This window comes from Aquarana catesbeiana, linkage group LG04, assembly GCF_042186555.1.
Source record: "Aquarana catesbeiana isolate 2022-GZ linkage group LG04, ASM4218655v1, whole genome shotgun sequence".
Classification (NCBI taxonomy): domain Eukaryota; kingdom Metazoa; phylum Chordata; class Amphibia; order Anura; family Ranidae; genus Aquarana; species Aquarana catesbeiana.
This window is the reverse complement of record NC_133327.1, coordinates 136,280,393-136,832,615: the sequence shown is the minus strand read 5'-3', so window position 1 is coordinate 136,832,615 and position 552,223 is coordinate 136,280,393. Positions and strand designations below refer to the sequence as shown.

At 42.2% G+C, this 552,223-nt stretch overlaps 2 protein-coding genes across 13 annotated transcripts; one reads left to right on the top strand and one right to left on the bottom strand.

Moving 5' to 3' along the window:
• The first annotated feature begins 75,945 nt into the window (after positions 1–75,945).
• Positions 75,946–321,273, top strand: KIF1A (kinesin family member 1A). 11 transcript variants are annotated; one of them, XM_073625730.1, is made up of 49 exons: positions 75,946–76,245; positions 165,660–165,768; positions 169,597–169,673; positions 170,907–171,086; positions 173,682–173,747; positions 175,077–175,255; positions 180,187–180,298; positions 193,781–193,858; positions 197,361–197,426; positions 204,171–204,188; positions 207,841–207,916; positions 216,580–216,658; positions 218,281–218,423; positions 224,561–224,694; positions 226,426–226,505; positions 227,642–227,717; positions 231,739–231,818; positions 233,597–233,703; positions 233,841–233,924; positions 235,009–235,189; positions 235,590–235,662; positions 237,273–237,366; positions 237,501–237,649; positions 240,292–240,470; positions 241,590–241,727; positions 244,783–245,010; positions 246,794–246,912; positions 248,558–248,643; positions 253,007–253,142; positions 255,304–255,469; positions 255,850–255,940; positions 258,173–258,291; positions 259,148–259,203; positions 265,683–265,791; positions 267,617–267,683; positions 267,767–267,851; positions 270,072–270,177; positions 270,868–270,894; positions 279,843–279,957; positions 281,681–281,814; positions 282,502–282,563; positions 285,452–285,597; positions 290,774–290,986; positions 300,685–300,762; positions 304,997–305,121; positions 305,396–305,533; positions 306,386–306,578; positions 309,965–310,083; positions 316,311–321,273. In XM_073625730.1, the coding sequence occupies exons 2-49, from the start codon at positions 165,663–165,665 to the stop codon at positions 316,351–316,353; spliced, it is 5,316 nt and encodes a 1,771-aa protein (XP_073481831.1). In that variant the 5' UTR covers positions 75,946–76,245; positions 165,660–165,662; the 3' UTR covers positions 316,354–321,273. The 11 variants fall into 11 exon arrangements, with proteins under 11 accessions (XP_073481831.1, XP_073481822.1, XP_073481827.1 ...); XM_073625721.1 differs by lacking the exons at positions 244,783–245,010; positions 316,311–321,273 and adding exons at positions 277,118–277,141; positions 311,844–311,957 and having other exon boundaries at positions 224,495–224,694; XM_073625726.1 differs by lacking the exon at positions 244,783–245,010 and adding an exon at positions 277,118–277,141 and having other exon boundaries at positions 75,947–76,245.
• A 16,705-nt stretch (positions 321,274–337,978) lies between these two features.
• On the bottom strand, positions 337,979–537,683 carry INPP5D (inositol polyphosphate-5-phosphatase D). Of its 2 annotated transcripts, XM_073625717.1 has the most exons (26): positions 537,398–537,683; positions 521,413–521,476; positions 441,157–441,304; positions 436,100–436,262; positions 421,023–421,163; positions 414,530–414,617; positions 406,500–406,580; positions 401,558–401,629; positions 401,087–401,210; positions 393,733–393,839; positions 389,805–389,907; positions 389,525–389,721; positions 389,316–389,433; positions 387,944–388,040; positions 387,713–387,851; positions 386,260–386,368; positions 385,884–385,972; positions 383,572–383,653; positions 375,617–375,706; positions 374,617–374,730; positions 373,311–373,390; positions 370,346–370,433; positions 356,300–356,452; positions 349,582–349,669; positions 344,651–344,881; positions 337,979–343,382 (listed from the first exon to the last, which is right to left on the bottom strand). In XM_073625717.1, the coding sequence occupies exons 1-26, from the start codon at positions 537,529–537,531 to the stop codon at positions 343,055–343,057; spliced, it is 3,228 nt and encodes a 1,075-aa protein (XP_073481818.1). In that variant the 5' UTR covers positions 537,532–537,683; the 3' UTR covers positions 337,979–343,054. The 2 variants fall into 2 exon arrangements, with proteins under 2 accessions (XP_073481818.1, XP_073481819.1); XM_073625718.1 differs by lacking the exons at positions 421,023–421,163; positions 436,100–436,262; positions 441,157–441,304; positions 521,413–521,476; positions 537,398–537,683 and adding an exon at positions 417,009–417,194.
• Positions 537,684–552,223: the final 14,540 nt, after the last annotated feature.

Sequence of the window (552,223 nt, the reverse complement as noted above, 5' to 3'; positions counted from 1 at the left end):
CCTGTGTTGTGTCATGAAGATAAACACTGCAGTTTTGGTTACTGAAGCCCCCCGATTCACTCGTGAAGACTGAGGAGAAGAATAAATTCAATACCTTTGCCATCTCCCCATCCTTTGTAACCAGATGTCCTTCCTCATTCTTTATGGGGCCAATATGGTCTGTCCTCCCTTTTTTACTGTTTACATACTTAAAGAATTTCTTGGGATTTTTTTTGCTCTCCTCCGCTATGTGTCTTTCATGTTCTATCTTAGCCAACCTAATTGCACCCTTACATTTTTTATTGCATTCTTTATAAATTCTGAATGCTGTGGATGATCCCTCAACCTTGTATTTTTTGAAGGCCTTCTCCTTTGCTTTTATATGCATTTTTACATTGGAGTTAAGCCATCCAGGATGTTTGTTCGCTCTTTTAAATTTATTACCCAATGGGATACATTGGCTAATGCCCTTATTTAATATGCTCTTAAAGCAAACCCATCTCTCCTCCGTATTCTTTGTTCCTAATATTTTATCCCAATTTATGCCTTTTAGCAAGGTTTGTAGTTTAGGGAAGTTGGCTCTTTTGAAATTCAGTGTCTTTGTGTTCCCTTCATGTCTCCTATTTGTGTGATTTATACTGAAACTAATTGACCTGTGATCGCTGTTACCTAAATTGCCCCGTATTTCCACATCTGTTATCAGGTCTGTATTGTTGGTAATCAGTAGATCTAGTAATGTTTTATTTATAGTTGGTGCGTCTACCATCTGACCCATAAAATTGTCCTGCAAGACACTAAGGAACTGGCGAGCCTTAAATGAATGCGCGGTTCCCTCCGCCCAGTCTATGTCTGGATAATTAAAATCCCCCATTATGATAACACTTCCCATCCTTGCTGCTAATCCAATTTGTGATAGGAGATCCGTCTCCACTTCCTCCCTCAGGTTAGGGGGCCTATAGCATACTCCCAGTATTATTTTCCCCTTAGCTTCATCCCTTTGGAGCTCTACCCATAAAGATTCCACCTCCTCCCTAGCCCCCTCAGTGATGTCATCTCTCACATTCACTTGTACATTATTCTTGATATATAGGCATACCCCTCCCCCTTTTTTACCCTCTCTGTCCTTGCGGTATAGGGTATACCCTTGAATGTTTGCCAGCCAATCATGAGAGCTGTTGAACCAGGTCTCTGAAATTCCCACAAAATCCAAATCCTCCTTGTACAACAGTATCTCTAGTTCACCCATCTTGTCCGCCAGGCTCCTGGCATTGGTGAACATGCCACATAGTTTAGACCGGTCGCATATTGTCCTCGTATTGGGTGTTTCAAGATTGCAACTTGGACTTGCTACTATACTCACCTTGTGTTTTTGTGCTTTGGTTAACCTACCACTAATGCCCCCAATACTACCCTCTGGAATATCTTCCGCGCTGGCTATCACTGTCTCTGGACCCTCCCCCCCATCGCCTAGTTTAAAAACCCCTCTAACTTTTTGGCCATCTTCATTCCCAGCAGATCTGCACCCTCCTCATTTAGGTGCAGTCCGTCCCTTCTATAGTACCGGTTACCGACTGAGAAGTCGGCCCAGTCCTCCAGGAACCCAAACCCCTCCTTACTACACCAGCTCTTCAGCCACTTGTTTACTTCCCTAATCTCCCTCTGCCTCTCTGGTGTGGCTCGATGTACCCGTAGTATTCCTGTCGCTCATCACAAAAGGAAAACAAACGTTTTCCTTTCCCGATGAGCGAGCCAGCGCGACATGCACAGTACCTTGTCGCCGAGAACCAGCGCGATGGGATCGCGCTGGAAACACAATCTCGCGGTCAGGTACTGTACGTGCCATTGCTTCAGTTAGACTGTGCCGTTACCGGCAGCTCCTGCGTGCATGCATGGGAGTGACGTTATCGCAGCTCCTGCCAATCACATTGCCAGAGCCCGCGATACCCGGAAGTAACTCCTGGAGCGCTGTCGGCCGCCGGAGCGGTGAACGAGGACCGCTGCGGGGGCTTCGATCTCAAGTAAGTAATTCATAATGAGCTAGTATGCTATGCATACTAGCTCATTATGCCTTTGTCTTGCAGTTTTTTTTTTTTTACGGTTTACAACCACTTTAACTGCATTTAATAAATCCTCCATTTTTGAAAAACACTGACTATAACACTTTCCTCATTCTGCCTTCTCTGCTCCAGCTGTGAGAATGGAATACTGCCTAAGCATTCGTACCTTATCACAAATTATACACTATCCAAAGCTGCCCACACACATGCAGTTTAGGATGCATGATCTGATTCAGGAAGCCTAATTTGTAACTGACTTGGTCATATCAGCATATGGTAAAATATGAATGATACAGCTTTTAGACACATTTGTTAAGAAAATTTTTGCAAGTGAACCACATCCATGGGCAGATGTTATTCCATATTCATTTAATATTTATTACAGGTACTTATATAGCGCCAACAATTTACGCAGAGTTTTACATATATATCGCACATTCACATCAGTCCCTGCCCTTAAAGAGGAAGTAAAGCCTCTTAAAAAGGCATAATGCATAGCATACTAGTACATTATGAATTACTTACCTGAGATCGAGGCCCCGTCATTGGCCCTTGTTCGCCTCCCCCGACGTCGCCATCTATCCAGGAGTGACTTCCGGGTATCGTGGCTCCGGCGCTGTGACTGGTCGGAGCCGCAATGACATCAATCCCGTGCATGCGCGCTGGTGCCGCCACTAACGGCATGATTGCCGTTAGAAACGGCATGCTCAGTGCGCCTGCGCCCGATGTCTACAGCGTATGCGCCGTAGACATCGTTGCCGCTATTCCTGCAAATATCTCCTAAACCTTTTAGGTTTGGGAGATATTTCTTGCACCTACAAGTAAGCCTTAATCTAGGCTTACCTGTAGGTTAAAGTGGTTTAATGCGTTTACAACTACTTTAAGGAGCTTACAATCTAAAGTCTCTAACTCGCATTTATACATACACATACTAGGGCCAATTTAGACAGGAGTCAATAACCCCACCAGCATGTCTTTGGAGTGTGGGAGGAAACCAGAGTCCCCGGAGGAAACTCACACAGGCACAGGGAGAACATGCAAACTCATCACAGGGGTGGGGATTCTCAGCCTAAAAACGCTTTAAAAGTGGAACCTACATTAGAACCTGCTGATGAACAGAGGCCACCCAGGCGGTGGGGGACTGCTGTCATTCTACATTATGGTAAACTGGTAAGAGGTCCTTTGGTCTTCTTTTTACCAGTTCCTTATGTAGCACTAACCTTCGGTGGAGCTGCTGGTTTAAAGTGGCTGTTACCTTCAGTCTCGATACCTCTATTTCACCGGCATTGAGTCTAGCGCTCCGTTGAGTTTACCTCTGGGTGATGTAAGCACTGAACACTCGAGTATATTTTCCAATGCTTTAATGAACAAATAAAGGAAGTAGCAGGAAAGAGGCAGAAGGAAAGCTGCAGGGAAGCTCAAATACCTTTCTGTAGTATTCTTCAGAACTTTCTTTGCAATTGAACACTTGTAGCTGAAAAGTCTCCCCTTTATAGGATTTAATCTTTGCCCGCCTGGATAGACATCTCTCACTTGCCTAGCAGCCAGTACGCAGCACGAACAAAAGTCTCTGCCACAGACTTGTTTGAAGTGAAACCCATACGATCCTCTGCCACAGGATGTATTGATTTGCGATGAATGTCAGACACAGTACTTGAACTTTTAAGTCAACCCGGCAGTACTAGGCAGCAAGACTACTTGAGGATACGTCCTCCAACCGAGTCACCAGGCCCCTCTCCAGACCAGCACTCTGCATGATCCTTCCATGACGGGTCCTCCCCTGGGATCTCCTCTGTTGTCCAGCTTCTTCACTCAGGATAGACAGCTCAGGACCATTCCTCGGCTGCTGTGGTAGGCCCCAGACAGGCTTCTGGGCCCACCACACGCCGCAGCGACGTGGGCCTCCGAAACGGAGGACCACGAGGTGGAACTCTTAACACATACCTGTCGGCCAGGAGGGCCAGCAGGTGGCTGAAAACGAACCCCAAAACATGGCGTCTGTCCCATAAATATCCTCTCCTAGAGTGCAACCCGGAGGACCACCTCCACCGAACCGTCCCCGGGACAGAGGAGCACTCACACGCTTCAGCACGTTGCTTTTCCAACACTGGCCCATGGTGACAACGACACCCACCGGCACAGTGTGGAACCACATGCAACTCAGCCAAGCTGGAACAGAGGCAAATCTAACTTCCTCTAACAAGTGACCCACTAGATTTACCTATCAGCGGTAGATCAAAAATCTACCAGCGCTACACTTATTATGCCAGGAAGATTTAGTCCAGGTTCACATCTATGCGGCTGCTCTTGATGTGTTTTTCAGGCATGTTTTTCAGTGCATTTTGGGTTTTTAAACCAGCGGTTTTTTATGCGTCTTTGCATGCAACTTTCATGCATTTTGCGTTTTATGTTTTTTTTGCTTCTCTTTAACCACTTCAGCCCCAGAAGGATTTACCCCCTTCCCGACCGGGCCATTTTTTGCAATACGGCACTGCGTTACTTTAACTGACAATTGCGCGGTGTTGTACGCAAACAAAATTGATGTCCTTTTTTCCCCCCACAAATAGAGCTTTCTTTTGGTGGTATTTGATCACCTCTGCGGTTTTTATTTTGTGCGCTATAAACAAAAAAAGAGTGACATTTTTGAAAAAAACACAGCATTGTTTACTTTTTGCTATAATAAATATCCCAATTTAAAAAAGAAAAATGTTAGGTCGATATGTATTCGTCTACATATTTTTGGTAAAAAAAAATCACAATAAGCGTATATTGATTGGTTTGAGCAAAAGTTATAGTGCCTACAAAATAGGTTATTGATTTATTGATGGCATTTTTATTATTTATTTTTTTACTAGTAATGGCAGTGATCTGCGATTTTTATCGGGACTGCGACATTGCAGCGGAGAGATCGGACACTTTTGACACTTTTTTGAAAACATTGACATTTATACAGTGATCAGTGCTATAAATAGCCACTGTTTACTGTATAAATGTCACTGGTAGGGAAGGGGTTAACACTAGGGGGCGATCAAGGGGTTAAATGTGTTCCCTCAGTGTCTGTTATAACTGTGGGGGGGGTGGGACTGACTGGGGGAGGAGACCGATCTGTGTTCCTATATACTAGGAACACACGATCTGTCTCCTCTCCCCTGACAGAATGTGGGTTTGTGTGTTTACGCACACAGATCCCCGTTCCTGCTCTGCCAGGAGCGATCGAGGGTGCCCGGCGGACATTGTGGCCACCGGGCACGTGCATTGGCTCCTCAGCAATTTGGCGGAAGTGTGCCCCCTATACCCCGTAAAGCGGCCGCTGTAACACTACGGCAATTTGCGCAGGGGAGCCATTCTGCCGCCGTCAGACGACGGCGGGCAGTCGGCATGTGGTTAAACGCACTGTAAAACACACTGTATATAGTTGGTTGCAAAGGAGGGAGGCAGGAAGCCGGCCACCGCGTCCTTAGCAACCGATGAGTCATCAGCTATCAGCGGGGTTCCCCGCTGAAAGCTGAATGTAAAAAAGAAAAAAAATAGCTGGCAAAAAAAAAAAACAGTGTGGGGTTCCCCCCAGGTCCATACCAGACTCTTCAGGTCTAGTATGTATTCAGAGGAGACCCCCACACCAAAATTAAAAAAAAAAAATTTGTGGGGTCCCCCCCCAAAATCCATACCAGACCCATAGGTGTGCGCACCCCAAAGCTCAAACACACATGCATGTGTGTGTGTATGTATGTATATACAGTGTCTCACAAAAGTGAGAACGCCCCTCACATTTTTGTAAAAAATATTGACATATTGGGCACAATTTGGACATTTTCACTTAGGGGTGTACTCAATTTTGTTGCCAGCAGTTTAGACATCAATAGCTGTGTGAGTTATTTTGAGGTGACAGCAAATGTACACTGTTATACAAGCTGTACACTCACTACTTTACATTGTAGCAAAGTGTCATTTCTTCAGTGTTGTCATATGAAAATATATAATAAAATATTTGAAATGTGAGGGGTGTACTCACTTTTGTGAGATACTGTATATGTATATGTAGCGCCCACCTACTGAGGTGTGTGCTAACTAGTTAGTAAGGGTTAGTGTTAGGTAAAATTGCCAGTGCATTGCCCTGTTGGTTTAAGCCTGGTTGGGTTTGGTTTGGTTGGTAGAGGTGACAGAGTAGAACTGGGGGTGTGATCACCTGTATTCTGTTATGAGTGATGCCCTGTTCTTCCAGTGAGAGGTGCTGGAGGGAAGGTGGTTTGGACACAGGATGCAATTAGTTTGTATGGGCTACCCTGAACCAATCATTAATTTGAGTGGGCAGGGGCTATTAAGCCTATATAAACTGGGGATCACATGCTCCAGGGGAGGAGGTGGTTGGAGATGGGAAGGTGATCTAGAGAAGCAGCAAGAATGTGACCCTCAGGGGTCCAGGCTTGAAGGCCTGGGGGTATAATGCTCTCAGTGCTGGATAGCACCAGATCTTGAACCTGAAGGCCTGAGGGTTCAGAGACCTCAGCGCTGGATGGTTCATTTACTAAGTTACCTAAAGAATCTCCAGGAGTCATGGATCAGACATCACCGGCTGGGATGGTTCTGAACATGTGGAGCAGGAAGCGGCTGTCAAGAGGATGCAGTAGATCGGGGTGCGTCCGGAGTTTTCCTGAACCGACCAGGGAGGATTGCGGGAGTCAAGATAGGCAGGTGAGGCCTGGTACTTCTTAAAAATCCGAATTCCAGGGTGTTTTTCAGAGAGGCACCTGTTGGTTCATTAAGGGAAAAGGGTAGAACTACCATTACAGGAACCAAAGATTTAGAGGCAGCTCATACTTCCTGGAGATCATACGCATGCGCACATGGTGTTCTGGATGTGCCTGGGCACACCCTAATTACCTTGTGCGTATTAGCATTATCACTCTGTGTGCAGGCAGGGAGATGGGAAAGATATCCCTTTAATTTGCACCTCAATAAATGAAGTGCTTATGCACTTCTCTTTCACTGCGCAAGCAGGGAGACCAATGTGCCGGGGTCATATATATGTAGACACCCACACACATGCATGTGTGCTTGAGCTTTGGGGGTGCACACCCTAATGCAATTGGCTGCGCACACCTATGCTGAAGATACAGACTGACTGTACATATTGCACATTCTTTTCTGCCATGCATTAAGGGAAAAGAATAAAGTTTAATGTTCAACTGTTCTGGACTGTCTGCTGTGTCATTCGTGCAGGGGAAGAGAACGGAGCTACACTAATGCCCTTTACACACGGTCGGATTTCCCGACGGAAAATGTGGGATCGGAGCTTGTTGTCGGAAATTCCGACCAAGTGTGGGCTCCATCGGACTTTTTCCATCGGAATTTCCGACACACAGAGTTTGAGAACAGGCTATAAAATTTTCCGACAACAAAATCCGATCGCGTCAATTCCGACCGTGTGTGGACAATTCCGACGCACAAAGTGCCACGCATGCTCAGAACAAATTCTGAGACTGAACTGCTCGGTCTGGTAAAATTAGCGTTCGGAATGGATATAGCACTTTCGCCACGCTGCAATGTTTTAAAAAGTTGAATGCAGCGCTCTCTCTTCTTCTTTATAATGCTAGAAGAATGAAGTAGTTTTGCTGCTCATATTCACACAGACTTCTTTCTTTATTATTTATCATGATTTCATCAATATAATATTTTTATTTGTCACATCTACCAAAAAAAATTTTTTTTTTATGTTTTTAGATTAAATAATTATTTTTGGATTTTTTTAATGCCTGATCTTGTGTATTTTTTTTTTTAACTCCAGAATATTCTTGGGTGTGTTTTGTGTGTCAAGTTACCCCAACACCATTGATATCTTGTATTATTTAATCTCAAGGAGGTTGCTTGGTGTTGGTGTCTCTTGTTAATTTCACATTGTATTTTTGAAATGTACCTGCCTCCTCACAAACTGTCCTTTTTGAAGGAAAACACACATAGGCGAGTATAATAAATCAAACCAAAAATGTATTAAGGGGTCATAACCAAAGAAAGAGGGAGGCAACGCTGGAGAAACAGCAGAAATTGGCGAACCTTTGGCCCCCAGGGCACACATCAACTATTTTCAGGCAAAATTGGTGGCCTGAGGGGTCCTTATCTAAGGGAGTTCAATCTGGTCCAGAAGTCCAAGAGATCATGAACAGCAGCAGATGACATGTATTGTACCCAGGCTGTGGTCATACAAGAGCCTGCATCTTTTGTCAGACCAGACTGAACCCAGGCCATCACTCTCTGGTCTTCCTTCCACGCTTCCTTCCACGCTGTGTCTGTGGTGGTGGAGTTGTGGCAGGAAGAGGAGGATGGTCCAACTCACTCAGGTGGGTGTTGGGTGTGATTTCGCTCCTCAACCCCTTATTTAAGGTTTGATAAATGAGTTCCTCACACATGAGGCGTTGGCCCTCCTGCATGCCCTGCAGTTTTGTGGAAATCATGCAGGCAAAGGCCTCTTCACGAGTGGGGAAGGCTCTGAGGGATGCAGAAGCCTCCTGAATCAGCCTGAGTGCTGAATCCTCCAAGTTACTCCCCTTCCTGGGTCTTTTGTTTGGAAGGCGGAGGGGAGGAACCTGCGATTCTGTCAGGCTCCTACTGGGCCCGGCCGTCTCCTGGCTGCCACTTAGCCTCGCCTCCTCCTGGCTGCCACATTCCACAGCCTCCTACTGTGTGCCACATTCCACAGCCTCCTCCTAGCTCAGGTCTTCCTGTGTATGAAAAAGGGACATAGTTTTAGTTTTTTCTTCATCAATCACACACAATTTTCATCTCATGACTGTTGCAAATTGAATGTTAACAAATATAACAGACTATCATTCTGAGCCCAGCATTTTTCATTCTTGTCCCAATTATTTTTGCCCACTACTGTCTATTGATATGTAAAACACTTTATTAAATCAGCAATTAGTGAATAATAATAACAAATAGGAAACATCATTTATTTATTGACCAGAAATCTGTAGAAGAATGAAATACCTGGCTCCAGCTGGGCTCCTCCACTTCTTCCTGGCTGGAAGTCCCAGGTTGGACATCGGAAGCCTCAGCTGAGGTAGAAGATAGGGTGGAAGGAAGAGTGGAATGAAGGGTTGAGAGGGATTCCCTGACTTCAGTCTGGTCTGACAGAAATCGTAGTCTCTCATAGTACCACAGCCTGGGGACATAAACGTCATCTGCTGCAGCTCCGGATCTCTGGGAATCCTGGACCTTCTTGCACTCCCTTATGCCGCGTACACACGATCGGACTTTACGGCATACTTGGTCCGGCGTACCGGATTTCGTCGGACAATTCGATCGTGTGTGGGCTTCAGCGGACTTTGTTTTCTCAAAAGTTTGACGGACTTAGATTTGAAACATGTTTCAAATCTGTCCGACAGACTCGAGTCCGGTCGAAAAGTCCACTCGTCTGTATGCCAGTCTGACGGACAAAAACCGACGCTAGGGCAACTATTGGCTACTGGCTATGAACTTCCTTGTTTTAGACCGGTCGTACGTCATCACGTACAAATCCATCGGACTTTGGTTGATCGTGTGTAAGCAAGTCCGTTCATTCGGAAAGTCTGTTGTAAAGTCTGTCGAAAAGTCCGCCAGACAAAGTCTGCCGTAAAGTCCGCTCGTGTGTACGCGGCATAAGATAAGTGCTCCTCAGGCCACCAATTTTGGCTTTTAAATAGGGGATGGTTACCGTGGGGACCACCGGCTTCACCAACTCCAGCAGTTTCTCCAGAGCTGCCTGCCTCTTTTGTTTATGATTATATTGCGGGTGTTTGATCTGCCACAGACAGGGCAGCTCCCTGTACTTGTCTATGGACAGGGGGAGGAAGTTATGGTCATTGAAGCCATCCATTCTATCTGCAATACACAAGACAAACCCTAATGTCAGGCTAAAGTCTCCTAATCTTGTCCCAATATAGGCCTCAATCTAGAAGCAGTATAGAGCTAAGTTTAAATGTTACCTTCGTTATCATGATCGGCGCCTCCGATACTCCTTCCTCCGCTCACAGATCGTACGTACTACAGATGCGTGTTATGCTTTATATACACTGCGCATGCATGAAACTCCGCCCGCCCCTGACGTTCTTTCTAGTTTATTCCCTGCCCCTTCTCGTTCGGCGCAGTGGGGGAAGAGCACATGGCGGAGACACAACAGGTGCGTGCTAATTACAGCAACGAGGAGGAGGAGGAAAGCCCGGAGCCAGAAACGTCACGATCCCGGAGGAGACGATTTAAGGCCTCGATATGTCCTTTGTGGAGATGATGGAGATGGTCGACATACTGAAGAGGGCCGACTATGACGGGAAGTATGGACCTTACCCCAACCCAAATGTCAGAAAGGCCAAGATCATGACTAAAGTTGTGAAGAGTCTGCACAGAAATTTTGGGGTACGGCGATCCAAGGATCAACTCAGGAAGCGGTGGTCGGACCTCAAAATCAGGGAGCACGATCAGTATAGAAGGAACAGGAGAGTGCTGCAAAAAAGTAAGTAGTTGTCCTGTGTTCCTATTCTTTATTTTTATTAGGTTCGTGCTGCTCCATGTGCTTTTCTTTACTGTTGTACAGTTTAAAATGGCAACTTTCATGTTCATGGGCACATTATTTGTTCATAGGAAACATTGTTCGTTCGGCCAATAAAACACCATGTTTTGGTCAGATACATTTCAATACATTTTTTCTGGCCTACTTCTCTTAAAATAATTTTGTTGTCTAGATGAGTTAGTAACTAGAATGAACTGCAAACTAGATTCTGTGTAAGAAGAGGACACTCAGCAGCTGTTTACACATCTGGACGCTGGAGCACTAGTGTGGGACACAAGAACACCCTTTTTATTAGGGTTCCCACACAGGTGCTCCAGTGTATACTATAGGGGTGACTCCATCTGTGAAGCTTGTACAAAACAGGTAAGTATTCAAGCTTTACAAAGGAAAACAATATTTCTTCATCTTGAAACTCTGCCAAAACAGACAATTGTACCTCACTTCCAAGCAATGTTTCATATTCCTATTGCTGCCATCAAATATCTGTGTGCTAAGTATACCTTTTTTTTTTACATATGGGGAGAAAAGACTCGTGGGACACCACTCATCAGAGGAGACAACAGACTCCCCACCTCAGGAAGAAGTGGAAATGCCACAAAGCCAACCAGAGGAGGAGGAGGGGGACGTGGTGGGAATTGTCACCACAACAGGTGAGTGTCTGCGACCACAGGCTCAGGTAAGAGATGCATCTCAGCATATTTATAATACATGGTGTGTTTTTGTTTCTATATTTTTAGGTGATCGTGATGTTGTGGATGAAGGTAATTTCACCAGTGAAAGTGCCCAGATCCTGATCGGGAAGATCATGGGGTGTAATAGAGACTTGGAAAACATCAAGCAAAACATCAGTGATGTTCAAAACAAAATGAAGAACATCATTGATGTTTTAGTGAGAGTTTAAAACCCCTCGAAATCCCTAATTTTGTTGGCTTTTTTCCTGAAAATTTTTTGCACATTTTTAAATATATTCTCGAAAAGCCAAATTTTTAAGATGCACACAGTGTGTCAACATGTGCTATCTGCCACCACGGGAGATCAATGTACACGTTTCGGGGGTGCAACCCCTTCCTCAATAATAAAGTAGCTGAGAGGAAGGGGTTGCACTCACAAAACACGTCCCTTGATCCCCCGTGATGACAGCTAGCACATGTTGACATTCAGCAATTTGTGTACATCTTCAAAATTTGGCTTTTCAAGGGGTGACTTCACCCCATCTGAACGCAATATCAAACGCAGTTAATAAATACTTATGTCTGATATTGCCTTTAATTTCTACAAAAGTTGAACTTTGTAAGTTCCAGATTTGTGTATTTCTTGTTGGTTTTAAACATGCCTGTTTTACCTTAAAAGGACATTTCTACTTTTATTATTAATGTTACCTAAAAATATTTTATACAACAAACATGTTGTGTTTTTTTTTAAACCTTTTATAAATGCACATGTAATTGTGCTTGTATTAAAAAACTTGATAATCTACAATGTGTGGCTTCTTCTTTCATTGCTCCTAAACTTTTTTTGTGTTAAAATTTGTGTTTTCTGAGACAATGGGGGTTATTTCCTAAGGGCTAATCCACTTTGCACTACAAGTGCAGTTTCTGTGAAGTCTCAAGTGCACTTGGAGTGCAAAGTGTCTTTGCCTTTAGTAAATAACACCCAACAGTGCTTTCGCATTTTACTGAATCACGCCATTTTCAGGACTGCCCAAATTTCAGTCACGGTCATCTAAAAGAAACACAAGCAGTAAATGTAAGCAATATTTTTTTATTTAAAAAATGTCTCAGACATTATCTGGCATATTGATGGCCCCCCTACCCGCAAAGTATTCCATGTATCTTAGACGGACCTCGCGGGCACCCGGGGGGGCAAGCCAGGATAGCCAGCTTCAAGCGCCATCAGGGTTGGTTCATTAAGATTAATTTCGGTTTCAGGCCCAACTGAGCCAGCATAGTTCACAGAATTTCTCCTTAAAAAGTTGTGGAGAACACAGCAAGCCAGGATGATGTGATTGCGCTTGTACTCCGCCATATGTATGGGTGTAAGAAATAGGCGGAACCGGCTGGCTATTATTCCAAACATGTTCTCCACCACTCTTCTGGCTCTGGCCAGCCGGTAATTAAAAACCGGGGTGAGAGTCCTCATAGGGAATGGCTGCATAAGATGGTCCCCCAGCACAAACGCTTCATCCGCAACGAAGACAAATAGGAGTCCTTCCGCATTGTCTTCTGGAGGTGGCAAGTCCAAGCTGCCATTCTGGAGAGGCCTGTAGAACTCCGTGTGGGTGATGACTCCACCATCTGACATCCGGCCGTTCTTCCCCACGTCCACATACAGGAACTCATAAGTAGCCGACACCCCCACCAACATCACAATACTATTTAACCCCTTGTAGATGTAATAGTATGACCCCGAGTTGGGTGGTGGGACGATGTGGACATGTTTCCCATCAATTGCCCCTCCGCAGTTAGGAAAGTCCCACCGCTGGGCAAAGTGGGAGGCCACAGTCTGCCATTCCTGTGGGTTGGAAGGAAACTGTGGAGTCAAACAAGAAAAAAATATTAATCATTTTGCACATGAACATGGAAAGCAGATTAGACACAAACATTCTTGGCCAACATCAGTATAACATTTATTATAGGGAGTATTTAAAGACAAAGGTCTAAGGTCCACCTATCAGATTCCCCCCCCCCCCTCATGGGCCATTTAAATAAATTTATGGGGGGGGAGATGTTTTGGACAGGTATCCCTCTCCACTTCATTGAGAGATAAATGCCTAAATAATGTGTATTACTTTGGCCAGCCCCTCCTTACTTTACACTATTGGCAGCCCACTGGACGGGTAAGAAGTGTCATAATACAAAGATAAATATACACACTGTACACATTTTAGAACATTTTTTTTTTTAACAGAAAATTTTTTATTGAACAAATCAGCACTACAATACAAGAATTTAGTACAGTCATTACGGTGAGAATAAAGATAGTAAAATTTACCCTTAAACAGTAGCCATTATTTATCAGATATTCCAGATGTGCAAACATCAGAAGTTTCACTCAGCCATACCTCTCAAGGCTCAAATAATCATACAATTTTAGATAGTATAAAGTGAGTGGCCCCCTATTCAAACCTGGTAGGGACAGCGGGGGGGGGGGAGAGGAAGAGGGAAGGAAGGAGGAGTGGAGAGAAAGAAAGGAAAAGAGGGGGGGGAGAAGGAATGGGATGAAAGAAAATGGGCATAAGAAGAAGAAACGTGAGATATAGGATGTCCTCCATTATCTTTCACGTCCTGTTTATGGGGTAGGGGGATCAGGGTCTCCGGAGGCATCGACCCAGGATGACCAGATTTTATCAAACTTCCCCGGGCATTACCTACTTTCATACGTTAATCTATACAGAGGAAGTACCTTATTCACAGACCTTATCCACGAGGCCAGGGTAGGAAGCTCTACCATTTTCCACCGCAATAGAATTTCCCACCTAGCATAGTACAATGCGAAGGTTAGACACAATTTGCTATACCTATCACCCACAACATCTTCCAGATGACTGAGCAATAGTATTTGGGGATCCACCTGCAGGCCTGATCCTATGACATTGCTCAGTGTGGATGCCACTGCTGACCAAAAGAGTCGGAGACTGGGGCAAGACCAGACCATATGCCAGAAAGTTTTAGAACATTTTTACATTCTGATATTACCTATCAAGATAATAATAGGATACAAAAGCTTTAAACATTACCATTTGAAAGTATTCAGGCAGGCCCTTACACTACATGCTTTGGGGAATTCATCCATAAATCGGACCACAAAAGAGGTAGGTATAGTGTGTATGGGTTTGGCAAAGTCAGCAGTTAGAGGATTGAGGATAGATAGAGGATTGGTATCAGCTGAGTTAGCAGTTGGGGGGAGGGAGGGTTCCAAATGATTTTGGGACCGAAAAAAAAGCCTCTGGCTCTCTGCCTGAATTTCAAACACACATCACAATTTTCAACATTTTAGAGGGTGTTTAGGGTAAAGCACTACTATGGAGCTGACAAAATACATTGTTAATTGAGTAGATGAGGTGGATATAGGGCCAGGAGAGCATGTTGGGGAGGTAAGTGAAGGCAAATATGTATGGAGGACAAAAAAAATACATAAAATTCCAGCATGCATGAGGACAAAGGGGACATTCACAGCATATTACAATCATGGTAATTAGGGAATGAGGAAAGAAATACAATACATTATTAAACATTAAATACAATAAAATGTGATGTTAAAGGATAAAAATCTTACCTTAATATACTCCTTCTGCAGGACCTGGATAATGGCAGAACAGGTCTCCGGGATAATGATCCCCAGAGCCTGGGGGGAGATGCCTGTCGAGAACTTGAGGTCCTGCAGGCTTCTCCCCGTCGCCAAGTACCGCAGGGTGGCGACTAGCCTCTACTCCGGAGTGATGGCTTGCCTCATGCAGGTATCCTGCCTGCTGATATAGGGGGTCAGCAAAGCCAACAAATGGTGAAATACGGGGTCCGTCATCCGGAGAAAGTTCCTGAAATCGTCAGGATTATTCTCACGGATCTCACGGAGCAAAGGCATGTGACAGAATTGGTCACGCTGGAGCAACCAATTTTTGGTCCATGAACTTCTCCTCGCCCTGTTCATGGACTGGGCTTGTGTCAAAGTAAGGACCCCAACACCAGGCCCCCACACAGCACGAACTCTACGATGAAACTGAACAGCAGAAATACGATCTGAAAACCACGAGTTTGAAAAAGCGCGAATCGTCTCTCACCAAACTTTTACTAACACGCGATTAGCAAAAGGAGCCCAAAGGGTGCCACGCTTAGTACTGAACTGCCCTTTTATAGTCTCGTCGTACGTGGTGTACGTGACCGCATTCTTGGCGTTTGGAAATTCCGACAACTTTGTGCGACCGTGTGTATGCAAAACAAGTTTGAGCCAACATCCTTCAGAAAAAATCCATGGATTTTGTTGTCAGAATGTCCGATCAATGTCCGACCGTGTGTACGGGGCATAACAGAAAGGAATGAACTACCAGCAGCTCCTACGGGGGTAGTGCGCTACATATATATAGAGATATTTGTGTGTATACACACACACACACACTCTCTTATAAATAAATGTAAAAAACATTTTAAAATGTATTAAAATATGGACCGTGTCAGTAGGGCAGTGGACGGTGTCAGTAGTTTTTCATGTTTATTATGTTATTTTTTTATTATTTTTTACAATTGTATTTTTTATTATTTTTTGCAATTTTTTTTTAGGATTCCTGTTGGGGGGCTTTGACAAAATATCAGCAGGGGGAATCTGCGCTGCACAGGGTGATTAGGGTGTGCCCAGGCACACCTGACACACTCCCTGCGGACGACTATGATTATGTACCCTAAATTATTTAGACCATTCCAAATGATCCATTATATTTGTTATTTATGTGTCCATTTCTTGAACATGCAGTCAGAAAGGGTGATATAAAATTATTTCATATTTAATTGTTGATAGTTAAGGTTTGACTAAGGAAATTATGGTGACATCCAAGAGAACTGGCCATGTGTCTTTCAGTGTGTTATAGAAAGACATGTGGCACTATGTTTAATAGAGAGACATGAAGCATGGTGTGCATGTAATTGGAAAGTGAAAGGCGCTGCATTAGGTAGAAAGGTATGAGGCAATGTGTGATGTACCACCTGACACCCCGCTTGGGTGCCTCCGCCAAGATACAGCTTCCTCCCCTCTAGAACCAGGAACCAGATATTATTGCTAAGCGTTGCACCCAAGAACTAGACAACACTAGCTTAGGTGCAAACTGGAACTCACTTTATTGTAAATTCACACAAAATATATACCACACAAAATCAGGTAGGAGCTTGATCACATTAAACAATGCAAACTGTGAACAGTAATATCATCAGTACATCTAACAGTACATCTAATGAGAAGCCAGCATAAACAGTAATCTAATTAAACAGTAAGCTAATTAACAATTAGTCCCCTAGACAAGCCTAGGTGACTCAGGTCAGTGCCCACCCAGACAGTTTGGCCCCAGTTCCACAGAGAGAAGACCCAGGGCTGTCCAAGTCTCATTAACCAGCTTTCACTTGTGTAATCTGTCCAGTATACAAGTCATCATAAGACAAAACTCATACAATGTTCCAGCAGTCTGATGGAATTCATTTATCTTCATACATTTCTTGGGGGAGATTGTTTATGAATATTTCTGTCCCAAGTGAAGCTTCTCCAACCCAGTCTGCAGGAGGGCCACCATATTTCCTCTGACCATTAACCTGTACAATATTAATATTAAACCTTTCCATCCACTCCAGAAGGGAAGTTTTTTTTTTTTAAAGATATGTTTATTGATTTTATAGACAATCTTTTTAGCTGATCTGTATACCACGGTTACATGATAAACTGCACAGTTTTTCTAGTGCTGAGAGTTCAGGAAGGAGGAGATTTTCACTACAGTTTGTATACACGCCCACATGTGTGATGTCAATATCATGTGACCTGGCTATCTCTGAGAACAAGTAAATGTTCTCTCCAGTATAAAAGACACAACTGAGCATGTGCAGATTGGCTACACTGGCTGTGTTAGCTGCTTTCCCCAGATAGACAGTGCAGGAGGGAAGAATCTATGCATACAGGATAAAAAAATCTTTTTACACAATGCAGAGGATTAACCCCTTAAGTTCCACAGTGAGTATAACAGGCATGCTATGCTGCATATAAAGACTGATTTTACTGTTGTGGGTTTAGTAACACTTTAATATCAAGTAAAAATTTGCTCATTTAGTAATGCATATAGCTTTTTAAAAACAATCTACTGAACTAGCTCCTGAGGAAGTCTATTCCACATTTTTACAGCTCTTACTGTGAAGAAGCCCAAACATCAAGCGTGCCCTCTTGCCATCTGTAATGACTTAAAAAGTGAATAACTGTACACCAAGTTCACTATATGGACCACTTATATATTTGTACATGTTAATCATATCCCCCTTTAATCTCCTCTTCTCAAGAGAGAATAAATTCAGTTCCTCTAATCTTTCCTCATAGCTGAGTTCCTCCATGCCTCTTATCAGTTTGGTTCGCTTCTCTTCACTTTCTCCAGTTCTCCAATATTTTTTTTGAGAACTGGTGCCCAAAACTGAACTGCATATTCCAGATGAGGTCTTATACAATCTTGCCCCTGGTAAAATCATTAGTAGCTCTCTCTGGAGTCTATACATCTTTTAATACAAGAAAGTATGTTGCTTTCTTTAGTAACTGCAGCTTGGCATTGCGTGCTATTATTAAATTAAAGAATATGCAAGCTCAACATTTCATTTTCCTTATATGTGCCTGCTGTACCATGTACTTGTATTCAGTGTTAATTTCGTCGACTAAAATGACTAAAACGTTTTAGTCGACTAAATGAATATTATTTTAGTCTACTAAAATACGACTAAAACTAAAACAACTGAGATGACTAAAATACAACTAAAACTAAAATGGGACTAAAACTAAAATGCCATTTTAGTCAAAAGACTAAGACTAAAACTAAATTGAAATTTGACTTCAAAATGAACATTGGTCTGTAGTGCATGTTCATACCTCAATGCCATAATAAATAACATATTAGATTTTTCACTCCAGCAGTATATAATGAGTTTGGATATTGTAGAGAAATGTGAGGGAACCCTCTCTATAATGGATGGCAACCCGTCCAATGGACTGTCTCAGGGGAATAGCCCATATGAAATAAAAAGGGGCCACATAGCATAATACTGTTTGTAAAACGAATTTATTTAAAATAGGTAAACAACTTACATTTCTGTAGTAAAAAAAGCGCTTTAAGTAAAATTATGGCAGGCAGTGGAGTCTCCCAGCCTCTTGGGAGACTCCACTGCCTGCCATAATTTTACTTAAAGCGCTTTTTTTACTACAGAAATGTAAGTTGTTTACCTATTTTAAATAAATTTGTTTTACAAACGATATTATGCTATGTGGCCCCTTTTTATTTCATATGGGCTATTCCCCTGAGATGGTCCATTGGACGGGTTGCCATCCATTATAGAGAGGGTTCCCTCACGGTTCTGGACAAGTTTGGAGTTCCGCTGCCATCCAGTTGAGAGGTCCCTTCCTTTTATTACCTGTTGGTGATACAAGCTCGGTTGACTCATCGAACATATGTTCCTATGAGTCCAACCCCTCTGGTAAGCCTTCATTTCTTCCGTGTGGAGGGTTCATCACACTCACTTCTCTGCATGAGTTATCCACGTGGTGATTAGGAAGTTGCATGCAACCATTGGATTATGAATAATTTTCCGCATTTAAAGTGACATCTGAAGATTACCAGAGACTGTGTTTTTGTGCACCAAGAATTGATAAAGACTTTTTTCTTTTCTCTTCCAAATTCTCGTTATGGATATGTAACATCATAAGCTTGCAATACTTTTAGCGCTACACTTGTTTGTGCACTTGTAATTTTAGACAAAATCCTTATTTGTTGTGTGAGCTGCTGACTTGTTGGGTAAGCGCAGGGTTAAACTTTTTTCTTTTCTGTTTACATATTGTAGAGAAATGTTAACTAATGCATTACAATTTTATTACACCTATTAGATTTTAGACGACTAAAATGAGTTTTAGTCGACTAAAATGTACTGGAGATTTTAGTCAGAAATGGGACTAAAACTAAAATGCCATTTTAGTCCTAGGACTAAGACTAAAACTAAATTGAAATTTGCTGCCAAAATTAACACTGCTTGTATTGCTTTCTTGTGACATGTGTGAAATCCCTGGTGCTCCTGTCAGTCCCTCTGCTTTCCTATAAAAAACTGACCACGCTAAGCAAAAGAACACGCTGTGGTCAGTTCTCTAGCCATGCTGGGGACTCAGGCTGCTTTCCTCCTCCCCTCCGATAAACAGACTTGACACGACTTGACCTGACACACAATCCCCCCCCCCAGCCCTTCACTGGGAAGCTCAGTGTGCTGCTGTTTCTCCTCCTCTAGCTTATGCAGCTGAGAACAGAGGGAATGTGACCACTTATGTAAAAGGGGAAAAAGGTATTTACAGTATAATTTTTTCTTCTTATATGTATAAACAAATGCAATGCATACTAGCACGTAATGGCTTTACCTTGCAGCTAAGCAAAAAAAAAAAAAAACGTCCAGCGGTTTATAACTACTTTAAAGTGATTGTAAAGGTTTGTTTTAAGATAAAAAAAAATAACAATCATGTTATACTTACCTGCTCTGTGCAACGGTTTTGCACAGAGCAGCCCCGATCCTCCTCTTCTGGATGGCCCGGCGGCGCTCCTGGCCCCTCCTCTTCATCAGGTGCCCCCATGGAGAGCCGCTTTACATGTCCCGCTCCTGCATCCATTGACACAGACAGCAGGATTCGGCCCCGCCCCCTGCTCTCGTGTCACTGGATTTGATTGATAGCAGTGGGACCCAATGGCTCCTGCTGCTATCAATCTATCCAATGAGGACAGAGACAGCGGCTGGAGCCACTGGGCTTGTGCTCATTGCTGGAATGAATGGGTTCAGGTAAGAAAAGGGGGGGGGGGGCTCTGGGGGGCAGCTGCAGCACAGAAGGTTTTTTCACCTTAATGCATAGAATGAAACTTTACAAAACTTTACCCTGAAACTTTACAGTCCCTTTAAGTCTATATCTACCAGAACACCCAGCTTCTTCTCCACCATTGACTCCCCCAGCTGTTCACCTTCTAAAACGTATGATGTGTACATGTTTCTAGCTCCCAAGTGCATAACTTTGCATTGATCAACATTAACCACTTACCCACTGGGCACTTAAACCCCCTTCCTAACCAGATCAATTTTCAGCTTTCGATGCTCTTACATTTTGAATGACAATTACTCAGGCATGCAACACTGTACCCATATGAATTTTTTGTGCTTTTTTTCACACAAATAGAGCTTTCTTTTGCTGGTATTTAATCACTGCTGTTTTTTTTTTTTTTTTTGCACTATAAAAGAAAAAAGACCAAAAATTCTGTTAAAAAATGCATTTTACTTCGTTTCTGTTATAAAATTTTGCAAATCAGTAATTTTCTTCATAAATTTTGGCCAAAATGTATACTGCTACATATCTTTGGTAAAAATAACCCAAATCATTATATATTATTTGGTCTGTGTGAAAGTTATAGAGTCCACAAGCTATGGTGCCAATCTCTGAAAATTGATCACACCTGAAATACTGACGGCCCATCTCATTTTTTGAGACCCTAACAAGCCAGGAAAGTACAAATACCTCCCAAATGACCCCTTTTTGAAAGGCCCCAGAGGCTGTAACATCTAAGCAAGATGCACCACTAACCAAACACTGCCATGAAGACCAAGGAACTCTCCAAACAAGTAAGGGAAAATGTTGATGAGAAGTTCAAGTCGGGGTTGGGTTATGAAAAAAAATATCCAAATCTTTGATGATCCCTAGGAGCAACATCAAATCGATCATAACCAAATGGAAAGAACATGGCACAACAGCAAACCTGCCAAGAGAGGGCTGCACACCAAAACTCACGGATCAGGCAAGGAGGGCATTAATCAGAGAGGCAGCACAGAGACCTAAGGTAACCCTGGAGGAGCTGCAGAGTTCCACAGCAGAGACTGGAGTATCTGTACATAGGACGAGAATAAGCCGTACGCGCCATAGAGTTGGGCTTTATAGCAGAGTGGCCAGGAGGAAGCCATTACTTTCAGCAAAAAACAAAATGGCACGTTTTGAGTTTGCGAAAAGACACGTTGGAGACACAAAATGTATGGAGGTCGGTGCTCTGGTCTGATGAGACTAAAATGTAACTTTTTGTCCATCAAAGAAAACGCTATGACTGGCGCAAACCCAACACATCAGATCACCCAAAGAACACCATCCCCACCTTGAAAAATGGTGGTGGCAGCATCATGCTGTGGGGATGTTTTCCAGCAGTCAGGACTGGGAAACTGGTCGGAGTTGAGGGAAAGATGGATGCTGCTAAATACAGGGATGTTCTTGAGCAAAACCTGTATCACTCTGTGTGTGATTTGAGGCTAGGATGGAGGTTCACCTTCCAGCAGGACAATGACCCCAAACACACTTCTAAATCAACACTTGAGTGGTTTAAGGGGAAACATGTAAATGTGTTGGAATGGCCTAGTCAAAGCCCAGACCTCAATCCAATAGAAAATCTGTGGTCAGACTTAAAGATTGCTGTTCGCAAGCGCAAACCATCCAACTTGAAGGAGCTGGAGCAGTTTTGCAAGGAGAAATGGGCAAAAATCCAAGTGGTAAGATGTGGCAAGCTCATAGAGACTTATCCAAAGCAACTTGGAGCTGTGATAGCCGCAAAAGGTGGCTCTACAAAGTATTGACTTTAGGGGGGTGAATAGTTATGCACATTGACTTGTTCTGTTATTTTGTCCTATTTGTTGTTTGCTTCAAAATAAAAAACAAGATCTTCAAAGTTATGGGCATGTTCTTTAAATTAAATGATGCAAATCCTCAAACAATCTATGTTAATTCCAGATTGTGAGGCAACAAAACACGAAAAATGCCAAAGGGGTGAATACTTTTGCAAGGCACTGTATTTTACAAAATAAATTGGGGTATATATTGTGTTTTTTTTTTTTATTCAATAATGTGTATTTTTTCCCAAAAAATTGCGTTTGAAAAAAGGCTGTGCAAATACAATCTGACATAAAAAATTGCGACAATCGTCATTTTATTCCATAGGGTTGTCTGCTAAAAAAATAATTATAATGTTTAAGGGTTATAAGTAATTTTCTAGAAAAAAATACAAATTTAAACTTGTAAACAAAAAGTGCCAGAAAAGGCCTGGTCTTCAAGTGGGTATGAATCATTAACCATTACTCTCTGAATAGGGCTAGATTTCTATCTATTTACTTTACACATTAGCCTTGTATGGAGAACTGTGCAAATGATCTTCCAAAATACACAGCCACAGCCACACCTTTATCTAAGTTTTTTGGACAACTTCTGTCTTTCCATGCAATGCTGACTGTTGCTTATATTATTGTTTTCTTTTTTTTTCTTTTTTTTTTTTTTTTTTTAAATTATTGCCAATTTAGATTCACATAATTGTGGATTTCTTTCCTTTTTACTTTAATTTATCAAGTATAAAACAAACATTGTATACAACTTTATAAAATACCTTATTAAAAAAATTCCTAAATTACTTATTCTCGGCTGCTCGGATATCTCAGCTCGAGCCCACCGTAGTATACAGATCCTGTTTCTCCCTAACCAGGATGCCCTGAGTTACAGTAACACACGCAGCCCTGCGTGAAGAGAGAAAGTTTCAAAAGGCAAAGACAAAAAAGAGAGCAATAAAAGGAAAGAAAAAAAAAGAAAAAGAAAAAGGAGAGAGAAATACCACATATGTGAAGCTGCGCTAATGGGCTCCCCACACCCATAGCCCCCTATTAGGGCCTATGATAGACTGTTAAGTGGACATAATAACCCCCCACCCCTTCCCGTTCCCCCACTCCCACCCACCTCCATCCCCATACACTCTCTATACAGAATCCTACCCAAACACAGGATTTAATGATTTCTACTGTTACCTACCAACACCATGTCACCACCAACCCTAAAACCCTCCGTGCAAACCAAAATTCTATATTCCTACCGAGCTTATCATACTGAACCAATAGCCTAATCCCTTACACACAAACCTTTCCCTTTAGGCAGACCACCTTTTCCTCCCATGGCTTCCATATTTTATCCAATTCCTGGAGATTCCCTCTCTTAATGTACTCCAATCTCTCCCGGCCGAGGGAATCACTAAGTGTACCTATCCAATCTTTCACAGTCGGGGGATCCTTTGATTGACCCCTTAGCGTTATCATTTTCCTGGCTTGGAACAAACCTCTAAAAATTGCCAGTGTAGTGCTCCTCCTCTCCCCCTCTACTCTTCTGTATCCCAAGATGCATTCCACCGCCTCCCTTTTCACTGACGTGCAAAAAATATCTCCCAGGCTACTAGTTACCCCCTCCCAGTAGCGGAACAACTTGGGGCACCTCCAGAACAAATGGATAAGATCCCCAGACTCCCGACACCTGGGGCATCTATCGTTGGACCTTCTACGGAACCTAAAGAGCCGTTTTGGAGTATAGTAGGCTCTGTTAAGCAGCATCAGATACGAGATCTTCTGTGAGGGGGACACTGACACCAGGGGCCCCATCTCAAAAATCCTCTTCCATTGTTCCTGGGAGATTACCCCCAGCTCCTCTTCCCATTTAGCTCTTACCCTCTGAAGTACCCCCCTTCTGTTCTCTGCGTTGCTTAGTTGGTCATAAAGTTTAGATATTAGCCCCCTAGTGGGGACTACCTGTAACCAACTCAGGGAATTTTTTTAAGAGTATCACCTGAGTATAGCTGTCTTAGCGTTTTAATACCACAAACCTCCCACCCTCTAGTTTTCCCAATTTTTAAAATTTCCTGTAAGTTGCGATTATTCCAAATAGGGGTGTAGTCTGTAAATCCCTCTTGCCTCGTTAATTTCTTAACAGATTTCCAAAGCTTAGTTAACAATTTAATTGTTGGGAGTTCATGATAAAACATGTCTGCCTCCAAAGCCTCAATTAGCGTATTATGCCGAGCACTTATCAGTATTAACCTGCCGTTCGGAGTGCCACCCTCCGGAGTCCCGCACCCCATTAATTGCTGCAGTTGAGTTGCGAGAAAATAACGCTCCGGATGGGGAAGAGCAAACCCCCCCTCCTTAGTGGGAAGCTGGAGAACTTGAAGCCGTAGCCTGGCCTGACCTCCTTTCCATATCAGTTCCCTAAACAGAGCCTCAATTCTCTTAAACCAACTCTTACAGATCCAGACTGGGGAGTTATGCAGGACATACAGCAGTTGAGGCATCCAGATAATTTTTATTAAGCTGCATCTTCCTGCTACTGATAAGGGGAGGCGTCTCCAAATGCTTATCTTTTGTTTGAATTTGGACAGAAGAGGTACTAGATTTTTACTGATATATTGATTGGGGTCCTTCGTTAGGACAATTCCCAAATGCTTCAATGCTTCCACTATTGCCACCTGAGGCAGTCCGTGTACTGTTGGTGCTCCTAGGGGGTCCAGCGGTAGGAGCTCGGATTTCTCCCAATTTATTTCCAAACCGGAGAATCTACCAAATTCCTCCACTATTCTCATTGCACCCAGCACTGAGTTCTTACTGTCTCCCAAGAATAACAAAATGTCATCCACATATAGCGCGACTCTTTCTTCGCTCGACCTCCTCTGGAACCCCTTTATCTCATGGCTCGCTCTAATGGAGGGGGCTCCATCGCCAACGCAAAAAGCAATGGGGAGAGTGGACACCCATGTCTCGTCCCCCTCTCTAGCTCGAACCACTCTGAAAACTCATTGTTTATTTTTACTCTTGCCTTAGGACTGTTATAAAGCATTTTGATCCACCCAATGAAGGAGGGACCAAATCCAAACTTTCCCAACACGTGCCACATATAACCCCACTCCACACTATCGAAAGCCTTAGAGATATCTAGAGTCAATAAGGCTCTTGAACCCTCATTCTCCATAGGCGACTGTAGGTTCAAGAAAGCCCTTCTGATGTTCAGACTTGTAGATCTATTGGCCATAAATCCCGCCTGGTCCTCGTGTATTAATTTATGTATAACTCCGCTCAATCTGGCAGCCAGGACCTTGGCCAGGATTTTAGCATCTGTACATAATAGGGAGATTGGCCTATAAGCAGCCACGTCAAGGGGATCTTTCCCCTCTTTCTGCAGCACTATAATTGTTGCTTCTAGCATTGATGCAGGCAGTCGCCCCCCCTCATACGCCTCCCCCAATGCTTTCAGCAGTTCAGGGATTAGCACCTCCCCAAAGTGCCTATAGGCCACAATTGGTATTCCATCGGGGCCAGGCGACTTAAGGCGCACCATACTTCCAATTGCTTGTTGTAATTCTGTGATTGTTATTGGGGGTTCTAAAAAAATCCCTTTCCTCTTGCGAAAGGATCGGAATTGACAGTTTCCCCAGGAAGTTCTCCATCCCTACCTCTTTACCTTTTTTCTGGGAGGTGTACAGCTTTTTATAATAGTCCCTGAAGGTTTGCACTATTTTTGGGGAGCTTGAGAGAATCTTTCCACTCTGTGCTCTAATAGCGAGGACCGTTGATGGAGCCTTATTGGATTTCACCAACTGTGCCAACACTCTTCCCACTCTCTCTCCCTCCACCAAAGATACCTGACACTGGAGGAGCCGCCTAATCTCAGCCTTCTGCATGGTAACCTGTTTATACACCTGTTGTTTCTCTTGCCATATCTTTTCCTTCTCAGGGATTGGGTCTCTAATAAAATTATTTTCAGCCTCCAATGCTTCCCTTAGTGAGTTCTCTTCCTCCCGCCTAGCTTCTTTATTAAATTTGACCATCTGCTGTATTAAGACCCCCCTAAGAAAGGCCTTAAGGGCATCCCATAGCACAGCGGATGTCACTGTTCCCTGATTGAAACCTACGAACTCCCTCAAAGAGGGGAGAATTCCATTCTCCTTCCTGATTACCTCAAACCAATGTGGGTTATCCTCCATTCCTTCCGGGGGCTGTGTCCCCCCACCTTCAGTGTAACTACCATGGGAGAGTGGTCCGAAATACCTCTTGGCCCATACATAATCTTGCCTGATAACTAAAGTGTTCTATCGTTCCCCAGGGCCATGTCTAGCCTCGAGAGGGCAGAGTGTGACACCGATCTGCAGGAATATTGTAACACCCCTGGATTCCGCACCCTCCACAGGTCCACCAACCCCACTTCATCCAAAAACTGACTCAGACGACTCTTAGCGGCATACTCTGAGAGGGTTCTCACCGGGAAGCGGTCCAACTTTCTGTCTAGCACCTCATTAAAGTCCCCCACTACTATGATCGGGAATTCCTTTTTATCTAACAGAAATTCATTCAGTTTAAGCATGGCATCTAGATTAAAAGGAGGGGGATATATATGTTTGCCAGTACATACATAGCGCTATCAATAGAGCATAATAAAAAATATATCGGCCCATTTCATCTATCCTGGTTTGCCTGCAGGAAAATTTGACCCCAGTTCTCACCAAGACACTCACCCCTCTACTATATGAAGAATGAACTGCATGGTATTGACATTGAAATGTATGCGACTGTAGGTATTGGGTTGTATCCCTGGTGAGGTGGGTTTCCTGCAGGCAAACCAGGTCTGCCCCATAGTTATTGTTTTCCAACAGAAACTCTGGAAGACAGTTTTATAAACAATGGATAGCATGGGTTCACAAAAGACCGAAGTTGCCTAGAAATGGCTCTAGACCTCACACTGACCAGGCCAAAGCAAAGAGAAGTTGCTTGGCAGGGCAGCAACTGTCAGTCTTCGGGGGCACTTTTCACTCTCATGCCGCGTACACATGACCGGACTTTACGGCATACTTGGACCGGCAAACAGGAGTCCGTCGAACAATTCAATCGTGTGTGGGCTCCAGCGGACTTTTTTTCCCCAAAAGTTTGACGGACCTAGAAATGAAACATGTTTCAAATCTTTTTGACGGACTCGGGTCCGGTCAAAAAGTCCGCTCGTCTGTACGCTAGACCGACGGACAAAAACCGACGCTAGGGCAGCTATTGGCTACTGGCTATAAACTTCCTTGTTTTAGTCCGGTCGTACGTCATCACATACAAATCCGTCGGACTTTGGTTGATCGTGTGTAGGCAAGTCCGTTCATTCGGAAAGTCTGTCATAAAGTCCGTCGAAAAGTCCGGTCGTGTGTACGCGGCATTAGACTCAAGCTGAAGGGTCAGACATATAAGGCTCCTTTTACAACCCTTTACCAAAAAGATAGGAATCTTTCTTTCAATCACATTACTATCATTTTCAAAAGTTATTGGACTTAGCTTAATATCTCTGTATATCTCCTCTACCATGAAACCTTCTTCCTTACCTGCTAGCATCCTGCATTTACTTGTACATTATATCATATTGTTGGGGACCACACACACACACATTAAAGCTGAACTCTAATGCCGCATACACACGGTCAGATTTTCCGACGGGAAATGTTCAATGGGAGCTTGTTGTCGGAAATTCCAACCGTGTGTAGGCTCCATCGGACATTTTCCATCGGAATTTCCGACAAACAAAATTTGAGATCTGGATCTCAAATTTTCCAACAACAAAATCCGTTGTTGTAAATTGCGATCGTGTGTACACAATTCCGACGCACAAAGTTCCACGCATGCTCGGAATCAAGCAGAAGATCCGCACTGGATATTGAACTTCTTTTTCTCAGCTCGTCGTACGTGTTGTACGTCACTGCATTCTTGGCGATCGGAATTTCCGACAAGATTTGTGTGACCGTGTGTATGCAAGACAAGTTTGAGCCAACGTCCGTCAGAAAAAAAATATGGATTTTGTTGTCGGAATGTGCGATCGTGTGTACGCGGCATTAGAATTTAGTCACTTTTTAAAATGGGTATAGGTTAAATTCAAGGACGTGCATGCAACCTTCTGGACTTATCTCCTTTATTTTACAATTAACATTTTTACTGACCACCGGGAATACAGCTATCGCTATAGTTCCGGCATTCTGATGCTGCTCCTGCAACTAAAGTTGTTTTCAGTCACTCTGCCCGCCTGTAAGTTAAGGTTAGTACCCCTTTAAAATATTCTGTGAATGGACAATGGAGGGGAGGGGGGGAATGTGATAAAGCAGCATCATTCCTGTAAATTTTTAAACTAGAGATAAGTCCACCAGGTGGCATACACCTCATGGAATTTTACCCATTGTAAGTCAGCACACTTTAAAAAGTGACTTAATTCCTTGAGTTCTTCTTTAAAGTGGTTGTAAACCCTTACATATACCCAATGCAGCTACTGACCTCAGGTGATACACAGAGATGACACAAATCCTCCTACATACAGTAAGTTGCACCTTTTTATCTGCAGTCTTCTCTTCTCTGCAGCAGTTCAAAATCGTAAATTTACACAGCTTGTCTGAGCTTCCAGAAAGCAAGGGGCAGAGAGCTGAAATATACTCTGCAGAGCTCAGTGAGAGCTGATTGGAGGAAAGGGACACACACCCATTCACACAGCACACAGGAACAGAGCTGTGGCTGTCAACCACAGGCTGTGTGCTGGAGCTCTCCTCTTCTGTCACCTTTTTATCCTTATACTGGTGTGTTAGCTTTGTGAAGTGAACTTGTAGTATAGAAAAGCCAGCAAAGGGGCAAGTTTACACCTTTTATGCTGGCCTACACAGTTATACTAATTTAAAGTGGTTGTAAAGGCAAGGTAAAAAACCTTCTAAATGCAGCCTACCGACCCAGCCCCCCACATACAAAGTCTCTCTTGAATCTCTCCCTCTTCATTGGCTCAAATTAATGTCAGTCACAGCCAGCAAAGGAGGGAGTGGGGCGGGGTTAAGCCGTGCTCTTTGCACGCACAAGTGTCCCCATAGCAAGTGGATTGCTATAGGGGCACTCGGCAGGGGGAGGAGCCAGGAGCATCCTAAGGGGACCTGAGAAGAAGTGGATCGGGGCTGCTCTGTGCAAAACCATTAAGCAGAGCAGGTACAGTAAGTATGACATGTTTGTTATTTACAAAAAAACACTAGCATTTACAATTACTTGATCAGTACTCAGATTGTTAGATAAACCCAGTCTTGACTTGTTCTCTTTAATCTGTCAACCCCCTCACAGGAGGTATATTTCATAAGTGAACTTCGGGTTGGGTGATGACTCATATAATCATTACTGAGTCATCAAGCTCTCTTCCATTTCATTAAATCAGAGAAGCAGCAGAGCGCTGTACTGTGTTTGTCATCAATAAAAGTAGAAGTTTGGATTTAGGGTAATACCATTTTCGGCTAACTAGAAAGATTGAAGTGCAAACTTTCGATGCACGCTAGCCTCTTCCTTAAAACAGAGTTCCACCAAAAAGTGGAACTTCTGCTCATTTGTTTCCTCCCCCTCTGGTGCCACATTTGGCACCTTTCGGGGGGAGTGGATACCTGTCTTTGACAGGTACTCTGTCCTCACTTTCGGGACACCAGACCACGGTGAATTATGTCAGCAGCTCAGCTCCCTCCTCCTCCCTCCTCCTTCCCCCGCTGCCAGGCCAGTAGGAGAGCGCAGTGGTGCCTCGCGCATGCAAAGTAGGGACCAGACGTGAAGCCGTAATGCTACGCTGCCATGTTCCCTTACCGGCAATGGTGGCAGCAGCACCCGGAAACATCAGCTGCTGTGCCGACTTCGCTGGACTCCAGGACAGATACGTTTCCTATTATTAAAAGTCAGCAGCTGCAGAATGCGTAGCTGCTGGCTTTTAATTTTTGCAGGGGTGGGCGGACCTCCACTTAAAGCTTTATGCATTTTGCCCAAAGAAGAGATCAGCGTGCATCAAAAGTTTATATTACAACTTATTTAGTTGGTATCATTCGGCTCTAGCACTGTCAAATCTGTGTGTATTTATACTGTATTTAGGCCTCTGTGCTTTTGTGCATTTAGATGACATTTCTAAACACATTAAATTCATGTAATGATCTTTAAATGGCACTATTCTCATTAAACAATGACCCGCGTTTAGGCATTTAGCAACGTTTAGAGGAAATAGAATTCTGTGCATTTGAAAAGCGATTGAATGCATTTAAACAGGACTAACAGTTTTGTCGACCATCAGTCTTTTTACTGGTAGCCAGTAAAAAGTGGGTATTCTTCTCCTGCCACTAAATGCCAGTGCCAGTAAAAAAATGGCTGTGACGCATGCGCAATTCCGGTTCGGGGCCAGCCAAATCCATCAGAGTGCCTGTATTCGGGCGGGGCCAGCAAGGGGCGGGTGTGGCAGAGGCGGTTCCTGAGTGTGTCATGTAATCTCATGGTGCAAAGGAGCCGTGCGGGGCAGCTAGAGCCTCATGTGGGGGTCTGCAGAACGGGCAGGGAGCGGCTGGGAGCGAGACTGTCACTGTGACTCAGAAGGGGACGTGTTGGTGAGGTGTCATCATCATCTGTGCTGCTGCTCCATACTGCTGTCAGTATCACTGTAAAGCCTCATGCACACGGGGCATAAGAAAAAAATGAGCTAAGCCACTACCAACACCAGGAAAAAGCAGCTGTAAAAATGTGCTTTTAGTAGCTTTTTGTTAATGCATGTTTAGCCACGCTAGCTTTTAGTGGCGTTTCTCTTCCTCTATTCAAAATCAATGATTCCCTATGAGAGCTTATTGATTTGAATAGAAGTCGCACCAGAAGTCGGATCATGATGATCCGACTTGCAGTGCGACTTGTGTGCTGAGGATCTTGAAGAAGAACCCCACACCAAAATGAAAAAAAAAAAAAAAAACGGCGTGGGGTTCCCCCCCCCTAGGTCCATAACAGACCCCTTAGTCTGGTATGGATTTTAAGGGGAACCCCCACACAGAAGAAAATCCATACCAGACCCTTATCCGAGCATGCAGTCTGGCAGGTCAGGAAAGGGGGGGGACAAGCAAGCCCCCCCGGACCATACCAGGCCACGTGCCCTCAACATGGGCCTGTGCCCCCCCACCCCAAAGCACCTTGTCCCCATGTTGCTGGGGACAAGGGCCTCTTCCCAACAACCCTGGCCGTTGATTGTCGGTGTCTGCAGATGGGGGCTTATCGGAATCTGGAGGGGGCCCCCAGATCCCAGCCCCAATCCTATGTGAATGAGTAGGGGCCCATTCACCCTGTCATGTACCTGGGTGTCTTTGAACCGGGATGTTCCTGGTTCCACAGCTGCAATCTTACCTGTTGTGCCATGGAGGAGTTCTGGAGTTATTGCAATATTTTCCCAGCTTTTTAGTGATAATAAAACTAAAGCGCTTTATGGATTCTATTCGTGAAATAATTAAAACTTGTGAAAATTGTGCATTAATATGGTGATTTGAAATTCCTCAGTCCAAATAATATGTGCTATATGTGGTGATTTAAAATTCAGTGATTTAAAATTCCTCAGTCCAAATAATATGTGCTATTATTACACTAAAATATGCTTTCACATGCACAAATAAAATATTGTGTATAAAGCTGCACCTTTGTTCAGTGCTCTGATACCACTAGTAAAAAATTTTTTGTTTTGTAATAAAAAAGTGCGCTAAATACGCTGCTGCGATAGTGCAATAAAAATGAATTAAATTATATGGTTGTGCTATAATTACTTAAATAATGAACTTATTGTGAATAAATCATAGCAAATATAGTCCATAGAAACAACCTTGCAGTAGTCCTAGGAAAATGACAGGTTCACATACTGCATTATGAAATGTTAAAACAAATGTGGTGTGGGATACAGATAAGTCAAAGGAAACTCAGGTTGAATGAATATCTCCTTTAAAGTGGAGTTCATCATGTGTTACGATTGCATTCTCTGTCAGCTCACTGTTTATGTTGGTAATCCGCTGTTGATCGTCTCCGGTAATATATTTCGATCATGCAATCAAAAACAGAGAAACATTCATTGCGCAATGTACTTTAACTATTCTCTTAGTGATAAACTGGATGCACTCACTTGGATCAATCTGATATACCAGCGCATAGAACAGTCAGCTGTCCACCAATGATCTCCTCCTCACGCTGAGCTGCGAGTAACACTACGGCACTATGGATGACGTCACTAGGCTCCTCCCGATGAGTTGCGTCACATGTCACGTGACTTTATAAAGGGTACTTTTTCTCAGCTTTGCCTTGGGCTCACTAGCCCCACCTGCTGCAGGCTGTGGACAATGTACAACTTCCTGTTACTTAGTGCTCGTTTGTTTGGACTTGGCCCCTGGGTGTATTGATAGCACTGTGATTTTGACTACCGTGTATTGAACCTCTGCCTGAATTCTTGACCACTCTCCAGCCTGCTAATTTGGTACTTTACCGCCAGCTCGTGTATGACCTCTGCCTGCCTGACCATTCTTTGGATTTTGAATTTGTACTGCTTTGCCTGATCTGTTGCCGACTTGACCTGCCTTACTACATTTTTGTCTGAATCCTCAGCATACAAGCTCCACTTCAGACACTACCTACCACTACCTACCACCTTACAAATGGGCCACAATAGCAGTGGACCCTGCTGAGATTGTTAAGGCGATTTTGATTTGATTAATGACAATTGATTCGAGCTCATGAACAGCATCTTTCTTCTCTGGACGCCAAGTTACATGAACTTTGTGCTATGCTTAAATCTTGGTTGCCTGGTCCCTCTGCACTGGTCCTACTCTTGCTCCAATCCAACCCGCCTCCTCTGTGCCACCCAAACTTCCCTTGCCTGAAAAACTTGGTGGTGATACTGAGGACTGCAGAGGTTTTTTAACCACTTGCCGACCACCTCACGCAGATATACTGCAGCAGAATAGCATGGGCAGGCAGAGTAACGTATGGGTAGGTTACTCCCCCTACCTGGCGCCCCCCCCCCCCCAGTGCCCGAGGCGGTCGGCATCATTCCAGGAGCGATCCGTCCTGAGGGGGAGGCCACTGATTCATGGCCTCTCCCTCACGATCACTCCTGGCAAATGAGAAGCTTCCTCTGCATCTGTAATGTAAATGTAGGAAGTGATGTCATCTCTCCTCATGGAGCCTTTTCGTTCCGGCTTCCGAGGAGTGAAGACATCTACAGTGAGTCTGCACCAACACTACACTGACACTAGCACACATAGGCACATAAAACCCCCCCGATCACCCCCCAATCACCCCCCCCCCCTGCACCCCCTGTCACCCCCTGTCACAGTGACACCAATAGCAGTTTTTATTTTTTTACTGATTACTGCATTGGTGTCATTTATGACTGTTATAAGTGCTAGGACAGTTAGTGGTAGGCCCCTTTAGGTCTAGGGTACCCCCTAACCCCACCTAATAAAGGTTTAACCCCTTGATCACCCCCTGTCGCCAGTTTCACTAAGCAATCTTTTTTCTGATCGCTGTATTAGTGTCACAGGTGACGCTAGTTAGCCAGGTAGGTATTTAGGTTCACCGTCAGCTTTTTATAGTGTCAGGTATCCCCATATACTACCTAATAAAGGTTTTAAGCCCCTGATTGCCCCCTAGTTAACCCTTTCACGAGTGATCACCGTATAAGTGTTACGGGTGATGCTGGTTAGTTAGTTTGTTCTTTATACCTGCCGTTTATTTCCCAATAAAGGTTTAACCCCTGATCGCCCGGCGGGTGATATCAGTTAGGTTTTGGGGTCAGTTAGGGTCTGCTTTGCCCCAGGCAGCGTCAGGTTAGTGCCAGTACCGCTAACACCCACGCATGCAGCATACACCTCCCTTAGTGGTATAGTATCTGAACGGATCAATATCTGATCTGATGACATCTATACTAGCGTCCCCAGCAGTTTAGGGTTCCCAAAAACGCAGTGTTAGCGGGATCAGCCCAGATACCTGCTAGCACCTGCGTTTTGCCCCTCCGCCCAGCCCAGCCAACCTAAGTGCAGTATCGATCGATCACTGTCACTTACAAAACACTAAACACACATAACTGCAGCTTTCACAGAGTCAGGCCTGATCCCTGAGATCGCTAACAGTTTTTTATGTAGCATTTGAATCAGTCGCTAGTGTACCAGTAAATTTAGAGCCCAAAATGGCAAATCGAAGGTACACTAGTGAAGAGGCCTACACGTTTCTGAGCATGACAGATAGTGAAAAGGAAGTCACTCATCTGTCAGATTCAGGCTCAGAATACGATCCTTTAGACAACAGCGGCTCCATGACAGATAGCTCTGACGACGGAATTGTGGTCCCTGCCAAGGTCAGGTGTACCAGACCCCGATCTTCTTCTGCTGTTGAGGTGCAAGAACTGCAGGGCTCTTGTATGGAGCAGAGAAGTACTAGTGCCGCTCATCCTTCTGGTGAACTGGCAAGCACCAGCGGCCTAGTACACCCTGGTCGTAGTCAAACCAGCACTGCAGTAACACGTGGTGACGTGGCGAGTCCCATAAGTGCAGTTCAAGCTGGTGAGGTGGCAAGCACAAGTAGTGTCCCGCTGCCACCAAGAAGACAAACACAGGCCCGTCGAGCCCATAGTGCCCTTCCTGCTGCATTCGCCAATCCTAATTGAGAACCCACCACTTCTGCAGCACCTGTACTTCCCCATTCACTGGCCAACCCGGCATTCAGGTGGAAACAGTTGATTTTACGTCACTTGATTTTTATCCGCTGTTTTTCACTGAAGATCTCTATAGATCTATTGTGGACCAAAGTAATTTGTATGCTGGTCAATACATCGCCACTAATCCCCAGTCCTCCCTTGCCAGAGATTGGAAACCAATTACGGTTTCCGAATTTAAGACCTTTCTGGGCCTATCCCTCCTCATGGGCATAACTAAAAAGAATGAGTTGCGGTCATATTGGTCCACTGACCCAATTCACCATATGCACGTATTCTCTGCCTCCATGACCAGGGCACGATACGAGCAGATCTTGCGGTTCATGCATTTCAACAACAATGAACTCTGTCGTCCTCGTGGAGACCCTGGATATGATCGGCTCTACAAAATTCGGCCCCTCATAAACCACTTCAACCAACGTTTTGCAGACTTGTTTACTCCCCATCAAGTTGTCTGCGTTGATGAGTCCCTGATTAAGTTTTCTGGCCGCTTGTCTTTCAAACAGTATCTTCCCAGCAAGCGTGCCAGATACGAGGTCAAGATGTATAAGCTCTGTAACAGGGCCACGGCTATACATGTAGTTTTATGGTTTACGAGGGAAAAGATAGTCACTTAGAGCTGCCGAACTGCCCAGATTACATAGGGAGGGCTGGCAAGATTGTGTGGGACTTGGTGTCACCCTTATTCGGAAAGGGGTACCATTTGTATGTGGACAATTATTACACGAGCGTGCCACTTTTTAGTCACTAGTTTGATCAACAGATTGGAGCATGTGGCACCGTGTGACCTAATCGCCAGGGCTTACCCCAGAGGCTTGTAGATTCCCATCTTAGGCTGGGGGAGAGAGCCTGCTTCAAGTGTAATAATTTGCTCGCTTTGAAGTGGAGGGATAATAAGAATGTTTTCGTTCTTACCTCCCTTCATGCAGACACGACGGTCCAAATTCCTACGGTGACTGGTGTTGTGGAGAAACCCCTCTGTGTCCACAAATATAACCTTAATATGGGAGGGGTGGACTTCATAGACCAGTTGTTGGCGCCATACCTAGTTGCCCGTAAAGCCAGAGGCTGGTACAAAAAAGTGTCTGTTTATTTCAATTTGCTTTGCTGAACGCTCATGTGCTATACAGAGCTTCAGGACGGACTGGATCCTTCCTTAAATTCCAGGAAGAGATCGTCAGAGCCCTTCTGTTTCCAGACGGTGCTCCACCTCACCTTCCCAATCCAAATGCAGTAAGCCGGCTGCATGAGAGGCATTTTCCGTATGTCCTCCCGAGTACCCCTACCCAACAAGCCCCCCAAAGAAGATGTCGTGTCTGCAGCAAACGCGGATATAGGCGTGACACCCGCTATTATTGTCCCTCCTGTCCTGACAATCCTGGTCTTTGCATTGGTGAACGTTTTGATCGCTACCATACACTAGTTGAGTATTTGTGTAGGGTACAGCACTGCACAGAATAGGACACACTTTCACAGGGTCTCCCAAGATGCCATCGCATTTTGAGAGACTCGAACCTGGAACCGTTACAGTTACAACAGTTACAGTTACAAAAAATAAAGTGTAAAAAAAAAAAAAAAAAGTAAAAAAAACCCACAAAAAATATATAAAATTACAAAAACAAAAATAGTTGTCGTTTTATTGTTCTCTCTCTCTTTTCTCTCTCTATTGTTCTGCTCTTTTTTACTGTATTCTATTCTGCAATGTTTTATTTATTATGTTTTATCATGTTTGCTGTTCAGGTATGTAAGTTTTTATACTTTACTGTTTACTGTGTTTTATTGTTAACTATTTTTTTGTTTTCAGGTACGCCATTTAGTTGCAGTGCGGATTTATTTACCTTGACAGCAACAGCGTTTTCTCCCACGATACATAAAGCCGTGACTCCAGCGCTGTCAGAGGTGATTTCACCACCACAGTTAAAAAAAAGAGCATATATGCCGAAGCATGGCGGCAGCAGGGGTGGAGGAGTGATTTGCTCCTAACTTTTGGGATGGATGCCCCCTTGCTTCGGCATATATAAATGGTGCATGTATGCCCATCATTAGAAGTGGGTGGATGAAGGGAGGTATTCTAATGGTGGGCATACCCACAGATCAATCTCTTTTTTTCGTTCAGCCCAAAGGCTGCATGAAAAAAAAGATTACAATATATGCCCAAAAAGGACCAGCAATGTACTGGTATGTTGCTGGACTTTGAGTGGTTATACCAGAATGCTGCCTGCGGGTTTAGGTATCATCTTGGTATCATTCTTTTCAGTCAGGCTTTCATGTAAAAACAATCCTAGCAGCTAATTCGCCTCTGGACTGCTTTTACAAGCAGTGGGAGGGAATGTCCCCCCCCACCATCTTCCATGGTTTTCTCTGTGATAAGCTGTGATAGGTAGTGAGAAGTGAAATCAAAAATTTACGCCCTTAGAAATCCTGAAGGCGGTGCTTGGTTTTCGGGGCCCTGTACGCGGCTAGGCTCCCAAAAAGTCCCACACATGTGGTATCCCCGTACTCATGAAAAGCAGCAGAATGTATTTTGGGGTGTAATTCCACATATACCCATGGCATGTTTGAGCAATATATCATTTAGTGACAACTTTGTGCAAAAAAAAAAAAAATGTGTCATTTCCCCGCAACTTGTGACAAAATATAAAATATTCCATGGACTCAACATGCATCTTAGCAAATAGCTTGGGGTGTCTACTTTCCAAAATGGGGTCATTTGGGGGGGTTTTGTGCCATCTTGGCATTTTATGGCCTTCAAAACTGTGATAGGTAGTGAGGAGTGAAATGAAAAATGTACGTCCTTAGAAATCCTGAAGGCGGTGCTTGGTTTTCGGGGCCCCGTACGTGGCTAGGCTCCCAAAAAGTCCCACATATGTGGTATCTCCATACTCAGGAGAAGCAGCAAAATGTATTTTGGGGTGCAATTCCACATATAACCATGGCATGTGGGAGCAATATATCATTTAGTGACAACTTTTTGTAAAAATTTTTTTGTCATTATTCAGTCACCTGGGACAAAAAAATTGAATATTCAATGGGCTCAGCATACCTCTCAGCAATTTCCTTGGGGTGTCTACTTTCCAAAATGGGGTCATTTTTTTGGGGGGGGTTGTACTGCCCTGTTATTTTAGCACCTCAAGAAATGAGATAAGCAGTATCTAACTATAAGCTGTGTAAATTCCAGAAAATGTACCCTAGTTTGTAGACGCTATAACTTTTGCGCAAACCAATAAATATATGCTTATTGACATTTTTTTTACCAAAGACATGTGACTGAATACATTTTGGCCTTAATGTATGACTAAAATTGAGTTTATTGGATTTTTCTTATAACAAAAAGTAGAAAATATCATTTTTTTTTTCAAAATTTTCGGTCACAGAGGCAATCAAATACCATCAAAAGAAAGCTATATTTGTGGGAAAAAAGGACGCAAATTTCGTTTGGGTACAGCATTGCATGACAATTACCAGTTAAAGCAACGCAGTGCCAAATTGTAAAAAGTGCTCTGGTCAGGAAGGGGGTAAAAACTTCCAGGGCTAAAGTGGTTAAATGCAGAGGTGTATTTAGTGAAAATGGCGCCTATGGCAAGCACTGAATCTGCGCCCCTGTCAAAACATTTTTAGAGTACAGGGCCATGTTTTCACTGCATGATATTCACACAGAAATTCAGTACATCCACAGGCAGGCAGACCAATTCAAATCAATAGGAACGCAGCCTCTGCTCTCACCTTGATATCCGTTTGGGTACAGGAACATGCCCCCGAGCACAGACAGTGTGCATTCAAAGACATGCACCCACTTCCAAATGGATGTCAAATACCAAATGGATGTCAAATTGAAAACAATAACCCTCCCTTACTCCATCCAACAATTCTAGTTCTACTTGAAGTATGAAGGGGACCTGCCCCTGCCCCAGGAAAGGTGCCCTCCATGACAGGTACCTGAGCAGGGTATGGAGATCTCAAAGAGCACAGTGCCAGTCTCTAGGTCCCGGATCTTGAAGCAAATGAAGTCATTCCTGAACACATTCTCCTCAGGTCTGCACAGATAATTTTTTTTTTTAAAGTTCTTTTGATTTATTTCAGAAAAAGATACATAACAGAGCCTCTAGGCATTCCCCCGGCTCAAGGTGTATAAAACATTAGGCCAGGCATACCATACCTTAACTACTGGCCTAAAACTAGTTAAACAAGTTAAACAACAAAACAAACCCCATAGCTTGCTGCTAAAAATAACAGGATGAGTGAAATGCTCAGCAATTTACATACAGTAGATATGTGGTATACAACATCATTCAATATGAGTATGTTTCTTTGTATAAGGGTACTGCAAGGTTGACTAATGATTTCCATGCATTCAGGGTAAGTGCAGACGTGGGAGCCCTCCACTAGAGTATGATGAGTTTCCTAGCATAGAAGAGAAGCAATCCTAGTCGTGTACGGACTGCCCTCGAAGGAGCAAGAGCATCCACCAAGCCAAGCAGGCAGATCTCTATCTTGTGGGGTATAGGAATTGTGGTCAGTTCAGTGATGAAGGTTGTAATTAATGACCAGTAATTCTGTACATCAGGGCATGACCTGCACAGATAATCTGATGACAGAAGACAAGTGACGTTAATGACACACAGCGCCTAGCACAGGCCGGTGACAGGTCTCTTGCCAGTAACTCAATTTCTGTGACCTGGCTCAGGCCTAGAACATGCTCCGGTTTCAGCTCCTTCAGGCCTAACAACTCCTGTTTGGTGACCGCAGCCACTCTCCGGAGCTCCCCATCGCTGTCCTCCCTCCTATGCACACACCTTTATCCCAGTCAAAATGAACTGCCATCGGCAGGATTGCAACAAGGCTGCCAGTTGGTCCCTTTGGAATCACTCCCATCGCTATTGATCAAGATGCTCTAGTATTCAGAGAGGAAGCAATTCCATAGAGGTAGGTGGAAGGTTCTCTGGCACTGAAGCTTTGTCACTAGCAACAGAGTCTCCCACCTGACATCAGCCTGAGAGAAAGGGGCTTCTCTGCAAAAATTATACTGTGACAAAACATTCATACAGACTGGGAGGTAGAATGTAAGCTCTGATCCTCTGTTCTGACCCTATCACTGCCTACATGACTCTCTATCCCTCTCTATCCTCCTCAGTTCAGGACCTCCAGGATCCTGCTAGCTTCTTCCTCCTGTAGGAAGCTGAGTTTCAGCCGGTCTATGCCTGGGTCAGTCATATCTGTGGTGGGGGGATCTTTCTCTGTACACTCAGGACTTTGATGCTCACAAATGCACAGAGCAGCCTCAGCCGTGGAGGGGTAGTGATAAGCAGGCACTTCTACGGGGATCGCGGGGATGCCAAGCTGCATATAAGCTGGGCAGTGTTGTCACTGTGATTCGTCCCGTCCTGCCGCTCTGTGTGCTGGGATGCCAGACCCCGGCTTTATTACCTTCCCCTCCTCCTATCTCAGCCTCCCTGCACACACAGCTCCTACAATTTTGCACTAGCAGCCAGGACACAACTGCAGACTGACAGTCTCCACTGCCAATCTGTGTGGAGCTCGGCACATACAGCCACGCCCCCCCTCCGGCTGTTCCTTGTCAGAAGTACGCCGCCTCACATCTCAGCACCTGAGGACCAGAGCAGAGCAGAGAATCACTCGGGACTAATTGAGTAGCGGGGCGGCTTGATGTACATGCGCCCCGAAAATGAAAATGAAGAAAAAGTCCCTCCTTTAAGCTCACTTCCTGGGCCCCTATTTTGACCTGATGGGGCCCAGGAAACTGTAATTGCATCCCCCCATAAGCAAGTAAGAACGGGGAGAAGTTTAGAAAGCTCTACTTTTAAATTCAGTGAAGAACTGTAATACTGGCCTCCCTGCTCATGAGCGCCCCTTCATATGGCGCCCATGGCACTTGCCATATGTGCCATACCTTGGATACGCCACTGGTTAAATGTTTTCCATTTGCATACCCGTAACAACCCTGGGACTTTTAGCACTTTGTCTGCCAAAGTGACTTTTGTCATTTGTTAAAGGGGAAGGCCCTGGCCTGGGTCTCTCCTTACCTGGAAAGCATTGATCCTGTGCTGCAAGACGCTGACAAATTTCTGGCTTCTCTCCAGACTGTATTTGGCAAGCCAGATAGAACTTCTGCAGCTGAGTACTCACTTTTGGACATACAGCAAGGTACCAGGTTTGTGGCACAGTATGCTATTGAGTTCCAGACCCTGGCTGTTGAAACTAATTGGGACTCAAGGGCATTACGTGCAGCCTTCCAAAAAGGTCTTACAGATCACATCAAGGACGAATTAGTCTATAAGGATTCCCCAGAAGACCTTGAAAAATGTATAGAGCTGTCTGTCTGGATGTCCGTTATCATGAAAGGTGCCAAGAGAGACTTAGAACTAGCAAGCTTCCTAGGCCAGTTTACCATTTGGCCCCTAACTTCCAAGCACCACCTCAGCCAGAACCTGAAATATCAGTTTAATCCCAGGCACCTGTGAAACCCATGGAACTTCACCTAACAGATTCAGAGAAACAATGGACGCGTGCAATGGGCCTATGCTTGTACTGTGGACTTAAAGGACATTTGTTATCTGTCTGCCCTTCCCATCCAGTAAAAGGCAGGGTCTAACCAGTGTTGGAGGAGCTGGGTTAGACCAAGATTACTGTCCCTGCAATTTTCCATTTAGCCTCTAAACTTGTCTCCTGTGAGGCTTTTGTAGATTCTGGAGCCGCTGGCATATTCCTGGACTTTTGCTAAAGAAAATAACATCCCATTTGTTCCTAGGTCTAAACCCCTGAGTATCGCCACCCTGAATGGACAACTGGGAAATGGCCTTATAAAATTTGAGACTACGACAATCACCTTTCAGGTAGGCACACTCCATAAAGAGAAAATTGTCCTGTCTGGTTACCCATGGTTACAACAACACAACCCTTCTTTTGATTGGGAAAATAGAGAACTAACCTCTTGGGGGCCACCCTGTTATCTAAACTTTTTGTCTCAACCCAAAAGACTTTCTGGTTGTCTGTTGGTTTCCATGGCCATTCCACAAACCTTGCCTCGCGAATACCATGGGTTTGCAGATGTATTTTGCAAGCAAAAGGCAGAGGTTTAACCTCCACATCATTCTTTTGACTGTGCGATTAATTTGAATACTGGAGCACCTCTTCCCAAAGGAAGGACCTATCCCCTATCATTGCCTGAACAACTATGGAGGAATAGGTAAAAGACAATTTGGAAAGAGGTTTTATCTGACCCTCTTCTTCTGCAGTAAGGGCAGGTTTTTTCTTTGTGGAAAAAAAGATGGGGGTCTTCAACTATGCATAGACTATCGAGGGTTAAACCAAATCACCGTTAAAGACTCCTACCCTTTGCCTCTCATTCTAGAACTGTTTGATGAACTTAAGGGAGCCGTTATATTTTCTAAACTGGACCTCCGAGGGGTTTATAAACTGATTTGAATTAGAGAGTGAGACGAGTGGTAGACAGCATTCAACACCCGCAATGGACATTTTGAGTATCTGGTTATGCCATTTGGGCTTTGTAACGCCCCTGCTGTCTTCCAACGTTTCATTAATTAAATGTTTCATGATTTCAGCAACAGTTTTGTGATCATCTACCTGGATGACATTTTCATCTTTTCCAAGACTTATCTAGAGCACATCTCACATATAAAGCAGGTATTACAACGACTGAGAAAAAACCACCTTTACGCGAAGATTGAGAAATGCAGTTTTCATCAAAGCCGTATACCTTTCCTTGGATACATCATAAGTGCTGCCGGTTTCCAAATGGACCCTCAAAAACTTTCTGCTGTCTTGCAATGGCCCCAACTGACCATTTTAAGAGGGCTCCAAAGCTTTCTAGTTTTCGCATATTACTACAGGCTCTTCATCAAAGGTTTTGCCTCCATTGCTGCCCCCCTTACTGCTAGGACTAAGAAAGGTACAAATTGCAAGGTGTGGCCCTCAGAAGCAGAATTAGCTTTCCAACAATTAAAAGACATGTTCAGCAAGGCTCCAGTTCTTCAACATCCAAATCTCGATCTCCAGTACATTGTTGAGGTTGACGCCTCTGAAGTAGGAGTAGGTGCCGTGCTGTCCCAGAGACAGCCTAAGTCCAGAATCCATCCAGTGGTGTTTTTCTCTAGAAAGTTTTCTCCAGTGGAGATGAATTATGATGTTGGGAATCAAGAGCTACTGGCCATCAAATTGGCATTGTCTGAATGGCAACATCTTCTGGAAGGGGCTCCCAAGCCTTTTTTTTATCCTGACTGACCATAAAAACCTGCTGTATCTTCAGACTGCTAAACGTTTTAATTCACATCAAGCTCCATGGGCTCTGTTTTTCTCCCGTTTTAATTTTGTTCTTTCTTATGTCCCTGGGCATAAGAATAAGAAAGCCAATGCTCTTTCCAGACAGTTCGTTACTTCTGAAGAAGATCAACCTACCGAGCAGTATATAATCCCACTTCACAAAATTGTTACACAGATCTCTACAGCTCTTTCCCAACAGCTACAAGAAACCCAGAATTGTGTTCCTCAATGCTTGAAGATATCACCAGGTCGCCTGTTCATAGCCTCTGAAAACCTGTACTCCTCTGGGCACATGATGGTGTGTTATCTGGTCATCCTGGTGTCACCATCACTCTTAAGACCTCGCAGCATCATGTCTAGTGGACTCATATGAAAAAAAATGTTCCTGACTATGTGGCTGCCTGTCCAACTTGTGCTGCTAATAAAGTACCCCGCACATTGCCTACTGGACTGTTACAACCACTTGCTGTACCTCACCAGCCTTGCCAGCCTTGGACCCATTTGACTATGGACTTCATTACAGAGTTACCCAAGTCCGAGGACATGACTGCTATATGGGTCATAGTGGATCACTTTTCCAAAATGTCTCATTTTGTATCGCTCTCTAGATTACCTACAGTGGAAGCACTGTCTACCCTCTCCCATTCCCATGTTGTGAAACATCATGGCATACCTATCAATGTCATCTCAGACCAAGGATCCCAGTTTGTTTCCTGATTCTGGAGAGGGTTCTGTAAGAAACTGGGAGTAACGCTCTCACTCTCTACCTCACATCACCCTCAAACAGATGGTCAAACTGAACGCATGAACCAGACCCTGGAAACCTGTCTTCGACATTATGTCAATGCGTTACACTCCAATTTATCTGAGTATTTGCCTTTGGCTGAATTTGGCATTAACTCCCGGTGGCACAGTGCTCTACATACCACACCATTCTACGCAGCCCTAGGCTATCACTCTCAGACTCTCCCCCTACTTCAACCTTCTTCTGGTGTACCAGCAGCATATCAGCGGGTGAAAAATATTCTGCTACACTGGAAAAAGATTTGCTTATTACTACAGGAGTCAGCAGGCAACTATGCGCTTTTCTCCAACAAATGAAGACACCATATACCTCCATATGTGGTGGGGGACAGAGTTTGGCTATCAACCTAATATGTGAGATTGAAACAACCTACCAAATTGAGCCCTCGATTCATCGGTCCTTACAGAATTATTGCTTGAGTCAGGCCAGTCTCCAATCAGTTAAAATTGCCCTCCTCTCTCATGATACATCCCATATTTCTTGTTTCTCTCATCAAAAAGGCATTTTCCTTTTTTATTCAGTTACTTTTTATTTGGAAGATATATTTATCCGCATACAACAACCTTTACATAATTTAGAAAATATCAAGACCACATATAAATTTAAACAACCACTTTACCTATTTATCCTACCACACCCCCCACCCTCACCCCTCTCCACCCACACCATCCAGTCACTCCTTACTTCCACACCACACTCACCAACCTTTCCATCTTCTTACATTCCCTCCTGCCATCATATCCTACATTCTTTTAGCTGGAATTTTCCGATTCCAGCCATAGCATCCATATTTTCTCAAATTTCTTACTGTTACCCCTCTTCCCATAGATAAATTTCTCCTTCCCAATCACTTCTTTTACCACTTTCAACCAATCTACTACCGTCGGGGGACCTTTTGCCTACCACTTCCGTGCAATTAGTTTCTTTCCTTTGAACAGGCATCTAATTATTGCAGGCTGTGTGTCTCTTAGTATACCATTCTTTTCTATCAGGCCCATGAGACAAGTCCTGGCCTCCATGCCCAGCGATGCCCCGAACACAGAGTTTATTTTATCGAATATGCCCTTCCAATACCTGTGCAATTTGGGGCATCGGCAGAACATGTGTATCAAGTCGCCCCTCCTGTCCCACCATCTTTGGCATACAGCATCCGTCCTCTTTCCAAATATAAACAGTTTCAATGGCGTGTAGTATGACCTATATATCAAGTACAAATGGGATACACTTTGTGAAGGAGAGAAAGAGACCCTGGGCCCCAAAGCCAAGAAGTAGTTCCATTGTTCCTCTGTTAGTGGCCTGACGTCCCTCTCCCATTTAATCCTGTTTTTAGGTTCTACCTCTCCTGCCTGACCTGCCATGCTTATACCCCCATACATATCGGAAATTAATCCTTTAGAAATACTGGTATTGAACAGTTTCCTAAGCAAGGGCATTTCACTCCACTCTGGTTCCTTCCCATTAAATTGTGCATCTAGAGCATGCCTAACTTGCAGATAACTATAGAATAATCGGTTAGGAACCACATACTCCTCCACTATCTCCTGAAATGACTTTAAACTACCTGCCCTATACAACTGTGCCAGGCAATGAATACCCCTCCTGTCCCATTCCTCTATTTTGCCCATCCTTTTAAGTTCTTTTAGGTTATTATTATCCCACAATGGAGAGAACTCAGAGAATCTGGTATAACCTAACACGGTTTTGACGGACTCCCAACATCTAACCATTAACTGAGCTGTGAGACAGCTGGAGCTGAAGCAGTTTGCTTCAAGCGCCTCTACTATCATATCGTGACTAACATCATTCATCAGTAGGTTACTTCCTACTCCCCTTTCTTCTGGCATGTTGCTTCCTCTCATATACTGCATTTGTGCCGCAAGGAAATAATACCCTGGATCTGGCAAAGCAAAGCCCCCTAGCTCTCTCGGCCGTCGCAGTGCCTGCAAGCGAATCCTTGCCACCCCATCTTTCCAAATTAACTCTCTAAACACACTGTCCATTTTCTTAAACCCGTGTTTTGGAATCCACACTGGAGAGTTATGTATTACATATAGAATTTGCGGCATCCATACCATCTTTATTAAATTGCACCGATCGGCAACCGAGAGAGGGAGATGGCCCCACACTCGACTTTTCTGTTTTAATTTTATCATAAGTGGGACTAGATTACCTGTTATATACTGCCCCAGGTCTCTTGTTATATTAACACCTAAATATCTCATTTAACTTACTACGCTTATTTGAGTTACCTGTTGCGGAAGGGGTTTTATAAGGGGATCTATTGGCATAAGTACCGTTTTTTCCCAATTAATTGCCAGCCCTGAGAAATGTCCAAATTCTTTAACTATCCCCATAGCTGCCTTCAAAGAGGCCTGCGTATCCCCCAGAAATAGTAAGATGTCATCTGCATACATTGCGACTTTCTCCTCCCCCCTCCTTCTTTTAAATCCCTGTATCTCTTGGAAGGACCTTAAAGCAATAGCCAGTGGCTCCATTGCGAGGGCGAAGAGCAGGGGCGACAACGGGCACCCTTGTCTCGTCTCCCTCCCCAACTGGAACCACTCAGAGCACTCACCGTTGACTCTAACCTTGGCCCTCGGGCTATCATATAATATTCTTAACCATTGGACAAAGTTAGGGCCAAATTGAAATTCAGCCAGTACCTTCCATATGTAGTGCCACTCAAGGCTGTCAAAAGCCTTGACCGCATCTAATGATAAAACAGCTCTATTCCCTCCGTTCTCTATTGGCAACTGCATATTTAAATACACTCGCCTTATATTCAGAATTGTAGATCTATCCGGTATAAAGCCGGTTTGGTCTAGATGTATCATTTTAGAAATCATTCTGTTCAGGCTTGTTGCCAAGGCTTTTGCAAAGATCTTTACGTCTGAGCACAAAAGCGATATAGGCCTATATGAAGCCACATCAAGCGGATTTTTCCCCTCTTTCAATAATACAATTATTGTGGCTTCGGTCATGGATGTGGGCAGTCTTCCTTCCTCCTTAGCCCCATTAAACACAGGAGCTCCTGGATACCCCACCGGGAGCAACCCTCGGTGGAAACCTACCTATGCTATTATTCATAGTCATATTAAAATCGCCTGCCACTATGACAGGCACCCTAGATTTATCTGCTATAAATTTTATTAAATCACACATCATTTCCGTGCTAATTGGAGGAGGGATATAAACATTACCTAATACACATTCTCTAGTTTCAATCACACAAAAAAGAAAAACATACCGTCCATTCTCATCTACCTTACTCTGTCTGCAGGAGAAAGCCAATCCGGAGTTTATCAATGTACTCACACCCCTTGAATAGGAGGTATGAGTAGAGTGATACTGCACCTGATATTTCCTATGCCTTAAGGCACTAATTGTATCTTTCTCAAGGTGTGTCTCCTGCAGAGTATTTGAAAACCACCTGTCCCAGCCACAGAAAAGATTGCCTGTCTTTTAGACATCTCCCTTACAACCCGCACATTCCATGAACATATCTTAACTTGCTTTATTGGGTCTGGGATTTTCCTTCTACCAACCCTAGTGCCTATCATTCTCCTGTCCTTGTTTCCTTTCTCATCTCAGGATAGTACTTAATCTTAACCCTAATTCCTTTATACCTAAAATTCTGTAATATTTTTACCTTAATTCCTGTGTACAACCTTAGTGATTTTTCCTCCTGTGCAAACTTAAAACATCTTATATCATACCAAAACACATATCCTCCACCCACATACACCCACGCTACCATGTATACTCCCCAAACCTTACCCTTCCCCCCACAACCTTCTCCCTTTCCCAACCTCCCCAGCTCACCCACCCTACCCCCCCTTCCTCCCCCCACCCTGTTTCCAAATTCCCCCATGCCCGACTTTGGGCTCATACTAAGGGTACTACAGTGACCATACCAACCCCCTGAAGTGATATAACTCTTTTATATGTTGCTACCCAAACCTAGTAAGAGGGGAACTATCCCCAACATATCCAATGTAATCATACGTGTTTTAGTGCCCCCACCCCCCATACATCTATATATACATATATATGTCTAAACATAAGTCCTGGAGAGAAAAGAGCCTTCTGAAGATCACAAAAAGAGGAAAAGGAAAAAAAAAAACCCAAAGGAGCATTAAATTGAGTAGGCACAACCAGTATCTAATCTTCTCATGTTCCTTCACCCCGCTGTAACCTTCCTTCATTTTTTTCCAACCATGATGTTACTTCAGCAGGTGTATTAAAGAACTTGGCTTCCCCAAATGCTGTTATTCGCAAGCGTGCAGGATAAAGTAATGCATAATTAATTATAAACTGTTGAAGTCTACGTTTGCATTCTGTAAACTTTGCTCTTTGTTTCTGTAGCTCAGGGGAGAAGTCTGGATATAGTGAAATCCTTATGCCGTTAAACTGTATGTTTTTCATTTCTCTTGGTTTCTGGAGAATGGTAACCTTATGCTTAAAGTGCAGGAGCTTGACAATGAGAGGCCTTGGCTGACCTCCTAAAGATGGTACCCTGGGATCGACTCTATGCACACGCTCAATTGCAAAGAAGCTTGACAAAGAGTCCTCACCAAACGTATCCCTAAGCCAGCCTTCCATGAATGCTATGGGGTTATTACCTTCACTTCTCTCGGGGAGACCAAGGACCCTTACGTTCTTCCTGCGTAACCTATTCTCCATTTCGTCCATTTTATGCATGCACATATTTAATTGATCCTTTATTAGCTTTACCTCTTGTCTCATCGGGATCACATCATCTTCTACCTGACTAAGTCTCCCCTCAAGAGCAGTAGTCTGAGTGCATACTTCTTGCACATCATGACTTAACGATAGTAAATCCACTCTAATACATTTGAACTGGTCAGAAAGTTCAAATAATGATGACTTACAGCTGTTGATTGCTAGGAGAATATCCTTCAAGGATGGTTCCTTCTCTATGACTGAGACTGACAAACCAATTCCTTCCACTAGCTCCTTGCACAGTCCATGCTTCCCCTCCAAAGCTGTATGTGTTGCTGGTTCAGCTGATGTAATTGATGCACCTGCTGCTGCTGGGCCTTGGCTTTTCCTCCCCCCAGGATGGCTGTTCTGGGGGCCCTGATGTTGCACTCCCCCCGTATGTCTGCCCTTCTTGGGTGTTTGATTTGGTGTGTGAGCGAATCGCTCCAGCTTTGCAGCGGCTTGACTTGCCTTTTCTTTGGGTCCACGCTGTGTTTGAGTGCCAGCTCCATCCTGTACGGTCACCTCTTCCATACCCCTTTTCCTGGTCATCCTGAAACGAGCCCCTGTTTTAATTTTGTTCTTTCTTATGTCCCTGGGCATAAGAATAAGAAAGCCGATGCTCTTTCCAGACAGTTCATTACTTCTGAAGAAGATCAACCTACCGAGCAGTATATAATCCCACTTCACAAAATTGTCGCACAGATCTCTACGGCTCTTTCCTCCCCAAAGCACTCACCCCCCCCCCCCCTATGTTGAGGGCATGTGGCCTGGTATGGTCCAGGAGTGGAGCGTGCACTCATCCTCCCCCTTTCCTGACCTGCCAGACTGCATACTTGGATAAGGGTCTGGTATGGATTTTGGGGGGACCCCCAGGCCTTTTTTTTGGCATAGGGGTTCCCCTTAAAATCAATACCAGACCGAAGGGTCCAGTATGGATCTTGGGGGGGACCCCACACTGTTTTGTTTTTCATTTTGAAGTGGGTTTCCTCTTCAAGATCCTCAGCACACAAGTCGAACTGCAAGTCGGATCATCATGATCTGACTTCTGGTGCGACTTCTATTCAAATCAATGGGCTCTCATAGGGAACCATTAATTTGGACATGTAAATAAAAAAGGCTTGATGTGGCTTAATAGCGTTAAGCTGCGTTTAGCAGCTTTTAGTGGCGTCAGACGTTTTTACAGCTTAACAGCCTCTGCTCCTGAACGCACAGGCTTTAGTTTTTTTCTACTGCCTCTAAAGGCTTATGCCCCCAAATGCCTCTGACAGTTTATCTCTGCATGGACACATAGGAGGGCGTTTAGAAGCAGTTAAAAAAAGTCAGACATCCCTAACAGCAGCTGTAAAAACGTCCTGTGTGCATGAGCCCTTAGAGTCAACGTCATGTGTGTGTGCCTGCACATTCTTATTTCTTGCGCTCCTGTCCCTGAGCTATTTACAGTGCATCCGGAAAGTATTCACAGCAGTTCACTTTTTCCACATTTTGTTATATTACAGCCTTATTCCAAAATGGATTAAATTCATTATTTCCCCTTAAAATTCTACAAACACTACCCCATAAGGACAACATGAAAGAAGTTTGTTTGAAGTCTTTGCAAATGTATTAAAAATAAAAAAGGGAAATAAAATCACAAGTACTTAAGTATTCACAGCCTTTGGCTTGACACTCAAAATCAAGCTCAGGTGCATCCTGTTTCCACTGATCATTCTTGAGATGTTTCTACAACTTGATTGGAGTCCACCTGTGGTATATTCAGTTGATTGGACATGATTTGGAAAGGTACACACCTGTGTATATATAAGGTTTCACAGTTGTCAGAGCATAAGCCAAGTCCAAGGAATTGTCTGTAGACCTGCAGCATTAAAAGTCCCAATGAGCACAGTGGCCTCCATAATCCGTAAGTGGAAAAAATTTGGAACCACCAGGACAGTTCCTAGAGTGGACCGCCCAGCCAAACCGAGACATTGGGGGAGAAGGGCCTTAGTCAGGGAGGTGACCAAGAACCCGATGGTCACTCTGACAGAGCTCTAGCATTTTTCTGTGGAGAGAGGAAGAAGAACAACCATCTCTGCAACACTCCACCAATCAGGCCTGTATGGTAAAGTGGCCAGACGGAAGCCACTCTTTAGTAAAAGGCACATGACACCCTGCCTTGAGTTTGCCAAAAAGCACCTGAAGGACTCTCAGACCATGAGAAACTAAATTCTCTGGTCTGATGAAACAAAGATTGAAATCTTTGGCTTGAATTGCAAGCATCATGTCTGGAGAAAACCAGGTGCCGCTCATCGCCTGGCCAATACCATCCCTACAGTGAAGACTTAAACCCGATTGAACTTCTCTGGAGAGATCTGAAAATGGCTGTGCACCGACGCTCCCCATCCAACCTGATGGAGCTTGAGAGGTCCTGCAAAGAAGAATGGGAGAAACTGCCCAAAAATAGGTGAGCCAAGCTTGTAGCATCATACTTAAAAAGACTTGAGGCTGTAATTGGTGCCAAAGGTTGTGAGTAGAGATGAATCCGATGTTCGAGTCGAACGTACGTTCGTCTTGAACATCGGGTGTTCGCCGAACAGCAAACAATATGCGGTGTTCGCAGCAAATTCGAAAGCTGCCGGAACACTGTTAAAGTCTATGGGACACTAATAGGGCATACACACGGTCGGACTTTGTTCGGACATTCCGACAACAAAATCCTAGGATTTTTTCCGATGGATGTTGGCTCAAACTTGTTTTGCCTACACACGGTCGCACAAAGTTGTCGGAATTTCTGATCGACAACCACGCGGTCACGTACACCACGTACGACGAGACTAGAAAAGGTCAGTTCAGAACCAAGCGCAGCACCCTTTGGGCTCCTTTTGCTAATCTCGTGTTAGTAAAAGTTTGGTGAGAGACGATTCGCGCTTTTTCAGACTTGTGGCTTTCAGATCGTTTTCTGCCGTTCAGTTTGTGGTTGTGGGTTTGTATCTGCTCTTCAGTGCGTGCAGCAAGTTCCGCGTGACTTTAGGTAGTCATTGTATTCTTATTCGTTCGTTACTGGTTTTCAGGTCGCTCTTCACAGGCCTTGCTGTTCTTCAGTGCGTTCTGTTACTTCGTTCTGAGCAGCCGACTGTTTTCTAGCCATGTTTCGTATGCGTACTCCTCATACAGTTCGTGCTGTGCGGGGGCTTGGTGTTGGGGTCCTGACCTCGACACAAGTCCAGTCCATGAACAGGGTGGGGAGGAGTTCATGGACCAAGAATTGGTTGCTTCAGCGTGACCAGTTCTCTCATATGCCTTTGCTCCGTGAGATCCGTGAGAATAATCCTGATGATTTCAGGAACTTTCTCCGGATGACGGACCCCGTGTTTCACAGTTTGTTGGCTTCGCTGACCCCCTATATCAGCAGGCAGGATACCTGCATGAGGCAAGCCATCACTGCGGAGCAGAGGTTGGTCGCTACCCTGCGGTATTTGGCCACAGGGAGAAGTCTGCAGGACTTGAAGTTCTCGACAGGCATCTCCCTCCAGGCTCTTCTTTGTGGACATTTACTGCTTGTGTTTGTTTGAGCTGACCCTGACAGAAATGTGTTGAGTGCAGAAAAGGGCGTGATTGTGTAACCTTACAAAGCACTGTTGGCTGTTATTTACTAAATGCAAAGACACTTTTCACTACAAGTGCACTTGCAACTGCACTGAAACAGCACTTGTAGTGCAAAGAGGATTTGCCCTTAGGAAATTACCCCCATTTTCTCATAAAACAACAATTACATCACCCCAAAAGTGTTGTAGCGTTGAGACAATAATCCACACATTCTTGATGAACAATCTTTTTAATACCAGCACAATCACATGTGCATTTACCAAAGGTTTTTCTGACAAACCAACATGTTTGTTGTATAACAATTTTTGTGGTGTCATTATCCAAAATCAAAATGTGCATTTTATAGAAAACAGGCCTGTGTAAAACCCACAAGAAAGACACAAATCTTGATCTTACAAAGTTCACATTTGGTAGAACTGGAAGGCAATATCAGACATGAGTATTTAGGAACTGTGTTTGATATTGCGTTCAGATGGGGGGAAATCACCCCAGGAAAAGCCAAATTTGGAAGATGCACACAAATTTCCCAATGTCAACATGTGCTATCTGCCATCAGGGGGGATCAAGGGACGTGTTTTGGGGGAGAAAGCCCTTCCTCACCGCTACTTTATTATTGAGGAAGGGGTCGCACCCCCAAAACGCGTCCATTGATCTCCCGTGATGGCAGATAGCACATGTTGGCACACTGTGTGCATCCTCCAAATTTGGCTTTGGGAAAAATCACAAAAAGATTTAGCACATTGTAGCACACAAAAGAAGAAAGTGATTTGGAGGGGCTTTAAACTCGCCCCAAAACATCAATGATGTTTTTATATTTTGGAATAACATCATTGATGTTTTGCTTGATGTTTTCCAATTGTAAATTACACCCCATGATCTCCCCGATCACAATCTGGGCACTTTCGGATGTGAAAGGATCTTCATCCACAACCTCACGATCACCTAAAAAGAGAGGAACCCCAAAATAAATTAGGTTTGCAAAAAAATGCCGCCATCCATCTCTTACGTGAGCCTGTGGTTGCAGACACTCACCTGTTGTGGTGACTAGTTCCACCACGTCTTCATCCTCCTGCTCATCTTGTGTTGTTGGGATTTCCCCTTCTTGCAGGGGGGGGGCTCTGGTCTCCTGGGATGAGGGGTGTCCTCCGAGTCTTTTCTCCCCTATGTAAAAAAAAAATGGTATAATTAGCACACAGATATTTAATGTCAAAACTATAAAGATGAAACATTGTTTGGAAGTGGGGTACAATGATCTATTTTAGCCAAGTTCCAAGATGTAGCTTTTTTAGTGTCCTTTGTCAAGCTGCAATACTTTACCTGTTTGGTACAAGCTTCACAGATGTAGCCCCCCCTATAGTATACACTGGAGCACCTGTGTGCCCCCCCTAATAAAAATGGTGTTCTGGGGTCCCACACTAGTGCTCCAGTGTCCAGATGTGAAAACAGCTGCTGAGTGTCCTCTCCTTACACACAATCTAGTTTGCATTTCATTCTAGTAACAAACCCATCTACACAACCCAATTCTTTGAAGCCAAGTATAGGGCGTCAAAATGGTGGCCAAATGCATATGGGCTAAACAATGGTATTTTATCGTCCGAAATAAAAATGTGTGATCCGAACGAATAATGTGCCCATGAACATGAAAGTTGCCATTTTAAACTGTACAACAGTTCCTAAAAGCACATGGAGCAGCACGAACGTAATAAACACAAAAAGAAAAGGAACACAGCACAACTACTTACTTTTTTGCAGCACTCTCCGGATCTTTCTGTACTGCTCATGTTCTTGTAATTTCAGGTCCGACCACCGCTTCCTGAGCTGATCTTTCGATCGTCGTACCCTGAATTTCCGGTGCAGACTCCTGACCACTTTCGCCATGATCTTGGCCTTTCGGACATTGGGGTTGGGGTAAGGCCCATACTTTCCATCATATTCGGCCTTCTTCAGGATGTCCACCATTTCCAACATCTCCCCAAAGGACATATTTGAGTCCTTTAATCTCCTTCTGGATCGGGACGTTTCAGGCTCCGGCCTTTCCTCCCCCTCCTCCTCGTTGCTACAATTAGCACGATCCCGCTGTCTATCCGCCATGTGCTCTTCCCCCACTGCGCCAAACGAAAAGGGGCGGGGAATAGACTAGAAAGAACGTCAGGGGCGGGCGGAGTTATACGCATGCGCAGTGTGTATAAATCGTAACGCGCGTGTCTTACGTACGATCTGTGAGCGGAGGAAGGAGCATCGGAGACGCCGATCGTGCTAACGAAGGTAGGATCTAAACTTGGGCCTATACTGCTTCGAAATGGAAGCCTATATTGTAACAAGATTAGGGGAGTTTGGCCTGACATTAGGGTTTGTCTTGTGTTGTGTCTTGCAGAGAAAATGGATGGGTTCAACGACCACAATTTCTTGCCCCTGTTTATTGACAAGTACAGGGAGCTGCCCTGTCTGTGGCAAGTGAGACACCCCCACTATAACCATAAACAAAAGAGGCAGGCAGCGCTGGAGAAACTGCTGGAGTTAGTGAAGCCGGTGGTCCCCACAGCAACCATCCCTTATTTAAAAGCAAAAATTGGTGGCCTGAGGAGCACTTATCTTAGGGAGCGCAAGAAGGTCACAGATTCCCTGAGGTCCGGAGCTGCAGCAGATGACGTTTATGTCCCCAGGCTGTGGTACTATGAGAGACTGCGATTTCTGTCAGACCACACTGAAGTCAGGGAATCCCTCTCTACTCTTCCTTCCACTCTTCCTTCCATACCAGCTGAGGCTTCCGATGTCCAACCTGGGCCTTCCAGCCAGGAAGAAGTGGAGGAGCCCAGCTGGAGTCAGGTATAGCATTCTTCTACAGATTTCTGGGCAATAAATAAATGATGTTTACTAGATGTTATTATTGATCACTAATTGCTGATTAAAAAAAGTGTTTTACATATCAATAGACAGTAGTGGGCACCCAAAATTGGGACAAGAATGCAAAATGCTGGGCTCAGAAGGATAGTCTGTTATATTTGTTAACATTCAATTTGCAGCAGTCATACACAGGAAGACCTCAGCCAGGAGGAGGCTGTGGAATGTGGCAGTCAGGAGGAGGCGGGGATTAGTGGCAGTCAGGAGGAGGCAGGGATTAGTGTCAGCCAGGAGGAGGCGGGGCTAAGTGTCAGCCAAGAGAAGCCTGGGACAAGTCGCAGCCTGACTGAGTCTCAGGTTCCTCCCCTCCGCCTGCCATACAAAAGGGCCAGGAAGGCCACTCCCAGTCCTGTGCAGGATTCAGCATACAGGCTGATCCAGGAGGCTTTGGCGTCCCTCAGAGCCTTCCCCAGTCCTGCAGAGGCCTTTGCCTGCATGGCTGCCACCAAATTGCAGGGCATGCAGGAGGGCCAACGCAGGATCTCTGAGGACCTGATTTATAAAGTCCTACGTAAGGGGGAGAGTGGGGAACTGACACCCAAGACGGATGTCATTGAGATCGATGATGCTCCTCCTCCTCCTCCTCCTGCTGCCACAACTCCACCACCACAGCCAAAGCCTGGAAGGAAGCATGGAAGGAAGACCAAAGAGTGATGACCCTGGGTTCAGTCTGGTCTGACAGAAGATGCAGTCTCTCGTATGACCACAGCCTGGGGACATAGATGTCATCTGCTGCTTTCCGGATCTCTGGGACTTCTGGACCAGACTGCCCTCCCTTAGATAAGGACTCCTCAGGCCACCAATTTTGCTTTTAAATAATTAATGTCTGCTCTGGGGGTCCAAGGCTTCGCCCACTTTTGCAGTTTCTCCAGCGTTGCCTCCCTCTTTGTTTTTTTATAGTTGTGACCCCTTAATAACATTTTTTTAGGTACATTCTACTCTCCTGTGTGTGTTTTCATCCAAAAAGGACAGTTTGTTGGTGAGGATTCAGGTACATTTCTAACATAAAATGTGAAATTAACAAGGGACAACAACACCAAACAATCTCCTACAGATTAAATAGAACAACATATCAATGGTGTTGTGGGAACTTGTCACAAAAAACACACAAACATTTTCGGGAGTACAAATCAAAATCACCAAAAAAAAAACACAAAAAAAGATTCTACATTAAAGGCAAAAAAAAAAAAAAAAGATACAAAAATATGTTGTCAGATGTGAGAAATCAAAATATATTGAGGGAATCCCGATAAATAGTAACGAAAGAAGTTTGTGAGAAGTGTGTGTGAATATGAGCAGCAAAACTACTTAATTCTTGTCACATTATAAAGAAGAAGAGAGTGCGCTGTATTAAACCATTTTGAACATTGCAGCGTGACGAAAGTGCTGTATCCATTGCGAACGCTAAGTTTACCAGAACGAGCTGTCCCGTGTCGGAATTTCTTCTGAGCATGCGTGGCACTTTGTGCGTCGGAACAGGCCACACACGGTCGGAATTGACGCGATCGGATTTTGTTGTCGGAAAATTTTATCTCCTGCTGTCCAACTTTGTGTGTCGGAAAATCCGATGGAAAATGTCTGATGGCGCCCACACACGGTCGGAATTTCCGACAACACGCTCCGATCGGACATTGTCCATCAGAAAATCCGACCGTGTGTACGGGGCATAACATGAAAAATCAAAAGTGCTAATTTTAAAGGCTTATATGCAAGTTATCGTCATAAAAAGTGTTTGGGGACCTGGGTCCTGCCCCAGGGGACATGTATCAATGCAAAAAAATTTTTAAAAAACAGCCATTTTTTTCGGGAGCAGTGATTTTTTTTAATGCTTAAAGTAAAACAATAAAAATGAAATATTCCTATACATTTTGTGCCTGGGGGGTGTCTATAGTATGCCTGTGAAGTGGTGCATTTTTTCCGTGTTTAGAACAGTACCACAGCAACATGACATTTCTAAAGGAAAAATTGTCATCCAAAACTGATCGCGGCTGTAATGAATTGTCGGGTCTAGGCAATATGGATAAAACTCATTGAAAAAAAGAGGATTGGATCCCCCCCTAGTCCATTACCAGGCCCTTTGGGTCTGGTATGAATATTAAGGGGAACCCCGAACCAAAATTAAAAAAAAAAATTGAGTGGGGGTCCCCCTAAAATCCATACCAGGCCCTTCAGGTCTGATATGAAAATTAAGGGGAACCCTGCACCAAAATTTTAAAAAATGGCATAGGGGTCCCCCCAAAATCCATACTAGACCCTTATCTGAGCACGCAACCTGGCACGCCGCAGGAAAAGAGGGGGGGGGATGAGAGGGCGCCCCCCCGAACCGTACCAGGCCACATGCCCTCAACATGGGGATGGTGCTTTGGGGTAGCCCCCCCAAAGCACCTTGTCCCCATGTTGATAGGGACAAGGGCCTTATCCCCACAACCCTTGCCCGGTGGTTGTGGGGGTCTGCGGGTGGGGGGCTTATCGGAATCTGGAAGCCCTCTTTAACAAGGGGACCCCCAGATCATGGCTGCTGACGGACAGAAAAAAAAGGGAAAAAGCCGTGACCCATCCGCCTCCATCGGAGGCTCCCGCCATGTGATGCTTCTTCGCCTTGGACAGTTCTTATATAACTGAGGGTGGGGCCACCCAGGGATGTACCCAGGTGACTCCGCCCCCTCTGATGCCACGGGGGCTTTCCCATGGCTTCCCCGTGGTGTCAGAGGGGCGGGGCCGCTCTCTCGTCCCCCTCTTTTCCTGCAGTCTGCCAGGTTACATGCTCGAATAAGGGTCTTGTATGGATTTTGGGGGGGACCCCATGCCATTTCTTTAAAAAATTTTGGCGCAGGGTTCCCCTTAAAATCCATACCAGACCTGAAGGGTTTGGTATGGATTTTGGGGGGAACCCTACGCCATTTTTAAAAAAAAATTGGCGCAGGGTTCCCCTTAATTTTCATATCAGACCCGAAGGGCCTGGTATGGATTTTATGGGGACCCCCACGCAATTTTTTTTACAATTTTGGTTCGGGGCTCCCCTTAATATTCATACTAGACCCAAAGTGCCTGGTAATGGATTGGGGGGATCCCATGCTCTTTTTTCAATGAGTTTTATCTATATTGCCGAGACCTGACAATTCATTACAGCCGCGATAAGTTTTAAATGACAATTTTTCCTTTAGAAATGTAATTTTGCTGTGGTACTGTTCTAAACATGGGAAAAATGTGCCACTTTACAGGCATACTATAGACACCCCACAGGCACAATATTTAAAGGAATATTTCATTTTTATTGTTTCACTTTAAGCATTAAAAAAATCACTGCTCCCAAAAAACATCCGTTTTAAAAAAAAAAATTGCATTGATACATGCCCCCTGGGGCAGGACCCGGTCCCCAAACACTTTTTATGACAATAACTTGCATATAAGCCTTTAAACTGAGCACTTTTGATTATTCATGTTTGTGTCCCATAGACTTTAAAGGTGTTTGCGTGTTCTGCCAAATTTTTTGCCTGTTCGCATGTTCTGCTGCAAACCGAACAGGAGGGTGTTTGGCTCATCCCTAGTTGTGAGTACTTATGTACATGTGTTTTTTTTTTTTTTTAATAAATTTGCAAAGATTTCAAACAAACTTCTTTCACATTGTTATTATGGGGTATTGTATGTAGAATTGTGGGGAAAATAATGAATTTAATACATTTTGGAATAAGGCTGTAACATAACAAAATGTGGAAAAGGTGAAGTGCTGTGAATACTTTCCAGATGCACTGTACTTACTATATTGAAAATAAAATAGAAAATATGTTCATAGTCTTAAATCACATTGCTAATTGTATATTGTACTTGTTTGTAGCCTAAATACTGAAATTTGCAGTTAAAACTGAAATTTTTGGAAATGGCAGTAAAAACTTTGCTGTGCCACCCAGTAAATTTTGGGTTTGTGTGGAAAGATCTGGACAGCCGCACACCGAGATAGGCAAATAAAATCTTCTTTATTCAAAACACGGAATAGTACAGTACATGACACCGCTGGAGCAACACAGCTTAGCCGCTGACGCATTTCACGCTCTTACAGAGCTGAATTTTGGGTGTCGTGTCAGTAAATTTCAATCTAGTAGGTTTGCAACACCTAAACAAGGCTAAACCTGCTTAAACCACTTAGGGACCAAGCCTCTTTCTGAGATTTGGTGTTTACAAGTTAAAAACTGTTTTTTTTGCTAGAAAGTTACTTAGAACCCCCAAACATTATATTTATTCTTTTCCAACACCCTAGAGACTAAAATGGTGGTCAGTGCAATACTTTCTGTCACACTGTATTTGCGCAGCGGTCTTACAAGCCCACTTTTTTTGGAAAAAATACACTTTTTTGAATTAAAAAATAAGACAACAGTAAAAAGTTAGCCCAATTTCTTATTATATTGTGAAAGATAATGTTACGCCGAGTAAATTGATACCCAGCATGTCACGCTTCAAAACTGCACTCGCTCGTGGAATGGCGACAAATTTTTACCCATTAAAAATCTCCATAGGCGACGTTTAAGAAATTCTACAGGTTGCATGTTTTGAGTTACAGATGAGGTGTCTAGGGCTATAATTATTGCTCTCGCTCTAACGATCGCGGCGATACCTCACATGTGTGGTTTGAACACCTTTTTTATATGTGGACGCTGCTCACATATGCGTTCGCTTCTGCTTGCGAGCTCTGCGGGACGGGGCATGTTTAAAAAAAATGTTTTTCTTATTTATTTTACCTTTTATTTTTACACTGTTCTTTAAAAAAAAATTGTGTCACTTTTATTCCTATTACATGGAATGTAAATCTATCTATCTCTCCAAGTGAAATACCACTTACTTTTCTCCGTTTCAGGGCTGGTTTTTCCCACTTTTATTTAAAAGAAAGTTCAAAACAAACACAGTAGATTTCCTCTCCTGCTCAGGCCTTACGCTTTAGGGCCTTGGTCTGTCTCCCACAGACCGGACATTTAGCACCTCCGTGCGTGAAGCAAGTAGCCTTGTGCTACACTGGCTCCCACCTCTCTCTCCTAGGTGAAGCCCTACTGACTCCCATGCCCAGATCTCCTGTCTGAAGGGTGGAGTCGTTTCCAACTGGGAGCCTTGGTCTGGTCATTACTGAAAGCCCAAAACACAGCTGACTCTTTAGTGAACTGGCTGTTTACTAGACCTGGACCCTGGCAGGGTACCGCCCTGCTACATATCCCCTCCCCGTTTTGACTCTGGAGGGGGCGTAACACACCAACCCATTCTCTTCCACTTGGCACCTCTGTGCCAGCTTTCACCCACAAGGGCCAAGCCCAGTCTTATCGGGTGACTTTTCCTGTGTTCCCCTGCTACACTGACTTGGGTACTACAAAGACACCCCGTGACTTTTTACGGGTGCGCTTCCAAAAGCGCCATCTGCCCATTTTTCTTGGGGCCACCCTTTTAACCACTTCAGCCCTGGAGGATTTGGCAGCTCAATGACCGGAGCACTTTTTACAATTTGGCACTGCGCTGCTTTAACTGGTAATTGCGCGGTCATGCAATGTTGTACACAAACAAAATTTGCCCCCTTTTTTTCCCACAAATAGAGCTTTCTTTTGATGGTATTTGATTGCCTCTGCGATTTGTATTTTTTGCGATATAAACGGAAAAAGACCAAAAATTTTGAAAAAAATGATATTTTCTACTTTTTGTTATAAAAAAAATTTAATAAACTCAATTTTAGTCATACATTTAGGCCAAAATGTGTTCAGTCACATGTCTTTGGTAAAAAAAATGTCAATAAGGGTATATTTATTGGTTTGCACAAAAGTTATATCATCTACAAACTAGGGTACATTTTCTGGAATTTACGCAACTATTAGTTTATGACTAACTATCTCATTTCTTGAGGTGCTAAAATGGCAGGGCAGTACAAACCCCCCCCCCCACCCAAATGACCACATTTTAGAAAGTAGACACCCAAGGAAATTGCTGAGAGGCATCTTGAGCCCATTGAATATTAATTTTTTGTCACAAGTGATTGAAAAATGACAAAAAAAATACACAAAAATCTCACTAAATTATATATTGCTCACACATGCCATGGTTATATGTGGAATTACACCCCAAAATGCATTCTGCTGCTTCTCCTAAACATGGGGATACCACATGTGTGAGACTTTTTGGGATCCTAGCCGCGTACAGGACCCCCAAAACTAAGCAACGCCTTCAGGCTTTCGAAGGGCGTAATTTTTGATTTCACTCCTCACTACCTATCACAGTTTTGAAGGCAGTAAAATGCCAAGATAGCACAAAACCCTCCCAAATCACCCAATTTTGGAAAGTAGACACCCCAAGCTATTTGCTGATAGATATATTGAGTCAATGGAATATTTTATATTTTGCCACAAGTTTTGGGAAAATTACCGTTTTTTTTTTTTTTACACAACATTGTCACTAAAAGATATATTGTTCAAACATGGCATGGTTTTGTGTGGAATTACACCCCAAAATACATTTTGCTGCTTCTCCTGAGTACGGGGATACCACATGTGTGGAACTTTTTGGCAGTCTAACTGCATACAGGACCCCGAAAACCAATCACCACCTTCAGGCGTTCGTACATTTTTGATTTCACTCCTCACTGCCTATCACAGTTTCAGAGGCCATGAAATGCCAAGATAGCACAAGACACCCCAAGCTATCTGCTGAGAGGCATGTTGAGTATTTTGCAGATCTCCCTTTTTGTCACAAAGTTTTGAAATTTAAAAAAAGAAAAAAAAATACATTTTTCTTTTCTTTCTTCATTTTCAAAAACAAATGAGATCTGCAAAATACTCACCATGCCTCTTAGCAAATACCTTGGGGCATAGGTGTGCGCAGCCTATTGCATTAGGGTGTGCACCCAAAGCTCAAACACATAATACCAATCACTCACGATGAAAGGGAAGGGGCCGGTAAGTTCCATATTTACCGGCCCCTTCCCCTACTCATCCTAAAACATCCCCACAGCAACAGTCGGAGGGAGAGGAGAGTTGGGAAGCCGGCAGCACTTCGAGGGGAAGGAGGGGGGGAGCCAGGGCAGTAGGGGGGATCTGTGCTGCACAGTGTGATTAGGGTGTGCCTGGGCACACCTGGCACACCCTGTGCGCACGCCTATGCCTTGGGGTGTCTACTTTCCAAAATGGGGTCATTTGGGGGGGGGGGGGTGTTGTGCTATCTGGACATTTCAGGGCCCCGTGCACACGGTCGGATCTTCCGATGGAAAATGTCCGATCGGAGCGTGTTGTCGGAAATTCCGACCGTGTGTGGGCTCCATCGGACATTTTCCATCGGAGGTAGTGAAATCACAATTTTATGGCTTTAGAAATCCTGAAGGCGGTGATTGGTTTTTGGGGTCCTGTACGCGGCTAGGTTCCCAAAAAGTCCCACATATCTGGTATCCCTGTACACAGGAGAAGCAGCAGAATGTATTTTGGGGTGTAATTCCACATATAACAATGCCATGTTTGAACAATATATCATTTAGTGACAAACTACATACATTTTTAAAAGCCTTTACAGGTTACCACTTTAGATTTACAGAGGAGGTCTACTGCTAAAATGACTGCCCTCGATATGACCTTCGCCGTGATACCTCACATGCATGGTGCAATTGCTGTTTACATATGACACCAGACCGACGCTTGCGTTTGCCTTTGCGCGTGAGCACGGGGGGACAGGGGTGTTTTTTTTTTTTTTTTTTTTTAATTATTTATTTTGCTTTTTTATTATGTTTTTAAACTGTTCCTTTCATTTTTTTATAATTTTTGTTATCTCAGGAAATGTAAATATCCCCTATGATAGCAATAGGTAGTGACGGGTACTCTGTTTTGAAAATATTGGGGTCTATTAGACCCTAGATCTCTCCTGTGCCCTCAAAGCATCTGACCACACCAAGATTGGTGTGATAACATGCTTTGCCAATTTCCCAATGGCGATGTTTATATCCGGCGAAACCAAAGTCACAAAATGCTTGTAGCTTCCGGTTTCTTAGGCCATAGAGATGATTGGAGCCATTCTGGTCTCTGATCAGCTCTATGGTCAGCTGGCTGAACCACCGGCTGCATTCTCAGGTTCCCTGTTGGGACAGGAGAGCCCGAGAAAACCCTGGAAGACGGTGGGAAGGAGGACGTTCCCTCCCACTGCTTATAAAATCAGTTTAGAGGCCATTTAGCCACTAGGATTGCTTTTACATGAAAGCCGACCACTGGCTGAAAAGAATGATACCAAGATGATACCTAAACCTGCAGAATATAACCACTCAAAGTCCAGCAACATACCAGTACATTGCTGGTCCTTGTTGGGCATACATTGTAATGTTCTTTTTTTCATGCAGCCTGTGGGCTGAACGAAAAAAAAGAGATTGATCGGTGGTATGCCCACCATTAGAATACCACCCTTCATCCACCCACTTCTAATGATGGGCATACATGCACCATTTTTTTTTTAAACTGTGGTGGTGAAATCACCTCCGACATCGCTGGAGTCACGGCTTTACGTATCGTGGGAGCAAACGTTGTTGCTGTCAAGATAAATAAACCTGTGCTGCAGTTGAATGGCGTACCTGCTAAGCAAATGATGGTTAACAATAAAACAAAGTAACATTACAGTATAACAGTAAGACTTACCATACCTGCAAAGCAAATACAGTAAAACATAGTAAAAATAAAACATTGCAATCTGTGCCTAAAAAAATATATGCCAAAGCATGGGGGCATCTTCCCCTAATGTTAGGAGCAAATCGCTCCTCCACCTCTGCCCCCATGCTTAGGCATATATGCTCTTTTTTTTAACTGTGGTGGTGAAATCACCTCCGACATCGCTGGAGTCACGGCTTTATGTATCGTGGGAGCAAATGCTGTTGCTGTCGAGATAAATAAACCTGTGCTGCAGCTGAATAGGGTACCTGCTAAGCAAACGATGGTTAACAATAAAATGAACATTACAGTATAACATACCATACCTGCAAAGAAAATACAATAATACATAGTAAAAATAAAACAGAAAGAGAACGATAGATATAGAACAATAGCGAGCGGACAGTAGAGAGCGAACATAAGAGAGAGAAAAATAGAGCAAGAGAGAAGAAAAATACAACCACAACTATTTTTGGCTTTTTTATTTTTTTGTGTTTTTTTTTTCACTTTTATAAAAACTGGCCACACGCCCGACGTAACATGAAACGATTCGCCTGCCCATGCCATTCTGCCGCAGTACAACTGCAGCGGATGGTCAGCAAGCAGTTAAGTACTTTAGCAATAGACGTGGGTTCTTTTATTTGGGAATCAAACGCTTTTATTGACACCTTATTAAAGCGGGGTTCCACCCAAATTTTGAACAATATCTGTATGTATTCTCTTCCTTGCCTAGATGCTGACATGCTGTTTAAAAAAATTTAAATCGCCGTAATTACCTTTTATTTTTCTATTCTTCTTTGCACTTCCTGGTTCTCCTCCCGTGGGAGTAGGCGTGTTTCTAGCCTCTCCCAGACACCTGGGAGCTAGTCTCAGGCTTCCCAGGATGCCACTGAGCATGTGCGGGAACGAGCAGTGAATGCTGGGAGCACAGCATTCACCATATCCAGGAAATAAATGCTTGTGGGCTTCAAATGCCCACAATGAAGATGGAAACCGCCTGCAGTGAATAATATAAGTTATTATTTCTGATGAAATCTGACACAGGCGGACATATTACACACAATATGTGAGTATGTAATGCTGAGAAGAAAAGTTTGTGAATGAACTAAAAAAAAAAAAACGATAGATAGGTGGACCCCCCGCTTTAAGCTTTGGGTTATTTCCCTCCTGAACCTGTAGGGGGCCTCTGTCTACTGCACTGTCAACCTCTGCTATTCCTGTCATATCATTACACATCTCATCACATTTATTTGGGTTATCAGCAACCATTTCAACTTGACCCTCTGGTCTATCAATATTTGCGTTGTCACTCACGGTAACATCAGCATTTACCAGTGCCTTGCATTTTTCCTCAATGTCAGAAATCCACACATATTTCAGGACTAATTTCCCCAGTGTTCTGCAAGGCAGTGTCTGGAGGGGAATCACACAAAGCAGAGTACTTGTTTCCCATAATAACGACACTATCCACCAACTCCCCTGGCCCATGTCTCTCTTCTAGCAACTGTCCTGACAACTGACCATCGCTATATGATTCCATATTCGTGCTTGTGAACCCAATCACTTAATTTGTACTTGTACCATCAGGCACTTCCACCAACACCAGCTTGTTTGGCAGCACGTCACTTGTTGCCACATCATCAGGCTGTTTGTGGATCACAGACACGACCTCTTCTGTGCATTTGCTCTTACTTGACGCTTCCATCTCGTGATCAACATCATCTGCATTAGCAAGTGCACCCTTGCATATAAGTTGCTCTGCAGGTCAGGTCCTTCATCTGGCACCACAGAAATCATGAAAAAGAATATAAGTGCCCGAACTATGATATGTGCAATAAATAATCAAATGTATTAAATAAATTGAAACACATATAAATTAATTAAACGATGGGCTGCTGTTGACATGTAAGGTAAAAAAAAACTAATGGTGATACAAAATGATTATACTCAGCGCTGCTCCTAAATATACAAATACATGAATAAAATAAGTAAACAATAATATATTAAAGTGCTTGTGCAATCAAAGTGCAATCAAAATGAAGTCCTTCAGTGCAAAATTAACGTGTCCACTTCTGCTTGTGAGGATTAAAGTGCCACTCGGTGCTCCCCACCTGGGTCCCCACTCACCAGCAGTAAGTTTTAAATTTGAAAGGTCTTTATCCTACAGCAATAGTTGAGGAATCTCCCTCCAACCTCAAGCTTAAAAGATTCCAAGGTCTTGTATCCACATCTATGGTAATTTCTCCAATATGATAATATGAGTATATCATGTGCCAATGAAGAGAGAGAGGCACATAGCATAATATTGCTAAAATTTATTGTTAAAATCACAAAGAAATGCACTTACTTCAAAGAAAGGCATACAAGTAAAAATCCCCGCCTTGGCGTGCTGCCAGCCGTCACTGAACCTCGTGTGTATGATCCCTGCTTGGCGCGTTTCGCCCCTCCCACTGGGCGTCTTCAGAAGCTAGGGACGGTCTTGACTGGCTGCCTTATATGTATGAAGTCCCCCCCACTACACCCAAACCTCCTACTCCTTTCACTAACTACATTGTGTATTACTACACTTCCTGCTTCCGCCGGAAATGTATTAGCAGCCATATTGCTACTCCTTATTGCTGAGCAAACAGCGTTCTGGCCTCAGAGCCTTGACAGGGCCTCCAACACTGCATCCTCTTTCAAACTTAGTACTTTGCACCTTGATAGCTGGCCTACTTGCCCCAGTATTGCCAGGGGCAACAACACCCCTCTCCCAGATATGAACATCCAGCCGCTTTCTCCTTTCACTCCAAGTGTAGAGCTTAAAGGACACCACCACTCACTTTTCTCCATTTCAGGGCTGGTAAGTTCAAAACAAACACAGTAGATTCCCTTGTAGGGGTATTCAGCATTTCAGTCCTGCTACCGAAATAAACGATATTCAGCCCTCCTGGCTTATAAATACAGCTCTCCTGCTCAGGCCTTACGCTTTAGGGCCTTGGTCTGTCTCCCACAGACTGGACACTCAGCACCTCCGTGCATATAGCAAGTAGCCTCGTGCTATACTGGCTCCCACCTTTCTCTCCTAGGTGAAGCTCTACTGACTGACTCCTGTCTGCAGGGTGGCGTCATCTCCAACTGGGAGCCTAGGGCCTTGGTCTGGTCATTACTTAAAGCCCAGAACACAGCTGACTCAGTGAACTGGCTGTTTACTAGACCTGGACCCTGGCAGGGTACCGCACTGCTACTATCTAGCTATCTGTCTATCTGTCTGTCTGTTCTATTTATCAATCTATCTATCTTGTTATAGTGTCTTGAAGAAGTATTCATACTCCTTGAAATTTTCCACATTTTGTCATGTTACAACCAAAAACATAAGTGTACTTTATAGGGATTTTATGTGATAGACCAACACAACGTGGCATATAATTGTGTAGTGGAAGGAAAATGATAAATGGTTTTCCAAATTTTTTACAAATAAATATCTGAAAAGTGTGGCGTGCATTTGTATTCAGCCCCATTTATTCTGATACCCCCCTACTAAAATCTAGTGGAACCAATTGCCTTCAGAAGTCACCTAATTAGTAAATAGAGTCCACCTGTGTGTAATTTAATCTAAGTATAAATACAGCTGTTTTGTGAAGCCCTCAGAGGTTTGTTAGAGAACCTTAGGGGGGGGCGTGTCTGGAATGACGCTGGGAGCAGACATGTAGTGTCTGAGTTCCCAAGGACCGGCCCTGAATCCTTCAATTATAGGGTGCAGACTCACACCAAACAGCGCTCCTGCGATCCCCTAGCCCCAGTAGCCTCTCCAGCGCATGCACAGGCGAAGAACCCAGGTAAAATCTCGGAAAAAGGCCGCAGCACCGGACATTGCGGGCAAGGTCTCGCCTAAAAACTCTGCCCGAATGGAGAACCAGGCCGACGATCCTGATCGGCTGCCTGCTACAGCGGCCGATTTCAAACCGGTCATGCAAGCCATAACCACCCTGACTGACAAGGTGGATCATTTACAGGCCAGCGTGGAATTCATCAGAAAGGACTTTGATATCTTCTGTGGCCAAATGAATGAGGTGGAGCAGCGGGTCTCTCAGACCGAAGATACGGTACGTGATCATGGGGCTGACCTGCATACCCTAAAAACTAAAGTCAAGGCACTAGAGGCACGGGCTGAAGATGCAGAAAACAGCAATAGAAGAAATAATTTGCGCATCTTGGGCCTTCCTGAAGGGGCTGAGGGTGCAGATCCCATCACCTTTGCTGAACGCTTACTACAACAACTGCTCCCCTCAGCACGTTTTTCTCCATTTTTTACTTTGGAGAGGGCCCACCACATACCATCCACCAGGGGGCCTCAGGGAGCACCACCCTGCACTTTCATCTTTAAGCTGCTTCACTTCTGTGACCGCGATTTGGTGATGAAGGAAGCAAGATCTCAAGGCGAATTGCGTTTTGAAAACCCCAAACTCCTTATCTTTCTGGACTACTCGCTGGAAACTCAGGCAACGGAAATCCTACGATGCGGTGAGAGCCAGACTCCACAATATGCTGTTTCCAGCTAGACTGCGGGTGGAAGACGGAGAATCTGTCCGATTTTTCACATCCCCCAAGGAGGCCTCCTTCTGGATTGACACTCTACCTGACGATAAGTATTATTGCTGATAACCTGTTTGCATGGGCCATTACCGCTTACTGCCTTATAGACATGCCTTTTTATGTGCGGTCCGTTGATCAAACCATTGATCCCACAAGTTCCCATTTGTCGGCACACAACACATCCCATGGCTTCCAGGGGAAAGGAGACATTGCTTTCTAACACCTCTACAGCCTAGTTGAGTATCCTGCTCGGAGGTAAAACTGTATGCTTTCTCCACCCCCCCCCCCATCCCATGGCCAAGGTCATCATGTGTGGCGGCCCATGCAATGCTAATACTCAAGTTTGTACCCCCAGCAATTGCTGGGAGACTGCACCCGCATATTTGATCCGGTCCCCAACAGAGGACTAAATGTGCATCATCTGATTGCTGGACTGTGGATACCGTTCTGCGCACGTTTGCCCACTACAGGCGTGTTTACCTTTGTTCTAAGTTGGGATCCTAAGCCTCCCCAAAGTTGGGGCTGGCGGGGTGGGGGGGATGATTAGGACTGTTTTGTTATAATTATTTTTTCCATTGTATTGTTTCAAGCGATGTACTCATCTGTAACCTGGGATACTTGAGGAGGCAGGCTCAGTTATGTGAGGTGGTCTGGGTTGTGCTCCTGGGCCCAGTGAGGATGCTCCAGCTTAGTTTTATGATGCCAGATGCCTATGGCTGAGTGTACCATAGTGTCATGGAACACCAGGGGCCTGAACTCCTTTGTGAAGAGGTCACTGATCTTCCAATTTATCAATACCTACCGCCCCCAGATCTGTATTCTACAAGAGACTCATTTAATGGGCAGTAAACTCCTGAGTCTTAGGAGGCCCTGGGTGAGACACCACTATCATTCCACTTATACCAATGATTCCAATGGGGTCTGCATCCTAATCCATAAATCCTAATGGCACTGAAGCTGGACCCGGACAGCCGCTATGTTATACTGCATGCTATGGTGGACAGAGTGGAGCTGGTGGTGGTGGAATTGTATCTGCCCCCCCCCCCCCCCCCGGCCTCCATTAGATTACTTAACCAATTGATCTCCAAGATTGCATGTTTACACTACAGATAATGTGGTGATTCTTGGAGATTTTAATATGGTCCTGGAACCTGGGATGGACAGACTGTCGGCCGGGGCAGGCTCACTCACAGAGTTGCTCGCCTGGGTGGAAGCCTCCATCTTGACTGATGTGCTACCCCCATCAACAAGCCTACACATGCCACCCAGCCACGCATAAAACCTTCTCGCGGATAGACCTCGCCTATACAGGGGGGTCTGTCCTTTCCAGGGTTTGGGACATTTCCATACTGCCCCGTGGCATATTGGATCATGCCCCTCTTGCTTTAAAGCTGAGCGTGTCCACCGCACCGGGGGGACAGCCTGTGGCGATTGTCCAGATTTTCAGACTCAAGGGTCTCTGAACCATATATATCCGAGGTGGTACATTACTGATGGGACCGTGACCACTCCAAATCTTTGACCACATCTTGGGATGCGTTCAAGGCCTTCTCCAGAGGCAGCCTGCAGTCACATATTTGTAGGATCCATAGATATTTGAGAGAGGACTTGTTGAAGGCTGAGGAAAGGGTAGCTGCACTTGAGGTAGAATATTCCGCATCTAGAGCCCCCAGGGTATACTCTGAATTTCAGGCAGCACTGAGGGATGTCCTCCTGCTCCAAACGTCTGCCACCAAAACCAAATTTCTGCATCAATCTCAACAAATATTTAACCATGGGGAGAAAACGGGTAGCATGTTGGAGTGGCTGGCTAGGCTGAGCTCCTCACCTGTGACTATATCTGCTATACATGACTCTGATGGGTCGCTGCTGACTGATCCTACCTCCATTAATGCCCGATTTGCATCATTCTACCAGGAGCTGTACAGCTCTCATATGATACGCACAGACGAGGAGCTAATAGCATACCTGGAGGAGATAGAGCTGCCTTGCTTGACATCTACCTTCATAGATGCACTAGATGGCCCTGTTACACTTGAGGAGCTGCAACGGGCAGTAGCCTCTCTACAACATGGGAAAAAGCTGGGAGGGTATCCCTGCTGAACTTTTTAAAACATATGTGGAAGAATTGCTCCCCATATTCAAGCTCGTTCTCCAGGCGGCCATGAAGGAGGAGTGTCTTCCCCTGACCATTTCTGAGGCGATCATTGTGGTCCTTCTCAAACTTGGTAAAACCCCAGAACAGTGTTCCTCGTACCGGCCAATATCACTCCTAAATGTGGATGCCAAATTGCTGGCTAAGGTCTTGGCTAGACGACTGAACACTGTGATCACTGCACTGGTGCATTCAGATCAATCCGAATTTATGCCAGGTAGGGGAACCGATATCAACATCCGACGTCTTCTCGCACATCTATCCATGGCAGATGGGGACGGCCTGGAGGTGGTGGCCTCCCTAGATGCCAAGAAAGCTTTTGACTTGGTGGAGTGGCGCTACCTCTGGGTCATCCTACGTAAATTCGGATTTGGCCCCTGGTTCATTAGATGGGTTCAGATGCTCTATTACAGCCCTACGGCCCGTATATGCACCAAAAGCTCACTGTCATCCCTTTTCCCCCTAACCAGAGGCACTAGACAGGGGTACTCGCTATCCCCTGGCCTGTTTACATTTGCCATGGAACCTCTGGCGGCCTGCATTAGATCTGCTCCCTCGATCAAAGGAATTCGGATGGGGGTGGTCACGGACAAATTATCCCTATACGCAGACGATACCCTTCTATTCCTCAAAGATATTTCCTCCTTCACACCAGCCCTCCATATCGTCAATGTGTTTGGCTCATTCTCGGGCATTAAGGTCAACTGGGGAAAATAACTCCTCTTCTCGCTGCAAGTGTCGGGTCAACACCCACTAACAGGTACCCCCTTAAACTGGACATCCAAGTTTAAATATCTGGGGGTGACGATAAGAGCTCCCTTGTCCTCATACTACGAGCTGAACCTCATGCCGCTGCTTAAGACCTTTTCACAGAAATGCATGGCCTGGAGGTCTCTTCCTCTTACGCCAGTGGGTAGAGTGAACCTGGTTAAGATGGTATACCTGCCTAAATTCCTCTACTTCTTCCGCAACTCCCCACTAATACCCCCAATCTAATTTTTTGCAAAACAAAAGGGTATTATATCCTCCTTTGTATGGAATGGAAGGCCCCCACGTTTAACTATTTCCACCTTGCAACTCCCCATTACCCAGGGGGGCCTCTCCCTACCCAACTTCCAGGCTTGCTTCTGGACGGCCTTCCGGGTAACAGTCAGATGGTGGCTTTCTCAACCCAAAGATAACCCAGCGGTAACCCTGGAAGCGGCCATTGTGGGGTCATACTCATCCCTTACTATCCTGGTATTTAGTGGACTGAGATCTCATCCCGGTAATACAGACCTGAAGCACACAACAATTTCGGTGTGGCACAGGGTTAAGACTCGCTCCAGCTCCCCAAGATGTTCTCCCCCCACACCTCCCTATGGGGCAACCCAAATCTCTTGCATATGAACAAAGTTCCCAACCCACAGGTCTGGGCAGGAAAAGGGATAGTGAACCTCAAACACATTGTCTCCGGTGGTAAGCTGCGATCGTTCCCCGACCTCAGGAATGCATACCTATTGCCGGGGTGGATGCTGTTCCGCTGCTATCAACTCCACCACGCATATAAGAAACAGTTCCCGCCTTCTCTTACCCTAGAACAGACTCTGTGGAGGGACTGCTCATCTCCAAGACTATAGATAAACCATTATCTTCCCTATACTTCCGTTTGTCCATAACTCCCACAAAGAAATTAGAAAAGACATTAAACAAATGCAGGATGGACATCCCTGACCTGACTGAGGAGGAGTGGGACGCCTGTATATCCTCCTTTGTAATTAATATGATCTCAGCCAGGGACCGCTTTATGCAGGTTAAGTTCCTCCACAGAGCCTATTTCACCCCTAAAAGACTAACACTTATGAATCCTGGGGCTTCAGTGCCCTGTCCCAGATGTGATCTACAGGCTGCCTCCTTCTTCCACATAGTTTGGTCCTGCCCACGCCTCGAGGCGTATTGGGCGGAGATCCAGGAAAGTCTTAACCAGATCACCTCCCTGACTATGGGTTCTGACCCCAGGTTGATTCTGCTTAATATCTTTGACGATAATGTTCGGAGCAGACACACCAGGTTGTTCTTAAGCTATGCCACCTTGTATGCACGCAGGGAGATATTTCTCCATTAGAAGGATGCTACACCTCCCACAGTGTCTTCCTGGCGCTCTGTTTTAAACTCGGTTCTACCACTGTATAGTATTACCTATATCAATCTGAACTGCCCAGGCAAATTTGATAAAATATGGTCAGGATGGATAGACGCCTGGGGCTCAGAGATTGTGGATGATGATCAAGGCCTTGGAGTCGAGGCTGTACCACAATAATAACTCATAGGTCTGGTTTTTCAAATGTTATCACTCATCTGCAATGTCTAGTCTATCCATGCAAGTGAGGCCCCCCCCCCTTCCCTCCCCCCAGGAGCCCCTTCTGTAGCCATGCTGGAAAGTATACCTATCGGACAATTATCCCACTGTAATATCAGGGTCTCACTCCCCTCTCTCCTATGGATATTAGCAAACTATTTTCTGTGGTAATCCACACTGTAATGCAAATAACACTGATTGTGTATGTTCATCGCTTGTACTGTAAAGATTTGAATAAACATTTTTCTTGTTAAAAAAAAAAAAAGAGAACCTTGGTGAACAAACAGCATCATGAAGGCCAAGAAACACACCAGACAGGCCAGGCATAAAGTTGTGGAGAAGTTTAAAGCATGGGTTAGGTTATAAAAAAATATCCCAAGCTTTGAACATCTCACGGAGCACTGTTCAATCCATCATTTGAAAATGGAAAGAGTATGGCACAACTACAAACCTACCAAGACATGGCACTATCTATCTATCTATCTATCTATCTATCTATCTATCTATCTATCTATCTATCTATCTATCTATCTATCTATCTATCTATCTATCTATCTATCTATCTATGTATGTATGTATGTATGTATGTATGTATGTATGTATGTATCTATCTATCTATCTATCTATCTATCTATCTATCTATCTATCTATCTATTTCTATCTATCCGTCCTATCTATCTATCTATCTATCTATCTATCTATCTATCTATCTATCTATCTATCTATCTATTTTTTTATATCTATCTATCTATCTATCTATCTATCTATCTATCTATCTATCTATCTATCTATCTATTTCTATCTATCCGTCCTATCTATCTATCTATCTATCTATCTATCTATCTATCTATCTATCTATCTATCTATCTATCTATCTATGTATGTATGTATGTATGTATGTATGTATCTATCTATCTATCTATCTATCTATCTATCTATCTATCTATCTATCTATTTCTATCTATCCGTCCTATCTATCTATCTATCTATCTATCTATCTATCTATCTATCTATCTATATCTATCTATCTATCTATCTATCTATCTATCTATCTATCTATCTATCTATCTATCTATCTATTTTTTTTATTTCTATCTATCTATCAATCTATTTTTTTCTATCTATCTATCTATCTATCTATCTATCTATCTATCTATCTATCTATCTATCTATCTATCTATCTATCTATCTATTTCTATCTATCTATTTCTATCTATCTATCTATCTATCTATCTATCTATCTATCTATCTATCTATCTATCTATCTATCTATCTATCTATCTATCTATCTATCTAACTATCTATTTTTTTTTCTATCTATCTATCTATCTATCTATCTATCTATCTATCTATCTATCTATCTATCTATCTATCTATCTATCTATCTATCTATCTATCTATTTCTATCTATCCGTCCTATCCGTCCTATCTATCTATCTATCTATCTATCTATCTATCTATCTATCTATCTATCTATCTATCTATCTATCTATCTATCTATCTATCTATCAATCTATCTATCTATTTTTTTTATTTCTATCTATCTATCTATTTTTTTCTATCTATCTATCTATCTATCTATCTATCTATCTATCTATCTATTTTTTTTATTTCTATCTATCTATCTATCTATCTATCTATCTATCTATCTATCTATCTATATCTATCTATCTATCTATCTATCTATCTATCTATCTATTTTTTTTCTATCTATCTATCTATCTATCTATCTATCTATCTATCTATCTATCTATCTATCTATCTATCTATCTATTTTTTTTATTTCTATCTATCTATCTATTTTTTTCTATCTATCTATCTATCTATCTATCTATCTATCTATCTATCTATCTATCTATCTATCTATCTATCTATTTTTTTTATTTCTATCTATCTATCTATCTATCTATCTATCTATCTATCTATCTATTTTTTTTATTTCTATCTATCTATCTATCTATCTATCTATCTATCTATCTATTTTTTTTATTTCTATCTATCTATCTATCTATCTATCTATCTATCTATCTATCTATCTATCTATCTATTTTTTTCTATCTATCTATCTATCTATCTATCTATTTTTTTTTATTTCTATCTATCTATCTATCTATCTATCTATCTATCTATCTATCTATCTATCTATCTATCTATCTATCTATTTTTTTCTATCTATCTATCTATCTATCTATCTATCTATCTATCTATCTATCTATCTATCTATCTATCTATCTATCTATCTATCTATCTATCTATCTATCTATCTATCTATTTTTTTTTATTTCTATCTATCTATCTATCTATCTATCTATCTATCTATCTATCTATCTATCTATCTATCTATCTATCTATTTTTTTATTTCTATCTATCTATCTATCTATCTATCTATCTATCTATCTATCTATCTATCTATCTATTTTTTTATATCTATCTATCTATCTATCTATCTATCTATCTATCTATCTATCTATCTATCTATCTATTTTTTTATTTCTATCTATCTATCTATCTATCTATCTATCTATCTATCTATCTATCTATCTATCTATCTATCTATTTTTTTTATTTCTATCTATCTATCTATCTATTTTTTTCTATCTATCTATCTATCTATCTATCTATCTATCTATCTATCTATCTATCTATCTATCTATCTATCTATCTATCTATCTATCTATCTATCTATTTTTTTTTTATTTCTATCTATCTATCTATCTATCTATCTATCTATCTATCTATCTATCTATCTATCTATCTATCTATCTATCTATCTATCTATCTATCTATCTATCTATCTATCTATCTATCTATCTATCTATCTATCTATCGATCTGTCTATCTATCGATCTATCTATCTATCTATCTATCTATCTATCTATCTATCTATCTATCTATCTATCTATCTATCTATCTATCTATTCTATCTATTCTATCTATCTATTCTATCCATTTATTCATCTATCTATTTTTTTATATCTATCTAGCTATATTTCTCTGATCTATCTATCTATATTATCTATCTATTTATATCTATTGTTTATCATTTATCTATCTATCTATCTATCTATCTATCTATCTATCTATCTATCTATCTATCTATCTATCTATCTATCTATCTATCTATCTATCTCTATGTGATGCTGTCCATGCCTCCATGCTATGTACTAGTGATGGTGTAATATCTGCACCAACGTCACGGCTCCCTCATCAGCACCAGCAGCGGGCTCCTCCCATACAGTAGGCCTCTCTCCCTCCACCTGCTCTTCCTCTCCCCCTCCTCTCTGGTTTTCCTCCATCTCTGTCTATGTATCCCAGCCTCAGCAGCCTGACCATCCCTCCTCCCCCACAACACAGCTCCAGCCAACCAGCACTGACAGGCAGGGCAGGGACCCGGAGGGACAAACAGGAGGTCCAGTACAGCAGCACAGCACAGCAGACACATACATTGGGAGCTGTGACACAGCCTTAGAGTATTCCCATCAGCTGTCAGCCCAGGGAAGCCAGCCTTGATGCACCACCGCAAAGAGAAGCAGTGACAAGGACAGCCAGGTACCACCCTGCATCCCTCTGTCCCTTTTCATCCTTGTACCTTCTTCCATCCTCTGCATCCCTAGAAGCTAGATCACACTGGATGGCTATCCGGCTGAGCGATCCCTTGTATACACCCTTTTCCTTCTGCTATTTCTGCGCCTTGTTAATTGTAGATCTTGAGCCCTGCATTCCATACAGATCCCTTATTGTACTTGCCCTTGCTCTGTCCTGGCTATGACTACCGGCTATGTCTCAGTTCACTCTTGTTGCTATTTGCCACCATCTTTCCAGTCTCTGTCCTTATTTTTCTCTTCCTTCGATGCCCTCCCTTCTCCTTCTTCCCAGTCTCCCTCCCTTCTGTCAATCCCACGGGACATTCCTGCACCAGGTTTTTAACCCTTTCCTAGCTGCGGGGGGCCTGAGGTGTGCTAGCAGGCATCTGTCAAACTGCTGGTGTTTTTTTCTCTGTCTAGCCAAGCTGTCAGTGGCTAAGTGGTCTTAAGGTTCCTTGCAAATAGGATTGGCACCGGTATGAGAGATAGATGGTGGCTTTCTGCAGATCAACCAGGCATGTGTCTATTTGTATGTGTGATGGGCATTAGATCAGTGTGTGCCAGTTACTGACATATCCCTGGATGGTGTACAGCACATTATAGATCACTGTAAAGGATCTTTCAATTTATACCCCTGAATCATCTAGGTGTCCTCTTTGTAGGTAGGGTTTTGCAATGCTATTGTACAGTTTCAGGCTTAATGATGGGTGTGATATTGTGTCTTTTGTGTCTGTTGTGGGATTTTGTTTATGATGTACTGTACTGTCTAGATGACAAATACCTCACCCCCCCCCCCCCCTTCTTGCTATTTTACCTCATTGCCCACCCGCCATATTTTGCTGAGCTCGGACTTGTAACAATACATAGTGGTGTCACACCTGGTCAGATATTGTAATGGGAATAGATATATTCTATGCAAGGTTTGGTGGGAGTAAGGTGGGGTATTAATGGTCTACAAGGGGCATGACAATGCAAACTCTGGTATTCAGCCCGCCCATTGCGCTTGCAAATCCCATTTCTGGCAGCTAATGTGTTTATGAAGCAGCACAGGGAGAGGTAACTGAATAGAATATCTGTGGGTTCCTGGCACAGCAATCACAGCTAGAAGGTTCACCATGGAGGGGTGTAATGGATCAAGGGGTAACAAGGAAGAGGCTTGTTTTCCTGTATTTAGAGTACTAGTGCAATCACTTGCAGTTCTATGCTCAAAATATACATCACTGTTGGCTACCACGGCGATGCACTACACACAAATATGATATTTTCCTATTGCTATGTACTAAATGAGCCTGTGGGTTAAAACGGTTAATATGTTGGAAAACATATTGACTTTATGCAAGGCACGGCCTTTCTTTCACTGAAATTTATTGAAGTTTTGATGAAAAAAAAAGGAAAAAGGCAGTACACAATCAATGTCAATGTCTGTGTACAGAATATGCATGGGCCTTTCATGCAAAATTGCATTAATGGTGCAGATTATTTTCACTGAAGGCTATTTGGATTACAAATATCAACTGGGTCATATGTTTAAAAGTTGGAACATATATTTGCTATGTTTTTATCCAGTCAGATTCAAGGTTTCATATTCTAGCCTACATAGGGAAAACGACAGCTAGGATCTCATTGGCTGTTGTAAGTTGCCACATCCCTTCTTTTTATGAAGTCATATTGTTGCTTGTTAAAAGCTTAACATTTTTCAAAATTAAAATTATTTCTGATAAAAAGAGATCCTGATTCTGGAGAATTTCCTTCTATAGATTGCTTTATTGATTAATACAACCTGAAATCCATTTCTCTTATACATTAAAAAGGGATTGGTCCTGCAGTGCCTACTATGTGCACCAGCTCTTAGTTAGCAAGAAAGGCTTTTGCTTAGCAGATTTTGCCATCTGTATGATATAATTAGCGTTTATCAGAAAAAAAAAAAAAAACATGGTTTGGCCTCCGTTGATTTCCAGTCACTGTAAAGGATTCAGGCACTTATATGAAAAAAATGTACCAAGGCTAGAGCAATACAAGATGGCTTCTGATTAGTTGTTGTGGCTACTACATGCTGTGTGTTGCTCCTCGCAATGCTTTAAGGTTGGTTCACACCAGATGCAATCCAGTGCATTTTTATTCTGCATCAAAATCACATTTACAGTGTTTAACATGGATTCCATTGGCTCTAGTTCACACCAGTGGAGCGCATTCCAGTGCATTCAACAGAGGTAGAACATATTGCATTTTCCTGTATGGAACATGGCAAAACACTTAATAAATGCACCAGAACGCACTGGAATGCACATGTCTTAAATTGTGATGAAGAAAAAAAGAGGGGGAAAAATGCACTGGAATGCATCAAAAGCGCACCGGAACACATCAAAAACGCGTATTCAGAAACATATCCGGAAAGCAGAAATTGTGGTGAACCAGCCCTTATGGAACAAATCCGGTGGAGTCTAGACTGACTGCATTATGCATTATACTAGACCAACCATTCTCAACCTAGGGTTAATCCAGATAATACTAGGTGTTCCTTGAGCTGTGGATGATGGACCTTCCATTTGATGGTTCCTGAATAGTTCTGGGTCCAACACCACTTGTTAAAGCCAGCTGCAGGACACCAATGTTTTTTTTACTTGTCTTTAAGGTATAGACATTCTGACAGCCACTGTAAGGATGGGCATTTTGACAGCCACTGTAAAGGTAGGCATTCTGATGGGCACTGTAAGGGTAGGCATTCTAAAAATCACTGTAAGGGTAGGCATTCTGATGGGCACTGTAAGGGTAGGCATTCTGACAACCACTGTAAGGTTAGGCATTCTGATGGCCACCGTAAGGATAGGTATTCTGACAGCCACTGTAGAGTAGGCATTCTGATGGCCACTGTAAAGATGGGTAATCTGACAGACACTGTAAAAGTAGGCATTTTGATAACCACTGTAAGGGGGGCATTCTTTCCACTGACCATAAGGGGTTGTTTACCCACTGACCCCCAGACAATTCATTTTAGCGGGGGATCCATGAGACCTGAAATTTATATCAATGGCAAAACAGTTGAGAATGGCTATTCTAGGCCCTGTTGGCTAGATGCATCTAGTGTTCACTGTGGAGATGATTAAAACATGTGTCACCTACAGGTAGTATGTAAACCAAGGTGTCATTTTGCAGAATACATCCTAAGGTGCCATATAATACCTTTACTCCCCCACCATTGCAGAGCCAGTTGCAAATGACAACTTTTTGAAAATTGGTCTGTGTTTAGGCACGACTCCCCACTGCCCCCCAAGATAGTAATGGCAATGGTTGTGTCTGCCAACATGCTTGTCAGGCAGCCAAGATTGACATTGTCAGTAGAGGGAGGGAGTTTGCCTATTCTCATACCCGGATATTCAAATGTTCTTGGAGGGCACAAGCAATGGTGGTGGTTTTAAGGGGAGGGGGGTTAAGAATTTTTACAAGGTATAAAAATAAGCACGTTTTTCTACAGTGGTTTAATTGAAGGTCAGGTGGTAAATGCAGGTGCTTCAGCAGATGAAAGTGGAAACCGTTTAGATATATTTGGCTTGTGTAGAATGAAATGTACAGGAATCAATGCTGAGGTCTGACTGTGCATTTTGTGCTTAAAAATGCATTACTGCATTCACCATACAGTATACAGCAGTCACGGATTACATTGTAGCTTGTGTCGCTCTTTCATTATAAACACTGGCCATGTTTAATAACTGATTGGGCTTAGGATAAAATCAAAATTAGTAAATGGCGAGGCATCCTTCAAATAAAATAAGTAAATAACATCCTTCAGAAACATGCTTTAGGGAGAAATTAATCTGTAAATACTAGAGGACTCATTCATCCGAGAATGAAATAGGAACTTTCTGTATTACATCATAGCAGCCAATCCATTTCAAACAATCAGATTCTGGCTGGCATTTTACAGGGCAAGATTGAATGTGATTGGTGGCTGTGAGCAGCACAGGCAGATCTTTTGTTAGATATTCTGATAAATTAAGCCACATCTTGGTTGTCCATCACCACCAATGACACCAAGTTGTTGTTTTTTAATTGTAAGAATGGAGGAATCTGATTAGTTGTTGTGGGCAATACAAACAGTTCTTATTTATCAGATATTGAAAAATGATCCCAATAGTAGATCTGCAGTTATGAAAGGACATATATTCTTGGTGTCCATAGCAACCAATACTATCCACTTTCACTATGACACTTGCGGTGGGAAAAAGGACAGCTGAAACCTGGTTAGAAACAACAAGAACATTTTTATTACACTGCTTTAGGACCATATTTCAAAGATCAGGGTTCGGGGTATACCCATCCTAGGACCAGTAAGTCGTTCCAGTGAAGTCAAAGCTACAAAATTTGCAATGGCCATTTTACTTACCTCGGCATTATTTAGTGATCAGGATGGCTCCAGGCCAGGGAAATCTACCAATTAGAAGAGTCCACATGCTTCCATCTTGCCTTAAAACATTTGCCCTAGTATTTGACTTTTGAAAAAAATAATCTGAGAACAGGGGACACTAAGTTAAATAAGGCAAGCCTCCATGTTCTACCTCTATGTTTGATTGCTTTACTAAAGCAGTTAAAATTGGGTCATTAAAGCATAATTAAATCCATCAATGTATCTGTTTCCCAAAACATGACATTAAAAGACAAGTTTGGGATTGTAAAAAAAAAAAAAAAAACAATTCTCCTCACCATTGGATTGATGCTGCATCTGTCCCCCGCCGTCTCTGCAGTGAGAACTGAAAACACTGCTGATCGCTCAGTTCTCCCCCTCCGCTCTGAGCAGAGAGCCGTGACTGTCAGTCTTTGGCTCTCTTCTCTCCCCTCCAGCACTCACTGGAGCCATTGGCTCCCGCTGCTATTAATCACATCCAGTGTGCCAATGAGGAGAGAGAGGGGGTAAGGCTGAGCCGTGGCTCTGTGTGTGAATGGACACGCAGAGCAGCGACTTGGGAGTGTGCCTGCTTGGGTGCCCCCACAGCACTTGCACTTAGAGCACCATCGGGGGATACGAGAAGAGGAGGATCCGGGCTGCTCTATGCAAAACTACTGCACAGAGCAGGTAACTTTGACATATTTGTTATTTAGAAAAAAAAACAACAACAACGAGCCTTAACTACCACTTTAAAGGTTTCAGTTCTGCTTTAATAACTTCCTAAAACTGTTCCATTCAAGGGATGCCGTGAATGATAACTGTTATAGTTGGTTGTGCTCTCAAGCCAATTATCAAGCCATCAAATGGCTGATGTCATAACTGATCACATTACCAGCATGCTAGCAACTACAGATCAAACAGAGGCTAAGATGGCACTTCCTTGGCTGTAAAGTATTGGAAGATTTAGTTCCGCATTAAGTGATGGCATTGCCCATCTTATAAAGGAGCTCCAGGCTCCTTCAGGAAAAATTAAAAGTTAGCAGCTATAAATACTGTAGCTGCTGACTTTTAATATTAGGGCACTTACCTGTCTAGCAATCCAGTGGTGTCCTGACCTGAGACTATTTTTCAAATGGCTATCGGGTGCTGACGCCACCATCACCACTAAGGGACACTGGCAGTGAAGTCCCTTTTGGGTGGAGCTCTTCTTTAAGGCCTTCAAGGTAATGTAGAATATAGCAGCACACAAATCTGGTTGTATGGTATATGAGGTGTTTCAGTGGCTTCAAAGATGACGGTAGGGATGTGATATAATAAAATGAAGTGTCTTGTACCCATTAGGCCAGTATCAGATATGGGAATGCAGTTTTACCTTTGTAGGAAAACTGAGCAAATATATTGTTTTACATGCATGATACACCGGCCAAGAAAAAAAAACCAATGCCTGACAGTCTTCTCTATTAGCCCAGACTACGCCCTGAAAATATACAATAGTACTTACAATTACAAATCAGAAGTTGAATACCTTTCTTATTCAATTGCCTCTTGGAATTGCAAATGTATGACACAGTTTTGATAAAAATAAGGCTGGGCAAAGCAACAGAATCACTTAAATGCTACCCTCTCCAGAATGAAAGAAATAAGCTGGATGTCTGAAAATCACAAGCACCACACCCCTCAAAATTTAGAAAATTGTGCAAATATAGAAAAATGTTTTTTTTTAGGTGTTACACAAAAAAAGGATACATTATAAGTAAAAATATTTAAAAAATATTTATTATAATATTTCCTCTTTGTGTGTAGCACCTAAAAAAACAAATGTTTCTATATTTGCACAATACCCTCTCCAGAAGTTTATTCTAAATTTCCTTCTGCCACTCCATTTATCTGCAGGGAGCAAAGACAATACTTGGTACTTTTGCTTATGTGACTCATTCCCATTCTTCCCATGCAAATTGGAGCTCACACAGGCCTTTCTCTCTTTCCTCCTTTGGCCAAATGGAGTGATGATACAGCAAAGCCAAGGTGCATATAGGCAGCTAGATAGGGTGGCAAATTAGTGAACCTGTTGCTTTGCACTGCTTGGGCAAGTCATGGGTTCATTGTGAGGGTAAGTCCGTAGTTACTACAATTTGCAGGTGAAGTTAGTGGTTATCTATGGGGGTTGAGTGGTACTCGACAAAGAACATTTAATTGTCTGCAAATTGGTTGATTGATCAATAACTTGACGAAAGCATGTTTTGATGTCATTGCTGTCCTTTTGCAAGTTGCCTGGCTACCATTCCATTCTTATGGATTCAATTCTTTCTGAGTCATCTATGTGCCGGAAGTATGCTGCAAGTGACACCAGAGCTCTGCTCATTCTAGGTCAGTGGTCCAGAAAGTATTGGAGATTAACATGATAGCTAGGCAGGTAGCATTTCAAAAGAAGGACAGCATTGACAGTCTGTGGATTTTTTCATGACAGGAATCTATTGTGGTTTACTGGCAGCATTTTATTAAACTGAATGTAAATCCAAAAAATCTTTTTAATCTTTGCATAGAGTAGGGGATAGTTAAGATTGTTATGTTTTTTTGTCCTGTCATGGAAATTTTTCTTCACTTCCGGATTCCAGAGACACAACAGGAAGGAAGGTGCAGTTTCTCAAGAGCAAAGGGATATTGCCTCTTAGACATTTGTCACCAGAATAGATGACCCTATAAGAAGATTTGAAGACCAGGACCAACAGTGAGCAAGAATCTCTCCAGAGTGCAGTAAAAAGCAGACATTTCTAATCCTTTACATACACTTCAAGGATTAAATTGGGACTAACTGAACTAACTAGGGAGCAGTGTTCTTAAAAGACTTACCTTAGTAAAATTGTAATTCGAAGAGCAGGATTCCTGGTTCCGTAAAAGTCCTGAGGGTCAGTAGACTGGAATGTTCAGCATTTAAAGAATAATTCCAGGCATGGGTATTTGAAACATAGTTACATTGCACCAGCTTGGACATCTGTAACTATGTACAGTATTTATCATACCTGGTCAATGCCCAGGAAGTTAGAAATCACTGAAGTAGACACTGACACTTCAGTGATCTTCAATTGCTTCTGGATCCTGCACCAAGCGGCTGCACCTATGCTTCCTGAACACAGGAGGTCAGCTGCTTGGCAGGTGCTATTCAGCGAATTCTATGCATTCTCTGAGTAAATGCAAAAAATTCTCTGACTGGACCACGTTGAGAGGTGGGGAAGTGATGTCACGCTCCCCACCCTGTCCAATCAGAAAATGCTGTGCATTCATTTAAAGAATGCAAAGCATTCTGTGAATGGTGCCCATGCCAAGTGGCCAACCTCCTATGTTCACCATGCGGAAGTACAGACACTTGGCATGAAGCAAGTGGCGGTCACTGTATTTGCGGTGTCTACTTCAGTGATTTCCAGCTTCCAGGGGGATCAGCCAGATATGGTAAATACATAGATACAATGTTTCAGGCTGGACTAATATAACTATGTATAAAATATCAATACCTGGAATTATTCTTTAAAATCCACACTCATTTTGTCCAACTCTCGGCATACTAACTCAATAAATATTTAAACTTAAGCTGTTCATAAACCAGTAGAAGTTTGCTTGAATGTTCGTATAGAAAATAAGAAAGATCAGAGCATTCAAAATTGTCATTCTGGAATCTATAAATTTTGTATGAAAATCCTAAAAAATTGAATATAATTGCCATGGCAATGGTTTGAATTCTTCAATTGATTTTGGAATGCACATGTGCATTACAATAAGTATGCTTTTTCCTGAACGAAAACCACATTCATGGTTAGAATTTTGTTTGTTCTTGAAAATTTTTCCTTCCTGCTCCTTTAATTTTCTTATCACTACCAATGAAAAGGATCAAAAGCAAATGTTAACAATCAGAAAATCAAATAAACATTCTGAAAACAAATTTTACAAAAAAATTTAAATGGTGTACGGCCAGCTTAAGCCTGCCTAGAAGGCCATTGTTTGAATGAACAATGACTGGCATTTTTAGCCACGTGGTGCAGTCTTGTTTGGACAAACCTCTTTCATTGATGCATTGAAACCTCAGCTGTGACATTTAGTTACAGAGTAGAACAACAGTAAGGAGGAAAAGAGGTCAAATAAGGCCCTGAATACAGTTACAGTTAACAAAGCTCACATCAGTTTTAAACAATTAGCAAATTGTGATATTTGTATCAGAAATGTGCAAAAAACTAAAGAAAATGTAAGAAAGAAGGATCTAGTAGGTTTGAATAATATCTGCTTGTCTTGTATAAGCTTGGTTTCTTTGCCCTGAATATTAGAGATTCTTCATTTATAATTTATTAATGATGCATGTATCAGCATAGTCAGTGATGGGAAACTGAACGAGTTTATTGCTATTATGTTTAAAGCGTTTCCCTAGCTATTTTTTAAAATAGAATGAGGAAGGGTTAAAACCTCTGTCAGGTTTGTACTACTGTGGGCTATGTTGGAGCATTGCTCTGACCAAGATAGTAATACAAACTGTAGTCTTTATCAAAGTATGGAAAGACTAGACTTCTGTAGTCAGGCTGTCACTGGTAACCATGCCTTGAGGCCTGCTCCATAATCTAGACTTGGTACTAAGTCATACAGCAAGGTTACCAGCTATGTCCTGATGTTGAGGTTTTCACCCACCAGCTTCAGAATGAAGCATGGATACTTTAATGTAATGATGTAATGTAAATGACCATTCTTAGGCTTTATTTTACCTACTATGTATTTCTTTGGATGCTCCAGGACCTATGGGGATCTGTTCTTATGGAAGGCATAGCAGGTCAGACACAACCTTTGCTGTGTTTTGTGTCCAAACAGATGCCAAAAACTAAGCCCCAACTGTGAAATTACAGGTTTTTAGTTTGAGCTTTGTTTAATGATTGATTTCTGACTGAGACTACTACTACTGTACACACATGTGATGGGACAGCATCAAGACAGTCTATATCTAGCCATATGTTTCTCCTACTTCATGATTATTAGTTGCTTTGCTAGAACACATACTGTATATTCTAAAGTATTGGGGTCCTTCTGTAAGGTGGTGCACATGTAGCTGTCACTTTAATGCTGTTCGCCTAAGATGGCTAATGGCTGTTAGGTAAGTATAAGTCTCTATTGCGTTAACTGTGGGTGGTATAGGATAAAACTGTGTAACTCCTCCCACCAATCCTGACATGCAACAGGTCTGGTTCCATTCCCTTGGTGGTCAGTCTCAGTCCTCATGTCCTCACGATTAGCTCCTCCTGATCAGGTCCTGTTTGAGGTGGGCGCATACTGTGTCTCTGTCTCTCTGGTCCTCACAGGCACTGTCCTCAATGTAGGCAAGTACATTACAAGTCCGCTTACACTGGCTTCCCCACACTATCTGCCTGGTGTTCTGCGCAGACCCCAGCAACAGGTCTGCATTCGTTGGCTCCCAACGCTGTTCTCCCCCCAGATCAACACACACTTGCCTGGGAAAAACTATGTTCTCTCCTCCCCTGTATTCAGGGAATTGTGGGTGCTGTAGTTCTGCAGCCATTCACTTTTATTGTACAGCACCTGTTCTAGGCCTACATTTCCCAGAATCCTCAGTGTCTGCATAGAAAGTTCACACAGAGCTGCTCCTGTCAGATGCAGTGAGGTAGGGGAGAAAGGCTGCATTCCTCTCCATCTATTTTGCCCACCAGCTCACTACTGCTGCTAGCAGAGGGTGTTTGGGGGGGGGGGGTGAGCAGGGATCACACAGCCAGCAAGCACCTGGCTACACATCCAACCCCTGCATTTGTTATTTTCAGAAAAAATTGGTAATTAAAAAAACACCAGAGGACCAGAGGATCGGACAGACTATATTTGCATATTATGGTCAGGGTTGGGGCAAGGGGTGGGGTAGGAAGGGCAGCTGCTCTAGATGCAGTGTGTTCATGTGGGGTGGGTGTCTTCCTCACACTGACCACAAAGTAAGGGGACGTTCTTCCTCACACTGATCACTAACATAAGGAGGCATTTTTTCTCACACTGACCACCAACATTAGGGGAAATTCTTCCTCATGCTGACTAGCAACATAAGGGGGCATTCTTCCTCTTACTGAACACTAACATAAGGGGGCATTTTTCCTCTCACTATACACTAACATAAGGGGGCATTTTTCCTCACGCCGACCGCCAACATAAGGGGACATTCTTCCTCACACTGACTATTAACATTAGGGGGCATTCTTCCTCACCCTGAATACGAACATAAGAGGACATTCTTCCTCACACTGGACACTAACATAAGGGGGCATGTTTCCTCACACTGACTATCAACATAAGTAGATATTATTCCTCACACTGACCACCAACATAAGGGGACATTCTTCCTCACATTGACCACCAACATAAGGGGATATAATTCCTCACACTGACCACCAACATAAGGGGACATTCTTCCTCACATTGACCACCAACATAAGGGGATATAATTCCTCACACTGACCACCAACATAAGGGGACATTCTTCCTCACATTGACCACTAACATAAAACAGATCCACAAAATTTGCTTAAAAAAGTATACATTGAGATATGATGCTAAACATGCCGAAGACAGATTCAGTTTACCTGCTAAACTTGCAATATTGCACTAAACTTTCCACCCAACCTGTGCATTTGTCTTTTTTTAAAAACATTGGTAATTTAAAAAACACCAGCGAGTTTCACTGTCCATATTTGTTCATTATGATCAGGGTTGGTACAAGGGGAGTGGGGGCAGGAAGGGAAGCTTCTCTAGATGCAGTGTGTTCATATGGGGAGGGGGGGGGGGGCACTGTGCCATTCTTCCTCACACTGACCACCAACATAAAGGGGCATTCTTCCTCACACTGACCACCGACATAGGGGGACATTCTTCCTCATATTAACTATCAACATTAGTGGGCATTCTTCCTCACACTGACCACCAAAATACAGGGACATTCTTCCTCTTGCTGGCCACCAATATATGGGGACATTCTTCCTCACAATGACCACCAACATTAGGGGATATTCTTCCTTACACTGACCACCAATATAAGGGGGCATTCTTTTTCACACTGACCACCAACATAAATGGGAATTCTTCCTTTCACTGGCCACCAACATATGGGGACATACTTGCTCACAATGACCACCAACATTAGAGGATATTCTTCCTCACCCCCCCTTAATTTTTTAAATATGCCAATGAATTTGGTGTTGACTTAATAAAACGTATGTAATTGTAGAATTATACACGTTATCTTGTTTTGAAAATAAATAAATGGGTTGAGGGGGTGCAGTTTGGCTTCTTTGACCTGGGCACTGGTTAGCCTTGTCTAGGCACTGATTTTTCTTAAATAAAACCTGGGAGAAACATAAAGAATGCCATGGCTCTCATGGTTGTTGTGGTGGCTTTAGTGATTTGAAGCTACCTCAGGAATTGGGGAGGTATATAGTGTAGCCCTCTTTTAGAGGGGTTATGATAAATGGCACTCCCCAAACAGGATATTGCACTAAACCTGTAGGTAAAGAAGAGAACCAAAACCTTTGCTAAGTGGTTGGTTTGCTAATAAAGTTGGCAGTGCCTCCACCGAGGACGGGACCTCTGTGAGTGGAGGGGATTCCCATCCTGGGAACTTAACCAGTAATCTAATCAAAGTAACTGGGAGAAGAGGAACTACTGCAGCCAGCAAATAACATTAACTATTAATATATAGATGCACACTAGAATGGTAATAATACAAGCTTTACATAATAAAAGATCAATAATAGAATATTCATTCAATGTATAAACAAGTAATATCAGCAAAGGGGCAGACAGGAGTCCTGGTGGAATTGCGCACATGTGCCCGGATGTATATAATTATTCTTAAAGATACCTTCAGATGAATGTTGCCACAAAAAACAGTTGCAGGGGGCCCCCGAGGATGAGTCTGCCTTGGTGTCTAAGACCTAAAGACAGAATCCACGATGATGGGGAGATCCTCCATTCTTTTTTGCGGAAACCGTGGTGTGACACTGGAAATCAGAAACAGCCTATCTACTTTGCTTCTTAGCCCCTAATAGTTTCTAATCTGCCATGCAATCAGACTACCTAATCAGACTACCTAACATCCCTAATGCCGTGTACACACGAACGGAAAAAGTCAGACGGGAGCTTTTCATCATATATTCCGATCGTGTGTATGCCCCATCTGACTTTTTACGTCGAAAATTCTGACGGACCTAGAAAGAGAACATGTTCTAAATTTTTCCGATGGAACCAATTACTATTGGGAAAACCGCTCTTCTGTATGCTGTTCCGACGTACCAAAAACAACACATGCTCTGAAGCAAGTACGAGACGGAAGCTATTGGCTACTGGCTATTGAACTTCCGTTTTCTAGTCCCGTTGTACGTCACCGCGTTCTGGACGGTCGGAATTTGTTGTGACCGTGTGTATGCAAGACAGCTTGAGTGGAATTCCATCAAAATTCCATCGGAAAAACCTTCAGAGTTTATTCCGACGGGAAAACCGGTCGTTTGTACAGGGCATAAGTGTGTCTAATCTGAATTTATGTTGGTTACCGAGGAGTGAGCTTACTAGCTATAGAATCCCAGATTAGAAGGGACAGGGCTGACTAGAATAGCATATAAACTCTATTGCAATAAACAGGTTCGCCTACTAACATAAAGCAAGGTAACCACTACACATGCACATTGTTTCACTGACCAAACTATCTAGTATAGTGCATGTGAGACAACAACAAGGGGACAGAAATACTTTTGTCACAAGACTTTAAAGCTATACATATGTATATTTACAGTATCCCACAAAAGCGAGTAGACACCTAACATTTTTGTAAATATTTTATTATATCTTTTCATGTGACAACACTAAAGAAATTACACTTTGCTACAATGTAAAGTAGTGAGTGTACAGCTTGTATAACAGTGTAAAAAGTGTAAATTTGCTCAATAACTCAACACACCGCTATTAATGTCTAAACCGCTGGCAACAAAAGTGAGTACACCCCTAAGTAAAAATGTCCAAATTGGGCCCAATTAGCCATTTTCCCTCCCCGTTGTCATGTGACAGCGTTAGTGTTACAAGGTGTGAGGTGTGAATGGGGAGCAGGTGTGTTAAATTTGGTGTTATCGCTCTCACTCTCTCATACTGGTCACTGGAAGTTCAACATGGCAGCTTATGGCAAAGAACTCTCTGAGGGTCTGGAACAAAAGAATTGTTGCTATACATAAAGATGGCCTAGGCTATAAGAAGATTGCCAAGACCCTGAAATCAAATTGGTCTGCATGGCTGTCATCCCAGAAGGAAGCCTCTTCTAAAGATGATGCACAAGAAAGCCCGCAAACAGTTTTCTGAAGACAAGCAGACTAAGGACTTGGATTACTGGAACCATGTCCTGTGGTCTGATGAGACCAAGATAAACTTATTTGGTTCAGATGGTGTTAAGTGTGTGTGGCGGTAACCAGGTGAGGAGTACAAGTGTGTCTTGCCTACAGTCAAGCATGGTGGTGGGAGTGTCATGGTCTGGGGCTGCATGAGTGCTGCCGCCACTGGGGAGCTACAGTTCATTGAGGGAACCATGAATGCCAACATGTACTGTGACATAATGAAGCAGAGCATGATCACCTCTCTTTGGAGACTCGGTCGCAGGGCAGTATTCCAACATGATAACGACCCCAAACACACCTCCAAGATGACCACTGCCTTGCTAAAGAAGCTGAGGTAAAGGTGATTGGCTGGCCAAGCATGTCTCCAGACCTAAACCCTATTGAAAATCTGTGGGGCTTCCTCAAACGGAAGGTGGAAAAGCACAAGGTCTCTAACATCCACCAGCTCTGCGATGTTGTCATGGGGGAGTGGAAGAGGACTCCAGTGTCAACCTGAGAAGCTCTGGTGAACTCCATGCCCAAGAGGGTTAATGCAGTGCTGGAAAATAATGGTGGCCACACAAAATATTGAGACTTTGGGCCCAATTTGGACATTTTCACTTAGGGGTGTACTCACTTTTTTTGCCAGTGGTTTAGACATTAATGGCTGAGTGTTGAGTTATTTTGAGGGGACAGCAAATTTACACTGTTATACAAGCTGTACACTCACTGCTTTATATTGTAGCAAAGTGTCATTTCTTCAGTGTTGTCATATGAAAAGATATAATAAAATATTTACAAAAATGTGAGGGGTGTACTCACTTTTGTGAGATACTGTGTATGTATATATATATATATATATATATATATATATAAATTTGCTGTCCCCTCAAAATAACTCAACACACAGCCATTAATGTCTAAACCGCTGGCAACAAAAGTGAGTACACCCCTAAATGAAAATGTCCAAATTGGGCCCAAAGTGTCAATATTTTGTGTGGCCACCATTATTTTCCAGCACTGCCTTAACCCTCTTGGGCATGGAGTTCACCAGAGCTTTACAGGTTGCCACTGGAGTCCTCTTCCACTCCTCCCTATATTTGTGTCTATGTCTCACACAGATTGTAACATTCTAACAAAGATGACCATATACCTGTGCTGCCCCTTTTTTCTGTACATTAGGCCTCACACCAGCAGCATGTAACTCCCTTCACGTGCAATGAATAGGAAAAATAACTGAAAAGGGCAATAAAGTAACAAAACTGTAATGTCAACATAGACATTTCTTTAGTAAAATATGGAAGCAACCACTGCTGACCTCCTTTTGAAAAAACATGTGATGTCACAGGCCTTCTTGGCCCTCTTCTTACTCCAGTGATGGGCAGATCCTAATTGCTGGAGAGAGTGGTGCTGTGTAGTGACGTGGCATCGTTCTCTGATATATTCTCCAGTGAATCCAAGGTGGGAGGTGAGTGGAGCGAGGAAGTGGGTAAAAAGACACTGAGTGTCATTAAATCCAGAAAATGAGTTGTGCTGAATTGGTGAGCAGTCGTTCTCTGATTGGAAGAGGTGGAGAGGCGGGGGAGTGACATCACGCTGTCCACCTCTTCCAATCAGAGAATGCTTTGCATCACTGAGAACATGCAACACATTTTTGAATGGCACCTGTGCTCAGAAGCTGAACTCCAGTGTTCACAATACGGCAGGGCAGTCACTTGAGACCTGGAAGCTAGTGGAGATCACTGGAGTAGCGGTGCCTACTATACTGATTTTCAGCTTCTATGCATAATTACATTGGCTCAAACTGGACCAATGTAACTATGTATAAATATCCATACCTGGAATTCTTCTTCAACTATTTAGATGCTTCAATATGACATACAATGTAAGAACATAATTATTGCATCGTATTTACGCATTATTTTTAATAATGTGCTGATCAAATAGGTTACTTTACTTAACACTTTTCTGCTGATTTTGTTTTAAACCATCAATATTTACCATTATTATTTAATGCCTTTATTTCATTTGTAAATTACTTAACAGTGTTTTGTAACGATGCGTTGTCACAAAGCGTTGTGAACTTGCATTGTTGAAGGGGATGGGAGTATTGCAGGGTTTAATTAATCACTTCTCCCTGGGTGTTCATCGTGGTTTAAACACAAGTGGGTACAAGTAGACATCATCCCAGTATTAACATTTTCAGCTGGCGATGCTCTTTCATGTAGAAGTGATTTGAGTGGCTATACAGCCACACGATCACTTCTACAGGTGGCAGGAGGGTCCCAACCCCCCCTGGTGCCACCGTCCCCCAGCTCTCCCATCCCATTAGGGAAACAGGACGGGAGCATCTGCCACCCCTGGGAGCATTCCAACCAGAGGCATCGAATACAGAGAGAGAGAGGAGCTGACGTTGTACCTCCCTCTCTGTGAGATCAGAAACTGGAAGCAACAAGGATTCCATCACTTCCGGTTTTGGTTTAATGTTTACAATCCAATACCAGCTTGTACAAGCATCTTATCAAACCGATCTTGGTTTAATCGGATGCTTTGGAGGCTAGAGGAGACATATGTGATCCGATAGACCCCAGATCTCTCCTTAAAGAGAGATAGCCCATGCTATCAAAGGGACATTGAAAAAAAAAAACCTTTCAAATAAAATAAATACTTTTTTTTTTTAAAGCCCCCCCCAACCCCCCACACTTTATGCGCAAATGCGAACACATACATAAGTCCAACGCGGATGTGTAAATGGTGAACGCACCACACATGAGGTATCACCACGAACGTCAGAGCGAGAGCAATAATTTTAGGTCAAGACCTCCTGTGTAACTGTAAACTGGTAACCTATAAAGGTTTTTAAAGCATCACCTATGGAGATTTTTAGGTACCGTAGTTCAGCGCCATTTCACAGGCGTACCTAATTTTAAAGTGTGATATGTTTGGTATCTATTTACTCAGCATAACATCATATTTTGTATTTTACCAAAACCTTCTATAGTGTTTCTGTGCAATAAAATTCATTAAAGTGTATTTTTTACAAAAAAAATTAGCAAGTTTGAAAAACTGCTGCGCAAATACCGCTGCGCAAAATATTTAATGTTTGGGGGTTCCACTTCCAAGTAATTTATGCTTTACCGTCGTTTTTGAGGCACTTTTCGGTTGCTGGCAGGGAGCTTTTAACCCCCGCTAACGGCCAAAAAAGGGTTAAATGCGCCCGCAAAGTGTCGCTGCAGCAGCGCTTTGCTGGCTCTTCGGCAGCGTTGCCCATTGATTTCAGTGGGCAGGGGAGCTGTAGGAGCGGTGTATACACCGCTCCTACAGCGCCTCAAAGATGCGGCTTGCAGGACTTTTTTTGGCATCCTGCCAGCACAGCGCTCCAGTGTGAAAGCACTCGGGCTCTCACACTGGAGTGAAAGGAGAGGCTCTTTACAGGCGCTATGCAGGCGCTATTTTTTGCGCTATATCTCCTGTAAAGCACCTCAGTGTGAAAGCAGTAAATGTTAGTGGGCATCAAATGAGGACTTCTGGGAATAGTTACTGATAATTATGTTATTTATGTTGCAGCAGTTTTTCGTTTCCTATTATTTATGAAATGGTTGTTTGTAGGAACATAAAAGTGTTGCTGCGGCTGATTTGAAAACCCATGCCGTGCTATCATAATTTGGGGTTTATGTCCATGCTCATACGATACAAGCACACCTGGCGGTGTGTATTGGAAAGAAAAAGATATTTGGTAGTTGAAACAATTCTCAGTATATGACTCTCAACTAATGTGTATGTCCAATCATAATCTTGGCTAATGTACCCGCACCAGGGCTGGTGCAAGTATTTTCGACACCCTAGGCAAAACCTAATTCCGCCCCCCCCCATTGGCTCCGTCCCTGACTGAGATTTTTGCAGCCACCTCCACCTATTTCTTTAGCTGTGGTCCACAGGCCTGCACCTACGCCTCTGGACTCAGCCTGAAGACAGATAGTTGTGGCACCAGCTCACTTCCTCATGCCAATGAGGGACAGCATTTGGAAAAAGTATGTAGGCATAAGACATGTATAAACAAGAATGATTTCGCGCAGTGATCCAATTATCTGAGGAGATCTCCTCTAAAAAAAAGATGGCCGCATCCACTAACATACACATGTAGAGATAAATTAGACTCAAACCACAACAAAATGGTGAACATACATAACCTATTGGCCTAAGGTAAAATGGCCGCCATGCAAAGAAAACAGTGCCCACAGTTAAGATGGCCGCTACAAGACTTCCGGTTTCTCGCTATATATCACGGAATAGTACAACCAGTCTAGTTCCCCAGATGAAGACACGTGACGGTGTCGTAACGCGTAGGGAGTGGCCAGAGCGAGACGTACACAGGAGGAGAAGTGAGAGTGCGCTGAGAGCGCCACACAATCATTGTCTTTTCTATTCGCTTTTAACTATTTGATACAATGTAAGAGTCCACTATATATTCTTAATAAATATCCCTGCACTTTTAACATACTACACTAGTGGAGCCCCCTTCTTTTCTCCTTTCCTCCCCCTATCACGGTGTTGTTAACAAGGAAGCTTTATAAGAATTCCAGCAGAGGACTCTCTGAAAGGAGAAATTTACAATCCACCTACTGACTACATACAACAGTGGCAATATCTGCAGACCCGAACTCACAGATGCAATAATTAATCAGCTTTGAGGTGAGAGTTCTGGGAGACCACATCTAATTAATTGTATGAAGTTCCATATGGGCTACACCACTATGTTTTACTACTAAGAAGTCAACCATTGAAATTGCATTTTATCCCATGTTCGTGACTTTTTAGTACAATTCATCTATTTTTTTTTTTTTTGGACCATTTATTATATATTGCACAATTGATTATTATTGGCACATTATTTATCAGCATCTTTGTTATCATTCATCAGTCATTTTATTTATATTTATATATCTATACTAGTCAAGAATTTCTGATCACTTTTTATTGAATGCACGTTATGCACTTTTTGTTATAATTGTTTCACTATATCACATTTAGAGGAGATCTCCTCAGATAATTGGATCACTGCGTGAAATCATTCTTATTGTTTATTTTTGTATTTGTGTCACTGTGAACACTTTAGATTTTGCTGCAATCAACTCATTTATTATTTATTGATATTTTTATTCCTTTTTTGTGTTACACACTACTGATAGCGCGAAGGACACTTATCACTATAGGACACGTATAAATCCCTCCAATGTAATCCATTGCAGTGTACTCTCCCCTGCAGTAGGAGGTGAATTAGTGGAGCCAAGTGCCGGAACTTGTTCCGGCACTGGGCTCTGGGACCCCAGTGGGAATGGGGACCCCGGCAGTGCTCAAGTGCCCAAATGGTTAGTCCAACCCTCATCTAATGACTGATCCCATTAAACCCATCATCATCAGAGTAGGTAGGTATGTCTGTAGGCTTTACCTGCTTTGGGTCACTGTAGCAACTTCTGCACCATGGTGCCCAGGTCCTCAGTCTTGACAGCCTGGAGCAGATCCTGGTTCTTCTTCACTGGGGTGAGTCGGAGGAGGAGCCAGGAATACCTGGGGGCGAGCTTAAGAGCCGGATGGGAAGGGAAGGGCGGGGGTGCCGGTGTAACCCCTGGGGAGGAGCGAAATTACATTGAGCAGCCAGGAAGGGAAGGGAGAAGGATCATAACCGCCCACTGGTCTCCTGATCCCGCCTCCCTTCCTTGAGCCATATAATTAGCTACACTGACTCCAAGCTGCATCCTGGCCGGGGCGGTGCCAACGCGCACTCTGCACAATTGTTTATTATGGTCAGTCCTCCCCTGCACGGGAGACGTTATCTGGCGGAGAATAGGGAAGCCAGTGGCCGTGGCTGCGCCCCTAGGTGGCAGTGCGCTCTAGGCGGCTGCCTAATTCGCCTAGCGGTAGTGCCGGCCCTGCCTGGCACTATGTGTTCTGCTGTAATGCATGGCTGAAAATGTCCATCATCTCGCCAATCATGGTTAAATGGACAAATGTAAAGAGGATATTTTTAGCTGTTCCGTGCTGATTTCTCATCCTTGGATGTAATTAGTTCTGTAGCACAGTACGTATGACATAAAGAAGACGCCGTGTAACAGAAATTGTAGAAATCCAATCACGGAAACAGTCCTTAAAATTTCAAAAGCCCACTTTTCTGTTTAATGAACTAATTGAAGCATTTATGTTCACTCCTAGGTCAGCCAAATTAGTCAGATGGGCAATAAAAATGCAAAGCAATGCACTTGGGCCTGAGAGCACAAAGGCAGCATAAAGGATGAATTAAATAATGACTCACACATGAAAGAAACCTGCCAGCAATGTAACACAGTGGATAGGATACTGCAATGTGGGGGTAGAATGGGAAATGTTTTGCTACTATATAATTTCCTTAATGATGGCCACACACAGGGAGATCATTCATTAAGAAAGACCTGATAATTACCTGTTTTTCAAATTATGCGGTGGAAATATTTTCTTTTTTCTGACTTGAAGAACTGATAATAGTAAAATCATAGCTCACTTTTCTGTTTTGATTTCAATTTTTCCAGATGTGTTATTCGCAGGCAAATAATTTTCAAGCCTGCTGGAAAAATGTCTCATGCAAACACTGCAGTAAGGGCTTCTTTATACTTGTGGTTGGGGGTGGCAATAATAGGCAGTTGAACTGCAATTGTACCCCCCCAAGCTGCCCCTACTTAAGGGGATTTTTTTCTATCCATTTTCTAAAATGTATTTAATTTTTAGTCCCACCTCTACCGCCATTCCAGCCTAGGCCAGAATGATGTCTACAGCAGTGGCGGCTGGTGCTCAACATTTTTTGGGGGGCGCAAACAAACTAAAAAATACTGAAACCCCCCCCCATCAATTGCAGCCTCGCTGTGCCCATCAAATGCAACCATTGGGCCCATCAAATGCAGCCACTGTGCCCATCAATTGGAGCCATTGTGCCCATCAAACGCAGCCACTGTGCCCATCATACGTAGCCACTGTGTCCATCATATGCAGCCATTGTGCCCATCATATGCAGCCACTGTGCCCATCATATGCAGCCATTGTGCCCATCAAACGCAGCGACTGTGCCCATCATATGCAGCCGCTTGTGCCCATCAAACACAGCCACTTGTGCTTGCCAAATGCAGCCACTTGTGCTCAGTATATGCAGCCACCTGTGCCCATCATATGCAGCCACTTGTGTCCATCATATGCAGCCACCTGTGCCCATCAAATGCAGCCACTTGTGCTCATCATATGCAGCCACCTGTGCCCATCATATGCAGCCACTTGTGTCCATCATATGCAGCCACCTGTGCCCATCAAATGCAGCCACTTGTGCTCATCATATGCAGCCACTTGTGCCCATCATATGCAGCCACCTGTTCCTGTCATATGCAGCCACTTGTGCCCGTCAAATGCAGCCACTTGTGCCCAGTATATGCAGCCACTTGTGCCCATCATATGCAGCCACTGTGCCCATCAAATGCAACCACTTGTGCCCAGTATATGCAGCCACTTGTGCCCACCGACCCGCCCACTGGCAGGGCTCGCGGGTCTGGCAGCACCCCCAACCCCCCCCCGCACATGGCTCTGACAGGGCCGAGGGGACTTACCGCAGCATTGCAGCAGCTCCTCTCCAATGCACCAGGGTGGCGGCGACCTCCAATCCAGCGCGTGTCTCCTCCGCTCCTCTTCCTAAGCGCCAGGCATCCAATAGGTCTGACGCCCTGCCTTCTGATTGGCAGGGAGGAAGGTTAGTTTGAAAATAGCAAAAATTTTTTTGCTATTGTCACACAATCGGGTGGGATCAGGGCGCACTCTCTGCGCCCCGAGCCCACCCTACTTTGAAGCCTATTAGAGCCTCTGGCTCTAATCAGGTGCTTCAAAAAGCACCACCCTCTCCCACCCCGCCATAGGAATCCATGCGTCGGGCGTCCTGAAAGGGGCTGGGCGCATAAATGGGGGAGCGGCGCCCGTATGCCCACAGTGCACGGGCCTCCACTGGTCTACAGAGTCCTGCAGCCTGCAGAATATTTAGGCCCCTTTAACACGACCGTTCTGATCAGGTCTGCAGGTCCGTTTTTCAGGCGGACCTGATCGGATGGCCTATTCCTCTCTATGGACTGGCAGGTGTAAACAGGCTTGTGTCCAATTACACCTGACTACTTCCAATCCGATCCAGTTTGCTAAAAAAACGGAAAGGGATCCGTCATGCTCCTTCTAGGCGGATTGGATCGGAGGGCAGATGTAAACTGTGTTCATATCCGCTTTGGATAAATTGAGCAGACATTGACCTGTCATCCGTCATCTGCCCACTCTGCTCTGATTAGCAGGGGATCAGTGTACAGATCCCCTGCTGATCAAAATGGAGTCTGCCCCGTATGAAAGGGGTCTAACACCATATCTCCCAGGATCAGCACACAGAGTGGCCACAGGGTGGTCCATGTACGTCATCAGAACTGGCTGGCTGCGTGAAAAAGGCAGCCAGCTGAAGAAGACTAAGATGGAGGTGTGGGACCTGCTGTGTGGCACCCAAATAGAGGATTTTAGCAGGACAATGCTCGATTTGCTGTGCAGGTAAGTATGTGCTTTGAAGAGCACTACAGCACTGCAGGTAAATGGGAAAAATAAATATGGGGGGGGGGAGTTGAGTACTGCTTTAAGCTGAAAAGGCAGCAGAAGAGGGGGTGAACACATGCTGTGGCAAGAAATATACACCCTGTCGTCTTTGCAGTTCTGAAAAACGAACCACCCCTGACTGTTTTTCAGAGGGGCAGCAAAGACTGTGACACATATAAACTTAAAGGTGCTATAAACCGTCAAGGTTTTTCACCTTAAAGGGGTTGTATAGGTTAGTTTTTTTTTTTTTTCCCACTGTGCACTTCATTTTGCACAGAGTGGCCCCGATCCTCGTCTTCTGGGGTACCTCGGCGGTTGTCTTGACTCCTCCCTGCAAGAGCTAACCCCCCCTCTGGGAAGCGCTCTCCCAAGGGTGTTAGCTTGCGGGCGTGCTCCTGTGTGATGGCCGCCCAGTGTATCACTCGGCCCCACCCCCCGGTGCTCCGCGTCATTGATTTGAATGACAGCAGCGGGAGCCAATGGCTGCGCTGCTATCAATCATCCAATGAAGAGCCCACAGGAGCTGAGGGAAAGCAACGTGGGATCGTGCCCATGGAGATTTGGGGCTCAGGTAAGTAAAACGGGGGCTCGGGGGGGCCGGAGAGTGCAAGGTTTTTTTTCACCTTAATGCATTGGATGCATTAAGGTGAAAAAACACAAAGCTTTACAACCCCTTTAATGCATTCTATGCATTAAGTTGAAAAACCTCCTGTCATGCTGGAGCCTCCCCGAGCCCCCCTTTAACTTATCTGAGCCCCGTAATTCCCGCAACTGGAATGAGCACACCAGCTCCGGCTGGTGTCTCGTGTCCTGATTGTATAGATTGATAGCAGCACAGCCATTGGCTCCCACTGCTGATTGACAATCAATAGACAGTCAATAGACGCAGCAGCAGGAATCTGGAGCACACCCGCACGGGTGTCCCGAAGGAGAGCGCTTCTCCGACGGGGCACTCGAGAAGAGGAGGAGCCACGAGTGCCGTTGAGGGACCCCAGAAGAGGAGGATCGGGGCCACTCTGTGCAAAACCAACTACACAGAGGAGGTAAGTATCATATGTTTGTTATTTAAAAAAAAAAAACAAGGGTTTAGTAACCCTTTAACCTAACACTTGTTGATCATTACTGGAACATTCCAATTATAAAGCAAAAGCAATCTATCATGCATCAAACGTGCCACGTGTTATGGATATTATGATGGTACACTTCCTACAAATAAATAGCTTTTGTCAATAGGCTTCAGTAGGCAAAATGCAGCATGCTTTTATCATCAATTCGAAATGCTTCTAAGCTTATTAAGAATTTACTGCATGTGCATTTGACCTGCATCATATGCTTTTGCATTCCCATTGACTTAGGAAAAGAGAAGCAATTCTGAAGGGAAGAAAGGCCTGTTGACACTGGTCCTAAAAAAATGAATATGCGTGTTTGGAGCACAGCTTTCATGCCCAGGGATTCAGCTTTATATATTATAGCATATGCACTGTAGGCTTTTTGCAGCCTTTCACATATAGAAAGTCTTATACAATAAGAAATACTCCAGGTCGGAATAAAAACATAAATTCATGTAGATGTGTATTAGCTGTGAATTGATACCTCATTGAAGCCGGTGCAACTACTTGAAGTAGTCTTAAAATCAGCCTCCTGGGTACCTGCATTCATCTTTATATCAACCTCATGTAGTTCCCTACACAGAAGTACTCAGACTGGGAGAGGGAGGAGCAGCCCGAAGAGCACATCAGATTCTGCTGCAGTGCACATGTGCTAATAAAGTACGCTAAGTTATGATGTATCACTTCTTCACTGCCCATTTAGTAGGTTGGGGGTATTCTTTCTCAAGCTGTGCTGGTGATGCAGTGGAGGTAAAGGACCCAACTGTGCTGTTTTTCAGGGGTGCCTAGACCACAATACTGGATGCACAGAAACATCCTCTGTCAGATAAAAATGTTTCATATATGTAATTCGGTTGTGTATTTAGCTGTTTGCTTGGAGTTCAGCTTTAAAACATGAGTGCTTATTAAAGACTCCAGTTGGATTAAAGGCCCATACAGACGGTCAGAAAATCTGAAGATAAATTCCATCCGACGAATGATCTGCCGATTTTCTGATCGTTAGTATGCTGCTTTTGACAGCCGATTCTGAATTTTCGGCAGACAAAAACTGGATGTGCAGGCTTGAATATTTTTGTCTGATGTGACCACAACGTCTGGTTTTCTTTTCATTAGTACGGTTTTCTGACAAAAAAAAATCTGAAGAGCAAGACTATGCATGCTCAGAAATGAAAGAACACATACAAAACAATTCAACACCTTACGTCACTTCTGACGTTGAATTCTGTTGTTAGAAAATTTTCTGATTTTCCCTCTTCACTTTCGATTTGAGACTAGCATCACACAAAAAACTGACGAAAATTCGTCCAATAATCTGACCGTGTGTGCAAGGCTTTAGACCCTATACACACTATACAAGTTTTGTTGTCTGATTTCCTTTTAATTTACTAAAAGCATGTAGTGCAAGGGCCTACCTGATTGCATACAATTTGAAACTCTTATGCCTCATACACACGATCGGACTTTTCGCCAACAAAAACGTGGAATTTTGTCCGATGGATGTTGGCTCAAACTTGTGTTGCATACACACGGTCACACAAATGTTGGCCAATAATTACGAAGTTAGTGACGTACTAGACATACTACTTGTTTTTTCAGCTCTTTAGTGCCACCCTTTGGGCTCCTTCTGCTAATGTGTTAGTAGAAGTTTTTGGTGAGTGTTGATTCGCACTTTTCTTTTTGCGTTTTTCATTTAGCGATTTTCAGTTCGCGCTTTTCATTTCATGCTTTTCAGTTCGTTTCTGAATGGCCATTCGTCAACCAGCCATGTTGCGGAATCAGAGGAGATAACGTGTTAATTATTATTGGCCTTGAAGCTATTGCTTTGACATTATTTTTTTGGTTGAATAATAATTTGATTTTGTATATTTTCTATATTATTGGATGCATAGAATGCACTTTTTGATTAAGTTCTATTGGCAGATAGCATGTCTAACTTTTATTTTATTTTATTTTTTTTTTAATGCACAATAAAAAAATTGTGGAGAATAATTCTTGGTTATGTTTTTTACTTCAAATGACAGTTTGGGAGTAGGCAGTTACATTTAAAAAAATACAATGTAAAATTAACAAGGGACACCAACATAGTTGTATCTTTGATCTTAAAAACTACGGGATAATGGAGTTGTGATAACTTTCCCAAATAATAAAAAAAAAGCATAATAATATTATTCTTGATATCACTAAAAAAAGCCTTTGAAAATTTGTTTGCAATAGCTCCATCAGTATCACCAGCAAAGCAGCTTCATTATTATCCCATTAAAGAAGAAGAGAATGTGCGCTGCATTTCGAGATTTCATAATTTGCCGCGTCACAAATGTTAATTCTCTATTATGAATGCGAGTTTACAAGACCGACCGCTTCTGCTTCCGAGCCTGCGTGTTTGTACTTTGGACTTTTGTCCGACAGACTTGTGTACACACGAGCGGAAAATCCAACAAAACACATTTGTTGGCCGAAAATTTGAAAACATTCTAGCCAACATTTGTTGGCGGAAAGTCCAACAACAATTGTCCGATGGAGCGTACACATGGTCGGATTTTTCGCCAACAGCCTGACATCGAACATTTCCCGTCGGAAAGTCCGATCGTGTGTACGGGGCTTTAAGGTTTGACCTCATATTATATGGTTTTGGAAAATCTGAAGGAAAATTGTATAGTGTGTATCCAGCTTTACACTGAAGTCTGAATCAAATTGGTGATTTATCAGTTGGAGCAAGGTGAAGCTGAACAGCAAACTCTACAGGAAGCAGATTGACCCACCCCACATGTATGGAGTGCTGTGAAATCCAGCTACAACTGATTGTACAATGTTCCGATTCAGATCAGTTGAAATTAATTTCTGTCTTTAGCACATTTGCAGAGCTTACTGGATAGCATTAGCAGTCCCTTGATTGATCTGAATCCTTGGTGCCTGGATTTGCGCTTGGAGTCAATAATACAGAAAGATCACATGATGGTATTTGACCTAACGGTGAAAGCTCCAGATCGCTCTTGGAATCTTAATAAAAAGGACGGCCTCAGTGAAATGTTAATTGTCATATAAAATGCTGGTTGGTGTGTGGCTGGTGAACTGTATGGTAACATCTGCCTCAGTGACGCATGAGGCTGCTGAAAGATGAGGAACGCATCTGTGGATCATTGATTACCTCACAGGGTTCAAGTTACTTGAGGTTAGGAAGATAAATGGTGAACCCTTCAATATCCTTTGAGATATACTGTCTCAAAATGTACTCTCTGTAAATACATAAAAAATCTTTTTATTAGTACATTTTTTTAATTTACTGCCACAGGCAAGCTCTTTTGAACATAGGTGACAACCTGTTACTCTTAATGCAGTCATTTTAGGGGGATTTATTTTTAAAATTGAATGTGTGAACCCAAACTGGCCTAAGATGTTTGTAAGGTAACAACAGTGCTGAAGTACAGGTACAATTCTAATATTCATGTTATTTTGGTAATACTGAACTCCGAGAAAAAAAAAACTAGGACATTTGTACTGTAAAAATCAATGAATGATAATGAAGTGTGTACAATGTATGACCGCAGCTGCGTTAGGTAACACTCTTACTTTCACCCCCCCTTTACAGTACAGTCAGTGGCAAACATCAGTCCTGACACTTATTTCACTTTTTTATGTAATATTACATCATTCTTTTGCTTTGTGTTCTTTTACTTCGTGTTCTTTTACTTTATGTTCTTTTACGTTCTTTTACTTTGTGTTCTTTTACTTTGTGTTCTTTTACTTCGTCTTCTTTTACTTTGTGTTCTTTTACTTTGTGTTCTTTTACTTTATGTTCTTTTACGTTCTTTTACTTTGTGTTCTTTTACTTTGTGTTCTTTTACTCCGTCTTCTTTTACTTTGTGTTCTTTTACTTTGTGTTCTTTTACTTCGTCTTCTTTTACTTTGTGTTCTTTTACTTTATGTTCTTTTACTTTGTGTTCTTTTACTTTGTGTTCTTTTACTTTATGTTCTTTTACTTTGTGTTCTTTTACTTTGTGTTCTTTTACTTTATGTTTTTTTACTTTGTGTTCTTTTACTTTAAAGGGGTTGTAAAGGTAAAATTTTTTTTTTAAAAAAATAACAAACATGTTATACTTACCTTCACTGTGCAGCTCGTTCTGCACAGAGTGGCCCCGAACCTGGTCTTCTGGGGTCCCTCGGCGGCTGTTTCAGCTCCTCCCCGCAAGCATTAACCACCTTAATGCGAGCTCCCTCGCATGGTGGTTAGTGCTTGCGGGCGCGCTCCCGTGATACAGCCGGCGGCTATAGCCGCTCACTGTATCACTCGGCCCCGCCCCCCAGCGCGCCGCGTCATTGGATGTGATTGACAGCAGCACGAGCCAATGGCTGCGCTGCTTCCAATCCATCCACTGTAGCCAATCAGCGGCCAGGGTGAGCGGAGGAATAGATGTCGGGAACGAGAAGCTGACTTTCGAGGCGTCAGGTAAGTAAAACGGGGGGGCTGGGGGCGGCGGTATTGTCAGAAGTTTTTTTACCTTAATGCATAGAATGCATTAAGGTGAAAAAATTTTTACCTTTACAACCCCTTTAAATAGTAAGGTCCAATTGATTTACCCTGAAGAAGAGCAATGCTCAAAACCGAGCATGTGGGCAGAAGTTTTTGTATGACAGATTTATATCACAATATTGATCCTATTTTTGGGTGATTGTTAGATCAGAAAATGTATAGAGCTGCAGATGAACAGGGATCCCACACTCCTGCACACCCGATTTTCACAGGCACACAATAGTCAGAAAACAGTCCATAGCTTTGTTTTATTAGAGGGTTAACAACAAAGGGGATGGGAAGATTATGGGATGCCCACTTGACTGTAAGGAGAACTTCGGGGACAAAGTTACTATGTACTTCTTCCTCCTGCACACACTTGCTCTACTTTACCCATCTTCTGCTGGGTCACTCCTGAGGGAACGTAACAGACTCTATTACAGGCAGGACCTCACAGTCCCTTAAAAGCAACACATATGGAGTGAAACAGCATGTGCTCTTTCCTTCTGCCACCCCTTGTGGCCACTGGTCCCAGCTCCACTTCTTCAGGCAATGTCAGCCCACCTGGCTACAGTTGCTTCTTTACCACTTTAATTTACATTTCATTTACAAATCTCAACAAACATCCACAATTGGGTGTCCCGTTGCTCTTTCTGTTAGGAGAGCAAATGCTGAACCTGTGTAAAGCCCAGTTTCAGGACAATGGAAAGCAAGTCTTCTTCGGGGACCACTGTTATTTGCAAGATACAATAATTGCCCAGAGTAGCCTGTTTATAGAAACTGAATATGTCTGTTATGTGCAATGGTTAATAGGAAGCTGAGTTCTGTAAATACCAGACCTTCTTGAAGAGCAGTTTCAAAGAGGGGTGAAGGGTTCTGGTTATCTCTTTTTGGCATGCCTAGAGTTTTTTTTCACAGACTGTGGTAAAGTCTCATCCACCGAATCTGCTCCCTACCCCAGCCCTCAGCCCTAGACTGTTCTTTAGGATAGCCAAGACTTAGACCTATCTGGGAAGGTATTCCGGTGTTCTATCGATATGTTGCCCTCTATCAAAAAGTGGCTGCGCATGCGCAGGACAGAGCAGCTGATTCCCAATCAACTGGAGTGACGTGACCATGGCGCATGCGCACATCACAGGAGGCATTTTTCAATGGAAGAGGGAATTTCACGGACACAATTGAAAGCTATTCACAGAGTGGAGGGGGACACCGTAGCTTTTACATTATGCCTCTCTGTTGCAGGGTGGCTTGTGGCTGTGTTGAAGGGCGGGTTTTGTCTGTGTTGCAACCTGCCCTAAGACACAGGCAACAGTCACTGATCAAGACACTAAAGCCGCCGTGCAACACTGACAAAAGGCGACCTTGAGCAGACTGAAACCCCACCCCGCAACAGCGAGGCACAACATGAGAACTACGGTGTCCCTCCACTCTGTGAATAGCTTTTGATAGTGTCCGTGACATTCTCTCTCCCATCGAAAAATGCCTCCTCTGATGTGCGCATGCGCCATGGTCACGTCACTCCAACTGATCGCCAAATCAGCTGGAGTGAGGCTCCGTCCTGCGCATGCGCGGGCACTTTTTGACGGAGGGCACATATCCATAGAACACCGGCTCAAATTGTTAGCCTTTCATTTATCCTGATCACTTATTTTGAGTCATCCTAGCATGTTATATAAAGCACTCTCACAATAAGTCGATGAAAATAAAGTAAAGCCAGCTTGTAAAAGATCTCCAGCGGCCTCTGGTATACAACACTTGTGTTCAGCACATCGGGAAGTGTCGGAATACCAAGGGCGGCTGGAGATCAGCAACACAATGGCGTTTTAAAACACAGGCAATAGGAAAAATAGGTACAGTATATATCATCTTCTTTTATAGGATTTAGTAACAGGGTTGCTTGGAGGGATGATTTCTACTGTTGCAGTTGGCCTTTGCTTTGGTGAGCAAAAAAAAAGTGCACAAAACCAACCCGTAAAATCCTTAACGTTTGGTATATGGTCCAGCTATGCATTTCTGTGAGCTGCGGGCGGGCAAGCCTGCAGCTTTTTCCAGACAATTTTCAGAAGGTATATACTCATTTGGGGTTATTTACTAAAGGCAAATCCACTTTGCACTACGAGTGCTCTTGTTAGTGCACTCGCTGTAGATCTGAGGGGAAGTTCTGAAATGAGGGGAAGCTCTGCTGATTTTATCATCCAATCATGTACAAGCAAAAATGCTGTTTTTTATTTTCCTTGCATGTCCCCCTCAGACCTACAGTGACTGCACTTCCAAGTGCATTTGTAGTGCAAAGTGGATTTGCCTTTAGTAAATCCCCCCATAGATTTGCGGCACAGGTGATCTGGGGAGACGTCAGACGACGTTCCCTGGCACCTGTGTCTGCTCTATCTCCTTCCCTCCCATTACTTTAGTAACAAGGCGTTCTGATTGGCTTTTTTTGATCCCTAGGCGTATATATGCCTGTCGGTGTAAGCAGTAATTGCTACACAGCCAGGAAACGCCAGAGATCTCTGTGAATGTGAATTTACATAAAAACTACAGGTATTGGAAATGATTTACATCCCTTTCAACCTCTGTTACTCTTTATATCGTTACATTACAATGTCCTTCTATGGGCGGTGATGAGTTGGTGTCCACTTAGCACAATAGAGGACTGTTAATACATGTAGCCACGTTACTCCTTTTTCTCTTTTTTCCTTATACACTCTTTTTTGGTTTTATCTTTTACCAGATATCCTTCTCCACCTGTTAGGGATATCCCCGTGAGTTTTGGTGGGCCGCTCTGGAGCAACTATTGGCCCTGTTCTCATTCACATAGCTGACATTTTCCAGCTTGTACCTCAGCCATATGGGATCAATTTTCTGACTATCCCTAAATACACAAATATATCTTGGAAATACAGCTCAGTAATACCCAAGGCTTGACATTCTGTCTACTGACATGTCCTGTAAATTAAAACACAGATATGTAAGTACAGGATATTTTCATTTTACTTACTACATGTACCACATTCTTGCTATGACCAATCAGTTTTTTGTAATCATATGTTATTCCATTATTGATATACTACCCTTCACCTCTTTTTCAATAGAAATGGAACAGCACGCCTGTTTTAAGCCCTGAAGAAGGAAATATACATGTCCAAAAAAAAAAATCTCTCTTTTGCTTTCCGAAACATGTTGGGTACCTTGGTATACACGCCTTACCAGTCTGACTTTTTGTCTTGATCTGCGGTGTGTTCCAAGTTCAGCGGCTGTTTCATTTTATTGTTTCTAGGTGATTTTTTGTATATCTATATTGCATTGTATATAAATTTTTTTTTAAGTCGATATTTTTTTTACACAATTTTGGGTGTACCCGCATTGCACTTCTCTCTGTGTCTGCAATATCCTTGGGGCCAAACCTTTTTTCCCATAGTTTTCAGTGGCCCAGTGTGCAAGCTGAAAGCAAACCAGAAACAAAGTACATGTAAACCTGGAGCAAACCAGCAGTAAAGTACATACAGTATGTCTTTTAAAAAAACTCAACAGTGGAAACTGCCTCTAATACAACCAGTCTTGTTTTGGATACCCCCACAACCTCTTTAAAAATGATTGCATGTTAAGCTGTATTTGTTTTGCCCTGTAACCATTTCTTTCTGTCAGATTTAACCTTGCACCATTTTGTTTGGTCTGACATCTGCAGTACATGTGTGTGGGTTTTGTATGTATTACTTGTGTGCATGAGGTAGAGTCACCTGCCTGTGTCATCAGCTGGCAATGTCTGCATTGTGTAATAAGAGTACAGAGTCACCCATATCTCTGACATCCGCCTCTCTGAACAGGCAGCAGCTCATTATCTAAATCATTCTTTTATACCATCACAATCAGTTATTTCTGTCCAGACATCTGCATAGCTGCTCATTCAAGGGTTGACCTCATTCACACATGATTATTCAAGTATTCAGCTTATATATCACATATTTTGGCATGTTTTTTTTGTATGTGGCCAGTTTGACTTTCTGCCCTAGGGTTGTATTTCAAAAATGCTCTAACATAGGGTCCTTTCACACTTGAGCGGTTTGCAGGTGCTATTGCGCTAATAATAGCGCCTGCAAACCGCCCCGAAAGTGCAGCTGCTGTCACTACAGTGTGAAAGCCCTCGGGGATGGGAAAAAAAGTCCTGCCAGCAGCATCTTCGGAGCGGTGAAGGAGCGGAGTGTATACCGCTCCTTCACCGCTCCTGCCCATTGAAATCAATGGGACAGCGCGGCTATACCGCCGGCAAAGGTTTTTAACCCTTTCTCGGCCACTAGCGGGGGTAAAACCGCCCCGCTAGCGGCCGAATACCGACTGTAAAGCGCCGCTTACAATAGCGGCGCTTTACCGCCGACGCCGCCCCAGTGTGAAAGGGCCCATACTCCACAACACAAAAAAAATGCTGATTGTTGGGGTGGCAGATTGAACTGAGGGTTCAATCTGCCACCCCAACAATCAGTATTTTTTTTTGTGGACTTTTAGCTGTGGCCATTATTGTAGGGTGCATGTGTAAATGTATCTATTACAGCCAATCCGTGTTATTCGATTTTTACTCCAGGAGTATATCATGAGTTTGGAAATTCTAGAGAAATGCTTAAATAATGCATTACAATTTAACCACTTGCTCACTGGGCACTTAAACCCCCCTCCTGCCCAGACCAATTTTGAGCTTTCAGCGCTGTCGCACTTTGAATGATAATTGCGCGGTCATACAACACTGTACCCAAATGAAATTTTTATCATTTTTTTCCCACAAATAGAGCTTTCTTTTGGTGGTATTTAATCACAGCTGGGATTTTTATTTTTTGCCAAACAAACAAAAAAAGATGGAAATTTTTGAAAAAAAAAAAAAAAATCATGTTTAATAGTTTGTTATAAAATTTTGCAAACAGGTAATTTTTCTCCTTCATTGATATGCACTGATGAGGTGGCACTGGTGGGCACTGATAGGCTGCACTGATGGGCACGGATAGGCACAGATAAGGCGGCACTGATAGGCACAGTTAAGGCGGCACTGATAGGCACAGTTAAGGCGGCACTGATAGGCGCAGTTAAGGCCGCACTGATGGGGACAGATAAGGCGGCACTGATGGCCACTGATGGGCGCTGATGGGTGGCACGGATGGGTGGCACGGATAGGTGGCACGGATGGGCACTGATAGGTACCACTGATGGGGGGCACTGATGGATGGCAGTGATGGGCGGCACTGATGGGCACTTATGGGCACTGGTAGGTGACACTGATGGGCACTGATAGGTTGCACTGATGTGGGTGCTGATGCGTGGCACTGATGTGGGTGCTGATGGGTGGCACTGATGGGTGGCACTGTGGGCACTGATGGGTGGCACTGTGGGCACTGATGGGTGACACTGGTGGGCACTGGTAGGCGGCACTGCTGCCTATTGCTGTGTGTCAGAAGATCGCCGTGATCGGGGTTTTTTTTTCCTCCTCGCGCTGTCAGCGCAAGGAGGAAAAATAGCCGATTACCGGCTCTGTTTACATCACATGATCTGCTGTCATTGGCTGACAGCTGATCATGTGGTAAGGGGTCGGGACCGACCCCTTACTCTGATCTGTGATCAGGCGAGTCTCATAGACTCGCTGATCACCAAGCGCGCCGTGCGTGCCCTGCAGGGGGCGCGCAGGCCGCTCGTGCACGGGACGACGTCAATAGACGTAGTCCCGGCAATTTAGATCCGCGCTGTTGCCGTCATTTGGCAATGGCCCGGATCTGACGCGGTTAAATAAACCCATTCGATTTCAGTCGACTAGGAGATTTTATTCGAATAAATACGACTAAAACTAAAACAATTCAGGTGACTAAAATACAACTAAAACTAAAATGGCATTTTAGTCAAAAGGCTATGACTAAAGCTAAATCGTAATTTATGTTTAATTAAGTTCTATTAGAAGAATGCAAACAATATACAGTGCCTTGAAAAAGTATTTTCATACCCCTTGAAATTTTCCACATTCTGTCATATTACAACCAAAAACATAAATGTATTTTATTGGGATTTTATGTGATAGACCAACACAAAGTGGCACATAATTGTCAAGTGGAAGGAAAATGATAAATGGTTTTACAAATTTTTTACAAATAAATGTGTGAAAAGTGTGGAGTGTATTTGTATTCAGCCCCCCAAATCAATACTTTGTATAACCACTTTTCACTGCAATTACATTTGCAAGTCTTTTTGGGGATGTCTCTACCCGCTTTGCACATCCAGAGAGTGACATTTTTACCCATTCTTCTTTGCAAGATAGCTCAAGCTCTGTCAGATTGGATGGAGAGCGTCTGTGAACAGAAATTTCCAAGTCTTGCCACAGATTCTCAATTGGATTTAGGTCTGGACTTTGACTGGGCCATTCTAACACATGAATATGCTTTGATCTAAACCATTCCATTGTAGCTCTGGCTGTATGTTTAGGGTCATTGTCCTGCTGGAAGGTGAACCTCCACCCCAGTCTCAAGTCTTTTGCAGACTCTAATGCCCCGTACACACGGTCGGATTTTCCAACGGAAAATGTTCGATGTGAGCTTGTTGTCAGAAATTCCAACCGTATGTAGGCTCCATTGGACACTTCGGACATCGGAATTTCCGTCACACAAAATTTGAGAGCTGGTTCTCAAATTTTCCAACAACAAAATCCGTTGTCACAAATTCCGATGTGTACACAATTCCGATGCACAAAGTTCCACGCATGCTCGGAATCAAGCAGAAGAGCCACACTGGCTATTGAAATTCCTTTTTCTCGGCTCGTCGTACGTGTTGTATGTCACCGCGTTCTTGACGTTTGGAATTTCCAACAAGATGTGTGTGACCATGTGTAAGACAAGTTTGAGCCAACATCCGTCGGAAAAAATTCATGGATTTTGTTGTCGGAATGTCCGATCGTGTGTACGGGGCATTACAGTTTTCTTCTAAGATGTTTCATGGCGGGGATGGTGTGTTCAATGTGATCAATGTGACTATAAACAAGCAAGTGAGCAACAAGGGGGGGGGGTTGAAGCACATGGTTGCAAATCAATAATTGGTGAGTTAATAAAATGTTTAATGAATCACATACAGTGGTTGACATACAAGTTGCTATTATCACTTGACAAGGCAGTTGGAATAAGTAGTGACACTGATATACAGTGGTTAACATACAGATTACTAATATCACTTGGCAAAGCAAATAGAACAAGTAATAACAATGGTGATGTAAAACCATTGCTAGATAAAATAGGGACCACCAATATCAGATGTAGGTAAACATATATTGCACAGTAATGCCTGCATATTCTCTGGCCTCAATGTTCCTGTGTTAGAAGGCAAACCATAGACATAATAGAGGTTGGTAAATAAAAGCGGCATCTAGTAGCTTGACACGTTTCGTGGTTCTAGACCACTCATCAGGAGCAGGCACGCCATAGTTCTAGTTGAAAATTGTATAATAAGTCGAACAGAATTAACATAGATATAGGAGGGGTAAATGAAACCCCCGAGAAGCAAATTACTCACTGAGATCCGTTTGTTGATGGTGAAAGGCCGGGAGTGGTAAGCCATCCGGAAACACCGCAAGGTTTGCAGTTGTGCCATACTCTTTCCATTTTCAGATGATAGATTGAACAGTGCTCCATGAGATGTTCAGAGCTTAGGATATTTTTTATAACCTAACCCTGATTTAAACTTCTCCACAACTTTAACCCTGACCTGTCTGGTGTGTTCCTTGCCCTTCATGATGCTGTTTGTTCACTAAGGTTCTCTGACAAACCTCTGAGGGCTTCACAGAACAGCTGTATTTATACTGAGATTAAATTGCACACAGGTGGACTCTATTTACTAATTAGGTGACTTCTGCAGGCAATTGGTTCCACTAAATTTTAGTTTGGGGTATCAGAGTAAAGGGGGCTGCATACAAATGCACGCCACACTTTTCACATATTTATTTGTAAAAGATTTTGAAAACCATTTATCATTTTCCTTCCACTACACAATTATGTGCCACTTTGTGTTGGTCTATCACATAAAATCCCAATAAAATACATTTACGTTTTTGGTTGTAACATGACAAAACGTGGAACGTTTCAAGGCGTATGAATACTTTTTCAAGGCACTGTATGCTACAAAACAGAGACAGATCTTGCTTAGGCAAGTATGATCAAATACTGACAGCTCTATATTATGACAATCTGAGTAAAATGCAGATTAGAAGGTAGTATTACGCATTATTAGCAGAGCATGTATACAAGATACATTATCAAAACCTTTTAAGTGGTTTATAACAAATAAACACTGTCAGATACAATATCAACCGAAAAGGAAAGGGTCATAAACCACAAGTGCAGCGCTAGAGTAACCTAAATAAAATATACATACAGTGTAAATTTAAACAAAAATGCACAAATCAATGTGCATAACCATGTGTGCAATTCAAATCAAAATTCAATATTAAATAAAAAATGAGAGAGTCCAAAAATGAAGAGAGCCAGTTTAGAGATAGCAGTCCTCCAATCGTGGGAGGAGAGGGGATAATAGTAAGGTAGTAGTAAAGCAACAATTTCTAAGTAAAGATAAACAATAATCTGAAAACTTAACAGTGTTAATCACAACAAAATTGGGCATGCATTGTGTATAGTATAATAAATGATAAAATGAAAATTTACTAAAATAAGCATGGAAAAATATGATGTATAGGAAGGTTTGTGGTGAAAACAGTGAAAATGCAACCTATTTTTAAATATTTAATAAAGAGCCATAAGAAAAATGAGAGAAAAATAGAGGGAGAACGATAAAGAAAGGAGAGAATAGAAAAATCTAGGATCCAGAAAAGGGGAAATATTAGGGAGAGGTGTGCAGCAGGAAAAGGAAAATTGGGTAAAGTACATTCATTAACGAAAGACAATAATTTAGAAGATGTTGAAAATTAAATCCATACATACCACAATTTATAAAATGTAACGTAGTTGTCATTAGCCAAAGTAATAAATCCAGATTAAGTCAATAAATTCAAGTCTGCTTCTTATGCATTAAAAAGCTAGAATCCAACCCCACTTACATTGAGACATTGCAAAAGATCGAAAAACCTATGTGTGTGATAATAAGCATCTTAGATAGCACATACTAGGATAGCCTTGTCCAACTTGAGTTCAGTGGAACCCGAACATGGGGTTTCTCCAGTGGTTGCTTAGGGATTCCTTGAGAAATGTTCGATTTCTGCCTCTCAGATAAGTAACCACTAACTATGATCTTTTAGCTAACTGTTGAGGGAAGATTCTGCCAATGGACTATAAATGTCAGGAGCGTTCTTCCTGTTGACCATCACACTAATGTGTGGTGAGCTGTAGATATAGTAATTATTGGAAGGGGTTCCCTGAGACCAGAAAGTTATTTCAAGCGTTCCCCCCATGTTAAAACGGTTGAGAAAGGCTGCCCTATGAGGTTGCTGTGGTGCTGCTCATTACAAATACTTACATTTGTAACACTGAATGGTTGGGCCATCTATGGCCACCCTAACTCAACTGCAACCTGAGGACAGGAAGTGTTTTCTACAGAGCACCTCCCTCTCTTCTCTTCTTTATAACATAGGGGGATATGTTCTGTAGTCCACAAAGAGAGCCAAGAACAATGCTAACTGACTTACAGAGAGCACAGAAAGTTATCGGCTCACAAGATTTCTGGCAGGATTAACAAGTATGCTTTCAATGGTATAGTTACCAGACCAAAAATAAACAAGAGAAGTTCATTGTTAGGGAGGTGGGTTAAAGTATATGTGAACCCTGAACTTGTAAAACAACCTATTCAGTTTAAAATAGAAATGAAAGGCAAAGCATTTGTGTATACAATATACTTAAAAAAAAATATACATTTTTTTCTTCTATATCAGTGATCGCATACCCTCTGTTCTCAGCTGAGAGGTGAGGGTAGAGAAACAGCAGCATACCTGTCTTTTCAGTGATTGGCTGGGTGGGACTTGTCAGCACAAGTTTAATCATTGGAGAAGAGCAGGCTGAGTTCCCAGCACAGACGGAAAACTGACCATGCTGTGCTCACATGCTTAGTTTGTCCAGTTTTTAATCACAAAGCAGAGGGACTGGCAGGAACACCAGGGAGTTCACGCAAAGGAAGCAATACAAACAGAACAGGATACTTTTAGTACATAGTACAGCAGGCACAGATTAGGAATATGAAATGTTGGGGTAACATTCTCTAAGTGCTAGGCTATACTATACATTTAGAGACAAAATCTAACTTTATGATTATAATTATGTAAAATTTCAGTTGGTACATTACTAGAATACTGGCAATAATCATGCAAAGAACAATAATTGTACCAGAAAGCAGATTTCAGCAATTTTGTGTAGGAAGCCTGTAGAGGAAATTGTAGCTTATGAATAGACAGAAGATGCCCATAACAGATCTGCACTGCCCCATTCTCCTGTATGCAGCTGTGCAGATAGCATTCTCTGTACCTTGTTAATAGTGCACAGTCAGATTCTGTATATTACAAAGAGCATAATGCCATTACAAAATGAGCTTTCTGGCAAAACGCCTCCATATTTTATGGAAAATAAAAGATGCCAGATGAAGCAACGTAACAACCACCAAAATCTGAAATGCTTTAGAATGATACCAGCATTATCTTGATGAAGGCCAACATCATTGTAAGGATTCCAGTTAATGTGCTGCATTTCTTATTCTGCAGGTCCTCTTGCTTTCAAGTATAACTAAAGGCAAAACATTTATTTATTTAATCATTTTGGATAGAGTGGGGATAGATTAGAACACCTTTTAGTTTTTATTGCTGTCCTAGGAAGAACACCCACATGCACACTGCTCTAGGTTATGCTCCCATGTGATGCTGAGCCTCCATGATTGAAAGATGAAAAATTGAAAAGATAAAAGGGATGGGCCAGGGACAGTCAGGCTAGAGAGGAAAGTGCTAGATGATGCAGGATGCGCTCCAGCCAGTAAATGAGGTGGACCATTACTGTATCTGATTTGCTGCTGAGATGAAGTGTGCGGCAAAATTCAGAGTAAACATTTTCATTACAGGAGAAGAGCCTGTACAATTGTACAAGACTGAAGAGAAGGCTAGAATTCAGCTTTAGCTACTGACAACTGTAAATTATATAGCTGTGTCATCATTCGCATTCACTGAATTTATAACTTGCATCAATTCAGAGTCAGACTCAGGTAATTTTTTCATTGCGAGCCACATCAGCATTATGGTTGGCTTCAAAGGGCCATTTACTGTCAGAGCGGCAAGTATGTGGAATTCTCTTCCACAAGCAGTAGTATCAGTGAGGAGCATCGATAATTTCAAAAAACTACTAGATGGGCACCTTAACGACCACAACATACAGGGATATACAATGTACTATTAACATAAACACACACAGGTTAAACTGGATGGACTTGTGTCTTTTTTCAACCTCACCAACTATGTAACTATGTAAGTTATATCTGTAAGACTATATAAATATATCTACTCTTTGTCATATTTAATAATTGCCTCTGCATTTAATTATTACTGGTACTAACTTAAGACTTAAAGCAGTTGTAAAGGCAGAAGGTTTTTTTTATCTTAATGCATTCTATGCATTAAGGTAAAAAACCTTCTGTGTGTAGCAGCCTCCCCAGCATCCCTTAGATACTTACCTGAGCCCGATCTCTCTCCAGCGATGTTCACAAATGTTTAAGCCGTCCAGGACACTCCCCTTATTGGCTGAGACACAGCAGCGGTGCCATTGGCTCCTGAGGCTGTCAACCAAAGTCAGTTAGCCAATTAGGGGAGACAGGGGACGGGGCCGGGGCTCCATGTCTGAATGGATACACAGAGCTGTGACTCGGCTCCAGTGCCTCCATAGGAAGCTGATGGCTGTGGAGGCACTTGATAGGAGGGAGGAGCCAGGAGCAGTGAAGAGGGAGGTAAGAGGAGGTAAGTATAACATGTTGGTTATTTTTAAAAATAAATAAATAAACAAGCCTTTACAGTCGCTTTAAGCTGTGAAGTGCAGGTTTAGACAGGCATGGAGCCCACTCACACTCCTGTAGCAGATGATGCAAGGCTGAAAAGGAGGGTTGCACACCGAAAAGGAGGGTTCCACAAGAAACTTTATTGGAGATTGCTCAGACAGAACATGGTATTGCTGTGGTGTGAGAATCTCCTTTTCAACTGACACATAATTGTATTATTCTCATATTAATTATAGGCAGATGTCCATAGCCCCCCTTACATCACATGTCAAGAGCCCCCCCACCATCAGAAGTCAAGAGTCCCCCACCCTACCTTACATCCCAGTGCACCCCCCTTACCTTGTGCTACTGCCGGAAAGAAGCTGAGGGCGGAGCTGGGAAGCAGAAAATGAAGGTCTGGAGGAGGACCAGAGGAGGGCTGGAGTCAGCTGCTGGAGTTTGCTTAATGCTGAGACCAGGAGAGGCAGAGATGAGAGGGTGCTACAGCTGCACCGAGAGGTGCAGGATCTGAAGGAGGGTGTTCTGCCTCCCTCTCTTCTGCTGACTGCTGAGATGGGGGTGGGCAGAGATAACCCTCTCTGTGGCTGCACGGAAGAGTGCATGATCTGGCAGAGGAGTTCTGTCCTCCCCTGCTCTTGACTACTGAGACAAGGTGGGGGGAGAGAGGAGGGGGATGCCGCAGCTGCAGGAGGTGCAAGGACCAAAGGAAATGGCCTGGTGGGCTGATTTCAGCCCATGGGCCTTGTGTTTGACACAAGTGATGTAGAGAAACGAAATTGACAACTTTGCAGAAACAATGGAAAAACAAACATCTGTAACCTTGTTGGTATATCCCAGTACACTGCCACTTGTTTGCGTAGTGTATGCATATACACCAATCAGCCATAACATTATGACCACTGACAGGTAAAGTGAATAAAAAGAAAATGTAATCTGCTGCGCAAAAAATAAAATTAAATAATTAAAGCAGCCACTTGATTAAGTGCAGTGCTAAATACCAAAGCTAAAGTGAGAGGAAAAAAAAAGACCTCTGAAAAGTGAAATAACACTCTGAAGAGTGAGCTCAATAGTAAATAGTTATAAGAAACCATGAATCAGACTGAGAAAGAAGTACAGTTAAATCTCACTTGTTTAATAATAATAAAAAAAAGGTAAACAGAGTAAACATAGTCAAAACATAGCCAGAGTTCAGGAATCGGAATGGATAGTCAGACAAGCCAAAACGTCAGGGAGCCAGAGATGAGCGTAGTAGAACAGCAAGCAGGATCTGAAGCCAGGAGGAATGTCAGCCAAGCAAGTCTTTAACAGGAACACAGGAGATAGTCTCTGTGATGTTGACCAAGGCGAAGGCAAAGACATCTAGGTTGGACGGCTTAAGTAGTCAGGACTGACGAGCAGGATATCATCAACAGGTGAGTCACTGTGGAGAGAAAAGAGCTGGCAATTAGCCAACAGCTGAGCGGCCAACTTTGAAAAGAAAAGGCTGAGCCCAGCACTGACAATAGTATGACTCAGATCCCTCAGAAGAGTGAACCAATACTCTAAAGAGTTAGCTCAATAACCTTTGTGAATACAAATACAATATTCAATTTAATATGAAAAACAAAAAACCTAGGAGACCTACTCAATATTACTGCATATCTATATCTGCAGTACATCTACAATATATTAGGCAATATTACTGCACTATGAAGGCCATACAATTACGCTAATGGAAGCTCAAAATAAATGAAGTTGGTTAGTATTATAATTTATCTCCTTGAAGCATAAATAAATATTGTACAAGGCAGTTCAGCAGACAGACCTGGATATTGCTCCAAGGACTATCGTGATTTTATGAGATGTATTTAAAGACAGATGCAGCCTTGGGGAAAATAATGACTATATATATTTTTTTGTTGTTCCACCCTGTTTATGAATGGTTGGCTTTTCCTCATAAATTTGCTATTATTTTCTGTAAGCAACAGCAAGGAAATAAGTTCATGCCACACAACAAATGATAGTAAAATGCTGTGAAGTCATTTACAGCCCCATAAATAAATGAAATTAGCAGCTAGTCTGCTGTGTGAGTTCATAAATCTGTTTAATAGTCAGGTGCAATGTAAAGCGGTCCTTTTGACTTACCTTGTATGTCTTGTTTGAAGAACTGATGCCTATTAATATGTGTAGTGTGGCTTTGTGTTTTCTGAGTCAAACAAACACCTGATATCACTTATCAACTCATCCCATTGATTCCTTGGTTTCTGAGCTAGGCCACCTCCGTCTCTCCAGTCTTTCCTGTTTGATTTGTGAGTGAGGCCCGTCGTCATACCTGTTATTCATGGCCTTCAGCTAGAAATGACTTCAGGTCAATTTTTGCTTTGTTACTTTATTGGAAAAGCTGACACTTTTCTGGAGCCATTTTATTTCACTGGTGACTGATATCTTTGTGTGGGTGATGTATGAATTCCCAGGATGAGCACTTTGTTGTAAAATGACATGATGCACACAGCTCGACTATGACAGTCCGTGTAGCTGGTGCTGTCTTGTCTGCAGAAGTATAACAATGTCACACTCAGACCCCATACACACTATTAGATTTTCTGCAGATTTTTGTCTTCAGATTTACCAAAACCATATAATATGAGGTCAAACCTTAAGAGTTTCAATTTGTATGCAGGTATCAGGCAGGCCCTTGCACTACATGGCTTTTTCAATTTAAAAAAAATCACATCACACCTTTTGTCCAGAGAATCTGCATGTACATTCGTTCTTTGCAAAAAAAAAAATGTTTTTTGTACATTCATTCTTTGGTCAAAAAAAAAATTTCCTTAGGCTATTTTCTTTTCCTAACAAATGGCAGTAGAAAAATCCTTTATTGTGACCTCTAGATGGGGCTGAGGAGCATAAGAAATACAAATTTCTTTGTAATAAGACGTATGTATGCCTGCAAGATTGTATAAAATAAAGGACTAAAGACCCCTTGAGTAAAGCAGCTACTGGGTCAGTGTGTACAGCAGTCTGCCCGTCAGAAGTCAGTCTAACAACTGGCTTTTATTGTAGGTTCCGAATCGGGTTGCACAGATACCACTTTTTTAAGAACAGTACAAGTAACGATACTTTTTTTCAAATACTCTGCGATAACTATTACCAATACTTTTTCTTTTAATGTACAGTGGCACTAATATGCAGCACTGATGGGCACTGATAGGTGGCACTGATGGGCATTGATGAGGCATGACCTGTGTTAGTAGTATTTTTTACAACTTATATTTTTGTTGTTATTATTTGGTTTACAATGCTTTCTTTTTTTTGGGGGGGGGGGGGGGGAGTGGATGGTGTTAGTGTTTTTTTTATTATTATTTTTACAATTTTACCTTTAAATATTTATTTATTACAATTCTTTTTTTTTAATATCAGCCCTGTTTGGGGGGGGGGGGGCTTTGGTGAAATATTAGGGGTCTAAACAACCCTGACATCTCCCCTTTGAGACAGAAAAGGGGACTGAGGACACAGATTCCCAAGTCCCTTTCTCTGCAGCCTCAGCTGCACTGAAAATGAATGGAGAGGAGACAGAGGCTCCTCTCCATTCAAAAACTGAAGAATCGTAAACGCAGGTTACGATGTTTCAGTTATGATGAATGGACAGAGGCAGTGATCACTGACTCTGTTCATTCAGAAAAGGAAGAAGCCGGTAAATGACAGATTTACCGGCTCCTTCCTCCGCTCTCCATCCTGACAGATCTGGGACAAGGGGGGACCAGAGGAGCACACGGGGAGTCAGGGACCCAAAGAGAGGAAGGAGGACACCGCTTAGAAGGAGGAGGAGGACACCAGAGAGAAAGAGGAGAAACCGGAGAAGGACTCAAGGGTCAGTCAGGGGTGATCGGTGCAGTGGTGGGGCAGTTAAAAGCACCGATCTCCCTGTATAACTTTCAGTAAAGCACCTGGCAGCCGCGGGAGGGAGAAGAGGAGAAGCGGCTGTCACAAAAGCTATACAGGGAGATCGGTGCTTTCAACTGCCCACCGCCACACCGATCACCTGTGAGGCTGCTCGGCCCCCCTGCTGAGCTTGAGGATGCCTGGTCCAATACAACAGGTATCAGATTAGGCATCAGAGCATTTGCTCGAGTATCGATACTCGTGCAAATGCTTGGTATCGGCACCAATACTAGTATCGGCATTGGTGCATGACTATGGGATGTGGCATATAGTGAGGCTCCATTAATTACCCCAGCTTATTCACTATCTACTCCTTACCCAAATGACCAGACGACACAAACTTCTCTTTTTGGAGTCGAATGGCCATAGCAGCCTTTTATTATAACAAAGAATACCAGAAATATCAACATTCTTCAACATATAACTTAAATGCTTATAAATACATCTATAAATAACATTAAACCAACTATACAGCAAAACAACTTTTATTTTTCTAGGAGGTCTTTGAAGGCAAACTCTAACTTTTTCCAACTCATTGCATCGGTATCCCCATGTAAGGCCCCACGCCGTGCATTACGCAAGCTCAGGGACAAGCACATTAATCCTTCCAGATGCAATTTTCCTACCACCAATGTTGCCATTTTTCTTTTGGGAAAGGACGCCCATACATCCGTATGAGCCCAACCCCCATTTTAAACCACAATTATACTCATCACCGCCTTCAAAGACCCCCAATACCTACTGCCGCTACGACATTTTTTTTTTTTTTTTTTTTTTTAAATAATTACCCCTACTCTGACAATTGAACACCCCCTGAAGAAACAAAATTATCCTTCCACGCTCCCGGAACCCACTACTACATACCTATAGGGAGGGCGGGCGGGAAATTCACCTTCCTCACTACCTACTTCTTCCCAACTGACCCCTGCCCCTAAGCTCCACCCTCCTAAAAGTATACCAAACTCCCCCCACTGCCTGGCTAGTTAACCCCTCTATCTCCGCCTCACAGCTCCACCCTAGTCATGCTAGCCCTACACCTATGCTGCGCTCAGTTCCGGGCTGTACTTTCCTAGTTCCGAAGAAGACACTTGATTTTTTTTTCTCTCAATTTTATTGTCTGGAAGGATACACATTACACAGTTAATTGGAACTTGCGAGTCTTACATCACAGTTATGCATCACACTACAATACTTATACAAATAGTCTTTCTTCCTGCACTTAGCATCTGCAAAATCTTTAACTAACTCATCAAACTGTATCATCTTGAGGGCATTGCTCTTGACAGCCATTAGGCACAGAGCACTTAGTCTTTCATGGGTCATCGTGGTTCTCAGATAATTTTTTTAGCAGTGCCTATTTGCTAAATTACCTTTCTCTCAAACAACTGGTAACCATCATGCTCAAATATATTCTAAGAGCTACATTTACACGTGGAAAGGTATTATTAGCAAGCCCTTCATCATGTAATAAAACTGCCTGTTGAGATTGAGGGAGACATGACTGGAGCGTGACAAAGGCTGCAAACTGTACAATTTCCTCAACAAATACACTACCAAAGTCTCCAGAGAACATAAGTTTCCAGCAATTGTCCCTTTTGCCCCCTTCTAAATCTGAGCCAATGGCTGCAAGCATTGAACAGACCAGATGGCATCCACCCACAGAGCCTAAAAGAATTGAGCTCTGTCATTTCAAAGCAATTGTTTCTAATTTTTAGGTACACTTTAACCTCCCTGGCGCTATTCCCGAGTCTGGCTCAGTGTGGAATTCCAGAACCAAAAGCGGTAACCCCGAGCCAGACTCGGGATCACATCGCAGGATCCAGGAAGAGCTTACTTACCTTGTCCCCTGGATCCTGCGATGTGTCCCCGCAGTGTGAGCGGCTCATCCTCCGCTCGATTCATCATGGAGCCAAGCTCCGTTCCCTGTGAGCGTTGCGACGCACAGGGACAGAGAACGGCGCCAAATTCAAAAAGTAAAACACACACAATACATACAGTGTACTGTAATCTTACAGATTACATTACTGTATGAAATTATTTCACATCTCTTTTGTCCCCAGTGGTTTCTCCCGTGCCCTGCATGCAGTTTTATATTATAAAAACTGTTCTTTCTGCCTGGAAACTGGAGATTGTCCATAGTAACCAAAGCTGTCCCTTTACATCAAAAGGGATTTTAGACCAGCTAGAAAAAAGCGATAATAAATTAGAATCACTCGCAGAATTGAGCGATAGTGATTTGTGGGGAGCTCCGTCATTAAACACTGAAAAGTAATGACAGTGACAATTCTGCAACTGAGCAAATTTTAGTGTTTTTGATTTGATTATATTATTGAATAATTTTTATTATTATTATATTATTATTTGGTATAATGATTTATAGTTATTTATTATATTATAATTTATGATTTCGTGTTTCAAACTTTATCATATCCGAGATGACTATAGACTCTGGTTTGGACAGATTTAAGTGAGTTATTCCTAAGAATTACAGGCCTACAATATAAAACGCCAAATTTCCATGCAAAATAATGGTACCGCTTTCAGCATCAAAAATATGAAATAATCATACCGCCAGGGATGTTAATGACTGGAATAGTACCACTGGATTGGTGTAAATGGCCAGTGTGGTGCTTATATTTAAAAAGGGGTCAAGGGCTTTACCAAGTAACTATAGACCTGTTAGTTTAACTCCTGTAGTTGGGAAGATACTAGGGAGTTTGATAAAAGACTGCATAAATTAGTTCTTGCTGGAAAAACAATATTTTAAGCAACAGTCAGCATGGATTCATGAAAGACAGAAGTTGTCAGACAAATCAGATTTTTTTTTTAATGAGGAAGTAAATAAAACATTGGACGAAGGAGTGACTGTGGACGTGGTATACTTGGATTTTGCAAAAACAAAAACTGGCTAAAAGACAGTATTCAGAAAGTAGAGGTTAATGATTCATACTCTGAGTGGTCTAGGGTTGTTACAGGTGTACCCCAAGGTTCAGTGTTGGGACCCTTACTTTTTAATATATTTATAAATGATATAGGATCTGGGATTAAAAGTACCATTTCAGTCTTTGCAGAGGACACCAGACAATGCAGTGGAATAGCGTAGTTACAGGATGTCTCCAATTTACAAGCTGACCTCAATGCACTGTTTAATTGGGCAACTGTGTGGCAAATGAGGTTTAATGTTGATAAATGTAAGTTATGCATTGGGGGCTAAAGGCCCGTACACACGATACAAAAATCGGAAAATAAAATTTCGTCCAACGAACAATCTGCCGATTTTCGGATCGTTAGTATGGTGCGTTCTACAGCCGATTTTCTTCCAACAAAAGCTGGATGTGCAGACTATAACATTTTTGTCCTATCTGAACTCAATGTTTTTGTTTAATTAGTACGGTTTTCGTCCGAAAAAAATCATAAGATCAAGACTATGCATGCTCAGAAACAAAAGAATACATACAAAACTATTCCACACATTACGTCACTTCTGAAGTTGTATTCTGTCGTACGAGAATTTTCGTATAGTAAATAACACCTCTTCACTTTCGACATGAGACTGGCATGCAACAAAAAACGGACGAACGGTCGTCTGAAAGTCTGATCGTGTGTAGGAGGCTTAAGAATATGCATGCATCATACATACTAGGGGGAGTACAAATGGGAGAATCAGTGGTAAAAAAGGACCTGGGTGTTCTGGTAAATCATAAGCTTAATACTGTCATGCAATGCCAAGCTGGTGGATTCCAAAGCAAGTAAAAGCCTTTCTTGTATTAAGAGAAGTATAGACTCCAGAGAGAGAAAGATATAATTGTACCCCTGTACAAATCATTAGTAAGACCTAATTTGGAATATGCAGTTCAGTTTTGGGCACCAGCTCACAAAAAGGATATCAGGAACTAGAGAAAGTGCAGGGAAGGGCAACCAAACTGTTAAGAGGTATGGAGGAGCTCACCTTTGAGGAGAGATTAGAGGATCTGGATTTATTCTCTCTTGAGAAGAGGAGATTGAGAACTTGGTGTTATTCACTGTAAGGTCATCACAGAGAACAAGGGAGCAGTCTAAATCTGGAAGAAATGAGATTTAATCATCAAATACGGAAAGGCTTCTTCACAGTAAGAGCTGTGAAAATGTGGAATAAACTCCCCCAAGAGCTGGTTCTAGCCAGCTCAGAAAATTGTTTTTAAAAGCCCTGGATTATTTCATAATGTACACAATATAACTGGATACTAACATTTATAGGTAAAGTTGATCCAGGGAATATCCGATTTTTTAGGAGGAGCAGGTGGTCAGTTGTATCAAAGGTCTATTAGTATAAGTACAGAGTAGTGACCATTGCTTTTACACCACACGCGATCAAGAGCACGACTAAAGCCTCGTACACACGATCGGATTTTCCACCAACGAAACCGTGGAATTTTGTCTGAAGGGCGTTGGCTCAAACTTGTCTTGCATACAAACGGTCACACAAATGTTGGCCAACAATTAGGAACGTAGTGACGTACTAGACGTACTATGTGGTTTTTCAGCTCTTTAGCGCAACCCTTTGGTGTCTGATAGAGCATACACGCGGTCAGATTTTCCACCAACAGCCTGACATCCAACATTTCCCGTCGAAAAGTCAGATTGTGTGTACAGGTCTTATGTCTTTTGAGACTTCTAGATTTGTCTGTTTCCCAGAGTTGTTACAGTCAGGGCCTAATTCTTTGTGTAGTGAAGGGAGGAAGTGTGTCCAGGAAGGACAGGTCAGGGCCAGACTGTGGGTGAGATTGTCATATGTAGTCAATAGAAGTGGCAACGATTTCTACGTAACTGTTTGCTGGTTAGCAAGATAAGGGGTTAAGGACAGGGAAAGCGTGAGACTGATAAGGCTGGGCTGAGAGAGCGACAATGGGGTAGATTTACTAAAACTGGAGCACTCAGAATCTGGTGCGGCTGTGCATGATAGCCAATCAGCTTCTAACCTCAGCTTGTTCAATTAAGCTTTGGCAAAAAAACCTGGAAGCTGATTAGTTTCTATGCAGAAGTGAGCCTGATTATGCAATCTCCAGCTTTAGTAAATAAACCCCTTTGCACGGGGCCGGCACTACCGCTAGGCGAACTAGGCAGTCCTATTCTCCGCCAGATAACGTCTCCCGAGCAGGGGCAGACTGACCATAATAAACAATTGTGCAGAGTGCGCGGGGCACCCCCCCGGCCAGGATGCAGCTCGGAGTCCGTGTAGCTAATTATATGGCTCAAGGAAGGGAGGCGGGATCAGGAGACCAATGGGCGGTTATGATCCTTCTCCTTTCCCCTCCTGGCTGCTCAATGTAATTTCGCTCCTCCCCAGGGGTTACATCGGGGCCTCCGCCCCACCCTTCCCGTCCAGTTCTGAAGCTCACCCCCAGGTATTCCTGGCTCCTCCCTCGGCTCACCCCGGCGTCTCTGCTCCGCCCCTCCCCGACCCAACTGCGAGTATTGAGCTCGCTCCTGGGTATTCCTGGCTCCTCCTCCGGCTCACCACAGCGCCTCAGCTTCGCCCCTCCCTTCCCAGCACGGCTCTGAGTATGGGCTCCTCCCCTGGCACCTCAGCTCTGCTCCTCCCTCCCCAGGCCGGCTCCTGAGTGTTCCTGATTGTGCTCTCCTGCCCCAGCAGCACATCTGACACGGGGTCCCATGCATCTCCAAGTCCTTCTCTCCAGGCAAGGATGCTGGGGATGTCAGGACCAATCAGGCTCTGCCAGGATCTGGCCTTCATCTCTAGTACCCAGGATGAAGAAGAACCAGGATCTGCTCCAGGTTGTCAAGACTGAGGACCTGGGCACCATGGTGCAGAAGCTGCTGCAGTGACCCAAGGCAGGTAAAGCCTACAGACATACCTACCTACTCTGATGATGATGGGTTTAATGGGATCAGTCATTAGATGAGATTAGAGCTGGAGGGGGGAAGGGGTGATCAGGACAGGCTGGGGGCAGGGGTGGACTAACCATTTGGGCACTTGAGCACTGCCGGGGTCCCCATTCCCACTGGGGTCCCAGAGCCCAGTGCCGGAACAAGTTCCGGCACTTGGCTCCAATAATTCACCTCCTACTGCAGGCGAGAGTACACTGCAAGGGATTACATTGGGGGGATTTGTACGTGTCCTATGCCTACATAGTTTTTCTAATAGGTGTCCCTCATTGGCATGAGGAAGCAAGCTGGTGCCACAACTATTTGTCTTCAGGCTGGGTCCAGAGGCATAGGTGCAGGCCTGTGGACCACAGCTGAAGAAATAGGTGGAGAAGTGCTGCAAAAATCTCAGTCAGGGGCAGACCTAATTGGGGGGGGGGGGGGTTGGCGCCAAAATTAGGTTTTGCCTAGGGTGTCAAAAATCCTTGCACCAGCCCTGCCTTTGCATGATACTACAACACACTGCACATAGAGCAATGATAACACATATTAACAAGCACATTTTGGAGAGCATTACCACAATGCACAAGTGTAAACGGGCACTCACAAAGTTCTCTCTGCAGCAATAAGCTAAAAGAACTTCATGGAATACCACAGGCTAAATAAAGCAGGCTACATTTAATGTATATAAGCTATATTGCAGGCCACAATGTGTAGCACTGCAGTATTCAGAAGGTTAGTGATATCTGCTTAAAGTTCAGGTTCTACTGCAAGCCCAATCATGGCCAGTTCTCTTTGAAGGCATTATTTTTTTTATAAGGAAGTACAGTAGGTAGGAGGGTGGGGATCTGATTTACTCCTGAATATGGGCCTTTGTAAAGAAAAATAAAAGGCAATCTAATAAAAGTAATAGGGGGCACATTGTTGTACATATTCTTAGGTGGGACTTTTACTTGGATAATGGATTCAAATTACCAGAAGACTGTACTTTTAACCCTATTTTCAATAATCCTTATGCTTCAAAATCTTTTATAAAGTATTCTGAGATTGTGATAATGGTACAATATTTTTCTACTTTTTCTCAACAGTGGGCTTATTTAATAGGTCAGTTAAGTAAAGTGATGTTGTGGTAAGTGCACAAACCCACAGCAACCAAACAGAATTCAACTTTTATTGATCCGAAAACAGTATATTAAAATCTGATAAAGATTATAGCACTGAACTTGACATGTCTGAGTTTGTGTCACAGGTCAGGAGGCTATCTCTCTGTTCTTAAAGTTAAAATTTGACATTATGTTTCATGTACATTCTGAATTGCTTGCTGTCCAGTAGCAGTTATATTGAGAAAGTCATGTGTCACGGTCAGGGATCAGGCTTGGAGACCATTAGCCATAGCAGTATAGAGACTCCCACCGACCAGCACGATAAGTACACAAGCAGGTCACCCTGGCGGATGACGCAAGTTCACCTGAAATGTAGGGTCTAAGCACTGACTGGTCTTCACCAGAGCTCCTGATGGGGGAGATGGGTTTTGCTGCATGTTAGTTCCAGTAACAAGTAGCAGTAAATATAAGGACAGCTGCAGATATGCAAAGTAACAATATATCAGCTGGAGAGAACACAATAATCTGGCAAACAGGAAAGGCAGAGACATCATCAATCAGGAAGTTCATGGGAAGAGCAAAGAGTTCAAGGTTCATCAGAAACAAGAGACGAGGCAAGAGTGTCCTAGGGGATCAGACAGACAGCTGCCCAGCATCTCAGGTGGCACAGCAAAAAGAGCTGCAGCCAGCCACTGCAGAGGTTGCAGGATCAGATCTGGACCCTGAAACCATGCTTTTCAACAGGCATTGAAAATAGGCAGTTGGGTCATGTTTTTAACTCATCCTGAATGCCTATCAACGCTGCTTACGGTTGTTAAAATAGGTAGCAGATGGAGGTATAGACACTGCAGCGTTAACGTTGCCTTGCATCATGGGGGGGGCTGCCTGAAAAGTTTGTTAACGCTTTGCTGCTGCCTTCATTCACTTCTAATGAAGCACACAACAGGTGCATTGTAAGTACTTCCAAAACGCTCATTTGTGCTATTTCTTCACATGGTTCCTACCACTGGCAAAAAGGTAACAGTAGTGGATACCTGCCCGTGGTTTACATTTAGATATGGGGACCATGAGGAAATTTTAGAATTATTATTATACAGGATTTATATAGCGCCAACAGTTTACGCAGCACTTTACAACATTAAATCGTTATAAATCGTTAGAATCGTTATAATCTAGGAGATTATAATTTTCATGTAAGATTTAAGATTCATTGATGCGACAGCTAATGAAATATACATATTTTTTCACATATTTGATTTTGTAGCTATGGTTGAATGATTAACCCTTTAGTTAAAAAGCCCTTCACGTCCTATGGAAGGCAGATACACATTTCTCTCAAAAGATTAGGTAAGAAATGTCTTTTTTGGAATAATTAGCTTCAGAACCAAAAGATGAACCTCTTAGCCTTTTGTGGGTGTTTGAAATATCAAGGTTAGGTAGCTAACGTTTGAAAGAGCTGTCAGCAGCTGCTCAGAGGGATTTGAATACTTTGTGCTTTGAAATATCTCATTGACATTCAGGTCCAACACTGTGACTGAAAATGCTGTACAACACACTGAAGAGCTCATGCTTTATGATTTTCCCAGGCACAGTCTCCTAGGTATTGTCAGGCCCTGCCTGTGTGATAAGCTAAATATTAGCAGACAAGGTTGTGTAAAAGGAGCTGAAGGATAAATATGAATTAAGACTTTGTGTTGTATTAATTGATATAACATTGATATATACCATAGTGGTTCATAAAATCATTCACACCCATTTCTGAAGGGGCTTTCTCCTATTGCAAACATTATCAGTATATCTCTGCAATACATACACATTACCCATAATGTATGTATGCCTTTAAAAATGCTGCATGTACAGAAAACTACCAGGTAATCTTACAGAAATCCAGTGAGCTTCTAACTTTCTGTTTGAGCCGACAACTCTGCCTCTGTTGCACTGACATCAGAAACAGTGTTGTCAGCCCTGCCCTGTTCTCTTGTAGTCTCCTAAATTCCTACTCCATTGTCGTAAAGATGAGGAGTTGTTCTGCAGTCCAAAAGAAAAGAACTACAGTAAGGGGGGGGCTGACAAACTGCTTGGAATTTCAGTTAACCAAAAGTAGGTCTTTGCTTTAAAATAGCTGAATCTCTGAAACAGGGAGAATTCAGAAGGTACATACAGTGTGGATGCTGCTATGAATTGAACTCAAGGCCCAAGGGTGATAAGGCCATTGTGCTAACCACCAACTAAGCCATCATCCTACCGACAGTAGCTCATTTCCTGCCTTTGTTTTAAGGGCTGACTCACTGGAACCTGCATTTGGAATAATTCCAAAGATGCTATTGACATATTTATAGAATTGACTTAACTCAGAACAAATCCAGCTGATTTAATTAGGCACAGAGCAATACTGGATTTGAACTAGCACATGAAAATCAAACGGCAGTCATCTGCCATTGCTCATACTGTTCTAAAATGATGTACTGGGAACCCTTATTGGTTGCTAAGGGGAAATGCACATTGCAAACCATTGCTGATCGATGCACTGCCTTATAGAAAACCCAACTTTGTAGACAATTGCTTCACACTAAAACATTCCATCTCAGGGATCCCTTGGATTGGGAGATCAGGGTGAAAGCGGTAACCCTGTTTCCTAGCAACCGCTGAATGGAAAATTATTTTAATTAAAATAAACAATGACTTATTAAATGGTTGGTCACAAATGTCAATTACCAATAATTGTGAGCCTTGTAATTAAATTTTCTGCTAGAAAATAAAATTAAAGACATTAGTTCAGCTTATCATTATATCACAAAACATCCTAATTAAAACAAAAAAACAAAATCCCGTTTTGTTATACTAAATAACTACACTGTTCACAACTATTTGTAAAGTCCTGACTCAGACAGTCCAAGATTTCTGGAGAGGTCATGTAGGCTCAAAGACTACATCTAGATTACCCTTTGCTTCATTATCTTATCAGAATTTATTCCCTCTCTAAAGATATCCATAGGCATAAAGTTGGCCATACACTAGTAAAATATGTACAAACATTTTCAGTACATTCAACGACTTGAATGTCATTCCAAAGTACTACAAAGATGTTTGCTTTTAACAATTGAATAGTCCTTCCCCAATAAAATAGTTCAAAAATATTTTCCATTTTGCTGCTTCAAATTTTCTCATCCTTGCAGTTGAAAGTCATTTTTGACCTCACCAATGATTAGAAAATTAAGCAAACATTTTGAAAATTAAAAATTTCAAGTGAAATTCTACTAGTGTATGGCCAGCTTAAGACAGTGATTTGAGGCAATTTTTCATATGAAAGGTTGTTCCATAAACGGATATTAACAGAACAATGCATTCTGGTGTAGAGAATTTGCAGACAGATTTATCAAAGGACTGAGTCAAGAGTTACTTCAATTATCCAAATTAAGTGAAAGGAAAATTCCTGATTATTATTTATTTCATCCTGCTATTCAAAGTGAACACAGCACCAATTTCTTGATCGCCTGTGCAAATGATTGTTCACAGGTAATGAACTATAGACTGAAAGTAGAAGTCCAGTCAAAACCTAACTAAGCTGAAAGAAGAGCTTCAGTTCCCCCAATTTTTCTTTATTAAAAGTCTTGCAATCAATAAGCATAAAATCACTATATATAATATACATAAATATATACATATTTACATAAATGAAAATAAATATAGCAAATCTGCTCTCAAACAAAAAATGACTTTACAGGAAAAACAAAACTCATCATGAATATGTTATTATTGGGGATAATCTTACTACAACTCACACCACTACATCAGACATCAAAACTGTGAGGTCAAGAAACAAACCCGCACCCATTATGCATGCAGCTCTTCTTCAAAAAGAAGATATTAACCAACAGAAGCTAAGGGAGTGAAAGAAACAGAAAAGGAGAGAAAGAGCTCCTCACCCAGAGATGGGCAGTTCACCAAAGGCAGGTCTGATATTCCTCCACGCCCTTTTCCAGACCACCCGAGGCTCCCTGCCCTTCTCAAGACCCTGAATTTTCCCAACCTCACCCAGAATATCGTGCATCACCACCTCAACAGAGAGAAATCTCTTCCGCAGGGTAATCTGGCACCGTGCATTCCATGTGAAGTAACGGACAACTACACTAACTAAAAACAGTGTATCTAAATCAAAATCCCAGCGAGTCGGGAATGCCTCGTACACCCACTCCGCATAACTCATGAGATAGAAAAAGGGGATGCCTAGAGCCCTCCCCACCCTTTTATACACCTCTATGTTAAAGGGACACTGCAGCAAAAAGTGGTCCATAGACTCCACTTTACCAACACACTCCGCTCTAGGACAATCCCGATCATCCACAGGGCGATGCTTCAAGTTTCCTCTGACATAGAGCCTTCCATGGAAAGCAAGCCAGGCTTGATCCCTAAACTTCAAGGGGATTCTTTCTAACTTGATTAAACGCAACCCCTCTCTCCCTGGGCAATCCCTTAAGGCCAGTGAAGCAGAGCTCAAAATCCTCTTCTCCAGAAGCTTACTGGGGAGGGACTTGATATCCTCCACTGTCACCTGCCACTGCCGAAGTATTTTCAGACACAGGGCAACATAAGCAGGGAGCTTGCCATGTCGGACTCTCAGACTTTTTACTGGCCCGCCATCTTCCCAGCATCGCAGAAAAGGCCTAAAACAAGATTGAAAAATTCCCACCCATCCCGGCAGGTTCTCTGCTAGCATGTTACCAAGATTGTACTTTAAAAAGAGCAGAGAAAAGAAAACTATTGGGTTGACCATTCCTAGGCCACCCTCCCTCCTAGACAGGTAAGTTACATTGCGTTTGATCAGGTTCAGCCTATTTCCCCATAACAGTTGGAATAAACAGCTGTACACCCTTGCATAGAGAGATGCTGGCAAGATAAAGACGAAGCTGACATATAAAAAGATTGGGACCAGGTACGTTTTGATCAAGTCAACCCTCTCCCTCAAGGAAAGCTTCCATTTCTTCCAGTTTGCTACTTTGGCATTGGCACACACCAACCTGCTTTCCCAATTTCGATGACCATAGTCACCAGGACCAAATTTGATGCCCAACACTTTAATTTCCTGCTGGGGCTCTGGGAAGGCATCCGGAAGATCGAAGCTTTCACCCTCCTCACCCATCCAGAAAACTTCACTCATTTCATGGTTGACTTTAGAACCAGAAGCCTCCGTGTACTGCTCTATCATACAGACCACCTCCTGTGCCTCCTCCATCCCAGAGACAATAACAGACACATCATCGGCATAGGCCAAGACCTTCAAAGGCAGCACACCAGCAATGCCCAAAACACCCCGCACAAAGATCCACTCTCTAGCCTTCTTATGAAGGGGTCGAATACATATAACAGGGGGCTCAGAGGACATCCCTGGCGCACACCAGAGCCAACCTCAAAAGGCCGTCCAACCCAACCATTAACCAGTGGGAAGCTCTCAGCCCCTCTCTATAAAGTCTTCAGCCAATCTATACACCTCCCCTGCAGGCCGTATCTACCAAGTAGCAAATACAGGTACTCGTGATTGACTCTATCAAAAGCCTTTGCCTGATCCAATGCCAGCAAGTACTTTCTCCATCCAGCAGCCCTGCATCGTTCCAAAGCCTCCCGGACAGCTAAAACCACTGAAAAAGTACTTCTACCTTGGACCGAGCAGTGCTGATGACTGGACAACAAATCGCCTGCCACTGATGACAAGCGCCAAAAAAGAATCTTCGCCAGGATCTTTCTATCAACATTGAGAAGACTGATGCGGCGCCAGTTCTCAATCATTGAGGGGTCTTTACCTTTTGACAGAAGAATCACAGCGGATTGCCTCATGGAGGGAGCGAACCCTCTTCTAGACAGCTGTTATAAACCTCTGCTAAAAAGGGAGCCAGAATGGACTTAAAACACTTGTAGAATTCAGTCAACCCATCTGGCCCAGGCGATTTTTTGGTAGCCAGCTTCTCTATAGCATGAACTACCTCATGCACTGAAATTGGTTCTGTCAAATCCATCAAAGGCAACGCACCATTTCCCAATCCTGGAGTAGAATCCAGAAAGCTTTCCATCCTGTCCCGACAAAGGTCCTTTCTTCCCAGAAGGTCTGCGTAATATGATCTGAAGATCTCCAGGATCCCTGATCTGGACTTCACCAGGGAACCCGTACTATCCCTCAGGCCTATGACCGTCTTAACTGCTATGCCTTGCTTACAGTTCTGGTAAGGCGAGTGATATTTTCCATAATCCCTCTCCAGAACCAAGGAGGCATGCCGGTCGTATTGACGCTTTCTAAGAAGTGGCTTCACCTCAGAGATCTCCCCTGGATCTCCTCTATACAAGACAAGACGATCAAGCTTCCTCCGCAAATGCTGGTAGGCAATGCACATACCAAGCTGCTTTTTCTTACTTATGGCCTTGAAAAGTCCAATTGCCCTTTGTTTCACAAGTTCCCACCACTCTGACTTACTGCTGCAAAAGTCCAGAATAGAAACCTGTGCCTGAAAAAAATCCTCAAAGGATTGTCTTACCTCTACATCTTGCAGGAGAGCCGAATTCAGCTTCCAGGTACCCCTTCCCCTGGGTGGAGTGTCCAAGGCATTCAGAGTCACAGACAGCATACAGTGGTCAGAGAACTCCACCGCCCTCAACTCAGGAGCCAGGAAAGCAGAGTTCTCCTTTAAAAAAAAACTATCTATCCTACTCTGACTATTCCCTCTCTGAAATGTGTATTCCGTGCTGCCAGGGCAGTGCTTAATATGCACATCTACCAGGCCAGCTTGTCTCACCATATCTCTAAGAAAAACTCTATCGTAACCCAGTCTGTCTATGGAGCCTCTCCTGTCTTCAGGCCTAATTATGGTGTTAAAATCACCTCCAAAGACAACCTGCTGGGATGTAAAAAGGAAGGGCTTGATCTCTGTGAGGAGGCATTTCCTGCCCCATTTTGACTGCGGTCCATAGATATTTATCAGGCGCAGGTCCTGCCCCCTAAGAGAGACGTCCAAGACCATGCATCTCCCCATTTCTACCTCAATTACCCGCATGTTACCATATCGGAGTTGCGGTTTTAAAAAGGACCGCAACTCCGCTGCAGGGCTCACCCGCAAGAGACCAAAAGGAGGGACCAAATCTCCACTCCCTTTTTGTTAGATGGACGTCGGCCAAAGTATTGAGCCAGGTCTCTTGCAAAAATAAAATCTCAGCATCAAACTCGCTGAGCAAAAATAAGGCAATATCACGAGCTCTTGCAGATTTAATGCTGGCGACATTAATGGTCGCCACCTTTATCAAAGTGGGAACTGCCATCAGGATGATTGGGGTAGTCGTTTCTTAACCTTTACTACACTCTCATCACCAGAAACAGCTCTCTTCAGACTACGTGACTCCCCCTCATCCATGGATGATAAAGAGAAAGATATATCAGACATATCATCACCTGACAAAACTGAAAAGGTATTACCAAGAGGAACCCCTCCTGGGTCCGACTCTGAGGAAGAAATGACCACTTTACTAGTCTTCCTCTTCTTCTTTTTCTTCCTCCTAAACTTCTCCCACCCCTCATCATCTGATTTCCCCTCAACAGAGGGTGAGACATGGGATATGGACACCTTTCCCTCAACCCCTCCCCCATCCAACACCCCCACACTCCCCTGACCACGTTTGTGCTGTCGAGGGACAGGGACTGGAGGCCGAGAGGGAAGATCCGCTAAACCTGCCCCCCCAGCAGCTTCTGCTACTCTGGAGGATCTACGTAAAGTAGGATTAGGGACCACCACATGGGGGACAGAATCAGGGACCACATTACTAGAGGAAACAGAATCCGAAACAACAGATGTAACAGATACAAGAGGGACAGACTCAGGGACCATATTACTAGGGGAAACAGAATCTGGAACAGATGTAACAGACACAGGAGAGGCAATAATAGTTTCCTCCCTATCTTTAGCGGCCTCATCCTCATTATCGAGCCTCTCTAGCTCAGCCGCCAATCCTGGCAAGTTATGTAATGCCTCCGGGCACTGACTATAAGCATGACCGAGCTTCTGGCACAAATTGCACTGAATCTCGATACAATCTTTGGCCAAATGGCCCAAATCCTGGCATAGTGAGCACTTTTTGCGAGTACAGGTTGATGCAAAATGGCCTTTTTCTACACATTTATTACAGACCTTAGGCTGACCCTGGTAGAAAATGGTCAGCCTATCCCTCCCCAGAAAAGCTGAACAGGGCAGGTGTTGAACTACATTGCCCAGCACCCCCAATTTTAGTGACACTGTCCAGGCCCCTGTCCATATCCCATGCTGATCAAGGACCTTCCACAGTGGAGCGAGGACCTCACCATATCGGCGTAGCCATACTATCAAATCAGCCTCTGGTATGGATTCATTGCGCACCAGGATAGTCACCGATTTTATCAGAGGCTGCCTGGAAATCACCTTTGGCACCAAACCACTCCACTGCGGAAGGCCCTTGCACCTACTATACCTCTCCCAAAATAAATCCAAACCCTCAGGCTTTACAAAGGACAAATCATACTCATAACTCCCCACCGGGCAAATCAAAGCAAATATATCCGATGCTTTAAACCCCATTTCCAGAACCAGCTCAGCCACCCTCCCCCTTACTGGTGGGGTCCCCTCCCCCTCCCCCTCCCACTTCAACTGAACCACATTCCTCCTCCTGTACCCATTAACTATCCCACCAACCATCCCACCACCAAGCTTCCCCAAACTGTGACTAACATTTAAAAAATTAACTCCCCATATTCCTCCTTGCAGATGATCCATCTGTGCGATTAGAAACATCTAAAACAACTTTGGCAGATAATGATTGCACAGATTTGAGATTGGATTGCACACCTGAAGAATCTTTCCTCTGCTGAGCAGAAGAAATGTCATTTTTACCTATAGCAGCCACATTAACCCCTTCACCACCACCACCCACCACCAACACATCCTTTGCTTTATCAGTATTATTGCTGTCATTATTTTCTGGCACATTCATAGTTCCTGCCGTGTCCTTACTCACTGCTGTCCCCATACACACTTCACCTCCAGGCAGACTCTCCTCCTCCATCAGGACAGGACTATCATCTGAGCAGAGTGAAGGTTGTTCTAATACAGCAACAGGTGAATCATTGCAAGAGACCTCCATGGCTGTCTCCACTTCACATGCTGCACTGTGCTACTCCCCTCCCCCACCCGCATCAATCAGCCCAGGTGAAGGTGAAACAGGCTCTTTGGAGCTGTCAGCCATCTTGCTTGTAGAACTACAGGTCTCAGCAGTAGCAGCAAAATCCATGTCCGGGGTGTATGATACAGATCCATCCACATTGCTCTGGTGAGCTGATGACACCTCTGCCAGGGGTTTTCCCTCCATGTCTGCAGAGGGTTTCTCCACAGCAGAGACTCCAGCAGGCAGCGATCTGCAGGGCTCCTTCCCTTCCTGTTCCTCAGCTGGGACACCATCCACTACAGTCGGGACACCATCCACTACAGCCAGTGGGGCAGACATGTTGGAAGGAGGCAGCACGGTGCACTGGGATTTCTCCACCAGTGCTGGCTCTTCCGGTCTGTAACCCCTCTGCTCATCCTCAGAGACTTCTGCTGGTTCATCAACAGACCTGTCTGCCCTTAGGGGTGACTCCATCTGTTGGATGAACATTAGGGTGCCATGTTCACTCTCAACCCCCTGGATGGTTACCGCTGGCGATTCCCCAGCCTGACATGGGGGGAGAGATGCAGAGGCAGATGAAGCTGGGTTGTCTGTTACCTGCAGCTGCTGATCCACAGAACTCACCGATGTCTGGCTGGCAAATCTTCTCTCATTTTTAAACTTTTCTGCAAAAGCTCCACTTTTATCTTTCAATTTCTCCAATAAGAAACATTGTTTCTTTACCTTCTCCTCCATCTGCTGTAACTCTGGCTTCATGGCCAAATGATTCTTACTCCAGGCCTGGAAACACTTGGCTCTGAAGTTTTTATGTTCAGCTTTTAAACATTTAAGTTTCTCCTCAGCCCTTCCAATTGCTCGAAAGCGATCAATGATCTTCTGTCTGTAGACATCCACATTCTCACCAGGGCCTGGACCCACAGTCAGATCCTCCACCTCCTCCTCACTAGGCCCTTATCATCAGGGGAATCCCTCCCAGGACCTCCCCCAGGATCAGGCATTATTCCTGGGCCAAGCTAGCAGGCAAGGGCCAGGCTTGAAAAAGGCTGGTTCTCACAGAGAGCTCTTTGGGTGTGTCCTCCTCCTCTTTCCCACTGACCACCAATGTAAGGAACCGGGATGAGCATCATCCTAGAGCTTTCCACCTTTTTACTTGCTGGAACGTAGACCAAGTGGAACTGGACTAAGTGGCTGTGGTGATACCGGATTAATCCATGACATATGTGTGGAGGACTATGAAGGGGAGAAATATCCATGAGCACACCCGCAATATTCATTAACCCATTAAGACCCGGATAGAAGGATGTGGTTTACACCAATTATCTGTTGATGCGAGATACTACACAGCTGTAATGTAAGAGTTTTGTGAGACCACATCTGATGAGAGAATTCATGGAATCTAACATGAATATTATCTTTCGCCAATTTTAATCTACACCATCTAGTCACTCATCTGGATACATTATCTACTTTCTTTATGTACCTGGAGGACTTCATATTCATTATCTATTTATTTCACTTACTTGGACCATTTATTATAATTGGTTATCTATTGACTTTTTGGAGGAGATTTTCACTGCTTTTTACACTATTTCTATTTATGAAGAGTTTTTACCTTATTTTTGAAGCGATTGTTATCACACTTTACATGTGCTTTTATGTATCACTATATTTAGTGATAATTTATCTGCAATCTTATGTATTTATTTATTAGTGTGCACATATTTTGATATCTAGTTTGCACAGTGACACTTTTCATCACTATTTTTTTATTTATTTATTCAGTTGATTTCTATCTTCATTATCTATTTATTTCACTTACTTGGACCATTTATTATAATTGGTTATCTATTGACTTTTTGGAGGAGATTTTCACTGCTTTTTACACTATTTCTATTTATGAAGAGTTTTTACCTTATTTTTGAAGCGATTGTTATCACACTTTACATGTGCTTTTATGTATCACTATATTTAGTGATAATTTATCTGCAATCTTATGTATTTATTTATTAGTGTGCACATATTTTGATATCTAGTTTGCACAGTGACACTTTTCATCACTATTTTTTTATTTATTTATTCAGTTGATTTCTATCTTCACGTTTTTTAGTGATATTTATTTATGCACGAGATCACTTTTATCATATATTTGCTTTGTGGTTTTGTGAACACTGTTAGATTTTGCAGCATATTTTTTATTCATCACTTTTTGTCATTTAGATACCAGGTATCTTTATTAATTACTCCCAGTAGTGCGAAGGATTCATTATTATTCATCTCCTCGAAGGTACCACTGTGCCGGTTCTCATTCTTACTGATCATAAGAATCTCACATTCTTATAATAAAGAGATTATTCCCGCGCTATCAGATATGGAGTAGGCTGAGGGTGGAAAAGCTGCTAGCACCAATTCTGGTATACACCTGACCTTAATAATGAGTATATAAATGGGTGGTGCTGCGCTGATCCTAAATAAAGTGGTGTAGCTTAAGTGATAGGCGTCACCAAAAAAATATTAAAATGGTGCGTAGTGCTAACCAGAAACGTATAAATATCATAACCTTAAAAAAAACCTTCATAAAAACACTTATATAAAAAACTTATATCACCGTGGTGTAGGACTGACTGAATCAGTAACAGAACAATAGTTAAATGCAGTGCAGGTAAGTTGTGATTTAAGCTATGTGCACACACAGCTCATAAAAAGTGACATTGTGCAATGTGCAATACAATACAATATGAGTGACAGTCAGGGGCGGATCCAGGGGGGGGGCAACGGGGCAATTGCCCCCTCCGAAAAAAATGCAGGTGAGTGTCACTGTCACTGTGAGAGAGCCGCCGGGCGGCTCTGTGAGTAAAAGAGCCGCCGGGCGGCTCCGTGAGAGAGAGAGCCGCTGGGCAGCTCTGTGAGAGAGAGAGCCGCTGGGCGGCTCCGTGAGTAAAAGAGCCGCCGGGCGGCTCCGTGAGAGAGAGAGCCGCTGGGCGGCTCCGTGAGTAAAAGAGCCGCTGAGCGGCTCCGTGAGTAAAAGAGCCGCCGGGTGGCTCCGTGAGAGAGAGAGCCGCTGGGCGGCTCTGTGAGTAAAAGAGCCGCTGGGCGGCTCTGTGAGTAAAAGAGCCGCCGGGCGGCTCCATAGGTGACAGAGCCACCGCTGACGTGTTTGTGAGCGGCTGCTGGCCAATCAGGGAGCAGGCGGGCAGGGGAGCAGAGAGATGACATCATCTCTCACCGCCCGCCCTGCATCCCTACAGTTCCCCCCCCCACCATGCAGGCAGCTGCAGCAGCAGAGAGATTATATCATCTCTCTGCTGCCTGTCTCTGGGACACAAGAGACCACCTTAGCAGGTGGCAAGTGACAATCTGCATCTGGTGACAGGCGACATGGCACGTGACAATCTGCAACATGTGGCAGGCGACGTGGCAAGTGACATGCAAGTGACAATCCGCAAACGTGGCAGGCGACGTGGCAAGTGACAATCCGCATCTGGTGACAAGCGACGTGGCAAGTGACAATCCGCAACATGTGGCAGGCGACGTGGCAAGTGACAATCTGCATCTGGTGACAGGCGACGTGGCAAGTGACAATCCGCAACATGTGGCAGGCGACGTGGCAAGTGACAATCTGCATCTGGTGACAGGCGACGTGGCAAGTGACAATCCGCAACATGTGGCAAGTGACAATATGCATCTGGTGACAGGTGACGTGGCAAGTGACAATCCGCAACATGTGGCAGGCGACGTGGCAAGTGACAATATGCATCTGGTGACAGGTGACGTGGCAAGTTACACACTCGGGGCTCCCACTGATTCTGCATTATGGTGAGTTAAACTATTTAATTTTTTATAACAATGTAATAATAGTAATAATGCGCTTCAATCATCCTGACACCATAACAACCATGGTGCCGTGATGATTGAAGCGCCAACACCAGCCATTTACCCGATAGATGTACCCCAAAAAAATATATTTTCTGGCAGTGCCCCTCCCGAGACTAGACTCTGGATCCGCCCCTGGTGACAGTATGCTAAAAACTTCACACAGAGTGCAAAAAATATAAAAAGATCCCAAATTAGATACAATATGAATGTCCCAAATAAGGAAATACTTGTTGCAAATAAAGTCCTTTTGTGAAAAAATATATATATGTGACAGCAACGTCCAAGCTTGCAGACGTTGCAAATAAAGTGCTCAAAAGTGAATCACATCTGGTGTATCTTCGTGTGCAAACACACAGGTGGGTATTGGCCCCTTACCTTAAGCTAATAGGGCAAAAGCATATAGCCACACAGAGCCTTTATGGTATCCACCTGGGGGTTCCAGCGCTTCCCTCACCGTCCTAGATCCTGGGACATGGTTCCCTCAGATACAGTGCGGGGGGGGGGTATGTAAAATAATAAGGCAAGAAAGGACCTAATAGTGTAACACCGACGAGCCGCGAGCGGCAAGCTCGTATGTTTCTATCAGTATCTGCAGCCTGTCCCGTCCCTACGCGTGACGTCACACCACACGTGACTTCATCAGCCGCTCGTCGGATTAAATCGCTGTTCACTGTTTTTAAATGTGAGTACTTATATTTTCTTCCAATAAACAAGCTATTTATATCAAACGATGTTACACTATTGGGTCCCTTCTTGCCTTATTATTTTACATACCCCTCCCGCACTGTATCTGAGGGAACCATGTCCCAGGATCTAGGACGGTGAGGGAAGCGCTGGAACCCCCAGGTGGATACCATAAAGGCTCTGTGTGGCTATATGCTTTTGCCCTATTACCTTAAGGTAAGGGGCCAATACCCACCTGTGTGTTTGCACACGAAGATACACCAGATGTGATTCACTTTTGAGCACTTTATTTGCAACGTCTGCATGCTTGGACGTTGCTGTCACATATATATATTTTTTCACAAAAGGACTTTATTTGCAACAAGTATTTCCTTATTTGGGACATTCATATTGTATCTAATTTTGGATCTTTTTATATTTTTTGCACTCTGTGTGAAGTTTTTAGCATACTGTCACTCATATTGTATTGTATTGCACATTGCACAATGTCACTTTTTATGAGCTGTGTGTGCACATAGCTTAAATCACAACTTACCTGCACTGCATTTAAGTATTGTTCTGTTACTGATTCAGTCAGTCCTACACCACGGTGATATAAGTTTTTTATATAAGTGTTTTTATGAAGGTTTTTTTTAAAGTTATGATATTTATACGTTTCTGGTTAGCACTACGCACCATTTGAATATTTTTTTGGTGACGCCTATCATTTAAGCTACACCACTTTATTTAGGATCAGCGCAGCACCACCCATTTATATAATCTCACATTCTTATCTGAGGCTAAAGGCCTCTCTCCCAGAAGGGCGCAATTGGCTCTTTTCTTGTCAAGCTTCAATTACATAGTCACATTTTTACCCACTACTAAGAATGTAAGGGCTGATGCTTTTGTCGTAACAATTTTCCTCCACTTCCAAGTTGGAATCGGTTCCTGTTCCAGTGATTCCTCCTGATCGTATTTTGGTTACAGTTCGCACCAGTCTCACTTCTCCTTTGGGTGACAAGTTTCTTGCCGCTCAGATCCATGCTCCTCCTGAGAAACCTTGTGACCACTGCTTTGTCCCTGAGAGTCTCCATACTGCCATGCTCCAGACTTGCCATTCTCCCAAGGATGCTGGTCACCCGGGGAAGAATCACCTGTTTTGGGCCATTTCTCAACAATTCTGGTGGCCTAGCCTACGTGCCGATGTAGCTGCCTTCGTAGCTGCTTGTTCCGTGTGTGCTCAGAGTAAGACACCACAACATCTTCCAATGGGCACCCTACAACCCATACCCAATGGAGAGAGGCCTTGGACCCACCTGTGCATGGATTTCATTGTGGAGTTACCCAACTCTCAGGGCAACACAGTTATCGTTATGGTGGTTGATCGGTTCTCGAAAATGTCTTGTTGCATTCCACTTAAGAAATTGCCCACATCTAAGAAACTGGCTTCCATTTTTGCTCGGGAGATCTTTGGCTTACATGGGCTACCCAAGGTGATCATCTCAGACAGGTGTAGTCAGTTTGTGTCCCGATTCTGGCAAGCCTTTTGTTCACAGTTGGGAATTCAGCTTTCTTTCAGCTCTGCGTATCACCCGCAGTCTATTGGGGACGCAGAACGACCCAACCAGTCCTTGGAGCAGTTTCGACGTTGCTATATTTCTGACCATCATAACAACTGGTCAGACCTCTTACCTTGGGAGGAGTTTGCTCACAATAGTGCCATGAATTCTGCTTCCCGAATGTCCCTGTTTATGGCGAACCAACCATCCATGTTGCTGACTCATTTGCTCCTCAGAGCATCTCCGTGGTCTTCTTTCCACTTGGGTACAAGTCCAGGGGTCCTTGCGACATACCAATGATAGGTACAGACTCCATGTTGACTGCAGACGTCTGCCTGCGCCTTCCTACCAGGTTGGGGACAGGGTCTAGCTGTCATTTTGCAATCTCCGACTCCATGTTCCCTCACTGAAATTGGCACCTCGGTTTATTGGGCCTTTCCGTATTCTCTGCAGGATTAACCCAGTGGCTTACGCTTTAGACCTTCCTTTGAATATTCGTATCTCAAATGTATTTCTTACCTCCTTATTAAAAACCTTTAGTCTGCAAACGCTTCACCACCTTGGTGCCACGTCCTCCCCCAGTGCAAGTTGAGAACCATGAGGGGTATGAAGTACAGTCCATTGTTGACTCCTGTAGGTTTCATGGGAGCATATAGTACCTGGTTCATTGGAGAGGGTACGGTCCGGAGGAACGCTTTTCGGTCTCATCCTCAGACATACATGCCCCTGTCCTCCTCCGTGCTTTCCATAGACGTTTTCTCCTCAAACCTGGTGGTCCTCCGAGGGGGATGGGTTGTTGAGGAGGGGTACTGTCAGGGCTGGGCTCAGCCCTTCCTTCTCAGAGCTGGCCGCTCAGCTGTCGGTTAATTGCCAGCTCTAATCTTTCCACAGTGACTGTGATAGTGATGATATCCTGCTCGTCAGTCCTGATATCCCTTCTGGTTCCTGATCCTGCTTGCTTTTCCACTAGGTTGATTCTCCGGTTTCCTGATTTCCTGGCTTGTCCTGAAGTACGCTGATCTCTGGCTCCCTGACGTCCTGGCTTGTCGGACTATCCGTTCCAGTTACCAAAATTCTGGCTATGATTTGACTACGTTTGCTCTGTTTACCTTTTACTATTATTATTAAACTAGTGTGATTTTTACTGCACTTCTGTTTCAGTCTGATTCATGGTTTCTGACACCAGTGTCGCCACATGGCTCTCTAGTATATTATTTTTGCTTTCTTGCATGCTCTGGGACAGATGTCCCAATGATAATATCAGTCAGTTGATTTTTTTTATTCTTTGAGGCCCAATCTGTTTTGTGTTGCATACTCCTGTTCTATGTTGAAAGTCATGTATACTCTCAGCACTGTAATTGTATCATATATTGTAATCTACAATATATGGTGTGTAATGTTTTTTCTCTTTCTTAAATAAAGAATGCATATAAAAAAAGATCTCAATGGGCTATGTTTCTACTGAGATAGTTTGTGCTACAGCAACACAAGCAAGCATATGTACACATAGTGGGACAATGGTTTGTAGGGTGCAATGGACCCTATAGGTGGGGAGGCACACTGTCTCAGCTGCATGAACATAACACAATGCAGGCTGGGCTCAGGTGACCTCTTAATTCGCTGGTTGCTACAGATAAACATCAGAACTCACCGGATCACTTCATTTGTGCCAAAACGCGTAGGAAAGAGCCGAAGTCATGACGTCACCACACATGCACGATTGGGATAGTAATTCTGTTGTAGTCTGTTGAATGGCGATCTCACCATACTTCTTTGTAAGTGTTTGTAACTATTTTGCCCCGTACACACGATCAGACTTTCTGACAACAAAACCGTGGAATTTTGTTCGAAGGTTGTTGGCTCCACCTTGTCTTGCATACACACGGTCACACAAATGTTGGCCAACAATTACGAACGTGGTGACATACAAGACGTACGGCGAGCCGATAAAAAGGAAGTTCAACAGTCATGTGATATCTCCATTACGAATGCTAGTTTTACAAGACCGAGCGCTTTCGGCTCGTACTTGATTCCGAGCATGCGTGAACTTTTGTGCAACAGACTTGTGTACACACGATCGGAAAGTACGACAACAAAGTTTTGTTGGAGAAAAATTTGAGAACCTGCTAGACAACATTTGTTGATGGAAAGTCTGACAACAAATGTTCAATAGAGCATATACACGGTCAGACTTTTAGCCAACAAGCTCACATCCAACATTTCCCGTCAGAAAGTCCAAGCGCGTGTACACAGCATTTTAATAAATGCTGCATTAAGGATTTTACACTATACAAGGTTTGTGCTCTTCTTTTTTACCTTCCCGGTGTACTGGTCTTGAGAGGCGCATATAAGGTGATAGATCTATATACCAGTGACTGTGGGGCATAAATGTTCAAGCGCTTTTGACTTTTCATACAGTGAGAGTCACATGTTCTTTGGTGTGTATATGTGGTGTTTTTGGAGCAAGCAATGGGTGTTTTCCATGTATGAAGACAATTTAACCACTTCCCGTCCACCAAGGGTGATGACCAAGGGTGATATCTCGGTCATCGTTGCAGCAATGATTGCGATATCATTCTTTTGGGCCAGCGATTCTGCACAAAATAAAACATAACATCATCTTTTATATTTTATCAAACAATTAAGTATTATATTGTGTTTTGGGGAATAAAATTCATCAAAGTATATTTTTTCAAAAAAACTTGCTTTTGAAAAAAACGTTGAATATCCTGTGAAAATATGCAACACCCACCATTTTAACCTCTAGGGCCTCTGCAAAAAAAAAAATGTTTGGGGTTCTAAGTAATTTTCTAGCAAAAACAAATGATGTTTTTTACATGTAGGAGAGGAATGCCATAATTAGCCCAAACTGCAAGTGGTTAAAGACACGGAACTTTCTTTTAGGAACTCATTCACTAGTGCATGGACTCTTCATATGCTTATTTTAATTTATTTCTAGTTGGCACATTGAGTTGTGTTTTTCACATTGATGCACATTTGATTCAAATTTCAATGCTTTTAAATAAGCACAGCATGATTCTGCAACCATAACTTTGTATCAAATTGTCAACCAGTGGAAAAGCCTGAGGCTCGGTTCACACAGGGGCAACACGATTTCAGCGCGACTTTGTACGGCGACTTCAACGCGGCTTCAACGCGACTTCAGCGCGACTTCAGCGCGACTTTAAGCAAATTACAACGCGACTTGAAGTCGCCTCCAGGACAGGCGACTTTGGCTGTGGCCAATCACAAGATAATCAGCTCTCTTGGAGGGAGGGGTTTGCCTGGGCAAACTAAATTTTTTCCCTGAAAAGTCGCTTGACTATAGAGAGAGATCCGACTTGGAGGCGACTTCTATTGATTTCTATGGTACAGGTCGCCTACCAAGTCGGATCCAAGTAGTACAGGGAGTACGCTCTGAAGTCGGAGCGACTTCAGTAGTGTCTATTAAGACGCTCCCATTCACTGTAATGTGAATCTCTTTCTGTTGCGACTTGGGGCGACTTGAGGGCTTACAAGTCGGATCCCAAGTCGTCATAGTGTGAACCGAGCCTGATGGTAGTTGACTCCAATTACTCTGTAATGTCTGTATCCGGATTTACGTTCAGTCATGCTTTCATATACAAATGTTCTTGACATTCCAGTTCATTTCATCACACTCACCTATACATGTTTATGTAAGGCAACAATTAAAAGCCTGGGTTTATGGCCTTGTGTTGATGATATCTGTTTTTCTGACATTGCTCAGAATTCATTGGCAGGTGCAGTTGACCTCTTTATGACCTGAATTTACCCGGCTTCTAACCTGTTTTCCATTCCCATAGACTTGTATGGATATGCAAAAGATCATCTGATGTGAGAAAAATCTCATCAACACAGACCCTAACTCATTAATTTTGTTATTGAAAAGGTTCCTCCTTCAGAATTTGCATATAATTGGTCAGGCTGCCACTCAGCTTTGGGCTTTGCCCTAGAGGGCTATGGGAAGGATGACATCTGTCACATTTGCAGTTCACACTTGAGTAGCAGAAGTAACACCTTTTTCATATAAAACATACAACCATAATCTGTCAAATCAAGCATTTACAAATTTATAATAACTGTGATAATTCTTACTCAACATGGAAGCTTCCCACATTCCGCGATTTTCTGTATAATCAGATTATCATTTATGTATATAATTCACATGTGAATACAATACTACAGTAGAACAGTAGTTGAGGTTTTTAAGTAGAGTATAGTACAGTTCTTTCTCTTAACATAAACTGACACCTGTGACGTAGAAACTGTAATCTCATTTTAAAATCAGTCTATGGATGTGGAGAGCTCACCCTCAGTTTGAGAGTAATTGTTTCATTGAATTATTGCCAGTCAGTGGGGATTGAGGATTTACATCTACAGTAGTCTGTAGTCTGGACAAAATAATCTCTCAAATAGAAATAGAAATGTTAATAGTTTATTTTTATCAATTAACAAAATGCAAAGTAAAGAAGAGTGAAGAAAGAGGGTGAGAGGCCCCTCTACAGTAGGTGTAGAAATAAATAACAGACTTATTAAAATTACAAGCAGTCCGCGGGTTACAAACAACAGGTTCATTTTTTAATTGTAACTCCAGCCAAAAAAATAATGCTTAGGTTTTTAGGAAAGGGTTAACCCCTGTAAGTTTTTTTTTGCTGTCTGTGCCCCTGTTCAGAAGATTTCACCTCACTTTCTGTCCCTATGACAGTTGGATTTTGAAAATTTGGGTTGATGTGGAAACAAGGATTGATGATAAAGCTTCAGTGGCACACCTTTTTCCCATGATATCTCTTACAGGACTGCATTTCCCTTCCTAGGGATAGATTTCCGCTCACTTCCTGTTATCTTCCTCTATTTGTAAGTATGAGACGTTTTGTAAGTCGGATGTGTGTAACCCATGGACTGCCTGTAGACAAATGGCAACTCAAATAAGGCCGGTATAAAAAAACACATCAGAAGTGTAACTAGGGTAAGCCATCATAAGTAACTGTCAATGGGAACACCGTCTCCAAACGTTGTAGCACTTCCCTTGGTTCCAGGAAGTCGGCCATAGAGTGGAAAGGATTCGGGAACGAGGGCTGAAGCGTTTGTGTATAATTCTATAAATTTGTTACTAATTTCTGCACTTAGAGGCGCCTCTCTCCCTCTTTCTTCATAGCTCATGTTGGAATCTGCTTCAGGTCCCGTTTAGAGGCTCCCATTTCTGGATGGACGTTTTTTTTCCCTTACCACCTTGGATGGACTATATTTATGTTTGTCCTATATCCATTACTTTTATACTCCTGTTGTTTCTAAATGAACAGAAGAGAAATCCAAATCAAATCAATATTTGGTGTGACCACCCTTTGCCTTCTAAACAGCATCAACTCTTCTAGGTACACTTGCACACAGTTTTTGAAGGAACTCGGCAAGTAGGTTGTTCCAAACAGTCTGGTGAACTAACCACAGATCTTCTGTGGATGTAGGTTGCCTCAAATCCTTCTATCTCTTAATGTAATCCCAGACAGACTTGATGTTAAGACTAGGGCTTTGTGAGGGCCAAACCATCACTTCCAGGACTCCTTGTTCTTCTTTACACTGAAGATATTTCTTAATGGCATTGGCTGCAGATTTGGGGTTGTTGTCCTGTTGCAAAATAAACTGGGGGCCAATCACACACCTCCCTGATGTTAAAGTATGATGGGTAGGTATCTGCCTGTATTTCTCAGCACTGAGGACACCATTGATCCTGACCAAATCTCCAATTCCATTTGCCGAAATGCACCCCCAAACTTGCATGGAACCTCCACCATGCTTCACCGTTGCCCACAGACACTCATTACTGTACCGCTCTTCAGCCCCTTTCTGAACCCCTATTCCTATGTTTTTATGCATATTACAAGGAAAAAAGGCTAAGCGACTCAACTGTGCATGAAACAAAGTAACTGGGGTGCAGAGAAATGGCAGCAGGAGTCAGTCAGTCTTAAAGCCAATGTGGGACTGCTGCAGCATGGTGGTGAGTATGTAGTGTTATTTTTCCATAAGCCCATACTTCTTCTTTAAAGCTCATCTGAACTTTCGACTAGATACATTCTAAGCGCATCTAAACAAAAGATATTCTTACACTTGTTTTCTTTAGAAAGCAGTCACATCCAGAGTGGAAAAGTCTGTCATCTGTAGAATAGCACCCAGGCCCTTTGTGTAGAAGCAATCGTCTTTCTACATAGATCTGATGCACCTACTGTGGAGCTCAAATAAGAAGGTAGCATGAGCTTGACTGATTGGAGAGCTATAGGTCTAACTTTGGAGGGGGCATGTCAGACCTCTGCAGGGAGACCACTGCCTCACACAGAGAGTAAGGCTCTTTCTTTATAGCATGCTGGCAGGGGACAGGCTTTTCTACTCGGGCTGTGGCCATTCCAAATAAACTAAACTGCAAGACTTTGAACACTTATTTTTGATACACCTGGAATGCATTTAATCAGTTTAAACTAAAACTTCAATAGTTTTTTATTAGAAGAAAGAGCTAAGCATAAAAACTTAACTGCTCAAAGCTGAAATTTGACTGGTTGCTGTGTCACACTGGGGTTGATTTACTAAAACTGGAGAGTGCAGAATTTGGTGCAGCTGTTGCCAATTAGCTTCTAACTTCAGTTTGTTCAATTAAACTTTGACAAAAAAACCTGGTAACAAATTGGTTTCTATGCAGAGCTGCACCAGATTTTGCATTTTCCAGTTTTAGTAAATCAACCTTCCTTAGTACTGTTTCTGCCTGGTTAAAAAATGCCATAATGTCCAGATTAAACATTTCGTGTCACTGAATTGTTTAGAAGACTTTGTTTTTCTTTAATTAGAGAACTGCATTCAGCATACTATCCTTCAGTAAAAAATAATTGTAATAATTATATGCCAGTGACTGTCTATTATGTGGCTTGATATGTCCCAGTGCAGAGTTGCATATTGTATATTCACAGACACTGCTGATCATTCTGGGTTACATTCGACAATAGTTTTAGTCACTTATCCCTAGATTGCATTTTGTATTACAATTATTGACTATTCATATGAATACTGCTGTTATTCATAATCTACTTTTAAATCTGTGTATATATATATATATATATATATATTGCAGTACACACATATATATATATATATATATATATATATATATATATATATATATATATAGTGGGGAAAATAATTATTTGATCCCCTGCAGATTTTTTAAGTCTGCCCACTTACAAAGAAATAAAGGGTCTATAATTTTTATCATAGGTATATTTTAAATGATAGAGACAGACTATCAACCAAAAATCCAGAAAAAACACATGATACAAATGTTATAAATTGAGTTGCAGTTCAGTGAGTAAAATAATTATTTGATCCCCAAGCAAAACATGACTTAGTACTTGGTGGAGAAACCCTTATTGGCAAGCACAGAGGTCAGACATTTCTTGTAGTTGGTGACCAGGTTTGCACACATCTCAGGAGGGATTTTGGTTCACTCTTTTTTACAGATCCTCTCTAAATCCTTAAGGTTTCCTGGCTGTCGCTTGGCAACTTGAAGTTTCAGCTCCCTTCATACATTTTCTATAGGGTTAAGGTGTGGAGACGGACTAGGCCACTCCATGACTTTAATGTGCCTCTTCTTGATCCACTCATTTGTTGTCTTGGCGGTATGTTTTGGGTCATTGTCATGCTGAAAGACCCATCCATGACCCATCTTCAGTGTTCTGGCTAAGGGAAGAAGATTTTACAATACATGGCCCTGTCCATTGGCCATGCATTTGACATGGAGTGGCCTAGTCAGTCTTCAGACCTTAATCCTGTAGAAAATGTATATATGGGGCTGAAACTTCGAGTTGCCAAGAGACAGACAAGAAAACCTTAAGGGCTCTTTCACATGGGGCGGATCAGTGATGATCCGCCCCGTGAACATCCGATTGCTGAGCAGGAAAATGACAGGTCTGTCACTGCACACTGTGCAGCGATGGACCTGTCAGAGCGCCGCTTTCGCCTATGGGGGATCGGGTGATGATGGACCGTAGAGTCCGTCGTCACCCCATCCGATCCGAAAACGGATAGAAAAGTAGGTTTTTCCTCCGTTATACTTTTTCGGATCGGAGCAGGTCGGAGATGTCTATGGAGGGTCCGTTCAGGTCCGCCTAAAAAACTGACAGGCGGACCTGAACGGACAGTCCGTGTGAAAGAGGCCTAAGAATTTAGAGAAGATCTGTAAAGAAACGTGGAAATAAATCTCTCCTGAGATGTGTGCAAACCTGGTCACCAACTACAAGAAACGTCTTACCTCTGTGCTTGCCAACAAGGGTTTCTCCACCAAGTACTAAGTCGTGTTTTGCTTGGGGATCAAATACTTAATTTACTCACAAAACTGCAACTTAATTTATAGCATTTGTTTTTTCTGGATTTTTGGTTGATATTCTGTCAGTTTAAATACACCTATGATAAAAAAATTATAGACCTTTCATTACTTTGAAAGTGGCAAATGTACAAAATCTGCAGGGGATCAAATAATTATTTTCCCCACTGCGTGTGTGTGTGTGTGTGTGTGTGTATATATATATATGTGTATGTATGTATGCATGTATGTATGTGTATATATATATATATATATATATATATATATATATATGTATATACATATATATATATATATATATATATATATATATATATATATACACACACACACACACTGATTGTGATATGTTACATAGTTAGTCTGGTTGAAAAAAAGAAAAGAAGTCCATCCAGTTGAACCAATAGAAGAGGGGGGGGGAATTATGCAATACTATATATATATATATACAGTCCTATACCCAAAGTTGATCTGGAGGAAGGTAAAAAACCCCAATAAAACATCCAATTTGCTCCAGCAGGGGAGAAAATTCCTTCCTGATCTCACAAGAGGCAGTCAGATGTTCCCTGGATCAACTTTACCTATAAATATAAGTATCCAGTTATATTATGTGTATGTATTTTTTATTAAAGGAATTGAACTGACATTAAACAGAAACTGCCATGAATAATGTGTTGCATAAATAACAATAAAATAATGTCATCTGGGTAAAAATGTGTAGCTCAGGGGTGATTATATCTGACCATATCCCCAATGGACAAGGATCTTGGTCCAAGCTGTAGGTGTCTACTAAAGTCCTACCAAGTTTCTCTGAGAGTCCTGGCAGACTGGCAGGTGATCAATAGAGGTCTGAAGAGACATCAAACAATAGCCTTGAACAGAATGTTAGCTGCTTCTAGGCCCAAAAGATCATGGGGTTACAGTATGAATACTTCTTCCCTCTTATCAGTAATATTCACATTATAAAACTCCTATTTTCAGATCTTTTATCTGTTATTTGAGTCATTATTTGGCTTATTGATAAGAAACAAGTTAGCTTATTTTTGTTAATGGATGAATGGCGTGAGAGTCCTCTTTTGTTAAATAGATGAATGGTGTGTGAGCGGGGGACCACTCTAAAGATTTTGTACCTGGACCCTGTATACGTTTTTTTGCAAAAAGTAGAAAACTTGTAAAAAGGGCGCATATCACACCAAATAAATAACTGTATTCTGTAATGATAGTAGTTAATACCTGAATTCCTTTTGCATTTTGCATGCATTAACCACTTGACATCCCGCCCATAGCCAAATGACGTCCGCAGGAGGGATCTCCTATCCTAGGCGGGCATCATATGAAGTTCTGGGCTTCCCGGCCATCTATGGGTCGCCTGCTGCATCACTCGGGAGCCGGTGTGTGTGTCCGGCAGCCGCGATGTCCGCCGGGCACCCGCAATTGCCCGATAACAGAGCCAGGACGTTGATCTGTGTGTGTAAGGGGAGAGGAGACCGATCATGTGTTCCCAGTACAAAGGAACACTGATCAGTCTCCTCCCCTTGTGAGTCCCCTCCCTAACAGTTAGAATCACTCCCTAGGTAACACATTTAACCCCTTGATCGCCCCCTAGTGTTAACCCCTTCCCTGCCAGTGACATTTATACAGTAATCAGTGCATTTTTATAGCACTGATCGCTGTATAAATGTGAATGGTCCCAAAATAGTGTCAAAAGTGTCCGATGTGTCCGCCGCAATGTCGCAGTCACGATAAAAATCGCAGATCGCCACCATTACTAGTTAAAAAAAAAAATAATAAAAATGCCATAAAACTATCCCCTATTTTGTAGATGCTATAACTTTTGTGCAAACCAATCAATATACACTTATTGCCATTTTTTTTACTAAAAATATGTAGAAGAAACATATCAGCTTAAACCAAGGAAGAAATTCGTTTTTTTTTAAAACAGCCTATTTGCCTTTAATAAGTCAACACCATTGTTACTTTTGCTGGACAACTTGCGTTCCATGTAAAGCTAGGTTCACGCCTATGCATTTGGTGCAGCCCGCGTTTGCGGGAAACACAGGACAAACTTCCCTGCACCTTTTTAAAACTGCAGCTGCAGGAAAATCTCTGGTACCCACAAACGCACTGCGTGTTTAGAGGTGTGGAGGTGCCATTAAGAATGTAAAAGAGCAGCATGTTTTGGCTGCAGGTGTTTGGGGGTGCGGGAACAGGTGCAAGTCCCGAATCCGCAACCACCCACACAAGTGTGAACCAAGCCTTAAAAAAATTGTAAACCCTCAAGGTTTTTCACCTTAATGGATTCTATCCATTAAGGTGAAAAACCTTCTGTAGTGCAGCAGCCTCTCCCCCCCCACACCAAAGCCCCTTTTACTTACCTGAACCTGATCTTTCCAGCAGCCAGAAGGAGCAAGACTGCCCCCATGGAATGCGGCTCTCCATGGGGGCACTCGAGAAGAGGAGGACCCAGGAGCACTGCTGGGGGACCCATAAGAGGAGGATCGGGGCTGATCTGTGCAAAGAGGAGGTAAGTATAACATGTTTGTTATTTAATAAAAAAAAAAAACCTTTACAACCCCTTTAATGTGAGAGTCAGTAATGGCTTGAGAAAATAAACAATTTATTTATTGGTATTTTAAGTAACAATCAACGTGGATTTACGAAAAACCACCCTTATCAGACCAATGTATTTTCATTCTACGAGGAAGTTGGTAGTAGTTTAAATGAAGGGTAGTAGATGTAATTTATCAAAATAATTTAACACACTTTACCCCACAAATGCCTAATTTACAAACTAAGGTTTATTGGAGTGGAGGAAATTTTATGTTCATAGATAAAATGCTGGCTTCAGGAAGAGGGGGTATTGAGGGTAGTGGTTATTGATTTGGCCTCTAAGCAGGCTTGGGTCATGAGTGGGGTGCCCCAGGAATCTGCCTTGGGGCCAGCAAGCTGACCAAAAAAAAAAAAGATGAACGGATTCCCCCATCATCCACACAAGCTAGGCGGTTTGAGGAATCCTTCCCACAGTCAGAATACAAGAGCACAGAATACACTAATCAGCACTGCAGCTGATTGGCTGCAAGCACTGATCATATGAAAAATTTCTAACATCCTTGTTGGAGAGAAGTCAATTATTAGATCAACTTCTTCGGGCCCTGATGAACTGGCTAAATTTTGATCAATCTATGGCCAGTTTTTGAGTTAAGATGCTGTATTTTCTGAGGATTATGCATATGAATAACTTCGGCACAAGATGTAACAACATTACAGGAAGACCTAGGTAAGATAAAGAGGTGGGGGAGACTTGTTTGATAGGGTTAAATGCTGAAAAATGTTACACTTGGATGGTAAAAAATTGCAGGCAAGATACTTATAAGGAGGGGTTACACTTTGATAATCAGTGATGGAAAAAGATTTGGGGGTCCTTGTAGACTACAGACACAGGAAAAGAAAGCAATGCTGGGCCACCACTAGCTAAGCAAGTGGAATACTCTCCTTATGTGTTATTAAGGGTATTTACTCAAGGCAAACATTGATACTGTTGTTACTCCTTCACAAAACACTGATTCAGCCTTATCTTGAGTATGCAGATCAATTTTGGTCACCAGTCAACAGAAAGGATGTCCTAGAACTAGAAAGAGACCAGGAAAAGGCAACACGTTTATTAAGGGCCTACAGGACCTCAGCTATGACTAAAGCTGAACTCTAGGAAAAGCAAATATTGTCTAAATACAATAGTATTCTTACTTGAATCTTGGTGTGCTTTGCATATTTCTTCCAATTCTGTGCAGTAATCCAGTTTGAAACTTTGCCTCTATAAAAGAACTTCCTGTAATAAAGTCCAGTCACTGCTGCTATCTCTCCGTGTGCAGGGTGACTGGTCGTGTATCTGCCCCCTTCTGTAGTTTTCTGTCGGCAAGCCTGTAGTGGGTGGAGTTGCTGGGTCTCTTCCACAGTTCTGCTTTCTGCAAAGACTATGTGCAGCACATCCATGATGTCACCACTACCTTTAAAAGATAATATCTGGGTTTCTAAAGGCATTTGATGCACACAAAGTGGATTTATACTCTTTGTCACCATTACAGTAAAACTATAGGCAATTTTTTAGGGCTGTGGAAATTAACAATGAATTCCTCGATTAATAGTTAATTTTTTTGATCGATCAAAATTCTTTCTCACCTCTCCGCCGAGTCTTCAGAGAGTTACATAGTTACATAGTATATAGTTACATAGTAGGTGAGGTTGAAAAAAGACACAAGTCCATCAAGTCCAACCTATGTGTGTGATTATGTGTCAGTATTACATTACATATCCCTGTATATTGCGGTCATTCAGGTGATTATCTAATAGGTTCTTGAAGCTATCAATGCTCTCCGCTGAGACCACCGCCTGTGGAAGGGAATTCCACATCCTTGCCGCTCTTACAGTAAAGAACCCTCTACGTAGTTTAAGGTTAAACCTCTTTTCTTCTAATTGTAATGAGTGGCCACGAGTCTTATTAAACTCTCTTCTGCGAAAAAGTTTTATCACTATCGTGGGGTGTCCAGTACAGTATTTGTAAATTGAAATCATATCCCCTCTCAAGCGTCTCTTCTCCAGAGAGAATAAGTTCAGTGCTCGCAACTTTTCCTTATAACTAAGATCCTCCAGACCCTTTATTAGCTTTGTTGCCCTTCTTTGTACTCGCTCCATTTCCAGTACATCCTTCCTGAGGACTGGTGCCCAGAACTGGACAGCATACTCCAGGTACGGCTGGACCAGAGCCTTGTAGAGTGGGAGAATTATCGTTTTATCTCTTGCATTGATCCCCCTTTTAATGCATGCCAATATTCTGTTTGCTTTATTAGCAGCAGCTTGGCATTGCCTGCCATTGCTGAGCCTATCATCTACTAGGACCCCCAGGTCCTTTTCCATCCTAGATTCCCCCAGAGGTTCTCCCCCCAGTGTATAGATTGCATTCATATTTTTGCCACCCAAATGCATTATTTTACATTTTTCTACATTGAACCTCATTTGCCATGTGGTCGCCCACCCCGAGTTCCGTCGGAGATCCGGTGACGTCACGGACATCGACATCACTGGACTTCTCCCCCCTTTCCCAAGTGCCTCCGTCTGCTAACGAAGGGAAGGGGGAGGAGTCCGGTGACGTCAATGTCCGTGAAATCATACATTGAGGAAGACAGATCCTAACGATTTGATTGATCTCACTGGTCAAAGTATTCAGATAAACATCTATGTAAATCCTGGACTTGGCTATGAATATCAACATATCTGAGGGCTTTCCTGGCTGTAAGTCAGTTTGACGATGAACTGACATTGATTGGTTTCCAGCAATCAAGAAGCATTTATGATGAGGGCACTTTTTTCCAAAGAGCTGACACTTTGCTGTCTCAGCAGGTGATGGATGTTTCTGGCTCTCCATCGGTCCCCCTGATGCACAACGGTGCTATTTAAATAGACTGTAGGGTAACGCCGTAGCCCCGCCCCACTGAGGAAGTTCTGATTGAACGTAACGCGTACGGGGGAGGAGCTACACATGATGTCAGCTAAAAGTAGTTGGATCTGTATGTGCGTTATAATTAATCGAAATTAGCCAATTAATCGATTTAAAAAAACGATTAATCGAACACCAAAATTTTAATCAGTAACAGCCCTAAATTTTTTTTTTCATTTTGTATAGAGCAAGGAAGGGTTATTACCCCTGTCAGATTTTTTTTCACCATCTGTGTCCCATTGCAGAGATTTGCATTCATTTCCTGTCCTATAGCCATACAGGAAATGAGAGGAAATCCCTGCAAATTAAAGAAATTCCTTGGGGACCCCCAGGTCATCAGAACCAGTGTCCCTATTGGAAGATTTTCCCCTCTATTATTTTTTTGGGGACAACCCAGAATTTGGGAATTTCTTTTACTCTTACTTTCAATGATCACGATAAACAGGACAAACAGAGAGCGTGAACCTCCTTAAGACCCCTTTCACACCGAGCCGCCTATAGCGTCAGCGGTAAAACGCCGCTATTCTTAGCAGCTTTTTACAATCGGATTTTCGGCGCATTTTGGCCGCTAGCGGGGCGCTTTTACCCCCCCGCTAGCGACCGAGAAAGGGTTAAAACCACCCGCAATGCGCCGCAATAGCGGCGTTTTGCCGGCGGTATCCCAGCACTGCCCCATTGATTTCAATGGGGAGCAGCGGTGGAGGAGCGGTAAACACACCGCAGCTTCACCGCTCCAAAGAAGCTGCTGGCAGGACTTTTCCTGACATCCTGCCAGCGCACCGCTCCGGTGTGAAAGCCCCCGGGCTTTCACACTGGAAACAGTGGAGCAGCTGTTTGAGGGCGGATTGCAGGCGCTATTTTTAACGCTATAGCGCCTGCAAAATGCCCTCAGTGTGAAAGGGGTCTAACAGGGGCACAGACAGCAATAAAAACTTACAGGTGTTCTAATCCCTCTCCACTCTCCACAGTTTTGCCTTTAGTTATACTTTAATGAATATATTTGAATTAAAGTTTTTGTGCTTGCCTGTAAAGATGTTACCATCTTATTTAGGCTCCTGATGAGGATACATTACACAATTTAAGATTGGAGGAAATGAGGTCTAAACTGAAATCACGGGGAGAGTTCTTTACAGTCAGAGCAACTAAAATGTGGAAATCTCTTCCCCAAGTAGTGTCATCAGCTGAGAGTATTGACAAATTAAAAAAGGAGTCTCTAGATGTCTTCCTCAATAAGCACAACATACAGGGATATACAGTATATACTCTTAAAATGCAAACTGAGACATGCACAGCCCATGTGCAGTGTACAGCCTGTCATTCACATGAATGGCTGTGCGCTATTCTACTAGTGTAGACTGTGGTGCTACTGTAAACACGAGTACACATGCATGTACAGGCATTAGAGCTGCATGATTCTGGATAAAATAGGAATAACAATTTTTTTGCTTAGAATCATGATTATGTCACGATTCTCGGTCTAACATTATCTTTCACATTATACAAAAAAATTGGACTAACTTTTCTGTTTATTTATTTTTTAATTCATTGAAGTGTATTTTTTCCAAAAAATTTGTGTTTGAAAGACCGCTGCGCAAATACACTGTGACATAAAATATTGAAACAACCTCCATTTTATTCTCTAGGGTCTCTGCTAAAATATATATATATATATAATGTTTGGGGCTTCTAAGTAATTTTCTCACAAAAAATACTTATTTTAACTTGTAAGCAACAAGTGTCAGAAAAAGGCTTATACCGTGTACACACGGTCAGATTTTCCGACGGGAAATGCTGGATGTGAGCTTGTTGTCGGAAAGTCCGACCATGTGTATGCTCCATTGAACATTTGCTGTCGGACTTTCCGCCAACAAATGTTTGATAGCAGGATCTCCAATTTTCCGCCAACAAAACTTTATTGTCGGAATTTCCGATCGTGTGTACACAAGTCCGACGCACAAAGGTTCACGCATGCTCGGAATCAAGCAGAAGGAGCCGCACTGGCTATTGAACTTCCTTTTTCTCGGCTTGTCGTACGTCTTGGACGTCACCACGTTCCCACGTTTGTAATTGTTGGCCAACATTTGTGTGACCGTGTGTATGCAAGACAAGTTTGAGCTAACATCCTTCGAACAAAAATGCACGGTTTTGTTGGCGGAAAGTCCGATCGTGTGTACGAGGCATAAGTCTTTAAAGAGGAACTGCAGTCTGCTCACATAATTTGTAATAAAAACATTTTTGGCATTCCAAAGCTTCCCTCCAACCACTTTGCATATTATTGTATATATACTGTGATTCTGTACTTGCCAGATATGCTGCAGAAATCTCCCTCCACTATGTCTGGCTGCATCCATTTTAACTGTGGGCAGCTGAAGCTGCTGCCTGTTCACTTCCTGAATTTACACAGACACACAGAGGCACACCTCCAGCTCTGCAGCTCTCATTGGCCTTCTTATGACTCATCCCCCCTCCCTTCTTGGCAAACTCTCACGCGAGTGAGAGAGAGAGCTGTGCATGATGTCATAAGCCTAGGCTTTATACCAGACAAGAAAGAGGAAGTGGGCTGTATAAGGTATTTACTGGCAGAAAAAAAATGTTTAACTATCCAAAGTTAAAACAACAAGGGCAGAAGATTTAATAGATGGAAAGTTGAAAAAATGACTGAAGATCCGCTTTAAATGCTTAAACTGACCTAATTTGCAGACCGAAGCTCATCCCTTTGATCTGTAAAGAAACAGAAATATACAATGTTTCTTTTTAGCTCTTTCAGCACTGAGCAATGTTGTTGATAAACATTGCTGGCTGCTTTTTTTTTTTTTTTGGCAGCTGTGAGCAGGGAACTGCTCTGCACTTAAATGAATTGTGGAAATGCTGGATTAAGATCGTGTGTGGGGGTTGAATCCAGATTGCAATTTTTCAACAATTAATCGCGCAGCGCTAACAGGCATATGCAAAAGATAATTTTTGTGCTGGCTTTACTATAACATTATAAATGTTACAAACAAAATAATACCTAAGACTGCACATTCGGTTACAGTAAATTGGTGGGTTAAATCACCCCCAATCATTTTACACCTGTTTGGGTTTCCTGTATCCGACCAACCTAGCCAGAAGTGTTCTCAAGAGACAATAGGGCTAGGGGTCATACACCCACCAGCATTCAACTAAAATGAAAACATGATTAGCCATTTGTCAAACTGACAGATATAATATAGCAATAAGGCAATGTATGCGTGTTGCCACCTTTTGTCCTATCACATACAGAGGCAGTGTAACGTGGTGCCAAGAAAGAATGATGAAAGCGAGGACGGCATGCTAGATATTTCTGGCTTAGATCCTTGGAGATGTCACCCCAGAGACACGGTGAGGCTTGGCAGGCTGTAGATGTGGTCGCAGCAGATTCCACACACCTCTAGATGCTTTGTAATCTGATCTGTGTGAAAACTCTAGTGACAAAGCCGCATGATCTCAACAATGTGTGCCCAAACCTTATTGTGTTACACTGCCACTAATCAACCCATGACTGATGTCACTGTACTGGACACGTCCTGTGTTTATACTTTATAAACTGTATTGTATTGGAGTCCAACACAAATGTGTGTCTTGTAGTTTATTTCATTTGGATTTCAATTGCATATTCTCTTTTCAAAATCAATTTTCACTTTGCAAAGAGAATTTTCACTTATCTTAGTGAAGAAGGGTGAAACAAAGAGAAAAGATGTGTTTTTCTAACACACGATTGGATGAAGTCAGTACAATTTCACCCCATTCGCAAAGTGAATTTTCTTTTTGCAAAATTTCTACGTAGCCTATTCAAAAAAGTGAATGGGTTGAAGCTGTGCTGGTTTCTATCTCATGTGTTTTTTTGCATGTACATAGTTAGATATTCCTGGCCAAGTGTTCACTTTCTTTTATTCACTAAGATAAATAAAAGTTCACATTTCAAAATGGAAATTCACATTGAAAAGTAAACCCCTCTGACTCCTTTAATAAATCAGGTTCAATGCCTGTCCCACTAAACCTGCAAGTTGAAAATTATGTAGAATAAATCATTTTAAAGATCCGTATTTATGTAACTATTAATTATTAATTAATATTATTAATAGGCTAATTAATTTATTAATTAGTTAATCTTGATTAGCCTTTTAATAATTTATCTGCGTATCTAGCTTTGCCAATTTAGATTTTTTTCCCCAGTATTTCTTCATTTTACTATTCCAATATAATATTATTTTCATTTTCTTATGTTTTTTGTTCCCAAACAATGCTAAAAAACAGTTCCTTTATAAATATGTAGCGCTTACCCCTGAAGGAGCAGCTGATTAATTATTATATCCGTAATTCATGTTTACCACCTGACCCATCGCAGCCCATACAATCAGAAACAGTCCATATTTCATTTTTTTCTCTTGCTTTATTTAAGTAACATGAACTGGGATAGGAGAAGGGTTCTCTGAGATGCTCTTTTGGTTGCTTTGTAATTGTTTTCTTTGCCTCTCATGCAAAGACCTAGAATCATTGCGGATAATAGGAAATCACTCTATATGATTTCTTCATCAGGGAAGATGGAAGTAGATTTGATAGAGAATAATTCATAAAAAGTCACTCTGAATAACTTCTTCATTTGCAGAACTTTTCAAGAACAGTCTGTATCTCTATATGTGTACTAGTAGCTTTACCGCCACCTCTTTACCACTACTTCCCATCTGCATGGTACTTCCAAGTTGAGCTAAAGAAAAGTCACTCTGAATAACTCCTCCCGCTTGACTGATTGGAATCCCGGGGCATTGGTGAACCCAAAGTCATAGGCCATCACCACCTGTCCCACTGACTTGGGTACCAACATCCCTCAGCCTCTGGCAGTACCCTTCCCTTGGGCTTTCACTCCCGTGATCAATAGTCCATGTGCCACTCATAAACGATCGATCGCCCAGTTTCCTTCCGCTTAGTTGCTACTTCTTCTGCAATGATTCTTCCATCCCTTTCCTCCCTTCTGGCACGCTCCCTTCCCCGCAGGGGCGGCCAACGACACCCACGACTACATGCTGCACGGTGTCATCTACTCCTCTAGGGATGCCGGTTCCCCACCCTCCTCGCAGGGGGGGCTCTGTTGGCTCCCCGGAGGGGGAACCTCTCCCCTCCGGGAACCAGGCTGGGCTCCTCTCCAACTCAAATTCCTGACTCACCCGGCTTTTTATATGAGAGTCCCGTCTCCTGCCAAACAAATTAATGATTGGCCAGAACTCGCATACAAACTGCCTGTCACTCAGATCCCAAATAAAAAAACAGGCCTGCTATATGGTACAAGCCTGCCTAAATTTACCTGAAATTGCAAGCTAACAAAAAGGTCACCTACATAAAAGTAGGTGCCCGCTACAAATAAATTTCCAGAAACACAGTTGTTATAAACAAGACTAATCTCAGAATAAAAAAAATTGTAACACTGTTCTAATTCTGTTCCAAATCCAGGCAAGCTTACAACCTTTATGTGAAACTTTATTTGTTCTATACCTTATATTAGTTGTTATTCTGTTGTGGGAATGACAGATAATTGTGCCGAAATGGAGCTAAAACTTTTTTATATATATTTTTTTTTCTGGATAGAGTAGGAAAGGGTTCTATCCTGATAATGTTTTTTATTGCTGTTCACACTCACCAGTCCAGGTGTTATTTGTACTCTCTAGTGTATCTATCCAATGTCCTCAAATGACAAACAGGGCCAGGGCCTACCAATGTCTTAAGTTTTGTGAAATCATAATTAGATAAATTTAGTAAATTAGTGTTGCACTTCAAAATTGCATTAAAAAAGTCCATTATTTTCTATGACTTTGTTCACACTGCTGTACTTAAGGCGCAGTTTCCCGAGGGTACTAAAATAACCTTGAACAATAGCAATTTTATTCAACTAAATAATTCCATTCTTGGAAGGGTGCATTTTATTTTCCTGAAAAGGAAATGTAAATACAGGAGTATAGCCTTACAGCATAAAATTTGTGTGTATTTACAGCACCAGGGAGGCCCAGCTGCAGCCTATTTCTGTCCATAATACAGTATTACAAAAGACACTGTGCACCTGTAATCTCGATTACACACGTGCATGCATAGATGTATTTTCCCAAATGTTGTATTCTGAAAATTTTTGTTTGTTCATGCCTGTAATTGCGAGCACCAGTGTTCACACAAAATTAAAAGAGCACATAGGGGTTAATTTACTAAAGGCAAATCTACTTTGCACTACAAGTGCACTGCAAGTGCAATTGGAAGTGCAGTCGCTGTAGATCTGAGGGGAAGATCGAAATGAGGGGAAGCTCTGCTGATTTCTATCATCCAATCATGTGCAAGCAAAAATGCTGTTTTTTATTTTCCTTGCATGCCCCCCCCTCAGAGCTACAGCAACTGCACTTCCAAGTGCATTTGCAGTGCAAAGTGGATTTGCCTTTAGTAAATAAACCCCATAGTATTTTGTAATACACTAATGTGGACAGTAACATGCTAATATTGACAGGTGTATTTAATGCTGTATGGCCGTACGCCTGAAAGTACTTCTGTTCTTTCTCTCCTCATAATGTCAGATTAAATACACAACCATTTGTTAGCTTGCTAGGTAAAATAATGACCAATCCACAGAAAACCTTCCAGAAGCATGCATATGTCCTTTCCCTCCCCTGAATCCCCCTCACATTTACGGTATATTAATACAATATGCAATGTGGGACAGGATGAATGATGACCACAATCTTCTGTGCTTTGGGACGTTTCGCATTTCATCATTGCCGCATTAAATATGCATCACTTGAAATATCTAATACATTTCTTCTATCTCCCATATTGTCAAATCATGCTTTGTTTTTTTTTTATTCTTTTTTTTTCTGGTTTTCCTGCATCTTAGCTGCATCATCAGTTCTTATGCCGCGTACACGCGAGCGGACTTTTCAGCAGACTTTCAACGGCGTTACGACGGACTTTCGAACGACCGGACTTGCCCACACATGAACGGACTAAAGTCTGTTCGAAAGTCTGTTGGTTTGAACATTATGACATACGAAGGGACTAGACTAAGGAAGTTCATAGCTAGTAGCCAATAGCTGCCCTTGCGTCCTTTTTTGTTCATCGGACTAGCATACAGACTAATTTTTTGACCGGACTCGAGTCCGTCGGAAAGATTTGAAACATGTTCCAAATCTAAAGTCCATCTGATTTTTGACAGAAAAAGTCCACTGAAGATCCGATGAAGCCCACACATGGTCGGATTGTCCGACGGATTAGTTCCGTCAGACCAGTCCGGTCGAAAAGTCCGGTCATGTGTACACAGCATAAGTTGTATAGTCTGTATCCTAAACAAGGATTAGGGTAACCACACAATTTATGAGGGCCATTAGGGCAACTGTAATTATTCCAAAGGGCAAAAATAATAGTGAGACCAATGTGTGGTGAGCCATCTGTCCATTCTCAAACCTGATGGAACCTGCTGAGGTTACTTGCTTTCCTTTTCCGAGTAAGGAGAAGGATCCGCACCTGCAGGATGAAGGGCTTTGTTCTAGCATGGAAATAAGTATGCTCCCTATAATGCCTTTGAGTGGGCACTGGAGTAGCATAATATACTATACAGGAAGCCTAGAAATTTAGCTTTTTGGGCCAAAGAAAAAACATACTTGGAATTTCAATTACCACATGGCTATTCCACCAAATATACCATTTTACCTTTTCTGTTTTTTTTCTGTTCTAAAGCTACTGAAAGGCATGTGATGGTAGTTGAACTTGCCAGTATAAATGTGAAAAGATTGTTCTATGTGCCTTCATAATAAAATCCCCTGAAAGTGCATAGTTATGGAGGAGATAAGAGCAGAAGTACATCTTAAATGGTGGTAAAAATAGTGATCAGATTAAAAATCCAACACAGCTTTGTTTATTTTACCCAATGTCAGTTGGCCAGTAATGTTGGTGAAGGTTTTTGGGTCCCAATAGGCAGGGGTGCCATTATCTGATTGGTCAATGACTGCATTGGTATCTGTGTCATAACCCAACATCTTGGAGTTCTGAACAGTTGTCTCTGGAATGATCAATGAGGAAAACACGTGACAGACAGTTGACTAATTTGCTAGACTGATTGACAGGTTCTGTATCTTAGGCCTTGCACACATGGTACGAAAATCAGAAGGGAAAAGTCTGAAGACGAGCTACCTGCGGATTTTCGGATCGTTAGTACGGTACTTTCGACAGACGATTTGCCTTTTACATCAGACAAAAGCTGGATGTGCAGGTTATAAAATTTTTGTCAGATGTGAACTCAACGTGTGATTTTCGGATGGTCAGTACAGAAATCCATCACACAAAAGTCGAAAGTACAAACACGCATGCTCGGAATCAAGGAACGACTTGGAAGAGTTCGGTCTTGTAAACTACTGTTTGTAATCTAGAATTAACATTCCTGAAGCGGCAATTGATGAAATGTCAAAATTCTCATCTTCTTTAATGGGATAATAATGAAGCATGTAGTTATGCCAAACGTATTTTAAAAGGCATTTGTTTTGTACGATCTGAAAATCGCGAATCAACGCTCACCAAACTTCTACTAACACGAATATAGCAGAAGGTGCCCAAAGGGTGGCGCTTGAGAAATGAACTTCCTCTTTATACTCTCATAGTACGTAACTACGTTCCTGTTTCTCAAACGACAATTTGTGGATAGTTAGTATGCGTGACAAAATCCGGCACGCGCCCTTTTGACAAAAATCAGACGCTTGGTCGTCCAACAATCAAACTGTGTGTACGAAGCTTTACCTACAGAACCTCTTATTAAAAAAAAAAAAATTTCAAGCCCATAGAAAATTGGAAAGGTTAAATACATTATTTACAGACAAATGGTAATCTGAAATAAAGTTTGTATGGTATGAGCAGTCCTCTCTTTCTAACAAAGCTGAAGTCTTGCTTGTCAGTAGTGAAATAATTGGATAGTCATAATTAAATAGAGGCATTATCAGAGCGTAGCTATGCATGGCCTACACAGCGGCTGAAGCATTTAGGAAATTCAAGTGAAAGTATTAAGCTGTAGAGGCAGCAGTAAATTAGCTGGTACATTACCACACAGAATTCCCAATGTAAATGTACAGTTATGCCAGTCCTAGTGATGGTGATATTGCTTTTATTCAGTATTTGATAAATATTCATACAAGCAATATGTTTGTTAACTTTGCTTTATTGTATATTACCACTTCAAATTGTATTACCTTTTTCAAGTTTTTGTAATAACCCAACACCCCCACAGTCATAGTTTGGCAATTGTTTTTACAATTAACTGGATTTGTGGACTAAACTCAATACGCCCATAACTGGTCATCAAATTAAATCATTCTAATTTTATCATTACAGGAAATGGCGGGAGCTTCAGTGAAGGTCGCGGTCAGAGTGCGGCCATTCAACTCACGTGAAATTGGAAAAGATTCAAAATGCATTATCCAGATGACTGGCAACACAACCAGTAAGTAACAATAACTAATATTAATGTAACATTGTCATTCATGAACTGATTCAAAAAAATGGGTGGAGGATGGAGCTATATACTGTATATTGGTACATAGTTGGTAAGGTTGAATAAAGACATCAGTCAATCCAGTTCAACCTAAGTTTATGCTTCCAATGTTCATATCCCTGCACATTGCGCTTGCTAAGAAACAGACTTTTGTTTTGTTATATTAACCTTCTAGAGAAAAGAAAAACGAATTGCGTAAAAACCCAACTCTTCATCTTGATTCACATGTTTAGGCCTATGGTATGTGGTTTGGTTACTCCCAATAACAATATACTACATACATACTAATTTCCAGAAGATTCCCTTGGGGCCATTTTATAAATTCTGAAGCAAATTAAATTGGTACAAAAGTGGATTTTTTTCTTTTTTTTTTTTTTTTACAAACCCATCAATTGGAGAAAAAGAAAAACTTAATTTGTTACAATCAGTGGGTCCCAGTAATTTGAAATTGTGCCACCTATCTGTTTTCTAAATTATGGTACACCTAGCTATACTATGTATATTTTTACTACCAGTCCACTTTAAAACACTGTTAAAAATCCTACCCATTTGCTGAAAATGATGTCAGCTATTTGTCTCTCCCTTTCTGAGATCATGTGATAGCCTTTGTCATGTTTCTTGTAATGAATGAGCTTTGTACACTGGTCACGTTTTTTCTTCCATAGTAACCAGCAGAGGAAGTCATTATTTGGAAAGGATCCATATGCATTCTGGGATTTGTAGGCTTTAGCTTGTATTCCATTCTCTGGCGATGTAAACCTGTATGTCCATGACCTCTCCATTTTCCTATGTTCTTTGGTTCAATCTTTCAAACGTACGGCTTTGTGTCTATGTGGTGTCACAGGGATTTGGCATCAGTCAGGACATGCTGACTGGGCACTGTTTTCCTGAGAGAACAAAGAGAGCCTGTGTGCCCACATAATCCCACACTGTTGAGAAGGGAGAGAGGAATGGAGGGCAGTCACTATCAGCGAGAAATATAGGATAATAAAATCCTAGTTACCACTAATGCTGCACAGAGAAAAATCTAAATATCTATAGTTCAGCAATATTGGCAAGCTGCAGTTAGCAGAGTATCAGGACGTATGGAATGCAGCCTGTTACATTGGGACAAATAATAACGCATGTGAGAGGTGCTTAAAGGACACAAAGTACTCACTACACACTGTGCCCAAAAAGCACCCAAGTGCATAAATGTAAATGGAACCGAAAGCTGCTGTTTGTAACTAACTGGATACATCTTTTGTTGCAAATACTACAATATATAGAGATTTATAATCTTTTTGATTTTTATTAGGTCATGTTTCTTTTATGGTGTGCTGTATATGATATGTTGAATATTTTATTTTGGCCTTTAAAGTAGATCAAAACCCTAACTGGATGACATTTATTTTCCTAAAGTACTGCAGGCGAATTTAATAAAACTGGAGCAGCCAGAATCTGGAGCAGCAGTGCAAGCTTCCATCTTCAGCTTATTTAATGAAGCTTTGAAAATGAAAGATAGAAGCTGATTGGTTGCCATGCACAGCTGCTTCAGATTCTTGCTGCTCAAATTTCAATAAATTCCCCCCTGTGTTTTATAAACATTTCTCATGGCTTTCTTTTTCATAAAATATTTGATTTCTCCTTATTTATGTTTTTTTTTTGCCTCTATGTGCTGCTGATCTTCTACAGCAGGGGCCTCAAACTGGCAGCGCTCCAACTGTTGCAGAACTACAAGTCCCATCATGCCTCTGCCGGGAGTCATGCTTGTAACTGTCAGCCTTCCAATGCCTCATGGAAATTGTAGTTCTGCAACAGCTGGAGGGCCACCAGTTTTAGACTCCTGTTCTACAGACTCTTTGCAGCCAGTTTCTGTTTACATGCATGCTCTCTATCAATGACTGCACATGTTTGCTCTGGATTCCAGATTTCAGGGCTGGTTCACATCAGGAGTCACATAGGAATGCCTTGTGCATTCCTGTGTGACTTACATGCAGTTCTGTGCAGTATGATTTCAGCCCATTCATTTTGACTAGGCTGAAATCGCACCACACAGCACCAAAAGTAGTGCATGCACTACTTATGGAAACTTATTGCAACCTGATCGCATGGTACTTCTGTACCATGCGATTAGGTGCTGGCAAAAGCATTGTGTTTGCCTCCTGTAATAATTAATAATGACACCTGAGAAAATTACGTCAGACAAATAGTAAATGCCCAGTGTAGATGGTGCCACATCCCTAAGAAGAATGAAGGTATAAAATATAATGGATGGGACTTTGTAGGCACCAAAGTAACTTTATAACCATAAAATGCAAAGTTTTTTATACATTACATTAAAAACAGGTACAAGGATTAAAAACATGTAAATCCCCTGTACAAATTGGTCACATGTGTAGATACATGAATACCCCAAGGCCACACTGGGATCATGAGTGTGGAAGTGCATTTCAACTTTCATTGTCTTCTTCTGGGCGTTAGTGCAAGAGGGTAGGTTCTACAAAAGACAATATATTAACCAACTAGTATAAAGATATGTCTAACCACATTTTTTGAAGAAATTTGTACAGGGGATTTAAATATTTTTAATCTTTGTACCTGTTTTTAATGTTTGCGTGTTTATGGTTGTATAATGTTTTGCATGTTTATGGTTGTATATTTTGTACCTTCATTAATATCGACACCTGTTGCAGATCGCAACTGCAGTGGTTTTGAAAGCAGTGCGGGAAATGCGCACGGAATGCGTGTTTCCCGCAGAGGGAGCATAGTGACCAGCAAAAGGCATGTGGTGACAATGCAGGAGCACAACTGTTGTGACTCCATAACAGTAAGTGAGTGAAAAAGGACATTGATGGCAATGAAATTACATTAAAATATTAAAGCTTATATGAGATTTTAGTGCTTAGATTAGCAGTTGCAACCTTGGACACGTGCCAAGCACATCCAGTGTTCAGGAGACATTGTTCAAGAATCTTACAGGTTGGGAAACGGTTATCTCAGCATATAGAGTGGAAAACAGTTGGGAATACGACAATAGGAAAAAGTTGGGGATGCAACAATACTTATTAAAAAAAGCTTCAAGAAGAGTTGGAACCAAGCTTAACTTCAATAGTTAAGTGGACAGCTGACATATACATTCATCTGCTTGGTCTATTGAATATTTTACAATGAAGTTTCCTATGCAAACAACATCTGATTATGTATTTTTCATAATGTTCTTGTACTGAATTGCTCAGGTTTGTGAAACATTTTATTTAAGGTGTCTCCACATGGATAAATTGGAGGGAGCATTTAACTCTTTTAAACATATATGACTGATATCCACTCCACTTGGGGTAAATATTATTTTGTGGTCATGTGCTTCCAACTCTGGTAAACAGATGTCTAGCAGAACTTGGTTAAATGGCTAGATCACTTGGTTAGTTTCTGGTCAGTGGTCTCCTAAATCTAGGGTGGCCATACATGACCTAAATAATTTTGTGTGATAGATTTTGTTCACTGTTTTTGATGATCACATATTGGAAAGTATACCTGACTAATTGCTACAATTATTCTGTAGCAACTAGAAGAAAATGGTCATCCCCAGTACACCTCATTAGTGTGTTGGGTTCCAGATTGTGGATGGTCGCATTGGTTTGGTGTTTCAATCAATGATGACATGTATGGCTGTAATTATCCACACTAATGTGTCCATATACAAATCCCACTAGGCCATCTGCAGTAAAAGAACAATGAGATGATGAAAGATGTAGGTGATCACAAATTAATTATGACTATCTTTGCTTTTGTCTTCAGCTATTATCAACCCTAAGCAACCAAAGGAAACTCCCAAAAGTTTCAGCTTTGACTATTCCTACTGGTCACATACTTCAGTAAGTAGTACACATCTCACCAGAAGAAGTGGCAATAGCTCTATATTTTTCTTTTAACCCCCATTATTTAATACATATAGTATATTAGTATTACACAATTAATAACAGCTGCACATTTGTAAGAACTGGTACTGTAAACATAAAAGCAAAGCCTATATAATAATCGTATATGTAATATATGTTATGTTATAATTTACTGTAAAAGGGCTTGTTTACACTTGTGTTTGGGGGTGGTGGTAGTAAAAAAACATGGTTGCATCGCACATCGCTCACATGGCCATCATGTTTCCCGGAGTTACTTCCAGGTTCACAGGCTTTGGCGCTGTAATTTCCCAGAGCCGCGATTAAATCATGCGCGCAGCTGCCGCCAGTCATGGCATGGGCCCTGAAGAAACAGCACAAGCGGGCCGTTCCTTCAGTGTGCATGCGACCATGACGTCGGCGGCAGCGTATATAGTAAATATCTCCTAAACGGTGCAATATAGTAAGGAGAAATATGCACAAAGTAAATATTTCATTTAATTAAATGTAGTAAATATTTAATTTCATTTTTATCTTTTTATTTTCATCTTTAATTTTTTTTTTTACAATAGTGACCAGTTAAGGAATTGAAGGATACAATGTATGTACAAGTTCTACACAGAAATGGAGTAAAATATGGTGGACATATGGCACCACAAAACCAATTAACTGCTTGCTTTGGTGATGACCAGTGCCATTTGACCTCAAAGCCCAGTGTACATTACAATAGACCAGTGATTACTTATAAAACCAACAACAAACAGAAAACTCCTTAAGCCCCACTCACTTAATTCTCAAATATTACAAATGTGATTAATGCATTCAAATTATATTAATGTAAAAATCCATTCATTTTGCTTAACCCACATTCACAATTAAGATACAAATTGGGGAAATTAAGAGTTATGTGAAAAGTCCTTTTACACGCTTCACTGGTGTGACCAAATACTAGTTTAGGGAGTTTTCCTGTTTAGTTACAAATCAATTGTAAAATTGATTGTATAAAAATTGATTGTAGTGTGTAACAAGCTTAAGGTTAGTTGATGTCATTCTACTAAAGACAATGACGATATATACAGTAGATTTACATTTTTACACTCTCATGTATGTTAGGGTCCTTGAGATAAAACAGGTTGAGATCTTATTACTATGGAAAAAATAAAGGTAGTTGCAGCATGTAGAATGTTGTCATATAGTTTTATCACTCTATAGGATGAAGACAGCCAGTTTGCTGGACAGAGACAGGTATACCTTGATATCGGGGAGGAGATGTTGCTGCATGCTTTTGAGGGGTACAACGTCTGCATCTTTGCCTATGGACAGACAGGAGCTGGTAAATCATACACTATGATGGGAAAACAGGAGCCAAGTCAGCAAGGAATCATACCACAGGTAACAATGTCATTATTTTTCTGTTTTTATGTATGCTATGTACATGTGTGTGCTTGCAGAGATCTGATCATTTTTCATAGCCAATTCCACCAATGCCCTAAATATATTATGGTGGGAACTCTTGGCGCTACCTGTGCAGACCGACACACTGCATTTGTCATTTCTGAATACATTGGTAGCAGGCAGCACTAACTGCATGTCTCAGATCTTAGAGGAGTATTATGGTGGGACTTAGGAGAAGCATGCATGAATACTTTCTAACCTTAGATACATACAATATCCGTAGGGGAAATTGTGTTTTTCGCAATTGGTTTTTCATAAAATTAGAAAATTGTTACTATGTCTATTTGTACATTTAAATTAAAATGACTTGCATTTCCCACTTTTCAAAAGGTTTCCTTCTTTAAAAAAAAAAAAAAAGAACACTCTCAAGGCCAAGGCTTTGAACCAATGCTACAGATTTATGCTGAACAACTCGCACAAAGGGTACTAGTTCTGGGGCAGTGTACACCTGTAAAACATAAAGCAAAGTGATGTGCTTAAGACTGAACTAGCTAAATTTTTAGAAGTTGGGCAATGGTGGAATCCATCATTGGTTGGGAACTTGAGCTGTGAACTGGCAGGTTCTCTTTTATATATTTTTCTGTTATGGAAAATGAAAGTGTATGAGCTACATATAGCAACTACCCTGGTGTTTCCTTAGCTTAGCTTTCTTATTACCAATAATAGCTGTTTTTGGCTGCCTTGGCGTTAGGATCTCCATGTTGCTTTCCCCCATTGTGTACACATTAGCATTGTTAACATTATGATGAAATGGTCAGTAAGGTCGGCCATACATGGTTCAGCAGGAACCAGCCAAAATTCATACCGTTAACGGGCAGGCTGAATGTACTAAGTTGATCGATTGATCAACTTGGGTACAACCAGCCTGCCGGATTCTCTTGCAATTATTGCTAGCAGCTGCTCTAGCTGCTATCGATAATCACTGTCTTCTCCCTACGGAGACAGCTTCCCCGCCCTCGCCGAGAGCAGACCATTGCTCGGCAGGAGGGATTCCCCTGTCAGCACTGTCTGTGTTGATGGGGGAATCGTGCAAATTTCTTTCCTGCAACCTGTGGTTGCAGGAAAGAAATTTGCACCGTGTATGGCTGGCCTAAGTTTGAATTCCAGATCTAAGGAGGTAGTTATTTAGCTATGGGCCGAATAGACATGTGCTGCAGTTTGACTATTATTAAAGGGGAATTTGGGTGCATTGTTGATATGGTTTCTAAGTTTTTCTTTAATGGTAAAAATAGAGAGAAACACCCAAGCAGGTTGATTTAACAAAGCAACAGAGTATATTCACTCTTAAAAATTTATGGAATGATGCTGTGTTCTATTTAGTTATCCAATCAATAGCAACAATCCACGCTACTTTTAACACACACACACAAATATATATACAATATATATATATATATATATATATATACAGGCAGTCCCCGAGTTACAAACAAGCTAGGGACTGTAGGTTTGTTCTTAAGTCAAACTTGTTCGTAAGTTGGATCAGTACCTTTTTTAAGTGTAACTTTAGCCAGGCGCTTCTGGCTGTGCAATGTGCAGAGTTCCAGATGCTTCTGGGCAAGCAGTCCTTTATGTGGGGCATGCAGTACATGTAGTACTGCAGTGTAGGATGTGTCCTGTCCTGCAAGATGGCTACTCAGTGATTTCCGGGACCAGCGTGGAGCACAAGCTGCCAGCAGTGACGTCACGCCGCCTCCGTTCTTAAGTAGGAGTCGTTCGCAAGTCAGATGTTCGTAACACGGGGACTGCCTGTATGGAGAATTTGACAGTATTTTTCTGCTGGCAATGTCAAACCATAGGAAGCAATCGGTAATAATATACCATTCCTAGTTATTCTATCCAGGGATGAACACAACTAGTTGCAGTCACCACTAGATAGAACAGACAAAGGTCCATATGAATCATTTGATATAAAAACAGCCTAACAAAAAAGAGAGGTAATATAAATTTGAATTGACACATTTCTTTATATCTATATATAGATATAGATACTCATGTAAATATTTTAATAAAATTGATGCTGGTAACATCTTTTTGTTTGTACATATTTTAGTTAACTCATTTATTGAAAGTATAAGGTAATGTAAGGTGAACAGACCTCTTCTTAATATGATCCACAACTGTCATTGTCTGGATGGTGTCTTGTCTGGTCATTGTATTCAGTTACATTATTGTCTTCATGATTATTAACCTATTGTTGAATCCTGAATAAATTCAGAAAGAAAGACATATAGGTATAAAGAGTTTCTGCTAGAGTTCACTGTTTAAGGGGGATTACCTTGCTGCTTTTTAATCTGGTTAACCCCTCAATATCTGAATTATTCATTGACTTCTGGCTGTGTTTGAATTATTCAAGATATACTCTGTGTCTGTAAATTATTAATTAAACCTACACTGTCTGTAAAGTGTTAACCACTTAGTGCCCGTGACTTTTAGACTTGGTGACCAAGACATTTGTTTCAGGCCACTGATGTAAAATGTTTCAGCTGTCACATGTCACATAAAATGAAATACTTCTCATCTTTATTACAGCTCTGTGAAGACCTCTTCTCCCGTATCAATGACACATCGAATGACAATATGTCTTATTCTGTGGAGGTAGGCCGATTTTAGTGACCATATTTCCTGTAGAATTGAGGTCCTTAGAATTGGTCAGCGATATTGAACTAGACAGAAGTAGTGATGGAGCAGTGAACCACACAATCTAAGAAAAATTATATCAGTGGTTAGTTTGGTACCAGAAATAAAGATATGGTTAAAGTGGAACTTCACCTAAAAATTGAACTTTTCCTCCACCCTCCTCCTCCTCTACCAAATTTGGAGGGTACCTCATTTTGACAGGTAGCTTCCTCCACTTTCATATGGCTCACCTAGGCAAACTGAGCAGAAGTTTGGACCCCCACCCGCAACCACCTAGGGAACGTCACATGTCCCAGGAGGCTGCGGGTCTATTCAGAAAGAGTAGCACAACTTGCACATGTGCAGTGGTGAGCCGGCCATGAAACTGCTGGAAGTCACAGACAGCTTCCCACACTGAAGATCGTGGTGCCGGTGCCAGTATTTGTATCTGATGACTTTTAATTTTTTTTTTCCAGACTGAAGATTCTCTTGAAGCAGTGCAGAGCAATTGTATCTTTAGATAATCTGTGTTTGATGTTAAGCTCACAACCAAACTTTTTTTTATGGGTGGTCCAAGATTTTTGTTGCTGTCTGTGCCCCCACTGGGGAGATTACTACTCATTTCCTATCCCATTGACACCAGAACAAGAAATTAGGTTAATTATTATCATAGGAGAGAAAAATGTAGACAGCAAAATACTACCAGAGGTTTGTCCCTTCTTCCTTCTCCTTAAAGTGGTGGTAAACCACTGCTTTTTTTTTTAATCCTGCAAGGTAAAGCCATAATGGGCTAGTATGCATTGCATACTAGCCCCCTATGTGAAACTTACCTTAGAATGAAGCCCTTCAGCGGTGCGCTGTCACAGCTGAAGGTGCTTCCATTTTCACCAGGTCTTCCTTATGGGTTTGCGGACTCCAGCCATGTATCGTGGCCGGAGCCATGATAACATCACTCCCGCGCATGCTTCAAAAGTAAATATCTCCTGAACGGTGCACGTTTAGGAGATATTTACTGCACCTATACTGTACCTGCCTTTCTATAGGCTTACCTAAAGGTAAAAAGTCATGCATGGGCATTTACTCACACTTTAAGTCTGGGTTTCATACCTCAAAAGGATTTATGTTGTCGGGGTGGTTATTTAAAGTTATGTTTTTTGTTAAGAGAGAAGTGAACAGTGGATCAGTCATGACAAAAGGTGCATTTTGCCAACCCCAAATCTCCCAGCTTCTTTACAGAATGCATAGCATGCTAGTCATTTGACCTTCCCAACCATGCATGTATAATTATGTGTTATTCTGTGTCTTTAGGTAAGTTATATGGAGATATACTGTGAGCGGGTCAGAGACCTTCTTAATCCAAAGAATAAAGGGAACCTTCGTGTCCGTGAACACCCCCTACTGGGACCGTATGTTGAGGATTTGTCAAAGCTAGCTGTAACTTCATATCGTGACATCCAAGACCTGATGGATTCCGGTAACAAAGCCAGGTATGTTCATTACTATTATCATTAGATAGTTTGCTTTAAAGGACTATTATAATTTTAAATACACTATATTGTCAAAAGTATTAGTATGCCTGCCTTTACACGCATATGAATGTTAATGGCATCCCAGTCTTAGTCCATAGGGTTCAATATTGAGTTGGCCCACCTTTTTCAGCTATAACAGCTTCAACTCCTCTGAGAAGGCTGTCCACAAGGTTTAGGAGTGAGTCTGTGAGAATGTTTGACCATTCTTCCAGAAGCACATTTGTGAGGTCAGGCACTGATGTTGGACGAGAAGGCCTGGCTGGCAGTCTCTGCTATAATTCATCCCAAAGGTGTTCTATCAGGTTGGGGTGCAAGCCAATCAAGTTCCTCCACTTCAAACTCACTCATCCATGTCTTTATGGACCTTGCTTTGTGCACTGGTCCAAATCATTTGGTGGAGGGGGGATTATGGTGTAGGGTTGTTTTTTAGGGGTTGGGCTTGGCCCCTTAGTTCCAGTGAAGGGAACTCTTAAGCTGACAGCATACCAAGATATTTTGGACAATTTCATGCTCCCAGCTTTGTGGGAACAGTTTGGGAATGGCCCCTTCCTGTTCCAACATGACTGTACACCAGTGCACAAAGCAAGGCTCCTCCTCCCGCCTCCTTTCTTAAAGCTAATAGACTGTACTATCCACTGATAAGTCTTTCCTAGAAAGGCCAGAATTAAGCAAGGGCCAGCAGCATTAAAAGTTGTAAACTGCAAGTGCTTGGATACAAATTTTAATAAATAGTTTACTGGGTAATGTTTATTTTATAGTGCTTGGTTTGTTAAGCCTGAAATACTACTTTAGTAAAGCCTACACGAGTATTCTAAAAAACTTTATGCATTTATTTATTACATGATAATAGTGTAATAGTGATAGCATTCAGCATATTACCTCTTTTCCACACATCACTTTTCTTCTTTTCTCTTTATATATATATATATATATATATATATATAGATATATAAATATATATATATATACAGGGCTTTTTTTCTCAAACAATAGGTGCTGGAACTTAACCACGGCCCCACAAAACCCCTCCCCCTACACACACCCTCCAAATCACATCAAATAGTGGGTTTGTTCAGTCAAATTTCACGAAAACAGTAGGAGGGTATTAAAGGGGCATTAAATACCAGGATTGCATTACATACAGAGTGCAGAGCTGTCACTTGTAAACACAGAAACCAGACTTCTGTGTTTACAAGTGATTGTGGTGAGCAGGCACCAAAGGGTCTGAGCCAGAGGTGGTGGGAACTGAGTTCCACCAAGTTCCCCCTGAAAAAAAGCCCTGTGTATATATATATATATATATATATATATATATATATATATATATATATATATACACAGTGGGGACGGAAAGTATTCAGACCCCCTTAAATTTTTCACTCTTTGTTATATTGCAGCTATTTGCTAAAATCATTTAAGTTCATTTTTTTTTTCCTCATTAATGTACACACAGCACCCCATATTGACAGAAAAACACAGAATTGTTGACATTTTTGCAGATTTATTAAAAAAGAAAAACTGAAATATCACATGGTCCTAAGTATTCAGACCCTTTGCTCAGTATTTAGTAGAAGCACCCTTTTGATCTAATACAGCCATTTTTGGGAAAGATGCAACAAATTTTTCACACCTTTTCGGCCCATTCTGAGGTCTTGAGCACTCTGGAGAAGGTTTTCGTCCAGGATACACTGTGCTTGGCTGCATTCATCTTTCCCTCAATTGCAACCAGTCGTCCTGTCCCTGCAGCTGAAAAACACTCCCACAGCATGATGCTGCCACCACCATGCTTCACTGTTGGGACTGTATTGGACAGGTGATGAGCAGTGCCTGGTTTTCTCCACACATACCGCTTAGAATTAAGGCCAAAAAGTTCTCATCAGACCAGAGAATCTTATTTCTCACCATCTTGGAGTCATTCAGGTGTTTTTTAGCAAACTCCATGCGGGCTTTCATGTGTCTTGCACTGAGGAAAGGCTTCCGTCGGGCCACTCTGCCATAAACTCCCGACTGGTGGAGGGCTGCAGTGATGGTTGAGTTTCTACAACTTTCTCCCATCTCCCGACTGCATCTCTGGAGCTCAGCCACAGTGATCTTTGGGTTCTTCTTTACCTCTCATCAAGGCTCTTCTCCCCTGATAGCTCAGCTTGGCCGGACGGCCAGCTCTAGGAAGGGTTCTGGTCGTCCCAAACCTCTTCCATTTAAGGATTATGGAGGCCAATGTGCTCTTAGGAACCTTAAGTGCAGCAGAAATTTTTTTGTAACCTTGGCCAGATCTGTGCCTTGCCACAATTCTGTCTCTGAGCTCTTCAGGCAGAGAACTTGCACAATTGGTGGCTGACTAAATACTTTTTTGCCCCACTGTGTATATATATATATATATATATATATATATATATATATATATATAGATATAGATATAGATATATTTTATCATTTTGCTGGGGTGTTTATGCAGTTGCAGCTTCATTGCACCCGAAGTTGCCTGATATTCTCTTTACCAGCTAGAAAAGCTTTTTTGGTATCCCTAATGGATTTAATTTCACTTTGTTATTGGGGTTGGACTTTCCCTGACCTCATGACTAAGCTCCATCAAAGGGCAGTCCTTCTCCAGTAAAAGTGCCCTGGCCAAAATCTTATTGCAGCCATTCTTTTCTGTATGCATTGTGCCTATTTAATCAGCACAACTGCTCCTGGGCCTGTGAAGGAAGGGCTCTACCATGGACATACCTCCCAACTTTTTGAGATGGGAATGAGGGACACCTCATAGGACACACCCCTGGCCACGCCCCCTTACAGGAGAACTGTACAAAAAAACAAGATTGGTTAAACTCACAAGTGCTTTTTTTTTACCACTACTGTTCCTTTATATTGGCTTTTGGAATTTACAAATGCAGCAGTTTAGATGAAAGGTTTAGTGCTGAAAAACACTTTTTAAAAGATAAAAAGTGCATTTTATATACATCTATATAAATCAGACCAAAATGAAGGACAAATCAGGAGGAATGAGGGACAGAGGGACATTTCTCCAAATCAGGGACAGTCCCTCAAAATCAGGGGCAGTTGGGAGCTATGCAAGGATGCTGCTTCCTACATGCTCTGTGTACCTACATTCCATTCTGTTCCATTTTCTACTATCAGCTCTAGTAGACTTACTCATATCTATGATAAATCAACAGTTTAAGACCATGAGATATGTCTTTATATCTTGCATCTGAAAAATGTATTTAAATCTTATATAACCCTTGACATCTATGAACGGCCAAATTACATACATTAATGGAATAGAAAGAACCTAAAACAAGCTTTTACATTTACAGCCATAATCAAATGTCCAAACTAAAAGTGTATACTCTATACTCACACTAAAGGGCAATGAAGAGTTGACCACATTTTCAATTTGTATATTCAAGAGATATCAAATAAAAATTGTCACCTGGAACATATGTTTCTATTAGGCCCCATGTACACTGCTGCTGCTAATATAGGCCTTTTTTTAAGGCAAAAAAATTAGTTTAGACGCCGAAATTTCCGACGTTTCAGACGCTAAACGCGTCTAAATGTGGCGTTTTTTTCGTTTTTGGATATTTCAAAAAACAATTTTTTAAAATTTTTTTTTTTAGAAATGCTTCTAAACACAAATGCGGCAAAACGTGGCAAAACACTGCTAAACGTGGCATGTAAACGCGGCAATACAGATGTTTTAAACGGGGGTTACTATCAGTCAAGTTAAATTGTTCAGGAGAGGTTGTAAAAACATCCCGTGTACATGAAGCCTCATACTTTTTTTTTTATTGAGTATATGCAGACAAATGTGCATTCACAAAGAAGCATTCAGAAAACAGGAAAATACATCCAAAGTGTCTTGTCAACAAATAATCAAAGTATAAATAAGGTTACAGCAAACAAATGTTGACAAGAAGCATTTACATCTATTGTGAATGTATCCAAACTTTTTTGAAAACAAAAAACAAATAGCATATTGTCAATTAGTCCAAACTGAGCTGTAAGTTACACAATGTTTCAACCTATAAAAAGGAAAAGGGCCATTGTTGTGCTCACCGTGTTGTGCCTTATGCCGCGTGCACACGATCGGTTCTCTCGTCGGAAAAAGATATGACGGCTTTTCCGACGAGATTCCGCTCAAGTTTGTCTTGCATACACACGGTCACGCAAAAGTTCGCTGAAATTACGACCGTGAAGAACACGGTGACGTACAACACTACGATGAGCCAAGAAATTGACATTCAGTGCTCCTGAGCATGCGTCGAATTGTATCTGAGGGATTTTGCGCGTCGGAATTGCAACAATCGCATTTTCGGATAGGAACTTTTCTCGACCGAAAAATTGAGAACATGCTCTCAATCTTTTGCTGGCTGGAATTCGGCCAGCAAAAGACTGATGGAGCATACACACGGTTGCATTTTCCGATGAAAAACTCTCATCGGTCTTTTGCGGGCCGAAATTCTGACCGTGTGTATGTGGCATAAGAAAAAAAATCAATTGTGTCTCTCTTGTGAGGTGCTAGAATATCAAATACGGCCAGCACAACTGTACAAAAAAACAAATAATGGGGCTATGGTAAGGAATCTGCTATCAAGGATTCACGTTCTAATTAGGTACAACTGTTTGCATTCAATAAACAGACTTTAAAAAAGATGTCTCCTGAAATTCTCATGTCTGTTCTTTTTTTTTTTTTTTTTTTTCATCACTGATCATTATTCATGTGAATTTTCTTTCTTGAATTATTTATTTTGTCTTTTTAAATGATTATGGTTATGATCTCTCTTCAAAAACATTTATGTTTGGATGTAACATGTTTGTGAATCCAAAGCTTTAGTTTACTGCCGTTTATTGTCTGTTTACTAAAGCATCTTCTTCCTCACAAACAGAACCGTAGCCGCCACAAACATGAATGAGACAAGCAGTCGCTCCCACGCTGTGTTTAACATCATCTTCACCCAGCGCAGGCACGATGCTGACACCGAGAACGGTACAGAGAAGGTGAGAAATGCAAATGTGAATGATGATTTACTAAAGGAGTTGTTTCATGTTAGCATGTGGACCCCCCCGAGACCAACCTGTGTCCCAAGGGCCACATTTGGCTCTTAAGGCCCTGGTGCACCCCTCAGATCACAGCAGTCTGTAGAAGTAGTGGGAGCATTTATAAAGGGGTAATAGCCTTGATCTCTACTAACGCCATATAATGAGAGAAAAGAACAAAGGGAAAGAAGCGCCAGCTAAGTGTAGTATCCCGGTTAAAATTTTTAAAACAATGGATAAAAAACACTCAGAAGAGCTATAAGATAAAAGCGCTCATCTAGTGCAGCATGTAGGTGTAGATTCCTCCTTTATCTGACCTGCAGGACCGCTGTGAGGTGTTCCAGCTCCTGTTCCTGTGCCCACCACTCTGTAAACAGTGCCCTACACACCGACACGCCTGGCTGGCAAGGAAATGGTTATTGCAGGTATCTGTATATACACCCCAAAGCCTCAAGGTTTATAAAGACCAGGAATGACACAACAACTTGTTAAGTAATAGCACAAAGTTTATTGTAAAAGGGTAAGCAAAGAAGAAATATACTGTAATGAATAAAGGGTAAGAGAATGATACTGCAGTGGTTACACAATAAGGGAAATATACTGCAATGATTAAGTGATATGAGTACGATGAGGCAGAAACAATATTTGTAATAGAACACAACCCCTCCTGAACCCTGTACTAGGCTACCCTAACAAGGAGGAATGTGTGTGTGTGTATCACAATAACAGTTTAGCAGTCAGTAATATGCAACACTACTTAGTCTGCTAGCCAGCTCTTTGGGGCCCAACTGTTATGGTGGCGTGCTCAAGGTAGTGTTCCTTTAAGAACTTATGCAGGCTCTGCCACTGCAGACAGCTCTGTCCCTCAATTAGGGTGGCCAGAGGCCTATCACCACTAATTGTCAGCAGTGGGTTCTCCTTCTGCTCATGGCCAAAGTGATCCTTGGTCGGTGTCTTCAGTCTCCTTTTAATCAGGCAGCAGGCTCAGCCAGCATCCAGGGTGTCCTCTTGCAGCCTCAGTTTCTCTGCTAGTCTTTCTTCTTTTCTCTCCTCAGCCCCGGGAACATTGCAACACTCCTCCTCCTCTCTACCACAGTGTTGCTGGGAGTTGAAGTCTCTGCCTTTGAGAATCGTAAACCAGTTCAATCTGTAAAAACCACACCTCCCACAATCCTCCACCAATCTCTCTAGAGTCTCTTGCAGTCCAAATCCTCAGTTTGCCCCTTAGTGGAAGGAGGGCAACTTAACACTGGTAGCTCTATGTTTTGAAATAGCACAAACACAGAATCCTTTTCCTACAAGATAATACCTCTGACAGTCAAAGGTGATTTTCCAAGACCATATCACAATTATAGTATGGCTATCCAGTGTTTTGGCGGAGGTCTTAAAGGCAGACTCCACTAAACCATATTGTCAACTGAGCTGGAAATAAAGTGTATATATAATACCGTGAAATAGTTCATGTGGCTCTGATTTTCTCTGTTACCCAGGATTTCCTGGTTTTCTTCCCTGAAATTGTTCAAGCGTAACTCTACTTTTGTTGAGAAGAAAACATTCCCCTCTAGGTGATCTATGTACATTGCAAGGATTATAACAACCTTTGTTGCAGATTCCTACCTTCTGTTATTCTGAAGAAATCCATGTGTGTGTATCTGCCTCTGTTCTGAGTGGGTCTAATGGGAGTGGTTTCATAATTAACTGTCAGGTGTGGAGCTACAGGGCACTAATGAGGAAATCTGCTGGGTCTGCATCCCTTTAGACGGGTTCCTATTGAAAGTATCTCTCAAAAAATGACATTTTTGTTGCAAGGGATGCCTGAAATCTGACTTGTATCTTAAGCAGACTTCTGGGAAAATTGGGCCAATTACACAAGCAGGAAATTATGTTTCTGGGGAGTGGTTAGTACACACTCTGTGTACAGAACAACCCCAGGTAGCCATATTGCAATGTATTCTCAAAAAATTACAGTGGCTGCAGATTGAAAAGGAAAGGTGATTTTTAATAACATTCAATGACAAAATGATTAGTGTCGCAATCATATGCGCTATATTATTTTTTCTTTATTTGCTATTTTTTTTTCCCCATGAAAGTGGAGCTACCCTTTCAGCTTATATTATGTCACACAATAACACCGTTAAAAATGAAAAAATCTAAATCAAAAACAAGCTTTTCCTTTTGACATTTTGCATTTGATATCCAGAATATATCACCCATGAATTGTGAATCTTGTGATGATTGTCGGTCTGAACTAATGTTCTTCTTTATCAACTTGGAGCAGGCAGACACACAAGATCTGGATCATATAATCATCTGCATGCTGAATAGCTCAATCAAAGTTTGTAATTAGCCATGGCTATGGAACAAATATGCAATCATAAGAATTCATGTCTTATTCATTCAGCTTTTGTCTCCATGTATATTCCTCTTACTGTAAGGCAAAAACTGCAGTGGGGCTCAGCTCTTTCTAATGCTTTGATAGCCTTTTATCGTACTTTGCACATGTTTATATGATAAAATGTCCTGCTTGTGGGGTCTGTCCTCATAGGCAAATTTACATTGAGGATCTTGTAGGGTTGTTCCTGGGACAACAACAAAAAGGATTTGAATACTTAGGTTATTGTTGCATTGTCTGGTCACTTTTGGATATATCTGGAAGCAATACTAAAAGAGACAGGAGTGGAGAAAAGCTAAGAAATATCACTAGACTCCCTGCAGCTCAGATGGCAGCATGGGGTTGATTTACTAAAACTGGAGAGTGCAAAATCTGGTGCAGCTGTGCATAGAAACCAGTCCGTTTCCAGGCAGGGGCGGACCCGATGGGGGGGGGGGGGGATGGGAGTACGGGTCAATTGCCCCCCCCTGAGAAAATAGTGAAAAGGCTGTGCTGATGCCGACCCCCATCAGGACACAGGGCAGAGCCAACTGACAGGCTCTGTGAAGGGACACAGGAAGAGCCAAAACTGCGGGGGGATTTCCACCCCTCCGTCTCCTCCTTGAGCCGAGCAGCTCTCATTCACCAGGCAATGCTCGCTCCTATTGGCTACATTCAGGGCCAATGGTTGGGAAACTAACACCAAGAGGATTATGAGACATGTAGTCCCAGATACCAGCAGGCCCAGGACGAATCCCTGAGAGTGCACTTTAGTCCCCAACATGCCGAGCGGGAGGAGGGGAGAGGAGGACCGTGAGACGAGAAGAGGAAACACGAGGCTGTCGGGTGGAGGGAGCCAGAGAGAAAGTGCCAGTGATCTGATTCCATTATATATCCCCCAAGGCAAGAACTTACCTCCAGGTGGGGGGATGGGGGTGGTGGGTAATGCAGATGGATAAATACAAAAAATGTGTAGCGCTAAAGACAGCAAAATACCTTAAAAACAGTAAGTTAAAAAGGCCTGAACATAAATTATAATATACACAAATAAATGTATCGCATATAAAGTGGTTCAAATAGGCAGACAGTGAGTTAGAACGAAATGGGTCACTCCCAAAAGTGAGGTGAGGAGCGCCTTCACCAAAATGCAGCAGAAAGGTATTAGAAGGTATTAATCTGCAGTCACTTTAAAAAGTCTCATCACTATATTGAATTCTCATATCACACCACTGTGTCTTTTTAAAACATGCAGTGCACTTGGATGTTACAGATGGGAGCTTACCGGAGGGTTTGAACCCAAAACAGCGTATGCTGTAAGGGTCAAACCGGCTTTTATTGCACCCTGGCAATGGTGGGAAGATCTTGGCAGTCTGATGGTATTGAAAGAGGCTGTTCTAAAAGCATATCTTCTCCACACGTATTAATGGATCTCTCCACATAAGGTTCATAAAGGGTACAAAAGGGACTACATAGTGTGATACCGTAGACACCGTAATTTATTAAAAATCAAAGAAATACACTTACATGAAGAAGTTGGTAAAAAAGCGCTTGTACATAAAAGGGGCGGTAGTGGAGTCCTCCCGACGCGTTTCGTCTGAGTAGACTTCGTCTTGGGGTGCCCTCCACTACAGCGGCTCATATGATTATATGATTTTTTATGATCATTTAGAGTAAGCGCAAATTTACTATTGGTGCAATTTTTAGTGGTGGGTAATGCAGGCTTTCATAGAGGTTCAGGACCTTATCCCTGGCTGCTCCCACTCTGTCCTCTCTTCCACCTGGCTCCTCCCACTCTGTCCTCCCTTCCACCTGTCTGCTCCCACTCTGTCCTCCCCTCCACCTGGCTGCTCCCACTTTGTCCTCCCCTCCACCTGGATGCTCCTACTCCGTCCCCCCCCCCACCTGGCTGCTCCCACCCTGTCTTCCCCTCCACGTGGCTGCTCCCACTCTGTCCTCACCTCCACCTGGCTGCTCCCACCCTGTCCTCCCCTCCACCTGGCTGCATCCACCCTGTCCTCCCCTCCATGTGGCTGCTCCCACCCTGTCCTCCCCTCCACGTTGCTGCATCCACCCTGTCCTCCCCTCCACCTGGCTGCTCCCATCCTGTCCTCCCCTCCACCTGGCTGCATCCACCCTGTCCTCCCCTCCACGTGGCTGCTCCCACCCTGTCCTCCCCTCCACCTTGCGGCATCCACCCTGTCCTCCCCTCCACCTGGCTTCTCCCACTCTGTCCTCCCCTCTACCTGGCTGCACCCACCCTGTCCTCCCCTCCACCTGGCTGCAACCATTAATACTTTTTCAAGTTACTGTGTATTTATGACTTTCTCTCACCGCCCCTCTGCATCACCGCATTTCTTCTAAAAGAAGACTTCCATTACAGTGCAGACGCAGGCAGCAGAGACATCATCTCTCACTGCCCGCACTCACTCTGGAACAACAGGGACACTGTCACTGGCCACTGGCCACTGGCAAGTGACAATCTGCATCTGGTGACAGGTGACGTAGCAAGTGACAATCCCCATCTGGTGGCAGGCGACGGTGGTAAGTGACACGCTCAGGGCTCCCACTGATTCTGCATTATGGTGAGTTGAACTATTTCATTTTATATTACAATGTAATAATAGAAATAATGTGCTTCAATCATCCTGACACCATATTAACCATGGTGCCGTGATGATTGAAGCGCCAACACCAGCCATTGCCCTGACAAATTGTCCGCAAAAATTTTGGCAGTGCCCCTCCCGAGATTAGACTCTGGATCCGCCCCTGCTTCCAGGTTTATTGTCAAAGCTTTATTGAACAAGCTGAAGTTAGACATTGATTGGCCATCATGCACAGCTCAACCAGTTTCTATGTGCTCCAGCTTTAGTAAATCTCCCCCCTTGTGTTGTGTTTCTGTGTAATCTGTTGACACGCACAGGTCAGTGGAAGAGCCCTGTATATAAAACTGAAGAATACCTCAATCAGTACATTCTGGTATTTTCCAATAATAATCAGTTAGTTATAATCATTGAATGGGACTCGTGTGTAATAGAAAGGGTAGTCAGACGAATAATCAGACAGGGAGTAACTGCAACTTAGTTTTTTAGGCAGGTGCAAAGTAAGAAGCAATAATGCAGCACAGACGTAGGACTGCAAAAAAAAACATGCACACACTGCAGAATAATAAAATCTGCACAAACTTGCGCTCTTTGTAGCAATGTCCCTGTGACTACCTCAGGGTAACTGGTGGCTGCAAAACATAGGGGGTTATTTACTAAAGGCAAATCCACTTTGCACTACAAGTGCACTTGGAAGTGCAGTCGCTGTAAATCCGAGAGGGGACATGCAAGGAAAATAAAAAACAGCATTTTAGCTTGCACATGATTGGATGATAAAATCAGAAGAGCTTCCCCTCATTTCAGAACTTCCCCTTTACTTGTAGTGCACTTGTAGTGCGAAGTGAACTCGCCTTTCGTAAATAACCCCCATAGTCTCTATAAAACTAACAACAGAGTCAAACTAAGAACCACTACTTCAGTAAAGTCTCGACACAGCTGCTTGTGATTTACTTCATACTGTACAGAGCATCCATCTCAGTGAAGCTCAGGGTAGCTCTGGGAATACAGGTGAAAAGCTGGAGGAATCCAAAGTGCAAGGTTGGCGCACCACCCCACTGGAATTACGCAGTACTCTGGTCCCCACAGTAGCTAGGTCTTTTGGTGAGGTTGTGTGCCCCTCCTGCCTGGAAGCCGACACGCCAGTTCTGAGAGTGGAGGACTTTTTATTTGACTGCAGAACAATGATCCAACTATCTCTGCCCATCCAGTGTGGCACCTCTAAGCTACTGAGGGAGGGAAGCAGAGAAACTTATCTTTCTTGTGCATGCCCAGAAAACCACAGACTTGTGGGAAAAGTAGTTAAAGCAGTACTAAAGACACAATTCCTCCTTCACCGACCCTGGCATCTTCTCCCCAGCTTCTTCTGGATGCCGGTCTTTGGCCATATTAATTGGCTGGTGCGAGTTGATGTTACTCCCGTGCATGAGCAGGAGTGCAGTCATCCCAGTACACAGGAAGTGTTCCGGAATGTAAACTGGTCTGTGCATTTAAAGCTCAATGTACATTCTAGAGGGGATTGAGATCAGGCAGGTAATTGTATTTCATTGCAAAAGAGACATTGTTGTTGATTTACTAAAGGCAAACTGACTGTGCACTTTGCAAGTGCAGTTCTTTTACCCTAGAGCAGTGATGGCGAAACTTGGCACTCCAGATATTTTGGAACTACATTTCCCATGATGCTCAACTACACTGCAGAGTGCATTAACATCATGGGAAATGTAGTTCCAAAACATCTGGGGTGCCAAGGTTTGCTAAAGAATACCTACTTAACCTCCCTGGCCGTATGATTATGTCAGATTTTTGCGTTTCAAAGCGATACATTGTTTCGCATGGAAATTTGGCGTTTTATATTGTAGGCCTGTAAAGTTTGAAACACAAAATCATAAATTATAATATAATAAATAACTATAAATAATTATAACAAATAATAATATAATAATAATAAAATGTATTCAATAATGTAATCAAATCAAAAACACTTAAATTTGCTCAGTTGCAGAATTGTCGATGTCGTTACTTTCAGGGTTTGATGACGAATTTCCCCACAATTCACTGTCGCTCAATTCTGCAAGTGATTCTAATTTACTATCGCTGTTTTCTAGCTGGTCTAAAACCACTTTTGACGTAAAGGGATGCTTTTTGGTTGCCATGGACAATCTCAAGTTTCCAGGCAGAAAGAACAGTGTATATAATATAAAACTACATTCAGGGCACTGGACAAAGCACTAGGGACAAAAGGGATGTGAAATGATTAAATACAGTAATGTAATCTGTAAGATTACAGTGTACTGTATGTGTTTTCTTTTTTGCACTTTTTGAATTTGGCACCGGGCTCCGTCCCCATGTGTTGTGACGCTCGCAGGAAACGAAGCCCGGCACAGTGATGAATCGGGCGGAGTACTCAGCCTGTGGACACAGCGGGAGGACATTGCAGGATCCAGGGGACACGGTAAATAACTTTCCCAGGATACTGCGATGCAATCCCGAGTGTGGCTCGGGGTTACCGCTTTTGGTAATGAAAATTCACCCCGAGCCACATTCAGGATTACCTCCAGGGAGGTTAAAGGAGTTGTAAAGGCAAAAGTTTTTTTATCCTAATGCATTCTATGCATTAGGATAAAAAACCTTCTGTGTGTAACAGCTGCCCCAGCACTCCCTAACACTCACCCTGAGCTCCATCTCTCTCCAGCGATGTCCACGATTCCCTCGGCCATCCGGGACTCTCCTCCTGATTGGCTGGGGCACAGCCTTGGCGCCATTGGCTCAGTTAGCCAATCAGGGGAGAGAGGGGGCAGGGCCGACTGACAGATGCGTGTCTTAATGAACACACGGAGCTTCAGCTCAGCTCGGGTACCCCCATAGCAAGCTGCTGGGCTGTGGGGGCACTCGTCAGGAGGAAGGGGGCAGGAGCAGCAAAGAGGGACCTGAGAAGAAGAGGATCCAGGCTGCTCTGTGCAAATCCAAATGCACAGAGGAGGTATGACATGTTTGTTATTAAAAAAAAAAAAACAATACTTTATAATCACTTTAAGCACTTTAAGGAAAACAAAAATTTGCTTGCACATGACTGGATGATAGAAATAAGCAGAGCTTTACCACATATACTAAGCTCTTGGGTGCACAGTCTATTTTCTTTTAGTAAATCAAACGCATTGCATGTCTCTTCTGCAAAAAAAACCTGCCTGTTCACCATTTTTAATGTTTAGCCTTCAGTTCTGCTTTACAGGGGCCTGTGCCTACATCTGAGCATGGTGAGTAAATGGGCATACTGTTACACCTGTACATTAGGGATCTTCATTCACATTTGAGTAGCGTGATCTCAAGATTATGTACTTCCAAATGTTGCATGCTAGTACATGTGTACATCAATGACGTCAACTGGTTAGGGTGGGAGTTGGCTCCCAGTGTTCCGTAAGGCCTGTTTCACCCTACTGCAATTTCAAATGTGACTTGGTTTGCACAGAATCTTATGACAATGGAAATCACATTGATTTTAATGGTGCCCATTCATATCAATACAACGTGACTGCTATGCAACTTTGGAGAAGGTACAGGTGGTACTTTAATGTGACGCAGCGAGATTTTGTGCCCCATAGACTTTAACGGAAATGAATCAATATTGCAGCTTCACATGATTTTTTATGTAATTCTAGTGCTTTTTTTCCCCCCAACTAGTTTCCTCCTCCTCATGCTGAAAAGAGGAAAGGGTAGAGACAGGAAGGCCTACACTGATAACGAGGAGCTGATACGCCTGCTGCATGAATGTCCACTATTGTATGACACCCGTGACCCACTGCAAGTGGGAGAGTCTGGCTGCCCATATAATTGAATTCACAGCAGATATGCCTACCATTGGCCAAAACAAAAATCCCAACAGTATGAAAATCACATAAAAAACTGATCAAACACAGGTTAAAAATGTGCTATGTGGCACTGCAGTCACACTGAAAATCAGATTGTGCTGCAGCTACAGTAACAACCTAAGGGCTGGTTCACACCACATGCAGTCCAGTGCGTTGCAGTACAGTCAACAAAATTAGAGCATGCTGCATTTTTTCTGCAAGGAACTGCACTGGAAAGCATCAAAATGCATCAAAAGAACACCAAAAGGCAGCTAAATGCATCAGAAATGCATTGTAACACATTACAGTGAATACAAAAAACAAAAACAAAAAACAACACCAAAAAAAAAAAAAAATAACAGGAAACTTTGGAAAAGAACAAAAAAAGGGGAAAAATGAAGTGGAACACTTTAAAAATGCATCAAAACACATAAAAAACATAGATATATGGGGTAAATCCGCGCAGTCGTTGAGTGTAGTTAGGATATGGGGCTGCTGCCTCTACAGATACAATACCACCTAAGTGGAGTGTATTAGAATTTGATAAAAATTACCAAATTACCAAATTCTAATACACATAAAAAACATGCATGCAGAAACGCTCCCAGGACGCATCTGGACTGCGCTTCTGTGGTGTGAACTGGCCCTTTTAAAGTGTGTAGAAGCACGTTTGTAAACATTGAGTAATGCAACATGAAATTTTATTGTTGCCATTTTGTAGTACGAAGAAAGCCATTTGTGTAAATATCAGTTTTTACATCCAGCACAAAGGTTTGCATACTTTTGGTGCTCATGTGTACAAGCTCTAGGTATGGCCTCATTAAAGTCTGGATAGATATATGTAGTTATAATACATACCTTCCAACATTTTGAGATAGGGACGAGGGACACCTATTAGCAAAAGTATGTAGGCACCCCTGCCATTCCCCCTTGGAATTATGCATTGCATACTAGCACATTTTGAAATTCTCACCTTAGAACAAAGCCCTTCAGCCCTGTAAAGTGACCACTAAGAGGGCTGACATGTTCCCCATGTCTTTCTTCTGAGTTCCCAAGCTCTGGCTATGTGATTGGCTGGAGTCGCGATGACGTCACTCCCGCACATGCGAGAAGGAGCCCTCAGTTCCGGCACGAAGCTCTGAAGTTCTGGCAAGGTATGCCAGGCCTTTAAAGCGCATGCACCAGTGATGTCACTAGCTGCATGCAGTGTGAATATCTCCCAAATGGTGCACGTTTTGGAGATAAATTATTTTACCTACAGGTAAGCCTTATCGATCTATGAACAGATCCCAGATTCACAAAGCTGGTGTTACAGAGTTATATACGATGTGTAAAGGTGACTATAATGATGTTCCCATTCACCTAATTTACACATTTTATGTTGTTTCTATGGAGATCTCCTAGGCACAGACTACAGTTCTGTTATCAGCATTTGTTCCAGCAGTGACACCTGCAGGCTATAGGGCAGTATTGTTAGTCTACATATAGTACAAGGTGACCCATAGTAAGGGGTTAGCAGTGTAAAAATAATGTCTGGATTCTGATTGTTTGCATTAGACACCACTATCAATCTTTACATGCACACTAAAAATTAAAGATATATGCTGTAAAAAAAAAACACACCATTTTGTTTTTGTTTTTATCGTAAAAGACTATATTACAAAGCACAGGTTTTAATGATTTTGATATTTTCTTTTTTTCAGAATTAAAAAAACAAAACAACATTTCACTTTAAATAGCTATCATTGCTATTTAATTTGCATTTAACATTGGAACGCATGTAACTGCAGTGACTTAATACTAATTCATGAAACAATCCCACAAAATTGCATCGGCAGTGTCTGGCTATACAAGCTTGTTTATAAGGCAATGATGATTTGATGATTTGACTTTAGTGAGATAAATACTGACTGGTTGCTGTAAGTTACTGCCTTTTCATTGCCTTTGCAACACTTTAACCGGTTCAATACAAGGCATTTTCACCCCCTTACTTCCCAGACCAATTTTTAGTTTTCAGCGCTGTTGCACTTTAAATGACAATTGCGCGGTCGTGCGACGTTGTACCCAAACAAAATTGACGTCCTTTTTTTCCCCACAAATAGAGCTTTTTTTTGGTGGTAATTGATCACCTCTGCGGTTTTTATTTTTTGCGCTATAAACAAAAGAAGAGCGACAATTTAAAAAAAAACACAATATTTTTGCTATAATAAATATCCCATTTTTTTTCTTAAAAAACAAATTTTTTCCTCAGTTTCGGCTGATACGTATTCTTCTACATATTTTTGGTAAAAAAAATCGCAATAAGCGTATATTGATTGGTTTGCGCAAAAGTTATAGTGTCTACAAAATACGGGATAGATTTATGGCATTTTTTTAAAAAAATTATTATTTTTTTTTTTTTTACTAGTAATAGTGGCGATCGCGATTTTTTTTCGTGACTGCGACATTATGGCGGACACATCGGACACTTTTGACACATTTTTGGGACCATTCACATTTATACAGCGATCAATGCTATAAAATTGCATTGATTACTGTGTAAATGTGACAGGCAGTGAAGGGGTTAACCACTAGGGGGACACAAGGGGTTAAATGTGTTTCCTAGGGAATGCTTCTAACTGTAGGGGACGGGGACGTACAAGGGGAGGAGACCGATCAGTGTTCCTCTGTACTGGGAACACAGATCGCTCTCCTCTCACCTGACAGGACGTGGATCTGTGTGTTTACACACACAGATCTGCGGTCCGGCCCGGTTAATGGGCAATCGCGGGTGCCCAGCGGACATCGTGGCCGCCGGGCACACGCACTGGGTCCCGAGCAATGCGGCGGGCGCGCGCGCCCCCTGGACGGCCGGGAACCCGAGGCCATCATATGACGTCCACCCAGGGTGGGAGATCCCATCTGTGGACGTCATATGTACATACGCGGGTAGGGAAGTGGTTAATAAACGATGATTGCAGTTTGGGCAGGTCAGGGTTGTGTGTTAAGTTGCTTTTTTTAGTGGTAAAAGGTTAGACTAGGGGTCTTCAAACTATGGCCCTCCAGTTGTTCAGGAACTACAATTCTCATCATGCCTAGTCATTTCTGTGAATGTCAGTGTTTTACAATGCCTCGTGGGACATGTAGTTTCATGAAGACGTGAAGATACCTGGGTTAGAAACTTTGTCAAGTTTTTTATTGCTGTCTTTGTTCCTGGTGCCAGGTGCCCATGGTCTCTGAGACAGAAAGTTAAAGGAAATCCAAAAATGTTGAGTTGTCATCAGAGCGAGAGGTCAGGGAAAATTTGGGAAAAATTTACTCCATCTTTAAGGTAGAAAGTGAAGAAAAATCTCCCCAGTGGGACACAGATAAGAAACTATAACCTAAAAGGGGGGGTTAATCCTTTCCTACTCAGTCTAAACAAAATATTTAGTCTAAAAAAAATATGGGCTATACACTTTTACTAGCCTATTAAGTTTTTAAGATAAAAATGACATCATGGGTCTTTGCAATATGCAGAAACCTGCACATTCATATTGTAAAGGTGTGTCTGTGTACCTCCTCATGTGGGAATGATCTTTCACCTTTCTGGTCATTTATAAATGCCCACTTATAATATATTGATTTGATATGATTTATTGATATGATCACCTTCTCCCATGCTCGCCTCCAGCACTTCTCCCGAGCCTCTCCCATTTTTATTTATTCCTACTATATTAAATTGTATTGTAATTGTACTGGCTGCCCTTATATTGTAAAGCACTGCATAAACGGTTGACACTTTATATATCCTGTATGATAAAATTAGTAATATTGAATACTTTATAATAATAACACATTCTGTATGTGACTCATCCAGAGTTATGGAAATTATTATTCTGCAAGCTGAGAGAGCATATCAAGTAATAATTGCACAGTGTATTAGTATGTAATTCAGTGTAAACCATAAACTTACCATTGAATGACTTCACAAGCAATTAGAAAGCAGTAAATTGACCACAAGACCTTTCCTGGTCTGTTTGTTCATTCTTTATGAGAATCCATAATACAGAAGTAGGATTCAGTTCAGATGTAGAATTTCCACCTACCTGCCACCTCATTGCTAATACACTCTCTCACATTCACCCAAGCACTAGGGTGTTGGCTGAGACTCCGGTGTCCATCAAAGAACCCTAACAAGCTGAGGACCATGTGGCTTGGAATCCCACAAGACAGGGGTCAGTAGACTTTCCGACCCTCCAGTCACGGGGATCCCAGCCCACATTTTTCCATGTAACAGGCTGTTAGGCTCAGGTAAGTGGTTGGGCCTTGTGTTTTTTTTATGTTACCCACCAGTGCCAATACTGTAAGTACAGGAGATCATAGACAAAGCTTTCACGTTGTACCTTAAATTATTCCTCATAAAAATAATAACCAGTTTCAAACAAATACTTTTTTTCACTAGTTATATCATATCAAAAACATTTTAGGCTTCTATTCCAGGGTATTTATACCAAAAAAAATCAACTATCATCAGTCATAATTATAACCACAAATTCAGGCAGTTTATTTTATATAATATTTTTTTCTTACAGAAAATCAGGCCAGCTTGCATTGCAATTTTGGGAAGACTTGGTTAATCGTTTATTTTTGTATTTTTATTTTCTTGCAGGTCAGTAAAATCAGTCTTGTGGACCTTGCAGGAAGTGAAAGAGCGGATTCCACTGGTGCAAAAGGGACAAGACTAAAGGTGACATTCCATTCCTGTATCCTGTGTGAATGTACAATTAAATGTTTAGCAGACTCAGCAAGGCTTGGAAAATTTGCCTTGTGTTAAAAAAATGAAAAGAAGGCCTACTTTAAAAATTAAAAATGCATATGACTGCTACTGCTTAATTTTAGATGCAGAGGGGGAGGACAGCACCCAGTTTGCGATACAGTCATTGCTATAGTACACCGAACCATGCTATTTCTTTTTGTCTGTAATCCAGTGAGCTGCTTGTGCTTGAAATTCACCCACTGCAGGCTACTTGCTAAAACTTACATATAATGTTCGATAATAACGAGAACTTTGAACATTCCTTAAAGATTATATTTGTATATACAGTATCTCACAAAAGTAAGTACACCCCTCACATTTTTGTAAATATTTTCTTATATATTTTCATGTGACAACACTGAAGAAATGACACTTTGCTACAATGTAAAGTAGTGAGCTTGTATAACAGTGTAAATTTGCTCTCCCCTCAAAATAACTCAACACATAGCTATTAATTTCTAAACCGCTGGCAGCAAAAGTGAGTACACCCCTAAGTAAAAATTTCCAAAATTAGCCCAATTAGCCATTTTCCATCTCCAGTGTCATGTGACTCATTAGTGTTACAAGGTCTCAGGTGTGAATGGGGAGAAGGTGTGGTAAATTTGGTGTTATCGCTCTCACTCTCTCATACTGGTCACTGGAAGTTAAACACGGCACCTCATGGCAAAGAACTCTCTAAGGATCTAAAAAAAAGAATTGTTGCTCTACATAAAGCTGGCCTAGGCTATAAGAAGATTGCCAAGACCCTGAAACTGAGCTGCAGCATGGTGGCCAAGACCATACAGCGGTTTAACAGGACAGACTCCACTCAGAACAGGCCTCGCCATGGTCGACCAAAGAAGTTGAGTTCACATGCTCAGCGTCATATCCAGAGGTTGTCTTTGGGAAATAGACGTATGAGTGCTGCCAGCATTGCTGCAGAGGTTGAAGGGGTGGGGGGACAGCCTGTCAGTGCTCAGACCATACACCGCACACTGCATCAAGTTGGTTTGCATGGCTGTCGTCCCAGAAGGAAGCCTCTTCTAAAGATGATGCACAAAAAAGCCCACAAACAGTTTGCTGAAGACAAGCAAACTAAGGACATGGATTACTGGAACCATGTCCTGTGGTCTGATGAGACCAAGATAAACTTATTTGGTTCAGATGGTGACAAGCGTGTGTGGAGGCAACCGGATGAGGAGTACAGAGACAAGTGTGTCTTGCCTACAGTCAAGCATGGTGGTGGGAGTGTCATGGTCTGGGGGCTGCATGAGTGCTGCCGGCACTGGGGAGCTACAGTTCATTGAGGGAACCATGAATGCCAACAAGAACTGTGACATACTGAAGCAGAGCATGATTCCCTCCCTTCAGAGACTGGGCCACAGGGCAGTATTCCAGCATGACAACGACCCCAAACACACCTCCAAGACGATCACTACCTTGCTAAAGAAGCTGAGGGTAAAGGTGATGGACTGGCCAAGCATGTCTCCAGACCTAAACCCTATTGAGCATCTGTGGGGCATCCACAAATGGAAGGTGGAGGAGCGCAAGGTCTCTAACATCCACCAACGCCGTGATGTCGTCATGGAGGAGTGGAAGAGGACTCCAGTGGCAACCTGTGAATCTCTGGTGAACTCCATGCCCAAGTGGGTTGGGCAGTGCTGGAAAATAATGGTGGCCACACAAAATATTGACACTTTGGGCCCAATTTGGACATTTTCACTTAGGGTTGTTCTCACTTTTGTTGCCAGCGATTTATTCAATAATGGCTGTGTGTTGAGTTTATTTGAGGGAACAGCAAATTTACACTGTTATACACTGTTATACAAGCTGTATACAAGCTGTACACTGTACACTCACTAATAGCAAAGTGTTAAATCTTCTGTGTAGTAACATGAAAAGATATAATAAAATATTTACAAAAATGTGTGGGGTGTACTCACTTTTGTGAGATACTCAATGTATTTCTTTATTGTGTGGTAAAAACTACATTAACCACTAACAGACTGCCTACCGCCTTTCTAGGTTGGTAATTTGAAGAGGGATATTGTTGTTATGTCAGCAGCTAGCTACCATAACCCCAATATCCTCTTCTTTAGCGGTCAGTCCGCTTTCAGATAAAAGTGGTCTCTGCGGCAGATTTGCCGCAAGATTACTGTTAATTGGCAACAGGAGAGGGGGCCCCCCTCCCGCCGCGCTCAGGCGCCCTCCACCACTTAGCGGAGCCGCCGGCATCGGCGGATGCGGTCGCGTCCTTCTCCCTGTTAGGTATGGAGATGAGTGAGGGGAAGATGGTCCCCACCCGTCTCCATACCACTGCAGGGTGGAAGTGACGTCAAAACTTCTTAAAGAGACATTTTTTTTAACATTTTTTTTTTTCTTTTCAAACAACATTTTTTTTTTATTGCATTTTAGTGTAAATATGAGATCTGAGGTATTTTTGACCCCAGATCTCATATTTAAGAGGTCATGTCATGCTTTTTTTCTATTACAAGGAATGTTTACATTCCTGCTTGTCATGCTTTTTTTCTATTACAAGGGATGTTTACATTACATTTAAAGAACAGTGTAAAAATAAAAAACAAAAGATAAAATAAATAAGAAAAAATTTTTTTTAAACGCACCCAGTCCTGCCGAACTCACGTGCATAAGCGAACGCATACATGAGTAGCGCCCGCATATGAAAACGGTGTTCAAACCACACATGTGAGGTATCGCCACAATTGTTAGCATGAGAGCAATAATTCTAGCCCTAGACCTCCTCTGTAACTCAAAACATGCAACCTGTACAATTTTTTAAACATCACCTATGGAGATTTTTAAGGGTAAAAGTTTGTCGCCATTCCATGAGCGGGCGCAATTTTGAAGCATGACATGTTGGGTATGAATTTACTCGGTGTAACATCCTCTTTCACAATATAAAGAAAAATTCGGGCTAACTTTACTGTTGTCTTATTTGTTAATTCCAAAAATTTTATTTTTTTCCAAAAAAAGTGCGCTTGTAAGACTGCACAAATACGATGTGATAGAAAGTATCGCAACGACCGCAATTTTATTCTCTAGGGTGTTAGAAAAACACCCAAGTAAATTTCTAGCAAAAAAAAAAATCAGTTTTTAACTTGTAAACACCAAATCTCAAAACGAGGCTCAGAGCTGAAGTAAGCAGATGTGTCAGGACTGTAATCCTTCCCTCACTTCCCTGTTTTCTTAGAACAGCTCAGCCTGAGGTTTCAATCATACAGAGTGAGCTTGAAGGCAGACAGCTTTTGCTTTGCTCTTTCTTTAGATTTTCCATAGTGTTCTGAAACTCCTTTGTCATCTAATAAATGTAACTGTAAATGTATATGTATTTGTAACAGAAAGTTTAAAATGTATAAACCTAATAAAAAAATAATGACTCAAATTCATTATAGATTCCCTTTTAACGTCAGCTATTTATCTTTTACACATATAGGAAGGAGCAAATATCAATAAATCTCTAACAACTCTGGGAAAGGTTATTTCAGCTCTTGCTGAAATGGTGAGTACTTCTTCTATATGTATGCTTTCAGTGTCCTGATGCTGAAGTAGGTCAATGCGTACTCGCTTTCCAGTTTTTGAAAGCAACCAAATTATTTTTCTTTCTTTTTTTTTTTTTTTAAGATATATTTATTGAGTTTTCCAAGCAAAAAAAAAACACTTGTACAAAAGAAACCCAATGTACAAAACACCCCCAAAAAAAACACAATAAACAATTAAAGTGGTTGTAAAGTCTCTAGGTTTTTCACCTGAATGCATTGTATGCATTCAGGTGAAACACCTTCTGTGCTGCAGCTGCCCCCCAAACCCTCCTTTTTCTTACCTGAGCCCGATCCAATCCAGCGACGTGCATAAGCCCAGTGGCTCCAGCCACTGTCTTTCTCCTTATTGGACAAATTGATAGCAGCAGGAGCCATTGGCACCTGCTGCTGTCAATTAAATCCTGTGTCACAGGAGCAGGGGGTGGGGCTGAGTCCCACTGTGTGTGTCAATGGATGCAGCAGCAGGACTCGGGAGCTAGCCCGCACGGGTGCCCCCATGGAAAATGGCTTTCCGTGGAGGCACCCGATGAAGGGGAGGAGCCAGGAGCGCCGCCGGGGCATCCCAGAAGGCGAGGGACTACTCTGTGTAAAACCATTGCACAAATCAGGTAAGCATAACATGTTTGTTATTTTTTTTTTTTTTTTAAAGAAACGTTTACAAACACTTTAAACACAATGGGGGTTATTTACTAAAGGAAAATCCACTTTGCACTCCAAGTGCACTTGAAAGTAAAGTCGCTGTAGATCCGAGGGGGACATGCAAGGAAAATAAAAAAACTGCATTTTAGCTTGCACATGATTGGATGATAAAATCAGCAGAGCTTCCCCTCATTTCAGATCTACCCCTCAGATTTAGAGCGACTGCACTTTCAAGTGCAATTGCAGTGCAAAGTGGATTTGCCTTTCGTAAATAACCCACATGGTCTCACATGTCTCATGTTATTGCCAACAGATAAAAAGAGGACATATAATAAGTGAATGTTACATACTCCATGACAAGGATTACAGTAACCATAACCATGTAAAGTCAACACTAATGCTGTGATCTAGAGAGGTTAAATTAAGCGGATTAGAAATCCATCTACTCCATATTTTATGTTTTTTTTCCCGAAGTTCAAAATTAAGTTTGTACAGGGGAGGAAATCATTACCAAATTTTAGCCAGTAGGCCCGACCCTTTCCAGGACAATTGAAGTATTTTCTTAAAAAGTACAATATACCTAGCAATCCATTAGCATATGATGAAAGTGTCAGGTCCCCAAAAATTCCAAAGAGGCGGTCTTTGGGATGTAAAATAGTTGGCAAGCCCAGTGTGGAGAAGATAAAGGGGCCTATTTCTTCCCAAAATCCTCGAACTATTGGGCAGGACCAAAAGCAGTGAAGGAAGTCAGCTTCAACCTCTGAAGCATTCAGCTGAGTGGCTCAGACACATTTTCTATAATCGAACATGGGTACGGTTGGAATGATGGGAAATGTTTAGCTGTATAATGCTATCTTTGGAAGAGGTAACAGGATTGGAGTCTGTTTCAAGGGCAGAGTAATAAACAGAGATGACTTTAGAAGGGTCCGGCCGTCTTAACATCTTTTCCTAGAGTGGCACCTGGTTGGGATAATCTAGGGACCCAAATTGTGCATGTATTGCATGGTGGAGTTGATAATAGTAGAATACATAGTTGGAGGGTAGATTAAAATCCACCCGTAACTGTTGGAAGCACTTAAAGCCTTGTACAGTAAAAAGATGGCATAGATATTTAACTCCTTGGGAAGACCACCTTTGGTGGCCAGGCAAAGAATACAGCTCAAGAGTAGGATTAAACAAAGCAACCATATTCTAATTACATAACCCCATCTCACAAGCAATAAAGTCTGAGCACATTGTAATTGTCTGAGTTACATGGCTCAATATGTGAATTGTTGTCAAGTTGCCAGGTTGCTACCTTTTCTGCAACCCAAACCCAAACATTTTAGTGGCGCAAGGCACAGCGATTGCCTACCTCAACCCATTCCCCTGAATGGGGCTGCGCTGCAACCCTGTGCAATGCACATGGCTACAGCATAGTGGCGTGGCTTTTTAGGGGTTAAAAACAGGTGGCGAGGAGGCAACATAATGCTTTTTACCACCTATCAAATACCTCTAAAACATGATAAACTATGGATCACTCTTCAGAGTGCTCTGCAATTCCGTTTACACTTGTGGTTGGGGACAGTAGAATTAGAGGTTGTGCTGTGTTTTAACTGCTACCCAACCATTTCCTCTTAAGCTGCAAAGGTAGCAAAGGGGGATGTACACTTGCCACAGCCAACATGCTTTGCATCACAGTACGGCAAAACTTGTCTGCACTGTTGGGTTCAGTGAGCAATAATGCTTGCTGTATGTGGCCCATCCAAGTGAATGGGGGCTTCTCGCATCCGTGTGCAATGCATTAAATTGCGGGGCACTGCTGTGGGGTTTAAACAGGTGGTGAGGAGGTGATATAACACCTCCTCACTGCCTGTCAAATGCCTGTCAAATCTGAAGAGTGATCCAATCGTGGATTGCTCTTCAGAGGGCACCACATGTGTAAATGGACCCTAAAGCTTTGTGGAATCAATTGGTGGCCAGGGGAATGAACAGGACTATTTAACCCTTGGGCTCAAGCAGTTACCTTCTGTGTTTCTCTGTACTGTTCCATGTTTATCAGGCACCAGTGGTCTAATGCTTGTGAAGCGGTTCAGACACTTTAATCAGAGATCCAATGTCCACCTCATAGGTGTGCGCAGCCCATTGCATTAGGCTGTGCACCCCAAATCAAAGCTCAAACCCACATGGGTGTAAATTTACTGTATTTATATATATATGGAACAGAGTGACTGGGGGGGAAGAGTGACGGGAGGGGGCAGGCAGAGTGACAGGGAGGGTGGGCAAAGTGACAGGCAGGGAGGGCAGAATGACAGGAGGGGGCAGGCAGAGTGACAGGGAGGGTGGGAAAAGTGACAGGCAGGGAGGGCAGAATGACAGGAGGGGGCAGGCAGAGTGACAGGGAGGGGGCAGACAGAGTGACAGGGAGGGGGCAGACAGAGTGACAAGGAGGGGGCAGAGTGACAAGAGGGGGCAAGCAGAGTGACAGGGAGGGGGCAGGCAAAGTGACAGGAGGGGCAGAATGACAGGAGGGGCAGGCAAAGTGACAGAGAGGAGACAGAGGGACAGGCGGGGGCAGGCAGAGTGACAGGGAGGGGGCAGACAGAGTGACAAGGAGGGGGCAGAGTGACAGGAGGGGGCAAGCAGAGTGACAGGGAGGGGGCAGGCAAAGTGACAGGAGGGGCAGAATGACAGGAGGGGCAGGCAAAGTGACAGGGAGGAGACAGAGGGACAGGAGGGGGCAGGCAGAGTGACAGGGAGGGGGCAGGCAGCATAACAGGAGGGGGCAGAGTGACAGGAGGGAGCACAGTGACAGGGAGGGGACGGGCAGAGTGACAGGAGGGGGCAGAGTGACAGGGAGGGGGCAGGCAGAGTGACAGGGAGGGGGCAAAGTGACAGGATGGGGCAGAGTGGCAGGAGGGGGCAGGCAGAGTGACAGGGAGGGGGCAGGCAGAGTGACAGGAGGGGGCAGGCAAAGTGACAGGAGGGGCAGAGTGACGGGGGGCAGAGGAACAGGAGGGGGAAGGCAAAAAGACAGGGAGGGGACAGAGGGACAGGAGGGGGCAGGCAGAGTGTCAGGGAAGGGGCAGGCAGAGTGACAGGAGGGGGCAGGCAGAGTGACAGAAGGGGGCAGAGTGACAGGAGGGCGCAGGCAGAGTGACTGGAGGGGGCAGGCAGCATGACAGAAGGGGGCAGAGTGACAGGAGGGAGCACAGCGACAGGGAGGGGACGGGCAGAGTGACAGGAGGGGGCAGGCAGAGTGACAGGAGGGGGCAGGCAGAGTGACAGGGAGGGGACAAGCAGAGTGTCAGGGAGGGGGCAGGCCTGCTGTCAGGGAGGGGGCAGGCAGAGTGACAGGAGGGGGCAGAGTGACAGGAGGGCCAGGCAAAGTGACAGGGAGGGGACAGAATGACAATAGGGGACAGAATGACAGGAGGGGCAGGCAGAGTAACAGGGAGGGGCCAGGCAGAGTGACAGGAGGGGGCAGAGTGACAGGAGGGCCAGGCAAAGTGACAGGGAGGGGACAGAATGACAGGAGGGGCAGGCAGAGTGACAGGGAGGGGACAGAATGACAGGAGGGGACAGAATGACAGGAGGGGCAGGCAGAGTAACAGGGAGGGGCCAGGCAGAGTGACAGGAGGGGGCAGAGTGACAGGAGGGCCAGGCAAAGTGACAGGGAGGGGACAGAATGACAGGAGGGGCAGGCAGAGTGACAGGGAGGGGACAGAATGACAGGAGGGGACAGAATGACAGGAGGGGCAGGCAGAGTAACAGGGAGGGGCCAGGCAGAGTGACAGGAGGGGGCAGAGTGACAGGAGGGGGGCAGGCAAAATGACAGGGAGGGGACAGAATGACAGGAGGGGCAGGCAGCGTGACAGGAGGGGGCAGGCAAAGTGACAGGAGGGGCAGAGTGACGGGGGGCAGAGGAACAGGAGGGGAAAGGCTAAAAGACAGGGAGGGGACAGAGGGACAGGAGGGGGCAGGCAGAGTGTCAGGGAAGGGGCAGGCAGAGTGACAGGAGGGGGCAGGCAGAGTGACAGAAGGGGGCAGAGTGACAGGAGGGGGCAGGCAGAGTGACTGGAGGGGGCAGGCAGCATGACAGGAGGGGGCAGAGTGACAGGAGGGAGCACAGTGACAGGGAGGGGACGGGCAGAGTGACAGGAGGGGGCAGGTAGAGTGACAGGGAGGGGACAAGCAGAGTGTCAGGGAGGGGGCAGGCAGACTGTCAGGGAGGGGGCAGGCAGAGTGACAGGAGGGGGCAGAGTGACAGGAGGGCCAGGCAAAGTGACAGGGAGGGGACAGAATGACAATAGAGGACAGAATGACAGGAGGGGCAGGCAGAGTAACAGGGAGGGGCCAGGCAGAGTGACAGGAGGGGGCAGAGTGACAGGAGGGCCAGGCAAAGTGACAGGGAGGGGACAGAATGACAGGAGGGGCAGGCAGAGTGACAGGGAGGGGATAGAATGACAGGAGGGGACAGAATGACAGGAGGGGCAGGCAGAGTCACAGGAGGGGGCAGGCAGAGTCACAGGAGGGGGCAGGCAGAGTGACAGGGAGGGGACAGAATGACAGGAGGGGCAGGCAGAGTGACAGGGAGGGGGCAGGCAGAGTGACAGGGAGGGGGCAGGCAGAGTGACAGGGAGGGGGCAGGCAGAGTAACAGGAGGGGGCAGAGTGACAGGAGGGGGCAGAGTGACAGGAGGGGGCAGAGTGACAGGAGGGGGCAGGCAACGTGACAGGGAGGGGTACAGAGTGACGGGGAGCAGACAGAGTGACAGGAGGACATGTGGAGTGGACACACTATTCTCGCTCATATGCAGGGCACTGTGTGTTATGCTGGCACCAGCCCTGATCATCACATACAACACAGAGGTGATAGCAAATAATCCTAAGAATTCCCCCCCTCAGGCCAATGTTTTTATTACCCAGCCAAATACTGTGGATGTAGATGACTCTGTGGCTGGTCTCCTGCAGGATCTGCTCCCAGTCAGCTGTCTGTGTGATAAACTACATGTTGATCGGCCGATCATGGAGCTCCCATTCCTGATCCAGTGCCGCGGTCTTCCAATTCTCCACTGACACCTTAACACTGACAGGGTGCTGGCAAAAGCAGATTGCCAGCCAAACTCTTTTTTCTTTAGTGGTCTTTTCCTCTCTGTAAAGTTGTTCAGGGTTGGAATGCCCTCAGTGTCTGCCAGGCACCTCTTCTCCTCCTGTAGGATCTTGTCTATTGTCTGAGAATTTGGGCAGTTCTGCCAGAAAAAACCATGGGAGCACGGGGCAAAAATCATCAACTAGTCCGGCCGTAGTAATCTTTGGCTGTGGTTCCCAGCAATTACATTCCCCGGTGGATACTATAGAAGCGGGTGTCAGGAATCTGATTAAATTGTCGGAACTGCTGTATTAGGATAAGAACCTGTGCCTGACAAACATTCACTAGTCATGTTCCTTCCTAGGTCACCAGCTCAGTAGATGGAGCCCAGAGCCACAGTGCGGTCTGGATCATGTGTCCGGGTTCCAGGCGGACTGAGACCCGGACACATTCAAAATGACTCAAACCCCGTACTGTCCGGGTGAATCCAGGACAGGTGGTGGCTAAAAGGAGGCAGGAATAAACACTGCCTTTTAATGCAACATGACAGTGTTTATGACTCTCAACAAAAATGCTTTCTCTTTCCACCGTCTATGGCAGGCAAAATATATGTGATGCCTGTTCAGCTACAGTTTTCTCTCCTCTCTCCCTCATCACACGGGGACTGACAAGCAGCAACAGGAGCCATTAGCTCCTGCTGCAGTCAGTCAAATTCAGTCTATGGACGCACACAGTGCAGCTCGGGAGCAAGCCCACACAAGTGCCCCCATATAAAGTGGCTTGCTGTGGGGGCACTGGGAGAATAGGAGGAGCCGGGGGTATCGGTGTGGGACAGCAGGAGAGATTCGGGGGCCGCTCTGTGCAATATCAGGTAAGTATAACATATTTTCTTTTTTTTTTTTTTTTTTTAAACGGGAGCCTTTAGGATCACTTTAATATATACATGTGTCTAATGTATCAGCTGATTTGTCTTTTTTTCTGTTTTTTTTTTCCAGGATTCTGGAACCAATAAGGTGGGTTTACTCATTCATTACTTTATGTAAACGTTCAAGACACTTGCACAAATGAATTAAATATATATATATATATATATATATATATATATATATATATATATATATATATATATATATATATATATATATATATATATATGCACAGTATATTTGGAATAACTATGAGCATGTATGTGATTAAGACTGATCTAATTTTGCTGTGAAATTACCAATTTTGCCACCAGTCACATTTCACTGTAGCAGAAACTCTGTTTGGCTCATTGAACTGCTTAGGTAACATTTTCTGTATTGTGGCTTTACATTTCGTATATGTATACGTATGTATGTGTATGTATGTGATATATATATATATATATACACTTTATATCACAAAAGTAAGTACACCCCTCACAATTTTGTAAATATTTTATTATATCTTTTCATGTGACAACACTGAAGAAATGACACTTTGCTACAATGTAAAGTAGTGAGTGTGCAGCTTGTATAACAGTGTAAATTTGCTGTCCCCCCGAAATAACTCAGCACACAGCCATTAATGTCTAAACCGCTGGCAACAAAACTGAGTACACCACTAAGTGAAAATGTCCAAATTGGGCCAAATTAGCCATTTTCCCTCCCCATTGTCATGTGACTCCTTATGCCACATACACACGATCGGATTTTCCGACAACAAATGTTGGATGTGAGCTTGTTGGCGGAAAGTCTGACCGTGTGTATGCTCCATCAAACATTTGTTGTCGAACTTTCCGATCGTGTGTACACAAGTCCGTCGGACAAAAGTCCACGCATGCTCGGAATCGAGTACGAGCCGGAAGTGCTTGTAAAACTAGCGTTCGTAATTACTACGTGTGTAATTGTTGGCCAACATTTGTGTGACTGTGTGTATGCAAGACAAGTTGGAGCCAACATCCTTCGAACAAAAATCCACGGTTTTGTTGTCGGAAAGTCCGATCGTGTGTATGGGGAATTAGTGTTACAAGCTCGCAGGTGTGTTAAATTTGGTATTATCACTCTTACTCTCTCATACTGGTCACTGAAAGTTCAACATGGCACCTCATGGGAAAGAAATCTCTGAGGATCAGAAAAAAAGAATTGTTGCGCTACATAAAGATGGCCTAGGCTATAAGAAGATTGCCAAGACCCTGAAACTGAAATAGCTGTATTGCCATACAGCGGTTTATCAGGACAGACTCCACTCAGAACAGGCCTCGCCATGGTCGACCAAAGAAGTTGAATTCACGTGCTCAGCGTCATATTCAGAGGTTGTCTTTGGGAAATAGACGTATGAGTGCTGCCAGCATTGCTGCAGAGGTTGAAGGGGTGGGGGGTCAGCCTGTCAGTGCTCAGACCATACGCCGCACACTGCATCAAATTGGTCTGCATGGCTCTTGTCCCAGAAGGAAGCCTCTTCTAAAGATAATGCACAAGAAAGCCCGCAAACAGTTTGCTGAAGACAAGCAGACTAGGTACATGGATTACTGGAACCATGTCCTGTGGTCTGATGAGACCCAGATAAACTTATTTGGTTCAGATGGTGTCAAGCATGTGTGGCGGCAACCAGATGAGGAGTACAAAGACAAATGTGTCTTGTCTACAGTCAAGCATGGTGTTGGGAGTGTCATGGTCTGGGGCTGCATAAGTGCTGCCGGCACTGGGGTGCTACAGTTCATTGACGGAACCATAAATGCCAACATGTACTGTGACATACTGAAGCAGAGCATGACCCCCTCCCTTCGGAGACTGGCCGCAGGGCAGTATTCCAACATGATAACCACCCCAAACACACCTCCAAGACAACCACTGCCTTGCTAAAGAAGCTGAGGGTAAAGGTGATGGACTGGCCAAGCATGTTTCCAGACCTAAACCCTATTGAGCATCTGTGGGGCATCCTCAAATGGAAGGTGGAGGAGTGCAAGGTCTCTAACATCCACCAGCTCCGTGATGTCGTCATGGAGGATTGGAAGAGGACTCCAGTGGCAACCTGTGAAGCTCTGGTGAACTCCATGCCCAAGAGGGTTAAGGCAGTGCTGGAAAATAATGGTGGCCACACAAAATATTGACACTTTAGGCCCAATTTAAACATTTTCACTATGGGGTGTACTCACTTTTGTTGCCAGCAGTTTAGCCATTAATGGCTGTGTGTTGAGTTATTTTGAGGGGACAGCAAATTGACACTGTTATACAAGCTGTACACTCACTAATTTACATTGTAGTAAAGTGTCATTTTTTCAGTGTTGTCACATGAAAAGATATAATAAAATATTTACAAAAATGTGAGGGGTGTACTCACTTTTGTGAGATATTGTATATATATATATATATATATATATATATATATATATATATCCAAGAGTATTGGAACGCCTGTCTTTACATGCACATGAACTTTAATGGCATCCCAGCCTTAGTCTGTAGGGTTCAATATTGCGTCTGCCCACCCTTTGTAGCTATGACAGGTACCATTCTTCTGGGAAGGCTGTACACAAGGTTTAGGAGTGTGTCTATGAGAATAACAAATAAATAAACAGTGCAGCGCTCAGTATAATGTGAGAATATAAAGTGAATAGATAAATGAACTCTCAATAAGACTGATGTAATGATACAACAAAATCACATAATAATGTCCATCAACAATAATAAGTAATGAATAAAAAAACAAGCAATGATAAAAAAATTTAAGGATTCTAAATAATCATAGTCCACTGTGAAAATGAAGTCACTGAAGTAGAAGAAAAGACACCCATGTGAGAGCACAAAAGGGTTTTGACTTAGCCGTTGATTGTAAGATCCACCACCATATGATAAGATTAGCACACTTACCACAGAGTGTGGACTCATATACCGATAAGTATTGAGTCAAACGATGGATGGAGGAGTTTCACTTGAGCCAAACAGACTGCCAAAACTGGCAGACATTAATGGGGAAGGCCGCTCCCAAACATATATATAGAGAATAAACAGCCACACATAGTGTAATCTGCATGAAATATTTAATATAAAAAGCAGGAGAAAACCTTACAAGCATCCACTTGATTCAAGCAATAAAATCCAAGTTGAGATCAGAAAGGATTGCAATGATTCCACGAGCGTCAACTGACGTGTTTTGTCCTATTGGACATCATCTGGGGTGACAAGACAAATCAAGTGGATGTTTGTAAGTGTACTCCTGCTTTTTATATTAAATCATGTATGCAGTTTTACATTATGTGTTGCCGTTTATACCTCACAAACGCTCGTTTGACTCAATACTTATCAGTATATGAGTCCACACTCTCTGGTAAGCATGCCAATCTTATCATATGGTGGTGGATCTCACAATCAAAGTCAAAACCCTTTTGTGCCCTCACATGGGTGTCTTTTCTTCTACTTCTGTGATTTCATATTCACAGTGGATTATTTTTTATATGAATATTTAGAATCCTTTAATTTTTTGATCACTGCATGTTTTTTCATTTTTTTACTTATTATTACCAATGGACATTATTATGTGATTTTGTTGTATCACTACATCAGTCTTACTGACAGTTCATTTATCTATTCACTTTATATTCTCACATTGTACAGAGCGCTGCACTATTCATTTATTTGTTTGCACTATATGTCTAGTGAGTGTTGAATATTTTTTTTTTTTTTTTTATGATCTACTCAGAATAAGAAAAAGAAGAAGAATGATTTTGTTCCATACAGAGACTCCGTACTCACCTGGCTTTTAAGAGAGAACCTGGGTAACATTTTTTTTTCTTTTATACCTCAACTGTCATGTTTTAAACAGCAAATGATGACAATACTTTGGGCCTGTCTATAAAAGATCAAAGCCATTATTTTTCCATTGCAGATGAAACCTGGCACAATCTGTCATTTTTAATGAGGAACATCTATAGGGGTTTCCTAAATGCAGCATAATTGTTTTATCTTGTTTTCACCTCATTTAATACATTTTTGACCAGGTATTATTAGGCATTTCAGATGCAATCGATTGGTAAAATACTGTTCATTTTTTAATTGAAACTGGACAGAGACGAATTAAATTAAAAAAATGTTCCTCTATTTAAACATAGGGCCAAGAATCAACATTCTGTATGTTTCCATACACGTATGCTGTATTGCAGAATGAATCATCTACTGGGCTAGAGATGCTGATGAGACAACACTTCACATACCGTTCTGTGAACATTTAAGAGTTTTAAGACCTGTTATTGCATTCTTAAAGGATGTGTCACCATTTCTATCTAATTGTGAACTTACCCTTTGCTTACTTACCTTCAAGCAACCCCATAGATATTAAAGATTGAGTAAAGCACTGTACACTATACAGCTATTCATACTACTGAGCCTTGACACCACATCCCAATATGATACCATACCATACAACACATTTTAGGAGAATTTTTAAGGTGTCACATACAAAAACTATAATGTATTTTCATTAAAAGATAGTGTTTTATTCAATACAATAAATAAAAAACATAAAGGGATAAGGGTGGTATGTATATGGGGATGTATTTTGTCTTCTTTTCTTGTGTATGATGCTACAAGAATCAGTCTATGTGAGTATTACTGCTTTGATTTTAATTTGAGTTATACGGCCACCTTCAGAAGGATTGAACACTGGCCAAGAAAAACTGTAGGTCAATTCAGGATAACCCCACCTACTACCAACATGCCTATTTTTTTTGGTAGTGTGCTAGGAGAATAGACAACTTTTCTTCAGCTGTGCTGTGTAATCATGGCCATAGATGTATCTTTTTTTTTTCTATCCAGGCAGTGGCTGATAGAGGAATCAATCGAGGTGGATAGAGGAATTCTCCATGCTGAAACACTGTATTTTGACAGCGGGGAATTTCCGCAGGAGCTTTGTCTCTGAATTACAGCTCTCCATTATGGCTGGCTTTTGGAGTACTGTGACCAGATCTTGCTGGGAACAGCCTAGAAGTAACGTTTGGGCACTAGGTTCTGCGTAAAGAGTGCTTTCCTGACTCAGCTCTGGTAAAAGATAGCAGCAGAGTGCTGTCCAGGTCCAGAGCTGGTGTCATTGCCTCAGCTTGCCTTGTCTTTGAAGATTTATTAAGTGAGTAATCTGGGCAGGCCGATTACAGGGAGCTACCTCATTTACTTAGATTGCTGGGAGCCAATATTCTCGATTTCTACTTGTTTTTTTTTTGTTTAATAAGTTTTTATTAAAGAAAATATATCATGTATACAGTTATAACACAAATCTTCCATTATTTTAACAGCATAGGTTATAGTACTCATAAAATTCACTGCTTAGTTAGTTTTATCAGGTGCGCACAGGAAGTTACAATAAGTCAACTAAACAGCTGATTTGGATAAAGAAGTGTAAGCTAGGTGAGCACTATACATTAAATGGAATTTAAATAGAAGATATTGCTTTAGTTTAACATAAGTATACATCGAGACAAGATAGTGGTAGAGAGGGAGAGGATAGAAAAGAAAGAGTTGAAGGTGGGAAGGGGAGAGGGTAGGAGGTTGCTGGCATACTAGACCATGTATTGAGCAGAGGGGAAGATTATCATGAGTGGGTGTTTAATGGCTATGCTAAAGTGTTAGGGTTGAGGGGTTAGAGCAGGAGGTTTGTATATGTGGCAGTAGTCTGAAATTTTTTCCAGGGTTCCCAGGTTAAAGAATGTTTCTGGGAGGTCCCTCTAATATTGTGGGTGATACTCTCCATAAGGTATACATTGTCAATCATTTGTAGCCAGGCCTTCATAGAGGGAGTAATTGGTTGGCCCCACAATGTGGGGATTAAGGCTTTGGCAGTGTTTAGTAGATGAGGAATGATTGAGTGTTTGTACGCCTTTATGGGAGTTTTTGTGATATGAAACAGAATAGCCCATGGATCATTTGGTATTTGAACATCAGCTATCTGAGCAATCAGAGTGCGAATATTCTCCCAATACGGTTTAATCAATGGGCAGAACCACCATATGTGTGCGTGAGTAGCTTTGTTCCCACAGTTCCTCCAGCACAATGGGGAACTGGCGGGGAACATTTGGTGTAGGCGAACTGGGGTGTAATGCCACCTAGTGAGCAGTTTATAGTTGACCTCTGTCATTCTTGAGGCTATGGACGAGGTGTGAGCAAGTTGGAGGATCCTATCTTTTTGGTTGTCAGTCAGGGAGAGACCAAGGTCAATTTCCCATTTAGTCAGGTAGGAAGGGGGGTCTGGGTTTTGAAGTGTAATAAGAGCTTTATAGAATATAGAAATGCAATGTAGAGGGGGGTCTTTTGGAAGGAATATTACTTCTATTTCGTTTAAATCGCTAATGCCCCTAATTGGATTAGAAAGGGAGCTTAAGAAGTGTTGTAATTGGTGGTATCCCCATTTATCTAGGAACGTGGCTGGTTTAGGGGTGAGGATTGAAGATAAGGGTTTAAGTGTATTGCCATTTAGAACGTGATGTAATAAGAGGGGTTCCTCTGACCTCCATGTCTTAAAACCTGGATCCAAAAGGCCTGGTAGAAAGTATGTGTGATTGAGAAGAGGTAGCAAAGGGGAGTCATAATTCCAGGAATGTTTTTTGTGTAGTGCGTCCCATATATCCAAAGAGGAAATGGTAAGGGCCGAGGTGGTGTGGGCGAGGTTCCTGTGGGAGCGGGGTATCCAGGGAGCCATTGAAAGGTCCACTCCACTCAGATGATATTCGATTTGTACCCATAGCTTCCTGCCAAGGGCATATTTCCATTCAGCTAGTCTGGCCAGTACCGTTGCTTGGAAATAGGCTTTAAAATTAGGAAGTGCCAAACCACCTGAGCATTTGGAGCGGGACAATAACCCCCTGGATATTCTAGGGTGTCTATCCTTCCAGATAAAGCGGGAGACCAGGGACTGTAAAGTAGTAAAAAAACCCACCGGGACACCTAGTGGTAGCATTTGAAAAAGGAAAAGGATGCGTGGTAGTATGTTCATTTTAATTATATTAACCTTCCCTAACCAAGTATGTGACAGGTTAGACCATTTTCGTAGGTCAGTTCTGACTTTATTTAGCGTGGGGATGTAATTATATCGGAAAATGGATTGAAGATTAGAGGTGAGGTAAATACCTAGGTATTTCAAACAGTTTGATTCCCATCGAAAAGGAAAAAGGGGTTTGAGGAAGAGAGTCTCGGCCTTGGGGATGTTAATGTTTAAAATTTCGGATTTAGATAAATTTATTTTGAAGTTAGAAATTGATTGAAACGTGGAGAATGCAGACATCAGATTCGGAATCGAGATCCGAGGTTGTTGGATAAAAAATAGTACATCGTCTGCATATGCCGCGTATTTATGGGATCTGTTGCCTATTTGTATGCCTTTGATGTTAGTATTGTTCCTGATTGTGGCGAGAAAAGGTTCTAGAGTGATAGCAAATAGAAGAGGGGAGAGGGGACAGCCCTGCCTGGTTCCGTTATGTAGGATAAAGGGGTCGCTCAACGTTCCGTTAATCCTGACTTGAGCCGAAGGGTTAGCATAAAGAGAAGAAATACGGTGAAACATTTTAGGACCCACCCCCAAATGGCGTAAGGTCAGCTTAAGGTACTCCCAGTCCACCCTATCGAAAGCTTTTTCTGCATCAGTAGAGAGGAGTAGGGTGGGCTGGGAGCACCGTCGAACGTATTGAATCAGAGAAATTGCACGAAGGGAGTTATCTTTCGCTTCTCTAGCGGGTATAAAACCTGATTGATCCGCCGAAATCCAATTTGGTATAAGGGGAAGTAGGCGGTTTGCCATAACTTTGGCAAATAATTTAATGTCAACGTTTATTAACGATATAGGTCTAAAACTATTACAGAGTGTAGGGTCCTTGTCTGGTTTAGGGATGACTGTGATATGAGTCAAAAGTGATTCTGGGCGTAAGCCTGAAGAGTGGGAGATTGAGTTTGCATATTCAGAGAGTCGAGGGAGCAGGATGTCACTAAATGTTTTATAGTATAAAATCGTGAGTCCGTCAGGTCCAGGGGCTTTACCAGAGGGGGAGGACTTCAATGCTGTCTGGAATTCCTCGACCGAAAAGTCTTCTTCTAATTCTTTTAGAACAGATATGGGTAATTTGGGAAGATTTGCCTCTCTCAAGTAGGATAGCATACGGTTTCGTCTCTCCTCACAAGGGAGAGAGGATAAGTCATTTTTGACATTATATAGGTCCGCGTAGTAGTCTCTAAATGCTTTAGCAATATCTGGGGTTGCATGGGCCAATGTACCTGACGGAAGCTTAATCTTGGGGATGAATGATTGCGACTGTTTAGTCTTTAGTGATCTAGCCAGCAATCTACTTGGTTTGTTCCCCCATTCGTAAAATTTTTGCGACAGACGCTGGAATCTTCTCTTGGTGTCTAGATTAAGGAGGGACTTCAATTCCTCACGTTTAAGTGTGAGGGATTTAAGGTGTTCATTATGTAAAGAAAGTTTATGTTGCTTATCTAGAGCCTCTATCTGTTGTAGAACCTTTCTACTTGTTTTTAAGACGAAGGTTTTAACACCTTGGGATTGAGCCCTGACATCATGGGCTGGGTAGACTGTCATGCACATGCTGTCTGTGCTCTATTTTCTGCCATACAGTGTTGATGAAGCATCACCTCGCTGCTGCTCTTGCTTGCAAAGAACCATGCAGAACTTTAATGCATTTCTTCTGCCCAGCTACAGTGACTTTGGCCACCTCTGGCCATCTTCACATGCTACTAGCTGTCCAGGTTTAATGAGTATCCAAGGCCTTGCCTTATGTTGTCTTACCACCACACGGTCACAACATGTCCCAATCTAGACAGGGGGAAGGGGGGAGACAGTCCTGCTGTACTAGTGCCCCCAACTTAGTGCCCCCAACTCACACTCTACTTTTGGTTCCAGGGCAGTTTGCCCTGGACCCTACTGATAGTGCTGTTGTCTGCAGCTTGGAATCATGTTTTCCTCTGTTCTTAAAGTCTAAATCGTCTTTAGCTCTGTTGGGTATGGCTGAACCTGCCATCTTTTCAACTGAGCTTTTACCATCGTCATACAAATCACACAGTTATTTGCTGACTCTTATCGCAGAGGCCAGAAGTATGCACCCATGTCCTCTCCTGCAGATTCCATATCTGATTTGCTTGCAGCATTAGTGACTGAAAGTAGAAGATCAGCCTGTTGTTCTAACACTGCTGTTACCAGTCTTTCATGGTTTTAAACTCCTGAGGCCACAAAGGCTTTCCTTTTGCATGTGCATATCCAACTATGTATAATTGAGATTGGAAGCATCCTGGTAAACTGCTTTCCCCCCTTTTTGCTTATTAACCTTGTATATTTTTTTATGGGGATTTTGTGCAAATGTGTTCTATTCCCACTGTGGATTTGGCACTTACTATTCCGGTGGAGGACATACTTGTCTTTTGCACCCAACTGATTAAGTCATTGGAAGTCCTTTCTAGGGCCCTGCTCCTTCTGGTGGGTTCTGCCCTTTATCTGATTCTGTCTGTCAAACCATTTGTGACTGGTCAATATCCCTTAAATGGGATGTTACCACTGCTTTGGTTGATTCCTCGCTTATAGAACACATAAAGCAGGTGGTTGATGGTTTTAGCTTTTGGTCTCAAGGGTCAGGTTCACAGATTTCCTGTCAAGGTTCACACTGCTAGATCTATGAGTACTTCTTGTTTTTTTGGCATCAAGCAACTGTATCCTTGCCACTAGGGAAGAGCTTCTGGTATGGTCCAGACACAGGTTAGGATCAAACTTTGCTTGTTTGGACTTGTTCTGTGCAGCAGGAGCTGAACAACATATATTGTAACAGGTTTTTCTCCTGTTATTATATATCACAGTTTCCTTCTTCAGCTGTCAGGGCTATTAAGGAAGCAGTGGGTGCCAGCATGTACCTGCTTCTCAGCAACCAGTGATGTCATCCTGCTCCATTTATATACTGGTCAGGAGTCCCCAGCCATGTGAACAAAACAGTCAGGATAGCTTACAAAGAAAATAAACATATAGGGGTTTCCTCCATAGTTCATACCAGGCCCACTCAGTAAAAAAAAGTGTGGGTTCACACCAAAAAATAACACAAAACCCTTATCCGAGCATTCAACCTGGCAGGCCAGGAAAGGGGGAGGGGCAAGCATGCTTCCCATCCCTACTTCCAAACCATACCAGGCCACATACATGGCAAAAAAATACCAGCTGCCCATGCAATCCGATCCTGATGACTGGTCGCCCCTTAAATGACAGTTCTGGCAGAAGACAGCTAAGTATAAACAGGAGGGAAAGGAGGTAAGGGTCTCCTGGGTGAAGTTATTGACCAATGAAGGTCCATTTATTTAGGTGTCATCTGCCAGAACTGTCATTTACGGGCAAACTGATGTTGGGATCAGATCGTGTCGGAGGATTTTCTTTTTCAGCAGGCCAGCTGACATTGTTAATAGTGATTGATGATAATCTGCATTGCTAGATAGTGTGACTGACAGTGGATTTCTTATTGTGGGACTTTTTGTTTTTTAATTTTAGGACTGTGTGTTTTTTTTTACTTTTCACTTTTTTGTGAATGAGTAGGGCTACTATTCACACATTGTTAAGAGTGTCTTTCCGATTCTGATAATCCCCCTGGCCAGAGATCCCCACAACCACTGAGCCAGGGTTGAAGGGAAGAGGCCCTTGCCTTCATCAACAAGGACAAGGTGCTTTACCAGGCACCCCCCCCCCCCCTCATGTTGAGGGCATCTGACATGGTCTGGTGTAGAAAATGGGGCTTGACCTGCCGACCCACAAGCTTGGATAAGGGTCTGGTATAGATGTTCATTAGGGACCCCACCAAAAAAAAAAAAATAACTGGCAGGGGGTTTCCCCTATTATTCATATCAGGCTCTTTGGGTTTGGGACTTCCTGTTTCAATGAGTAAGAATGAAAATAGGATTTTTGTACTCACAGTAAAAATCATTTTCTTGGAGTCCATTAAGGGACATAAGTCATACCCATGTGTATTTATGATCATACTCTTGGTACTGCTTTGCCAGAAAACTGAAGCATGCTGGTAGTAGGAGGGGTTATCCTACAATTATTTCATTTGCCAGCGTCCAGTCCCTTAGGGTCCCTCAATGGACTATAAGAAAATAATTTTATGGCGGGTACAAAAATCCAGTTTTATAGATGATTAACTATAATATTTATAGGTGTAAAATTTTCAGGGAAATATGAAAAGGAAAGCTCTAAGATTGTTGAAATCTAACTAAAGTGCATTTTGCTGGACTAATTTCCCTTTTGCAGAATAATGACAAAATGAGTGGAGATTTTGCCCAGATCTGCTTTATTAATAGGTATCAAACTCTTAATTTTGCCATGAGTATAAAATAGTTGGAAGAGAATCCAGCTGTTTGTTACAAGGGAAGGAAGTAGGAAGTTTAAAGCATAACTAAAGACACAACTTTTTTATACAGTTTTGGATAGAGTAGAGAGATATTAGAATATCTAATAGGTTTTTTATCGGTGTCTTTGCCCCTTTTAGCAAGTTTTTCCCTTTTTATTTATCCTTCTTACAGTTATCACCAAAAGTGAAAATGAAGGAAAATCCTAAATTTTGGGTTGTCACCAGAACAGGGATAGTGAGGAAATCTTCCAATGGGAACACTATTTCTGGTGATCCTGGTGACAACCAGTGATTTCCCTCACTTTTGAGGGAATTCCTTTCACTTCCTGTTTCGGATATGGGACAGGAAGTGAAGGGAAATCTCTCCAATGGAACACAAGGGACAAAACACTGTCAGGGTTTAAAACTCTACTCTATCCCAAAAAAAGTTTTCCTTTAGCTCTACTTTACCCTTGTTAAACAAAATGGAAGATAGGTGTACATTGGTTGTATATAAGAGACCACACAAATCTCATCAGCTCTCAGTGCAGCCAGAATGACCACCTATATACTCTATATAGAGTTCATTGAACTTCTGTCATAGTGGGCATATGCATGTGTTCTGCTCAGATGTTTTGCAGTGTGCTTGCCAACAAAGGCAAGCATGTGTACACACTGTGGTAACACGGCTTCTAGGGTTTAATGAACACTGTAAGCAGATAAAGGGGCATTTGGGGTTCAGGCAGCATCTTATGTTCCTAAGAAGATAGGATTGCACCTACTATATGCACAGTTTACATTATTATGATCTGGGTTCATAAAAAGTAAACAACTACTATTGTCATTTATGTTCATATGGGTCAAGAGTGCTCATAGGTGACTTTACATTTCAACATGTAGGTAACTTTTCGTTTCAAAAAGGGACTTACATGATTGAGTAAATCTCTTCTAGGAAGAGCATTAAAGCAGGGGTCACTCATTTAACACTAAAATTCCTATTACTTTACAATACAGGTACATGACAATGAAAATGCTCAGACCTTATGTATTTATTATATTTGAGGTTCCTAATAACAATATCTGTTTCACAGGTGGAAATTCTCGAACTGCCATGGTAGCTGCTTTAAGTCCTGCAGATATCAACTATGATGAGACACTCAGTACCCTCCGGTGAGAAATTCATGTATTCCAGTAAACAGTATATGTAAACAATTCTGAAACTTGTCATAAAATCTGTCTTTGGACTCCCTTTAGCTACCATACACACACAAACCATCAAATCCAATGGACCATGGATTGTAGTCTCAGCATTTTTGATGTTTTGGGAATCATGGATTTTGGCAAAAGAAAGTTTCAATTTTGTATCACTGTTGTTATTGGTGTCATAGTATTATGTTATTTTCAATTATTTTATTTATAATATTAAAGTTAGAGATTAAGTTCAAAGGTTGGGCATGCAGGACTTTTTAAAACACACCACACCCGCATCGCAATGGTGTGAAGAGTCCCATAGGATTTAAAGGGATATATTTTTATTGTGTTTTTCTTGCATTTTCAGCAAGGTAAAAACGCCGCAAGAATGCATCAGTGTGTAAGGGCCCTTTCTCAGGTGTCAGCATCAGGAGTCAGGTGTTATAGTCAGGGGGCAGAGTTTCTATTTTATAAACTTCGCCCTACATATCACATTAACACATATCTTCCCTCCCTTTTGCTGCATTTTTTAAAAAAAAATGTAAGTTTGCCATGATATCTAATTGAACTTTCTAACTTTGCGTAAGCCATATTTAAAAGCACCATTATTGTAGTTTAATGTAAAAAAGTAGATTTTTAAAATACTTATAACCATGTTTTAAAGCGTATCAACTATTTAATTGGGTATATTCAATGTCCCCAATATATGAGCTCCATCCTGCATGTTTCCGAACATCACTGTTTAATATTCACATAATACAGTTATTGGCACCATTCAATATTGTTATCTCCTCCCACCTTTAATAATTGGCATCCATAATTGGGTCATATAAATATTCACAGCACATTAGTGACATTTTGAATAAACCCAATTAAATCACTGCTAAGTGTTACAACAAAGTATGGATATTAAAAAATTGTAAATGTTTTACATTAAAATGTAATCATGGTGTTTTGAATATAACTTGTACATTAGAAAGTTCTATTAAATATGATGAGGCCATTTATAAGGAAATATAAAACAGAACAAAAAGGAGGAATTAGAGGAGCTGAAGGAGAGGGAACAGAGTTTAAAAAGTATAAAGTGATTCTGATTGCTTTTGATACCTGAATCTGACACCAGAGGCTGGACACCTGACTGCTGACTTAGGGGTTGATTTGCTAAAGGCAAATAGACTGTGCACGTTGTAAGTGCAGTTGCGCTAATTTTTCCTAGAGCTTAGGGAATGTGGTGATGCTTCACTAAAAAATACACAATCTCTTTGTTCTTATTATGTGCATATGTGACATAATCTTATACATACACTCTGATGAATACAAAAAGATCCATCATATCATTTACCAATTAGTACACAAGTCAGTAGAGAGGAAGTCTCTTGTGTGAACATGCAGCCAATTGCAGGTCATTTTCAGTCATGCTATTTATGAAACTGAATAGTATTATTAAGTTGCCAGTATAATTTGGAATTAACCCAAATCCTTTCAAATTTATTTTTCATGGCAGCATGCTTTTTTGGGATGTGGACTTCTTTTTTATTGGACACAAGCAACAATAAATGTTTTATGGTCAATATCTAACAAATTCTGTTTTCTTACTTCAGATATGCTGATCGCGCTAAACAAATTCGTTGCAATGCTGTTATTAATGAAGATCCAAACAACAGGCTTATCCGTGAGCTTAAAGATGAGGTGTCCCGTCTGAGAGAACTTCTAGGCGCCCAAGGATTATCTGACATAATTGACAGTGAGTTGCCTTCTTGCAGAGCACAGTACACCCAACCTTTTTACCTTATGGTTCCAATTAATATTAAACACCTACCAACAGTTCCCTTGGTGTTTTAACAGGCTCAGACTGCAGAAGATAACTCTGCAGAACTCTCCATTGGGCTAATGTATGTTGACTGTGTTGAACATTTTCAACCTAAAGTCTAAAGATATGGTTGGTTTTGAAGGTCATAGAGGTTCTGATGCATAGGCAAGCCAGTGGTGAAAACAATGTATGTGACTATCATGACTAGAAAGGATATTTCTGGTCTTGAAGCACTGTCTATGTCAGATGTCTGGGTATTTGAAAGAAAATCTGTGATTAAAGATATGTATATGCTGCTTTTGCTGACCTTCTTTCAAAAATGCCAGCATTCTGGCATTCTTTGGCTTCAGTATTTTCAGAGTTGTTGATCTGGAAAGAGCATGCAGCAAGTAAAGTAAGGGCTTGTGATCTGCATACTTGTTTCAGGTCAGTGACCTAATAGCCACATAACTAACACAATTTTGGTTCAGCAATGGCAGCCTGTTTATTATAACAGGTTGCCATAACATCTCATTTTGGACGCCCTACTAACTATCATACAGCAGTAGCACCCAAAATGGATTGCATCAAATCGAGATAATGTGCGCATGCATGCCATGGTCTGGGACTTTGTTGTTAAGGATCTCTGAGATCCCAACAGGGGGACCTTCTCCTTCCATTGCTGCATTTGTGACAGCCCTTGTTCCAAGTGAATCATGTTATATCTCCAGCAGATGCAGGAGAGCATCTCTCCACCAGCATCTTGGTAACACTGCAAGGGATCAACATTTAATCCAATGTCACCAAGTATGGAGCTATGGAACATATGGAGCAGCTGTTTAAATATGCCGATATAGCTATAACATGGCCAAAAGGCAGAGAAGTGAGAAATACAGACCTATCTCTGGAGATCATTCATGCAGTAATTATTGGTTCCCATCAAATAGGGCCAGAGCTGGAGCTGTCTGCCCACTCTCCTCCACTGTATGAACATGCAAAGATGAGCGATTCAAGTATGCACATTCATTGAATGATCTTACAAAAAATTATCTGGTGCTTAAACCATGCCTGCGTGTCCAGCTTGTGCCTTATGTATTTGGACACCTTAAGCATGCACCAGCTTCTCAGTACTAGAAGTAATTTATGACACAAAAATAGTAAATCTGTAGCATTTGCACATATTTTGATAAGGATATAGGATTAGAATAAATGGTGATATTTGGTTATTGTGTCAATCACACTTAATTCTGTTACTTTTAAAACTAGAATAATATTGTTTAACAATTTGCAGAACATTGACACGTGTCCCTAGAGAAGACGAGATTTTCCTCCAGTTCTTAGGAGGTGTAAAAATGCACCTTGTCTTCTCTTATAATTAAATGGCACAATTCCAGGAGATCCTCGCCAACAGCTATTTTTGTTAGCAAGCTTGCAACATTAAAATCAACTTTATATTTTTTCCAGCCTTGCAGTTTACAAAATTGAAAATGTGTAAGCTAGTTCCAAATCAATCCATTTTGCTGCTAGTCTATCTGTGCATCTGTATAGCTGCTATTTTTATTATGCAGAAGTTGGCACTAAAGGGGCCCACAGCTATTAGGGGTATTTGTCTGAAAGCTAAGATTTTTCAGGTTTTAATAATCACAGTGTGTGACACTATTTAAGGACCGTTTTGGATGGACTTGGTCAAAAGAAGGGTGGCCTGCTAAAGTTAGACATTTTTAGCAATTTTTCTATTAGGAAGGACATTGCTTTTTACATTATTGTTTTAGGTTAGCTGTAATTGTAAGCAGGTGTAAAAGAGCCTTTTGCTAGCTGGTCTTTCCTGGCATTGTTACTAATATTTTAAAATGTCAAGCGACATCCGGGATGATAGCAGCCTGTCGTGTATTGCAGTGATACGCATTGAAACTTTTTTGTTAAGGAGAACTAGTCATGGTTGGACTCACACACAAAAGTCTAAAAATGTTCTTCTGCATTGCTTTGCGAACCGGTTTTGACAGTCCATTAATTTTAATGGGCTTCCAAATGCATGGCAATGCACAAAAAGTTGCGCAGGTGCTGCTTTTGCAAATTGCACCGCAGCAAACTGCATAGTACTGAGAAAGCATGTGGTTTGGTGGCTGCAAAGGTGCTGTGTTTGCTAGATGCTTTTGGGGTGCCATTAAAATATGCATTTAGCAACGTGCATTTAGCAATGGCAGCATGTTCTCGTGCAGTTCGGGGGAAACGTGCCTTTCCTGCACCGCATTTTGGTGTGAACAAACCCTAAAAGATTACAACTATGGAACTCTGCGATATGAAATGCCTATGTACTCTCAAGAGAAGGGAAACAATGGGATTAATTTGCTAAACACAAATAGACTATTCACTTTGCAACTGAACTTTCCCATAGCTCACTGAATGTTCTGAAAATTTACTTTGCAAATACCCAATTACTTGCAGAGAAAAAAAAAACAGTATTTTTGTTTGCACATGACTGGGTGATAGAATTCAGGCAGGGCTGGACTGGGACAAAAATGTGGCCCTGGACTTTATCCAGAATGGCCCAGGGCACAGCACATCAGGGCACAGTGCACATCAGGGTAAAAGCACATGAGGGCACAGCACATCAGGGTACATCGCACATCGGGGCACAGCGCACTTCGGGGCAACACAACACAGCACATCAGGGCACAGCACATCAGGGTACATTGCACATCGGGGCACAGCACACATCGGGGCAACACAACACAGCAAGATCAGGGTACAGCACATCAGGGTACATGGGGCACATGAGGGTACATGGGGCACATGAGGGTACATAGGGCACATGGGGCACATCAGGGCACATGCAGGGCACATCAGAGCAGATTCAGGGCATATTCGGGCACATGGGGCACATCAGGGCACATTCAGGGCACATCAGGGCACATCAGGCACATTCAGGGAACATCAGGGCACATGGGGCACATTCAGGGAACATCAGGGCACATGGGGCACATGGGGCACATCAGGGCACATTCAGGGAACATCAGGGTACATTCAGGGCACATCAGGCACATGGGGTACATCAGGGAACATCAGGCACATAGGGTACATCAGGGCATATTCAGGGCACATCAGGGCACATTCAGGGAACATCAGGGCACATGGGGTACATTCAGGGAACATCAGGGCACATGGGGCACATCAGGCACATGGGGTACATCAGGGCACATTCAGGGAACATCAGGGAACATCAGGGCACATGAGGGCACATTCAGGGCACATGGGGTACATTCAGGGCACATGGGGTACAATCAGGGCACATTCAGGGAACATCAGGGCACATTCAGGGAACATCAGGGCACATTCAGGGCACATGGGGTACATTCAGGGCACATGGGGTACAAGGGGTACAATCAGGGCACATCAGGGCACAGCGTTTACTTGTTGTTTTCTTCACATGCAGAGTAGCACAGGCAGCCTCTGTAGTAAGTTCTTTCTCATGTCACGCTGCTGCTGCTCCCCCCGGCGGCCCCTCCTCCTCCTCTTTTCTTGTCCATCTCCATTGGCTTGTGACATCGCCCTGGCTCCGCCTCCTCCTATGTCCCCGGGCCGCCTCCGCCCTCCGTCCGTGAGTGACGTCACGGTGCCGGGACAAAGAGGTCGCCCAAATGGCTATATTGATAGCTGTTAGGGGGAGTGCCTGGGGGAGTGTCAATGCCTGTTCTTTTGTGACGCCGGCGGCCGGCCGGCCCGCCCGCCGAGTGCTGGAGCGGAGCCGCCCGGCGCCCGGCGACGCTCGGACGGAGAGAGACAGTGACACAGTCACTGTCTGACACAGTCAGAGAGAGAGTCATTGGTGTAGTGGCCCGCTGCCAATCGGCCCACCGGGAATCTCCCGGTAGTCCCGATGGCCAGCACAGGCCTGAATTCAGGAGAGTTTTACCTCATTCACCAAGCTAAGTGAAAATTAATTTGCAAAGTGAATAGCCTATTTTCCTGTAGTAAATCAACCCTAATATGTGTGGTCAGGCAACTGTCAGACTGGAGGTGAATCCTGATTCCTGACCCTCAAGCTAAAGTGTAAGCTAAATAATTGGGCAAATTATAAATTCATACAACTGCACAATATTGATATAATGAAGGTGAAATATCCAGGTTCTTTCTTAAACCTGGATGTGAATGCTTCTTTTTAAGCTTAAATATAGTTTGACTTTTGACACCTTAAGTGGCACACATTAATACATAATAACAAAAAAAGAACAATAAATGAAATAAAAATTGGAGGAAAAGAGGATTGTTGTGGTAGTTAATATTAATAGCTAATTAAAAGAAACAGGCGCGCTAAACTTTAAGAAAATTCACAGTGCAAAAATACACATGACAAAAATTTAAAGGCATAAAGTCCACTCCTACAAAAACAAGTGTATAAAAATAAATAAAAAAATTAGATGAAATGACTCATAAAGTAAAAAATATACGATTCAGTTCATAAAAGGTGCAAAAAAAATGTGCATAAAAAGATGTGCATGAAAAATGTCCAACTGACAAATCCTTATACAAAAGGGAACTGAGTGAACCAAATATGTGAAAAATTCTGTGCTCTTCAAGGGAATTGGGTGAACCAAATATAAGGGAACTTTAGTGCTCTTCAAAACACAAAGATTTTAATATCCCATCGTCACATAGATTCACTTCTTAGCAGTAGTTTCAAGCATTGGATAATAATCCCACCATGCTCCAACAGACTGGGCTGTAAAAACAAACCACATTCCAGATAACAGCGGTATCAGACACTGGCCAATGATCCCATCAGGCTCCAACACCTTAAGCTGTAAAAGCGGACCTGGTTTTTCAATGGACACAGGAATCACGGTATCTTTGGAAAAGCTGATATCCAATCTGGCAGCTCAAGGATAAATCCCAGAGCATAAAGGAAGAAGAGGTCAACCTCGTAGTGCAATATGTTTCAACAAAAGGGTTTATTAAAACAGCACACTAAAAACTTACATCAAGGCAACCAAACATCAGCAAAAATATTTGTTTTTATTTATTTTTATAAACTTGTTTTTGTAGGAGTGGATTTTATGCCCTTAAATTTTTGTCATGTGTATTTTTGCACTGTGAATATTCTTACAGAATAGCGCACCTGTTTCTCTTAATTATCTATGCTTATGGTAGGGGTTCAAACATTTTAGCAGCTTTTCTTTATATATTTTTATTTATTTATTTATGTGTTTGATTTCTCCATTTCAATAGTCAAACTTCCCTTCACCAGGAGAGTAGGATAAGCGCAGGATTTTAACCCTTTTTTGACAACATTAATAGTTAGGAATATGACCAGGGACTAATCTGATGGTAAATAAGATGTCAAGAATTCAGCTGCCACCTTTACCAACCTCAGCCAATTACAGTTTTCCAAACCTTTTATGTATTTACTCATATTACTTTGTGAAAAGCTTTGATTTTGAATCCTTAATTGCATTTACCCGGAGCCATGTATGTTCCCATTATCTATAGTATTCTTTATTGAATAAATGTGTTTTGAAAAGCTCCTTTCTGTGTTGTACAGTATGATGCATTGTTCACAACTCGTGACAGTATGATGTATCATATGATATAATGTGATCCTGGTTCCTTGTGTCCTCTCCTTCTGATATATCTTCCACACCCAAACAAAGGTTTCTCTTCTCGCTTTCCCGCTTGTCCTCACTCCCCCATCCCTTGTAATAAATTCTTCTACTCCATATCCATGTGCATCCTGAACATCAATCTTTCCATGTTTTACTTTATTTATTGGCATTCATTTAATGTAATAATTATCTTAATATATATTATTTTCATGACATAATTATATGTCATTGATACATCCCATACTGCTCATGTATCCATTTCTTGTTCTTATTTTTCATGCCACCCATCTTGGATAATTTTCTAATGACCGACCCCCTCCTTTTGCACATTACATTGTACATTTTGCCCCCTCTTCACATTCTTCTCCTACTTCCTTTTGTTTTGGTATCTCCCTGTGCCCTATCTTTGGCTCCTGCTCTTTATAGATGTGTGTCCTGTGGATAACGCCAATGTTCTACACACGCGTCATGGTGCTGACAATCTCTTCACAGCCGTAAATGCCCTGACAGGCATGAGCCCTTCATCATCCATGTCTGGCTTGTCTAGTCGAGCTGCATCTGTTTGCAGCCTGCATGAGCGCCTTGCATTCACTCCCGGAAGCGAAGAAGCCATTGAGAGGCTCAAGGTAGGTTTATAAAAAAAATACTCCTTTATTCAGTATGTTGTACCAGAAATTCTGAAATGTTTAGGTTATGTTATCAAACATATGGAAGTCTGGCAGATGAAAGGGCCTAATGCTTTCAGTTAGATTTTAACCCCTTCCTGCCGAGCGTACGCAGATGTACGTACTCAACTTTCGTGGGTTACACCGGGATAATGCCTGCAGCAGCAGGCATCATCCCAGTACTGTTTTTTAGAGCCGGCGATCGGCTATCCAGGTATAACAGCCGATGCGGCTAAAGGCCGCTCGGCTGTTATACCGGAGGAGCGGGAGGGGACGTCCCCCCTCCCGCCCGCCTCCCGCCGCTCTTACCTGGCCTCCCGTTCCATCAAGAGGCCCGATGACCAATCCGCCACCTCCAGCGACTAGGGACAGACTGGAACAAAGCCGTGAGCGGCTTCGTTCCAGCCTCCTAATCGTAAACACGGAAGCGACGTCATGACGTCACTTCCCGTTTACTCGGCTGCCAATGGCGCCGGTTTTAAAAAACAGTATTCAGAATCGCCGAAAACGGTGATCTGAATACTTTGAAGTGCAAAGGAGGGATTGGGGGTCTTTTAGATCCCCGATCCCTCCATAAAGAGTACCTGTCACCACCTATTACTGTCACAAGAGATGTTTACATTCCTTGTGACAGCAATAAAAGTGATCAAAAAAATTTTTTTTCTTTTTAAACACAATTTATTAATATAAAATATAAAAATAAATAAAATAAAGGGAAAAACATTTTTTAAAGCTCCCCCGTGCTCGCGCAGCAAAAAAAACGCATACGGAAGTCGCGCCCACATATGTAAATGGTGTTCAAATCACACATGTGAGTTATCACTGTGATTGTCAGAGCGAGAGCAATAATTCTAGCACTAGACCTCCTCTGTAACTCTAACCTGGTAACTGTAAAATAAATTTAATGCGTTGCCTATGGAGATTTTTAGGTACCGTAGTTTGTTGCGATTCCATGAGTGCGTGCAATTATAAAGCGTGACATGTTTGGTATCTATTTACTCGGCATAACATCATCTTTCACATTATACAAAAAGCTGGGCTAATTTTACTGTTTGTTTTTTTTTTAAATTCATGAAAGTGTCCCTTTTCCCAAAAGGTTGCTTTTAAAACACCGCTGCACAAATACCGTGTGACATAAAATATTCCAACAATCGCCATTTTATTCTCTAGATTCTCTGCTAAAAAATATATATATATATATAATGTTTGGGGGTTCTAAGTAATTTTCTAGCAAAAAATACTGATTTTAACTTGTAAACACCAAATGTCAAACATAGGCTTAGTCATGAAAGGGTTAAAGCAATGTTTATAAAGAAAGTCAGAGGAAACCTGAACCCAGAGAAGGATGAGGCTGCCATTGCTGACTTCCTTGTACCAAGTTTTTCTAGTGACCCAAGCCTTCTTTGTGAAGCTTGTTTCATATTTATTTTTACTTACTTTGTCTAAGCCCACCACTTGAGTAGAGTGCTGGGGTCAGAGGCTACTTGAAGTCTATTAGTTACCACCTTGTCAACTGCCGGACAACACATGCCCCCCCACTCCTAAATCTATAAAAGAGTATCATACATTGGAACTATCTAGTTGTCTGCCTTGCTCTGTCAAAAAGGTTTAACCTCTTTTCTGGGAAACTTATTTGATGTTATTTAGTAATTCCCCATGTATTAAAACTGAACTTTCATTCTGTTATTGCAGGAAACAGAAAAGATCATTGCTGAGCTCAATGAGACCTGGGAAGAGAAGTTGCGCCGTACAGAGGCTATTCGTATGGACAGGTAATTTTTTTAATAGCTAGGGATTCAAAATAAAATGCTAGTACAAATTCTGCCATCTAAAACATCACTTTTAGTAATCTTGTCATGAAAGAAATAAGTAGATGCCATAGCGGACCTTTACCTTTGAAAATGCTAATTTTCATGGTCATCATAATTATATTTTGGCTTCAGTTATTTGAGTCATGTTCCTCAAACAACTGTAAGTTCTATTATTTATGACTTTTCATTTGTTGCATGCTTGTTCATGGTCGGGGTCTCATAAATATTAAAGCCAGACACAGACAGGCAACTAGCATTTTTAAAAGGCAGCCAGTATTTGCAGAATCTATATTTCTCTCATGCCATCATGTCTTTAAAATGATACTAAAGTTTTTTTTTTTTTAAAAGTTATACTTACCTGCTCTTTGTAACAATATTGCACAGAAAGGTTGCATTCCCCCTCTCCTCTCAGTCCCTACAGCTGTTATCTTCTCTCTTCTTTGGGTGCCTCCTGTAGCAAACGAGGTGCTAAGCAGGCATCCGCATTTGCGTGATCCCATTGGGTCCCAAGATGGGCTGTGTGTGTCCATTGACGCACATACTGTAGCACTGGTAAGCCACTTCCCCTGCTCCCTCCTTACAGGAGTTTGACTGATGGTAGCAGGAGCCTATGGCTTTGCTGCCTTCTGTTTCTCCTATGAAAGTGGGAAGTAAAGGGTGTGACGCTGGAGCTGGAGACAGTGCTGGAGTGGTGACAGGGACCAAGTAAGTAAGGATAGAATGGGGTAGGACAGGTAGTGGGGCCTTTCTTTACCTTAATGCAGAGCATGGATTAAGGTAAAATAGTTTAGGCTTTAGTACCAATTTAAATATCCTCCCCTCTAGCCTTGGCCCTGAATATTCCAAACCATAACTTTACTGCCCCAAAGCACTGTTTATTTGTACTATAACCCAACCATTATAATTTCCCTAAAAAAAAAAAAAAAATCATCGATCAACTTGTATTTCAAAGTTCAAAAAAGAACAATATAAGCTTCAACAATGGTGATAATAATCGCATCTTTAAAAGCCACAGTGGGAATAAAAGAGGTTGGATACTGGATACAGAAACCATGTGTGATGTCCCATAATCCATGTCTGCCTTCTTCTCCAAACAGGGAAGCTCTGTTGGCAGAGATGGGGGTGGCTATGCGAGAAGATGGAGGAACCCTTGGAGTATTTTCACCTAAAAAGGTAAGATTTTAATATATTTACATATTTATTTATATATATTCACCTAGGTGCAAATCACCTTTACAGGGATCCCGTAAAAATACATGAAAATTGTCCTACTGTTTTCAGTAGATTTACAAATATCAGTGACCACAGTATTTGCTGAACAGTCTGGATGAATGATAAGATAAGATACTTTGCTTGTCATTATAAATATATAACGAATGTCTCATATATTCCTCCTTAAGCCTAGTACACACTCTGTTTTATTTAGTTCAACCCAGCAGATTGAACCAAAAAACAACTGACAGCTCAGGTCAGAGCCGCTGTACAAACAATACGATGTTAGTACGGCGATCTCCCCTGCTGAGCTATTGTGTTCTAACAGGAAGACTAACCCCCCCACCAGAAAACTCCGGTCAGCGCTCTCCAACATTGGAATCACCTCATCATATATAATAATTTTCTGAGGGCAACATCCCCATTAACGTGGCACAAATATAAAAATTGTGAACAAGGACTTTCAATTATGCACCCTGGGAAAATATTGTTACAACAACGAAATGAAATTATCATATGAAGAAAAATGATGGTGGGTAAATGATGTCACTTAGCAATCCCTTTCTATTTATTCTAATGACCAATGTCACAGAGACAGAAAGTGATAGGAAATCAGTCGTCACCAGAATACAAAGTGAGGGGAAAGCTTTTAGTGGGGGGGAATTGTTCTGTGATAATTGTCTAAGAAGGGATTTCTCTGACTGTAGAAATTTGCTCAGACTTCCTGTTGCAAGTGAAGAGAAATGTCCCCAATGGAAAAACAAGCCTTCCCTACTCTATCCAAAATAAAAAAAACGACTATACATACATTTTAAGCAGGTCCATAAAATTCATAGTAAATGCACAAGAGTCCTTAACAAATCAATAAATAATTATAATTTTATGACAATGTTAAAAAATTGCAGCTTCTAAAAATAAATAAGGTCTAAATTGTGAAATTTGACTGAATTCATTGGACAGTTATCTTATGGTTTTTGTATCTCAGAGCTCATACGCATGAGCTTTAAGAATTTTCATGGCAGAATCTTATTCATTTCTGCATTTATGAGAGCTATAAGAAAGAAATGGTTCTACAGCATTAATGCCTGGCAAACATTTAGATGCAGCATAGCAAAGCGAATATATAAAATGGACTAAACATAACGAACAAAAAACTGTGAGCAGGCAGCTCTTTATTGCAGCAGAGGCCTGCCTTCTCTCAGTCTTCTACTGAATGCACACCATGGCTGTGCCGTAATGATGGACTCCCATGCGCATGTGGGGGATGATGTCATGCCCCGACTAGCCAATCATACCCAGGTAGAAGATGACAACAGTCGATGAGGGATTTCACTGCTGCATCGCTGGAATGGGGAGGTGAATATTTCCTTACGTTTAGTTCCACTTTACTTCTGAAATCCAAAGAAAAAATAGGCACTTATACTAACTGCATGTAAAAGATACATTGTTTGATTTTTTTTTTTTTTTTTAGTGCAGAGCTACATTAATGGGGAACTGGGCAGCAGAAGCTGTTCTGCAAAAAAAAGCAGGCAGAAGACAAAGGACTAGTCACCAGTATCACCCCGTAGTTTATCTATTTTTACATTCCTGACTTACTATGCCTTGTTTTGCACTGTGTCTCTGTATGGAGGCAGCCATCTTGGTACAGGCAGGGCTTTCATTCTATATGCAGAACCTTCAGCAAGGAGAAAGTTCAGTAACACAGTAGTGACACCACCAATTTTCACTCCATATTTGGTGGGGCTACCAGTCCGGCAGCAGTGCCTTAGATCCCACTAGGCATGTGCAATTCGTTTTGTTCCAAATTCGTTTTTTAACGAATTTCGACAAATTCGTTAATTCGGAAATATCCGAATTAACGAAAACCTGTTTAACAAATTTTTCCAAATATTCGTAAATTCGAAAAATTTGTAAATTCGTAAATGCATACATTCGTAAATTCATACATTCGTACATTAGTAAATTAGTGAATTCATAAATTTGTAAATTTGTAAATCTGAAATAATAATTAACTAATAATAACTTAACTACTATTACTAGTAACTATTAAATTATAGGTATTGTAGTTTCCTTTCAAATTTGGCTGTTAGTGAACGTAACACATACAAATTTATCCGAAGGTTACAAAGTAACGAATGCCGTATCCAAACGAATGGAACGCAATTAATTAATAATAATAAATAACAATAATAATAATAAAAACTTTTTATTATTATTATTTATTATTAATTTGTTCCGTTCCATTTCTTCAGATGCAGCATTCGTTATTTTGGATAATTCGTAACTTTGGATAAATTCGTATTTGTTACGTTCACTGACAGCCAAATTTGAAAGGAAATTACAATACCTATAATTTAATAGTTAGTTACTATTTCAGATTTTCAAATTTTCGGGTTTTTGGATTTTCACATTTCGAATTTACAAATGTACGAATTTACGAATGTTCGAATGTACAAATTCACCAATGTACGAATGTACTAATGAACGAATGTACAAATTTACAAATGTACGATTGAATGAATTTACGAAATTACGAATGTACAAATTTACGAATTGCAATCATAACGAATGACCTGAAAAACGAAAAAAAAAATTAATTAATGAAACTAAAAGGAAAATGAACAATTTTTTTGGCTGTGCACATGTCTAGATCCCACATTGCAGATATGCATCTATGATGCTGTAGGCACAGGAGTACCCAGGTACACTTTTCAGCAGGAATTCCAAAGAAAAGGTATATTTTCTTGGAACATTTTATCTGCTAGGAGTTAAGTTTTAACAAAACATTTATGTATTATGAGGCATTCATCTCAATACACACTTTTAGCTCTGGAGTGCATGCTGGATACTTCCTTTATGAGACATATGTGTCATGGCTGTATAGTCTCATAATTTGTGTACAGTATGTGTGAAAACGTGTAATGGTTAGGGAATTTTGTCTTGTGTTAATGTTGCCTTTGTGCTGTTGTGTTGTTGAGTTTTCATTGTTGTCTCCCCAACCCTTCCATCTGATGGATTATCAGTTCATCCCTGCAGTGGTGGAAAATCGCTCAGAAGTTGTTGGGGTTTATTCCCCAAAGGAGGTTGGTGTAGGTCTGGTGTGTATTGTCTATCCATCTTCCTCCACCTCTTCTTCAGCTCATCAAAATAGGCTATTTATAATGATGAGATCTTCTGCTGCATGCTTTATAGCCACGTGCTAGGCTATCATGGGTAATTTCAAGACACATACAGTCCAATGAGAGTGCCAAAACAAAGGCCCGAGTGTCCAAAGTTTTTAATGAAAAAATTGGTTCAAAGAAAAAAAAAAAGACAATGGAGTTTATTTACTAAAGGCAAATCCACTTTGCACTACAAGTGCAAACTACAAGTGCAAAATGCACTTGAAATTGCACTGAAAGTGCACTTGGAAGTTCAGTCGCTGTAGATCCGAGGGGGACATGCAAGGAAAATAAAAAACATCATTTTAGCCTGCACATGATTGGATGATAAAATCAGTAGAGCTTCCTCTCATTTTAGATCTACCCCCTCAGATTTACAGCGACTGCACTTTCAAGTGCACTTGTAGTGCAAAGTGGATTTGCCTTTAGTAAATAACCCCCAATGTGTTTTAGGGGCCAAACAGACGTACCCTTCATTAGAGCTTAGAAATTTTGACTGTGTTTAGAAGGATTCGGGTAAGCAGATGCTAAATAGATCTGTACTGTGATCTACTGCTTGGAACAATTTCAGAAGGGCAGGTTAGTCCAGTATTAATTAGTACAGCAAACTCATTTTAATTGGATGTTTGTTTGACACTCTATTTGAACTATATGTGTTTAGATTCTCAACTCTTTCTAAGGCGTGTCCCTGTTTTTTGGAGTGCTGCCCAACCAGAGCCAAGGTGTCTAGTGATAACTATAGTTATAGGATGTTTCTTACCTCCTTTCTAATTCTACAGCTAGAGTGTGTTTAACATTTTATATTGTTTTATGTTCCTCAGACTCCTCACCTGGTGAATCTTAATGAAGATCCCTTAATGTCTGAGTGCCTCTTATATTATATCAAGGATGGTATCACTAGGTGAGAACACAACATACTCAACTGAATGCTATTGCATATTTAACATATGATCACTTTAGCACATATATTATGTGTGTATATATATATATATATATATATATATATATATATATATATATATATATATAAATATATATACTGTATATGTAGCACCCTCCTAGGTAGGTTACTAAGATGTACATAGTTTTGGTGCGTGGTCTCCTGCTTAACAGGAGACTGTTAGGTAAACCATAGCAGCTTTCCTGCCTAACAGGAAAGTTACATTGTTTAGCAAGCGAGTCCTGTGTGTTTCACAGTGCTGTTACTTCTATATTGGCTCCTCTGTATCCAGCAGTGGCAGCTGGTGGGTTTTTCTTTTGGGAGGGTGGCACTACCAGCCCCCCACCCCAGGTGGCCGGAGGCCCAGCACCTACCTAATCTAGGTGGCGGGCTGTGGTGTCCTCCAGCACAGTTCTTGTGGAAGGCAGGGGAGGTTGGTTGTGCACATCGGCTCCGGTGTCCTCTTCTCAGGCGGCTTCCTTCACCGTGTGTATTCTCTCTTCCACCTAAGGGCTAGGCATCCAGTAGGATCGTCACACAACTGGGTGGGCTTGGAGTGCAGTGCTCTGTGCTCCGAATCCACCCTTTTTTGAAGTCTATTAGAGCCTCTGGTTCTAATCACGTGTTTTAAAAAAACACTCTCCCCTCATGGGAATCCATAGTCCGGTGCCCTAATATGTAGATTAGAGGGCTGGACAATGGATAGGGGGGCCGGTGCCCGTGTGCCCTCTATGGATGGGCCGCCACTGGTATCCAGGCAACCTTGGAAGGTTCTGGATGGACAGAAGTGACCCATGAAGATCAGAAGCATGAATATGGATGCTATCTTAGCCAATTACAGGCATAGGGGCCCCTATACATGCTGGTAATGGATTTTTATATTAAGGGGGCACACAGGAAGGGTGTCTTTTCCTGGAGAAGACAATCCAGTTGAGGAGGGGAGTGCTGTGCCCTTCCCAGCACCTGCTGCCATGTGGCCTCAGGTGGGAGGCCTGGAGGCTGAAATGCTGACCAGAGTGTTCTGAAAAGCTGACTGAGGGGAACCCATCCCTAGGAGATATGTCTGGGATTACTGGAGGGTGCTGCTAGAGAAATGGAAGGAGGCTGCCATTCGGTTCAGAGGTCTTGTGTGTACAGACTTTAAAAATCTCAGGGCCTGGTTCTTTGGCTACCCCTTCTGTGCTAAGAGAGTCCGCAACTGGGTACAACAGAAAGGGGATACTGGCTAGTATCCTGAAGAGCAATCGTCCATTATTTCTACAAAGGACTTGCTCAAGTGTGTACGGTGTATCATACAGTTATTCCACAGTTCAGTTAAAGAAACTGTCCTCGTTGTATCTAGTTGGAACTTGGAGTATCCCACTACATCCCTTCCCTATCCAAGTTTTCTAATAAAACAACCAAAAACAAACAAAAAGTACAAGAGTAATGAGTAATGAGAGTAATGAGCGGCAGTAAGAGTGCACCTGGCTGTGGAAGAAAATACCATGTGCCTAGCTAGAGATGTAGGAACTAGGGAAGAACCAGGTAAATATCTAGCAGCTTCTTCTCGGGGCAGTGCTACATATACACATATACACACACATACTATATAATTAGTGTGGACTAAAAAGAATAATGATCCTTTAATAAAATTAAAAAAAGAGTCCAGTTAGTTGTTAGCATTTAATCAGGATTTGATTGCTTTAGATGTATGATGTGTGATTTAGTTGTGACTTCTGTTATTACTCTTGTAACAGAGTTGGCCGTGAAGATATAGAGAGGAGACAGGATATTGTCCTAAGTGGCCACTTCATCCGTGATGAACACTGTGTTTTCCGCAGCCATTCTATGCCCTGTGGGTCAGGTAATATGTTCTTTGCCACCCTGTTAAATATTTTCTTCTAATAGGCATGCACCATGAATAATCTATTGTATAGTCTGCAACTCAGACTTATAATACTGCGATCATAGAATGTTTTTCTCATCGCTGTCATGTCACAGTGGTGGTGACCCTGGAGCCATGCGATGGGGCTGACACTTATGTGAATGGGAAGAAAGTGACAGAACCAATTATACTGAGATCTGGTAAGACTACTTTTGTTTTCATTAAATCTAAATCAGATGTCAGATATAAAATATGCAGTTTTCCAGGTATCATCTGTCTACAAATTACACTTTGTTATCTATACCAGAAAATACAGCCTCCAAAATCTCCAAGAACCAGGAACTAAAGGCAAACTGGCTGTTCACTTTGACAGAGACTTTTAACTTTGCATGGGAATTTGCCCTTAGTGATTGTGGTGAAAATTCGCTTTTCAAAGCATACCCAACCATGTGCAGGGGAAAACCCCCCAAAAAACTGTATTTTTACTTCCACATGATTGGAAGATGGAAGTCAGCAAAGCTTAACTTCATTCATTCAAGTTGAGGGAAATTCTTTAGCATTGTGAAAATTCGTCCTTAGTAAATCAACCCCGATGTGTGCCTCAGTTCATTTTCTAGTTTTCTATTTCAGTAATACTTTAAAGTTCTAGTAATATAGCGTCTAAAAAAAAAATTGCTCATATAACAGCTGTTTTACTATGTACACACTTTTAAGGTAACTTGCCAGCTATTTAAAACTAAGATCACTATGAGTTAGCAGGAAAACTGCTGCCTAAGAGCAGACACCACAGAATCCCTGCTATCATCTCTATCATCTTTAAAAAAAAAATCTATGTTAATCTGTGAAACTAGGGTCACTGTTACTTGGGCCTCATTTCCATACCTTCTAGGCCTACCAACTTCCATCCTTCTGTCTAGTGAACATGCCACTAATGGCCACTTAAGCCCTTTCATTTTACTTGGGGATGACGGGTTCAGCAGAGAAGTCAGGGAAGGCAGGCTCAAATATCATTTGAAACTAGTTTCAAAAATGAAATCTTGTGGTGTCTGCTGTTAGGCAGGACTTTACCCTTTAAAAATATAAAATGGCTGTCAGATTGACTATAAGTATATTACACCCAAAAACTGCTCCACAAGTACATTAACAATTATCATGTTTTTGTTGCAAAACAGAATTATCCATTGTATAATCATAAGTGGTACTACATGAAAACATTATGGCTACAATTAACTCACCTTGTTATTAAACATAGCTGTATTAATTTAGTCTTATCTCTTAATTCAGGTAATCGAATCATAATGGGTAAGAGTCATGTATTTCGCTTTACCCACCCTGAACAAGCACGTCAAGAGAGAGAGCGCACTCCCTGTGCTGAGACCCCTATGGAACCCGTGGACTGGGCTTTTGCTCAGAGGGAGCTGCTTGAAAAGCAGGGCATAGACATGAAGCAGGAAATGGAGCAAAGGTATCTATCACAATGGGGGTACAAAATTCTACTGTTGATGCTTACATAAAATAGGACTTCCAAAATTTGGGAAAAAATACCCAGTATGACCTGCAAGCGGAAAGCAGTCACAGAATGCTAAGACATTTAGATGTACAGTATCTCACAAAAGTGAGTACACCCCTCACGTTTTTGCATGTGACAACACTGAAGAAATAACACTTTGCTACAATGTAAAGTAGTGAGTGTACAACTTGTATAACAGTGTGAATTTGCTGTCCCCTCAAAATAATTGTATTGTAGGCCCAACAGTGTCCATTATAGAGGAGTATAGGCCAATCTCTCTGCCGATTAACGTACTAATGCTTTGTATATTTCTGTAAGAAGGAATTTAAGAGGCTTCCAATCTCTTACCAATTAGGCTTCAAGAGCTGGAAGATCAGTACAGAAAGGAACGTGAAGAAGCAAATTACCTCCTAGAGCAACAGAGACTGGTAAGCTATTATTTGATTAAAAGGATTTTACTACAATAGTCTCAATGATTATGTAGATTTATGGGGCGTACACACGGTCAGACTTTTTGGCTACAAAAGTCCGACAGCCCGTCCGACAAACTTTCGACTGACTTTTGGCGGACTTGCGGCGGACTTTCTAACGAATGGACTTGCCTACATACGATCACACAAAAGTCCGACAGATTCGTACGTGATGACGTACACCGGACTAAAATAAAGAAGTTGATAGCCAGTAGCCAATAGCTGCCCGAGCGTGGGTTTTTGTCCATCGGACTAGCATACAGACGAGCGGATTTCTGGGTCCGGCGGAGTTGCGACGTAAAGATTTGAAGCAAGTTCCAAATCTAAAGTCCGTCAGATTTGCGACTGGAAAAGTCAGCTGAAAGTCCGGGGAAGCCCACACACGATTGGATTGTCCGCCGGATTTGGTCCGTTGGCGTCCGTCGGACTTTTGTAGCCGAAAAGTCCGACCGTGTGTACGCCCCATTAGAATGTTTAGGATACTATCATGCCCCCAACTTTTTGAGATGGGAATGAGGGACACCTATTACCAAAAGTATGTGGGTATAGGACTCCACTTCAAGTTTAGGGCAGCACAGTGGTGTAGTGGTTAGCACTTTCACCTAGCAACAATAGGGTCACTGGTTCAAATCCTGACCATGACACCATCTGCCTGGAGTTTGCATGTTCTCCCTGTGCCTGCGTGAGTTTCCTCCCACACTCCAAAGGCATGCTGGTAGGTTAATTAGATCCTGTTGAAAAATTGGCCAAATATGTGTATGTGTTTGTAAGCGTGTCAGGACCCCATGGGCAAAGGACCGCGCTATACTGCAGATGGACACCGGCAGCAAAAAGTGCCCTGAGGCGATTCAGTTTGCATAGGTAGCGCTATACAAGTCACTCATTCATTCTTTCAGTTTAGCACCGGGAAACACTTTTTGAAAGATACATAGTGCATTTTATATACAGCTATATAGATCAGACCAAAATGAGGGACAAACGAGGAGGAAAGAGGGACAGATGGACTTTGTTCCAAATCAGGGACAGTTGTGAGATATGTAATATACAAAGGGTAAAGAATAGCAAAATCTCATGTGTTGCTGCAAGTGTAGTTTCCTGCCTGAGAGAAACCTATTTACAAGATGGAAGCTGCCATTTCAAGACACAGTACTGAAGTTCTCAGTTTTGAATATTTTCTTCTCCATTGTCTTATTTTAGTGTAGACTTATTATTTTATATAAAATATTACTTGTTTTATAATTATATAACTGAATTCAGGAAACTGTATGTTCTCATTATTTACTCACTGTCTGCTTCCTGCGTTGCCTTGCTGCACAATGGGTGTTTTTTACTGCCTTTTCTCACAGCTCATTATTATTATCATTATTTTAGGTACTTATATAGCGCCGTCAATTTACGCAGCGCTTTACATATACATTGTACATTCAAATCGTTGGTAACAATTATATCTTATCTCAAGATATAATTCTATGGTGCATCAATAAAAATTGCCACAACATCATAGCAACCAATCCAATTTCACCTTTAGAATAGAATTGTTACAATAAAACACTTCTAACACCTCTCAGGATTATGAAAGTCGATTAGAAGCACTACAAAGACAGATGGATTCAAGATATTACACTGAGGCCAATGATGAAGAGGAGGAACCAGAAGATGAAGGTAAGAGATGCTATTTTAGAAGGTGTACATTTGCAGTTACGGATTGTATTGGATCAAATTGATATTTTGATTCCTTTATACAACTGTCTACAATAAAATACCCAGCTAATTGTTGAAACCCTATAACATTTCAGTTCAATGGACGGAACAGGAGTATGATTTAGCGCTATGGGCTTTTCGCAAGTGGAAATGGTACCAGTTCACTTCATTACGTGACCAGCTATGGGGCAATGCGATATTTCTCAAAGAGGCCAATGCAATCAGCGTTGAGCTGAAGAAGAAGGTAATCTTTTTTAGTAATATAATTTAAATTTGGTAATATGACTATATAGAAAGCTCTGATTATATATATTCAGGCTTTTTGTTACTTTTAACCATATGGGCAGCATCCAAGTCACGTCAATTATTATTATTATCATACAGGATTTATATAGCGCCAACAGTTTGCGCAGCACTTTACAACTTGAGGGCAAACAGTATAGTTACAATAAAATTCAATGCAGGATCAATCAGAGGGCCCTGCTCGTTACAGCTTACAATCTAGGAGGGAGGGTCAAGTGATACAAAATGTAATAACTATGTGGGATGATCTGATGGAGAAAGTAAAAGTACAGTTGTTAGCTGGGGGCCGGATAGGCTTCTCTGAAGAGAAGGGTTTTCAGGGATCTTCTAAAAGCAAGCAGAGTAGGCGATAGTCAGACAGATTGGGGTAGGGAGTTCCATTGGATAGGAGAGGCTCAGGAAAAGTCCTGGAGGTGAGCATGGGAGAAGGTGACAAGGGAGCTAGAGAGCAGGAGGTCTTGGGAGGAACAAAGGGAACGAGTAGGTTGGTGTATTGAGACTAGGTTAGTGATGTAGCAGGGGGCCAAGTTGTGGATGGCTTTGTAAGTTGTTGTTAGAATTTTGAATTAAATTTGTTGAGTGAGTGGAAGCCAGTGGAGGGATTGGCAGAGAGGGGTAGCAGACACCGAGAGGTTGGTATGGTGGATGAGCCCGGCAGCTGCATTCATGATGGACTGAAGGGGGGATAGCCTATGTAAAGGTAATCCTGTGAGGATGGAAGTGCAGTAGTTGAGGCAGGAGATGACCAGGGAGTGAACTAGGAGCTTTGTGGTGTCATTGGTTCGGAAGGGGCGTATTTTGGAGATGTTGCAGAGGTTGATACGGCAGGATTTGCAAAGTGTTTGCACGTGGGGCTGAAAGGATAATTCAGAGTCCAGGGTTACACCTAGAACCTTGGCATGCGGGGACGGGCTGATAGTAGTGCTATTGATCTCGACAGAGAGATCAGGGGCAGAGGCACGTGGGGGAGGAAAAATCATGAGCTCAGTTTTGGATAGATTGAGTTTGAGGAAATGGTGTTACATCCAGGCTGATAAGTCTGTTACTAAATTAGTGATATGTGAGGAAACTGAAGGAGTGAGCTGAGGGGTAGAGAGATAGATTTGGGTGTCTTCAGCATAGAGATGGTATTGGAACCATTAGAAGCTATTACCTGACCCAGGGAGGAGGTGTTGCCGGAGAATAAGAGGGGTCCAAGAACAGAACTTTGGGGGACCCCGACAGAGAAAGGGAGAGGAGAGGCGGAAGTAGAGTTGTAAGTGACACTAAAGGTGCGGTTGGATAAATAGGATGAGAACCAGCGAAGAGTACAGTCACAGAGAGCAAAGGCGTGGAGTTTTTTGAGGAGGAGGGGGTGGTCCACTGTGTCAAAGGCAACAGAGAGGTCTAAGAGTAGGAGTACAGAATAGTGTCCATTGGATTTAGCTGTTAGCAGATCATTTGTGAGTTTTTGGAGAGCAGTTTCCGTGGAGTGTTGAAGGCTGCAACCAGACTGAAGGGGATCAAGGTTATTCTTGGCGAGGTGGTCGCTCAGTCGGTTGTAGACCAGATGTTCAAGGAGTTTTCATTTATTATGGTTTATTTAATATGTTAACGTTAAATAGTATGATTATACTTATTACCGTTTATAATATATCTTCAATTCCCCTACCTGTCAAAGTTGTTTACACTTCATAAAGAGTGCATTCCCACATATTATAAGCACGTCTATCTAATTTGTAGAGTGCTATACTTTCTACCTGCATTGAGATACGCATCACCATTCTTCCACTTGAAACTAAAGTCATGCTGCTGCGAATGAAGCTAACATTTTCTGCTTATAAAGATAAATTGTCCAATGCAATGAGTCTTCAAAAGATTCAACCGATCTGAAAAATTCAAAGCTACCTATGCGCATGATAAATGATGTGCATTTTAAATGCAAAACATTTTCAGGGAAATGGGAAGGAAGTGAAAAGGTTGTTATACATAGCAAGTTAGGTATTAGCATTCATTTTCCAAACTCTGTAGGAACAAAACATAGCTTGATTGGTTGGTAATAGACTAGTAACTTCATCGTATCTATTGTTTTAATAAAATGTGGTTGATAAAGTGGTGTCATTTTGAAGTAGAGCTACCAGGGGTAAATAACAGTACTCATCAGTCTTTTAAACATCTTCTGGTCACGTTTTTATTTGGAAGTTGTCCTTTGAAATTAAATCAAGACAGCAATCAAAATGACTATGGGGTCTTAATGGTAGAGTCTGACCCCTTTTCTTTATCTTTTTGTGTATATCTAGTATATACTTTGAAACTTTTCTATTTTATTTTATCTGTTAGCTGAATACTACTCCTTAACTCACCTAATACTGTATGTCTTTTTGCTTTGACCTGCAGGGAGAGCTGCATACTAAAGATTTTTTGCCTTCATGCATATAATGAAAGTAAAAAACCTTCAGCCTTTACAACCACTTTAAGCTTTGATAATAAAACCTGGAAACTGATGCGTTTCTATGCAGAGCTGCACCAGATTTTGCATGCTCCAGTTTTAGTAAATCTTCCCTATGTGACTAGCATGTTTTTAATGGTTGTGACTGTTTGCAGGTTCAGTTCCAGTTTGTACTGCTGACAGATACTCTGTATTCACCACTACCGCCTGATTTGTTGCCCCCTGATGCTCACTCTGAACGGGAGAAACGTCCCTTCCCGAGAACCATTGTAGCTGTAGAGGTCCAGGACCAGAAGAATGGTGCTACTCACTATTGGACCTTGGAAAAACTCAGGTACTTTTGGAGCCCTTTTAATCATATATATAGTGTCATTTATACTTAAAAGCAGCAACAGTCATTAGGAATATAGCGAACATCATGCTATAGTCATTATTTAGCAGCTTTGGGGGTGTTGGTGGAAACTTGGGAAACCAATGTAAAACTCACATGTGGCAAAAACTGTATATAACTTTCAAGTAAATATCATCCCTGATGATAACTAAGCCTGACATTCTATAGCTAGAGATGAGTAAACTTTTAAAAACCTTCTCTTCTAGCAGTTCACCTATTCTTCTCTTGTTACCCTTTTTGATAGGTGTGAATCTGACAGCATTTTTTTAACTTTTTTTTTATATTGTCTTATGTTAAAAAGATTCATATCATCCCTCCAATAACCAAATAATACCAACATGGCACCAGGTATCCAAGCTAGTATTTCTATTTTAGAAGGGCTGAGAGCACGTTGACCCCAATATCCTAACCAAATAGAGTTTGGGGTGCAGCTGGTGTTTATAGTTATAATGGGTAAATTGTGGTTGTGACCTCTTAAGCTGGCAATAGATTTTTTTTTTGTTAGACCATTTTTTTCATTTACAGTATATAACCATTAAATACCTGACAGCTTGGGTGTGATGATATTCACTGATACCCGCAGCTCCACCACAGAACTCAGTGGATTAACGTTTTCAACTTTTGTAGTTTGTCTTTTTATTTTTTAGACTTGAGTGTTGCTATTCAAATAGCATACTTTGTGTGACAGTTTGGAGAAGGAAGCTATCATGATAAGATGACTTAAGCTGGCCAGACATTTTTAGAATTTTTTCATTCAGCCTGCAGGCTGAAAGAACAATATCGAACAGATTTTCCTATCCATGCTATACAGCACGGATGGACAAATTGTATTCTGGCATAACAGTTGTTATAATGCCTGCATCTGATTGGATCCAGCTGCTGTTGTCCAAAATGTTAGGTGGGAAGATGGTGACAGGTACCTACAGAGCAAATTTTGGCCAGTTCATTGGGAACTAGCTAAAATGTAAAAAGTATATGGCCAGCTTTACTCCGTTTAATAAAAAAAACTTGCTTTGCTGTGAAACACGCTTATTTATTGCTTCTGGATAAAAACTTCCACAGGCAGCGTCTGGACATGATGCGGGAAATGTATGACCGAGCAGCTGAACTGCCATCAGGTCTGAGTGAAGACTGTGATAATGTGGTGACTGGGGGTGATCCCTTTTATGATCGCTTCCCATGGTTCCGTCTGGTGGGCAGGTAAGCTCTTCCTCCCCTGTATTATTGTGTGCCCCTTGTTTCATCAATATGTCAATATTAGGTGTGACATACATAATGTTTCAAATGTGGTATCTAATTTTCACTAGATGTCCTCATTTATTATTATTTCCTGTCGGTCCCAACTTTACTAGGAGCTTTAGCTATTGCTGAAGATCCATTTTTTTTTAGCTCATTATTATTGGTATTCTTTTTTTTTATTTGTGTATATTAATTTCCTGTGGTTTGTATTATAAGAGATAAACACTTTTGGACAGTTTCCAAGATCTTTAAAAAGGCTTAAAAAACTGTGCAGAATTGTTTCCTTGGCAACAGCTATTGAAATATTGTACATAAGAGAACATAGCAATAAATCCCTTCTAAACATAGTATCAAAACCTAGGCACTTGTGTGCAGCAGTGGTTGGCCCCTGCAGTTAAAGCGGAGGTCCACACATATTGTAAACTTTATATTAATCCCTTCATGGCATTGAACAGATGTCTAAATGAAAAAAAAAAAACATTTTTTTTTCTATGTGTTTACCTTGTAATTGGTCTTTATAGTGGAACTTCCTGTTTTCTGACCCACGTGGGAGTAGGCGTGTATATTCTTTATCCCTGGTGGCGCACTGTATCCTGGGAGGGCGGCGCATTGTCTCCTGGGAGCTATCACAACTATCACTGTCTCCTGGGAGCTATCTGTTGCCATCACAATGGGGCGGGAACTTCTGATGACGCCGCCCGTTGTGATGGCAACCTGGAAGTTTACGGTACTCCATGCCATTAACACTGAGCATGCGCTGGAGCTAGCAGTGAATGTTGGTAGCTCAGCATTCACCGCATCCAGGAAGTAAATGCTTGTGGGCTTCACATGCTCACAAGCAAGATGGAACCGGCCATCCACAATTTTTAAAACTTTGTTTTTTATTCAAAACTGGACATCGGGGGGCATAGTTCACCAAACAAGTGAGTCTTAAGCCTTCGGTCTGGTATGGATTTTAAGGGGAACCCCCTACGCCAAAAAAAGGCATGGGGGTCCTCCCAAAATCCATACCAGACCCTTATCCAAGCACGCAGCCCGGCCCGTCAGGAAAGGGGGTGGGGACGAGCAAGCGCCCCCCCTCTCCTGAAACATACCAGGCCGCATGCCCTCAACATGGGGGTGGGTGCTTTGGGGGAGGGGGGCGCCCTGCGGCCCCCCACCCCAAAGCACCTTGCCCCCATGTTGACGAAGACAAGGGCCTCTTCCCAACAACCCTGGCCATTGGTTGTTGGGGTCTGCGGGTGAGGGGCTTATCGGAATCCGGGAGCCCCCTTTAATAAGTGGGCCCTCAGATCCCGGCCCCCCACCCTATGTGAATAAGTATGGGGTACATCGTACCCCTACCCATTCACCTAGGGAAAAAAGTGTCAATAAAAAAACACACTACGCAGGTTTTTAAAGTAATTTATTAGGCAGCTCCGGGGGTCTTCTTCCGACTTCTGGGGTCTTCTTCCGACTTCGGGGGACTCTCCGGCCTCTTCTCCCAGTGTACAGTTCTTCTCCGCTCTCTCCGGCCTCTTCTCCCGGTGTTCGGCCTCTTCTCCCGGGGTTTGGCCTCTTCTCTCGCTCTCCGGTTCTTCTGCTGGGCTCCTCCGCTATCTTCTGCTCTTTTGCCGCTTTTTTGCTAGTGGTGGCCCGGCCTTCTGCATCGTCTTCTTCCCTCTTCTCTTCTTCTGATGTTGACACGACGCTCTCTCCCACTGTAATGCTGTGTGAGCACCTTGCAATGACTTATATAGGCATGGGGCGTTGACACTGGGTGATGTTATCCAGTGACCCCACCCCCTTATGACGTCACAGTCCCAGCATGCCCGGGTATACCGCCATTTTTTCCTAAGGGCCTGGTATGCCCCCAGAGGGGAATTCCCTCTCGCCGCAATAGGAAAATGTGTTTTTCCTATTGCAGCCAGCGCGAAATGTACAGTATCCTGTCGCTGAGAACCAGCGCGATGGGATCGCGCTGGAAACATTCTCGCGGCTGCATACTGTAGTTTGTACAAGAGTCCAATGGTTTTGTGTACGCACGATCGGACTTTGCTCCATCGGACTTTTGTTGCCGGAAAGTTTGTGCGTTCGCACAGCCAACAAAAGTCCGATGGAATCAGAAAAAGTTTGTCCGATGGAGCGTACACACGGTCGGGTGTTGCTCCAAAACAGCTAATTTGCATGTTTGTTGTCAAAAAGTTCGATCGTGTGTACGGGCCTTTACATTGTTATTATATTAGTGTCTGCATGTTTGAAAAAAAAAAAATGAATGGTCGGTGGACCTCCGCTTTATTGTAACCATAGAAAGGAGATGAAAATAAGAAAATGCTAATTATTGTTTGGCTGTTGGCATGTATATGGTATGAACATGGTAAATCACCTTTAACAATGGCCGTCTTAAAGGCTAAGTTCACCTTTAAATGGTTGCTCCTTACTAATGGACATTTCATGTAACACTGCAAGCACAAGTAAAGGAAAAATACTGCTGCTCACAGTTTACAGTATACATCATATATGTGTAACTTTACGTATGTTTTACTTTTTTTGCAACAGGACAGGTGTATTTGGCTGGTTTCTTTTTGATATTTATTTTAATTTGTTGTAAAGCTCAAAATGTTCATTATATAGGGTACTGCTGTACTAACAAAATGTTGGCATGTTCATGATGCCATTGTATGGACATATGATCAATCAATTTATGTTTATAGTTACCTTGGTTACCCCACTAATTTCTTATTCTCTATTTAAAAATGGAAAGAACACAGTATTGATCAAGGAAAAATATTGTTGTGGCCCTTAACCTTGTTATCCATGCTTCCCTACTTCACCACCTTTTCTGTCCATTGGTTTGTAGTTTCTCATTCATAATTCTATATCCTGTGTACCTCCCACCCCGCCATTCTTGTAATGTCACCACCAGAATATTTTCTTTAGCCCATTTTCTAAGATCCTCTGGGTTTTCCAGCCAACAGTGCGGATTAACCAGTTCTGTCTTGTACTAACCTTCCCCCTCCCCCCTTTCTGATCTCAGCTCTCCCTTATTCACCACATGCATGAGCGACAGCATGGCCGAAATAACCCCCTCCCCCACCCTCTCAAGCCCTGGCTCCGAGGGCCCAGAGCCGGCCTCCCAGCTTGAAGAGGAGGAGGGTTTGGAGTATGAGGAGGAAGAGGAAGATGGATCCCAGGAGCATCCCTGCTGTGCTGTCAGATCCGACCCGTTTCATGACCGCTCCCCTCTGTTCAGTGTAGTGGGAAGGTTCGTCAGGTCTGCCCAGAGCATGCTGGGAAGCAACTAGCTCTTTCAGGGTGACACACCTAAGTGCACTACTGGTGTACCCTATAGATTTTGTATAGTTACACAATGATCCACAATGCAAAACATCTATGTTGAAAAATACTTTTAAAACCATAGTTGTATTATTAGGTCATGTAGGCATAGACAATATGTTTATCTCTCTTTTCTAGCGCCCTAGTAATTTAAAAAATACTGGGGACTTCACTGGGACTGATAATGAAATTACCTGGAAAAAATGGTGATTTGAACAGTTTTGCCTTAGTCTAGCAGTCAGATTTAATATTGTGATATTACAAGGGCCAGTTATAATAGTTCCTGATCAGCAAACTGGTATTTCGGTTACAGAGGACCTGTCCAATGGCTGATCATATTTTATGGGTATTTCAGTGTCAAAACTTTGACTCCCTTTCTACTGTAGAGTCCCACTCCACCAGCAAAGGAAGCCTGGCTCCTTCTTCTGCAAGGCAGTGGGACCTCATTATACAGGCTGCAAAAACTGGGGAGGGCAAGGTATAAATGTTACCATTGGAACCCACCATAACAAGCTTGGAAGAAATTTGAAGGTTTTTGAGCATGATAATATTCATTTTAAAAAGCATAGTCAGACTTAGAGTGTTAATAATTCATTATTCATTCACTATGAAAGAATTGTCTCTCACATCTAAAAACAAGGTGAACTTTAATTAGGACACCCTAATTTTATATTGTTGTTTGCATACTAGACTGTCCTTGTAAAAAGTAAAGGAACATGTGAAGTTTTAGATGATTTTACTCATATTATGCATGTTTATCCTTTTACATATGTTAGCCAGCACACGTATGGTCTTTGTTCTTTACAATTTCCAGCTGCAGCAAAATGAGAGTTGAATAGGAGATAGTACACACATATAGGGATTGCACAGTCTGTACAGCATAGCATGTTCATTAATTCTGTGAAATGCCTAAATACATGCATAGTAAACATTTGTAACCGCCTGTTTTGTTAAGGTGCCAAAATTATATTTCAGGTTTATTATTTTCTTCTTGGTGGGTAGTGCACTGTCAGGATTGTTATGTTCAGAATTTTTAACTTTACACATTAATCTACCAAAAAAAATGGTTTGGTAGCATTGTGAGGATTCTTTTTTTCCACCGGTATGAGGAAAGAGCTGGCTCCTTCTCTGTTTCTCTGTTTCTTTTTGCCTTGTTCTATTTTCATTTGATTTGTTTCAGGTTTTGGCCGGCACACCCATACACCTTTATTGCTCTGCTGCTGGCCTTTTCCTTCACACAGAACACCAGGGTCCACCAGCTGGCCCTCCTCACTGCCTCCAACCCTCCCTCACCTTCACAGTTCCTTCCTTTGTTGTCCACCCAGTTTGTTTCTCCATCCCATTATCCCTTGTTCCCCTGCTGTAGCTGACCCACGCACTCCTCGGCTGCTCCTGGCTGACCACCCACATATGTTTTCTTTGGCTTGGCAGCTCTTGTTGTGGTGTGAGCTGTGCCCTTCCAAATAAAGTATTGCTGCGTGTGTCCTGACCTATTCTTTCTTGTTTTTCTTCACCTTCTTTTATCTCCCCTATCCTTTTTCTTCACAAATCTGTTTTTCATTTTTTGTGTTCTCACCTTCCAATACATTCTTCATTTCTCCTATCAATTTACTCTACCACTCCCACCTGTTCTCATTACACTTCCCTCCACTACCTTCTTCTTCTTTTTCTGTCCCTATCTCTCCCCCTGTAACCTATCTCCCCCTCTGCAGGGCCTTTGTCTACCTGAGTAACTTGCTGTATTCTGTGCCCTTGGTCCATCGAGTCGCCATTGTCAGTGAGAAAGGGGAAGTGAAAGGATTCCTTCGGGTTGCTGTTCAGGCCATTTCTGGTGAGATGTTTTACATTATTTATTTATTATTTATTTACATTATAATTATTATATATACATTATACCTGTAGGCTTGCATGTATGTCTACCTTTAATTTAATGCTTTGATACAAACCGTTGCATATAGCTACTACTATTGCTAAATAATCATATTTTTAAACAGAAAATATATCTGCTCAATCAATAGACTATAAAATAAATAGCAGCTGTGCACAATGTCCAGACACGTGACATACAAATACATATAAAACAAAATGGTGCAGTGCTAAAATTCACATGTGATGAACATGTGCAAATAAATCAATGAATAAGATGACAGTTGAATGTCCACTAAGGTTCAGGTCCACAGAGGTAATCCAAGTACCTGTGCAATCATATTGAAATTTATCAAGATGAGAAGTCCCACGCGCCGTTAAGGAAACAAGAAAGAAGACAGAATGGGTGATAGCAACCAAAATCAATAAGCCGCGCTTACCAGATAGTATGCGACCCCCTAATAAGAGCAGTCACATAAGTGCTATTTACAATAGCCAAGCCAAACGATCCAGCAGATGCAGAGGCAGATGACCATGAACCAGGAAGTACAGCCCTCAAACGTAACTCCTCCGTGGGGTGACATAAAATCACCAGGCCTGTGTAGCCCGGAGAAAGCAGAATAGACACCTATTATAAATAATTATATTAGTACATATCCAAACATCTGGTGACTTCTTCCATATGTGCAATACATACATTTTAATTGTTGTGTTGGGTCAGAGTCAGATTAATATGAACTGATGAGAAATTATGAATTTCAAATTGATTTTATGGGACACACATATTTCATACCTTGGATAGGTACAGTAGAGGGTACATACTGGGTACAGTAGAGGTGCCTGCAGAGTCCTTACCCTTTTTTTGTGTTTTGAGCTACATTTAGAGATAAGGAACAAAGAGCTGCATTAAATATAGAAAATAGAATTTAATGGTAAAAAATAATAATTTGCATATGATTACATTACATAACTTTTTTAAAACTACCCCCCCCCCCCCCCTCCTACTTCAGTCTAGTAGCTAGCCTTAGTATCAAACTAACAAGATTAAAGTCATAGGCACATAAAACATGCTAAGGCTGAGGTCAGAGAGACTGAAAGACAGTCTGTCCACTATGTATCATTACACCTGGAACATACAACCAGAAGACTAGGGCAAATCTACTCTGACAGCTGTACTGAAAATGTGTGGCCCTACCATGTATGGAATGTAAGTTCACCTTGTTCCAAAACAAACTGCGAAGGAACATCAGTAATAAGCATCCACATGGACTATGCTGGTAAACATTGTGAGGGTCTTCAATGTTTTATTACATCCTAATGATGATAAAATCATCATTAAATTACCTCTGTTTCATTCCATTTTTAAAAGAAGAGTATCTTATAATCCGGCTATTATTTATGCAGATTGCTGCAAGCAACATTACATTACAGGCTGGGCAAAACATATTTTCTCTGGACATATGTTTCTATATGGTTGAAGATTCCTCTAGTGGGAAAAGATAACCCGTGTCACATTTTTTGACAACTTATTTTTAAAATATTGCATACAATCAAGATACATTATTAGACTGTGTATATGGATATGACCCAACGTTATTTTTTTGTTTTAGCTGATGAGGAAGCTCCTGACTATGGCTCAGGGGTCAGACAGTCTGGAACAGCTAAAATCTCTTTTGATGACCAACATTTCCAAAAGGTGAGAAAACATATCTAATACTTCATTTAAAGATATATACAATATATATCTCCATTCTAGACATAATTAACCTCAAGACTGTGTGCTTCCTTGGGTATAGCAACCAGTTTCGACTAAGCCTTTCATATTTTGGATGCATGTTAGAATACAGAAGATAGAGGTTGATTGGTTGTTTGGGCACAACACTTTTAGATTCCTAACTATTTGGCCTCCGGAAGATTTACCCCCCCACTTCATGAGCAGGCCATTTTTTGCGATACGGCACTGCTTCACTTTAAAGCGGGGTTCCACCCAAATTTTGAACATTATCTCTATGCATTCTCTTCCTTGCCTAGATGCTGACATGCTGTGTAAAAAAATTTAAATCGCCGTAATTACCCTTTTTTTTCTAATCTTCTTAGCACTTCCTGGTTTTCCTCCCATGGGAGTAGGCATGTTTCTAGCCTCTCCCAGACCTCCCACAGTCCCCTGGGAGCTAGTCTCAGGCTTCCCAGCATGCATTGTGCAACAGCGTCATCACAACATCTCGGTGAATGCTGGGAGCACAGCATTCACCGCATACAGGAAATACATGCTTGTGGGCTTCAAATGCCCACAATGAAGATGGAAACCGCCTTCAGTGAATTTTATAAGTTATTCTTTACAACTCGGACACAGGCGGACTTATTACACAGAACATGTGAGTAGATAATCATGAGAAGAAAAGTTTGTGAATGAACTCCAAAAAAAAAAAAACGATAGATAGGTGGACCCCCGCTTTAACTGACAATTGTGCAGTCGTGCAATGCTATAACCAAATAAAATGTATGTCTTTTTTCCCCCACAAATAGAGCTTTCTTTTGCTGGTATTTGATCACCACTGCGGTTTTTATTTTTTGCGCTATAAACCAAAAAAGATCAACAATTTTGAACAAAAAACAACAATATATTTTACTTTCTGCTATAAAACATATCCAATAAAAGAAAAATTTTAAAAATCTAATTTCTTCATAAATTTTGGGCCAATATGTATTCTGCTACATGTTTTGGTAAAAAAAATCCCATCTACAAACTATAGGATGTATTTATGGAATTTTAATTTTTTTTGCACTGTCACTGTACTAATGGCACTAGCTGAGAAGGGGTTAAACATTTAGGGTAATCAAAGGGTTAAATTTGTGCCTAGCCAGTGTTTGTGTGTACTATATGTGCTTCTTTTACAAGGGGAAGACATGGATTCTAGTCCCTGCTTTGCCTTCCCCCCTGTCAGAACTGGGATCTGCCTTGTTTACATAGGCAGATCCCCATCTGTGTTGTTTACACACAATCGGCGGGTGCTGGAGAACATTGAGTCCCCCAGACCCGCAGATTAGATTCTGCTGTAAGATTTCACAGTAGAGGCGGCCGCCGGTGGCATGAGCGCACGCCCCCTACAGGAAGTCTGGAATCATGTATATATATGTGTAAAACAGCTATAGGGTGGTCGCAGAGTGGTTAATTCATAAGTTCAAATAAAAATGTTTTGTGATAATTCTTTGTCTCCTTTTACCCTTACTCTTCAACATATACAGTAAATAAATGCTTACATGGGTTGGTAAGAAGGAGTCGTAGGTATTTACTCTGAGCTTATTGTTTGTTACAAAGTAAAGAATAGGCTAAACCAACACAAAACATGATCCATTGCTTTGAGTTAAAATTAGCTAGTGTTATTTGGAAATGTTTGCTACTCAATGGCCATGTTTTCTATGTGCATATATAGTATATAGTTACATAGTTAGTCTGGTTGAAAAAAAGACCATCTAGTTCAACCAATAGACTATTGGCTTGAGAAACCTAATTCCGGTCTTCTCCTTTCTCTCCAATTCGTTCTTTCTGTGCTGGGTGTGCAACGTGTTTGTAATATGGATAGCTCTTCATTTTAGAGGGAAATGCCTTAAAATCACCATCAAAGTGCTAAGAGCTCATGGATGAGGAGTATTCAACTTCTCTAGTGGAGGATCCAAAGAATCATGAGTTCAGCATCATTTACATATGATAAATTAGAATTAAATACTTTTCAAATTACAGAATTATTAAATGTTCAGCAACTATTTTTTTTTTTTTTTGGAGTGTAGAAGAGTCAGAACCTCACTCAGGCATGTATAGGTCTATGTGCCCCAATGGAATGCATTTCCTCTCTGTTCCTATCCTGGTGAAGCAACAGGAAGTAAGAATAAATCTGCCCAAAATAAGGTAAAATCCCACTATAGACTGGAATAGGTGTCCCCGTTGGGAATTTTTTAAACATTTAGCTTTCCCCTTTATTTTCTGCTCTGGTGACAAATGTCACCAGAGCAGAATAAAAAAAAAAGCAATCTTCCATATGGGGACACAGGTTTAAAAACCCAACATAGGCCCTAACCCTTTTTCAAACTAGGATCATTTTAGGATGGAATATCAACTTTTTTTTTTTAATTCCTTTTTCATGCAGTTTTTGAAAAGGACAGGAAAGTGAACACAAAACCACCAACATATTATATAGATACAAGCAATAAATCAAATACATGTAGATGATACAAGTGAAATGAAATATCCCAGAAACATGTGACACAGCAAGTATGCCACAACAGCGATTATAGTTAGGTCAGTTGGTCTCATGGCTCCCGCTCAGTTCTTTTATGAAATAAAACGAACCATTAAGCAAAACTGGCGAAGAACTTATGGAGCACGAATGGAAGAAGAAAAAGAGAACGAAAAAAAAAAAAAAAAGTGGGGGGGGGGGGGGTTGAAGAAGGAAAAAGAGGAGAGGAAGGTAAAGATCATATAGGAGGGAGGAAGGGGACATCCCCTGATGTCGTATGGTAGACAAATAAGGTAAAGTCCAGAAGCACTAGTCTTCGTCAGCTAACAACGAGTGCATGTGAAAAGTGTCCATGTGTGCCTGAACCTTTCTTCTAACCTTGGAGAGCAAAGTGTTATTGTTGGGGGAGGGTTCCTGTTTCCAGAGGGCAGGGATGCATGCCTTAGCCACATTTAAAAGATGAAACAGCATAGTTTTCCTGTATCTGTGCCAGGGGAGGTGGAAAAGGTGCAGCAGATATAGAGCTTGCTCATCCCCCAAGTCCCAGTCTGTCAATCATTTAATTAAGTCCCTCTCTTGTGATCAAAAATTTCAGAGTTTACCACACATCCAGAAAATTTGAAGAAGCATACCCGCTTCCCTTCTACAACGCCAGCAGACATCCGTTGTATAGGGAAACTTTTTATGCAAAAGCGTTGAAACCTTGTACCATCTGGTCAGATCATTATAGCCCAATTCCTGGTATTAATGCGTTATAGAGGAGTATTGAGCAAAATAGAGAACATCCTCTCATTGGGTAGGAGAGAACATAGTCCCAAGATCCCTCTACCATTTGAGCATGAATGGGGGTATAAAAGTGTCCAAGGTCTGGATCAGAAGTTTATATGCAGTTAAGACCGCATGGGAAGATGGCCCTGAAGCGAGGCAGAGGCGGTCAAAGAGTGGGATATCCCCTTTTTGAGAACAGAAGAAAAATGATGAAGCAGTTGTTTAAGATGCCACATATCCAAAGGGGAATCAAACATCTGTTTAAGAGCCAAAGTGGACTTCAGACCAGAGTAACCGAGGAAATCCCCAAGTCTATAGTTTCCAGCCTCCCAAGAGCTGGTATAAATGCCAAATCCGAAAGGCCAGGTGGGAACTCTAGGTTACCTAAAATTGGGTACAGACAGTAGATGTCTGAGATGAGGCTAGCTGTCCCATGGCTCAGCATGAGAGCCCTGAGATTTGGGCCTATGATGGGGTCGTTTTTAAGATCAGGGATCGAATTCTGCCAGATCCAGGGCGGGCAACACAAGGGGATGTCAGAACAGGATTGTTCCAGGGATATCAATGGCTTGGGCTCATAATCCCTACACCATGCAAAATAACCTGGTAATATTTCAGAGGGTCTGGGAACGCAACCCCACCTCGGAATTTTAGCATCGTGAGTAAAGGTAAAGGACAATTGAGGGCCCAAACAAATTGTAGAACCTTGGAATTTCAATTTAAATGCCAGATCGGGACATTTGTAGTTTTGTGGGTAAACAATATTTTGATTAGTTAAAATCGGCAAACACAATTATTTTGCTTTTCATAAAATATAAAACATTCCCCTCAGGTTGTAAGGTTTATTTTAGGAGATAAAAGGAATGTGAATTCCATATTATGATCCATCTTTTTTAGAAATAATTTTTTTTGTATTGTAGTTTACTGTATTATTCTATATAGTGGTATATTTTATTTTACTGTATTTATTTATTTTAATGTATGTAGCATCTGACAAATAGCTTGGAGTTTGTCATTACATTAGATATTCCCTTTCTATATGTCTCTGTAATTCAGTTCCAGGCTGAGACTTGTGCAGGAATGACACGCTCTGGTACATCGCAGGAGGAACTCCGAATAGTGGAAGGGGGACAGGGCCAGAACCCAGACAGTGGCCCAAGTGCTGATGAGGTTAACAATAACACTTGTGCACGTAAGTGAAATGTGTGTGTTTTGTAAGTACTGCGCAAAGATATTAAAGATTCATTGGCACAAATACTTTTTTGCAGTAGTCAGAAAGCAGCGGAAAATAAAGGGAACCTGTCAACATTGAAGCATGGGAGCTGGTGCTGCCAACTTGTTTTTAAAGATGCAAGCCCTAGGGGTGTTATCGTCATCATTTCATTACTACTTAAAGAGTACCTGTCACAACTGGGATTGTGCCAGAATCTGACCATTCATTCTTAAACTTTAATAAGTGTTCAAACTTACCTAGTAAGGACTTTTATTTCTCCTCTTATTTAGCTTACCTTACTCTGACTGAGGATTTGTTGCTGCTCTGCTAACTGCCTGACCCATGCTTATAACATGCTGTTTCCTGAGTGTGCATAACCAAATCACATGAAAGAGCCTTTTACAGTAGGTAGAAGGACTGTAAACTGCTGGAGATCTATGTGTTTGATACTTTAACACCTATGTAGAAACTGGAATATAGTGTGTGTTTATATAAGCATGCAGTTGACAGGGCAGAACTATTGCACCTCAGGAAATCTCTCACTTCTGACTCTCAGCTCCTAAGGTCTTTCTTAGACAGGATGAGAAGCTAAACGATGGGGTAAATAACACATTTTTGGTTAAAAAAATAAAAATAAAATAAATGTTAAAAAGACTGTAAAATAAAAAATTTTAAATAAAATAAATAATTTTCAAAAATGTAAAGCCTCCCCTGTAAACGCAAATACATACGCAAGTCCCGCGTGTATTTGTAAATGGTGATCGCAGCAAACATGTGAGGTATCACCTCGAACGTTGGAGCGATAGCAATAATTTTAGTTCCAGACCTCTTGCGTAACCCTAAACTGGTGAAATGTAAAGGCTTTAAAAGCGTCAATTTTAAAGCGTGACATGTTAGGTATCTTTTTATTCGACATAACATCATCTTTTATATTTTAACAAAAAAAAATTGTATTATTTAGTGTTCATGTGCAAAACAAAATTAATTAAAGTGTATTTTTTCCAAACAAATTGCATTTGAAATACCCCTGCGCAAATACAGTTCAACATAAAAATTTGCAACATCCACCATTTTATTCTCTAGAGTCTCTGCTAAATAAAATATATAATGTTTGGGGGTTCTAAGTAATTTTCTAGCAAAAAAATACAGATTTTTACACGTAGGAGAGAAATGTCAGAATTGGCATGGGTGTGAACTGGTTAAAAGCCTTGACAGGTTACTAGAGTTAACCATGAATTATGGCCCTAGATTTATTTCTCTCACTCAGATGGTAATACCTCTTTTGTGTGAAGCAATTTATCTTTACACACACATGTACATGCTATGCTGCGTATTTCCAGGACACCATGGTAGACAAGGGGTAAAGAAGAATTACATCTAAAATAATAATTGCATCCATATTGCAAAAAGCAAAAATGTGCATGTGTTATTTATTTGCATTGATGCTTGCCAAGCATTACAACAGCGACCAGTGCATCACAGAATAATGATCTGGCATCTGCAGATCCTTGCTCCAGCTCAGGTCTATACTGAGGTATAGACCTTCAGTTATGATGCTTGAGGAAATATCAATGATCTATTGAGAACTTCGAGTCCCTCTGCTGCATGGCAGATGGCACTTGTAATTTTTTCTTTTAAAGGTTTCTGTGAATGAATGATGCAGCTGTATGGACAAAGTCACATACACCAGTGCTAAATTCAAATATGACGGGTGGACCTTCTGTAAGTGGAGATTTGGTTTGAGGGTGGAGTCTGCAGGCTGTGACCATGTTACCAGTTACACCCTAAATATGGGTTAACACTAAACCTGTTCAGAAAAATTAGGGTATCTTTCTAGCCTTCTCTTACTCTATGAAAAATAGTGTTTGATTGCTGTTGTGTCCCTGTAAGAAAGATTTTTCCTCACTGTTCATTCCTATGTTTCTTGTTTGCATACCAGGAATATCTTCTAGATTGTAAGCTCTAACGAGCAGGGCCCTCTGATCCCTCCTGTTTGGATTTGTATTGTAAGTGTACTGTCTGCCCTCATGTTGTAAAGCGCTGCGCAAACTGTTGGCGCTATATAAATCCTGTATAATAATAATAATAATATATATGCATAGCAGGAATACCTAATTGGTGTACTTTTTTTCTTTTCCAGCGTCTCAGCAAGCTGCTCTACTTGACAGCCCGATTAAGGCTTCTCTGGACCTGTGTGATGGAGGTGGACATCCCCTGAAACTGGGCAGCATCTTCACCTTTAGAGTGACTGTTCTGCAGGCCTCGAGCATCCCTCCAGAATATGCAGATATATTCTGCCAGTTCAAGTTAGTGGCTCTAGTCATGAATACACTTGTATGTTTCTATATCATAACAAATAGTCCTGCTTGCAATATATTCTGTTCCTCCCAGCAGTACAGACATCATCATAATCACATATATTATGATTTTTGATCTCTAATGATCTCTAATGGTGCATACAAACATTTATTATTATCTGTTGTTAAAATATGTCAGTTAAATGTGATTTATTTATGCTTAGTTGGCACCTCTGGATTTAAGTATACTTACTGGCCACATAAAGTTGATAAAATGATCCCTTACATCGTTAAGGGCACAATCCTTTACTGATGATTGGGTACGTGTTTGATTTTTTCACTGAGAATGGACAAAAATCCTCAGCTGCAATGTGCATTTTACTTTTCAGTTTCATCCATCGTCATGATGAGGCATTTTCTACGGAACCTTTGAAAAACACGGGCCGTGGACCTCCACTGGGCTTCTACCATGTTCAAAATGTAAGACATGCCCACCATTCAACACATTGAGCAGATCTGTGATTGTATATGCCTTACTAAAACTGATTGGAGATTGAAATTTTGTTTCTTGTTGCTGAAGGATTCTAATGTACAGTGCATAAAACTCAGTTTTTAGTACCTATGTCTCTAGTAAGACTTGCACGCAAGCACAGACAGTTCACTACACTATATCCACTACATCAGTGAGATCTGCACCCCAACACACATCTCACTTCCCAGTATCCCTTAGTGACCAATCAGTGTCTAGCACTACTCAGTATCAGTATCACCTGTTAGATCTGCAGCCTATTGCACACAGCTAACTCCACATTATTAATTTCACCTGTCATCTACATTCCAACAAACTCATCCCAGGAAGTTTTGGAGCTCTACCCGATCAAGACAACCCAGAAATTGCTGCAGTGCTGGTAAACTTGAAGGCTGCTGCAAAGTTGTAAAGTCACTTTAAGTATACAAATACAGTGCATCGGGAAAGTATTCACAGCGCTTCAATTTTTCCACATTTTTTTATGTTACAGCCTTATTCCAAAATGGATTAAATTCATTATTTTCCTTAAAATTCTCCAAACAATACCCCATAATGACAACGTGAAAAAAGTTTGTTTGAAATCTTTGCAAATTTATTAAAAATGACAAACAAAAAAATCCCATGTTCATAAGTATTCACAGCCTTTGCTCAATGCTTTGTTGAAGCACCTTTGGCATCAATTACAGCCTCAAGTATTTTTGAGTATGATGCTACAAGCTTGGTCCACCTATTTTTGAGCAGTTTCCCCCATTCTTCTTTGCAGGATCTCTGAAGCTCCATCAGGTTGGATGGGTAGCGTCGGTGCACAGCCATTTTCAGATCTCTCCAGTGATGTTCAATCGGGTTCAAGTCTGGACTCTGGCTGGGCCACTCAAGGACATTCACAGAGTTGTCCCATAGCCACTCCTTTGTTATCTTGGCTGTGTGCTTAGGGTCGTTGTCCTGTTGGAAGACGAACCTTCTCCCCAGTCTGAGGTCCAGAGTGCTCTTGAGCAGGTTTTCATCAAGTATGTCTCTGTATATTGCTGCATTCACCATTCCCTCAATCCCTATTAGTCTTCCAGTTCCTTCCACTGAAGAACATCCTCACAGCATAATGCTGCAACCATCATACTTCATTATAGGGATGGTATTGGCCAGGTGATGAGTGGTGCCCGGTTTACCTCCAGAAATGATGCTTGTCATGCAGACCAAAAAGTTACATCTTTGTTTCATCAGACCAGAGAATTTTGTTTCTCATGGTCTGAGAGTTCTTCAGGTGTCTTTTGGCAAACTTCAGGTGGGCTGTCATGTGCCTTTTACTGAGGAGTGGCTTTTGTCTGGCTTGATTGGTGGAGTACGGCAGAGAGGGTTGTTTCCTATGGAAGGTTCTCCTCTCTCCATGGAGAAACTCTGGAGCTCTGTCACAGTGACCATCAGGTTCTTGGTCACCTCCCTGACTAAGACCCTTCTCTCCTGATTGCTCAGTTTGGCTGAGCGGCCCGCTCTAGGAAGAGTCCTTGTTGTTCCAAACCTCTTCCATTTATGGATGATGGAGACCACTGTGCTCACTGGAATCTTCAATGCTGCATAAATTTTTCTATACCCTTCCCCAGATCTGTGCCTCGATACAATCTTGACTCGGAGGTCTACAGACAATTCTTTGGATGTGTGGACTTGGTTTGTGCTTTGACATGCACTGTTAACTGTAGGGCCTTATATAGACAGGTGTGTGTCTTTTAAAATCATGTCCAATCAAGTTGTAGAAGCATCTCAGAGATGATCAGTGGAAAAAGGATGCACCTGAGCTAAATTTTGAGTGTCATGACAAAGGCTGTGAATAATTATATAGATGTGATTTTTTTTTAGTTTTCATTTTTAATAAATTTGCAAAGATTTCAAACAAACTTCTTTCACATTGTCATTATAGGATATTGTTTTTAGCATTTTGAGGAAAATAATGAATTTAATCTATTTTGGAACAAGGGTGTAACAAAACAAAATGTGGAAAAAAGTGAAGCGCTGTGAATACTTTCTGTATGCAAAGTAGTTCCTAATTCTATCTTTCTTGACTTATGTTTACTTCTACCTATTGTATATGTGTATAAGGATATACATTTGTTTCTTTTTATGTGGTCCAAATTGAAGTTTTGGAGGCACTTTGTTTGATACTTCAATGTGTTCTCTTATTTTCCCTTTGGTAGATTGCTGTGGAAGTGACGCAATCCTTTGTGGAGTATGTGAAGACGCAGCCAATAGTCTTTGAAGTATTTGGGCATTATCAACAGCACCCATTCCCTCCCCTGTGCAAAGATGTGTTAAGGTAATTGATCCATAGTGCTGCATTGTAAAGATAACACTAGATGCTCAATAGCAGGGTCTGTTTATCCGCCGTGTATTATAATTAATGAAAGAGTATGCGATATGCTGAGTTCATTAACATAAAAGGCAGCTGTTATTTGACATAAAATTATTTATTTGCTACGTGACTTGTTTTCTACTCTTCTTAACGCTCGCTGATAGAAATTACATTGGTTTTGACAATTGGTGCTCTTTCTAGCTTAGTAGATTCAGCCTAGTATGACAAATTAGGAAACAGATTAACAGTTCAGAGAAAGTTTATAAAGTAGTGAATGCAACTTTCACCAAACCTTGATTGTAGGTGAGTCAATCACTATCATTTAAAACACATTCACCACTAAGACACACCAGCAGTGAATGTTTGGTGAATGTCATATTTACTGCTTTATAAATATGCCCCTTAGTGATACTATAAAAAAATAAAACATGTGAAATGACACAATTACTAAAGGACACGTGTACTGAAAGAAACATGGTGGTTGCTTTGCAAAAAAAAAGTACCAGCTCCCTGGCTGTATTTTACTTTAATACTTTCTATACACTGAACCAAAATACTGTAAGCATGCAGACTAGAAAGTCAGAGGGAAGTCTCCTGATTTACATAACTGCACCAGACCCATGCTTCAGATTATTAAAGCCATTAGATGAGCATGACAGCCAGACAGTTAGCATTTTATGAAGCAGAGGTTCAGAATGCCAGCCATTCCTTCAGTACAGGTTTTTCTTTAAATCTTTGGGAAACTATTTTATGATAACTGTGCATCATTGCAGAGAATGAAATACCACCTGCAACTTATCAAAAACTCTCTCATTCACAGTCCCTTGCGCTCCTCCAGACGCCTCCTCCCTCGAGTCATGCCTTTGTCCAAACCAGGTAACACACATATTTACCCATCTTACCAGATTGCAAGTCTATGATATGTTTTCCGTTTCTGTCTCCATTTAAAAAAAAAAAACACATATTTTGAAGCTAGTAAAGGAAAGATACAAGGGGGGGGGGGGGTGGATACCTTGCGCCAAATTAAATAAATAGTGAGAAATTAATAGGAGCTGTTCCCCGAAGTACTGTAAAGAAACTACCTTGTATAAAATAATAAATTTAAGGGGCGTTAATGCTATTAAACTATTTTGTTGGTGATAAAGTGTATAATAGGTGGGGTTAGTTTCAATCAATCCAGCCACCACCTTGAATTAAAGTACAAAGCACAGTACTTTGCACTTTAATTCAAGGTGGTGGCTGGTTTAGTTTAAACTAACCCCACCTATTATATACTTCATAACCAACAAACTGGTTTAATATCATTGGCGCCCCCACAATTTATTATTTTATAAAAGAAAACATAGAGACATGACATAGATTTAGAAGCACCCACCATCCTGGAAAGCGTCTGTAAAATAAGATCATATATATATATATATATATATATATATATATATATTATATACATATATATATAATTTGTATCCTACATTGTACAAATAGTAAAGGATTGACAAAGAAAATTGATTATGGAAGCCCTAAATTTTCCTTACAAATAAAATACGATAGTTGCAGAATATTTTTACTGTGATACAGCAGCCGGCAAGAATGATCGACAAATACTACAGCAATTTCTGTTATCCATGATCCCATCCTTTTCTCCATGTACATTTTGTAAAACAAATGCAGTATAAAACCAGACATTCTGAAGTTAATATGTATTTCCTAATTATGTTTTAACAAATCAATTCTATTTTTTTTTTTCTTTTCTACTGTGTATCACCTTTTGCTTCTTCTTTTCTGTTTACTGACATTTTCTATTTACTGATCTCACAAATCTCTGATTTACACTTGACTATTGGCTTCCTTCTATGTTACCCTAATGGGTACCATTCCTAGGCCTGCACACTCCATTCCTTCCCCCAGCACTACATTCTACTTTTCATATGCTGAGTTCACTGGTTCCCGTGCTGTCTGCAGATGAGGAGCATATAGGTAGCTCTCTTTTAAACACACTAAAGGGACAACCACAACAAGAGCTTTCGCTGTTAAGGATGGCTGGTGCTGTATTGAAGGCACAGAGACATGGTGCGTGTGGAGCCCTATAAGGTCATTTACTCACTTTGGTCTCACTGTGATAGTGTGTGTGCGCTGCATCTTTCCCTCATTTACTCTATACTGTGTAAATTGTGCATGTGCTGCATACAGTGAATCTTGATTTTTTTCCCGTGCTCTTGAAACAAGACCAACCAATCTAGGTATGGTAACTGTGCTCAAATACTTAACAGAAATGTTGTTACAAAACATGGGGAATTAGTTTAGTGGTCCTTTATTTTTCATATCCAGCTTACAAATGTGAAGACTAAGCCACTTACGTTTCAACAAAAATCTAGAAAACAAGAGGTTTATTTATTATTTTAAGATAAAGGCTGTGCATATGTGTAAAAGCTGTGCAGATCATTCCTATATACCCCTGTAGAACAGCTGGTTTATAGCACAGATACCATATAGTCTAAAATCACATAGGTTGCATGCAGTAGTTTTAGCATCTTTGAAGTAGGACTTGGGGAAAACCAAAACCAAAGCCAAGTTGCTTTTATTTTTGTGTTACGCTGAACAAATGATGAATAGTTGATCCAAGCCTTAAAAATAGGAACAGCAAAGATAGATCACTAAAAAAACAGGTCATATATAAAGTCAGGGAGCGTGGTAAAGCTTTAGATTGGCTATGGATGATGTCTCACAGAAAAGGTGGTGAGACCTGCCTGTGTCAAAAAGATAGCCATTAGGCCAACTACCAGATGCAGGCACCTGTAGTAAATGGATAGGTTTTTTTTATTTATTTTTTGCTTAAAGCGTTTGTTAACCTAAAAAAAAAAATGGATCCTGTTCCTTTAAAGCATGTTATACAGCACAGTGCTTGTGCTGTGTAATTTGGCTCCCTGTAACACCTAGAATACCTGGCTGATCCTGCCATTTTCTACCCACCCCTCTGTAGACTGACCATGAGTCATCATGGCTGCTGAGCCCTGACACTGTGTTCAGTTTACGTGCCTCCGTCATCTGCTCTCTTCTCTCTGCTCTTCCCCCTTACCTCTCTACCTGTCAGCTCGTGACAGTGCCCAGCCCCCACCCCTCCTGCTGCTGAAATAACATTTACATTTTCATGCCATCCGCTCTGTGTCCTAATGCTCTGTCCCCCTGTGTGTGCAATTTATTAACAAAATGGTGATTATACCTCATTTCAGAGCAGCGATCACGTGACCGGCTGGCTCTCTCCTCCTCTCCTCCTCCCACCTGATTTTTTTAAATAAATCACACACACAGGGGGACACAGCATTAGGACAGAGAGCAGATGATTTAAATTAGTCACAGTGGCTTAACAACCACTTTAATGGTTACTCAGAGATCTTTTAACATACAAACAAAAAAGGATATGAGCTGACACAACCACAGTGACAGGCCTCCATCCCGGTAAATACGTGAGTATACAATAAGCTATGGTCATGGGACTTTGAGTGAGGCCAGTCACTAAATCAGGTAAAGGTACAGACAGTATATGAAATAAAACTAGATTTATTATACAAACAAATTTAAAAATATTCTCAGAGTACATAATGCGATCATAAAAACAAATTCCATAGAAAGCTAACATACGGTACATAAAATTGATAAATAAGATAATTACATATTCAATATATACATGATGGCATAGATAAGCAGGTACATGGTAAATCTGGGTAAAAAATCAAGCTGTAGTGACATAAAAGAACTCTACGCGTTTTGAGGATCCATCCTCTCATCAGGAGTACGATGTCAATAGTATCTATAAATATGGATAGTACATAATGAATGTTAATTGAAAAAAAAATTTAAAAATGTAAGAATAAAAATCAAAAGGTCTAACACTTACATGTCAGCTAATAAAACATGTATGATGGCCCAGCTGCTGGGAGAAAGACTGGGGGGTGTCCAAAATGATGTCAGCCTCGGGGTTGAGGCAAGGGCATGCGAACCCAGCCCTTTTATGATCACATTATGTACTCTGAGAATATTTTTTATTTGTTTGTATAATAAATCTATTTTTATTTCATATACTCTCTGTACCTTTACCTGATTTAGTGAACGCCTCACTCAAAGTCCCACGACCATTGCTTTTTATATACTCACATCTTTCAACATACAGTAGAAGAACACAGTGACTGCTTTCACACTGCAGACCTATACAGCCAGATTATCTCAAGTGATGCCACTTTTACCACCTACAGTGTTTTAATTAATCCATACCCATTTCTGGCCCTTTTTATTCAACAAAACACAAAGGCGTGTATAGGGAATTGTGCAATAGACACACACTGTTAATTATAAAAGTTTGCATTTTATGGACTGAAAATACAGTATACTCTAGATCAGCCTGTCTTAAACTTTTTACACCAGAGGAACCCGTAAAATAATTTTTAGGCCACAGTGAAACCTTGCTTAAACCAACTCATCGGGAACCAATGGGGAAAATGCCCCTTACATTGGTGGTCATTAGGAAGAATGCAACCCTCATAGTGATGGTTGGAATGCAACCCTTATAGACAGCTAAAAAGATAATTGGGTTATGCTGCTGGTTTTTCCAAGTAACATTGGCCCTAGAACTATGCAGACATCATCAAATGGAAAGTCAGCCACAGCTCAAGTAATCCCTAGCAACCTCTGGAGGAACCCTAGGGTTCCACAGAACCCTGGTTGAGGGTGGCTGCTCTAGGTCAATAACTCACCTTTACATTAAATCGCTAAATGTTTTGTACAAAGATTTAAACAACAAGAAAATATGAATTATGCGATTATCTACATACCTTAGTTATAAATAGTTATAGGGAACTGTGTTTACTGCTAGTGTATGTTAATTTATGCTATGGTACCTACATCCTGAAAATTAGTCTATTGGAAAAAACTTCGGAGCAAATAGATATATCTTGGTACCAACAAGGACATTACAACATATGAAAAGTTAATACCATAAAATATTTATTACAAATATCATCTTAAAGCGGTAGTAAACCACTGAGAAAAAAAGCTGCAGGACAATAGCATACTAGCACATTATGAAATACATGCCCAGTTACCCCCGAGGGGGGCTGTCATGTTCTCTCTGCGTTTCTTCCAGGTTTGTGGGCACTGGTGCTGTGAGTGGCCGGAGCCGCAATGACGTCACTCCTGTGAGTCCTCCGTTCCGGCACAATCCGCCGGACCTTCAGAGCACATGCGTCGCTGACGTCAGCGGCTGCATGCAGGATGAATATCTCCTAAACCGTGCAGGTTTTGGAGATTTTAATTTTACCTACAGGTAAGCCTTATTATAGGCTTACCTGTAGGTATAAATTACCAAGCGGGGTATACAACCGCTTTAAGGAATAATGAAAGAAACATGATTAACAAAGCTTCCTCCATTTTTTTGGCTGCACAATAATTCCAGTAGTGATGCCAACTCGCATCAAAATGATGTTAATGTATAATTGAAACAGATATATAGTCAGCAAGTCTCAACACATTTCGCGGATTTACCGCTTCTTTAGGAATATTTAAGGGATTGGAATTCTGCAACAAAATCAAAATAAACAAAGAATAATACAAATAGCAAATAATAATGCACGTTGCCCAAAAAAGCAACGAGTGACACATTGGTAAATATAACAGAAAATTGCTGGAAGTGATAGCAACCCAGAACTTACTCTGAGGTACTGAATGGAATCAGGAAGGCCAAAGACCCACAGGTGCACAAAGCCAATTCTCACCCGGCGAGCATGGGAGCAAATTAGGAGCTGTATGGAACCTACATGTGCATACATATGTATATATTTCTCATCAGGGTTCTATATAACAAAGCATACATATCCCAACAAAGAACAAGTGGAGAAATAACCATACATACCAAGCCAAATATATTTCCAGACCTTAAAAAGGGGCAGGTGGACACTATCAGGCTTCAGATGATAAATCCATCAGTGATGGCAATCCAATCAAACAATATACCGAATAAACAACCAAACTAGTATATTAAATTATTCCAAAGATTGGCATATAGATGCCAGAAAAATGCAGCTGTGCCTGAGGATATAAATAACAGAGAAGACAAAAGTAGTACAATTACTGATAGCCCATAGTCACATTCAAAACAGGTAACAAACCATTAATAGAGAACTCTAGTCTCACCTGTTCAAACAGAGTATGCTTGGAAATTGACACAATAGATGATTAAATAGAATGGGCAATAGCCTATACCTTGCAAACCATTTTCCAATATGTACCTTAGTGTATAAATGTCTTAGTCTGACATAAATCCTGCCATTTACTCAGATGACATCCTAGCATAACAAGCAATGCTTCAACCGTACAGGGATTTCTTTTAATGTTTCAACATGTTATCAAAATAAAATAGTAGGGGTGGCACTGGCTCAGACTTGGTATGTTCTATGAAGCACAGGTCTGCCCTGTCTGTGGACACTACATCACATTTAGTTTTTTCTATTCCAGATAGTTCTGTGACATAGGAAAGCATTCTTCTGTTGAGTTTATTGTGATTGACTAATTTAATAAGCCAAAGAACAGTGTGCAAAGTGCAGTAACCAAAATAAATTATTTAATGTTTTGTTATACTGACTTCTTTAAACTGAAATCTTATTAAAAATTAAGGGCTACTGCATTTTATATATCGCTGCTTCTCTTTGTGCTTTTTCACAGAATAAGCTTTTATTTGTTGCTTGAGATTCAGATTGTAATATGAAGTGACATGCATGAGTCACTGAATCTTTGCTTTACAACTGATCTGTCAATTGTAATAGTGTGTATTATTACCATAAGCAGTTTGATATGAATACCTACACTTCATTAGGAACAAATGCCTAGTGTTGTGCCTACCGGCATTTGTTTTTTTGGGTTTTTTTTGGCAAGTTTTGCATTCTTATGCAGGTTTATGTGAATTCAAAACCCTCTTGAAGCAGGTAAAGTGCTAGTAGGTGGGTGTCTACTTCCTTGTAGTAGTGATATACAGGTAAAATGCAGGTCAGAAGGAGGTCAGCTGCAACTGACAAGGAAATCTGAATGATCTCAGAAGCATCTCAAACTGTTGTCAAGCTGATGCCATTGGCACAAGCCCAAAGCCTGTCTATACAGTCCTTAAAGTCCCATAGCAGGAGTATCCTGAGCTTTTTTAATAGGAGAAACTCAGAGAACAGGGCACATTTTTAAAACTGTTTTTTTCTAATTCTTCTTCTTGGTCATCATTAAAGGTATTTCCATTACTTTTCCCAGTCATTGTGATTTATCACCTAATTACCCGTGTCAAATTTTTGTTTCTCTTTTAATTATGATTTCTCTCTTTTCAGTTCCTGCCACTAAGTTAGCCAGGCAGCGCGTTCCCAGTACTGGTCAGTGCCACTGCAAGTATGATCTGATGTCATACTTCCAAATCTGTGAACTGGAGGCAAATGGAGAGTGAGTTCTTTTATTTCCCTTGTGTATGGCTGAAAATGTACAATAAAAGCTAAAAACAGGTATTTTTCATTTCCAGTGATTGAATGCACGCAATTATATGTGTCTTAAAACATATGTAGTGCTACCCCTCTGGAGCCACTTAATAATTTGTGTTCTCTATTCTGCTCCTTGGCTCCAAGAACAACCTCAGTCTCTCTGGAACACCTGGTTGAATGAAAGTTACTGAAAGCACTTATAAGAGCACGAGTATAGATACCTTTAACATGGCTGCGAATTAGTACCAGTAAATAGACACAATAAATTCAATGCATTGGTATGGGTTTAGAATAAATGGTGGTTTGAGGATTAATGAACACACAGAAGGCAGGTTCAGACACAGTCCACTAGACAGTATAATCAATATGCCAGGGTAATTTAGAATGAAGTTCTGTACCACTAGACTGGGATTATTTCATAAATCATCAAGGTCAGCATCAGCAATGAACAGTGCATATAAGCATTAACTGCAATGTGAATAATAATACGAAAACTAGAGTGCACTCTAGGAGAATGGCTAGGATATGGTGCAATGTCCCCTGAGAGGTTACTGTTAGCCTAAGCAATAGGTGAAGGTATCTGTGTAGCACCTGTAAAGGGACAGTCTTTAGTGCTAACTCTTCAGCTGGCTGGCATTGTGGCTCAGTTGTACTGTTGGTGCACATGCAAATAATCCCAGTCAAGCCTGCATGCAGCAATAAAGCTACTAGTTGGCTATATGGTCAGTTCCTAAAGAGCTTAGTCTTTCTGGCAGCAGATAGTAAATGCCCACAGCAGTAGCAGCTCACCAGCCTCAGCGATATTGCAGCTCACCATCCAGTCACACACAGCGATTAGTCCAGTCCTGCTCTGCGTCCAGATGACTGGCTATTGGCACGCACAAACGCAGCACTCCAGATCCCCCTCAGGACGCAGATATGCAGCAGTGATGGTGCACCCTCAGATCTCCCTCATGGCAAGAAGAAACTGTGTCCTGTACAGCTTGAAAAAATGCAGCTCTTTCTTTACCTCTTGGCAATCTCCTTCTGGGAAATGCAGTTTAAAAGCTCTTATTTACAGTAGAGCCTCTCTCCTCTGGATTACAGTTCCCACAGTGCAGTGCTGCCTGACTTAGTCTATTGAACTCTTACTGCTCAGAAGCTCCCTCCACTTGCTGATATAGCTGTTAACCACAGCTATATCAGCAGAGAGCAGCTGCATCCAGTGCTTCTCTCACTCTCCATTCTTAGCTGAGTACCTGGCTACACATATGCCCACAACATAATTTTTTTTTCTCTTGGTATATTCATGTTTTAAGATAATAGCTGTACAAACTATTGTTTACTTAGAGTTTTATATGGTGCATATAATAAAGTAGAACTCAAACCAAATAATTTTATTGTGTTTACTAGAGTAGGAATGGGTGCTTTAATATTTTATATGTCTAATGGGGCGATTTTTCTTTACTGGTGTCAACAGGACAAAAAGCACAGAAAAGGCTTTGAGCAGGGATGCAAATGGGATTAAAAGCACTTCTATAAGTAGCGTGAGGAAGGGTTGAATCCTCAGTCAGATTTCTTATATGTCTGTGCGCCCATTGCTGATGAATTCTTAACTTTCTGTTGTGTCACCAGGACAAGCAATGTAAAGAGGTTACAGACATCGATAAACATGACAGAGGTTTAAACCCTTCAACACTAGAAATAAATAAAAGGTTTTGGCTGGAGCTCTAGGTTTTCAGCATGAGAGAAAAATTCATGCTGCACCCATCCAGTGCTTCAGATTAAAACTCTATCATTCTCTCTTGCAGCTATATTCCTGTAGCTGTAGATCATGGTGTTGGCTTACCCTGTCATGGCACATTCCTTCTGCATCAGGTAATGTGACTATCTTTATTTTTATATCTTAAATAGATAACCTTTGTTTCATATCCTATTGATATAAATGTTGTCTAATGCAGGGAATCCAAAGACGCATTTCAGTGACACTTGTGCATGAAGCTGGAGCAGAACTAAAATGGCTGGAGGTGCGAGAATTAGTAGTAGGTGGGTATCCACTTCCTTGTAGTAATGATATACTCCTGGGGACATATAATGATACAAGGGCTGTCTGGGTTATGGAAATCCCAATTACTCTTGGGTGCTGAGGTCTGGCCTGAACTATTGTTGGTGTGACACATCCATATTTTACCTGCAGATATTTTATTGCCCCCTTTGTTCCAGTATGGCATTCTAAGCTGTATGAGATTTTTTATTGTGAAACATTTATCTACTATATAGTATGTTTCCTATTCAGTAAACATTTAATTACACTATTTTCTCCTCCTATATACCCCACAGAACAATTAAACCTCAATTCCAAGAGAATTTAAAAACAATTGTGCAGCCAATCAGGCTCTACTGCAAACAATGAACATACTGGCAGTTGAAGGTAGCACAGTAATGACCTCATCAATGTGCTGCTGCTTCTTTATTGCCCAATCAACAGGCTTGGGTGTGTTCTTGGTCAAGCTATGGTGTTGCTGAAGATTGGGGATCTCACTTTGCCATTTAGCAGGGGTGTTTGGATCACAAGACTGGGTGTACAGGAATACAAATCCTTTGTAACGGTTTTCATGTATGTGTTTTTGATAAGTGTTTTTCAACCTTTTTTCAACCAAGGCACCCTTTAAAATCTGTCAGAATCTCAAGGCACACCCACCAAAAATGTAGAAAAAATGTAATTGTTTTTCATTTTATTGGACATCCCCTCCCGCCACTTCTGAAAGCGTTCCAGTGGCTCATGACCCACTTGGAATGCCAGCCGCCAGCTGTAAAGAACATTACTGAGGTTATGGCTTCAGCCATAACCCCGGTAAACCATTTCAAAGCCGCAACATATATATACGAATTGCATACATAACACTTGTTACAATTAGGGCACTTTCACATTGACTCACTGCAGTTTGGCCGCAGCGCAGGGTACACGCAGTTTTCATGTGCATTACTTGCGGTTTCTCATAAACTTCTATTATATCCTACATTTTTGGTGCATTTTCCGAAAACACAACAAAAATGAGGAACATAATAGAAGTCTATATGAAGCCACAGGAAACGCACATGAAAACTGCGGTTATCCTGTGCTATACCTGCGCTGCGGCCAAACTGCAGAAGAGCAGTGTGCAAGCGGTATAAAAAATAAAAAGAAGTGCAGTTACCATTAAAGAAGTATAGTTACCATTACCAATAATAATAACCCACATATCTTATGTATATTTATATTACATATTATATTATATTTTTATTATATTATATTATATTATATTTTAAAAAAAAAAAAAAAAAAAAAAAAAGCAATCACCATGCCTGCAATGAAACCTATGACAAATACATGCTAGTAAATCACAGCTACAATTGCTGTACCTCACGGAGCTCAGAGGAGATCATATGCAGCCACTGAAGAGCCTCCTCCCTGTTCTTCCTCCTCTACTCACGCTCTGCTTCACCTCCCCTCTGGGAAAAGCACGCCAGCCAGCGGCTCCCGGGACCCGCGGCTCGCACATCCAAAAAGCCATGCTTTCGCCCGACCTGCCCTTAGCAACTGATAATGTCATCAGTTGGCAAGACGTGGTCAGGAGGCCCACACAGCTTCCCGAGTGCCTGTGGCAGCAGGAAGTGAGCTTTAGATAGTGGACTGGCACCGCTGTAACAACAAGGCTTAACTGAGTGGCCAACAGTAGTTTTATGGCAGATAGCTGCCATAGCTGCCTAAGTTGGGGTAATTTTGCACCAGGGTGCCGCAGTACACTGGTTGAGAAACGCTGTTTTAGATGTTTGCTTTGGGTGCAGTTTTAATATCACGTGTTCATTTTTTTAATCAGTTTTTACATACACATATTAAAACAAATTGACAGCATAACAAGAGAGAATATATCATGTGGTATAGGTAGGTAAACAGACCTTTACCCAATTGATAAAAACTTCACAGTTTAAAACTTCTACGTTTAGTATATTGATGCTAAAGTGCTGTGTGCAGCACAGGGTACAAAAAGCCTATGCATATACAGCGCTAATATGTAAGAACTTCTTATGCATTGTATTTTCATGTTAATGTACTTGTGACAGTTCTTATACCAATGTACAGACCTCATTGTACTGACGAGATTGATGTTGCTTTACTAGTCTTCTAAAATTTTGCTCCATGTTGTATAAATACAAATTTTGTTCCAAATGCAGTACGTTTTGAACACACAAAAAAAAAAAAACATTCTTGTTTTATCACTTTAGGGAGAATCAGGAATACACCAGAGGCTGATGAGTCTCTAATTGACCCCAACATCTTGTCCTTAAACATCCTGTCTGCAGGGTATCGCCCCCCAGAGGGAGGTGACCGGTAAGTATTTTAATGGACATTTGGAGGCTACAAAAGAATGAGTATATTATGAACAGACTGAATGTGGAATGTTAGCATTGGATGATGTGCATGACATGATACATAGAGAGACTCTATTGAAAGATTGTATATGTATGATTTTTGCCTCTTCGAATGAAAGAGAAGAAACTTAAGCATGACCTTCCCTCTCACCTGATCTCCCTTTGCTTCCTTACATGTCCACCTAACCCTAGCCACAATGTTCACAACTTTCACCTTCTTAGAGAAATTTACTTGTACTTTCTAACTACCTGGTCCATTATACTGACTCCCCTTGTCCCCCAGTCATCCCAATCATTCCAAGCCTGACTCACAGCCTATCCTCTATCATGCTCACATAATTTCTAACTTCTTCCTACTGTCCATAATCACCATTCTGTACTTTTCACTCCTGTCATTTGTAATCCCATATATTTCCTTCTAATTCATGTATCTTCTAAATTCCTCATTTTGGCACCTCTTAACCTCACTTAAGCACTTACCTTACTAGATAAAGGTTCATATGCTCCCTATTTGGATTAAACAAGGGAGACAATAAAGATGATTTTACCTGTCCACTGGCTGAGCTGAAAATCTTTGGATGAATGTGTTGGGGGCTGAGGTTTCCAATGTCCTGATGGAAACGCTAATGTCTCATTATTTGTGTTTCAGGCAGTTTCTTGATTCTGACACACCTAGGTATTTTATTTTTTTTATCATTCCTCAACCTGCTGTTCAGCTTAACTCCCTTTGCCCTTATACTGTCCTTTCTTCCCTGATCTTTTTCTTCCCTCTGTACCACCCTCCACTGGCTGTTATTTTTTTTCTTCTGTTCCACCATTACATCAGGTTACGCAGTTCATCAATTACATCCTTCTCACCCCTACTTTTACCAATCTGGTCCTTCTACCCCTCCCCTGGTCCTGGGAAATGCTCCTTTTATATATAGGAAAATATGTATAACTATTGTTAAAGGCTTGGTACTCATGGGCTTGCAAACTAAAGGAAATCTGTACTGAGAAAAATATGGGGGCTTCTATTGCTGACCTCTTTCTGGAAACTTTAGTTGCCTGGCAGTGTTTGTTTTTTTAAATATTTTTTGAGTAATTGATGCAGAACAAGTAAGCAGTAAGTGTAAAGTAAATTAAGTTATTGGATCAACATGACAGCCAGGAAGTTTGCACTTTGAAAATGAATAGGTAAACAATAACAGCACGCCTATTCGACTATATTATAACCCAGTATAGGAAAACTAGTATAAGTTTCCTTAAAAGTTCTGCCAAATGGTTTTTAGATGTATAGATTATTTTGCCAGGGATTAGGAAATCATTTCCTAAGCTTTTTTTTAGAGTGTTCAGGAATCTTTTCATATGCTTCTAAATGCTCGATGCAAACCTGTCATGACAAATATATATATATATATATTTACATAATACTGTTGTCTCTGTCCCTTTTGGGAAGATATATCCTTGCATTCTGTCCTGGTGACCAACATCTCTCATCATGAACACAAACAGTAATAAAACCTTCCACGATTTGTTGAAAAGTAGAGAAAAACATGTTTGGACATGATTGGGCTAATCAATTCTTATTATACTAATGTTGAGAGCAAAAGGATTGTAGGTAGTGGGAAGTAGTTTCTTTTTTAGGCCCGAAGGGAGATGATGAAACCAAACATACCAAAATTTCTCCAAAATGTGTGTCAAAAATACAAATGTTCACCAAACACTAATGTGTTAATTCCAGTGTGAGCATTTCTTGGTTGTAAATTTAACGTCCATGAGTGCCTGGCCTAATGCATGCAGAATGAAGAAGGAGAATTATAATTTATAGCTAACAATGGAAAAATATTTTGTCATGTTATAGATAAGGGAATGTGTTTTTTAAGTAATAAACCAAACTCAGTAGTTTTGCAACACAGGACCCATTCTAAGCAATCCACCTTAAGTAAGATTATAAAAGTAAGTTGTTTGAGAAATAGGTACTTTAAAACAGTTCACAGTTGTCATTATTAATACCACCTAAAATCTATTTTCTTTACTATTGACAAATAAATCCTAGAGCCCTGTGGGTTAGCAAAATTGCCCAGACAAAAAAAAAGCTCCCTTTTCAGATTTTGCTGTCAGTCAATGAAACATCAGACTGAGCCCTCTAATAAGCAATAAAACTGCTCTGACCTATCCAGTTTTGTGTGCAAATTGCACCTTGAGTTATTGATCTCTGTTAGGCGGTGGATGGAAAAGAGAGTAAAGAAAGGAACCCAGAGCACAGAAAGGAGTCTAGAGCTCCACTGCTCTACACTGTAAGATTACATAATGTTCAAATTAAATATTTCATAGTTACATAGATACACAGGTTAAAAAGGACACAAAACTATCGAATGTAACCAATAGAGAAACCCAAGAAATAAATAGAAAGCCTCCAAAATGGAACCCTATATCCACAGTTGATCCAAAGGAAGGGAAAAAAAAATCTTAAAAACATGGTTCAATTTGCTTCACCGGTTGTAAAATACACACACACACACACACACACACACACATATATATATATATATATATATATATATATATATATATATATATATATATATAAAATTAGTTTACATTCCTTTTGAACATTTTACTGCTTAACGTTAATTGCTACCTCAGTTACATTTACAATCAAATCACAAAGACCAACACAAATACATAACGCCTATAAAAAATATAAAGTCATATTAATGGGAGATCACCAGAAATCAATACATACCGTATCTATATAAACATAAGTTCTTGCAAAATCTCTTAATATGCTTACTATACACACCAAATTAAGCCATAGCATAATTATCTCACACCTGCGATTAAATCATCAATGTTAGCATATAGTAGAGGTTCCCAAACTTATTTGGCCTACGCCCCCTTTTCAGAAAAAAAAAATTACTCAGCGCCCCCCTCGGAAATCTACCTTTAAGCGAACAAACAGAAAGATGCAGTGACAAATTTTTGTTATTTTATGTATCTATATTTCTACCTACGTCCTATGGGAAAGATAAAAAAGGAGATATATTTACCCGATCTTCCGCACAAGTCCCTGCAGCTCCTACACCTCCCGCACTCTAGCAGTCGTGAGTCCTGACATCATCAAGCCCAGAGCAGCATCCATAGCCCTGCTCTAGATGTGAGGACACCAGGAACAGTCCTCCCCTGGATCATGGGGGAGCGCCGTTTGCCGTGGGAGCGGAGGTTTAGGTAAGTATAAGGGTTTCTCCTCTCCCCTGGACAAAACAAGCACACCTAATCTTTGCTGTGTGGACACAGCTCCACTGTAAGGGTACTTTTTTGTTGTCTGGAGTTGGACTTTAAGATCTGTCTGTGGGCTTGACCACTGATTGGTTATAACTTGCATTTTGTGTGTTTTTTGGATAATAAATTAATCACTATGACTTTTAATTATGTTACACAACAGATGAAACATGTATGAAAGGTTTTCCAAAAATTTCTTCTCTTCTCTTCTTTCTTTATGCCTCCCCTGCCCTAATATTCATTCAACCCCCCCTCCCCAATTACATCTGAGGCTGCTACCACCCCCCTGGATCATTCCAGCACCCCCCCAGGGGGTGGTTTTGCCCACTTTGCAAAGCACTGGTATATACTGTACACTAACTGAGCACACAGGTCTACATCTCCACAAATTATGTATTTAGAACTTTAAATCATGCCTGCCTTACCTTGTCTTCCATCCAAAAGGGAACACCCAGCCAAATCCCCTTGTCTTCATCATTCAATTGCTTAGAATCATGGGTAATCTAACCTGATGATTTGTTTAATACATCTGAAGACAAGGTTCCAATAGGATTGCATAACAATATGGTCCAACCATAGGAGGTGGAATGAGCAGGGCAAGTCACAGCCTGAACAAAATCTGGCCTGGAACTAAAGAACTAATGAGAGGATATTGTACCTTTTTGTTTGCTAGTTTAGAACAAAACTCTCTTTCCAGTGCTGTAGGCATCTATGAAACCCAGGATAATCAAGGATAAGTAAGGTTTTTCAGATGAGGGAGACAATGTCAGGAATCAGCAGTAGGGATGGCCAGATTTACAAGGCTACACTCAGGAGGCTGAGAACAGACTGTGTATGCTTTAAGTGAGATTTTTTTTTTTTACAGTTAAACTAAATCCATCCAAACACTAGCACACAGCAAACAGCAAACATAAACATATAAGTGAATGAAAAACCCAGTGACAGAATACCTAACTAATCAATCTAACAAACAGTCTAACTAACCACTAACTATATACAATACATACAAAATGGGGAAGACAGAACGCAGGAGAAAACTGGAGGTACAGCAGATGGGAATGAACCAAACTGGGATCAGGAACAAGGGGGGTGCAGGTACAGGGCAGCAGGTACAGGGCAGGAGCAAGATCAGGATCAATGGCAAACAGTGTCTGGCAGCAGCAAAACACTGGAGTGAGAGGCAGTAGTAGGGGAGGACCTAAATACCGTACCACACAGTACCACCATATTAGAGTATAGGCCTGGGTTTGTTTCCTGTTAGATGAAGAAGTACAAAGTTTACATTTAGCAGAAAAGAGTCTAGGCAAGGATAGTAGTTGAATTTTTCTGTAGAACAGTATGCTAGAAAGTATATTGATTGAAGATGGACTTCAGGCTCTGTCCAGGAGTGATATAAAGCTATGTTTAAAGGGTGTAATAGAGTTTATGTGGATGCCCAGATGGGCAGGGATTTTTTTTTTCCATTGCAGTGGGAAGTTTTAAAATCTCATATATTTCTATAGAAGTCTCTGTTTTCAAAATCTCAATTGTATCCATATTATTATTATTATTATTATTATTATACGCAATTTATATAGCGCCAACAGTTTACGCAGCGATTTACAATGTATAGGGGGACAACACAATTTCAGTACAGTTCAATACAAAAGGTACAGGAGGGTCCTGCTCATAGAGCTAACATTCTAAAGGGAGGGGGTGGTGGTACAAAAGGTAATAGCTGCAGAGAATGATTTGATGGGGGTGGCTCGGGGATAGTTGTTATGTGGGTGTGGGATAGGCTTCCCTGAATAAATAAGTTTTCAGGGATCTCCTAAACGTGGACAGGGTAGGGGCTGATCAGACATACCAGGGCAGGGAGTTCCAGAGGATGGGAGAGGCTCTGGAGAAGTCCTGAAGGCGAGCAGGGGAGGAGGTAACAAGGGATCTAGAGAGCAGGAGGTCCTGGGAGAAGCGGAGGAGACGATTTGGGCGATATCTGCAGATGAGGTTGGTGATGTAGATGGGGGCGATGTTGTGGATGACCTTGCATGTTATGGTTAGCATTTTGAATTTTACAAGATGGGGTAGGGGAAGCCAGTGAAGAGATTGGCAGAGAGGGGCAGCAGTCACAGATCAATTAGTGAGGTGTATTAGTCTAGCAGCAGCATTCATAATAGACTGAGGGGGGGATAGCCTGCTTAAGGGTAGGCCATTAAGGAGAGAGTTGCAGTAGTCAAGGCGGGAAATAATCAAGGAGTGAATAAGTTGCTTTGTGGTGTCATTAGTCAGGAAGGGTCAAATTCTGGAGATGTTGCGGAGGTTAAGGCGGCGGGATTTAGCCAGTGATTGGATATAATAAAATAAGCAGTGAAACTTCCCAAAAACGGAAAGGGGTCTTTCTGTGTGAAGAAATACATCATCTGAGTATGTATCAAAGTTGTGTTCTGGAGAACCAAGGAGGATGCTTCTTTTTTTTTTTTTCAAATAGAACATCACACATGTTCCAGTGAGATGACATAATAACACATGTGAGAGGAGACACACATATAGATCTTAACGTCTAACCCCCTTTTGCTGCTTCTTTCTTTTATAAAAGTTTTCATGTTTTATACCAAGATTTAAACAGCAGTGAAAAATTAGGAAAAGCCAGCAAAATCTGGAGAAATTGCATGTCAGATTTTACCTGGCTGAGGACAGGCAGTTACTTGATCAATACTTTGGAGTCCTCATGACATTTTGGATAGAGGAAAATGTGCAACATAAAACATCCAGACATATAATCAGAGGAGACCAAGAACTGTGTGCACAACTGATGGACACTATACACTGATGGGTAGCAAAATGGTAAGGTGATAAAGCTACAGCTGTGTTTTGTACAGCAGTGGTCATCAACCTTGTCCTCAGGGCCCACTAACAGGCCAGGTTTGCAAGATAACTGAAATACATCACAGGTGACATCATTTGCTGCTCAGTGATTGCAGTATTCTAGTCTGCATCTCCCCAAGGTAATACATAAAACCTGGCCTGTTAGCGGGCCCTAAGGACAGGGTTGATGACCACTGCTGTACAGCATATCTGATTTGCCTTTTCGAGTAATTCAAGAAATTTTGCAAGAACTGATGTTTGTTATTATTACATATTCATTTTTGGAGTAGGGCCAGAGACAATCCAGCCATTAGGTCACAGTTCGACTCAAGCTACCTATCCCATTGCTTGTTAAAATATTGAAATAAAGTGGATGTTTTCCACCACCGTTCATAGATGGCCAAATCAGTACAGATTTTTGTACAGTGCTTGAATTGTGGCCCTAGTCACAAACAACTTAATGTATATAGGTGACTATACGTAGTACATTGTAACATTTACAGTATACAGTACATACTGTTGTATATTGTAATAGAGACTCATGTGAAATCTTTGGGGATTAAGCATAGGAACAATGTCATTGGTTACTAGTGAATTCTCAGGCAGCTAAATATTGCTTTAATGCACTGGCTTAGTTATGTCAGTACTCCTTGGTGGCAAATTGTCAGGGTTCTGTCAGTTGTGATTCTTCTCCCTCCATGCATTGCATTACATGACCCTCCCATGCCCCACCATTGATTTGTAATGGCACTCACACTCTCTCACTCTATATTTGGGGCTCCCACCTTCAGCAGCCACTCCGTGCTGGGCACCAGGTACTCACTTCTGTTATTCTGCCCTTCTTACCATTGTCTGTCTTTCTCCACCTTAAGTGCTTACATTCTTGTTAATGTTTCCTCCTTCCACAATGCCTGTTCACTGACTAGATGTTTTCTGGTGTATAATAAATCTGCCACTGCATAATATTTTTATAGTTTTTGTCTTCATTACTAGTTGTAACAGTGCTATGCTACTCACCTTAGAGTTCATAATACTTTTGTGCAGCTGAAGGATTTAATGTTTATTTTGCACCTTACTTAGGCCTGGACATCTATAGTTTCCCCTATTTCCCCATGCATCTCATCTCTTGACTTCCGTAGTGTCATAGTCTGCCATTTCTAGATTTCCTTCTTGTTTTTCGTACCTCAGTCTTATGCATTCTTGTCACCCACCTTTTCACTACCTTCCAACCCTGAATAAGGTCATGATCTGGCTCCTCCATCCCTTATGTTTTCCCATCTTCTCTGTTCTATTCTTCATCTCCCCTCTTCTTTCTGCCTCTTCTTTTATTGTTTTACTACTGTTTATTATTGTGGTGTTCTACAGTTGTATACTGATACACATGTATTAGATGTTCATAGAGCTTGTTCTAATAGAAATTTGAACTGTTGTCCTTAGCTGACAGGCATGTGTTGACTTCCAATTTTTGTCTGAGCTTAAAAAATAAATCTTGGAGTCTGAGAAATATTTTTTTAAACACCAGCCCTCTATATGGTTTCCAGTGCCGAGTGCAAATTTAGGGACATTTCTACGGAATGGTAGAGCTAACAGTATCCATGGTCCTCAGAGTGTTTTATAGCAGAAATTTATATACACTATTTTGAACCTGAAAGCGCATTACCCTTGGCTTCCTAAGGCACTTCCTCCAAACAACATTCTATAGCTTATCTGGGGCTTTATCAAAGCAGAACATTGCAGATTGACTATTATAAAGTCCTGCTTTTGTGATGATAACAGAAAATATGTAGCTTACTAACTATGCCAAGAACAGCTGGCTGTTGACTTTTCTTGCCCTTAGGCTCTAACCTATCATGATGCCTGTTAAACCTGAGCCTATTGCCATTTGTTAAATTAACTTAATTAACAACACTGTATTAGGATGTAGAAGAAGCTTAACTTTTTAAAGATAATTTTCCAAAGACTTTGATTATGCCATTTCCTACTCGCATAAAATATATTAGGATTTTCCTGGAAAGCAAAGGGCCGCCATAAGCAAATTTTTGTGTGTGTATCAATATACAGTGCATATATTGGTCTGTGTGTAATAGCTGTTTGGTGTATACGGAATAGCGGTATTCTGCTCAAAGCTCTGTTTACTATAAGTCGGTTTAATACAGTGTGAGTACAAATAATCTGCACTCACCCTTACCTTAATTTTATCTCAGCAGCTGTGTAATATCAAAAAATTATATTCAGTACATGTATATGTAATACACAGCATTATCTAATCAAATCTAATAAAAACCTTACAATTCATACCCCAATATAAATTATTGCATGTATATCCCAAAGTATCACATAAACAAATAAGCTCCCATATAGAAAACGTGCACCCTTATAAAATGTGATCAAACTCTATTATACATAAATAATAAAATAATAGAAATATAATATAATATAAATAAACATAATTAAAATTATAATAACATCTATTATTATTATTTATTACATTTTTAGTATTATTATTAAATTTTAATATTTTAATAAAAAATGAATGTTCTCATGTTGATCTCATTTATTATTAGTAATAATATTAATAATAATAATATTTATTGTTGAGAGAGTTTGATCATATTTTAATGGTGGTTTGTATATGGGAGCTCATTTGTATATATGTTACTTTAGGCTATAGGTTGTACATGCAATTATCAGTTTTAGGGTTTGAGGATTTGATTAGATAGCTTATTGTAGATTAGTGTTACAAATACATGGTTCAATATAGTGCTTTTAATCTACAACATGACAGTATTCTTTATGAAATGTTAAATAATATATTCTAGTCCTTTCCTAAAAGAAAAACCTTCTTAATCTGGAGCTTTGCTTACCATCATTTTTGGGTTAAGCCACACATACAGTAGTTGGCCCAATATCTGCAAGTAATTAACCAATCTGGGTACTGTAGTCGGGCAGGTCTTTTTACCCATCAGGAAAGATGAGCACACACTACTAATAAAAGTGCGTAATGTACTTTATGGGCCATACCTTAGTGTCACCCTGGCAGGCAAAATGAGGGCCAATGGATGACTGATGTCTCATATTCTGTCATTACCAGATCATGGGCAGCCTTAAATACTTTTATTATTTTCGTAATTGTTTTTAGGAATATGTTTTACAGTGTCAATTTAAATGGGCTTTATAGAAGGTAATTTTAGTCTAAGCATTAGTACAAGTTAGTTATTCTTCTGGGAAGCCAATAAAATTGGGGCTGAAAATGTGAAGGCAACAAAAAAAAAGCTAGAGCCGTTGCATTTAGTAAGCACTTAGTTTTCGCTGATAATTATATAGTGACAGATTTTATTTCTGCCACTATATCTGGGTGAATATCTCAATGGTGATAAAATATATATACACATTATAGTAAACAGAGTCTAGTGTTTGTGTGATGTGTAATTTCCAGTGTAATGTGTGTGCCTTATGTGTATCTGAGAAATGTATATGTGCATATAGAGTATATTAAATTATTTCCTATTATGGCAGGACATTCTTTCACTTTGAAGTGGCATGGGACAGCTCTATGCACAACTCTATACTGCTGAATCGTGTCACTCCATATAGAGAGAAGATATACATGACGCTGTCTGCTTATGTAGAGGTGAGAATTGAGACACCAATACCAGATTTACATGACATATGTGTGCTGCACAGATTATGGTATACAGTATATCACAACCCTCATGTTAATATATAGAAAGCACTAAGCTGCATCTCTTTAACCAATAAATCTGTCTATGATGGCCCTCGGTAGGTTAGGTAATGGTGTTGGTGACCAGGTAAGTCAGATTCCAAAAATTGTCCAGTGATCAGTTGGGTTCTCCCACTAACAACTATAAAGGTTTTTTAGTTTAGCCCTGTTGGTAGCCATAGATTTTTTGGGACTAATAAATATGTATATTCACCCCTGGGTCCCCTTATACAGTGCCTTGTAAAGTATTCATACCCCTTGAAATTTTCCACATTTTGCCATGTTACAAACAAAAACGTAAATGTATTTTATTGGGATTTTATGTGGTAGACCAACACAAAGTGGCACATAATTGTGAAGTGGAATAAAAATGATGAATGGTTTTCAAATAAATATCTGAAAAATGTGGCGTGTATTTGTATTCAGCCCCCTTTACTCTGATAGCCCTAACTAAAATCGAATTGAACCAGCTGCCACCAAGCTTTAATCATCTAGCGGAGCACTGTTCAAGCCATCATCCAAAAATGGAAAGAGTATGGCACAACAGTAAACCCACCAAGACATGTCTGTCCACCTAAACTGACAGGCCAGACAAGGAGAGCATTAATCAGAGAAGCAGCCAAGAGGCCCATGGTAACTCTGGGGAAGCTACAGAGATCAACAGCTCAGTTGGGAGAATCTGTCCACAGGACAACTATTAGTCGTGCACTCAACAAATCTGGCCTTTATGGAAGAGCGGCAAAAAGAAAGCCATTGTTGAAAGAAAGCCATAAGAAGTCCTTTTTGCAGTTACGAGGAAGCCATGTGGGAGAAAGAATACTAACACTGCACATCACCCTGAACACACCATCCCCACCGTGAAATATGGTGGTGGCATCATCATGTTGTGGGGATGATTTTCTTCAGAAGGAACAGGGAAGCTGGGAAGAGTTGGGCAGAGTTGATGGGAAGATGGATGGAGCCAAATACAGGGCAATCTAAGAAGAAAACCTGATAGAGTCTGCAAAAGACTTGAGACTGGGGCAGAGGTTCACCTTCCAGTAGGACAACAACCATAAACATATAGTCACAATGGAATGGTTTAGATCAAAGCATATTCTTGAAAATTGCTGTTCACAGATGCTTTCCATCCAATCTGACAGAGCTTGAGCTAAGAAGAATGGGCAAAAATATCACTCTCTAAATGTGCAAAGCTGGTAGAGACATGCCCAAAAAGACTTGCAGCTGTAATTGCAGTGAAAGGTGGTTCTACAAAGTATTTATTTGTAAAAAAAAATTGAAAATCATTTATCATTTTCAGTCCACTTCACAATTGTGTGCCCCTTTGTGTTGGTAAATCAAATAAAATCCCAATAAAATACATTTAAGTTTCTGGTTATAACATGACAAAATGTGGAAAATTTCAAGGGGTATGAATACTTATTCAAGGCACTGTATAAGGCTGAGCCTTATACAGTGTTGGCTCCACGCAAAGTCAAACTGCAAAATGACCATGGAATAATCTGTATTAATGAATGTTTTATTATTGTGAGGTGGGCCAGCATTGGGTTATATTCTAGCTAGTCGAATTTATAATCTACAGTGTATTCAAGTGTCTTACAATATGTCCTAAAAATGAATACTTTTCCCACAGATGGAGAACTGCACTCAGCCAGCTGTGATCACCAAAGACTTCTGTATGGTCTTTTATTCTCGAGATGCCAAACTACCCGCTTGTCGCTCTATTCGAAATTTATTTGGTACAGGGAGCCTGCGAGCTTCTGAGAGGTGAGTTCAGAATATACAAGTATTGTACATATGTCCTGGACACTGTCTGTGCCCAGAAAAGAAGCCCGGGTAGGTAAAAATTGTTTTCTTTTACGTACAAAATCAGAGTTTATAAACGTATAGTTAATTCAAAAGCTTCTTAACCTCAATTTGTTTGTGGCTAACAGCTCACCAGATCTCATACTAACTTTTTAAATGCACTAGCCCTTGTCTCGAATGCCAGAGCGCCATTCTGGATCTTTTGTTCTTCTGTAGTACAGATCAGAAGAATCCTAAATCCGTTCCAAGAGCAAAAGTCAGTTACACCAATTATGCTGCTTGGAAGTGGCAGTACGATCATTGCCCAAAGAAAATAATTTAGTTCATATTATATGCTTTCCTGAAGAAGTGGGTTTAGGGGTGTACTTGTTTGGAGAATGCTGGATGGCATTGGAAGAGAGCTCTTCAGAAGATAAGACGCTTGCGAGAAGAGTGAAGGATATGAGATGACCATAGTTTAAGTGAAGTTTGTGCTTGGGATGATATCAGGAAATAGGAGAAGAAATTATTGTAGAGAACATTGTGGGTCTGCTTCTTGATCCACATTTTGTTTTAGGCTGTAAATTGCTAATACATTTTGAAACATGACACCCATTGAGAATTTATGTCTGCAATTTAAATGACAGCAGTGATTTGCTTTTTGTATAGTAACCGCGTGACCGGTGTGTATGAGCTCAGTCTTTGTCGAGTTGCAGAGGCCAGCAGTCCTGGTGAGTGGCTTCTTTATATTATTACTATTATTATTATTACTATTATTCTTGTTATCCACTTGCCTACAGGGCACTTTCACCCCCTTCCTGCCCAGGCCAATTTTCAGCTTTCAGCGCTGTCACATTTTGAATGACAATTGCTCGGTCATGCTACACTGTAACCATGTGAAATTTTTATTATTTTCTTCACACAAATAGAGCTTTCTTTTGGTGGTATTTAATCACTACTGGGTTTTAATTTTTTTATTTAAAAAAAAGCCAGAAAATTCTGAAAAAAAAAAATTTTGTAAATAAGTAATTTTTCTCCTTCAATGATGTGCGCTGATGAGGCGACTTATAAGTGGCACTGATGGGTGGCACTGATGGGCACTGTTAGGTGGCACTGGTGAGCACTGATAGGTGGCACAGATAGGCAGCACTGATGGGCGGCACTGATAGGCATTGGTGGGTGGCACTGATGGACATTGATGCGCAGCAATGATGGGCATTGATGGGCAGCACTGATAGGCGGCACTGATAGCCAGCACTGACTGGCATCACTGATTGGTGGCACTTGTGGGTACTGATTGCTGGCAATGGTGGGCACTGATTGCTGGCACTGTGGTGCTTTATTGTAATCAGGGCACTGATGATCAGTGCCCTGATTTCATGTCTCGATGTCCCCTGCAAGGAGATGCAGCTGATCGGCTCTCCTTGCCACACACTCTGTCAGTATGAGGTGATGCGAGCCAATACTGGCATTTCCGTGTTTACTTGTGACCGGCTATGATTGGACACAGCTGATCACGTGGTTAAAGAGCCGCGGCCGTGGCCCTTTACAGAGATCGGGGTCACGCCGTGTCGTAGCAACATGGCGCGATCGCCGCTCTGCGCGGGAGAGGCTGTTCGAGTGCGCCGTCATATAACGTCCACCCAGAACAAGAGCCGCACCGTCCCTCTGTCATTTGAAGGTGGGTAGGCGGCAAGCGGCTAAATTATATCTGTCAAACACACTTATGGCTATCGTAGTCTCAATGTTTTTCCATTTTATGTACAAGTTTATAAGCATATAATTCAGTTCCCCATTTTACCTGTCACCTTCACACAAAGAGGCAGCTGCTTGGGCTCAGCTAGTCTAACTTCATTCATTGGGACCCTTTAATGTCAATTATAGTTGTCAAGATATGCAAGGCCTTACAGGTACACTTACAATATAATCATTTTTAATTAGATTTTCTAAGACTGGCTATAGACAAGCAGACATCTAGCTCATCAAAAATGGTGCATCATGGCAAATGCTTGAAATCAGGAACATCATTAGCTTTAATTGAGTCATTTGTCTGCTGAATACATTTTTGTAAACCTCCTAAACCAATCATATGCAGGAAAGAAATATTTTGATTCAAGTATTTCAGCCTGTTTAACCTCCCCAGATAGCAAGCAATTGTGCTGCAAGTTTGAAATTTACTTGCTAAGCTATTGCTAGACTTGCCAGGCTTCACAAGTTTGTTGCACAATTGCAGCAAGTCCGCATTGCATGACTCCAGATCAACTTCCTTTGCAAACATTCTGCACGTCTGCTGCAAGTTCTGGTTCAGTTATGTTGTGCAATAGTCATCCCACCACAGGGGTCACTGTGGCTGAATTCTCATGCTGTAGACTTTAAGAGCTCTTTCTGGAGCCTCACCACTGCAACTTTGCTCTTGCTAGAGACTTGTCATGCAAACTTGCTACAAATTAGAAAAGTGTATTAGAACTTGTGCTTCAAGTGCTCTGCAAGTGTACAACTTGCCAGTGAAAATGTGCAGCAAGTTAACAGACTTACAATTCAACACTGCCACAAATCTGTGGCAAGTTATCCTTGCTATCTGGGTCATTTTTGCCTTACATGTACGGACATAAATTGAAGTAGAACTGTAGACAAATCCTTTTTTTTTTCATTTTGGATAGAGTATGGGAGGGTTATAAGCGCTGTCAGTTTATTTTTTGCCATCTGTGTCCCACTGGGGAGACTTTCCTTCATTTCCTGTCCCGCAGCCAAAACAGGAAGTGAGACAAAATCCCTTAAAATTAAAGGAATCCCTTGGGGACTCCCAGGTCACCAGAACTAGTGTCCCCATTGGAAGATTTCCTCTCTATTACTTTTCTGGTGACAACCCAAAATTTAGGATTTTCTTTTACTTTCACTTTCAATGATAATGGTAAACAGGACACAGAAAGAGGGTAAATCTCCCAAACGGGGGCACAGACAGCAATAAAAACTGACAAGTGTTCTAATCTATCTCCATTCTATCCAAACTTTAAAAAGTGTTGTCTTTAGTTGTATTTTAAATATAACTTATTATCTACTTTGAATATAAATAGCTGATCCCAGTGCCTCACATGCCTGGACCACAACATGTACGTTTTTTAGTGTTTGTAACTCTCATTTGCCAAGCTCAAGATAAGATCTAGCTCAAAGACAGTAATTGCCAGACCTTATCTTTATTCTGGGGATATGTAGACTGCAGCTAGTGTACAATTCACTGGTTTTGGGCACCCCTACCAAACTGGTTAGACATTTCTACCTAAAACAGGAGTTGGGTTTGGAGTGCAACTGAGAGTTTCATTAAGGCTAAAGAACTTGCATGTTTTAATAGCGTTCAGCTGTTTTTCTACTCTCTAGGATAATGTGTGATATATTGAGAGAAAAAGAAAAGACTGTGATATTAAAATATATGAAGTGTCTTGTTGAACACAACAGCCAATCAGATTCCCAGCTTTATTCTCTCATACACCACTGGAAACAATTTGCTATGGAAACAAGTATTGTTCTTCCTTTTGTGTACAAGTTCCCTTCATCTCATCCTGTCCATTTAACAACTAGTCTATAAATACATGCTGTTTATTATTCTATAATGGCTTCCTAGGGATGCAGAGGAGACGCAGACGTGTACTGGACACATCTGTGGCATATGTACGGGGTGAAGAGAACCTTGCTGGTTGGAGGCCAAGGAGTGACAGCTTAATCCTCGATCATCAATGGGAGTTGGAGAAATTAAGTTTACTTCAGGAGGTATTGTTATCAGTTTTTCTTTCCCTTGAGGGCCCATTTACACTTCTCCGTTCCAGTGTGTAGATTTCCCATGCACTGTGTTAAGGCAGCCAATTCATTTTGAATGCGCTGCCAAGATACAGGAATGGACAAAAAAAATGGACATGCAGCATTTCTCCAATGAAATGCACCACAATACATGTTTGTATTACTGTGCATTCTGGTGCTCTGCAACACGTGGGGTGCATTGGGGTGACATTCAAGATTGAAAGGCACCGAAACGCCTAGGGTGACAGGGCTGCTCCTCCATATATAGAGTACAGTGTGTGAATATTATCACCCTTGGCAGGAACTGTTGCTGACAGGACCACCAAAATGAAGGAAAAAAAGCCTAAACACTAATGCAGCCATAACATCTAAGGACTGGTAGTCTGCATTATATTATATTTTTGTGTTTAGGTTTAGATACAGTCAGGTCCATAAATATTGGGACATGGACACAATTCTAATCTTTTTGGCGCTATAAACGACCACAATGGATTTGAAATGAAACAAATAAGATGTGCTTTAACTGCAGACTTTCAGCTTTAATTTGAGGGTATTTACATCCAAATCAAATGAACGGTGTAGGAATTACAACAGTTTGTATATGTGCCTCCCACTTTTTAAGGGACCAAAAGTAATGGGACAATTGTCTGCTCAGCTGTTCCATGGCTAGGTGTGTGTTATTCCCTCATTATCCCATTTACAAGGAGCAGATAAAAGGTCCAGAGTTCATTTCAAGTGTGCTATTTGCCTTTGGAATCTGTTGCTGTCAACTCTCAATATGAGATCCAAAGAGCTGTCACTATCAGTGAAGCAAGCCATCATTAGGCTGAAAAAACAGAATAAACCCATCAGAGAGATAGCAAAAACATTAGGTGTGGCCAAATCAACTGTTTGGAACATTCTTAAAAAGAAAGAATGCACCGCTGAGCTCAGCAACACCAAAAGACCCGGAAGACCACGGAAAACAACTGTGGTGGATGACCAAAGAATTCTTTCCCTGGTGAAGAAAACACCCTTCCCAACAGTTGGTCAGATCAAGAACACTCTCCAGGAGATAGGTGTATGTGTGTCAAAGTCAACAATCAAGAGAAGACTTCACCAGAGTGAATACAGAGGGTTCACCACAAGATGTAAACCATTGGTGAGCCTCAAAAACAGGAAGGCCAGATTAGAGTTTGCCAAACAACATCTAAAAAAGCCTTTACAGTTCTGGAACAACATCCTATGAACAGATGAGACCAAGATCAACTTGTACCAGAGTGATGGGAAGAGAAGAGTATGGAGAAGGAAAGGAACTGCTCATGATCCACAGCATACCACCTCATCAGTGAAGCATGGTGGTGGTAGTGTCATGGCGTGGGCATATATGGCTGCCAATGGAACTGGTTCTCTTGTATTTATTGATGATGTGACTGCTAACAAAAGCAGAAAGATGAATTCTGAAGTGTTTCGGGCAATATTATCTGCTCATATTCAGCAAAATGCTTCAGAACTCATTGGACGGTGCTTCACAGTGCAGATGTACAATGACCCGAAGTATACTGCGAAAGCAACCAAAGAGTCTTTTAAGGGAAAGAAGTGGAATGTTATGCAATAGCCAAGTCATTCACCTGACCTGAATTCGATTGAGCATGCATTTCACTTGCTGAAGACAAAACTGAAGGGAAAATGCCCCAAGAACAAGCAGGAACTGAAGACAGTTGCAGTAGAGGCCCGGCAGAGCATCACCAGGGATGAAACCCAACGTCTGGTGATGTCTATGCGTTCCAGACTTCAGGCTGTAATTGACTGCAAAGGATTTGCAACCAAGTATTAAAAAGTGAAAGTTTGATGGATGATTGTTAATGTGTCCCATTACTTTTGGTCCCTTAAAAAGTGGGAGGCACATATACAAACTGTTGTAATTCCTACACCTTTCACCTGATTTGGATGTAAATACCCTCAAATTAAAGCTGAAAGTCTGCAGTTAAAGCACATCTTGTTCGTTTCATTTTAAATCCATTATGGTGGTGTATAGAGCCAAAAAGATTAGAATTGTGTCGATGTCCCAATATTTATGGACCTGACTGTACGTTTTAAAGGTAATTGGATGGTGTAACAAACATTTGTTGTTTTTTTTTTTCTTTGGTATTGTTTTGTCTTTATGTACATCTCAGAGCTTCTAATCTCCAGCAGTGTCTTGACAGCCACTCAATCTAGATACACTATATTACCAAAAGTATTGGGACACCTGCCTTTTCACGCACATGAACTTAAATTACATCCCAGTCTTTGTCCGTAGGGTTCAATATTGAGTTGGCCGACCCTTTACAGCTATAATAGATCCAACCCTTCTGGGAAGACTGTCTGCAAGGAGTTTTAGGAGTGTGTCTATGGGAATGTTTGACCATTCTTCCAGAAGCGCACTTGTGAGGTCAGGCCCCGATGTTGGACTAGAAGGCCTGGCTCGCAGTCTCCGCTCTAATTTAGTCCAAAGGTGTTCTATCGGGTTGAGGTCAGGACTCTGAGCAGCCAATCAAGTTCCTCCGCCCCAAACTCACTCATCCATGTCTTTATGGACCTTGCTTTGTGCATTGGTCCAAATCATTTGGTGGATGGGGGGGGGGGGGAGTCATGGTGTGGGGTTGTTTGTCAGGGGTTGGACTTGGCCCTTTGTTCCAGTGAAGGGAACTCTTAAGGCATCAGCATACCAAGACATTTTGGACAATTTCATGTTACCAACTTTGTGGGAGTTGAAGCTATTATAGCTGCAAAGGGTGGGCCAACTCAATATTGAACCCTACGGTCTAAGACTGGGATGCCATTAAAGTTCATGTGGGTGTAAATGCAGGTGTCCCAATCCTTTTGGTAATATGGTGTACAGTGGGGATAGAAAGTTTGGGCACCCCAGGTAAAAATGTGTATTAATGTGCATAACGAAGCTAAGGAAAGATGGAAAAATCTCCAAATGGCATCAAATTACAGATTAGACATTCTTATAATATGTCAAAAAAAGTTAGACTTTATTTCCATCATTTACACTTTCAAAATGACAGAAAACAAAAAAATGGCGTCTGCAAAAGTTTGGGCACCCTGCAGAGTTAATATCTTGTACTGCCCCCTTTGGCAAGTATCACAGCTTGTAAATGCTTTTTGTAGCCAGCCAAGAGTCTTTCAATTCTTGTTTGAGGTATCTTTGCCCATTCTTCCTTACAAAAGTCTTCCAGTTCTTTGAGATTTCTGGGCTGTCTGTCACGCACTGCTCTTTTAAGGTCTATCCATAGATTTTCAATAATGTTGAGGTCAGGAGATTGTTAAGGCCATGGCAAAACCTTCAGTTTACGCCTCTTGATGTAATCCCCCGTGGATTTTGAGGTGTGTTTAGGATCATTATCCATTTGTAGAAGCCATCCTCTCTTTAACTTCAGCTTTTTCACAGATGGCATCAAGTTACCATCCAAAATTTGCTGAAATTTTATTGAATCCATTTTTCCTTCTACTCGTGAAATGTTCCCTGTGCCACTGGCTGCAATTCAACCCCAAAGCATGATTGATCCACCCCCATGCTTAACAGTTGGACAGAGGTTCTTTTCATTAAATTCTGTGCCCTTTCTTCTCCAAACGTACCTTTGTTCATTCCGGCCAAAAAGTTCTATTTTAACCTCATCGGTCCACAGAACTTTTTTCCAAAATGCCTCAGGCTTGTCTATATGTTAATTTGCAAAGTTCAAACGCTGATTTTTGTGGTGAGGACGTAAAAGAGGTTTTCTTCTGATGACTCTTCCATGGAGACCATATTTGTACAAGTATCTCTTTATAGTGGAATAGTGTACCACAACTCCAGTGTCTGCCAGATCTTTCTGGAGGGATCGTGTAGTCAAACGTGGGTTTTGAATTGCTTTTCTCACAATCCTGCGAGCTGTTCTGTCTGATATTTTTCTTGGTCTTCTAGATCTTGCTTTAACTCCCACTGTTCCTGATGACTGCCATTTCTTAATTACATTCCGAACAGAGGATATTGACTTCTGAAAAAGCTTTGCTATCTTCTTATTGCCTTCTCCAGCTTTGTGAGCGTCAACTATTTTCATTTTCAGTTTTCTAGACAACTGCTTAGAAGAACCCATGGTGCTGATTGTTGGGGCAATGTCAGATGAGTCTGGCCATTTAAAACCTTTGAGATTGACATCACCTATTCTTCCCAGATGATGATTGAGAACGATCCATGACACTGGCAGGTCTCAGCTTTGCAAAGGGGGCAATGCATGCTATAAATTCTGCAGGGTGCCCAAACTTTTGCAGACGCCATTTTTTTGTTTTCTGTAATTTTGAAAGTGTAAATGATGGAAATAAAATCTAACTTTTTTTGACATATTATAAGAATGTCTAATCTGTAATTTGATGCCATTTGGAGATTTTTCCATCTTTCCTTGGCTTCGTTATGCACATTAATACACATTTTTACCTGGGGTGCCCAAACTTTCGATCCCCACTGTATATGCTCCCAAGTAGTGACTGCATGTCATTGCTTAGGGCAGGCTTTATGATGGTGACAACAGCAGAACACTAGCACAACAACTTACAGTCTCCATCAGAAGCACATGTGACAGGGTGATAACACAGGAAGCCAAATAGAAGATCACCCTATAAAATGTTGCCACCCTATAAAAGGAAGTATATGCACAAGAATATTGTTGGCAGAAACACCAGGTAAAAAACTGCCTATGCATCAATGGTCTGATATCCCTTGCCGGTGCTGGCATCTTCTATCGAGCTTCTTCTAGGTGCTGGACTGCAGTCATCTTCATTGGCTGGTGCGGGATGACATCACTCCTGTGCATGCAGAGGAGGGCAGTCATGCTGGCATATAAGTGCTGTGCCAGAATGTAAACTCAGCTATGCTTGAGCAGTTGAGCAGTGTACTTTCCAATGCAGACTGCAAGCAGGTAGGTAGATTTCTTTTATCGCAGAAGAAACATTGCATGTCTCCTCTGCAATAAAGAGTCTGCTTGCTTGCAGTTTTTGTTCTGCTTTAAAGAAAGCTGCAGATTTAAAACATTTGAAAATTACATCAGTTACAATTAATGTCATTTAATGATTAGGTTTATATCTACTGTTTTATTTAAAGAAAAGCCTGTGCTTGTTACAGAGCTCATTATCTATACTTTTCCAGGTTGAGAGGACTCGACATTACTTGCTGCTACGGGAGAAATTGGAATCCATACTTAGGGGAGCCACAGATACGCTTACTCCTTCTCCTAGTGATGAGATGCCACCACTCAGCCCAATGTGCCAGCTGGTGCAGCTGACCGAGGAAGGCTCTCCACAAGTAGAGGAAAACCCTCTGGAGACTGCCAGTGAGAGACAAAAAGAGCTTGCCGCCAAGGTAAGTGGTTTTTTCTATGGTAAAATCCATCTTAGTCAATGCCTATTTATGGGCTGTATTTTAGCTTTTGTCTGAGCTAAACTCTCCTCTAAATCCCCCAAACTTTGATTACCATTTAAATACGAGCATATGTATATGGTTGCTATGAAGTTTATATACATTAACAATCAAATTTGTAGACCTGTGTGCTTACTTGTTACGTAGAGAGCATTTTGGGGTAGTGTGGCTTTTCTTGTTCTGACTGCACCAAAGTTGGTTTTAGACTCTATGGATTGTGGGATGTGTAGGCCTTCTTGTGTTTTGGCCTATAGAGAGAACTTTGCAGACACCATTGGTACCAGCTCATCGGTGAGAAAATAATCATTCTTAAATAATTTTTAATCTGTCCATTCACTAAATCTCCATGCTGAGCCCTTGTCCGTGGTATCTGTGCATCCTAGAAAGACATCATACTCAGCCAAAAAACTGCTGTATTATTTTTTTGGCCTTGGTTGTTATGGCTGTAAAAGCTAACTACACTGTGCCATTGTTCTTTATGCTACTTTTTAAAGTATCACAGCACCAATGTATTGATATAGTGGCTGCATGATGATTACTAATTATTTATTACTATATTGCAAGTTATTCCAGCAGCAACCCAGTTCTTCCAGATAGATACATTTATTGAGTCCCAACACAGAAAAAAATTCACAAGATACTTGCAACAGATGACAAAATCCAACAGAGTAAATAATACAATGAACAGCAGCCTTCAGAGTCGCATTCATCCTAGCATATATTAGCAAGCATAGAGGCACTACAAAAAGCATAATATGCACCTAAGTAGCTTCCATGCATTCAATAATGTGTATTATAATCTAGACCTTTGCTCTCATCTTGAAGAAAAAAAAAATGAATGACTGCCAGCTCAAGTCGTCCCCTGGAATACTAGTCTGACACTGGGGGGGGGGGGGGGGGGTTCTGCTAAGTCAACCCAAAATACTTTTTGATCTTATTGTTAATCAAGGTGAAAAGACTCTACTTGTAATTACTGGTAGACTTGTGCACAACGGAAAATTTAGTTTAGTTTAGTCTTGTTTTCATTCGTAAAAAAACATAATTTAGTTCTGTTATATTCGTTATGTTACGTTAATTCGCTTTTGAATAATTTGTTATTTCTGTAGAGTGTCGATATTCGTTATATCAATTTCATTCGTTTTGCTTGTATATCGATTAGATTCGATATTTATGTATGTATATATATATTGGTGATAACGATTTGTAGTTTGGAAAGTTGTTTTTTTATTGAATCCATTAACACACACAATGACAATATCTCTTCTCCTCTGCTCAAATACAATACAACATCCTTCTCACTCAGTTCTCAGGAATGCACTTCGCCAGTAATCCAACCTCCAGCACAAAATGAATCAGCTGATTGGACTGCAAAATTTAGCCCTGGTTCACCTTGGAGAGATTTCACATGCGAGTTGACATTTCACATGCCAAATTGGCGGCAATTGCCAGCAATGGCACTGTCCAAATCGGTGCGGCGCCGTGCCGATTCCCAAAAGTAGTTTCTGTACTACTTTTGGCGACTTCGGGTGCGATTTCCATAGACATCTGTGCAATAACCCACACAGATGTCTCTAAAATTGCCCCCGAAGTCGGGACTGACATGCGGGAATGAAATCATGTGAGTTCAGCTGAACTTTCATTCCCGCTGTCAGTGTGAACCTGGGCCTGAGTTGACCTTTTGTTTCATTAGACCTTTAACGATGAAACGAATTGTATCAAATTCATTCATTATTTTCACTATAATTTCTTTTGTACTAGTTGAAATTCGTTATTTTTTTCTTCGGACATTCGGATGCATTTCGATTTGTTACAAAACGGATTGAACATGTCTAATTGCAATAACCTCACATTAGTGTTTACCAGGTTAACAAACCACGATTTCCCATGAATACCCCCTCAAGTATAATTAACCTCAATAAATACTTTTTGTACTATTCCTTTCAAGTCTGATCAGGCAAATTTACATTTTACAATCCACTTTAGGTAACTGCTTTGGCCCTTTTGATATGTAAAATGCAACCTGCCTGCCAGCCGCGTTAGGCCATAAATCATAGCCTACAGTACACATTATAAAAAACTGTGTATATGTATACACATAGAATTTTCTATGTAAATCAGCCAACACTACTCCCAAAGGAACTGCTGGAAATTGCCCAGGTTCTTTTCCCAGTAGATTGCCTCACAGTCGGGAACACAATCATAGTCACTCTTTGCCTCAAAAAACAGTCTAGAGATGTTCTTCTTCTTTTTTTTGAGCAACTGGGATAGGTTGGGATACTCCAAAAATGAGAACTATGTACAGGTTGCGGACAGTAAACTATTTTCTGAAAAGCGAAAGCAGAAGTTCTTGCAATAGCAAACTGTGGACTTGGCTTGTAGTAGAAGAAGTTAAAAGCGGGCTTCTTCCTTTACAGCAACTGAAGCAGAGTCTCTTCACAAAGAACTAGATAGACTAAGCTCTTCAGGACACCAGCCAATGTCCCCTTTAGACAAACACACAGCTGACTCTCTAGCACAAGAGGGGTGGCAGCAGCCCAAAAGTCTCTAAGATCTCTCACAGCAGTCTGTACGCACAAATGTCCAGGTAAAGTTGGTCACCCCCTTCCAACATCTATGCAACATCTTTCTCCTGTGATTACAGACCAGATCTTCAGACAACAGCCCTTCACTCAGCTTTCTGTAGCTTCAGCATGCAGACCCTCAGGTTGCCCACCTGAGGCCTCACGAACAGAAAGCACATGGCAGTACTGCCCTGGAGGGCAGAGAGCCTTCCATGCTGTGTTCCTCTTCTAGTAAAGTAATAGACCCAGCAGCTCTGTGTTTTGGAGTACTTATACAGACTCCCAGCAGCCTTCAGGGCCATTATCCCTGGGATTGGTCAGGGCTGTATAAATATTCTTGCTTCTCTTTGCATTGCTTGACACCTATGTTCCAGAGAGTTCTCCAGTTCTCTAGAAAGTAGAGGAAACAGTCAAAACTAGATGCAGCTGAAACACTGAGCAGACCTAACTAATCACATGCAGCTGCACTGATTACGGTAGGCAAACTCAATTTACCTAACAAAAACACTGCTCCAGTGAACACAGTGAGCCAGCCTAAATGTAATCTTGGCACCTATCTAGAAGGGTGCTACATACAGTATGTCATGAGAAAAATACAACTCTAATCTAGTTCACTGGCTGTCATGGTGATCCATTGAACTCAAGTACTTTCAGAGCTGCTGTGCCAGAACAAACAGATACAGATTAAGAGTTTGGTTTCTGTACTGTATACCTGTTAGTGAGTGACTCAGTCAGTATTTAACCACTTGCCGCCCGCCGCACGACTATATACGTCGACAGAGCGGCACGGGCAGGCAAAAGGACGTGTATGTACGTCCTTGCCTGCCCGCGGGTGGGGGGTCCGATCGGACCCCCCCCCCGGTGCCTGCGGCGGTCGGCAAATCTCCCCCGGCGATCGGAGGTGAGGGGGAGGCCATCCATTCGTGGCCCCCCCCTCGCGATCGCTCTCAGCCAATGGGATCATTTCCCTGCCTCTGTATTGTACACAGAGGCAGAGGAAATGATGTCATCTCTCCTCGGCTCGGTATTTTCCGTTCCGGGCCGAGGAGAGAAGACTGCAATGTAAGTGCACCAACACACTACACACAGTAGAACATGCCAGGCACACTAAACACCCCGATCCCCCCCCCCCGATCGCCCCCCCGATCCCCCCCCAATCACCCCCCCCCCTTGTCACAAACTGACACCAAGCAGGTTTTTTTTTTTTTTTTTTTTTTTTTTTTTTTCTGATTACTGTATTGGTGTCAGTTTGTGACAGTTACAGTGTCAGGGCAGTGAGTGTTAGGCCCCCTGTAGGTCTAGGGTACCCCCCTAACCCCCCCTAATAAAGTTTTAACCCCTTGATCACCCCCTGTCACCAGTGTCGCTAAGCGATCATTTTTCTGATCGCTGTATTAGTGTCGCTGGTGATGCTAGTTAGGGACGTAAATATTTAGGTTCGCCGTCAGAGTTTTATAGCGACAGGGACCCCCATATACTATCTAATAAATGTTTTAACCCCTTGATTGCCCCCTAGTTAACCCTTTCACCACTGATCACTGTATAACCGTTACGGGTGACGCTGGTTAGTTTGTTTATTTTTTATAATGTCAGGGCACCCGCCGTTTATTACCGAATAAAGATTTAGCCCCCTGATCGCCCGGCGGTGATATGCGTCGCCCCAGGCAGCGTCAGATAAGCGCCAGTACCGCTAACACCCACGCACGCAGCATACGCCTCCCTTAGTGGTATAGTATCTGTACAGATCAATATCTGATCCGATCAGATCTATACTAGCGTCCCCAGCAGTTTAGGGTTCCCAAAAACACAGTGTTAGCGGGATCAGCCCAGATACCTGCTAGCACCTGCGTTTTGCCCCTCCGCCCAGCTCGGCCCAGCCCACCCAAGTGCAGTATCGATCGATCACTGTCACTTACAAAACACTAAACGCATAACTGCAGCGTTCGCAGAGTCAGGCCTGATCCCTGCGATTGCTAACAGTTTTTTTGGTAGCATTTTGGTGAAATGGCAAGCACCAGCCCCAGGCAGCGTCAGGTTAGTGCCAGTACCGCTAACACCCACGCACGCACCGTACACCTCCCTTAGTGGTATAGTATCTGAACGCATCAATATCTGATCCGATCAGATCTATACTAGCGTCCCCAGCAGTTTAGGGTTCCCAAAAACGCAGTGTTAGCGGGATCAACCCAGATACCTGCTAGCAACTGCGTTTTACCCCTCCGCCCGGCCCAGCCCACCCAAGTGCAGTATCGATCGATCACTGTCACTTACAAAACACTAAACGCATAACTGCAGCGTTCGCAGAGTCAGGCCTGATCCCTGCGATCGCTAACAGTTTTTTTTGTAGCGTTTTGGTGAACTGGCAAGCACCAGCCCCAGGCAGCGTCAGGTTAGTGCCAGTAGCGCTAACACCCACGCACGCACTGTACACCTCCCTTAGTGGTATAGTATCTGAACTGATCAATATCTGATCCGATCAGATCTATACTGGCGTCCCCAGCAGTTTAGGGTTCCCAAAAACGCAGTGTTAGCGGGATCAGCCCAGATACCTGCTAGCACCTGCGTTTTGCCCCTCCGCCCGGCCCAGCCCAGCCCACCCAAGTGCAGTATCGATCGATCACTGTCACTTACAAAACACTAAATGCATAACTGCAGCGTTCGCAGAGTCAGGCCTGATCCCTGCGATCGTTAACAGTTTTTTTGGTAGCGTTTTGGTGAACTGGCAAGCGCCAGCGGCCTAGTACACCCCGGTCGTAGTCAAACCAGCACTGCAGTAACACTTGGTGACGTGGCGAGTCCCATAAGTGCAGTTCAAGCTGGTGAGGTGGCAAGCACAAATAGTGTCCCGCTGCCACCAAGAAGACAAACACAGGCCCGTCATGCCCATAGTGCCCTTCCTGGTGCATTCGCCAATCCTAATTGGGAACCCACCACTTCTGCAGCGCCCGTACTTCCCCCATTCACATCCCCAACCAAATGCAGTCGGCTGCATGAGAGGCATTTTTATGTCCTCCCGAGTACCCCTACCCAACGAACCCCCCCAAAAAAGATGTTGTGTCTGCAGCAAGCGCGGATATAGGCGTGACACCCACTATTATTGTCCCTCCTGTCCTGACAATCCTGGTCTTTGCATTGGTGAATGTTTTGAACGCTACCATTCACTAGCTGAGTATTAGCGTAGGGTACAGCATTGCACAGACTAGGCACACTTTCACAGGGTCTCCCAAGATGCCATCGCATTTTGAGAGACCCGAACCTGGAACCGGTTACAGTTATAAAAGTTACAGTTACAAAAAAAGTGTAAAAAAAAAAAAAAAAAAAAAAACACAAACAAAAATATAAAATAAAAAATAATAGTTGTCGTTTTATTGTTCTCTCTCTCTTTATTCTCTCTCTATTGTTCTGCTCTTTTTTACTGTATTCTATTCTGCAATGTTTTATTGTTATTATGTTTTATCACGTTTGTTTTTCAGGTATGTAATTATTTATACTTTACCGTTTACTGTGCTTTATTGTTAACCATTTTTTTGTCTTCAGGTACAGCATTCACGACTTTGAGTGGTTATACCAGAATGATGCTTGCAGGTTTAGGTATCATCTTGGTATCATTCTTTTCAGCCAGCGGTCGGCTTTCATGTAGAAGCAATCCTAGCGGCTAATTAGCCTCTAGACTGCTTTTACAAGCAGTGGGAGAGAATGCCCCCCCCACCACCGTCTTCCGTGTTTTTCTCTGGCTCTCCTGTCTCAACAGGGAACCTGAGAATGCAGCCGGTGATTCAGCCAGCTGACCATAGAGCTGATCAGAGACCAGAGTGGCTCCAAACATCTCTATGGCCTAAGAAACCGGAAGCTACGAGCATTTTATGACTTAGATTTCGCCGGATGTAAATAGCGCCATTGGGAAATTGGGAAAGCATTTTATCATACCTATCTTGGTGTGGTCAGATGCTTTGAGGGCAGAGGAGAAATCTAGGGTCTAATAGACCCCAATTTTTTCAAAAAAGAGTACCTGTCACTACCTATTGCTATCATAGGGGATATTTACATTCCCTGAGATAACAATAAAAATGATTAAAAAAAAAAAAAAAATGAAAGGAACAGTTTTAAAATAAGATAAAAAAGCAAAAAAATAATAAAGAAAAAAAAAAAAAAAAAAAAAAAGCACCCCTGTCCCCCCTGCTCTCGCGCTAAGGCGAACGCAAGCGTCGGTCTGGCATCAAATGTAAACAGCAATTGCACCATGCATGTGAGGTATCACCGCGACGGTCAGATCGAGGGCAGTAATTTTAGCAGTAGACCTCCTCTGTAAATCTAAAGTGGTAACCTGTAAAGGCTTTTAAAGGCTTTTAAAAATGTATTTATTTTGTTGTCACTGCACGTTTGTGCGCAATTGTAAAGCATGTCATGTTTGGTATCCATGTACTCGGCCTAAGATCATCTTTTTTATTTCATCAAACATTTGGGCAATATAGTGTGTTTTAGTGCATTAAAATGTAAAAAAGTGTGTTTTTTCCCCAAAAAATGCGTTTGAAAAATCGCTGCGCAAATACTGTGTGAAAAAAAAAAATTAAACACCCACCATTTTAATCTGTAGGGCATTTGCTTTAAAAAAATATATAATGTGTGGGGGTTCAAAGTAATTTTCTTGCAAAAAAAAATAATTTTTTCATGTAATCAAAAAGTGTCAGAAAGGGCTTTGTCTTCAAGTGGTTAGAAGAGTGGATGATGTGTGACATAAGCTTCTAAATGTTGTGCATAAAATGCCAGGACAGTTCAAACCCCCCCCAAATGACCCCATTTTGGAAAGTAGACACCCCAAGCTATTTGCTGAGAGGCATGTCGAGTCCATGGAATATTTTATATTGTGACACAAGTTGCGGGAAAGAGACAAATTATTATTTTTTTTTTTTTTTTTTGCACAAAGTTGTCACTAAATGATATATTGCTCAAACATGCAATGGGAATATGTGAAATTACACCCCAAAATACATTCTGTTGCTTCTCCTGAGTACGGGGATACCACATGTGTGAGACTTTTTGGGAGCCTAGCCACGTATGGGACCCCGAAAACCAAGCACCGCCTTCAGGCTTTCTAAGGGCGTAAATTTTTGATTTCACTCTTCACTGCCTATCACAGTCTCGGAGGCCATGGAATGCCCAGGTGGCACAAACCCCCCCCCAAATGACCCCATTTTGGAAAGTAGACACCCCAAGCTATTTGCTGAGAGGTATAGTGAATATTTTGCAGACCTCACTTTTTGTCACAAAGTTTTGAAAATTAAAAAAAGAAAAAAAAAATTTTTTTTTTTGTCTTTCTTCATTTTCAAAAACAAATGAGAGCTGCAAAATACTCACCATGCCTCTCAGCAAATAGCTTGGGGTGTCTACCTTCCAAAATGGGGTCATTTGGGGGGGGTTTGTGCCACCTGGGCATTCCATGGCCTCCGAAACTGTGATAGGCAGTGAAGAGTGAAATCAAAAATGTACACCCTTAGAAATCCTGAAGGCGGTGATTGGTTTTCGGGGTCCCGTACGCGGCTAGGCTCCTAAAAAGTCCCACACATGTGGTATCCCCGTACTCAAGAGAAGCAGCAGAATGTATTTTGGGGTGCAATTCCACATATGCCCATGACCTGTGTGAGCAATATATCATTTAGTGACAACTTTGTGCAAAAAAAAAATAAATAAATAAATAAATTGTCACTTTCCCGCAACTTGTGTCAAAATATAAAATATTCCATGGACTCAACATGCCTCTCAGCAAATAGCTTGGGGTGTCTACTTTCCAAAATGGGGTCATTTGGGGGGGGTTTGTGCCATCTGGGCATTTTATGGCCTTCAAAACTGTGATAGGTAGTGAGGAGTAAAATCAAAAATGTACGCCCTTAGAAATCCTGAAGGCAGTGATTGGTTTTCGGGGCCCCGTATGCGGCTAGGCTCCCAAAAAGTCCCACACATGTGGTATCCCCATACTCAGGAGAAGCAGCTAAATGTATTTTGGGGTGCAATTCCACATATGCCCATGGCCTGTGTGAGCAATATATCATTTAGTGACAACTTTTTGTAATTTTTTTTTTTTTTTTTTCATTATTCAATCACTTGGGACAAAAAAAATGAATATTCAATGGGCTCAACATGCCTCTCAGCAATTTCCTTGGGGTGTCTACTTTCCAAAATGGGGTCATTTGTGGGGGTTTTGTACTGCCCTGTCATTTTAGCACCTCAAGAAATGACATAGGCAGTCATAAATTAAAGACTGTGTAAATTCCAGAAAATGTACCCTAGTTTGTAGGCGCTATAACTTTTGCGCAAACCAATAAATATACACTTATTGACATTTTTTTTACCAAAGACATGTGGCCAAATACATTTTGGCCTAAATGTATGACTAAAATTGAGTTTATTGGATTTTTTTTAGAACAAAAAGTAGAAAATATCATTTTTTTTCAAAATTTTCGGTCTTTTTCCGTGTATAGCGCAAAAAATAAAAACGGCAGAGGTGATCAAATACCATCAAAAGAAAGCTCTATTTGTGGGAAGAAAAGGACGCAAATTTCGTTTGGTTACAGCATTGCATGACCGCGCAATTAGCAGTTAAAGCGACGCAGTGCCAAATTGTAAAAAGTGCTCTGGTCAGGAAGGGGGTAAATCCTTCCGGGGCTGAAGTGGTTAAAGTGATATTAAAGGCAGATTTGTTTTTTGTTTTTTTAAATATGTTATACTTACCTTCTTTGTGCAGTGGTTTTGCACATCCTCCTCTTCTCGGGTCCCCGGCCAGTGCTCCTGCTTGTTATGGGGGCACCCGAGCAGGCTCACTCCTGAGTCGCTATGCTGTGTGACCATTTAGTGCATAGAATGCCTTTACAACCACTTTTAGCCAGATTCAGTAAGGCAACAAGATTTTTGTAAAGGAGATGTCAGCAATAGAGTTTTACAATTTCCCCCCAGGATACAAATATTGTACCTTTTCTAGGTGTTCTCTATTGCCTTTGTGTCAGTAATACTCATTGTCATTGGTTGAATAAGAGGTTTGTAGGATTTTTTACACTGATTCAATTAATGAATTTATTAATTTTACAGTGTCTCCGCCTGCTCACCCACACGTTTAACAGAGAGTACACCTACAGTCATGTGTGTGTGAGCGCCAGTGAGAGCAAGGTAAGTCTCAAATTTCCAATCTGAGTACTAATTGTTCTAGTGCAGGGGTCCTCAAACTTTCTAAACAAAGGGCCAGTTTACTATCCTTCAGACTTTAGGGGAGCCAGACTGTGGCCAGTGGGAGTAGAAAATGCCCCAGCTTCACTGGGGGTAGACAATGTTTCAGGCTGGTGGTCAGTAGGAGTAAAACAATTACATAGCACCTGTGGTCAGTAGGAGGAGGAACAGTCCCCCATCAATGATATCAGTGGGAAGAATAATGTCCAATTGTTTAATATTAATGGGCTGCATTTTACCCCATTGTTGGTGTCAGTGGAAGAAATAGTGCTCCATTATTGGTGTTAGTGGAAGGAAAAGTGCCCCATCATTGATGTCAATAGAAGGAAAGGTATCCCATCATTGGTGTCAGTGGGAGGCATAGTGCCCTGTATCAGTGGAAGGAACAATGCCCCAAGGGCTGTATAAACTCAAGAAAAGAACTGCAGTATGGAGACCACTGTTCTAGAGGGTAGGGGCATTTTAAGCCAGTATGTACATGTACACTATATTGTCAAAAGTATTAGGATGCCTGCCTTTACACGCACATGAACTTTAATGGCATCCCAGTCTCTGTCCGTAGGGTTCGATATTGAGTTGGCCCACCCTATGCAGCTATACCATCTTAAACTCTTCTGGGAAGGCTGTCCACAAGGTTTAGGGATGTGTCTATGGGAATGTTTGACCATTCTTCCAGAAGCACATTTGGGAGGTCAGGCACTGATGTTGGACGAGAAGGCCTGTCTCGCAGTCTCTGGTCTAATTCATCCCAAAGGTGTTCTATTGGGTTGATGTCAGGTCTCTGTGCAGGTCAATCAAGTTCCTCCCCCCCATTCCCGCTCATCCTTGTCTTTATGGACCTTGCTTTGTGGATTGGTCCAAATCACTTGGTGCAGGGGGGATTGTGGTGTGGAGTTGTTTTTCAGGGGTTGCACTTGGACCCTTAGTTCCAGTGAAGGGAACTCTTAAGGCGTCAGCATACCAAGACATTTTGGACAATTTCATGCTCCCAACTTTGTGGGAACAGTTTGGGGATGGCCCCTTCCTGTTCCAACATGACTGCGCACCAGTGCACAAAGGTGAGAGGGCTACCTCTCTAAGATAATCTCTCTCTCAACCTGTTCTAAGATGGCCTGCCAGGTCTCCCCATCGAGTGTCCCAATATCCTTTTCCCATCCTTTCCTACCAGGTAGCAGAAGATTGCCTAGAAATCCATCCAGCAGTAGTTTATAAAGAGAGGAGGTAAGTCCTTTCTTGTCTGTAGCAGAGGATGTAACAGTTCCATATGCGAGGTAGAGATAACTCTTAAATGAGACTGTTTGCCTGCCCTGGACTGAAAGGGCATGTCAAATCTGTAGGTACTAAAAAAAAACGTGGGAAGGAACGCCAAAGTCCTACTGTAGGTCCTGAAAGGATTTTAATTGGTCTCACAAAAATAATTGATGGAGGAACTTATTTCTCCCTGTTGATAACAACCCCCCAGAAAAGGAGCCAAAGGGCATTATACTGGACATAAGGGAGGATAAAGAGCTGTTAGTGTCCCCTAAAAAGAGCAGTGCGTCATCAGCATGGAGGGATATTTTATCCTCCCTCTCACCCCTCCAAAATCCAGATATAGAAGTAAACTGTCGAATGGCTGCTGCAAGTGGCTCAGTCACCAATGCAAATAGGAGATGGAAAAGTGGACACCCCTATCGAGTTCCCCTATAAATACGGAACAAGGCAGAGTTGGATCCATTAACTACCATGGTAGCCTTGAGGGCAGATTACAATAGTTTTATTCATCCTATAAAACGATTCCCAAGGCCAAAGAGTTTCAATACCTCCCATAGGGCCACTCCACACTATCAAATGCTTTGGCCGGGTCAACAGAGAGAACGGCCCTATACCATGTTATCTGATGGTAGCTGTTAAGAAAAAGCCTACGGATATCGATTGCTGTCGAATTGGTGAGTATGAAACCTGACTGATCCAGATACACCAAACGCTGCATAACTTTAAGTCTAGTCGCTAACACCTTTGCCAACAGCTTGATGTCTGAGTTTAATAATGAGATGGGGCGAATGATTCAGGGGTAAAGACTGTCTTTCCCTGCTTTGGGCAAAACAATGATACTAGCTATAATCATGGAGTACAGGAGTTGTTTTATCTCGAAAGCTGCATTCATAACCTCCATTCTTCTCCATACTGGACTTAAAATCTATAAACATATTTCTTTGTGTACCAAAATTCCAGATGGAACCAGCAAAATATATAATTGCTTCTCTCAGACAAGGGAATTTCTCACATCAGTAGAAAGGGAATTTCTCTACATCTGTAGACATACAGGATGCCTATCTGCACATTCCCATCTTCCCTCTACATCAGTGGTCTCCAAGCTGTTACCGGAGAGACAGATGCGGCCCTCTGCTAGCCTTTAACCGGCCCTTGGGGCACTATTCCTCACAATAATATGAGGCACTATTCCTCCCACTGACACCAACAGTGGGACATAATTCCTGCCACTGACACTACTGATAGGGGAACTAATCCTCCCACTAATATCAATGATGGGGCACTATTCCTCCCACTGACACTAACAATGGGGCTCTGCTCCTCCTAGTGATCACAAACCTTGAGGCAATGTTTCATTCTCACTGATGCTGGGCCTGTGACATTTTCTACCCCATTAGCCACAGTCCGGCCCCCCTGTAGTCTTAAGGACAGAAAACTGGCCCCATGTTTGAAAAGTTTGGAGACCCCTGCTCTACATCAATGCTTTCTGTGTTTTGCTATGGGAGACCAACACTCCAATTTGTAACACTACTATTCAGACTCTCCTCTACACCCCAAGAGTTTAAAGTGCTTGTCCTGCTTGTTGGTCTACTGCAAGAACCTTGTATGCCAATGGCCAAAGAATGATACAGTTCCTTTGAACTTTTGGCTAAGTAATAATTAACTTTCCAAAGTCTGCCCTTCAGTCCCCACACCATCTGGGATACCAGAGTCTAATCTTGGACACAGCCTAAGCCAGAATTTTCCTTGCCCTTTATGTTCCCACACATGAAATATCACATCGAATAGGCACCTTTCAGATCACTTCTGTATGAGGGCTTCTGGCATATTGGTAGCCTCCTTCCAGGCAGTTCCCTTTGCCCAGTTTCACACCCAGTCACTTTAACTCAACTTCTTATGTCGTGGGACATGCAGGTCCGCTCTATGGATTATCCTATGCATCAATCCTGCCAGACAAAGCTCTCCCGGCATAGTGGATCTCCAACTCTGCCCTGGAGTCAGGAAAGTCATTCCTTCCCATGCCCTGGAAGGTGGTAACAACAGATGCCAGTCTTACGCCCTAACTGTCCAGGGGACTTGGACCTCAGAGGAGTTGAGACTTCTCATCAACATTCTGGAACTGAGAGCCATCAAATTACCTCTACAACACTGACCCTCCTTCTGCAAGGTCACCCTGTCAGGGTGCAGTCAGGCAATTAATGAATACAAGCCCTATGTCCTCTACTGTACAATTAACATAACTTACCTGTAAAATCCCTAACTTGGAGTACAATACAGGACACAAGCCCCTTCCCTCTGTCTCCTGTGGTCACTTGCTTGCATAAAACCTGGAATCTCACTGAGTGGGTGGGGGTGATATTAATATGCACTATTGGCAGCCCTAGCAAAGTTTTTTGCCATTGTCCAGTGACCTGGACAGCCTGCATATAACCCATGGTTTATGAATATAAGCCCTTTGTCCTATACTGTACTCCAAGATAAGGAATTTACAGGTAAGTCAAAATTCCCTTTTTCCATTTTAAAAACAATGTTAATATTGTTTTATGTTAATATTTGAGTATAAGTCCAAATATAAGGACTAGTGTTTTTAATATTTCAAAAAAACGTGGAGAGTGACAGTGCTTGTACTAGCTGCATATGATAGAGAGAAGGCAAACAGAAGAATTGAGTGAGTCATATGTGCAAGTGCAGTGAGCTTTTACTGACAGCTGTCCCGATAGTCTTGTATAATAGGCACTGGAAGTGTTAAACAGTTTTGAAGGTAAATTTAAGGTTCTACAAGAAACTGTAGAGTGTGCAATAATCTTTGATATGTTATAGTGGGTTAGAGTTTATTACCGCCCTTTGAACATGATTAAAGTTATTTATGTGGAAAATGCGGATAGTGCGTACCTCTTTAGTAACTTGTGAATTTTTATTTCAGCTGTCTGAGATGTCAGTTACACTTCTACGTGACCCCTCTCTTCCTGGAATAGGGATATCATCTCTCACACCATCCAGCACCTGTCCATCCCTGGTAGAAGGCCGATACTGCAGCCCAGAGTCCAGGTCAGTTATGTATGCTTAAACAAGCTATGTGTGACAGATGTTTTTGCTGGTTCTATAACAAGATGTAATGGGATATTTTGCTCACTAATGTACAATATATAATAAAGTTCAACTTGCTCTACACAACCTAAAGTTATTTGGTAATGTTCATTTTAGGAAAGCCGCAGTGTATGTATGTATACTGTCATATGACAATAGCTTGCTTTGCTTATTATTAAGTTTGAAATCTTTACAATAGAGTGTTTTATTGACACTGCCCTTGTGATATTTCTAGTCCCCAGCCACTCTCACTAGCTTTTAGTCCTGAGAGGGATCTTCCAAGTCCTTCCAAAGAGCTGCAAAAGTCTCCCAACACAGGGCTCAAGATACCGACTTGCTTGTTTGTTCCAGATATACAGGAAGTCCGGGTAAGGTAAGTAGAAGTCTAAACTGACTACATTCATCATTTACATCTGGGGTTTTTATGTTGTGTATGTGGCAATTCTTTGAAACTCAGAAATGTCAGTCCTTTATGAAATAGGTTTTACATCATTGACTATGTGTTAGGTATAAAAAGTTCTCCATTCGTTGTGCTGAAATGACTAGAAGTAGAATCCCCTTCTGATTAGATGTTTGAGCACCGCTATAGAACAGCTTGAAGACTTCTTGTAGGCACCCATTATTTCTGGAGTGATCCAGCCGGACCTTGGAAATCAAATGCATTTTTAGTGAGCTTTTTAAAGGCCAGGCTGAGGCTGCTTTATGCTAGATTATAGTTGTACACAAATAACCACACATTCATAAGATACAACTGTGCGTGTCTTTGTGTCTGCCAAACAGACGTTAGATTGTGTAGCATTTGCATTGTTTCCTGGAACGCAATTTCCATCTGAAGCTGTGAGCGGAGTTTTAAGAAGGTTCCATGAAACAGATACAGAAAAATCAAGACATTTAATTTTAATAAAATTTTGGACACCAATGTGTGAATCATTTAGTAATTGGTATACAATAATAACATATGGCATGAAAACTAAAACTCACAAACTGTAAGCATCTTGTTAGCTTGTAAGCTTTCGAGCCTTTACTAAATAAGGATGCTAGTGACAGAGAGTGTCATAGATAGATATTCTTATTAAAATCATTTGAAATATACACCTGCACAACGAAGTAATGGATAAACACGTGATTGTTAATGGACAGTAGGTAGCATATATGAGTGTTATTCATTAGTTTAAAATACAGAATTTTTGGAAAACAAGTAAAATCTTTTCTTTCTTCCTCTCAGCCCCATTGTTTCTAAGAAGGGGTACCTGCATTTTCTGGAGCCTCACACCGGAGGCTGGGTGAAGAGGTATGTGGTGGTCAGACGTCCCTATGTCTACATCTACAATAGTGATCGGGATCAAGTGGAGAGGGCCATTCTTAATCTCTCTCAGGCTCAGGTGGAGTACAGTGAGGATCAACAGGCCATGCTGAAGGTAAAGTCGTGCCACACCTACAACCCAAATTATTGATAGCCTGTTTCTGGACAAACAGTGTAATGTGAGTGTTATGTCCAATGAGGAGGTAGCAATAGGTAGTTGAGTAAGTGACATCCATAGATTGATCAGTTTTGTTTATGGCAAGAGATGCTCAATTACCACTAATAAATAACAACATACAGCCTTTAAGGTGTCATAGATAAGAAAGAGAGGATACCTGTTTGCCTTGACAACCCCATTTTACCCCCTGAAACTCACTCTTCATCCTGAAACCCTTTCCCTATCCTAAAATCTACTGCCCCTCCTTAAACCTACCGTCTCGCCTGAAACTCACTCTCTATATAAACCCTCTCTTCATCCTTAACCTGTCCCAAACCCGCTCTTCATCCTTAACCACTTAAGGACGGCCCACCATCGATATACATTGTTACTTTGACATTAAATACCCTTGTTATGGCAGCAGATAGCTTGATGGTATTTTCTTAAACGGTGGGCGGTCCGCTTTAGGATAAAAGTGGTCTACGTGGCGGATTCGCGGGAAAGGGGCCCCCCTCCCATCACGTCCCGATGATCCAATGCTTTTTCCTGTTGGGCAGGAAGTCACATGAGGGAATGATGGCCCCCACTCGACTCAATGCCATTGGATGACGGAAGCGACGTCAAATGTCACTTCCGCCCAACGGCCTTAAACTGACATTTTCTTTATTGCTTTAAAGTATAAATGTGAGATCTGAGGTCTTTTTGACCCCAGATCTGACATTAAAGAAGTCCTGTCATGCTTTTTTTTATTACAAGGGATGTTTACATTCCTTGTAATAGGAATAAAAGTAATCCAAGATTTTTTTCATAAAAAGACAGTGTAAAAATAAAAAAATAAGAGGTAAAATAAATAAGAAATATATATTTTTTTAAAGCACCCCGTTCCTCCGTGCTCGCGTGCAGAAGCGAAAGCATACGTAAGCGAGCCCACATATGAAAACAGTGTTCAAACCACACATGTGAGGTATCGCCTTGATCGCCAGAGCAAGAGCAATAATCCTAGCACTAGATCTTCTCTGTAACTCAAAACTAGTAACCTGTAGAAATTTTTAAACGTCGCCTAAGGAGATTTTTAAGTGCCAAAGTTTGTCGCCATTCCACGAGTGGGCGCAATTTTGAAGCATGACGTGTTGGGTATCAATTTACTCAGTGCAACATTATCTTTCACAATGTCAAAAAAAATTGGGCTAACTTTACTGTTTCTTATTTTTTAATTCAAAAAAGTGTATTTTTTCCCCAAAAAATACGTTTGCAAGGCCGCTGCGCAAATACTGTGTGACATAAAGTATTGCAACAACCGCCATTTTATTCTCTAGGGTGTCTGAAAAAAATATATATAATGTTTGGGGGTTCTAATTAATTTTCTAGCAAACAAAAATGATTTTAACTTGTAAACACCAAGTGTGAAAATTAGGCCTGGTCCAGTCTGAGCTGGCCAGGAGTAGAGACACCAGCTAAAACAGCTATTAAGGCCCGTACTGATGCTAAGCTGAGGGAGTACCTTGAGCATATTTGGATCTTAAAAGGCAGCTATAATAGTGGGGGTCAATTTTATTCTAGTTGCTTTTTTTATTATTGAAATAACTGTTTTTCAATTTCTATATTCTTTGTGTTATACAGTAATAAACATTTAGTAGGTGACAAAAGGGTTCCCAGAGCACTATGGGTTAGCTTAAGGGAAATCCCAGTATGGCAGCTTGCTTTACAGCTCTGAGAGAAGCTTGGCACTTAGCTGCCTGCAAAGAGATAAGTCAACTGCTGTGACAAACCATCATTGGCCTGTAAACAATGGCTTTCTCTCAGAAGTCAGGACAGCTGTAAAATAATCATGCTACTAATATTATGAATAAGAGACTAGAGCTCCACCTGCTAAACCACCAAGACTTCATAATAATAATATTCAATATTTCATATTTTCCTGACAAAAATAAAGAAAGTTATTTGTTTTCGTTATGGCAAATTACATTTAACCCTTTCATGATTAAGCCTATTTTTGAAATTTGGTGTTTACAAGTTAAAATCCATATTTTTTGCTAGAAAATTACTTAGAGTTCCCAAACATTATATATATTTTTTTAGCAGAGAATCTAGAGAATAAAATGGCGATTGTTGCAATATTTTTTATCACATGGTATTTGTGCAGCAGTGTTTTAAACACAAATTTTTGGAAAAGGGACACTTTCATGAATTTTAAAAAATCCAAACAGTAAAGTTACCCCAATTTTTTTGTATAATGTGAAAGATGATGTTACGCCGAGTAAATAGATACCAAACATGTCACCCTTTATAACTGCACGCACTCGTGGAATGGCGACAAACTATGGTACCTATGAATTTCCATAGGCGACGCTTTAAATTTTTTTTACGGTTACCAGGTTTAAGTTACAGAGGAGGTCTAGGGCTAGAATTATTGCTCTCGCTCTGACGATCACGGCGATACCTCACATGTGTGATTTGAACACCGTTTACATATGCGGGCGCGACTTCCATATGTGTTTTCTTCGCTGCGCGAGCTCACGGGTACAGGGGCACTTTAAAAAAAAATATTTTTTTTTTTATTTATTTTATTTTTTTGTTTTACTTTATATACTTTTATTGCTGTCACAAGGAATGTAAACATCCCTTGTGACAGTAATAGGTGGTGACAGGTACTCTTTATGGAGGGATCGGGGGTCTAAAAGACCCCCGATCCCTCCTTTGCACTTCAAAGTATTCAGATCGCCGAAAACGGCGATTCTGAATACTGTATATTTTTTTAAAACCGGCGCCATTGGCAGCCAAGTAAACGGGAAGTGACGTCATGACGTCGCTTCCGCGTTTACAATGAGAAGGCTGGAACGAAGCCGCCCACAGCTTCGTCCCAGCCCGCCCCCAGCCGCCGAAGGCACACGATTGGACACCAGGCCTCCCGATCGCACGGGAGGCCCGGTAAGAGCGGCGGGAGGCGGCGGGAGGGGGGATGTCCCCTCCCGCTCCTCCGGTATAACAGCCGAGCGGCTTTTAGCCGCATCGGTTGTTATACTCGGGTAGCCGATCTCCCGCTGGAAACAACGGTACTGGGATGATGCCTGCAACTGCAGGCATCATCCCGGTATAACCCCGGAAAGCCGAGTACGCATATCTGCCTACGGTCAGCGGGAAGGGGTTATGGTTATGCACAGTAGCAGTATTTTTCCTATTAATAAGGGAGGTAATGATATCACTTGTGAAACAGTTTAGCACTTGAGGCCACTTGGCTGCCAATCTCATTCACACATGAATAGTAAGGTTTCTGGCCACCATTTTAATGTAAACACATGGCCAATTGCTGTCCTAGTAGTTATGTCTCTTCTTTTTTTTTGCAGACCCCCAACACCTTTGCTGTTTGCACGCAACATCGCGGCATTCTGCTGCAGGCCAGCAATGACAAGGACATGCATGATTGGCTGTATGCCTTTAACCCTCTTCTGGCTGGCTCCATTCGGTGAGGATATGTGATGGACTGCAGAGCCCACTATTATTGGGGAGGGAGAATCATAATATATTGAAATCTGACATAGTGTACATGTGTGTGGTGATTCTGCTAAAACAGTGGCTATACTGTGGACTTGGATCACTCTGAGACAAATGTTACATTTCTTTTTTTAATTGCAACAAACTGCTGCCCCTTCTTCTAAGTACAAAGTTCATAAAATGTAAAAAATGATTTTTTTTTTTTGTGGTACCAATGTCTCTGAAACTATAATAACTATATACTTTTGTAAACACAGTCGTGGCATATTATTTGGGAAGTTAAATCTCTGATGAAATGATTAGTAAAAATAGTAAAAAATGCATGCTGTTACAGATAAACTGATTTTCTAAACCTGGAGAAAATAAGAATTAAGATGTTGCCTAAAGCAACCAGATTTTACTAGTCATTTTACATCTGCAGATTAGAAAATGAAATCTCACACATGAATGACTGCTGTTTTTAATTTCCTCTCCTTCAACACTGTTATAAAGTGCTTGATTTCTGGCTCAGGCTGGGAGAAGTACAGTCTGCTTTCTATACATTATTAATCTACCCACCAGAGTCAGTCTAGTTCTAAGAAAAGGAGAGCAGTCAGAACTTTTCATATGGGTCCCAGGCATCAGCAGGTCTCAAGGAGACAGTTCAACTTCCCAGAATGCAACACATAAGTACAGCACATGAGAACAACAAGATACTGTTGTGCTCATAAGTTTACCTCCCCTGGCAGAATTTATGATTTCTTGGCCATTTTTCAGAGAATATAAATGATAACACAAAAACTTTTCTTTCACTCATGGTTAGTGTTTGGCTGAAGCCATTTATTATCAATCAACTGTGTTTACTCTTTTTAAATCATAATCAAAACAGAAACTACCCAAATTACCCTAATCAAAAGTTTACATACCTCAGTTATTAATACTGTGTATTGCCCCCTTTAACATCAATGTCAGCTTGAAATCTTTTGTGGTATTTGTGGATGAGGTGGATTATCTTCTCAGATGGTAAAGCTGCCCATTCCTCTTGGCAGCTTCCTGGCTGATGAATGCAAATGATCCTCCAGTATTTTTTTTATAACATACTGCATTCATCTTTCCATCAATTCTGACCAAATTTCCTGTGCTTTTGTAGCTCACACATCCCCAAAACATCAGTGATCCACCTCCGTGTTTCACAGTAGGAATGGTGTACCTTTCATCATAGGCCTTGTTGACTCCTCTCCAAATGTAGTGTTTATGATTGTGGCCAAAACGCTCAATTTTGGTCACATCACTCCAAAAGACTTTGTGCCAGAAGGTTTGAGGCTTGTCTTTTCTGCTGTTTGGCGTATTGTAAGCTGGATACTTTGTGGCATTTGCGTAGTAATGGCTTTCTTACGGCGACTCGATGATGCAGCCCATCTTTCTTCAAGTGCCACCTTATTGTTTATCTTGAAACAGCCACACCACGTTTTCAGAGATTTCTGTATTTCACCTGAAGATATTTGTGGGGTTTTCTTTGCATCCCAAACTATTTTCCTGGCAGTTGTGGCTGAAAATCTAGTTGGTCTACCTGACCGTGGTTTGGTTTCAACAGAACCCCTCATTTACCACTTCTTGATTAGAGTTTGAACACTGCTGATTGGCATTCTAAATTCCTTGGATATCTTGTTATATCTCTTTCCTGTTTTATACAGTTCAACTACCTTTTCCCACAGATCATTTGACAATTATTTTGCTTTCCCCATGACTCAGAATCCAGAAACCTCAGTGCAGCACTGGATGAGAGATGCAAGGGTCTGTCAGGAGTCCAGAAACTCATTGAATTTTTATACACACACAATAATTACAAGTAAACAGATCACAGGTGAGGATGGTTACCTTTAATAGCCATTCAAACCCCTTTGTGTCAACTTGTGTGCATGTTATCAGGCCAAAATCCCCGGGGTATGTAAACGTTTGATCAAGGTCATTTGGGTAGTTTCTGTTGTGATTATGATTTAAAAAGAGTAAACACAGTTAATTGATAATAAATGGCTTCAGCCAAACACTAACCATGAGTGAAAGAAACATTTTTGTGTTATCATTCATATTCTCTGAAAAATGGCCAAGAAATCATAAATTGTGCCAGGGTATGTAAACTTATGAGCGCAATTGTAATGATGAGTTGAGAGATCATTCACGCACTGACGATCAGTGTGCCACAACTAACCACACATGTACGGTAGGGGCTAATAATAGTAGAGACAAGGGCCTGACATGGGTCACCAATATAAAATGAGGCTATCAAAAGGGGTACAAAAGGGCCAACACGAACCTTCAATGTAAGAGAGGGAAGATTATAAAAGCTAACTATGGGCCAGAAAGAATTTTTACTAACTGCATATGCAAAGGGGCGGCAAACAACATGGGCAAAACAAGGGAGGCTACTGATCATAATGTAGGGGTTTAACAACAAGGGGAAATGAAGAACTACCACTAGTTTTGAGGAGCTGGCAGTTAAAGGTATAATATAAACTATTTACCAATGTCGGCCACTGCCAAGTGGTGCAAAGGGACATCACCAGGTTCCCTAATAAAATTATGCTATGGTGCACTGGCCCAATGCTGTAATATAATGTCACTCTTACAAGTGACCCCTAGGAAGATTTGCTATCGATGCCTCAAAAATTAGCATTATTGTGTATCTCACTGCAGTGAATTTAACAGAAATAAACATGATTCCCTAAAAACACAAATTCAGCTTTCTTTATAAATTACATTCCTTTCTCTAGCTGTAACATATTTGCTATATATTCTTCATTTTCTCATACTGATTACATTTCTTTCTCATTTCCTTTCCCCTTAACTGAATACTTCAGACACTATAGATTTTACTGTTATCCATTGGTGCCAATGGGTGACATACAATATCTCACAAAAGTAAGTACACCCCTCACATTTTTGTAAATATTTTATTATATCTTTTCATGTGACAACACTGAAGAAGTTACACTTTGCTACAATGTAAAGTAGTGAGTGTACAGCTTGTATAACAGTGTACATTTGCTGTTGTTCATCATTTATTGTTCATGTGGTGCAGATTTTCAATTGTTGCGCCATGCACTTTTGTCCATTATATGATATGTATTTTTAACTTTTTTATATTCTTTTGTTCTACTGCCTATGAATTGTTATCAATAAAAAATATATTTTTATACTCTAACTCTCGTCCAAAAGTGCCTTTAAAGTCCGACCTTCGAAACGGATGTGGCCATAGGAGTGCTCTCACTTTATATTTATAAGTGTAAATTTGCCGTCCCGCCAAAATAGTTCAACACACAGCCAATAATGTCTAAACCACTGGCAACAAAAGTGAGTACACCCCTAAGTGAAAATGTCCAAATTGGGCCCAAAGAGTCAATATTTTTATTTTGGCCACCATTATTTTCCAGCACTGCCTTAACCCTCTTGGGCATGGAGTTCACCAGAGCTTCACAGGTTGCTACTGGAGTCCTCTACCACTCATGACGACATCATGGAGCTGGTGGATGTTAGAGACCTTGTGCTCCTCCATCCTCCATTTGAGGATGCCCCAAAGATGCTCAATAGGGTTTAGGTCTGGAGACATGCTTGGCCAGTCCATCACCTTTACCTTCAGCTTCTTTAGCAAGGCAGTGGTCGTCTTGGAGGTGTGTTTGGGGTCTTTATCATGTTGGAGTACTGCCCTGCGGCCCAGTCTCTGAAGGGAGGGGATCATGCTTTGCTTCAGGATGCCACAGTATATGTTGGCATTCAAGGTTCCCTCAATGAACTGTAGCTCCCCAGCGCCGGCAGCACTCATGCAGGCCCAGAACATGACACTCCCACCACCATGCTTGACTGTAGGCAAGACACACTTGTCTTTGTACTCCACACTTGACACCATCTGAACCAAATATGTTTATCTTGGTCTCATCAGACCACAGGACATGGTTCCAGTATTCCATGTCCTTATTCTGCTTATTTCAGCAAACTGTTTCGGGCTTTCTTGTGCATCATCGTTAGAAGAGGCCTCTTTCTGGGACGACAGCCATGCAGACCAATTTGATGCAGTGTGCGGTGTATGGTCTGAGCACTGACAGGCTGACTCCCCCACCCCTTCAACTTCTGCAGCCACGCTGTCAGCACTCATACGTCTATTTCCCAAAGACAACCTCTGGATTTGATGCTGAACATGTGCACTCAACTTCTTTGGTCGACCATGGCGAGGCCTGTTCTGAGTGAAGCTTGTCCTGTGAAACCGCTGTATGGTCTTGGACACCATGCTGCAGCTCAATTTCAGGGTCTTGGCAATCTTCTTATAGCTTAGGCCATCTTTATGTAGAGCAACAAATCTTTTTTTCAGATCGTCAGAGAGTTCTTTGCCATGAGGTGCCATGTTGAACTTCCAGTGACCAGTATGAGAGAGTGAAAACGATAACACCAAATTTAACACAGCTGCTCCCCATTCACACCTGAGACCTTGTAACACTAATGAGTCACATGACACCGAGGAGGGAAAATGGCTAATTGGGTCCAATTTGGACATTTTCACTTAGGGGTGTGCTCACTTTTGTTGCCAGCGGTTTAGCCATTAATGGATGTGTGTTAAGTTATTTTGAGGAGACAACAAATTTACACTGTTATACAAGCTGTACACTCACTACTTTACATTGTAGCAAAGTGTCATTTCTTCAGTGTTGTCACATGAAAAGATATAATAAAATATATAAAAAATGTGAGGGGTGTACTCACTTTTGTGACATACTTTATGTTTATATAGTATAAGTCCCAGTGTGAGTCAGATGGAGTCAAGTGTTGCTGGGATCACCATAGATGGATTGTGAATATCAGTCCTGTTCAGTGCCTTTTACAGCAATCTGATCTTCCAGTGCATGTTGGGAAATCTGAGGACCGTTTTATATGTTAAATTCTGCCCACACAGCACCAGAGCAACAGAGTCGGAGAATTCTGAACATTCAGAATCATAAAAGGAGGTAAAAAGAGCCTGATCCCCTCTTCAGTACTTAGAGAATCACCAACCTGAAAAGAACATGACTATGTCATGGCATTTGGACGCTTGACATGCCTTTGCTTTTTCTACAAGTGACACGTAGCGGTTGATTTATCAAGAATTTGCATAGCCATTCACCCAATGAAAGTGCATGTACATTAGTTCAAAGCAAAAAAGGCAAAAACCCATGTAACTAGGCCATATCCTGTGATGTTTGTAATATGAGGTTAGGTTCACACTTCTGCAATTGATTTTCTAGCTTTGATTTTTATACAGCGTTCGGTGTGATTATGTAGTGCAACTTGGATGTGGTTTGCATATTCTGTGGGGCCAAAATTGCACTTAAATCACAGCAAAGTATCACAAGAACATTTTCCAAAATTGCACCATGCTGAGTTGCATTAATGTGAATAGGCAAAGTTGAAAACATCATAATTTGCATTATCATGCAATTCTATGCAATTCAAGTCTATTCTATTTTAATTTAATGATTTAAATTCAAACAGCACAAAATATAATCTGTCTACATTTGTGTTTGCCCCTTTCTCACAAAACAAATGTACATGCATTTTGACTGGGCAGTGGCTATGCAAATTCTTTATAAATCAGTCCCATAAAGTAGTATTCCCAGTATCAGCAGGATGGAACCACAGCGTGCGCCTTCAAAAAGTTGGCAATATCCACTGTCATATTAATAGTTTTATTTGATATTAACTGATTTGAAAATGCAGTTGTGTGCAAAAATTTTGCCTCCCACAATTCAGCAGATAAAGAGTAACCGTGTATTCTAAAAATATATTTTGGGAATATGTCATGTTTGCCCCCTGTAGAGGTTATATTTGCATCTTTTTAGCAAACCTCTTGAGTTGAGGAGACTATCAAAACGTTTGCATACAACTGTATTGTACCTGAGAGCACATAGGACAGTTGTACTCACACCTGTGTGTCTCGTGTGGGGTGAACCTATTGCTTTCTAATCTCCAAGCAACACCCATGATCTTTTACACACTATGTAGGGATTATCCACATTTTTAGAATGTGGACATGCATTAAGGAACTATATAAAATGGATTAGCACATGAGCTGTAATGCGCTTTGACGCATAAAATGGTGTAAATGTGTCCTAATGTTTTTGGGGTGAAAAGGTGACATTTCACTTTAAGTGATTTTTCTCTCTTTCTTTTTCTCTTTCTCTGCTCCTTTCTTAGGTCCAAACTGTCTCGGCGCAGAACTGCTCAAATGAGAATTTAATGGGTGCCCACAAACTTACTTTCATTCATTGACATGTTAAAGCATTAATTCACCTCACTCCTCAATCCCAAACTACACACGACAAGAGCCTCACTTCTCAGATCTCTGTACTCACTCTTACTTGTACTGCTTGTATGGAGACTTTCTGTACTCTTCTCATGGCTGGAGGAGCTATCCTGTGGCTACTTGGCTGCTGCTGAAACACAACTCTAGGCACACCTGACCTAGATTTTTTGAAATGCCATATAGGGCTGGGCCTAGGGCTGCGAAAATGTAAGGGGGTGGGAACTATCCCATGTTTCATTATCTTATTACAGTTCTTTATTTATTTAGGTCTATTGGAAAAAAACATAACAAAGTAACATTTAATCAAATGTAGAATAAATCTATTTAAATTATACAAGATTTCTAGAACTGTGCAGCTACCCTTACCTGTTACGACGGAGGGTGACAGAATAAAAACACCTGAAGGGTACATAATCAGCATTTTAGATGCCATAGAGAGCAGTGGTGTCATGTAACCTTAGCCACCAGTCAAATACCAGCTTTCCTCAGTTTCAGGTATTTACAGCAAAGAAAACTATTCCAGACTGGTTTCTATGAGTTACTGCACTTTTGGCATTTCTCATTGCCTTATTAACTGAAATAATGGCCTAGGCGTTTCAACAACATTTCAAGGGCCTCATAGTGCCTATACCTGGCTTAAAGAGTCTCATTGTGCTGCATTTTTTTCTGTATCCTTCCACTTTCCCCAAAATAATGGATTGAAATCAATGATGTTTCTGATCTGGTCTATAAGTAGATCCAGTGGGGGAAACAGTAGATAGCTTCATAACTGATTTGTTGTTGGGTCTTGGTGGTCACATCGGTAGCCCAAATAACCAATCTCCCCCCTTCTCCTTTCCCCTGAGGCCAGCTGTTTAAAAAATAGATATGCATTTATAAATGGAAAACTGGAAAACAGTATAAAGGGACATTTCATATGTTATGTACCCTATACTAACAAATCAATCATATTCCAGCAACAAACCAAACAAATCTGTGCAGCCATCTCTTATTCATGTGGATGCAAGCAACAGTTAATATGAATTGAAGTGTCTAGTTATTCTGTAAGGAGCTGGGTTAGCACATGATAAGGCTCATATAGTCAGGCAGTCAATGGTGAAGAGCAGCACATAGTGACCAATCAGATTTCACCATTCATAATGTTAGTATTGTCAGAATAATGACAGAAGTTTGCTGATGGGCTCCTTTGGGCAAACACACCATTGAATGTTCCTGTTTTTAAACAAAGGCTGAAGGTTCTGTCTCCACACTACAGGCAATGGAGCACTTTGTTACACCAGTATATGTCTGCTTGCTGCTTTGTGTATCCTGAGTACTCTGTGAGGCCATACTGCACACAGAATTTCTTTTTCATCTAGTCACAAATACTGTGTTAGGCACATGTCCGTGCAGCATCTTAGTTATTATTTTTCTGTGCATGGAATACATTAACTCTGAATACTGTACAGTAGGGAGCCATGGGTTCATGTAACGCATTTTTCCACATAAACATAAGAGGCACAAGAAATGTGATGCTTTTGTAGTAGACCCTACAATCCAGTTATAGTAAGATCTTTATGGTTGATATAAAACATTACTATGTTGTACTAGAAGAGTATGATGCATTTACCCAATGTATGTGCGAATGTATACGTACATTACTATTTTCAACTGAGGAAGGGCAATGTTTTTCATGGAAAATCATATTTGGGGCCATGTTTTTCCTTTCTTTTCAGTATAATTGTATTATGCTGTATGTCACTAGTGACGTGGCTCAGTGAATGTCACAGTGAAGTGTAAAGTCAGGAAGCATAGCAATAGTAGGAGATTGCAGTCATTGTTTAAAGAATGTGGAAAGAATATGGGGAGCATCAACTCTTGTGTTTTAGTTAATCTACCAATATATTAAAAAAAATGATTTTGTAAACATTGGGTAATATACAGAACCATAAAAAAATCAGCAATGTACATTGAAAAGCTCACACATGAAGGAAGATAGTTTCAAAGGTTCTAGAGCAGCTAGACATTATTGCACTCAGAGAGGGGCGTGCACACAATAGCCAAAGAAATGGAAACAGTGATCAAATAGACATAGGCACTTTAACAATGAACAAGAAAGAAGCAAAGTATCCTTTATTTCCCCTTACTATCTCTGCTTTCCTATATAGAGACAATGCAAATGGCTGCTAATACTCTGCACCATCATGACGTAAACATTTACTTTTCCCCTAACAGAAAACAGTGACCAGTTACCTCCAGAAAGATGGTACATGAGTAGTTATAATATATATGGCTGACCGGCCAGTGATTGACTCTGTCATCTCTTCTCATGTCAGTAAGATGGAATTGCCTGATTTGTTTCATACTATATTGTGATATGATAGGACTTTGAACTCATGGTCAACCAGCCTTAGAGATGACAAAGTCTGAATATCTCAAGTATGGATATATGTGTATCTGAGGCCAGCCAACCTACAGAGCATGTAGTTTATGAAATAGACCAGTCATGACAATTATCCTGTCAAGATTGAGACATATGCCATAAAACACAATCATTGTTGCTCTTAACCGTTCCACTGTGATCTGCAACACCCAGTAGAAGAATCTTTTAATATTCATTTAAACTGGTAGAATAGGGTATTCTTTTGCTTCTGTAAATAAAGGGTTCGCCAATGAAAATACAACATTATTGCCAATAAATGTATCTTTTTTAATGAATTTTGGGTCATTGGTAACAATAGTCTAGGAAGCTCACATGAGCGCCTCCCAGCTCTGATTGCAGGTTTTATCATTTTTATTAGCAGCAGAGCAATGGACTGATCTACAGAACCCATATATGAGCTTGTTCTTTTCAAACTGAACAGATGGCATTGTGCTGTACTACGCTATTGCTCTCACATACAGGCCTAGCCAAGAAAAACTTCCAAATTCCACATAAGAAACTGAATATAGCCTGCTGTCATTTATATTTAATTTATGCAATGTGGCAGCATGAGCGTATACAAATATTGCAATGAATTTCTCATTGTATACATTTACACAACTATTTACATGGAACATACACAGAAAAATAAAAGCGACCAATTAAATGTCATAATTTACCCATTAAGTACAGTCAATGCAAAGGAGATAATTGCTGATGGGTTGTTGCAGGTATTTGTTTTTGAAGCATCGGTCTTGATTTTCTGTATCTAGACTCATTATTTAAAATTGGACTTCCAGAGCAGTCATTGTGTTACCTATTTTTTTGTTACCAAAATTAAAAAAAAAATACTCTAAGGAATAAAACCAATATGGTTAAAGATCAGTAGGGGATCAAAAAACACTTTATTTTATTCTGCTTTCTGTAACGGGAAAAATGAAGGCCCCATCCATCCACCTGCAGAGCAGTCATTCATAGAAACAGATGAATGCTATGCCCTGACGTGTGTCTTCATGATGGAATTCTTCCCTACCTGTCTAGGCTGTGATTTTTTTTGTCTCCACAGAGCTGCCAGTCAGTAGAATTGGACAACCAGAGAATAGCAAGGATAAATTATGACAGTTGTACCATACAGGCTGTTCTAATGGGTTAACTTTCTCTGTAAAGATTGTTACTATGAGTTTAGTATTGCTACAAAAATTCCTTTAGTTGGCTTTCAAGCTACTGCTTCCAATTTCTTGCTGGATGCTGTTCTTTGTAGTCATGTCTCAGCACCATTCGAGTTTGTTTATTCCCTGGCGATACACAAAGTTGCTTAGTGGATACAATATTTTCTGGAAAGAAGCTCTGCAGTCCTGATGTTCATGCACTTTAAGTGGTAGGGCTTTCCAACAGTAGGTGTGACTTCTTTAGATAACTTTGGGGTTGATTTTGAGTACCAGTATGGATTCATATTCTACCAAAACCAAGATACACTCCATTAGTAATCTTGTAAATGTTAAAAAAAACATTGCTAATTTCCCAGATAGCAGCAAATAGGTTACCCCTGCATTGAGTCTGCTCACTGATACATTTAAAGTGATAGGAAAGCAAAGAGCCACCATACCTGGTGACTACAGCAATCCTTTTGTTTAGTTAGAGTAGGGGTGTCTTCTACCAAGCCTGATAATCATTGGGTCTGTTACATAGTTTGCAGGACAGTAAGGGGATGTATATAATCTAATAATAATAAGAGTGAACTTATTGTGCATATTATTAATGTTTTGTTTATAGAAATTTAAATTAGGGCAGCTTACTTGAACAAATTAAGAAACTGCTAATTAAGACATTACCTGCTTCAGTTACAAAAAAAGGTGCAGCGTCATGTAGTGTAAAATTCTCTGGAGTTTCAGTCCTAGAAATGAACTTTGTATTAGGTAATATGCCTTAAATGTAACACAGAAAATATTATAACCATGCAGAATAGTGTTGGAGCACATAGGAACCCCAATTAGATGGGAGAAAAATACTATGATCATTAATGGGGGTGCAGACTGCTTGATCATTTAAATTGAACCTTGTCTGTATAACTGAGTATGTGAAAAAAGTATTTCATACATGTCTTGTCCCGTGCCTCATATATGTTTACAAGTGTTTAACTGTAATTAATTATACTGTATGCTTGGTTTTATGACTATGTAATATAACGGTTTAGAAAAAAGTGTTTGTTTTATCAGGGATGTGATAACACTGGAATCCATGATACAACACAACTCGGCTTTGAAGATCTTCCTGTGATAAATTCCAGCACTTTATTATTTAATAATTAAAGCATTACAATGTCTCACTTGAACTGGTGGCTTTTTTGGCCATACGTTTAGTGCTCCCCCACCTCGCATTGCTATGTTTCGTGGCCCCAACCTCCAGCATATATTATCGGTATAAAATAAAGGTATTCAACCATAAAATAAAAATTAGAGTGTATTTTGTTTGCAGTAGCAGATACATAAATAGCCAATACACATTTTTGATTCAATTTCAAGTCATGTTGGAAGAAAAGATCTATGGTGTGATGACTGGGCCCAGAGGGAATGTCCACATTTTAAAGGTAGGCATGAAATGTGGTATCTTTCATTTAAAGATCGCAATTTTAACTGTATTGTATTGTTAGCATTTTCTGTAATTGCATAGGAAAGAAGTCCGGAATATAGAACACTTAGGGCTTATGTAGATAGCCAGTGCAATGTGCCTTCAGGTACATCTGCTTGCTTTTGAGATTAGTTTGAGATGTTTGAGTTCCATCTAAATTTGCTAACTCAGTGTATCTGATCTGCATTCGACTATCTTCTGAGCTCATCAACCTTGCATGAATAGGAAGAGAAGCAATTCTGATACGAACAAAAGCAGTTGTACCCTTATGCTGGCTATCGAAGTGGCAGTTTTGCTACTTTCATTCAACTTTTAACCTCAAATGTTTCCTGGTTTCCAGTGATCAAGTTTTATAATAAAGTTAATTTTTTTTTAGTTAGATTAGGGTGATTAGGGTGAAGATGATTGACTTCCACTGCATTTCCAGTATTGGAAATTGGGAAATGACTGCAGTTCCAAGGTGATTGAAAGCCACCAAATTGCCTAGTGTATGGCAAGCATAAATGTTAGTCTGATGGAATACATGTGTGAGCCTCACATTGTACATTTGGCAACCACAATAAGGATGCAAATAACAGGAAACTCCATCTTGTTCTAAATGCCTTGCAAGTGCTCATTTTATTTAATCTAAGGATGTTTGAGTATCCCATAGACATGTCCAGTTTAAATAATGTGGCTTCCAGAAACATTTTCTATAGGGTATAAATGATACTGCATTACCTTGAATAGACAGAGCAGAGGAAGACAGGTAGTGAACACACAGTATATAAGTCTACTGCATTTTCTCCTATTATCAAGGTTGCCATAAAAAAGAAGGATCAGCATTTCCTGGCCCTTTATTTTATACCCACACCTGTCACCTTATGTGCTGATTGGTTTCAAAGAGATCATCTGAATTGCTATGCAGGGCTGGTTCTTTACAGCTATCAATGATTTATATTTTTGATGTTCCATGCAAGTCTTTGCTTTGAATTAGCTCAGAGCATTACCATTAAACCTAATCAACTTTGATTTTACTAGTTAAATTGAGATTAGGAACCCAAAAGCTGCTGGGTGGGTCACAATCATTAGATGGCTCTGAGCAAAGATCACATATGTGTTCCTACATTTTTGTAGGCTGATGTAAGCAGTTAGGCTCCCAGTTTGGAGGCTAATGGAAATTAGGTTATTAGGTTAATGGAAATACCAAAGCTATCACTATTGTTTCTAATCTATAAATGTTAAATCTAAACTTACATGATTGGCTCCCAGTACTGCCTTTCCCTCTCTCAGTCTGAGTACTGCTGTATAGGGGATTGCAAGAGGCTGAAATCAAGTCAAGGCTAGTTGCACTTACCTGAAACATTTAATAATTGACTAATGAATGCAGACTTGCATTAAAGTCTGGCTTTTTTATTTGCCTAAAGTGTAGTTTATGTTGCAAAACAGAATAATTCACTGATGAGTATTTACAAAATTAACAATTCACTAATGCAAGTAATTTTTCCTTCCCTTTAAAACAAAGTAATCTTGTTTTACTGATAAAACAGGAGTATGAAATATGAGGGGTCTTCAAAAAGTTTTTGCACTTTTATACTGTCATTAGAAACGGTAAGGGAGGAGTTTTGCCGATGGCATTAAAAAGTAAGTACGACGCTGGTAAAAATGCATTGCAAAGGAAGGTGACTATGTAGAAAAGTGATGTCATTTGATTTTGAAATTCTTAATAAAAGGAGTTTAAAATAGTATGGGAACTTTTTAAAGAACCCTCGTGCAAAGAAAAGTTTTAGGACTTCTACTGTCCAGACTTTATCTTTATAACAGTTCGAGCTTAATGGGCCCCAGGGTAATACCATTTTGCCACTTTAAAAAAAAAAGCCCCAAATGATTAGGACTTGAAATTTCACAAAAGCTGGAGCAGGTTCCCTATGCATGGTTTATATAGTATAATGGGGAAATAGGCACTTACATCAATATAAAGGGAAACAGACAGTTATATTGCGTACTAGTGTATTCAGTGAAGCAGTAGAAAGGACAATGATAATATTTAAAGTACAGTAATTCTTATTAATTAAAATTTACTAAACCCACAACAGTAAAATCGGTCTGTATATGCAGTAAAGCATTCTTGTTATACTCACTGTGTAACCTAAGGGGATAATCCTCTGAATTGTGTATAAAGGCTGCGTGATCCTGTCTCTCTGATCCTCCTCTTCTTCCACAGTCCCCAATCCATCTCCTGATAGAACAGAGCATTGGGGGGGGGGGACAGGCTGCACATGCTCAGTTTGGTGTGTATTGCTAAAGAGTTCAGCACTGTTCAGACAGAGGGTAAGGGGTCCTGCAGCCTGATCAGTGGAAAATGAAAACTCCTTCTACAAGCTTTAACCAGACACTGATACAAGTCACAAGACTGTTATGAAAAAAAAGGGATTTAGCAGTTTATATTTACTACAACTGTTGCATTTCCATGTTCTGTGTATTGTGGGAGACCATAAATAGTCAATGCAGGGTCCTGGGTTTAATAACACTTTAATTATGCTCTAGTTTACTGAAATCAGATTAGTCAAAGATGGATTTTGTTTCTTACTATCTTTTACTGCATCTTAACTATTGCACAGTTTCTTGTTGCTTGTTAACATTTACAGAGTTAATAAATAGGAATAGTTAAAGGTAATAAAAAGTAAAAATGTAGCATATAATGTTGTTAGTTATGGAAAGGGGGTGAGTGTAAATCCAGCTAAATAACATAATTTTCTTCTAAAGTAGTGCTTCCCAACCTCAGTCCCTTAGTACCCCCAATAAGTCAGGTTTGGGGAATTTCACTTAGACAATATAACAGTCATAAAATTATATGACTGTCTTGTATGGTCTTTTGTATGGTATATCATTTTCAATAAATGTCTTTTTGTAAATGAAAAAAACCTGTCATTAAATACCAGGCCATTGACACTGATTTAAAACTAAATTCCATGTACAGTATTTGTGAACTTGGTTTACAGAGACCAAGCTGGTCCAAACAAACTATTATCTTCACTAACACATTTAGCAGCCGTCAGCACATTATGAACTGTATGTAGCCGCAGCTACTTATAATATACAGCACTGTGTTCTGGCAGTGGGACGGGGGCCCTGTGTTGCCAACTTCCTGTACACCAGTATTGCCAACTTCCCACAGCATTTTTTACTGACAAAACATGGGAAATTCACTTGCAAAGCACATTTTTTACTGACAACCTGAAAAATGACAAAACTCCTATTAAAAATTAGGACAATTGATATTTAAACACAATATGGAAACACTGATAATATCTATATCAAGTAATTTACCTGGTTTACACTTAAAAAGTCAACACAGCATGACAAACGACCAGCCCCTTGATATTTACAGACAGTTGTAAAAATCACAGATTTTTACAAACTGTCCGTAAATTTACTGATGGTTGGCAACTCTGCTGTATACTATATGCAGCTCATGATACATACAGTTCATACTACGCTGACAGCCGCTGCATGTGCTAGTGAAGGAAATAGTTAATTTCAACCAACTTGGTCTCTGTAAACTATTTAAAGTTTACGAAGCACATGGAGTAAGACTTTGCTGGTACTCTTTGAGGTGAAGAAAATCCTTATACATGAAGGGTACTTGAGGACTGAAGTTGAGAACCACTGCTCTAATGGACTCTGTAAAGTACTCTTCTTTTTTTTTTTTTTTTTTTTTGATTCTTTATTTAGCAAAATATAACAGTATAACTGGCAAAAGAGGTAGTATACAACATTATGAGAATGAACATGGCCTCGGATGAGGAAACAACATAGTCTGCTGAGAGATCAAAACCAGGTCAGTAGTTGAAGTAAGCTAGGACAATCCACCAAACTATTATATGGAAAACAGATGCCCCTAACAAGGGTTCCTTGTTTGACTGTCACGCTGACCCTTTTAGGTTTAAGGCCCTTCTCACATGGGCAGACCATTCAGGTCCGCCTGTCAGTTTTTAAGGTGGACCTGAACGGACGCTCCATGCAGGTCTTATGGAGCGACGGATGTCAGCGGTGACCATGTCAGCTGACATCCGATCCGCTCCGATCCGTTAAAATCAGACGTATTGCGATACGTTCGCCATCCGTCCTGGCAAATTGGATCTGATGAGATCTGATGAAGACAGACATGCTGTCTGTTTTTGTCCAATATCTCCATAGGAATCAGCGGCGCTCTGGCAGGCCCCTCCCTGCTCAGTGAGCAGAGACGGACCTGTCATCCACCGGCTCAGCGGAGATCAACGGAGAGATCTCCTGCTGAGCTGGCAGACTCTGCTGAAACAGATCCGCCTCGTGTGGAAGGAGCCTAAGGCTCCATGCCCACTGGGCTTACAAAAATGTCTGTTCCCTTGGCAGAAAAATCCACTCATGTAGAGCGTTTTTTGTACATAGGTTAGGCGAGTTTAGGAGATTTTGGCATGTTTTCTGCTAGAAAGATTTAGTCAGAGATGCAAACCAGAATTTTTTTTCCTGTCTCTAAACATTGAGTATTAAATATGCCTGTAATTGTCCTAATGTGCATGAACACATAGGATAACACTGAACTGCTTCTACAGACAGAACACAAAACGCCTGTAGAAGCAGCAATTTTTAAGCTAGTGTGCATGGAACCTTATATTTTTTGAGCTAATGACCTGGAGAAAACATTAGGATGGGGTGTTTGGACTTCTCTCTCTGAATGCCTTTTTTCTGGTCAGTAGCTCAAAGAAATTAGATACAGATAACTTCATTTTCAGAAGTAGATCCACAACAGTAGCCTACATGTTATGCTCAATAAAAGTTCCTTTAAAGCTGTTGCCCATGGCTGTCTGGCCCTCATCACCCCTCATTACCTATACTATACTCCTACCTGACATTCTACTCAGTACACAAAAAGCCTGAGATTCCCATGAGATCTTGCAAAGAGGGTGCCTGTACCTGGTCACTTGGCCTTCAATGTCAAAATCGATGTCTGTTTTTTATCTTTTATGTAGTTTACTTACTAAGGTAAAATGTATTTTATATATTCATTGTATCATGTTATAGGGTGAAAATGTAATTGTAATGACATAGATGGAAATACAGTTCCAGAAACAAGTATGCTTTTGTTTTGTATCTTCACAATTTCATATATGTTCTGGATATCATATTAGCATTCTATTACAATGTAGCTCACAAACCACATCTATTGTAATGTTTAATGACAGGGGTAATTTTTATCTTTAATACTTGTTAGCGAAGGCACTCACATGCACAAGTTGCCAGAAAGTCTAGGCAAGGTGAGAGCAAAGATGGAGAATAAACATAATTGTGAAAGATTTATTAGGTCCCATGTTAGGCCTTGTTCACATGGGCGTATGTAACCGTACACCCATGTAAGGGCCATATTTGGCCACACAGGATGCTCAGATGTTCCGTGCATCCCTGTGTAGGCAGTCCCATTCATGTCAATTGGGATACCGCTGCTGCACGGACACAGCCGCTGCTCTCAATTTGACATCCATGCGGGTGTGTCCCTGAACGCAGACAGTGTACGTTCGGTGATACCTGCGCAGTTGTCAAATTGGAAGCAGCGGCTGTGTCCCAATTGTCATGAATGGGACTGCCTGCAGGGGAATTCATGGAACACCTAAGCATCCTGTGTCAGCAAACATGATCCTCAGTTAGCTAAGTGCAAATTTTCTACTACTTTAGTAAATGATCTCAAACACAAAAGAAAAGATTAGGAAAATTTGTGTGCAGGTTTCTTTTTGGCCCCTGTTTATTGTTCACATGCACCAAAAGCACAAGTATGACAAACTTTTCATGTAGGTTAGGCCATATCACTTCCTGTTGTTTGTGTAAATACCACAAAAAAAAACCCAACAAAATACACAAAAAAGCAAGTGAAAAAAATGGAAGTTCTAGCTTATTATTTATTCTTTACAGGTAATTTATATATTTGTAGGGATGTGTTAAAAAAAACATGAAATACGCCCCCAAACAAATGTAAAAATAATTTTTATTAATGCAGTTTTTGGCATTTTTTCCTGTATATTGTTGTTATTTGAAGTTTCTTAAGGCTATGTTCACATCTAAGCAGGTATGGGAAGGCATGTATTCACATACTTCCCTCACCTGCAGTAAAACAATGCACTGCTGTTTAGCAGATGCATTGGGGTACCATCAAATCTAATAGCATCCCTATACACTGGAAACCACAGCGTGGCACTGTGTGGTTTACCTGCAACTTCGCTTCAGGAAAGGTGCAAGGACCTTTTCCTTGTGTTTTCTGTAGGTACAGCAGAATATGTGCTGTGCCCATGCAAACATGGCCACTGGGAAACCAGCACTGTATGAACCTAGCCTAATGCCGCGTACACACGAGCGGACTTTCCGGCAGACTTGGTCCGGCGGACCGAACTCCGTCGGACAATTTGATCGTGTGTGGGCTCCAGCTGACTTTTTTTCCCAAAAGTCCGATGGACCTAGAAATAAAACATGTTTCAAATCTTTCCGACGGACTCGAGTCCGGTTGAAAAATCAGCTCGTCTGTATGCTAGTCCGATGGACTAAAACCGACACTAGGGCAGCTATTGGATACTGGCTATCAACTTCCTTATTTTAGCCCGGTCGTACATCATCACGTATGAATTCGTCAGACTTTGGTGTGATCGTGTGTGTCCAAGTCCATTCGTTTAAAAGTCTGGTGGATGTACGCTTCAAAGACTGTCGGATCTAGTCCGTCGATAAGTCAGCTCGTGTGTACGCTGCATAAGACCTTTTTCACTCTAAAAGTCAAAAATAACAACAGCTTACAGAAGAAAAATAAGCAAAAAAAAAAAACACTAAAGGAAGGATTTTTTTTTTTTTTTACACCAACCTTGAGATCAGCATGTATTCCCTTGATCTTCTGATCATATGCTTTTTATTATGAGGACAAAGGGGTATGACGTTCCTTTGTTAACATAAGTGATGAATGTCAGAGCTTGTTGCTGTGTGTCATGCTTCATTTTTACAAGCAACAAACACGTGATAAACAGGTCAAAGGAGGTTCTGCTGACCATGCAGCTGTCGTTTCCATTAAAAATTGAGGCAAAATGGCCCAGTTCACTTTGAGCTGGGTATGCAGAACCCAGAGCAAAATCTTGCAAACCTCAAGCTTAGCACCAAACTCCACTGGAGTCTATGGAAGGTGAAGGTAGTTACTTTATTCTGTCTTTTTTCAAGGCTTATAGGCAAGATATTGTTAAAGAAGGGCATGAGTGGTTGTGCACTCTCTTGGAAGACATGTACCAATGCAAAAAGAAAAATAAATAAAAGAGAGAGTCTTTTCATGTGGCTTGAACAGCAACATTGCAAATACACAAATTCTTTATGTAACATGGGGAGATGCTGTCTTAAAGTTGCCTGTGCTGTTGCAACAGTACAATATAACCCTTTAAAAGTAACCGGGGCAAAAACAGTGAGAGGGTCTCCTAAAATTCTAACCAAACCCTTATCCAGGTATGCAGCCTAGGTGGCCAGTAAAGGGAGTGTGTATCCCCGCTTTCCTGAACCAAACTAGGCCACATTCCTTTCAACTTTGTAAGGTATCTTGCAAGGGGGTGGCAAATTTTAGCAAAATAACTAAGTTTAGCAAATAACTAACTAAACTCAACTAAGCAGAAACTATTTGTCTTCTATTATATCCATGTCTCGCTTGTTCAGATATATTATTCCTGTCAAACATTCAACAATGCAGGATGTCCATATATAATAATATATAATTTCTAGGAGGAGAACAATTGGGGAAGTCAATGATTGGGAAGGATCTGGGTGTTCTGGTAGATCATAATCTCAATAATGACATGCTTCAGTTTCTAAAGCTAGAAAAATACTTTGTTGTATTAAAATAGGTATAGTCTCCAGAGGGAGAGAGGCATAAAACCAAGAGAGAAACCAAACTGATAAGAGGCATAGAAGAGCTCAGCTATATGAGGAAAGTTTAGCTGATCTGAATTTATTCTCTCTTGAGAAGAGACAATACGTTGGGGATCTGATCACCATGTATAAATACATAAGAGGTCCATACAGTAACCCTGGTGTTACTTATACACTTTCAGGTCATTACAGAGGGCAAGGGGACACTTTTTATGCCTGAGGGAAAATATATTTAACCTCCACATACAGAAAGGCTTCTTCACGGTAAGAGCTATAAAAATGTGAAATAGACTCCTTCAAGAACTAGTTCTGGCCAGCTCAGTAGATTGATTTATAAAAAAAAAAAAACATCTAGATGCATTTCTAAATGCAAAAAATATATTTGAATACTAACATTTATAATTAATAACACCAGTCGTAGTTTATCCAGGGATTGCCTTCTGGGTATCAGGAAGAATTTTTTCCCCATTGGAGCAAATTGGATCATGCTTTATTGGGGTTTTTGCCTTCCTGTGGATCAACTGTGTCTATAGGATTGCGCATATGGAGTTTTTCTGTTTGTTTTATTTCTGTGGGTTGAACTAGATGGACTTGTATCGTTTTTCATCCAACTATGTAGTCTCATGAGATTTGGAGTTGCTACTAGCTGGAATCAGTACCCGAGGACCTACACTACACATATTTCTATAGTTCCACATTCGTTCAATTGATATGTGCTTATTTTACCGCACCAGTCATTGGTGGGTGCTCAGACTTTAGTAAGCAAAGCCCTGTCTCTATCAAAAAGGCTAAGGCTTCATTCCCACAAGGCAGATCCGCTGCCTCGGAGTCCGCCTCTGTCCGCCAGCTCAGTGGGAGATCTCTCCGTTGATATCCGCTGAGCGGATGACAGGTCCCTCTCTGCTCACTGAGCGGGGAGTGGCTTGTTGAGCGACACTGGTTGCTATGGAGAGATCGGACGAAAACGGATAGCATGTCTGTTTTTGTCAGATCTCACCCAATCCGATCCGCCCGGGACAGATGTGAACGTAGGGCCATCTGTCTGATTTTGGCGGGTTGGATGTCAGCGGACATGTCGCCGCTGACATCCGTCGCTCCATAGCCTTACATGGAGCGCCCAATCAGGTCCGCTGACAAAACTGATAGGCGGACCTGAATGGTCCATTCGTGTGAAAGGGGCCTAACTCAACACAGAAAGACTTTACAAAACAAAGCATGGTAAGCCAGCAACAGAAAAAAGATCACATACAAGACCACAGACAATACTAATGACTAGTCCTTTGTAATCATGGACAATATTCACTGGCATATGCTTCCAAAACAGTATGTTTTGTAATTTAATTCCAAAAAGGTTCTGGGGGCAAGTGGGAATTCAAATGGGCCAGAAGGAACAATTTCATTGAATGGATGAGCATAGAATGTTGTTTGTGATGCCCAGTGAATGTGAAAAGCTAGCTGTAAGTGCAGACTTAAAACTTTTACACCTGATAATTTTCATGGTGCTTTACAAGTGCCCTGTGGTTGATTGAAAAAAGTGAGGCGCCTATGGTCAGCCTTAGTGATGCACAATGAGACTTAGAGGGTGAGCTGAGGGGTACAGAGATAGGTTTTGGTATCTTCAGCATACAGATGCTGTTGAAAGTTGTGGGAGGCCAACCCAGGGAGGAGGTATAGATAGAATAGAAGGGGTTTGTGATAAGAGTTTTGGATGAAGAGGAAAGGAAGAGATGGATTTGTAGATGGTGTACAGAGACAGGTAGGAGGAGAACCCATAAAGAGCAGAAACTTGAGGACCAAGGTATTGGAGTTTTTTTGAAGAGAAAGAGCAAGTGGTCAACTGTATCAAGGGATGCAGAAAGGTCTACTAGTATAAGTACTGGGTTTTATCACTGTGTGTGTTCGGGGACCTGCTCTCACACCCACACGGGTGTCATATTGGGAGTAGTAGCTGTGTCTTCTGTATTCCAATTGACATGAATGGAACTGCCTACATACAGATCAATGTAACACCTGTGCAGGCAAAACACAGCCGTACATGGGTGTACACTTAATTGTGACTATATTAGCAAGGCCTAAGAGGACAAAAGAAAACATCTCCCTATAGCAGCCATTCTTATCCAGGGTTCCATGGAACCTTAGGGTTTTTTTCTGAGTTTGCTAGGGGTTTCTTGAGCTGTGGCCTTCCATTTGGTGGTGCCTGCTTTCCAGAGCCAATGCCAGTTGGCAGTGCAAGCGGCATAAGACCAATGAACTTTTTAGCTGTCTGTAAAGGTGACATTCTGACCACCACTGTAAGATTTGCATTCTTCCTACTGACCACCAATGCAAGAGGCTTTTCTCCTATTGAACTGGTACTTGAACTTTAGTAAGGGTTCCCTGAGACCAGAAAATTTATTTAGGGGTTCTTCTGGGGTAAAAAGATTGAGAAGGCCTGCCCTATAATATTTCTTTTCTGGTATGGGACTAACTTTTGTTTGGTTCTGTTAGATAGAGTCTGATTTTCAGTCCCATGATAGATAGATATGATAGATCCAGAATAATATCAAAAATATAGTTAAAAATCTAACCCCAAAACAAAAAATGTAATATATTGCAGCTTACCTGTCCTTAGGTGTGGGGTGACCACATTATTTTTATTTTATTCAGACTTTTTTTTACCTGGCAATCCTACATTATGCTTTCTGTCCTAATATGACAAAACTCCCTACTCTGTAAAGGGGAAAAGTGTACTAGGTCTACAGAACACCTCCCCATCTGCTAAATTCTATACCATGGTGAGGGAAGCAGTCAACAGAGTGAACTCAGGTGGGGCTGATAGCAATGTTTGAGATTTTAGAGCATCATTGCCAGCTCACTACAGAAAGTTGATCTGGCAGACTGTGTGAAACAAAATTTTGAGTGTGTCCAGTATGAGAGACTACTCCACACTTGATTTTGCTTCAACAATAAATTAGTACTGCACATTCTGTAAGGAAATTTTAGGGCTTGTTCCCACATGTGGCCGGAAGAGGGAAGTTTTACTGCCTTCTTAACCCAACACAATGGCCAGAGGGGTTGTACCCAGAGGCGGTACAAGACAGGGGCGGGAGAGGCACTTACCCTGGGTGGAGTCTTTTCAGGCTGGAGGGGGGGCACCAGATTGCAAGCTTCACCAAATCCCACTGTCACCGTTCCCAGACTCCACCTCTGCAACCAACAGCATATAGTCAAGGATTCCATTTACAAATGCCTGTTCAGTATCTCCGCTGTGCCCACGATCCTCAGCAACAGCGCCCATATCTGTGAAGATTTGCTGTCTGTCAGCATCCACCTCCCCCGCCTCTGCTCACCGTGTGAGTGTTTGTGGCTGGTTGGTAGGTCCTCCGGCGTCCCATCAACCAATCAGGTGCCCAGATAGCAAGTAATTGTGCTGCAAGTTTGAAAATGACTTGCTAAGCTTCACAAGTTTGTTGTACAATTGCAGCCAATTGTCCAAATTTCTTTGAAAAAATTCTGCAAGTCTGCTGCAAGTTCTGGTTCAGTTATGTTGTTCAATAGTCTTCCCACTACATGGGTCACTGTGGCTGTTTTTTTATGCTGTAGACTTGCAGAGCTCTTTCTGTAGTTCTGCAACTTTGCTCTTGCTAGAGACTTGCCACGCAAATTTACTACAGCTTGGAAAAGTGTCAAATAGAACTTGTGCTTCAAGTGCTCTGCAAGTGTACAACTTGCCAGTGAAAATGTGCAGACTTACAATTCAACACTGCCACACATTTGTGACAAGTTATGCTTGCTATCTGGGTGCTTGCCCCACCCCCAAACCCTGGCCTTCAGAGTAGGAGAACGGAACTTTCTGCTTGGCTCAGTGTCAGGTCACATAGACTCCTCGTGTATGTCCTGTAGCTCCACTAAGAAGAATCAGACAATAATGTAAGTAGGATCTCAGGGGACATTGCTGTATGGGGGATCTCTGGGGACCCTGCTGTATGGGGGATCTCTGGGGACCCTGCTGTATGGGGGATCTCAGGGGACACTGTTGCATGGGGAATCTCTGGGGACCCTGCTGTATGGGGGATCTCAAGGGAACCTGCTGTATGGGGGATCTCAGGGGACCTGGCTGTATGGGGGATCTTAGGGGACCCGGCTGTATGGGGGTTTGCTGGGGACCCTGCTGTATGGGGGATCTAGGGGGACCCTGCTGTGTGGGGGATCTCGGGGGACATTGCTGTATGGGCATCTCAGGGGACCCTGCTGTATGGGGATCTCAGGGGACCCTGCTGTATGGGGAATCTCTGGGGACCCTGCTGTATGGGGGATCTCTGGGGACCCTGCTGTATGGGGCATCTCAGGGGACCCTGCTATATGGGGGATCTCTGGGGACACTGCGTATGGGGGATCTCTGGGGAACATGATCTAAGGGGGATCTCTAGGGACCCTAATGTGAAACCCTGTTTTAAGCTAAGGGGAATCTGGTGGTAACCTTAATGTGAGGGCATGACTCTGGTGACCCTGATTTAAGGAGGGGGGATCTGGAAACCCTGATATAAGGGGGAGACTCTTGGGTACCTGAGGTAAAAGGGGGAGCTTTGGTGACCCTAATGAAAGGGGGGACTCTGATGTAAGGGGGAACTCTGGGGACCATGATGTAAGAGGAGGACTTTGGGGAACCTAATGAAAGAGGGGAACTCTGAAATAAGGGGGAAACACTAGGGACCCTGATGTAAGAAGTGGGGACTCTAGGGACCCTGATGTAAGTGGGAAACTTTGGCGCTCCTAATGAAAGGTGGGGACTCTGATGTAAGGGGGAACTCTGTGTACCCTGATGTAAGGGGGTAGTACTGCTGTACTACCATGATGAAATCATGTGCACAGCTGTTCCTCGGAGCCATAGAACTGCATTCGCCAGTTCAGGCAACGCCCATCAAAAGTGATATGCTGTTTAATTTTTCTCCTTGGCATGTATATAGCCATGAGCAGGAGTATGTTAGAATTCAGGTCTGGGGCGATAAAGCCACGGGTCAACCACCTGGTTTTACTACTCCCTGGCTGAACCTGGGAACAAAGCTTTACTCCTTCAGAGTGACACATGGCCTCCTAGATAAATGCACCCCACAGAGACCCCACCTTCCCAGCTCCCCTCTCTCTTCAAACCACCACCAAATCAGTCCTTAGACTCACACCACATTTTTCATTCCAGTGACCCCACCAATGCAGGGGCATTTTTTTCCTTATACTGATGCTGGGGAATTTCTTTCTAAATCACTGTGATTCCCATATTCAATTGCATGTTTCACCAAACGTGCTGCACGCATCGCTATTTAACCCACCCCACCCCCAGGGCACTAGATGACCTTGTCCCGCCACTGGTTGTACCCATGCCATGGAAACAGTTATATCAATTGTTGCATTCGGCAGGCACTACCATTACCAAATGCAACCAATTCAAGTGAATGTGGTCGCGCCACAACCGCACTGCAACCAGGTGCAATGTTTGTAGTTGTGGTGCGGTGGTGGAGGCTTTTCACAGTTAAAATAGGTGGTGAGGTGATATATTGCCTCCCAGGCGCCTGACAACCACCCTCTGAAAAGCGATCCACTGATTGCTTTTCAAAGGGGCGGCAAGGGCTGCCCCAGTGCAAACAAGCCCTTATGGAACAGTTCATGCTGAAAAGTCTAGACTACTGATATCAATACAAATGATTCTCCAATGTGCATCATTTTATGTCTTTTTAACGCTTTTTTTTGCTTTAAAAGAGCATATTATAAGCCGATTTTCCCCTCCATGCACTTGGTTCTCATAGCAACTTAATTTAGGAAGGAGTAACTGATTCAGTATTATAGTCAGTAAGACAGTAAGACAGAAATATGGCATTGATCATCTTCCTTATACAATAATACTTTCTCAATTCCATATTCTGAAAAAACGTAGTATGGTCATTTTCCAATCACTTTTGATTGTTTTTGTTCCTTTTATGATGAAATGAATAGGGAGAAAACAGATTTGAAAATGCTTTTTTCTACTTGATGGGGTTGTAGTGTGTGCATGTGGTTTGTAATGATTTTTATTTAAAATCCGGTCTTCTAGTGCAGCTTTGTTTTTAACCAGGGGGCCCAGGCCTCCTGGAGTTCGCTTCAGGTTATTTCAGGGGTGCCTAGACAAAATGCCTAAAAATTGCCCAAAAACTGTACACAAGCCAGCAGGTAGATGAAGCGTGCCTTTTAGTTACACAAAGCCTCAGGTTTTCACTGTGCACCATTAGAACCTTCCATCCAGCAGTGTTCTAACAACCAATGATCTCCGCCAGCACTGGGGTCACATTAGCTGAGTGAAGGAGAGAAACTGAGGGAGAAAAACATTGGAAAACTAGTCAGTACCAGTGAGCAAAGGTGTATTTGCTTTGGATAAATCACCTCTATGTATGTGAATGTTGCCTCGTTATGAAAAAATGTTAGTTTTTTTACATTCTAGAATTGGGTGCCTCAGGATGGTGCATAATTCTATGCTTAATTGTGTAATAAAGGGTGTCTTGACTGAAAAAGATTGGGAAACGCTGTTCTGGTGTGCAATGGTAAAGACTGCATAGGAGATTTTATTTTTAAAACCTATGTTTAGTCATAAAATGTGTGGAAGAGTTAGATCTCTTTCAGGTTTGCATTGTAGTCACAGCTCCCAATCTGAGAGATTTTTCTTTACCTCCTGTTCTGTCAAAAACCCATCACCTGAACAGGTAATGAAGGGACATCTCCTTGATGGGTTCCAACACACTATTCCCAACGCACACATTCCTGTAGAGATGGCTGTATTTGTAAGTGGGCGCTGAAGCGACCATCGGCTGGAACACTGTGTATTCAGAGAGAGTAATGTCACCAGCACACCAAGATCTCTAAAAATGAGTCCAAGGCTTTAATTAGCGATCACATCATGACAGCAGAAAGCTTTCTGCTGTCATGATGTGATCGCTGATTAAAGCTTTGGACTCATTTTTGGAAATCTTGGTGTGCTGGTGACATTACTCTCTCTATCTTCTTGATGGGAACACAAAGAGCAAGGAAAACCTGAGAGGTTCTAACATTTCCCAAACCCAGTTAAAAGAAATTGTTGTTGCTTTAGCCCCATTGGATAGGTTTCCTATTCTTATCTCATTTCCTGTTTTGTCTGACCCCTGTAAAAGGGGTTGTAAACCCTCAAGGTTTTTCACCTTAATGCATTCTATGCATTAGGTCAAAAACCTCCTGTGATGCAGCAGCCCCCCAGAGCCCCCCTTTTACTTACCTGAACCCGGTCTTTCCAGCAACGGGGATGAGCACACCAGCTCCAGCCGGTGTACCGGGTCCTGATTGAATAGATTGATAGCAGCGCAGTCATTGGCTCCCGTTGCTGTCAATCAAATCCAATGACGCAGGAGCTGGGGGGGGTGTGTCTGTGTGAATGGATGCAGCAGCATGACACGGGAGCATGCCCGCACGAGTGCCCCGGGGGAGAGTGGCTCTCCAACGGGGCACTCGAGAAGAGGAGGAGCCAGGAGCGCCGCTGAAGGACCCCAGAAGTGGAGGATCAGGGCCACTCTGTGCAAAACCAACTGCACAGAGAAGGTAAGTATGACATGTTTTTTTTTTTTTTAAACAAACCTTTACATATCCTTTAAGTACACACAAAGTGGTTGAAAATGTTCCCAATGGAGACACAAAGGGCAATAAAGACTTGACTTAGGTTCTAACCTTTGCCCACTATAGCCAAAGTGAAGATAAAAAGTTATGGCTGGAGTTTGGCTTGAAATACAGTTCATAGATACACAGAATTCAGCTCACTCCATGCAGCAACAAACCATATCATCAGCAGGGAAGCTAGGTTGATGAATGGTGCTACTCAGAACAGAAACCAAATAAACAGCCATATCACCACTTTAAGGTCTCATGCATATGGAGATTTAGTAGCTCAAAAGTCCTCAAGTATAACATTTCTGTCACTTTGATGCTCCTGAGGAGCCACAGGTGGTGTGTTCTGCCAGGCATACAAGTTAATTACTGTATGCTGCCGTACACATGCAAACGCCAATGCAGCTGTGCATTGGCATTTACCCAATTATATGCGCTTATGTGATTATGGCCATGTACAGGTTCACTTGTATGGCCCGCCTTATTCCACCTGCAACTCCTCGGGTTGCATTATGCTTGAGGACATTTGAATGTCTGTGTGCATGAAGCCTAGAAATGCACACAGGACATTTATTTATCACCCATGAATAAAATGGACAAGAACTGTCATTACTGCCTGTGGCTTGAAATGTTGCTATTCATGGGTGATCAATAATTGTCCTATTTGGAGATGGTGTGCATTTTATGTTCACATTCTTGATTTAAAATTCAATCCAACTCTTTAACAGAAACCCAAAAAATATATTGTAACATTTATCTAGACACATTAGTTATTCTGGTGAAGTGCTACATAATTTCTCCCGTTCTTGTATTGTTGAATGTTATACAGTTTTATATTAGTAAAAATGTACCTTTCATTATCTGCAAATAAAGAAAATCAGAATTTAGCTTCAAAGCCTCAGTACCATGTCATCATCACATTGCCATTATTATTATCAGCAACAGAGATATTTACAATCAATGATGTTGCCATTATTAATAATTCAACACTTAAAATTTATACTCAAAGTACCTATTTAATTTGGCTTACATTTATATATTATAATCTTTAAGACAGTTATACAAAAAGTTAAATCCTTCATATTTACAGTAATGCCAAATAGTGATCTTTTTCTAATACATAGGCCAATGATAAAATAAATTTGCACAAAAATTTAATTGTACCTGAAGTGTTTATATTTTTGCTAACAAGTGCCACATGCATTAAATTGCCACTAAAATACACAATTATTATTATTATTATTATTATTATTATTATTATTATTAATCCAGTTCAGTAGTTGGGAATGCTTTGCTACTGAGAGCCCGGAGTTGTGGTTTGTGCAGTTTCAGTGGATTTAGCACAGCACAAGGCAGGGAAACAGATGTAACAATGCAGTCACTGGTAAGGAAGACAACATTTTCACCACATGGGTTACAACCAGAGTATGAGGCCATCATCAGTCACAGAATGGGCTAAGGGATACTTTTATAAAACAAAATCATTTTAACATTTTACCTTTAAAACTCAATTATGGACAGCTATAAAATACAAAAATGAGTATGGCTCTGTATTCATTAATACATCAATACATGTTTTAAATGCTACCAGTGCAAAATCCTGAATTTGGCTTGCTGTCAGCCTCATGCAACCTCTGTACAGCATTACTCAGACTGGAAGAAGAAACTGCAGTACTAACCAAAAAACTGTGCAGCATGCACATGTGCTAAGAACATGCTGACAGAACGGGATAGCAGAGTGGACAGAGGGATGACCTGATCAGTACGTTGCAGCTCTATTATTGTCCAATTATCAGGTTGGGTTGAAAGGACACCACCACATATCATCCTTTGTAACAGAGAAAGTGGTGTCATCCCTCTGGCTAAGCTATTTGAGAGATATATAAATCTCACGACTAGATGAACAAACAAAAAATGCAAATCCTTTGGCAATTCTCATGTACTTCATCTACAGTATGTATTTAACAGATTACCTGGAGTTTAGACTTAAAGTGTAAGTATACACTCCTATCGTTTTCAGCCAAGGAAGCTTCCATTTTTGCCTCTTTTTAATCTATAGCTGCCATGATGCTCCACATGTGATCAGTTATGACACCAGCCATTGGATGGTTTTACAGTTTGGTTTAGAGCACAACGAATGGGAGTGTTACATTTCCGGCACATGCCGGAAATGAAACTGTTTTATGGATGGGTTTACTTCCACTTTAATGGCTATCAATATTTGAAATCTTTGGACACACATTTTCACAGCTTAACGACCCTTTTTCTATCAGAAGAATTGGTTGAAAACAAATGAGTTTAGGTCACTAAAATATTAGGCCCAGAATCAAGGAGAACAATATAACAATTAATCAGACCCCTGACCCTACCTATTTTTCTCAAAGTATTAATAGCGCATAATTGTTTGTGTTTTTATTCTTCTGGGGAAGAATTTTAAGGATGCATTTAGAGCAGAATTGAAGTCACTCTGTGTGTGTGTGTGTGTGTGGGGGGGGGGGATATTTACTAAAACTGAAGAGTGCAAAATCTGGTGTAGCTGTGCATGGTAGCCAATCGGCTTCTAATTTCAGCTTGTTCAATTAAGCTTTGATAATAAAACCTGGAAGCTGATTGGTTTCTATACAGAACTGCACCAGATTTTGCACTCTCCAGATTTAGTAACTCACCCCCTGTATGTCTGTAAAAATGTTACTTTGATGAAAGTAAATTACATTTAAAAGCCTTCTGCTGTATTCTGTCTTCAACAAATGGTTTTGAGCTGATCCTCCTGGCACATGACAGTGCTGCCACCATTCTATGAGATGCCCCAACAAAGTGCTCTGACTGCCAGTCTGACATACAGAGTACACTGCACCAATGCTCCCACAAGAGCTCCTTTCTTGGTCTCCGTGCAATATAATACTTGGTGCACCCATGGACATGCATAGAATTTTCTCTCATAACACATGAATTGTGTGAGCAGGGCTGGTTATTATTTTCATTTAAGTAAAATTAGGTTCACCATAAGCTTTTTCAAATTGTGATATGCTTCAGTTTGGCTTTAAAGTAGACCTTTACCCCAAAATAAAAGTTGCTCTCGGTTGCCCTCTTCCTCCTCCCAGCCTCTATCTCAATATTTTTGGTAGGAGAGGGGCGAGTACCTTTCTTTCTGCACCCTCCCCCATTTCCTCGTTCTTCTCCTAGAGGAGGATAATGTCATCTCAGCCCACCCACAGCCCCATTTACATCACAGAAGGCTGCTGGACCCGTCTAACTGCACCGCTCGATCTCATGCATACACAGTGTGGAGCCAGCTGTGAATCATCACAATGTCACAGCTGCAGTAGTGTATTTAGGTTTTGTGCTGCCCTAGGCCTGACTAAACTCGTGCACCCCCTAATTTAAATATGATCCACCCCTTCCTGTCAAGGCCACACCCCTTGCTGTTTAAGACCCGCCTGGAAATTTTCAAGTGGGGACACTAGTTCTGAGGGCCAGGGGGGGGGCAATGGATTACCTTAATTTACATAGATTTCCTCTCACTTCCTGTTTGGCTATGGGGCAGGAAGTGAAAGGAAATCTCTGAAATGGGACGGGGATGGCAAAAAATAAACTGACAGGGGCTATAACCCTCCCTTATTCTATCCAAAATGAAAAAAAAAGTGCTGCCTATAGTTCTACTTTAAGCACAAATTTCTGATAATTTTATGGAAAGGACTAAGAAGATATAACCATGCCAATGGTGCAGCAGAAAACATATAGCACAGTGAGGAAGGTTTGTGGTCCAGGATGATAGGACAGTCAAAATTAGAAGCCCCACAGTTGCGGAATGCCAGCCGCCCCCGCATACAGGAAGCAGTGCGGCCGCTTTATGGGGGCACTAGACTAATTTGCCTCTAAGCCCAGTCCACCCCATAAGACTGGCGCTACACTAACAGTGTAGTGCAAGCTGGTGGGGACTCTTTCCGTGCTGCCCCCCTGCAAAGTGTTGCCCTAGGCCTGGGCCTTGTCGGCCTAGGCCAGGATACAGCTTTGCACAGCTGGATCCCAAATCCAAGATGGCTGCACCAGGGATCCGCAATGCTGAGAAGAATCTGCTGTGGGGAAGACAGTAGTAGATTACATATGTCGGATCCCTATTTTGTACTTGGAGCAGCAGGTAAAGTGTCACCCTCTCTCTCTGTCATCACCAGTGCCAGATATGATATGCTGGGCAGGGTCAGTACACACACAGCTTGTACTTTTTTCACTTCTTTCAAATATGTATGATTGTTGGAGCTATTGTGTTCTCATTATCAGTGTTGTTTTTTCTGAAATATATATATATATATATATATATATATATATGGTTTTTTTTTTTTTTTTTTTTAACTTAGCTTCTTCTCATGGATCCTTAGAACTGAACTCCAGGCAGATATAAAATACACAAGCACATGCAGTATATTAATTGATACATCATTAAATGCAAGCAGTGTAAGTACCTGAATTAGACACTGTATTATTCTCTTGCAGCCTGCTGTACAGCAGAGCTCAGCCTAGAAGAGGGAGAAGCAGCACAAGAAGCCAGTGAGTTGTGCTGCAGTGCTCAAGTACATATTGCATCTTATCAGTTCTTAGATGCAGTGGCTGCATTAATTTTCTTATTTTTTTTTTAGGCTCTTTTACTTTATTTATACCTGTGATCCAGCCATTAAAGCTGGGTATACACATTGAGTTTTTTTTTGTTCAACCAGCGGGCTGAACAAAAAAAAATCTAACAGATCCTAGCATCCACACAAGCAATGTGGATGCAGGGACTTCTTCCAATGCGCTATTGTATTCTGACAGCTGGGACTCTGTTAGAATACATAGATCAGCACTTGTGTTGAACTGAGAGGGGTACACATAGACCTCAATTTGGCCAGTTCCTGCTGAGTTTCCATAAATGTATACCCTGATTTAGTCTGTTACTTTTTGAACTTTATTCAACAGACCAAGCTGTCCAGCAAACTTGACAGAGGGTTGGGACAACCCATTTACCACTGAGTTGTTCTTACAATGATCATCTTTTATTCATGTATGTAAAAACTTTATGTATCGCATCTGTGTATTTTGATGTTTGAGTGGAGTGCGGTTTAAAAGGAAAGAAGTTTTCCTTCCTGAGATTTCTCTTTCCTGTTCATGTCTGTATATTTACCTAAGAATGCTGAACCAGAACCAAGCACTGTCACATGAAAAAGAGAAGATAAGCACTTACTTTTCTGGCACACACTTTAAGGCTACTAAGAAAAGAGTCTACTAAGTGTCAGATCAGAGCCAAAGTACAGATAGCCAAAGACAGATCAGAGCCAAAGTACATGATACCATTGGGAACCTGGTCTCCATTACAATTACTATGGAAAATCATCTATTGGTCTTCTGTTTTTTTCTTTTATATCATTTGCAAAACCTAAAGATTATGGAAATAATTCTCCTTTACATAGGTCTGACCACTACTAAACACCATGTCAGAGCTCACTGCAGTTTGTTGACTTTTCCCCTTTGTTTTCATATAATCCTTCATTAATTTATATTCATTTACTTATTTAGTAAATCATCTATCCAATGTCAGGAACAAATGCAAGCATACATGGCAAAATTAGTTTAAGCTGGCACTTTGCAGAAACAGGGTCTTGTATTTAAGGAATGCAGATACGAGTGGAGTTCTCGGAGTATGGGCAATATAAAGAGAGTCAATTGCACTTCCATTCAAAATGTGGTGTCATCAACGTTCAAGTGATGCAGTCATTATGGTAAACATCACCCATGCCAACTGGGCCCAACTCATTTTCTGGCTGAAAGTCAGATGGCTTGAAAATATGGTTCCAGTGTTGCCCAGTATCATTTTGGAAGGGTAAAATGTCAGACAGAAGCATTGCAATATGCAGTTCCATATACTATACTTAATAGGAGTTCCAGGAGAGGCAGGGAGAGCATATTACCCCATCATTTCTTCTGTAGGCCCTAAATTGAATAAGTAATTTACTCTTTCTAAAAAGATATCTTAGATGAAATAGTTGTAAACTGATGTAAACAAAAGTGCAAGAACAACTTGTGAAGAGAAAAGTGATGTAATTAGTTGTTCTGGGCCTCACGTAGAGCATGACTTTTAGCAGGCAATGGCGGACGAGGCTTAGGTGCAACAATTTCAGGCCGGTTGACACTATTTGGAGCCATGGCTGATAGAACGTTCTTTACTGCAGCTTTTTCAAGAACAGCAGGTTTCCTCTCTGAAGTGGAATATGTCATAGATCGTTGACGAACAGCTGGATTTTTGCGAGGTGCTGGCTCAGGAGGTTTATGAGGCCGATTCTGACCTAGTGGAGGATTAGAGCCAGTGTTGACTGGACCATATAATGGATTATCAACCATTTCTGGTATGTCAGCTGAGGCTGGAGGGCAACTGCAGAGAGATAATTTATTAGTGAAAAAAGAAAATGAACCAAAAGACAACTTGGGCAATTTTCTGCTGTGATTATTAATGTACATTGGGAAAGAACGTGGCAAACTGTGCATTTTAACATGCGTTACTACAAGGTATATAGGTCTGAAGGAAAAGGATTAATTTTTACAGACAGTGCATTTTTGTAACACAAAGGATTTACAATAAATAATTATACAGTATTGAGGGTTCTTCACAGTGCTGATGAGCTGACTCACTGGATTTTGAATAATCACTGGATTTTGAATATCTTGTGACTGACTAGCTACTAATAAAGGCTTGAAAGTGATTGTAAACAATCACCCTCTAAAACAACCCATTCAATTTAAAATAGAAATGAAAGGCTAAACATTTTTTTATAGATATAAAAATGCATTATAAATACCTATTTTCCCTTTTTATAAGTGATCACATTCCCTCTGTTCTGAGCTGCATAAGAGCTGGGGGGGGGGGGGGGGGAAGCAACAGCACACTGAGCTTGGCTGTGCACCAGGGGCGTGTCAGGACAAGTCTGATCATTGGAGGAGAGCAGGCTGAGCTCCCAGCATAGCTAGAGAACCGACTGCTCTCCTGCTTAGTGTGGTTAGTTATTAATAGGATAGCAAGGGGACTAGCAGAAACACCAGGGATTTCACACAAAGTTAAGCCTCGTGCACACGATCGGACTTCAAACAAACTTTTCTGTGGATTTCTGTTTAAAGGGCGTTGGCCATGAACTTGGTATGCATACACACGGCAGGACTTTTTTAGGCCAACTTTCACCAAATCACGTGGTTTTTCAGCTCTTTACCGCCACCCTTTGGTCAACTTCTGTATTGTTGTCTGATCTTTTACATTGGTTCTGAGCATGCGTATTTGTACTTTGGACACTGGATTTGTGTACACATGATCGGACTAGCCGACGTAGGACTTTTGTTGCTGCCAAGTTTGTCTGTTTGCACAGCCAACATTTGTCCGATGAAAACCGAAAAAGTTTGTCCGATGGAGCGTACACACAGTCGGATGTTGCCTTAAAACAGGTCATTTGCATGTTTGTTGTCAAAAAGTCTGATCGTGTGTACGGGCCTTAAGCGATACAAAGAGAACAGGATACTTTCTCATACAAGTACATGGTACAGCAGGCACATATCAGGAATATGAAGTGTTGGGGTAACAAACGCTAAAATCAAACAGACTGTATGATGCAATACAATTCCTCTAGTAGAAAATAAACGATGAATGTATCTTACAAAGACTCCTGCTGACGGGTACTTGGAGGCCCTCGAGCACTGGGACAAGGTCCAAACTTTTGAGTTGATGTAGGATTCCGTGCGGGAGGTGTAACTGGTGTGTCTCCACGACCCAGCACTGGAGAGCCTGGTTTGGCTCGCTGTTCAGTCACTTTAAATCCTGCAGGAGTTCCGGGAGGACTCTGCTTCACCTGGTTTGCTAACACTTGATTTGGCACAATTTGATCCACGCTGGAAACAGATGAAAGAAGAAGCATGAAGAAAACCCAAATGGTCAGGAAGCCTGAGACAGACATAACAAATTATGACCCGAAAGACTTGCAAGACTTAAGCTGGCCATAGATTTCTTAGGAATTTTCTTTTGAAATTCTATCAATGTCTTAATGACTTTCGTACAAAAATTCTCAGAACATTCTCAAAACATTTGCCTGTTGTTTGCTTTTAACATTTGATTTTGGAATGAATGACATTTTCCATCCTGCTCCTTTGAATTTTCTCTTCCAATCATTTTTATTAAAAAAAAAAAAATCAGAGAGGAAAACATGTAAATTACAGGGATTTAAAAGTTAACTAGCGATAAGCGTATGAATTGTTAACAAATAATGTCCTGTGGAAGGAAAGTCATATGAAATGAAATATATTTATAATAATACATATATAATATATTCTGAAGAGATTTCAATGGGAGAGTACATTAAAACTAATTCCTAAAGGTGTTGAAAAAGGATGAGAAAATAAAAGGAGACAGTATAGATCAAAAAGAGGATAACTTAAAGCGGTGCTCAACCCAAAAGGAGAATCTCCGCTTGTTCGCACCGTCCACTTCCACATTTGGTTTTTGGTACTTTGGTACTTGGTTTTGACAGGTACCTGCTTCCACTTCCGAGTAAGATCGCTGTGGCAATCTGTGAGCATTTTTGGCCCCTGCTCCTCCCATTTTTCTCCTCTTTCTGTCTTCAGGGACACACGCAGGGACCATTCACAAAGCACAGCGCAACTTGCACATGTGCAGCAGGGAACCGTCTGTGAGGCCTGAAGGCTTCACTGCTGGTTTCCTTTACTTACAATGCCAGTGCCTGCACCTGGAGCTGACTGACGAATCAGTTTGGGGTGCCGACATCACGGGATCCCTGGACAGGTAAGTGTCCTTATATTAAAAGTCAGTAGCTACAGTATTTGTAGCTGCTGACTTTTACTTTTTTTCTAGACTGGAGCTTCTCTTTAAGAAAGAAAAGAGGAGAATTACTGAATTATTAATTGATTTTTGCAAGATATTGTACCCAAGGCTTCCATATTTCATTAACCACTTCTCACCTGTTATATGACGTCCAGCAGGACAAAATTCCGGCGCGCAGCGCGGCAATCGGTGGTGCTGTGTGTCACTCTGACACACCACATCTCTGATCGTAGTAAGGAACATCTGACGTGGCTCCTTACCACATGATCAGCTGTGACCAATCACAGCTGATCACAGCGTTAACTAGGAAGTGCCAGTAAATGACTTTCCTCAGTTTGTGAGCTGATCGGCGGCTCTCCCTGTCAGAGGGGGGGGGTCTGTGCTGATAATCAGCACATTGATTATCAGCACAGCCCCATTAGATGTGCCACCAACAATGCCAATCAGTGTCCATCAGCTGCCAGTCAGTGCCCCATCAGAAACATCTGTCATTGCCCATCAACTGCCAATCAGTACCCATAACAGTGCCAATGAGTTCTCACCACAGTACCAATCAGTGCCCATCACAGTGCCCATCAGTAACACCTGACAGTACCTCGTCATCAGTGCTGCCCATCAGTGCCATATATTAGTGTCCATCAGTGGCATCTATCAGTGATAATCAGTGCTGCCTAACAGTGCCGCCTATCAGTGCCCATCAGTTCCGCCTATCAGTGCCCATCAGTGCCGCCTATCAGTGCCCATCAGTGCTGCATATCAGTTCCGCCTATCGGTGCCCATCAGTGCTGCATATCAATTCCGCCTATCGGTGCCCATCAATTCTACATATCAGTGCCTCATCATCAGTGCCACCTTATCAGTGCCCATCAGTGCTGACTCATCAGTGCCCATCAGTGCCACCTTATCAGTGCTCATAAGTGCCGACTCATCAGTGCCCATCAGTGCAGCCTCATCGGTGCCCATTAGTGCAGTCTCATCAGTGCCCGTCAGTGAAGGAGAAAACAACATTTTATAACAGAAACAAAGAAAAAAAATGTTTTTTCAAAAATGTAGTTTTTTTCAGTTTGTTTAGCAAAAAATAAAAACCCCAGTGGTAATCAAATGCCACCAAAAGAAAGCTCTATTTGTGGGAAGAAAATGATAAAAATGTAGTTTGGATACAGTGTTGCACGACCGCGCAATTGTCATTCAAAGTGCGACAGTGGTGAAAGCTGAAAATTGTCCTGGGCAGGAAGGGGGGTAAGTGTCTGGTATTGAAGTGGTTAAATAGAGTCATGTTATCATGTTAGAGGATCTCCAGGATTTGGCAATTGCTACTATAACTACTAAGAAAATAAATGAGATTCATTTCTTAGAATGTGCAGGCATATTTTTTATAGGTCAGTTTAGAAGGGCTTGCCAAGGGCACATATTCAGATTAATGTGTATTAAGGAACTGATAAGAATATATATTTGGGTTCAGAATTTTGCAACCTCTGGGCATGTCCACCAAGTATAACATGCAGCCCCTTCCTTTCCACAACCTCTAAAAACAATCAAAAGAAGCATTTGAAATATAAGAAACTAATCTTGTCAGTACCATATACCATATCAATAACACTTTGGGGTTGATTTACTAAAACTGGAGAGTGCAAAATTTGGTGCAGCTCTGCATGGTAGCCAATCAGCTTCTAAGGCTGGCCATACATTCTGCAAATTTCTTGTCCAATTTCCTTAAGATTTACCTTCAACTATGTAGCACAAGGGTCTTCCTGAGTGCATACAAAATGATAGTGTTTATGTTTTGACCTCATATTAAATGGCTTTGGTAAATCTAAAGGAAAATTGTACAAGAAAATTGTATAATGTATAGCCAGCCTAACTTCGGCTTGTTCAATTAAGCTTTGACAAAAACACTTTGAAGCTGATTGGTTTCTATGCAGAGCTGCACCAGATTTTGCACTTGCAATTATCTGGTAATTTATTAGAAATAGAATGAAACATATTAAATATTACAGAAATAGACTTTTGAAGTTTGTCAGGATTTTTACATAAATATTCCATGGGTATCATTGATGATAAATCAATTTGTTTCATCAAAGTTCCACCAGAGGGTGAGTACGTGGATTGAAAACTGGCTACAAGGGCGAGTTCAGAGGGTGATGATAAATGGGGAGTACTCAGAATGGTCGTGGGTGGGTAGTAAGGTCCTATTTAATGCTATTTAATTTGTTCATAAATGACCTGGAGGATGGGGTAAACAGCTCAATCTCTGTATTTGTGGACTATACTTAGCTAAGCAGGGCAATAACTTCTCCGCAGGATGTGGAACCTTGCAAGAAGATCTGAACAAATTAATGGGGTGGGCAACTACATGGCAAATGAGTTTTAATGTAGAAAAATGTAAAATAATGCATTTGGGTGGCAAAAATATGAATGCAATCTATACACTGGGGATGAGAACCTCTGGGGGAATCTAGGATGGAAAAGGACCTGGGGGTCCTAGTAGATGATAGGATCAGCAATGGCATGCAATGCCAAGCTGCTGCTAACAAAGCAAACAGAATATTGGCATGCATTAAAAAGGGGATCAACTCCAGAGATAAAACGATAGTTCTCCCACTCTACAAGACTCTGGTCCGGCCGCACCTAGAGTATGCTGTCCAGTTCTGGGCACCAGTCCTCAGGAAGGATGTACTGGAAATGAAGAGAGTACAAAGAAGGGCAACAAAGCTAATAAAGTGTCTGGAGGATATTAGTTATGAGGAAAGGTTGCGAGCACTGAACTTATTCTCTCTGGAGAAAAGACGCTTGAGCGGGGATATGATTTCTATTTACAAATACTGTACTGGTGACCCCACAATAGGGATAAAACTTTTTCGCGGAAGGGAGTTTCACAAGACTCGTGGCCACTCATTAAAAATAGAAGAAAAGAAGTTTAACCTTAAAATACGTAGAGGGTTCTTTACTGTAAGAGCGGCAAGGATGTGGAATTCCCTTCCACAGGCGGTGGTCTCAGCGGGGAGCATTGATAGTTTCAAGAAACTATAAGATAAGTACCTGAACGACCACAACATACAGGGATATATAATGTAATACCGACATAAAATCACACACATAGGTTGGACTTGATGGACTTGTGTCTTTTTTCGACCTCACCTATGTAACTATGTTTGTAAATAGTTACTTATCTGAGAAAAATTATAATTTTCATCAGATGGTATTAGATATTTTTTCTTGTAATATTTGTATTGATAATATACCTTGAGTAGAAATGGCTACAAGTAGAAGGACTTTATTAGACCGTAATTCACCCTTCAAATTTTATTGTTACTGTGGTTGAAAATGAATGTCGATTTCACCAACTAATGATTAGAAAAACAAATTAACTTTCTTAGAACATTCTTTTCCAAAGAAATTTTATTTCAAATTCTACCTATGGGCATGGATTAAGGCTGGCCATACACTGACAGATTTTTTTCTATACCATCCACGCTGTACAGCTTGGATAGATGAATCCCCCTGCTGGACTCTTAGGAGAGAGGCGGTGGGGGCTGAGCCATGGCTCAGTGTCTAAATGGAGTGCTGTGGGGGCACGCGACATGGGGGAGGGGCCAGCAGCACCGAAGAGGGACCCGAGAAGAGGAGGATCTGGGCTGCTCTGTACAAAACCATTTCACAGAGCAGGTAAGTCATTTTCATACCAAAAAAATGAGACTTTACAATCACTTTAAGATAAACTGTAGAAAAGACCTGCAGAAAAATGAGCACTTACCAGAATGACTGCTCCCACTGCTGGCTGCTCTGGGATTTTATCTGATGTTTTTGTACCACTGCTTCATCTTTTTCAATCTTAACAAAGTCTGTGAGAAGAAATAACATTCTCATTTTCATGCTGTTAGAGTGTTGGAAAATACAGACGTGCAGTGAGCAGAGAGGGATTAAAGCCGTAGTAGACCCTCAGCATTTTGTAGCTTAACACATTGAGCATAATAAGATAAACTTACCCCAGTAAACTATTAATTAAAATTCTTACCCTACCACCTACAATTTACAACTTTAAATACTGCTGGCTCATGCTCTCAGTACTGCTTCCCTGAACTTTTGGTCTTCACAGGAAAAAGTTAACAGTGGACAGTGCAATTTCCAGCCAGTCAGTTAGCTTGGAAATGGGAGGAGGAAGGAGAAGCAGGGGAGTGCCTTGCCATCCTAGGCTATGGGGCTGTGTGTTTCTGTTGAGACACAACTCTAGTCCCTGCATTCAAGGGTGGCTCCAAGAGAAATGCTCCAATGCTCCAAGAGAAAGGAGCCACTCTGAAACAGGAGACCTGGGGCAGCAGTCATGGTACCAGCTTAAACTGGACCTTAGGCATAGAAAAAGAAGATGCAAATTCACTACGTGATTGAGGCCGGGTTCACACTGGCACGACAAACGCTCCGACACTGGGAGCTCATGTCACACGACGTATGAATATCAATGTTTCCCTATGGGAGCCGTCTTAACGGGTCTGACACAAGTCGGTCAGCCTATTGAATATCACTGAAGTCGGATCAAAGTCGGATCGCGGTCTTAACTGATCCGACTTTGGCATGCGACTTGTGCTCTGATGATCTTGAAGGGGAACTCCACAACAAATTAAAAAAAAAAAAACGGCATGGGTTCCCCCTCCAAGAGCATACCAGACCTTTCAGTTTTAAGGGGAACCCCCACGCCAAAAAAACAGTGTGGGGGACTCCCCATAATCCATACCAGATCCTTATCCGAGCACGCAGCCTGGCAGGTCAGGAAAGGGGTGGGGACGAGTGAGCGCCCCCCCTCCTGAAACGTACCAGGCTGCATGTCCTCAACATGGGGGGTGGGTGCTTTGGGGCAGGGGGGGCCCTGCGCCCCCCCCACCCCAAAGCACCTTGTCCCCATGTTGATGAGGACAAGGGCCTCTTCCTGACAACCCTGGCCGTTGGTTGCCGCGGTCTGCGAGCAGGGAGCTTATCGGAATCTGGAAGCCCCATTTAACAAAGGGGCCCCGAGATCCCAGTCCCCCACCTAAAAAAATGTAAAAAATAAAACACATTACACAGGTTTTTAAAGTAATTTATTAAAGCAGCTCTGCCGTCTCTTCCAATCTCTTCTCCCCTCTCCGGCTCTTCTGCCTCTTTCGCTCACGTCTTCTGCCTCTGTCGGTTCTTCTCCGCTCTCTCTCTGGTTCTTTTCCCTCTGTCTGCTGTCTTCTGCCGGGTCTCCTCGCTTTTTTGTCTTCTCGCTCTTTTGCTCGCTCTTTTGCACAGTCTTCTCCACTGTCTTCTCCCTTTGTTCTTCTTCCGATGTTGACTCTACGCTCTCTCCCGCTCTAATGCCGGGTGCACGGTGTGCCACTACTTATATTGGCATGGGGCGGGGTCACCAGAGGAATGCCTCTTATGACATCACCACCCATCATGGTGACATCATAAGGGGCGGGGCTTCCATGTGACGTCACATGGTGACCCCGCCCCATGCCAATAAAAGTAGTGGCACACCGTGCACCTGGCATTAGAGCGAGGGCGAGCATCAAATCAACATCAGAAGAAGAACAGAGAGAGAGAGACAGTGGAGAAGACTGGGCAAAAGAGCAAGCAAAAGAGCAAGAAGACAGTGGAGGAGACCCGGCAGAAGACAGTGGACAGAGGGAGAAGAACCGGAGAGAGCGCGAAGATGTGAGCGGAGGAGGCAGAGGGGCCGGAGAGGGGAGAAGCGATCGGAAGAGACGACGTAGCTGCCTTAATAAATTACTTTAAAAACCTGTGTAATGTGTTTTATTTTTGACACTTTTTTAGGTGAATGAGTAGGGTACAATGTACCCCATACTCATTCACCTAGGATGGGGGGCTGGGATCTGGGTGCCCCTTTGTTAAATGGGGCTTCCAGATTCCAATAAGCTCTCTGCCCGCAGACCCTGGCAACAAATGGCCAGGGTTGTCGGGAAGAGGCCCCTGTCCTCATCAACATGGGGACAAGGTGCTTTTGGGTGGGAGGGACGCAGGGCCCTCCCTGCCCCAAAGCACCCACCCTCCATGTTGAGGGCATGTGGCCTGGTATGGTTCAGGAGCGGGGGGCTTGCTATGGGGGCACCTGAGCCGAGTCACTGCTCCCTGTGTCCATTCAGACACGGAGACCCAGCCACACCCTGCCCCCTCACTCCCATGATTGGCTAGCTGACTTTGATTGACAGTGGTGGGAGCCAATGGCGCCACTGCTGTGTCTCAGCCAATCAGGAAGGAGAATCTGGATGGCTGAGATACTCGTGGACTTCGCTGTACAGAGTGACCTCAGGTAAGTGTTAGGGGGGCTGCTGCAAACAGAAGGCTTTTTATCTTAATGCATAGAATGCATTAAGATAAAAAAAACCTTCTGCCTTTACAACTCCATTATGGTTACTTGGCTGCCACTTGGCAACTTGAAGTTACAACTTCCTCCATACATTTTCTATAGGATTAAGGTCTGGAGACTGGCTAGACAACTCCATGACCTTAGTTTGCTTGTTCTTGAGCCACTCCTTTGTTGCCTTGGCGGTATGTTTTGGGTCATTGTCATGCTGGAAGATCCATCTATGACCCATCTTTAGTATTCTGTCTGAGAAAAGTTTTCATCCAAGAATTTACAATACATGGCCCTGTCCATTGGCCCCTTAATGCGACAAAGTCGGCCTGTACCTTTAGCAGAGAAACAGCCCCAAAGCATCATGTTTTCACCTCCATGCTTGACTGTAGGGATCTGACTCAATTTTGGTCTCATCTGACCACAGCACTTTCTCCCAATCCTTCTCTGAATCATTTAGATGTTCATTGGCAAACTTCAGATGGGCCTGTACATGTGCCTTCTTGAGGGGGACCTTGCGGGCACTGCAGGATTTCAATATTGTGCGTATTGTGTTACCAATGGTTTGTTTGGTGACTGTGGTCCCAACTGCCTTGAGATCATTCACAAGCTCCTCCCGTGTAGTTTTGGGCTGATCCCTCACTTTTCTCATGATCATCTGTATTCCACGAGGCGAAATTTGCATGAAGCTCCAGATTGATGTTTATTTTGTATTCCTTCCATTTGCAAGTAATCGCTCCAACAGTTGTCTCCTTCTCACCATGCTCCTTGCTGTTGGTCTTGTAGCCCATTCCAGTCTTGTGCAGCTCTACAATCTTGTCCCTGACATCCTTTGACAGCTCTTTCCCATCGTCTTGCCCATGATGGTGGGTTTGAATGGAAGAAAGATTCTGTGGATAGGTGTCTTTTATACACATAATGAGTTCTCATGAGGAGCACCTTCCTAAATTGACAGGACTAATCTGTGTACCACATGAGCACATACTGTAGCCAGTCTGGGAGCCAGAATTATTGTTGGTTGGTAGGGGATCAAATAATTATTTTACTCACTGAACTGCAACTCATTTTATAACATTTGTATCATGTGTTTTTTCTGGATTTTTGGTTGATATTCTGTCTCTATCGTTTAAAATACACCTATGATAAAAAATGATAGACCCTTCATTTCTTTGTAAGTGGGCACACTTACAAAATCTGCAGGGGATCAAACAATTACCGGTATTTCCCCCACTGTATATACTGCAATAGATTGTAAGCTCGTCCACATTCTGTATAATTCTCCTATACCCTAACAAACTATACGTGCTTCTACCTATCACTCACTGAACCATATTCTCATGATGAAAGAGGAGACAGGTGCAGTTATACCATATCTTATTTTTTTAAGCGGATCATTTCCTCAGTAGTGGCCTATAGCTTACTTTGTACCATTGTTTTAAAAAGGAAAAGACCTGTTTCTGGCAAACCATAGACCGGTAACAGTTCTACACTGAGACCTCTAGCTTGGAGGTTTGTTTACAAGTAAACCTCTATGATCACCATAATTGGTTTTAATGAGGATCACATGGTCAGAAACCATTTGCTGTGCACATCACAAGGAGCCACGTCCTGTGCACAGAGAAAGAAATAAAGTGTTCGAAGAAGGCACTATAGTAAAAAATTGAATGACATTTTTTTTTCAATTTTTTTTTCACATGTTAGTTTATAATAATAAAAAAAACCTGAACAGTTTAGCAGTGAACCAATTAAAAGCCTTATATTGTGCCTTTAAAAGAATGTAAAAATAACTTAGAGTAAATTATTTTTAAATCAGCTGACGCATTCTGACACTGATAAATATGGTCTGGAAAGCTAGGCTTTAATAACCTCTGCTCATGAAAGGACTCGCCCCTCCGTTGCCTTTTCAGCATTAGTAGGAGCAGTTGGGGGTGGTAAAATGCATCTCAGATGAGCGTTTTTAAAGAAAATTATTTTCAAACCAGCTGACGCATTCTGACACTGATACATTTGATCTGGTTATCTAGGTTTCAATTACCTCTGGTCATGAAAGTACTGCAATTTCTTAATCAAATAAATATATTGCTAACTGCTAAAGCCCCCCTCCCCCAGCAGTGTAATAGTTTGTTCCAGTCATTATCATTCAAATATGGAATACTATTATCACAAGTATTAACATCATACAGTTACCAACATATAATATTTTATTGCTCTATTGTGGAATGTTCCAAAACTGATTATAGTAATGACAAAATCAACAGAAATTTACAAAAATGTTTTTCAGAATTTTATTATTAATTTAATTTAAATGGTATCCTAAGGTATAAACTCTAAAGCTCCGTACACACGATCGGATTGTTGGCCAACAAAACCGTGGAATTTTTCCCGACGGGCGTTGGCCCAAACTTGTCTTGCATACACACGCCCACACAATTGTTGGCCAACAATTATGAACGTAGTGAAGTACTACATTGTTTTTCAGCTCTTTAGCGCCACCCTTTGGGCTCCTTCTGCTAATTTCGTGTTAGTAGAAGTTTGGTGAGTGTTGATTCGCACTTTTCATTTCGCACTTTTCATTTCATTTCTGAGCGGCCGTTCATCAACCAGCCATGTTGCGGAATCGGAGGAGATAACTTGTTATTCATTATTGGCCTTGGAGTTATTGCTTTGACATTATTTTTTTGGTTGAATAATGATTTGATTTGGTATATTTTCTATATTTTTGGATGCATAGAATGCACTTTTTGGTTAAGTTCTATTGGCAGATAGCATGTCTAATTTTATTTGTTTTCTTTTTTTAATGCACAATAAAAAAATTGTGAAGAATAATACTTGGTTATGTGTTTTACTTCAAAAGACAGCTTGGGAGTAGGCAGTTACATTTTAAAAAATACAATGTAAAATTGACAAGGGACACCAACATAGTTGTATCTTTGATCTTAAAAACTAAGGGATAATGGTGTTGTGGTAACTTGCCCAAATAAAAAAATGCATAATAATATTATTCTTGATATCACTAGGAAAAAAAAGCCTTTGAAAATTTGTTTGCAATAACTACATCAGTATCACCAGCAAAGCAGCTTCATTATTATCCCATTAAAGAAGAAGAGAATTGTGCGCTGCATTTTGAGATTTCATAATTTGCCACGTCACAAATGTTAACGCTAGTTTACAAGACTGCTTCTGGCTCGTCCTTGCTTCCGAGCATGTGTGTTTGTACTTTGGACTTTTGTCCGACGTTCTTGTGTACACACGCTCGGAAAATCTGACAACAGTTATATGTCCGTGGAAAATTTATAAACCTGCCATCCAACATTTGTCTGTGGAAAGTTGGCCAACAATTGTCCGGTGGAGCGTACACACGGTCAAATTTTCCGCCAACAGCCTGTCATCACACAATTCCCCTCGGAAAATCAGATCGTGGGTACGAGGCTTAAGGTGCGTTTTAATCCACAGTAATAATCTGGCTGCCTAGTGGGAATTCCTCTGATACCAAGGTATAATGATACAGCTGCATGAGCCCAGATTCACAATGCTCCGACGTGAAAGTTGCGCGACTTCCGATCCGACTTTGCCTTGCAACTTGATCCGACTTAATATGACTTTCTTACACTCTATGGCAGTGGTTCTCAGCTCCTGTCCTCAGGGTCCACTAACAGGCCAGATTTTATGTATTACCTTGGGGAGATGAAGACTAGAATACTTCAATCACTGTGCAGCAAATGACATCACCTGGGATGCATTTCAGTTATCTTGCAAACCTGGCCTGTTAGTGGGTCCTGTGGACAGGAGTTGAGAACCACTGCTCTATGGCATTGAAGTCATATCAAATTGGACCAAATCAGATCAGTAAGACGGCTCTCATAGGAAGACATTGAATTTGACATGTTTTGCGACATGTGATCTCACAAGTCAGATCCCAATGTAAACTGGGCCTTAGTTAGAGTTGCCACTTCATCCCTTTAAACCTGAACACCTTTGAATTACACAGGTTCTGAGGCTAATTAAATGCAGATAAGGCACCAAGTGAGTTTAATTACCACCTTAATCAGCCACAGAACCTGGGTAATTCATATGTGTTCGGGTTTAAAGGGATGAGGTGGCAACCATAGCCTTAGTAGTGACTAGCAAGGTGACTTACCATATAACTTTTCTCTCTGTTTTCCACAGGGGGCGTGCAGGAAGATCTCACCCTGGAAGCAGCCGGTCCCCTCTCCATGGTGGGTTAGTGGAGTAGAGAAAGAGAATGGCTGTTGCTGAGGATCCTCCATGCCCAGAGCGATGCAGCCCTCACCTGTACTCCCACAAGCCAAGAACAATAGAATGGTATGTTAAAAGAAATTATATGCATGGCATCAGGCCTAACAATTCTTTAACAATAACAAACATAAATAACACATGTGCTTAGCCTCATTAAAACCCAATTGATGTCTTACATCTTTTAATCACTGTACATTCCTGTACCCCTGTCTGTTATCAGTTGTAACTGATTTTTGCTTGGAAATACTATAAAGCTTAAGTTTAGTCAAAATATAAAAATCAGCGCAAGGGACATTACTTACAATCAATGCAATGTGCCCCTTATGCTGATTGCTGGTGCTTTCGTTGAAATCTTCTGTCCTCTGATGCACCACCTAACCTCGTTGCCATAATCTTCCAGCACAGCAGGAGTTATCAGAGCCGAGGGACCTGTCAAATGCACTCCTCAAGAGAGAATTTCTACCTCCCTCCTCCATTCAAAGAATCTGTGCTAAAGTTTCTGTGAAGGAAGTTCAATCTATGAACGGAGGAGGCAGACCTTTCATTCTCTTTCATTCGCTCAGTAACAGCCACATCCCTCATCACAAGCTTCCGCACACACACTTGTATTGCAGAGAAGAGGATTGATTAGTCATCTTTTTTCTGTATATTAAACTCATTCAAGGTACGTTAAGCTGCTCATACACAGTTAGGACGGCAATACATGGATCGAAATTTGGACAATTCAGCAGGGCCCGGCTGAGTTTTGATCCATGTATGGGCAGGGTGGTTGTACAGAAGTCGATCTACCAATTGGCTTCTGTACAACCAGCCTGTCGGATTTTTCCGGAGTGATCAGTGCTGGTGGCACAATAGTATAGTGGGTGTGATTCCCCCATTTATCTCAAATCTATAGATGGAGAAATCTGGTCATTTTTTTTCGCTTAATGTAGAATAAAACATTTTTTTGAATGCATGGCCAGCTTAAAGAAGAGCTTCACTCAAAAGGGGAAGCTCCACTTGTTTGCTTCCTCCCCCGCTCTGCTGCCACATTTGTCACCTTTCGGGGGGGAGGAGCGGGTACCTGTTTTTGACAGGTACCCGTTCCCACTTTCGGGAGACCTCACTGATACGAAGTCCTCCACAAGCTTGGCTCCCTTCTTCCTTCCACCGCCACCAGGCCATTCAGAAAGCGCAGTGTGCTTTGCGCATGTGCAGTAGGGAATTGGCTTTGAAGCCGCTAGGCTTCACTGCCAGTTTCCCCTACAAGGAATGGCAGCGGCAGCACCCAAGAGCCGAAAAATCGTCTGGAGTGCTGACATCGCGGAATCCCTGGACAGGTAAGTGCCCCAATATTAAAAGTCAGCAGCTACTTTTATGTTTTTGGTGGGGGGGGGCTGGAGCTCTGCTTTAACATTGTTTTGTTCAGCCTGCAGGTTCATCCATCCATGCTGTCAGACAATCCAACTCTTATTGGATGCATGCTGTTCGGCCAACAATTTCTTGCCTGCTCCTTTGATTTTTCAGTTGAAGGATGCTGGACAGGATGGGGCCCACAGAGCCACCCACATAGTGAATTTTGCAGTGTATGACCAGCATATTTGTATGTTAGACTGGGTGACAGAGAAACAGCAGTAATTGCAATGTATTACAATATTTATTTTTTTCTTCATAGAAGAATACATTTTTAGGCTGAGTGCACAGTTAAAAAAAAAAAAAAATAGGCACAATTATCAACGTGTAAATAGTCTGTGTATGATATCCTTCTCAGTTCATCATTACATTTTACATTTTGTAGATATTATTGCTAGAATTCCCTTTATACCTGGATTTGTACATGCAAATGGAATTAAAAAGGGGAAATGTTTTCTTCCATGATTAATGTGTTGAGGTGTTTTCCTTTTTTGCTTTTTTACATGTCCTTTCATTAGTCTTTTAGGCCTTGTTTACACAGGCTACTAAGGGGGAAGGGGAGCAGATAAAAATAGGTGGTTGAGCTATTTTACTACCCACTTCCTGACCGTCCAGCTGCAGGTTAACATAAGTACTGGCTATGTTAGTACATAGTGCTGTGGTTGAGGTGTGGTGCTGCAAATTTTAGCCACTTCAGCCCCGGAAGATTTTACCCCCTTAATGACCAGAGCATTTTTTGCGATTCGGCACTGCGTCATTTTAACTGATAATTGCGCGGTCGTGCGACATTGTACCCAAACAAAATTGATGTCCTTTTTTCCCCACAAATAGAGCTTTCTTTTGGTGGTATTTGATCACCTCTGCGGTTTTTATTTTTTGTGCTATAAACAAAAAAAGACTGACAATTTTGAAAAAAAAGCAATATTTTTTACATTTTGCTATAAAAAATATCCCAAAAAATATGTAAAAAAACGAATTTCTAGGCCGATATGCATTCTTCTACATATTTTTGGTAAAAAAATTGCAATAAGTGTATATTGATTGGTTTGCGCAAAAGTTATAGCGTCTACAAAATAGGGAATAGATTTATGTCATTTTTATTATCATTTTTTTTAATTATTATTAATTGTGGAAATCTGTGATTTTTATTGGGATTGCGACATTGCGATGGACAGATCGGACACTCTTGACACTTTTTTGGGACCACTGACATTTATACAGCGATCAGAGCTAAAAAATAGCCACTGATTACTGTGTAAATGTCACTGACAGGGAAGGGGTTAAACACTAGGATGATCAAGGGGTTAACTGTGTTCCCTCAGCGTGTTCTAACTGTGGGGGGATGGGCTACCTAGGACATGACAGACATCACTGCTCCCGATGACAGGGAGCAGTAGCTCCCTGTCATGTCACTAGGCAGAACAGGGAAGTGCCTTGTTTACATAGGCATTTCCCTGTTCTGCCTCTCCTCGTTGCAATCGCAGGCCACCAGCAGACATTGAGTCCGCGGGACCCGCGGGCACGCTCCCATGTCGCACGCGCCGGCTAGCCCAGAATTACAAAGGGATGTACGGGTACGCCCTTTTGCGCACCCGTACATCGGCGTGCGGCGGTCGGGAAGCAGTTAAACCACCGAACATGGTACTGCAGTACTGTCATCAAATACAACCTATGAAAGTGAATGAAGGTCCCTCGATCCCATAGGAAAAGGGAGCCTTGACTGCAGGGAGCATGGCCTAGCGACAGGGGCATGGTCAAGAATAGGGATGAGCCGAATACCCCCGGGTTTGGTTCGCAGCAGAACATGCGAACAGGCAAAAAATTTGTTTGAACACGCGAACACCGTCTATGGGACACATAGTTACATAGTTACATAGTAGGTGAGGTTGAAAAAAGACACAAGTCCATCAAGTCCAACCTATGTGTGATTATGTGTCAGTATTACATTGTATATCCCTGTATGTTGCGGTCATTCAGGTGCTTATCTAATAGTTTCTTGAAGCTATCGATGCTCCCCGCTGAGACCACCGCCTGTGGAAGGGAATTCCACATCCTTGCCGCTCTTACAGTAAAGAACCCTCTACGTAGTTTAAGGTTAAACCTCTTTTCTTCTAATTTTAATGAGTGGCCACGAGTCTTGTTAAACTCTCTTCTGCAAAAAAGTTTTATTTCTATTGTAGGGTCACCAGTATGGTATTTGTATATTGAAATCATATCCCCTCTCAAGCGTCTCTTCTCCAGAGAGAATAAGTTCAGTGCTCGCAACCTTTCCTCATAACTAATATCCTCCAGACCCTTTATTAGCTTTGTTGCCCTTCTTTGTACTCGCTCCATTTCCAGTACATCCTTCCTGAGGACTGGTGCCCAGAACTGGACAGCATACTCTAGGTGCAGCCGGACCAGAGTCTTGTAGAGTGGGAGAATTATCGTTTTATCTCTGGAGTTGATCCCCTTTTTAATGCATGCCAATATTCTGTTTGCTTTGTTAGCAGCAGCTTGGCATTGCATGCCATTGCTGAGCCTATCATCTACTAGGACCTCCAGGTCCTTTTCCATCCTAGATTCCCCCAGAGGTTCTCCCCCCAGTGTATAGATTGCATTCATATTTTTGCCACCCAAATGCATTATTTTACATTTTTCTACATTGAACCTCATTTGCCATGTAGTTGCCCACCCCATTAATTTGTTCAGATCTTCTTGCAAGGTTTCCACATCCTGCGGAGAAGTTATTGCCCTGCTTAGCTTAGTATCGTCTGTAAATACAGAGATGGAACTGTTTATCCCATCCTCCAGGTCGTTTAAGAACAAATTAAATAGGATTGGTCCCAGCACAGAACCCTGGGGAACCCCACTACCCACCCCTGACCATTCCGAGTACTCCCCATTTATCACCGCCCTCTGAACTCGCCCTTGTAACCAGTTTTCAATCCATGTACTCAACCTATGGTCCATGCCAACGGACCTTAATTTGTACAGTAAACGTCTATGGGGAACTGTGTCAAATGCTTTTGCAAAATCCAGATACACCACATCTATGGGCCTTCCTTTATCTAGATGGGAACTCACCTCCTCATAGAAGGTTAGTAGATTTGTTTGGCAAGAACGATTCTTCATGAATCCATGCTGATTACTGCTAATGATATCATTCTTATTACTAAAATTTTGTATATAGTCCCTTATCATCCCCTCCAAGAGTTTACATACTATTGATGTTAGGCTAACTGGTCTGTAATTCCCAGGGATGTATTTTGGGCCCTTTTTAAATATTGGTGCTACACTGTTTTTTTTCCAATCAGCTGGTACCATTCCAGTCAGTAGACTGTCAGTAAAAATTAGGAACAACGGTCTGGCAATCACTTGACTGAGTTCCCTAAGTACCCTCGGATGCAAGCCATCTGGTCCCGGTGATTTATTAATGTTAAGTTTCTCAAGTCTAATTTTAATTCTGTCCTCTGTTAACCATGGAGGTGCTTCCTGTGTTGTGTCATGAGGATAAACACTGCAGTTTTGGTTACTGAAGCCCCCCGATTCACTCGTGAAGACTGAGGAGAATAAATTCAATACCTTCGCCATTTCCCCATCCTTTGTAACCAGATGTCCTTCCTCATTCTTTATGGGGCCAATATGGTCTGTCCTCCCTTTTTTACTGTTTACATACTTAAAGAATTTCTTGGGATTTTTTTTGCTCTCCTCCGCTATGTGTCTTTCATGTTCTATCTTAGCCGTCCTAATTGCACCCTTACATTTCTTGTTGCATTCTTTATAAAGATTGAATGGTGAGGATGATCCCTCAACCTTGTATTTTTTGAAGGCCTTCTCCTTTGCTTTTATATGCGAACATGAATAATCAAAAGTGCTAATTTTAAAGGCTTATATGCAAGTTATTGTCATAAAAGGTGCTTGGGGACCCGGGTCCTGCCCCAGGGGACATGTATCAATGCAAAAAAAGTTTTAAAAATGGCCGTTTTTTCGGGAGCAGTGATTTTAATAATTCCTTTAGTGAAACAATAAAAGTGAAATATTCCCTTAAATTTCGTACCTGGGGGTGTCTATAGTATGCCTGTAAAGTGGTGCATGTTTCCCGTGTTTAGAACAGTCCGAGAGCAAAAATGACATCTCTAAAGGAAAAAAAGTAATTTAAAAGTACTTGCGGCTATAATGAATTGTCGGTCCCGGCAATACACATAAAAGTCATTGAAAAAAACGGCATGGGATTCCCCCACAGTCCATTACCAGGCCCTTTGGGTCTGGTATGAATATTAAGGGGAACCCCGAACCAAAATAAAAAAAAAAAAATTGCATGAGGGTCCCCCCAAATTCCATACCAGGCCCTTCAGGTCTGGTATGGATATTAAGGGCAACCCCACGCCAAAATTAAAAAAACTCGTTTATGTTACCGGAAGCCATAGGGATGTCCCCGTGCGTCAGAGAGGGGTGGGGTCACTCGGCAACGTCATCCTGTGGCTCCGCCCTCAGTTGTAAAAGAGCTGTCACCTGAGAGGCCAGTCATTACGACGGGTGCCTCCCGTGGAGGCAGATCGGTGGAGGCGTGCGGCTTTTTTTTTTTTCTTTTTTGGTCCGTCGGAGCGAGAGAAGATGAATGGACTTCGTGGCATACTTTTATTTTTTTATTTTTTAATAAAGGACTTGTCCCAAGCCGTGCATTGTCGTTTTTACCATTTTCTCACTTTTTTTGTGAAATGGTAGGGGTACATTTGTACCCCGTTACCATTTCACACAGGGGGGGAGGCCGGGATCTGGGGGTCCCCTTGTTAAAGGGGGCTTCCATATTGCGATAAGGCCCCCGCCCTCAGACCCCCACAACCACCGGGCAAGGGTTGTGAGGATGAGGCCCTTGTCCCCATCAAGGTGCTTTGGGGGGGCCGCTACCCCAAAGCACCCTCCCCATTTTGAGGGCATGTGGCCTGGTACGGTTCAGGAGGGGGGCGCTCTCTCTTCCCCCCTTTTTTTCTGCGGCTGGCCAGGAAGGGTCTGGTATGGATTTTGAGGTGAACCCCCACACCATTTTTTAAAAAATTTTGGCGCGGGGTTCCCCTTAATATCCATACCAGACCTGAAGGGCCTGGTATGGAATTTGGGGGGACCCTCACGCAATTTTTTTTATTTTTAATTTTGGTTCGGGGTTCCCCTTAATATTCATACCAGACCCAAAGGGCCTGGTAATGGACTGTGGGGGAATCCCATGCCGTTTTTTTCAATGACTTTTATGTGTATTGCCAGGACCGACAATTCATTATAGCCGCAAATACTTTTAAATTACTTTTTTTCCTTTAGAAATTTCATTTTGCTCTTGGACTGTTCTAAACACGGGAAACATGCGCCACTTTACAGGCATACTATAGACACCCCCCAGGTACGAAATTTAAAGGACTATTTCACTTTTTTTGTTTCAGTTTAAGCATTATTAAAATCACTGCTCCCGAAAAAACGGCCTTTTTAAAACTTTTTTTTGCATTGATACATGTCCCCTGGGGCAGGACTCCGGTCCCCAAACACTTTTTATGACAATACCATGCATATAAGCCTTTAAAATTAGCACTTTTAATTTCTCCCATAGACTTTTAAAGGGTGTTCCGTGGCTTGCCAATTTGCCGCGAACACCCCAAATTGTTCGCTATTCGGCGAACAGGCGGACACCCGATGTTCGAGTCGAACTTACGTTCGACTCGAACATCGGGCTCATCCCTAGTCAAGAAGTGTGAATCCAAGCGGGTCAAGATGATTGGCTAGTTGAGCACAGGATGAGGGGCTCTAAAAAATGTTCCTGTCTGAGGTAAAATCTTCACTTTCCATTGGAAGAGCAGAAAGAAGAGTTGCCCACTCGCCTGCCCCAACTTTTCTGTTCTTTTCAGGTCAGTTTTCACAGCTTCCCTGGCAGTTTTTACCTTGCCACTTGCCAGCAATAAATATTTAATTAAATGGGCTATGGCCTTCAGTGGAAGTTTGATCAGTATGATGTCTGTCTGGAACTTATGGCAATGGTAGGCCTTTTAGAGTAGGTCCAAGAGTAGAGTTGGGCGAACAGTTCAAGCCGAGCAAAAGAACATCGCCTGTTCACTTATGCGGCGAACACCCTAATTTACGGGGCATTTGGCGGGATGTTTGACTGCCGAGTGCCCCACAATGCACTGTGCAGTGGGAACCCCAGGCCAAAATTTTAAAAAAAAATGGTGTGGGGTCCCACAAAATCCATACCAGACCCTTATCTGAGCATGCAGCCTGGCAGGATAGGAAAGGGGGGGGAGGCAAGCGAGCACCCCCCGTCCTGAATCATAGGAAACCATATACCCTCAACATGGCTGGGGGTGCTTTTGGGCTGAGGAGGCTCTGCCCTACCCACCCCAAAGCACCTTGTCCCCATGTTGATGGGGACAAGAGCCTCTCCCAGACAACCATGGGTGGTGGTTGTGGGGGTGTGTGGGCAGGGGGCTTATCAGAGTCTGAAAGTAGCAAAAATAAATAAAGACAGGGGGCAGTTTTTAACAAAAGCAATATCCCCCGATGTAGATTCTTTGTCAATCACGACGCCCGGTGTACTGCCGGACCTGAAAAGAACTGCTCTGTCCACGATGAAGGCTAACCGCCGAATGCCTGCTCCGCCATTTGACAGTTCTTAAATAGGTAAGGGGTGGGCCCCGGAGACGTCACCTGCTGCCACCGCCCCCTTGCGACATCAGCAACTGGTGCTTTTTTTTTCTTTTTTTGGGTTCAACGGTGTGGCGGGCGACCTGATTGACAATGAATCTACATTGGGTGACATTGTTTTTTTTCTTTTTTTTAATAAAGGTATTGTCAAAAACTGCCTCCTGTCTTTATTTACTTCTGACATTTTTTTTGGTGAATGAGTAGGAGTACATTGTACCCCATACTCATTCACATAGGGTTGGAGCTGGGATCTGGGGGCCCCCTTGTTAAGGGCATGTTGAGGGCATGTGGCCTGGCATGGTTCAAGAGGGGGGGCACTTGCTTGTCCGGTCCCCCCCCTTTCCTGACCTGCCAGGCTGCATGCTCGGATAAGGGTCTGGCATTGATTTTGGGGGGTTTCCCACACCTTTTTTTTTTTTTTTTTTGTATTTCCGGCAAGGATATTGTATTTCCGGCAATTTAAATGTCATTTTTTTTTCTTTCTAAGTGTCAGTTTTGCTGCAGCAGGTTCTATACACGGTACAGAAGCGCCTCTTTACAGGCAGACTAAGGGGACCCCCCAGGCACTATAGTTCAAGGAATTTTTCATTTTTATTGTTTCAATTTAAGCATCATTAAAATCACTGCTCCTGTAAAAATGATCTTTTTAAAAAAAAACTTTTTGCATTGATACATGTCCCCCAGGGCAGTACCTGGGCTGCCATACCCTTTTTATGACCAATAACTTGCATATAAGCCTTAAAAATGGGGACTTTTGATATTTCAAGTTTTGGGTCCGGACTTTATTTTGCGATGTTCGAGAGTTCTGGCGTGAACCGAACTGGGGGTTGTTCGGCCTGACTCTATTCAAAAGCTGCTCACAGTACAACTGTGACTGGCATGTATTAAATATTTATGTTGGAAAATTGCTTATGTGGAAAATGTATATAAAGCTGTGGCCTTGCCCTTTCCAACTTTTGTCTGAGTGTCGTTTATTGGGCAAGGTTATTGGTAGATATGGTTATTATGGCTTTAGACCTACGCTCCTCAGCTGTCATGTGACTGTGCCAATGCACTCAGTAGCAGCGCGGTACTGCGGGTCATTAGTGGTTAAAACAGATATCCAAGAGGCAACATATCGCCTCTGAGCTGCTTGTAACCACAGAGAGGCGTCCATGTCAGCTGCAATTGTAAGCTACAAAGAAATACATCACAGCACAGAAATCTTGCAGCACCTGTTTGTTTGCTTGCTGGATATTAGATCTTAATGAGTAAAGATCGTAGAAACGAGGGAAGAATGTTCCGCAGACTGTGTGGGTGTGCCACAGATAACTTTGACAGCAAAAGAGAGAAAAACGCTATTTATATACTGAGATGATCCAAACATCTTGGGTTATTTTTAAATAAATGAGACAGAATTCATGGCATGTCTTACTTTGTGATTGTATGCCAATGCATATGGCTTGGCAGAGGACAAACCTTATGTGCATATGTTCTAAGTTCCCACCAACAGGCAGAAGACTGGGTACTAGAGGCTCCATGTGCCATTGTGTGTCACTGAATTTGACATTTAATAGTTAGTGAGATTTGTATTCATTAAGACTGTCAAAAAATGTAATAAATGGCATGGGACCTCAGTGAATAGCAATGTAGCATTATTACAATCACAGACATTCTCAGTTCAGCTGATCATTGTTATTGATCCCCCCCCCAAAAAAAGACTTCTGTCTGGCATATCTTATTTTTGGGGGGGATCAATATTATGCTATTAGTGTCCTAAAAGGATTGTCTGATTTTTTTGCAGCACAGGCAGATAATATGGGGCTCTTTATTAGGCGGATAATAGCAGCGATCAGCAAACAATATCCTCTCCACCTACGCCAACTGTGATCAGATAGCAGATATCTTCCTGAGCCACAGGCATGACATCTGATCTACAAGAAAACTGTCATTTCATGGGTATTTAAGGACCTATACAAACTTATCCATTTTCTGTAGTAAAATACATTATTTTTTATTGCATGAAATTGCATTTCAAGTAGAAATGTAATTCACACTTTTAGGCTCCATGCACGCTAGCTTATTTTTAAGCTCCTAGCAGCTGCTTTGAGCATTTTTTTTCTGCCCCTAGAAGCAAATATCCTATGTGTCCATGCACACTATTTTAGGCCTCTTGCACACAGTACTGATGTTTGAGTATCAGCATTTCTGGACATAATTTCAGGCATTTGTTTTGCATGTATTTGCGTGTATTTATGCGTGCATTTTATGTGCGCATTTACTGATTGGGAAAGCAGATTTATCTATTTTTTTTTTACTTCAGAATATGCAGCACTTGTTTACATGCCTGTGTGTACAGGCACATTGCAAACAATGGACTGCATTTTAGATCAATTTAAAAAAAGCTGTACTGACCTTTTTCAGGCTGCAGTGTGTAAGAGGCCTTAGGCTAGAACCAATTTTTAAGCTTCAGCTTCCAGGAGCCAAAACAAAAAAGCTTTTTTTGCATTTTTGGGAGCAATTTGCCAGCAGAAAAAAAAAGCTAACAGCTCCTAGAAGCTCCTAAACACCTCTAACCACTAAGCACCGATTTACAGCATTGTGGGTAGCAGCCTAGCAGATCAGGAAAGGGGAGGGAAGAGTGCGCCCCCCCTCCTGAATCATACCATGCCAGATGCCAGCAACATGGGGATGTACATTGGGGTAGGGAGGTTCCCCCCCAAAGTACCTCGTCCCCATGTTGATGAGGACAAGGGCCTCTTCCCTACAACCCTGGCCCGGGGGTTGTGAGGGTGCGAGGGAGGTGACATCAGAATCTGGAAGCCCCCTTTAACAAGGGGGGCCCCCTGATCCTAGCCCCCCATGTGAATGAGTATGGGGTACATTGTACCCCTACTCATTCACCAAAAAAAGTCAAAGATTAAATAAAAATGCACACTTTTTGACAAGTCTTTTATTAAAAAAACAACGTCCCCCAGTGTAGATCCATTGTCAGTCCTCATGAATGGCAACCATGCTGACCCGAAAAAAAAGGTGTGCATCCGACGAAGGCTGGCGCCGTTTGACATCTCCACCACCTAAGGGCCTAGTATGAATTGGGGGGGACCCCACGCTGTTTTCTTCTCAATTTTTTTTTCCGGCAATACTTATTTAAATGGGGTGGGATTTGGGGGCCCCCTTGTTAAGAATCTGATAAGTCACCCCCACACCCCACAGGCACTTGTCCTTATCAACATGGAGACAAGATGCTTTGAGGGGAGCCCCCCTACCTCAAAGCACCCCCCCCATGCTGAGGGCATGTAGCTTGTGTGGTTCAAGAGGGAAAGGGTTCACTTGTCCCCCCCTTTCCTTGCCTGCCAGGCTGAATGCACGGATAAGGGTCTGGTATGGATTTTGGGGGGGACCCTACGCTGTTTTTTTCTAAATTTTTTATTGCCGTAAATTGTTTTGTTTACATTTAGCTGTAAGAGGCATACCCCGCTGACAGCTGATGAGTCATCTTTTGCTAAGAACTTGGAGGCCGGCTTGCTGTCCCACTGCTTAACAACCAGCTATTCATTGGTTGTTAAGGACACCGGCCCCTTAACAAAAATGCTGCGGCTCGTAAAAACTTTTAAAAACACTCCTAAACACTGCAAAAACGCTGGCATAGAATGCTAGATTTTAGAGGTTTTTACCCAGCAATTTTTTGTGGTTTTGGAGCATCTATTGTGCAAGGGGCCTTAGTAAGTTAAGAAAGGAACACCTATGCAGACCTCCTGACACCAAAGATAGGATTATGTAACTAGATATGTGGTTCCACAACTTTCACAAGGAAAAAATTAGATGACTCGCGCTGTGTAGATTGGTGAATGTGTGACCAGATTCACTGCACAAAAACACTAAATACAACCAGTATCAGTGAATGCATAAACCGTCTGTGTGGCAATGTATACGATTAGTGCAAATAAATAACAAAAAATATAAATCGTCTGTGCAATAATATATCGCAATCAGTGCACACAAATCACAAAAATAAAGTCCAAACAAAATAAATATATTGAAGAAACTATTATAAAGGGTAAAAAATGTCCAAAAAAGAAGAAACCCGAGAAAAAGTGAATTAGCAATCACGGGTCCTTTAACCGCATGGAACCTCAAATGTGCAGGACCACCACCAACAGTAAGAGCCTGGCCGCTTACCAGAACCTCATGACCCCCCGTTACAGAGGGTCTAAAAGGGCTTTTTAAGATCCTAGTAGTCCGGACTTCCCAGGAGCAGTGATGGAGCAGAGATGGGAATGGAAACTGGAAAGGGCGTCAGGTGCTTGGATGGAGATGGATCCACAGGAGGGGGGCTCAGCCCTCAGCATAGTGGTGTCTGGCACGGAAAGAGCCAACACACTTCATTGATATATCCATGGGGGGATCAGGGGAGATCATGGGGAGATCAGGGGGGCTCAGTGAACTGACATAGGCTTGATCTGAGCCCTGCACTGACTAATGTGACGCCCTTTCCAGTTTCCATTCCCATCTCTGCTCCATCACTGCTCCTGGGAAGTCCGGACTACTAGGATCTTAAAAAGCCCTTTTAGACCCTCTGTAACGGGGGGTCATGGGGTTCTGGTAAGCGGCCAGGCTCTTACTGTTGGTGGTGGTCCTGCACATTTGAGGTTCCATGCGGTTGAAGGACCCGTGATTGCTAATTCACTTTTTCTCGGGTTTCTTCTTTTTTGGACATTTTTTACCCTTTATAATAGTTTCTTCAATATATTTATTTTGTTTGGACTTTATTTTTGTGATTTGTGTGCACTGATTGCGATATATTATTGCAGGGACGATTTATATTTTTTGTTATTTATTTGCACTGATTGTATACATTGCCACACAGACGGTTTATGCATTTACTGATACTGGTTGTATTTAGTGTTTTTGTGCAGTGAATCTGGTCACACATTCACCAATCTACACAGCGCGAGTCATCTAATTTTTTCCTTGTTCAAGTTATGTGTTTGTGTCACATTTAGACATTGCTGCTTTCTTTATCATAATTTAGACACTTTGAAGCGCAATTATTTTTTTATTTTTTTATGTCCACAACTTTCACACCTCCCATCCTGTCCTTGGATAATCACCATCTAAACTTTCCATGTGGATATAAATTCTGGGGATTTCCCTGCATTTATCAGAAGTAAAGAAATAGTTTGGACAAGCTATGAAACATCTTGAGCATTATAGAACAAACTGAATATGCCTAACTACTACTAGATATACCATGGCCTGGATAAATTCCTTCACAGACATATAGAGCCCCAAATATACCCAGGAGTGTGTGCTGCACAATCAACACACACTTGCACACTTAAAGTAGAACTATAGGCAAAATTAGTTTTTTCATTTTAGATGGATTACAACCCATCAGTTTGTTTTTTGCCATCTGTGTTTCCACTTGGGCTATTTCCCTTCACTTTTTGTCTAATAACCAAAACAGGATGTGAGAGGAAATCCCTCCAAAGAGAGGGAATTCCTGATTGTCACCAGATCTCATGTCCCCATTGGAATATTTCCCATCTCTTACTTTTCTGGGGACAACCCAAAATGTATATATTTTTTTTTACTTTTACTTTCAATGATAACAGTAAAAATGCAAATAGAGGGAGTGAATCTCTCTAATGGAGGCACAGACAGCAATAAAAACCTTACAGGTGTTCTATTCCCTTCCCATTCTATCCAAAACTAAAAAAATATATATATTTTAGTTGTAATTTTAATGACACTATTAAAAACAGGAGAGAGAAAAAATGTGAAAACAATTAAACTCTGCATTTTTCCCAGGCTTCTCTTTATCATATCTTTATGTCATAATGCATTCACTTTCTCACTGACATGTGTATGATTTTTTGGTACTAACCGTATGACTCATCAGTGTCAGATGACTTGATACATATCAGTAAATGCTGATCCAAGAGATATTCCATATCGGAGATGATCGGTGTAAGCTGTAAGTACAGAACTGTGGTAATGTATAGAGATCAAAAAAGTAGGAAACCACATATGAAGATATGTAGGTAGATGTATGGTGATACGATGAGAACAAAAGATAAACAAGGAAAGACAGTGTATTAACACAGGCTTAGAACACTCCAAACAAAAAGCCCACAGCCACAATCCAATTACTGCAATAATAAAAGGAAAGAACATATACAACACAGTTACAGAGCAGGAGGGCTGAATTTACACTAAAGTACATGCTAGGCATCACCACCGAAGGTGGGCATTTCACCTCTAATTGGCCATGTCACAGATCAGATCACCTATGGAAATGCTTTGGATGGACTGTTTTTTATGCCTGTATGCTCTTTGATGTGATCATTTTAAACAGTACTGCAGAGTACAAGAACAATCTACAAATTTATGGTTGTGGAACCCAAGGAGAATTATGAGCTGAAATGGGAGGCTTCAGAAGCTCAGTAAGAAAGCAAAACGTGTTTTTACATGTAATAGCAAGCAGGCTCTTATTTGTCCACTCTATCAAAGTATCTGTAATTCTGTTCCAGTTGTCTAGTAATTCTGGTACCCCTGTCAGATAGTACAGCCAGGTCCTTGACCTCCATTGTAGACTACACTGCAGTTAAAGCCGAAACAATTTATTTTGTTTTGGATAGAATTGGAAAAAGATATAGTTAAAGAGTTTAAAAAATATCACCAATAAGGTCAGAGACTAATAAAAACCAGACACCGTAAAAAAAAAAAAAAAAAAATTCCAAATCACGGCATACACAACGACAGGATCACAGTCAGATCTAAAAGGCGCTTATTTTATTAATAGGGATGAGCTTGGGTTTACTTGGATCCTATGTTCAGTCAAACCCGGAAGGAGGCTGTTGGTGCTAACGCCATCAGCTGCGGCTGGGGCATTCCCAGCCCCACAACTTCACCTACACAAAAGGTTGGGAATTCTCATACCATCATTGACCTAATATGGCCACATTGGACAAGCTCTTTCCTACTAATTAGATTGTATCTTTGTTACATTTTTACAGCCCACCCCACTGGGGCTTGGAGCTATACCACCTTTCCTCCAGAAAATGTTCTGCTGGGTCCTCTTCACAGTGTACATGTATGTGTCCCGGGGAGAGGGCATCAATTAATTAAAGGTCAGGTTACAGTACAGTAACTGAGGTCAGTCTTTCAACTTAACCACTTGCTTACTGGGCACCTAAACCCCCCTCCTGCCCAGACCAATTTTCAGCTTTTAGCGCTGTCACTCTTTAAACGACAATTGCACGGTCATACAACACTGTACCCAAATGAAATTTTTATCATTTTTTTTCCCCACAAATAGAGCTTTCTTTTGGTGGTATTTGATCACCTCTGGGTTTTTAATTTTTTGTTAAAAAAATTTAAAAAGATTGATTTTAAAAAAATATATATATAAAACCGTTTTATATTTTGTTAATACATTTTGCAAACAGGTAATTTTTCTCCTTCATTTATGTACGCTAATGAGGCTACACTGATGGGCACTGATAGGCTGCACTGATGGGCACTGATAAGGCTGCACTGATAAGGCAGCACTGATGGGCACTGATAGGCGGCACTGGTGGGCACTGATTGGTGGCACTGGTGGCCACTGATGGGTGGCACTGATGGGTGGCACTGATGGGCAGCACTGAAAGGCATTGATAGGTGGCACTGAAGGGCACTAATAGCCGGCACTGGTAGGTGGCACTAATGAGCTGGCACTGATGGCTGGCAGTGGTGGGCATTGATAGGTGGCACTTGTGGGCACTGATAGGTGGCACTGATGTGCTGTGGGCACTGATTCGTGGCACTGATTGCTGGCATTGGCAGGCGGTACTGGTGGGCACAGAGGCTCTTCCTCTTCGGGACGGATGTCTTTGTAAACAGAAGCCGGCGATCGACTTTTTTTCTTCTCACGCTGTCAGCGTGAGAAGAAAAAAAAACAATTACCAAGCCTCTGTTTACATCACATGGTCAGCTGTCAGCTGATCACATGGTAAGGGGCCGGGATCGTCCCCTTACTCGGATCTTTGATCACCCGAGTCTCATTGACTCGGGTGATCACAACGCGCTCCACGCACCCCCTTTCAGGGGGCGTGGCCAGCTTTGAAAGGGGAGGACGTCAATAGACGTTCTCCCGGAAAAGCAGATCTGCGCTGTAGCCGTCATTCGGCTATAGCGCGGATCTGAACAGGTTAAAGCTGGTAGTGGTGATTGAGAGAACATTTTCCAACAGGCTGATTGTACACAAGTGGATGGATAGACTGGATTGTGTACAGTAGGCCTGCCCATACATGGAGTGAAATTTGTCTGGTCTCTGTTGAACAGCCAAATTTCGATCCATGTATGTATGGCTTTAAGCATGGCATTACAGAAGTGAACATTTCCAAACCTGCAAACAAATACACTAAGTAATAATATTGCACTTGAACAGCGGTAACTTCTGAACTGATTTTGCTTGAAATCTTGGAATAATACTATAATAATATTTTGGTGTTACTTGGGATATTTAGGGGTAATCAAAGGGAAATTGCCATAAGTTTAATATTTAGGCTATTAATGCAGGCCTCCCCTAAAATTGCTTCAATGTTTTTCACTGTTCCAGAAGTATGTTTTTCATAAGGCTGCATGCTTGCTTCAGGTTTTTCACAAGGTCGGGCAAATTGCATTTTCAAGAGGAGGCCAGAAATGACAGAAAGCATATTTTTCACCTGACAGGTATACTTTCAAAATATTGCATTTAGTGAACATGTACCATTATACTTCGCAGGCAGCAGACATGGGCAGATGACAATACGTACACTGACAGATACTTGAGAGTGACAGATGAATTTTCAGTAGTGGTAAATCACCTTTGGGAGCTCTCCAAACATCACCATTAAAGTGCCATTGCATCCATCCTGATCTTCTGCCTCCGAGCTCTTTACCATATCTGTTAGAATAAGATAAATGATTCCGATAATATACAGGAAAGCTCAGTACATACAGGATAGGCATCGCTGGTTTTATCTGGGAGAAGAAATCCAGATTAATAATCTAATCTGGAATGATAAACGTGTCACTGATTTAAACAAGATTAGGACTGTATGATACGTTAAATACAGTTCTGTAAGCAACACCTTATTTTCCAGCAGTGCCCCTCCCAAGACTAGACTCTGGATCTGCCCCTGGCCAGGAGGGGACCATGCTGTTAATGGATTAATCTCGAATTTGGGATGAGAGCTCTCCACTGCAAGAAAACAAGATCCCAAAGCTGACAGGGCTGTAGCCAGTTTCACTTTGGTCAGTGATCTAGGTGGATTTCCTTTTCAGGGCTTTAGCCTTATTTAAATGTTCCAGATATATCAGCGTTACTTGGGTGCAGGTACAGGGCAGGGTAACACTAGTGATGAACCGAACATAGCTGGGTTCAGTTTGAGCAGGGTTCTGTAAACATCACTAAAGTTTGGGTGCTGAACCTGAACCCCATTTAAGCCTAACGTAAAAACAAAAAAACAAAAAACAGTTTGGACCGTTTTCTGGGATAATAGGCAAGGGATTGTCAAGCAGATGGTATGAGGAGGTTGATTACTGCCATGGGGGACATGTACTAATGTGATGTGGCTCATCAGTGCACTGTATACAACCTACTACAGCAAAACTGATAGCTCCCAGACACTTTGTTTTGTTTGTATACAAACGGCCAGGGATTAATTAATCTATAATAGACCCTTAATCTTCCCCTACACTTTAAAGCACTTTAATTAAGTAGGGGTACTATCTACCCTACTCATTGATATAGGAGGGCTTCCAGGTTCTGATATGTCCCCTGCCCACAGACCCCCACAACCATTGGGCCAGGGTTGTGGGGGCGAGGTCCTTGTACTCATCAATATGTGGACAAGGTGCTAAGTTTGGAGGAAACCCCTCCCTGTTGAGTGCATGTGGACTGGTATGGTTCAGGAAGGGGTGGCCAGTATGCACTCCCCCCCTTTCCTGGCCTGCCAGGCTGCATGCTTGGTAAGGTTCTGGTGTGGATTTCTGTGGGGAGTTTACACTTTTTTATATTTTTGTATGGGGTTCCCCCTTTAAATCCATACCAGACCTAAAGGAGGACCCAAACAATTCAGCAGCTACCATGGTGTAGTTCTACATAGCTTACACAAATAAGCTACTTACTTTCTAGGCAAGTAGAATGGAACTCTATGTAGAATTTGGTGTGGCTTTTGGTGTACAGAGTAGCTTTGCAGTTCAGTAGTTCAATATGTCCCTGCTCATCTGATTCAGTGGGATCTAAAGAATAAAAAAAGAAAAAAAAAACAGACAATGATTATAGATTACATTAATATTACTCATCTCTCTCACTGTGTCTGTAAATTGCAGAAGACAATCAGTTACTTTTTTTAACCTAATTGTGTCTCTACTTTTAAAGCAGAGAGCAAACACTATTGTTGGAATATCTTGTTTTAAAGTTGCTGTAAACCTCTGAAATTAAAAATTAACAAAGCATATCCCTATATAGTGTGCACTTGCCTCAATCTAAAGCACCAAATGTCATTTTGTCTGACCTGTCATTCCCCAGCTATCTGTATTACTCACTTCTGACAGGTCATGCCAACGCCACAGATTCTCAGGAGTTGGCCCCGTCCCCCCTCCAGCACGCAGAAGGTGACTGACAGCCTCAGTTCTGCATGTTTCCCATTGAGACTGTGTAAAGGGGGTGTGTCCATTTCCTCTACTCAGGTTTCAGATCACACTCAGCTCTCCTCTCTATGCTGTGCAGCTTGTGACGTCAGATCCCCACTCCCTGCTTGCTGTAGCTGAGAAAAAGTTTTTGCTCTGTGTATTTTGAATGGTTGTAGAGAAAGGAGGGCTGTAGATAAACAGGTATAACATATGTAGGAGGATATGTTTCATCTCTGTGTATCGCCTGAGGCTAAACACTTCACTAGGTATATGTAAGAAATTACAACCACTTTAATAATAATATAAGAAGGTTAGCAACTGAAAAATTAGAGCATTTCTACATGGTATCTTTAATTTGTGTGCTAAGGGAAGTATAGCCTGGTGAAAAATCCATTGCTGTACTACTTTAGTATACCGTACAATGCAGTAAAAAAAAGCACCAGACTGGTTATAATGCCTCTATCTGATGGTGACAATGAAAAATATGTCTTACTGTTTTTAGAGACGAACTGAGAAGTTACTCCAACCTGGAATGTGGCAAATACAGGAGAGTGATCACTTGTCATGATATCCTCTGTGCAGCCTGATAAGAAGGAGAACAAACAAATGAACTTCAGTTATTACCACAAGGAATGCACACAGGCAAAATACATTATAATATACTGTTAGATATGCAAATACATGTGTTCCCGATTGTCAGTCAAAGTGCAGTCATTACTGTGCGTGCTGTATGCAACAACATGTAAAATTATATAAAACAGTGCTGCGCAGTAAAAAAAAAAGAAAAAATCTTGTGATACAACACTTGCAATAATGTGAGCAATGTGTAAAAATAAATAACATCATACATTTTATTAAAAGACATAACACATAAAACCATGTGTCCATTTATTTTACTCACGTGATGAAATCATATTTCATTCAACACGTTCTCAAAATCCAGTACGTCCCATAATACTCCGTGCTCTGCACACCACCTTCACTCTGATGCTCTCACCTGATCTTTTTTTTTTTAAATCTTTTTATTCGTTTTGATGCCACAAACAAGTAACAAACGCAGAGCGGTAAGTAACAAGGTGACCGACACACAGGTTCTATAATATAACATGTAGCAAAAAAAAAAAAACAGTGGGATATTGTGAGAGGCACCTTAATAAAAGAATAGGTAGGGCTCCCTTAGGTCATTAGATATTTAAAGTGTTAAAACCCACACAGCCGAGATAGTTAGAAATAATGAACATGACATGCAGGCAGTCGACCCCAGGGTAGTGAGCAGGGCAGGGGTCAAATCCTGGCAAAAAAATTGTTGGAACTCATCCAATATCCCTCCCCCCACCTCAAAAATAAAAAAGTGTGTGTGTGTGTGTGTGTGTGTATATGTGTATATATATATATATATATATATATATATATATATATTACATACTCCTTTTTTAACAAATAAAGTGCAACATTTATTGTAATGTGCCAGTTTACGAGGACAACTCCAAAATTCACATGCATTAAACAAATAAATATAGAACAGTTGTAACAACGAAATAATTTAACCTGTATGCTATACTAACAAAAAAACACCATAATGTGTGATAATGGTTCCCTCCCAGGGAATTTCTAAAACAAGTTGCAATGACTGGGGGCCCCTTCTGCTCTATGTCTCTATGCATGGTCTTTCTGAGGTCTGGGGGCCCCTCCTGCGCTATGTTTCAATGCAGGCTCTGATATGTGGGGCACCTCCTGCCCTAAGGTGTCCACATGTGTTGGTCTGTGTAGAGGAGTAAGGCCCGGAGTGCTGAGTGTACCGGCCAAGGGCCCCTCCCCTCAGGCTGCCTGTATTTATTGTGTAAAGTGGGGCCCAGGCCCCGGGCCGCTCACTCCTCAGTGCCCATCAAATGCAGCCTGATCAGTGCCCATCAATGTATCCTGATCAGTGCCCATCAATGCAACCTCATCAGTGCCCATCAACGCAGCCTCATCAGTGCCCATCAATGCAACCTCATCATTGCCCATCAAATACAGCCTGGTCAGTGCCCATCATTGCAGCCTTGCCAGTGCCCATCAAATGCAGCCTTGCCAGTGCCCATCAAATGCAGCCTTGCCAGTGCCCATCAAATTCAGCCTTAGCAGTGCCCAGCAATGCAGCCTTACCAGTGCCCAGCAATGTAGCCTGATAAGTGCCAAGCAATGCAGCCTGATCAGTGCCAAGCAATGCAGTCTTACCAGTGCCCAGCAATGCAGCCACATTAGTGCCCAGCAATGCAGCCTTATTAGCGCCTAGCAATGCAGCCTTACCAGCGCCCAGCAAATGCAGCCTCACTAGCCCCCAGCAAATGCAGCTTGATCAGTGCCAAGCAATGCAGTCTGATCAGTGCCAAGCAAACAGTCTTACCAGTGTCCAGCAATGCAGCCTCATTAGTGCCCAGCAATGCAGTCTTACCAGCGCCCAGCAATGCAGCCTTACCAGCGCCAAGCAAATGCAGCCTTACTAGTGCCCAGCAAATGCAGCCTCATCAGTGGCCATCAATGCAGCCTCACCAATGCCCAGCAAATGCAGCCTCATCAGTGCCCATCAACCCACCCTTACCAGTGCCCAGTAATGCAGTCTTTCCAGTGTCCAGCAAATGCAGCCTCATCAGTGCCCAGCAATGCAGCCTTACCAGTGCCCAGCAATGCAGCCTGATCAGTGCCCAGCAATTCAGCCTGATCAGTGCCCAGCAATGTAGCCTTACCAGTGCCCAGCAATGCAACCTGATCAGTGCCCAGCAATGCAGCCTTACCAGTGCCCAGCAAAGCAGCCTAATCAGTGCCCAGCAATGCAGCCTTACCAGTGCCCAGCAATGCAGCCAGATCAGCGCCCAGCTATGCAGCCTTATCAGTGCCCAGCAATGCAGCCTGATCAGTGCCCAGCAATGCAGCCTTACCAGTGCCCAGCAAAGAAGCCTTACCAGTGCCCAGCAATGCGGCCTCACCAGTGCCCATTCATGCAGCCTTACAAGTGGACAGCAATGCAGCCTGATCAGTGCCCATCCATGCAGCCTTACCAGTGCCCATCAATGCAGCCTTACCAGTGCCCATCAATTTAGCCTCATCAGTGTCTGGATGGGTCTTGGCTTTGAATATCCTGCCCTTTCCAGGCCATTTCCGTTAGCAGCCGCGTCCTGCAGGAATGTGAGCTGTGGCAGGCAGTGTGGTGTGTGGGAAGGGTAGGATGTCCGTGCCAACGGGCGGGTGGTCCCCCGGTGCCACACAATGGGAGGGGGGGTTTTCATCCCGGCGCGCCTGTCCTTCCCTCCCTCGGTCTTCCTCCTCCATCGGCTGCTGTAACAAGGTCCTGCCTCCTACAATACACGTCATACTGATTCAATTTGCCAGGATTGGCTCAGTGTTCCTCCTGTCACTGGAGAATAGGAGGCGGGACTTTGTTACAGTGGCCGATGGAGGAGGAGGACCGAGGGAGGGGAGGACGAGCGTTCCGGGATGAAAACCCCCCTCCCAATGTCTGGCACCCAGGGCGGACCGCCCGTTGGCACGGACATCCTATCCTTCCCACACACCACACTACCTGCCACAGCTCACATTCCTGCATGACGCGGTTGCTAAAGGAAACGGTGTTCCTGCTGTGGAAAAAGTACAGGAACGCCGATCCCATACGTTCCTGCAGTACTCGAGCCCTGGTAGTGAGGCAGAGGAAGGTCACATCAAACAACAGACATATTGAAGGCTCGGCTAACCACTTGGACCAAATCTTGTCATATTTTTTAGGACAGCCTCTGTTGGCGTATGTATCTTTATAAGGGGGTAAGCTGTTGTTGACCAGCTGTTTCCAGAAGGTGATAGGTGTGGGAGCAGACTTGTAATGGTGTAATGGTTTTCCTGGCATAAAATAGAAGCAAACTGACCAAAGTACGCCCTGCAACAGTGGGAATTAGATGTTCAATGATCCCCAATAAACAGACAGACATGGAGGACTGCAGGGATATAGCATTTACCAAATTTATGAGGGCTATCACTTCCTCCCAGAACCCAACTATGGGCGGGTCCAGAAGATATGAGTAAAGTCTCCTGGGCCCCCCCCCACACCGCCAGCACTCCGGAGGAGAACTGGGTTCATTTTGGTCAATCTGTATGGTGTAAAGTATGCATGGTGGACCAGTTTAAACTAAATCAGACAGTCTTCAAGGGAAACTAAGGCCCGAAAGAGAAAGTCCCAAATATCGTCCCAGTCGTCGCGGTCTAGTTCAGGAATGTCACATTGCCATCTAGCCCTAAGACCCTCCAAGACAGGCATTGATACCCTAATAAGATGGGAGTATAGGTGAGAAGTAGGTTTATCTGCACAGTCAAGTCTTAGAACATCCTCTAATTAAGATTGTATAATTTGAGGGGCAAAATGAGAAAATTGGCTGCTAAAGGCAATGGAGAGTTGGAAATAATGAAAGAGATATGACTCTGGAACATTACATTTAGAGGACAAGAGAGGTAGGGGAGCCAGGGATTGGTTATCAACTATTTGGGAGACTGTCTTAATATTAAATTTAGTCCAGGCATAGGGCTCTGGTAACTTATAAATTTGATGTAGATTGGGGTTGCTCCACAGTGGGGCATTGGGGGAAACTGCTTGTTTGGGGTAAAGCTCACATTTGAGACCAGCCCCCCAAGCATGGAGAGTGGTGAGCATAGAGGGGGTTAGTGGGTACGGGGCATGGGGGCCATGAAATATTAGGAATTTTAATGCCTCCAGTAGTACGGAGGAGTTGGTAATATCAGGGCTCAGACACAAAGATGAGGTGACAAGTTGAGTGGCCAGGAAATTTCTACAAAAATCTGGAAATTCAAAGCCACCCTGGGAGGTAGGGCGCATTAATGTGGACCACCTGTATCTGGGGTCTCATCTGATTTTTACGACCCAACTAAAAATTAGGTCTCATTCGCTGTCCCCTTTAAAGCGGGGTGCTTTAACCAGTAATGTTGTTCCCCTCAATGGAATCCTGATGGTACTCAATCCACCTCCATCCAGTGAATGTATGTAAGAAGCTCACAGAAAAAGAGTATACATAGTGCTCAGGACCCCTGATGAAGTCAAGCGTCTCTGTGACGTGTAGATGGGAACTGATGATGTCCTGCCGCGCAGACCGTGGTTTTTGTGTGAGGCCAAAACACATTATATGTATACACTGTAGTGCACCAGGACAAGGGCACTTTTTGAGTTGAGTTTCTATACTATTGGCTATATGTTTAATAAAAATAGTTATATACACTGAGCAAAATTATAAATGCAGCACTGTTTCTGTTTGCCCCCACTTATCATGAGCTGAACGCAAAGATCTATGACTTTTTCTATGAACAAAAAAAGCCTATTTCTCTGAAATATTGTTCACAAATCTGTCTAAATCTGTGTTAGTGAGCACTTCTCCTTTGCCAAGATAATCCATCCACCTCACAGGTGTGGCATATCAAGATGCTGATTAGAGAGCATGATTATTGCACAGGTGTGCCTTATGCCCCGTACACACGGTCGGATTTTCCGATGGAAAATGTCAGATCAGAGCGTGTTGTCGGAAATTCCGACCGTGTGTGGGCTCCATCGGACATTTTCCATCGGATTTTCCGACACACAAAGTTGGAGAGCAGGAGATAAAATTTTCCGACAACAAAATCCGTTGTCGGAAATTCCTATCGTGTGTACACAAATCCGACGGACAAAGTGCCACGCATGCTCAGAATAAATAAAGAGATGAAAGCTATTGGCCACTGCCCCGTTTATAGTCCCGGCGTACGTGTTTTACGTCACCGCGTATAGAACGATCGGATTTTCCGACAACTTTGTGTGACCGTGTGTATGCAAGACAAGTTTGAGCCAACATCCGTTGGAAAAAATCCTAGGATTTTGTTGTCGGAATGTCCGAACAAAGTCCGACCGTGTGTACGGGGCATAAGGTTGGCCACAATAAAAGGCCACTCTAAAATGTGCAGTTTTATCACACAGCACAATGCCACAGATGTCGCAAGTTTTGAGGGAGCGTGCAAATGGCATGCTGACTGCAGGAATGTCCACCAGAGCTGTTGCCCTTGAATTGAAATGTTCATTTCTCCACCATAAGCCATCTCCAAAGAGGTTTCAGAGAATTTGACAATACATCCAACCAGCCTCACAACCACAGACCACATGTAACCACACCAGCCCAGGACATCCACATCCAGCATCTTCACCTCCAAGATCATCTGAGACCAGACACCTGGAAAGCTGCTGCAACAATCGGTTTGAATAACCAAAGAATTTCTGCACAAACTGTCCTCATTGGGGTCTCGACCTGGCTGCAGTTTGTCGTCGTAACTGACTTGAGTGGGCAAATGCTCACATTCAATGGTATCTGGCACTTTGGAGAGGTGTTCTCTTCATGGATGAATCCCCGTTTTCACTGTACAGGGCAGATGGCAGACAGCATGTATGGCGTTGTGTGGGTGAGCGGTTTGCTGATGTCAACATTGTGGATGGAGTGGCCCATGGTGGCGGTGGGGTTATGGTATGGGTAGGCTTATGCTATGGACAACAAACACAGGTGCATTTTATTGATGGCATTTTGAATGCACAGAGATACCGTGACGAGATCCTGGGGTCCATTGTTGTGCTATTCATCCACGACCATCACCTCATGTTGCAGCATGATAATGCACGGCCCCATGTTGCAAAAATCTGTACACAATTCCTGGAAGCTGAAAACATCCCAGTTCTTGCATGGCCAGCATACTCACCAGACATGTCACCCACTGAGCATGTTTGGGATGCTCTGGATCGGCGTATACGGCAGCGTGCTTCAGTTCCTGCCAATATCCAGCAACTTCGCACAACCATTGAAGAGGAATGGACCAACATTCCACAGGCCACAATCAACAACCTGATCAACTGTATGCGAAGGAGATGTGCTGCACTGCGTGAGGCAAATGGCGGTCACACCAGATACTGACTGGTTTTCGGACCCCCCCCCCAATACAGTAAAACTGCACATTTTAGAGTGGCCTTTTATTGTGGCCAGCCTAAGGCACACCTATGCAATAATCATGCTGTCTAATCAGCATCTTGATATGCCACACCTGTGAGGTGGTGGATGGATTATCTTGACAAAGGAGAAGTGCTCACTAACACAGATTTAGACAGATTTGTGAACAATATTTGAGAGAAATAGGCCTTTGTGTACATAGAAAAAGTCGTAGATCTTTGCGTTCAGCTCATGATAAGTGGGTGCAAACACAAAAGTGTTGCGTTTATATATTTGCTCAGTGTATATATACAGAGAGCACTATGTATACTTTTCTTTGAGCTTCTTACATACATTCATTCTAGATGGAGGTGGATTGAGTAAGTTGAGATGGGAATTCTTCTTTGTTTTTGTTTGACATGCGTTGCCCATCTATGTGTCCTTGCTGATAAGGCCAGTTATAGGTTATAGGTTTATAGATTTCATAGAGGGGAACACCATTCCATGAGACCTAATTTTTTGTTGGGTCATAAAGATCAGGTGAGAGCATCAGAGTGAAGGAGGTGGGCAGAGCACGGTATATGGTGGAGCGTATATTAGATTTTCAGAACGCATTTGTTTTTATTTACTAAAGCTGAAGAGTGAAAATCAAGCTCGCTAGAAACCAATCAGCTTCCAGGTTTTATTGCCAAAACTTATGGCCCGTACATACGATCCGAATATGGTATGAAAACGGTCGTCCAAGAAAGGATTGTACGATATTCGGATCGTGTGTACACTACTTTCAACAGCCAATCACGACCGTTCATCCGATATTATTCGATCGGACGTAAACGTAAATTTTCCTCGTACGATTCCAGATCGTACGATTTTCGTTTAGTCAGTATAGTTGTCGTCCGAAAATACAATACAAATACATTACAACACATGACATCACTTCCGATTTTTTTTGTCTGTCGTACGAGAATTTTCGTGACTTTCTTAGCTATTCAATTTCTACTTGCGACTATTAAGCGAGAACGGACATACGATCGGTCGTACGATATTCGGAACGTGTGTACGAGACATATATTGAACAAGCTGAAGTTAGAAACTGATTGGCTACCATGGACAGCTGCGCCAGATTCCGAGTGCTCCAGTTTTAGTAAATCTACCCCATTGAATGAAATATGATTTCATCACATAAGTATAATAAATGAGCACTTGATTTTGATGGACAATATATGAACTTTATTGCAAGTGTTGTATCACACAATTTTTTCTTTTCTTTGACTGTTTTATATAATTTTACTTGTTACACATGGAGCGTGGGCAGCAGTAATAATAATTCATACACTAAGGTTGTAGAGGGTTGGTTGCCCCAAGGTTTCTTTGGTATATTTGTATACAAAAGCATGAAGTTGTATTTATGTACTGTATATGCTCTTTGCATCTGTGTACTCTGAAAATATTTACATCAAATTAATGAACTTACCATAGGACTGACATAAGACATGCATCTTGGGATATGACTTCCACAAGACCCTATCACACCAAGAAGGTAAATTATACTTCATCTGCAAAAAAACATATGCATTGTTAGAACTAAATAGAGCATGCATGGTGATACATGAACCCAATTAGCACCTGAGGAAAGGCATAGACGGCCCATAATGTGTTTTAATACTGTGGGGCAGTGACATCACGTTCTCCACCTTGTCCAATCAGAGAATGCTTTGCATTGAAAATTCAAAAGATACTCTGAATGGCACCCATGCCGCGCGGGCAACCCCCTGTTTTTACAATGTAGCAGAGCAGTCAGTTGGCACAGGACACGGAAGCTAGTGAGGATCACTGAAGTAGCGGAGTCTACTACAGGGATTTCCAGCTTCCAGTGGAATCCCACAATTACGATTCATACATAGTTATGATGATTTAAGCTGGACCAATGTAACTATATAAAATTATCCATACCTGGAATTCTTCTTTAATTTGCGCTTACAGTAAACATTGTGATGATGTTTTGCAATTACAGACCCACAAGCCGTTGTTGAGAACCTGCACTTTATTACAAAGTTAATTTACCACCAGTAGTGGTAAATTAGTGGTAGTAGTGGTAACAATTATGTACAATATATATATATATATATACAGTATATACTGGGTTTTTCCTGAATATCCCATCAATACCCCACACAGTCAGGCAATGTCACAGGCATATTACAGATATCCAGAAACCAGATATACTTTAATTACATGTCCTTCAAATAACTTATTCACATAAAAGCAACACTGTAACACATTAGAAAGCACTGAGGATATAAAGCAGAACATAACTTTCATTTCTGCTTTCTTTTTGTATTTCTGTCAAGATCAAAACATATTTTCTGTACTTGCTGAAAATGTTCTTAGCCTGAAAAATGAAAATTAAGGCTGCCACCACATCCAAAGACTGGTAAACTTTAATATATCACATTTTTATCCTTGGGTTTATACATCCTTTGCCTTTACAAGAATTCTACTAAATTCACAGTAGAGCTGCATTTTATTATCCGATGCATTTGTAAGTCTATGGATCCAATTCTTTGACATGCCTTTCCAACAGAAGTACTTCACAGTACCCTTGGTGAAATGTTTCAATCTGCTGCTGTTTGCTCACAGTATATAGTACATATTATGTGTTCATTTTGAGCACAATGGGAGAACTAAATTGTCTAGGTGGACAGTAGCTTTCAGGTATGTTTTAAATAATTGGAAAATTATTTTTTCGTATTCAAAGTTTTTTATTGAAAAGCAGACATAAATTACAACAGGCAATGTTTGTGTGACATGTAGTAGTAAGAATTATACAGGTTTTTGTTCTGCGACATGTGCATTACAGTAGGCAACAAGTATATATCAGAAAAAAAAATGTCCAGAGGATATTCCTCGCAGAGATATCTGTGGACGTAACATAACTGTTTCGATTAATAGCTAGAAGGGTATTGGAATAATAACAAAAACTTAAGGTTTTACTTGTTTGCTCGAAATGAGCATCTGCGAGTATATGCATAGTAAAAATCTGGGAGTTGTTTCGTACATTGTAGAAAACATTACCAGTGCTGTATCAGGAGGAGAAACGTAAAGTAGAAAATGTAGAGTGAGAATAGTGACAGGGATAGGATAGGTAGAGAGAGACTAGGAATAAGGAGTGGAAAGGGAAGGAGTGGTCGGGGGGGCCGCACAAACCAAAGAAGCACCATTAAGTCTGTCTAATGTTGTTGTGACCAATTTATGGTTTAAGGAGTTGTTTGTCGAGGAAAATTATTTTTTAAAGTGATCGTAAAATATTTTTTTTTTTAAATAAACATGTTTATACTTACCTGGTCTGTGCAATGGATTTGCACAGAGCGGCCCCCGACCCTCCTTTGCTCGGGTCCCCACGTCAGTACTCCTGGATCTTCCTCTTCTAGGTGTTCCTCCATACCCTCCCGAGCCATGCTGTCTGTGTCTATAAACACAGCTCAGCCCCGCCCCCTCCTCACAGGATTTGACTGACAGCAGCAGGAGCCAATGGCTCCCGCTGAGTCAGCAAAGCCTGTGAGACCAGGAAGTGAGTGGTGAGAGCTGCTGCAAACAGGAACAGCACTGAATAGAGTGAGGACTCAAGGTAAGTATAGGGGGGGGGGGGGGTGAGGGAGCATACTGCTACCTAAACATGTTTTACCTTAATGAAAGGAATGCATTAAGGTAAAAATGTTTAGGCTTTAGAACCAATTAAATTTGTATTTTTGCTTGCACCAGTTGTACAATTTAAAAATGACTTACCCCTGTTGCTTTCTGCTTGGTATAGCAGTACCGTTCTCTGGTTCCTCTCTCAAACCGATACGTTGGAGGAAAAGAGATGTCTTCTTCTTCTGTAAGGAGGAATTAAGAAAAAAGACCAAAATGGAATAGACATATAAGCTGTCCATACAAAGGGTATTGTCATTATTTTTAAATCTCAGTGCAAACTTCTAAATGCACTATTGGCAATGAACAACTTGGATTGAATAATATTTTGCTTGGATTTTCCTCCCCTTGCCAGTATTTTTGCGATACAGCACCAAATGACCTCTTATAATGTGGATTATCACCATGTACTGTACTTTTTATCATCTGTGATCAGCTAGTACATAGAGGACTGATTAATAATATAACTTACGGAAGTGGAGGAAGACTTGGCTTTCATTACGCTCCATGTTTAACTGGTCAAAGACCAGTAGTTCTTGGTATTGCTGTTGCTTAATCTTCTGTACAATGTTTTCTGCCTCCTGCCAGTTGTACAGAAGTGAATAAATAAAATTGCAATAGAACTGATTATCAAGATATGTAGTGTTCACATTTTGATTTTGACACCATTTTAAAACTGGAAAAATAAGGTTATCGACTTGGAGTTGACTTACTAAAAGAAGCAGAAACTATTCCCTCTGTGAATGATCACTATTGTAAATAAGGTCATGCTGAGTTGAATTTTAATACTAAATCATGTGTAAGACACATTTTAAAGAATGTTCTCCCAGATGTGATGGATGGATGAAGTAAACACAGCTTGGCCTCATTTAAAAAGCTCATGGAGCTTTCACTCTGCAAAGTGAATAATCCCTTTTCTAACTCAATGATCTCTGCTTCTTTAGTAAAATCAATGTTTGTCAGTCTACGATCAGATACTGACTTTGAGAATGTTTTTTATGTAATGTTAAAGTATATCTGAAACCAAATTTTCTTTTCAGTTTTGGATAGAGTTATATCTCCTGTCAGGTTTTTGCTATCTGAGAGAGTTCCCTTCACTTCTCATCCTGGTCACGATACGGAGTAAGAGGAAGTCTCTCCATAGAAAGGGAAAACCTCTCTTAGACAGTTCTCAGCATAACAAGTGTCCCATTGGAAGATTTTACCATTTATTCCCTGTTCAAAGTTTAGGATTTTCTCTCATTTTCAGTCTCAACGATAATGGTCATCAGGAAAAATGGACAGAGTAAATCTCCGCAGCAGAAGGGACATCAATAGAAAGTTCTAACCACCCATCCCGCTGTTCAAAAATAACAAAAAAGTTTTTCCGTTAGATACACTTTAAGCCTTCAGTCTGTAAGAAAACCTTCTGCATACCTGTCCTCCTTTGCAATCTTACCCACCCTCTCTAGATCATCTATGCCATACCATCTATCCTAACCTTTTCACATGAAGGAGACCATAAAATAACTTTTCAGTATCACTGATAATTTGCGTGATGGTCAGTTAGAAGACTGCTCCCTACATTTGTGGTCAGTGGGAAGAGTCCTCCCCTTACAGATAGCCAAAAAGATCAATGGTGTCAGGGGTTACCTGACACCATTGTCCATCTGAGAGACGGAAATTGTCCAGTGCTCAAGGAATCCCTAGCAACCTCTGGAAGAACCTAAGAATTCTATGGAACCCTAGTTGGCAAAGGCTGATATATACTCTTACTCAAAGAAGAATACAGAACAGGTAGAAAGACAGAGACACATCTTTGTAAGGGAGGATACTATAAGCAACTTTTGTGGCAATAAGACTTAAAAATAATTGTGACAATGATGTACAAAAGCTGTGAGAACCCTAAACTATATAGAGGAGAGGCTGGCCTATCAAGCACTTACAGTGTTAGGAAGTTGAACACGGTAGTTGAGATCCCCCAACCAAAAAAGATGGGTAAATCGGTGGGAGAGATTGAAAGGAATAAGCTTCTTGTCACCCATGATCAGGAAGCGCAATATGTTAAAGTAATTCTGTTTCCTCCTAATAGAAAGCAAACAAAAGGCAGTTAGTATTGTTTGGGGGGCTGTCCATGGGGACACAAGCTGGAGTTTAACAGAAACGCTATACAGTACCTGAGTTTCTTTTCACTCCCAGATGTAAGGTGACTGTTTATGAAACCAAAAGAAGTCCCATTGAACACAAAAGAGGCACCAACTGCTCCTTTGTTTCCTGTGTACAAGAATATGCTGCTAATAAACAACATTTTACTATATGAGCATATACAGTCTAAGCAATTTCTAGAGCTAATTTGGCTGCGTTTACAATTGTCTGAATATGATTTTTACGCTCCACTGCATCAGAAATGACTGCATCTGCTGATTTCTTAAAACCAACAACAATTGTACCTTTACCTGATCCAGAATAGTGACACAAAATACATTATTAAAGTGGACCTAAGCTCAAAAGTGAAGCAATGCTATGTTCTAAAATCTAGAAACGTTAATTGTGCCCAAGAAGTACCCAGAAAATGTAACATTTGTTTGTAATTCCTCCTGAAAAATGGCATTGCACTTCCTGGTATGTGAGAGTACCTAGGAACTCCTGTGCCTACATCCTATAGCTGTATACCTGCAGTGAGAGATCTAAGGCAGTGCTACCTCTGGCTGATAGTCACAGGAGATTTGGAAAGAGATTTGATGATGTCACTACTGTGCTGCTTACATGAGGAAGCAAAGCCCTGCCTCTACCAAGATGTCTGTCCCCACACCATAGTGTCGAGCAAGACATGGTTAGCCAGTAATGGGGAAAGATCCACTGCTGAGAGATCACAGGTAATACTGGTGACTAGTCCTTTGTCCTACGTCTGCCTTCTTTTTGGGCACAGCTTCCAGAGTTCAGTTCTTCTTGTCCTAATTTTGTTTTACAGAAGTAACAAAAAATATATTTTAAAACTGAAGAAACATCATAGGTTGCCTGTAGTAACCACATATAGCTGTCATTTTTTCAAGTACATATAAAAAAATAAAAGATAATTGCTAATTGGATCCTGAGGGCCATCTCTTTACTTTCCTTCTTTTATTATGGTACTCTATGTTCCTCATTTAAATTTTTATTCACTGACATTTCTCTGGGAAACAGCTTAAAATATTTCTATGTGTATACTGCTCACTGTATAAAGACAGCCATGCCATTTAGGTGTCTGATCCTGCCAAATCAGCAGGATTAGAAGACAATCAGGGTGTATATAGAGTAACACAGATGCCAGGTGATGCAGTCACCAGATCCTTCTCAGGGAAAAGGCTGGGTTGGAGTTTATTGGAAAGTGATATATTTCCCCAGAGATATGCATGAAAATGGATTTGCTGTGTATGTAAAAAATGTATATCATTAGGTGAAAAAAAAAAATCAAAACCTCTGATTAAATTGAAATATCCAGGCTTTATTTATGGTCTGTAGGCATGTGAAAAAATAAAAAAAACATGAAAGCACCGAATGGTTACTCACCAAGCGTATTGGCAATCCCAGTCTTTACACTGTTGGTGCAAACATGGCTGATTCGGTGAGCATGTTCTTGCTTGGCTAGGATTACAATCCGTATATTCCAGAGCGTCTGGATTGTTATCTAGATTAAAGTAAATTTAGTCACAAACTCTTATATGGCAACCAATTTTTATCTTTATTTGCATTTAAATGGCTCTGAACTTCAATATTACCAGCTTATAATCGGCAGTGGTGATCTCATTTAGTGAACGGAGCAATATTTCTACCCACTCCTTTTCATTTAGAGGATCCTCTTGTGTACCAATTACATATATGTCATGTTCAATGTAATCTGCTGTCTCATCGCGTGTCTTCCCCTGACCTTTACACAGGAACCATGATGTGATATCCTTTGGCGGGTGAGCATCACCTGTCACAATACACCAAGTATGACAGATGACGTCTTAGAACAGGCTGATAGCTACATTGGTAAAATATAAATGCTGAACTGACCCATATTCCATGTTCCAGTAAAAATCGATAACATGTCTGGTTCCAACTGGTCTGAATGCTTATTCTTCATCTGCTGTAGGAGTTGGCAAAACCCTTCTCGCTTCTGTATGGTAGAAGAGAAACAAACTAAGATACTGTGCAGGATTGTTGACCTATTAATGCATGTGATCTTTGCTTTTGTGTTGCCAGAAAATGCTTTCAGTTTCTGTCTTTAACTTTTTACAAAAAATATTCTAAACTTAAGAGAATCTAAAAATACAACTTACATTATTTTGTGCAAGTTTTACATTTGTGTCATTACTAGTTTTTATACTTCCCCCTGCAAAAGGGATTGGGGGCACACTGGGGTTGATTTATTAAGGGCAAATAGACTGTGCAAGTGCAGTTGCTCCAGAGCTTAGTAAATGAAGTAAAGCTTTAGGCCTCTTTCTCACGGGGCGGATCAGTGATGATCCGCCCCGTGAACATCCGCTGGCTCAGCGGGGATCGCTCCGCCGATCCCCGCTGAGCAGGAAGATGACAGGTGCATCGCTGCACACTGTGCAGCGACGGACCTGTCAGAGCGCCGCTCTCCCCTATGGGGGGATCGGATGACGACGGACCGTAGTGTCCGTCGTCACCCGATCCGATCCGAAAACGGATGGAAAAGTAGGTTTTTCCTCCGTTACACTTTTCGGATCGGAGCGGGGTCGGATGTCAGCGGACATGTCACCGCTGACATCCGACGCTCCATAGGGATGAATGTATGTCCGTTTTTCATCCGAAAACGGAAGGATGAAAAACGGACATACGGATCGTCCATGTGAAAGAGGCCTTACTTTGCAAAGAATACCCAACCATATGCAAAGAAAATGACACGATTGGATGATGGAAGTCAGCAGACATTCTGCTCATTTACTAAGCTCTAGAGCAAATGCTCTTGCAGCATGCATTTTGCAAAGTGCACAGTCTATTTGCCTTTAGTAAATCAACCCCATAAAGTCTGATAGTTACTGTCCTGTTAACTGGTTGACCTCACACATTGTTTTGCAACTTGGTAGGATAGTGCCTAAAAGTTGCAGGTAATTTATTCCTCTGTGGGATAGATTTCTCCAGTATACTACCCAGCAATGTGAATCTATATTCTCTTTTGGAACTGGGAGCCCTCAGCAGTGCATGCTCCCTTTCCAAGACGGTGATGTGACTGATTGCACTGGTTTCTGACTTATGATCAGGAACCTGCCCACTCAGTTGTCATTGTGCCCCTGCACATTGCAAAACAAATTAATAGACCAAAATAAATGATAATAAACTCCTAAGTACAGCTTGCATTTCTACAAAACATTTTTATCTATTTAACAGTTTATATAAAAAAAAAGCAAGACATGTATTAAATATTGTACTAAATAAAAGCCTTATATGTCCTTAAAGTGGAACTACACTTCATCTAAACATCACAAACCAAAAATGCTGTTTAAATCATTTTTAATATTCAAAGTAAACTTATCAATCCATCCATGTCTCCATGCTTTATTTTGTGGAGAAATCACCTTGAAAAACACCCCTAGCATTTCTGGCTGTGGACATCTTGAGTAAGGGCAAGTGATTCGTGTAATATTTACTTTCTGGAATCCACCGACCCTTAGCTCAGGTATGCAAGCAGGTGAGGGTGTGCTTAGCTGAGAAAGCCCCTCCTCCCCTACTGAAGACTCCTGGGATGTATGACATCATTTGCCTAAGTCTGCAAATTAGGATGTACTGTAACTGAAGAAATTAAAAAAAAAAGTTTAAAACAAGTAAATATAATATACTTTCCTATCTATTTACTAATGCTAGCTGCATGAGGATTAAAACAGTCAATGTTAATTGAGAGAGTGAAATTCCACTCTTACACAGACAAATTAGATATAAAGTTATAGTCAAGTTAAACGACGTATACTGACTACATTTTGCTAGGTATTTAAGCTTTACTTAACTCTGGGCATGGAAGGGTTCATTACAAGGCACTGTTTTTTTGACAGTGTAATGTATGTGCCTCAATATTGCACAGGTATGCAGTTGGTATTTCTTCTCATGCAATAAGTCAATAAGTATTTAACTATTATTTTACAATTACATGCACTTATTTCCTGTGAATCCATATTTTTTTTGCATGAAACATAATTTTTTGCCCTTAATAGCAAACATTAAATGGTTCAATTTTCCTCTGTCCTCAGTAGAAGAAAAATAAAGCTTATGCTATCACTTGTTTCATTTAGCATAGTATGTTAGCAAAAAAAAAAAAAAAAAAGATTACAGTACGTTACAAAGATATTTAAAGAGAAACTATAGTGTAGATTAAGTGAACACATATTTTGAGTTTTTTGTCATTTGTGATATGACTTTCACATTTTTACAATAGTGCTATTCCATATTTTTGCTATTGTATTAGAGACAGATTTATAAATTAGCCACAAGAGGGAGTAAGGCTTCATGCACACGATACGCCGGTGCAAACTCTGCTGAACACATGTTTTTAAAAGCTGAAATCTGCGTTTAGAAACACCCGTTTTGCGGCGTTTGCATGCCACGGTTAGCCACGTTTTACCGCGTTTGCGTCTAGAAGCGTCTGCAGAGCAGAGAATGACATTTTGCGTATCTCTGGGCCACTTGGTGCTAGGAACCCCAATTTGGTGTGCTAACACAGTGGAACTAGTACTACAACATATCCAAAGCTGGGGTTCCTATCACCAAGTGGCCCCGAGATACGGGGCCCCAAATTCGGGTCGCAAAATGTCAAGCACTTCTGCAGCAGAGAATGACATTTTCCGACCTGGCTTTGGGGCCCCATATCTCAGGGCCACTTGGTGCTAGGAACCCCAATTTGGTGTGCTAACACAGTGTAACTAGCACTACAACATATCCAAAGCTGGGGTTCCTAGCACCAAGTGGCCCCGAGATATGGGGCCCCAAACTCGGGTCACAAAATGTCATTCTCTGCTGCAGAAAAGTGCTTGACATTTTGCAACCCAACTTTGGGGCCCCATATCTTGGGGGCCACTTGGTGCTAGGAACCCCAACTTTGGATATGTTGTAGTGCTAGTTCCACTGTGTTCCTAGCACCAAGTGGCCCCAAGATATGGGGCACCAAAGTCGGGTCACAAAATGTCATTCTCTGCTGGAGAAAAGTGCTTGACATTTTGCGACCCGACTTTGGGGCCCCATATCTTGGGGCCACTTGGTGCTAGGATCCCCAAATTTGGATATGTTGTAGTGTTAGTTCCACTGTGTTCCTAGCACCAAGTGGCCCCGAGATATGGGGCCCCAAAATCAGGTTGCAAAATGTCATTCTCTGCTGCAGTTTACCATCATATTTCTGTTTTCTAGTCCAAAAAATAGCGTTCCTTTAAAAACACTTATAGGCGCAAACGCAGCTAAACGCGGTACCGGTGTTTAGCCGCGTTTGGCATCTGAAACGTGGAAAACGTTTGCGTCTGAACCCATTTTTTTGCTTCTGGAAAAACGAGGTTAAACGCAACTGCCTAAAAACGCCAAAAAAACTAGACTGTGTACATGGACACATAGGATAACATTGAATGGGTTCAGAGGCAGTTGAAAAAAGTGTCCAACTGCCTCTGAACGCGCGTTTAACAGCGTCTCGTGTGCATGAGGCCTAAAGGTTTACCATTTTGCAGCACTGCAAAATAGGCTGAGGACCTGGTTTATACCATATAATAAAAAATATGTCTGACCCCATTTACACATACAATGGCAAATTATACATAGAAGGAAACCTTGTATAACACTAGCACATAATGATCAGATTAATTCATCAAGCCGATCTCTTTTACATTTATAGCTAAAGAAATTTTTAAAGATTAAGCATCCCCTTTAAATCTAGGTCACGTATGACCAAAAAGACTTAAAGTAGAAATGTAAAATAATGTAACCCACAGACAGTATGATGTACCTTGGAATCAGCAAATACATATTCCTTGCGCAGTGTCTTTTCCTTTTCTGTCTCCAGAACAATGACTAATTTATTTGGCAGCTTCTGGGACTTGATCAGCTGCAGAACTAGAAATAAGCAATCCACATGCTGTTAGCAGGGTCAGGTTATGATGGGTAAAGTGTGCTATTATATACATATCCCAAATGAATATCTCAAACTGTGGCATTATGCATTATCTTTGTGCAAAATAGAGATTGATTCATTAAAAAGGCACAGAGGCATGTGCAGTTACCTACATTAACAAGCATAGGTTGTTAAGCAATATGAATCCAGCTGAGACTGAGAATAACAGGATACTTCTGGTTAGAAGTAACCGAATTATGGAAATGAATTAAAAGACAGGTTACTTCTGTAAACTTATGACACCTGGTGATTTCTACATCATAAATGTCATCAGACTCAAATGAAAAGTTATGTAAGATCAGCTATATAATGAGCTGATCTTACATAACAGGACAGCACAATTCATATAACATGACAGTACAGTGGCTTAGTGGTTAGGACTTCTGCCTTGCAGAACATAGGTCCTTGGTTTGAACTCATCCAGGAAAAGTATCTGCATTCACTTGTGTGGGTTTCCTCCCACACCCCTAAGACATGGAGGTAGGTCATAGTCCCCCAACTGTCCCTCATTTGTCTCTTTTGTGGAACCAAATCCCTCAGTCCCTCTTTCCTCCTCAGTTGTCCCTTTTTTTAGCCTGTTGTATAGATTGCTATAATAATGTATTTATTCAACTGTCAAAAGTGCCTTACTGCACTAAACCTTTAATCTAAATCTGGGTATGCATGTATTGAAATTCAACTGGTTCAGCATGCGTAGCTCGTTGGTAGACCGGCTTCTGTTTAATGGTCCTGCTCGAAAACCAGAAATCGATCAGCCACTGCAACTTGATCAGGGCATTCTGACAGCTGGGGGGTCCCCACTGTCAGAATACAACACCAAACGAAAAAAAAAAAAACATATTCGTGTATACCTTGCTTAACCTTCAAATGTATCCATTATGAAAACCCAAAATAAGCAAAACGTAAGAATGAAAAAAAGTGATTTTGAGTTAAACAAATAGTTTTTTGCTCATTAATCTTCATGGTCTATGTTACTGGAAGGGTGACAGGGTATCTGTTGCCTACACATTATACTATAATGTTATAACTTTAATAGTTTGATTAAGGTGGTAATGATGGTTAATGGTAATTAATGGTAATGATTAAGCTCCGAGGGGTGGAGTGAAATGCATTGGGGGCGTGGCCTGGCGAGAGCCCAGGCTGAGACTGCCACATACTTTACCTCTAGTAGACTTGCTTCGATGTGTAGGCCATAGGATACAGCTTTTGTTTATAATATTTTTTTTAGCTGTCTATGTCCCCGTTAGGGAGATTTACCCTCTTTATTTGTCCTGTTTACTATTACCATTGAAAGTGAAAGAAAATCCCAAATTTTGAGTGGCTCACCAGAGCAGGAATAGAGGGGAAATCTTTCATGGGGACACTAATTCTGATGACCCCGGTGGCTACCAGGGATTTTCCTCACTTTGGAGGGATTTCCTCTCACTTCCTGTTGTGGTTATGGTGCTGGAAGTGAAGGAAACAAATGGCAAAAAAATAACAGGTGTTATGCCGCGTACACACGGTCGGACTTTCCGGCATACTTGGTCCGGCGGACCAGAGTGTGCCGGACAATCTGCCCGTGTGTGGGCGGCGGCGGACTTTTCGACCACGCCCCCTAAAACGTCACAGTCCCAGCATGCCCAGGGACTGTGACATCATATGGGGGCGGGGTCTCCGCCTATATAAGTCACAACGCAGCCCTCAGAGACCAGTCCAGCCGGAGAGAGCGTCGTGTCAACATCTGGGGGAAGAGAAGAGAAGCCAAGAAGCCCAGAAGCCCAGAAGTCCGGACCTCCGCTCGCAATAGAGCTACATGAAGAGAGCGGAGGGGCCGGCCGAAGACCTGCGACACCGGGAGAAGAGGCCGGAGAGCGGAGAAGAACCAACCGGACGCCGGGAGAAGATGAAGCGGAGGGACCCCCGAAGCCGGAAGAAGACCCCCGAAGCCGGAGGAAGATCCCCCCCCCGGAGCTGTTTAATAAAATATTTTAAAAACCTGTGTAGTGTGTTTTATTACTTACACTTTTTTCCTAGGTAAATGGGTAGGGGTACCATGTACCCCATACTCATTTACATAGGGTGGGGGGCCGGGATCTGGGGGCCCCCTTATTAAAGGGGGCTCCCAGATTCCGATAAGCCCCCGCCCGCAGACCCCGACAACCAACGGCCAGGGTTGTCGGGAAGAGGCCCTTGTCCTCATCAACATGGGGACAAGGTGCTTTGGGGGGGGGGCGCAGGGCGCCCCCCTCCCCCAAAGCACCCACCCCCCATGTTGAGGGCATGCGGCCTGGTACGGTTCAGGAGGGGGGGGGGGCGCTCGCTCGTCCCCACCCCCTTTCCTGACCGGCCAGGCTGCGTGCTCGGATCGGGGTCTGGTATGGATTTTAGGGGGACCCCACGCCGTTTTTTCGGCGTAGCGGGGTTCCCCTTTATAATCCATACCAGACCTAAGGGCCTGGTATGCCCCGCGACGGGGCTAGCCAGGTGTCAATCTCGCCGATAAAAGCGGCAAGATTGACATCCTTTTCTAGTCCCGTCGCACCTGAGTCACGTTCAAAATGAACGGACTTGTCCGTGTGTGGGCAAGTCCGTTCATTCTGAAAGTCCGCCGGAACTCCGGCGAAAGTCCGTCGGAAAGACGGGCGGACTTAGCCCGCCGGAAAGTCCCGGCGTGTGTGGGCAAGTCCGTCCGTTTTAAAGTCCGGCGCACCTGTCGGACAAAGTCCGTCGGAAAGTGTGCCGGACCAAGTAGGATAGAAAGTCCGCTCGTGTGTACGCGGCATTAGAGTCTTCCCTTACTCTATCCAGAATTTAAAAAAAGTTTTGCCTTCAAAATGTCAATTTACTTCTAACTGTCCTATAATTGCTTCTATGTCTGCAAAGGCTCCCATTTATCTAGGTCATGGTATACCTAATAGTAATTAGTCAAATTCAAGTGGACAATACTTTTTACTGCCACTAGATGCCCTTAGTCTGGTGTCCAGCATCATTCATCCCACTCCTCTAATCTCAGGTTCTTCTTAACCCGCCCATCCTGTGACTGGACAGTGAAAGGAGAAGCAGCACTGTGATGAGCTCATCTCTCTGTCACTCTGCTTTCTCCTCCTATCAGCATTATTCTTGTCAACAGATCAACTGATTGGTTCCTTGTGCTGCTTTACAGGGGATGCAAGAGACTGATACCAGGTCAGATACATCGAATGGTGTATTAATCACAAATCAGCATTATGTATGTCTTTTATATATTTGCCTATAAATGATATTTTACTTTCATCTTCTTCTATGATTGATAGAAAATCTAGATTTGCACCTGATGGGGAAATTGCATATTACATATTTCACTAGAAAAGGTACAATTTCTGGGGAAATTGTGAAAGTGTTCTTGCCTCTACAACTGGAGTGGGCGGAGTAACTGGGTGGGGTGGAGTGGCTTGAGTAACTGTGAAAAGTGTTAAAAAGCTTAATATTTTAAAAAGTATAAATAGTAGTAAAAAAGTTCCATCATTCGCTGAAAGAGCTGAACATTTTTTTCAAAAGTAATTTTTTTTTTCAAAAATGAATTTTTTTTAATCAAAAATGATTTTTTTTTCTTCAAAAATGATTTTTTTTTTCAAAAGTAATTTTTTTTTTCAAAGGTAATTTTTTTTTTCAAAAATGAATTTTTTTATTTCAAAAATAATTTTTTTTTCGAAATTATTATTTTTTTTAAAGTAATTTTTTTTTCAAAAATAATTTTTTTTTTTCAAAAATAATTTTTTTTTCAAATATATTTTTTTTTCAAAAATAATTTTTTTTTTAAAAGTAATTTTTTTTTCAAAAATATTTTTTTTTTTCAAAAATAATTTTTTTTTTTTCAAAAATATTTGTTTTTTCAAAAATATTTTTTTTTTTTCAAAAATGATTTTTTTTTTTTCAAAAATAATTTTTTTACTTTTTTCAAAAATTATTTTTTTTTTTCAAAAATATTTTTTTTTTTACATGGGGCGGTCATAATGTTTTGGCTGATCATGGGGTGGTCATAATGTTTTGGCTGATCATGGGGTTGTCAGCTTTTGTCACTTCCCACTCTAGTTTTGAACATTTCGCCATTCATTCCTATGGGACCAATTTCGCCGCAAAAACGTCATTTCGTGGACCATTCGGCAAAACATTCCACAAAGTAATAACACACCAATCGGGAACAATCCGCTCGTTTCGGTATATTACTTGTCTCTGTAGTGTAAAAACTGTGGGAGGAGTCTACAAGCATTATCAAGTCTAGCAGATGAAGTCACATGCATTTGGGGTGTCTCAGCATCTTGTGTTTACAACCACTGTTTCCTAGCAACGCTCATGCCCTGTTTATGCTTCCCAAATACTGCTTCATCAAATCTGCCCCATCAGAATTACTCCATCAAAACTGCCCCATCATATTCCTCTATTATAAATCAGTACATGGTGTGTCTGTCCCCTCCCCCGGGCTCTGTAATCAGAGCTGAGATGCTCCAGCAACCTCCCCCCCTGTGTATAACAGAAGCTTTGGTAACCATGGCAACAAAAACAAACACTAACAGTACACTCTGATTAATGGCTAAAATTTCCTGAAATGACCTCTAAACAAATGGCCGTATTTTAAAAACTATACATCCTACAGCGAAGATCTTTATATTGTGAGAATCACAAGACCCAGACCTAGATTTTGATGTATAGTATGTCTGTAAAAAATTAAAAATGAAGGCACAGTCGCAGTTTAGAAATTGCCCTTCAAATTTGGAGGGGGCTAGAGTGTAGTTTCAATGAATGTCAATGGACGGCGTGAGTTACAAACAAATGGTCATATTGTGAAAACTATCAGGACTATGGCTTAGCCGTGGACATGTTTAGTGGCAGCAGGGATAGCTGAACGTTTTGATATAAGATTTGTGTAGGTGGGCTTAAAAATGAGGGAGTGGCGGCAGTTTAGAAATCATGTTCTGATTTTTCAGCTTTTGTCATCTCCCACTCTAGTTTCCCCATTCATTCCTATGGGACCAATTTTGCCGCAAAAATGACGATATTTCGTGAACCATTTGGCGAAACGTTCCACAAAGTAATAGCACACCATTCGGGAACAATCCGCACGTTTCGGTATATTACTTGTCTATGTAGTGTAAAAACTGTGGGAGGAGTTAGGGTGGTAAATTTGGCTATAATAATAAGAATAATATATATGTGAGATAACAGTAAGTGGTCTTGCTATGCAAGAACACTTAATTAATAGTGTGGCTCACTAATGCATTTTAAGCTTCCAAATCTTGGTTAAGGAGGCCATATAAGGACATAAGCATGGCTTTACCTTATACCAAAGGAATGTTATTGTTAACTGACCAAGTCCTTGAGAGGTCATATTGCAAAGAAAGTTGGCTTGGGAGTTGTCTATTCCTTATACACAAGTCTAAATACCACAGCCCACGCTGGAATAAGTTAGTCTCAAACCAGTTTGCATTATGCATGCGTCTGAATCTGGTTGGTCATTCTGCATGTGCAGGGGACTCCATGGCAAAACAGCATCTTTAGTTAACCACTAGCCGACCAGCGCACAACGATTTACATCGGCACAATGGCATGGCTGGGCAACTGGGCGTACAGGTACAGGTACGTCCCCTTTCACGGAGCACGCGGCATTGTGGGTGCGTGCACGCCCGCCGAGTGCTCCGTGACCGTGCCCACGCGTCCCATGGACTCGATGTCTGCCGGGGGCCCTCAATCGTGTCACGGAGCGGAAGAACGGGGAGATGCCTTTGTAAACAAGGCATTTCCCTGTTCTGACTAGTGACATGACAGGGATCTACTGCTCCCTGTCATCGGGAGCAGTGATCGCTGTCATGTCAGTGGAAGCCCATCCCCCCCACAGTTAGAACACCTCCCTAAGACACACTTAACCCCTTGATAGCCCCCTAGTGTTTAACCCCTTCCCTGCCATTGTCATTTACACAGTGCATTTTTATAGCACTTATCGCTGTATAAATGACAATGGTCCCAAAATGGTGTCAAAATTGTCCGATGTATCGCCATAATGTCGCAGTCACGATAAAAATCACAGATTGCCGCCATTACTAATAAAAAATAAATTAATTATAAAAATGCTATAAATCTATCCCCTATTTTGTAAATGCTATAACTTTTGCACAAACCAATCAATATACGCTTAGTGCGATTTTTTTTACCAAAAATATGTAGGAGAATATATATCGGCCTAAACTGAGAAAAAAATTAGTTTTTTTATATATTTTTTGGGGATATTTATTATAGCAAAAACTAAAAAATAGTTGCTTTTTTTTTTTTCAAAACTGTCGCTTTTTTTTTGTTTATAGCGCAAAAAATAAATACCACAGAGGTGATCAAATACCACCAAAAGAAAGCTCTATTTGTGGGAAAAAAAGGACGTCAATTTTGTTTGGGTGCAACGTCGCACGACTGCGCAATTGTCAGTTAAAACGACGCAGTGCCGTATCGCAAAAAGTGCTCTGGTCAGGAAGGGGGTAAATCCTTCCGGGGCTGAAGTGGTTAAAGTGTTACTAAACCCTTGAATGTATAAAGGATCCATCATCACCCCTGCAGCACACACAATCCATATATGTTTTTTTTTTTAATTATTATTAAAATAAAACCGCTGTATAGCTTTTCCAATGATCTGTATACAGTGGTCACGTGACATACATAACTGTCCAGCCGAACGCTGCAGGTTCTTGTAGGAGGAGACTTTACTCTCCTCTGACATAGATAGTGATGGTTCCTGACCCCCGACCCTCTTTTCGGCCAGCGTTGATTGGCTGATTGTGCCAATGACGTGTACTCCTAGGAAATGTTCTTTCTGGCAATACAGACCAAACTGAGCATGTGCAGCCTGACTTCACTCACTGTGTCTTATACGGACTAGTCCAGGGGGACATTGCAGGAAGTGGAGGATTGGTGCATACACGATCAAACAGCCTTTTTACACAATGTGTAGGATTAACTCCTTAAGTTCCACAGTGAGTATAACAAGCACGCTATTCTGCATGTACAGACTGATTTTACTGTTGTAGGTTTAGTAACACTTTAAGCATTCTTGTTATATTTTCTTTATCTTTACCTGTATGTGTCATTACTTTTAATAAATGTTATACTTTTAAGTATTTGTGTGATCTCTCTTTGCACATATCGAACATAACACCATAAATGTGACAAAACAGCACCATAAACATACTTTTCTTGCTGGGATAACATTTGTCATCTGGACCATCTTTTGACTTCTTGATTACAAGTTTTCCAGTTTCAACATCAACTTTCAGATGGGTCTTCTGGAATATTCCTAAGGAATCTGCTTTAACCTATGTAATAAAATTGTACCAGCATCAGCTAATCAAATCAAACATTTCTTATTCCATCTATTAAACAAGACTGGACAAGATCAAAAAAAGGCTTTTTTTATAATATGAGAATGCAAGTGGAACTATCAGGATATCTGGTAAATACAGAGTGATACAATTTATCAAATAGTCTATAGGGAATATTGTTTTGTTGTTCACGGTAGAAATACATTAGAATAAAGAATCTGATTGGTTGTAGTTTGTAGGAAGAGCTATACTTCCTTCAGACAATTGAATAATTGAGGCTTTCAGCCTCTGACATAAATAAAACCTGGCTGAATGCTTGACTCCACTATTTTATATAGTACCTCAAATATGATTGGAGGGATAAGTGATCTGCGATGTTTCACTGCAGAACCTTCCAACAACACTGTTTTCACCTGAAATGAAGGAAAGAAATGCTGTTATGCACAAAGTCATTGAAGCACAAAATATGCAGTAGTAGAATTTTTCTTCCCTCTGTTGCAGACATTTTGATAATGATCTTTAAAGACCAGCTCTGAACAAAACTTTTAGGGGTATATATAAAAGATTTTAAAAACCCTTTCTCCTGTGAAACTATAGGTATATTTGTTCTGTGCAAATGGAAGCAAAATGTATTGTTATTAGGCTATTTTCCATCCACATTGAATGTTTCTTTTTCATGAAAAAAAGAGTGGTTGCAGAACATACAGCATTATAGCCACTAGATGGCGCTGACAATGCTAGTAAATATTTCTTTTCTATGATCATCTAGTCACCATAATGTGGTATTTTCCTGATTCACTGTTCTGCTTCTGCAATCTAAGCACTGAAAGTATGATCTCTCTAACTGATTCAGTTGTGGTGAGATAGTTTAACTTACAGTCTCGGTAGCTTGGCAGACAGTGACTCCATCCTAAATGACATCTTGCAGAAAGCTCTAATCTGAAAACTTGTGTAGATCATAACAGATGAACATTAGAAAGCTAAAAAAAAAGTAAAAAAAATGCAAAGAGCTTGTCCTGCAGCAGGTGAACTTTATTGGCACCCACACGAGACCAAAAATTATTTTTGTAAAAGTATCAAATATTTATTAGTACAAATGTTAAAAGGAGGGCGCTTAGGGAATAGCATCCACAAAGCAAAATAAGTTTAAAACAGTAAGACATGACATTCCTCATTGGACCCTTGTACATCGTCTCCCCACTCAACAACAGTATTCACAACAACAACTGGGGGGGCATAAACTGGGTCTCCTCCACTGATCAACGCGTTTCATTACTAATAAATAATTGATACTTTTACAATACCGTATTTATCGGCGTATAACACGCACTTTTTTCCCCTTAAAATCAGGGGAAAGTCGCAGGTGCGTGTTATACGCCGATATCCTGCGATCCCGAGCTGTCAAAATTTCAAAATCGCCGACCGCGATTTGAAAATGGCGCCGCCGGTGCCGAAATACACAGAGCCGGTCCTCGGCTCTTTCCGGCGGCTCTCGTTTACTTTCGGCTCCACTCGTAGTCCCGAGCGGAGCTATCCGAACCTACTCGGATAGCTCCGCTCAGGACTACGAGTGGAGCCGAAAGTAAACGAGAGCCGCCGGAAAGAGCCGAGGACCGGCTCTGTGTATTTCGGCGCCGGCGGCGCCATTTTCAAATCGCGGTCGGCAATTTTGAAGCCCAGGAAGCAGGGACCGTTGATCGAAGGCTGCACTGGGGCAAGGCTGCACTGGGGAAGGCTGCACTGGGGAAGGCTGCACTGGGGAAGGCTGCACTGACAAGGCTGCACTGGGGAAGGCTGCACTGACAAGGCTGCACTGGGGAAGGCTGCACTGGGGAAGGCTGCACTGACATGGCTGCACTGGGGAAGGCTGCACTGACATGGCTGCACTGGGGAAGGCTGCACTGACATGGCTGCACTGACATGGCTGCACTGACAAGGCTGCACTGACAAGGCTGCACTGGGGAAGGCTGCACTGACATGGCTGCACTGGGGCAAGGCTGCACTGAGAAGGCTGCAATGATGGGCATTTAAATGTAAGTTTTTTCCCTTCAACTTCCCTCCTAAAAGTTTTTTTTTCCTTAAAATTCCCTCCTAAATTGGGGTGCGTGTTATACGCCGGTGCGTGTTATACGCCGATAAATACGGTAATTGTTTTTGGTCTCATGTGGGTGCCAGTAAAGTCCATCTGCTGCATGCCAACCTCTTGCATTTGTTTTTTTTAGCTTTTCTATTTTGGGATGTGGCACAGATAGAGTTCCTTTATTTTTTCCATTAGATAGGTCCAATAGTCATAGGGTTTGATTTACTAAAACTGGAGAGTATAAAATCTGGTGCAGCTCTGCATAGAAACCAATCAGCTTCCAGTTTTTGTTTGTGAAAACTGAATTGAACAAGCTGAAGTTAGAAGCTGATTGACTACTATGCACAGCTTCACCAGATTTTGCACTCTCCAATTTTAGTAAATCTTCCCCATAGTATGTCTCACCCCAGCAATTATGTGTGCTCAGAACAGAAACTAAAGGCACACTGAAAAGAGAGCAGCACTTGCTATACAGAGCATCTTCTATGAAGGGCAGAAGGGACAAAATGATTTGAAAGCAAACAAACAGCAATGCATGTGTGACATGATATTCCCTTTATTCTGTATGAATGAATAACATTCCAATGTAAATGCAGTTACACAGGATGACATTTCTTATAATTACATCTGAAATGTTTTAGGATTAGTTCACACTGCTGTGACCCCAAAGTCCTGCAACTTCCTTGCAACTTTTGCGATTTATCATTACATTCTATGGCACTCAAGTCACAGAAAAGAAATACAGGAACTTTTTTTTTGCTGCGTGGCATTGATTAAGACAGAAGCATGTGTTTTGACTTGTCATGCGACTCTGTGTCGCAATTCGCATGATAAGTCACAGCAGTGTGAACCGGGGCTAATAAATACATCACTTAGTATTGGGAAGGAAGGAGTAATTAGGAAGAGTAAATACTGCTGTCAAGTTTTTATTGCTGTTGATGACCCTGTTGGGGAGATTTCACTTCATGTCCTGTCCCTTTGAACTACAGGGGGAAGAACTGTCACTGCAACAGGATGACACAGAGAGTAGTAATCCCCTAACCTAAGGTATAAGACTTCTGGGTTCATGCTGACTTTTCTTCATTACAAGGGAATAACTCAGAAAGTACTAAAGGCAGTGGGTAACAAACAAGCAATTCGAATTTTTAAAGAGGACTTCAATGATGGCAGCCCCTACACTTCCCATATGATAGAAAAAGGGAACTCAGGGGAGGAATCTTCCTGCTTACTTCATTGTCCGTAATCCCATGTGAGGTATAATGCTTAACATTGTATTGCACATAGGAATGCAAGCAGAGACCCCAGGGACTTTTGCAGCCTAAAACCATGGCCTGGCATGATCCCACCTAATTCTGCAATCTATATTGTGACTAAACAAAAAAACACATATATATTTTTTTTAGCAGAAGAAAAAAAAAACAGAAATATTTAACTGACACAAAAATTATAAAAGGTTTAAAATATTAACAAAGCAAGCAGTTTAAATACCAGAATCTAACAGCAGGGGATAACATGTTTAAAGCGGAGCTTTACCTAAAAGGGAAAGTCCTGCTTGTTTGCCTCTGCCCCCCTCCTCTTTAACAATTGCCACTTCTTTGGGGGATGGGGGGGAGCGGGTACTTGCTGTTGAAAGGTACCCATTACCACTTCCACCTAAGCAATCCGTGTGGACATTCACCTTGTCCCTCTTCGCCCACAGCCTTCTGGGACACATTGCAAGTTCCAGAAGACTGCAGGACCGTTCACAAAGTGCAGAGTGGCTTGCGCATGTGCAGTGGCAAGCCGACTCTGAAGCCGCAAGGCTTCACAGCCGTTTTACCCTAGTTAGGATGCAGGCATCTGAACCCAAAGCCCATTGAAGAATTGGCTTGGGTGAGAACAGTGCTGGATCCCTGGACAGGTAAATATCCTTGCATTAAAAGTCAGCAGCTACAGTATTTGTACAACCTCTATGACTAAGCACTGGTGGGCAGGAAGAAATGTGTCAGGGGCATGGGCAGTAGAGGTCATTACCTACACTCACTTACACACACTGGACTGGGTGAGCGACATCCCACACTTCTTACACACATGCCAGCACCTCTGGATGAGTGAAAGGACTCCAGCACCCCAATTCCTGAGGGCCAGCGGGCAGCATATCACACTCAGGCTTGGAGCCGCACTAAAAAGTTTTTCAAAGGTTTCAGTTTGTAGCTACTGACTTTTATTTTTTTTGGGGGGGAGACTGGGGCGCCTCTTTAAGCATATACATTTTAAACAAAGTCTCTCTGACAAAGTGTCTTTGGCTATTCAAGGCAACATGACAGGTTTACTTGACAGTCTAGTAAAATTTTCCCATCCCACATTACTGGAAACGGCTTTGTAATAAGTAAGTGTTATAGTGACTGCTGGCTGGGAACTGGTGTCAACACAAGGTATGTATCACCAGCACACCATAGGTCTTCAAGCACCCAGTAGTTTATTGAATCGATCAACTCAAAGCATAAAATTGCAATGTTTCAAGGCCATGCAGGATCTTTTCACAAAACTTTTGGATGCTATTTCAAAGATCCATGGTGTGCTGGTGATACATGCTTTAACTTTTTGCTTACTTGACAGGGCACCCCTCCACTCACCGCAATAACACCCAATCCCCCAATGCTTCATTCATTCAAGAGGATCTACAGAGCAGAGTTGTTCTGTAAAGAGAGACCTTGTCACCAGTTTTGTCTTTTCAATATAAACCCTTCTTTCAGTTCAGCAAAAATATCCCATAATTGTACCTTTTACTGTATGGCTTTTTTTGGTTTAGGATAGAGTGCGTACAGGGTTTATATTATGGTTTTGCTTTTTTTGACTCCCCCATCTTTGTTCCTGTTGTGACATCTAAGGCTCTGCTGTGAACTGAATGCCCTGATCTCCACCTCTGGGATGCAGTCACGATATATTCCTATAACTCCACTAGGGGCTGGTGAAACTAAATTGCTGAGAGCGTAGGTATTCAGGTAGGTGAGTGATTATGAGAAACTTGCCAGTCATGGTATGACCAGAAATGGGGAAATTCTCCCCGTCAAGGTCATAAACAGCATCAATAATGGCATGAGACATCAAACCCTTTCATTCCAAAACTCATAACATTCAGTTTGGATGTTCTACTTTAAGAAAACACAAAATTTCTAGAAGACTATTAATCCCTGTTGCCAGGGAACATCTTATTTTCCCACCTTTTCTTCTAAGCTGGAAACCATGGAAGTGAGCTGGGTGAGTTTACTCATCATGTTACTTGTCCCGGGGTCAGTAGATAGCTACAAAAGACCAAGTATATAAAGTTAGGTGCATATGATAAATATCATGATCATTAGTAAATACTGGGAAATCATATCTGTTTTGTTAAGGATTGTAAGTATTCAGGATCAGTAATCATATTAAAGTGTGTGTCCATACCTTGCCTACATTTACCCTTATAACTCACTCTTTAGACTATCACCTAGCAATATTTTATCTTTTACCTTGTTTTTGTATCAAGAAACAGTTTTTATTTCTCCCTTTGACATCATTACCAGGCTTGAAAAATTCTTGTAGGGGCAGCTGCTGGGAGCTCCGTTCCTACTGATGTAAGCTTGTCCCCAGAACTACATCTACTAAGAGCCCATAGAATACACACAAAATGGGGTTGATTTACTAAAACTGGAGAGTGCAAAATCTGGTGCAGCTGTGCATGGTAGCCAATCAGCTTCTAACTTCAGCTTGTTCAATTAAGTTTTAACAAAAAAAAAAAACGGAAGCTGGTTTCTCTGCAGAGCTGCACCAGATTTTGCACTCTCCAGTTTTAGTAAATCAACCCCATTGTGTAGGCTGGCTCAAGGCAGCAGCATTGTTTTTTTTTAGAAAGTATGCACATAGACAGTGGTGAAGGATAGGTTGAGTTCTGTAATCCAGCAGTGTTTTTGGAGAAAGCAGGAGTTTAGTAGTCTTTGGCAAATCAACAGGTATTTGTGACTACTTACAGCATTTATTAAAAAACGGGGAAATTTGCATCAATTCGAGAGATGTGCTGTGTATGTTGTTTTGGTCTGTTTGCCCTGTTATACACTTTAAAGTTACAGTGTCTTTGAAAAAGCCCCCCAACCCCCCTATACTTTAATAGTAATCCCTTTTTTGGTTCTCTGCAGTATTAAAATGTGAAAGTTCTCCGTCCTAGCAATTGTACCTCGAAGTACTATCTGGCCCTAGATTTTTAGTGTTGAAACCAACAGTTCATTAAGAGACTTCTACTTTCTGGCTGGCATTAACTGAAATACTGTGAGCCAGTTAGTGGAGATAAGATAATTATTCATGAAATATAATACTGAATTATGAATAGAAACATTCATAGTTACTACAGACCAGATAAAGAATTGACTTTAGGTCAACTGCTCTCCTTTCCTGCTATGAGTTGAATAGTAACTAGATCTTCACATATATGTGCCTATCCCCTGGAGTGGGGTCACTGATACTTCTGTTTTTTTCACTATAGATATAGCAAGATAGCCAATTAGTGCCACTGCCTTGGACAAAATCTGTCCTTAGCAGAAGCCTAGAGATTGCAGTGTCAGTAAGGACAGCGGCTGGTCAAACCTGGAGATGTCCTTCTCCAGGACTTGGGTAAGCAGTTTTATTGGTAGCAACAAATGGGAGACCTACATTTTTGACTTTTTTGGGGTGTTCTTTAAATGTGCATTTCATCACATTTTATTAGCGTGTATTACTGTTTTATTTTTAATAAATGTTTTTAAATGAGTTACACTATGGAAGCCTTTATGTCCTTTCATGTGGAATGAGCGAACATCAGTTGCACAGAGGATACCCTGAGCAGAGAGTCTGGGAACATCTAGCTATCCAAGCACAAAGACCCCGGGCTGGGGATAAAAGCCACAGGCACTTGCGATCTTCTTAAACAAGAGATCTAACAAGCTGGTAAGCGGCAGTATTATTACTGGTGGAGGAACTTTCCTGTCGCACTCTATCACATCTTCTTTGGTGTTGTGGTCGCATGTCACTACTGAATAGAGGCTTGAGGAATCATCACTTGAAATACCATTATGAACTGTATATTCAGTGGAGCTTCTTTTTAACAGCCCATAGGAGAGGATTGGATCTTTTTTGAGAACTTTTGCAATTTTCATTTTTTTTTCAATAATTAATTTTTGCACATTTTACTTGTGATTAAGTTTAATATTTATGTATTAGTGGGTCACACAGAGTTTTTATATCTCTATTTATCAAGACAAATTACTTCTAAGTCACCTTACTCTTTGATCACTATAATTACAAAGCGCAGCTTCCTTTTTTTATATTAGCGTAGATCAGCATGGAAATCAATGTTTTATGATCTGTTGCTCTGGGTTATTGCACTTTAGCCAATGCTCTCTTCCTTCTAAAACAATAATGGTATGACCCTGGGTTTAATAGATTTAAGGACATCACATGATCAGCTTGTGGCTGTAAAATGTTAGTCATCAGTTTCCATACACAGTTACTGCAAAACATTTGTCCTTCACCATTTACAGTAAAATATTGCGACCTGGGAGGGATATGCATCTGAACTGGAATCCTGTTACTTGGAAATGTGATCCTCTTTTTCTTACTACGCATTATATTAATACACTTATTTTCTGATACTTCAAAGTGGATCTATGGTCAGGATATGGACAGTCAAGCATTTACTTACTGTCATGACCTTTGAAGAACATGTATTATATTGCAGCTTACTAATTCTTAAATGTTTTGGCTGCATTAACCTTCTTTTTAAGGCTTTCTTTCTTCTATTTTCAACTGGGGATTCAGCCAGTTAGGCTGCTGTTTTTCAAAGGAGCAAGCTCTCTTGGAGATGTATCAGATACAGGGGTGAGACAAAACATTCAGCACTGGCAGGGGTACTTACAATGATCAGATTTTATTTATTCATGTAAAACCTTTATCCCAAAAGGAAAAAAAAATGATTGCTGTGACTGCTTATAAAGTATTTGGGGTTTGGCTTCAGTTTGTAAGTGTATTTAAATCTGCTAGTACATATTTGACCAGTTTTATACAGTTGTGAGATTTATCTTTAAAAAATGACAAAAAGTAAATCTGCAAGTGCATCTAAAACTCCCCCCCCCCCCCCAGACTGACAATGCTGCTGTCTAAATGTACCCTCTGTTCTCCTTCATCCAGGGTGGGGGCACTCTAATACAGGTTTACTGGCCAGACCACCAGGTGGAAACAGAGGGAAAAAGTCTAAAAAATGAAAACGAATGCAGCCACAACATCTAATGTTTGGTAAGCTGCAAGAGGTGCGAGCACTGAACTTATTCTCTCTGGAGAAGAGACGCTTGAGAGGGGATATGATTTCAATTTATAAATACCATACTGGTGACTCCACAATAGGGATAAAACTTTTTCGCAGAAGAGAGTTTAATAAGACTCGTGACCACTCATTAAAATTAGAAGAAAAGAGGTTTAACCCTAAACTACGTAGAGGATTCTACGTAGTTTAAGAGCGGCAAGGATGTGGAATTCCCTCCACAGGCGGTGGTCTCAGCGGGGGGGGGGGGGCATCGATAGTTTCAAAAAACTATTAGATAAGTACCTGAACGACCACAACATGCAGGGATATACAATGTAATACTGTCATAAAATCACACACATAGGTTGGACTTGATGGACTTGTGTCTTTTTTCGACCTCACCTACTATGTAACTATGTAACTGCTTTACTGAATATAAGACATATTAAATGTCAATAGCCGGGCCACAGATTCACTTTAAGGCCCCTTTCACACTGGGGTGGTGGGTGCGTCGGCGGGAAAGCTCCGCTTTTTTTAGCGGCGCTTTACCGTCAATTTTGCGGTGCTATTCGGCTGCTAGCGGGGCACTTTTTAAAGGGTTAAAACCACCGTAAAGCTGAAGGAGTAGTTAATACACCGCTCCTTCACCGCTCCATAGATGCTGCTAGCAGGGTTTTTTTAACGTCCTCCAGTGTGAAAGCACTCGGGCTTTCATACTGGAGAGACAGGAGCGGCTCTTTACAGGCGCTATTTTTAGTGCTGCAGCGCCTGTAAAGCGTCTCAGTGTGAAATGGGTCTAAAGTGGAACTTCACTCTCTTAATCAACATTTTTTTTATACTTTATGTTGCTAGCATTAGTAAATAGATAGAAAAGTATATCATATTTACTTGTTTTAAAGTTTTTTTTTTTACATTTCTTCTGTTACTGTCTGGTTCCTTTCCTAGGCAAATGATGTCATAAATCACAGGAGTCTTTAGAAGGGGAGGAGGGGTTTTCCCAGCTAAGCACACCCTCCTGCCTGCAATCCTGGGCTAAGGGCAGATGGATTTCAGGAAGTAAATGCTACATGAAATATTTGCCCTTACACAAAATGGCCACGGCCAGAAATGCTAGGGGGAGTGTTTTTCAAAGTGATTTCTCAGCAAAATAAACATAGAGACATGAATGGATGGGAGAGTTTGCTTTGAATATTATAAATGAAGTAAGTAGCGTTTTTGGTTTGTGGTGCTCAGATGCAATGTAGTTCTACTTTAAGGTTTTTTTTTTCGTTTCACCTTATATTATTATATATATAACAACAGCTGGAAAGCATACACAGTGTCTCTGTTCATTAAATGACAGAGGTACAAAAAAAAATCATATCATAATAAAGGTTTCTGGTACCCCAAGTACTAAGAGAGCAGATTATACCTTGACCTACATGGTGACAGGGGTACTACCCAACCCTAAGTAGGTCATCAGTCAATAGGCCTGACTGGCCTTCTGTGATCATAAACAGATGAAGACCAGGGACTTACTGTAACTGCAAGGAAACCATGTGTATGTGTGGGACTGTTAATGATTTCAAAACCTTCCATGCAACAACGTAATACTCTCACTGTGTATATAGTCTGTACACATTAACAGAGTGGGTCAGGGTGGAATTGAAATACTTTATTGGGTCTTTAACAGCAATAGTAAAGAATTGTTAGAGCCCTTGTCATTTTTATGCTGTCCCTATCTGACTGGGAAGATCTCTCATCACTTTCTTTCTTAGTAACAATGATGTCACTGTGGCTGTAAGTAATGGGGAACATCCACTAATAAAATGTTTTTATCATCATTATGTCTCTGTTAGAGGAAGTTTCTCTAATTTCCTGTCCTGGTGACAATGTTATAACCCAGACAGCAACTAACGAGGATTTCACCGAGACGGGGGAAATGGTCAGTGCATGGGTACTACTCTTGACATGTTATAAGTTAAAGTATATTCTTCCCTCTTGTGACTTGAGGAGACAAAACAAACTGGGAAGAACAAGAAACCTTTATGACAATTTGATTCTTTCCTTGTTCCCTACTCTAGTAAAAATTTTGATTAGAGATACACTTTCATGTAGAGCTAAACCCACAAATGACTATTAGACTGCTAAAGCAATTGTATTACTGTATAAACAATCACCATCTTTTTTACATGAATTCAGTTTTTGCTTCTTTTCATCCTTTTTGCATCTTAGTACAGCTATTTTCCTGCAGTCTCTTGCAGCCCCTTCCTGTCTACAGTACATGCTCTCCAGTATCAGCTGCACATCATTGCTCTGAGCTGACTTCTTTATAGTGACAACAGTGGACTAGAACTGCCCAATGTGTGTCAGCACAGCTCCTTGTAATCACCACCTATGGTGCATGTGAAAGGATGACAAAACAGAAGCGCAACTGTCATCCTATAACAGGTAGTTCCTGAACAATGACCCTCGTGGCAGGATCACTTGAAAGCTGTAGATTTACAAAAAAAACAAAAAACACCCTTTAAAATGACATCGAAGTGTTAAATTGTTACTAAACCCACAACAGTAAAATCAGTGTGTATATGCAGTAAAGTATGCTTGTTATACTCACTGTGGAACCTAAGGGGTTAATCCTCTGCATTGTGTAAAAAAGCTGTTTGATTCTGTCTTCTCTGAACCTCCCCTTCCTCCAACACCCCCAATCCAAATGCTAATAGAACAGAGCCTTGGGGGCAAGCTGCACATGCTCAGTGTGGTATGTATTGCTACAGAGTTTTTTTTTTTCTTGAGAGAGTACATGTGATCAGCACAGGGCCAATCAGCACTGTCCGGACAGAGGGTCAGGGGTCCTGCAGCCTCATAGGAAAATCAGGGGAGAAAGAAAACTCCTTCTACGAACTATAACCAGACACTGATAGAAGTCACACGACTCCTATATACTGCTGATAAGAAAAGGTAATTAGCAGTTTATATTTACTAAAACTATTGCATTTCCATGTTCTGTGTATTGTGGAAGACCAGATATAGTGAATGCAGAGTGCTGGGTTTAGTAACACTTTAAAAGACATTTAAATGCTTGGGTTTGGCATTAACTATTTAACTTTACCATTTGTCATCCAGCTACAACATAATGGAAATAACTGTGTAACTGGATAGCATCAATCCATCAAGTCTTTGAATATCTCACCAGAATGCACACACTAATAAAAAATGTATATTCCATATTAATCTCCTATCTCTAGTTTATATCTTTAGTTTATAAATTTAATAAGTGTCAATGTTGGCCTAGTAGATGTATATGCTTAGCGAAGTTGGTTTTGTAATAGGTTTATTTCTTTGTTTGTTTTCTTTTTCTACATGATTGTTTATATTTGGAAAAATCTTTGAATAGAGTTATACGTAAAAAAAAAAAATAATATAAAATCTAGCAAAATATCTCAACAGAATGCCCACACTAATACAAAATTTAGCAAAATGAAATATAACAAGAACAGTTTTTTATGTGAAAGAAAAACATGTTCTCAAGGAAACAAAAAAAGTTGGGGTCAAAAGAAGATTGGTATAGTCAGAAAAGTGAAACAAAATAGGATTGTAGAAAAAGGAACAGGAGAATCACAGTACAACTGTAAGGGAAGTATAAAAGTAGAGATCAAGAAGGTGTGCCTTTAATAGCTCAGGTGGGAAATTGTCAGCATACTTTTACAGTAGGCCGTGGTAGGGGTACATTGCTGACCAAAGGTTGGAAACATTGTACTAAACAAGGGGTACCATAGTGGCCATAGCAGACCATGCGATTGCTTTAGGACCCAGTAACACAAGTGGCACAGTTCACTATGGCTGCATGACGCTTTGCTCAGGCAGCCAGATTACGTTTGGCTACAATATGTGCATATGTATAATTTGGGTACGTCTATATGCTAAGAATCAATGGAGGAGATTAAAGTAAAACTTTTTTTTTAGTTTTGGATAGAGTGGAGAGGGATTAGAACACCTGTCAGTTTTTTATTGCTGTCTGTGCCGCTGTTAAGAAGATTCATCCTCTCTATTTGTCCTGTTTACTATTATCATTGAAAGTGAAAGTAAAAGAAAATCACAATTTTTGGGTTGTCTGCAGAAAAGAAATAGAGGGGAAATTGTCCAATGGCGACCCAGGGGTCCCAATGGAAAATCCTTAATTTGCAGGGATTTGCTCTCACTTCCTGTTTAGCTATAGGACAGGAAGGGGAAGTCTCAGCAATGGGAAATAGATGGCGAACAAAAAATCTGACAGGGGTTGTAATCCTCCCTTGCTCTATCCAAAATGAAAAAAAAAGTTTTTGCCGATAGTTCTACTTTAGGTTGGGTTCACACTATAGCTGCATGCGGCTTACAGTAGGTTCACCGTTATAGGTCCGATTTCAGTCCGAATTTTTGGCTGAATTTGGACCTGAAACAGACCAAAAGACGCACAGGACTCCTGTGTAAATTTGCACCGGAGGCGCAGCGGAGAAATGCGAACCGCTCCATTGAGAGCCGGTCAAAACCTCCTGCTATTATTGCGAATTTGCATCCAATTCACAATAGTGTGAACCCAGCTTTAACTAAAACTGAAGCACACAGAATCTGGTGCAGCTGTGCATAGTAACCAATCAGATTCTAACTTCAGCTTGTTCAATTAAGCTTTGACAATAAAATCTAGCAGCTGATTGGTTACTATGAACAGCTGCACCAGGTTCTGTGTGCACCAGTTTTAGTAAATCTCCCCCGGTGTGTTTCTGTGTTTTAAATAGCTGTAATAGGATTTTCAAAAGTTAGAAGGTCCCCATCACATATAGTTAAACCCTAGATTACCTGCCTGGCCCTATTTGTCTTTATATTTTGGTAAAACCTATATAGAAATGTGTAATGATTTCATCTTGGACCAACTAGACAAGCCTATATTTCTTATAGTGTTGCTGTTATAATTTCACAAGTGAGACTTACAGGAGATCGCTGGCGGAATCCAGGGGAGAACTGGGGTTCAAATGTGCTCTGCAGAGACTCCAGGACTGGCAGAGTGCGGGTCACCTCACTAAGGAACGACAAATGTATTAGAGAAAAAAATGCAGAACTACTCATGAATCATCTGTCTTACATAAGGAATGCAACCTGTCTAGGTCATATACAGTAAATAGCTATATACTGTATACACATTTGCCTTATATGTTACTGCACAGCGCCCTAAAGCCTCGCACACACGATGAGAGTATCGCACAAATTATCTTTTTTGTTTTTTGAATGCTAGTCTCATATCGAAAAATCAAGAGGTTACTAAACCAATGAAAATTCTTGTAGGACAGAATACAATTTTGGAAGTGATGTAATGTGTTGTATTCTAATGTATTTTTTGTCTCCAAGCATGCGTGGTCTTGATCTTCCAATTTGTTTCGGACGATTGGACGAATACTGTACTGGTTAAACGAAAATCGTACGATCTGGTATCGTACAAGAAAAATTCTTGTGTTTGACCCTTCAGATAATTTCAGATGAACTGTCATGATCGGCTCTGGAAAGCTGTGTACTAACAATCAGTTTATCGTACAATAGCTCCGAAAATGATATTCTTCGTCCGATTTTCTGTTTGCACTGTACTTGGCTTAAGGCCTGATTCACACCTATGCATTTTTTGTGCTTTTTGCATTTTGCAGATTTGCACTACAGTCCATTTAACATGGTTTCCTATGGAACACGTTCTGTTGTGCAAATCTGCAAAATGCAAAAAAAGCACTAAAAATGTATAGGTGTGAATCAGGCCTTAAGCCTCGTACACCTGGTACGAAAATCAGAAGGGGATTGTCGCTTGACAGGCTGTTGTCTGAAGTTCTTACCGTTAGTACACTCCTTTCAACAATTGTTTTCCAATTTTCTGGCCAACAAATGTTGGATGACAGGCTAGTAAATTTTGCTAAATTTTACTCAGACGACAGTTCCACGTCAGATTTTCGTATGGTTAGTACACAAATCCGTCACACAAAAGTCAAAAGTACAAACAAACATGCTCTGAATCAATGCTCACCAAACACAACTTAAGCAAAAGGGGCCCAAAGGATGGTGCTCAAGAGCTGACATTCCTCATAGTACGTCACTACGTTTGTGTTTGTGGCATGACATTTGTGTACCGTTAGTATGCAAGACAAGATTCTGGCACACGCCCTTTTGACAAAAATCAGTTGTCCAACAATCTTACCATGTGTATGAGGCTAAAGTGTAGGAAACCAAAGCAATCAATCAGATTTCACCTGGACTAGCTAAATAAGGAAAGACAAGAAAGTTGTTGTGGTTGGTGCTATGGGCTATTATGCTGTGTACAGGCATTGCACTTTGTGCTACCTATGAAATAAGTCTAAGTATAAAAAGTTGTAAGCATGCGACCAGTGTGATCATTACCTACATAAGTCAGGTAGTGTATAGAGCAGGAAGGAACCAACGGCATGCTGGGAAACTCTTCTGGCAGACGATCACTGACATTTCTATGAAAGAACTGAAGCCTTTTACAGCATGCATTTGCATGTGCTGAAAGCATTGACTGATCAGGTCACCACTGAAGACCAATCTAAGGATAAGCAGGTCTCGCACTCACCTATCAGATCTGGCTGTCTATGATTTCCCTTAGATACATTAACCTTCCTTACAGAGCTCTGTCTTTCAGCTAATTTGTATGCTGTTTCTCTGCAGTAGTGAAAACCCAGTGCCGTAACTATTGGCAGACAGTCTTCCAGGGCACAGACAAGGAAAGGTGCCCCATGGGCACAATAAAACGTTGATAGGAATGAGTGCATAAGGATAGAAAATGACCAAAAAAAAAAAAATGACAATTATTTGTTATGTAACTGGCGCCAGCAGATGCAATGTGACAGTTTGCAGTGGGTGTAAATCTCAGGAACTATACATATGATATCAGTGCTGCCTCTGCAATAATATCAGAAAGGAGAATAAAGAGGGTAGGGCATAGTGAACATTGGGCGTGTCCTCAGACTTGAAAGGTAAATGTGACATTACGTCATTCCATGTCTTCAACCTAGTTACATGCCTGTGAACACAAGCCCTATGATCTGACATGACCATCACCTAAAACTCCTAAAATTCTAATCCTACAGAAAGCCCACACTCTGGATTTGTGACGTTAACATTAATACAAAGGGAATGAGAACATGCATTTGTGTATGAAACAGATTATACAATGAAGAACCGACATGGTGAGCTTATGGCCCATAAGAGAGCGGAGGAGAAGAGATGCAGCACTTCCCCTTACCTTAGACAGCTAGCACTGAACTCCTTTGCCCCCTCCTCTCCATACCTTTCCTTTGTGATGTGATGCTTGGCTCTCTTCCCTCTGCATTCAGTACAGTAGAGGGGAGGGGACAGCAGGGAAGCTTTCCCCGAAGCACAGGAAAGATTTTATTTGCAAGGAAGATAGTCTTACACATAAGTGAGAGTTCTCTTTTCCATGGCTGTGCATTGCACTCAGGAACAAGCAGCAGAACAGTCACCGGTCTGAGAATGTTCTTCTCCATCTGTCTCCCACGGTGACTAAAAAGCAGCCACTGAAGGGCGAGTCTGTCCCAGATGTGCATAGAACGAGGGGAGGGGTGGGATCACTCTTCCCTTTATTACACACATTGGTACTGTACAATGGGGTTAAGTATTTACAGTGATCATTGTAGCAATGTCTTGTCCTTATATTGTCCTTAAGAATTTGTAGTCACTTTTAAAAAAAAAGTATGATCAAAATAGTACAAGGAAAAAAATGAATTATATTTATTTTATAAATATATTTTATATTTATTAATTAAACAAATAAATAAATAAATAAATATATTTATTTATATATATATATATATAAAATAAAATATGCAAGGGGTGAGGTGCACTAAAGATATGTGGTTATGATTAAGGGCGTTATCTGTCAGAGCCCGAAACGTCGCCAGCTCTATCTGGTATTTGATATTTGATATACGATGTAACTTTTTTCAGCGCAAATAAATCATGTGTGCAGCAATCCCCTTCGTGTTTTTTATATATAAAATGTATATATTTATATTTATTATATATATTTATGCGTATAGCTTGTTGTCCTCGAACCTTTGTCCCAAAAACTGGTTCACTGACTTGGAACCAAATTCAGACTACTAAAGCTGGCTATACTACACTACACTACACTATACTATACTACACTACACTACACTATACTATACTACACTACACTATACTATACTACACTACACTATACTATACTACACTATACTATACTATACTACACTATACTATACTACACTACACTATACTATACTACACTACACTATACTATATTATACTACACTACACTATACTATATTATACTACACTACACTATACTATACTACACTATACTATACTATATTATACTACACTACACTATACTATATTATACTACACTACACTATACTATACTACACTACACTATACTATACTACACTACACTATACTATATTATACTACACTACACTATACTATATTATACTACACTACACTATACTATACTACACTACACTATACTATACTACACTGCACTATACTATACTACATTACACTATACTATACTATACTATACTATACTATACTATACTATACTGCACTATACTATACTACACTGCACTATACTATACTATACTACACTACACTATACTATACTACATTACACTATACTATATTATACTACACTACACTATACTATACTATACTACACTACACTATACTATACTACACTACACTATACAATACTATACTACACTATACTATACTATACTATACTACACTACACTATACTGTACTTTACTACACTATACTATACTATACTACACTAGTAGAATCTTTATTCAAAGAAATTGGATTATTTGTTTCATTCTCGTTAATGGGGGTCAAATCAACGATTTCAACCATAGAGGAAAGTTGAAAGAGAAGGATGGACAGTTTAGAATGAACACAATTTTAACTCTGCATTTGGTTTTTGTTTGGGAAAAAAAAAGTCATACTTATAATGCACATGTGCATCCCGAAATCAAACGTAGAATCTGAAACATTGGCACACCGATCAAATGCATATTTGCAGGGTTTTCATATGAAATCTGTCAAATCCATAATAGTACAATCAAATGCTCTGATGAATGATTATTCTTATTTTCTCTGGGGAAGTTTGAACACTTTTTTGCTGATATATGACCAGCTTAAAGTGGTTGTAAACCCTTACATATACCCACTGAAGTGACTGAGATGAAACAAATCCTCCTACATTAGCTGTACCTGTTTATCTGCAGTCATCTCTATTTACAGACTTCTAATGCCCCTTACACGCGATCGGAAATTCGGCCAGCAAAAGACCGACGAGAGCTTTTTGTCGGAAAATGCGACCGTGTGTATGCTCCATCCGACTTTTGCCAGCCGAATTCCAGCCAGCAAAAGATTGGGAGCATGTTCTCAATTTTTCGGTCGGAAAAAGTTCCTATCCGAAAATGCGATCATCTGTAGCAATTCCGATGCAAAAAATTGCTACGCACGCTCGGAAACAATTCGACGCATGCTCAGAAGCAATGAACTTCATTTTCTCGGCTCGTCGTAATGCTGTACGTCACCGTGTTCTTAACGGTCGTAAGTTAAGTGTGTGTGACCGTGTGTATGCAAGGCAAGCTTGAGCAGAATCCCATCGGAAAAACCATCATATCTTTTTCCGACTAAAATCCCGATCATGTGGACGCGGCAGAAGGCTTAATGTACACAGGACATTTTAAAACCTCTCCTGAACGATTTAACTTGACAGATAGTAACCAACGTTTAAAAAGATCTGCTTTGTTGCGTTTACATGCCGCGTTTGCTTTTTTTTTTCTCAAATGGTCAAAAATGTATCTCCTTTAAAAACGCCTGTAAAGGAAACATGGCTAAGTGCGAGTTACCACATTTACACGCGTTTATATGCGTTTACAAGCTGTTACAGGCATTTGCTGTTTCAAATGCCTCTGAACATCCGTCCTGAATGCATTTTTTTGCTTTCCAAAAAATGCTTCTAAACTCAACTGCCTAGAAATGACTATAAACAACCCTCTGTACATGTACCATACCTCCCAACGTTTTGAGATGGGAATGAGGGACACCTACTAGCAAATGTATGTAGGCATAGGACACGCCCCCCTGTCATACCCCCTTAAAGGAGAATTAACCCAAAAAAAGGTTAATTAAATCCACAAGGTTTTTTTTTTTTTACCTCTACTATTCCTTTATATTGGCTTTTAAAATTTACAAATGCAGCAATTTAGAAATTGGATGAAAGGTTTAGCACCGGGAAACACTTTTTGAAAGATAAAAAGTGCATTTTATACACCTCTATATAGATCAGACCAAAATGAGGGGGGAAGAGGGACCAAATCAGGGACAGTCCCTCGAATTTAGGGACAGTTGGGAGCTATGCATGTACTGATAAGATAACATAGAGGAGAATTCAGGGGCAGCTGAAAAAAATGCCCAACTGCTCCTAAACGTAGATTTACCAGAAGCAGTGTACATGAAGCCTTACACACAGGTCAAAGGGCTGGCAGGGGGCCGGCATCTGATATCACATACTGCATAGCATAGATAGGAGAGCTGAATGTAATCTGAAACATGAGTGGAGGGAAAGGACCCACCTCCCCTCTACACAGCCTCATAGGGCAACATGCACAGCTAAGGATGTCAACCACCTGCTGTGTCCTGAAGATTGGTGGGCCATCTCCCGAGATTTTGGGGTGTCATGATAGCCTGTCAGAAGTGACTAATGCAGATAGCAGAGGGAAAGCAAAGGAGGCGAAAATTACACGTGGTGCTTTGAATTGAGGCAAGTACACACTATAGAGGGATATTTTAATTTCAGGCTTACAGCCTCTTTAAATGTTAATTTCTAATTGGTAGGTTTGGTTTACTATGCATAAGTGACCTTTTCACTGTGGTGTTAAATGGAGCCTTTGGCTCCTGCTGCTGTCAGTCAAATCCTGTGATGAGGGAGCAGGGGGCGGGGCAGAGACGCACTGTGTATATCTATGGAAGCACACAGCCTGGCTTGGGATCGAGCCCACACAAGAGCCCCCATAGTAAGTGGCTAGCTATGGAGGTACTCGCCGGCAAGGGACTCCAGAAGAGGAGTATTGCAGAGAGCAGGTAAGTATAACAGGTTTATTATTTTCAGAAATATAGAAGGTTTACAATCACTTTAATCAGCACAGATGAACAGGAAAAACAAATCAATAATTCATTGCTCTAAGTGTAAAATAAATTTGATAGGTTTATAAATAAATTGCCTATAATCTAGGAATAAGGCAACTATTCTATACGTGTTTTAAAACCTTCATGTCTCCCTGACATATGAAAAGATAAAAACAGACTTACACTTAAAAATGCCATTTTGAGTTGTTCAGTAATATTTGCATCTCATTACCTGTACAGCCCTGTACAAAGAGTCATCAGAAGCTTCTTGAACTGTGGGAGGCTCTGAGATCCATTGCGCACCATCTCACAATCGCTGCTCATGTGCAGACTCAAGTACTGACGAATGGCCTGTAAGTGCTCTTCTGGAACGCTATAACACAAAAATGAGGAAAGAAAATGGTTGTTTTTTTTTTCAGTGGAGAAAAGTTAGAAAAATAAAAAGACCATCATTAATGCATTGCTATGGGCTGCTACACTCTGTAGGTTGAATTTGACTAACACAAGACGTATTTTTATGATGTACTGTACATGTATGAGTTTTTAGCTTGCCTCTTTTTCCATAGGAAACAGAAACAGCCCCATTTTACACTGAGACATAGAAATACTAAAAAGTCACCCGTCTACTGTATTTTTATAGGAAGTATTATAAATTTGCTCAAGACTTGTTCATCAAATGCACTTGAATAAACCACAGAATTTTTTTTTCAGTTTCTTGGGTGTTCAGAAAACTACCATGTATGCTAATGTATACATTTGAAAGACTACAAAAGATAAAACCTTTTTTTTAAATAATTGGATAGAGTAGTGAGGGCAGTGTCATTGATAGAGCATGGTATCTAGGGTACGTGCCCCGCATCTCCTAAGAAAGGCCCCAGGTTTCCAACACTGGGATTGCCCACCACTGCAGCACTGGGCATCTCTCCTGGCTAGCTGCCTGTCAGAAAGATAGCTGAGGGTAGCTTCCCCTATGCTCCTCCTCAGCTTTGACATATCACATGACATAAGGGAGCGCCTGAAAGGAAAGACATCCCTTGGCATTGAACCGCGTGGCACCCGAGGTCTGTAAATTTAAGAAGGGAAGTGGGGAATTGTACTAGGGGCACAATGACTTGGTAGATGGGGTGATAACAAATATTTGTGCCTGGGGGGGAGGATTTGTGCTGCAAAAGGGGATTGGGGAGGTGTAAAATATTTGTGCTGGAGGAGTGATTGGAGGGATTTGTGCTGGGAGGGGAGATTTAGGAGGGGGAATGATTTGTACTGGGAGCAGGGATTTGGGTGTTGGGGGATTTGTACCTGGAGGGCGGATTTGGAGGGGATTTCTGCTGGGGGGGTGGTTGGTGCTGGGAAGGAGTATTTTTGGCGAGGGAAGAGGGAGGATTTGAGCTACAAGGAGGGATTTTTGATGAGAATGGTTTGTTCTGGGAGATGGATTTTGGAGGGGAAGAGAGTTTTTGAGGGAAGAGGACCTGTTGTCAGAGAACGGTTCTTAGGTTTGGCACACCTGCAACTGCCCAGCAAAATCTGAGATTGGCACATAGAAATTCGCGAATGGCACATAGAAGTTCGCAAATGCGAATGCGCATGCGCGTACGGGCACAAATGGCCCCAAGGATCCATGTGCCGGTGCGCACACAATGTGTGACAGATTCTGGCACCCAGTCGACTATTTAACCACTTACTTAGTGTGCACTTAAACCCCCCTCCTGCCCAGACCAATTTTCAGCTTTCAGCGCTGTAGCACTTTGAATGATAATTGCACGGTCATGCAACACTGTACCCAAATTAAATTTTTATCATTTTTTCCCCACAAATAGAGCTTTCTTTTGGTGGTATTTAATCATAGCTGGGATTTTTATTTTTTGCTAAACAAACAAAAAAAGATGGAAAATTTTGAAAAAAAAAAATCATGTTTCATAGTTTGTTATAAAATTTTGCAAACAAGTAATTTTTCTCCTTCATTGATATGCGCTGATGAGGCGGCACTGGTGGGCACTGATAGGCACAGTTAAGGCGGCACTGATAGGCACAGTTAAGGCGGCACTGATAGGCACAGTTAAAGCAGCACTGATGGGGACAGATAAGGCGGTAATGATGGGCACAGATAAGGCGGCACTGATGGGCGCTGATGGGTGGCACTGATGGGTGGCACGGATAGGTGGCACTGATGGGCACTGATAGGTACCACTGATGGGGGGCACTGATGGGCGGCACTGATGGGGGGCACTTATGGGTGGCACTGATGGGCAGTACTGATGGGCACTTATGGGCACTGGTAGGTGACACTGATGGGCACTGATAGGTGGCACTGATGTGCAGCACTGTTGTTGCACTGATGTGGGCGCTGATGGGTGGCACTGTGGGCGCTGATGGGTGGCACTGATGGGTGGCACTGTGGGTGGCACTGATGGGTGGCACTGTGGGCACTGATGGGTGGCACTGTGGGCACTAATGGATGGCACTGTGGGCACTGATGGGTGACGCTGGTGGGCACTGGTAGGCGGCACTGCTGCCTATTGCTGTGGGGGCAGATGATCGCCGTGATCGGGGTTTTTTCCTCCTCACGCTGTCAGCGCGAGGAGGAAAAATAGCCGATTACCGGCTCTGTTTACATCACATGATCAGCTGTCATTGGCTGACAGCTGATCATGTGGTAAGGGGTCGGGACCGACCCCTTACTCTGATCTGTGATCAGGCGAGTCTCATAGACTCACTGATCACTGAGCGCGCCACGCGTGCCCTGCAGGGGGCGCGCAGGCCGCTTGTGCACGGGACGACGTCAATAGACGCAGTCCCGGCAATGTAGATCCGTGCTGTTGCCGTCATTTGGCAATAGCGCAGATCTGAAGAGGTTAAAGCCAGCAGTATGAGCCATTAGTTTCTGGATGATCCTAACTTCCCCCTGTGTGCTCCTGTGTTCCTGTTCTTGGTATTATTGGATTTCCTGTGACCGACCTGGCTTGCCTTTAACCTGTCTTGTCTCCATCTCCGGCTTTGACCCTTGGCTTGTTCCAGTGACCCCGCTTCTGCCTGCTGATCCGTACTTGGCCTCTGGCTTGCTCTGCTGACTCCGCTACTGCCCAATTACCAGTGAATGACCCCAGCTGACTCCTGACCCTGCGTGCTGCTTACTCCTGGCTGACCTTCCGTGCATGACTTCAGGCCTGGCTCCTGACTCTGCTCCTAGCTCTCCCTGCTGCCAAGTCTCACCCCGTACTCCTGCCCAGCAGTGCACCCTGTTCGTCAGTCGCCATCCAGCGGGCATCTCTTCATCACCTCAGCCTGTGCCAGCTGGCAATCCCTGCTTCTCTGTACTTAGCCACAGGGGAAGCCCTCTCAGCACTTCAGCCTCTGACCAGGTACGTGACACCTGTGCTGGGGAGACCCCCAAGCTCTGAATCCTATGCTCTATTCATTTTGTACCCTGACCTCTACACTGTGTGCATTGCATACTTCTGACCCCTGCACTCGTCACATTATATAGCCCTGATCCTTGCATTCTGTGAGGTAAACGTTTTTGTCCCCTGCACATAGAGCGCACACACACCTGACCCCTGGATTTGGTGTATTACTTACTCCTGACCCCTGCACTCAGCACACAGCACATGGCTCAGCCCCGCCCCCCCACTCTCTCCTCATTAGTTCACTGGCTGTGATTGACAGCAGCAGAAGCCAATGGCTCCCACTGCTGTGTAAGCCAATGAGGAGAGAGAGACCTGGGAGAGTGGCTGCTCTCATGTACATCACTGGATCGAGATGGAGCTCAAGTAAGTATAAGGGGGGGCTGGGGTGCTGCACCCAGAAGGTTATTTAACTTCATGTATAGAATGTATTAAGGAAAAAAAACTTCTGCCTTTAGAACCACTTTAATGAAGTTATTCTTTAAGGTAGGCTCAGACAAAGAGGGAGATTTACTAAAACTGGTGCACACAGAATCTGTTGCAGCTCTGCATAGAAACCGATCAGTATCCAGGTTTTATTGTCAAAGTTTAACTGAACAAGCTAAAGTTAGAAACTGATTGGTTACTATGCACAGCTGCACCAGATTCTGTGTGCTCCAGTTTTAGTAAATCAACCCCAAAGTGTTAGCTCTCAGACTATTTTCAGTGTGGACAAAATCATGTGCAATGGAAGAGCTTCATATTTAATAATGAATGTGCTGAGGTTAATACATGTGTGTCAGACTCTTGCTTGTGGCACAGGAATCAAAGCATATTTAGGGAGTACAAAGAGGCTTTGCATTTATTTCTTTATATCAGCCTGCCTATAGATGGTTTGAATGTCGTCCGGTCCCTGCCGACGTTCAAACCATCTATGGCTGGCTTTAACCATGCTTCTTTAAGCCCCTTCCACTGGTAACGCAATTTGGCCATACCCACTGTTTACCACGCACCACATTGTTATTCTTTTTTTGGGTGTCCAGAGATGCCTCTCGTCTTTTAAAATCCTAGAAATGCCCATGGGCGAGGGGTTAGAACCATCGGCAGGTTTTTAATAGCTGTATGTGTCTCTGATAGAGAGATTTACGCTCTCTAGCTGCCTTGATCACCAGTGTCACTGGGAATGAAAGTAAGGTTAAATACAAAATTGCCACCAGAACAGAAATGCAAGAAAAAATCTTCCTATGGGAAAACTTGCTCCTTGAAACTGTCTACAGGACAGGAAGTGAATGGAAAACTCCCTAATGAGACACAGATGGCAGAAAAAAAAAAACTGACTGCAGTTTGAGAAAATATTTCCTTGTTATCTCTTGATTGGTGAAGTTTCATCAACAATGCCAGGCAGCAATGAAAGCTAACTAATACAGCACATTCAGTTTTCAATTATGACTGTGTAACTCGGATGGGACAAAAATTATAAAGAGGAATTGTTCTCAAAAAGTTTCCATAAATATTCAGTGATGTCTAGATTTGGTGAATGATGAGGCCACGGAAGGGTTATGGTTTTATCAGGTGTTCAGTATACCATATTGGTTCTGGTGTTCAGGAAACCACTTTAGAATGTGTTTAGGATGCTTTATAGATGCATCATTATCCTGGAATACACTAGGGATGAGCTCGATGTTCGAGTCAAACGTACGTTCGACTCGAACATCGGTTGTTCACCCGTTTGCCAAACAGCGAATATTATTGTACGTTCACGGGAAATTCGAGCGCCGTGGAAAGCCCCATAATGCACTGCGAGATCGCAGTGAATTGCTGTAGGATGATTGGCCGAAGCATGCACCTGACCTTCATGCATTGGCCAATAACAGCTTGCTCTGCTGAGAGAGCCATACAGTAATTGGCCAAAGGCAGGGGTGCCTTTGGCCAATCATGACTCAGGGGGACCAGGGCTGGTGCAAGGATTTGGATACCCTAGGTGGAACCTAATTTTGCCGCCCCCCTTGGCTCCACCCCTGACCCCCACCACCCTGCTCATGTATACCCCACCTTTTTAATGAAGCGCCCATAAAACGCAGCCCACCAGCGTCTATCAAATGCAGCCTACCAGTGCCCATCAATGAATCTTTGCTTGCTTCCATTCATTCGGGGGTCAGAAAACACAGATACAATTCTCTGCTGCAGCTGCGCCTCTGACACTATGTGGCTGCCTGCTGATGCTGAGACTTAGTTGCTTGCTGCAGAGAGAAGAGAGTAGGAACACCAGTGGCCGGGTGCCCTAGGCAGCAGTGCGCCCTAGGCGGCTGTCTAGTTTGTCTAGTGGTAGCACCGGCCCTGAGGGGACCAAGTCCATGCCCCACACTATATAAGGCTGCTTACATAGAGGCCATGTATAGTGTGTGGACGGAGATTGAGCTAGATTAGGCAGGCAGGTTAGTTAGTAGTGGCGTGCAGGCAGTGTATTTAATATATATATATATATATGTATATATATATATATATATATATATATATATATATATATAGTCTAGTATATATATATAGTAGGGATGGGCTGTCTGTTCGAGCCGAACATTGGCTGTTCGCCCGTTCGCCGAACAGCGAACAATTTGGGGTGTTCGCGGCAAATTCGAAAAGCCGCGGAACACCCTTTAAAAGTCTATGGGAGAAATCTAAAGTGCTAATTTAAAGGTTAATATGCAAGTTATTGTCATAAAAAGTGTTTTGGGACCCGGGTCCTGCCCCAGGGGACATGTATCAATGCAAAGAAAAGTTTCAAAAACGTCCGTTTTTTTCGGGAGCAGTAATTTTAATAATGCTTAACTTGAAACAATAAAAGTGAAATATTCCTTTAAATTTCGCACCTGGGGGGTGTCTATAGTACACCTGTAAAGTAGCGTATGTTTCCTGTGTTTATAACAGTCCGAGAGCAAAATGACATTTCTAAAGGAAAAAAAGTCATTTAAATGTGCTAGCGCTAGTGCCGGCTATTAATGAATTATCGGTCCCGACAAAACACATAAAAGTCATTGAAAGTCATTGAAAAAAAAATGTATGGGGGTCCCCAAAAATTCCATTACCAGGCCCTTCAGGTCTGGTATGGATATTAAGGGGAACTCCGCGCCAAAATTTTTTAAAAAATGGACTGGGGTTCCCCCAAAAATCCACACCAGACCCTTATCTGAGCACGCAACCTGGCAGGCCGCAGGAAAAGGGGGGGACGAGAGAGCGCCCCCCCTCCTGAACCGTACCAGGCCACATGTCCTCAACATGGGCTTATCGCAATCTGGCAGCCCCCTTTAACAAAGGGGACACGCAGATCCCGCCCCTCCCCATGTGAATTGGTAAGGGGTGCATTGTAACCCTACCATTTCACAAAAAGAAAGTGTCAAAATGTTAAAAAAACCACAGGAGACAGCTTGGGACAAGTCCTTAATTAAAAATAAATAAAAAAGAGATTCCAGCGATGTAATCGAATAAATCCATGCTCCTACTCCAGCGATGTAATCCAATTCTCGATCTCCAGCGATGGATGATCTCCAGCGATGGATGATCTCCAGCGACTCCAGCGACGAACACGCACAGGATCCTGCCTCCACCAGAGGCACCCAGCCAATGACGTGGCGCCAGCTTGACAGCTCTTATGTAGCTGAGGGCGGGGCCACCCATCACGTGACCTCATCCCCCTTTGACAAGGGGAAACGCCGGGGTTTCCCAGTGACGTGTACGGGTGACCACGCCCCCCTCTGATGCAACAGGAATCCTGTGTTGCATCAGAGGGGGGCGGGGTCACCCGTACACGTCACTGGGAAACCCTGGCGTTTCCCAGTGATGTATATTTTTTGGTGAATGGGTAGGGATACAATGCACCCGATACCCATTCACATGGGGGGCGGGGATCTGCGGGCCCCCTTGTTAAAGAGGCATCTAGATTCCGACCCCCACAACCACCGGGCAAGTTGAGGGCATGTGGCCTGCTACGGTTCAGGAGGGGGGGCGCTCTCTTATACCCCCCACCTTTTCCTGCGGTCTGCCAGGTTGCATGCTCAGATAAGGGTCTGGTATGGATTTTGGGGGGAACCCCACGCCATTTTTTTTTATTGTGGCACGGGGTTCCCCTTAAAATCCATACGAGACCTGATGGGCCTGGTATAGATTTTGGGGGGGAACCCCATGCCATTTACAAAAAAAAAATTGGTGTAGAGTTCCCCTTAATATCCATACCAGACCCGAAGGGCCTGATATGGACTGGGGGGGGACCCCCGCCATTTTTTTCAATGATTTTTTATGTATTAAAGATTACATTTATGGAATGGAATTAACATTTCAATATATTTACATAGTAAAAATCCTATCCAACGCCAGTCTCCACATAGACAAATTGGAAACACTCAGTACATTACCAAGTTAATTATCAAACTTCCTCTAACTAATACATGGCTATTCTTGGGTTTCTGTTGCAGGTGTGGGCTCCTCCCCCTCATCTCCCCTTCCCCCCCCCCTCCCGGGGGGCGCGCTAAGTGTGGCTCCTTGTAAGCCCCCTGAGGCTGGCTCTCCTGGGAGAGTGAGGGTGGCCCCCCGAGCCCTCCAGTGTTTCCATTGGCCCTCAGCACATATCCTGGACTAGAGAACACCCATTCCACCATTTAGCGGTAAAGACTCATTATCTTGGTTTAATCCAAGTGATGCACAATAATATATATTTATCTATTTGAATTTAATTTATGTAATTCTTTTTTAGATCCAACTGTCCCCCTGAAGAGACCATATACAGGTCGAAACGCGTCGGGGCTTGCTATTTATGTAACATGTAACCTAATTATGTGTATTAATATGTGTTTGTTACTGCACTGGGGAATAAGATGTGTGTTACTGTACCAGATGATTTTCTATACTGTACTTCAAACCATGATATTGGATAAAACTTTTTATACATCTATTAAGAACTTCCTTTCATTATGTGCATTGCTGTTTTAAAGCCCCATGGGGAAAATTATTTTTCTTTAATTCAATTTCCGGGGTGCGCAGCCTTTCTTATCTCTTTTATGTGTGTCTTCCTTTTTTCATATTTCAATTTTGGGTGGTTAAACACCCCTCCCCACCTTGACACATTAGAGATAAGACATGGGCTGTGTGTTTCCTTCTCTTCACGTATCCTGCACACTGTTAATCAATTGTTCCCACTCGGTTAACTTTTAACAATCCCATGCATGAGGGGGAATCTAACTTAGACCCCCACACTGCATGATATTCAATTGCCTTACATGGCAATTGCTGACAAACTTTATTTATATTCTACCTATTTTCATACTGACATTCGATGCAGGAACGTGAGGACCTGGAACCAACACACAGCCCATGTAAAAAATTCAAAAAATTTTAAAAATGCAAAATAAACTAAAAACATACCAGACCATCAACATTTGCTGTGTGCTATGTTGGTGATCCCATGAAGTCAGTCATTCATGTCCTACTGACACCATCCCCAATATTTTTGTTTTTGTTTTGAGGGCCATTTTTTGGACTGGCGGGTGTTGGTGGTGCCTCCTCTCCCTTCTTGGGGTGAGTCTGACCCCTCGCGGCTTCCCGGCAGGAAAAGGGGGGGGGCATGCGAATTCCTTTGCGTGCCCCCTTTTTTGCTCACCGCTGCAGTTAAGGTGAGCTCTATCCTGCCGGCGGCGTCCCGTGTTCATCTCCGGACGTTTGACGGAGTGCGCATGCCTGTAAGGGCCCGGCTTGCGCACAACGTCATGACGTCACGCGCATTGCGGCGGAGATGACGACAGTGGTCGGGGCCTGTAGGCCTTCCGGGACGCCGAGGGAGCCACACAGGGGCCGCTCCATCAGCGGTTCCAGTGCCAATCCCTCCGGGTTTTTTTTTTTTTTTTATCTTGGAGGCGGTGTGGGTGGGGGGTTTGCACCTGCACATGATTATCCCATTTGCCTGAATTTGGATATAAAGGGAGACTGGAGGCCTGATAATCAGACATGATCTCCTACAGGCCAGGATGAATGCTACTGCTGCCAGGTTCTTTCTACACTAGAGCCCTTATTTTTGCATGATCGCCACCAAGCTTATCACATTGAACCTATCAACAAGTCCAACATTATCTCCAACCTACACGATTTATACAACTGATAAGGTAAACTTTTTGTTATTTCACTTTTATTCCACACAGCACTCTCCTACATACACACACCATCCTACATACACACTTTCACATTTTGATTTGCTTTTCACTTTTTTAGTTCACTTTTCATTTTTGTTTTCACACAGTAGGCACCAAGCAAGCACCATGTCATGTTACCACACCATGCACCACCTCATTCACACCATTCTCCACCACACAATGCACTCCTCTCCATTCAGGCCATCGTTGTTGCTGTGTTTTTTTTTTTTTTTTTTTTTTCACACACACATCTTTTTCCCTCTTTTTCACCCATTCTATCCTTCTTATTAACCTATCCATTACAATAGTATAATACACCTACCATACCACTGCATTGTTGGATCACACGATCATTAAATCTTATTGATTACATTTATGGAATGGAATTAACATTTCAATATATTTACATAGTAAAAATCCTATCCAACGCCAGTCTCCACATAGACAAATTGGAAACACTCAGTACATTACCAAGTTAATTATCAAACTTCCTCTAACTAATACATGGCTATTCTTGGGTTTCTGTTGCAGGTGTGGGCTCCTCCCCCTCATCTCCCCTTCCCCCCCCCCCTCCCGGGGGGCGCGCTAAGTGTGGCTCCTTGTAAGCCCCCTGAGGCTGGCTCTCCTGGGAGAGTGAGGGTGGCCCCCCGAGCCCTCCAGTGTTTCCATTGGCCCTCAGCACATATCCTGGACTAGAGAACACCCATTCCACCATTTAGCGGTAAAGACTCATTATCTTGGTTTAATCCAAGTGATGCACAATAATATATATTTATCTATTTGAATTTAATTTATGTAATTCTTTTTTAGATCCAACTGTCCCCCTGAAGAGACCATATACAGGTCGAAACGCGTCGGGGCTTGCTATTTATGTAACATGTAACCTAATTATGTGTATTAATATGTGTTTGTTACTGCACTGGGGAATAAGATGTGTGTTACTGTACCAGATGATTTTCTATACTGTACTTCAAACCATGATATTGGATAAAACTTTTTATACATCTATTAAGAACTTCCTTTCATTATGTGTATTGCTGTTTTAAAGCCCCATGGGGAAAATTATTTTTCTTTAATTCAATTTCCGGGGTGCGCAGCCTTTCTTATCTCTTTTATGTGTGTCTTCCTTTTTTCAGATTTTTTATGTATATTGTCGGGATCCGGCAATACATTACAGCCACAAGCAATTTTGAATGACATTTTTTCCTTTAGAAATGTCCTTTTGCTGTGGTACTGTTATAAACATGGGAAAGATGCGCTACTTTACAGGCAAACTAAGGGGACCCCAGGCACAATATAAGGAATATTTAATTTTTATTGTTTCACTTTAAGCATTATTAAAATGACTGCTCTTGAAAAAATAGCTGTTTTGAAAACTTTTTTTGGCATTGATTCATGTCCCCTGGGGCAGTACCCAGGTCCCCATACACTTCTTATGGCAATAACTTGCATATAAGCCTTTAACCAGGGCATTTTCACCCCCTTCCTGCCCAGGCCAATTTTCAGCTTTCAGCGCTGTAACATTTTGAATAACAATTGCATGGTCATGCAACACTGTACCCAAATGAAATTTTCATTTTTTTCCCCACAAATAGAGCTTTCTTTTGGTGGTATTTGATCACCTCTGCAGTTTTTATTTTTTGTGCTATAAACAAAAAAAGAGCAACAAACTTTTAATCGCGGCCGCTGGGCACGCGAAACGGGCATCGTGCCCGCCAGGCACGCGCAACGGCTCCCGATACCGTGCCCTCTATACCGCCGGAAAGCCAAAGACGTCATATGGGATGGGAGAGCCACCTTGCAGGCATCATAATACTATAGGCGGAATGTGAAGTGGTTAAAATGAACAGTGTACTTTTGTGGAATTTAGCAACTCTTCTATTAAATGTTTGCCTTTATTGTAAGTTGCTGACCATTCTTCTTCTTCATTCTTGCTGGGGCAGTTTGGCTATATTGTTATTGCTTTTGTCACTTTTCCCTTGATATAATCAGCGATTTACGGTTTGTGTCATCAAATGTACCAATCATTTGGCCTCTGAAAGTGGTAAATAATGCACTGCTTTTATTGCAAGTGCTAACTGGCAATCATCCAAATATGATTCATCTTCCCAGTTCAGTATGTAAATGTTATTTAGCATAATCAAATGTAAGCTTCTTGTTCATCTAGTCACTTCCTGTATCTTATATTACAAAGCTACTTTTATGATGCATGTAGAAGTTTCATTATCTGTAAGGGTTCATTCATGCTATTATAAAAGAAAGATTTGCGCTAGCTGTATACACAATACGTGAAAAAGTATTATTAGAAATAAATAAAAACCGTGAAAGGAATCCTGCTGATGGACACTATAACTCTGATATGAGGGCACAAAAAATAGATATAAAAAGAACAGCGTACCCTGTTTCCCCGAAAATAAGACCTAGCGTGATTGTCGGTGATGGCTGCAATATAAGCCCTACCCCCCAAATAAGCCCTAGTTAAAGTCCCTGTAGGTCTTATTTTAAGGGTAGGGCTTATTTTCAGGGAAACAGGGTAGGGCTTATTTGGGGGGTAGGGCTTATATTTCAGCCATCACTGACAATAACGCTAGGTCTTATTTTCGGGGAAATAGGGTAGGCACTGGATATATATCCCAAATGTGAAATGTGTTAAATCAATATATCAATATAAGAAATAGCAACATCAATAAATGACATCCACCATACACCGGTTGATATATGTTTATTGGATGTCATTTATTGCTGTTGCTATTTCTTATATTGATATATTGATTTAACACATTTCACATTTGGGATATATATCCAGCGCTGCACTGTTCTTTTTATATTAATTCCTGCTATTGCACCCACACATTTCCAGACAAAGTTCACTGAAGTGCACATTCTAGCCATGTTAATCATGTTTCCTGCTTTGAAATGTCTATGTTGCTGTGTTAACGTGTGTATTTGTATATCATTTATGTGAACCAACCCTAAAGGACCCTTGTGAGAAAAAATTCACTAACAGAACCAGGTTCTCCTGGGTGGTCACTGTCCAATGTTAGATGGGCACCAGCATGTTCTGCTTAGTGCAATGAAGAAGCATGTTCCAAAGACATGCTGGAAGGTTAATTGGCTTCTGTCTAAATTGGCCCTACTATATGAATGTGAGTTAGGGACCTTAGATTGTAAGCTCCTTGAGGGTAGGGATCGGTATGAATGTACAATGTATATGTAAAGCGCTGCGCTATATATAAGTAACTTAAATAATAAATAATAATAATGTTGGGGTAAATTAAGCACACACAATTAAGGCTCATGCAAATGGTCATAAAGAGGTCATGCAGGGTTCAGAGTCCCCAGATGTTGTGCACAGCTGCCCATTGACATCAATTAGAATATATGGCTCTATGCAGATATGCACTGGGGGTTGTGTAAAGCAAGCTCACGCACACAGATTTATTTACCAAATGCAGACTATCAGTATTTGGTGCCAACGTCTGTGCACATGTTTTACACAACCCCCAGTGCATACCCGCGTACAGCCACATCTTCTAATTGATGTCTATAGGTGACTTTATGCAGCAGCTTCAGGTGTCGGGAAAGTGCTTACGCAGGTCCTAGACGCTGTACATGACTACTCAACATGGCTGAACCCAAAGTGAATTTCATAGTACACATTAAGAGAATTAGTACAGTGACAGACTTGGAGAAAATAGGCTGCCATGCCTAATTAGTAAACTACTGCAAGTGTAAATGATCTTTTGTGGGAGACAGTGTAAGGATAAATGGATTTACTTCAATAAGTCTATATTATACAAGACTGAAGAGCAATATCAATGAGGTCTAAAGCAACCGTTCATAATTTAGATATGATTTTTTCGAAGGCATGTCAGAAAATGAAACAAAGTATACTTTTTGATGATCCAGAGAATGTCCGATTACCAGGAGATTAGGTTTTTCCCCTGCTGGAGCAAACTGGATAATGTTTTATAGCAGGGGCAGGAAACCTGAGAGATGGAGATCTACCTAAGTAACATGAAGGAGAACAAAGTGCACTGGGGTTCAGCCCCCCCCCCCCTTTTTTTTAAGAACTTAACTAGAAAGGGCTCACTAAATTGTAAGAGTGACAAATATAATATGTCACTGTAAAATAAAAATATAATCTATCTTAAAATTTAGCTTCAGTGAGAAACTTATTCACTCTCATTCCCATTTTTTTCATATTTGAAGAGTAATTGACCACCTCTACAAGTCTGGTACAGGAGTCCATCATGAAGGCAGAACAACTGGTACTGAAGACTGACTTTCTCGAATAGTTTCAGCCCCAATTATAGGGCAATGTACAGAGGTCAGTAGTATGTAGGGCAGTATACAGAGGTCAGTAGTAGGTAGGGCAGTATACAGAGGTCAGTAGTATGTAGGGCAGTATACAGAGGTCAGTAGTAGGTAGGGAAGTATACAGAGGTCAGTAGTATGTAGGGCAGTATACAGAGGTCAGTAGTATGTAGGGCAGTATACAGAGGTCAGTAGTATGTAGGGCAGTATACAGAGGTCAGTAGTATGTAGGGCAGTATACAGAGGTCAGTAGTATGTAGGGCAGTATACAGAGGTCAGTAGTATGTAGGGCAGTATACAGAGGTCAGTAGTATGTAGGGCAGTATACATAAGTCAGTAGTATGTAGGGCAGTATACAGAGGTCAGTAGTATGTAGGGCAGTATACAGAGGTCAGTAGTATGTAGGGCAGTATACAGAGGTCAGTAGTATGTAGGGCAGTATACAGAGGTCAGTAATTTGTAGGGCAGTGCACCAAGGTCAGTAGTATATAGGGCAGTATACAGAAGTCAGTATTGTATAGGGCAGTATACAGAAGTCAGTAGTATGTAGGGCAGTATACAGAGGTCAGTAGTATGTAGGGCAGTATACAGAGGTCGGTAATTTGTAGGGCAGTGCACCAAGGTCAGTAGTATACAGGGCAGTATACAGAAGTCAGTATTATATAGGGCAGTATACAGAAGTCAGTAGTATGTAGGGCAGTATACAGAGGTCAGTAGTTTGTAGGGCAGTGCACCAAGGTCAGTAGTATATAGGGCAGAAAACAGAGGTCAGTAGTATATCGGGCAGTGTACAGAGGTCAATAGTGTATAGGGCAGAGTACAGAGGTCAGTAGTATGTAGGGTAGTGTATAGAGTTCAGTTGTAGGTAGGACAGTGTATAGAGGTCAGTAAGGATGTATTGCAGTATACAGAGTTCAGTAGAATATAGGGCAGTGTACAGAGGTCAGTATGGCAGAGGACAGGGTCAGTATGACAGTTTACTGGGGTCAGTAGGGAAGTGGATGGGCACAAGAGGTTATTGAATGGTGTCAGTCAGAAGGGCAGTAGACAGTGTCAGGGCAGTGGATGGTCAGTATGGCAGCCTGACTAATTGTGTTATTATGTACCTCCCATTGAAAATACAAACACTTTGATACATTTTCTGTAAACCAGGCCCTGTGTTCTTTAATCACACCAAAAATACTCTATTCATGTGAAGAAAGAGCTAATGATGGGAGAAAGGCATATTGGAGTATATTGGATTTTGGTGTGGCAGGAAAGGGTAGCATCTGTAATGAGAGCAGATGTACTGAACCAAGTGTGAAGGCAAGTACCGGTAGCATGTACATTGATAAAGCAGGATGCATCGATAAACTGACCCCAATAGTGGGTGTTTGTGCAATACATGCCCAGCATGAGAAATTACTTCAAAGAGGTGCTTTTAGTACATTAATTACCTGCGAGTGTCGATGTCCTGTAGTCTTTGTAGAAATGTTTCAGAAATGAACATCAGACTATTCCCAACATAATTTTTTTCTGTGACCAAAGGGCATTCCTTCACTTCTGAAGATAGCAACGTTGGGGTAAAATTCCTAGGTGGCACATTTGGGGGGGGAGGGTCTGTGAAGACATATGCGGCATCAATAAATACAATGAATAGCCTAATGATATTTGTATTTTAAAACATAGGTTGCCAAAACCAAAAGAGCAGGTGTCAGACACAAATTTTTAAATAAATTAATAAATCTACAGTAAGTATGGGACTATGTGAGTGGACCTTCACCCTCCCAATCCACTTTCTCCCATTCCCCTTCTGCTCTTTACTCACACAATTAGATGGTATATTTATTTTGGTGTTTTTTTTGTTTTTTTTTTGAGGGGGGGCTACCTAGCTCTGTGAAGTTCCTTAGGGGGGCCCGGCTGTGTCTTCATAGATTTTTCAGCCAGCCCCCTGATAATGTGCTGCATTACAAATGCAATGCACATGATCATGAGGCTAGTTGCAAGAGCCCTGAACAGACAGAAGCCCCCCCAGAGACATCAGAAGAAGATGGTGGCTCAGGACTGGATGTGTTGCAGCAGAGCGGGCAACTAGGCAGAGTGCTACATAATCAGTGAATTTCTGGAGGGATCAACGGGCATCCTTTGGCACTTAAAAATATACCAGATCTGACAGCCATGCCTTGATATTTTTATAATTTTTATAATTTTTATATATTTTTTTAATCTCTCTTGGTCCTGAAAAATTTATAATGGTGATGATACCTCCTTGTTGGCAGGGCATCGGCCATTTTTTCTTTGGGATATCTCTTGGTTCTATGCTGTATGACATATACTGTTATTGTGCTTGTACCATTCTACCTTATCTTTGGATGCTTAGTCTCGCCGTACCCTGCCATTGTATGTGTTTTTCTTTTCTTTCTTAAAAAACTTAATAAAGAAAAAGTAAAAAAAAATAAAAAATGTATATATATATATATATATATATATATATATATATATATATATATACAGGGGCGTTGCTAGGGGGTGGCTATTGGGGCTATAGCCCAGAATCTGGGGCCCATAGCCCCGAGTCTCTTGCCACAGGGTCCCTGCCTAAGCAGCGGGTTGCGGCTGCTGCGGCAGGCGGGCTGGCTGCATGAGAGAGGCGGAGGAGAGGAAAGAAGTGAGCTCTTCATAGCCGGGCCTCTTCAATTTGGGAGCGAGGTGCGGCGAGCAGCAGAGAGATGACATAATCTCTCACTGTCCGCCACAAATCGGCGCTCTCCTGCTCTCACTAAATGGACCAGTGCTGTCAGCCTGCTACAATGCAGCATCAATGCACATTTGGTGGCACTGGCTGGCATGGCAAGTGACAATCCACATCAGTTGGCAAGTGACAACCCACATCTAGTGGCCGGTGGCGTGGCAAGTGACAATCTGCAAATGGTGGCAAGAGATGTGGCAAGTGACAATCTGCAAATGGTGGCAGGAGACGTGGAAAGTGACAATCCACATCTGCTGCCAGGTGAAAGTGGCAAGTGACAATCCACCACTGGTGGCAGGCGACATGGCAAGTCACAATCCACATCTAGTGGCAGCTGACGGTGGCAAATAACATGCTGCATCTGGTGTCAGGCGACGGTGGCAAGTGACATGCTGCATCTGGTGGTGACACGCCCAGCAGTATGGTGAGTTGAACCACTTCATTATATATTAGAATGTAACAATAGAAATAATGCACTTCAATCACCCTGACACCATATCAACCATTATGCCATGATGATTGATGATGATTACCACTGGTAGACCCCCCCCCCCGCGCGGGCATGCAAAAAGTTTGGTGACCGCTGCTGTGGGCTCTAGCCCCAGTTCTTTTGCAGACCTAGCAACTCCCCTGTATATATATATATATATATATATATATATATATATATATATATACTGTATATAACAGATCTAACAAAATGCTTTCAATTGTATATTTAACAGACAATAATAACAAAATTTCATTGTTAGGGTTTACATACAAGTGTTTGAAATCACATAAAATTAGATCATCAATCAATGGAAAGCATCTATTATATGACTCATAAGGCCATGTAAAAATGGTTATTAAAGTTCAGCAGGAACATGGTTATCCCTCCCAGTTGACATATTTACAAGACCCTTCCCCCACTCACCATTTTGAAGGATCCTATTGTGTGCTTGCAGCTGCCAGCTGGAAGGAGAGTAGGTAAGCCTGGCAGCACTGCGGGGGTGGGGGTGGGGGGCAAACAGGGGGGCCTGGGCAGCAGGGGGAAACATATGGTGCATAGGGTGGATGATCGTTGTATGGCTCTCTCTTAAGCAGCTGAAAGCTAGCTACTCCAACTCTCTCTTCTGTTGGCTTTCAGCTGCTGCAGAGAGAGCCATAGAGGGGATTTGTTCCAGTAATTGAACCCCCCCCCCCCCGCTGCGCCAATCACCCTCCCTGCCCACATCCAGTTCCCCCAGCTGCCTGGACCCCCCTCTTGGCCCAGACCCTTACAGGAGGACTGGTGGTACCCTCTTATCCACGGCCCTGAGAACACCCAATATCATTTATTGTTTGACTGTCCCAGCCAAAAATCCTCATGGAGCCATATGTGTTGCATTGATTTATTCAGCTGTATGTAGTTTGAGTATCTCCTATTCAGATCTGTGCACAACCCATACTAAACACACTATAGCATTGCTTTCAACTGTCCCTGATTTCAAGGGACTGTCCCTGAATTGGAACAAAGTCGTTCTGTCCCTCTTTCCTTCTCATTTGTCTCATTTTGGTCTGATCTATATACTGTAGTTGTATATAAAATGCACTTTTTATCTTTCAAAAAGTGTTTCACAGCGCTAAACATTTCATCCAATTTTTAAATTGCTGCATTTGAAAGGTTCAAAAGCCAGTAGAAATGAATAGTAGTGGTAAAAAAAATCACTTGTGGGCCTAACTAATCTTTTCATTTTTTTAATTCCCCTTTAAGGGTCGTTGAAGATAATATATACAAAAAAGCGATTTTAAGTCACCCTACAGATAAACATTATCCTCAAAGAAAGATCATTTTAGATCTTCTCCATCAATAACTGGCTAAACTGGCTAAATAAACATGGAGTGCCTTTAACATTTGTGGCTAAGATATATGCAAAGAGACAAAAATATTTTTTGAACAGGTCATACACTTGTATGAAATAGTTACATGTACAGCCAATAAAATATTGGTATAAATTACTGTATAATATTAATGGGATATTGTTGCTTCACGTGGACCAGCTGTACTTTAAAGCCTCGTACACACGATCAGATTGTTGGCCAACAAAACCGTGGACTTTTGTCTAAAGGATGTTGACCCAAACTTGTCCTGCATACAAACGGCAAGGATGCGTTGGCCAACAAATACGAACGTAGTGACATACTACGTTGTTTTTCAGCTCTTTAGCGCCACCCTTTGGACTCCTTCTGCTAATTTCGTGTTAGTAGAAGTTTGATGAGGGTTGATTCACGTTTTTCATTTCACACTTTTCATTTCACACTTTTCATTTCGCGCTTTTCATTTCGCACTTTTCATTTCGCGCTTTTCAGTTTCTGAACGGCCGTTCGTCAGCCAGCCATGTTGCGGAATCGGAGGAGATAACGTGTTATTTATTATTGGCCTTGGAGTTATTGCTTTGACGTTATTTTTTAGGTTGAATAATGATTTGATTTGGTATATTTTCTATATTTTTGGATACATAGAATGCACTTTTTGGTTAAGTTCTATTGGCAGATAGCCTGTCTAATTTTATTTGTTTTCTTTTTTTAATGCACAAAAAAAAATTGTGTAGAATAAGGCCTCATGCACATGGGATGTTAAAATAACGTTATGAAAACGCCAGTATCTTTGCAGTGATTTTTTTAAACTTTTTTCAGCTTTTTTCAACGTTTTTGCAATAGCTTTTTTTAGCGTTTTTGAGCGTTTTTCCGCATTAGCGGTTTTTAGTGTTTTTTAGCTTTTTTTTTTTAATTTTTTTTTTTTTTTTCAATGGATCAAAAACATTAAAAAAACGTTGGTGAATGACATTTTTGAGAGTTTTTGAGCGTTTTTGAGCGTTTATTAGCGTTAGAGCGTTTTTACAGCTGAAAAACGTCTCTCAGAACCCACTGGTCCTGGGTTTTTTTTACAGCTTAAAAACGCCTATGCCATTTGCAGCTCAAAAACGCCTAGGTGGGCATGAAGCCATAGACTAACATAGACAGGCCTTTTTAAGCTGCAAAAAACGCTCAAAAAAGCAGCTGTAAAAACGTCCGTGTGCATGAGGCCTAATACTTGTGTTTTACTTCAAATGACAGTTTGTGAGTAGGCAGTTACATTTAAAAAAATACAATGTAAAATTGACAAGGGACAGCAACATAGTTGTATCTTTGATCTTAAAAATAATGGTGTTGTGGTAACTTGCCCAAATAATAAAAAAAAGCATAATAATATTATTCTTGATATCACTAAAAAAAAGCCTTTGAAAATTTGTTTGCAATAACTCCATCAGTATCACCAGCAAAGCAGCTTTATTATTATCCCATTAAAGAAGAAGAGAATGTGCGCTGTATATCGAGATCTCATAATTTGCCACGTCACGGATGTTAATTCTCCATTACGACACTAGTTTACAAGACCAAACCGCTTCTGGCTCGTCCTTGTTTCTGAGCATGCGTGTTTGTACTTTGGACTTTTGTCCGACGGACTTGTGTACACGCGCTCGGAAAATCCGACAACATACATTTGTCCGCAGAAAATTTTAAAACCTGCTATCCAACATTTGTCTCCGGAAAATCCGACAACAATTGTCCGGCGGAGCATACACACGGATTTACCGCCAACAGCCTGTCATCGAACATTTCCCGTCTGAAAGTCCGATCGTGTGTACGCGGCTTAAGACTTTGTATTTCTGAGTTAATGGATATCCATTAGGTCTCAAGTCTTCTTTTGCTACTAATTCATGGAGAGACAGGAAAAGAAAATGAAGAAATGTAACATCATACCCTGATCTTCATCAGGCTCTTCAGGTCCCTCCTCCTCGCGCTGTACAGGGTTCCGCAGGTTAGTGACCAGTCCAACATTCTCTTTCCGGTAAAAGTCGATCAGCTCTTGTAGGTTTACAAACAAGCGCATGGGGACACCTTCTGATGCCTGCGTATAAATCATATACATTTTTACTTTGCAAGTATTAAAACACTAATGTAAACACCAATACTAACATACTGGCTAAAATAAATACAAACTTTTAGCACAATCACTACACAAATAACAATGACCTATTAGGAAGTTTTAAAACCCTGTATTAAAGCTTCTGTAAACCCAAAATTATATAAAAAAAAAAATAGCTTCCAGAAAGATTACAAAAATAAAGGGAAAAGGCCGGAAAAAAAAAGAGAACAAATGCAATTATTATGCTTCAGGACTGGTAGGCTTCACTATATTACATGTTGTAATCTACTGCTTCACAGTGCAGTGGTCTGTGCTGGCAGAGTTGATTAATAGTCACACCCCTTGATAAGGAGTGTATTGCAGAGGAGGCGAGTGGGTGGGTCTGACCAGGTCTGGTACATTACTGAAAGCAGTAGATCCAACCCTGGTCTCTACTGAACTTCACAGTCATTTTGAGACACCATGCACAGCTGCTGTAACAGAAAAGTGGAAGTAAGACTAGAAAAATGGCAGTTAACAAAATTTATCTGACTGCATAACTATTCCTGTGAAGTCAGTCAGGCTTTAAATTAAATAAATACATCAAAACTGAATCTTCTCCTAAATGATATTAAAAGCAGATATGTTCGGTGTACCTGGCCAGTTACATAAAAACAAAGTTAAATTTAACCCAAAAACAAAAATAATATATTGCAGCTTACCAATTCTTATATGTGCCTGCATTTGTTTTTTTTTTTTGTTTTTTGTTTTCCTTTTATTTTCAGCTGTTGATTTGGCCATTAAGTCTATTATTTTTCAATTTTCTTTAGCAGACCAAGCTGTGCAGTAAAAGTGGCAGTTAGGGCTCGTTTATACTTGTGGTTGGGGAAAGGTGGTAAAAGTAGGCAGTTGTGCTGCGGTTTTACTGCCCCGACCACTCATCTTAAATTAATGTGACAGTTAATATTCATGGTGTGGCCTTTGTGCTTTACTTTGCAGTCAAATCAAAAATAATAAATAAAAAAACCCTGATGACGTCAGTTGTGACAAAACGGTCGTAGGGTCGTCACGTATACACGCACTGCGCATGTGCGATCTGTTTTTAAAGATACTAGCAGAGCTTTTTTATCTCTATCTTTGCAAGGAACGTTTTTATGTATTGGGACTTTTGATATTCTAAATAAACCATCAAAGAAATCTCTGCACTATTGGAGTCTTTTTTTCCCCCTTTCTTGGAAAATCTACTGATCGCTGTGGAAGTGTTTATCCATCGGTGTACAGCGTCTGTCTCCTGTGAGCATGCCATGGAAGGTGCTCTTCATTGATGCCAGCTGGTCACCTGTGAGGGAAGTCCGTGAGATCCTAGCAGTGTTCCTGTTGTTTCTACTAAGCCTGATTTGACCCCCCTGAATAGGGGGGGGGATCTGGTAAGCCTCCATTGTACATCTGGTAAGCCTCCATTGCTTTCTGGTAAGCCTCCATTGTACATCTGGTAAGCCTCCATTGCTTTCTGGTAAGCCTCCATTGTACATCTGGTAAGCCTCCATTGCTTTCTGGTAAGCCTCCATTGTACACTTAATGGTGACGGGCAGCACAAGTGGTGGAAAACATAGATCCAAGGTCTTGCACTGAAAATTTTTTTTTTTTCGTTTGGATATTTTCACTTATGAACTTTTTTTATTGTCATATTATTGTGTTTAAATGCACGTATTTTTGCTAATGCAGTAATCACATAAGGACTATTTTCTATTGAGTGGTTTTGCACTTGATTATAATTACTAATGATACATTGTAGACTTATTGTACACATTGTAATCATACACATTATATACACTTGTATTATTGGTTTATTATCCGGCGCTGCACTCCTTTTTTTATTTATATCTTTTGTGCCCTATATCTGGGGGTTGGAGTGCTTAGCTGCAGGATATCCTTCACGGTTCTTTTTTTCATTAATAATTTTATTTTATCATGCACCAAGCGCAATTCCTTCTTTTTTAAATCAAAAATAATACCCCCTGTTAAGTTCGGTGGACAGTACTACTGCTGGGGACATGCTGCAACAGCTAACTAAACTTTAGTCTTGTGTTTATGGCACGGTATTCATATTCAAAAACCTTGTTTGGCCACTCCTGTACTCATTTCTGAAAAGCAGTCCACTGTGGATTCCTTTTCAGAGACTGCCGCAAGTATAAACAAGCCCTTAGAAGATTGAGACAAACCAAATAACACTGACAGGAGTTCTTACAATGATCAGCTTTTATTCAGCTTTGTTGATGTAAAACCTTTATCCCAAAAGGAAAAAAAAAAAACTGTTGCTGCAACTGCTTAATAAGTTTTAGCTGGAGTTCAACTTCAATTTGGTAATCAAGTCTATCTAAATCTGCTAGCGCATCCAACACTACCTTCTCCCCAGACTGACAATGCTGTTGTCCAAAGGTGGTTCTGGTGCTCTTCCATCCAGAGTGGAGACACCCTAAGAGAGGAAGTGTGCTGCTGGCTGGATTAACAGATACAATTATTAAAAGATAAAGAGCCTAAAAAAAAAGGCAGCCACCACATGTAGGGATTGCTAAAATGCAGTATATTAAAGTGGAGTTCCACCCTGAAAAAAAAAAATCACAAAAAATCCTAAAAAAAATAAAAAAAAAACATTTGAAAAAAAACCAAAAAACTTTAAACTTACCTAAACCCTTGTTGCTAGGCTGTCTTCCTAATCTGCCTCTTCCTATTCCCGGCGTCGTCTTCTCCTCGGTGAGCGGCCCCGTTGTCTTCTGGGAACTGTGTGTGTTCCCAGAACACCACGGGGCCATTTACAGAGTGGAGCGCCGCACCGCTCGCGCGTGCGCAATAGGAAACTAAAGGAAACTAAGGCTCCACTGCCTGTTTCCCTTACCTAGGATGGCGGTGCCGGGACCCGAGAGCCGAGGGATGAGTCGGCCTCGGGCGGCCGACATCGCGGGCACCCAGGACAGGTAAGTACTTATTTAAAGTCAGCAGCTACTGCTGACTTTTACATTTTTTTTTTCAGGCCGGAATCCCGCTTTAAAGTATAACTAAATACAAAACTTTGTTTTGGATGAGTAGATATAGATTAGAACCCCTGTCAGGTTTTTATTGCTGTCTGTGCCCCCATTAGGGAGATTCAACATTTCTAATTGTCCTGTTTATCATTATCATTGAAAGTGAAAGTAAAGGAAAATCCCCAAATTTTGGGTTGTCCCCAGAAAAGTAATAGAGGGGAAATGTTCCAATGGGGACACTAGTTCTGGTGATCTGGGGGTCTCCAAGAAATTCCCTTAACCACTTGACTTTCGGAAGATTTACCGCCCTTCATGACCAGGCCATTTTTTACAAATATGGCATTGCGTTACTTTAATTGACAATTGCGCGGTCACGCAACTCTGTACACAAATAAAATTTATGTCCTTTTTTCTTTCTTTTGGTGGTACTTGATCACTTCAGCGTTTTTTTTTTTTTTTTTTGTGCTATATAAACAAAAAAAGACAATATTGTCAATTTTGAAAAAAAACAAACTATATTTTTTACTTTCTGCTTTAAAACCTATCCAATAAAAAAATTGAACAGAAAAAATGTCTTCATATATTTAGGCCAATTAATATTCTGCTGCATGTTTTTGGTAAAAGTTATAGCGTCTACAAACTATGGGATATTAACTAGTAATTGCGGCAATCAGCGACTTATATAACTTATATAACTGACACTTTTGACACTTTTTGGGCACCAGTGACATTGATACAGTGATCAGTGCTAAAAAATATACACTGTCACTGTACTAATGACACTGGCTGGGAAGGACACCAGGGGCGATCAAAGGTTTAACTGTGTGCCTAACCAGTGTTCTACTACACTGCGTGAGGTGCTTTTACTAGGGGAAGACATGGAATTTATTTCCTGCCTTTCAGAGACACAAACACCATCCCTTCCCTCCTATCAGTTCTATTTCTTTGCAGGATGATCGGTGGGTGCCGGCGGACATCAAGTCCACGGTACCCGTCAATAGGCTCCCGTTGTGTGTAATCACAGCGGGAGCAAGCTGCTGTCAGCGCATGCACGCCCCCCTACCTGGAAATGTCGGATCACGTATATAAACGTGATACAGCGCAGAGGTGCCGCCCTGTAGCAGTAAAACTGCTATAGGGCGAACCTTAGAGAGGAACTGTAGTCTGTTCACATAATTTGTAATAAAAACATATTTGCCATTCTGAAGCTTCCCTCCAACCACTTTGCATATTATTTTATATATACTGTGATTCTGTACTTGTCTAATATGCTGTAGAAATCTCCCTCCACTGAGTCTGGCTGCAACCATTTTAACTGTGGACAGCTGAAGCTGCTGCCTGTTTACTTCTTGGATTCACACAGACACACAGAGGCACACCTCCAGCTCTGCAGCTATCATTGGCCCTCTTATGACTCATCCCCCCTCTCTTCCTGGCAAACTCTCAGGAGAGAGAGAGAGAGAGAGAGAGAGAGAGAGAGAGAGAGAGAGAGAGAGAGCGCTGTCCATGATGTAATAAGCCTAGGCTAATGACTAGACAAGAAACAGGAAGCTGTATAAGGTTTTTACTGGCAGAAAAAAAATGTTTTACTATCCAAAGTTAAAATAACAAGGGCAGAAGATTTAATAGATGGAAAGTTGAAAAAATGAGTGAAGGTCCACTTTAAGTGGTTAATTTGCAGGGATTTCCTCTCACTTCCTGTTTGGCTATGGGACAAGAAGTGAAGGGAAAGAGATGAAAACAAATCTGACAAGGATTATAATCCTCTCTTATTCTATCCAAAATGAAAAATAAAATTTTGCCTATAGTTTTACTATAAGTTTTTATCTTTGGGTTTAACCACTTCCTGCATACATGGATGTCCTCCCATTTCAGTGGTTATCCCGGGATGATGCCTGCACCTACAGGCATCATCCCGGCATTCCCCTCTCTCTGTAACCCTGGAAGCAATGAGCAGTTTGTCACTTCCGGTTCAGCCTTTTTGTTTACTTGGCCAGCAACAGCCAGGTAAGTAGCCGATCAGATCAATCTGTGTCTGATCAGCTACATGGGAGGCCAAAGGAGAGATTTGGGGTCTAACAGACCCCAGTTCTCTCCATAAAGAGGACCTGGCATGGCCCATGCTATCACAAGGGTTGTTGTTCATTGTGATAGCAATAAAGTTAGTACAAAAAAAAAAATCAAATTTTTTTTTAAGCACCCCCGTCCCACATGTGAGTAATGCATACGTTACTCCCGCAGTCATATGTAAATGGCGATTGAACCCACATGTGAGGTATTGTCGCAAATGTCAGAGCAAGAGCAATAATTCTAGCACCAGACCTGTGCAACTGTAAACTAGTAACCCATAAAGGAGTTTAAAGTGTTGCCTGTGGAGAATTTTAAGCACCATAGTTTTGCTGCTATTCCATGGGCAGATGCAATTTTAAAGCATGACATGTCAGGTATCGATTTACTTGATGTAACATCATCTTTCCTGACAGACTCCATGGCAGCCAACGTGTGGGTTAATCCCACCCCCTCATACCTCATAGGACCCCTCTCCCATAAATCTTTGTTCCGGGCCAGAGGCCGTGTTCCTTTTTTGTTCTCCTCCTAGGACCAAGATGATGTCTTACCTTTTTATGAAGTTTCCTGCAAATCCATGCCTGGCGGTGTGCACGGCGATACTGTGGTTTCAAAGTGTTCCTCTCTGAAGGCCAGCAATCCTAGCTATTAGCAGGTAGACACGGGCGATAATATGCGATGCCATGAAGAGCTTACTAATCTGGCCATTGGCAAGTGGCAATGTGGCCAAACACCCCAGCTATTAGCGGGAGGCCGTGTAAACCCCCTGGTCGTGCGGTGGGTCGAGTAGCAGCTCCCAGTCTCAGGTCTGGTAGGGATCGTGCCGTGGTGGTGGTGATATATTTTCTTTTATCATTATTATGGCAGCCGTGTCTCTGTGTTGTGTGTCCCCTTGTTGTTCCTTCCAGGCTCTGTGTTTTTCTATGGCCAAGGCGGCTGGAACGCTTCTGCGTTCCAGCTCGGCGCTTCAGGAAGTCGCTGGGTTCTGTCTGCGCATCGCCAAGCCTTGAGTAAAACCAAGGCTTGGTTCGCGCATGCGCAGTTTTTATAATCAGCGACCGCCGCAGGGTGGCGATGTTCCCGGCGCAGGCACGCTGAGGGACGCGGTGATGTCATCAGCGGCGGCTATTTTAAATAGCTCTCAGTTCTTTCATTCCTGGGGTTATACTAGAAGCTTGAACGGCGGTTTTCCCCAGGAATCCTTTGGCTTACTGCTAGTAAATCCTTGCAGGCTTGATGCTTTGCAGGCTTAGTGGTTCATGGCTGGGGGATATTGCAGGGGTCTCATCCATGTCTTGGAGCCTTATCCTATCCTGCTTTACTATGGATGTGTCACCGCTCTCCTGTGGCTAACCCTTAAGCTGCAGGTATGATGGCTGTCTCCTCTGCCTGTATTGTCTGGGTAAGCTTATTTAAAAGTTTTTAACTCTTTCTTTTCCACTCAGCCCTGGATCACCATCACAACAGATGCCAGCAACAGGGGCTGGGGCACTCTCTGCTTGGCAGAAGTAGCCCAAGGCATATTGAGTTTTCCTTCTCACAAGATAGTCTCCAATGTTTTGGAACTCCAGACAGCGTTCTGCGCCATACAGGCCTTTCACCACTTAATGGCAGGAGCCTCAGTCCTCCTAAGACTGGACAACTCAACGGCAGTCTCATACATCAAGAGACAGGGGGGTACTCGCAGTCTCTCCCTGCTGAAGGAAGTAGAGCCCACCATGACCTGGTCCCAGAAGAACCTGGCCAACCTGACAGCTGTCTATCTCCCTAGAGTCCAGAATGTTCAGGCAGATTTTCTGTCAAGAGTGTCTCTGGACAACAACGAGTGGACTTTCCACCCCAAAGTCTTCAAGTGGTTCCTGTCCCTGGGAATCATTCCGGAAGTACACTTGTTCGCTTCTCCTCGTTCAACTTCAGACTAGAGAAATACTACATGAGGTCTTGTTGTCCCCAGGCTTTCAGGGTAGATGCTCTGACAGACCATTGGCGGTTCCACAGGGCCTATGCCTTTCCCCCAGTTCCTGTCATTCTCCGGTTTCTGTCGAGGCTCAGGATGGAAGAAGCAGAGATAGTGGCAATAGTCCTGTACTGGCCAAACATGCCATGGTTTCCCCTGCTGATGCAACACAGCTTCCAGGACCCAGTTCCTCTACCCTCCAGACCAGATCGCCTATCACAAGGGGCAACTCTACATCCATGTCCGGACTATCTACATCTGATGGTTTGGTTCTTTAAAAGGGAGGCTTGAGGTCTCAGGCTGTCCAAGTAGGGCATTCTTCACGTTACTGAATGCAAGAAGAGCAGGCACCAACAGGGTCTGCCATAGGATTTGAAAAAAATTTGCAGACTACACCTCTTCCACTGCAGGGTCTTGCAATAACCCAAGGATACATGATATCCTGGGCTTCCTACAATCGGCCTTGGATCTCTCCAAGTCTCTGCAATTTCGGCCTTTACGGGCGTTTCCTGGGCTAGACACCCTCTTACTCAGCAGTTTTTCAGAGGAGCAATAAGGCTCAGAAAAAGCCAAGATTCTCTAAATGGGATCTTCCCTTTGTCCTGGATTTCTTCTCAGGTAGAGAGTTGGAACATGAAGATCAGTCCTCTATTAACCACTTCAGCCCCGGAAGATTTGGCTGCTCAATGACCAGGCAATTTTTTGCGATACGGCACTGCGTAATTTTAACTGACAATTGCGCGGTCGTGCGACGCTATACCCAAACAAGATTGACGTCCTTGTTTTCCCCACAAATAAAGCTTTCTTTTGGTGGCATTTGATCACCTCTGCGGTTTTTATGTTTTGCTCTATAAACAAAAGAAGAGCGTCAATTTTGAAAAAAAGCACAATATCTTTTACTTTTTGCTATAATAAATATCCCACTATTTTTTTCCTCTGTTTAGGCCAATATGTATTCTTCTACATATTCTTGGTAAAAAAAAATCGCAATAAGCGTATATTGATTTGCGCAAAAGTTATAGCATCTACAAAATAGGGGATAGATTTATGGCATTTTTATTATTATTTTTTTTTTACTAGGAATGTCGGCAATTTAAGTCATGAAGTGTTTTTTTTTTTTCAAAAAGATTGCGTTTGAAAAACCTCTGTGCAAATACCGCTTGACATAAAAAATTGCAATGACCGCCATTTTATTTCCTAGGGTCTCTGCTATATATATATATATATATATATATATATATATATATATATATATATATATATATATATATATATGTATAATGTCTGGGGGTTCTAAGTAATTTTCCAGCAAAAAAAAAGATTTTTACATGTAGGAGTGAACTGTCAGAAATGGCCCGGATGGCAAGTGGCTAATACTGCTTTAAGAGATTGTGCAGACTAATGTAATTTGCTCCATTTGCCATTGTATAATTACCGGTATATATTTATTTATATATATGAACTGTTGCTTACCCTTTAACCACAATTTCAATCTACTACTGTTGAATCTCCATCTCTCTCATCACATATCTTTTAAAAGAAAGCAATGGGGTTTCACATTGTGCCAGCCACAGGACTCCTATGCAAGTAGATATGACTGTGTGGGTGTTAAATGACAGCTTGTAAGAAGCAATGAGGTTACAAAGACTGTTAGTAAAAGGATATAATATACAGTAAGTATCCTTTATGTTTCCATAACATACAAGATGCAGAGTTGCTGTTATAAGTAGGGCATGCTTTGCACATACAGTAATTGCCATCAAATATTTTTATTCAAGGTCCCTGACAAAACATTTTTAGCACACACCTTTGTTTTGCAACCCATTTGATCCTGCTCCAAAATTTGTATTATTTAGTTAGCGTAATAATAAGGAATGTCAAATAGGTAATGGAATCCCAGTGCCTTACCACCAATTACATTAGTTAGTCCAATATCCAAGAAGGTCTGAAACTGACCAGAAGGCTTCCTGATAACCCATGCCTCTCAACTTTGGGAGATGGGAAGAGGAACACTTTATAGCTCAAAGTATGTTGGATAATGACACGCCCCTGCTATATCCTCAGTAACACAACCCAATAAAGAATTAACAAGCAAGAAACGATTGGTAAAACCAAAAAGTGCTTTTTTTCAGTGCTACTTTTCTTTAACCACTTCAGCCCCGGAAGATTTGGCTGCTGAATGACCAGGCCATTTTTTGCGATTCGGCACTGCGTCGCTTTAACTGACAATTGCGTGGTCGTGCGACGCTGCACCCAAACAAAATTAATGTAATTTTTTCCCATAAATAGAGCTTTCTTTTGGTGGTATTTGATCACCTCTGCGGTTTTTATTTTTTGCGCTATAAACAAAAAAAGAGCGACAATTTTGAAAAAAACACAATATTTTGTACTTTTTGCAATAATAAATATCCCCATTTTTTTTTTAAAAAAAGCTAATTTTTTCTCAGTTTAGGTTGATATGTATACTACTACATATTTTTGTTAAAAAAAATCGCAATAAGCGTATATTGATTGGTTTGCACAAAAGTTATAGCGTCTACAAAATAGGGGATAGATTTATAGCATTTATATTATTATTTTTTTTTACTAGTAATGGCAGCGATCTGCAATTTTAATCGGGACTGTGACATTATGGCGGACACATCGGACACTTTTGACACATTTTTGGGACCATTGGCATTTATACAGCGATCAGTGCTATAAAAATGCACTGATTGCTGTAAAAATGTCAGTGGCAGGGAAGGGGTTAACACTAGGGGGCGATCAAGGGGTTAACTGTGTTCCCTGTGTGTGTTTCTAACTGTAGGGGGAGGGGACTGACCTAGAGGAAATGGCAGATCATTGTTCCTAGCTGCCTATCTGTCACTCCTCACAGAACAGGAATTTGTGTGTTTACACACACACATCCCTGTTCTACCTGTCGTGCCCGCGATCGCTAATCACCCCTGCAGTGCAGAGGGCGCGTGTGCGCCTGCTATCCCGATCCCGACAGTTTCGATGGCTCACGGGATCGTGCTGACCTGCCGCAGTAAAATGCTGGTCGGTAAGCGGTTAAAATGAGCTTTCCAAAAAAAAAATACAATCATTCAGAGCAACCTTTCCCAACCAGGGTTCTGTAGAACCCTGGGGTTCTTCCAGAGGTTGATAGGGGTTCCTTAAGCAGTAAGCAATTTCTACCTCTCAGATAAGTTCCCACTAACACCAGTGTTTTTTTAGCTTTCTGTAAGAGGGATGTTCTTCAGCCCACTGACCACAAAATTAAGAAGCATTTTTCCCTCTAATCATCATATTAACATACATTGAGATATAGAATGTTACTTGTGGTCTTTGGAGCGCAATTGACCAATGTGGGAGGTGTTCTCTCTCTCCCTATATATACTTAACGATATCAGACACAGGCCATGCCCTGGATACATAATAAATGACGAAATGCATAGGGTGGACTCACAGCATGTGCCGTCATCGCTCACTGGAAGTAGCAGCCATCTTATTGGTTGGAAACAACATATGGGTGTCTTTGACATGCTGGTTTTATCCATTTCAATGTAAGTGCATTACTTTGAATAAATGTTAGTATTAACTTATACTACACCATGAGATGCCTCTTTTCAATCCTCTGATTAAAGTGATACTAAAGTCTTGCTTTTTTTTCCTCTAAACATAACAAACATGTTATACTTACCTGCTCTCTGCAGTGGTTTTGCACAGAGCAGCCCAGATCCTCCTATTCTCCGGTCCCCCTCCAGCGCTTCTGGCCCCTCCCACCTGCCGAGTGCCCCCACAGCAAGCAGCTTGCTATGGGGGCATCTGAACTGAGCCGCTGCTCTGTGTGTCCATTCAAATACGGAGCCACGACTTGGCCCTGTCCCCTCTCTCGCCTCATTGGCTCACCGATTTTGACTGACAGCAGCGGGAGCCAATGGCGCTCGCTGTATGTCTCAGCCAATTAGGAGAGAGAGTCCCGGTCAGCCGAGTCTTTTGTGCAACATTGCTGGATCTAGATGGGACTCAGGTAAGTATTAGGGGGGCTGAGAGGGGCTGCTGCACACAGAAGGTTTTTTATCTTAATGCATAGAATGCATTAAGATAAAAAACCTTCTGCCTTTAGAACCACATAAATATCACTTGGGAGTAATTTTGACTATCTGGCTGGATCAACCTCTAAATTAAAGAGAGTGCTGCACGTGGGAGACGTTGGCGGATAGTCCATTCCTGAGGCCTTCATTGCTATCTATGGGTTTGTATTGTGCTGTTTGACCGTTCCTTTCAGGATGGTCAAACTGCTATGGTAAGAGGCAGTGTGATCCTCTCCTTAGTGTAGAGTCACCTAAGAAGGACAGATTGTGGGAACATTGGCATGTGGATATACCTGCGCTGGATTGGGAAATCTGGGAGGAATGCTTTGAGGACAGTTCTTGGCTGGTGATAGCGTCCAGGGATAAATTGATCCAGACAAAGACCGTGTACATAGAGTGTACTTTACACCATGGAGGTTGCACAAAATCTATCCACAGCGGTCCTCTGACTGTAGTCGGTGCCTTACGGCTGAGGGTACTTATTTTCATATGTTTTGGACAAGCTACTGATATCATATTTACTGTACTGTGCTTAAAAATAAATGCTTTTTAAGTGGGCTTCCCCCTCTCCTCCCACGTTATCCTTCTGGGAATCTCTTATAAATGGGGTGTTGTCGATGTACTAATTGACATATATCAATAGGAACTGCCCCAGGAAATATGAAAAAATCTGGCAACCATAGTTGGAGTGCTAAATGTTTACTCCTGTATGGAACAAGTTAATTTTGTTTCCTTGTCAATCTCAATCTGTGTTCCTTATGTATCTCCGTGTGATGTACTGATATGTTTTAATTGACGGAATAATTTTTCCCCCTTTTCTTTTACTATGTGTCATCCTTAAATGCCTGTTGCTTATGTATCGCTTATGTACTCAATAAAGAGCAATTCTGTTTGTTAAAGAAAGAGGCAGAATGATCAGTTTAAAGGTGAAGGGTCTTCCTACTCAGTTCATTATTCTTTGAGCACCATCAATTACTGATCATCTTACAAAGACTCTTTGGGTGGACTTATAACATTCTTCCAGTTGATTTACATGGATTATGTGTTTGGAGGGGTTTATCTCATTTAAATTTTATTTTGTTCTAATTTTAGAGGGTCATTTGTAATTGATAGTGCTGCACTGTTCTTGACATTTTTATGCTTTATATTGTTTTCTGTAATATTGATTGTGCTAGCTGCTTTTTATGAGATTTGGGACTATTGAGCTCAAGTGCGATTATTATTTGTATTTTTAATAATAATTATTGGCAGGGGTTGCTTGAGACCAGAAAGTTATTTCAAGGGTTCAAGGCTGATTTAGAAGCTAGGTGAGGAGTTTAGAGCAAAATACCATTAGTTTAAGAGCCCTTTCACACTGGGGCAGTTTGCAGGCGATATTGTGCTAAAAATAGCGCCTACAAACCGACCCGAAAGTGCCGCTGCTTTCATTCCAGTGTGAAAGCCCCGAGCGATACCGCTCCTTCACTGCTCCTGCCCATTGAAATCAATGGGACAGCGCGGCTATACCGCCGGCAAAGAGCCTCTGCAGAGGCGCTTTGCGGTGGCATTTAACCCTTTCTTGACCGCTAGCGGGGGGTAAAACCGACCCGCTAGCAGCCGCATACCGACGGTAAAACGCCGCTAATAATAGCGGCGTTTTACCGCCGACGCCGCCCCCGCCCCAGTGTGAAAGGGCTCTAATACATTTTAATAATGGTGTATAGGACAAATGAGGGATATTTGGGAGCTATGATAACAGCCATGCTCTCACTCTATCTTTGTAATAACATTCAGGGTCCTCTTAATAAAACGTTGGACATAAGATACATAAATCTACATAAATCTACAGTGACATTACCTAGTGTAAGGACACATTATGGCAAATATTATAAGAACTATAAGGATATGGTGGGACCTCTTTGTTTATGGGTATGGTTAAAGCCATGATGGTTCCTGCCAGTGGTTAAGCAATGCAGTTCGAACTTCGATGTCACATGAATGTCTACTTTATCTTCATTGTCATCAAGCACAGATAATCTACAAAATAAATCTATATGGTTCCAGATCTCAGAGACCTTTGCACCAGGGGCTGTAAAAACATGGTAACATTTTCTGCTTTACTCAAAGCCTAGTACACACAATGAGATTATCGGATGAATGATCGTCCATTTTTTTTTTTTTTTTGGATGGTAGTCTCCATATCAAAAACGAATAGATTATTAAAGTACGAAAATTCTCGTACTACAGAATAAAAATTGAGAAGTGATGTAATGTATTTGTATTGTATTTTCAGAAGAAAACTACTGATTAAACGAAAATCGTACGATCTGGTATTGTATAAGAAAAGTTTTCATGTTTGTCCCTTCGGAAAATTTCAGACGACAGCTGTGTACTAACGATCAGATAATCGTACGATCGATTCAAAAGCTGCATTTTTTGTACAATATTCTGATCGTGTTTACGGGGCTTAAGGCATACAACACAACTGCAGGAGCTGAGACACCATAAGGCCATTTTTACTCAAAGGAAACATTATTCATTTTATTTCCAATTGACAGAAATTGTTCAAAGCACCAAACAATAATGCTCACAGAGACAATTGCCAGCTTTCAACAGTTTTGTTCTCTATACCCTGTACACACGATCAGAATTTCCGTCAGAAAAACCTTGGATGGTTTTTCCTACGGAATTCTGCTCAAGCTTGCCTTCTCTGAACTTTCAACCGTCAAGAACATGGTGACGTACAACACTACGATGAAAATGAAGTTCAATGCTTCCGAGCATGCGTCAAATTGTTTCCGAGCATGCGTAGAATGTTGCACGCCGGAATTGCTACAGGCGATCGGAATTTCCAGTAGGAACTTTTTTCCGTCGGAAAAATAGAGAACCTGCTCTCAATCTTTTGCTGGCAGAAATTCCACCAGCAAAGGTCCGATGGAGCATACACAAGGTTGGAATTTCCTAACAAAAGCTCGCATCGGACTTTTGCTGGCGGAATTTCCAATTGTGTGTGCGGGCATAAGGCTGGCCATACATTGTACAATTTTCTTGTACAATTTTCCATAAGATTTACCAAACCATATAAAAAAGGTCAAATGTAAACACTTTTAATTTGTATGCAATCAGGCAGGCCCTTGCACTACATAGTTGAAGGTTAAATCTAAAGGAAATTGAATAAAAAAATTGTATAATGTATGACCAGGTTAGGCAATTGGATCAATGCTGGCACATGTATTATTAGTGTTAAGCCTCGTATACACGATGGAATTGTTGGCCAACAAAACCATAGACTTTTGTCCGAAGGGCGTTGGCCTAAACTTGTCTTGCATACAAAGGGTAAGGAATTGTTGGCCAACCAATACGAACGTAGTGACGTACTACCTTGTTTTTCAGCTCTTTAGCACCACCCTTTGGGCTCCTTCTGCTAATTTCGTGTTAGTAGACGTTTGGTGAGTGTTGATTCGCACTTTTCATTTCGCACTTTTCATTTCGCGCTTTTTGGTTTCTGAACGGCCGTTCATCAACCAGACATGTTGCGGAATTTGAGGAGATAACGTGTTAATTATTATTGGCCTTGGAGTTATTGCTTTGACATTATTTTTTTGGTTGAATAATGATTTGATTTGGTATATTTTCTATATTTTTGGATGCATAGAATGCACTTTTTTCGGGAGCAGTTATTTTAATAATGCTTAAAGTGAAACAATAAAAGTGTAATATTCCTTTAAATTTAGTACCTGGGGGTGTCTATAGTATGCCTGTAAAGGGGCGCATGTTTCCCGTGTTTAGAACAGTCTGACAGCAAAATGACATTTCAAAGGATAAAAAGTCATTTAAAACTACTCACGGCTCACGGCGCATGCGCGGGAGTTCCAATATGGCTGCTTGAGCCAGGAGCTCCGCTCCACCCCGGACCGCAGAGCCGCACTACGGCGAATACAGCCCTCCCTGCCGCTTCCAGCTAACTCTCCCGTGTCAGGGACCCTCCGAGGAGCCAGCGGAGATGTCCGGCCCCCCGGTGAGGAGAGATCTCGGCCCGCTTTTCGATACGGCGGGAGCGGACGGGATTCCCAAGATGGCCGCCAGCACGGAATCCACACAGCCACACGCGGCTCAGCACCCCAAGGCTCCGGAACACAGGCCAGTACTTACCCCACCGACTCTCACCTATGCCCAGGCTACACAGGGGCCCTCACCTGCCCTTCAGTCTCCCTATCAGAGCTCCCAGAAACCTCAGGCCGCTGCAAAGGCCTCCACAGGCTCCACAAACATGGCGCTCCAGGAGATGTCTCCCCAGGCCCTCCCCATACAGGCCCAGCTCTCAGGGGTAGCTCATCAGCCCTCAGGCTTTTCATTAAATGACTTAACCCAAATGCAAGAAGAAATGTTTCTTAAATTCTCCTCATTGCTGGAGAAAGGTCTGGCCACCACAGCACACCAGATCACTAACACTATCAAAGCTGACCTATCAAATATAGGCTCGAGAATAGAAGCAATAGAGGAAAAAGTGGAGTGCACGGTCTCCAAAACGAACCAAAATGCAGCCCACCTTCGGTCTGTTCAGGAACAACTAGATGTGGCCCTTTCCAGGATAGACGAACTCGAGAACAGGTCCAGGAGATATAATTTCAGAATTAGAGGCCTCCCTGAAACCTTCACGGATATTCCCTCCACGGTTCAGGACATTATCTCTGAAATCATTCCTAATATCCCCTCCCAGCGTCTCGAATTAGACAGGGCTCACAGATCCCTCGGTCCCCCCAGACAAGACGGCTCACCCAGAGACATAATTGTGAAACCACACTTTTTTGCGACCAAGGAGGAAGTCATGCGACAATCCCGTCAGAACCCCAAACTGCAACACCGGGGCCATCAGATCCAGATTTTCGCGGATTTAGCACCCTCCACTATCCAAAGACGCAGAACCCTGAAACCTCTTCTCTTGAACCTATCACAAAGGGACGTTAAATATCGCTGGACCTTCCCTTTCGCAGTCAAATTCACGCTGCAGGGTAAAACCCACTCCTTTTCCAGCTTCCCAGAAGGTGAAAAACTGCTTCTTTCCCTTAAACTCATCTCACAGGAAGCCCCAATGGACTTTTCTGCATCCTCATCAGGCTCGACAAAACGCCCCCCACCAGGCAGTCCTGTCTCCCCCTTATGGAATAAGAATACGTCCAAGAGGAGCAAGGAGGGAAAACCATCATAAGGCCAGGCTGGCCTCTTCTCCTTTCTATGTCCCAGCAGGGACTTTTGTTCGGGGTGCTGGTCCACACAGTTGCCGGAGCTGGAGCTCCACACCCCACCACGGCTCAAAGGCTTGATAAGCCCATCTTCAGAACTACACCCCTCAATGCACTTCATAGCACTATTTTTCCACAACGAAAACCCCCCCCACAGGGAATAGAAAGTACCCGGCCATCACCAGATTTTCTACATTCTTCCCTTCAGCGGAACTGTCCAGCGGACTCAGACGCTCCCCGGAAGAAGTTCGGATTGCCGGGACTTTAGGCATAAGCGGACTGTAGATTGGTTTGAGTAATAATGGGATTTTGGTTCCTAGCCCCGCTCTAGTTCAGGGCAAGATAACTCATATGTCTAGCTAATGATGACCCAAAGTACATTTTTTTTTTTTTTTTCTCCCTCTACAAAGTAGAACCAGGGTCATCCAGGATCCCTGACATCTCATATTTGGGGTCGGGAGGGGGGTGGAAGTGCTGAGGCGGGTGGGGTGTTCTCCTTTTTCATTTAAATATTAAGGTATAGTACCACTTAACCTGGCAAGTAGTGCCATGAGTTAAGGGCTGTTTGAATTTTATTTCAGTTGCACTTTAACGTTAGTGTGTATGTTTCCATGTTTTACAGTGATAAAGATAGGGTCCGGGGTGGATACCATGTGCCTCCTCCCATTTCTAAAGAACCTAAGTGTCCTTTGGACTTGGGACTTCAGTCGGCCTCCCAGCTGGACTGAAGATTTGTTTTGGGTTTGTTGTGGGAAATTTTCCACAAGATCCCAAGGGTCATATTTTGAGACCCATGTTGTTACTATTATTGCTCTTATGTGTCTGTTTGTCCTTTTCTTTTCTTTATTTCCTCTCACCCCCCTTCTTTTTTCCAGCCGTCCTGCGGGTAGGAGCCTCGCGCCCCCCAGAGATAAACACAGAAGACGCCCAATACGTATCTTGCCCCGAAATGCATGGAAGACTTCCATTGGTGAGTGACTGCTTGATCTTGAGTTCCCCTCCCCTCTGCTCAGATGTCTGACGCACTTACTCTAGGAACTGATCTCAAGGTGGCCTCTCACAATGTCCAGGGACTAAATTCACCTAGAAAAAGGAGACTGGCCTTGGATCACTATAAATCCTTAAGACTCGATGTAGTTCTTCTTCAAGAGACTCACTTTCTCATCCGGTACACCCCAAAGTTCCTCCACTCGTACTATCCATCCTTCTTCCTAGCGAATGCCCCTAACAAGACTAAGGGGGTGGCAATCCTATTTTCCAAGAATAGCAAATTCTCCTATATTTCAGATTATAAGGATCCGGAGGGAAGATTTCTAGTGGTGAAGGGGACCCTGGAAGGAGTTCTATACACAATCATCTCATACTACGCCCCGAATAAGGGTCAAGCATCCTTCTTCCAGGGACTCCTCGGTACAATAGAACCCCTTCTGGAAGGGAAGGTCATTATGGGAGGAGACTCTAATGTGGCGTTTGACCAGAGATTGGACAAAACTAGACCCCCCAAGGACCAGCTCACGCGCCCCACGAAATTAAGCACTAAAATAGCTAAACTGCTACATACTCATGGTCTTATAGACATCTGGAAGGAACTAAACCCCAGAAGTAGGGACTACACTCACTTCTCCGCCCCCCACCAATCTTACGCCAGGATTGACCACATACTGATTCCTTCCTCATTAATTCCCCTCTCCAAAAAAGCCACAATATTGGACACAGCCTGGTCGGACCATTCTTTGGTCCTCCTTTCCCTGAGAAACGTCATCTCGGGACGAGGTGGCTCCTACTGGCGACTAAACGAATCCCTGCTCTCTGACCCCCGCTACTGTAAGGAGATAGCAGACTCCATTAAAGAATACTTTACCCTTAATGACATAGACAATATCTCCCCAGAGACCTTGTGGGCTGCCCACAAGGCAACCATCAGAGGCACCCTAATCAGGATCGCGACTCAATACAAAAAGGAGCGCCTAATAGATATTCAACGACTTGAAAAAACATTCCTCACATTAAAAGCTGAACACAAAAAACACCCGAACAGGGTCCTTTTAGAAAGGTTAGATGCGACTAGACTTGAGCTGAACCTCACCTTAACGGCCAAAGCAGAGAAAAACATCAGGTGGAGTGGAGCCAAATTTTATTGCCAAAGGGACAGATTCGGCTCAATGCTAGCCTCCAAACTCACCCCGAGATTCCGATCCTCTTCTTTCCCTAAACTTAGAATCGCAGGTCATCCCCCAACGGCGAACCCCAGTAAAATAATGTCAGCCTTCCATGATTTCTATGAAAATCTCTACAAATCCCCACAATCAGGGAAGGGCCCTTTAACCACGGCCTTTCTAGACAATCTGCAGATCCCTTCGATCTCCACAGATTGCAGAGACCTAATGGAAGGAGCCTTTTCAGTAGAGGAGGTAAGGACGGTTATAAAAGGCTTAAAGCCCGGATCGGCCCCAGGGCCAGATGGCCTCTCGGTCCCTTACTACAAACAATATGGAGAAATCCTAGCTCCGTACCTGGCTAAATTTTTCAATTCCATTAAAACAGGTAATCCCCTCGACACACAACTGAACACTGCATTTATCTCGGTCATCCCCAAACCCAACAAAAATCACGAGGAAGTTGAAAATTACAGGCCGATCTCCCTGATTAATAATGACCTCAAAATCCTCACCAAAATCCTGGCCGACCGCCTCTCATCTTTTATTAATCTCTTTATACACAAGGACCAGGTTGGTTTCATACCAGGGAGACAGGGACCAGACCAAATTAGAAGAGCAATAGACATTGTTTCCATCCTCCAATCGAATTGGGAAGGGGGACCGAAACAGGAAGGTTTCCTCCTCTCCTTGGACCTCCATAAGGCCTTTGATTCTATCGAGTGGCCTTATCTTTTCTCCTTACTGGAGAAATGGGGATTCGGCCCTAGGTTTCTTGGGACACTAAAAGCCTTATACTCCACCCCAAGAGCAATAATCCGCTTACAAGGCCATTACTCCAAACCTCTATCTATAGCAAGAGGGACTAGACAGGGCTGCCCTCTATCCCCCTTAATTTTCGCCATTGCGATTGAAACCCTTGCAATCGCAGTCAGATCGGATCCCAATATTTCTGGGGTGAAATGTGGCGAACAAATCCACAAATGCGGGCTCTTCGCCGATGATATGCTCTTATTCATTACATCACCAATCACTTCCCTACCAAATCTGTGCAAACTCCTAAAGGAGTTCTCACGGATATCGGGCCTACAGGTAAACTACTCCAAATCATCCGCACTGAACATTTCCCTCAAACCACATGTGGTCTCCTCCCTCCAGAATGCCTTTGAGTTTAGATGGAGCGACACTTTTATTGACTATTTAGGGATCAGGCTCACCGCGAAAACAGAGCTACTCTATTCGGCCAACTTCCCTCACATTTACCGCAAACTGGAGTCAGACCTAGGCAATTGGGCTAAGGGAGGGATCTCTTGGCTAGGTAGAGTTCATGCAATTAAAATGACCTTACTACCTAGACTCCTCTACCTTTTCAGGGCCCTCCCGATAAGCATTGTAAAAGACCATCTTACTACATTCCAAAGGAAAATCATCAAGTTTATCTGGGGAGACAAGGGGCACAGACTCCAACAAAATACCTTATACTTGTCTAGATCTCAGGGGGGCTTAGGTCTCCCTCAACTTTTCTGGTACTATCAAGCGGCTAGACTTGCCCAGCTTTCAATAGTGTATGGGAAGACAGAAAAACCAGATTGGATCCAAATAGAGAGACAGGCTGTACCATCATACACCCTAGACTTCCTAATGTGGGTCCCTCCTAGAAAACGCCCCCCAATTCTCTCACCAACTCTTTCTCATTCCTTTAAATTATGGGACTCTCTAAGAAACAATCGGAGCTTGATCTCCAGTTGCCACCCACTTGCTCACATATTTAATAACCCGGACTTCGTTCCAGGTCTAGACATCAAAGCATTCCGTTGGTGGTTGGATAAGGGGTTGTACCGGATCGGACACTTCTATACGAGTTTAGGCCCTATTACCCTGGCCTTTTGTGTGAGCAAATTGGAGATGCCTACCTCGGAGAGATTCAGATTTCACCAAATCCGCCACTTCCTTGCCCACAACGGGGAGGCAAAATTGGCCCCCCACTCATTCACGCCTTACGAACTCTGGTGCGGCGGGTCTTCTGAGCAGAGGGGAGGCATCTCCGTCATATATCAGTCACTCGCCAATCAGTCAACCAAGACCCCATATATGCTCGCGTGGGAAGCAGACCTGTCTATGCAGTGGGATCTTGATAAATGGAGGACCACCTTTTTCAGGGCATACAGGGGCATTAAGAACATTTCCATGATAGAGTCTAGTCTTAAGGTTTTTACCAGGTGGTATCTACCTCCTGACAGATTAGCCAAGATGTTCCCTTCGGCTGACCCTGGTTGTTTTAGAGGATGTTTACTTAGGGGCACACTGGTCCATATATTCTGGGAGTGCCCAAGATTGAGGACATTCTGGAACAAGATCTTCCTCCTGATAAAGAAAATCACCAAGGTCCATATCCCGAAAACACCTTCGATGGCTCTCCTAAATGACAATTTGCCCAGGGTCCCGAAGCTTGCCAGCAAACTCATACATTTTATTTTCCTGGGCGCTAAGCTCACCATAGCCAAGGCTTGGAAGAAACCCAAAGTATCCCTTAAGGCGACGATCCGGAAAATTTCCTGGATCATGGCCCAAGAGAAGCTGGCTAGCATTCTAGACAACTCAGTGGACCGGTTTGAGGCTACTTGGGAACCCTGGGCAAGTTTCGTTGGCATCTCCCTGATTCCAGGTGTGCAACCACAACTCAGCTGATTGCTACGGGGTTGCGGGGCGCCTCCCCGCGGGCTGGCTCCCTTTCCTCTCTTCTTTCTCCCTCCCTCCCCTCTCTTTTCTACACTCTTTTCTTTCTCGCTTTTCAGCTGTCGTAAAGTTCCGAACCACAGACAGTCCGATGGTCTTAATATCACTCTTATTCCCTGTTGGAATAAGACAGTCAGATGGTCTTAGTATCACTCTTATTCCCTGTTGGCTCCGGCTATAAGGGGCTCTAATACTATAATGTTGTTCTCTAGCTGGTTGTTTATTTTTCAGCAATGTTTACAGGGCGTCGGGGGGGGGGGCTAATGGAGGTTTCGCCGGTCACAGTGAGTTCCCTTTTGGGGTGCCGTCGGAACCCCCGTGGCCGCCTACAGCCGCCCCTTGGTTAGCCCAGAGATTTATCCTCTCTTTAGCTCCTTTCCTATGGTAAATGGTATTGTTCCTTTAGATTATCTGTTAAAACCACAGGCCGGAACCTAACCCTTCACACTTATTATTTCTTTTCTTTTATTGTCTGTGTTTCGATTGTGATACTTCTTCTTTTTGTAATACCTACCCCACAGGGGTCTAACTGTATGTGATATGACCAATGTGCATTTATGATTCAGCGAATGTACGATATATGACTTCTTTTTTTGAAAAATCCAATAAATATTTTGAAAAAAAAAAAAAAAAAACTACTCACGGCTATTAATGAATTGTCGGTCCGACAATACACATAAAAGTTCATTGATAAAAACGGCATGGGATTTCCCCACAGGGGAACCCCGAACCAAAATTTGTTTCTAAAAATGGCGTGGGGGTCCCCCTAAATTCCATACCAGGCCCTTCAGGTCTGGTATGACTATTAAGGGGAACCCCACGCCAAAATTTAAAAAAAAAGGTGTGGGGGTCCCCCTCAAAATCCATACCAGACCCTACAGGTCTGGTATGGATTTTAAGGGCAACCCCGTGCCAAAATTTTTTAAAAATGGCGTGGGGTCCCCCCAAAAATCCATACCAGACCCTTATCCGAGCACACAACCTGGCAGGGGGGAGGGGGGACGAGAGAGTGGCCCCCCCTTCCTGAACCGTACCAGGCCACATGCCCTCAACATTGGGAGGGTGCTTTGGGGTCCCCCCCAAATCACCTTGTCCCCATGTTGATGGGGACAAGGGCCTCATCCCCACAACCCTTGCCCGGTGGTTGTGGGGGTCTGCGGGCAGGGGGCTTATCGGAATCTGGAAGCCCCCTTTAACAAGGGGACCCCCAGATTCCGGCCCCCCTGTGTGAAATGGTAAGGGGGTACCCCTACCATTTCACAAAAAAGTGTCAAAAATGTTAAAAATGACAAGAGACAGTTTTTGACAATTCCTTTATTTAAAGTCTTCTTCTTTCCATCTTCTTCGGGTCTTCTTTCTTCTATCAACAACAATTGTCCGATGCAGCATACAAACGGTCGGAATTTCCGTCAACAGCCTGTCATCACACATTTTCTGCTGGAAAATCCAATCGTGTGTACGAGGCTTTAAGCTGGCCATACATTATACAATTTTCTTGTTCAATTTCCTTTAGATTTACCTTCAACTATGTAGTGGAAGGGCCTGCCTGAATGCACTGAAACTGTTTAGGTTTGACGTCATATTATATAGTTTTGGTAAATCTAAAGGAAAATTGTACAAGAAAACTGTATAATGTATGACCAGTCTAAGATCAAATTTCCACACCCAGCCTATTAAATAATCTGACTAAACAGTAAAGCTGGCCATACATTATACAATTTTCTTATTCAATTTACTTTAGATTTACCTTCACCTATGTACTGCAAGGGCCTGCCTGATTGCATACATATTAAAGTGTTTAGATTTGACCTCATATTATATGGTTTTGGTAAATCTAAAGGAAAATTGTACAAGTAAATTGTATAATGTATGGCCAGACTTAGTCAGGTCAAAAATGGATTCATGTGTAGCTAGCATAAAATAAGAAGAGGATAAATGGTGATCCAGTTCTGAATCAACATGGTAATTTGCTGTAGCCAGTTACCTGACTCTTTTATAAAAACTTAAATCCAATTAAAATATCAATCCAAATACAAACACAGCCCAGCTACAAATTAAACCAGGGTGCTGCAATATCATAGGTTTTGTCTATTCCTGAGATTTTTTCGTTTTTGTTATTCACCCCCTATTTTGAAAATCCCCTTGACACCCCCGGGCAAGACCCGGGCTCTATGTGAACAGCTTCTCTCAATTTGTATGACAAGCCTTTGCCAGTTATCCTATTAGCAGGGTTTGCTCACCTTAGCTCTGATGCAATCTTGAAAAAAAAAAGGTTTCCTTCAATAATTTTGTTGCATGTTATCCAAATTGCCACCCTATTCACTTTTTCTTTATGCAAATGTAGCACGACCCCCTAAGGGGTTGCTTGGAATTACCTGCTCATCTGCACTGCCATGACCTGACGAACATTCCAACCCACCTGACACTATGGGTTCATACATCTTTGCACCACCTTAAAGCAAAAAATCAGACAACTCTGTGCGTTTATGTTCTGGTAATGTTTACTCGGAACAGTTCAAAGAAGATATTGTCACAAAGAGGAGGTAATAGATCTGCTGAGTTTTGGACAACAGCGCCAACTCAGCAAAGGAATCCCTCCAAATAACACAAATCAAATATTTGCAGGTAGTATATACACATGTACAGTGGAATTCTGCTTGCACCTAAAAGGATAATCAAGTTAGATGGTTATACTGACAAACTTCTGAAGGGGAAAACCTAGGCCAGCCTATAAACCTTTGACCCTAATGAGAGGTCAGACTTAATGGCAATGAAATACGGAACCTTGTAGCAATAATGACAGTAATGTCCCCGTTGCAGATCTGATGTTCTTCACCAGCATCTAGGAGCTCTTTAATTGTATCCAATAAGGTGTAATAGCAAGCAATAAGATTTCTTGAAATGGTAGTAGCTAAAGGTGTCTATGCACAGTGTTCAAGATAGGTTCAGTAAAGTATTCCCAAGGTAAAGATGTCTGTGCAAAGTGTCCCAGTGAAACCGTGAGAAAAGGATTTGTAAAGGTGGGCAATTGCCCTCTCACCAATGACCAGGCCGATTTAGCACCCTCCGGACAGCAACTCCTGTAGCGACACAGGTGCAGCTGTTCCGCCATATCGATCTCCCGATGCGAAGCTCTGAACATAGGTTGGCGGGCAGCCGAGATGGTGCTGAATGGATATCTGACGAACAGCAAGCAGCACTAGGCCCCTCTGGCCCGGGTTGGAATGTGATCAGTGGCAGAACTACCGCCATAGCGACCCACGCGGGCGCTATGAGGCCCACAGCCGAGTAGGGCCCGGCGAGTCGGCGTGTAAGTGAGTGGGCGGTGGGTGAGCTGCCGAGCTGCCTGGTGGCTCACCAGCTCGGCGCTTGTACATTCACACTGACTGTGCGAGCAGACTCAGCTGGGTGGCTCAGCAGGGGGAGGAGAGATGGACGGGAAGCTGCCAGCTGGGTGGCTCGGCGGGGGGAGGGATGGACGGGAAGCTGCCAGCTGGGAGGATCGGTGGGAGGACTGGCTAATCAGCGGGTGGCGGAGCAGAGAGATTACATCATCTCTCACCGCCCGGCACCCACCCTGCATCCTGGTAGTTCCGCCCTCACTCACTGTGCAGGCAGCAGAGAGATTAGATCATCTCTCTGCTGCCTGACTCAGACTGGGACACAGGAAGTGACAATCCCCATTCCCCACCTTAGCAGGAAAGTGACTATCTGCAACTTGTGGCAGGTGAGGTGGCAAGTGGACAATACGCAATGGGTGACAGGTGATGTGGAGGGTGACAATCTGTAACTTGTGGCAGGTTGACGTGGCAAGTGGACAATCAGCAATGTGTGGCAGGTGATGGTGGACAATCTGTAACTTGTGGCAGGTGACGTGGCAAGTGGACAATCAGCAATGTGTGGCAGGTGATGGTGGACAATCTGTAACTTGTGGCAGGTGATGTGGCAAGTGGACAATCCACAACTTGTGGCAGGTGACGTGGCAAGTGGACAATCAGCACTGTGTGGCAGGTGATAGTGGAGTACAGATTACAGATTGGGACAATCTGTAACTTGTGGCAGGTGACGTGGCAAGTGGACAATCAGTAATGTGTGGCAGGTGATAGTGGACAATCTGTAACTTGTGGCAGGTGACGTGGCAAGTGGACAATCAGCAATGTGTGGCAGGTGATGGTGGACAATCTGTAACTTGTGGCAGGTGACGTGGCAAGTGGACAATCAGCAATGTGTGGCAGGTGATGGTTGACAATCTGTAACTTGTGCCAGGTGATGTGGCAAGTGGACAATCTGCAACTTTTGGCAGGTAACGTGACAAGTGGACAATCAGCAATGTGTGGCAGGTGATAGTGGACAATCTGTAACTTGTGGCAGGTGACGTGGCAAGTGGACAATCCACAATTTGTGACAGGTGACGTGGCAAGTGGACAATCCACAATGTGTGGCAGGTGACGTGGCAAGTGATAATCTGCAACGTGTGACAAGTGACAATCTGCATCTGGTGGCAGGTGATGTGGCAAGTGACACACTCGGGGCTCTCACTGATTCTGCATTATGGTGAGTTGAACTATTTCATTTTCTATAACACTGTAATAATAGAAATAATGTGTTTCAATCATCCTGACACCATAACAACCATGGTGCCGTGATGATTGAAGCGCCAACATCAGCCATTTCCCTGATAAATTGAACCCAAAAAAAGTATTTCCTGGCAGTACCCCTGCCGAGACTAGACTCTGGACCCGCCTCTGGGTGAGGGTGGGCCCACACACAACATTTTGCTATGGGGCCCTGTGATTTCTAGTTATGCCCCTGAATGTGATACACCATGTGGTAGGCCGCGACCTCTCTCTCCTTGCATGGAGAGGTCCATCTTTCGTCAGGCCCAGGGGGAAGAGAGCGCAGGGCAGGGCTTTGACTTTGTATATAGTTCCTCCTAGCAACCTCTCCGATGGCAGCAAGATCCTGGGATATGTAGTCCAGGTACGGAGTCATGTGACGCAATTAACAGTCTGAGGAACTACTCATCCCACAATCACAAAACATGATGTCCGTTGATAACAATGGGCACTGGAGGGACATGCAAAGCATAGAAATACAGAAGGAACACTGTACTTTATGATTGTAGTCCACATTGCTACACAAATGTCTGCGGCCGTAAATCACCAGTACTATATGCTAATTTTCCATTAATATAAATTATGATTCGAAAAATAATTTAGGACAATGAATTTGCAAAAGTATGAAACCAGCAATAAATGTATTTTAAATGCAACTAGTCTAAATACCTGGATTTGACTAAAACTCTATTCACACTTGTACAACTCCAAAGTAGCTCGACTTTGGAGTGCAACCTTGATGGAACTTTAATACAACTTTGATGCAACTTTGGATGGGTATGACTTGGATGCGACTTTGGCTTTGACCAAAGATAATGGACAACAGTTGAATGTAAAACATTCAGGTCCAACTTTCATGCAACTTTTGAGGGTTAACATTGAAGTCTATGTCCCTCAAGTTGCATGAACTACTTTGAAGTAGCTGCAACTTTAAGTTGCACATATATGAATAGTTATCATTGGAAAACATGAGGTACGACTGTGAATGACATTTCACTTGGGAGATAGAGGGGTAGTAAAGTGGGCCAATGAAGTCTCCTAAATTCACAAGTGATGAAAAGCAACATGCTGACAGGAAGGCAGAGCAGAAATGACTTAATCAGTTTGTTCCTTCTCTTTAGGCTTTTCAGACAGTCAGTAATGCTTAATGCTCTCTGAAAAGTGATCCACAGTTGATTGCTTTTCAGTGGGCAATTCACATTTTTATAACTCTAGTTTTAAACTGCCTAGTGAAAGTATCTGTATACTGCATACTACTTTTGCTCTGGAAATGTTGAGAAATGACCATAGCACCACAGCTACTGACATTCCCATTCCTGCATTCCTAGCTCTTTTTCAGATGTTGGTCTTTCTTTTATCTTGTAGGAAGTTAAACTTTCAGTACCCGTCTGAAGAAGGAAAACAAAAATAGTATTAAAGTGAATTGCTAACTGCGAAAAAGGCTGATTTAACTAAGACGGGGTCTAAATCTACAGCAGTGGAGGCAGATAAGGATGGAGTGAGTTTGTTGAATTTGGCAAAGTGTGAAGTATGCGTATGCTTCAAGGAGAATATTAGGTGCACATTTGAAGCCTGAAGTCAAATAAAAAATGTGAAAAGGTGAGTAAGTCAAAAAAATTTCTTTATCGCCCTTAGAAAAGTTCAACCTGGACAGGGTCTAACCTGATGAGAGTAAAAAAGAGGAAGAGGAAAAGCAGCGTTATAGGCTGATACCTCGGACATTCTCCAATTGGCTGCAGGCTTTTGGCATCCTGGCCAGTGTAATCAGGGAAAGGTCACCTGAACATTGTTCTACTTTTGTTACCTAGACTCCATTAGTGAGACTCAGCATGTGTACGGGGGAGTGGCTTGGTTACGCTACGACCAAAAAATTGTCAGCGGATGGCAGTTAGACCTTCCTTGGGATGGGAGCACAAGGACATTAGCTTGTGGATAAAGGTAATGACTCAGGTAAAAAGTGCTAGCTACCTCTTTCATGGTGGGGTCGAGGGTGCTGCAACCTCGACACCTTCGGCCACAAATCGCAAGGGGTATTGCTGGCAGTTTAAGGAGGGCACCTGCAGATTTGGGGTTTCATGCTGCTTTTGTCATGAATGCTCAGGTTGCAGTGGATTGCACTCCTTGTCCAAGTGTTTTAAAGGAAGAACCATTTTTTTAAGGAAAAACCAATGACACTGGAAAGAGGGAGGGCGTCAGTGAGAGTGGAAAAAATGTCCCCTTTCCTAAGTAGGTATCCGAACCCGGAAGCTGCTGTGCTTTTATTGTGGGGTTCTCTGAGGGTTTCTGGATCCCTTTTACTTTATCAGGCATTCCTCCAGTGGCTGATAATTTACAGTCGACTAAGTTGCATCCCAATGTGGTTTCTGAGAAGCTCCGCAACAAAATTTCTGTGGTGGGCCCCTTTTCTTCACCTCCTTTAGTTGATTTAGTGATTTCTCCTTTGGGAGTTGTTCCGAAGAAGGAACCTAACAAATTCCACCTCATACACCATCTCTCTTATTCCAAAGGTGGTTCGGTCAATTATGCCATTGACCTTTGATTTGGAAAGGGTTCTCTTACAGACATTAAGGCATCTTTTCGCCTGTTACAAATACATCAGTAGTGTTTCCGTTTGTTGTTTTTTTGTCTGCGTTTGGCGGCTGCCACTGCCAGTGTCACGGCTCCAAATCATTACATTAGGTTAAACACAGACCATCGTAATGATTTGAAAGTATTGGATATGTGTCTGGGAAAGTTCAATGGCCGTCTTTTGTGGATGGCGGCGCCCGGGTCCAATTTTGATTTAGAATTGTTTGCAGATGCGGCAGGTTCGACTGGATTTGCAGCATATTTTTGTGGTCGCTGGGAAGTGGCCTGAGTCTTGGAGAGAGCCGGATTTCATTTGTAATCTTGTGCTGCTAAAATTGTTCCCCATAGTGTTGGCTTTACAATTGTGGGGTCGGGACTGCCAGAACAAGAGGGTTAGATTTATTTGTGACAATCTGGGGGTTCTACAGGCTATCAATTCCTCCCCAACTGTCATTAACTTGCTTAGAGATTTTGTGTTAAAATGCTTACAGCTTCATTCTTTTATCTATGCTGTTCACATGTCAGGAATTACAAACTCAGTGGCTTATACATTATCTCAATTCCAGTTGGCACCAGAAGCTGAGCGGCACGTAATTCTTTGCCCCGAGCACTTATGGTCCATCGTCTTGCCACCGTAGCTGGTTTCATTTACAATTGGGTCTGTTCCTCCATGTGAACATCCTATGAGAAGGTCTGGCTTGAATAATATGGGTTGGTAAGTTCTGTGGGGAGTTGTTTAAACGACGAAGACAGATTGTTCACATTACTCTATTTTATCGGAAGAAACTTTGAGGAGGGACTTTCGGCATTTTCTTCAGACCGGTTTGACTTTTTTATTTTAATGGTCTGGGTTTTTGGATGTTACAAAATATTTCTTGGTCAGGAAAACTTTGAAGGGATATATGAAAGATAGGTGTCGGTTGCTGGATTCCAGACGCCCTGTTGATTTGAGATGCTTGGGCGCGTTTTAGTACAATTTCTGTTCATTTGTTCCTTTTGCTTATGAGGTGGAACTCTTTAAAATGGCTTTTGCTCTGACCTTTTTTGGTGCCCTTTGAGATGGTGAGTTAGTAATTTCCTCGAGATGTGGTCAGGGGGGTTTGGCGGTGGATGACATCTTTGTGCAGGTTGATGCAGTTCTACTGATACGTAGTTCCAATACTGATCAGCTGGGGCAGGGAACTGATCTGCTGGAATTGGGTCCAGTCCCCCATTCTTTAGCATGTCCAGTATGTACTGTGCGCGATTGGTTGAACGTTAGACCTGCGGGTCCTGCGCCTTTCTTGATGCATACGTATGGTTCTGCTTTATCCAGATTTCAGCTTATTTATGTTTTTAAAATAAGTTTGCTGTCCGCAGGGTTGCAGGCAAGTGATTATTCTTTGCAAATCCTTTAAAATGAGGACCGCTACAGAGGCGGCCCGTTGGGGGCTCAGTGAGCAAGCGGGTCGGTCGATGGGAATCCCAGTGTTTCCGTCAATACATTCGTCCTCATCTGTTGTAACCTTTCTGGCCTGTAAAAATACTTTGTATGTTTTTCCTTTTCTGTTTCTGCTGGTGGGATTTTGTTTCACTCCTTTGTTTGTTTGTGTTGGTCTGTTTTTTGTTGTGTTCCTAAATGGGTTGCTTTGTAGGTTGCAATTTTTTTTTTTTCAGGCTCATGGTAGTACTTGGTCTGGATCCTCAGCCACTGTTTTATTTTATGGGGAGCCAAGAGGGCAGCGGTGAGACCAGAGGGCCGTCAGCTTGGTTTCCAGCGACACAAGGTCAGGGTGAGATGGATTGGGATCATCCCAGGCATGTTATGGTCTAGGATTTTGCCAGAGATTTACCGATATGACAGATTAGACAGGCCTCCTGATATTTTTCTGTTACGTGTTGAGGGCAATGCTTTAGGGCTTTGCTCCATATGCAACTTAATCAGGGATGTCAAGTTTGTCTTCTTGAGATTGAGGTTGTTTTTTCCAGACACAATTGTGGTTTGGTCGGACTTGTTGGCGCCCGGCCCATTCCATTGATAGAAGTACATCTTTGCCAGCACACTATGGATCAGCAATCAAGATTGTCCAAAAAAGGTTTTTCCATGGTGTGCTGGCGAAGATGTACTTCTGTTTGATGCTTCCAGAACCCAACTGGTAATCGTTGCAGCACCCGTTAATGTTCTATTGCCATTTGTCCGGGAACGTGTGCGACTGGAATATCGACTTGACCATTCCATTGATAGCCTGAACAAAGCCCGGATTACGATCAATAGGGAAGCGGCCAGGTTCTTTGTTAGGAATGGTGGCCTTGCAAGCCACCATTTGGAACTGGAGAGGGATACTTGGTTTTTACTTATTTGGTGATGGTGTTCATCTTAACACAATTGGGATGACATGTAGTTTATAGGCTTACATGAGGGCATACAGCATGCACTTAGGGTTTGGCAGGCCACCAAAGCGTAAGATGTCATTCTTGGGCGTTTGAGGCAGGGGTCTCAGGATCTTTGAAGGCAGTGATGGTAACAGTTTTGGTGAAAGATGGGTTGGACCCATCTCAGGTATGGGTGTACCTTCCTGATTTAAGGAAGGCGGTAACAGTTAAGAATGAAGGCGGAACAAATTAAGAGTTATTTGGCTGTTTTAAGGGTATCTTGATTGTAAAAAATGAATAAAAACCAAGCGCTGATGTGGACAGATATGTGTGATATAAATAAATTGTGCTTAAAAATATATATATACCAATATAGTTAGTGCTATGAAAAAATCAGTAAATTAAAGCTGCTATCAATATAGGGTGATCAGATAACCAAACAAATAGTACTAAGTATAAAATTGATGCGCTTTAAATAAATAGTGCACAATATGCTGCTGCGACTAAGCTTAAATCCAGGAATAAAAAATGCATACATGTGAATAAAATAAATTAATAATTATGGTGCTAATACATGTGTTAAAATTGCCAAAATAAATCTTCAAATTGGTGATGTGACGGTGAGTATAAATAAAATAATAATGACACTCTGAGTACAATGTCCAGGCAGAGATAAATAGTGGGAGAAAGTAAAAAAAAAAAAAAAAAAAAAAAATGTAAACAGTTCCTTCCCTTAATCCAGATTGATTGACTCACTGGGTTAGATCGTTTGTACCAGGATATTTAGTTTTTCTTGCATCCCACTTCAGCAATTACACTGCTGGTGATTCGGCTCTCAGGATAAAGGTTTTAGGCAAAGCAAACAAAAAAAAAAAATAGATCATTGTGCAGTGAACTTACTAGATAGTACATAAGCAAAACAGGGACAAGAGATACACTCACACACTCCCGGTCTATTAGAAGCAAAATAAGCAGATTAAATGTCAGCCGCTGTGGACGAGGTTTCCCATAGAGAAACAGCTGCTGTTAACCTTCAGGTGTATTGCAGCACTGAACGTCCTAAGCTCCTCCCACGCGTTACATCACTGACACGTGACTTTTTCGAAGAAATTGTAAATTGTCATGAGTCAGTGTATTTGCGGCTGGGGGCCTTGAAGTTGATTTTCGTAGTAGATACAGCCGGTCGGTTTAAAAATGGTGCCTTTTAAATACACTAGGCTTTTAAGGAGATCTGTTACTGTACTGATATTGTTTGTAGATTATTGTTATATTTCTGTTATTTAATAAATGGCTTCTATGGCTTTTGAACTCCATAAAGGAGGTCTATAGTTGTCTTTTGTTGTGAAGGGTACAATTAAGTGGAGTGGAGTTTTAAGGTTTAGGTCAGCCATAATATCTGACATTGGGGGTTATTTACTAAAGGCAAATCCACTCTGCACTACAAGTGCACTTGAAAGTGCACTTGCAGTGCACTTGGAAGTGCAGTTGCTGTAGATCTAAGGGGGACATGCAAGGAAAATAAAAAACAGCATTTTAGCTTGCACATGATTGGATGATAAAAGCAGCAGAGCTTCCCCTCATTTCAGATCTTGCCCTCAGATCTACAACGACTGCACTTCTAAGTGCACTTTCAATGCACTTCAACTGCACTTGCAGTGCACTTGTAGTGCAGAGTGGATTTGCCTTTAGTACATCAACCCCATTACCTCAGTCATGATTCCCACCTTGAAAGAACATTCTTCATACAGTATATTGCCTCCACTCCAGCGCAATCAAAGGTATGAGGAATGCACTACAGGGAGAAAAAACAGGAAGTTCAGATTACAGCTTGTATATTACAGCTTGTATATCAACATGGGGACAAGGTGCTTTGGGGGAACTACCTCAAAGCACCCTCCCAATGTTGAGGGCATGTGGCCTGGTATGGTTCGGGGGGGAGCGCTCTCTCGTCCTCACCTCTTTTCCTGCGGCCTGCCAGGTTGCGTGCTCGGATAAGGGTCTGGTATGGATTTATGGGGGGACCCCACGCCATTTTTTTTATTTTGGCGAGGGGGTTCCCCTTAAAATCCATACCAGACCTGAAGTGTCTGGTATGGATTTTGAGGGGGACCCCCACGCCATTTTTTAAAAAATTTTGGCGCGGAGTTCCCCCTAACATACATACCAGACCACCATGCATTTTTTTTTATTTTGGTTCGGGGTTCCCCTGTGGGGAAATCCCATGCAGTTTTTATCAATGAACTTTTAAGTGTATTGTCGGACCGTCAATTCATTAATAGCCGCGAGTAGTTTTAAATGACTTTTTTTCCTTTAAAGTGTCATTTTGCTGTCAGACTGTTTTAAACACGGGAAACATGCGCCCCTTTACAGGCATACTATAGACACCCCCCAGGTACGAAATTTAAAGGAATATTACACTTTTATTGTTTCACTTTAAGCATTATTAAAATCACTGCTCCCGAAAAACGGCCGTTTTAAAACTTCTTTTTGCATTGATACATGTCCCCTGGGTCAGGACCCAGGTCCCCAAACCATTTTTATGACAATAACTTGTATATAAGCCTTTAAAATGAGCACTTTTGATTATTCATGTTTGTGTTCCATAGACTTTAATGGTGTTCGCATGTTCGAACAAACTTTTTGCCTGTTCGCAACTTCTGCTGCGAACCGGACCGGGGGGGGGGGTGTTCGGCTCATCCCTAGTCACAGACAATAAGCAAGGTTTCGTGTGGGATCCAACCTTCTCTATTCTAACACCAACAAGGAGCATGCAATGGCTTGGTGGTCAACACTCCTGTCTAGCAGCACTAATGACCTTGATTCAAGCCCAACCAGTACCCTTTCTGCATAGGAGTTTCATGTTCTCCCTGTGCTAGTATTGGTTTCTTTTCAAGTGCTTCTACTTTTGAACTTTGTATTTGTTTCTGGATTGAACCCTTTCTTATCTTCGAATATCTGCTACTCTAGCTTGTCCTTCATTGTGACTCTGATTGGATTTAAGTTGCTGATTCAGAGTGCTCTGAGTGTCTGGGGGGGGATAGAATGTGAGACATAAATAAAGGAAGATTTGGCTTAGTCAAGGTAGGTAAAGGGAGGTTTTTGTATACATTATGAGGCTCATGTATCAACATAGTAACTGGATTTGGTACTTATTTAGACCAGTGGTCTCCAAACTGTGGTCATCCACTGACACCAACAATAGGGTATAATTTTTGCCACTGACACCAACTATGTTACACAATTGCTTCCATTGACACCAGAAATGGGGCACAATTCCTCCTTCTGACACCGTTGACGTGGTACTATTCCTCCCACTGACACCAAAGATGAGGCATTGTTTACTCTCACTGACAGCAGGACATTTTCTACTTCCATGGGTCACAGTCCAGCCCCCTAAAGTCTGAAGGCCCTTTGTTTAGAAAGTTTGATTTTGATCATCATACAGGAGACTTTAGTTGTACTTTAAAGAGGAGCTATACTCCCCCATATGTTTTTTTTTTTCTTATCCCTTCTTACCTTTTTTGCTGGGTTAGCTTGAATTAACAAGACCAGGGAATCCAACATTGTTCTCTTGTAATCTGCCACTCTGCCACATCATGTCTGGTCCCACCCTGCCATCTTTCTTCCCTTCCTCATTAAGAGCCAGCTGTCTCTTGCAGCAAGTCCCCTGTTGATGTGGTATAAGGTCCATCCTCCTCCATTGGCAGTATGGAAGTTAATGCCTTCAGAAGGAGAGACACATCATTTTTGCCTAGGTAAGACTGCAGAAGGGGGGGGGGGGGGGGGGGGGCGGGCTGCAGTAGAAATAAAAACCCATAAATTTTCAAAAAAAATATTGGTTGTTTAGGTTGTAGAGGGGGTACTTGCAAGGAAACAAAGAGCAATATTTGAGGTAAGGTTTGCATAGATTAAATTATATACACTACACACATTTTTTAAGACTACAGGACTTAAAGTGGTCATGCACTATTAGTTTGTCTTCGTTCAGCCAGCGAGTTTGGAGGAATCCCCCCACTGAGGCTATCAAAGCACAGACAAATTTTCCATCATGTTGTTTTGACAGAAGGACTGTTAAGTTAGGACAGTCACACAAACTCCCTGCTAAACCGAAAGAAATTATGTTCAGTGTATAGTCAAGTCCCGAGCCTCCCCAGGCCTAATGGTGACCTCCAGAGTTAGGGACAGCTGACATCCTTCTGTGTAGAATGGGTTACGAGGCATGGTGGGTGTAATGCAAGGTAAATTAATGGCTGCCAGACACTTCTTGAATGCAAAGAGATTTATTTTCTCTTAAACAGTACTGTGGGAGAGGGTTGGGGCCAGGACACCCTTTAGTAGTTGCAATATTAATTAGCAGACTCTGAAACTTCTATAGGTAGACAGCCATGAAGGTAAAGGCACCCAGCCGGACACCACGTCTGCATGTGTAGACACACTGTCTCCTATGGCAACAATCTTGAACAGTTTCTAACAAAGTTGTAATGAACTCTTTCACTTCCTCCACAATCTCCTTTTTAGATCTTCACTCAACTGAGCTCCCAGTCTATCACTTAGACCCACTGATCCACTGCCACTGGATCTCCTGAGCTATTCCATTCTTCTCACTGAGTATCTTCCTCAAGCGTCACCCCCGCGCCCCTGCTGGGTCCCTAGCTTGGCACCCACAGACACTCTTCAAGCTTCACCCCACTGGCCTGCTCGATCCCTGGCTTGGCACACAATAATGCTCTGCAAGCTTCACCTCCCTGGCTTGACCTCTGCTGAAGTTTCCCAATTCTTCACCATCCCCTTGTTTGTGAGAATACTGCCCAGGTACTTGCTTTGGCTACTCACAGTGGTCCCTGGTAGTAAGGTGGATGGTCCCTTAGTGGCGACAGCTTCCCCTCTACCTCTGACCATGACAGGTTCTCTGGCTGGCAGAACCGTTACTTCTAATTGGATTGCAAGCCGCAATCCCAACCCTATGCTGCTCTTTTGCTTCTGAATAGGCCCTCAGATAGCCTAGCAGCCAGATGTTGTCGGGATAGGCCTTAGGTCTCTGGCCTATCAGCCCGGGGCAATGCGACACACGTTCACCCAGAAAGCCGTCCTGGTGGCACAGAACCCTGATCACCTGACTCCACCCAAATAAATAGGTTCTCCCAGCAGACCAAGGGACCCAAGAAAATCCTTGACCATTGGCTGAAACACCCTATTCATTCCTAATCTGTCCTTGCAATGCCCTTGTCTTATCTTGTCACCAAATACCCGGCCACCTAGCGACAGAAGAGAGAAGTGCACCAATTCCAGTATTAGGGTGAAATCAATTGACCTCCAAGCAATTGGCCAAGGCAACTATCACTTGGCAGATAAATTTAAGACCATCCTTGCCTAAACATCAGGGAGCTACAAGTGTATAGCTAATTTTAGTTTCTAACTGCACTGTCTACCTCAAGAGAAAAAAAAAAGTCTTGATTTTCCAGGCATTGCTGACTTATGTCATAAGCTTAACTTCCTCGTAGTTTCAAATTGCATCACATCACAGTCAGATGTTACTTCCTCTTTTCTTAATTCAGGTTGTATGGAATGGCAGTTAAGCCAAGTTCATTTGTTCATGAGGTTGCTACACATTGTACTATTTTCCACCTGTTCAATTTATTTTTATTATTATTATTATTATTATTATTATCATACAGGATTTTTATAGCTCCAACAGTTTGTGCAGTGCTTTACAACGTTAGGGCAAACAGTACAGTTACAATACAATTCAATACAGGAGGAATCAGAGGGCCCTGCTTGTTAGACCTTACAATCTAAAAGGGAGGGTCAAGTGATCCAAAAGTTAATAACTATGGGGGATGAGCTGATAGAGAAAATAAAAGTACTCTTGTTAGGATAGGCTTCTCTGACGAGAAAAGTTTTCAAGGATTGCCTAAAATTGGATAGAGTAGGAGATATTCAGACAGATTGGGGTAGGGAATTCCAAAGGATGGAAGAGGCTTGGGAAAAGTCCTAGAGGCGAGCATGGGAGGACATGACAAGGGAAATAGAGAGCAGGAGGTCTTGGGAGGATATTTGGTTGATATTTTGAGACTAGGTTAGTGATGTAGCTGGGGGAGTTGTGGATGGCTTTTTAAGGTATTGTTAATATTTTAAATTGAATTCGTTGGGTGAGTGTCAGCCATTGGAGGTATGGGCAGAGAGGGGTAGCAGATACTGAGCGGTTTGTAAAGTGGATGAGTCTGGCAGCCGCCTTTATGATGGAATGAATAGGGGATAGCCTATTTAAAGGAAAGGTAATGAGGAGGCAGGGGTGTATTTTGGAGATGTTGCAGAGGTTGAGGCGGCAAGCTTTGGAAAGTGATTGGATGTGGGCCGAAAGGAAGTTCAGAGTCATGAGATATTGGAAAGTTCATATAAAGAGAGATTTGATGGATACAAGCAGCACACTTTAAAGCGGAGTTCCGCCCGCCCCTTTAAAAATTAAAAGTCAGCAGCTACATGTACTGTAGCTGCTGACTTATAACATTAGGACACTTACCTGTCTTGGAGTCCAGTGATGTTGGCACCGCAGCAGATGTTTCCATCGGCTGGTCGAGTGCTGCCGCCGCCATTGCAGGTAATGGAACCTGTCAGTGTAGCCTTTCGCCATGGCCCGGTCTCCCGAAGTGTAAAATACAGGTATCCGCCCCCCTAAAGGTGTCAAATGTGGCACTGCAGAGGGGAGGAATCAGATAGGCGGAAGTTACACTTTTGGGTGGAACTCCGCTTTAAAGCAATCCTGGCCATGAACGTTCCCGTAATAACATATTCTGAGCAAAAACAAAAATGAGCTTCAAGGCAAAACCTTACTGACCTCCTTAGCTGCAAGCACAGTGGATTAATTGATCCTCAAAGTTCACAGCAGAAGCACTGAAATCCTTCAAGTGAATTGCTTCACAGTGCTTGCAGCTACACAGATCATCAGAAATGTGTCTTAAAGTGTATCCGAACCCTAACAATGAACTTCTCTTATTTGCTCCATGTGGATCTGTTAATATACCATTGCAAGTGTTTTGTTATATGTGTTATGATCATTTCAGAAATTCAGAGCTGTCCTGTGCCTAGTGCTCAGTCCTTTGTTATTTGGAGAAGAGTAATTAGCCCTCCAAGTTCTTATGTCAGAACTACAGTATGATTAATCTTTAAGTTGTGGGAGAATAGGTGGGTCTGAGTAGACTGGCAAGAGCAAACTGGGTAGGGCTGAAACCACTTAATCCACAAAAATGCTGTGTGTTGTAAGCCTACAACAGGACTAACAGCTAAGTAGATTTCTGGAATATCCCAATTCCATTGGCTCTGTTAGCCTCTGCTGCACCAGAAGATTATGGCAGCGGGGGTAGAGAAGGATGGAGAAGGAGGATGTAGAAGAATTATAGTTAAAGGAGAAGTCCAGCCTAAGCTCGTTTGGCTGGACTTCTCCTGTGGGTCACCGGAGTGCAATTAGTTTTGCACTCCTGTGACCCGTTTTCAGCAGAGAGCGGTCTGAAGTCCGCTCCCTGCTGACGCCTCTGGAATCAGTCCAGGCACCGCGTCATCCTGACTCTGGATCCGCCAGGTTCCTGGACTGATGGCCATCCCGGCCTCTCAGTGAGCCGCTGAGACGGCCGCTCTCCGCCCCTCCACAGCTCAGCGCTCCAGTGAGCGTGGAGGAGCAGAGCAGGAGAGCTGCTGATTGACAGGCAGCAGCTCTCTGCTCGGGGATCTGTGAGAATCGAGCCATCGATGATGTTTGATGGCTCGGTTCTCAGTGCAGAGGGGGCGGGAGACAGATACAGCATCAGACGAATGCTGCATCCACCTAGGTAAGTATGGTTATGGGAAAACAAAATCCCCATACTTATATTGTAATAGAGGAGCCAGCAGCATAAGGGACACATTCTACTGACTGTAAGTAATATTCTTTTGCTATTTTTTTTAAGCTTGTGACTAAACCTAGCCTTTAAGGGATATATTTGCTATCAACATTAATGATTCAGTTTTAGTAAGGGTTCTCTGCAACCTGAAATCATAATGGGGGTTCAATTGAGGTAAACAGGTTTAGAATCCCCAACCCCAATCCCAAGCCAATTCCCTTGTAGGAGGTTGTGGGAGGAGAGAGGCATGTGCAGTAATGTTTAAAACCAATAAAAGCAAACTAAAGAGGAAAACTGGAGATGGACAGCTGTGGTAATTACAGGTAACAAACTTCACATAATTTCCTGTACAGGTTTCTCTGGTGTGTTCTGTAACAACAGTGTCTTAAAATGTAAGTCCCATGTCATGCCATATAGAGCATATCATCATGTTGTTACATTGTAAGGTGTATGATGGCTATACGGTATTATAGTATAAAGTAATTGCCGCCCCTTACTACAAATACCACCACTACGCCAAAGGAAATATTACCAAAATAAACAAGTGAATAAAGTGAATAAATGAATAAATGAATGAAGCTGCCACTTTATAAAATAATATCAAAAATACCTATATATAGCCTTTCTGAATGTCTAAACGTTGTACCATAAGGAACATGCAGAAAGCCACTGGTGGCGCTAATCTAAACAGAGTATGTATAATATAATGAATGTACAAAGTGCATAATTCCTAAGTGTTACAAATTACATGTGTTTACACAATTATAACACCCAGTGAATTCAAAAGTGATTGAGTCAAAAAAAAGTCCATAAAAATGCAAAATAAAAAATGTGTCCATAAAAAATAAAGGGAAAATACAAAAGTGTCCTCTTGTTGTCTTTCCACCACACCGCCAGTGTTCAGTTCTCCCACTCCCTTAATAAACGCACTCACCGACTCCACATGCCCGCACTCACGTGCAAGGCTCACAAGCTTTTATACCACACAGATAGGGTATGATCATCAGCTCGATCTCCATCAGTGTGTGCAGGGACCGCTTCCACATGAAAAACAATGGGATGTATTAAAGGCACTTGGATGAAGGAAGAATGTAAAAATGGCAGAACAAGAAGTCTGGAGAAACTAGTGATAAGATGTGTTATAGGTTGCACAAATGATGTCCTTATTGACCAATTAGCTAAAGGCTTAATGTACACGGGACATTTTTACAACCTCTCCTGAACGATTTAACTTGACAGATAGTAACCCACATTTAAAACGTCCGTTTTGCCGTGTTTTTTTTTCAAAATAGCCAAAAATTAAAAACGCCTGTAAATGAAACGTGGCGAGTTATCGTGTTTAGCCGCATTTAGAAGCGTTTGGCGCTTGAAATGCCTCTAAACTCAGCGTCTGAACTCATTTTTTGCTTCCCAAAAAAGGCCTCTTAACTCTAAACTCAACTGCCTAGAAACAACTAGAAACAACAATGTGTACATGGACTGATAAGATAACATAGAGAAGAGTTCAGGAGCAGTTGAAAAAAATTCCCAGCTGCTCCTAAACGTCCAATTAGCAGCAGCAGTGTATGAGGCTAAAGAGCTGGAAAAAAAAAATCCCCACTAAAAGGGCATCCATTTTGACTACCAGCTATCAGTGCCTTCAAGAAAGTCATATTTTCTTTTTCTTTAGTTTGCCTGATCTCTCCTATGGCATTTATCAAAGGGCAAGGCCAGTGAACAGTGCATCCGGTGCTAAGTAGGAGGCTGATTTATTAGGCATCTTCACTGAATAAATCATAACCAATCATCTGCAGATGAAATAAGCAGGAATTTGCTTTTCACATGTTTGAATAATAAAAATCATTCTTTACTTAATATGATCTGCTATGAGAAGGACTTTGCTGCTGCCCTAGCAGTTTGTACACCCCCCACTTTAGCTAAGGGCTTGTGGAACATTGGTCCACCAACACTATCTATCTGAACGCTCTCCTGTTATTACACAGGATCCTGTTATATACTGTAACACCTGGGACTGTTACAGGCGCTATGTTCAAAAATGGCTACCAGATGGTATGGATGTCAGAACTGAGTTAATTCAGAACACATAAAGCTCTTCCAGAGAGTTCTGGATTTGTATGCCACTGGAGGAAGTCTTCAAGTACTGTGGGTGAAGCTGAACTACATTTCCCAAGTACTACCATGAGGGAGGGGGTCATTTAGAAAGGCAAAGCACATGAACAGGAAGGGGCAAAGCAGGAAGTGCTGGGGCAGACTGGAGGTGAGAGTAAGAGAGAGAAGGCTGACTGGATGCCGCCGAGAGGGATAGAGACCAAGTGGTGAAGTGACTACATCACTGGGTGAAGGAAGCAGCAGCGCTGTGTCATCTGTGTGCTGACCAACAGGAGAGCCCCTTGCCGTGCGCAGCTGAGGAGACAGGTTGTGAGGCATTGATAGGCCAGAGCCTATTGAGGACACTCAATGCCATCATACTGGAGGTCGCTGCCAGAATGCTGACACACAGAAGTGGGTGAGAACAAACCAAACATCTTTGCTGAGCTGTCTGCCTGTTAACCACACAGTAGATAGCTCAGAGTACAGGGAAGTGTTCCCCATACAGACTTTACCTGCCAGGAGTTTAGACTGTCTGACACACAGGACATGTGAGGAATGTAGAGAGAGGAATTCAGCTTACATCCCTATTAGAATGAAGGTTATTACCATCTGGGATACAATAGTTCAGATACTCCAGCAGTTCTGTTAAATAGGAGCCAGATTATCATGACCGTTGCTAAAGAACTGTGTGTCCATGCTACTAGTTCTGCACCAGTTGGATTACAAAATACGGTAGTTGTCATACTCAAAGGAGGAGACATTCTGCCCGTGCATTACCTACCTTACATATAAACAGTTGCAGCTGAGAATTCTTGACTCAGGGACAGCCTAATATTACTAACTGTCATACTGACCGTGAAGACATTAAAGGGAAACTCTGAAGTTGATACACCTTTCTCGTTTATGTCTCTTCACTTGCTAACAGTTTCACGAAGGTTAAAGACTCTAATGACATTGAAGTGCACCATCAAAAAAGCTCCAATAATGTGTGTCATGTTTCACTTCTAGGTTAATATTTCAACAATAAACCTTAGTCCTTGGCTCAGGACGTCCTTGAGATATAGTTTCATTATCTTTTCTCATTTGTAGCTCTCAGGGAGGATTTTCAATACCCAGAGCCAGGGCTGAATGTTTACACCTTTTTTGTTAATTAAAATTCATCTAATGAAAAGAGGTTCTGTTATACGCCAAACTCAGGTTACTAGACTCACTGTTGAACTTGAATGCTTACAGTATAGAAGATTGCTCAAGTAATTTCTTTTTACATGTTATATTCATCAAAATGTAATGTTAAACTGCTTTCAAAACCTTGCCCTCTTTATAAAGCTATTGCTTGGTTTGCTAAATTACATTGTCTGTTCAGAGTCAGTAGCAGTGTATGGATGGTTGGTGGTGTCAGTGAAGGAGGGGGAAACTCAGTTGGGGCCTCAAGAGTGAACGAAAATCATTTTAAACAAGCAGCCCTCAAGTGGGTGGCGTTACAATACTGTTTTACACACAAAATAATAAGGAACTACTATACTCAAGTATGGCTGCAGCTTCAGAATATAACTGCAAGGAGTTGTTTTGTAATGTGTGCAGATGATCTATGTTATCTGGTTGCTGCCTAGCTCCAGGGAATGTGCAAACAGTTTCTATCCAAAGAAAGAGATACAAATATAGTTTATCCCCTAATATTTAGTCTTTGAGCATACTACCCCAGTGTTTAGGAATTATTCACATGTCTGTTATTGCACTAGTTGCACTTTGCATACAGGACATGCAGTATGCAGCAGGTTTCATATTTGTCTGTATTGAGGAAGTGAATACAGCACTTCCTCAACATATGGAAAATGCTGCTTTCTCAGTGCACTCAATATTTATTCTTAAGCTGCAGCATCTTTGGGGCAGTTTGGGAGGGCTGTATTTAGCCCTGCCCATTAAAATGAATGGGCAGTGCTACTAAAGCGCCTGATAAGCAATTCGGAAGTGCCGCAACACGGGCGCTTTTAACCCTCTTTTTGGGGTTAAAACAAGTGGCTCTTTAGTGCTAACGTGGCCTCAGTGTGAAAGGGGTCTTACAGTCTCAATAGCTTGGCAGACAGTGACTAGAACCAAAACACATCTTGCAGATCATAGAAAACATCCAAAAACTTGTGTAGATCATATCAGATGAACATCAGATAGGTCAAAAAATCATAGTGTAGTCTAGGTGCAGCAGAATACAATAAATGTAATGAATAGATACTAAAGCATGAAGAAGAAGGGTGGGTAAACTACATAGAGCATCTCCCAGCTAGAGTAAGATAGGGACAAAATTATTAATGCCAACCAAACAGAAAATGCACGTGTAACATGATACTCCCTGTCGAAATCTATGATTTCAAATATTTAACAACTGAGAATCAAGGCCAAATATTAAGTGAAGACTATTGAAGGAACACTTAAAAGAGAAAAAAGGGGAGAACAAGAAGAGTAATGCAACTATTGACATACTGTATAACTAGTAAAGTAAAGCTGGTGTTGGTAAGATGTCACAGAAGACAATTTATTTCAAATGGTGGAATACTGTTCATAATTCAAACAAGTTCATATGTGAAAATTAATATAAAGTCCAAAAATGGTTACAAGCAGCAGTGCAAAGGACAGGTCTCTTCGAATGAGCTGTTTATGTTGGTGCCTTTTCCTGGTACCTGTTTATCTAAGTACATAGAGTACGATTTATACAGCGGCATGTATAAGTAGAGCGTTTTCAGCTATAGGATTTGACATCTAATGCCTACAGGCTGCTTTGTCAGTTGTCAGCTGTAGGAATCTGGTGAGGAGTGAGGCGTTCACCTATACATGATGGTGCATATTGTTTTAAGAAGACTTTGTCAACCAGTTATTTTTCAAGAGCATGGTGATTGGGACTTCATATATATTTATATTGATTTTCACATATGGACTTGTTTGAATTGTAAACAGTATTCCAGTTTTTTTTTTAATTATTTTATGTGTTTTAAATTGTAATTTTAAAGATCTACCTTTATCATTTTTGCATATTCATTAAGTGTTGGTTACACTTTAAAGGGGCAGCAGCCGTGACATTGTTTTCACATTTGTGGGTTGGGGCCCTCTCATCCATATTAGATTAAAGATGCACTGCTCCAAGTCTGTCAGCCACCCTCTTCCGTGATTGCACATACAGGTACTAGCCCAGTTTGCAGCTGATATACTGCATGGGTGCAAAAAAGTCAAACAGGGTAAAAACATCCAGAAAACAGCAGCAGAGAAGCCAGGTAACCCGCTAACGTGTTTCACTAGCGCTTACTCATAGTAGCCAATAGCAGCCAGCTTCTATGAGTGAGCACTAATGCAGCGAGAAACGAGTTAACAGGTTAGTTCATTCCTTCACTTCTGCTTTCTGGATGTTTTTATTCAGTTTTGCCATTTTCTTCAATAAAGGTGATGTGTAGGCAGGTTGCCTACCATTTGTATTTAGTTAGCACCCAGCTGCCCAGGTCAGGGGGAAAGGGTTTATGTTTTGCTGCCCTTTTCCTGGTGTGTTCGCGAGCTTTCGCTGGGGTCCAGCCTCCATCCCGTGTTCTATAAAAAGGGAAGAGGTCTGGATCCTAGGGAGGCTCCAGGTAACACTAGTGAAACACATGGAAAAACTATGTTAAAGACTTTCTGGGGCCTCTGGTCCAATTCGACAGAAGAAACCTGAAACATGGACTTCTCTGTTATAGCACCGCCAAGTTTGAACTAATCTCTGAGAGACTTCACACATACAGGTAACCTGGGGCAGCCACAGTTAGGTTTAGGGTTTAGTTAGGAAAAAGATGTTACTGCATGTTATACATGTTCTGCCAAAAGTTCAGTAAAGTTGTTTCAGCTGCTCAAGGCCAGATCTGAAGTTACTTAAGGGGTGCATGTGGGGTTCTGGCATCTCTCTTCAAGGAACCAGGGTCTGAAATAGCACTTTGGGGTCTGTGAAACATCACTGCAGCACAAAATTAGCCTGAGAGTCTAAGGCAAGAAGAAGTTGCCGTGGGTAAGCACAGAAGGAAACAGTAACCAGTCATTGGCATGGTACCTGGATAGGTGATGGGTCCTCCAGTAGCAAGGGGGTTTGGTGTTCTGACTCCCTCCCTAGCTGTCTGTCTTCATCGGTCACTGGTAGCGGAACAGTGTTACAGAGGCCTGGTCATTAGGTACGTAAGGCAAGAGGTAAGTGAGAGCACGTATGAGGCCTGTGCCAGGTGCTCGACGGGGACCCTATTCTGTTACTGGGAGTGAGGTAACAGAGGTATGATGACTGCTGGAGAGGGTATAGGCTCCACATGCCCCTCCTAATGCAACACATACACCTGTGCAAGTGTGTAGGACAAGGGACAACATCTTCTGAAGGAACTCTGCGTACAACACTACACACAAGTGGTTCATCTCTAAGTTGGGAGACTGCTTTAATGTTTGACTTTTCACATGACCGTGGCCCCCGCCTGGTCTCGAGCATTGGTGAGTACACCATCAGGCGAGGTGTTACCCCTGAGCTAGTATGAGTGACCCGGACACTGCCTGGCGTAGCCCAAGGAACTTAACCCAGGGTAGGCCTTCCATGTGACCCATAGTTGAAGCCCAACAAGGAGGGGATTATGGAGGGAGTGTCACCCACCTACCCTACAGGTTTTCAGTAGTACAGCCGTCCAGACTTTTATTGCCAGCGCAGGTACCCAGAGTATTTGGTAAGGCATCTACTGGTATGTTTAAGTCAAAAAGCTTTGATCTTGCAAGAGAACTGTTTCTCTGATCATCCAGAATAGTATACAGTCTTACAGATTTTTCAGGTTGACCCTTGAGGTATTCACGAAATAAGCATATTTTGGCACAGGATTTGTTACAGAGCCCTTCTCCACAGACATCTGTACACGTAGAGAAAACTGGAGTATGATGCATTGTTTGGTGAGTGCTCTCCTCACCATACTTTACCTCGGGAGGATTTCCTGTAGATAGAGTGGGACGGCCCTGAATGGATGAAGCACTTGCTCTTGATCAACACTGTCTATGCACCTAATAGTACCCTTACAGTCTTTAGTATGGTGTCCCATGGTAGCACAGAATTTGAAGCAAAACCCACATTTCTTTGAACGTTTTTTGCATTGTTGCAAGGGTTTCCTTCTGAAGCCAATACATTTCCTAAGTGGGTGTGGTTTGTAACTGTATATCTGCTTTCTTGCGTGCAGTTTTGGCTTCCATCTACGAGGTGGTATCAAAAATGTTTTGAGACTAGCTTTGTAACACACCAAGAGATTGCAGCACAAGGCTGCACACACAGTCACAGGGAGCACCGACCTTCATAAATCAGTGTGCCAAAAGACATCGTCCTGTGTACATCGGGAGCTGTGCAGCTGGAGCTATTCTGACCATGTGCCTTACCACGTCTACTATTTCATTATGGACAACAAGTTAAAACAAAGAGCAAACGTGAAATTCTGCGTGAAGCTGGGCAAATCTACCATAGAGACATTTGACATGATTTGGCAAGTTTACGGCGATGCTGCAATTAGTCGTTTGAGGTGTGACTTGATCCAAATGATATCTTGCAGATCATGTAAAGCTTGAAGCCAAAACTTGTGCAGATAATAACAGATGAACATCTGTTCAAAAAATAATAGTGTGTCTAGCTCTAGCAGAATACAATACATGTAATGAATGGAGGCTAAAACATGAAGAAGAAGGGTGGGACTAACTACATAGAGCACCCCCTAGCTACAGAGTGTGGTAGGGGCAACATTATTAAAGGCAAACAAACAGACAATGCATGTGTGACATGATGGGTGCAGCTAATCGGCTGCAGCTGCTGATCAGCGTATTCTCACAGCACTGGGTGCTACATTTAGAATACAATGTCCTGGCAGGGGAATTCCTCCATCCAAATAGTTTGTGTGGATTGAGGAATCTCTTTATTCCAAAAACGAACGTCCGTGGTTAGCCTTTATGGGACAAAAAGCAAAGCACCCACTAGAGCAACCAATAGTAACCAATTAGCAGTCATCTTATGTTATTCTGATTCTAAACTTTTGAAAGGTGAAATTTATTTTATGGCAGCCATGGGTTAGTACAAGCCTTAGATGTCTGAAGGGGAAAATGGAACAGACATTTTTATTTATCGAATATTCGGTTTTGACTAGGCATATACTGTATTTTCTATTTGAAGATCAATTATGTATAATTCTGTATTTATGTATTCCTTGTGTTAGAATACTATTTACACCTCCAGCTGGGACAGTGTTTTTTGTCCTTGGGAAACTGTGTTTAGGAGGAACTGCTGGATGTAATAAGCCTGTGTGAATGAACATGATCATCTCAATAAATTCCACCAGAAACAAGGATGAAACTTGAGACAAATAAATTATATTATAGGCCCCTAGCTAGGTAGAGAAGTCTTCAGAACCCAAAACTCTGTATTGTGTTGCTCTCCCTGCATGCTTGTATAATAAATGTCATTACTTTTAAAATTGCGTTCAGCAGTCAATGTTACTAACCCCCCCAGCCCAGTTTCTCTGTCATTTGCAATAGGTTGTTAAAGCTAAATTACAGGCAGACATAACAGGCACATAGTAATGAAGCTCTGTGATCATTAACACATCCTTACAGTGTGGGTAACTGTACTTGAGTTGGTATCAGCCTACTGCAGTCCCTTTACAGCAGAGCTCAGATAAGGGGGTAGAGGCAGCACAAGTAGCCAATTAGCTGTGTTACAATGTAAAGAGCATCGTGATAGGTGGAGAGAACAGAATGAAAGAGAGGACTCGTCAGTGTTTTGCTTCTCCTTTCACTGTCCAGTCACAGGATGGGAGCAGGGAAGGGACCTGTATGTGAAAGTGAAACTGCAGCAGAGAAAGATAAGATCACCTTCCATGCAAGACAGGACTGTGCTGTGTGATAAAGCTGTGTAAATCTCAGAAATGGATAAACAGACATACAAATCCTGTTGGTAGTTAAAACAGCTTACTTATACATATTTCATCTGTGTATTTAGGTGTTTGCCTAGAGTTCAATTTTAATTAAACCTTATATAAGCTATCCCCTTTAAAAACCTTTATTAGTTTTAAATTGATGGGATACAGAAAGGGCATTGTAACATAGCCAAAGACAATTCACAATTTTCCTCATTCATGAGTAAGAAATCAATAGAATTTGCATTTTAGAGATAAAATAAGACATTGAAAATCTAGTAGGTCAAAATTGTCAACATACATAAATATCTATGTCATTCTTTTAACCAGTTCAATACAGGGCATTTTCACCCCCTTCCTTCCCAGACCAATTTTTAGTTTTCAGCGCTGTCGCACTTTAAACGACAATTGCGCGGTCGTGCAACGTTGTACCCAAACAAAATTGATGTCCTTTTATCCCCACAAATAGAGCTTTCTTTTGGTGGTATTTGATCACCTCTGCAGTTTTTATTTTTTGCGCTATAAACAAAAGAAGAGCGACAATTTTGAAAAAAACACAATATTTTTTACTTTTTGCTATAATAAATATCCCAATTTTTTTTTAAAAAAACTAATTTTTTCCTCAGTTTCGGCCGATACGTATTCTTCTACATATTTTTGGTAAAAAAAAAATCGCAATAAGCATATATTGATTGGTTTGCGCAAAAGTTATAGCGTCTACAAAATACGGGATAGATTTATGGCATTTTTAAAAAAAAAAAAATTTATTTTTTTTTTTTTACTAGTAATAGCGGCGATCGCGATTTTTTTTCGTGACTGCGACATTATGGCGGACACATCGGACACGTTTGACACATTTTTGGGACCATTCACATTTATACAGCGATCAATGCTATAAAATTGCATTGATTACTGTGTAAATGTGACAGGTTAACCACTAGGGGGGACACAAGGGGTTAAATATGTTTCCTAAGGGAATGCTTCTAACTGTAGGGGGCGGGGATGTACAAGGGGAGGAGACCGATCAGTGTTCCTCTGTACTGGGAACACAGATCGGTCTCCTCTCAACTGACAGGACGTGGATCTGTGTGTTTACACACACAGATCCACGGTCCGGCCCGGTTAACGGGCAATCTCGGGTGCCCGGCGGACATCGCGGCCGCCGGGCACACGCACCGGGTCCCGAGCAACGCGGCGGGCGCGCGCCCCCGGTGGCGGTGCGCGCCCCCTAGACGGCCGGGAAGCCCAGGCCGTCATATAATGTCCACCCAGGATGGGAGATCCCATCTGTGGACGTCATATTACTATGGCCGGGTGGTGAAGTGGTTAAAGTTATCCCTGTAATAGAATGCCTTGGATAAAGTTGGGCATAGATGGATCATTTTTTTTTTCTATCAGCCAGTGGGTTGATTGAAAAAAAAAAAAACAGACTCCTCCATCCACATAAGTGAGGTAGAAGGAGGAATCCTCCCAGCTGTGCTATTGTATTCTGACAGCAGGACTCTGCTGTCAGAATACACTTATCAGCACTGCAGCTGGTTGGCTGCACTCACTGATCAATAGAAAGTTTTCCAACATTCCTGTTTGAGCCAAGTCAATCTTTAGATCAACTTTTTTTTAAAAGGGAACAGACATAAATGGATCAAAATTTGGTGGGTCCCTGCTGAACCGGCCAGATTTTGATCCATTTAAGGCCTGTTTAAGTCTAATTATGTGGATAAAAACTACATTAGGGTGTCATCTCAGTTTTTAATTTGTTATAGTGGATAGATTTTGATCAAGTTTATAAAGTCATGTAATTGTCTGAAACCATTTATAAATGGTAAAGGAAATGTTTGCAGTTCTTGGCTCAGATGTCACCAACATAATATATTTTTAATTTGAGCATGTTGTCGCAAGAAAAACTAGAACTACATTATAACACTGGGTTTCATAACATGGTTTCAAGTTCTTTTTCAGCTTCTTGAATGTAGGCATCTCTAAAAATTAACATGCAAAACTTTTGTGGTTTCAGAAATGAGGAAGAAATAGTAATGGTTGCTTAGTGTCAGTGTTGATTGGCGTGAGAATGAAAATATCCCATGTGTATTAACAGAGGGCTGACATTTTGTTGGCTGTTTGAAATGTGGTCCTCAGTTATAAGTAACATTTCAGATATTGGTTAAAGGCAAAAGGCTCCTTTCACAAAGGTCAGGATATGGTTCTTCTTTTCAAAAAAGTGGCAGTTATTGTTAGCTCTAATGAGATTCAAAAATGAGAGTCACCTGGAAAAATTGAGCCTTATGGGTTATATCCTGCACTATTATATCTTTCCCCACAGCATAATGAGACAAACCTGGGAACTCCAGAGAGAGATTTCACAGCTAATAGTTATTATGGTGGACCTTTTATTAAAGCATGTCTAAGGTCAAAATGTTACATCATACTGTATATTCATTTTCACATTACATTTCAAATATTTTTAGCCCAATCCTGAAGGCTGTTGACATTTGTAAACTTAAAGTGATATTAAAGGTTCACTTTTTTTTTTCTAAAAAAACAAACATGTCATAATTACCTGCTCTGTGTAATGGTTTTGATCAGAACAGCCCAAACCCTTGTCTTCTCGGGTCCCCCACCAGCACTCCTGGCTCCTCTCCCCTTTAAGGACTGGCTTGCCTGTGGGGGTACTTATGTGGGCTTGATCCCAAGCCGCACTGTGTGCGTCTATTGACACACCTAGTGCGAGTCAGCCCTGTCCCCCGTTCCCTCTTTACTAGATTTGATTGACAGCAGCGGAAGCCAATGAGTCCAGTGAGGAGAAAGAGAGAGAGCAGTGCCGCTGCTCTCGTGCACAGCTCTGGACCGAGATCGGCTCTGGTAAGCTGCATCTGGGGAAAAGCTGCACCTAAAGGTTTTTGCAGAGAGTGCATTAAGGTAAAAAACCTTTAGCCTTTGCAACCACTTTATAACTGCAATATATTGATCTGCTGAACCGGCCATATTTTGATTCATGCATAGGCAGGGAGATTGTACAGAAGTCAAACTACCGATCGATTTCTGCACAACTGCCCTGTAGGATTCTCCCTGCTTGATCAGCACCACAGGCTATAGCCATCAGTGCTGATTAGTGTGTACTGATGGTAGGGAAGTCTCCTCACTGTAATGCCCCGTACACACTGTCGGACTTTGTTCGGACATTCCGACAACAAAATCCTAGGATTTTTTCCGACGGATGTTGGCTCAAACTTGTCTTGCATACACACGGTCACACAAAGTTGTCGGAAAATCCGATCGTTCTGAACGCGGTGACGTAAAACACGTACATCGGGACTATAAACGGGGCAGTGGCCAATAGCTTTCATCTCTTTATTTATTCTGAGCATGCGTGGCACTTTGTCAGTCGGATTTGTGTACACACGATCGGAATTTCCGACAACGGATTTGTCGGAAAATTTTATCTCCTGCTCTCCAACTTTGTGTGTCGGAAAATCCGATGAAAAATGTCCGATGTAGCCCACACACGGTCGGAATTTCCGACAACACGCTCCGATCGGACATTTTCCATCGGAAAATCCGACCGTGTGTACGGGGCATAAGAATACAATAGCTCAACAAGGAGGATTCCTCCATCCACCTCGAATGTGTGGCTGGGGGAATTGAGTCATTTTTTTTTCATCTATGTGCTGCCTTACTTTGTGACTATCCCCACACATTTACTTCCTTGAATTCTCTGACATATATTCAGTATGCCCTGTGAGTAGGCACTGCTGTGACATACATTCCACAGAGCCTGCCTTCTGATCCACAGAGGTGCTGAGAGGAGGAGTTTCAATAGGCAGAGTCATTACAGGAATCACTACTTACAGGCAGCAAGATACCATGGGATATGTAGTCCTTAGAAATTGTAAGAAAACTAAAGAAATGAGCTGAGGAGAAGCTGCAAAGCATGCATGGAATCAAGGAAGTTGTGGAAATAGATGGCCAACATGTAAGGAGATTTTTGATCCAAGCTTATGTTGGATTGTCAAAAATAACTATTGTTTTTATTGCTATTGCAATGCTGATGTTATAAAATGAAAGTGTTTGCTGTGACTATAGATCTCTTTTAACTTTGCAAATGTGCATGAATAAATTCTTGACTTGTCACAATATACAACAATAGTATCATTTAAAAACAAGCTGTACCTTTTATCTTTACAAATCTGTCTTTTGAGCCTCAGTCTATTGATTTGACCTAGGCTTAGATGCCATAAGTTTGCTGCAGGCTGGAGGAAACATTCCTCAGTCTCTTCTCCCTTAGTGACTAGACTGCAACACTGTGGCATTTAACAAGTCACAAGGTGTGCAGCTGTATCAAACATCTGTAAAAATGGCCAAGCCCTGTACACACCTTAGGATTTACAGGGTTGTGTCATCTCTGAGCCAGAATCTCAGCACAAACAGTTGATTTGGACCCTAAATGATGCCTGAACAATTTGACTCCGTCCTTCTGGAGAGAAAAACAGATGAACACATTGTCAGGGGAGTATTGTGATCTATGTGAGAGATCATAACATCTGTAAGTGTTATGCCCCGTACACACGGTCGGACTTTGTTCGGACATTCCGACAACAAAATCCTAGGATTTTTTCCGACGGATGTTGGCTCAAACTTGTTTTGCCTACACACGGTCGCACAAAGTTGTCGGAATTTCCGATCGACAACCACGCGGTCATGTACACCACGTACAACGAGACTAGAAAAGGCCGGTTCAGAACCAAGCGCGGCACCCTTTGGGCTCCTTTTGCTAATCTCGTGTTAGTAAAAGTTTGGTGAGAGACGATTCGCGCTTTTTCAGACTCGTGGCTTTCAGATCGTTTTCTGCCGTTCAGTTTGTGCTTGTGGGTTTGTATCTGCTCTTCAGTGCGTGCAAGCAAGTTCCGCGTGACTTTAAGTAGTCATTGTATTCTTGTTCGTTCGTTACTGGTTTTCAGGTCGCTCTTCACAGGCCTTGCTGTTCTTCAGTGCGTTCTGTTACTTCGTTCTGAGCAGCCGACCGTTTTCTAGCCATGTTTCGTATGCGTACTCCTCGGTAGAGTTCGTGCTGTGCGGGGGCTTGGTGTTGGGGTCCTGACCTTGACACAAGTCCAGTCCATGAACAGGGTGGGGAGGAGTTCATGGACCAAGAATTGGTTGCTTCAGCGTGACCAGTTCTGTCATATGCCTTTGCTCCGTGAGATCCGTGAGAATAATCCTGATGATTTCAGGAACTTTCTCAGGATGACGGACCCCGTGTTTCACTGTTTGTTGGCTTTGCTGACCCCTTATATTAGCAGGCAGGATACCTGCATGAGGCAAGCCATCACTCCGGAGCAGAGGTTGGTCGCTACCTTGCGGTATTTGGCCACAGGGGGAAGCCTGCAGGACCTCAAGTTCTCGACAGGCATCTCCCCCTAGGCTCTTCTTTGTGGACATTTACTGCTTGTGTTTGTTTGAGCTGACCCTGACAGAAATGTATGGAGTGCAGAAAATGTCGTGATTGTGTAACCTTATACAAAGCACTCTTGGCTGTTATTTACTAAATGCAAAGACACTTTTCACTACAAGTGCACTTGCAACTGCACTGAAACTGCACTTGTAGTGCAAAGAGGATTTGCCCTTAGGAAATTACCCCCATTTTCTCATAAAACAACAAAAAACATTTCGCACATTGTAGCACACAAAAGAAGAAAGTGATTTGGAGGGGTTTTAAACTCTCCCCAAAACATCAATGATGTTTTTATATTTTGGAATAACATCATTGATGTTTTGCTTGATGTTTTCCAATTGTAAATTACACCCCATGATCTCCCCGATCAGGATCTGGGCACTTTCGGATGTGAAAGGATCTTCATCCACAACCTCACGATCACCTAAAAAGAGAGGAACCCCAAAATAAATTAGGTCTAAAAAATATGCCGCCATCCATCTCTTATCTGAGCCTGTGGTCGCAGACACTCACCTGTTGTGGTGACTAGTTCCACCACGTCTTCTTCCTCCTGCTCTTCTTGTGTTGGGGGTATTTCCCCTTCTTCCAGAGGGGGGGGGTCTCTGGTCTCCTCGGATGAGGGGTGTCCTCCGAGTCTTTTCTCCCCTATGTAAAACAAAAATGGTATACTTAGCACACAGATATTTGATGGCAGAACTATAAAGATGAAACATTGCTTGGAAGTGGGGTACAATTATCTATTTTAGCCGAGTTCCAAGATGTAGCTTTTTTAGTGTCCTTTGTCAAGCTGCAATACTTTACCTGTTTAGTACAAGCTTCACAGATGTAGCCCCCCCTATAGTATACACTGGAGCACATGTGTGGCCCCCCTAATAAAAATGGTGTTCTGGGGTCCCACACTAGTGCTCCAGTGTCCAGATGTGAAAACAGCTGCTCAGTGTCCTCTCCTTACACAGAATCTAGTTTGCATTTCATTCTAGTAACAAAGCCATCTACACAACCAAATTCTTTGAAGACAAGTATAGGGCCTCAAAATGGTGGCCAAATGCATATGGCCTAAACAATGGTATTTTATCGTCCGAAATAAAAATGTGTGATCCGAACGAATAATGTGCCCATGAACATGAAAGTTGCCATTTTAAAGTGTACAACAGTTCCTAAAAGCACATGGAGCAGCACGAACGTAATAAACACAAGAGCAATAGGAACACAGCACAACTACTTACTTTTTTGCAGCACTCTCCGGATCTTTCTGTACTGCTCATGTTCTCGTAATTTCAGGTCCGACCACCGCTTCCTGAGCTGATCTTTCGATCGTCGTACCCCGAATTTCCGGTGCAGACTCCTGACCACTTTCGCCATGATCTTGGCCTTTCAGACATTGTGGTTGGGGTAAGGCCCATACTTTCCATCATAGTCGGCCTTCTTCAGGATGTCCACCATCATCTCCCCAAAGGACATATTTGAGTCCTTTAATCTCCTTCTGGATCGGGACGTTTCAGGCTCCGGCCTTTCCTCCTCCTCCTCCTCCTCGTTGCTACAATTAGCACGATCCTGCTGTCTATCCGCCATGTGCTCTTCCTCCACTGCGCCGAACGAAAAGGGGCGGGGAATAGAATAGAAAGAACGTCAGGGGCGGGCGGAGTTATACGCATGCGCAGTGTGTATAAATCGTAACGCGCGCGTCTTACGTACGATCTGTGAGCGGAGGAAGGAGCATCGGAGACGCCGATCGTGCTAACGAAGGTAGGATCTAAACTTGGGCCTATACTGCTTCGAAATGGAAGCCTATATTGTAACAAGATTAGGGGAGTTTGGCCTGACATTAGGGTTTGTCTTGTGTTGTGTCTTGCAGAGAAAATGGATGGGTTCAACGACCACAATTTCCTGCCCCTGTTCATAGACAAGTACAGGGAGCTGCCCTGTCTGTGGCAAGTGAGACACCCCCACTATAACCACAAACAGAAGAGGCAGGCAGCGCTGGAGAAACTGCTGGAGTTGGTGAAGCCGGTGGTCCCCACAGCAACCATCCCTTATTTAAAAGCTAAAATTGGTGGCCTGAGGAGCACTTATCTTAGGGAGCGCAAGAAGGTCACAGATTCCCAGAGGTCCGGAGCTGCAGCAGATGACGTTTATATCCCCAGGCTGTGGTACTATGAGAGACTGCGATTTCTGTCAGACCACACTGAAGTCAGGGAATCCCTCTCCACTCTTCCTTCCACACTTCCTTCCATACCAGCTGAGGCTTCTGATGTTCAACCTGGGCCTTCCAGCCAGGAAGAAATGGAGGAGCCCAGCTGGAGTCAGGTATAGCATTCTTCTACAGATTTCTGGGCAATAAATAAATGATGTTTACTAGATGTTATTATTGATCATTAATTGCTGATTAAAAAAAGTGTTTTACATATCAATAGACAGTAGTGGGCACCCAAAATTGGGACAAGAATGCAAAATGCTGGGCTCAGAAGGATAGTCTGTTATATTTGTTAACATTCAATTTGCAGCAGTCAGGAGGTGAAAATTGTGTGTGATTGATGTAAAAAATACTAAAACTATGTCCCTTTTTCATACACAGGAAGACCTCAGCCAGGAGGAGGTTGTGGAATGTGGCAGTCAGGAGGAGGCGGGGATTAGTGTCAGCCAGGAGGAGGCGGGGATTAGTGGCAGCCAGGAGGAGGCGGGGCTAAGTGTCAGCCAAGAGAAGCCTGGGACAAGTCGCAGCCTGACTGAGTCTCAGGTTCCTCCCCTCCGCCTGCCACATAAACGAGCCAGGAAGGCCACTCCCAGTCCTGTGCAGGATTCAGCATACAGGCTGATCCAGGAGGCTTCTGCGTCCCTCAGAGCCTTCCCCAGTCCTGAAGAGGCCTTTGCCTGCATGGCTGCCACCAAATTGCTGGGCATGCAGGAGGGCCAACGCAAGATCTCTGAGGACCTGATTTATAAAGTCCTACGTAAGGGGGAGAGTGGGGAACTGACACACAAGACGGATGTCATTGAGATGGACGATCCTCCTCCTCCTCCTGCTGCCACAACTCCACCACCACAGCCAAAGGCTGGAAGGAAGCGTGGAAGGAAGACCAAAGAGTGATGACCCTGGGTTCAGTCTGGTCTGACAGAAGATGCAGTCTCTCGTATGACCACAGCCTGGGGACATAGATGTCATCTGCTGCTTTCTCTGGGACTTCTGGACCAGACTGCCCTCCCTTAGATATGGACTCCTCAGGCCACCAATTTTGCTTTTAAATAATTGATGTCTGCCCTGGGGGTCCAAGGCTTCGCCCACTTCTGCAGTTTCTCCAGCGTTGCCTCCCTCTTTGTTTATAGTTGTGACCCCTTAATAAAATTTTTTTCGGTAAATTCTACTCTCCTGTGTGTGTTTTCATCCAAAAAGGACAGTTTGTTGGTGACGATTCAGGTACATTTCTAAAAACATAAAATGTGAAATTAACTAGGGACAACAACACCAAACAATCTCCTACAGATTAAATAGAACAACATATTAGTGGTGTTGTGGGAACTTGTCACAAAAAACACACAAACATTTTCGGGAGTACAAATCAAAATCACCAAAAAAAAAAAATTAAAAAAGAGAAACACAAAAAAAGATTCTACATTAAAGTCAAAAAAAAAAAAAAAATATGTTGTCAGATGTGAGAAATCAAAATATATTGAGGGAATCCCGATAAATAGTAACGAAAGAAGTTTGTGAGAAGTGTGTGTGAATATGAGCAGCAAAACTACTTAATTCTTGTCACATTATAAAGAAGAGAGTGCGCTGTATTAAACCATTTTGAACATTGCAGCGTGACGAAAGGGCTGTATCCATTGCGAACGCTAAGTTTACCAGAACGAGCTGTCCCGTGTCGGAATTTCTTCTGAGCATGCGTGGCACTTTGTGCGTTGGAACAGGCCACACACGGTCGGAATTGACGCGATCGGATTTTGTTGTCGGAAAATTTTATCTCCTGCTGTCCAACTTTGTATGTCGGAAAATCCGATGGAAAATGTCCGATGGAGCCCACACACGGTCGGAATTTCCGACAACACGCTCCGATCGGACATTGTCCATCGGAAAATCCGACCGTGTGTACGGGGCATTACTATTACAAAAATATATCTGATGCTAGCCTAGGTCCATTTTAAGAGGCTTTTAAAAACAATCATTGTCATTATGAGGTTTGTGCTGTGGCTGCCAACTGAATCGGAGGTCTGCAATAATATTTTAGGTCAATTACCATTGGCTTAAGTGGTATTTTATGAAAAGCAACATGTCATAATAAAAAATAAAGGTTTGAGAGTGTCCTAGAGATAGGCCCATAGAAATCTATGAGGTATCTACTGCGTGGCCAGAGCACAGATAATTTTAATAGAAATATTCAAACATGGCGGTAGACCACAGCCGCAGGATGAAGGTAAGTATGCATCTGCGAAGGAAGAGGGGTTGGGTACTTTAACCCATTGCCGCCCGCATAACACATATGTGTGGTGGCAAAAGGGTGTGCTTTGACACATATGCATCGCCAGGTGGCTGATGTTTCTTTGCTAAGAGCGTGCTCACTCCACTCTCCCAGCACAGAGACTGAGCTGTCAAAAACAGCTCTCAGTCCCCACTAGCAATCGGTAGCCAGTGGGACTGATTCCCGACCTATTGTGACAGTCGATCACAGTAATCACATGATCACCGATCCTTCCCACCATCTGGGCATACAGACACTATTAAGGGGACACCAAGGCTAGGTGGGAAGGGGTTAAGCAAGGTAGGTTGGGAATAAAACACTAAGTGCATTTTGAAGATTCCAATAAACTTGCATTGGGACATTATTGTGGTAGAAACACAGTAAATGAAAAAGAAAATAAAACACATTTAAGAAATGCTGTATTGATAACATGGGTGTTCTGTAAAACAAAAGGCAATCCTACACTTAGGAACCAATCAGATTACAGCTGTTATTTCCTCAGATATGAAACTCTTCATTTGATTGGTTGCTCCAGACAACTCTGTTTTGCTTTCCTACAAATACCCCCCTCATTAAAGCTGTTTATAGTAATAATTACAATAGCCAACTGATCTGGTTTTTGGTGAGTGTGAAATTAGTAATTGTTGATGAAATGAAAGAGGAAGCGACATGAACAGTTGAGGGAGCGTGAAGAAAGCAGAAGAGTAAGTAAAGTGGTTTGGAGTGTACACCAGTCATTTATTTTATCCTCTGCAAGAAATGTGACGAATAACCTGAAAAATGTATATGTCTTGTATTAATGCCCCCCAAAGACTGAGCAGAAACATTTTATCTTATTTAATCAACGTCTGCATGTCCAAATGCTGCCCCTTGCCCCTTAATGACAGATTTTAAAAAAAAATCCTTATTATATGACATCATAAAGAGACAGCCAATTAGTAAAACAAATGACTTATTGTTTTTTTAGTCCATAACAAAATACAAGATAATTAAGCCCATTTGTCAAGATACTTGTACATGAACGCTCATAAAAGTTATTTTTTTCTTCCTTTGATTGTCAGCCATTCTTAATGTGGAACTTTGAGAAACAAAATGCAAAAAGGCAGGCCCAGCTCAGCGCACAATTTCAGTATCTGCTGAGATGAATGATCGGGTGTGACGTCATCCTGGCCCTGCCAATCAACTAATCCCAGAAAAAGAGGTCAGTGGTGGCAGGGAATTTCTGGCCACCACAGTGCTGGAGACAGTGGAAGTAAGTATAGTTTAATTTTAAAATTTGTACCCCAATATTCTAATACAAGACAAAGAAATGTAGTGGTAGGCTCCAAAAAAGTAACAATTTCTATATAAAAGAAAAAAAAAATTGGCAGCAGGTAGAGTTTTTTTCCTACCAAAAATCTTTTTTGTTGGTCTGCTAGCAATGTTTGTTATCTGTATACTGTTTGTAGCAGACGTAAGGTTTAATGTACAGTCCTGGCTGATTCCTGGCATTGGTAAAATACTGAGAATGGTGACAGGTGCCAAGATATTGTAACCACAGGGAGCGTGCAAGAGAGTTCCATTATCAGTGTTTGCCCAATGGGCAAAGAAAAATGCTGCTGGACCCAGATGAAAATAGCAGCGGCAGCAGCAACGGAGTGGAAATAGGGTGCATTTCCAGAGTAGAACAATCCCAGGGGTAAGTATGCCATAATGTGTAAGTATGCTGTACATAGGACAAATGCAGATTATAACAACAACACCAGCCACACTCCCATTAAGTTCCACTTTACATCCCCTCCAAGACAGCCTTCATTTTAATAATATAAAAAATATTCTGTAAAAGCTGTCAGAAAGGATAAATCTGCACTCCAAGCAAATAACTATATATGCAGCTGAAATAAAGATGCTACCAGTCACAAGTTTTAGAACAACACCATTTTCTAGTTTTTATTAAAATTTAAGCTGTTAAGGTTCAGTAAATAATTAAAAATACTGTACATTTCTGAGTTATAAAAACAGGCGTTTGCAGCAATAAAATAAAAAATATAACCTTTGAATGTTTATTAATTCCTTCAGAAACTTATATACATTATATAAAGTTTGACATATTTGATTACCGGTTGATAAAAGATCACATTGCTGTGATTCTCTAAACCAGTCTTTTGCAATCTTTTTAACACAGAGGAACCCTTGAAATAACTTTCCTGTCTCAAGGAACTTCTGCTAATAATTACTATATCTGTAACGCACCATACATTAGTGTTATAGTCAATAGGAATGCTCCGTACATTTGTGGTCAGTAGGAAGAATTCACCCTTCAAAAAAGCGAAAAAGATCATTGGTCTTATTGGTTTTCTATCCAAAAGGCAGAAATTGCTCTTTAAAAGATGATATATGCAGCACTAAAAAACAAATGCACCCAATAATTCACAAGTGTCCTCAGACACTTGTGTATAAAACAGCACATGAGTTCATTAAGAAGCCATAAGTCTTTAGAGGACACCCAAGGTGTAAAACCACATAGACTAGACTACAGGTGAATAATAGATCCTCCACCGAACACCAACACAGCTGGCCACTTACCCCAAAGTATGGACCACTAGATTATAGGTGGTCAAACAGGCATTATAGTAATCCACTGGCTGGTCTCCTCTCCTCTAAGGCAGTGTGCAAATGGATCCTGTATATCCCTTCAAGGATGGTAAATCCACAGGTCTCATGCATCAAAATAAAGGCAAACAACTCCTCATGGTGCAGTATATCAACACAGTATAAAAGCTTTATTGCAAGTAAATCAGGATGCTCACATTTAAAACAAGTAAAACAAGCGTGTCCTAAAACATATGGACAGATAGTTTCCAACCCACAAGATGGCCGCAGTCTACGCATGTAGTGACCTGACACCAGATACCAGGCTCCACCCTATGCGTTTCGTATCTATACTATCTTAAAAACTAAAACGACTGGGCCAAATAGACACATACTATAGAAAGATTATAAATAGATTAAACACATAAAATGCCAGTTAATCATAGGCAATAGGATTCAATCAATAACTTAAAGTAGGTAATCAATCGAAAACCTAGGATGAAATATGCTGCTATCTTGTGACTGAAAACGAATATATCAATAATAACAAAATTCATTAAAACTAAACTTGAAGACTATAAACATACTAAATAATATGTCAAAAAACAACAGTTAGAAATAAAACTAAAAAGAAAAGAAAAAAACAAACCAAGGGATTCAGCTATTATTAATAAAGGCATTGGCATCCCATTTGATATTTAAGCAATGAGGTCTATAAGTTTTTAAAGAGAAAATCCACCAGGTTTCCATCTTGGAAACTTCCCTCCTGGTATAAATGAAGTGCCTTTTAGGTTCTTGGCATGGCACATTGCATAGTGCTTAGATATAGGCTATGGTTATATATATATATATATATATATATATATATATATATATATATATATATATATATATATATATATATGATAATATAGGATATATTAGGCTATGGTTCAAAAAACCTTTGCGTATATTAGCCAAATGCTCTTTAAGTCTAACCTCTAGTTTGAGTACTGTATAACCTACGTAGTGAAGCCCACAAGGGCATGTGATCAAATAGACCACGTTCTTGGTCGAACACGTGATAAAAGAATTGATGTCATATGATTTTCCTGTGTTATTGGAACTAAAAGAAAGATATTTCCTCTCTCTAAGACAATTGTTTTTACAGACCTCACATCTCCTGCATAAGTGCACCTCTCCTGCATAAACTATGACTGGTGGGAGGCCTGAGTATATTGGGGGCTATCTTTAGTCTAAGTGGGGGAGCACCCCTATAAGTGACTATAGGAGTCTCAGGGAGCCAAGGGCCTAGTATGTTATCATTCCTTAAAACACACCGATGCTTTTGAAGGATCTTTTATGGAGAAATGCTGGTTGGAATAGGTGGTGAAAAATGAGAATCTGGAAGAAAAATTAACATTGTTTATTATTCTTTCCCTTCGTTTCAACATATCCTTTCTATTCCTCAAGCCCAACTCAGCTATGACCAGGTCAAGATTATTAGGGTCATAACCCTTCTGGAGAAAACATTTTTTAAGGAACTCTGTCTTCCTCAAGTAATCACCTTGAAATAAGCAGTTCCTCCTAAATTGGGGGAACTGGCTCTTAGGAACCGACTTTAACCAAGAGTTGTGGGGGGCGTGTCCGGATGTGAGTTGAGGCGGACGTACTAATGAGGAGCTGCGTTTATCCTGCTGCAATCCGTTGCCATCCTTCCTTCTGCACACCCTGGTGAGACTGTATCACTGCCCTGCAAGTTCCCTGACATCCTCTGCCTCAGTCCGAGCCACTATTTCTCCCCCGCAGCCGACTCCACATCCCCACGGCCCGCTGCCATCTTGGGGCCTATGGACCTTTCTGCATCGTACCTGCTCTGGGGCCGTGATCCACGGTGGTAGCGATACCTCCAGTCCTCTGTCCTTGTTGCAACATACCTGGGAGAGGGCTGATCTGGTGTGCTTCATCTGGGGGCGTTTGGTTGGATCCACGCGGCCATCGTAATTTAGGCCTCACTAGGAGTGTTTGGAAGGTCATGCATATCATTGTAGCTGTGCTTCCTGCATGAAAGGCTTCCTCTTCCTCACTGAATAACAGTTGCCCTTAAATACCCTACAAATCAGCCTGAAATATCCCAGGGACACTTTTTTATGCCCTCCAGGAACAAATCAGCGGCCACGCCAGCGGAGAAAAAAAGCACCCACTCAACCTGCCCTATGTCCAGGCTCCATTTTGGATCAACTTAGAGCACTGCTGGCAGACATGGAAATGGCAGCGGATCCAGCGGATCCTCAACCTCCACAGGTGACATCACAGGCAAGTGATACCACAGTCATTCTCAGAGTAAAACCTCCTTACTGGTCTGCATTGACTGCCTGGCCGAGGAATGTAACCTCATCAGGGAAGATTTGGATAAAATTAGAGGCAGACTCTGAGACTGAGTCTGGGATTTCCACCACAGAGGATCTCACTGCCCAGCACAATGATGCCTTTCACACATTACAGCGCACCATCCAGATCCTGGCGGCTAAATCTGACGATGCGGAAAACCGTCTTATGAGGATCAATGTCAAGTGGCCTTCCAGACGGGGCGGAGAGGGATTGTCCAGCTGAGTTTGTCGAGGCCTTCGTTAAGACCCTTCTTAACCTGACCTAGGCCCCGGACATACATGGTGGAAAGGGCTCACAGAGTTCCAACTGGTCAGGGCACCCCTGGGGCTCTACTGAGGCCCTTCTTGGTGAGGTTCCTCAATTACAGAGATCGAGATCACATCCTCAGTGAGGCCTACAAACATCCCACCCTTTCCTATGAGCATACAGCGGTACATCTTTATCCTGATTTCTTTTCAGAATTACAGAGGCATTGCAAGACCTTCACAGATGTCAGAACACGACTCCGTGAATGGGGTATTAAATATTCCATGCTCTACCCAAGTCCCTGGAGGTTCAACATGGGGGATCAGTGATGTTTTTTGAATCCCCTGACGAGGATGACACCTGGCTACTAACCCTGCGGTAATCCTTGTGCCTTATCTCCAGTTTGTGCTCATGGCTGTTGTTATTGTTCCATGGTTCTTTCTTTTCATGTTTCAAGGCTGCTGAACATTTCATCCTGCTACATGGCATGGAGTAGTACCGTTCTTCTGTAATGGTGGCACGCAGACAGATTTCTTCAACAAGATGCCTGACATCCTTCTTCATCCTAGTGGCAACCTTGCGGGACTGCTCAGATGTCCTTTTTACATGCCCCTGAGGCTGGCCCTCAATATGCTGGAATTAAGGCAAGGTTGTTCATCCTGCTTCAGCGCATTCTTCCTTATATCTTGGAGGTCCTCTGCATTGGTAGAGGAAATCTACAACTAGAGCTTGCTACCCCTTCTGTACAGAATTGTTGGGGGTTGTGCTCCCCCTCCCCTCCTTTTGTCTGCTGTCCCAGTTCAGACATAACCTGGGCCGTGGACCTCAAAACTCTAACTCAGTAGATGATTCTGTTCTCGTTTTTGGTTAGGGATTGAAACTGCCTTGGCTAGTTTTTGGGGAATGCCAAGCGGTGGGGAGTTCTTTTTTCAGTTTTTGTTTACAATACACCAGCTGAGCTTCTACAATCTGCTTCTCCTCCTGAACTGCTCCCTTCCTCCTAAGTACTGGTTTATTTTCAGATGACCATGTGTTGGTCCTCTGTCGCTCTTCACCTCTATACTACTGGAGTTTACCCTATGTGTCTCCCTCCTAGAGCTTTTTGTTATGTTACAACAACTATAGACATAAAGTTACTTTCCTGGAATATACATGGCCTTAATTACAAGGTGAAGCGGTCCCTACTTTTTAAATACCTGCCAGTCCCATAAACTGTATGTTTTATTCTTGCAAGAGACTCATTTAACAGGTAGTAAAATCCTGGCTCTTAGAAGAGCACGGGTCAAGCAGGGGTTTCATGCCACTTACTCCACTTACAGGAGAGGAGTTGCTATCCTCCTGAATAAGTCACTCCCTTACTTAGTGATTACTGATCCAGGGGGGTAGATACCTAATTTTAACTTTGCAACTGTATGCACAGAGATGGACATAGGTTAATGTGTATGTTCCCCCCGTTTTAATCCATCATCCTCTACACACTTTATACCAAGCTAGCGCCTTTCCAGGTCCAACATCTGTTTCTGGGTGGGGATTTTAATGCTATCTTGGATAATACTTTGGACACATCCAACCCATTCAGAGCTGTCCCTCTGGATCTGGCTGTCTGGGTGGATGTTTTCAACCTGCAAGAAATTTGGCGGTGGAAGCATCCGGGGGTCAAGTTTTACTCTCATGTTTTGAGTACCCATAAATCAGGATCTCGCATAGACTTAATGTTTGGATCTGCCTCGGCTCTCTCCTGTGTCCGCATGGCCTCCTACCTCCCGGCAGGTCTTTGAGACCATTCTCCACTCTAAATCTTGCTATCTCTGGGTGCTATCTCTGGGTGGGAGCCATGAGCCAGGATGTTGGAGACTAGCGCCACATTGGATTGGTGACCCCAAGGTTCAGGAAATGGTATCTCTTAAATTGTCTGAATTTAGGCAGCTTAATGAAGATTTTCCCTCTCCTGATGTGGTGTGGGAGGCGTGCAAGGCTCACACTAGAGGCAAATATATTTCCTCTATCAAGGCCTTGCACTCTTATTTTGCTTCGCAGGACGCTCAACTTGAGCAGCGTGAGTTGGAGACTTCTGTAGCTTTTGCAGAGGATCCGACTCCTGAATCATTCTCTTGTCTGTCGAAAATTAGGAGGGAGCTTAAGCTCTATTACACCCTATTGGTACAGTCCAATGCACAAAGTCTGGCTGCTAAGTTGTTTGAATCAGGTGATAAAAATGGAAAATTGTTAGCCAATGTAGTGACGGAACCTTCCTATCATACTGTGATTCCTGGAATACAGTCTCCCGCGGGGAGCTATGTTACAGACCCAGAGGGCATCCTAAGGGAGTTTCATCAATTCTATAGTACGCTGTATCAGGATTCCCCTCTGGACCCAAGTAGGTCCCTACTGGCTTTCCTGGGAGATGTGAGATTGCCACTTTTGTCTGACCAGGGACAGGGAGGAACTTGATAAACCCCTGTCTCCTGGATATAGAGGCTGCTGTCCAGTCTTTGCCAGATTTACAAGTCCCCAGAGCCAGATGGTTTTCCAGGAGAATGGTATAAGGCGCATATGGCCCTACTGGGCCCTAGGTTACAAAAAACTTTTTGCTCCCTGCTTAGACGTAGGACAGCTACCAGATAGTATGTATCAGGCTCATATTGTGCTAATGCCCAAACCTGGTAAAGATTTGATGCACTGCTCTTCCTATAGGTCAATATCGCTACTGAACTATGACTTAAAAATCCTCACCAAAGTCCTGGCCAATAGGATGATGAAAGTGTTACCATCAATCATCAACATTGACCAAACTGGCTTTATGCCTGGCAAATCCACTGATGTCAATATCCGTAGGGTTTTCACTCATCTCCAACTTCAGCCTGAAGAGACTGCATCGAGAGTCTTGGTAGCCTTTGATATCGAAAAGGCTTTTCACACAGTCCGGTAGGAGTACTTGATGCAGGTGCTAGAGCTCTTTGGTTTTGGTCCAGTCTTACGAAGGTGGATTGACATCCTATACAAAATCCCTGTGGCAAGTATTAAGGTAAATGGCAAGTTGTCATCTCCTTTTCAGATCCAGAAGGGGACGAGACAGGTTATGTTACGTTTTATATGCCTGTTGACTGGGGAATGCCCGACGGCTATGTTTTGTTTCTACTTGCTTCAAATCTCTAATAAAAAGAAAAAAAAAACAGAAAAAACCAGAGTTGTGATGGCAACTGTTGATCCCTATAAAGCCATTTCTATCACTATCCTTAAAGAAGGTTGATGTAACCAACCTTCCATCCTGTACCCTAATACTCAGATCTAGAAAATGAATATCAGTGGTACTGGCCTCAAGTTGGAGTACTATACCCCTATCATCGACATTCAATTCTTCAATTAAAGAGTCAAGAGAGGCACGATCCCCATTCCAGAGGAGGAGGACATCATCTATGTAGCGCCCCCATAGCACCAACTCAGGTTTCCGTTGACCATAAATGATGTCCTCCTCCCACTTAGCCATAAATAAATTGGCCATGCTAGGCACAAATTTCGTGCCAATGGCCACTCCCGACCTTGTAAGTAGTATGAGCCATCAAACCAGAAATAGTCGTGGCTCATTGCAAAGTCAAGAAGATGAAGGACAAACTGTTGTTGTAACGGAGGAATGTTGTAATCTATTTAAATAATATTCAACAGCCTCTCTCCCTTGACAGTATGAGATAATGGTGTATAGAGAGGCCACATCGGCAGTGGCCAATATATATCCCTCTTTCCATGTGGCTTGGTTCAATATGTTGCTTTCTTTCAAATAAGAGGGAGTTTTAGAAACAAGAGGTCGCAAAAAATTATCTATACACCTTCCCATTCTAGAGGTGACAGAATCAAGGCCACTGATAACAGGCCTACCAGGTGGATTTTGGGGGGTTATTTGCACCTTTGGCAGATAATAAATTACCGAGATAGGAGGTGTCACCGGGATTAGATAAGATTTTTTTTCCATATTCAAAATTCCTCTAAGGAATCCCTGTTCCACTATCACCTGAAGTTCTTTTTTATACCCTTGAGTTGGGTTATTATTTAGGGGGAGGTAAGTATCTCTATCTGACAAAATCCGGTTCATCTCTTTCACATAAGCATCACTATCAAGAATGACAATACCGCCCCCCTTATCAGCAGGGCGAACGATAATGTTACTTTAATGTTTAAGTGAGTCCAAACCTCTCTTAAAAATCAAATCAATTTTCTGTCTTTTAATAGTCATTTTCTCCAAATCATTCAATACTAGGTCCCTAAAAACTTCTATTTAAGGGGCCAAATTCCCCAGGGGGGTTAAATAATGATGGATTTGATAATGTGGTATGTTGAAACTCTGATGAAACGGTACCTCTATTTCGAATGGGATTTGAAATAAGGTATATTTGAACGTTAAGTTTCCGGCTATATTTGATAATGTCCATATAAGTTTCAAATTTTTTAAGGGGGCGAGGTGGGGCAACTTTTAAACCGTGATTCAGCACCACCTTCTCTTCATGGGAAAGTATAGCTGTGCTTAAATGTCCACTATACCCGCCTTCATTTTAGACCTTGTCCTCCTCCCCCCTCTGGTCCCATGTTTGGTTCTATAATTCTTTTTAGACTTGCTCCTTCCCTAAGAAAAAAACTTTTATTATTGGAAAAATTCACACTTCTCTGGGGGGGTTGATGATGGTTGTACTTATCCAAATGGCCACCACTACCATTACCACTCACATATAGACCACCAAAGGATGAATTCCCATGGCGGCCCAAGGAGTTATTAGTATAACCACGGGGAGGTCCTATCTGGGAATGTTGAACAATATATCTATCATTTCCCCCAATGTGATCATCCTCCCAGAAAAGAAGTTTGAACCTATTATAGGTAGCTATAGGCTCATGATAGAAAGGACGTCCACCTCCCCTTCTACCCCTTTTAGGGCCCCTCTCTCCTTTGGGAGTTGTTATTTTTTTTTAAAACTGTCCACTATTAGGTCTAGGGGTGTTAATATTCCTCAACTGAAAAAGTGGACAGTTGATGAGGCCCTGGAGTCCCTTGTGGGGGAAAATACATCCCATTATTCATGATAGGTATTCTCCAAAGTACCCTTAGTGTTGTATTGCTTCTTACATTGCTATTTGAAGACTTTATTGTTTTTGTAATCCTCTATGTCTCTAATGTATTTCTTTCTCTTTTTGATTTTTTTGTTCAGCTTCCTCCTTCACTAAATGTTTCCCAAGATTGTTTGTAATCCTCTTGTTCCTTAAATGGATTCAATTTCTCCCTCAGTTTCACTATTTGTTCATCAATCTTAACCAATTTTCGTTTTTTTACGAGTGCTGAGCAAATCAAGTAGGCATAAACCCACCTTAAAAATATTAAAAATATAGTATCCTTATCTTCCTTGTATGGTGCCAGTTCCCACCTTAGGCTCCTAGGTACTATCTTAGCTGAGATGTATCTTTCTAGGAAAGCCACATCCCAGTTAATGTGCAACTCTGCAGTGAGCAGATTCTTGAGTCTCACAAAGGTCCCACCGATTTCATTCTGTGGCTCAGCAGAAAAATACTCTCAGTATCAATAATATGAGTTGCTCTAAAATCAAAGATATCCATCGTGAACAACCCAGCGGCAAGCGAGAAAGGGTACCAAAATAAGCAATATAAATGAAAGATTTTCACTGCGCTTAGGCTCTAAAAAGCAGCTGGCATAAATTGCTGGTAACAATGTAAAACATAAAAGATAATATATGCAGCGCTAAAAAAAAAATGCACAAAAATGCACACAATAATTCACAATAATTCACACTTGTGTATAAAACAGCACAGAGAAATTTCTCTTTGCTCAAGGAACCCCTAGTAACCTCTGGAGGAACCCTAGATGAAAAAAACTGCTCTAAACTTTGCCTTATTCAAAACAGCTGGTATCTGTCAGAGACAAGTTGATACAGTTCAAAATTTTCTACAAAGCATATTATACTCCCCACAGGCTTCACAAACTGAACTCTGCTATCTCTTGCCTGTTGGTAATGTGGTCAAGTTGATTGGGACTTTTTCCATACCTTCTGGAACTGCCCCTAGGTCTCTTTTTTTCTGGAAAGAAATAGTGGACTTTGTAAACACAGTGGCTTTGGTCCCCCTTATTCCCACATTCTACGCCAGGAAGGCCATTACTATGAGTTGTCAAAAAGCAGCACCTCACTCTCTCATTTTGAAAATGGTTTCTGAACTCTAACCTCATTCTACCTCAAGAACACAGAGGTCGAAAAAATACACTTACCAATGTCTCGGCGAAGTTGCTGGAGTAGCCGTCAATGACCACTTGATATCTTAAATTTGGTCCTGACATGAATTGCTTGCTTTAAATTTACTCCCCTCAAGTGAACCCAGAAATGGGGAGAGTCTCCTATATATCTTCAACCTACTGTATATGACTATGATCCATCAAGTTGTGTTTTGAATTGTTTTTTTTGTTGATGATTGTAAGGTGTCACAAGTGTCCTCCCCTGCATGGGCTGTCTTGGAGTTTGTAACAATCCTATTGGTCTTAAAACATTAATAAAAAAGATTTAAAAAAAAGAAAACTTTGTGTATTCTCCTTTTGCATTATAAAACCTCATTTGCATGGGTGCTGATGCCCGTTTTGCTGTTTATGTAAGGGTGCGAGTGAGTGGCTCCAAGCACAAACAAATAAATCGATCAACTTGGGTTCAACCAGCCTGTCAGATTTTTCATTTGATTATTGCCATCAGCTGTGGCTCCTAGCAATAATCACTGTGTTTACTCCTGGCAGGGATGGCAGTACTACACAGGAAACACAGCATGTACGTATAAGCAACAAGCAAATATGGTTGCTCCCATGCACTTTATATTTACATGTTGAAGCAATAAACTATAAAACAATGATCGCGCATTGATAAAGTTATTTACAGTAAGCAAATCACATTCACTTATGTTTATAAATTGATGTAAACTTTGGAGATCACTGCTTCTAGCAATACTTAAAAATGCACGCATTAGCACACATTGGTTAAAATGTGTAGCTTTGCATTTTCAGAAGCATTGCACTGCATTTTGGAAGATTTCCATTCATTTGACCTGATATGTTAGCATGAGTGAGCTCTAATAAAATCTATGGCCTTTCTCAAATGTATGCATTTTAAATTTGCTGGTAAAGTCAAAGACAATTCATTCAGTGTGACTGGAAAGAAAATGAATTTTCTTTAAAGGAAACCTGCAATTGGGTAATATAGAGGCTGTTAATACTACAGACCATTGACGAGTGGATCTGCCTGGGTGGAACTGCACACATTGCAGCAACTCCTATTGAAGTCTATAGGAGGATAACCTAGGTCACCAATTCTGACTATGTGTAGGAATAATTAGCAAGCTAGTGCCAAGCAAAAGGTATAGGAAGCTGGCCACTGCCACATGGGCCATGCACTGACCAATACCAAAAATACATTAATTTTAAAAAACAATATTTGTCCATACCCAGAATCCTCAGCCCTCTATAACAGCTCCAGTACCCACTGACATGGCCACTGTGAGCCCACCCTTTCATAGACAGGGGGCTGGGTTATCCATCCTTCAAATTATTGAGTCTTGTGACTTAGCTGATCAGGGCAATAATTATGCACTGCAGTATAGGTCATTCTTTATTTCTTTGTTTTTTTAATTATTTATTTATACAGTCCACAATGAACATAGAAGAATACTTTCTAAAACAAAGCATGACATGACCAGTTAGATACAATCTTAAGATATTTGTCACAAACAGAAGGCACATCTTGAGTATCGGTCAGACAGAGGTTACTAGGATATAGACGGATCCTCGCAGAATGCCTATGTCTGGGGTGCGTGGTACAGATATGGCTTCCTGTATTGGCAGTGTGAGCTGAGCTTTTAGTGATTGAGAAGAATATTCAAGGGTGAGGAAGAAATTAAAAAGAAAAAAAAGGAGGGGGAAGCTAAGAAAGGGCACAGATTGGAGAGGGGGGTAGTTGGAGGCAAAATTGGGTCCTGTCTAACCCCCCCAATGTCATCCATCTAAGGGCCCACAAGCATTAGTAAAATTAAGGGTTATACCCAGTGTCTCCCTGGAGTTCAAATAGTGGTCTCTGGAAGTGTTACAAGGTATTTTCTGGATTCTTGTGTGAAACTTAAGTCATGTTAGTAAAAGCAGATGGAGTGAAATGTTTCCATTTGTCTAATTCATTAACCTTGGCTATCCACAGGCCCACTGTGGGAGGATCAATTTGTCACAACTTCCATTGAATACCAGATTTAGCTGTGTTTATAAGGTAGACAAGCAGTGTTTTTTTTTATATCAGGCCTTGGTGGGGGGAGGGGGGTACAGTAAGGGGCATTCACAAAATATATGTAATAAAGATTCCCCAGGAATACTGCACCTCCAACAAATGGAAGGGGGTATAGGGGAGAATTTTTGTAAAAGAGTTGGGACTTTGTACCACTTGATCAAAATGTTATGTGTGGTCTCCTGGATTCTACTAAAAATTGATGATTATAAGCAAAGAATATGATATGATCTCTTTCTTCTTGGGTAAATGTATGTTCCAGCGTTCTTTCCCATTTCAGGAGGAATAGGAGAGTAAACTTCACGTTAATTAATTAAATGGTAGGAAATAGAAAGGGTGTCACACTGGGTTTGAATCAAAGCATTGAGTCTGAAAATCTGTAGGGGCATTTCTGAGTACCTCCTGGGGGTCAAGAGTGGAAACACAATATCTAATGTGCATGGCTTGCCAGAGCTTCAATGGGGGGGGGGGGTTGTCAGGTTTTTGAGATTGTGAAATTGAAAAGCCAGTCCTCTGTTCCCAGGAAGTCTTTGAGATGCAAAGGACAGGAGAGGTCCAAATTGTCATTTGCTAGCAGGGTTACTCAAGACTAGGGTCATTGTAGAGGGATATTTTATCAAATGAAATAATGCCCTGAGTTTTGGGGATAGTAGATAGGGTAGTCCCTATAAGCAGGTGATGAAGGACTGAGTTAGGATTGTTGTCTTTTTAGCCAGGTCAAAGTGACAGTGATGAGAGGGACCAGGATAGCTTCCTGCTCTAAATCTGTATAGCATTTAAAAGACAAATGCTTGCAGAACCCAGAACTTTGGATAAGTGCACTACCTGGTAGGGATGAGCCGAACACCCCCCGGTTCGGTTCGCACCAGAACCTGCGAACGGACCGAAAGTTCGCACGAACGTTAGAACCCCATTGACGTCTATGGGACTCGAACGTTCGAAATCAAAAGTGCTCATTTTAAAGGCTAATTTGCATGGTATTGTCCTAAAAAGGGTTTGGGGACCCGGGTCCTAACCCAGGGGACATGTATCAATGCAAAAAAAACTTTTAAAAACGGCCGTTTTTTCGGGAGCAGTGACTTTAATGATGCTTAAAGTAAAAAAAAAAAAAGTGAAATATTCCTTTAAATATCGTACCTGAGGGGTGTCTATAGTATGCCTGTAAAGTGACGCGTGTTTCCCGTGTTTAGAACAGTCCCTGCACCAAATGTCATTTTTAAAGGAAAAAATCTCATTTAAAACTGCTTGCGGGTTTAATGTAATGTCGGGTCCTGGCAATATGGATGAAAATCAGTGAGACAAACAGCATGGGTACCCCCCAGTCCATTACCAGGCCCTTTGGGTCTTGTATGGATATTAAGGGGAACCCCGCACCCAAATTAAAATAAGGAAAGGTGTGGGGCCACCAGGCCCTATATACTCTGAACAGCAGTATACAGGCTGTAGGTTTGTTGTTAAGTAGAATCTCTTTGTAATTTTGAACGGGTACATTTTTAACGTGTTTAGCTCCAGCCAAAAAATCTTTTTTAAGCTTTTTGGAAAACATAGGGAAGGGTTATCACCCCTGTGACATTTGTTTTGCTGTCTTTCCTCCTCTTCAGAAGATTTCACCTCACTTTTTGTCCCAATGGATTGGAAAGCATCAGTGGAAAGGAGAAATGTTTTTCCCATATTAACTCTTACAGGAGAGAATTTCCCTTCCTAGGGGTAGATTTATTCTCACTTCCTGTTGTCTCCTTCCGTTTGCAAGTAGGAGTCGTTTGTAAGTTAGTTGTTTGAAAGTAGGGTCCTGCCCTATATACTCAGCAGAAATTTGGGCCTTAGGTGTTGCTGTGGCCACAACACTGTAAGCCCTCACAGGGCTCTGCTGTGAAATATTAGATCAAGAATTGTAATTACATGCCCCTGTTGAACAGGAGTTGAAAAATTAGGCCTTAGGCACTGGTGCTGGTGCCACAACACTGCAACCCCTCACAGACACTCTAGTTGGAATGCAGGAACGAGCCCTGCTGCAAAGTATTACATCAAAAATCGTAATTACACGCCCCTGTTAAACAGGGGCTGAAAAATTGTGCCTTAGGCACTGGTGGTGGCACCCAGAACCAAAAATGTTCTTACAAGCTATCAGCGTGATGATTGAGGAGGAAGAGGATAATTACTCAGGGATAGTCACTCAGCATCAGCATAGGCAGTCTTTGAAGGGATCTGAGATTTCAAAAAAAATTATTCGGTTACATCAGCATCAGGTGCTTGGTAGCTGGTGGTGATCCAAGACTCATTCATTTTTATGAAGGTCAGTCGATCGACCGAGTCAGTGGACAGATGCACCCTGTGATCGGTTACCACGCCTCCAGCAGCACTGAATGTGCGTTCCGAAAGAACGCTGGATGCAGGACAGGCCAGTAGCTCAATTGCATACTGTGCAAGCTCTGGCCAGTGATCCATCCTCAAGACCCAGTAACCCAGAGGATTTTCGGTGGGAAAGGTGTCCAAGTCTGATCTTGCCCCTAGGTATTCCTGCACCATGTAAAACAGACGCTGGCGATGGTTGCTGGAACCGATCATACCTTGGGGCTGCGGACCAAAAAATTGTCTGAACGCATCGGTCAGACGGCCACCTTCTCCACCGCTCCTTCTTTGACTGACCGAAGCCTCAGCAACACGTTGTCCAGAAACAGGAGTTTGTAACCTCCCAGTCTCTGGGAACGCGTTGCACAGACCTTTCTGCAAGGCCTCCCGAAGATGTTTCATCCTCTGCTCCCTCTGCGATGGCAAGATAAGGTCCGCAACCTTACCCTTGTAACGTGGATCAAGGAGGGTTGCCAGCCAGTATAGGTCCTTCTCCTTGATACCACGAATACGAGGATCCTTACGCAGGCTTTGCAGGATCAGGGGGGCCATGCAGCGTAGGTTTGCTGAGGCATTCGGTCCGGAGTCCTCTGGGTCACTAAGGACGACATGGTCCGCAGCCACCTCCTCTCAGCCACGTACAAGTCCATGTGTTTCTTGGGACTGATCCCTTAAAGACTGCTGCTGATGCTGAGTGCCAGGCTCCACCTCCATACTGACACAATCTTCCTCCTCCTCCTCCTCCTCCTCCTCGTCCTCTTCCTGTGTGATCGGCGGGCACGCAGGAACACTGTCTGGATAAAGGGGGCCTTGAGAGCTAAGGAAGTCCTCCTCTTCCTGCCTCTGTTCTGCCTCAAGTGCCCTGTCCATTATTCCACGCAGCGTGTGCTCCAACAGGTGGACAAGGGGGACAGTGTCACTGATGCATGCACTGTCACTGCTCACCATCCTCGTGGCCTCCTCAAATGGTGACAGGACAGTGCATGCATCCCTGATCATGGCCCACTGGGGTGGGGAAAAAAAACCAAGCTCCCCTGACCCTGTCCTGGTGCCATAGTCGCACAGGTACTCATTGATGGCCCTCTGCTGCGTGTGCAGCCGCTGCAGCATGGCCAACGTTGAGTTCCACCTGGTGGGCATGTCACAGATTAGGCGGTTCTTGGGCAGGTTAAACTCCTTTTGGAGGTCCGTCAGCCGAGCACTGGCATTATATGACCGGCGGAAATGCACACAGACTTTCCTGGCCTGCCTCAGGACATCCTGTAAGCCCGGGTACCTGCCCAAGAACCGCTGCACCACCAAGTTAAGGACGTGAGCCAAACAGGGCACATGGGTCATTTGTCCCTGTCGGAGGGCAGAGAGGAGGTTGGTGCCATTGTCGCAAACCACCATTCCTGCCTTAAGTTGGCGTGGCGTCAACCACCTCTGAACCTGCCCCTGCAGAGCTGACAGAACCTCTGCCCCAGTGTGGCTCCTGTCCCCCAAGCACACCAGCTCAAGCACCACATGGCATCTTTTGGCCTGCGTACTTGCGTAGCCCCTTGAACGACTACAGAGCACCGCTGGTTCCGAGGAAGAGGCCATGGAGGAAGAAGAAGAGGAGGGGGTGGAGGAGAGAGGTATGTCACAATCATTAGCATTTTGGAGGCGTGGTGGCGGAACAACCTCCAACACTACTGCACCTTGTCCTGCATCCTTCCCAGTTGCCAGCAGAGTCACCCAATGCGCCGTGAAACTTAGGTAACGTCCCTGTCCATGCCTGCTGGACCATGAGTCAGCGGTAATATGCACCTTACCGCTGACCGCCCTGTCCAGCGAGGCATGGACATTGCCTTCCACATGCTGGTAGAGAGCCGGAATCGCCTTCCGTGAGAAAAAGTGGCGTTTGGGTACCTGCCACTGAGGAACCGCACATTCCACAAACTCACGGAAGGGGGCAGAGTCTACCAACTGAAAAGGCAGCAGTTGAAGTGCTAGCAATTTTGCCAAGCTAGCATTCAACCGTTGGGCATGTGGATGGCTGGGAGCAAACTTCTTTCGGCGGTGCAGCAGCTGGGGCAGGGAAATTTGCCTGGTACAATCTGACGTCGGTGTACCAAAATCAGATTGCCCACAAGTACGTGGCTGTGACACACCTAATTCTACACCTTCATTCCTCTCAGTGCAGGTCTCAGAGAGGACTGAAGGTCTAGTGGGGTTGGAAATCTCAGCTGATGAGGAGCAAGCAGAGGTCCTCTTTGTTCTTTGGTGTGGGTCTTTTAGATACGCTTGCCAACAAACTGCATGGCAGGTCAACATATGTCTGGTCAAGCATGTGGTACCCAAGCGGGAGATGTTTTGGCCACGCGAAATACGCTTGAGACATATGTTGCAAATAGCAGCGGTGCGATCTGATGCACTCGTCTCAAAAAAGGCCCACACCAAAGAACTTTTTGAATAACGCGCAGAGACTGCAGCGCCCTGCACATGTGGAGCTTTGGGGTGTGATGCAGTCAATGTGCTGCCCTTAGGCTGGCCCCTGGAGGGCATCCTGCCTCGTTGGTGATGTGCCGCCTCCTCCTCCTCCTCCTCTCTCCTATCAGGCACCCACGTTGAGTCAGTGACCTCATCATCCCCTCCCTCCTCATCACTGGAGCAAACCTGGCAGTATGCTGCAGCAGGGGGAGCATGACTGCCAGATTGCTGTCCTTCTTGGGCACCCCCTCTGTCCGTGCTCGTGTTACTGCCTTCATCGAGCTCAGTATCATCATCAGAGCCTTCCAAACGCTGGGCATCCTCCTGGAGCATGTACCCAACACTGTGGTCAAACAGTTAGAGGGAATCCTCAGGAGGACATGGTGGGGCTAGGGAAGGAGTCACTGATGACATTGAGCCGAGGGAAGAGGCTGCTGCTTTGCCAGACAAAGTACCCTGGGCATGGGTGAGAGAGGATGAGGAGGATGAGGACGGCTTGGTCATCCACTCGACCAAGTCTTCCGCATGTTGCGGCTCAACATGGCCAGCTGCCGAAAAAAAGGCCAAGCGTGTCCCATGGCCACGTGCTGATGAGGATGCACCGTCTCCACGACCAGCACTAGACACAGAGCCTGCTTGCCCTCTCTTATTGGCTTGTGACTGTCTGCCTCTCCTTCTTGGCCTTCCAGACATACTAATGGCCTGTAGCTGCACTAAGCTGGGATATATATATATATATATATATGTACTGATACTGCAGCTAGCAAAATCAACTGCCTGCCTGTAGTATGAGAACACCACCAACCTTCTACAGGTAGCTTTAGCTGAACACTGTGAGGTGGACGCACCCCACTAACTTGTAGGTTTAGCAGAACACTGTGAACAGGACGCACTGCACTAACTGTAAATAGTCTAGCTGCCTGACTGTGGTACTAATAGGATCAAAAGAACACCAGCAATTTTCTTCAGGTAGCTGTATTTACTGTAACAAGACAAGCCTGCCTGTCAGTAAGAAGATAACAGAAACGGATCTAGCTGAACACTGTGAGCAGGACGCACCCCACTAGCTTGTAGGTTTAGCTGAACACTGTGAGGTGGACGCACCCCACTAACTTGTAGGTTTAGCTGAACACTGTGAGCAGGACGCACCCCACTAACTTGTAGGTTTAGCAGAACACTGTGAGCAGGACGCACTGCACTAACTGTAAATAGTCTAGCTGTCTGACTGTGGTACTAATAGGATCAAAAGAACATCAGTAATTTTCTTTAAAATACTGTAACAAGACAAGCCTGCCTGTCAGTAAGAAGATAACAGGAACGGATCTAGCTGAACACTGTGAGCAGGACGCACCCCACTAGCTTGTAGGTTTAGCTGAACACTGTGAGGTGGACGCACCCCACTAACTTGTAGGTTTAGCTGAACACTGTGAGCAGGACGCACCCCACTAACTTGTAGGTTTAGCAGAACACTGTGAGCAGGACGCACTGCACTAACTGTAAATAGTCTAGCTGCCTGACTGTGGTACTAATAGGATCAAAAGAACACCAGCAATTTTCTTTAAAATACTGTAACAAGACAAGCCTGCCTGTCAGTAAGAAGATAACAGGAACGGATCTAGCTGAACACTGTGAGCAGGACGCACCCCACTAGCTTGTAGGTTTAGCTGAACACTGTGAGGTGGACGCACCCCACTAACTTGTAGGTTTAGCTGAACACTGTGAGCAGGACACACCCCACTAACTTGTAGGTTTAGCAGAACACTGTGAGCAGGACGCACTGCACTAACTGTAAATAGTTTAGCTGCCTGACTGTGGTACTAATAGGATCAAAAGAACACCAGCAATTTTCTTCAGGTAGCTGTATTTACTGTAACAAGACAAGCCTGCCTGTCAGTAAGAAGATAACAGAAACGGATCTAGCTGAACACTGTGAGCAGGACGCACCCCACTAGCTTGTAGGTTTAGCTGAACACTGTGAGGTGGACGCACCCCACTAACTTGTAGGTTTAGCTGAACACTGTGAGCAGGACGCACCCCACTTACTTGTAGGTTTAGCAGAACACTGTGGGCAGGACGCACTGCACTAACTGTAAATAGTCTAGCTGCCTGACTGTGGTACTAATAGGATCAAAAGAACACCAGTAATTTTCTTTAAAATACTGTAACAAGACAAGCCTGCCTGTCAGTAAGAAGATAACAGGAACGGATCTAAATGAACACTGTGAGCAGGACGCACTGCACTAAATGTAAATAGTCTAGCTGCCTGACTGTGGTACTAATAGGATCAAAAGAACACCAGTAATTTTCTTCAAAATACTGTAACAAGACAAGCCTGCCTGTCAGTAGGAATATAACAGGAACGGATCTAGCTGAACACTGTGAGCAGGACGCACTGCACTAAATGTAAATAGTCTAGAAGATAACAGGAACGGATCTAGCTAAACTGAATACAGTGTATATATATATATATGCAACACCTGGGATGCATATATATACACAATACACTTTAAGTGCAGCTAACTGACTGACTGTCCTGCCTAATCTAGCTAACTCAGATGAAATGACACTGTCTCTCTCTCTCTCTAAGCACACCGGAACACACTGCACAGGGCCGCCGTGCAGGCGGCCTTATATAGTGTGGGGCGTGTACTAAATCCCCTGAGCCATAATTGGCCAAAGCCTCCTTGGCTTTGGCCAATTATGGCTCTCTGTTAAGGCGGCGCTGTGATTGGCCAAGCATGCGGGTCATAGTGCATGCTTGGCCAATCATCAGCAAGCAATGCACTGCGATGCCGCAGTGAATTATGGGCCGTGACGCGCCACACGAATTTGGCGCGAACGGCCCATATCGTTCGCAATTCGGCGAACGATCGAACAGCCGATGTTCGAGTCGAACATGGGTTCGACTCGAACACGAAGCTCATCCCTACTACCTGGTGATACCTGATAGGATCGGGAATGCCTATACCCCCTTAAGTTTCAGTAAAGCAGCGGCAAAGATTGGGTGATGCACTTTGCTGAAGACACCCAGAGAGATTTCAGAAATGCCCTTTTTATGGAGAGCAAAAAAAGAGTTAGGTATAGCAATTGGGAAGGGGGGGGGGTAATAGGAAAATGTCTGAGATAGAGGGAGGAGTGATCTGGATCTAGACTTCCAAATATTATACTTCGAATGATCCATTTATAAGGGGAGTTTACTTTAATGTTATTCCAGATGGGAATATATGATGTCCAGCCATTTTCTCCTGTTTTCTTCCGGACCTATGTACTGCAAAGTGCACTTCAGAAAGTCCCAATCGAGCCAGTCGAATGTTTCTTATTTATAGTGGCAAACCTACTAACTATTCAGCCAAAAGTTTAATATTTATGAACTTTGTGAAATCCCTGGGATTTGTCATGAACCCATGGTAGCCACGATCCCCAACCTGGAAAAAAAATATTACCAGCAGGGGGTAGAAAGAAATAGCTGCCAACCTAGATAGTCAGCATATGAACATTTTACATGATGGCTGTATCCTGGACTAAATTGCTTTGGACCATTACACTATTCAGCATGTTCCATTTATTTAGACAGCCAGGCAAAGGTAACGTGTATTGCAAAACCTTTTTTTCAATCTGTATAGAGTGGGGAAAATTTAGACCCTCTGCTAAGTATTCAATGCTGCTGCCAAACCAGCTGCTGACAAGGCCTTTCCCAAATCAAAAACTATCTTTGTGATGTAGGAGTGCTGACCCTATAGAGACGCTTTATAACATAATGCGTGGTTTGCAGTTATAGAGGCTGCTCACAAGCAGAGGAGTCTACTAAAGTTTTGAAAGATGGGAGTGCCCACAACAGCTTGTATAATTCTTAGGGAGATTTTATTTTGGAACAGTCAAATAATGCAAAATAAAAATTTTCAAAGAACTTTACAAGCTGGTATGGCGCTTCGATCATTTCAAAACTTTACTAATCTAAAACTAAAGAAAGAAAAATTATAGTTTTGGATATACATACACTTCAAAGATTATTCCCATCATCACCAGAGCTGACAGTTTCAACTTTAAAGTAGCAATATTCTTTATAATTTAAATAAATTATTTCTAAACTGCTGATTGCTTTGCTATGAGAATATTGGCTTTTTTTGTAGTAAATCCAGTTCTGCCGTAAACTACTGTGATAATGCTTCACAGGACAGATTTGCTTTAATTACCCGAGAAAATTGATGTTTTCAAAATATCTACAGAACATTTTTAGGTAAGAACAGTCTCACTAACCTCCACTGACAGCTGACTGCCAGGATTCTGTAAAATCCGGTATGTGTAGACACAATTCTGGAACCTAAAAACACAAACCAAGCCAAGAATCAAGATTATTTCTAACAAAAAGTGAAAGCGATCATGATCTACTGATGTCCAAACAAACACTACAACTGTGCTACACACAGAAAGTCTTCTAATTTATGCCCCGTACACACGGTCGGATTTTCCGATGGAAAATGTCCGATCGGAGCGTGTTGTCGGAAATTCCGACCGTGTGTGGGCTCCATCGGACATTTTCCATCGGATTTTCCGACACACAAAGTTTGAGAGCAGGATATAAAATTTTCCGACAACAAAATACGTTGTCGGAAATTCCGATCGTGTGTACACAAATCCGACGGACAAAGTGCCACGCATGCTCAGAATAAATAAAGAGATGAAAGCTATTGGCCACTGCCCCGTTTATAGTCCCGACGTACGTGTTTTACGTCACCGCGTTCAGAACGATCGGATTTTCCGACAACTTTGTGTGACCGTGTGTATGCAAGACAAGTTTGAGCCAACATCCATCGGAAAAAATCCATGGATTTTGTTGTCGGAATGTCCGAACAAAGTCCGACCGTGTGTACGGGGCATAACACTAAATTAAAAATTTACTGAAATACTGTAGGCTACCATTGATGACCTCCTTCTAAAATGCTAATTGTCTGACCGCTTTTGGCTTCAATAGTTTTTGAGACCGTGGTCCAGAAATGGCATGGAGCACCTCATATGCCTTTTTAAGCTGGTCATACACTAGTAAATTTTTGAACAAACCTTTGTATGAACATTCGTACAAACATAAGTATGACTATGAAAATTCTCTAGTACATTTGATGACTTGATGAAAACAAAGTTTGCTATTAACATTTAATTTTGAAGTAAATGGACCTCCCTGAAAAAAAAAAAAAAATCACTGTTAGGAATTCATTCATTAAAGAAAAAATTTCTACCCTGCTCTCGTCACTACTGTCAAAAACGAACATTAATTTGACCTCACTAACCACTGGAGATTAAAAAGCAAAACAAATGTTCTTACAACAAAAGTTTTTTTAAACAAAATTGTACTAGTGTATGGCCAGCTTTATTCCAAGTCAGTACCTGATAACGTATTGATGGCATTGTTTTAGAGTTACACTCAGGGAACTAGTATTTTTCAGAAGGAGTGGATAGCATGGGCAGCCTACACACTTCTCCTATGACAGCATTCTCTGATGTGCGTTCTAGGTAATCCACTTTGGCCAGAACCCCGAGTCAGTCATATAACCTATACAACCTTGCTGCTCTACCCATTCTGCACAGAGCAAACTGGATGTAAATGTACTATCATACTCTTCTCTAAAGCAGAAAATGTGGGAGAGCTTATGAGAGCTGGTGCAGGTGACAATGGCGCACATTCCTCACATTCCTCACACCAGGATATGTGACTATATTGTACCTTAACAGCTTTCCCACGCAGCACTGCTGTTGAGAATTGCCAATTATTACTTCTTTGCTTGATGAGCTCTCCACTCGTTCTAAGTGTTACCACAGGGCAGAGCAAGAGTGGGCCTGGGTCCTCGTCTGGAGCAGCTGTTGTTGTGGAAAATGTTATATTAATGTATTGTCATAAGTCTCCCAGTGTGTGTTCAATCACAGCCCGCTCTAATAGCTGACTGGGGCAGACCAACTCTGGTTGAGATCCGTTTGGTAGCGAAAAGCTCTTTGGGGATGTAGAGAAATGTTTGCGGAGTGGGGACATGTACGCCAGCTAAGGGCCCCTGTGCGATGCACAGAACGATCGTCTGGTGGGTGTGTGTTCGCTCTGCAAAGACATTATCGTTGTAACGATTGTGCTCTCGTGTTGCCCCTGTGTGCCTGATCAACACATTTGTGGCCCAATGAGTGTACGCCTGCCGATAATCTCTCGTCCACAAAGACAGTAGAATAACCCAGGTATACATTCTTCTCTGGAACAATGTATAATAGGGATTTCTATCAACGGAAATACGGGAGTCTTTTGGGTTCTGGTTGGAGACAGGGTTAATGTTTGAAAGCCATGTGGCTTCTAAAAACATACAGGCACCCTGTCTCTGCTCAGACACACCCATAAGACTCCTGTAGTCATTGTTCATTAGTTGTTGCATTTTCCTGTGTTAAATCCTTATATGGTCATTCACATCCTGTGAGGTCATATCCTGTGTCCATTTCTTGTGAGGTCACAAGTTTTGTAAGAGGTGTTTGGCTGTTGGAAGCCCAACCCTCAAGCTTTGGGACTTGCTATTGATATGCTAATAAAGTGGCTCACTCAGACAGCTGAGACAGGCTGGCTGCAGGGTGTTTTTGGAACTGGAAGCATGAGGATGTGATTATTTGTCTAGTTGGATGGCTGGGGCACACACCAGAGGATGGATACGATCAAAAGGTGAGATGCATTTATATCATTAGACGAAACTGTTATTATGATTAGAAACAGGAGATTTGGCCGTGTTCTTTGCGTACAACCAAATTTCGCTGACAGAATGGTGAGCCAGGTAGGAGTGAATAGAACCTCCTTTAGAATCGGATCATTAAGATGTGCTGGGGAGGGTCTGCTTCGCGAAAAGAACAAATTTTTCATCTTTTGAAATAATGCTGGAAGTTTGATCGTATGTCTGGTGTGTGCCTGTGTGTGTGTGTGTGTGTGTGTGTGTGTGTGTGTGTGCGTGCGTGTGTGTGCCTGTGTGTGCGTGCGTTGTGCTGTGAAATGCATATGAGAAATAGAAATGTATGAATTGATATTATTTGGAGCCTGCAATGTGTGTGTGGCTGAGTAGTTTTGTAAGTAGCTGAATCTGTTTGTAAAGATGCCATGAGTTTAGTGAAGGGGCAGGCATTGTTGTTTTTGTATTGAAAGGGGCTACGCCCTGGCGGAAGGGAACTATAATCTTCTGAACAGACATACAAGCATTCAATGTCTTGTTCCTGTGAAAGCTGTTGTGAACTGAGTTTGAGGGTATGTTACAGCCGTGTAATTGTGGGTTATGCGGCTTGGTTGTTTCATTGGATACCATGTGTTCCTAAGTTGTGCTTTTTTACAACTTTAACACTTTTAAATGTTTGTCTAAGTGTTCATTTAGTATCTCAAATGTGTAATTTTTTGGGGTGAAATTTTTGGTTTTGGCAGGAAAATGGTTTTTGTCTGCTACTTCCTTTTGTTCTCTTGTTGTCTACCATGTGACTACGGTCGGCCATCTTCTATTCCTTTGTGGGTGAACTTTGAAATGTTTATCCATCTTGGTCAGTTTTGGCGGGAAAATGCGCCATTTTGTTGGGGTCTGGCCTTTGCTGTGGTCACCATGTGCATCGGCGGCCATTTTGAAGACCTGTGAGGTTTCCTATAGGGGAAGCTCCATTGTGTATTCCTTTGTGTGTGCAAAACCATGTGCTTTTAGCTACAATCTGGATTTTAGGCACCATTTTGTGAATTCTATTTTTGTACTGTTTACATACTTTTCAAGGAAACTATTACGTTTTCTGTATTGAATATTGGTTTTAAGTTGAAATGCCTGTCGCATATCCAAGTTCCCATGCATTGTTGGAACATCACAATAGGAGCTGTTTACACCCTGTGGGGGTCTCAGGTTTCTAGGTAATAACATGGGGGGAGTTCTAACTCTGAGTCAAATATTGTGTTGTATTTGCGACAAGAGTGTATAGTTTAAGACGTTTTATGTAACTTTGTGTCTTGTCATTTGTTAATGTCAGCCATTTTCCTGTAGTCCTGGTTTCATTCACCATTTTGCCGTGGACCAATTTTCGATTGCTGCAACGGCCTTTTTGTTTATGCTGATTTTAGTCTCCAGCGAAATATCTCTGGTTTTGTACTGAATTCCATTTCCAGTAGAATCATTTAGGTTTTTATTCCAGTTGTTTTAAAGAAGTTTATGTTTCTGGTGAAGAAATCTCGATTTTGGGGGGATCAACAACTAAATTTCATGTGTTAATGGCGCCATTTTGTTTGTGGCTGCAGTGGAAGGGAAAAGAACTCCTTCAGCCATCTTTTTGCAGGAGTTTCAGTTTTTGGCTTTTGTTACACTGTTGTGTGGTATTTCTGTCTCAAAACTTGTGGTTTGACTTCCCAGGGGATATGTGACTCAAGGGAGATTTCCTCCCATTTGCAATATGGGGGCTTATTCCACCCACTCCTGGACAAAAGTTTTTAGTTGTTGATGTTTAGCCATAGATTTTTCTAATGTTTTGATAGACAAAATATGAAGCTATTCAAGGCTTCCCCTCCCCCTCCCTCTTCCTACTCAGGTGTGCAACAGGAAGTTGGTGGGAGGGGCTTGGGGTCTTTTGACTTGTGTTTGGAAGGATGAAATCATTTTTATTTTTAAATTAAGTTAAGGTTTATACTGTAATACAGTTTTGGGTAGAGAGCAAACAGGAGGCATCCAAGTTATTGTTGTAATATCTAGGTACAGACAGAAGCCATAAGTTTGTTTTTGTTTTGAATAGCGGAGGATTTCATGGTGTTTTTGTAGTTGTCGGACGAACACGTTTAGAAGGCTGTATATCGTGAGACTGGTCGGGCCGTGTATAATAGTCGGAATTCCAGTTCGCGATTGTATTAGCATAAACGTGAGGAGTAGTACGCTAACAGCCCCGCTCAGGCCGTGTATAATAATCGGAATGCGGGGGGTCGATTATGGTGACAAAGGCGCAAACCATAATTGCTCCGAAAATAAAGCGCAGGGTTCTCTGGACGCAGAGTTCGCCAAAAAAAGCGATTTGAATCGTCATGGGCAATGGGTCGTCCATGCACCCCAGTCAGACAGCTACATAATACATGAAATCTGAGTTCTGAGGAAAAGGCCATTAAACCCCAGAAAGATTGACATAGGTGGTCCAAGGATACTATTTTGGGTATCCCTCTGGAGTTGATGTAGCGCGACTGCGGCTTCAGAAATCTGTAATGTTGAGTGAGTTGATGGATGCGTTTGTGTGATTAAAAATACACAGGCCTGTTTTTGAACTTTGTGTGGCTGGTCCATGAAAAGATTTCAAAATGCTCTCGTGCTTTCAAATTGTATTCTTTTCTATCGCTAAAAGAGTGAAGGCAGCATTCCATCTGGTCGTTTTTATTTTTTCGTTTTTGGGAACTATGAAATATCCCCCCCACATTTGTATCTAAATGTTTTTCTTTGTCTCATTGTTTGTATGTGGTAACAAGATGTTTGAACCTCCCGTGACAGCCCTCTTGCGTGTCGCGGCTGTTGTATTTTAGAAAAAAACGTAAAAGTAAGTTTTACAGAGGGTTTAGTTATTTTTGGTTTTGTGGAATGTCAGTGACAATTTACCAATGTACATGAATGTTGTATTGTTTACCATTCTTTGAAGGATAGAGTAATAACCTTTGTTTATAAGTATCTTTTCAGGTCCAAAGAGTTTCTGGAAGTGTGTGTACAGGTGAAGGTAAAAGTGTCATAGGCTATTTCACTGTTTTATTCTGCACCATTCTAAACCCTGCATGTCTTCCTCCAGTTTGTAATGAGGAGGGAAGAAAAGGGGGGATGAGAGTGGTGAGAATGAAAATTTTTCAAACCAGTAATACTAACCTTTCTAATTCTAACCAAGTTTGTGCCAAGACTGTCTTTCTTTGATAGAATTTGAATCAGCAAGCAGCAGTCTGGTGAAGGAAGCTCCCATCTCAGATGCTAAGAACCTTTTTGTCACTGGTTCCAGGTATTACACCCCGGATGGTAAGCCACGCACAGGTTATGCAGAGACCACAGTCCCGATGTCTGGGTTATTGTCATATGAGGTTTGTTCGAAGGTCAACCAAAAACAGAATTGTACTTTCCTCATTAGCTGTCACCTACATTCTCAGCTGATGGGGCGGGTGCAATCACTGTAACATGAACTTCAAAAGGTCCACCACAGGGTTCACGAGTCCATCCCGGACCCTGACACAATAACCAGTTTACATTCTTTCCAACCAGGTGACTGGGTCATTATAAAGAAGCTTGAGGGATGAGACCACGCCAGCCACTGCAAGAAGCTGATCAACCACAAAAGAGTAGAGGAGTATCTTTGTTCATTTATATTTTTTTTGTTTAATAAATTTTGGCAAGGGTAACGATGAAAAGCATCCCAACTAGCTAAGAAAGAGAACAGGACACATGGTCGGGTATTAGTGCCCCAGCGATGACGGCGGTACATGATATATGTGACATTCATATTGGTGTGAGGAGTTTTGACAGACTAGTAAAATCCAAACAGACACCTGTCAAAAGAACAACAAAACATTTCTAGAGGGTAAAATTAATTATAATTTTAACAATAGCTCTGGTTCTTGCCAGCTTTGGTATCGGGATAACTAGGTAGCCCACAAGTGTGCTACAACTGAAGTTTGGTATTAATGTGGATCTACAGCTTATAAGGTAATTTCCCGTAAGGCGAGAGGTTCATGTGTGCTGGTGAAGCATCTTATGTCACGGCCGATCGTGAGGATCTGATAGCGCGAGAGAAGGTAAGAATGGCAGGGACAGCTGCAAGGGAATTGCTTGTACACAGTGGGGGCTTGAGCTTATGAAACGCTTGAACAATTTCTCATCCATTGAGGATGGGATGTTTCATGTAACTGTTGAAGCTACAAGGAAGTTCCCACAGTCCAAGGGTTTCTGGGAATTCATAAGTAAAGATTGTTATACCTGGATCGGGGATAGTAGTGACAAAGTTCAGGCCCATATGGATAAGGTTTAGATCCCTACAAGGCAAAGCCAGAGCTATAGATAGTGAAGGTTGGAATCCTTTTTAAGGGTTTGGGAATCGTTGGAGATTTAATTTTTATCTTGCAGCGGATCATAGTGAAGGAAGTAGGGGTATATATACTCATGTTGTTTTTGTTTCTATTCCTTCTAGATGCCATGATGAGGTGCTCCTGTTGCCTGATTGGACGCGTGACCAGAGCCTGAGCAGATGACCACATCTTCCCTGATGAGATGCCCCGAAGCCCGACCCACGTACAAGACACAGAGGATCCCAGACCGACCGGCGATTACTACAGCTCACCACGTCATCTCCAACAGAGTCTACATGTCAAGCCGTGTTTTACTTTTTATGGACTAAGAAGAAGATCAGGATTCATCGAGGGACACATGGGATCATATGACAAGAGGAGGGACTGTTGTGGAAAATTTTATATTAATGTATTGTCATAAGTCTCCCAGTGTGTGTTCAATCACAGCCCGCTCTAATAGCTTACTGGGGCAGATCCGTTTGGTAGTGAAAAGCTCTTTGGGGATGTAGAGAAATGTTTGCGGAGTGGGGACATGTCCGCCAGCTAAGGGCCCCCGTGCGATGCACAGAACGATCGTCTGGTGGGGGTGTGTTCGCTCTGCAAAGACATTATCGGTGTAACGAGTGTGCTCTCGTGTTGCCCCTGTGTGCCTGATCAACACATTTGTGGCCCAATGAGTGTACGCCTGCCGATAATCTCTCGTCCACAAAGACAGTAGAATAACCCAGGTATACATTGTTCTCTGGAACAATGTATAATAGGGATTTCTATCAACGGAAATACGGGAGTCTTTTGGGTTCTGGTTGGAGACAGGGTTAATGTTTGAAAGCCATGTGGCTTCTAAAAACATACAGGCACCCTGTCTCTGCTCAGACACACCCATAAGACTCCTGTAGTCATTGTTCATTGGTTGTTGCATTTTCCTGTGTTAAATCCTTATATGGTCATTCACATCCTGTGAGGTCATATCCTGTGTCCATTTCTTGTGAGGTCACAAGCTTTGTAAGAGGTGTTTGGCTGTTGGAAGCCCAACCCTCAAGCTTTGGGACTTGCTATTGATATGCTAATAAAGTGGCTCACTCAGACAGCTGAGACAGGCTGGCTGCAGGGTGTTTTTGGAACTGGAAGCATGAGGATGTGATTATTTGTCTAGTTGGATGGCTGGGGCACACACCAGAGGATGGATACGATCAAAAGGTGAGATGCATTTATATCATTAGACAAAATTGTTATTATGATGAGAAACAGGAGATTTGGCTGTGTGCTTTGCGTACAACCAAATTTCGCTGACACTGTGATCTCTGTTCCTCTACCAATTGGGGTTCTCAGATCATCAACAAAAAGAACTGAGAAGGATTGGGGCAGTATTTGCATTACATCACATCATCTATCAGAGCCTGGCAGAAGAAGTAAGTAGTGGAAGACCTCCTCTGCTGGCTCTAATTTGAATGTTACAACAGTGAACAGCGAGCAGTTATGTTATCAAGTGCAGACAGTGAGGAGTATTTAGACTTGAACTATCAACCACTGGAGCTATAAAGGCCAGAGTGCACTAATGGCGCTCCCTGCTGGGAGAACACACAGTCATACCTCCCAACTGTCCCTGATTTTGAGGAACTGTCCCTGATTTGGAACAGATTTGCTCGACTGCCCCCCCCCCCCCGTCTCTTTCCTCCTCATTTGTCCCTCATTTTGGTCTGATCTATATAGTTGTATATAAAATGCACTTTTTCTCTTTCAAAAAGTGTTTGCCGGTGCTAAACCTTATATTCAATTTCTAAACTCTTGCATTTGTAAATTCCAAAAGTTAGTATAAAGGAATAGCATGGGTAAAAAAAAAAAAAAAAAAAAAAAAAAAAAACACTTGTGGGTTTAAATGATCTTTTTTTTAAAAAATCTCCTTTAAGGGGACGTGGCAGGGGGTGTGCCTTCATAATTTTGCTAATAGGTGACCCTCATTCCCATCTCAAAAAATTGGGAGGTATGCACAGTGATGATTTCTAGCGGCTATACTGACTAGCAATAATTGCATGAAAAATCCGACAGGCTGGTTATACCCAAGTTGATCAATCGGCTGAGCCCATACAAGGTTCCAATCTCAGCTGGTCCCTGCTGAACTGGACGAGATTTGGACTGTCTAGGGCTGCCTTAAAGCGGTGTTCCGCCCAAAAAGCAAAAATTAAAAGCCAGCAGCTACACATGCTGCAGCTGCTGGCTTTTAACAATAGGACACTTACCTGTCCTGGAGTCCAGCGATGTCGGCACCGCAGCTGTTTCCATCAACTGTTGGGTGAATGCCGCCACCATTGCGGGTAAGGGTACCCAGCAGTGTAGCCTTACGGCTTCATGCCAGGAACCCTACTGCGCATACGCGAGGCCCCGCTCCTTTCTCCTACTGGCCCGGTGACAGGGAGAGGAGGAGGGAGGAGAAGGGAGCCCCGCGGTGATGTCACGGGCCGCGGCCTGGACTCCCGGAAGTAGGAACAGGATACCTGTCATAGACAGGTGGCACCGGAGTGGCACCGGAGGGGGAGAGGAGACAAACGAGCGGAAGTTCCACTTTTGGATGGAACTCCGCTTTAACTCCTCCTACTGCCCAGGGCACACTGGAATCCGTAGTTCAGAAAGTCAGTTCCTGTATTACATGGCTGCCATTTGGACTACACTTTCTAGTATTCCAAGCACCCTGCATTGAAGTCTGTGGGGTTGCTTGGACTTAGCTCTGCCCATGCTGGCTGGAGGAAAATGGTGCTGCATAACATCAGTATCTCATTGGAAAGTGAAAGTAAACTGATTGTAAAGAGGAACATATCTCCTTCACCATGTTTGCTCACAGAAGCACTGTCAGACAATGAGAGAGACAGAGATGGAAGGAGAAGAGAAGAACAGCGGCCATTTTCTGGATAAGCAGTTGTGGTGCACTCAGAGAGGGTCAAACTGCTGATTATCTGTTTGTGACAGAGTCAGTGTCCCTCTCAGGCTGGAGAAGTGCTGGTAACTATTTTATTTGCCTTCCTCCTAGTTAAACATGTGAGAATACAGAATGTGAGTCTGGGACTACTGAAAAAAGACAGAGTTAGGACTTTCACTAAGTGCCGGGTCACATCTACGCGACTTCAAAGCCGTATGACTGACAGCTGACATCCTATGCAACTTCATTGCGGCTTGCTTGTGACTTCATTAACAGAAGCCGTCCCAAAGTAGTGCAGGAACCTTTTTCTAAGTAGCTGTGACTTGAGTGGCACCGATTAAAACGGTTCCATTGCTGTTAATGGAGAGCGATTTGTTGTGCGACTTTGAACTCTCAAGTTCCACGTCAAGTCGCAGCAGTGTGAACTGAGCCTTATGCCCTGTACACACGACCAGTTTTGCCATCGGAATAAGCTCTGAAGGTTTTTCCAACGGAATTCCAACGGATTTCTGCTCAAGCTGTCTTGCATACACACGGTCACACCAAATTCCGACCGTCAAGAACGCGGTGACGTACAACACGTACGACGTCTCGTACTTGCTACAGAGCATGTGTAATTTTTGGTACGTCGGAACAGCATACAGACGAACGGAATTTGTTCCGTCGGAAAAATATAGAACATGTTCTCTATCTAAGTCCGTCTGAACTTTTGATGTAAAAAATCCGATGGGGCATACACACGGTCGGAATATACGATGAAAAAGCTCCCATCGGACTTTTTCTGTCGGGAATTCCGACCACGTGTACGGGGCATTAGAGTAATGAAAGTTCACCACATATACAGGGAATACCTAAAGAGTGTATATGACAGGTTTTTGAATAAATGTCAGTCCAGGTGACAGATTTGTGTCCATTTTGGCTGGAGCATCCATACAGACCTCAACTGAGCTCCCTCCCTTCCAGTGATCAAGGAATTTTGCAGTGAAGCCTGATCATGAAGCTGAGGTACAAGTTCTCCATCATATCCCCTCCCCTTGTGATTGACAGCAGTCAGTAAACGGATCCATAGCCAATTGACAGCCTGCTCTTAACTATATAATCTTCCCACTGCTTGCTGTCAATGTTAAGACTTTGTAAAAGTGATGCTATTAAGAACTCCCTGAATCTGCCACACATGACCAAAATGGGTGGCAGGAATTTTTGAAAGGGCCATACTGCCAGAAATGTGTCATTGGGGATTTAATGAATTCCCTCTATAGAGTTGTCTGAAAATGATAATGCTGCAATTAAAACTGCTTCTACAGTGGATGATCAGTCTTGGACTGCTGACAGGGCAGGCACGTGTAATCCTCTGCCCGCTCCTTCTCTCCCCCCCTGCTCTCGCTGGCGTGGCTGCAATGGCGATTAGAGATCTGAGTATACACCTGCACAGGACCATGGAAAATGTAGTCCAGAGGGAAGCACTGCCTTATGGAGGTGACTGTCAACTACAGGGCCAAGAACAGACTCAGCAAGAGGAGAAGAGAGTTTTCCCAGGCTCTTGAGATGGAGAGAGGGCTTTTCTGTATGGCAACCAGAGCGGTAACATCTGCCTATGGTGTACCAGGATCACAGTGCTGTTTCTGAGCCTGTGCAGAGACCGGAGTTCCAGGACTGAGCTTGTGAGGGCTGGGACACTTAGACTGTGGATTGAGGATTGGATTACAAGGACTGAGCCACTGAGGGTCAGGTTCCAGAGACCTGAGACAGAGGAGGGTCCAGGACAAGGTTCAGTGGGTACCAGGAGTGTCGCGGCCCGTCCATAGGGGGCACACGGACGCCGCCCCCAGCAGTCACTAAATAAATAAAAAAAAAAAATTAAAATTAAAAAAAAAAAAAAAGGCCCTTTAAAAAAAAAAATTGAAAAAAAATGTCCTTTAAGTGCACTGTGTTCGGGCGCCGGACACAGTGCGCTATGGGAAGCACCACGTCAGTGCAATCACGAGATTGCAGATGAGGCGATTCATTTGCAGGCTTTGGAGTTGGCTTGTGGTGCAGTCCATCGCACCGGACAACATCCGCCCGCCCGTAGTATCACTTAACTTGGAGGTGCTTTGTTCTCCAAGTTAAGTGATAAATCGGAAGTGACATCAGAAGCTCCGTGGAACGCACGGCCCAAGCGGAGCTGGTAAGCTGCAAAATAGGTGAACTGTGAGCGCCTGTTAGGAAAGCGAATGACTAGCTGCTCTCCTAACACTGAACTGCCTCTCCGCAAATCAAGTGCTCGGGTCTGTTACCTGTCACCAGATTGGCTGAAACGACAGGCGCCACTATTGGACGCCTATCAGGAGGAGAGGACAAGAGATGAGGCAGGAGACACATGAAGGACCCCGCTCGTCGCCGTCACCCGCTGCCCCACAGACACAGGGTAAATGCCGGACAGATGGTGAGCAGGCGGGGAGCACACTGGCAGCATTTAATGGGCACACCGGCAGCATTTAATGGGCATACTAGCAGCATTTGATAAACACACTGGCAGCGTTTGATGGGAACACTGGCAGCATATGATGTGCAGTTGGGCACACTGTCAGCATTTGATGGGCACACTGGCAGCATTTGATGGGCAGTTGGGCACACTGGCAGCATTTGATGGGCACACTGGCAGAATATGATGGGCAGATGGGCACACTGGCAGCATATAATGGGCACACTGGTAGCATTTGATGGGCACAGTGGCAGCGTTTGGCACAGTAGCTGCGTTTGATGGCACAGTGGCAGCGTTTGATTGGCACAGTGGCAGCATTTAATGGGAATAGTGGCAGCGTTTGATGGTACAGTGGCTGCATTTGATGGGCACCGTGGCTGCATTTGATGGCACAGTGGCTGCATTTGATGGCATAGTGGCTGCAATTGATGTTTTTTTTCAAAATGTTTTCAGTTTGTTTGCACCCCCCCAAACATTTTGAGCACCAGCCACCACTGTCCAGGACTGATGTGCAGTTGCAGCTGTGCTTACTACACCACTGTTTGCAGTTCATACAACAGGAGACTGCCCATTTGCTTAATAACCCCAAAGCCAATCATTGCATGCAGATTTAAAGGGATGGTAACCAAGTGTACAACTGTACAGTTTGGGCCCCACCATTAACCGGCTGAAGTCTGCAAACCAACCACAGACACTGTACAACTACCTCCCAGGGGTATCCCTTTTAAGAGTTATACATAGGCCTACATTAAGGGGGATATACACAGAGTGCTCTCTGAGATACTTTTTGTTTATTTGTTGCAGAGGATTACTGTGAGACTCTTATGCCGCATACACACGAACTGACTTTCTGGCAGAAAAGGTCAGACGGAATCATTCCAATCGTGTGTGGGCTTCATCTGACTTTTTCTTTCTAAAATTCTGACGGACCTAGAAATAGAACATGTTTCAAATCTTTCCGACGGAATCAGTTCCTATTGGGAAAACCACTAGTCTGTATGCTATTCCGATGGACCAAAAACGACGCAAGGGCAGCTATTGGCTACTGGCTATTGAACTTCCTTTTTCTAGTCCCGTCATACGTCATCGCGTTCTAAAAAATCAGACTTTGGTGTAATCGTGTGCAGGCGAGTCCGTTTCAGCGGAACTCCGTCGGAGTCTATTCTGACGGAAAGTCCGGTCGTGTGTACGCGGCATTACCTAATGCTGTTCATTGTTTATATACGGTTTGCTGTTTATGCTGCTCTTTACCAGTGCTGCAAGTACAAGGTTTGCTGCTTAGTACCACAGTGATCTACATGAATTGCCATAGTACAGCCTAGAATTCTCATAAGTTAGTATTGCATTATAATGGACTCCTTTATTTGTTCATTCTTTCGTTGTGTTGACATTTTTTCTTGCTTTGTGACAATATACTTATCCCATTTGCTACCACTTAGCCTGGTACCTATTTCCTATGTTCTAAGACATCTGTGGGTAATATTCTAATAACTCATAGGTTCCTAGGTGTTTTCCTTACTAGCTAACCAGATGTGTGAGAAGGGCCGAGGCAGTTCTTAGAGTCATGGCAAAGAACAGAGAACCCATAATACGAAGTACATCCTTTTGGGGTAAAAGTTTGACTTATGTCTACCATGGACAGCCACACACTGATCAAAATTTGGCCGGTTCCTGCTGAACCTGGCAATTTTCAATCAGTGTATGACCAGCTTCAGTTGCTAAGTTGCTGTGTAAAGAGACAGTGCCTGATATTGCTAAAGTGTCTTTGCAGGTACTTGTGACTGTATAAATTGACTAGCATCATGCCAGACAGGTTATGAAATGTCCACAGGGTCTAAACAGTCATCATCTAATGATTGCAAAGTACCTGTTCCTGATATCTGCAGAAGATCATCCTTTACTCCTAGATGACTTCTCCTAAGCCACCTATTCTGCTCTTGTGACCCTAAAATGGACCAGTGTTCTAGGATGCTATTGTAACTTGACAAAGTGGTAAACTGTTTCAGCCAGTTTCACCTACACAATATCAGTAGGGTGGATTAAATCACACCTGGGTGCAGTTTGGCAGCTTGGCCGTGGGCATTGAATGACCTTGTCCGGACACTGGATAACATTGTTGCACCTTCAAAAAACAAGTCAGCAATGTCAGCTCATAGTTCAGTCCTGGCACCTCATGTTGACTGCATTAAGAGGGAGCCATAGGTTATTGGTTGAAGACAGCTGCCATCAAAGGTGCTCTAAGCATAGTCTGATGGTTGTCTAATCATGCTGAAACCACAGATACTAGAAAATATGCATTCAAAGTGGCTTGGCTGATTACCCGATCTGGTTACTGAACTCTGGCTTGGCTGACTACCCGATCCGGTTACTGGACTCTGGCTATGCTTTGACTTCGCTTACTCTATTTACCTTTTTATTTTTATTAATAAACAAGTGTGATTCTACTGTACTTCTGTTTCGGCCTGGTTCATGATTTCTGACACTCAGAGGTCCACGAAGTAAGGTGAGCAGCCTGTACTAATGGTGGTGGAAGCCCGGCTAAGGACGCACATATATTACAATTGTATTCGAGCACCCTGATCACTATTGAGGATTCTTCATCTTGTTTTTTGGTATCTCTCTCTACGATGACCTGGCTTTTTATTTGGGACTATCCATATAATATTGAGTTATTGGACATTCCATATGAAAGCTTTTTAGTATTATTTTAAGCACTGCACTGTTTTTTTACTATATGTCTGTTCAAGGAGTGTAATATATTGACTTTGAGTGTTCAGCTGCTGTAGACAGGGTTAATTGTCTTTGTATTCGCACTAACTGATTTCACTTATTTAGTAATTAAACTCACTTGGTGCCTTATCTGCATTAAATTGGCCGCAGAACCTGTGTAATTCATATGTGTTCGGGTTTAAAGGGATGAGGTGGCAACACTAGTTAGGACCATTGTCCGGTTTTTATTGCTGTCTATGCTGTCATTCTTTCAAATTGTCCTGATCACCAATGTCAAATGTGAAAGTGAAGGTACAGTAACTTCAGTGAGGGTAAATCCAACATTTTGAATTGCCTCCAGTTCAGGAACAGAAGGGAAATCTGCCAATGGGGACACTCGTTCCATGATAACTAAGTGGGAATTTCCCCCACATTGGAAAGATATCCTCACTTCCTGTTTAGTCTACAAGACAAGATGTGATAGGGAAGTTTCTAATAAGACACAGATGGCAAAAAAAAAGACTGACAGTTATAGTAACCCTCCCCTACTCTATACAAAATGTAAACCAAATATACTTTGAGGCTGGATTCACACCATTGCCACATCCATCTTGCAGCAGGGGTCTGGTGCGTGCTGGTTCACCATTTCAGGACCGATTTCAGCCCGAATTTTGGGCTGAATTCGGACCTGAAACCAACCAAAAGACGCACAGTGTTTTTGTGCAAAACACACCGGACCTGCTTCGGAGATATGTGAACCAGCTCCACAGAGAGCCGGTCAAAATCTCCTGCTATTGTGAACTGGATGTGGGGAGACCGCATCCAATTCGCAATGGTGTGAACCCAGCCTAAATCTATCCAGTTGTGCCTCGTGCCAAACAACGTTTCATGACAATATTAAAAAAAGCAAAAGAACCTGGAATTGAAAACGTAGATTAGCATCCGCAATTAAATGATATCATTATTTTCCAGTAAAGGTTTGACAATGAAAACAGGCAGCTGCTTGATTACTATGAGCTACACTCGCCTACAACTTTTACACAATGCAAACATCTGCGTACTTGGTGTATGACACTTATCTCCAATCAACCATGAAAAGTAACATTTCACTTACAGCACACAAAGAGCATATGCCCGGCAAACCGATTCACTGTCTCGCACTAGGTAACTCCCATCCTTGCCAGCATGTGACAGCAGATCCTCAGCCTTGGAGCGAGTGATATTCCCATGGTACCAGGGCAGTGACATCTCAGGAAGTGTCAGTTAGATGCAGTGTTTGCAGAGGACACCCCTCTGACTACTGTGTTAGGACCTCAGTCGCTTCAGATAAAACAGACAAGTTCTGCACAGTAAATGCTCTCTACTAGTTCTCTTATTCTGTGTGTTACAGTTTCCTGTTTTAAACACTGAGATGCAGAGGAAACAGAAACATGGGGACTTCCTTATTATAACCACAACACAGAAGGGAGGGGGTGACATAAACTCATGACAACTTTGCACCAGGTACTTACTTTTGTTACTTCTAGATGTAGCTGCATCAAGCTTCTTTTATTTCAGACCCTGTGGGACATTACAGCAATCGGAGCCTTTGCCTAAAAGGTAACACCACTGTTGTGGAAAAAATATAGCAAATAAAAAAAAATAATATTATAGCATGTACAATTGCTACATTAACAACAATATTATGTCATTTAAATTCCAACTCCAGGAAAATGTATCCCATGAAACAGAGCTGCACCCTCATTTCAAGGGTTAAAACAGTATTAAACCCAAAAGAAAACATTTATTACATTTCAGCCTAATTCGAATTTCTTAGATGTGATGGCTGCATAGCTCCCAACTTTTTGAGATGGGAATGAGGGACACCTATCAGCAAAAGAATGCAGGCATAGGACACACCCCTTGCCACGCCCCCTTAAAGGAGAATTGTACAAAAAACCAAGATTAGTTAAACCCACAAGTGCTTTCTTTTATCACTACTATTGTCTTTTATTGGCTTTTTGAATTTAAAAATGCGGCAATTTAGAAATCAGATGACAGGTTTAGCACTGGAAAACACTTTTTGATAGATAAAAAGTGCATTTTATATACATCTATATAGATCAGACCAAAATGAGGGACAAATGAGGAGGAATGAGGGACAGAGGGACATCGCTCCAAATCAGGGACAGTCCCTCCAAATCAGGGACAGTTGGGAGCTATATGACTGCATTAGTTTCCTTTTTAGGCTTCCTTTCTTCTATTTTCACCTGGGGATCCAACCAGCAAGTCTGTTTTTTTGTTGTTGTTGTTTTTTTTTTCAAAAGAACACGCTCTCTCACAGATGTATGCAATTACCGGACCTCCAGCTGTTGCAGAACTCCAAGTCCCATGAGGCATAGCAAGACTCTGACAGTCACAAGCATGACACCCAGAGGCAGAGGCATGATGGGACTTGTAGTTTTGCAACAGCTGGAGGTCCGTTAATTGCATATCCCTGGTTTATAGGGATGAAACAAACCATTGAACTCTTCATGTACACTGGCCTACATTTACCGCTTCCCTGGAAAAACGCAAATTGGGGCAAAAACATGACACGGTTTTGCGTTTTCCTGCAGCCGGTGGTCAAAACGTTCCTATCTTGAACGCAATTCTTCTGCGTTCAGGAGAGGAAGGTTGAAGCTCACCTAAACGTGGCAGCTCCTAAACTCTGCTAATACATGGAAACATAGGGGGTTATTTACGAAAGGCAAATCCACTTTGCACCACGAGTGCAAACTACAAGTGCAAAGTGCACTTGAAATTGCACCGAAAGTGCACTTGGAAGTGCAATTGCTGTAGATCCGAGGGGGACATGCAAGTAAAATAAAAAACAGCATTTTAGCCTGCACATGATTGGATGATAAAATCAGCAGAGCTTCCCCTCATTTCAGATCTACCCCTCAGATTCACAGCGATTGCACTTCCAAGTGTACTTTCTGTGCAATTTCAAGTGCACTTTGCACTTGTAGTTTGCACTTGTAGTGCAAAGTGGATTTGCCTTTTGTAAATACCCCCCCTAGGCTTTTATGGAGTTGAGTTTAGGAGCTTTGGCAAAACAATGCTGTCAGTGTAGGCTAGTGTACATGAAGCCCAGCTTCTATTTATTCATGCAAAACCTTTATCCCAAAAGGAATAAAAAAAAGGTTTGCTGTAACTAATTATAAGGTGTGATTGTATCACTAATTTTCCCAGAAGTCTGCACTAAGATACAAGTCAAATTTTAGGCATTCTCAGCAACAGGAATTTCAGTTTTGATGAGATACTTCCAAAAGTAAATGTGGCTTTGCTCATTATAACACTAATAGGGCGTACACAAGGTCGGACTTTGTTCGGACATTCCGACAACAAAATCCTAGGATTTTTTCCGACGGATGTTGGCTCAAACTTGTTTTGCCTACACACGGTCGCACAAAGTTGTCGGAATTTCCGATCGGCAACCACGCGGTCACATACACCACGTACGACGAGACTAGAAAAGGCCGGTTCAGAACCAAGCGCGGCACCCTTTGGGCTCCTTTTGCTAATCTCGTGTTAGTAAAGGTTTGGTGAGAGACGATTCGCGCTTTTTCAGACTCGTGGCTTTCAGATCGTTTTCTGCCGTTCAGTTTGTGCTTGTGGGTTTGTATCTGCTCTTCAGTGCGTTCAAGCAAGTTCCGCGTGACTTAGTCATTGTATTCTTGTTCGTTCGTTACTGGTTTTCAGGTCGCTCTTCACAGGCCTTGCTGTTCTTCAGTGCGTTCTGTTACTTCGTTCTGAGCAGCCGACCGTTTTCTAGCCATGTTTCGTATGCGTACTCCTCGTAGAGTTTGTGCTGTGCGGGGGGCTTGGTGTTGGGGTCCTGACCTTGACACAAGTCCAGTCCATGAACAGGGTGGGGAGGAGTTCATGGACCAAGAATTGGTTGCTTCAGCGTGACCAGTTCTGTCATATGCCTTTGCTCCGTGAGATCCGTGAGAATAATCCTGATGATTTCAGGAACTTTCTCCGGATGACGGACCCCGTGTTTCACCGTTTGTTGGCTTAGCTGACCCCCTATATCAGCAGGCAGGATACCTGCATGAGGCAAGCCATCACTCCGGAGCAGAGGTTGGTCGCTACCTTGCGGTATTTGGCCACAGGGAGAAGTCTGCAGGACTTGAAGTTCTCGACAGGCATCTCCCCCCAGGCTCTGGGGATCATTATCCCAGAGACCTGTTCTGCCATCATCCAGGTCCTGCAGAAGGAGTATATGAAGGTAAGATTTTTATCCTTTTATATCACATTTTATTGTATTGAATGTTTGATAATATATTGTATTTCTTTCCTCATTCCCTAATTACCATGATTGTAATATGCTGTGAATGTCCCCTTTGTTCTCATGCATGCTGGATTTTTATGTAATTATTATTTGAGGTCCTTCATACATATTTGCCCTTCACTAACCTCCCCAGAATGGTGTCTCCTGGCCTATATTCACCTCATGTAGTCACTTAACAATGTATTTTATCTGCTCCATAGTAGTGCTTTACCCCAAACACTCCCTAAAATGTTTGGAAATGTTATTTTTGATTTAAATTCAGTGCCAGAGGCTTTTTTTTTGTGGTGTCCCCAAATTTTTAGTAACCCTCCCAACCCCCAACTGCTAAGTCAGCTGATCCCAATTCTCTATCTATCCTCAATCATCTATCTGCTGACTTTGCCAATCCCATACACACTATACCCATCTCTTTACTGGTCAGATTTATGGATGAATTCCCCAAAGCATGTAGTGCAAGGGCCTGCCTGTATACTTTACAATGGTACTGTTTAAAGTTTTTGTATCCTATTATTATCTTGATAGGTAATAGCAGAATGTCCAAATGTGCTCAAATGTGTACAGTGTGTATTTATATCTTTGTATTATGACACTTCTTACCTGTCCAGTGGCCTGCCAATAGTGTAACTAAGGAGGGGCTGTTCCAAGTAATACCCATTATTTAAGCATTCATCTCTCAATGAAATGAAGAGGGTTACCTGTCCAAGAGTCCCCCCCCCCCTATAATGTTAGAAATGGCCCATGAGAGGGGGGGAGGGGGAATATGATAGGTGTACCTTATACTTTGGCGTTGTTAATTTCCCCTTAATAAATGCTATCTGGAGGTTGCCCCATAATGTTTGTGTCTAATCTGCTTGCCATGTTTCTGTGAAAAATAGTAATGTTTATTGTTTTTTCCTCAACAGTTTCCTTCCACGCCACAGGAATGGCAGACTGTGGCCTTCCACTTTGCCCAGCGGTGGGACTTTCCTAACTGCGGAGGGGCAATTGATGGGAAACACGTCCACATCGTCCCACCATCCAACTCGGGGTCGTACTATTATAATTACAAGGGGTTTAATAGTATAGTGATGTTGGCGGTGGTGCCGGCTAATTACGAGTTCCTGTATGTGGACGTGGGGAAGAATGGCCGGATGTCCGATGGTGGAGTCATCACCCAGACGGAGTTCTACAGGCGTCTCCAGAATGGCAGCTTGGACTTGCCAGCTCCAGAGGACAATGTTGAAGGTCTCCCATTTGTGTTCGTTGCTGATGAAGCGTTTGCGCTGGGGGACCACCTGATGCGGCCATTCCCGATGAGGATCCTCACCCCGGAACAGAGGGTTTTTAATTACCGGCTGGCCAGAGCCCGAAGAGTGGTGGAGAACACATTTGGAATCCTGGCCAGCCGGTTCCGACTATTTCTGACACCCATCCATATGGCAGAGTATAAACTGAACCATATAATACTTGCCTGCTGTGTTCTCCATAATTTTTTTAAAAAAACATTCAGCCAACTATGCTGGCTCAGTTGGGCCTGAGGCCGGAATCCTACATCCAACAACACTGACGGCGCTTGAAAGTGGCCGTCCTGGCTTGCCCTCCCTGAATGCCCGTGATGTCCGGTTACGATACCTGGAGTTCTTTGCGGGTAGGGGGGCTATCAATATGCCAGACAATATGTGAAACCTTTTTCGAATAAAAAACAACCAAAAGAAATTCTTTGTGGACATTTACTGCTTGTGTTTGTTTTAGCTGACCCTGACAGAAATGTGTTGAATGCAGAAAATGTCGTGATTGGGTAACCTTATAAAAAACACTGTTGGCTGTTACTTCCTAAATGCAAAAACACATTTCACTACAAGTGCACTTGCAACTGCACTGAAACTGCACTTGTAGTGCAAAGTGTATTTGCCCTTAGGAAATAACCCCCATGTTTGCATAAAACAGCAATTACATCACCCCAAAAGTGTTGTATTGTTGAGACAATAATCCACACATTCTTGAGTAACCAACTTTTTTATAGCTGCACAATCACATGTGCATTTACCAAAGGTTTTTAAAACAAACCAACATGTTTGTTGTATAACAATTTTTGCTGTAGCATTATCAAAAATCGAAATATCCATTTCAGATAAAACAGGCCTGTGTAAAACCAACAAGAAAGCAACAAGAAAGCCTGTGTAAAACCAACAAGAAAAACTTGAACTTACAAAGTTCACATATGGTAAAACCTGAAGGCTATATCAGACATCAGTATTTAGGAACTGTGTTTGATATAGCGTTCAGATGGGGGGAAATCACCCCTGGAAAAGCCAAATTTGGAATATGCACACCAAGTTCAGAATGTCAACATGTGCTATCTGCCATCAGGGGGGATCAAGGGACGAGTTTTGGGGGAGCAAGCCCTTCCTCACCGCTACTTTATAATTGAGGAAGGGGTTGCACCCCCAAAACGCGTCCATTGATCTCCCGTGATGGCAGATAGCATATGTTGGCATACTGTGTGCATCCTCCAAATTTGGCTTTTCAAAACATTGCAAAAAGATTTAAAAGATTGGACCACAATCCAAAAAGTGATTTTGTGGGCTTTTAAATTCGCCCCAAAACATCAATGATGTTATTATTTTTTTTAATAACATCACTGATTTTTTGCTGTATGTTGTGCAATTCGAGATTACACCCCATGATCTCCCCGATCAGGATCTGGGCACTTTCTGAAGTAAAGCGTTCTCTCTCCCTCACATCACGATCACCTAAAAAGAGATAAAGAAAACAAAAACACGTATCAAAAATCTGCCACCATCCATCTCTTTTACCTGAGCCTGTGGTCGCAGACACTCACCTGTTCTGGTGCCAATCTCCACCACATCTTCTTCTTCCTCCTGCTCTTCTTCTTGGGTTGGGGGTATTTCACCTTCTTCCATAGGTGGGGGGTCTGTGGTCTCCTGGGATGAGGGGTGTCCTCCGAGTCTTTTCTCCCCTATGTAAAACAAAAATGGTATACTTAGCACACAGATATTTGATGGCAGAACTAGAAATAGGAAACATTGCTTGGAAGTGGGGTACAATTGTCTATTTTGGCAGAGTTCCAAGATGTAATTTTCTTATTGCCCTTTGTCAAGCTGCAATACTTTACCAGTTTAGTACAAAGTTCACAGATGGAGACCCCCCTATAGTATACACTGGAGCACCTGTGTGCCCCCCCCCTAATAAAAATGGTGTTCGTGTGTCCCACACTAGTGCTCCAGTGTCCAGATGTGAAAACAGCTGCTCAGTGTCCTCTCCTTACACACAATCTAGTTGGCATTTCATTCTAGTAACAAACCCATCTACACAAACAAATATTTGGCATCCAAATAGGGCCAAAAAAAATGTGTGAAAATGCATATGGCCTAAACAATGGTGTGTTAGAGGCCCAAAGAAAAATGTTTGATACGAACGAATAATGGGCCCATGAACAATAAAGTTGCCCTTTTAAACGTTACAATTACTAAAAGCATATGGAGCAGAACGAACGGAATAAAGACAGAAAGAATAGGAACACAGCACAACTACTTACTTTTTTGCAGAACTCTCCGGATCTTTCGTTACTGCTCTGGCTCTCTTAATTTGAGGTCCGACCACCACTTCCTCAGCTGATCTTTTGATCTTCGTACCCCGAAATTCCTCTCAAGACTCCTGACCACTTTCGCCATGATCTTGGCCTTTCGGATGTTGGGGTGGGGGTAAGGCCCATATTTTCCGTCATAGTCGGACTTCTTCATGATGTCGACCATCTCCAACATCTCCCCAAAGGACATATTTGTGGCCTTAAAACGTCTCCTTCTGGATCGGGACGTGTCCGGATCCGGGCTTTCCTCCTCCTCCTCCTCGTTCCTGCAATTAGCACGCACCTGCTCTAACTCCGCCATCATGCTCTTCACCCACTGCGCCGAATGAAAAGGGGCGGGGAATAGACTAGAAAGAACGTCAGGGGCGGGCGGAGTTACACGCATGCGCAGTGTGTATAAAGCGTAACACGCGTGCGTATTACGTACGATCTGTGAGCGGAGGAAGGAGCATTGGAGGCGCCGATCGTAAGAACGAAGGTAAGAGACAAACTTGTGCCTATACTGCTTCTAGATTGAGGCCTATATTGTAACAAGATTAGGAGAGTTTTGTCTGACATTAGGCTTTGTCTTGTGTTGTGTCTTGCAGTGAACATGGATATGGTACTCAAAGATAATGACTTCATGTCAGTATTCGTAGATATGTTAAGGGAGCTGCCATGTCTGTGGGAGATTAAACACCCCCATTACAAGAACCAAGCAAAGAGGAAGGCAGCACTGGTGCAATTGTTGGTAATTGTGAAGCAGGTGATCCCCACGGCAGACATCACTTATTTAAAGATATTAATTGGTTGCCTGAGGAGCACATATCTAAGGGAGCGCAAGAAAGTCCTGGATTCACAGAGATCCGGAGCAGCAGATGACATCTATGTCCCCAGGATGTTGTACTACGACAGGCTGCACTTTCTGGCAGGCCAGACTGAACCCAGGCCATCCCTCTCCAGTCTTCCTTCCACGCTTCCTTCCCCCCCTGGCTGAGGCTTCTGACGCCCAACCTGGGCCTTCCAGGCACATGTGGAGGAGCCCAGATTGAGCCAGGTATAGCATTCCTCTAAATATTTCTGCTTGTCCAATCAATGATGTTAACTAGATGTTAGTTGGGAGTACTAATTTATGATTGTGATTGATGATGCAAAACATTACAACCATGTCCCTTTTTCATACACAGGGAAGTCTCAGCCAGGAGGTGGCCGGGCCGAGCCGGCTGGCTGATCTGCAGGTCCCTCCACCCCCCCTGAAAAGAGAAAGTGGCAGGAAGAGGAGTGCCCTAGAGGAGGCTACCGGAGGATTCTTTTGGAGGGCTACAGAGGTCCTGGGAGCACGACAGACCGTGGAGGAGGACATTGCTGCCGTCATTGCATATAAAATGCAGAGGATGGAGGAGGGACAACAAGTCATGTGTGAGGCCCTCATATCGTAAGCTCTGGAGAAAGGTATGAGTGGGCAAATTACACCTCAGACACACCTTTGTGATGGTCCTCCTCCTCCTCCTGCAGGTCCTCCTCCTCCTCCTCCCTCTCCTCCAGGTCCCCCCAGTCCTCCTCCAGGTCCTCCCAGTCCTCCTCCTCCTCCAGGTCCTCCCAGTCCTCCTCCAGGTCCTACTCCTCCTCCTGCCACATCTCCAACAGCACAACCACAGCCGGGAAGGAAGCGTCAAAGGAAGACCAGAAAGTGAGGACCCTGGATCCAGTCTGGTCGGCCAAAAAATGCAGCCTCTTGTGGTACCACAGCCCGGGGACATACATGTCATCTGCTGCTTTCCGGATCTCTGCGAATTCTGGACCAGACTGCCCTCCCTTACATATGGACTCCTCAGGCCACCAATTTTGATGTTGAAGAATTGATGTCTGCCGTGGGGGTCCCAGGCTTCACTAATTTCTCCTGTTGATCCAGTGTTGCCTTCCTCTTTGTTTGGTTCTGAGCCCTTAATAAAGGATTTTTGTTTTGAATTATACTCTCCTATGTGTTTTACTTCAAAAAGGACAGTTGGTTTGTGAGGATTCAGGTACATTTCAAATATACAATGTGAAATGAACAAGGGACACCAACACCAAACAATCTCCTTGAGATTAAATAATAAAAGATATCAATGGTGTTGAGGTAACTTGACACACAAAACACACACAAAAATATTCTGGAGTAAAAATAACATTGAACAAAGATCAGCCTTTGAAAAAATCCAAACATTACAGAAAAAAAAAAGGCGTAAAATAAAAAACAAAAAAATATATAAAAAAAAGACCTGTCAGATGTGACAACTAATAACAATATATTGAGGGAATCCCAATAAAAAAACACAAATAAAAGTTTGTGAGAAGTGTGTGTGAATATGAGCAGCAAAACTACTTAATTCTTGTCACATTATAAAGAAGAAGAGAGTGCGCTGTATTAAACCATTTTGAACATTGCAGCGTGACGAAAGTGCTGTATCCATTGCGAACGCTAAGTTTACCAGAACGAGCTGTCCCGTCTCGGAATTTCTTCTGAGCATGCGTGGCACTTTGTGCGTCGGAACAGGCCACACACGGTCGGAATTGACGCGATCGGATTTTGTTGTCGGAAAATTTTATCTCCTGCTGTCCAACTTTGTGTGTCGGAAAATCCGATGGAAAATGTCCGATGGCGCCCACACACGGTCGGATTTTCCGACAACATGCTCCGATCGGACATTGTCCATCGGAAAATCCGACCGTGTGTACGGGGCATAAGGCTGGGTTTACACTATTGCCGCCTGTGGCTCACAGCAGGGGTCCGGTGCATTCCCGTTAACCATTCCAGGTCCAATTTCAGCCTAAATTTTTGGCTGAACTTGGACCTGAAACGGACCAAAAGACGAACAGGACCCCTGTGCAAATTCGAACTGGAGCTGCAGCGGAGATATGTGAACCGGCTCCATAGAGAGCTGGTCAAAATCTCCTGCTATTGCAAATTGGATGCAGGGAACCCACATCCAATTCGCAATAGTGTGAACCCAGCCTGACAGTGCACCAGGTGATTATAATGAACTAGGCCCTCCATTTCAGATTGAGCCTGCAAAGGACATGGTGAAACAAACAGCTATTTCTTCAGAGCAACAAACATGCACATTTAGAGGTGAACTCCTGGTACGGTTTTTATTGCACAGTTATATTGGTCCAATGTGGACTAATGTTTGTATGTATATTTCATACCTAAAGGACTGTAGTTGAAGCAGAGAATCACTGTAGCAGTTTTTGCTACTACAGGGATCACCACCGCGGCCTCCTGGGCTCAATGCCAATTGGCTGCCCTGCTGCATAGTGAACACAGGAAGTTGTTCACTTGGCACAGGCACCTTTCGCAAAACAGCTTGCATTTTTAGTGGATTGGTCTGGTTGGTGATGCAGCACCCCTAGTTTAGGCAACTCTTCATTGCATCTTTCTCATTGGATGCAAGGCATTATCTGATTGGATGGGGCTGGTGACATAATGATCTCCACCTAGTTCACTATGCAGCAGGGCAGCCATTCCACAGAAACGACACTCTCTCCCACACTGCCCAGGGCAAGCACAGTTCCCCGCATGGATGGGAGAGGAGAGAAGGCTCAATCTGCTCCTCCTCTTTCACCCCTACGTCTCCATCAGTGGTGGCTTGTTCATTAGGGACGCACGGGTGCCGCCCCCCCTATCCATGCGTCCAGCCCCATAATCTACATGCAGGGTGCCGGATGCATGGATTCCAATTGGGGGAGTTTTGAAGAAGGTATTTAGAGTCAGAGGCTCTAATAGGCTTTAAAAAAGTGGGCTTGGGGTGCAGAGCACAGCACTCTGAGCCCACCCAAATGTGTAACAATAGCGAATGAATTCGCTATTATCACACTTATACTCCTCCCGGCCAATCAGGAAGCAGATCGTGAGACCCATTTTCTGATTGCCCAAAAGGAGGAGCCATCCTATTGGCCTATGAGGAAGAAGGAGGAGGAGACATACAGCTCAGGAGACACCTGGGAGGCCCGTCCGATGAAGACGGGACACGGAGGAGACGGAGGGGGGAAGCCGCAGCCGCTGCCGTCCTCTCTACACCTGTCAGCACAGGGTGAGTGAGCTGGCGACAGGGAAGGGGGGGTGTGGGTATCGTACACAGTGCATGGTGGGGGGGGGGGGGGGTCCGTTGTCAGGCCTGTCTAAAGCTAACCCCCCCGACTGATGAAGCACCAGCTGCCACTGCTCTCTATGTCTGCGCGACAACACTGCAATCTCTGGAATGCTGTGCCTCAGAGAGGGGATGTGTGAGCAAGAAATCGTGGATGAAAAGGTTCCCATGCCTGAGCCTCCATCCTCAGGTGAGTGAGCTCACCATCCATTCTTTGTGAATTTAATCTTCCACCTCCCTCCTTTCTTTCTCCTGCCTCCTTGAGGGCAGGGATGGATGGGAATGTACAATATACTGTATATGTAAAGCGCTGCTTAAAATATTGGTGCTATATAAATACCTGTAATAATAATAATAACAATACATAATGTATATTGGAGAAAACTTAAAATATAATACTGTGTTCTACACAGCGCCACCTGCTGTGGATATGAAACATTACCGGAACAGCTCTGAAATTTATTTGGAAACTGAACATACGTTTTGATATCACCCAACCTGACATTACAATGTGCTGTTAGAGATACCTTCACACCTGGTCCATCCCAATAAGATCATTGGGTCGCTGATTAAAAAAGTAGAGAATCTAGCTTAATGAATAAAGTGATGATATGTTCACTTTTTTTTTAATATATATAATCTTAAATTATTCAACAAGGCAGATGAAAGGCAATGAATATACCGTGCACTTTGGAACACCAGTGCCCCTCCATACCATTTCACTTAAGTGGTTGCATGTGATAGCTGTACCAGCTGCCTAATGTGACGCTTGGTTTTATTTTTGCCATAGCATGCGTATATGCACCATGTTAGCTGAATGAGGGAGGTCAGGGGATGGTAAAACCGTAACTCAACTGCCTATTTTAATTACCCCAACCCCCAGGTGCCAGTTTAATTGTATTTTTATTTTATAAACATTTAAACTGATTTCTTAAAATTTTCTATAAAATAAATTTATATAAATGTATAAGTATACATTTAATACAGGGTACATCAATAGCACTGGTGTCACGCAGCATTATGAATTATCAAAAAAGTGTGTACAAAAATGACTGTTAAATCTAAGGCCTTTTTCACACTTCGCATAGCGGTAACATGCATCCCTCATGCTTTTTTTCACTTTTTTTGGCCATTTTCACTTGTCGTGCATAGGACAACCCTTTCACTTAAATTGGCTGCCTTATGTGTAACGAGCATGCCAGAGAAGCTCATGTACCAAATTTTGGCACTGAGCCAGGCAAGTTTGGCAATGTGTGGTTGGCAAAGATTTTGATGCATTTTGTCATGAGACAAAATCGCACTGCGTTTGGGATGCCATTTAGAAATGTTTGCATTGCAAGCGCGTTGTGTGTTTTGCCACATTTCTGAAATTGTGGGCAGAATTTCACAAATCTATCTGCATTTTTAGAGCTGCCAAGTGCGAATGCTGCCTCCATCTCTCATTTGCTCATTGCAAGCCTACCTAAAAAAGGTAAGCATAAAGGAGTTCCAAATTACTCCTTGGGTTATTGGAAGCTTGTGCTATTGAACTCTGTAAATAACAAGCACCATAAGGCTCCATGCACACTAGCGTTTTTTTAAGCTTTTAGAAGCTGTTATTAGCATTTTTTCTGCTCCTAGAAGCTAAATAGCGTTATCCTATGTGTCCATGCACACTACTTTAGGTTATTAGCATTTTTTGAGCTTCAGCGTCTAGAAGCAAAAAAAAAAAAGTTGTTTTTTGTAGAGTTTCTTGGAGCGTTTTTCCTGCAGAAACGCTATTTACAGAAGCATTTTTTTTTCTTTTACTGCAAAAATGCTAATAAAACGCTAACGCTCCTAAGCGCTCTTAAAACACTGCTAAAATGCTACTAAAAAAAGCTATTACCAGCGTTTTTTATCCAACTTTTTTTAGCGTAAAAAAAAATGCTAGTGTGCATGGAGCCTAAAGGAAATCCTGGAAAACATGTCCACATAATGATTGCTTGGAAATGAGAACATTTATTTACTTGTAAAAAAATAAAAATTCAATGTATGTTTTAATCCTGACCATAGAAAGCAATAAACACAAGTATACACAGCTTATTGCATTACGGTGTGCACCCCAAAGCTCAAACACACACACACACACATATATATACAGTATCTCACAAAAGTGAGTACACCCCTCACATTTTTGTAAATATTTTATTATATCTTTTCATGTGACAACACTGAAGAAATTACACTTTGCTACAATGTAAAGTAGTGAGTGTACAGCTTGTATAACAGTGTAAATTTGCTGTCCCCTCAAAATAACTCAACACACATTCATTAATGTGTAAACCGCTGGCAACAAAATGTCCAAATTGGGACCAATTAGCCATTTTCCTTCCCTGGTGTCATGGGGAGCAGGTGTGTTATGCACAAATATGTTCCTGTATATTGTAATAGGCCCTGACCAGGTTTTTGGGCTGGAGCACCCCTCCCCCTCCTCATTACCTCCTATTTAGTGGCCACCAGTGATTAGGATGTATCCCTTTCAGTTCTCCCACATAGAGGAGTTCAGCTCCCATGGTTGAGACAAAGGATCTTCCATTCTATTACTAGTGTAGGACCCACTAATTTGGGGTACTTTGTCGCAGTAAGTGGGCTTAGCACTATATGACCATATAGTGTGACCAAACCCCCGTATTTTTTGAATATGTTCAGGTGTTTTTAACTAGCCTTGCAGGAAATGTCATTCTTGTATGTGTGCGCTGTAAAAAAATTGGGGTAACTTTACTGTTTGGATTTTTTAAAATTCATGGAAGTGTCCCTTTTCCAAAAATTTGCATTTAAAACACCGCTGCACAAATGCCGTGTGATATAAAATATTGCAACAATCTCCATTTTATTCTCTAGATTCTCTGCTAAAAAAATATATATAATGTTTGGGGGTTCTAAGTAATTTTCTAGCAAAAAATATGGATTTTAACTTGTAAACACCAAATTTCAAAAATAGGCTTAGTCATGAAAGGGTTAAATAGACTGTGTTCAACTAGGCCTCAAAGCCTGCACTCCACTAACAGTGACTGACGGTTGGGTCGCATTTTCATAAGAGGAAGGTTACAAGTGTGTTGCATAATTGAGTTTACTGTTATCTACTACTTTATATTACTCTGCCATCTGCTCATTCACTGGAATACAAATACTGCAGTATAATATGGCTAGCTGAAGAGAGTATGAATGTTTCTGCGCAAAGGAATAAGTACTGGCAAAAAGATATCTAGTTTAAAGAGAACTGCTGCCTCTACCAATTACTACCACTAGGTGGAGTACAGAAATGAGAAAAAAGTGAAGTAGAAGTGGCGCTGTTCTATTGTGTTTGTGCACCTGATCCCTGATGAGCATGTGTATATCAAGCAGATATTGTGGATATGTATTAGTGCATTTGGATTATAAGCGTGAAAAAATAAAAAATATAAAATATTAATTGATCTAAATCTCAGAAAAAAAGGAGGGACAATTAGGTCCCATGTGACCTGCATATATATAATCCCATATATATGGCTATAAAGTGCTTGTGTGCTGGTGAACGATGGGTGTTAATATTTAACCACTTATAAGTTAGTGTCTAAAATAAATGTATAAACTACAATTTCAAAAGAACTTAAATCTCAAAAAAACTTAAATGACAAAAAACTTAAAACTTAAATCTCAAAAAAAAAAAAAAAAAAAAAAAAAAAAAAAAAAAAAAGAAAAAAAAAAAGGAGGGGACTAATTCAGTCCCATAAACATGCATTTAAAATTATATAGTCCCACTTAGTGAATAATCAAAAAGGTGTTTCTGTGCTGGTGAACAATTAGTGTTGATCATTTCCACTTTCCAAGGGTGATCACAGCATACGTGCTTATCCGTGCTTTTTATTGTGGCTGCACTCACCGGAATACCCCCCCCCCTCTTGGGGTATGGAGCATTCACAG

Coding starts and splice junctions, on each gene's coding strand:
- KIF1A (XM_073625730.1), top strand. CDS start 165,663: ATGGCGGGAGCTTCAGTGAAGGTCGCGGTCAGAGTGCGGCCATTCAAC. Junction 180,299..193,780: donor CCGAGAACGGTACAGAGAAG/GTGAGAAATGCA, acceptor ATTTTCTTGCAG/GTCAGTAAAATCAGTCTTGT. Junction 193,859..197,360: donor CAAAAGGGACAAGACTAAAG/GTGACATTCCAT, acceptor TTACACATATAG/GAAGGAGCAAATATCAATAA.
- INPP5D (XM_073625717.1), bottom strand. CDS start 537,531: ATGTCACTGCCCTGGTACCATGGGAATATCACTCGCTCCAAGGCTGAG. Junction 521,477..537,397: donor GCATATGCTCTTTGTGTGCT/GTAAGTGAAATG, acceptor TTGTGTTTTTAG/GTTCCAGAATTGTGTCTACA. Junction 356,453..370,345: donor TGACACTGATGAGTCATACG/GTTAGTACCAAA, acceptor GTGGGAGTACAG/GTGAGGGCTGCATCGCTCTG.